This window comes from Dendrobates tinctorius, unplaced genomic scaffold, assembly GCF_039654945.1.
Source record: "Dendrobates tinctorius isolate UK_male_01 unplaced genomic scaffold, ASM3965494v1 ptg000133l, whole genome shotgun sequence".
Taxonomy (NCBI): domain Eukaryota; kingdom Metazoa; phylum Chordata; class Amphibia; order Anura; family Dendrobatidae; genus Dendrobates; species Dendrobates tinctorius.
This window is the reverse complement of record NW_027361801.1, coordinates 8,871,940-9,448,655: the sequence shown is the minus strand read 5'-3', so window position 1 is coordinate 9,448,655 and position 576,716 is coordinate 8,871,940. Positions and strand designations below refer to the sequence as shown.

General features: G+C 43.2%; 6 protein-coding genes, 1 long non-coding RNA gene and 1 pseudogene across 9 annotated transcripts in view; 4 read left to right on the top strand and 4 right to left on the bottom strand.

Moving 5' to 3' along the window:
* Positions 1–6,639: 6,639 nt before the first annotated feature.
* Positions 6,640–11,870, bottom strand: LOC141048207 (uncharacterized). The gene is made up of 3 exons (XR_012219982.1): positions 11,756–11,870; positions 6,919–7,040; positions 6,640–6,782 (listed from the first exon to the last, which is right to left on the bottom strand). It is a non-coding gene; the product is annotated as an uncharacterized lncRNA (long non-coding RNA).
* Positions 11,871–111,662: 99,792 nt separating this feature from the next.
* Positions 111,663–161,537, top strand: LOC141048088 (sodium- and chloride-dependent neutral and basic amino acid transporter B(0+)-like). Its single transcript, XM_073543470.1, has 14 exons — positions 111,663–111,855; positions 114,699–114,843; positions 118,096–118,227; positions 119,485–119,646; positions 126,638–126,773; positions 128,711–128,843; positions 140,597–140,737; positions 142,407–142,635; positions 143,174–143,299; positions 145,379–145,497; positions 149,841–149,940; positions 150,299–150,408; positions 150,521–150,688; positions 159,048–161,537. The coding sequence occupies exons 1-14, from the start codon at positions 111,796–111,798 to the stop codon at positions 159,216–159,218; spliced, it is 1,932 nt and encodes a 643-aa protein (XP_073399571.1). The 5' UTR covers positions 111,663–111,795; the 3' UTR covers positions 159,219–161,537.
* A 12,847-nt stretch (positions 161,538–174,384) lies between these two features.
* Positions 174,385–240,074, top strand: LOC141048087 (sodium- and chloride-dependent neutral and basic amino acid transporter B(0+)-like). The gene is made up of 14 exons (XM_073543469.1): positions 174,385–174,538; positions 179,413–179,557; positions 183,734–183,865; positions 188,353–188,514; positions 191,969–192,104; positions 195,256–195,388; positions 195,583–195,723; positions 203,447–203,675; positions 213,238–213,363; positions 214,863–214,981; positions 217,348–217,447; positions 223,143–223,252; positions 229,844–230,011; positions 237,930–240,074. Exons 1-14 carry the CDS (start codon positions 174,482–174,484, stop codon positions 238,080–238,082), a joined length of 1,911 nt encoding a protein of 636 aa, XP_073399570.1. The 5' UTR covers positions 174,385–174,481; the 3' UTR covers positions 238,083–240,074.
* Positions 240,075–252,461: 12,387 nt separating this feature from the next.
* Positions 252,462–310,115, top strand: LOC141048089 (sodium- and chloride-dependent neutral and basic amino acid transporter B(0+)-like). Its single transcript, XM_073543471.1, has 14 exons — positions 252,462–252,609; positions 256,182–256,332; positions 267,763–267,894; positions 268,085–268,246; positions 270,835–270,955; positions 272,798–272,930; positions 274,004–274,144; positions 274,602–274,830; positions 275,288–275,413; positions 275,880–275,998; positions 278,985–279,084; positions 303,713–303,822; positions 305,723–305,890; positions 306,389–310,115. Exons 1-14 carry the CDS (start codon positions 252,547–252,549, stop codon positions 306,554–306,556), a joined length of 1,923 nt encoding a protein of 640 aa, XP_073399572.1. The 5' UTR covers positions 252,462–252,546; the 3' UTR covers positions 306,557–310,115.
* An 8,635-nt stretch (positions 310,116–318,750) lies between these two features.
* On the top strand, positions 318,751–366,611 carry LOC141048085 (sodium- and chloride-dependent neutral and basic amino acid transporter B(0+)-like). Of its 2 annotated transcripts, none has more exons than XM_073543467.1 (14): positions 318,751–318,887; positions 319,121–319,268; positions 322,705–322,836; positions 326,435–326,596; positions 328,309–328,429; positions 332,691–332,823; positions 333,469–333,609; positions 335,438–335,666; positions 336,319–336,444; positions 337,521–337,639; positions 347,184–347,283; positions 347,904–348,013; positions 352,329–352,496; positions 366,327–366,611. In XM_073543467.1, exons 1-14 carry the CDS (start codon positions 318,825–318,827, stop codon positions 366,570–366,572), a joined length of 1,998 nt encoding a protein of 665 aa, XP_073399568.1. In that variant the 5' UTR covers positions 318,751–318,824; the 3' UTR covers positions 366,573–366,611. The 2 variants fall into 2 exon arrangements, with proteins under 2 accessions (XP_073399568.1, XP_073399569.1); XM_073543468.1 differs by lacking the exon at positions 366,327–366,611 and adding an exon at positions 355,974–356,261.
* Positions 366,612–379,110: 12,499 nt separating this feature from the next.
* On the bottom strand, positions 379,111–381,961 carry LOC141048183 (type-2 angiotensin II receptor-like). The gene is made up of 3 exons (XM_073543643.1): positions 380,909–381,961; positions 380,322–380,401; positions 379,111–379,254 (listed from the first exon to the last, which is right to left on the bottom strand). Exons 1-3 carry the CDS (start codon positions 381,942–381,944, stop codon positions 379,111–379,113), a joined length of 1,260 nt encoding a protein of 419 aa, XP_073399744.1. The 5' UTR covers positions 381,945–381,961.
* A 49,654-nt stretch (positions 381,962–431,615) lies between these two features.
* LOC141048182 (uncharacterized) lies at positions 431,616–459,908 on the bottom strand (annotated as a pseudogene).
* A 45,045-nt stretch (positions 459,909–504,953) lies between these two features.
* Positions 504,954–576,716, bottom strand: part of LOC141048083 (plastin-3-like) — a 320,243-nt gene continuing 248,480 nt past the window's right edge. For both annotated transcript variants that reach the window (XM_073543465.1, XM_073543464.1), the window contains exons 4-15: positions 557,999–558,131; positions 557,740–557,821; positions 556,367–556,532; positions 552,418–552,560; positions 529,130–529,225; positions 527,654–527,849; positions 526,730–526,808; positions 519,534–519,648; positions 519,318–519,451; positions 517,868–517,991; positions 517,118–517,242; positions 504,954–506,058 (exon numbers count right to left, since the gene is read on the bottom strand). In XM_073543465.1, coding sequence (XP_073399566.1) covers positions 505,926–506,058; positions 517,118–517,242; positions 517,868–517,991; positions 519,318–519,451; positions 519,534–519,648; positions 526,730–526,808; positions 527,654–527,849; positions 529,130–529,225; positions 552,418–552,560; positions 556,367–556,532; positions 557,740–557,821; positions 557,999–558,131 — 1,526 coding nt within the window. In that variant the 3' untranslated portion in view covers positions 504,954–505,925. The remainder of the gene's footprint in view (positions 506,059–517,117; positions 517,243–517,867; positions 517,992–519,317; positions 519,452–519,533; positions 519,649–526,729; positions 526,809–527,653; positions 527,850–529,129; positions 529,226–552,417; positions 552,561–556,366; positions 556,533–557,739; positions 557,822–557,998; positions 558,132–576,716) is intronic.

Sequence of the window (576,716 nt, the reverse complement as noted above, 5' to 3'; positions counted from 1 at the left end):
TATTATTTTTGGTCCGTCTGACCTGTGTCCAAAAAAAAAACCTTGTGCCCTTAATGCGCCAAAAACACGCAGTCGTGTGGATGGCCATGCGCACTACAGCTTTTTAAATAGCATGCATGTTATAGTTAACATGGCTATAGACTGGTATAAACGCATGCGTCTATAACCAAAAATCACAAAACGTATGAAGCATTATTGCATTTATTCTATTGCGCATGAACCCCAGCGCTACATGGCATTATTGTGAAACTAGCCTTAGGCATAGACATGTGTGGCGCCCCTGAGGCTCAGTCGCCACAGAGGTACTGCACCTTCTCCTAAGGTGTAGTGCCCCACCATCCAGGTAAGGTGGGAACTCCTTGACACACTCCAACACCTGCATCCCACACACAGGATAGTTCAGCAGGACCACATTGCAGCTTTAGGCTCAGGGTGTAGCAGAGCACCTTTCGTGGAACCCTGCTTCGTAACACGAGATGTGCAGGGAGGTGGGTGGAGTTAGTATGAAAGAAGGGGAAAGATAGGATCTAGAGTTCAGTCTGACAGGGGTCAGTCTGGGGTGAGTCCCAGAGGAGAGGAGAGAAAGAGATCACTCAGATAGGAGTGAGGATCCCTGGAAGAGGGGATGGAGAAATGAGTGCTGCGGCTGCCTCAGTGACCTGAGCCAGCTGGCACGGGAAAGGAAGGAGAAGGAAAGACATAGACCTGTAACCTGCATTTCCAATAGAGAGAGAAAGACAAGTACGGAACGAAGAGGAGAGAGAACAGAGAGGAGGAGTGGGTTGGATAGGAACCCTGCCTATAGGTTCTCAGCACAAGGCCGGGGCCCGGTCCCCGAGGTTGTATGGACACTTATGGTCCTGCAGCAGACACCAGTGGAGTAGTTGGCTGTAAATGCATTACTCCCATCCAAGACTTGGGACACAACAGCAAACTGATAGAGAGCCGGAATTCAGGAGAAGGGAGTCCCCGAAGCAGGCTACAGCTGTCTGTCATACAAGTGAGAGTTGTTAGGAACATCTGACAGGAGGAACTTCAGAGAACCACGGTACTGGAGCTCTTCACACTACAAGGCGCAATAGAGGAGTCATTCAGGAAGGTTCATGTTGGCGGGGTGCTGGCAGGGAGAGTCCTATCTCACCTGGAGGTTGGCTGGGCCTCTGCCCCGGAGGACACGGTACTGAGGCAGGCACCTGTGTGCACTACGAACTGTGTGTAAAGCTTTGAAACTGCAAGCTCTGGTGTCCTCCATTCATTCCCGCATCAGCACCGGTACATCTGGGTATCCGCATCTACACCATCCTGTGCCTCTCTTCATCCATTGCACCTGCACTGCCCTGGGACTACAGCTCCACCTGTGGGGAGCTACACCATCTTTGCTGCATCACACCATCAGTCCCAGCGGATCTGCAAGCAGCGTTGGCTTACCATCTTACTTGCCAACTATTATTACATTAAACCACAAAAACAACCACCATTGATATTGGGTGCCCAGGGCCACGGACCTGGTCTCCGCTGCTGTGACACATCATCCCCCTGACACCGGCCCGGTACCGAGTACCCCACAGCCCTGGGTGAAGCCCGGGACGGGGGCGACCCACATGTGCATAGGGTTATGTCTATTGATAGGGCTAGGGTTACGCCTATTATAATATTGATGGTTATGATTAGGACTAGGATTAGGTGTAGTGGGAAAGCGTTAGGCCAAGGTTTACCCTAGGCGTAGGTTTTGTTAGGCCAGGGGTCATGCAGAGGGTGTGGGGTTTGGCATTGGCTTAGGCCTATGGTCATTTGGAGGGTTAGGCTTTGGCCTTTTGGTTAGTTATCGTTTAAGACACAGGGTTAGGCCAAGGTTTACCCTTAGGCCTAGGGTTATGCTTGGGCCTACGGTTGGGTATAATGTGAGGAAAAGGGATAGGCCAAGGGTTATGCATCAGGTATAGTGACATCAGTGGCTATAAATATGAAACATGGTGCCTGATCTCAATCCCAGCTAATTTAGCATTCAAATAGTAACACGCTGTTCAAGTGCTGAGGGAGATTATGTTGAAAGAGCTGTGTAGGGTTGCTTTTGGTTTTTGAGGGAAGGTCTACCAGGATTCTAACATATCGACATTCGTTTGGTGGGTGTGTTTCAGTGAGGATATATATATATATACACACGTGTGGACAAAATTATAGAGACAAAACGGACTTTTTTTTTTTCAAATTAATTTTAACATGGATTATTCACTTTGTAGATAGAGAAACATCATGAAGTATGGGACCGCGCCAGCGAGGAATACAAGGGATCGTACAATAAAAGGGATGCGTGGCCAGCGATTGTGACCGAAATCTATCCGCAGTGGCATGACCTGCCAAAAGCGGGAAAAAAAAAAATTAGTAAGTTATTATTATGAGTAGTAATTTGAAAAGTTGGACTGTAATTTTTTAAAATACATGAATGTTGGTATTTGATTTCATTGCAGTGGATGATGTCAAAAAGCGATGGCGCTCCGTCACGGACAGGCTGGTCAAGTCACTGAAGCCCACAAGTGGTAGCTCACCTCCTAGAAATAAGGTTCCATATGCAGACCAGCTGCAGTTTATTTTAAGCAGCAGGAATTTGCGGAGGTAAACTGAGGTTTGATTAGTGCGGTGTGTCTGGCTAACGTCACGATATGGGATATTTGTGTTAGTGGTCTGGTGGCTCTAGCTGAAGACAGGATATTGTCTGATATTCGGTCTAGTATGTCGGTATGTTTGTCAGATGTGACGAGATTGAATAATTTTAGGGTTGTAGTAGGGTGGTGTGTCTCTTTGACGGGACAAAGGGGGAATATTTTATAGTGAGTGTGGGTATGCAGAAGTCGAGACTCAGCGTAATAGAAATAAATAGAATATTACACCTTTTGTAAAAAATATAAAAAAAATAAAATTAATATGCTCGAGCAGGGCAGGCATCATTATCCTTTATGAAATACCGTATATACTCGTATATACTCGTATATACTCGGCCCCCCCTAATTGTGCCCCAAAAAATTGGCAAAACTTTGTGACTCGCGTATTAGCCAAGGGTGGAAAATACAGCAGCTAATGGTTAATTTTGAAGATAAAAATTAAAAGTTAACCTAATTGAGAAAGCTGTTGGTGAACAATTTTTGAATATTAATATTGATTCAGTAGGCCCATATAATGCTCCATACAGGTCAAGATGTCACCATAACATGCTCCACTCCCAAAACAGCCCATATAATTCAGCACAAAGGTTAAAAATGGCCCCATAACATGGTAAAGATAATAATATGCCCCATATAATGATCCTTTTTATGGCTCCATAACATGCTCAATAGATTATTCCACAATATGCTTGTCCATAGAATATGTCCCTGTATGCTGCTCCCAAAATTAGATCACTTGTTTAGAAGCCGAGAAGGGGATTTTAAAGTCCCAAAAATGTCCCTAAAATCTCGAGTCATACCCGAGTATATACGGTATATCTATATATATTTTTATGTTTTGTTAGTTCTAAACTTTGTTCCTTTTTTTTTAAATTTTGTTGTTCTTCGGCTAGTTTCACACTAGCGTTTATTCCATGCAGTGCACGGCGCCGCTAAGCCCCGCCCACTGCAGGCTCCCTGCCCGCCCCATCCGGTCATCGCCGCCTACTATCGCACATGGACGCATGCGATCTGCGCACACTATCTTTAGCATAGGGTGCGCAGATCGTGCGCTGGCCTTGCGCTAGTAGGATTTTAGCGTGCGCTGCGCACTTTTGAAGGTGCGCCGAGCGTGCCAAAATGCAGCATGCTGCCCCCTGAGGTCCATGCCACGGGACCGTCGGAATCTAATAATGTCTGCAGTAAATGTAATTATAATGTCTGTTGACATCCCAGGCAATGTTCCACCGTCAAATGAAATAATCATGGGGATTCTGAACCTTTTTAATCCCCGCAGTGTGTCTCCACCACCACCAGCAGCAGCAGCTGCATCTCAGCATTTGGGCCAGGCGGCATCATTTCGTCATGACCATGCTGATGCATTTGTTTATGGCCGCCAAAATTCTTCCCAAAGTAGTGTTCAACATGGAAGCTCCCAAATGAGTCAGGTTTTGTCCCAAAACCTATATCCGTCGTATAACTATGATCCGGAGTACCATGAATTTTGAGGTTTTGGTCACCAACAACCAACTTGTCAGGTCAAAACCCCCCCAGTGGCCACCCCACACCTTGCCTGTCCTGTTGACAGGGTTCAATTTATTCCGACAATGTTTGTCGTTCCGTTTTTAGTATGTTTCATACTGTGGTTATATGTGGTTTTACAGTTCTTATACTGTTTATATAAAAAAGAATTGTTTCAAGACACAGTGTGTTTTTGTGAATATATTTTGGGTCCTAAGACTACCTCACTGGAATCAACAAAAAAACACTTGCATTGAAATCACCCCTCTCCTCTAGTAAACAGCACAACTTTACATACCTTGTATCTTCATTATCCCACAACCACAAACTGAGGTTCGATATTTTTTACTCCCTCATACACCCACCATGGACACTGCAAACATCCATAATCTCAGCTGTGGCCAGACTCTAAACTCTCTGCTATCCACAATCCAGGATCGTCTATCAGCCAAATCCTCGTTAGCCTCTCGCTTATTCAAACTGAATGTAGTCAGGTATGAACAACTTGTGTTGCCCCCATCTCACACATCTTCGTTACCTGACTTATGTAATTGTCGAAACTACGTTTTCCTTAGTACAAGGTATCCGCCGACTTGGAGTAACCCTTAAATCTGGCCTGTCTTTTGAAACGCACATGCAAGTTTTTGCCCCCTCCTGTCGCATACAGTATTGCAATTTTTGCAGAAACCGTAACTTCCTCAAACCTTGTTCTATAAAAAAGGCTTGTGAAAACCCTCTTCATCTCTTGCCTACACTATTTCAACAGATTTCCTTGTGGAATCACTGCTAACACACTTGCACCTCTCCACTACATAATTACTAACTGTGATGCCACAGTATTCATCTCTTTCTTCGATACTCATCCGCTTCTCCCCTCTGCAAATGTATTCCCTGGCATGCTAAAAATATGGTGAAAATTGAGTCTAGTGGGTAATGGTGGTATGGTAATAATCGATGTTCACACAATAATTGAGACCAGATTGTGTTGATCATCCCAAAATTTTATTAATTTTTTAACTTTCGTCAAAAAAGTTTTTATCCACACGGAAATTGGTTGCTTGGGATTACTCATCATTTCTTCTCTGCTGTCCAGGCTGCTCAATGCCGGCACAGGAGTATTGCCAGTGCATGGCATCTTCAGGACTCATGAAATAGTCAGTGAAGGTTTCTCTCACATGCACACCTGAGTTTGAAAGCCTTCCCTGACCCAATTTTTCAACTGCAACTAATTCTGACAGCTGTGACTCTGCATCTACCTCTGTGCTGTATTCTCTAATGTAGTTGCAGAGTACACAGCATGTCTTAATTACAGTGTCAACAGTGTCCGTCTCTAACTGGATGGCAGTGTGTAAGATCCTCCACTGACTACACAGGATCCCAAAGGTGCATTCCACATATCTTTGTGTACGGCTTAGCCGATAATTAAAAATCCTCCGCCGGTCATCCAGTACCCTTCGTGGGTATGGGCGCAGCAGGTTGGTCTTTAAGGGAAACGCCTCATCTGATACCATCACAAAGGACACTGGAAGTGTGGAACCCGGCAAAGGTCTTGGGGCTGAGAACATTCCGCCATGTCGAAGAATTTACAGTCCGATCTGAGATGATCGCAACACCCGAGAATCCCCAGAACTGCCATAAGCGCCAACGTCGATGGCAACAAATTTGTAATGTGCATCAGCCACGGCCATCAGGACCACCGAAAAATACTTCTTATAATTAAAGAAGCGGGATTCTGATCGTGGTGACTTCTGCACTCTCACATGTTTACCATCAACTGCACCTATGCAGTTTGGGAAATTGGCCACAGACTGAAAGCCTGCTGCGACCTGCAGCCAAGTCTCCTCGGTTGTCGATGGCATGATGATGGGCTGCAACTTCTGCCAGATGACGATACATGTACACCTCAAAATTTGAGAGATGGTGGGTTTACCAACCCTAAATTGGAGGTGCAGTGATGTGTAGCTCTCTCCTGTGGCCAAAAACCTGGAAAAAAAATAATGTAAGTAAAGCAAAATAATACAAAATAAATGAATAATATGCATGCAGGACGTTATTGGAATGGCATTTTCGCAATGTATCTCTTCTACGTGTCCTGTACCCGTCAAAGCGAGTTTAATCGAGTAAGCGAGAAACGGCCGTTGTCCCGCACCTCCCTCCCCTAGCATTCCTCTAACGTCCTGCATGTCTACATATGTATTGATGAAATTCATGTTAAATAAAGACACACAGTTTTTACCCTATAGTGTGTAGTGCTGCATCTTTTTCTTTTTTATTTGACATTGAAATATTCCTTGGTTTTTGTGCAAGCACCTCAATGTTTTTCCAGCAAAAGATACCGCAATATTTCTGATACATAGCCACGTCTCTTTAATGTTGTGGGGGTTTTTTGGGCCCTACTTTACCGTTCATCTGTCTTATGTTTGATGGGATCTTTAGAGGGGTTAAATGTGTAAACAAAAAAAAAATTAAACTTACCACAAGGTGATGAGCAGCCTTTCCTCAGCAGAGATGGGTCTTCGCATGACTGTGTGTTGATAATTTAAATCGGGTGAAAGAAGGTCGAATAGGCGATCAAATGCTGGTATTGTCAGCCAGCAGAATGGGACAAATTTCTCAAGATACCTGTAAACCAAGAAAAAAAAAGTTATTAACACACACATAAGTATTGCACATGATTACAACAAACAACAAAACAACTGAAAATACTTTTGGTGCTCACTGAGTCAAAAAAACACTAGTTTGCCCTACTATACCTTACTTCCTTAAATCCTGGTAAAGAAGATTGAAGTGGCCCTTTTCCATGCGCTCTTGAACAATTGGGTGGACCCACATTCTTTTTGCAGCTGTACTCCTCTTCCTCCTCCTCGTACAACATCGCTCCTATGGGAGAATGTAATATCAGTCCCAAACACATCAAAAGAATAAACCGATAACAAATATACGGACATTATGTTACGGTACTTTAACATTTGCATTTTTGGAAAGGCGCATCGTGTGCCAAAAAAACCCATGCCCCACAAAAAATGCGTTTTTGCATGCGCTTGCATTTTTTATGCCCCGTAGTAATCTATTGGTCAAATACAGTATCTACAAATCTTTACGCAAAACACGTATGCGCACTATAATGCAAACAAACGCATGTACATGCAAACGCTGCATTTCCCTAGACCATTGAGCTTTAATTTGTCACATTCCATAAAAAAGATTGCGCATTTTTTTAAAAAAGACTTTCGTCAGACAAAAATGAAACTTTGCGTATTGCAGGCCTAAGGCTAGGTGTGTTACAGCAAACATTTTGTATGCAGCAAAGCAGATGTCATTATTGACGTAGCGATAACGGTTTGTGTAAACAGATGGTAACGCCGAGATACCATGCGCTACCTAGCATTTGCACATACAGTTCTATGCACAGCAAACGGGTGCGTTCACTAACACACCCAAAAAAAAGCAAGCAGCGTTCTTCAAGGGTGCATCATTACTTAACGCCTACTTGATAACACATTGCAATTTGGACATGCATTATGATGCATTATTTTCATTGCGGGCAATGGCGGACTTAACGCATCCATTACATATTGCCACTATGTAACGTATCCGTCAGCAAATTGTCCCCTAACGCAATGTGAACCCTGTCAATGCACACGACTAAAATACGCCTGTGTGTAGGGAAGGTGACCTGACGGACGGACGGACTAGTCAGAGTGAAGAAAGATAGGTTTGCACAGTGTAGGTAGGAGACAGTGATTACAGTGGGGAAACAACTAGAAAAGTGTAGTGGACGTGCAGTACCTTGGGATGACCATTAGATGGCAGGGTGGAGTGTGAGTAAAGGACTTTACAGCAGCTTAGGGCTTTAGAAACCGTTGGTCATGGGGGGCGTGGTGACAGTTAGTGACAGTTTCAAGGAACCGGGGAAGTTATAAATTCTGAGGGAGGGTTCCAGAAGGTTCCAGTCCCCAGGGGGAGCTCAAGTGACAGGAGGACTACGACAGTCTGTGCACTCTGAGGAGAATCCAGACCAGGGGGACTGAGGAGAGAGAACGTCAGGGGGGTGGTCCTGACAGGAAAGGACCGCAGTTGAGACGAGGTACTGGGTGTAAGACACCGTATGTGACACGACGACTGAGCAGTAGAAGCGCTGTTGGTTAATGGGCCTAAGGCGGCCACAGTGACGGAACTGTCAGGAGCGTCGACAGTAAAGGAGGGGACGGTGTGTGCAGACACGTCTCCAGTGTACGGTGTGAGAAGCGGCTCTGGAAACGGAGGGCCGCGAGGTGTGCCGTCAGTCGGACGGCAAGTGAAGAAATAAACTTGGACCTGTTGCACCCAGAATCTGCCTCAATCGTGTCTCTGTTATCATCTCTGCGCGGTATAAAAGTAGGACCACCCCCCCCAGCTCGGCACCCCACCACCGACACTACATTTGGCGTAGTCGGCAGGATCGCCGCCGCTAATACGCTATCTTCAGCGGCAGGCCTGCAACTGAAGGACTGAGGAAAACTTGGACTGCTCTATTTCGGATTATAAATACCTGTGGACTACCAATTACTGACCTGTGGATTACAAATTGGGACGCTGTGTCGGATCTGTGTTGCTTGCAGAGGATCCAAGGCAGTAGCTGATTCTGCCCAAGATGGCGGTATTACTTCAGCGCAGAGGAGAGGTCCGGGTGTTTGCAGTTGTTCAGAATGGACTGGGACCCCCTCCAACGTACCCCAAAAGGAAGCAGTATATGCCCGGAGACCGACGTTTCCATATATTGGACCCTGGCAGATGGATGGAAAGGTCTGCCAACGCCCCACCCAGCAGGAGGAGTGGCACAGAAGAAAAACTTGGCTGCGGCTGTCTGACGCCATTCGAGTGCTGCCCAATGGACGGTATGAGATGCTGCGGGTGTCGGGGCATCGGCCGCCTAGAGTGGCAATGGCGGCGAGAGATGGAGCTGCACCAGAAGTCATCTTCAGATTTACGGGCAGGCAGCGGGATGCTGAGCCGGGGAGCGGAGCCTGAGGGGAGTCAGCGAGAACGGCTGTCACCAATACCAGCAGAGGACTTCTCAGCGGAGCCCCCGAGTCCGGAGGGAAGGCCCGCAGGACAGTGGAGCAAGGAACGGAGGCTGCGGGGGAAACTGCGTGATGATGGAACGGAGGCCGCAGCGCCAGGGAAGGTGAGAGTACCCCCGGCCCTACCAGTGCCTCCGCAAGCGGCCCCCACCATTCTGCTGCAGCACGCGGCCCCCTGCGCACCGGAAGGCCTAGTTACCACGGGCCCCGTGGTGTATGCAGAGCTGAGCGAGGTCCCCGCTCATGTCCCCGAACTACCCCGCCCGGAGTCACCAGTGCAGAGCTCACCCAAAGAAGATGCTGCTGCGCTTTCCCTGCTAATAGCAGCTGCATTGTTGAAATCGGCCGTTACTCCGACTCCGTTGGAAGTAGTGGATGCGGCCTGTCCTGAGGCCGCGGTTATGCCGCTGCTGGAGTCGGCTGCGACCGATTTAGCGGGCCCTGTGATTCCAGCCCCCGAGGACCCGGTTCTCCCCATTTGCCACCTGACCCCAGCGGCTGCTGGGCCGCAGAAATCTTCGGCCGTTTCTGTCTTGCGGTCTTTTTCAGCGGAGTCCCGCCCACCGGACTCCAGGGCCCGTGCTGTTCCCTCCGTGTGGGAAGCGGAGGTGATCAGGAAGAAAAAGGCCCGGGAGCAGGAAGTGTGGAACCTGCTCCACACTCAAGGAGAGGCCGTCATGGAAAAGAAGAGGACTTGAATGGACACCCTCAGTATCCCCGTGGAGCCCTCACCTCTGTCCATTGAGAGTGGTATAGACTGTCAGGAGTTCGATGCACCGTTGTGCAGATTATAAGGACAGTTGCATTTAGAAAAAAGTTTTGTTGTTGTTTAACTGATGCAACTATTTTCTCTCTCTTTCTTTCTTCTTTCTATGTTCTTTATATACGAAAATATGTTTACCTGACAGAACGGGGATACGGAAAAGTGGAGGAGTGTCCAGGTCCAAGGAAGGGGGGGAGGAAGAAAGAGGAAATGCAATGTTATGTTATATTTTGGTTTTAAAAGTAAGAGAAAATGGAAAAAAAAAAAATTATAAAAAAATGGGGTACTTGTGCTATTATAAAGTTGTTTATTGTATAATATGCCAAAGTAAAATGCAACAGGTCCGGGTAAGGGAAGGTCTGCGGGACCAAAGGAAAGTGTGAGATCCGGTAGGGATCTAAGAGTTGAGGTCTGGGAGACCGGGACGCCGACCATGACATGTAATTGAAAGAAGGAAAATGAGTGGGAAGACGTGAGAAAGACAGCCGTCCTAGGTCAGGTCCCCAACACCACGGACACCCCTGAAGAAGGAAAGGCGGGCGCCGGCAATGATCTGGTAGGTGAGTGGCCTCGATCATGGCGTACCGGATAGTGAAAGGTAACAGTAGGGGAGAGTAGGGGAAAGATACACGCCGTAGAGAGAATACGGGTGTACCTTGCCCAATTTGAAAGACGTTGTCATGTGGCGTGCGCGCTGGTGAGTAGAAGTAGGCTGCTCAGAGCATAGTGCTCCCAGTATGGTTCGGCCCCCGCAGATAGTGGGTTTGGCTCAACTTCTGGTCCGACAACAGAATGTAGGTGTAGATTCAGAACGACGAAGGCAGGGATGACGATTGTCGAGGACGACAATGGACAAAGGAAGGGGGAGTGTAGGGAAGGTGACCTGACGGACGGACGGACTAGTCAGAGTGAAGAAAGATAGGTTTGCACAGTGTAGGTAGGAGACAGTGATTACAGTGGGGAAACAACTAGAAAAGTGTAGTGGACGTGCAGTACCTTGGGATGACCATTAGATGGCAGGGTGGAGTGTGAGTAAAGGACTTTACAGCAGCTTAGGGCTTTAGAAACCGTTGGTCATGGGGGGCGTGGTGACAGTTAGTGACAGTTTCAAGGAACCGGGGAAGTTATAAATTCTGAGGGAGGGTTCCAGAAGGTTCCAGTCCCCAGGGGGAGCTCAAGTGACAGGAGGACTACGACAGTCTGTGCACTCTGAGGAGAATCCAGACCAGGGGGACTGAGGAGAGAGAACGTCAGGGGGGTGGTCCTGACAGGAAAGGACCGCAGTTGAGACGAGGTACTGGGTGTAAGACACCGTATGTGACACGACGACTGAGCAGTAGAAGCGCTGTTGGTTAATGGGCCTAAGGCGGCCACAGTGACGGAACTGTCAGGAGCGTCGACAGTAAAGGAGGGGACGGTGTGTGCAGACACGTCTCCAGTGTACGGTGTGAGAAGCGGCTCTGGAAACGGAGGGCCGCGAGGTGTGCCGTCAGTCGGACGGCAAGTGAAGAAATAAACTTGGACCTGTTGCACCCAGAATCTGCCTCAATCGTGTCTCTGTTATCATCTCTGCGCGGTATAAAAGTAGGACCACCCCCCCCAGCTCGGCACCCCACTACCGACCCTACATGTGCATCAATCCACATCTAAACACAGGAAAAGCCAAGACAATGTGCACGCCATGCATGCGCAGAAACGCGCACGATGCGATGCTACAAAAAACGATAGATGCGGTCTGTGAAAAAAAGCTACTGTGAATCCAGCCTTACCTGCTCATTAATGTGGTGGTGCAGCAAAATCAGTGTGGTAAGCTGCAAAATAAGCATCATTTCTGGGCTCAAACACAAGCTCTGCACAGGCGGCATCTTTCACTGTAGTGCAATTCCCAAAAATCATGGAGAATAGGGGTTGGAACAGGAAATGACCTCATAAATTTTTTTTTTTTTCATTCAACTTTATGTGATGTACAAAACGCTTACAAAATGCATAAAAAACCGCATATAAAAACCGCATGAAAAATGCATGAAAAACGGAAGAAAAACCACAAAAAAAATGCATGCAGATTCTGGGAGCAGGGGATGCAGATTTATATCAGGAAAAATCTGCTTGCAATCTGCAATGTGTGCACTTGGCCTTAGAGCGAACCTAAAGTTTTCCCTATATAAAGTAAGGCCACCACCTTTAAGGCCTCTTTTACAGCATACTATTATGTTCTAAAAAAAGTCAGCGATCCCTGCTGGAGATACCAAAAAAGACTTTCTATTATTCCCACATATGGTGCAATCCAGTTTGACAGGCTTCTCTGCTCTTGATCCAGTGTCTCCTCTATTCTTGCAATCGCCGATGACCTCCATCATTGGGCAAAACTGGTAGCTGGGGGCTTCAATCCTAAGCTGCCAGCGTCAGCAAGGCTGTTTATCAAGAATAGAGGTGTCCCACACTGTTTTTTTCAAGTTATAATAAATAAATAATTAGAAAAAACAGTGTGGGGTCCCCCCCCATTTTTGACAACCAGGCTTGTTAAAGCAGACAGCTGAAGGCTGGTATTTTCAGGCTGGTAAGGGGCTATGGATATTGACCCCACCCCCAGCCTAAAATTAGCAGCTTGCAGCCACCCAGAAAAGGCACATCTATTAGATGCACCAATTCTGGCGCTTTGCCCAGCTATTCCTATTCACCCTGTAGCGATGGTAAGTGGAGTTCATATTTGTGGGGTTTATGTCACCTTTGTATTGTCAGGTGACATCAAGCCCACAGCTTAGTAATGGAGAGGTGTCTTAAAGAGATACTGTGATGAGATCCTGAGGCACATTGTTGTGTCATTCATCCACATCCGTAACCTCATGTTGCACAATAATGCACAGCGCCATGTTGTAAGGATCTGTACACAATTCCTGGAAGCTGAGAACATCCCAGTTCTTACATGGCCTGAATTCTCACCAGACAGGTGTCACCTATTGAGCATGTTTGGGATGCTCTGGTTCATTCTATACGATGGCGTGTTCAAGTTCCTGCCAATATCCAGCAATTTCTCATAGCCATTTAAGGGAAGTGGACCAACATTCCACATGCCAAAATCAACAACCTGATAAACTATATGCGAAGGAGATGTGTTAAAGTGCATGAGGCTAATGGTGGTCACCCCAATACTGTAAAGTTGCACATTTCCAAGACATCATTCCTGACAGCACCACCAGGAGGTAGTCCTTCTTATCCTTGATAGGAACAGAAACACAGAAGAGGATAAATAGCTCCTCCCCATTACCACCCACCAGTGTTTTTCGTGTCCCTATCAAGGACAGACGAGGAAGAGGGACACTCAATAAGCCAAGATTACCTATGGAGTGCGCTGGAGGTTTGGGAGTTTCATGCCTTCCCTTCTCTAGTGGAGGAGCTAAGCTGACACCTGTGGAGAGATTTCTCAGCGCTCCAGTTGGAATGGGTGCTCCTCTCAGTGCTTCAGTTGAGCTGGCATCCATATCCCTCTCTAATGAGCTTTGGACTGCCAGCTGCCAGGTCTGGAAGCAAGCGCAGGCCGGGAACTGATGGAGAGACACGAGGCTGGTGTGTGTTCCATGATGACACATAGTTTTGACCAGGAAGTACTAGCACCCCAGCGTGCGTTCCAGCTTGAAATGTACATGGTGCAGGGGTATGACGTGTCATCAAAAGTGGCGAGTGTTCCAGTGTGGACCGCAGGATCCTATCGACTGACATGATTGGCAGCAGATGAGGCTCAGAAGGATCTGACAATTCAGAGGTTTAGAAGCCAGGTGAGAGAAACTATTTAAAGTGTCTAAAGAAATCAATTATTGCCAGCAGCCTATCTTACCATGGAGGGGCAAAGCACTAGCCATTCTGACATTCAGTCCATAGAGCCTTCCCTGGGTCACATGAGTAGGGTCTTAAAAAGAGTCACCCTACATTCCTTGGCCAAACCTATCTTATAAGTGGCATATTTTTTTCCCTAGGATAAGGAAGAACCTAAACGATCTATCTCAACTATTAACAAGAGGACTAATTGATGTGCCATCTGTAATATTAAGCTTTTGGGAAATTACAATAAAAAGTATGTTGCCTCAGTCTCCCTGGTCTAAATGACCTAGGTGGGATATGGACTCACGTTCAGAAGAAGGAGAGTTATCCTACTACTTTAACCTTGAGCTGGGTGAAAGTGAAAACACCACACCAATGTTGCCTGAGGAAAGGAAGAAATAGTTATTTTCCTCAGAGAATACAGATGCACTCTTACAGGCCGTCAAGGGCACCATGAAAATTGAGGGCCCCGGTGGACCATTGTCAATTGAATACCAATTGTTTGGAGGCCTAAGAGTCCATTATGATCCCGGAGGAATGGGATATTTTTCAAAAGACATTGAAAAACTGGAGCAAGTTAAGAGAAGAGCTACCAAGATGGTAAGCGGACTGCAAAGTATGTCCTACGAGAAACGGTTAAAGGATCTGGGAATGTTGCAAAAAAGAAGGCTTATGGGAGACTTAATAGCTGTCTACAAATATCTTATGGGGTGTCATAGTGTAGAGGCATCATCAATATTCTCATTTGCACTTGGAAACACAAAAAGCAATGGAATGAAACTGAAATATCACATGGTCATAAGTATTCAGACCCTTTGCTCAGACACTCATATTTAAGACACATGCTATCCATTTCCTTGTGAGCCTCCTTGAGATGCTTCTACTTGTTCATTGGAATCCAGCTGTGTGTCCAGCTCAGAAACAGAATTGTGGCAAGGCACACATCTGATCAAGGTTACAAAATAATTTCTGCAGTTCTCAAGGTTCCTATGAACACAGTGGCCTCCATAATCTTTAAATGGAAGAAGTTTGGGATCACCAGAAGTCTTGCTAGACCTGCCTGTCCATCCAAACTGAGCAATCGTGGGAGCAGAGCCTTTGTGAGAGAGGTAAAGAAGAAACCCAAGATCACTGTGGCTGAGCTCCACAGATGGAGTAGGGAGATGGGAGAAAGTTCCACAAAGTCATCTATCACTGGAGCCCTCCACCAGTCGGGCATTTATGGTAGAGTGGCCCGACGGAAGCCAGACATATGAAAGCCCACATAGAGTTTGCTAAAATCACAAGAAGGACTCCCAGACTAGGGATGATCTGCAAGGAAGAATGGCAGAGGATCCCCAAATCCAGATGTGAGAAACTTGTTGCATCATTCCCAAGAAGACTCATGGCTGTACTTGCTCAAAAGGGTGCTTCTATTCAATACGGAGCAAAGGTTCTGAATAGTTATGACCATGTGATATTTCAGTTTTTCTTTTTTAATAAATTTGCAAAAATTTCTACATTTCTGTTTTTTTTTTAGTCAAGATGAGGTGCATGAGTGTAAATGAACTTTTTTTAAAATTTACCAAATAGCTGCAATAAAACAAAGAGTGAAAAAATTAAAGGGGTCTGAATACTTTCTGTACCCACTGTACAGATTAGATATTAGAAAAAACTTTTTGACAGTAAGGGTGATCAATGAGTGGAACAGGCTGTCACTAGAGGTGATGTGTTCCCTGCCATCTCTAATATTCTATGATTCTATGTGGGAAGAAAGCTAGTCATCCCAAGGAATTTTAAAACTCATCTTCTGTCTGGGCTGATCCTAAATCTCCTCCCCTTGCCTCTGGCAGCTAAAAACTCCAAAGCCAAAGATGGGTCATAACTTCTTAATGATTTATCATAGGGACACAGTTTTTGCGCCATCAGATCCGTCCGGATGTTCTACTTACCTCCCCTCCCTGGGGTACTAGAGATGATCGATACCCTGGAAGGCATTCGTCCCACTTCTGAGATCTCAAAAATGTAACTGGTTGTTCTGTTACAGCTGCTCGAAGGAAGCAAGTTTTATAATCCCATGTCAAATAGGATACTGGGTCGCCCTCCCAGGGCTGTGGGGTACTCTGTACCAGGCCGGTGTCAGGGGGATGTGTCACAGCAGCGGTGACCCAGTCCGTGGCCCTGGGCGCCCAAGTCAATGGCGGATGATGTGTGTAATGTAGTTTATATGGATAGTTTGTGACGCCACCCGTGGTGTTTGGCAAATAAGATGTTAAGCCAACGCTGCTTGCAGATCCACTGGGACTGATGATGTGATGCAGCAAAGATGCAGGTGGAGCTGTAGTCCCAGAGCAGTGTGGGTGCAATGGCTGAGGAGAGGCACAGAATGGTGTGGATGCTGATACCCAGATGTAGCGGTGCTGATGCAAGAATGAATGGAGGACACCAAAGCTTGCAGTTTCAAAGCTTTACTCACAGTTCGTAGTGCACACAGGTGCCTACTTCAGTACCGTGTCCTCCGGGGCAGAGGCCCAGCCAACCTCCAGGCGAGATAGAACTCTCCCTGCCAACACTCCGCCAACATGTGCCTTTCTGAACGACTCCACCAATGCGCCTTTAATGGTGAAGCACTCCAATACTTAGTTACCCTGGAATACCTCCTGTCTAGATGTTCCTAGAACTCTCACTTGTATGACAGACAGCTGTAGCCTGATCAGGGACCTCCTGGATCCCGGCTCTCTATCCGTTTGCTGTTGTGTCCCAAGTCTTGGATGGGAGTAGTGCATTTACAGCCAACTACTCCACCGGTGTATGCTGCAGAACCATAAGTGTCCATACAACCTCGGGGACCGGGCCCCGGACTTGCGCTGAGAACCTATAGGCAGGGTTCCTATCCAACCCACTCCTCCTCTCTGTTCTCTCTCCTTCTTCGTTCTGTACTTGTCTTTCTCTCTCTTATGGAAATGCAGGTTACAGTTCTTCGTCTCTCTCCTTCTCCTTCCTTTCCCGTGACAGCTGGCTCAGATCACTGAGGTAGCTGCAGCACTCCTTCTTCTATTCCTTTCCTCGGGAGCTCTCCACTAAGACCAGTCCTCAGCCTCTCCTGACTGACTGTCTTTCCTCCGCCTGACCTCCCAGCAGGCTGACCTCCTGTCAGCCTGCTCTCTCCTCTCCAGTCATACTGACTGACTGAACTGACTGAACTCAACTCTAGATCCTATCTTTCCCCTTCTTTTATACTAACTCCACTCACCTCCCAGCACATCTCGTGTTACGAAGCAAGGATCCACGAAAGGTGCTCTGCTACCCACTAAGCATTAAGCTGCAATCTGGTCCTCTGCTGAACTATCTTGTGTGTGGGATGCAGGTGTTGGAGTGTGGCAAGGAGTTCCCACCTTACCTGGATGGTGGGGCACTACACCTTAGGAGAAGGTGCAGTACCTCTGTGGCGACCGAGCCTCAGGGGTGCCACATACCCCCGGTTAAACACAGCACGTCCGCAGGCTGCAAGATAACAAAGTAGACAGCAAAGAAACATACAACATTTTACAATGCATAATGAACTTTTCTTATGCTAATCTTCCTAGTATAGGAGGTACTCATCTTGAACGTTACAAACAATTCTATCTCAAATTTTTAATTCTAGTGCAATTCTCAATTCAAAGTGCTATTCTCTGTAACACATTTTCCTTAGTATCTTTCTGTCTTTTCATTCTCTTTCTATCTCTAGACGCAAGACACTGACCGCAAATACCTGGTCCGTCACCTGTCTACTTTCAATTCTTTATTCACATCCTAATTCTTTTATAAAAGCCATTTCTCAGTTACTAATAATCTTATAAAGCACATTATCAAGTACATTACAATACAACATTCCACAGTTATTCTTGTAAGTGCTGGACACCCCTCCCAGCCGGGATCTCTTGCAGTGTCCTTTGAGGTAGACATCATCTTCGAAAAGTGTCCATGCAAAAACATTATCTTTGCAAAGTGTCTCTTATGTAAAACCAAGAAAGGGCACCTAAAGAGGTGCAAACTATTTACAAGAAAGTTTTGGATCATTCAGCGTCCATGATCTCCTCAGTTCCAATGCAAAGGCTGCCAATCAAAAACTAGGCAACAGCTGGAAAAAAATGATGAACAAAAATAGAAAAAGGCACAACTGGTGCAAACAAACCCTCCTGGGTAAAAGAGATTTGAAAGTTTTCTAATTGTGGTCCCCTCCTGGGGTTCTGGAAACTGTTGAACCGCTACCAGGTGAAATATTTGCAGTGTCTTCATCCTGTGGGGATGGTATATCAGCTATGGTTGCAGGTACTTCTGCTGCCGCTGGGGACTCAGCTGGTGCTGTCCCTGGTTCCTCAGAATCTGACTCTTCAGTGTCCATCGGGACCTCAGCTAACGGCACTGCAATCGGGGGTCATCGGCGGAGGTCAATTGGGTCATTCCTATTTGTGGGTTCTGCTCCCAACGCTAGGGTCACCCCCGGCGCAGTAATCATACCTGGCGTTTCCAGCTGTGAGTCTGGCTCCGGTCCCTGGTGATAGATGGCGGCAGCCGCAACTCCCGGGGTGACTGATGGACTGGACTGCAATTGGATCCAAGCCGGGCCCAGGTCAGCCTTGGCCGGGGTCGTCGGTGGGGCCTGGTGCAACCACGCCCGGTCCAGGCGGGGACGCGGTCCAGGCCCTCCGTTCTGCTCCAGGGCCCGCATATATCTCCTCCAGACGGGGCTCACCCAATGGCAATATCGGCTGTGAGGCGGCGGCGGCCACTGCTGAGGATGGATCAGCCGTCCTAGCCTCAGCAGGGGTGGCCCGGGACGGAGCGACTTCTCCTCCCCCGTTCTTCTGACTTCTCTTCTCTTTCCATCATGGCGTTCTGGTGTTCTTCCTGCCTCGGCCCCTTTCCCACCACTGGCTTCTTCTGCCCCTCCTTCCGGGGGCGCCATCTTCTTCCAGCGCCTCCATACCAAGCCAGTATACGAACCCCTCGGGGGGGTGGGCCATGCAGCTGTCACATAGTAATTCAGGCAGGGGAGGCCCAAGACACTTTGTGGTCTTTTTCTAGGACCTCCCATCTCTTCACGCCCTTCTTCTCCGCGCCAGCGGCCATTTCTAATGTCCATTTTACAGTCTATCAAATCAGGTCTTCTGCACATTTTCAAAAGCATAAAGTCCAATTGATTAACATGAAATTATATCTCTAATATTCTTCACACCGTGTGATATATAGCCAGTGCATTGCATGTGTAGCTTTGTGTACTTGTATTTCTTGAATAAATAAATAATTTAAAAAATGACATGTTATCCCCCTTATTTTTACTATCCAGCTAAGAGAACGTGGACAGCTGGGGGCTGGAGTTATTATTCTGGGGAGGGGGCAAAAAAATGGAACTTCACAGTCTCTTAATATCAGCTCATTCATAGCTGTCTTCTTATTGGTTATTAAAATGGTGATCCCCAAAAAACAGCAATGGGTCCTCCCTTAATTCAAAAACCAGCAAAGGCTAAACAGACAGTTGTGGGCTTTTCCTACTTACCCTGGTGCATTGTCAAGTGAGGTAATAGTTTTGGGGTAGATGATAGCTGTTTTATTTCCACTGAAATCAAACCCAGGGGTTAGTAATGAAGAAGCGTCTATAAGACACTCCCATTTCTAACCGTGTAAGGTTAAGTAAAAAAACTCACATACTGAAAAGTCTTTTATTTGAACAAAACACTCCTTGACCCTCTCTTACCAATTTATTAATGTAAAAATAAATGTAAAAAAATCAAACTTATACTCACCTGTCCACTGATAATCCATAATGCTGCTGTCCCACGACGATCCCCAACTCTACTCTTGCTGAGCAGTGACAAATGTTACCGCTCAGCCCGGCAACCAGCTCACACTGAGCTGAGCGTGAGAATGTGGTGACATCATTAAGGTTACCGCCGGATACATGCAGCCGCGTTCTCACGGTAAGCTCACTGTGTCATGGATGCCGAGCTGAGCAATCGCATCATGCCACCACCCAGCAATGCATCCAGATGTAACATAGTTGGAGCTCATCATGGGACAAATTGATTATCGGCAGACAGGTAAGGAGTACTTTGATTTTTTATTTTTATTTTGAAGTTAATAAATGGGAATAAAAGGGCCATGGAGTGTTTTGTTCAATTAAAGGATTTTTTTTTCTGTGTCTTTATTAATTTTGACTACAGGATTAGTAATGGGGGTATCTGATAGATGTCTCTCCATTACTAACCCCTGAGCTTGATGTCAGCAGACTTGCCAATGCATTACTAGATCCACCATCAGTACATAAATACATCAACAGACCCACGAATAATACTTGACTACGTCACCAGATTTACCATCAGTAAAATAATACGTCACCAGAACATCCATTAGTACATAAATGTGTCACCAGGACCACCATAAGTACATAAATACATGACCAGAAGAGTACTTGAATACAAGAACCAAGATTTGTACAACAGTCAATTGTAATATCAATCAGTGACTGACATTGCTCACCACCACGACTGCTCCTCGGTAATCACTGTGCAGAATGTCTGTAGACGCAGGTTGATGTCGGGCAACCGCAGATATTCAGCAATTTTTTTTTCAAATTGCGCTCCTCTCAGGTAGTCAGGATATAGCACCCTGGGCAGGCACCTACCCTGTCTACCTCTTGTCTGGGCCCTGCTCTGGAGATCTGTTTGTTACCAGTTCCTGATCTTTTAGGACCTCTGCTCTGTGCCCGGTGGGTTTAAGATTGTCTCCTACCTACCTTTCATGGTATTTGGCCTTTCTTGTTACTCCAGAATTTAGTCTGATACCTGTCTGCATCTCCATGATGTCTCCTGTCTGCCTGGGGCTTCCAGTCCTTGAGTCTCCAGTCTGCCTGCATTCTTCAGTAACTATGTAATCTGACTGAAGTTTTCAGTAACATTTCAATCTGCCTGCGCTCTTCTGGATGTCTCCCCCTGCTTACCTGTGCTCTCCTGGATGTCTTCCGTCTGCCTGTGGTTTCCAGCATGCTGCTGGCTTGCCTGCAGGATGTTTCCTGCTTGCCTGCGGTTTCCAGCATGTCACCTGCTTTCCTGTGGTCTCTTGGATGTCTTATGCCTGCTATCATTTCCAGACATCCAGCCTGCTTTCCTGCGGACACCTGGATTTTCCTTGCTTTCCGGAGGTTTCCAGCATCCTGTCAGTTTTCCTTCAGTCTCCTAGACATTTCCCATCTGCCTGCTGTTTCCAACATCTGGCCTGCTTGTTGTGGTTGCCAGGACTTTATTAAACTTTTAGTTTGTCTCGTAAGTGTCTGCCTACTTGCCTTTGGTCTCCCGCTTGGCTACAGTTTCCATCATCCAGCATTCCACCTGTCTATCTGCGGATTCCAGCCCCTCAGCTTTCCATGTTCCATGTGCTCCATCTAGCTGCTGCCCACCTGGACCTTGGGCTTAGGAGATCCACGTCACCTAGTTAGTCGGCTTTATGTAACAGGTAGCAAAAACTTGGTGACAAATTCTCTTTAAGTTTATGAGTCTTGAGGAGATCATTTGCATATTCCCAGTGCCTTCTGGGATAAGTGAAGAGTCTCCGCGAGCTCAACGATCACTGGGTTTTGGCCGTTGCAGCTGAAAAGAGGAAATTGGAAAACCAGGGGAAGAATCTTGAGGAGATCATTTGCATATTCCCAGTGCCTTCTGGGATAAGTGAAGAGTCTCCGTGAGCTCAACGATCACTGGGTTTTGGCCGTTGCAGCTGAAAAGAGGAAATCGGAAAAATTTGGCTCATCTTTAATCGTTTTTAAGAAATCTCAAGATGGAAGAGGGCAGGAGCCATTTGGTGAGCTGCATTTCTTGCTACATGTTCACAGATTTACCAGTGGAAAAGCCAAACTTCACATGCCACAAATGCAAGCTTGTGTCCCTGTTGGAGGAAAAGTTGCAAAATCTCGAAGAGAGGTTAGCTACGTTGAAGATCATTAAGGAAGGTGAAGAGTTCTTGGACAGAGCAGAATAATCTCTTCATGTTACAGAAAGAGAAGAAATTCGAAGTGCACCTGAAGAAACACAGGAATGGAGACATGTGACCCAGAGAAGCAGGAGGATCAGGAGGCAGTCAGCACCCATACTGCTCAGAAACCAGTACCAGGCTCTCACGCAGGAAAACGATGAAGAAATACATCAGGATAAGACTTTGCCAACAAACAGCAACCTTGTACGCCCTCAGAGTCCTCCTGCATGGAGAAAGAAAAATGTTGTGAAGAAGAAACGGAGAGTGGTAGTCATGGGGGATTCCCTGCTGAGAGGAACAGAGGCCGTTATCTGCAGACCGGATATAACTTCAAGAGAAATGTGCTGTCTTCCAGGTGCAAAAATTAAAGATGTGTCTGACAGGATATCAGGACTCTTCAGACCTACAGATGACTACCCATTCCTGCTACTACATGTGGGGACAAATGACACCGCAAGAAACGACCTGGAAACCATCTGCAGAGACTTTGAAGACTTAGGCAAGAAAGTGAAAGAACTGGGAGCGCAGGTGGTCTTCTCTTCCATCCTCCCAGTGGATGGCCATGGAACAAGGAGGTGGAATAAGATTCTGCAGGTGAACAACTGGCTACGTCGATGGTGCCGTCAGCAACGATTTGGATTTCTGGATCACGGAGTGAACTACTTATACGATGGACTACTTGCTAGAGATGGGGTGCACCTTACGATGACTGGAAAGCATGTATTTGGAAGTCGCCTTGCTACACTTGTAAGGAGAGCTTTAAACTAGAACAACATGGGAAGGGAAGCAAAAGACCAGAAAAAGCCATACAAATGCTATTGAGAACTCTGCTATTAGAAGTGGAAAGGAAGAACAAAGACGAAAGAATCTAATTAATAAAAATATTGGAGAAAGAGAAACCAATCACAAACTAAAATGTTTCTATACTAATGCACAAAGCATGGGCAACAAACAAGGAGAATTGGAACTACTAACACAGGAAAAGAAATATGATGTCATTGGAATCACTGAAACTTGGTGGGACAATACACATGATTGGAATACAAGACTAGAAGGATACAACTTATTTGCAAGAAACAGACTTGATAAACGAGGAGGGGGTGTTGCATTGTATGTTCGAAACGTGTATATCTGCACAGAGATTGAAGCTTCAGAGACTGGGAGTTCTGTGGAAACTGTTTGGGTAAGAATACAAGGACAGAACAATGGAAAGGACACCATTGTAGGCATTTACTACAGGCCGCCTGTGCAAGCCGAAGATATGGATGAACTCTTTATGCATCAGTTGGCCAAGTTCTCCAAAAAATATGACATAGTTGTCATGGGAGATTTCAACTATCCAGACATTTGTTGGGAATCTCTCTCAGGCAAAACTAACAGGTCAATGAAATTCTTATCCTCTCTTGCTGACAACTTTATCTTCCATAAGGTAAGGGAGAAAACAAGGGGAACTGCTACCTTGGATCTAATCCTTATAAACAGGGAGGAAATGGTTGAGGAGGTAAAAGTGGCTGGGACCCTAGGAGGTAGCGACCATGCTATTTTAGAATTTTGGATAACTAGAGGCGGAAGACCTGTGAAGACTCAGACGTCAAGGTTAGATTTCAGAAAGGCAGATTTTAAGGGATTCACAAAGAGAATTGGAGGGATCCAATGGCTGGATATCCTTAAAGACAAAAATGTCCAGGAAGGATGGGAAATCTTGAAAAATGAAATTCTCAAAGCACAGTTGTTAACAATTCCGAAAAGAGGGAAGAATAGGAAGCATTTAAGGAAACCAGGATGGATGAACACAGAACTTAAGCACACATGCTAAAAAGGAAGAAAAAAATGTTTATAAAATGGAAAGAGGCAGGCATATCTAAAGAAGAATATAATGCTGTCTGCAGAACCTGCAGGGCACAAATCAGATTATCTAAAGCTGAAAATGAGCTGAGGCTTGCAAGAGATGTCAAAAGCAATAATAAAGGATTTTGGGGATATGTCAAAAGTAAAAGAAAAGTCAAAGATGCTATTGGATTTTTACAGGATGAAAATGATGAAATGGTAAGACAGGATGTTGAGAAGGCTGAACTTTTAAATTCCTATTTTGCATCTGTTTTCTCTCAGAAAGGAAATGCAACATCAACTGTTATTCACTGTCCTATTAAGGGAATAGAAGAATCCAGGATATCTATAAACAGAAAGATAGTGAGGAAACACTTAGCTAACCTAAATGAATTCAAGTCTCCAGGTCCAGATGAATTACACCCCAGAGTACTGAAGGAGATAGCAGAAGAAATTTTTGAACCCCTCTCCATAATCTTTGAAAATTCTTGGAGAACAGGAGAAGTGCCAGAAGACTGGAGAAGAGCAAATGTTGTTCCTATCTTCAAAAAGGGGAAGAAGGTGGACCCAGGAAACTATAGGCCAGTGAGTCTGACTTCTATACCAGGAAAGATCTTTGAACAAATTATTAAACAACATGTATGTCAATACCTGGATAAGAATGAAGTGATTAAACAGAGTCAGCATGGGTTTGTAACTAATAAGTCATGTCAGGCTAACTTAATTTCCTTCTATGACGGTATCACTGATTGGGTGGATCAAGGAAATGCTGTAGATATAGTATATCTTGACTTCAGCAAAGCATTTGACAAAGTCTCTCATACAATCCTTATTGAAAAAATGACTAAGTATGGAATGGACAAGGCAACTGTTAGGTGGATTCATAACTGGCTTAGTGATCGGACCCAAAGAGTGGTCGTAAATGGCTGCACATCCAGTTGGAAGAATGTCTCAAGTGGGGTACCACAGGGCTCTGTCCTGGGCCCTGTATTGTTCAACATCTTTATCAATGATTTAGATGAAGGAATTGAGGGTAAACTGATTAAATTTGCTGATGACAAAAGCTAGGAGGGATAGCTAATACTAGAGAAGAGAGAGGATTCAAAAAGATTTAAATAAACTGGAGAAGTGGGCAGCAACTAACAGAATGGTTTTTAACAGGGAGAAATGCAAAGTACTACATCTGGGCAATAAAAATGAAAAAAGCATATATAGAATGGGAGGAATAGGGCTAAGTGACAGCACATGTGAAAAAGACTTGGGTATACTAATAGATCACAGACTGAATATGAGTCAACAGTGTGATGCAGCAGCAAAAAAGGCAAATGCAATTCTAGGATGTATTAACAGAAGCATACAGTCTAGATCACGTGAAGTCATTATTTCCCTCTACTCCTCTTTGGTCAGACCTCATCTGGAATATTGTGTCCAGTTTTGGGCACCACATTTTAAAAAAGACATCAACAAACTGGAGCAAGTTCAGAAAAGAGCGACCAGAATGGTGACCGGTCTGCAAACCCTGTCTTATGAGGAAAGGTTGCAGGATTTGGGAATGTTTAGTTTGCAAAAGAGAAGACTGAGAGGAGACTTAATAGCTGTCTACAAATATCTAAAGGGCTGTCACATTGTAGAAGGATCAACTTTATTCTCATTTGCACAAGGAAAGACTAGAAGCAATGGGATGAAACTGAATGGGAGGAGACACAGATTAGATATTAGAAAAAACTTTTTGACAGTTAGAGTGATCAATGAGTGGAACAGGCTGCCACGAGAAGTGGTGAGTTCTCCTTCAATGGAAGTCTTCAAACAGAGGCTGGACAGACATCTGACTGGGATGATTTAGCGAATCCTGCTTTGAGCAGGGGGTTGGACCAGATGGCCCAGGAGGTCCCTTCCAACTCTACGATTCTATGATTCTATGATTCTAAACTATATTCTTCTTTGTTTTTCAAGCTATTGCATTTTAATTTTACAATGGATTATTTTCAAAAATTGGGGGGAGATACATTATAAATTATTCTTTTCAACATTATGCTCTTACTTTTTTGAGCAAATGTTAACTCTTTTATGTCATTGCCCTGGAAGTTTTGACCTAGTACAAAAAATAACTCTGATTTAACTCTATAAATAAACTAGAAAGAGGAGCAACCGCATAGTTTCCCCTAACAAATCTCAAAACAAAAATCAAACTAAACACCTTAAGAAATGAGGAATTGCTCCACCATATAATAAAAGTAAATGCTGACTCTGTGCATTTTTAACATTCCTTGATGAAGATCTTTTGTTTTTCAATGGATTTTTGTAGAAATGATTAATTGGTGAAGAAAACAAAACATCCAGTTTACTGGAATCTGAATTCTTTTGTTATCTGTGAAGACTCCTCATTCCTAAATATCAGAATGTTGAATTATTTGTCTGCATTATGAAGCAATGAAGATTTAAGAGCCAAGATGAATATAGTCTTCTTTCTATTTATTTCACCTTTACATTTAGTTTTTTATTTATCTTGTGCTAGAACAAATATAACATCCTTAATCTAAAGTGCCTGAGTAAGGAATAACCTGTTTCAATGTACTTACATGCAAAATAAGGAGAAGTGCCTAAATGTATTTAGGTTAGAAAAACAAACGTTTTTAATCGAGAACCCAAAGCTACAGGGATCAGTGATTTAATAGCAAAATTCTAAACTATTCAGAACAGATTCCATAAACTAGCCATAAGATTAGTTTTGAGATTTGATCTTGACTGAAAGTGTGAAAAAATTTTTTAAGAAAGGGTTAGATATTGCCTACCTTGTACTAATAAGGTGTAAGATAACTGAAACTGCTATGTGACTGCAGACTTGTGAATCCTCACATTGTGCACACTGCATCAATCATAGTTACACTCAGTGTGTCCAATGTGAGGATTCACAAGTCTGCAGTCACATACAGTAACTGCAGACTTGAGGCATAAGGTCCCATTTCACATAGTGATGCACCAGCGATCCCGACAACGATACGACTTGGTAAGGATCGCTGGTGCATCGCTACATGGTGGCTAGTAAGCTGCCAAACAGGCAGATCTATTCAACGATGCAGCAACGATACGGCGATCCGTATAACTACCTTGGCGGTCGTTTGTTCCTTGTCACACAGCAGCTTTTCTGATGACTCATGCCTGCGTCCCTGAGGTCGCTCGTCGGCGTCAAACACAGCGATGCATGCTGGCCAGCATGACGCCAATGATCAAAAAATGGCCCAGGACATTTGAGCACGATCAGCGATAGCCAGCGGGGGGGCGGTTAGCGCTATGTGTCACATGTAGCGAGATCGCTGGCGAGATCACTGTTGCGTCACAAAATCTGTGATGTTTCAGCGATCTAGCTAATGATCTCGTTTTGTGAGACGGGGCCTTAAGGCTGGACAACCCCTTTTATATCAATGGACTTTTCATATGAGGCAAAGGGACTTTTTAGGTCTCCAGGGGTCCGAATGTAATTGCAACCCATGTACCAATCATAGTTGCGCTGAGTTGAGCCCCTGTCACCCACAGCGAGATCGCTAGCGAGATCGCTGCTGAGTCACAAGTTTTATGACGCAACAGTGATCTCACCAGCGAGGTCGCTGTGTGTGACACTTACCAGCGACCGGCCCCCCCGCCGGGTATCGCTGATCATGCTCGAAAGCCCTGGACATTTTTTTGATCGTTGGTCTCCTGCTGGCCAGCACGCATCGCTGCGTGTGGCAGGCAGGAGACCAGCGATCAGTGAGCTGGAGCTGGTATCCAAGGTAAACCGCGGGTATCTAAGCACGTGCATCACTTAGTTACCTGCTGTGTACCTTAGATACCATGTATACAAAATAAAGGTAACCAGCTCACCTGCTTTCTTGGCTAGTAGTGGTGCATGGAAGCTCGGATATTTCGTGAAGCCACACGTGGAGTAAATCAAAAATGAAAAAGTTTCCAGCTTCCAAATATACAAAAATTTATTCAAGGCATCTGAACAAGGATAAACGGACATGCCCCATCATAGCGGAAAGACACAGCAACACGTATCGAACAATATGTTCTTTTTCAAGCTCAAAGCTTGAAGAAGAACATATTATTCGATGCACGTTGCTGTGTATTTCCGCTACGATGGGGCATGTCCGTTTATCCTTGTTCTTATGCCTTGAATAAATTTTTGTATATTTGGAAGCTGGAAACATTTTCATTATTACCTTAGATACCAGCGTGCTGGCGCTGGGAACTGGTATCCAAGGTAAACAGAAGGTTTCTAAGCGCCGCGTGGCGCTTAGAAACCCGCTGTTTACATTGGATACCAGCTCCCTGCACCAGCACGCTGGTATCTAAGGTACACTGCAGGTAACTAAGCAATGCGTGTGCTTGTTACCTGCGTCATCGCTGGTCCTGATCGCTGCTGAGATCTGCTTGTTTGGCAGCTCACCAGCGATCATGTAGCGACACACCAGCGATCCTGACAAGGTCACATCATTGTGCGTCGCTATGTGTGGCGGGGGCCTTATTCAGCCATCTTCTGCTTCTAATCTATGGAGCTGAGCTGCTAACTGGGGGGAGGACGTGCCATTCTATGCTCCCATTGGCTCCCTGTGACGAGATTGCAGAGTGTCGATGGGTTGAAATGACAGTAGGAGGTCTGCTAAACACCCTTGTGCGATGATGACAGTGCTTTTATCCAGTTTCTAGTGTTCATGTTTGACCAATATTTTTACTACATACTGCAGTAGCAGTATAAGTAATCAAATAATCGCAGATTCAAGTCCCCTAAGGGGACTACAAACTATGGTAAAAAGTAAAAAAAAGCATTTTTTTTTTAAATATAAAAGTTTCGATACCCCCCCTTTAAGGGTGGTTTCACATTAGCGCTTTTTAAGCGCACGCACGGCCGGGGGTAGCTCCGCCCCCGAGCCGGCTCTCTGCCCGGCATGCCCGCCCCTTGCTTGTAGCGCCGCCTCCTAGCGCACAGCGCCGCCTGCGATCGGTGCACCCTATCTTTAGCATAGGGTGCGCAGATCGTGCGCAGGCCGTGCGCTAGTTGCGCTTTGACCTGCGCTGCGCACTTTTGACGGTGCGCTGTGCGCGCCAAAATCAAACTTTTCGGATTTTGGCGCGCACGGCGCACCATCAAAAGTGCGCAGCGCAGGTCAAAGCGCAACTAGCGCACGGCCTGCGCACGATCTGCGCACCCTATGCTAAAGATAGGGTGCGCCGATCGCAGGCGCCGCTGTGCGCTAGGAGGCGGCGCTACAAGCAAGGGGCGGGCACGCCGGGCAGAGAGCCGGCTCGGGGGCGGAGCTACCCCCGGCCGTGCGTGCGCTTAAAAAGCGCTAATGTGAAACCACCCTTAAACTGTTAAAAATAAGTAAGTAAATTAAAAAGAATAAACATATGTGGTATTGCTGTATCCATAAAAGTCTGATCTATCAACATATAAAATTAACCTGACCAGTAAACAGTATGATGAGAAAAAGATCGAAACCCCAAAATTACAGTTTTCAGGTGTCACAACATGGCCACAAAATGCAAAAAGAAGTGCTAAAAATATCGTCTCTACCTCAAAATGGTATTGATAAAAGTGTCAGCTTCAGGTGCAATTTTTATTTTTATGAATGTCTGAATTAGGCAGTTCTTTGGATTTTTATTCTGTTTTCCAGTACATTGAATGGCAAAATGAATTGTGACTTTCAAAACTAAAACTTGTTCCGCAACAAAAAATAATCCTCTTACAGTATGTTTATGTCTTTAAAAAGAAAAAAAAACTGTCTCTTGGAAAAAGAGAAGGAAAATAAAAACAAAAATGGAAAACTTTCCCGTTGATAAAAAAAGGGTCAAGATGGGAAAACCTACTTTTTTAGAAAAGTCAGCAGAGTTTAAATAAGAGTCATAGTTTTTGAACAAAAGACACAAAAAAACATAGAATATTTTCTTTGTTTTCTCTCATCTGATATTTCCAATATGTTGCAATGTACTTTTGCAAAGGAAATAGAATAGTGAAGAGTCCTTAAGAAATACCCGACACCTACAAATTACATTGTCAACACCAAATCCAATTGTTGCCTTAAAGAGATGATCCATGCAGTAAAGTGAAATGTTTAGGGAATGAATGATCCTTTGTTAACATTTCCTGGTATAGAAAGAGAGACTAAGCTTAGATTGGGGTCAGCTCAGATTTCATCAGTTTAGTACTACTTATTGCCCACGGTAACATGGTTGCTTTGAGTCTTCCGGGGCATAAGTTGCTCCTTGCAAAGACTTCCTGTTGTTGCTCACTGAAGGTGGAGTAAAGCATAGGACCCCCCACAATTAACTTTCATATACTATAAGAAACTTTATAGAAATTGTACTGAAAAAGAGAATGGATCGCACCTCCAAAAATCATACATTGATCTTATCCTGCTAGGCAAAAATATATAACTGGACATAAGATCCTTAGTTTAACAATCTGATTAGACTGTATGAAGCACACTGACATGTCACGGCGAACCTCTTAGTGGGTCCTAACTTTGTCGCCTTACAGAACCAGCATCATGTGACAACCACGGTCACAGCAACAATGCAACAGCCACAATGGCCACCACACAGCACCAAAACAAAATGAAAGAGCATTGTAACTCACCTTCCTCAAGCTCTCAAAGGAGAGCAAAAATAATTTGCAGGGTCCAGCCTATTCTTGTTCGCATTTGAGAGCTTGAGGAAGGTGAGCTTCAAAGCTCTTTAAACTTGATGTTGGTGCTTTGTGGCTGCCATTGTTGCGGTGGTTTTGTGCTTGTGGGGCAGTGCGGTCTGGAGTCATGGGAACTCAGTATTGCAGCATGAGCGCTGTGAGGCACCCGGCCGCCTGCCCTGCCGGTGCATTGTCGCCGTAGCAGTGGTTAGCGCAAGACACTGCTCCTTTAAGGCAATAAATGTAAGGTTCACCATGACGTGGCAGTGGACTTCATAAAGTCTGATCAAACTAAGAACCTCATGTTCAGTTATATATATTTTTGCCTAGCGGCATTAGATCAATGTATGATTTTTTTTGGAGATGCGGTCCATTCACGTTTTTATTTTAGCTTATAGAAATTGTTTTCCCAGACGGTCAGCCCCTTTAAAATGATTTAAAGAAGCTACGTACCAACCATGCCATGTTTTACCAATAACACTGTTCAACGCAAGTTATATAATGGAGATATGATAGATAATCTTGCATAATTTTTGGATGTTGAACACGAAAAACACCATTGAAAAATGTGAGATTAGTTTTTGTTTGAATGTTACAAAGGGCAAAAAAAGAAAAAATGCTGAGTTTAATGAGACTTTATTATATTAAAAAGAAAATGCGCATACAAGGTTCAAATACATCTTTTTTTGCTCTTCTATCCCGTTTCTGGAGCATCTCTTCTGATCATTCAGCAGTAATGTGCGTACATTACAGGGCATTATTTACCTTTATAACACTTATTAGTAACTGCGATATTGTGATGGAAACGCTCCCCTTGGTCGTCACTGAGTGCTCCGCATTTAATGGAAAAGAGGATATGTAGCCTCAGGGACATTCTAAAGCCCATTTTCTCTCATATTGTTAGAAGTTCATTTACAAGGTAATGGAAATTTTCAGCTCTGACATTTCCTAACAAACTATTTGGTACAATTTTGAAAACCTTCCGTGCTTCTCTTCTGCTGTCCTTCAACCGACTCTCAAGTTCTTCATCCTCCTGAAGTTGTCTGGTCTGGGGTCCAATAAATATTTTCTTCTTGATTTTCTCTTCCTTTGAAATAGACAACACAAATAGATAAATGCTTGTTTTTTCACTTTGAGAAAAGCAGCGGTCCTGGCCCGAAACACATTTGATGAATAAAGAACATTTTGGAAGACAAAAGCCTTCTCACCACAGTGCTGCCCCTTCATCATGTTATTGTTCTCTTCTACTACTAATAGGTGAATGCATCAACATTCCTATGAAGAGCTTTTACAACCTGTTTTGTGAGTCCGAGTTTAATATGTTGGGATAGAAGGATGACTTTATCCAGAGTGACAAGTAGGTGTCAGAGTCCCGCTACACTTAGCGACGCACCAGCGATCCCGACAACGATACGACCTTGTAAGGATCGCTTGTGCGTCACTAAATGGTCGCTAGTGCGCTGTCAAACAGACAGATATACTCACCGATGCAGCAGTGATCCATACAACGACCTCGGCGGTCGTTGGTATCTTGTCACACAGCAACTATTCAGACGACTCCCGCCTGCGTCCATGTCTTCTGCGTCGCCAACAAGGTGGCTCGTTGGCGTCAAGCACTGCGATGCGTGCTGGCCAGCGGGACACCAACGATCAGAAAATGGCCCAGGCCATTCGAGCACGATCAGCGAGATCGCAGCGGGGGCCCGGTCGCCGCTGCGTGTCACATGTAGCGAGATCGATGTTGCGTCACATAATCGGTGACGCTTCAGTGATCTTGCTAGCAATCTCGCTATATGAGAAAGGGCCTATACACTACTTTCTTCTAGCCTGATGTAAATGATAATCAATGAAGCCAGACCTTCTTTTAAAGATTTTACCTGTTACAACTTTCCCATTCACAGATATAACTGAATTCTGTCTATCGCTGCTACATGTGACACGCAGCAGCGACCGGCCCCCCTGCTGGGTATCGCTGATTGTGCAGGAATGTCCTGGGCCATTTTTTTGTCGTCGGCGTCCTGCTGGCCAGCATGCATCTCTGTGTTTGATCGCTGGATCGTTGCTGCGTTGCTGAAGAGATCTGCCTGTTTGGCAGCTTACTAGCGATCATTTAGCAACGCACCAGCGATCCTTACCAGGTCGTATCGTTGTCGGGATCGCTGGTGCGTCACTAAGTGAAACGGGACCCTAAAAAGCTTTGGGACAAACTTATTACAATGTACAAATACATGAGGGGACAGTACAGAGATTTTTCTAATGATCTTTTTACTCCTAGGCCTGTGACGGGGACAGAAGGGTGTCTTCTATGTTTAGAGGAAAGAAGGTTTAACCCCATAAGGACCAGGAGTATTTCCGCTTTTGCGTTTCCATTTTTTGCTCCAATTCTTCCCACAGCCATAATTTTTTTATTTTTTGGTCAATATAGTCATGTGAGAGCTTGTTTTTTGCAGTACGAGTTGTACTTTTGAATGACACCATTGGTTCTAACATATCTTGTACTGGAAAACTGGAAAAAATTCCAAGTGCGGTGAAATTGCAAAAAAAAGTGCAATTCTACAATTGTTTTTTGGATTTTTTTTTTACTATATTCACTAACTGCTAAAACTGACCTGTCCTTATGATTTTCCAGGTAATTATGAGTTCATAGACACCAAACATATATAGATTCTTTTTTATTTAATTGGCGAAAAAAAAAACAAAGTTTGTAAAAAAAAAAAAGTCACCATTTTCCGAGACCGATAGTGTCGCCATTATTCGTGATCTCGGGTTAGGTGAGGGCTTTTTTTTTTGCGTGCTGAGCAGACATTTTTAATGATACCATTTTGGTGCATATACTTTCTTTTGATCACTTGCTATTGCCTGACATTTTGATTTTTTTTTCTCGCTATGCCGTTTATCGATCGAAATAATTCTTTTTATATATTGATAGATTGGGCAATTCTGAATGCAGCGATACTAAAATATGTGTATATTTGATTTTTTTATTATTGTTTTATTTTGAATGGGATGAAAGGGGGGTGATTTGAACTAACTTTTATATTTTAATTTAATATTTTTAAGAACTTTTTTTTTACTTTTTACTTGTTTCAATAGTCTCCATGGGAGATTAGAAGCTGCGATCATCTGATTACTTGTGCTACGTAGAGCAGGGCTGTAGCTCTGCTCTATGTATCAGAAATGCTCACTTGCTATCAGCGCTGACCGCTGGGCAGCGCTCATAGCTGTCCGGCTATGACATCCACAGGGGTCTCCTGCTGACACCTGGTTGTCATGTCAACCCATCAGTGACCCACAGTCATGTGACATAGGCGCCGCTGGGAAGAGGTAATGACATGTTTTCTGCACGTGCATGTTAAATGCCACTGTCAGAGCTTGACAGCAGTATTTAACATGTTAACAGCCGCAGGAGAATCGCTATGCCACCCGTGGCTGTTTGGGGCACATGTCAGCTGATCAGATAAGCTGCCATGTGTCAGAAAAGGTGTGGGCTCATCGCTGGAGCCCGCACCAAACAGGGGGAGGCATCTAATGTCAGATATATCAGTCATTGGATGTTAAGGGGTTAATCATAATCACAGATGCAAATTTTTTCTTTGCAGTGAGACTATGGAACCCTCAGCCACATGATGTTGTAATGGTTGGTTTATTACTAAAATTCAAGAAGGGTCTGAATGCTTTGTTAATAAATATAATATTACAGTCTATGGGTACTAGATTCTGTGATAGGCCGTTGATCCAGTGAACTAGTCTGATTGCCATACATAGAGACGGGAAGGATTTTTTCCCAATATGGAGCCATTAGTGTCTACTCCATGGGGTTTTTGCTTTCCTCAGGATGAAAATGTTAGACTATAGGTTGAACCCGATGGACTTAAGGCCATATTCACACAGTGCGGATTCTCCTGCGGATCTGCAAGTTATGTACAGTACAATGTTAGGCAATGGAAATTAAAAACTGCTGTGCACATGCTGCGGAAAAATCCGTGTGGATTAGCTGCGGGTTTATTTCCGCAGCATGTCAATTCTTTGGGCGGATCTGCAGCATTTCTGCACCCATTGACTTGCATTGATCTGCAGGAAAACTGCAGGTCTCAAAAAGATCTGCAGTTTTGCTGCGGATGAAACGCTGCAGATCAGGAGGGGCGAAGAGTGTGGGCGGAGTGTGGGCGGTGACTGTGTGCATGTCTGTGTGTGGTGAGTGACTGGGCGTGTATGTGTGTGCTGGCTATGTGTGTGTGGGGGGGTCTGCGGTGCTCATCGGGCTGGCGGGGGGTCTGTGTAGGGCACATCAGGGGGTCTGTGCGGGGCCTGTGCGATGGTTATTGGGCTGTCAGGGGGTCTGTGCAGGGCTCATTGGGTTGTCGGGGGGTCTGGAAGGGTCTTGCGGGGGGGCTGTGTCTCCGAGGGTCATTGGTGTGTCCGGCGGGTGTGCGGGGGGGGGTCTGCAGTGCTGTATGTATATGTGTGTGTGTGTGTATGCAGGCGTCTGTCTCCTCTGCATCCAGAGTGACGGGGCTGTGTGTACGGGTGGGGGAGGGGGTCTGTGTGCCGGGGGGGCTGTGTGTGTGCAGGCGGGGGATGGGGTCTGTGTGCCGGGGGGGGGGGGGCTGTGTGTGTGGAGGCAGGGCGGCTGTGTGTTTGCGGGCTGTTTGCTGGGGAGCTGTGCTGTCTGCGAGGGGGGGCTCTGCTGGCTGTGTGGGCTGTCTGCTGGTCTGTGCAGGGCTGTGTGTGTGTCTGTATGCAGGCATCGTAAGATGGGACTACAAGTCCCATCGGGCTATGCCTGCTACCCTGACAGTGAGTGACACATTAGCCAATGATGGGACAGTAGTAGTCCCATCATCCGGCTAATGTGTTGAATGAAAAAGAACATACAACACATAACATGCAGAACACATAACATGCAGAACATATAACATACAGAACATACAACATATAACATACAGACCATACATACAACATATAACATACAGAACATACATATAACATACAGAACATACAACATATAACATACAGAACTTGCATATAACATACAGAACATATAACATACATATAACATACAGAACATATAACATACAGAACATACATATAACATCCAGAAGATACAACATATAACATACAGAACATACAACATATAACATACAGAACATACATATAACATGCAACACATAACATAGAGTACGTACTCACCGCATACACCTAATTCCCCGAAGCCATCAATCACCTGTAATAAAAATAAAATAATAAATCAACATATATTTACCTTTCCACCGTAGTCCAATTAATAACGAGGGTCCCACGACGATCTCCCATGGAGAACAGCCGCATCAGCTGATGCGACTGCTCTACAGGGGTTCCAGCAATGAAATGACAGGCAGAGGTAATCCTCTGCTGTGTATCCTGTAACCCTAACCCTAGCTCAAGCCCTAACCCTAACCCTAATTCTCACGCAGCATTCCTGTAAAATGAGACTCTGAACTCAGGTAACCTCAGTGATGGACTGCAGGAGGCATTGTCTCCTGTCAGCTCATCACTGGGAGGCCCTATAGAGCGGTCACATCACCTGATGTCACTGTTCTATAGGGGAGATCGTCATGGGATCCTCGTTATTATTTGGACTGCATCGAACAGGGAGTATACGGTTGGTTTATTATTTTTCATTTTTTTCTAGGAGTCGAGGGCATCGCTTGGATCTGGGAGTTAAATAAATAGATGAAAACCATGTTGTGTTTTATTTCATTAAAAGACTTCTTATGTGTGTGTTTTTTTAACCCTTTCAAAAGATTAATAATGGATCGGTGTCTTATTGACGCCTCTCCATTATTAACCGGGCTTAATGTCAAATTCCAGTAGCAAGGTAACATTAACCCCTTATATTACCCCATATCCCACCGCTACACGGGAGTGGGAAGAGAGGGGCTAAGTGCCAGAATTGGCTTATCTTATAGATGCACCATTTCTGGGGTGGCTGCGGGCTGGTATTTGTAGCCAGGGGGGGCCAATATCCATGGCCGCTTCCTAGGCTATGAACATCAGCCTGCAGCTGTCTGTGTAGCCTTTCTGGCTATAAAATATAGGGGGACCCCATGTCATTTTGGGGGTCCCCCTATTTTAATAGCCAATAAAGGCTTTGCAGACAGCTGTGGGCTGATATTCATAGCCTGGGAAGGGGCCATGGGTATTACCCTCTTCCCAGGCTACAAATATTGGCCCCTGGTCATCGGCTTTCCCCCTCTGGCTCAGAAAATTGCGTGGGAGCCCACACCATTTTTTTTTCGTTTTTTTAATATATATGGCTATACAGTATATCTTTAGATATATCTATGTATATGTCTACAGATATATCTATGGAAATATCTACGGAAATATCTATAGATATATCTATAGAAATATCTATAGATATATCTATGGGAATATTTATAGATACATCTATGGAAATATCTATAGATATATCTATAGATATACCTATGGAAATATCTATAGATATATCTGGAAATATCTATAGATATATCTATGGGAATATTTATAGAAATATCTATGGAAATATCTATAGATATATCTATAGATATATCTATGGAAATATATATAGATTTATATATAGATATATCTATGGAAATATCTATATATGCTCGTGTATAAGCTGACCCGTGTATAAGCTGCCCCCCCCTAATTTTGCCACAAAAAACTGGAAAAACGTATTGACTCGCGTATAAGCCTAGGGTGGAAAATGCAGCAGCTACTGGTAAATTTTAAAAATAAAAATAGATACCAATAAAAGTAAAATTAATTAATCAGTAGGTTAAATGTTTTTGAATATCCATATTGAATCAGGAGCCCCATATAATGCTCCATACAGTTCATGATGGGCCCCATAAGATGCTACATACAAAATACACCCCATATAATGCTACACAAAGGTTAAAAATGCCCCCATAAGATGCTCCATAGAATAATCTGCCCCATATAATGCTCCATAAAGGTTATGGCCCCATAAGATGCTCCATAAATTATGCCCCAATAAGATGCTCCATAGATTATGCTCCCATAAGATGCTCTATAGATTATGCTCCATATGATGCTCCATAGATTATGCCCCCTTATGCTGCTCAATAGACTGCCCCATGTGCTGCCCCATAGAATATGCCCCCATATGCTGCCCCATTGACTATGCCCTATATGCTGCCCCATAGAATATGCCCCCATATGCTGCTCCATAGAATATGCCCCCATATGCTGCCCCATAGAATATGCCCCTATATGCTGCTCCATAGAATATGCCCCCATATGCTGCTCCATAGAATATGCCCCTATATGTTGCTCCATAGAATATGCCCCCATATGTTGCCCCATAGAATATGCCCCTATATGCTGCTGCATAGAATATGCCCCCATATGCTGCCCCATAGACTATGCCACCATATGCTACCCCATAGAATATGCCCCCATATGCTGCTCCATAGAATATGCCCCCATATGCTGCTCCATAGAATATGCCCCCATATGCTGCTCCATAGAATATGCCCCCATATGCTGCTCCATAGAATATGCCCCCATATACTGCTCCATAGAATATGCCCCCATATGCTGCTCCATAGAATATGCCCCCATATGTTGCCCCATAGAATATGCCCCCATATGCTGCTCCATAGAATATGCCCCCATATGCAGCCCCATAGAATATGCCCCCATATGCTGCTCCATAGAATATGCTCCCATATGCTGCTCCATAGAATATGCCCCCATATGCTGCCCCATAAGCGGCTCCTTATATTATTCCCCCATATGCTGCTACAAAAAAAAATGCCATACTCACCTCTCCTGCTCAAGACCCGGCACCTGAGATATTCACCTGTCCAGGGTCCATCGCTGCTCACCACTGTCTGACATTTTCTGTGTCAGTGACTGTTCAGCCAGCAGAGGGCTCAGCGCGCACTAACCACATCACCAAGCCCTCTGCTGCCTAAACATCACTTACACAGGACAGCAGTGAGCAGTGATGGACCCCAGACAGGTGAATATCGCTATACTTATCCCCTCCTGGCGCGGTCTCTGCAGCCCCGTTCCTCCACGGTCTCTCTTCTTGCCTTCAGCGGTAACGTGACACCGCTCAATACACTCATGAATATGCGCATATTCATGAGCGGTACCACGTGACCGCTGAAGGCAGGAAGGGAGACCGTGGAGAAGCAGGGGGGCTGCAAAGACCACACCAGGGTGGTAAGTATGATCTCTGACACCCCCACTCCCCCTCCCCCGTCGACCCCCAGGTATATGACTCATGTACAGGTACGGATGGGCTGAAATTCAGCCCTGGCATTTGAAAGCAAACAGGCCCATGCTGTCCTCGCCCCCCAGCACCAGATGGGGAAGTATTACTAATATTACCCTGAATGGAGGAAAGGAAGATTTTCTACAAGACCAATATTTCTAATGATACCCGTAGCCTGTAGGGGTAAGTGTCAGCGACTTTGTGCTCCATCAGAACTCTTAACAGTATGGGTGTCTTGAGAACACCGATTCAGTTAAAAATGTAGCAGACAAGGCGGCCCACGACCAGACAGGCCCTTCTGGCATTTGCCAGAATTGCCAGATGACCAGTCCGGCCCTGCTCGTGTATAAGCCGAGAGGGGGACTTTCAGCCCCAAAAATGGGCTGAAAATCTCAGCTTGTACACGAGTATATACGGTATATCTATGGAAATATCTATAGATATATCTATGGAAATATCTATAGACAGATATGGGATAGAGAGATATATTCATATATCTATCTATATCTAACTATCTATCCCATATTTATCTATCTATTATCTATCTATCCCATATTTATCTATCTATCTATCATCTATCTTTCTATCTGTGTGTGTAATGGAGTGTGGGTTGGACAAATATAAAGAGGAGGTTGGACAGAAATGACATCACAAATCTTTTTTTTTAAATAACAAATCTTTATTTACAGTAGCTTACAAAAATGCATACAAATCCACAGGCAAAACCGCACTGAAAAACCGCAGCAAATCCGCATCAAAAACGTACCTGCGTTTTCTGCCAAGAGCTGCGAGTTTTGTGCGGAAAAATCCGTGGGAGAATCCGCACTGTGTGCACATACCCTACATCTACCTTCAAGCTTAAGGCTATGTGCCCACGTTAGCGTTTTTAAACAATCAGGAAACGGGTCTCCTTCCCGTGCGTTTTTTGCGCAAAAACCGCGCATTTTTGATGCGTTTTTTTCCACGCGTCTTCTGGACTATAGGAAATAGCCAAAAACGCATACCTAAGTGGAAGTTTAATGAACATGCTGCGTTTTTTCCCGCTAAGCATTTCCTTAGCGGTAAAAAACGCATCCATTGGCACAAAAAGGCCAAAATGCATTAAAATGAATGGGATGCTTCTTTTAAGCGTTTTGTTGCGGTTTGACACCGAAAAATGCATCCAAAACGCTTAAAAAAAATGCAACGTGGGCACACAGCCTTAAGCTATGAAACTATGACTGTATAATTTTTTGGTTTGGGCTGTACATGCCAGTGGATCTGAAGCAGCATGTCGTCTTTGTGCAAAATCCATTGACTTCAAACTGATCTTTGAAGAAACTATGAACAATCCTCATTCAATGTAATTGTGTATGATGCTCGAAGATGCCATAACACCAATGCAATTGTTCAGAACAGAACTGCACAAAGCATTGTTATCGGCAGTGAAAGTAAGTGACATTCACATTCTTTGCAAGTACTGTAAATTCCATTGTTTCAACCTTCCAAAGCCCAAAGAGTCCATGAACTTTAGATTAGCAGCTGCCTCCACGTTCACCCAGTGATGTAGAATAGTCCGATAATAAAATGAAGGGATGAGGTTAAAGTTCAAGAATAAACACTTTATTTTATAAAACTCATCAAGAAAACATCAATGTCAATCATTCTGTCAGGCCATAATATAAGATGTCAGGGGATATATACAGCTGTAATAGTATATGCAGATATGATATCAAATATAAAAAAAATATAAAAACGGGGAGAGAAGTAATTTAATTCCCCAAAATACTGCATTTCAATAATTGTAACAAAATACGAAGAGTATAGTTTAACCCCTTTACTCCCAAGGGTGGTTTGCATGTTAATGCCCGGGGCCAATTTTTACAATTCTGACCACTGTCCCTTTATGAGCTAATAACTCTGAAACGCTTCCATGGATCCCGGTGATTCTGACACTGTTTTCTCGTGACATATTGTACTTCATGATAGTGGTAAAATTTAATTCATATAACTTGCGTTTATTTGTGAAATAAATGGAAATTTGGCAAAAATGTTGAAAATTTTGCAATTTTCCAACTTTGAATTTTTATGTCCTTAAATTACAGAGATATGGCACTCAAAAAAACTTAATAAGTAACATTTCAGACATGTTTACTTTACATCAGCACAATTTGGGAACCAAAATTTTTTTTTTCGTTAGGAAGTTATAAGGGCTAAAAGTTGACCAGTGATTTCTCATTTTTACACCACCATTTTATTTTTAGGGACCATATCACATTTGAAGTCACTTTGAGGGGTCTATATGATAGAAAATACCCAAAAGTGACACCATTCTAAAAACTGCACCCCTTAAGGTGCTCAAAACCACATTCAAGAAGTTTATTAACCCTTCAGGTGCTTCACAGGAATTTTTTGAATGTTTAAAAAAAAATGAACAATTCACTTTTTTTCACAAAAAAAATTACTTCAGGTTCAATTTTTTTATTTTACCAAGGGTAGCAGAAGAAATTAGACTGGAAAAGTTATTGTGCAATTTGTCCTGAGTACGCCGATACCTGTTATGTTGTGGTGGAACCACTGTTTAGGCGCATGGCAGAGCCCGGAAGGGAAGGAGCGTCGTTTGACTTTTTCACTACAAAATTGGCTGGAATTCAGATCGGATGCCATGTCAGGTTTGGAGAGCTCCTGATGTGCCAAAACAGTGGAAACCCCCACAAGTGACCCCATTTTGGAAACTAGACCCCCCCCAAGGAACTTATCTAGATATGTGGTGAGCACTTTTAACCCCCAAGGGCTTCACAGAAGTTTATAACGTACAGCCATACAATTAAAAAATCATATTTTTTCCACAAAAATGATCTGTTCACCCCCAATTTTTATTTTCCCAAGGGTAACAGGACCCCAAAAGTTATTGTGCAATTTGTCTTGCGTACGCTGATACCCCACATGTGGGGGTAAACCACTATTTGGGCACATGGCAGAGCTCGGAAGGGAAGCAGCGCCATTTGACTTTTTTGGCTGGAATTGAGATCGGACATCATGTTGCATTTGAAAAGCCCCTGATGTGCCAAAACAGTGGAAACCCCCCAATTCTAACTTCAACCCTAACCCCAACACACCTCTAAGCCTAATCTCAACCCTAACCCTAGCCCTAACCCTAGCCCTAACCCTAGCTCCAACCCTAACCCCCACACACCCCTAACCCTAATCCCAACCCTAACGCTAACCCTAATGGAAATAAATACATTTTTTAAAATTTTATTATTTTTCCCTAATTAAGGGGGTGATAAAGGGGGGTTTGATTTACTATTTATAGTTAGTTTTTATAGTGGGTTTTAATGTTTGGCTGCTGTCGCACGCTAAAAGACGCTTTTTATTGTAAAAATAGTTTTTGCATCACCACATTTTAAGAGCTATAATTTTTCCATATTTTGACCCACCGAGTCATGTGAGGTCTTATTTTTTGCGGGACGAGTTGACGTTTCTATTGGTACCATTTTCGGGCACATGACATTTTTTGACCGCTTTTTATTCTGATTTTTGGGACACAGAATGAACAAAAACCAGCATTTCATGAATTTCTTTTGGGGGGTGCGTTTACACCATTCCGCATGTGGTAAAATTGATAAAGCGGTTTTATTCTTCTGGTCAGTACAATTACAGCGATACCTCATTTATATCTTTTTTTTATGTTTTGGGGGTTTTATGCAATGAAAACAATTTTATATAAAAAATAATTATTTTTGCATTGCTTTATTCTGCATTTTTGCTGATGACGCTGTGTGGTGGCTCATTTTTTGCGGGACAAGATGTTTTCTGCGGTACCATGGTTATTTATATCTGTCTTTTTGATCGCGCTTTATTGCACTTTTTGTTCGGTGGTATGATGATAAAGCATTATTTTTTGCTTCGTTTTTTATCTTTATTTTTTAAGGGGTTCGCTAAAGGGGTTAACTAATGGGACAGTTTTATAGGGCGGGTTGTTACGGACGCAGTGATACCAAATATGTGTACTTTTATTGTTTTTTTTTATTTACAAAAAATGAATTTATTAGGGAATATTTTTTTTTTATTTATTTAGCAATTTTTTATAAATTATCTTTACACTTTTTTTTTTAACTTTATTACACTGTCCCAGGGGGGACATCACTGTCATGTGACAGATCGCTGATCTGACACATCACAGATCGCTGTGACAGATCGGCGATCTGACACAGGCGCTGAACAGGCTTCCTCATGCCTGCGCTCTGCAGGCAGTGAGGAAGCTGGCTCCCTGCAGGCCCCCGAAGGTACCCTCCGCCATATTGGATCCGGGGACCTGCAGGGAAGGAGGCCCCTGGAGCAACGCAGCACATCGCGCTGCTCCGGGGGTCTCAGGGAAGCACGGAGGGAGCCATGTTTGATCGCAGTGTGCCGGGGGTTAATGTGCTGGGGGCCCCTGACACACAGTGCCGGGTGTCAGCTGTGATAAGAAGCTAACTCTGGGCCACGATCAGCGGCGCTCCCCATGGGGGGCGCCGCTGATCGCTATGACGTACTATTCCGTCCTTGGGACTTAGGTCCCAGGTCACATGGACGGAATAGTACGTCTAATGTAGGGAAGGGGTTAAATCCCCAAAATACTACAATTTTCAGTTTTTTTCCAGCATCTTTTTTTACTTTTTCTTTCTGTAACTTCCAAACAAGAAACAATTTTTAATGTCATTTTCATATTCAGCACCACAAAATGAATAGAAAAGTATGTATTCATATCTCTCTTACAAAAAAAAATCCTTATTTTTGTAGTAGAGTGTGATATAACTGTTACACTGTCCCAAGTCTGGGCTTTGCTACTTTCAACTCTGTCCCCTGGCCTCTTTGGGTTTTGCAGGCTCCCCAGTGTGTGACATCATCTCCCTTAGGCCTTTTAAGGCCCATTGTGATGGACACCGAACCGGACTCGCCACCAGAGACTGTATGTGTCCAGGAGTTTGCTGGGGAACCCTGGGGGGTTCTATAGAGATGTGTGACTAAGGTAGGGAGTGTGCTGCAGGTGAACAGGACCTGCAGCACGTCATCACCGGGGGAGTGGCTGGAGACGGAGTGTCACGATCTGGTTCAGGTTGGAGCCAGTGTTATTGCAACCACTAGAGGGAGCAAGGCAGGAAGCGTATTCAGGTGAAGCCGAAAGTCAGTACACTGGATAAGCAATGTTTTAGCAATGGAGCAGGCAGATAACGAAGTCAGAGGAAAAGCCAGAAGTCGGTTCACGGGATCAGCGATACTTAGCAGATGGAGCAGGCGGATAACGAAGTCAGAGGAAAAGCCAGAAGTCGGTACACGGGATCAGCGATACTTAGCAGATGGAGCAGCTGCAGCAGCAGGAGAAGGAGCTTGACTACAGGCTGGAAGCACAATAATCACGCAATGAGGAAGAGTACTGGCTGAGGTTATATAGGGTGGGCAATTAGCAATCAATGGGCCAATTAGGAGAGCACAGGGTGGAGCTGATCAAGAACAAGAATCACTGGTATCTGGTTTCGCATGGGATCTTCCAAGCAGCTGCATAGCTCAGATGGCTGAGCTGCTGGCCAGCAGACAAGAGGTTCCAGGTTCGATTCCTGACAGTACTCCCCTCCTTCCAGGATGGCCTCTGGACATCTCAGGGGCTGGTTTATCTGGATATCTCTGATGGAAGATTCTTGTTAGCCTAGAAGCATGAACATTTTCCTCCGGTTCCCATAAGTTTTCTTCTGGTCCGTAACCCTTCCATTGCACAAGATACTGCAGGTTACCTCGGATTCTCCTAGAGTCCAGAATCTTCTCCACAATAAATTCTTCCTCGCCATGGACCCTTTCAGGTGGAGGAGGAGGCTGAGTTCTTCCTGGAAATGGATTTTCACAGAATGGTTTGAGCAGAGATACATGAAACACTGGGTGAATCTTAAGACTGCTGGGAAGTTCCAACCGGAAAGCAACTTTGTTAATTTGTGCAGCAATTTGGAAGGGTCCTATGAATTTTTGTCCCAATTTAGAAGATGGCACGTGTGTTTTTAGGTTTTTAGTGGACAACCAAACCTTGTCACCCACGTGCAGATTAGGAGGTTCTCTACGGTGTTTATTTGCTGCTTTTTTATAGTCTTCTTGGGCCTTTTGCAATATCTCAATTAATTTCTCCTGGGATTCCTTTAATCTGTTGAGTCGGTCAGCAACAGCAGGGGTAGAGGTTTCAAAAGGAAGATTAGGAATACATACTGGATGCAAGCCATAGTTAGCATAAAAAGGACTCTGGGCTGTAGAGCTGTGTTTAGCGTTGTTATAGGCAAATTCCGCTGTTGGTAAATAGTCCACCCAATCATCTTGAAGATATGAAATGAAGCAGCGGAGGTATTGCTCGAGAGTCTGGTTCGTCCTCTCCGTCTGGCCATTTGATTGCGGATGGAAAGACGTAGAAAGATTCACAGTGACTCCCCGGGCTGTACAGAAGCTTTTCCAGAATTTCTATGTGAACTGCACCCCTCTGTCGGAGACTACATTATCAGGAGTCCCATGCAGCTTAAAAACCTCTTTGATCATTAACTCAGCAGTTTGTTCCGCAGTAGGAATTCTTTTAGTTGGGATGAAATGGGCCATCTTTGTGAGTCGGTCTACCACAACGAGAATCACAGTCATCTTTTTAGATGGAGGTAGATCCACGATGAAATCCATTGAGATTGATCCCCAAGGTCTGGATGGAACTGGAAGAGGTTGTAGAAGTCCTAAAGGAGAGGAACGTGGTGTCTTGTTACGTGCACATGTTACACAGGAGGACACATATTTTTTCACATCCCTTCTACAATTAGGCCACCAAAAGGAACGAAGTAGTAGTTCTTGGGTTTTCATGACTCCGGGGTGTCCTGCAAGTTTAGAATCATGGACTAATTTGAGGACTTCGAGTCTCACCGATTTTGGGATATAAACCCTGTGGTTCAGCATCCAAAATCCCTTCTTGAAAAAAAGATTGACATCTTTAGGAGGATGGTTAAGAAAAGGGTCGTTGTGGTAGCCATTTTTAATCTGAGCAAAAAAAACTTTAGAGTCCAATATTCCCAAAAAATTTTTGGGGCCCAGAATAGTACTGTCAGTATTAGAACTCTCCTGAGGTTCAGAACAAATCCTGGACAGGGCGTCAGCTTTGCCATTTCTCGAACCAGGCCGATAGGAAATTACAAAATTAAATCTTGAGAAAAACCAGGCCCACCGTGCCTGTCTTGCAGACAGTCTTCTTGCTGTGCGTAAAAACTCTAGATTTTTGTGGTCATTGAGGATGGTCACCGGATGATTGGCACCTTCTAGGAGATGTCTCCACTCGGAGAAGGAGACTTTTATGGCTAAAAGTTCTTTATTCCCAATGTCGTAGTTCTTTTCCGCCGGTGACATGGTATGAGAAAGAAATGCGCATGGATGAAGCTGCATCTTATCTCCAACTCGCTGAGACAGAATGGCTCCCACTGCAGAATCCGAGGCATCCACTTCAACAACAAATGGCAGTTCCGGATTTGGATGGACTAGTAGTGGTGCGGAAGTAAAAAGATTTTTTAATTTGTCAAAAGCCTCCTGTGCCTCTGTAGACCAAAAAAAAACTTGGGTTTTCTTGGTTAGCAAGGTGATTGGCAGAATAATTTTTGAAAAGTTTTTAATGAATCTTCTGTAGAAGTTGGCGAAGCCAATGAAGCGCTGGACGTCTTTCAAATTCTTTGGGGGTGGCCAATCCACCACTGCATTGATCTTACCAGGATCCATGCTCAGACCTTCTGGGGAGATGACATATCCTAAAAATTGGATCGTGGGTTGTTCGAATTCACATTTCTCAAGTTTTATGTAGAGATGATTCTCCTGTAGACGTTCCAAGAATAACTGGACTTGCCTGCGATGCTCCTCCAAGGTATCTGAAAATATAAGAATGTCATCGAGACAAACAACAACAAATTGATCCAAAAAATCTCGAAACACATCATTAATGAAGTGCTGAAAGGTGGCTGGGGTGTTGCTAAGGCCAAAAGGCATCACTAGGTACTCAAAATGTCCATATCTTGTTCTGAAGGCGGTCTTCCACTCATCTCCAGGGCGAATCCGTATGAGGTTGTAGGCCCCTCTCAGGTCCAGTTTAGTAAAAATTTTAGCAGAGCGGAGTCTTTCTAATAACTCTGGAATTAACGGAAGTGGGTAGCGATTTTTTACGGTAATTTTATTAATTTCCCTGTAATCGATACATGGCCGCAGAGTTGAGTCTTTCTTTTCAACAAAGAATAAGGGTGCCCCAGCTGGAGATGTAGAAGGTCGGATGAAGCCTTTCTCTAAGTTTTCATCCAGATACTCTCTCAGTACCTTCAGTTCTGGTTCAGAGAGATTGTAAATTCGCCCGAATGGAATAGTTGTTCCAGGAAGCAGCTCGATGGGGCAGTCATACGGACGATGAGGAGGCAATTGATCAGCTTTTTTCTTGCTGCAGACATCAGAAAATTGTTGGTATTGTGGTGGTAGTTTATCTTCCTTCATATGAGAAATCTCAGATACTTGGATTTGTTTAGGAACAGGTGGATCACTATGGCAATTGTTCTTACAGTATTCTGAAGGGAAGGTAATGGTCCTTGAAGCCCAGTTGATAGAGGGGTTATGAGTTGAGAACCAGGGAACTCCTAGGATAACGGGAAATTTTGGAGAGGAAATCAGATGGAAACTGACAGTTTCGTGATGATCAGGTTCCATACAAATCTCAAGTTCAATCGTCTCATGAGTAACAGGTCCAGAAGATAAGGGTGATCCGTCCACCGTTTCCATTTCGATTGGTATGGATTTAGTTCTGCTTGAAATATTATTATCCAATGTGAATTTTAAGTCCATAAAATTCCCTCCTGCTCCAGAATCTAACAAGGCTGAACATCGTACTGTTTGGTTGCCCATTATGACCTGAATGGGAATGACAAAATGAGATGATGATGCACACATCTTGTTTTTCTCCTGCGTTACTGATGAAATCTTCCGCATACTAGGATATGGCTGTTGGGAGAGGTCTGTATCGCTTGCAGTCATGTCGCTTATGAAGGCTATAGTCCTTTTATTAGGACAATTGATGGCGAAATGACCTGAGCCCCCACAATAGAGACATAAATTTTCAGCCCGTCGCCTCTGCTTTTCTTGTGCTGAGAGCGGTTTTCGAATAACATCGATTTGCATCGGTTCAGACACACTTTGCATCTTTTGTTCATGGTTAGACGAAGAGAAAGAAAAGGCAGGGTTATTTTCCAGTACTCGAAGTCTCTCCTTTCTCCGCTCGGTGAGCCTCTGGTCTATTCGAACACATAGGTGAATAAAGTCTTCCAACTGATCAGGGGTTTCGCCCCTGGCAAGCTCATCCTTTACTGACTCTGATAATCCTCGTCGAATCTGGCTTCTCTGGGCCGCTGAGTTCCATGTGGTGTCGGCCACCCAGCGACGGAATTCTGATGTATATTCAGCGACCGAGCGTCGTCCTTGGCGTAAATTATGCAATTTGGTTTCTGCTGTGGCACAACGGTTTGGATCATCAAAAACTTGATTCATAGCTGTGATGAAGGAATCTAAGTTATTAAGGATGTCATAGTTCTTTTCCACATATGGTGAGGCCCATGCAAGAGCTTCATCAGTCAGGAGATTAATCAGAAAAAATACTTTCTTCCTATCGCTGGTAAATGGAGCAGGTTGCATTTGTAAGTATATCCGGCATTGGTTGAGGAATCCTCGGTACTGCTGACGATCCCCACTGAATTTTGCAGGCAGCGGCATTTGTGCGTTTGATTCTGGGCTTGATTTGCGCATGTCAAGAAGTTGCCTTTGTAGTTCAATTATTTCCTTTTGTTGGCCTGATACTACTGTTTGTAGTTTAGAATATTTTTCTTGGTAAGTGGTACAAAAACTTTGAAGTTCAGAAACTTGTTTTGTCAGGGTGGCTACAACGGACTCCATTTTGGTGCGTGATTATTCTGTCACGATCTGGTTCAGGTTGGAGCCAGTGTTATTGCAACCACTAGAGGGAGCAAGGCAGGAAGCGTAGTCAGGTGAAACCGAAAGTCAGTACACTGGATAAGCAATGTTTAGCAATGGAGCAGGCAGATAACGAAGTCAGAGGAAAAGCCAGAAGTCAGTACACGGGATCAGCGATACTTAGCAGATGGAGCAGGTGGATAACGAAGTCAGAGGAAAAGCCAGAAGTCGGTACACGGGATCAGCGATACTTAGCAGATGGAGCAGCTGCAGCTGCAGCAGCAGCAGCAGGAGGAGAAGGAGCTTGACTACAGGCTGGAAGCTCAATAATCATGCAATGAGGAAGAGTACTGGCTGAGGTTATATAGGGTGGGCAATTAGCAATCAATGGGCCAATTAGGAGAGCACAGGGTGGAGCTGATCAAGAACAAGAATCACTGGTATCTGGTTTCGCATGGGATCTTCCAAGCAGCCGCATAGCTCAGATGGCTGAGCTGCTGGCCAGCAGACAAGAGGTTCCAGGTTCGATTCCTGACACGGAGCAAGGCCCCTGTCAGTTGGGGACGATGGCGGGAGTGTCAAAACTAGCCAAGGTCAGAAGCCATAGAACAACACTGTAATCAAAGGGAAAGACAAGTAGAGTGGTCAGAGACAAGGCAGTGTCGGAATACAAAGGACGGAGCAGTACCAGAAGGACAAGAGTGTAGCAGACAGAACAGAGTCAACAGGCACATAGCAAATGAGGAACAGACCGGGTCATTCACAGGCAAACATACAATGACAGGCAATACGCACAGAAATACAGGGGTCAGCTGCCCAGCCGAGAACAGACGTATAACTGACTGATTTTTTTAAAAACTGAAATGCCGCTATCGCTGCGGCTGACCAATTCTTGATATCGGCCCCCTTTTGAGTCATATCTGTGAGAGGTTTAACTACCTGTGAGAACCCCCTTATAAACTTGCGATAATAATTAGAGAGTCCTAGGAAACGCTGCAGAACCTTCAAATCACAAGGTTAAACCCAATCAACAATGGCCTGCACCTTATTAGGATCCATGCGATACCCCTCGGCAGACACAATGAATCCCAGAAAAGACAGTCCCTGAACAAAAAATAAATATTTCTCTAGCTTAGCAAAGAGACAGTTCTCCCAGAGCCTTTGGAGAACTGCCCAAATATGACCAATGTAAGCCTGTTTACCAGGTGAGTAGATAAGTATGTCATCCAAATACACAACCATAAAACGTCCAATAAATTCAGAGAACACATGATTAATGAAATTTTGGAAGACTGCTGGCGCATTGGTCAGGGGGGGTGGTCGGAAGGGAGAAATCCCAAGCCTGGGGGGCTCCCCTTAACAGAGACATAATGACCCCCACTCTCTGACTTTCATCCCCAGAAGAGTGCGGTCTTAATGGGAAAAAAAGCTTACAGCCCTCCTTGAAAACTTTAAATTCCTTTTTATCTCCAAAAAAGGTATCCGGTAATTTAACCGGGGACTCAGGGGAAACTAATGTAACATCCTGAGCCCCTGATGATAAAACCCCCTGCACAGTGTCAGCGATCAGCTGCTGAGACTGAGCCAGGACTCGTTCCCAAATGAGCTTCTGAGACATCTGAGTCAGGTGCTTTACCTGCTCAGAAAGAGCATGCATAGGATCCATCACACACACAGGAGAAGGAAAAAAAAAGGTAACGGTCAGTTATAATGTCAGGATCCTGCCACCATCGGCAAACTGCCACGGCTGAGCAGGGTGACTTACCCACACTACGGGTGGGCCTGGGTCCGATACTACAGTGAAAGTTCAAGCAGACAGGACCTGCGACATTGAAAGTAGCAAGGAGTACAAGGACCTACGATCATGTGACTGCAAGGGGCGGGGCTTAGCATCCTACTGCTACAGATGATGTAATATACTAACTGCAGGGATACTGTAGTAGAGGAGAGGGAAACGCAGGTCAGACAAGCAGAGGTCATACACAGGGAGGGCGGTGCGGTACCAGAGGGACGAGCAGAGAATAGTCAAGTCACAGGCAGAGAGTCATACACAGAGAGGGTAGCGCAGTACAAGAGGTACAGGCAGAACTCGTAACTGGGACGGAACCGGATCAAAACCAAACAAGCAACAAGTTAACAGGCACAAGGCACACGTATGCAAGAGGTCAACTAACTCAGCCGAGGGCAGGAGTACAACTGACACTGGACCTAGGTCAAGTGGCCACTAAATAGCCGCCCTCTGCCAGAGAGAGGCAGAAACAATTAACCCCTGTCTGACCAGGACGGGCAAAAACCCCATCCTGGATCATGACACTGACAATCAGCACAGCATAGGAACGGGTGGATATAGCCCTCCCCAACCAAAGAAAGGCCACAAAGTATTAACCCTAGAAATACTCCCAAAGAACTGGGCAAACCATGACACCCATCAGGACACACACCTGTGTCTTCAGATTTTTATTCAAGACTCTAGTTTAGTATTCTCTAGCTCCTCTGCACACTGTTCTAACCTCCTTCTATTTCTACGGACCTTTCTTTGTTCTTCCTGTTGTTTTGGGGAGTTTGGTGTGTACCACATCCACACTGTCCACCTGCCATTGCAATCTGCACTGATGCCCGGGGTCCTAGTACCCACCCAGATCTGGGACTCTCTGGGTCCACATCACAAGGTGAGCCATACAATGACACCCTTGATTGCACTAATGCACAATATACTGGTACATATTACAGTATGAGCAATACTGCCAGGTACCTAAGAGTACCTGGCAGTGAAGAGTACCAGCCATACTGTCCTCATAATTTTACCAGGAGTCTTCTGGACTTTACAGGAAAGTAGGCATGAGATCTCCATTAATTTGTAACTTTGACGATCATTGAATACATTGCTGATTTGTTGAGGCTTCACAAGTTGCTCCGATATGAATTGTTATTCAACGATGAAAGTAATAACAGCATTGAAGATACAATGAAACCTCTTAGGAATCTGCTGTGATGTGTAACAGAATGGTCAGCCATAATATACTGAACAGCCATGTTGGCTCTAGCAGCCATCTTGTGCAAAGTTATAAACTAACTAATTCTGATTCTAAATAGCTAATAAGATGTACTTCTGAAAGTCATAAACAGACTGGAGACACAAGATGAGATCGTGGCCATTAGCAGGTATAGCTGGAATACACACAGGTTAAATGGATCAGCTGCAGGCCAATGAGAGAATAGAAAAAGGGTAACATATGGTAATAAATAAGTGTATTAATCATGATCAATGACAGTAGCTAAAAGGAACATGGAGATTTATGAGTTCTAATGGAGTTTAGCGTAAAGGGCCTCAAAGTCATTGCATTTAACCATTGTACGCCTTTGTCCTTTACTATATGTATTTCTCCACTGTATGATGTTATCATGTAGACGCCCTTTTTTCTGCAATGTACTTTCTTTGTCAAACCATGTATAAAAAGCCCCTGTTACTGTTGTTCGGTACCATATCATCGCCATTCTGCTACAAAGCCACCCCATGGCCAAACCATTGCCAGATGTCCCAGTGTCACTTTGTTTGTCTGGACTACAGTTCATGCCTGCATGCTTTGTCTCACTGACTTTTCCATGTGCTGTTCTGCTGCAAAATCTCCGAATAAACTTTAGTCTCAGTTTGATAAGAGGATTGTCTACATATTTTTTTCCTGGCTCTTCTAGCTCTCAGTAATCACTTTCTTACATGATGTAACTGGTTGTACCAGAACTTTCCAGGCGACTTTTCCTGTAGTAGGTAAATAGCCTTTAGCAGTGAAACTCCTCAGTTCTGATGGAGTAGTAACACAAATAATGATTGTCACTGTAAAACTTTTGGATCACTATAGACATTGTCTGTCTTACTCACAATCACAACCACGCTGGAACCATGCTGGGACCATGCTGCGCAGCCAGGGAGTGAGTATGCCAGCGTCCCTGCATGGAATGGGAAGGAGATTATGCAGGGTTGCTGACCATAGCTTTACAATAGATAGGTAGACAAAACGAGTTGGTTGTGGATAGTAGTGGTGTGCCTCTGTTAATTTAGAAAAGAACGTAGTGGCATGATGGGATTGTGGTTCCCCACTCAAGGATGGTGGAAGGATGCAGTCACACATTGTAATTTTAAGTGGCCAATACAAATGGGTAGATAATGGTGGGATGACATTTGCAATTCTGTAATGACTGTAGCAGTAGTCCATCTCTTCAGCAGCACCTCCTTACTCTGGTAGAGTCTCTGTGTTAATTAATCTCAATGCAGCAAAGCAAATACGCCCAGTGCTTCTCAAAGCCCCTGTCATAGACGATCTCTTGCTGTAGCCTGTCTGACACTTTATGCTCTCTTACAACTTTTTTTTTAACAATTACTACATCACAGTCCTGTAGGAGGAGAAACCTCCGCCGAGTACCCGGGCCGGAACCGAGGGGACCGTCTTCTAGGTTCCTAGGGTATCTATTTCCAGGGAGCAGAGCTAGGGGATGGACCGCTGAGACTGACAGGGCAGTTGGGGGAGGAGTCCAGAGAAGAGGGGCAGAGAGGGCCAGACTGGGTGAGTCAGCAGAACAAGAGGGAAGGAGGTGGAGACTTGGGGAGGGCCAGAGAACGAGAGCCACGAGCAGCTACAAGAGAGGAGGACTGCAACAGGAGGGAGACTCTTGGTGGAACGCAGGGACACGGCACCGAGCTTACCGACAAAAGGAGACTGCTGCCTCACTCCAGCTCTCAGCTGCAGCCTACTCACAGCCGTCCACGACTGACGCCGCCTCACTCCAGCTCGCGGCTGCGACCTCCTCACTGCTGCCGGCAGCCACCGTCGCTTCACTCCCGACCACGGCGGTGACTCCTCCTTTGGCGCCCGCAGCTGCCACCGCCCCTCTCCAGTCCGCGGTAGAGACTGGGCCTGTGCCCACTGCGGATTCTCCAGCGCGACTGCAGACTGCGCCTGTGGCCCATCAACCGCCACTTATCACCGCCACTGCCAGTCCCTGTCAGGGAGTTGCGACGTCCACTCTCCCATTCCCAGGCGGTATCCCCCTGCCTCTGCTGGGGGACATCCCGCCAAAGAACTCTCCGCGGGCCTGCTGTGCCCCTACTCCTCCTGGGCACGGAACGCCCGAAGACTACGCCATATCTTCAGTGGCTGGGCCCAGTGGCTGCGACGCAGACACACCGTGGAACAGAACGCCGAGGGACGTCAGGACAGATAAGTGATACATAGTGACTAAGGACCCGTAGTCGGCCATTCCATGGCCCTATAGTGACCGGTCTTTGCCGGATTAGTCGTGTTCTCCCAATCCTTGTTTATGTGTATTGGCTCTCTGCGAAGACAACTACTGTTATTCTGTTGGTTGCGTAACAATAGCCCTAACGGCATTTATCTATAAAAGTTAACGTTTAAAGTCATATCTGTCTCATGTCTCCTTACTGAATCCTGCGTACCTGCTATTACCACAGTCCCACACACATGCACAGGCATTAGTTTTCTAGCTATCTCTGGCATGTCAGTCCTCTCACACTCAGACTTCAACTTCCAGACCATTTCTACTCTAGCTAGTCCATGCCACTCTTGGAAGGCTCCTTTTCACCTATTCAGTAGAATTGAGAACATTTGTTTGGATTTGGTCCTGAATCTGAAATTGTCATTTTCGTGCTATATTGGTACCCTATTTGTGCCGAATGTACGTTTGATGATCGGTTCCGAACATATTTGGCAATTTCTACTCCCATTGACTCTAATGATGTTCGGCTGTGTTAAACGAATATTGCAAAACAATATTCGATTACGATCGTGTTCGGAATTGAATGTGAACAAATTCTCTAAACTCTACTATTCAGCATATTGACTCCTCACAGCCAGGTTAATCCTTTTCTGCAATCTTATGCTGAGGCACACCTTGCCATCTCCTAATGTTGATACACCCCCATGCAAGTGGGCTGCAGCTCAGGCTGTAGCTTTTTATATCCTCTTCTGTGGCCAAGATTATGTTCTGAGTGGTTTACCTTAATACTGAGTGCTACTCACCCCCACTTGCTAGGTAGCTGTGGTGCAGGCATTTTTCTCTGCCACACAGATTCTTTTCTCTACTTATCTACATGTGTCTAATCCTTGCTAGCCAGGCAGCATGGACTTGATTATGGCACTTACATCATGCTTGCCTCTGACCTACAGTTGTGGCCAAAAGTATTGACACCCCTGCAATTCTGTGAGATAATACTCAGTTTCTTCCTGAAAATGATTGCAAACACATATTCTTTGGTATTATTATCTTCATTAAATTTGTCTTAAATGAAAAAACACAAAAGAGAATGAAGCAAAAAGCAAAATATTGATCATTTCACACAAAACTCAAAAAATGGGCCAGACAAAAGTATTGGCATCCTCAGCCTAATACTCTGTTGCACAACCTTTAGTCAAAATAACTGCGACCAAATGCTTCCGGTAACCATCAATGAGTTTCTTACAATGCTCTGCTGGAATTTTAGACCATTCTTCTTTGGCAAACTGCTCCAGGTCCCTGATATTTGAAGGGTGCCTTCTCCAAACTGCCATTTTTAGATCTCTCCACAGGTGTTCTATGGGATTCAGGTCTGGACTCATTGCTGGCCACCTTAGAAGCCTCCAGTGCTTTCTCTCAAACCATTTTCTAGCGCTTTTTGAAGTGTGTTTTGGGTCATTGTCCTGCTGGAAGACCCATGACCTCTGAAGGAGACCCAGCTTTCTCACACTGGGCCCTACATTATGCTGCAAAATTTGTTGGTAGTCTTCAGACTTCATAATGCCATGCACACGGTCAAGCAGTCCAGTGTCAGAGGCAGCAAAGCAACCCCAAAACATCAGGGAACCTCCACCATGTTTGACTGTAGGGACCGTGTTCTTTTCTTTGAATGCCTCTTTTTTTCTCCTGTAAACTCTATGTTGATGCCTTTGCCCAAAAAGCTCTACTTTTGTCTCATCTGACCAGAGAACATTCTTCCAAAACGTTTTAGGCTTTTTCAGGTAAGTTTTGGCAAACTCCAGCCTGGCTTTTTTATGTTTCGGGGTAAGAAGTGGGGTCTTCCTGGGTCTCCTACCATACAGTCCCTTTTCATTCAGACGCCAACGGATAGTACGGGTTGACACTGTTGTACCCTCAGACTGCAGGGCAGCTTGAACTTGTTTGGATGTTAGTCGAGGTTCTTTATCCAACATCCACACAATCTTGCGTTGAAATCTCTTGTCAATTTTTCTTTTCCGTCCACATCTAGGGAGGTTAGCCACAGTGCTATGGGCTTTAAACTTCTTGATGACACTGCGCACAGTAGACACAGGAACATTCAGGTCTTTGGAGATGGACTTGTATCCTTGAGATTGCTCATGCTTCCTCACAATTTGGTTTCTCAAGTCCTCAGACAGTTCTTTGGTCTTCTTTCTTTTCTCCATGCTCAATGTGGTACACACAAGGACACAGGACAGAGGTTGAGTCAACTTTAATCCATGTCAACTGGCTGCAAGTGTGATTTAGTTATTGCCAACACCTGTTAGGTGCCACAGGTAAGTTACAGGTGCTGTTAATTACACAAATTAGAGAAGCATCACATGATTTTTCGAACAGTGCCAATACTTTTGTCCACCCTCTTTTTTATGTTTGGTGTGGAATTATACGCAATTTGGCTTTAGGACAATTCTTTTTGTGTTTTTTCATTTAAGACAAATTAAATGAAGATAATAATACCAAAGAATTTGTGTTTGCAATCATTTTCAGGAAGAAATTGAGTATTATCTGACAGAATTGCAGGGGTGTCAATACTTTTGGCCACAACTGTAGATAGTAACAACGCACATATATCAAAGAACACAATGCAAACTCCAACTCGTACCAGCAGTTCCTCTGATATGTACAATAGCTATGCATTAACACCCTGCATTAGACATTTCTGTACCCATGTGTATCTCCCATTTATATACTTGCTTTGGCATTACTACTCACTACCACCACTTTTTTACACTTTTCAAGGCTCTGTTGGTGTTCACACATATAATGAGATTGCATAGTAAACATTGCTATGGTTTTTGCTAACTTAATGTCATAATACTACTGATCAATAATATACTAATTACTCTATTTATTGCACATCTATCCAACAATGTTTAACTGATGGAGTTAAAGGGGTTGTCCGGTCCAAATCGATAAGTCTGCAGTTACTTGTGTGACTACAGACTTATGACCCCCCCCCCCCCCCCGGAGCATGCACTGTGCGCTGAAAGGAATCACTGGTTTCTGAGGCAGGACCAGTAAATATTTATGAATTATGCATACTCCCGGTCAGTGACCGCAGCTTTACTTTCTATACACTTGTATTGAGTAAGGCCACACCCCAACTAGTGACTCGCTCATCCAGTAGGTGTGACTGTCTAGAGGACGTGGCCTCGCTTCATGCAAGTGTATGGAGCAAGGCCATGCCCACTAAAAAAAGCTCTGGCCAGGAGTATGTATAACGCATGCATACTCTCCAGTCTCGGCTCAGAAACCGGCGAATTCCTACAGTACAAAGTACGTGCGCTGGGGGGATTCATGAATCTGCAGTCACACCGAGTGACTGCAGACTTATCAGTTTGGACAGGACAACCCCTTTAAGCAAACATTAAGGCGCACACCAGAGTTGTTTCTTCCCCTGACAAAACTTAATACACTTTACTTCAGCAACGAGGAAGTTTCATGTCGGCAGCAATCATGCCACTCCCAAAGGACTTTCCCAGATGACGTATACTGTAAATGGGCATGGTAAGTGCTAATGTGCATTATCTGAGCCATTGCACATCTGCCTGTCACTGAGGTTACTGTGCCAGTCATTTCTCACCAATACTTGGCACACTTGTCTGGTTCCCATTGTCTTCACTTTATTATCACATTGCAAAATCCTTTGCCAAACTGTTGTTGCACTGATCCTGCTCACAATATTCCGGGAACGCCCTTAGGAGAATCTACAGCAGGTGACGAAGGAGGATACTGAGGTTAAAGAACATTCGGTCTATGTATACTTGTTACATGTCAGCAAGTAAAATGGATGTGGAAATAAAGCAATAAAGGCTAGAACATATTTCGTCACATGTCTGTGCACAAATCATATTGACCAAAGCTTATTTTACAATTTATGCAGTTTCTATTTATTATCCTTTTGTGTATTGCTAACCTGTGTTGTCAGAGAGCTCACAGCAGCACAGAGTATGTCAAGAACGGATGATCTAATAATGAGTAACTTGTCTGATTGGCTACTTTACTTTCCCACTTGGTTTTTGGTTAAATTCACACATCTAGGGTCCATATTGAGCCGAACCTGAGCAGAGGAAACATTGCCCCAATGAGGGAAAAAAATGCCCCTTGTATTTTTTTTTATAGTAGTTGTGTCATTTAACTTTAAAGATCTGCCATCAGATTTAATAATATAAACTGCATATATTATGAAATAGACTCAGACCTGATGAGGCTGGTGGGTTTACTGTGAAATCCATGTGTGAATGGCTATGTAATCCTTAATTATCCCTTTCATAAGTGGGTCAGTTTTAAAGTTTGCGCTTTTGTTTTGTTTTTTCCTCCCTTTCTTTCAAGAGCCATGACTTGTTACTTTATCTGACAAGCATACAAGGGCTTGTAATTTTCAGATCAAGATGTGATTTTGAATGACATTTTTCTTTTTACCATATTATATACTGAACAATAAGAAATACAAGATTACATTAGGTAAAAATGGTGAAAAATTGCAACTTTTTGTGGGAGTTCTATTTTTTCAATGTTCTGCGAGTAGTTAAAATGACCTGGCAGCATGATTCTGCACAACACTAGTATTTGGGTAAGTTCACACTAGGCGCATGTTTTCCTTGGTTTTTTTTTATGTTTTTGATGTGTTTTTTTGTGTTGTATTTGCTGCAGTTTTGACATACCAGATTTGTCTCTTGTGCATGCTGATAACGGTTAGTGTTGTAAAAAAGTCCTATTCTATAAAATCAGGTTTTGGCACAAAATATGCAGCAAAACATGGTACCTGCGTTTTTGCTGTGTTTTTTCACCACCATTCAAGTCAATGGATGAAAAACGCTAAAAGAAGTGACAAGCTCTTTGTCCAAAAAAAATCCAAAGCACAAAATATTGATAAAAAAAAATGTGTATGCAATAGATTTCTGAAATCTCATAGGTTTTTCTGGTACTGTAAAATTCAGCTGACAATTGGCATAAAAAATCAATGAAAAAAACACAGCAAAAACGCCTACTGTGAACTTAGCCCTAAGGCGCTACCAAGCTTGAATCATATTTTTTATATTATAGTGATTGAAAAAATAATAGTACGCCAACGTTGGATGTGGGCTCCGGCGGTGAGCCCACATCGTTCCTGGCACATGTCAGCTGTTTTGAACAGCTGACATGTGCCCGCAATTAACCAGTTAAATTCCGTTGTCAATCTCTGACAGGCGGCATTTAACAAATGCTTCCGGCAATCGCGCTTGAAATACGCACACTGGTGACCCGCATCACATGATCACCAGTCACCGGTGTGTTTTCATGACAACCGGAGGTCTCCTGGAGACCTCTGTGGTTGTCAGTGCCGGCTTGCTGTGAGCACCACCCAGTGGTGGGTGCTCAAAGCAAGTGATTAAATCTGCTATATAGAGTCGATATGATCATCGCCTCTATGTAGCAGAGCCGATTGGGTAGTGGCAGCTTCTAGTCTCCCATGAAGACTATTGAAGCATGCCAATAGTAAAAAAAATGTGTTTAAAAATACAAAAAAATAAAAAAATATAAAAGTTCAAATCAACCCCCTTTTGCCCCATTCAAAATAAAACAGTAAAAATAAAATCAAACCTAGGGCAGTTTCACACGTCAGTGGCTCCAGTATGTGTAGTTACAGTTTTCTCATGTACCCGAGACACTGACACACGTAGACCCATTCTAATGAATGGGTCTTTGCACATATCAGCGTGTTTTCACGGACCGTGTGTCCGTGTGCAAAACACGGAGACATGTTCATTTTAAAACGGACACACAGCCCGCAACACTTGCTGCACACGTGCACACGGAGAACTGTTCACACAGTCCTCCATGCTCATGGACTGCTGCCGGGAAGAAGCGCCACTATAAGCGCTGTTCCCGGCGTCTGGTGCTGACCGCGGCTGTAATTCTGCTCTCCTGCTCTGCCGGCAGGAGAGCAGAATGAATGAAAACCCGACGTGGGTTTTCGCTCATTTTAATAACCAACCAGATGAAACTTACAGAAAAGGGCTGCGACCCTCAGCTGTCAGCTTCAGGTAGGTTGGTTGGGAAGAATAGAGGGGTCCCCACGCTGTTTTTTTAATTATTGAAATAAATAATTTAAAAAACCGGAGTGGAGTTCCCCCTATTTTTGACAACCAACCTGACTAAAGCCGACAGCTGAGGGCTGATATTCTCAGGCTGGTAAGGGGCCATTGATCTTGCCCCCCCAGCCTAAAAGCAGCAGCCCCCAGCTGCCCACAAAAGGCGCATCTATTAGACGCGCCTAATCTGGAGCCTAAAAGCAGCAGCCCCCAGCTGCCCACAAAAGGCGCATCTATTAGACGCGCCTAATCTGGAGCCTTGCCTGGTTCTTCCCACTTGCCCTGTAGTGGTGGCAAGTGGGGTAATAAGGGGTTAATGGCACCTTTCGATTATAAGGTGACATTAAGCCCGATTAGTAATGGAGAGGTGTCAATAAGACACCGATCCATTACTAATCCTACAGTAAATAAACACAATCACACAATAAGAATAAATTATTTTAATGAAAAAATACAACACACACATTTTTATTATCTTTATTATACTGGTAATTCCTTTGCGAAGCCCTTGTTCTTCTGAAAAAAAGTTGAACATAATAAAACAAATCTATACATTACCTGTCCGGTGCTCAGTCATGTCCCACGGTGTAAATCCATCTCGGGGGTTAATATATTTACAGTGGGAGCACTGTTAATACAGCCACTCCCGACTGTAACTGACTGGGGAATGAATGGAGCAGCCGGCGCATGCTCAGTAACTAGCGGTGACGTCACCGCTCATCACTGAGTGCGCTCTGCTCCATTCATTCCCCAGTCAGTTAACTTTTTGGACCTTGCTCTTGACAAAACAAGAATCTGGAGACCATAGGCCTTGAGGAACAGGCTAAGATTCCTCAGGAATGTTGCCAGAAGCTGGTTCTAGCTACTCATCATACTTGCAGCAGGTCAAAACAGCCAAAGGAGTTCTTTTGTCATAAGGGGGTGAATAATTCTAAGACTCCAGAAGTCAGTAAAAGTGGCATTTTGTGTTGAATTTGGAGAAACCACTTGTTTTATTAGTTTTGTTCAGCAATTTACATTGTTCTTGTTTCATTTATTGGAAACAGCAGAAAATTTGTAGATGTTGCTAATAATCAAAATTTACAATGAGGGTTGAACAGTTTTAATTGCAACTGTGCATCCCCCAAGACCTAAGAAAATTCACATTTAGCAAATGGTTTGTGACTGTACCAGTAACTCTGAACATTATCGGAGGACCCCCCCAAAAAAAGTTTCTACTTCAAAGAAACTTTGTGAAATATTTTATCCATTGTTACAGTTTCACTCATCCACTACTTTGCTAAGCATATTTTGGGTGGCCTCCTTATTGAAAAACATTTTTTTGATCGCTTACATAGCACCAATAATTTGCTCAATACTTTGCAGACATTATTATCACAATCACTATCCCCATTGTTGCTCACAATCTTCATTACCTATCAGTATCCATAAGAAGAAAAAGAGAGATAAAAAAGAACCTTTACTGTATTTCCTTTAAAAGCATGGGGACACCCATTTTGTGCCTCCTGCAGGACCGGTTGAAGCACAGGAGGCATGAAACGGCGGTCAATCCACTCTTTCACTTTTCTCCCCGTCTCCATGCTTTTAAAGGAAATGCAATAAAGTGTTTGTTTTTTTTTACTAGAACGGTGAGTGCCACCCTCTCTTTTTCTTCTTTTAGTCTTTGATGTTTTGCACCTTTTTTGGTGAGCACCCCATCCCTGTTGCTCTATGGTGCAGATCCATCGATTACACAGACATTAACAATAGCGATAGGTGATTTTGTTGCCAGTTCCTTCTTTCTCAGCTGTATTCCCTAACAGTATGGTCTTTGGAGTATGGGCGGAAACTGAAGAACCTAGAGGAAACCAATGCAAACATGAGGTTAAACTCCTTGTAGATGTTGTCCTTGATGGAATTTGAACCCAGGACTCCAGCGCTAATCTGGAACCCTAGTACTAACCACTTATAAACCATGCTGCCAAAGGACATGTACTTATGTCGGGTTCTAGGAACCCCATGGCTCCTGGAAAGGTTGTGTAACCTTTGGACATTATTTTAACCATATATTTTCAGCATAAGTTATGTATGATTAGTATATTGTTTTATTCTTAGGTCAATGAGTGCAGAGACAAGGTAACTAAGAACATCTAAAGAATCGTAAATTCAATCCGGTCCTTTAAATTGTTTCCTTATATATCCTATAATCATAACCTGCATAGATGTAATGATGATATAGCTAAAAGATAAAGTTTATGAACCTGTTTGTGCTGATGATTATTTAGAGTCTCATTGTAACCTTTTGATTAAATTGTGGCAATAATGACTGATAAGAAAAATGTTCTCCATTGCTTTATAGAACCATTATATGCAGGAACGATGTCATGAGGCATATAAGAGTACTATATACTGTATATCTCTGTATCTAGGAAATTACAACTAATAATACAGATACAGATATACACAGAGAGTTAAGTGTAAAAAAGCCCAAAACAATTTCAGGCTGCTGCAATACAATAAAAAAAATATATAAATTAATTGGAACAAGTGCATACAAATAAATAGATGGAGTTTATCTGTGACTGCCCGATAGATATTTGGTTTCCTGTCCTAATTTGATTCTATTGTATGAGGGTGTGAAATACTATTTATCAGACATTGGAAAGGTACATACAGTTGTGGCCAAAAGTATTGACACCCCTGCAATTCTGTCAGATAATACTTCGTCCTATGCAAATGATTGCAAACACAAATTCTTTGGTATTATTATCTTCATTTAATTTGTCTTAAATGAAAAAACACAAAAAGAATTGTCCTAAAGCCAAATTGGATATAATTCCACACCAAACATAAAAAAGAGGGTGGACAAAAGTATTGGCACTGTTAGAAAAATCATGTGATGCTTCTCTAATTTGTGTAATTAACAGCACCTGTAACTTACCTGTGGCACCTAGCAGGTGTTGGAAAATAACTAAATCACACTTGCAACAAGTTGACATGGATTAAAGTTGACTCAACCTCTGTCATGTGTCCTTGTGTGTACCACATTGAGCATGGAGAAAAGAAAGAAGACCAAAGAACTTTCTGAGGACTTGAGAAACCAAATTGTGAGGAAGCATGAGCAATCTCAAGGCTACAAGTCCATCTCCAAAGACCTGAATGCTCCTGTGTCTACCGTGCGCAGTGTCATCAAGAAGTTTAAAGCCCATGGCACTGTGGCTAACCTCCCTAGATGTGGAGGTTAGAGGTTAATACTAGAGAAGAGAGAGAGAGGATTCAAAAAGATTTAAATAAACTGGAGAAGTGGGCAGTAACTAACAGAATGGTTTTTAACAGGGAGAAATGCAAAGTACTACATCTGGGCAATAAAAATGAAAAAAGCATATATAGAATGGGAGGAATAGGGCTAAGTGACAGCACATGTGAAAAAGACTTGGGTATACTAATAGATCACAGACTGAATATGAGTCAACAGTGTGATGCAGCAGCAAAAAAGGCAAATGCAGTTCTAGGATGTATTAACAGAAGCATACAGTCTAGATCACGTGAAGTCATTATTTCCCTCTACTCCTCTTTGGTCAGACCTCATCTGGAATATTGTGTCCAGTTTTGGGCACCACATTTTAAAAAAGACATCAACAAACTGGAGCAAGTTCAGAAAAGAGCGACCAGAATGGTGACCGGTCTGCAAACCCTGTCTTATGAGGAAAGGTTGCAGGATTTGGGAATGTTTAGTTTGCAAAAGAGAAGACTGAGAGGAGACTTAATTGCTGTCTACAAATATCTAAAGGGCTGTCACATTGTAGAAGGATCAACTTTATTCTCATTTGCACAAGGAAAGACTAGAAGCAATGGGATGAAACTGAATGGGAGGAGACACAGATTAGATATTAGAAAAAACTTTTTGACAGTTAGAGTGATCAATGAGTGGAACAGGCTGCCACGAGAAGTGGTGAGTTCTCCTTCAATGGAAGTCTTCAAACAGAGGCTGGACAGACATCTGACTGGGATGATTTAGCGAATCCTGCTTTGAGCAGGGGGTTGGACCAGATGGCCCAGGAGGTCCCTTCCAACTCTACGATTCTATGATTCTATGATTCTATGATTCTATGATTCTGGACGGAAAAGAAAAATTGACAAGAGATTTCAACGCAAGATTGTGCGGATGTTGGATAAAGAACCTCGACTACCATCCAAACAAGTTCAAGCTGCCCTGCAGTCCAAGGGTACAACAGTGTCAACCCGTGCTATCCGTCGGCATCTGAATGAAAAGGGACTGTATGGTAGGAGACCCAGGAAGACCCCACTTCTTACCCCGAGACATAAAAAAGCCAGGCTGGAGTTTGCCAAAACTTACCTGAAAAAGCCTAAAACATTTTAGAAGAATGTTCTCTGGTCAGATGAGACAAAAGTAGAGCTTTTTGGGCAAAGGCATCAACATAGAGTTTACAGGAGAAAAAAAGAGGCATTCAAAGAAAAAAACACGGTCCCTACAGTCAAACATGGACGAGGTTCCCTTATGTTTTGGGGTTGCTTTGCGGCCTCTGGCACTGGACTGCTTGACCGTGTGCATGGCATTATGAAGTCTGAAGACTACCAACAAATTTTGCAGCATAATGTAGGGCCCAGTGTGAAAAAGCTGGGTCTCCCTCAGAGGTCATGGGTCTTCCAGCAGGACAATGACCCAAAACACACTTCAAAAAGCACTAGAAAATGGTTTGAGAGAAAGCACTGGAGACTTCTAAGGCGGCCAGCAATGAGTCCAGACCTGAATCCCATAGAACACCTGTGGAGAGATCTAAAAATAGCAGTTTGGAGAAGGCATCCTTCAAATATCAGGGACCTGGAGCAGTTTGCCAAAGAAAAATGGTCTAAAATTCCAGCAGAGCATTGTAAGAAACTCATTGATGGTTACCAGAAGCGGTTGGTCGCAGTTATTTTGGCTAAAGGTTGTGCAACCAAGTATTAGCCTGAGGGTGCCAATACTTTTGTCTTGCCCATTTTTGGAGTTTTGTGTGAAATGATCAATGTTTTGCTTTTTGCTTCATTCTCTTTTGTGTTTTTTCATTTAAGACAAATTAAATGAAGATAATAATGCCAAAGAATTTGTGTTTGCAATCATTTTCAGGAAGAAACTGAGTATTATCTGTCAGAATTGCAGGGGTGTCAATACTTTTGGCCACAACTGTAGGATTAACATGTACTCAGTACTCCATAATGAAGGGTTATTGCGTAACAAGGTAAACATTGTGAAAAAAAATGTCAGAAATGTGTAATAGGGGAAGGCACCTGGTTTTTGGGTTAGGCTAATTTCACACTAGCGCTTTTGAGCGCAGCGACGGCCTGCGCACGGCTGCCGCTAAGCTCCGCCCCCTGCCGCGCGTCCTGCGTCCCCTATCTTTATCACTGGGGGCGCAGGCCGTGCGCAGTATGCGTTTGGCGGTGCATGCGCCTTTTTGACGGTGCGCCGACCTGCGCCAAACGCAACCTGCTGCAGTTTGGTTGTGCTGGCGCACCGTCAAAAAGGCGCATGCGCCGCCAAACGCATACTGCGCACGGCCTGCGCCCCCAGTGATAAAGATAGGGGACGCAGGATGCATGCAGCGTCATGCGCCGGTAGGCGGAGCTACTGGCGGAGGCAGGGCTTAGCGGCGGCTGTGCGCAGGCCGTCGCTGCGCTCAAAAGTGCTAGTGTGAAACTAGCCTAAGCGAGTATCTTAAGTTAAGGCCCTGCTTGTCGCTCTATATATAGAGATATCTGACAACCCTGTATATTGTTATATAGGTTGAAAAAAGACTCAGGTCCATCAAGTTCAACCTTTCTCCACCAGTTATACATTCTCTTTTCTAGATTATTTATAGCTAAGAAAAGCATCCGGACATTTTTTTTTAAACGCTATTATAGCGTCTGCAATTGCTACATCTTGTGGTCGGACATTCCACATTCTGACTGCTCTAACTGTAAAGAACCCTTTCCTGTTTAGCTGCCAGAATCACCTTTTTTCCACCAGTTATGAGTGCCCCTTGGTCCTTAGTATGGTCCTTGGAAGGAATAAGCCATGATTCATTCCTTTGAACTGACCACACATACTGTATATTTAAACATGTAAATGAGATCTCCTCTGAGACGTTTTTTATCTAAGCTGTCTTATATGTGAATATATATATATTATATATATATATTTTAATATATGTCTTATATGTGAATATATATATATATTATATATATTATATAATATATATATGTGAATGGTTAAATCTTAGGTCAGTTTGATATAGTAACATACCGTATGCCCACTTGGCAACAATTCAATTGAAGGACCATATGGAGAATAAAGCATTATGCCAGGGGTGGTCTTCAAGTACAGTCTTGATTAGTGTTGAGCATTCTGATACTGCAATATCGGGTATCGGCCGATATTCGCGGTATCGGAATTCCGATACTGAGTTCCGATACTTTTAGTATATCGAATACCGGAATCAGAAGTTCCCATAATGCAATGAGCCAGTTTGATTTTATTCAGCCAGTGAGGATCCTAAGAAGTGTGGGCACATCCTGTTAGAGCCTGTTAGGCATGTAACTACTGGCATGGCTGTGATTGGCTGCTGAAATGATGTCATGATGCACTATAAAAGCCGCCGCCGCCATTTTGGGTTCACTCTGCTGTGAATTCAGATAGGACACTGCTGTTCTGAGGGACAGTGTGACCTAGCGATTTGATATACTGTATTGTGCTTTACCCAGGCTACTTTATCAACCGCTGTAGCTTTCTTTTGCCTTGCAGCGCTGTTCACGGCTGTCTGCGAGGTCTCTGTGTGTGAGTGCAGCTCACGCTGTAGTGTGTTCTGCAGCCACCTCTGGTTGTAGTCTGCTCAGCGTGCATCACTGCCTCATACATTGTCCTTTTTTGCATTAGTGCTGCTCATTTTTCCAGATTTCTCCTATTAGTGTGGTTCTATCCATATCCAGCTAGAATATTTGCAAACACTATATAGGAGTAGATAGAGGAGCCTTTTTGCTGGCTTGTGTCCTGCAGCCGCAGCCAGATTAGTATTAGTCTATTTTTTGGAGCCTCATCTATTGCATTGTAGACAACCTTCCTGCATTGTAACAGCTACAAAAAGTTTGTAATACTATCGGTTTTACATCTTTGGGCACATCCAGTGTCTTTTTGTGAAAAAATTTTTTTATTAAAGTTCACCAAACACTCCACTTTACAGTTGTGTAGGCCACATTAGCTGATATTAAAGTCTTGTCCACACTTTATAAAATTAGTGTCTCTTATACCTGTTAGCAGCTGTTCAGGAATAAGCACACCAGGCCCTTAGTACTTTTCTGCCTATCTTTATCAGTCTACCAAGATGAAGAAGGCAGGGAGTAAGGCACGTGGTCGTGGGCGTGGTGTTTCTGCAGGGAGAGGACATGGGGATTCTGTGCCTGCTGCGGGCACCAGTGACTCAGCATCCCCCAGTTTTCCCAGGGAACAGTCCTTTATGCGCAGCTTTGTAGGAGCTCACCGTACCCCACTGCTGCGGGACGAGCAAATTGAAGCCGCTGTCGGATGGATGGCAGCTAACGCATCGACTTCAATTAGTTCCAGATCCTCTCAGGTCAAGAGCACTGAAGAGCACCCATCTGTCTCTTCACCACCTGCCAAATTGCCCAGGCAGTCAGAGAGCCCTGGACAGGAGCCATCTCTACTTCTGTTCTCTGAATCTGTTGGCTTATAAAGAGGGGGCCAGCCAAGCAGCATTCGAGAATTTGAAGAAGAGGTAGTATGCAGTGATGCGCAACAGCTTTGTCTCTCTGAATCTGGAGAGGCAGGTGGGCCAGTGCCTATGGTCAGCACACCTCATTACACATCTGATGATGAGACTCAGGTGCCACTTTCTGGTGCGTACTGTTCTGTCGAGACTACCCAGGAGAAGCAGTCGTTTGAAGAGGGTAGTGTAGATGATGAGGTCCTTGACCCATCATGGCGTGAGGTACAGGAAGGTGGTGGGAGCAGCTCTGAGGAAGAGATTCCCCGAATGGCCAAAAAAGGAGGGAGAGGGAGGGGGCAGACTCGGTTGCCTGTAGCCTCCACTTCGGCACCCATTAGGAGCATGCCTCTTCCAAAACCCAAAACGGGCGCTCCCAAGACTTGCAGTGACTGGTCCTTTTTTGACACAGTTGCGGATGACATTTGCTTTGTCAAATGTAAGCTGTGTAATCAGAAAGTGAAAAGAGGGAAAAGTGTTAGCAACCTCAATACCACAAATATGTGAAAACATGTGCAGACCAAGCACATGGTGGAGTTACAAAGACATAATGAAGACATAGGCCAACCTACAGCGCCACCTACCACCTCTTCAGCTTGTGTTGTAGCCTCTTCCTCCAGCTCACACACAGCTGGTTTGGCTTCCTCACAGGATCGCCATGGAAGAACCTCTGGCACTGTTGTACAGAGACACAGTGTCATTCCACCCACAGCACCACGTTCCCTGTCATCCTCATACTCCCAGGCCAGTCTACAGGCATCGGAAGCACAGGCATGGGAGAAAAGGCACCCATATTCGGCAAACCACCCCCAAGCACAGGCTCTGAATGCTGGCATTGCAAAACTACTGTCCCTTGAAATGCTCTCATTCAGGCTGGTGGAGACTGACACCTTCCGTAACTTCATGGCATTGGCAGTCCCACAATACAACATACCCAGCCGCTTTTATTTCAGCAGGCAAGCTGTCCCTGCCCTGCAAAAGAATGTGGAGGGAAAAATTAGACATGCGCTACTAAACACCATCAGTAGCAAGGTCCACCTGACCACCGATGCGTGGACCAGTAATCATGGACAGGGATGATATCTTTCCCTCGCTGCCCATTGGGTAAATGTTGTGGAGCCGGGTACAGATCTTGAGAGGGGCGCTGTACGTGTTCTGCCAACTCCAAGGATTGCAGGAATCCAGTCTGTACACATTGACTCCTCCTCATACTCCAGTTCCTCTGAATCAGCGCTGCAGGAGCCGTCACAGTCTACCTCCACATGGACCCGTGAACGCTTACCTGTTACTACCGATATGAGCACAGCCGTGGCCAAACGTCAACAGGCCATATTGAAATGAATTTCTTTGGGGAATCGAAGCCACACAGCGCAGGAGCTCTGGAATGCCATCAAGCAGGAGAGCGATGTGTGGTTTGTGCCAGCGAATCTCCAGCCAGGCATGGTAGTGTGTGACAATGGCCGAAATCTGGTGGCAGCTCTAGGCCTAGGCAACCTCACTCACATCCCATGTCTGGCACATGTGCTCAACTTGGTCGTGCAGAGTTTTTTGAGGGACTATCCGGATCTTGATGCACTGCTGCACAAGGTCCGCATAGAGTGCGCTCACTTGCGGCGTTCCAGCATGGCAAGATTGCGTATTGCAGCTCTGCAGCGCCGATTCTGCCTTCCGGAACATCGCACCATATGTGACCTACCCACCAGGTGGAATTCAACGTTACATATGTTGGAGAGGTTGTGTGAGCAGCAGGCAGCAGTAATGGAGTGCCAGCTGCATCAGGCGCAAACAAGTCGCACTGCGCGCCATTCACACTTCACCACCACTGAGTGGGCCTCTATGAAGGACATCTGCCAAGTTTTGCGTGCCTTCGATGATTCCACGTGGATGGCGAGTGCAGATGATGCACTAGTCAGCATGACTATCCCCCTTATCTGCCTGCTTGAAAAAACACTGCAAGTACTAAGGGAGGAGGTTGTGGAAGAGGTGGAGGATGATGAGTCACAAATGCCATCTGCTTCTGGACAGTCTGCGCAACGTGGTTCCTCACAAAGGCCTAGGCAGGGGACACTTTGTGAGGAGGATGAGGAGGAGTCAATGGAGGAGGAAGACATCTGTCCAGAGGAGGGAGGTACACAATGCCTAATAGTAGTCAGTATGTAGAGCGAGGGTAGGGTGATGCAGAGCAGGCAGAGATGATGCCTCAAGCAGGGGACAGCATTTCTTGGCCAGTTGGTAGTCTGCAGCACATGGTTGATTTCATGCTGCGGTGCCTGAGAAACGACCGCCGCATCGCCCACATTCTCAACACGGCTTATTATTGTGTGTACACCCTCCTAGATCCTCGCTACCGGGACAACTTACAAAGCCTCATAACACCGTTGAACCGGGAGCGTAAAATGCGGGAGTACCAAGACACACTGGTGCATTCCATCATGCTCTCCATTCCACCCGAGAGCAGTGCTGCTAATGCTTTACAAAGCAGCTCAGTGCGTCAAGGCAGTGGAGGAAGCTCTGCACAAAGAGGGAGCAGAAGCAGCGCCTCAGCACAAGGCAAGACCAGTATGGCCCAAATGTGGCAAAGATTTGTGTGCCCACCACAAATGTCTACACCATCACAGACGGCTCCAGTCAGCAGGAGGCAACGTTTCCGTTAGATGGTGACAGACTACATGTCTTGCCCTCTCAGTGTTCTCCCACACGTCTCTTCCCCCTTCAAGTTTTGGGTCTCTAAGCTGGATACATGGCCAGAGCTTAGCCAGTATGCATTGGAGGTGCTGGCTTGCCCTGCTGCTAGTGTATTATCGGAACGCGTCTTTAGTGCCGCAAGTGGTGTACTAACAGACCGTCGCATGCGACTATCCTCCGATAACATTGACCGGCTTACTTTTCTGAAAATGAACAAGGCCTGGATCTCGCAGGAATTTGCCAGTCCTCTTCCAGATTAAATAATTGGTTGGCAACAGTATCCAGGTCTCCTGTTGTGTTCATGTTTCTACCACCTGAACTGCAATCCCTGGGCTCCAACACCGCCAGTTGCTGCTCATAAGTGCCGTCTGCACAGTCAACACATGCTCCAGTGTTATTGGGGTTCAGTAACGTCAGCTGATCCCCTGCTATGTGTCCGGCAATTTCTCCTGCTCTGTCCACATTCACACTACTACAGATATTAAACTTGCTCCAATTAGGGCCTCTGCCTCCACTCTGTTTCTACTGTAATCCCTGGGCTCTAACACCACCAGTTGCTGCTCAGAAGTGTCTTTGGCACGGGTACTCCCTCCTTTCCTCCTACCCAGCCTGGTTCCAGCACGCCAGCTGTTTCCGGGTAGTGTCAACGTCACTTTGCTTCCAATATGTTGTACTGTCGTGTTGCGGTCGGGTTAGCCGACTCTATGGTGCCTGCAGTTTAGGTGCTTCCTATGTGGGCTGCGGGATCTGGCAATGAAAGCTGGTTCCGTAGTGCTAATAGGACAAGCTCCCCCTGTAGGACTGTGGGTTTCGGTAACTCCGGCCGCCTCGCGGCCTTGCAGCTTTTTTTTCATGTGTACATTCTGCTGCCTATCTGAGTTCCAGTACCATTAGTTGGTTCTTTAATAGTCAATCTTGAATATGTCCCCCTGGGCTCCAGTTACGTCAGCTGGATCCAGGCAGAGCCTTTGGCTTAGGGCCTCCTTCTCAGTATCCGAGTTCTACCAACGTCTGCTGGTCCTTGGTAGTGCTTTCTGGCACAGGTACCTCCTGCTTAGTAACTGGGTTCCAGTACCATCAGCTGGTCCTCGGTATTTCCTTTGGCTCTTGTACCTTCGGCTACCCATCCAGGTTCCAGTACCGTCAGCTGGTGGCTCAGCAGTTCCTCAGCCTTCTTGTACCTTCTGGTACATTTCCAAGTTCAAGTTTTTTTAAATGGTTTTTGGTAATCACTCTGGATCTCCCTGACGACGTCCCTAAAGACGACGACCCTGAAGATCACCCCGAAGAAGACGACGACCCCGAAAACGACGACCCTGGAGACGACGACCCTGAAGACCACCCCGAAGAAGACGATGACCCCGAAAACGATGACCCTGGAGACGATGACCCTGAAGACCACCCCGAAGAAGACCAAGAAGATGACCCTGAAGAGGATGATGAAGGAGAAAGTGTGGGAGAAGTAAAAAAGGTGAAGAGCATGGAAGTAGTGAGCCATAAATATCAGCCAAAATATAAAATAGCTTAACATAGTCAATATCTTTGTAACTACAAACGTCTTAAAAAAAATTAATTCCTGCTAGTCCATTTGATTGGGCTAAACCTCTATGCCTTTAATGTCTCCTCTACCTCCCCCAATACATTCTACATTATTCTTAGTTGTTTTCCTTCATGTAGAATTAACCTACAAGGAAAGTAAGGGTTTATTTTCATTCCGATATTTGTGTCCCATTGACTTGCATTTTTTTCCGGTATCGGAATCGGCGATATCCGATATTTTTGGAGTATCGGTCCGATCCAATCCGATCCGATATTTCCCGATATCTGAAGGTATCGCTCAACACTAGTCTTGATGCAATTTATAAATGTTGCAATAAAGGGTTGTCCAAGAATTTTTTTTAAATCAGCCAGGTAGCAGTAGCTGTGATAAACTACATAACTTACATGTATTATGTAGTAAACTTTATGGTCACTCCATCGTTGACACTCTGGTATCACCATCATATATGTTACTGTCCTACAGTGACGACTGTCTGACCATCAGCACAAATTTACTGCAGCCATTCACTGTCCTTAGCGGTGTTGGGAGTGTGGTTGGCACCTGACCACTGAGGCCAGTGATTGGCTGCGGAGGTGTTGTGTGTGCAGTCAGACTTTTATCGCCATGCAGGATAGATAAAAAATTATTGAATCTATGGAGCACTGTTTCTGGAGGGTGAGTATGATTTTTTTTTTGTTATTTTATTTCTTCCCCTGTTTTTTATTTTTCAAAAGTCCCGGACTAGACCTTGAATGTCTGATGTCTCCTGATTACAGCACAATTATCCATAGATGCATATCTTCTTTATAGTCTGTGAGTTTCCTTATCTCCTTTTCAGTACCATGGATTATGAACACTCATGTGTGTCCACCTCTCAACCTCAAATGATGGTTGAGAGATCAAGTGTTATCACCAACCAAAGAGTTGGAAAAAAAAAGGTTGAAGTCAGCTCACCTTTCTGCTATGTGCAACTTGTCTCACCATCAGTCAATGCCCTGCACGGATCCAAGTGATCTTAAGGAAACACAGATCTTGATCTTGATAAAGACCTTACATCGAAACATGTAGATCTGTGTTTCCATGCAGTGTTGCCAGACATTATGTGCCTGAGAATATTTTAATGCTATTTTGACAATAAAAATTTGTTTTTAACCGTCACCCAACATCGCTGGATCCTTCCATTTTTTGTACCAAAGAGTTGGGTATGTACGTTGGAAGAGAAAGTTTGTGTATGAAAAAATAGGGAATACGGGCCACAGAACAGGTGTAAGGAGGTGACGGGGAACCTCATGTGCCTCCTCTCTCTTGGACACTGTTCGGACAATCACGTGCGGCACCCTGAAATTGTATTAGTGTTTTGTGTGTACTGCGATGTGTAATGTCTAACGTGTCATATGTAATATGTACATAATTAGTTCAGGGATAGAAAGAGTTAAACAGGGGGCCAGCCCAACAGGCTGACAGTGAAGGAATTTCCTGCTCCTGCAGCAGAGCCCAGGCAGGTTTGCCCGAGGCAGGACGCTCATCACAGCCCGAAACAGAAAGTACCCCAGTCTGGGGTATACAAGCTGCCAAGGACTGCCAGGCAGTGTGAACAGGTCCTAGTGTAATGGACCATACCCAGAATTTTGTGGCTCCCAAACCCAGATGGGAGCTGATGAGGTTGGACTGCCTCCTGGAGTTGCAGGGACAGAGCAGAAAGTATTGTATTGTTATAGTAAAGTTTTCATGTTGGAACAGAACTGTGGCCTATGGTGTTTTCCTGAGTGCTCATCCCCAGCAGCTGGAATAAGCGTGTGATGGAGGTAATTGTCTGTACCACAGGACTGGGACTTCACTTGTCTGTTTGTGTGCAAGGGGCCGGGGTGTCTACTGACTGTTGTGTGCTGGACTCAGCCATGACTACCACCCCGTGCCCCCTTGCTACACAGGCACCAGAAGTCTATGAAAGACTGGACAAGAACATATATTGGGAAAGAAAATGCTAATACTTCAACTTTCACGAAAGGACACTTCAATATCCAATATTAATGTTCAGTACTGTCCAATAGAAACAACAAATACTTTGGCCGTTGACAGCGGAAATGGACAAATATCCTATAACTTCCTGTCCTGCTATATCTGATGCCGAGTGAATCTTATGTAAAATGATTTTACGATTTTAGTAAATTTTGACATGTTTTTTTTTATTTTATATAAATCTTGTGCTCATCAACTTTCTGAATGTATTTAATGAGCAGATCCAGGGCTGTTCTGTCATTCTTGAATTTCAAGATATATAAAGGTGGATAATCAGGTTTTCTTAATAACCATCTTATTCGACTGAACTTGTGAAACTTTTCAGCCCACAAATATTTATAACCTAGATGATTCAGCAAGTACTAACAAGAAAAAGTAATATTTGTAAGCCCTAGGATGTAAAGGTGCCCATAAACCTTTACAAACTGCTGGACAAATGCTTTTCTGCCCAACAGTCATTCTTCCGACTCCCTACTTCCATGTGCATGCATGCTTGGTTTAGCTTAGAGTGTATGTGTTTTTAATGGTGGAGGGGTAAAATTAGGGACATACATAGAAGGCATGAGGCCCAATTGCAAAAATCCAATTTGCACTCCAAAAAAACAATTAGGGTAACTAAAATAATCAGAACTTAATGCACATATTTCAATGTGTATGTGCAAATAGCAGCAATATTGACTTTTAAGATTGTTACATCCAATAGGTGGCAGCAGAGATTAGAGTTGAGCGAATTTGTTCGGATTCGGTTCCAAATATGATTGGCAGCGAATATTGTTATTGCAATATTTGCCGAACGTTATTAGAGTCAATGGGAGTAGAAATTATCGAATATGTTCGGAACTGATAATCAAACATACATTCGGCATGAATAGGGTACCAATATGGCATGAATATGACAAATTCAGAATCGGTGACCGAACAAATTTGCTCAACTCTACCAGAGATACACTCCTCTTCCTTCAATGAGGCTATTTGTGCTAGGCATCAGGTTTCTGCGTCTGCTCTGCAGGAATCCAGAGCCTCACATTCCGCGGTCTCCTGCTGTCTATCTACTGCAGAGGAGAATACTTTGCAGCAGACCGCTCCAGAGACTAAGTTCCTCTGTGCTCCTACTGGGCATGCTCACGAGACGATCTCCCATTGGAGTTCGGGAGTCATGTGCCCAGGTCCTGCTCCAGATCTCATTGGTCCATCTTGGAAATCTGGAAGGTCCCGCACAGCTATAAAAAGCGCGCAGGACCGTTCGGCCATGCGCTAGTATAGACTATACTTGCTATGTGTGAATGGTGACGGATGTATGTTTCTGGTGACTGACTGATTATAAAACCCCTTCCCTCTGATATTACGCATGTGGATAGGGAATTAGTGCAGCAGTCAGCGCCAGTCAGTGGCAAACCTTAAGCCACTGTGCACACCGCACCATTGCAGCCCTTCTTGGAGCTCGCAGAAGCGACGCCGCACACACGGTAGGTCTAGAGGGACGCAGCTCCTCTGTCTTGGGTCCTGCTCCTGTGACCAGATACTGTGTGTGCATTTACCTGAGGCCTGTGTCACTAACAGATTCAGCATTTTGTATGTTTTTGTTGCGGCACCTCTGTGTGTGAACAGAGCCCGCTCTGCGCACTCCAGGTGAAGTTGAACCTGTGCGCATTTTACCGCCATATCGGCACTTCTGTGTGTGAACAGAGCCCGCTCTGCGCACTCTGGGTGAAGATGAACCCGTGCACATCATACCGCCATATTGCTCCTCTGTCATTACCTAACAGCGGTGTAACACCTACTGCTCCGTGGACCCCGAGCGGCGAACGCACTTTATTATTTATTTTTATTTAGTGCGTTCCACTGTTCCTAACATTTTGCATATTTAAATTCCCAGAGGAGCATTGCATGGCCTATGTTTCCTCATGCCAAGTTGGAAGTTTCCGCAAGGACAAACATCCCCATTTAAAATGTATGTGTATATGTAGGTATTTTATATATGGTTATGAACATGTGATTACAATGTACAGTGGGAAAAAAAATATTTGATACACTGCCAATTTTGCTAGTTTTTCCACCTACAAATAATGGAGAGGTCTGTAATTTTTGTACACTTCAACTATGAGAGCCAGAATTTAAAAATAAAAAAGCAGAAAATCACATTGTATGATTTTTACATAATTAAATTACATGAAATAAATATTTGATCGCCTACAAAACAACAAGAATTCTGGCTCTCACAGACCTGTTTAGTTTAAGAAGCCCTCCTACTCTGCACTCACACTACCTGTATAAAAGACACCTGTCCACACTCTAAATCAATCACACTCAAACCTTTCCAACATGGCCAAGACCAAAGAGCTGTCTAAGGACTCTGGCGACAAAACTGTAGACCTGCACATGGCTGGGATGGGCTACAGGACAATAGACCGGCAGCTTGGTGAGAAGACAACAACTGTTGGTGCAATTAATAGAAAATGGGAGAAACACAAGGTGACTGTCAATCTTCCTTTGTTTGTTGCTCCATGCAAGATCTCGCCACATGGGGTAAGGATGATTCTGAGAAAGGTCAGGAATCAGCCCAGAACTACATGGGAGGACCTGGTCAATGACCTGAATAGAGCTTGGACCACAGTCTCAAACATTACCTTTAGTAACACACTACGCCATCATGGTGTAAATTGTATATTCCTGCAAGGCATACAACATCCCACTGCTCATCCTAGCACATGCCCAGAAGTTCACCAATGACCATCTGGATGATCCCGACGAGGCATGGGAGAAGATCATGTGGTCAGATGAGACCAAAATAGAACTTTTTGGTATCAATTCTACTTGCTGTGTTTGGAGGAAAAAAATGATGAGTACAACCCTAATAATACTGTCCCAGCCATGAAGCATGGTGGGGAAACACACTTTGCGGGTGCTTTTCTTGGGGACAGGTCGACTGCACCATATTGAAGGGAGGATGGAAGGAGTCATGTATAGCAAGATTTTGGCCAACAATCTCCTTTTCTCAGGAAAAGCATAGAAGGACGGGCTGTGGCTGTGTCTTCCAGCATGACAATGACCCAATAAATAGAGTCAGGACATCTAAGGAGTGGCTCCATAAGGAGCATTTCAAGGTCCTGCAGTGGACTAGCCATTCTCCAGATCTGAACCCAGTAGAAAATCCTTGGAGGAGCTGAAGCGCAATGTTGCCCAGTAACAGCCCAAAACCTGAAAGATCAGGAAAAGATCTGTATGTAGGACTGGGCCAAAATCTTTGCTGCAGCGTGTGCAAACTTGGTCAAGAACTATAGGAAACATCTGACCTCTGTAATTTACAGCCCCCCGAGGAAGCCCATGTGAAACACACGTTGAGGCTGAAAGCATCTGGTACCAGGTGGATACAATGGGTAAGAGCAGAATTTAGCTTTACTTTTGCAGTGTTTTGTCTCCTTTAAAGAGGTATACACCTTATTCCTTTAGTTAGGAAATATATATGCATGCTATGCAAAAAGTCTATGGATAAATACCTTTTGTAACCTGGGAACAATTACTGTATGAGCACTAGCACTTTATAAATATTTGCTGCTATTTTTTTGCTATCCCCCTATCCATTACAAATTACTGGGGCCAATGTGCTTTACATCTGAGTAAATCATCTATTCACTTTGTCGCTTTATGTTAATTTTGTTATGAAATTTTCAATGTACTAGTTTCTTTGTAAATAAACTGTACATAATTTTTATGGGATATATTTTGCCCTTTTTTCTTTCGTTTTCATTAATAATAATAATAAATTTTATTTTTATAGCGCCGACATATTCCGCAGCACTTTACATTTCAGAGGGGATTTGTACAGACAATAGTCATTACAGCATAACAATAATCACATACAGTAGATTATAGCAAATACCAAGAGGAAAGAGGGCCCTGCTCGCAAGCTTACAGTCTATGAGGAAAGAGGTAGACACGAAAGGTGGGTGGTAACAGTTGCCCTGATTGTATGGACCAGCCATAATGTTAGGTGTGTGACAGTACGGACACAGAGGGCTAATGGATGCATAAAGCATGTGGGAGAATGATGCGGGGAACCTGGTTATGGTAAGACTTTTGGCTCTGCCACACAGGGATAGATTAGGTTAATGTGTTGAGGCGATAGGCCAGTCTGAATAAATGCGTTTTCAGGACACGCTTAAAATTGTGGGGATTGGGGACTAATCGTATTGACCTGGGAAGTGCATTCCAAAGAATTGGCGCGGCACGTGTAAAGTCTTGGAGACGGGAGTGGGAGGTTCTGACTATTGAGGATGCTAACCTCAGGTCATCAGCAGAACGGAGGGCGCGGGTAGGGTGGTATACTGAAACAAGGGAGGAGATGTAGGGTGGTGCTGAGCCATGGAGGGCTTTGTGAGTGAGGGTAATAAGTTTATACTGAATTCTGGAGTGGATGGGTAGCCAGTGTAATGACTGGCACAAGGTAGAGGCATCGGTGTAACGATTGGTGAGGAATATGATCCTGGCTGCAGCATTCAAGACAGATTGGAGAGGGGAGAGTTTGGTAAGAGGGAGACCGATTAGAAGAGAGTTACAATAGTCGAGACGAGAATGAATAAGAGAAACAGTAAGAGTTTTTGCAGAGTCAAAGGTAAGAAAAGGTCGAATTCTAGAAATGTTTTTGAGGTGCAGATGACAAGAGCGAGCCAGTGATCGAATGTGGGGGGCAAAGGAAAGCTCGGAATCAAGTATGACCCCAAGACAGCGGGCCTGTTGCTGGGGAGTAATAGTGGAACCACACACAGAAATGGCAATGTCGGGTATAGGTACATTAGTAGAGGGAGGAAACACCAGGAGTTCAGTCTTTGACAGGTTCAGTTTCAGATATAGTGAGGACATGATATTAGACACAGCGTTTAGACAATCGCCGGTGTTTTCTAGAAAGGCTGGCGTGATGTCAGGAGAAGAAGCGTATAATTGGGTGTCATCAGCATAGAGATGGTACTGGAAACCAAATCTACTGATTGTTTGACCAATAGGGGCAGTGTACAAGGAGAAGAGGAGGGGGCCTAGAACCGATCCTTGGGGGACCCCAACAGTAAGGGGAAGATGAGAGGAGGAGGAACTGGCAAAAGATACAGTAAAGGAGCGGTCGGAGAGATAGGAGGAGAACCAGGAGAGAACGGTATCCTTGAGGCCAATGGAACGGAGCATAGTGAGGAGGAGCTGATGATCCACAGTGTCGAATGCTGCAGAGAGATCCAAGAGAATTAGCATGGAGTAGTGACCATTTGATTTAGCTGTTAGCAGATCATTAGAGACTTTAGTGAGGGCAGTTTCAGTGGAGTGTAAAGAGCGGAAACCGGATTGGAGAGGGTCGAGAAGAGAGTTTTCTGAGAGATAGCGGATAAGACGGGAGTGGACCAGGCGTTCCAGGAGTTTAGAGATGAAGGGAAGATTAGAGACAGGTCTATAGTTAGCGGCACAGTTTTGGTCGAGGGATGGTTTTTTAAATAGTGGATGTATGATGGCATGCTTAAATGAGGAGGGAAAAATACCAGAAGAGAGAGAGAGGTTAAATATTTTAGTTAGGTGAGGGGTGACAGCAGGGGAAAGGGACTGGAGGAGCTGTGACGGAAATGGGTCACTGGTGCAAGTAGTTGGGCGAGAAGATGCAAGGAGCCTGCTTACTTCTTCTTCTGTGACTGGTTCAAAATCAGAGAGTGAGATAGATGCAGTGGGGGAGGGAGGACAGTGCATGGTATGAGGTGATTGGGAGATAATTTCCTGTCGGATCTGGTCAATTTTTTCTTTGAAGTAATTGGCCAGATCGTCAGCTCGGAGCTCCGTGGTTGGGGCCTGTACTCTTGGATTGAGTAGAGAATGAAAAGTGTCAAAGAGACGTTTCGGGTTATTGGACAGTGAGGTGATGAGGGTGTTGAAATAGGTTTGTTTTGAGAGGTGAAGGGCAGTGTTGTATGTTCTAAGCATAAACTTAAAATGGATGAAATCTTCGGGTAGATTGGATTTTCTCCACAGACGTTCGGCGCACCTGGAGCACCGCTGCAGGAAACGTGTTTGCACCGTGTGCCAGGGTTGTCGCCGTCTGCGTTGTGGTGTTCTATTTATAGGGGGTGCAAATTCATCCAGGGCAGTTTGAAGTGTTTCATTGTAATGCTTCAATGCAGAATCAGGACATGAGAGGGAGGAGATAGGGGCCAATGAAGACTGCAAGTTCTTCATAAGTTTCTGGGTGTTAATGGCCTGTATGTTTCTATAAGTCTGGACAGTGGGGGTGACCTGAGCAGCCTGGCAGTTCTTGATAGAGAATGAAAGAAGATTGTGGTCAGAGAGTGGGAGAGGGGAGTTTGCAAAATCATCCACTGCACAAAGCCGAGAGAAGACCAAGTCGAGGGAGTTTCCGTCTTCATGCGTTGGAGAATTAGTAAGCTGCGAAAGGCCAAACGAGGAGGTTAGAGATAAAAGGTGAGTAGCAGATGGTGAGAGGGGAAGAGCAATGGGGATGTTGAAATCTCCCATGATGAGGGTAGGGATGTCACAGGAGAGAAAATGTGGAAGCCAAGTGGCAAAATGATCCAGGAACTGATGGGAGGGGCCGGGAGAACGATACACCACCGCCACTCGCATGGAGAAGGGGGTGTAGAGTCTGACGGCATGGACCTCAAAAGAAGGGAAGACAAGTGAGGGTACTTGAGGGATAACCTGAAAGGTACATTTTGGTGATAGGAGCAGACCAACGCCTCCACCAGCTCTACTGTCTGATCTTGGGGTATGAGAGAAGTGAAGCCCCCCGTATGAAAGAGCAGCAGCAGCGGTAGTGTCTGACTGCTGGATCCAGGTTTCAGTAAGAGCCAGGAGGTTAAGAGAATTAGAAAGGAAAAAGTCATGAATAAAGGAGAGTTTGTTACACACTGAGCGAGAATTCCAAAGTGTACAATTAAGAGAGACAGATGGCATGCAGGGAATATTAATAAGATTAGAGGGGTTTCTAAGTGTAGCAGTCGGGGGGTTTGACTCTCTATAACATGGGGGACCAGGGTTGGGAGCAATGTCTCCTGCGACTAGGAGAAGGAGGATAGAAAGAGTGAGCAGATGGTTAAGTGATTTGTGAGAGCGTCTCTGATGTTGAATGGTGGGACTGACTGGATCTGTGCAATTTAACAACGTGAAAAGAGCATGAGTGCTATACATAGGAGAGGAAAGAAGCGAGGGGCCAATGTGGATGGAGTGTAGAGAGTTAATGCCAGGGCGGTGGATGTGTGTGAATGCAGCGGCCAGGATTAAAATTACACAAATGCATATGGTATATATTTGTTGTACTCCTAATGTACAGGGAGTAGATGTATTTAAATGTCTTACCTGTCTCCTGCCCTGTCTAACTGCCATGTTATAACTGCCAGTACTTTGATAAACTGTACTTGGATAAAGTGTGCATAAATGCCCCCTGCATAAATGCTATCCCCAAGCTATGTCTGAATATATAGGAGGATAAGACTTAGAACTTTTTTTTTTTTTTGGCCTCTCTCTCTTCTCGTTAATCAATCACACTAAATTGAGACACCAGGACCCAATAAAATGTTGTGGTCAAATAAACACATGTCCAGCACTACATGGATCATAAAGCACTTTGAAAAGTTTCTTGACCTCACAACATAAGGGGACAAGCAGAGAAAGTTGAAAAAAACTATATACCATATATAAGCTTGCAGAGTTGAAAACACAGAGATAGCATTCAGGATTAACTGCTTGCTGACATTGAATGGAGACACAGGAGTGGATTCAGAGCAGAGACTGGAAAAGCTGGTTACCATATATAAGCTTGCAGAGTTGAAAACACAGAGATAGCATTCAGGATTAACTGCTTGCTGACATTGAATGGAGACACAGGAGTGGATTCAGAGCAGAGACTGGAAAAGCTGGTTACCATATATAAGCTTGCAGAGTTGAAAACACAGAGATAGCATTCAGGATTAACTGCTTGCTGACATTGAATGGAGACACAGGAGTGGATTCAGAGCAGAGACTGGAAAAGCTGGTTACCATTAATTATGAGAGTATCCCGTGTTAAAATAGCCCCCGTTACAACTTGCTATAGGGTTTAATTTATGTTTAAACGTGTTCTGTTTCAAGGATTTTGATTATCTCTGTAACTGCAAACAAAGGTTTCTGTACCAAATATTAAGTTATGTTTTTCTATTGTATCAAATACTTATTTCATGCAATAAAATGCAAATGAATTATGTAAAAATCATACAATATGATTTTCTGGATTTTTTTAAAAATTCTGTCTCTCACAGTTGAAGTGTACTTATGATAAAAATTACTGTCCTTTCCATTCTTGAGGATACTTGCAAAATAATCAGTGTATCAAATACTTATTTTCCCCACTGTACATGCTTGTGCAGTGTTACTCTATCACTGTATATCTATCACTAAGACTTTTTGGAATGCGGTTCCCTTACGAGTTCCTTCCTGATGGGTCTAGGGGGCAAATGTGGGCCATTAGGTTCCTCTCCCTCCTGATCCCTGACTCTCCTCTCTTGAGTGAGGCTATTTTTCTCTGACGCTCGCTGTAGCCTTCTGGCTCGGAGGAATGGGGAATGGTTATTGGGGGCTTTTTTCTCCTGTTGGAGAGGTCTATGATTTGCTGCACTTTATTGCACTTTTTTGTGGCGCCATTAGTCTATTTTTTAGCGCACTCAATTGAAGAGTACAATCTTGGGCTTTCAAAAAAAAAATGTTTGCGCAGTGTTTAAGTACATGTGTAATGTATTAACAATTAACATGTGCATATTTTTTATAAGACGGGTGGGGACAGACACATGTCCTGTAAGGGGGGGCCGTCCCCTGTCTGTGTCCTACCTGGTAAAAGATTTTAAGCCACCAGAGGTTTGTGGCAGTTGTTTATTCCTCCACTTTTCCCATCAAGAATACAAGCCTGCTTGGCCAACCACAAAGGTGCATGTGTATGTTTGGGATCAATTGCTATCAATCAAATAGACGTTTAGCTAACCGCTATCTAAGGAGCATGGCCTCCTCCAGGTTACTATCAAATTAGGTCACTATAACAATAGCAAAAATAGAAATATTATCAAGATTGTGGGGATAGTTACTGTACTTTAGTGCCATGACCTTGTTTGTGGTTCAATTACTCGTAATTTAAGAAAGCAAAGAGTTGAAGAGCAATAAAACCACAGGACCTGTCCTGGATGTAAACATAGTTACCGAGACTTCTGTGTCATCCAGGATTATGAAATAATTGATCCCACAATCACTGCTGTATTTATTTATGTGTAATTTTTACGTGAACTCTTGGCACTGTAAACCAATCTGAAGCCTTTTAATTTTTAAACTTTTTTTTTTACAATAGACAGTTCTGTCTTAATACATAAGATATTGTTAAGCCATAATAAATCATGCAGTGCTATAAATGGTCAATGACAGACATTCCAGTTTGAGTCATCCTGGTACACGTGTACAGGGTGATAACTGCTTATTGTGGGCAATAAAATCTACATAAACTTTACAGCAAATACAGATGTTGTACAGATTAATCTGTCATTGAGCTGTTTCCTTTGTGCAATTTGATAAGTCAGTGGGTTCACCAACAAACTATAGATCACGTTGGGAGTTATGCTTAATAACAAAATCAGCTTTATATTGAAAGGGAATTTATAAAACAACTTTGTATTTATTTGTTACAGTAGTAGACTCAACCAGAAGAGGGCCCTTGTGCAAGATGTGGCCCTGTCACCTCTTTGGCCTCTGGTATGTCTGCCCTTGATATGTCATACATACATAGTTAGCAAAATTTTCATTACCTTAGCAGAAATGAGGGGACCCAAACTATAAAGATTGAAGTTCGTAAGTCCTTTTTATTGTTCGGAGTTCTGGGGAAGTTCGGGAGGAAAGAATTTTCCGGCTCTCAAGTCCCCATACATTTCATTGGAATTCGGGTTCATGTTTGAGTTTGTGAAAAGTTCTGGTACCCAAAACCAAGTATGGACATATAATTCGGTCAGGCACCAGAATCTGAACTTCCACGGGTCAACGCATCCCTGTTCCTTAGTTGTTTTTTAGCTCTGCTCTTCTTTGCAACATTTAGGACAAGGAACTCTGCATAGCTGCATTGTGAATTGAGAGTTTGGTTACGGCTTGACATATATATGTTGAAAGATCAAATCTTGTCTTGTTTAATCAAGAAAGACTTTCACTAAAAACTAATGATGAACAAATCTGTCGAAGTTCGAATTTGGCCATAAAATCTATTACCTTCTAAGTTAATTGATGCGAATCAAATGTTTCACCTTATGTTCTAGGGTCTCTGAAGATCTCAAAGCATAATAAACAAAGGGTGAAAAAAATAAGTCATCTCACCTTTCAGCTGTCGCACCACCTCAGCCCTCAATTTGATCCTCTATGAAGCCCTCCTCCAGCCATTATTTCCCTTCGGCGTTGAATGTCCTCTTTCGACTCTTCCACTCTGTTCTGTGCTTCCAGCATCAAGTAGACCATTCATGTCACAACATTATCCTGACATCAGAACATCATGACTTTCGCCACACAAATCTAGTTAGTGCCTCAGGTATTGCACACTTGACCTAAGGGCTGGCTCAATGCCAGACATTAGAGAAAGAAGACATTGTGAGGTGAAGGGAAGATCAGGCCAGACGAAGCTTTGTGGAGAAATGGACAAGAGGATGTAGAGCAGTTGGACATGTTGACAGTGAGGTAAATATTTGTTCATTTTTTGCAACTGTTTCATTGAACTTATGCAAAGCAAATCATAGCTTTTTTTTTTTGGAACCAATACTCCTATTATCCTACTGGCTTACTTTTTGGTTCCTGCCATTTAAAAAGTCAGAAAAGAGACCTTTATTATATACCATAAGTATATTTTATGCAATATTGTTTATGCACTTTTCTCAAATATATTCATTTTAAAAGAAGTAAAAAAAAATATTGGGCCATCCAAAAGTCATAGAAATGCAGATGATCAGTTCTTTAGATACTACTGACGTCAGTGAGACTTGAGACACTTTATGCAATTGATAAATTCATCTATGAATCAGCTGCCGTCAGACTCTTGCTATTTGTGGCTAATCTAAGGGATATTAATCATATTGAAAGTACTGCTAGCTTTTTTCAGATGATGACTCATATAGGGTGAGCAAAATAGTTGTTCCAGCAAAGTATTTCGCTAAAATCTTACTGCCGGCAACAAAGTATCTTCACCACTCTCTTAGTATAAGTTGGACACTAAGTAGTGAGATAGTGCTGTATTGAGGTCACTGAGCCTAGCACAAACATCCTCATTAACACAAATCAGTTTGGGCTACTCTTTCCATAGACCGTTTGTGAAAATCTATTTTAATGAAATGTTCAAAACACATCATTTTAGAGGAAAACTTGGACCCTGGTTAAGGGGGGAGTGCAATTTACAATGGAGATATGTTGAGGTATTAATATACTGTAAATGTACATAAAACAATTTTGTGTTGACTAGAAAAATTAGATTAGAAATCCATACTTCTTAGAAGAGTCCTCTGATAATAAACTCATAATAAAGTTTCCACTGGCTGGACTCCCAGTGATCAGCTGCAATTTGTGGGCAAGCTTACAACAACTTTTCAATTTACAGTAACTCCAGTGCCACCACATGGCACATTAAGCATTCACAACCCCTAGTCACATGTATTGTCTTTGTAATCCAGGACAGGACTGGTCCTATAGTGTTAAAATTCTTTGCAATAACTCTCCACCTTGGCCAAAAGATGAGAATTCTGAACATAGGATCTGTTACTTATTTGTCTTGCTTCCTTCCGCTATGACTGGCTCCCTCTGGGCTAGGTTACAGTGATCTATCCTTATGAGCACCATTTATATCCCAACCCAGGATCTTTCACCAAATTTTGAACTGGATATACAGTATAATGAAATATTGGATGCAGAGTGGAATAAAACCTTCTTTTTTTTAATTTCCCAACTCTGTTGTGGAGATCTTATTAATCTGTAACGTTGGCATTCCTGCATGATCTTTCGCCTTCTCACGCCAGGGATGCCAACAAACACACCTCTACAGCCGCTTTGTTGCTCCGGGACCCTGCACAGCTTCTTGTTCCAAGGGCCTGCGCTCTTCCCGCAGATCTCCTTGCAACGCGCTTATGGCACACATATGCGCTCCCAATTTCTTAAAGGGGCAGTACGCGCACTTTGGACATGTCTCCAGTCTCTAGCAGGGAGTCATCAGGTACTTAATGCACCCTCCCCTGTATGGAGGTGCCTGAGCAACTTTAGTTTCTAGTTGGTGTTTGTACCCAAAAGTCTGTTGTCAAGTCAATGTTCCTGAAACATACTTGTCTGAACCTCTTCCTGAGCCCGTCCTGTATGAGCCTGAACCTGTTTTTAAGCCCATCTTGTCTGAACCTAAATCCTGAACCTGTCCTGTCTGAACCTGCACCTGCATCCTGTGCCAGTGTTCAAGAACCTGTCTCGTTTAAACCCTGATTCCTTCCCATCTGATCATCCTGTTCTTTTCTGAACCAGCTCTGATATCCATTCTACCTGTCATTCTGAATCCTGTCCTACCAGTGACCTCACCCCTTCTGATTCCATGTCTGCGATCTTGACTCTGGGTCAACTGCTGCAGTATCGGGGACTGCTCTAGAGTGATACCTGGCTGCTACCTGCAGCTCAAGCCTATTTCCACCATCAGGTGGTCTACTGAAACCCAGGTAGCCGCTTAGCCACGCACCTTCAGAGTCAGCCTGGCCTGTGTCGCAGTGGGTCTGTAAGCAGGTTGGGGGATGCAGTGACAGACAGAAGGCAGAGCAAGGGCTAACCAAATGTTACAATTTAATAGAACAGGGTATTCACTCTCCGCAGGGAGGTTAATAGTTAAAGAATGGATAATAAGAATAATGGAAGTAGATCAATAGCAGTCAAGTTATGGAACTTATCGTGTCCTTTATGCTCCTCCTCAGCAGGTGATCCTCACAGGGGTTGTAGCACCGGCAGCATCCGGGGAGATGTCCTCAGATGGGGTCCTTTAAATGATGTCCATCTTCTGGCGGCAGCGGTTGGTCTCCAGTACTTTCTGCTGAGCCCCTAGTCCAAAAACATGTGCGGCCGAAGTAAACAAGACCACGGCACGCCCAGTGTCAAATGGGAACGGGAGCAGAGTCACTGGCAGGGAAGGTTGCAAGATTCTATCTGATACTCAGCCTTCTCTCCTCTGCTCATGCGCGCAGTCACTGAGCGCATGATACCTCTCTCCTCAGTGATCCCACTGAAGATCATATTCCTCACCAATCGTTACACCGATGCCTCTACCTTGTGCCACTCATTACACTGGCTACCCATCCACTCCAGAATTCAGTATAAACTTATTACCCTCACCCACAAAGCCCTCCATGGCTCAGCACCACCCTACATCTCCTCCCTTGTTTCAGTATACCACAATACCCGCGCCCTCCGTTCTGCTGATGACCTGAGGTTAGCATCCTCAATAGTCAGAACCTCCCACTCCCGTCTCCAAGACTTTACACATGCTGCGCCAATTCTTTGGAATGCACTTCCCAGGTCAATGCGATTAGTCCCCAATCCCCACAATTTTAAGCGTGCCCTGAGAACGCATTTATTCAGACTGGCCTATCGCCTCAACACATTAACCTAATCTATCCCTGTGTGGCACAGCCAAAAGTTTTACCATAACCAGATTCCCCGCATCATGTTCCCACATGCTTTATGCATCCATTAGCCTTCTGTGTTTGTACTGTTACACACATAATATTATAGCTGGTCCATACAATCAGGGCAACTGTTACCACCCACCTTTCGTGTCTACCTCTTTCCTCATAGACTGTAAGCTTGCGAGCAGGGCCCTCTTTCCTCTTGGTATTTGTTATAATCTATGTGATTATTGTTATGCTGTAATGTCTATTGTCTGTACAAATCCCCTCTGAAATGTAAAGTGCTGTGGAATATGTCGGCGCTATAGAAATAAAATTTATTATTATACAATTTATTATAAGACGGCAGGGACCAACCAATGCAGCCTGTCGCGGCGCCGGTACTCAAGGGATGAAGCACGCTGCTCACCCGACTGCTTGCTGCTGCTAGTATGCGCCAAACTGCCGGCTGCTGCGTGCGATTTTGTTTTTATCTTGTCCCTCCTACCCGGGTCATGAAGTTGGTCCGGCTCCTCATTCTTTCCCTCAGGCAACAAGGGGGATAGCCTCAACAGTTCTGAACCTGGCTCGGTACAGGTACCTGCAGCCTGGTCTTCCGTCTTACAATCCCCTTATCCATTAGCTTGCCATTACATGGGTGAGAGTTCTTGTAGCAGGCGCTGACACTCTTCCATCTCATAATGATTGGGAGGTATTCCAGCTGTCATTCATTCTGTGCGGCATAAGTCAGGTTGGGTGGTCGAATCAGGTTGGACAGATGAGGATGGGATGCGTCCAGGTTCAATAGAGCAGCCATATTGGGAGTTTCAGGTTCTTGCACTTCCCTTGAACCAGTGAGTAGCAGACCGTCCAGATCAGAGCGTGAGGCAGGTTCTTCTTCTTCTTCATCATCATCATCATCAAAGGTTGCTGGAGTGGACACTTCAGGAACACTTGGCGCTCTTCCTTCTGTTTCAGGATCTCATGATAGGCAAGGACATAGCATATTTCAGTGGACTACTCTTCCCCCTCAAGCTGGACTTCATAGTCTGGTCCATCAGTCTCAATTCGGCATTTCACCCGGTATGGAGTTTGTTCCCATTGATGCTCTAGATTGTCTCGAGGTCGCTTGTCACGGACCAATACTCAGTCCCCCATCTTGAGAGCTGTCCCACGTAGGGGTGTCATCTCATGGTGCTCAAGTTCCCGAAACTTAGTCTGTAGTAGTCGATGCAGAGTCTGCAAATGATGTTTATGGACCCAGGTGGACACCCCCATCCATTGATAGTCCATCTCTGGGTCCAACTCCAGTTCGGTTATCTCTCGTCCTTTTCGGCCAAACAGCAGGGTGTATGGCGTGTATCCAATTGTTCTGTGCACTCGGTTATTGTACACCCAGACTAACTCAGCTACATACTTGGGCCAACAGATTTTCCTGTCTTCCTCTAATGTTCTCAACATTTGAATCAGCGTTTGGTTGAAACGTTCGCAGGCTCTATTCCCCTGTGGATGGTAAAGTGTCATCCTGGACTTTTCAATCCGATACAGGTGGTGGAGTTCCTCCATCACTCGACCTTGAAAGCAGTCTCCTTGATAAGAATGGATACTTTTCGGGCATCCATGCACCCAGATGAATTCTTGACAGATGGCCTGTGCAGCTGACTCAGCCGTCTTATCCTGGGTTGGAGTCACCACAGCGAAGTTAGTGAAATAATCGATCATTACAAGGCAATGTTCATATCCGAGATGAGCAGGACCCACAGTCAAGTAGTCAATTATTAGCAGTTCCAAGGGAGAGGAGGTCATAATAGTCTGCGTAGGAGCTCTCTGTTCTGGAAGTTTAGCCAGTTCACAACTCCGACATTGCCGACAAGCCTCTTCCACTGCAGTCTTCAAACGGGGATGAAAGACCAACTTATGTAACCACTGAAATGTCTCCTCCAGACCAAAGTGAGCCCATTTTACATGAGCTTCCATGGCTACCTCACTGATCACCTTCTTGGGGAGTACTACTTGCCAGGTGACTCCCAATTCTCGTACCAACTGCACCTAATGATACAGCAAGCCGTCTTCCAGTTGAAGCCTCTCCTATTGTCGGAGAATCTGCAGCATTCCTGGGGACAAGGCATTTCGCTCACTGTGGCTAGGAAGTTGTTTTAGGGCCACCCATTGCCTCAACTGAGTGAGTTCTCTGTCTTCTTGTTGAAGTCGCATCCAGTAATTTCAAGTTCGCCCCTATAGGTGTTTTCCCGACGCCTCTTCAGCTAGTTCCTGCATCGTCGCCAATGTCCTGGCAAGTTTCTGGAACCCAGGGATCTCTTCTGCTTCCAACTCCTCATCTCTGTCACCGCCAGGTCGCTCGTGAGTCACTCTGGACAAGGCATCTGCATGTGTATTCTCAGCTCCTTTTCTGTAGGTGATCTTGTATCGATATTTTGCCATACGGGACACCCATCTTTGCTCCAAGCCCCTCAATTTTGCATTTTCTAAGTGGGCCATGGGATTGTTATCTGTGCACACCAGGACGTCGGATCCTGACAGGTACTCAGCAAACTTCTCAGTCATCGCCCACACTAATGCCAGGAACTCCAACTTGAAAGAACTGTAGATGTCGGAGTTTCGTTCTGAGTCATGGAGAGACCGACTCGCATAGGCAGTCACTCATTCCTTTCCGCCCTGTATCTGTGGCAATACAGCCCTTAATCCCTGGAGACGCCCATCGGTGTGGAGGATGAAAGGTTGAGAAAAGTCTACATAAGCCAGTATGGGCGCTTCAGTCAGGGCCATCTTCAGGGCTCGAAATGCTTCCTCCTGGCTTCTTCCCCACTGTATAGTCCAATTCTTCGCACCAGACAGCACTCCCCTCAACATTTCTAGCAGTGGATTGACAATTCAGGTGAAGCCTTTCACGAACTGTCGATAGCACCCCGTAGGCCGCAGAAAGGCCAGCACGTCCTTCACTGTCCTTGTAGTGGGCCATTCCTGTACTGCCGCTATCTTTTCACGTGCAGGTCGCACTCCGTCAGCGGATACATGTCCGAGGTATTCAATTTGCTGGTGAAAGATAACACTTCTGAGGTTTCACTTTCAGGCAGTGCTTCTGCAGCCGACTCAACACCTGTTCCAGCCATCGAAGATGTTCCTTGAAAGTAGCTGCATGGACATTGATGTTGTCCAGATAAATGAGGGTGGGTTCAAAGTTCATGTCTCCTAAGCACCACTCCATCAGTCGCTGTAAGGTACCAGGCGTGTTGGTTAGAATGAAGGGCATCCGGTTGAATTCCAACAACCCCATAGGCACTATGAACGCTGTCTTCGGCCAGTCTTGCTCAGCCATGGGCACTTGCCAATATCCACTGGCTATATCTAACAACGAGAAGTATTTGACTTTTCCCAGGGCAAACAACGACTCCTCAATTCTTGGTAGGGATAAGAATCCCGCACTGTACAGGCATTAAGTGGGTGTTAGTCAACACAAAAACACAGGGTTCCATCTTTTTTTCGAACTAAAATGATGGGAGCTGCCCACGGGCTATGGCTCTCCCGTATGACCCCACTCTGCAGCATATGTGTCAGCATTTCCTTCACTTCCTGGTACATTTGAGGCGGAATCTGTCAATAGCATTCCCGAATCGCTGCAGCACTTCTGGTGGGTATCTCGTGTGTTATGGCTGTGGTGCACTCCAAATCATCATCATGACGGGCGAAGACATCCTGATAATGCCCTAGCATATCTTCTACCTGCTGCACCTGTTGTGATGAGAGTCCCATCAGTTCAGCCCACATCTGTCCAAGGATCCGTCACCCTTCTTTCATGGTGTTAGACAAAGGTTTTGAGGGCACGTTCATGGCTACAGTCCAGTGATCGCCTTGTTTCATCGCCAACTGAATGGCCTCTAGTTGCATCAGTACTTCTAGCATACCCATTACTTGCACCACTTCACTCTTGGGCAGGAGCGTGAGATTGTCCTCCTCTAGGTTGACACACCACACCACTACTTTACCGTTGTGAACAGTGGCTAATGTCTGAGCAATGAGGAGTCCTGAAGGCAGTGGATCCATCAGAGCTGGCTCTATCTGGACATCCACTCCATCGAGGGGGGCACAGGCTTGTATGGGCAGCATGAGCACAGTCTGGCCAGGCGGTAAAACAAGTTTAGCAGAGGCCAACACGACCACCTTCCCCAGGAATTTTCCTTCTCTCAACATCTCTTGAAGATGGGCTACCCATATCTGCTGTTGGAACACCTTCCTTTGGAGGTGCGGGGGCTCCATCAACTAAGAAAAGCATTGGGTGACTCACTGACTAGGATGATCCCAAGTTCCTTTAGCATATTCATCAAACAGTTCGTGGCTCCTGCGCAGGAGCATTTTCTCTGCCCTGTTGAGGACAGAGTAAAGTACTGCAGTGCGCAGGCGCCGGACCTCTCTGACCTTTCCCGGTGCCTGCACACTGCAGTACTCTGCTCTGCCCTCAACAGGTCAGAGCAGTGCACCTGCACAGGAGCTGCGACAGGAAGCAAAGAAGAGGACGTCATCAATAGAAGATGGGAGGCACCGGACTGGACCGTGACACCCTCTGGACCTGAACCGGACCCGGACCACCCCTGGGTGAGTATAATATCATAGCTCCCAACCGTCCCGATTCTCACGGGACAGTCCCATTTTTGACCCCCGACACCCGAGCCATGCGCTCCCATGTACCGACCTCATCCTTGCCGTCCAAGAGACTCACCACAGCCTGCAATGACGTCCTAGGCTGTTCTGTGGCTGTGCGCACAGGACCTGTGATGAGGTCACAGGAGGGGAGGAGTCACATGATCAGGGGCCTCCGTGTCTGCACTCTGCAGGTCTCTGCTGTGCTGGTTGTCATGGTGCTGGATGAGGTGAAGTTTCTGTGTGGGGTCAGGAGGGGTTTACAGTGTGGATGTAGCAGAGCTGTGTGTGTACGAGGAATACGGAGCGGAGCCGCGTGTGTACGAGGTGTACAGAGCGGAGCCATGTGTGTACGAGGTGTACAGAACAGAGCCGTGTGTACGGGGTGTACGGAGCAGAGCCACGTGTGTAAGAGGTGTACAAGTAGTACGAAGCGGAGCCGTGTGTGTATGAGGTGTAGGAGTGGAGCCGTGTGTGTACGAGGTTTATGGAGCGAAGCCGCGTGTGTACGAGGTGTACGAAGTGGAGCCGCATGTACGAGGTGGTGTACGGAGTGGAGCCACGCGTACGAGGTGTGTGGAGCCACGTGTGTATGAGGTGTATGGAGCGGAGCCGTGTGTATGAGGTGTGCAGAGCGGAGTCATGTGTGTACTTGGTGTACGGAGCGGAGCCGCGTGTGTATGGGGTATGTGGAGCGGAGCCGTGTGTGTATGGGGTGTGTAGAGTGGAGCGTGTGTGTACGGAGTGAAGCCATGTGTGTACGGGATTTACAGAGCGGAGCCAAGTGTGTACAAAGCATATAAAGAGGGCTTTTCCTGCGGACACAGGAGTACATGGCGGAGCCCTGAGGAGCACTTTAAAACTCGCACATGACTGTCCACCGGAAGTGATGTGGTAGGAGCTGACTGGAAATGAGGTAATTTCATGAGGAGATTGTGACAGAACCATAGAGGCACTTCAGGGAATGCTTCAGATCCATCACCATGTCCTCCGATGACAGCGCAGACAGCAGGATAGCCCTAGAATCGGGGATGCCGGCCATGTGAGCGGATCATGATATGTCCTGCACCGGGAGGCTCCGGTGGGCATTACCATGGGAGCCGGGCTGCTATAGTATCTTTATAGAATCTTTCTTTCTTTCTCTCTCTGTTTCTTTCTCTGTTCTTTCCTTCTCTCCTTCTCTCTTTCTTTCTCTGTTCTTTCTTTCCCTCTCTTTTTCTTTCTCTCTCTGTTCTTTCTCTCTCTGTTCTTTCTTTCCCCTCTTTCTTTCTTTCTTTCTTTCATTCTTTCTTTCTCTCTGTTCTTTCTCTTTCTATCTTTCTTTCTTTCTTTACTTCTTTCTTTCTCTGTATCTTTCTGTTCTTTCTTTCCCTTCATTCTTTCTCTTTATCTCTCTGTTCTTTCTTTCTTTCTCCCTCTTTCTTTCTTTCTCTCTCTCTGTTCTTTCTTTCCCCCTTTCTATCTCTCTATCGCTCTGTTCTTTCTTTCTTTCCCCTCTTTCTTTCTTTCTCTCTCTGTTCTTTCTTTCTTTTTCTTTCTCTTTCTTTCTCTCTCTATTCTTTCTTTCTTTCCCCTTTCTTTCTCTTTCTGTTCTTTCCTTCCCCTCTTTCTTTCTTTCACTCTCCTTCTGTTCTTTTTTCTGTCCCCTCTTTCTTTTTCTCTCTGTTCTTTCTTTCCCCTCTTTCTTTCTCTCTTTCTCTGTTCTTTTTTTCTGTCCCCTCTTTCTTTCTCTCTTTCTCTGTTCTTTCTTTCTCTTTATTTCTTTTTCTCTGTTCTTTCCCCTCTTTCTTTCTCTCTGTTCTTTCTTTCCCTTTCTCTGTTCTTTCTTTCTCTTTCTTTATTTTTTCTCTGTTCTTTCTTTCTCTCTATTCTTTCTTTTTTATTATCTCTCTGTTCTTTCTTTCTCTCTCTGTTCTTTCTTCCTTTACTTCTTTCTTTCCCTCTCTCTCTTCTTTCTTTCTTTCCTATCTTTCTTTCTCTCTGTTCTTTCTTTCTTTCCCCTCTTTCTTTCTTTTGCTCTCCCTCTGTTCTTTTTCTCTGTCCCCTCTTTCTTTCTCTTTCTGTTCTTTCTTTCTCTCTCTGTTCTTTTTTTTCTTTCCCCTCTTTCTTTATTTCTTTGTTCGTTTTTTCCCCTTTCTTTCTCTCTCTGTTCTTTCTTTCTCTTCTCTCCCCTCTTTCTTTCTTTCTTTCTTTCTATTTCTTTTCCCTCTTTCTTTCCCTCTGTTCTTTCTCTTTCTATCTTTACTTCTTTCTCTCTCTCTCTCTCTTCTTTCTTTCTTTCCCCTCTTTCTTTCTTTCTTTCTCTATTCTTTTTTCTTTCCCCTCTTTCTTTCTTTTGCTCTCCCTCTGTTCTTTTTTTCTGTCCCCTCTTCCTTTCTCTCTCTGTTCTTTCTTTCTCTCTCTATTCTTTTTTTTTTCTTTTCCCTTTCTTTCTTTCTCTCTGTTGTTTCTTTTCCCTTTCTTTCTCTCTCTCTCTGTTTTCTTTCTTGCTTTCCCCTCTTTCTCTCTCTATCTGTTCTTCCTTTCTCTTTCTCTATCTCTGTTCTTTCTTGCTGTCTCTGTTCATTCTTTTTATCTATTCTCTCTCTGTTCTTTCTTTCCCCTCTTTCTTACTCTCTGTTCTTTCTTTCTCTTTCTCTGTTCTTTTTTTCTGTTCCCTCTTTCTTTTTCTCTGTGTTCTTTCTTTCTCTTACTTTCTTTTTCTCTGTTCTTTCTTTCTCTCCCATCTTTCTTTCTCTCTATTCTTTCTTTCTTTCCCCTTTCTTTCTCTGTTCTTTCCTTCTTTCCCCTCTTTCTTTCTCTCTCTGTTCTTTCTTCTTTCTCTCTCTGTCCTTTCTTCTCTCTCTGTTCTTCCTCACTCTGTTCTTTCTTTTTCTCTCTCTCCTTTCTTTCTCTCTCTCTGTCTGTTTTCTTTTTCCTATCTCTCTGTTTTCTTTATTTCTTTTCCTCAGTACCTGTCAGTGTGCCCACAGTACCAGCCACTGTGCCCATAATGCCAGCAACTATGCCCTCAGCACCAGTCAGTGTGATCATCAGTTCTAAATGGGTGCGGTTGGGTGTGGACATGGGTGTGACTAGTTGTGAAATAGGTGTGGTTGGGGAGTGGCCTAAAATTTGCCGTGGTGCGCTGGGCATGCCACAACCTTTGTCCCTCTTTCCCTTCTTCAAAACTTGGGAGGCATGTAATATAACTCGTTTTTCTTCTCTTTCAGGTTACATTGGGGGCCCATGATGGCGGTGGCTGCAGCTAATAGTTGAAAAAATAGGTGATAGATTCCCTTTAAAAAGTAGGCAAAAAAATAATATAGACATTTACGGTATCTCTGCATGTGTGTTTTTGTACACCTAGTTTACTACTCAAATTTAACACCTGTTAATCATCTCCAGTTTTGTACCATTGGACTTTCTTCCACAGCATAGAGTAAAACAAGTTAATCCAATGATACAAAACAGGATTTATTCATTGCTAATAAAAACACACAGATAAAAATGTTTTAGGTTTTCCCTTCTTCCGGATCCTGGTGTGTTTTACTCAATGCTTTGGAAAACTGTAGGATGAAAAGGTGAATTTGGAATAGTTTTGACAGAGGAATAGTTCCCCATTACCAAGTAAAAAGTTGTTGTCACCTTTTTACTGTGGTCCACAATCTATTTTCATTCTGAACATCTAGGAGCTGCAGGAAAAATCAAAGCAAAATAGGGTCTTATCTGTTTAATCTGTTGAAAGGGCATGTCATATAGAAAATCAGCTGCACCAGAACCACAGGTCAACAAGTGACCATAAGACATCAATGATAAGAGAGATTAGTGGACGGTTTCCACGCTTGCTGATCTTATTAAGGTAGTGGTTTATTCAACGTGTTTCATAGTACAAGATGACTTTTTTCTTCATGAAAGACTACAAATGTCACTTGTGGTCGTTCCTGAAGAAGACATCATCTTGTACTTCGAAAAGTGTTGAATCACTTGTGGTTAGTGTTGAGCATTCTGATACTGCAAATATCGGGTCTCGGCCAATATTCGCTGTATCGGAATTCCGATATCGAGTACCGATATTTTTTCAATATCGGATACCGGAATCGGAAGTCCCCATAATGCAATGAGCCACTGTTGTGGCTGTGATTGGCTGCTGAAATGATGTCATCATGATGCGCAGTCTGTGCGCATCATGATGCGCGGTCTGTGCCAACTGCGGTGGGTCTGTGCCGACTGTCAGGGGTCTGTACGGGCCTCTCGGGGGTCTGTACAGGCCTGTCAGGGGCCTGTGCCGGCTGCCAGTGGTCTGTACGGGCCTCTCGGGGGTCTGTACAGGTCTGTCGGGGGCCTGTGCTGGCTGCTGGTGGTCTGTACGGGCCTCTCGGGGGCCTGTACAGGCCTGTCGGTGGTCTGTGCCGGCTGCCGGGGGCCTGTGCCGGCTGCCGGTGGTCTGTACGGGCCTCTTAGGGGCCTGTGCCAGCTGCCGGTGGTCTGTGTGGGCCTCTCAGGGGCCTGTGCCGGCTGCCGGTGGTCTGTACGGGCCTCTCGGGGGCCTGTACAGGTCTGTCGGTGGTCTGTGCCGGCTGCCGGGGGCCTGTGTCGGCTGCCGGGGGTCTGTACGGGCCTCTCGGGGTCCTGTGCCAGCTGCCGGTGGTCTGTGCGGGCCTGCCGGGGGTCTTGTGTGTGTGCATGCATCATCCGATGGGACTACAAGTCCCATCGGGTGATGCCTGCTACGATGACAGTGATTGACACATTAGCCAATGATGGGACAGTAGTAGTCCCATCATCCGGATAATGTGTTGAATGTAAAAAAAACATACTACATACATACTACATATATACTACATTCATACAACATACATACATACTACATACATACTTCATATATATTACATTCATATAGCATACATATATACTACATACTACATACATGCTAAATAAATATACTACATACATACTACATACATGATACATATATACTACATTCATACAACATACATATATACTACATACTACATACATGCTACATACAGTATATACTATATTCATACAACATGCATGCATGTACAATGTAGCATGTATGTAGTATGCATGCATGTTGTATGAATATAGTATATATGTAGCATGTATGTAGTATGTAGTATAAATGTATGTTGTATGAATGTAGAATATATGTATCATGTATGTAGTATGTATGTATGTAGTATATATGTAGCATGTATGTAGTATGTAGTATATATGTATGTTATATGAATGTAATATATATGAAGTATGTATGTAGTATGTATGTATGTTGTATGAATGTAGTATATATGTAGCATTGCTACATATATACTACATTCATACAACATACATACATACTACATATATACTACATTCATACAACATACATACTACATACTTGCTACATTTATACTAAATTCATACAACATACATACATACTACATACTACATACATGCTACATATATACTACATTCATACAACATACATACATACTACATGCTACATACATGCTACATATATACTACATTCATACAACATACATACTGCATACTACATACATACTACATATATGCTACATTCAAACAACATACTACATACATACTACATATATACTACATTCATACAACATACATACATACTACATACATGCTACATATATACTACATTCATACAACATACATACATACTACATACTACATACATACTACATATATGCTACATTCATACAACATACATACATACTACATATATACTACATTCATACAGCATACATACATACTACATACATGCTACATATATACTACATTCATACAACATACATACATACTACATACCACATACATACTACGTATATGCTACATTCATACAACATACATACTACATACTACATATATACTACATTAATACAACATACATAAATACTACATACTACATACATACTACATGTATACTACATTCATACAACATACAAACATACTACATACATGCTAAATATATACTACATTCATACAACATACATACATACTACATACATACTACATGTATACTACATTCATACAACATACATACATACTACATACTACATACATGCTACATATATACTACATTCATACAACATACATGCATACTACATACATACAACATGCTACAGACATACAACAAACATACATGCATACTACATACTGCATACATACTACATACATACTGCATACAATACATTCATACAATACATACATAGACATACAGTACATATAACATAGAGAACATACTCACCATCACGTGTCACTTTGATCCCCGAAGCCAGTGTCATCTATGAAAAAATATGAAAATAACAAACAAGCCATATACTCCCTGATCCGCAGAAATCCACGAGGGTCCCACGCCGATCTCCCGTGGAGAACAGCAGCATCAGCTGATGCGACCGCTCTCTAGGGGCTTCAATAATCCAATGACGCGAGGTAGGTATCCTTCCGCACTGTATTCCTCCGCCACTGTAAAAAAATAGTCCCTAGTCTCACTTTTGGCATTGCTGTATGAGAAAGTTCCCACGCAGCTTTTGCCATAAAGTGAGATCAAGGACTATTTTTTTACAGTGGCGGAGGAATACAGTGCGGAAGGATACCTACCTCCCATCACTGGATTCCTGGAGCCCCGTAGAGAGCGGTCGCATCAGCTGATGCTGCTGTTCTCCATGGGAGATCGGCGTGGGACACGCGTGGATTTCTGCGGATCAGGGAGTATATTGTTTGTTATTTTCAGATTTTTCCACAGATGACACTGACTTCGGGGATCAAAGTGACAAGTGATGGTATGTACTCTATGTTATATGTACTGTATGTCTATATGTATGTATTGTATGCAGTATGTATGTAGTATGTATGCAGTATGTAGTATGTAGTATGTATGCATGTTGTATGAATGTAGTATATATGTAGCATGTATGTAGTATGTAGTATGTATGTATGTTGTATGAATGTAGTATATATGTAGCATGTATGTAGTATGTATGTTGTATGAATGTAGTATATATGTAGCATGTATGTAGTATGTATGTTGTATGAATGTAGTATATATGTAGCATGTATGTAGTATGTAGTATGTATGTTGTATGAATGTAGTATATATGTAGCATGTATGCAGTATGTATGTATGCTGTATGAATGTAGTATATATGTAGTATGTATGTAGTATGTATGTATGTTGTATGAATGTAGTATATATGTAGTATGTATGTTTTTTTTTTTTACATTCAACATATTAGTCGGATGATGGGACTACTACTGTCCCATCATTGGCTAATGTTTCAATCACTGTCATTGTAGCAGGCATCGCCCGATGGGACTTGTAGCCCCATCGGACGATGCCTGCACACACACGAGACCCCCGGCAGGCCCGCACAGACCACCGACAGCCGGCACAGGCCCCCGAGAGGCCCGTACAGACCCCAGGCAGCTGGCACAGGCCCCCGGCAGCCGACACAGACCACCGACAGCCGGCACAGGCCCCCGAGAGGCCCGTACAGACCACCAGCACAGGCCCCCAGCAGCCGGCACAGACCACGACAGCCGGCACAGGCCCCCGAGAGGCCCGGAAAGACCACCGACAACCGGCACAGGCCCCCGAGAGGCCCATACATACCACCAGCAGCCGGCACAGGCCCCCGACAGTTGGCACAGACCCCCGAGAGGCCCGTACAGACCACCGGCAGACGCACAGGCCCCCGACAGTCGGCACAGACCCCCAAGAGGCCCACACAGACCCCGCCTGCACACAGACACGCACAGTGTCCGCCCATGCACCGCCCACACTCTTCCCCCCTCCCAAACAGGATGTACAAGGCAAGAAAGGGTTTTTTTTTAATTCCGATATTTCTGTCCCATTGACTTGAATGGGACTTCCGGTATCGGAATCGGCAATACCCGATACTTTTTGTGTTTCTGGCCGATCCAATCCGATCCAATATTTCTGAATATCGGATGGTATCGCTCAACACTACTTGTGGTCTTTCCTGAAGAAGAAGTCATCTTGTACTTCAAAACGTGTTGAATCACTTGTGGTCTTTCCTGAAGAAGAAGTCATGTTGTACTTCAAAACACGTTGAACCACTTGTGGTTTTTCAAGAAGAAGTCATGCTGTACTTCAAAATGCGCTGAATAAACCACTAGCTTATATAACCTCACTGGTATATACTGTACGTCTCAATACTATCAGCAAGCGAGGAAACATATACTAATCTCTCATTATTGACGTCTGATCATCTGGAATTCTTTTTTATTTAATTTATCCTGTTGGTTTATACCAGACATGGAATCGAGAGTTTTTGGATGTCTGGCTTCTTTTGACCTTACATCTAGTGAGCAGCTCTTCTTCCTCAACTGTGTTCTGTCGACAGAACATCACTGCTCAAATCATGCTGATTGACACCTGGCTCTCACCAGAATTAGCCAGTGACGAGTTGACTGTCAAGACACATAAAGGCCCCGTCACACTAAGCGACTTACCAGCGATCCCGACACCGATACCAAGGTGTCAGGATCGCTAGTAAGTCGCTATGTGATCGCTGGTGAGCTGTCACACAGACAGCTTCACCAGCGATCAGCACAGCGATGCCGAGCGCCCGGCATCACTGGCCATCCCTGTAAAAAATAGAATCAAAATAAAAAATATAGTTATTCTCACCTTCCGACGTCCCGCGCAGCCATCCTGCCTCTCTCCACGCTCCGATCCTAGTGATCTTTTGCGAGAATGACCACGAGATGTCACGGTCTCGAGGGATAACAAAGTCTCGCGGTCATTCGTGCAAAGGATCACTGGGACCGGAGTGTGGAGAGAGGCAGGATGGCTGAACGCGACGTCGGAAGGTGAGAATAACTATATTTTTTATTTTTTTTATTATTTTTTACACCTGATCGCTGGTCTCCCGCCTGTCACACACAGCGATGCGTGCTGGCCAGCGGGAGACCAGCGACCAAAGAAATATCCAGAGGTTTCTTCCAGCGATCAGCGATACCAGCAGGGGGGCCGCTCGCTGATCGCTGTCACACACAGCGATCTCGCTGGTGAGATCGCTGTTACGTCACAAAAGTTGTGACTCAGCAGCGATCTCGCTACCGAGATCGCTTAGTGTGACGGGGCCTTAACACTGGCAGAAATTCCCCATGAGTGGAAGGAAAGGAATTGCCCTGTAGACGTGACATCACCAGAAGAAGTAGAATCAACGTCTGGAGCTGACCGTGACTGCTCTGAGGTTAGATAGATTGCTGCAGGTTACAATAGGCCGGTGATAAGCAACTACCTGCTTGTAAGTTCTTAGCCCAACAGGAAAAAGAAAACATAAGTCACAGATAGCTCCTTTAAGGCACTTGTGTTACAGCACCTAGCAAAGTATGGACAGATCTTGGCACAAGTGATAGATGGAATCCATGTTGTTGGCGAAACAGAATCTTCTTTACTAGAAAAGGCTCAATCAAGTGATAAACCTTTATCAAGTGGCAAAGGTATTTCTAGTGAAGAAGATTCTGTTTGACCAAAGCCATGGATTCCTTCCATCACTTGGGCCTACATCTTTACACAGTTTGCTGGGTGCTGCACCCCAAGTGCCTTGCTCTGTCTAATTTTTCCTGGCTTTGTTTTGGCATACTCAGCTGAGGGACAAGGACAACGGTTGCATTGTGAATTCATACCCACGCCTACAGTGTCCATCTCATCACAACCCCATCAAGTGAGCGCCTCCACTATACATGCTTGCTGTATATTCGACCTCTTGTTTGATTCTTTTTCTTCATACCTTCTCAATGTTGATCTCCCTATGTAAAAGTACTTTTAGTGGGTTCACTTGACAATAAAGGAAATGTCAAGTTAGGATCCCAAGAATAGAAAATAGTGATTAATAACCTGGCTAAATTATATTTATTTTCGCTATCAATGTTCCCTTTGACCAAATGTTTACAAAATTGCTAATGTTAGTAGTTAAAGCAAGATAAGTAATAATAAACCCATCATGGCAGAACAAACAGGCTGGTTTAACATATTTACAAGGTGGATAACAGGAGACAATGCTTCAAACTAGCTTATCATGTTGGATAATCTATGATTAAATGGCCCATCAAATCTGCCCAACTATGCTACGCGAAACCTATTTGTCTGCCACATATTGGTATTGGTTTCTTGTCTTTATTTTTCACACAAACTGCAATCAAATCCATTAACCTAAATGCAGTTTATAACATGGGCTAAGTTGTTTTTTTCCTTGTAGGTGTTACATCCTAAACTTGTAATTTTGCATAGAAAAGAATGACTTTCTCCATGACTGAGCTGTGAATATGATTAGCATTGATAGGACCTTCACAATACTCCCCAACCTGACAAAGGAACTCATGATGACCAGAAAGGCCAGTTTATAAAAGTCAATTTGTAGAGAAAACAGAAGTCTAAGTCCAATCTTATCACTCAAATATAGATTCAAGATAATTCTGTGTATTGAAGATTGACAAGAACCTCCACTCCTAGACTGTTATCTACGTGCAGTAAATCATTACCTGGAAAGTCATTAAACCATTAGAATATAAGTGTCACCAATTAGTTCTATATTACTAAAGTAATGGATGAAAAATGATGGGCAAAATGAGAAATTTCCTTGAGGTTAAAGGAATTCTAGATATAGAGATAGTTTGTCTGATACAACTAATAACGAGTGTCCATTAACATCCATTTGGTAAAAAAAAGAAAAGAAATAAAGCATGTAAAGATCCCACGCAAATGTTGCGCCAAACTACAATGAAAAACCATTCATATGATAAATATATGATCTGTTCATATTGGGCAAAGCAATGCAATATGGTTGAATTCTCCTAGGTATTATTTAAGTGTAAGTGAACCTAAGTATATGTTTCCAGATATTCCTCAATCCTTTTTAGGCTAAGGGAATTTTTAATTTTTGCGCTGTCATATTTTCCTCTCCTCTTTTCTAGAGCGACAACTTTTCGATTTTTCCATCAACACAAACTTAAGAGGGCTTGTTTTTTTGCTGTACGAGTTGTAATTCTAACCCCTTTCTAACATGGGGCATAATAGTACACCGATGGCGGAAACCCTCCGACGCTGAGCCCACATCTTTTCCCCACACGTCAGCTTTTTTGAACAGCTGACATGTGCCTCTAACAGCTGTAGGTGGAATCGCGATCCACATGCGGCTGTTAGTTAGTTAAATAACGCTGTCAAACTCTGACAGCGGCATTTAACACGCTCAGGGAAATCCCGGCCATCGGCATGACAACCAGGGGTCCCCAGCAGACCTCTATGGTTGTCACTGCCGGATTGCTATGGGCACTACCCAGTGGACGGCGCTCATAGCAAGTGAGCAATTCTGCTACATACAGGTGACTATTGAATTATGCCAAAAGTAAAAAAAAAAAAGTTTTTAAAATTATAAAAAAAATAAAAGTTCAAATCAAGTTTCCCCCATTTAAAATAAAACAATTAAAAAATTAAATATATACGTATTTGGACAATTCCATAGGAAAAAAGAAGACAGCACCGCTAGTAAGGCTGAATCAGTGTGCCACAGGTGTAATAAACGATTGCAGGCTATACCTTAGGATTCTGGGTGCTCCTCCAGAAAAAACATCATGCTGAATTCCATAGACGAAAGAAGAAGGATAGCACTCACCGATCCTTAAAAAGTTCAATACTTTATTCAAAAGCGATTAAAATGTCATGGCCGGGAGAGAGAGGACAGGAGTGTGCAGATGCAGGTGCTGACGATGGCCGTTTTGCGCTAAACAGCGCTTCTGCAACTCTTCCCACGGCAGTCTAGTGGTGGCATATGGGGTAATAAGGAGTTAATGTCACCTTTGTATTGTAAGGTGACATTAAGCCCGATTAATAATGGAGAGGCGTCAATAAGACCCCTATCCATTATTAATCTTACAGTATCAAAGGGTTAATAAAACACCCACACATAAGAATAAGGTATTTTAATGAAATAAAACACAACACGGTTTTCAATCTTTATTGCATGCCTAAAATCCATACAACGCCCTCGATCTCCTGCAAAGAATTTAAAATAATAAACTAATCATATACTCCCTGTTCTGACATAATCCAATTAATAACGAGTGTCCCACGACAATCTCCCCTATAATCTGCTCTATAGGGCCTCCCAGTGATGAACTAACAGGAGATAATCCTCCTGCAGTGCATCACTGAAGAGGTAATGTGAGTTCGTTCTCTCACTTTACGGCAATGCAGCGTGGGAATTTTCTTACCCAGCATTGCCGGTGAGAGAATAAACTGAAGTAACCTCTATCCCAGCAGCGGCGGAGGGATATACACCACGGAGGGTTACCTCTGCTGTCAGTGCATGCCGGAGGCCGTGTAGCGCACTCATACAGCCCCGCAGACCCCGCCCGCACACACAGACATGCACACAGTCACCGCCCACACACTTCCCTTCTCCCGGTCAACAGCGTTTCTCACACCCACATCCGCAGCAAAACCGCAGATCTTTTTAACATCTGCGGTTTTGCTGCGTAAGTGCTCAAATCAATTGTTTGAGCATGCTCAGTTTAAAAAAAATGGAATCTGTTGCCAGATTCCGTCATTTGTCGGATTACAATGGATCCATCGCCCATAGGCTTCCAATCTAGCAAACGACGGACGGCGACGGATCCGTTGCTGTCCGATTTTTCGACGTAGACAAAAAACATTGTTATGTCCATTGTCTCCGGCCGACGGACAAACAATTTTCGATGGATCCAGTGAACGACGGATGAAACATACGGCCATCCATCGCAATCCATCGCTAATACAAGTCAATAAGAGAAAAACAGATCCAGCGACTTCAGTCGCCGGATTCGTTTTTTTTTCAAAATTTGATGGCTTGCGACTGATAGCAAAATACTGATGTGTGAAAGGGGCCTTAGCTGGAGAGCTGGGCAGAACTGGTTAACCACACATCTCCCATCAAGGGGTGTGTCTCATGCGATATAATGCGACTGTGGTTTTAGTTACATGGTCTCTGTGTTGGAAGGTCCAGCAAGAGGACAGACTTCCTGAATAGCACATGATGATGCCATGTTCCTGCCGAGTCTGTGTCGGCTAACTGAATTGGGAAAGCTACCGTCCTTCTGAGGGTCTGGAACTGTGGGGTTTGACCTGTTGAGCAAGTCATCCGGGCAGTGATCCCAGTAAGGTAGCTTCCCTGGAAGACAGGACTGACAAGGAGTCAGCGTGTGGAGCAGTGCTCCTGGAAGGTAACCTCAGACAAGGGGGTTGCAAGAAGGCAGAGAGGTGTATTTGCTACATGAACAGACTGGTGTCTTATTATGTTTTTGTGGATGTAACAAAACGAACTGTACTCTATCCGGTTTATGCTGAGTTTAAATAAACCGGATGGTCTGTTTAAGTGAGAAACCATTCCTGTGTGCCTTAACCCCGTTGCCAAGCGAGTGTCTCCCAACAAATACAGTGAGCACTATTTTACCATAGTAAATGACAAATGGAGGCGTGGAGATCTCAGAGGAATCAGATTGATTTTTGGTCTAATTGTCTCATGGTCTAGTTTTCCCTTATTAAAGAGGTTGCTTGCAATCTTCAGGTAATTTCCATGCATCAGTTTGTATATCCTCATTACCTAACTCATTTCATTGTATTTTCACAAACTGATCTCTTTAATTGTCTATGACAATAATCCATAATTTCATAATTATTCTGAACTTGTACATTGAGCTCTGAGCCGAATGTCATATTGTACACACAAAATAGTAGAAGGGATGATTTTCTAGCATGGAGAGATACTGAACAATAGGCTAGGGTCACACAACTATTTTTCTCTCATCTGAGAAAATTGGTCGGGTCATGCTAATCACATTCTGATCAAAGTGTGATCACAGTGTGATATGAAACCGTGCGATATGATTTTCTTGGATGTGGAGAAAAAAAAGATTTCTCCATCTCCTACATGCAGTGTGTCCATGAAAATCGGACTGCACCCGGATGTCATCCGAGTGCAGTCTGATGGTTTCCGCAGACCCATAGACATAAATGGCAAAGTATAATCTGATGAAGGCAGATTGTGCATGCTGTGGAAAAAATCGAACATGTGCACAGCCCCATAGAATATCATGGTGACAAGTGCTGTCCATCTAAAGCACTCATCTGATTATTATGGTCATCTGCACAACCCCTTAGAGCAGTGGTGCAACATAAGGCTGAGGACTGGCTCAAAAACCACAATATGATGTTTGTAAGAGTCGCTTCCCCCTAGTTGCTATGCATCTAGATTCAAGAGCAAGCGCACTGCATTTGTACAAAATTTGCAAGTAACATAACCATAAACTATCCAGTATATCAGCCATTTACTCCTATATAATCCATGGGCCATGTAATAATAGCTATTGTACTCTTCACATTGCTTCCTACATAAGGTCATTATGATGAACTTTCTATGCTTGATTTATTTTACAAAGATTTGCACATCTCAGTTTACATTTCGCTAAGGTTCATGTGGTTCTTTCCTGCACGACTGCATTTTTCTCTATCTGGTGATTTTTAGGTTTTTTATATGTCTAGAGTTAGACAAAGTCTTTAAACTGATAAGTTTGTACCACACAGGCGTACTTAGGGGGGGCAGGTGGGTCATTTCCCTGGATGCAGCTGGCAAGGAGCGCCATCTGGTCGCCTGATGCGGTGATCTGAGGTGTCACCCCAGCGGCTTCATTCTGCCAACCCTCCTCTCCAGACTGGGAGTTGGCAGTTCTCTGAGCCAGTTGTCAAGCTGACAGCCAGCTCAGACAAGGTGCAGTGCGCCAGCTCCCGGTGATCAATTGTACTCGCATCTTTCAGACATGAGTACAATTGAAGCCCTGACCGACGGGTCATTTGATCATGTTTCTGATACTCACCGGCATGACAGAGCAGCAAACCACGTTGGTAGTAAGTGCTCCTGTGGAGCTATAGACATCAAAGATTTATTGTAATGGGGGTGGACAAGATTTGACGACACTGTTTGGGGAGCTAGGAAGACATGGGTACTGACACAATATGGGGAGCAGGAGAAATTTGAGGACATACAGTATGAGGAACATGTATGAGGAAGCATTATGGGTGGGATGGGTGCAGATAGATGATGAGGTGCGAGGGGGGAATGTATGAGGACACATAATTTTTAAGAATGGGTGCAGACCAGTATAGAGAATGAAGAGGGATGCATTCTGACACAGTATGGGGAGTGAGGAAGGGGATGGGTGCAGAAACAGCATGGTGACTGAGAGAGGGGATGGGTGCAGACACAGTATGGTAAGTGGGGGATGGGTGTGGACACAGTGTGAGGAGCAATGGGGGAATGTATGTGGACACAGTATGAGTAGCGAAGGGGGAATGCATGTGAACACAGTATGAGGAGTGAGGGGAATAATGCATGCTGACACAGTATAGGGAGTGAAGGTGATGGGATAGGTGAGGATACATTATGGTGAGTTAGGAAGATGTATGAGGAGGCAGTATAGAGAGCCATGGGATAAATATGTGAGGAGACAGGAGGAGGAGGGAGGGGGAAATGTGTGAGGAGACTATTGAGGGGAATAGTGTGAGGAGACAGTATATGGGGAGAAATGTGTGAGTGGGGAGAAAATAGAGACTGAGTAGTTTGGGGGAGGTAAAATTGGAGGACAATATAAGGGCACAGCTAGAAGAGGACAGCATGCCAAGGAGGAGGAGTATGATGAGATAGCACAGTATAGAGACTGGGGCCTATAGGAAGGACACAGTGTTAGTGGACATTGAGAAGAGGGGGCCCAGTAAGGAAAGGAGAGGGTAGTGTGGAGGGCATGTACTAAAAGAGGGACAGTGTGTGGGTTATATTTTGGGCATAGAATATAATGAGGGGTAATTATTTATTCAGGAGCTCAGCATAGGGCAGATATTTGTATTCAGGAGCATTAGCATGACAGTGCTATTTTTAAGGACATTGTGTTGGGATGTGCTGCAGAAGACTGAAGAAGAGGGACGCTTACGGGGACGAGCTGTGGGTGTGAAAAGTCATCATGTCATCTGACCAAGATGAACAAAAGAAAGAGACAACTCCAATCAGAGAAGAAATCACCTATAAGGTACCTGGATGTAAATGGAAGTAAAGCCTAGGTACCATGCTGATGCCAGGAGTTCCATCTATCAAACATTTAGACGAAGTAGAGCATTATTGATATGAAGTAATTGTATAAAGTAAGATCACAGCTTTAATGGTCCCAATAATGCCCCCCCCCAAAAAAAAAAAGTCTAATTATGAAAAATTAAACAAATAAAATAAATAATAGCCGCACAAAAAATGGGTTATAGTTCGATCATTATGATGCTGGGGTCTGATGATAATATGCATTTCTAGTATATAAAGTTTACATATAACATTGTATGTGTAAGGAGGAAGACCGGACTCGGGGTACCTGTACTGAGCCGAGTCCGGAACTGTCAAGGCTGCGTCCCATGTTGCTCCCGTTACCACTAGTGGGACAGTGAAAGAAAAGAGAGCCGTGCGCCCAGTGACTGTGAGTACCACGCACATGCAGAGAAGCAAGGGCCAGGTAAAGGACATTAGCTGGCGGCCTTCTCTGCTATCTGTTACAGACCACTCTTAACCCCGGGGTTGCTGCTTCTCTTTTTGCTTTAGCTGCACAGGCTCATGGACTGGAGGCTCAACGGGTAAAACCGGAAACCGCCCGTTGCCGCCAGAAGACGGATAATAGTTTGAGGGACCCATCTGTGGACATCTCCCTGACCCTTGCTGGTGCTACAACCCCCACATGATCATCTGAGGAACATAAAGGACACGATAAATTTAATAACTGGACTGTTATTATTCTGCTTTTCACCATTTAACCATCTATCTCCCTGCGAGGAGTTTATCTACCCTGTTGATTAAATTGTTAAATTTGTTAACCCTTACTCTGCCTCCTTTGCATCACTGCATCCCGCAACCTGCTTACATGTGAATACAGGATGGCGGAGCATTCAAAAGGGATGTTTAATAGTAAAGTGTACATAAATGGAAAAGTGGAGGCATGGAAGCACCCTGTGCCTGTAGTCTGCATATCTGACAGTCTAATGTGCCACGCCAGTCTGCCAGTTACTCAAAACTGGTCTAGTAATGTGAACCAATTGCGTCATAGGAAAGTCCATGGGTGAGTCAAAAGAAAGTCGCCCTCTGGATGTAAAATTTATATTAATTTATATTAATCAACTTTCAGAAAAGAAAAATACATCTTTTTTCAAGATGAGTTCCTTACTTTTTAATACACTTTGTCCTGTCAATAAGCTTTTATACTCACTTATTAACAATATTTTAGGCAGAGCTGCGGGCCACGCTTTATCAGACGTGAATCTTTGTCCTCTTATGGCTTCTACTAGATGGAGGCCTGATGCTATTGCATCGGGAGGGCGGTAATGTCACGATGGGGGCAGGCTTTGCAGCTTTGAGAATCTCTCCCCCCATGTGCTCACCCACCTATCCACTCTCTCTTTCCCCATGTGCTGACTTCTCCTGTCTGTGCTCTGTTCTTTGACCTGTCTACCCCATGTGCTATCCCCCTTGTCTGCTGTCTCTCTCTTTCCGTGCTGTGTTCTCCCCTCATGTGCTGTCCCGTTTGAGCTGTCTCCCCACTGTGCTCTGTCTCTCACCCCTGTGTCTGACCATGTACAGAACATACCACAGCTCCTGGGCAGGGGAGGAAGCAAAAGACAACACTGACATAACAGCAGGAGATTGCAGAGGATACATTTTGTGAGGTAAAATATTGATTAAAAACAGTCAGTGAAATATTTTAACTAACAAAATGAATCCTCTGTGATCCCCTGCTGTAATGTCAGTATTGTCTTTTGCTTCCTCCCCTGCCCAGGAGATGTGGTATGCTCCGAACACGGTCAGACAGACAATTTTTTAAATTAACTTAATTTAAATTAACTAAATTTAATTTGTATAGAGTGTGTGGTGCGACGGTGTTCCACTGGTGGTACCGTGCAATAGGTTGGTACCAGCAGCAGTTTCCGTATTGAGACACCCATCACTTGGGTGTCCCAATACGGCGGTTGGTGAACTTCCTCCACTTGGAATTCTGGGATATGGTGACGTCTTGACAGAACAGGAAATTAAAACATTACAAGGCAATTATATAAATAGATGAGGGCAACAGAGAGGTGATAGTCCAAATCGAGCACTAACTCCGCCCACAAAGCACATCTTGACTTTGGCATTGGTGTCAGGACGTAATCTTTCATTGTATGTAACTCAAAGTTCAGTAATGAATACTGTGTGCACATGCTCACACACCAAGAAGAAATTGGAAAGCCTTTGGCCATCAAAACACAGGTGCTGATCCAAACACTGCCCCGGGGGCTGGAAAAAAGGTTGGAGGTTCCCCACCCTTGCTTTAAAGCTTTTTCACTTTAAAATTAAGTTTTTGAAGTGTCGACAATATGGGCAAAGGTATGCAGATGTGCATTGTCACGCAGCAACATAACCACCTTGGATAATATTCCTCTGTACTTAGTCCAAATTTCACCATACTGTGTGCAACGTCAAGACACCTCCTCAGAAAGCAAAAAACAAATCATGGCACGCTGCTCCTCCTTTATACAAATCTCAAGTGGGGCTGCCATTGTTTCTCTCATGCCGGTCACAAACAACTAGGAGCAGACTTAGACAGAAGAGGGCCCCTGTGCAAGAACAGTATATGGTCCCATTGCAGTCCAATAGCTCATCACAATGCACAATTGTACCTGCTTTAGAATCATAGAATATTATAGTTGTAAGGGACCGCAAGGGTCATCGTGTCCAACCCCCTGATCAATGCAGGGTTCACTAAACCATCGCAGACAGAAATCTGTCCAGCCTCTGTCTGAAGACCTCCATTGAAGGAGAACTCGCCACCTCTCATGCTTCGGAGGTGGATGTAGCCCCATTATCTCTCAGGCCCTCTGTGTGGCTGCATAGGATGCATCAATGGTATGTCTGCCCCTGGAATTGACATAATATGTTGAAACCTGCACCACAGTGGCTGGGGAGACAGTGATCTCAGACAGAAAGCACTTATAAGACAAAGGTTTAACAATAATTGGAGTGCAGGACATTTTTGACTCATCTTCATGTGTTTATATGTATGTCAAAAATAAGAATATAAATACATTGTTAAGTGCCTAATTAAATACCTATTGCTTCAAAAAATATGAAATTGATTATGTGATGGATGGGAAAAGCATTTGTACAGGTGTTCTCTACATGGATTTGTACACTATACTCAACAGCAGGAGCGGCATGAAGCACCTGTGCTGCAACTGCATAAAAAAACTAACAGGTTGGCACATGTGTGTTTGACTTGGCAAGAAGATCAAATTTAAATGTTAAGCCTGAGTCAACTACTAGTGAAACTCCCAGCACCTCCATTATTTGCATGGGATATTGCAAAATAATCAGTACAGCCTATCTGGTAAAGCTCGTAATTAAAACAATTTGGGGAGGTGAGGTTTCGTCTTTAAATAGGAGCCCTCCAGTCTTCTCCCAGTTGCTGAGGAGGAGGAGGAGGTTGGGTCATTGGGTGCCTAAGCTACAAAGGACAGTCACATTACCTGAGAAGAAGAAGAAGGATATAATACATCCACTGTTAAGGGCTACGTACAAGTATGGGACTTTTACCTAATTTTCTCAAGTGCTGTAACAAGAAAGCCAGCAAGGACCTGGTGGTAAGTGACTTATATCGGAAACTAATGGGAATACCGAGTCAAGTGTCTGGGCACTCAGCCACGAAATGTTTTTTTTACTCGTCTTTAGTGAGTAGTTTTGCAACAAGTGAACCTTTTGTTGTGTCTTCCACATCTTTTCTATATCTTGCTAACGAATCTTTTATTTATTTTTTTTCTTAAAAAAGAGAAATTTTCATCAGATGTAGAAAAACTGAAGGTGCAATTATTTAAGTTCTTTCGGGGTGCTATTATTTGGGACATCGTCATAACTTTTTAATAGAATTAGGTCATGAGATGTGTTAAAATGAAAAACTCAACTCCGCTGCCTCTCTGAGTAATGTGATTAATGGCCAACTTTAGATGACCCCAATCAAAATGAAGAGTGGCGTTTTGACAGTTTGCAAAGGCAAAGTGCAAGGCATTTTACCCCCCTGTTTACTCGCTTTACTGTTTAATGATTAGTAAATGGGATTCTGCATTTTTTAGTAAAATTGTTTAAGGTGAGGTAGCCGTGCACAGTAGCCAGCCGGAGATTACAGCACTGAACTAATAAGTGACTTATCAACATCCTACCGTTCTACGGATCACACTTCACTGCTTTACAGATCTGTATAGCTTATCTAAAAAGTGAAAAATGTAAAAAATACTATTGGAATTCTACTTAGAGGGTAATTTTATTTTTTGGAGGGCAATCTGCTATCACAAAGATTTTTTTTTTATTTTTATTTTTTAGCTTTTTCACAGTTTTTTTTATGAGTGCAACTTTTTGAGTGGGAAAGAAAAAAAAAAATCAGCAAAAGCTGGTTTTCATCTTTAATGTAATTACATTTTCCATCTAGACTCTCCTGACTGTCTACTATTGACTTTTGATCCAGATGTGATAGACTTTGAAACAGACTTAGATTTTTTGCAACTTTATTTTTCCAATATAAAAAAATGACGCTGTGTATGGAAGGTCGCCCCTTTGTGCTAAATTACAAGGTGACAGTTAATGATGATCTAAAATGATCATTAATTATACACTGTAGCTTAACATAAAGGGGCGACGTTCCATACAAAGCGTCAATATAAAAAAAAAATTGGAAAAATAAAGTTCCAAATAATCGAAGTAGAAGGCAAAAACAAAATATCTCCCAATGATCCAAAAATGTTCTCCAGCACCAAAGGAAAGTAGCTAAAACTGAGCCATTAATCCTATAGGTTAGGGAAAAAAATGGCAGAATGTGCACATATTAAAAAAAAGCACATAATGCTTACGCGTTTCAGGTAGAAAAACTCATAATAATAGTGGAGTGGTGAGCTGAATTGGCACTTTTTCTATTTTTTGTAAAAACAAAATATATCTCGAAGATATTGTATTCTAGGTTACTATGGACATGGGGCAATATAGAAGAGTAGGCACATGCTGTGCCGCCATATGGTGCCTCTGCTTGTTATTGAGGTATCCTCCCTTAAATAGAATATTTCTAAAATACTGCATCAGATGAAACATGATGCTTTTTACTCTTGTCATATGTCTGCAAGAGAAAATAACTTTATTTGCTTTATTGAATGGAACAATAGACATACATGGTACAGTATAGACCCACAGACTTCTACAGTATAGACATCATATCCATAAATTGCCTATGCAATAATCCCTTTTTAAAAGAAAACTCTTTTTTTTTTTCCCCAAATAAAAGTGAAGGCCGTATTTAAACTTGACCCTACACTCGCATTTTATATAAATATGTAATATGTGCCATTGGGAAAACAAAGAAAAATTAAATATTTGTAAATAATATAAAAAAAATTCATAAAATAAAAATGATAGAATTCTACATATTTCTTTGCTGCTGTGTAAATGCCTGGCCCTAGGCAGGTGCCTGTTTGCCTTATTATAAGATAGGTAGGCTTTGCAGTGTATATTATAAGGTTGTAGTACTTTTGGTGCTCAACATTTATTAAAGGGAATCTGCTTTGAGTTTTTCGCCACTCTTTCTGACAGCAGCATGATGTAGGGGCAGAGACCCTGATTCCAGTGATGAATCACTTGCTGTCATTTTGATAAAATCACTATTTTAGATGATGCAGTTCTCTGAATGCTGAGTTCTGTATAACTCCACCCTCGCCACTGATTGGCTGGTTTTGGACCATTTATAGAGTTCACAGAAAGCTGCCAATCAGTGATGAGGGCGGAGTTATAAAGTATTCATGAATGTGGAGGACTACCTAACAGCAGGTTTACTAGTCCTCTACTGATAAAATTGCTGTTTTTTCAGCAGGAGATTATCAAAACTACAGCAAGCAGCCCAATAAGTGACACACCGCTGGAACCAGGGTCTCTGTATCTACATTATGCTGCTGTCAGATTAAGTGGCAAAAACCTGGTGACAGATTCTCTTTAATCCTGAGTCACCAAATTAAGACACTGGAGCCCACCTTGACCTAGATGTGTTGTGGGGTGAATTAACATCCATTATAAATCACATCAAATGTTATGTCACCTAAAGTGACGTTGAGTATTTCAATTGTCTGAGATTACAGTTTAAATATTAAGAGAGCAAACAATCAAAATAAAAAGATAAAAAGCCATGATAAAAACATTAATAAAGCTTTCGCCATGATAACAATGTAAATAAGGTGTCTGCCATGATGGGAAAATAAATAATGTGTCAGATCCATGAAAAAAAAATCTTATAATCTTGAAAAATGAATATTTACTGAAGGTCTAATGTGTCATTTATGAAAAAGTGAATAAAAATCCGATAAATGCCTAAAAAAGATGAAAAAACTTATAGGAGAGCCAAGGACCTTTTATGAGACGATCTTTTGCACAGACTGATGTGAATTCTTATAATTAGGATTCAGGAGTGGAAAATACAGATGAGAACACGGAACGTGGAAACTGGTCCAGTAAATCGGAGTACCTCCTGTCTATGGTGGGCTATGCCGTTGGCTTAGGAAATGTGTGGCGATTCCCTTATCTCACCTTTCAACATGGAGGAGGTAATTGACCAACATGCACTTGTTTATTTTAAGTGGGGGCATGACACTTCTTAAAATACATGTACAATGACTTTAAAGTAATTACGTACAGTGGGGAAAAAAAGTATTTAGTCAGTCAGCAATAGTGCAAGTTCCACCACTTAAAAAGATGAGAGGCGTCTGTAATTTACATCATAGGTAGACCTCAACTATGGGAGACAAACTGAGAAAAAAAAATCCAGAAAATCACATTGTCTGTTTTTTTTTCATTTTATTTGCATATTATGGTGGAAAATAAGTATTTGGTCAGAAACAAAATTTCATCTCAGTACTTTGTGATATATCCTTTGTTGGCAATGACAGAGGTCAAATGTTTTCTGTAAGTCTTCACAAGGTTGCCACACACTGTTGTTGGTATGTTGGCCCATTCCTCCATGCAGATCTCCTCTAGAGGAGTGATGTTTTTGGCTTTTTGCTTGGCAACACGGACTTTCAACTCCCTCCAAAGGTTTTCTATAGGGTTGAGATCTGGAGACTGGCTAGGCCACTCCAGGACCTTGAAATGCTTCTTACGAAGCCACTCCTTCGTTGCCCTGGCGGTGTGCTTTGGATCATTGTCATGTTGAAAGACCCAGCCACGTTTCATCTTCAATGCCCTTGCTGATGGAAGGAGGTTTGCACTCAAAATCTCACGATACATGGCCCCATTCATTCTTTCATGTACCCGGATCAGTCGTCCTGGCCCCTTTGCAGAGAAACAGCCCCAAAGCATGATGTTTCCACCACCATGCTTTACAGTAGGTATGGTGTTTGATGGATGCAACTCAGTATTCTTTTTCCTCCAAACACGACAAGTTGTGTTTCTACCAAACAGTTCCAGTTTGGTTTCATCAGACCATAGGACATTCTCCCAAAACTCCTCTGGATCATCCAAATGCTCTCTAGCAAACTTCAGACGGGCCCGGACATGTACAGGCTTAAGCAGTGGGACACGTCTGGCACTGCAGGATCTGAGTCCATGGTGGCGTAGTGTGTTACTTATGGTAGGCCTTGTTACATTGGTCCCAGCTCTCTGCAGTTCATTCACTAGGTCCCCCCGCGTGGTTCTGGGATTTTTGCTCACCGTTCTTGTGATCATTCTGACCCCACGGGGTGGGATTTTGTGTGGAGCACCAGATCGAGGGAGATTATCAGTGGTCTTGTATGTCTTCCATTTTCTAATTATTGCTCCCACAGTTGATTTCTTCACTCCAAGCTGGTTGGCTATTGCAGATTCAGTCTTCCCAGCCTGGTGCAGGGCTACAATTTTGTTTCTGGTGTCCTTTGACAGCTCTTTGGTCTTCACCATAGTGGAGTTTGGAGTCAGACTGTTTGAGGGTGTGCACAGGTGTCTTTTTATACTGATAACAAGTTTAAACAGGTGCCATTAATACAGGTAATGAGTGGAGGAAAGAGGAGACTCTTAAAGAAGAAGTTACAGGTCTGTGAGAGCCAGAAATCTTGATTGCTTGTTTCTGACCAAATACTTATTTTCCACCATAATATGCAAATAAAATGAAAAAAAAACAGACAATGTGATTTTCTGGATTTTTTTTTCTCAGTTTGTCTCCCATAGTTGAGGACTACCTATGATGTAAATTACAGACGCCTCTCATCTTTTTAAATGGTGGAACTTGCACTATTGCTGACTGACTAAATACTTTTTTTCCCCACTGTATGTATGGAAACTCAGAATCAATTTAAAGGAATTTTCCATTTTTTATTATCCAGTCTTGGGCCACGTTCACACGTTCGGTATTTGGTCGGTATTCTTCATCAGTATTTGTAAGCCAAGACCAGGAGTGGGTGATAAATCCAGAAGTGGTGACGTGTTTCAATTATACTTTTCCTCGGATTGTTCCAATCCTGGTTTTGGTTTACAAATACTGGGGTAAAATACTGAAAGTGTGAACATGGCCTTAGACTGGTTTAACCCTTGTTTGAACAATGCAGAAGGAGCATTCATTCCTAACTCAAAATCTATGGGGAATGGATCAGTGTAATAAGGTTTAGATCTTAAGACCGACCCCCGTACATTCGAGACATCAGTGAAGCATCTTCACTATCTAAAATCAGATCTGTGGAACCAGAGCAGCCACCGTGTCAGTCTAATTCCTATTTGATAGGGACATGTATGGATGTTTTTCTGGTGACTGATAATATTTTTATTTGTTTTATTCCTTTCTGAATATGTATATGATTCAGTGTACATGTATTACAGTACATATGTACCAATTACCATTTTCTGCACTTTTCAGTGCCGCTCCTTTCCTCTTTTGGTTTATGTCACCTCTCTTCATCTTTGCCAGCAGCTGTTTTCGCAGTGTTAGTCTATAAGCCTCAGAACGAGTCTCCATAGAATTAAAAGGAATCTTTCACTGAGTTATTGTAGGGGCAAAGACCCTGATTCCTATGATGTTCCTCTTACTGGGCTGCTTCCTGTACTTTTGATAAAGTCATTGTTTTATCTGCTGCAGATCTACCAGCTCTGTATAACCCCACTCATGCCCCTGATTGGCAGCTTTCTAAGTAAACTGTGCAGAGGCAGAAAGCTGCAAATCAGCAGTGGGGGGCGGCGTTATCCAATTCTCATAAATGTGGACAACTATATGACAGCTTGCTTACTAGTCCTCTAATGATAATCTCCTGCTGATAAAACAGTTATTTGACCAAGCAACCCAGTAAGTGACACATCGCTGGAATCAGGGTCTCTGTCTGTATATTATGTTTCTTTCAGATAAGGTGGCAAAAACCTGGTGATACTTTTCCAATAATTTATTAAAGTGACTTCCGATCCACATAAAACCCCTGTGTGATTCATTTAGTCTGATGAGCAGCGGAGCAGCTCTGGAAACAGGGAAGACTACGATGTTCCTATTACACTTACATTACAATACATATCGAGAAAGGACCAGAAGAATAAAGTTTGCCGGATATGCTTCTTTAAGTTACAGTATGTTAAGAAATGCTGAGACCTGATCCAATCATTGTTTTTTTTTGCCTGAGATTTCAGGCTTCTTGGAACAGTTTTGCATTCATATTCCATTTATGAAGTGTTATTTTAGTCCTAATACTAGGAAGAAACAATTTGCAGGAGTACAATGTGTTATCCCCATTTACACATCCAAAATCAATAAAGATATTTGCTTTCTCATAGTGGATTAATATGAAAGGAAATGAATACTATGACATAATCAATGAGTGCATCAGAACATTATCCCTATGTCTTTTTAGGTGCGTTTCTTATCCCATACGCCATCATGCTGGCTCTTGCTGGGTTACCCTTATTCTTTTTGGAATGTTCCCTCGGGCAGTTTTCCAGTTCGGGACCAGTGGCCATGTGGAAGGTGCTACCCATATTTGAAGGTTAGTAGATCGTCAATAGTCTAAATGTCCCTATGATTCACCAGTCTCTAATGTTCTGTTGTGGGATGAAATCTGTACACCCCAAAATCGGCCGTCCAAAAATGCATATTAGTTAAGCAGGTTCCTCGGGGGATGTTCAACTCAAAAAAGATAGTCACCTTGAATAGTAAATGGGGATCCCTGAAATTTCCAGTGGATAAGTGGTGGTCTTCTCAATGTGTTGGTCTTTTTGAAAGGTTTCACTTCCTTATGAGGGCAGTCGGGCTAATTGTCCTATTTGCTTGCTGTGGGTAAAAGCTTCCTGAAACCCCGACCTGCTCGCTACGAGAAATATTGTTTCCTAAGTATAGTACTTAAGTACTTGGCCTGCAAAGTCTTTTATACATATAAAATAACAAACACAGCAGGTACTTTCCCTCCCAAGGTTTAGTGCTGCGTCTCTGCCACTGCTGCGGTCATTGGGTGCTGGATACAATGGTAACATCACAACTACAGTGCACATCACCTCTGCAGCTAATCACTGAGCTCCGCAGCTTGTGCCATCTACATCAGCGGAGCTACTGAGCTCAGTGATTGGCTGCAGCAGTGATATGCGATGTAGTCATGTTATGACCGCTGCAGGCAGTACACCGTGACAGACGCAGTGGGGAACCAGTGCTAACTGCTGTGTAATCAGGCTTGGACTGTCCCACAGGAGAATCCTCCGGTGGGCCACTACCCTCTTATATGAGCAGTACGTTCACAATATACTTGAATCACTATGTATAAGCAAAGGCGACATCTTATTCATTTACCAATCTGCCCCGCTCATTGTTATATGAATTTGTGATTGAGGATGATGTCACATTTGCATGTAGCTGAAAAGTGGGACCCTGGAGTTGGTTACTGGTGGGCCCTTGGCACCCGTATCTGACATTTTCTGTGTTTGTTATCTTATATGTATAGAAGAATTTGGAACCAGGTTTGTTAAAATGGAAAGCCCCTTTAAGAGGTTCTTGTTCTATGGATACATTTACTGCTTGCTCCACTTTTGGAGGAGAGTCAAAAAGGGCTGAAGAGAACAGAGGAGGCACAGACTATACAGTTGTGGCATGGCTAATCGGTAGGGGTCTCAGCACCCAAAACATCATCAATCCAAATTTGTGATATTGTATTTTATTTATTCTTCGCTATTATTCTAGTATTAGGTCTCATTAATTGATTAAAATCATGGTTTCATGTCTTTACACATCTCTTATGTTTTTCTCTATTCCATAGGAGTGGGAATTACCATGGTCCTAATTTCAACATTGGTCACAATATACTATAATGTTATCATCGCATACAGTTTATATTATTTATTCGCTTCATTTACAAGTGTGTTACCATGGTCTGAATGCTTTGAATGGTCGGACAGCAGATGCAGCAAAATACCCAAAGGTAAAAATTATACCGTAATTATAACTTGTGTGGCTGCGCAGATCTCCCCATAATGCCCTGTAGCTATGACATCCAGCAGATTATCATACCTTGTACAGTGGTGGTCAGTACCTGGGACATCACAGATCAGAGATTCCCAGTGGAGTAAATGAATAAGTCTCTCTCTCTCCTGTAGAGTGTAAGCTCTTATCATCAGAAGGGTCCCCTTTCTCTCTCCTGTAGAGTGTAAACTTTTATGATAAGCAGGATTCTCTCTCTCCTGCAGAGTATAACCTCTTATGGTAAGCGGGGTCCTCTCTGTTAGGAATCTGAGTTCTGCCATACCTATGCAGAAACCCAGGTCCTCACATTTATCTCCAGAGGCTAAGTCCTTTGTGCCAGCGTCTAAGCATGCTCACAGGACGAGCTCCTATTGGAGTTCGGGAGTCAGGTGCTCAGGTCCTGGTCCTGCTCTGAATCCTATTGGCTCCTATTGGAGTTCTGGAGATTTCCGGCAGGTCCCGTACGCTATAAAAAGCGTGCATGGCTGTTCCGCCATGCGCTAGTATAGTCATACTTGCTGCTGTATGTTTGTTGATGGATGCATGGACTGGTGAATGACTCATTTGAAACCCCCATTCCTTGGTTATTACGAATGTGTGAGAGTTTGAGTCGGAGCCAGTACTAGCGCCAGTGCGCCATTGCTCCAGCGCTCAGCAGCTAGCGTCAGCTTGCACCTGCTTGACAGCAGCGTTTCTACAGCGGCTTAGTTAACGCCGCGCTGCAGTAGCAGCTCTAGGTGCGTTCACACTTGCAACGCCCTATTTCCCAGACGCACACGGTAGGTCTAGACGGAGTTGGTGCCGTCATCTAGGGCCGCTCCTGTGACCAGATACCGCGTCTGTGTCGCTGAGCTCCTGTGACATTCAAACAGACTCAGCATTGTTGCACATGTGTTTATGCTTGCAGCTCTGTGTGTGTAACAGAGCTTGTGTATGCTTGCAGCTCTGTGTGTGTAACAGAGCTTGTGTATGCTTGCAGCTCTGTGTGTGTAACAGAGCTTGTGTATACTTGCAGCTCTGTGTGTGTAACAGAGCTTGTGTATACTTGCAGCTCTGTGTGTGTAACAGAGCTTGTGAATGCTTGCAGCTCTGTGTGTGTAACAGAGCTTGTGAATGCTTGCAGCTCTGCGTGTGTAACAGGCTCTGTGTATGCTTGCAGCTCTGTGTGTGTAACAGAGCTTGCGTACGCTTGCAGCTCTGTGAGTGAAACAGAGCTCGCTGCAGCCTTATCTGTTCATGTGCTCTGTGAGTGCAACAGAGCTTGTCCAGTGCTCTCGGGTGAAGCCTTAACCCTGTGCACTCTACCGCCAGATACCTCTGCCACCACCTAGCAACGGTCTTACCATCTACCGCACGGTGGACCCCGAGTGGTGAACGCACTTTATTTATAATTTTATTTAGTGCGTTCCACCGCTCCTAACACTCTCTCTCTCTCCTGTATAATGTAATCTCTTATAGTCAGCGGTCTCCTTTCTCTCCTGTATAATGTAAGCGCTTATGGTCAACAGGGTCCTCTCTCTCCTGTAGAGTGTAAGCTCTTATGGTCAGCAGAGTCCTCTCTCTCCTGTAGAGTGTAAGCTCTTATGGTCAGCAGAGTCCTCTCTCTCCTGTAGAGTGTAAGCACTTATGATCAGCGGGGACCTCCCTCTCTCCTGTAGAGTATAAGCTCTTATGGGCAGCGGGGTCCTTTCTCACCTGTAGAGTGTAAGCACCTATGGTCAGCGGGGTCCTTTCTCACCTGTAGAGTGTAAGCACCTATGGTCAGCGGGGTCCTCTCTCTCCTGTAGAGTATAAGCTCCTATTATCAGCGGGGTCCTCTATGTCTTCTGTAGAGTGTAAGCTTTTATGATCAGTGGGGTCCTCTCTCTCCTGTAGAGTGTAAGCTTTTATGGTCAGCAGGGACCTCTCTCTCTCCTGTTGAGTATAAGCTCTTATGGTCAGCGGGGGTCCTCTCTCTCCTGTAGTGTGTAAGCCCTTATGGTCAGCAGAGTCCACTCGCACCTGTAGAGTACAATCTTTTATGGTCAGCAAGGTCCTCTCTCTCCTGCAGAGTGTAAGTTCTTATGGTCAGAGGGGAGCTCTCTCTCCTGTGGAGTGTAAGCTCTTATGGTCAGTGGAGTCCTTTCTAACACCTTTAGAATATAAGCTCTTATGGTCAGCAAGGTCCTATCTTCTCTCCTGTAGAATGTAAGCTCTTATGGTCAGCGGAGTCCTCTCTCTCTCTCCTGTAGAATGTAAGCTCTTATGGTCAGCAGGGTCCTCTCTCTCTCTCTCCTCTCTTCCACATGTGTTTTCTGAGAAATTGCAAGCTTTCAAGTGAGATTTCCGCAAATTTATTTGCTGCAAATCGAATTTTGTTGGAAAGTTTGCCAAAGTCGTCAAAATTCAAAAGAGCGCCTCATCTCTAATTGGTGCAAAGCAACCATATACTGCAGAATGCAATGATCCTAAACCGCACTGTAGTTAATGGGAACCTATCACCTACAAAGTTGCTATTTACCTAAGTTATATTTATAATCTGGAGGTAAATAACCTTTAAATCAAGTCTGGCAGAGTTCCTGGAAGTTCATTTACAGGGAGGAAATTACGGTAAGTTATATTCTCCCTGCAGACGCTTGTTTCCAGTCATTGGGCAGTAACAGACACACCTTGATAGACATATGCTGCAATGCAGGCTGTCAATCAAAGTGCCAGGGAGTGATTGTTGCCTCGGTCCTGGTGAATGAGTAATGGCTGTTACAGCAAAGTGACAGGAAATGAGCAGCTGCAGGTACAATATATCTTCATTTTCTCTCTGCAGCTGCTCTTCCAGTAAACCTGCCAGTCATGATTAAAACACTATTTACCTCCAGATTACCACTATATTTGCCAGTAAATAGCAATTTTTTTAGGTGACAAGTTTCTTTTAAGGCATCATGCACATGGGTATGTCACTCCATACCACCTTTCAGTGTTATGGAGATGTATTATGATGTATGCTCCTCCCTCAATCCCAAATCATTATACCCATGCCTGTATTTCTGTTTTTTACTCTGTACTTTGCATTTACTTGTGTTTTTAATCTGAGTAAATCAAATAGCACCCTTACAAAGACAAATCGTAATTAGGAAAAGAACAGAAAGAACCTAGAATGAGTTTGGTAATTATTGTCCTAAAACTCTGAGCCTAAATTACAATACATTACTTATAAAGTCATTTATAAGCCAGAATAACATTACAGAATGGTGAAATGCACCAATACATTATTCCAAAATACAAATCAGAAAAGTCCTAAAGACAGGGACATAAGCATGAGTAGTTGTACCCAAACCATGGAACCTAGAGGGGCGAAAAGTCCCTTTGGCTTATATGAGAAGACCAATACCAACTACTGTTGAATATTTTGCATTGATGCCCTCGGGCTTCAAGTTACATAATCGCCTAAAGAGTCGTATAAGATTCAAAATAGTGTTTTCTTCCTTCCTTCCTTCCTTCCTTCCTTCCCATCTTTCTTTCTTTCTTTTCTTTCTTTCTTTCTTTCTTTCTTTCCTTTCTTTCTTTCTTTCTTTCTTTATTCTTTCTTTCTTCCCTACCTTTCTTTCACTTTTTTGTTCTATCTTTCTTTCTTTCTTTCTTTCTTTCTTTCTTTCTTTCTTTCTTTCTTTCTTTCTTTCTTTCTTCCTTCCTGTCTTTCTTTTGTTCTTTCTTTCTTTCCTTCCTTTCTTTCATTCATTCTTTCTTTCTTCCCTTCTTTTCTTTCTTTCTATCTTTCTTTCTTTCTTTCATTTTTTTTCTTTCTTCCCTTTCTTTCTTTTCTCTTTTCTTTTTTTTCCTTCCTTCCTTCTTTCCTTCCTTCCTTTCATTTCCTTTCCTTCCTTTTCCTTTCCTTTCCTTTCTTTCTTCATCATTGCCTGTGCCTGAGTCCCATGCAGTAGGGGTCAGCCACGATACCAGATAGTACTTACTGAAAAGTTCCTGGACTAAAAAGCCGATCTGTTTTCTAATCTCATACAATCCCTTCATCTGTGCCGATTATTGTGTATATTTTGCATTGGGGCCCACGGTCTTTTTGTTACGTCATCACCTAAAGAGTTTTAAAAGATTCAAAGTAGTGTTTTCTTTCTTTCTTTCTTTCCTTCCCTTCCTCCCTTCCTTCCCTTCCTCCCTCCCTTCCTTCCCTTCCTCCCTTCCTTCCCTTCCTCCCTTCCTTCCTTTCCTTCCTTCCTTCCTTCCTTTCCTTCCTTTCCTTTCCTTCCTTCCTTCCTTCCTTCCTTCCTTTTCTTTCTTTCTTTCTTTCTTTCCCTTCTTTCTTTCTTCCTTCCTTCCTTCCCTTCCTTCCTTCCCTTCCTTCCTTCCCTTCCTTCCTTTCCTTTCCTTTGCTTTCCTTCCTTCCCTTCCTTCCCTTTCTTTCTTTCTTTCTTTCTTTCTTTCTTCCTTTCCCTTCTTTCTTTCTTCCTTCCCTTCCTTCCTTTCCTTCCTTCCTTCCTTCCTTCTTCCCTTTCTTTCTTTCTTTCTTTCTTTCTTCCCTTCCTTCCTTCCTTCCTTCCTTTCCTTTCCTTCCTTCCTTCCTTCCTTCCTTCCTTCCTTTCTTTCTTTCTTTCTTCTTTCCTTCCTTCCTTTTCTTTCTTTCTTTCTTTCTTTCTTTCTTTCTTTCTTTCCTTTCCTTTCCTTTCTTTCTTTCTTCCATCTTGATCATTGCCTGATCTTGCAACTAAGTCCCATGCAGTAAGGGTCAACCATGATACGAGATAGTATTTGCTGACAAGTTCCAGGACTAAAAAGTAGATCTGTTTTCTAATCTCATGCAAACCCTTCATCTGTGCAGATTATTGTGTATTCTTGTGTAATGCATGTAAATGGGTTGTGCCTGGTGCCATAAACTACATATATGACACGTTAATAATATATGATCCCTGGGGGTCCAGCTGCTGAGACGCCCATTGATCATAACAATGAGCGTCCCTAAAAACCCTGTATGAATGGAGCAGTAGTGAGCATGTGCGAGTGGTGCGATCACCACACCTATTGACAGTATGTGAAGCACGTGCTCACTACCACGCCATTCATACACGCGATTATGTCCCCTCTTCTCTGGATCAGTGGGGTCTCGGCAGCTGTATCTTCAGCGATCACACATTTATAATCTATCCTTTATGTTGTTTATGGAAAAAGCCCTTTTCCAAGTTTTATAGTTTACCTTGACCACAAAGTACCATATTTCATTTTTATTTGGGTTTATTCCAGATCTGGTGTCTAAGGGGTAAGAGGCAATTTGCATATTATTTTCCAGATCTGGTAAAATCAATGCAATTGTACTATGTATGATGCCATCAACTTAGATTGGAGATGTGGAAACGTCCAAGATAAAAGCCAGTGGGGTTTTGAACTGGTTTCTGCTGCAGGGATACTTTGGAGTCCAAACTCATTGGCCTCTACTGATGCTATCTTCCAATATAGCTCAATATCCTTTCACAAAGAGTCAAAACAGTGTCACATCTGACTATGGGTTGTATCTGACATTACCATATAGGAAAAAATCCGGCACTCCCAAATGCAAAAAATAGAAGTTCCTTTTTATTATTCACAGCTTAGTAATCCACATGATGTACATTCAATATACACTCACTGGCCACTTTATTAGGTACACCATGCTAGTAACGGGTTGGACCCCCTTTTGCCTTCAGAACTGCCTCAATTCTTCGTGGCAGAGATTCAACAAGGTGCTGGAAGCATTCCTCAGAGATTTTGGACCATATTGACATGATGGCATCACACAGTTGGCGCAGATTTGTCGGCTGCACATCCCTGATGCGAATCTCCCGTTCCACCACATCCCAAAGATGCTCTATTGGATTGAGATCTGGTGACTGAGGAGGCCATTTGAGTACAGTGAACTCATTGTCATGTTCAAGAAACCAATCTGAGATGATTCGAGCTTTATGACATGGCGCATTATCCTGCTGAAAGTAGCCATCAGATGCCTGTTCTTAGCTGAGAGGAGTGGTACCCAGTGTGGTCTTCTGCTGCTGTAGCCCATCTGCCTCAAAGTTCGACGCACTGTGCGTTCAGAGATGCTCTTCTGCCTACCTTGGTTGTAACGGGTGGCAATTTGAGTCACTGTTGCCTTTCTATCAGCTCGAACCAGTATGCCCATTCTCCTCTGACCTCTGGCATCAACAAGGCATTTCCGGCCACAGAACTGCCGCTCACTGGATTTTTTTTCTTTTTCGGACCATTCTCTGTAAACCCTAGAGATGGTTGTGCGTGAAAATCCCAGTAGATCAGCAGTTTCTGAAATTCTCAGACCAGCCCTTCTGGCACCAACAATCATGCCACGTTCAAAGGCACTCAAATCACCTTTCTTCCCCATACTGATGCTCGGTTTGAACTGCAGGAGATTGTCTTGACCATGTCTACATGCCTAAATGCACTGAGTTGCCGCCATGTGATTGGCTGATTAGAAATTAAGTCTTAACACACAGTTGGACAGGTGTACCTAATAAAGTGGCCAGTGAGTGTATACGTACGTAACGTTTCGGTCTCTATAATGGACCTTCTTCAGACATGTGGAGCTGTGAGGATCGCCGCGTGCAGGAAACAATGCGCTGTCAGATGTGTGCTGCCATGATAAGAAGTGCGCATGTGGATTACTAAGCTGTGAAAAATAATAAGGAACTTCTATTTTTTGCATTTGGGAGTGCCGGATTTTTTCCTATATGGTATATTGGGACTGGTATCCTGTTCTGAGCACCCCTCATCTATTTTTGGAGTGACATGTCTTTTTGTCATACCGTATCTGACATTACAGCTCAGTTATATTGACGTAAAGGGCCTGAGGTGCAATACCATACACAACCTGCAGACAAGTGTGGCAGTGTCTTTAGAAGAATATAACTGCATATTTGTAATCCCTATTATTATCTGATTAACCTTACTAATAATACTAATAATAACATGTTTTCTGTTCATAGGGTTTTGTAACGTAACGCTACAGCCAAATGTCTCCGAAACCATGAACCTTACGTGGGTGAAGGATAATAATTACACATGTTTGGAAAACTCCACTATGTATATGGACACCGAACTTCCCAGCAAACAGTATTGGGAGTAAGTATACATGGAGTTGTACTTCTTACTCATTTCAGTAAAGTAGAGTAATGAACAGATTGATCAGTTCGTCTGTCCACAAGATAACTGTAGAGGCCATATTTTACTGCATAATACTGTATATTATGACTTTAGAAAAGTGCATATTACCGTTGAGAAAAAAGATTCACAGAACCCTGGTTCAGCAGCCATATTGGGAATCCATGGACCAGAGCCCTGTGAACTGCCTCTTACCTGTCGCAATCCCTTACGCTTCTTTCGATTATTCCGTCATGTTCCATATGCATTTTTTAGTTCTGTACTATTAATATTATATGTATGCTTATAGGTAATGCCCACTACTGGACAACCCCCGCTTAATCAATTCAGGACCCCAATTAAAATAGAAACAATGGATACTAATCACCCGCAACAGCATTCCAGCAATGTTGTAACCAGTATTCGCAGCAGGTAACCGGTACCGTATATTGTTGTGTCATGTCCAAGTTTCAGCCTATTAGTGGCTGCTGTTTGGCTGCAACTCTTCAACATTCCATCAGGATGGTTGACTGCTCTGAGGAAATAGTAAAGGCTGCAGCCAAACAGCGACTGCAGCAAGCACTTGATACAACAACTCCCGATGGGAGTAGCGGCACCGACATTGCTGGAATGGTGCCTCTGTGGGAGATGAGTATCTATTGTTCTTAATGCCCAGCAGGTGACAACCACTTGAAGGGGTTAGATAAGAGTAGAAGAAAGGGATTTAAAAAAAAAAAAAAAATAAGTACACTATCGTGCAATGATTATACCAGATGACCTTTCACAATTTTTTACTTTATAAAACTGTACATTCCTGCATATAGTAGCAAGAATGTTGACGAAAATGTTTTTTCTCTTTTTTTCCCCTCCACTCCATTGTGGAGATACAGGGCACCAAAATAACAGGCATCCAATTTGTTAATTTTCTTATCATACAACTAGGCGTTTCATTTTGTTCAGCTCTGTGGGGGTGCATTTTCATCTGAATATGACACTGTCCAATCATAAAAAAGCAGTGACATAGAGAGGAAAAAGTAGACGCCCACAGTGCTGAGCTGACCAAAATATAATGCCCATAGAAAGGTCAGAACTATGCCAGTGTGATACTTACCCGTCATCGGTCCTCAGTTGATCCCACAATGCTCCTCACTCTTCCTGCTGCTCTGACACTCTGATGTCACTGTCCGCTTCCTTTCTTGGGGGGTTTACTTACAGGAAGTGCTGGGAAGGAGGCGTTGTCAGTGTGGTCATGTGCGAAGGAAAGTCTTGCTTGATCATGTTGGCACAGTTCTGGAAATATGGGGAGCAGCATCAAAGTGTCGAAGCAGAAGGAAGAGTAAGGAGCGTCAGGGGAGCAGCTGAAGTCTGAGGACAGGTAAGTATCACGCAGGAACAGTTCTGACTTCCTCTACGAGCGTTTTGTTTCAATCAGAACTGTGGGCGTCTGCTTTTTCGTCCCTATATCACTGCTTTTATGATTGGACACCGTCATTACGGGTTGAAGGTACACCTCCACGATGGAATGAAGACAAAAAAGAAGAAAGACATTTTTATCTACATTCCTACTACTATTTAGAGAAATTTACAGTTTACAAATTACAAAGTCAAAATATGTTAACTGTCCTCTTTAAAGCTCAACTCCTCTCAAGATCATCTAATTCTAATCTTTGACAACCCCTTTAAGGTAATATAATGTAGCCTAATAGCGCGCTCAATAGCTTTCCTGCTGAACATCATGCTCACCTAGCAATGGGGCTATCATCTCTTATTGACTAATTACAGCACATCAATATCACAGAAGGCTCTGGCCTGGTTCTTCACAACAGATTTCCTAAATCCCATGAAGTGAATGACTTATATCATTGTGTAATCAAAGATTTGCTGTGTTTGACTGATATTGTATCGTATAATCTTTACAGAAAAGTGGCGCTGCGTCAATCAACTGGGCTCGACGAAACAGGGAACGTTGTTTGGTACTTGGCTCTCTGCCTCCTCTTATCTTGGATAATCATTGGCGCGGCTTTGTTTAAAGGCATAAAGTCATCCGGAAAGGTAATTAACAATATAATATATTATTCAATATTTATAATGGAAACATGACAATGCATAAAATAATTGTCTACCCTCTACTAATATTAATATGGCCACACCTTGTCATGATAGTATTCTTCGCTCATACTGTAAAAGAAAGGATAAGCAAACAGCTGAATATGTGCATTATATCAATATCATGTCATTGGTCATCATTAATGGAGGTTTAAATTGTATCTACATGCTATCTTAAGGGGAATTCTATTTTATTTCTTAGTCCACATTCACACGTTCAGTATTTGGTCAGTATTTACCATCAGTATCTATAAGCCAAAACCAAGAGAGGAACAATCAGAGGGAAAGTATAATAGAAACACGTCACCACGTCTGTATTTTTCACCCACTCCAGAAATACAAATACTGATGTAAAAAACTGACCAAGTGTTGAACGTGTTAATGTGGCCTCAAGAGTCATACTTGCCCAACCATGAAAATGGATTGTGATGAGTATTGTAGGGAATTAACTTTTCTTAGCAAAGGCTTAGTTAATTAGATAAATAAAATCTCTTAAATCTGCCCATGTGCATAAAATAAAATTTTCTCGGAAATAGCTAGCAAAAATGTCCTCTGTCTGGTTGGACTTTTTCAGCCATGTCTGGAAATACAAGTGTATGGCATGGTCTGATAAGGCGATTTCTGTCAATCATTTGCCTCTTCGCTCCATTGGGTTTTTTATTTTCTTAAACTGTCTTCCAAAACTGTCAGTACATTGTGCCAAAGGCTCATTGCACGGATGATCAGACAGATGACTGATCAGCCATATTCTGGTTGACAATAGGCCTTGATTTTTCAAACAGTTTTTCCTAGAATTCAGGAATAAATCTGCTTGAAATGTCACAACTTTTTTGAACAATTCAAAGTTGCAGAAAAATGTTGTTACTTTTGGCATTTCTACGCGAGTCTCAGTCTCCTCTGACAACTTTTTCAAAATCTGGACCTGATTGGATTACATTTTGGAAGGTGGGCGCAGCAGTTGAAATTCACAAAGAGCTACTTGCCTTTTAATGAATATGGCACTTCTTATTTCTGTGCTCCCTTTATTAAGAGTGTTAAAAAAAACACCAGTCTTAATGAATCGGGGCTACAGTGTTTTGTGTATGACCACCTTCAAGTAGTTGACCACTACTTTTTATAGTTATTCCGACTCTTCCTGCTGGCTGTAAATCCCAAGCGTTCAAACTATCAGCTTCTTAGATAATTCTGTAACTTGTACTTACACCACCAGGCGTCCTCAGTAGTTTTAGCTCCACTGGAAATGCAACTGTAGAAAGACCAGGAGAAACTATGCTGTTTTCTTCCAAAATCTTGTATTAGTTTACAATGAACAGTAGGTAAAAAGGAGTAATCTTTACAGGGGAGTACACATGCTTCTTGAGTAATGGCTGCTGTAGGGTAAATGGAAGAAGGGAGGAGCAACCTAATACAGAGCTCAACTACAGGAGGGACATAGGGACAATTTTCTCACAGTCTAATTCTACCTAGCAACAACAGGGAATTTTGCTGTTTGGATGAAAAACTAAAACACAGAGAAATATACATTACAGGTTGTTCCCATTCGTGGGACACTACACTCCCCATCTGAAATCGTCAGATTTCATAAGTCCTTGTGCGAGATAAGGAGATAACTCTGTCCCTCGACGTCGTGAAACCTGCAATGAGAGAAGAAAAACAATGCAACATAATGCAGAAATCAAGAACATACTTAAAGTAAAACATAGTCGTTGAATAAAAAATGAAAAATGAGTCCAATAGAACACCCATCTTCAGATTGGGGAAGCTGCAATATGCCAACTCTTCCACCAACCCAATAGTAGAAGTTCCAGTCCACAATGGGAAGTTTAAAGATCAGTTGGACACTGATAGTCCTGTGTCCAAGCACAGCAGTAACATGCAAAGGTATGATCCCCGCCGTGGCAGAGTCCAGCAACAAGTTACGTTCATGTGACTCTTGTTCGAAGGAGCCAGCAAACTGAAGCAGTTGGAGAGGTTCCTGCAGCTGTAGTCTTCCTAGATGCATTGTAAGAAACGTAGACTTGTCTCTTGATGACGGTTGAAAGAATCTTTAAAGAACTACGATGCAGGACTTGGAGTTGCTGTAAGGCCTTTAGGGACTTCTTCCTTGTCTCCCACCTTTGCTGTCTCTGAAATGGTAACATAGTGTTCTTGTTGATGCCCTGAGTAGTGAGCTGTCTCAGTGATGCCCTGCCTTAAACTGCGATGGGTGTTTTGAACCCAAGAGGACCGTTGATGCTGTTTTGAACAGGCGAGGCTCCTCGTTCGGTAGGAAGTTCATCACTGGGTGATGCTTGGGAAGTGAACATGTCTTGTTCAACATTCAACAGTATGCTGAGGCTGCATTGCATGGGGCAAACGCTGGCACCATCTGTAAGAGGTAGGCTGTTGAGAGAGGGGCTCTCACTCTGAGCTCTGAAGTCTAGCATGGCTTTGGCTTGACCAGGCTTGTGATGGAGATAGGCGTCAAAGATTAGGAACTTAGCAGTTACTTGCTGCGGATCCCTTGGCAACTCGGTCTTTGCTGGAAAAGAAGGTGAGGGAGCAACCCAGCTATTATAGTTGTAGTCAGTGAGTTTGATGTTCATGATCCTGATGATCACCTTGTCTTCCTCTGTAGGTGGTGAGTTTTTGTCCTTTGTTGTAGGACCGAGTACTGTTCCCTTGAGGATAAAGCAGACTTGAATTGTCAGATGGTTGTTGTTGACATTTAAAGACGTTTGACTTCTTCATGCAGTAGTGACGTGGAACTGGCAGGAGGGAAAAGTCATGGTGATCTGATGTGATAAGGGTTTTGTAAGAGGAGATGTTGCTTGGATCCTGTGTCTGGTCACTACAGACATTATCAATGATAACCCAGCCTAGCTCAAGGACCTGGGCATACGGGTTTATTGAATAGTCCATGGATTTGTTGACGCATCTTGTGCAGTTTGATAATGTCTCTGCCGATGAGAATTAGGATGTCTGCCTTGTCATCCAGGGGTGGCATCTCTTTGGCTTTCATCCTGAGATGAGGATGCTGAAGACTGACTTCTGGCATTGGGATTTCTTCCCTGTTGAATGGAATTTGGTTACAGTCAACAAACGTGGGTAGTGGTATCTCTATGGTGTCCTTCTCAAGAGAAGTTATTATGAGGCCACCGGCCCTTCTTCCAGAGGTTTTTATAGCGCCGCTGCAGGTGCCCAAAGTGTAAAGATAGACGTCTCCTTTTAAGTCGAACAAGTCAGAGTTCTGACCTGGCCAGTGATTTGTTGCTCTGGTCATCAAGACTAACGTACACCTCGACTGCCTTCTCTGGATGACTCTTGGGATACACCCTTGCCAGGCAAATCTTTGTGCAGGACTTGTCTCGAAGACCTTCTCCGCAGACTTTGGTGCATGAGGAAGATATCGCAACTTGGCTTGTCGCTTGGTCTGAACTCTCCCTGCCATGGCTTGTGGTGGGAGAAGGTGTAGACGTAGAGTTATGCTGTGATGGATGGAGTGCTTGTACGTGGTCTTCGCTGTTGCACTCTAGACACTTGATGGCGATGACACAGTCCTTCGTAAGATGTTCGGTAGAGGCGCAGCACCAGAAGCATACTCCAAACTTCTTCAAGAGCTCCTTTCGTTCTTGAAGGGGTTTCTTCCTGAAGCTGATGCACTTCTTCAGGGGATGTGGCAATTTGTGAATTGGACACTGGTGGTTTGGATTTTCCACCTTCTCACCTTTGTCTGGCGCTGATGTTGGTGTAGGCAGAACTTCTGTCTTTTTTGCAGACACCGGACCACTGTGGTTACTGTTGTGAGAGCACGAACTCTTGTACTTAGGGTATGATGCAGACCTGCTGGGTTCCTCATAGCAGAAGCTGGGGTCGGTTTTGCACTCTGCAATCTCCTTGATGAAGTCACAGAAGAAGGAAAATGGAGGAAAAGAGGCTTGATTGGCTCTTTTGTATTTTGACCACCAGTGGTCCACTTCTCTTGTATATTGTATGGCAGCTTAGAAACTATTGGGTTAACTGCCTGAGTGGTATCCAGGTAGCTGAGACCAGGTAGGTGCGTGTCTGCCTTGGCTAACTGGAGCTCTAGGAGCAGGTCACTGAGCTCTAGGAATTTTGAAATGTCGTTACCGGATATTTTGAGGAAATCCTGTAGACGCTTAAACAGTGCATTCTCAATGGCTTCAGGACTGCCAAACCTACGTTCTAGTCTTTCCCATGCAGCCATGAGACCAACTGCTGGATTTCTGATGTGGATAGATCTGAGCCTCTTGACTCGCTCTGTGGATTGAGGTCTGAGTCACTTGATTAGCAGATCCAGCTCTTCAGCAGCAGTGATGCCAAGGTCACTAATTGCGGCTTTAAAGGAACGCTTCCAACCTCTGTAATTCTTAGGCTGGTCGTCGAACCTTGTGAGACCGGTGTTGGTGAGTTCACAGCGTATCATGTACCTCGCAAAAATAGACATATCTGTTCTTTCGGACTTTGGAGAAGCATTTGCTGGCTGAGTGAAGCTGTTAGCGTGGGTCGTAGCTTCTTGGTTCAAGAACATGGAAAGATACAGAGTGGCGTAGGCATTTAAACCAGCAACTGGTTTGTGGCATATGATCTCTGTTGTATGCAGGGCTGGAAAAACACAGTTGTAGGGAGCGTAGTGCCTTGTCGGCATGTTAAGTTGCATGTAGACGTTGGCATATGGCGTTTGCTGAGGTGTAGGGTCAGGCTGTGTATTGACGCATGAAGGATGTTCGGGTTTGAACATTTGTGGTACATTGGACTGACCTTGAAAGCTGGCAGCTGCAGGAGAATCAATGTCCTGATGCTCTAGCGAGAGATCGGTGCTGACGGGAATGTTGTTGGTGGTCAGGGGTTCGTTGGCTTGGCTCAGCATGTAATTTCTTGTGCACTTAAGTGGGTCTTCCATGTCGAGTTCGTATGAATTGAGGCTGCCTCCTTATCTCCCACCTAGAGCCTGCTCGAAGACCTTTAGCTTTGCCATGGCTGCTGCATGTTCGTATTCCTTTTGCAGGGCTTCCATTTCCACCTTCTCGCGTGCAGATTCAGCTTCCATCTCTGCTTTCTTGCGTGCAGATTCCATTTCCATCTCTGCTTTCGTGCGTGCAGATTTGGTTTCTATCTCTGCTTTCTTGCGTGCAGGTTCCATTTCAATCTCTGCTTTCTGTTGAGTGAAAATGGCTTGCCCTTTCGTAGATTCTGCTTCGGCACACGCTCTTATGAATTTCTCACTGAGGGTTGAGTACCTAGATGAGCATGACTTGACTGAGTGCTTTGAGCTCCTAGTGGACTTGGATCTGTGCGATGCAACTACTGACATCTGTGTGATTTTTACTTCTGTATTGTCCACAATGTCACGCACAGTGCAGTCTCGTTCGACATTGAGCTGTTGGAAGTCCTGGATTTCCTTTAGAGACTCTTGCGTATTTAATTTCAGCAGAGTAGACATGTATTTTTTCAATTGTCTTTATAAGACTGGTATGTAGAGTACAATTGTTCAAGGGCTCCCTCTGGTGGTAACTCATGAGAGCTGGGCACAGTCAAGACAGTAGCTTGGTCTAGTAGTCTTTTCCATAGGGAAGTTGTGTGATGTAGCAATTCACCTTTGGTGGATTCTAGGTTCTCTTTGACTTTCCATGTAGGATGGGTTGATCTGTTGGATATTTCACTGCGAACTGTGAGAAGTTCTGTTTCCATTTCTTGCTGCTGCAGGACTGGCAGTGAAAGGGTTCCTTTAGCATGGGACATAGTGGACGAAGTGCAATGGTGTGGGGGCTGTTCTGCTCCTGGTTGTTAAGGAGACCAATACAAAGTTGCAACAAGCTGAGCTGAGAGCAAGAAACAAGTCTATGTAATCTGCACCTTCTCAATAGCTTATAGATATATCCTTTCTCTGGATTACAGGCTGTGAACTGTTCTTAGTAACAGGTTAAATCTTTCACTGTGCAATTTTCTGAAGTGAAGAGCAGAGAGAATGTCTGCAGCCATATAAGCTGCTGTTGTTGTGGCTTTACATTAGCCTTACAAACAATCCTCTTCTTGGATTACAGCTGTATACTGTTCCTAGTAACAGCTACTCCTTTTTACTATTCTGAATCTTCCTGTTGGCTGTAAATCCCAAGTGTTCTAACTATCAGCTTCTTAGATAATTGTATAACTCGCACTCACACCACCAGGCATCCTCAGTAGTTTTAACTCCACTGGCAATGCAACTGTAGAAAGACCAGGAGAAACGATGCTGTTTTCTTCCAAAATCTTGTATTAGTTGACAATGAACAGTAAAGCCCCGTTACACACTGCGATATCGCTAGCAATATCGCTGTAAAGTCACCGGTTTTGTGACGTTGCAGCGATATTGCTAGCGATATCGCTGTGTCTGATACTTACCTCCGACCGGCTCCCCCGCTGCTCATCGCTGGTCACGCGAGAAGCTCCTGGACCATTCCTCGTTGGTCACTTCCTGCGGTGCTTCCTGCTGTGATGACGAGCGACGCGTGGAGCCGGGCGAGAGGACGCAGGATCGCCGCGTCTGACAGGTAAGTAGCGATCCCCGTCCCCAGCGATGTCACTGGTGAGATCTGCCTGTGTGGCAGCTCACTAGCGACCACCTAGCGATGCACCAGCAATCCTGACCGCGTCATATCGCTGTCGGGATCGCTGGTGCATCGCTAGGTGTAACGGTACCCTAAGTAAAAAGGAGTAATCTGTACAGGGGAGTACTCATGCGTCTTGATTAATGACTGCTGTAGGCTAAACTGAAGAAGAAGGGAGAAGCAACCTAATACAGAGCTCAACTACAGGAGGGACATAGGGACAATTTTCTCACAGTCTAATTCTACCTAGCAACAACAGGGAATTTTGCTGATTGGAGGAAAAACTAAACACAGAGAAATATGCATTACAGGTTGTTCCCATTCGTGGGACACAACAATAGTTTAAAAGTAAAAGTCTCTCATCTGGGGCTGTTGCTCAGGTCCATTTCCAATCTGATTGTATTTTGGCTTTGCATGGAATTGTGGGATCGGTGATTGACTATGGCCTGCAAGTCTCCACTCCCTACACCTCCATGTAATTGACTACATTATATCCTTGGATAATTCTGTTGGCATGTTTGCTCTAATCTAATTTATGTTAATTATGTCCATGATAAAGACCATTATTGGTCAAAATATTGGACCTTTTCTAAGTATAATATTTACTTATTGCATCAAAACCTTCGTTCTATATCAATAATTTGGCCCTGAGGTTTTTTGGCCTACAGATCCAAGCAATATTATGAGGCACGTTAGATAATTGCACAATCCCGTGTGTCTTGTGTTAACAAGCTGTGATATGTATAGGGAAAGTTTCTACAGTCATACTTTTCTTGTTTCACATTTTCATAGAGCAGTGTTCTCAACTCCAGTCCTCAACAGTCACCAACAGATCAGGTTTTCAGGGTGTCCTTAGTATTGCCCAGTTGATGGAATTATCACCTTGGAAATACTAAGGAAATCCAGAAAACATGTTGGTGACTCTTGAGGACTGGAGTTGGGGACACTATCCTAGAGCATGCCAGTCTGCAGATAGCAGTCATATGTTGCATATGTAAGCTTTCATCTTTCTGAGTCGTGTCTGGGCCAATAACCTGTTGCAGGTTCGAGCTTTCAGCAGATGACATTGTGGGTGAATGAACTTTTTTTACTGAGTACATACAGCAACCATTAGATTTTCTATCTCAGGATTAAGGGATAGAATTGAACCCAATGAACCAAAGAGATCATACAGCACAGCTTTAACAAACTCCCTCTGCTCAATGTTGTCCTACAACATAAGCCTGCAGCTGTTGTATACTCCAATGTAATTTAAATGGTGTCAAAAAAATCTACAAAGTACCTGAACCAACTTAAATATGAACAAGAAGACCTAACCCATTATAACTCAATTTTATAAATTACACTGGAATTTCCTTTACTTTGTAATGCTTTGAGTGGGGTAGCACTGTGCAGATCTGATATAGCAATGCATCCTTGTGGTAATAGAGCAGTTCCTTCCTTGTGTAGCCTACCTGCCATGTTGATGCACAGAAATTATACCAACTTCTTTTACTGGGCGGATAAGATGTGTGACATGGCCCCAAGGATATTTATTAACACAATGCACATGCAGCATTACCTAGATTGTAAAATGGTGCCTCACCCTGAATGTGTCATAGTATAAATGCTGTAGACATTGTTTTAATTGTCTACTTTTGTAGGCAAAACCTTCATTATGATGCATTCATGTATCCATAGACAATGACCTGTAATATTTGTGCAGTAGGGTGTCCATGAATATTTCTCCGAAGTTCATTGAGTCTTCCTCAGACAGTTCTCTCATAATCATGGATAGTCAACACATATCATAAAGAGGGGAATGTCATATAGGAGACCTCCCAGCAGATAGCCAGACATTTATGAGAACATGTCCTTCACACATTAATGAAAAAAAAATATTCAACAGAGAAAATGTCCAAGAATTAATCTCTGATAACATTTCTTGCTGGGAAAGACGGAGGAATAATTTACTAAAATGTTCTCATTGAATATATTGTAGTATAGATGATTATATACAGTCAAGATGTAATTGCCCAACCATCAGGTCAATAAATATCTGTAACTTAAAACTCCAATTGCACAACAGTAACCGCAAGAAAATACTGTTACAGATGTACCAGCCACTGACCCACCATAAGAAAAGGGATCAATGAGTGGAACAGGCTGCCACGAGAGGTAGTGAGTTCTCCTTCAATAGAAGTCTTCAAACAGAGGCCGGACAGACATCTGTCTGGGATGGTTTGGTGAATCCTGCTTTGAGCAGGGGGTTGGACCAGATGGCCCAGGAGGTCCCTTCCAACTCTAATATTGTAAGATTCTATGATTCTTTAATTTCCAGGATATAGGAGACTCATAAGCCACCCATGGCCATCTTGGCTAAATTCGTTTAGTTACATTTAAAGACTAACTAAAGTGTTTTATTCATTTATTTATTTATTTACATATCCTCCTGGCATTGTAAAGCTGTGAATGTTTGTAATATATTTCATTACCTTATTTTGCTTCCTTCTCTCCCATACACTATGTTTCAATGCTCAGTTTATGCTCCTTTAGAAGCTGCTTTTAACTGCTGCTCAACAAGAATCTGTACACTATATTTAAACAGTCTGTGCACAGTAATTCCCCAAAGCACAGGGATGGGAAGCTGAAGAGGCTCAGACAGGAAAAATCCAGTACACAGATTGATTGAATACAGTGTATGGATTTTGCTAAGAAGCGGTTGAAAGGAGCTTCTAAAGGTGAATAAACTGCAGCATGGAAACAATGCTTCTGCATAGTCTTTGGTGTTGTGAGTTCATTTTTCCCTTCACCATTGAGGTCTGATGAACTCCCTCCTCTGGTGAAGGAAGGTAGTGAGGCTGATTACCAAACACCTGGGCAGCTAGATGATGACTGGGTGGCTGGAATTGAGGACTGGATATAAGGCTGCCGACGCCCTTCTTCCTGGCTGGTAATTTTCCTGCTGGATTCTTGGAGACCAGTCTGATTCCTGCATCTCAAAGCTAAGTTTTTCTGCTCTGCTTTGTACTCTTCAGTTTTGTTTTGCCTTGTTTTTTGGGAGTTCTGCCATTCCCGGCCGGGGGTGAGCTGAATTCCATTTTTGTCTCTGATCTGTTGATCTTTTGCTCTGTCTTCAGAATATACCTGAGTGCTGATATAGTCTTTTGAAGCCTAGCGACTTCAGGGCCTGTTTTTCCTATCAGTTGGTTGGCTCATTTTGATAGGGTTTTTGCGGATGGCAGACAGCAGCTTTCCTATCTTGTCCTATGTAGTTAGCTTGGGCCCCATCATTTGCTCAACTTATCTTTCTATCTGTGTTAGTGTTTTCATCTTGCTTCACCGTCATTATATGTTGGGGGCTGCCTATTGCTTTGGGGTCTGCTCTGGGGCAGTTTGGTTTTTCCCCTTTCTGTCTTTGGGCTATGTATTTCTCCGGCTGTGATTGAGGGGTCTAGGGCACCGTAGGAACCCCCCACAGCTACTGCTAGTTGTTGTGGATGGGTCCAGGGGTCTGCAATCCGATAGCTGCCAACCTCTCTGGTTTTTCTGTACTTGGCTGGTATTTTGTTTTTTTCTCCTTCGGTGACTCATCATAACACTTTGGGATAGATGGAAGCAAAATAAGTTAATGAAGTATGTTACAAAAATTCATAACTTTGCAATAACTGAAGGCCGGGAATGTATGGGTGTTTAATTGTTGATAGTTGTTATAGTCAAAGTAGTTGGGACTATAGATGGGAGTGTCTGTGAAACTGAATAAGTCACGTCATGTCCCATGCCATCTTCCTTTTGCCGATCAGTTGAGGAAGTAATGGCATATCCTAACCATCTAACATCACAAAGATCTGAATCCCACTTTAGTATATGTATATAGCACCACAGACATTATCATCACTATCCCCATTGGGGCTCATAATCTATATTCCCTATCAGTATGTCTTTGGAGTGTGGGAGGAAACCCACGCAAACACAGGGGGATCATACAAACTCCTTGCTGATGTTGTTCTTGGCGGGATTCAAACACAGGGCCCCAGCGCTGAAAGGCTGCAGTGCTAACCATTGAGCCTCCGTTCCCCACAAAACTCTTAAATAACACAGTTTAGCAGTATATTACAATATTGCCAAGTAAGTGTCCTATACATGAGAGCTTTAAAGGAAATAAACTTTTATTATTATTATCTTTTTTCACTATTGAAAGTCATTCTGAACGTCAATTGACTCCGGCGCATAGTCAATTACACATAAGGTAAAACTATATTATACTCCATTATATTATATTGTATACCATTAACATACCAGATATGGAATCCACATCAAGTAGATCTCTAGGACAAATCCAAGATGAAGCTACAAGTTATAGGAGCCGCATGCACCGTCTGCAATGCCCATCCCACTGTAAACCAATAAAGTCATTGGTCTGTTAATGATACAGGCGGCCACAAATGCATTTCATGGTAAACCATTAAAATAAATGGCGTCATAAAGCACCGGGTCGTCTAGAGCACACAATTATATGACCTCATAAAGAAGCCATTTCTACTAAATATTAACAAGTCACAGTTATGGGGTCAATACTTTGCTCTGCAAAGTTACAGGCATTGCTTCAGGTTTTGATTGTGTTTACAGACGGTACAACTGTTTATTGCTTTTTTATATCATTTTTATAGGAGAATATCATTATATTCTGCATAACTGTAAAACGAAAAATAAAAGATTGCGAAAAAAATAATATTAAATAATATAAAAATAATATAAAAGTAACAGTAAATAATTTGTTTGCTACAGCAGGGAATTTCTCTGTATTATTTAGTGTGTTCTTCACAAAGTTAGATGATTTTTTTTATAGCTCTGCATGTAATGGAGGTCGCGGCACATTACTAAGTGGTTTTTAGCTCTTTAAAGTTATCAGTGGATTTTTGAGACTACAGACTAATTTCTTCTTCCGTGGATCCAGGATATACTACAACATCATCGTAATGGTATACTACAACATATTTGCAATATTTTATAGCTGAAATCTCCTTTTTGCAAATACTAGCAGAGGTTTTATTTTTACTATAGGTGTGAATGGAGGACAAGTTGAGCTTTCTGTCCCATTGTATCTTACCGTGTTTTTGCTTCATTTTACAGGTGGTGTACTTCACTGCTATATTTCCATACGTGGTCCTGCTGATTCTCTTGATAAGAGGAGCTACGCTGGATGGGGCCTATGAGGGGATTAGTTATTATATTGGAACACAGTCAGACATATCCAAACTTTCAAATGCAGAAGTGAGTTCTTTTGATGGTTCTTAGTCCTTTTTTTAGATGTACGCTAACAATTCAGGAGTAGTTTAGAATAATATATGTCTAACTAGTTTGATCCTTATCGCCTTAAAGGGAATCTGACAGCAGGTTTTTGCCACGTAATCTGAGAGCAGCATAATATAGGAACATGAACCCTGATTTCTTTGAAGTGTCACTCACTAGGCTGCTAGCTGCAGTTTGGATAAAATCATAGATTTATCATCAGTAGATTATCATTATTCATTCATATTCATGAATTCTGTGTAATCCCACCCCTACCACTGATTGGCAGCTTTCTGCCTATGCGCAGTGTACACATAATTACCAATCAGTGATGTGGGCAGGGTTATACAGGGCTCAGCATTCAGAGAGCAGCTAGATCTGCAGCAGATAAAGATTTTATCCAAAATACAAGCAGCCCAGCAAGAGACACAATGCTAGAATCAGGGTCTCTGCCCCAACATCATGCTGCTCTCAGATGGGGTTGCAAAAAATTGATTAAAAAGTCCCTTTAAAGCTGTTCGACCCATTAGACAATCTCTACTTGTTAAAAGAGTCACATGACAATAAGCAAATCACAAAGTGTTCTCCTGCTGCACCCTTTACTAACCAGTTGTAACTTATGGAGAAACCATACAATACGTGTTTAATTCCCTGCAGCAGGATCCTGGGAGAAAGAAAGCACAAAGCCCCTCCAAATTAATGAGTTGTCTGTGTAAGGTAGGATAGGACAGGTCCTCAAGAAACCATATTTTCTTCCATTGTCCACGAGATTTGGATACTAAATGAAAGACCCTCCTGTATTAAAGCGACCCCTCTCACTGGGACTCAAAAATCACAATATTTTTCTCATGTATAGTTAACCTGCCTGGTGCACCCGGTTGGCTTCCCACTACCTCCGCTGCTCATATTGATGTCCTCTTCCCAGCTTTTCATATCCCACAACACAGGAAAGACGGAAAAGGAGCATTGTAGACACCACTGCACTCCCCATGCCACTGTGGCAGTCATCTTGGAAGCAGGAGGAAAATAACGCTGATCTGAGCAAAGAAGGCAGCTGAAAGCAAACTGAGGACACCAGCCAGGATGATTATGCATGAATTATAGTCACTTTTCAGTCCCAGCGTGTGGGGTCGTTTTAACTCAGAATTCCCTAACAGGGTATTTGAAAATGGGTTTCTGTAACCGAACAACCCCATTGATGCCGATGAAAATTTCAATGTAACTAATTTTCTCAATATAAAGTAAATATAGGGAATTGACATATATGCAAATTATACCATAAACTCAAGTTTTACTGCAGATTGCCTTTGGTATCTGAATAGAAAAGAAGCTATCAGGTTTCGGAAAACACATTTTAGATAAAAATCACATTAATTTATTAAGATTTATTTAAGTAGAATTTCTTGGAATCTTTTTCAGTTACTTGCTAATTTAAAGAATAATGATGTTTTTTTTCTAGAGATATCAATAGGCAATTTGCAATGCCTCACGTCTCCTGCAGAGGCGCTGCAGAGGATTGAACACCCGTTGCCATTTCCTTCTGGATTACAACTGATCACTGGGGTCTATTATTTTCTGGGGACCCTTCTGGCAAAACAAAAATGCAAAAAGTGTAAATCTTCTGTTTCTCATTTTATTTTCTTCATTCTAGGTTTGGAAAGATGCTGCCACGCAGATTTTCTTCTCTCTGTCCACAGCATGGGGCGGGCTAGTAGCTTTGTCATCTTACAACAAGTTCCATAATAATTGCTTTGCCGATGCCATCATGGTGTGCGTTACCAACTGCCTCACCAGTGTGTTTGCCGGCTTTGCCATCTTCTCTATATTGGGGCACATGGCCTACAAAGCTCAGAAGGAAGTAAAGGATGTAGTAGACTCAGGTGAGCTGAAAATGAGTTGTAATGACAAATGAACCCATATATTTCATGTATTAAAGGAGTTGTCTCATTGCGACAACTCTTTTCCTTATATCCCTTAGGTCTGAATATAGCCACTGTTATGAGCCTCTCACGGGTGATACTACTTGTGTCCACAATTTACATAGATGGCTGTTAATTGGAATGGCAACGTGTAATGCTACATTTGACCTGTAGTGGCCGCTGCAGAACTAATGTAATGCGCTAACGGATCTGCGAGATCGGGGGGTGAAATATGTGAAGGTCTGAACTAACAGAAGTTGTCTGTAGTGAGGCAAAACCTTGAATAAAAAAAAAAGATTCTTCTTTTCTATCTAAAATAAGTTCCGCACTTTCCTAATATTCCAATTAATATCCAGGAATACATGTCTGGTTATTTGAGGAGGCATTTAATGATAGCCAGCTGATATTTTGTGTTTAGGCCTGTGACTTTCTGACATTGAATTGTGGATTATGACATTATTATTAAAATATTAACCTGCTTGTATTTCCCTTTTTCTAGGCTTTGCGCTTGCGTTTATTGCCTATCCAGAAGCTTTGTCTCAGTTACCTGTTGCTCCGCTCTGGTCCATTCTGTTCTTCTTCATGCTGCTAACCCTCGGTCTCGATTCGCAGTTTGCCTCCGTAGGTGAGGACAGTTGTAAATGTGTTTTATTGTCCACCTTTTATTGTCCACACTATATACATACAATACCATATACACATTTTATACTAGTAGATGTAATAACGGCTTATTCCCAACACTAAAACTTATCACCTCTTCACAACATAGGGGTTTATTTGTGGATCTTTATTTCGGGTATTAGAAATGCTCCCATTGGTCGGATCCAGCTAGGGACTGTGCTCAACTTTGTTACATTAGTCCCATAGAGAATGAATAAGTGGCCACCGATGGCGCATTCTCGTTTCCCATTATTTGGGTCCCGGACGATCCGCAAATAATTATTTAGCTGGTAACTTTTGTTGTTGGTAATAAGCCATTAATACTGTTTTTCTCTTGAGCTTTAGAGGAGAAAACGTATATAATATGACACCCAATTGAACATAAAAAATGGCTGTAAAAAAATAGTATGTAAAGCTATAGCATAAATCTCAAGGTGAAACTAAATCATCGGCGCCTGAATGAGAAATCTGAGACTGTACTTCACCCCCCCGGCCCACCATGCATAATTTGTAATCTTAATATCGTCTTCTGTGGTCGCGTAGTGTCTGGGTTGGACTGGTACCACTTCATCCCCGATAGCTATGCTCCTATGTGCATCCATAGATTTCTGTGGGTGACGTATTACGTGGTAGGGTAGTGTTTGGGTTGGACTGCTACCACTGCATCCCTGATAGCTGTGTGCCTATTTGCATCCATAGATTTCTTTGGGTGCTGTATTACAACATTGTACACATTGAAACTTGCAGCGCCTTTGGGTCATATGTTATACACACATTTTCATAAAGGTCTGAAATAATTTTTCACATAATTGCTTGCTGGCATATTTTGAGCTCAAAATGCACCCTCTGGTCTTCACGCGGATTTGTCACCAGGTATCACACGCCAAAGGAGGGTGTACTTTGAAAATTCATCAGAATGGCAGTTTAACCCTTTTAGAAACTTAAATTCAATCTCCATCTGATCGACAGCTCCTCAGTGTTCCTCGTCCCTGCTGCACCTGAGATCTCACACTGCTCAGTACAACCTGCAACCGTCAGGTTGAGTGGACAGAAATCTAACTCGTGAGCTCTCTCATAGGGCTCTTGCACACGATGGTAATAATTGGACAAATGCTATCCTTTGTTTTGACGGACAGCATTCATCCTCATGTTATTTAATGAGGCCATGCACACGTCCAATTTTTTTTCCTTGGCTAAGGAAAAAAACTGCATCATTTATAATCAGAATGCACTCAGCCATTCATCTCTATGAGTCCATGGAAACCTTCAGCCCACCCTCCGAGTATGGTCTGATTTTCACAGACACACTGCTTGTAGAAACTTTATTTTTTTTATTCTCCACCCCTGACAAAATCTTTTTGCCCCCTTATCACGCTGTGATCGGACTGGGATTAGCATAATTGGACTGATTTTCTAGGATGAGAAAAAAATGGTAGTTTGATCCTACTGTTAGATGGATTCATAAAATGCTAATTTTAGTGAAAGGGTAACAGGGCCATTCTAACATTCATTTTCAAAGCAAGTACACCAACCTCATTGGGTCTATGTTTTTTTTTTTTGCGAAATCTGGTGACAGATCTACTGTAAGAGTAATAGAAGAATGATGAGATGTATTTTATGTCCCTCTTTTGTGACTCAAATCCTAGTTTGTAATATATGGGAAACAGTACAGCGAGGATAATTAGGGACATGGCACAACATGTATGTTCTGTTATCGCTTGTGAATTATTGCCTTTAACAGGTTAAGCCACGCTGCCTCAAGTAATGTGTGCCAATGTAGCGTGTGAACGGGTGCGGCTACGATGAGAAAGTCAGGAACAATTGTCTCAGACAGTAGTTTTTGGGGAAGACAATATACAAAATAGAAAACGTAAAAATAAAAAGCAGTGCTAAAAAAAACATACAGATGTTGACTCATGGATTGAGCTGAATGTAGGAATATAGATCTCATTCAACTGGATTGTTTTCTTATCCAGGTGTAGGTGTAAAAATAAATAATCATAAATGAAGGTTGATTCAATTTATGATGCATTTCCATTGACAGAAACCATAACCACCACCATACATGATGCGTACCCCAAAGTGATGAAGAAAATGAGGGGTGTAATCACCGTTGGAGCCTGTATTATGTTTTTCCTGCTTGGAATTGTGTGTGTCACTGAGGTAAGGTTGTTTTTCCTACTTAAAGAAATTTTGTCCCTTGCATATACAACTCTGGCAAAAATTAAGAGACCATCACATCAAATCCCTGTCATGGGCAGCCCATTCTCCAGACCTGAACCCCATTTAAAACCTCTGGAATGTAATCAAGATGATGATGAATAGTCACAAGCCATCAAACAAAGAAGAGCTGCTTACATTTTTGAGCCATAAGCAGTGTGGAAAGCATGCAAAGACGCATGAAAGCTGTTTTTAAAAATCATGGTTATTCCACAAAATTTTTATTTCTGAACTCTTCCTGAGTTAAAACATTAGTATTGTTGTTTCTAAATGATTATGAACTTGTTTTCTTTGCATTATTTGAGGTCTGAAAGCACTGGGTTTTTTTTTATTTTGACCATTTCTCATTTTCAGAAAAAAAAAACAATCTATTGCTTGGAAATTCGGAGACATGTTGTCAGAAGCTTATAGACTAAAAGAACAATTTCCATTTTACTCAAAAATATACCTATAAAGAGAAAAATCAGATAAACTGAACATTTGAAAGTGGTCTCTTAATTTTTGCCAGAGCTGTACTTTTTTTTTCTCTGGTGTAAATGACGCTGTTCTCTTAAATCTGTTCTTTTTCTCTTGCTCCTGTTTATCTCCATTCCTCAGATGTGGCCGCCACATCAAACACCGATCAAAGCCAGTGTTCTCACGATGTCACACAGATGACAGCGTGGGAAAACATGATGTTCAGACCCCCCATTCATTTGAATGGGGTTCAGTTTCGTCCGTGAGTTTACCCATCTCTACGCAGCATGTCTCTCCATCACAGGGAAAACACTCATTCCAATGGCCATTGTGTTAAATCCTTATTTACACCCCTTGGTATTTTTCGTGTTTGCTACCTCACATCCTGGAATTTCACTTTTTTTTTTGAGGTTTTGCATCAGTACATATATATAAGATTGTAATAAAGATGTGGCAAAAATAAAGTCCTTTATTTGAAATAAAAATCCTCACTCTCTTTTACCCATTTATTACTGTAAAATAAAATAATAAATAAACCATATTCCTCACCTGTCCGACGAGAAGATACTCCATATCTGTCCCTTGATGATCCAGATGGTTTGGAGAGCGGTTACATCAGTGATGTGACCACTCTCCACACCAGCCAGAACACACTGAACAGGGCGTGAGAAGCACTGAATGCCTGTGCCCAGCGGTGACGTCATTGAGGTTACTGCCAGTCACAGGGAGAGCTTCTCACGCTCTGCTAAATGTGTTCTAGTTGGCGTGGAGAGCGGTCACATCACTAATGTAACCGTTCTCCAAACCATCTGGATTGTCATGGGACAGATATGGAGTATCTTCTCATCAGACAGGTGAGGAATATGGTGTTGAGTAGTTTTATTTCAAATAAAGGACTTCATTCTTGCTGTGTCTGTATTACAATCTTAGTTAATGGGGGTGTCTTATAGACATCTCTCCATTACTAACCTGTGGGCTTGATGTCAGATGACATTACAAAGCTGACATCAACCCCACAACTATTACTCTACTTGCCACCGTACCAGGGCAACTGGGAAGAGTGACAGAATTGGCACATCTTATAGATGCGCCATTTCTGGGGCGGCTGAGAGCTGATGTTTTTATGCTGTGGGGCAATATCCATGGCCCCTTACCAGTCTGAGAATACCAGTCCCAAACTGTCTGCTTTAGCTTGGATGATTGCAAAAATGGTGGGGGGGACCCTGGACCATTTTTTAAATGAGTTAGTTAAATAATTTTAAAAAATGGCGTGGTGAACCCTCAGGGACGGCAGCACTCTGACTAGTGGTAACAAACTTACCTCCCATCATAGCTGGTGTTTCTCGCACAGTTGCACAGTTGACACCTTAGGAAATACACAATGTTCAGGCCTCTCATTCATTTGAATGGGTTCTGGGTTTCGGTACTAGTTCAGGTACCGTTCTAGTACCCGAACCGAACTTTTGAAAAATGTTCGGCCGAAATCGTCGGTCCCGAGTTTCTGCAGGTTAGCCCATCTCTATCCAGCATGCTTCTGCATCGCAGGGAAAGCACACTAATTTCAATGGACATTGTATTAAAGCCTTATTTACCACCCTTGGCATTTATCGTGTTTGTGTTACCTCACATCCTGGAATTTCCCTGGTTTTTTTGAGGGTTTGCATCAGTTCATGTAAAGAACATGCCTACACCTGTGAACATTTGGTTTTCGTTTTATTGTGAAGCAAACAACAAATATGACAAAATAACTGAAAACTTCAGTATGGATAACTATTGACACCCCTAAAGTCAGTATTTTGTAGAGCCTCCTTTTGCAGCAATTACAGCTGCAAGTCGCTTTGGATAAGTCTCTATGAGCTTTCCACATCTGGAATGGGATTTTTTCCCATTCCTCAAGCAAAACTGCTTCTGCTTCTTCAAGTTAGATGGTTTCCTCTGGTGAACAGCAATCTTAAAGTCTGACTAGAGATTCTCAATTGGATTAAGGTCTGGGCTTTGACTAGGGCACTCCAAAACATTTACACGTATTCCCTTAAACCACTCGAGTGTTGCTTTAGCAGTGTGCTTTGGGTCATTATCTTGTTGGAAGGTAAACTTCCATCCCAGTCTCAAATCACTGACAGACTGAAAGAGGTTTTGCTCAAGAATACTCTTTTGAAGGGCTTGTGGTGCAACAAAACATATTGTAGAGCGCCACCTGGTGGTGACTTATTATATATGCATCAGTAAAATAAATTTCCAGATTTCAGAATTTATACAATAGTAAAAATAACCGCTTTTATGTGTAGGATCATAGCTATATATAATAAGAATCTTTTGATGAAATGACACTCGCCAACAGTGTTTTTAGCTGTAATACAAGAAATCACTTATGATGATAATACAGCCACAGTCTGGGCAGCGGATAGCAGACAGTTTGTCCAATGTGAAATAACGAACATGTGAAAAGTAGCAGAACCAAACTTCATCTTCTAATTTACAAGAATTAATGATTAGCAAGTAAAAAATGTATCAAAACTATTTAGTCAATGTAAGTCCTGACGTGTTTCAGCTTCCAGGGCTCGAGCCTTCATCAATCATTTTAGGCAGATGTGCAACAAATGCTACAAAGCAAGAATGCTTCATATAGATAGATAAATAGATAGATACTCTATATACAGTATATAATACATAGTAACTATAGATAGATAATAGATAGATAATAGTTTGATGTTAGAAAATATTAATTTCTCTTATAGCGAGCACAGTGACACCCGCAGCCGCCACCTTCCAGAGGACCTCCTACTCACCTTCCTGCGTTCCCTCGCTGCATCTCGTTGGTTCCGAGCGATCATGTGGCCCCGCTCATTAAGGTAGTGAATATGCACGCCTCTCTACTCCCATAGGTGTGGAGTGAATATTCATTACCTTAATGAGCGGGGCCACATGATCGCTCGGCACTGCTGGCGCTGGAACGAGGTGCATCGAGGGCGCGCATGCAATGTAAGTAGAATATTTGTTTTTTAAATAGGTAACATGCATACAAGGATAGGGGATAAGGAGTCACGCATACAAGGACAGGGATGGGGGAGCCATGCATATCAGGACAGGGACATGAAGCCATGCATACAAGGACAGGGATGGGGGAGTCATGAATACAAGGACAGCGGTGGGGTAGCCATGCATACAAGAATAGGGGATATGGAGCCACGCATACAAGGACAGGGATGAGGGAGCCATGCATACAAGGATAGGGGATAAGGAGCCACGCATACAAGGACAGGGATGAGGGAGCCATGCATACAAGAATAGGGGATAAGAAGCCACACATACAAGGACAGGGATGAGGGAGCCATGCATACAAGAATAGGGGATAAGAAGCCACACATACAAGGACAGGGATGAGGGAGCCATGCATACAAGAATAGGGGATAAGAAGCCACACATACAAGGACAGGGATGAGGGAGCCATGCATACAAGGATAGGGGATAGGGTGCTATGCATACAAGGACAGTGACGGAGGAGCTGTGCATACCAGGACAGGGATGAGGGGACAATGCATACCCAGCTTATACTCGAGTCAATAAGCTTAATCCGTTTTTTGTGGCAAAATTAGGTGCCTCAGCTTATACTTGAGTATATACACTAGATAGGTAGATAGATAGGTAATAGATAGATAAGTAGTAGATAGATAATAGATAGATAATAGATACTATAGATAGATAGATGTTAGAAGATAGGTAATAGGTGATAGATAGTAGATAGATAACAGATAGATAATAGATACTGTAGATAGATTTTCCATTATTTTTAGACTCCCTGTTATTTACAGCACTTTTTCTTTTTACAGGCAGGCATTTATTGGGTGGATCTGATCGATTATTTCTGTGCTGGCTGGGGAATACTTATTGCTGCCATTCTAGAACTGGTCGGGATCTGCTGGATTTATGGTAAAGGGAGAAAAAATTACAGAAATGATTATACATTCTCTAAACTTGAACAAGACTAAATGGGATTCAATGTTACAAGTGAATAAATAAATATTGACTTGGACACTTCATTATATGAAGAATTGTTTTATCTAGTCTGTGAATATCAGATATAGAGCAGTCTGTTGGCTAAGAGGTCAGCACAGAGTATTTCAGGAGTATTTGGACTCAGTGTAATGTGTATATATTCTATTAGGGAGTAACCAGAGACGGCCATATCTGTTCAGATAATACACTTATTATGATTGATGTAGTCTGTTATGAGGAGAATAGGATACATAATGATGGGAGCTTTTTATGTCTTTTTTCCTATGTATAGGTGGTAATCGTTTTATTGAAGATATTGAAATGATGATTGGAAAGAAAAGCTGGCCCTTCTGGCTCTGGTGGAGAATATGCTGGTTTTTTATCACTCCTCTTCTGTTAACTGTAAGCCCATATATTACAAAAACACATGTATAGACATAATTATAGATGATAGATAGACAGATAGATAGACATTAATATCTGTTCATTTAACTTCTTTCTATCATATTTACAGGCCATTCTGATTTGGTCCTTGGTCACATTCACTTCTCCAAAGCATGGTGACGTTGAATACCCAACCTGGGGAGTTGCCCTGGGGTGGTGTATGATCATTTTCTGCATTATTTGGATACCCATATTGGCTGTAATAAAATTATGCAAAGGTGAAGGAACACTATGGCAGGTAAGTTCTTACATAAACTGTTCTTTTTAATTAAGTGTATATTCAAAAGTATAATATATATACAGAAAGCCAATCTGAACAGCATGAATCAAAGTCTTGCTGGACGATTACAACCAAGTATGTTTTTCTCTGAAATGTTCTGGCATTTCAGAGAAGACATAGTTTAAAGCCAGGAAGGCGCATGCCGGTCAGAGCATTGCAGCGCAGCTATTCGGGTGACGGCGGCTGCTCAGAGAGATACGTGGAACCTTGCGGAGAGCTCGATCATATCGCTCCACAGTTACATAGACTAGGGGCTCAGTGGGTAAAACCGGAGACTGCTCGCTGCCGTCAGAAGCAGGACAGTGTGTTGGGCGGGGACACCTCAAGACGCTGCACCAACCGCATTTGGACCATATAAAAAAAAAGGTGATTACAAGGCCAAAAATATAGTAAAAAAATCACAATTTTATTGTCATAGAAAATACATAAAACCCAATTGACAGGATAATTAGGGGAAGGGAATAGAAAAAACACTCACTGGTTCGGTAGTACACAAGCACATACAAAAAGGGACGTACTCATCCAAATAAATATGTATACCAATAATACATCAGAACATACTGTAGTAGTTTAGTATAATGTGGATAAAATTCCACTATTAACACATATGGGCACCATTATATAATCATAAATATACAGACAGCTGGGATAATTACCACAATCCATCCTCACTGATATATACGCAATAATCCAGCCCCATTGACTGCTCACAGCCTCCCATATTCTCCACATATGCGGTAATCAAGACATTATCAGATAAGTCAGCAGATAATTACCATAAATGTAAGCAGCAGCAGGGGAGTGTGCCACACACCGGGATGAGCGCGTCCGCCCTGACGCGCGTTTTGGACCTTTCTTCTTCAAGGGGCCCACATTTATGGTAATTATCTGCTGACCTATTATATATAGATGGTAGATGTATTATACGATATACCATGTGTGTGTGTTTGACCTGTTGGTTCTGACCAACCGCATTTGGCATTCTACTACCCACGAGACCTTCCGAGAGTGATAGGCTGCGGAGCCACGATAAGGGAACTGCTATAAAAAGACTGTCTACTTTAGCAACCGTTATTCAGTTTAGTTTTTGTACTCCTTTTCCCCTGCTATCTCCCTGCGAGAGTTTGATGCTGTTGGATAATTAAGTATAGTTAATCCCTGCTCTGCAGCATTTGTGTTACTGCATCCCAGTACCTGCTTATTACATTTGACGTAGTCAGCAGGATACAGTAAGTGGACACAAATGCTGCAGACCAGTCCATTATGGGTACCCCCAGGTCCAGTTTGCCATTGGAGGCAATGCTTAGTAACATCCCAAAGTTCATGGGAGATAACATGATGTTGTGGGATTGGACTGAATGGGTCAAAAGCATGCTGCAATTTCACCTCATGGCCCCGGTGCTGCAGGCAGAGATAGCGATAATGGCACTAGACGGTGAGGCCCAGTGTTCCGTAATGTTCCGCCCTCCACAGGAGCGGAATATGTTGTAGAAGGTGGTACAGGTTTTGGAGAAGATGCGCGGGGACCCCACCAACGTTGGAGATTTGCGCATGCTTTTATTTGTTGCGTTCAGAAAGAAGAGGAGACGGTGATGCAATATATCAACGCGTTGCAGGAAGTGCATGCACACATTACTAAAAGGGGAGATGTGGGAACCATGGGAGTGGGGCCTCCTGATACTGTGGCGCCCCTGAGGGTCCAGTCGCCATAGAGGTACTGCACCTCACCCAGAGGTGTGGTATCCCACAACCAGGTAAGGTGAGTGTACCCGACCAGATTCCAACACCCACACCTCACACACATCAGTACTGTAGCAGAGCACCCTTTATGGCTCCGTGCTTGGAACACAAAGAGTGCTGGGAGGTGGGTGGAGCGTAACTTAGAGTGGGAGCAGGATAGAAAGTGAGATGAGATCCCTCTGAGGGAGGGAAGGAGAAGGATGGGTCTGCAGCAGCTCTACTGCTTAGAGGCTGCTGGACGGTTTGGAATACAAGGGAAGCTCCCTAGGAAAGAAGGTTCTTCTGGACACGGCTGGAGTGAACTCCCCGTGGGTCCCTTATCCACGCTGACTATAGGCCAGGTGGAGGGAGAAACTGGTCGCAAAGGGAAAGGCCCCTAGCCTAGATCGCATTCTTCAGGGTGCCACTAGCAAGCTGATAGCTTTGGTTACTTTATGGACCATTGCCCCTACCACGGTTAGTCCGACTGGAAAGGCAGCTATATAGAATCACAGAGACGGTGAGGCATTGTCTGAACAGGATTCACAGCTGCTGGCCCAGAAGATAACTGTGAAGTGCTGGAGTGGAAAGAAGGAGTTTAAGCAGCATATTGCTTGGAGACGGCCAGGAAAGGTACACACTGACAGTGAGAGCTGGAAAGGTGCATTTCATCTTATCTGGAAGTTGGCTGGACCCCTCACCTAGAGGACTCAGCACCGAAGCGGGCACCTGTACTGCAGACAGAACTGTGAGTAAAGCCCATTGAACTACGTGCAATTGTGTCCTCCACATTCTTTCTGCTCCTCTCGTCCAGCACTGCTACATCCTCCACGCCACACTACCTCACCAGCTACTAACTCACTTCATCTGCCCTGGGACCACAGCTCCACCTGTGGAGAGCTTCTACATCTCAGCTGCACCACCACATCTGTCCCAGAGAAGCAACACTGCAGCGCTTGTCAATCTGACCAGAAACCACAGATGGCGTCACAAATCACTTCATATACTTTATCCCTAATCAATTCTGCCCCTTTTACATGACTGCCTGAGGCCACGGACTGGGTCACTTCCACTGTGACATTTCCCGTTGAAGTAAACGGGCCCGGTGCCGAGTAACCCACGGCCTCTGGGGCGTGTCAATCTAATTTTGAGGGATCAATTTGTGTTGGGTCTTAGGGACTCACCCCTTAAACAGGCATTGCAAGAACGCTTGTGCGCTAGCCCACATATGACCTTTCTAGAGGTCGGGGCGGAGGTGCATGTAAGAGAGCAGAAGCAGGGGTGACGGCCCTAGCAGGGTTGGTCTGTAGCAATGAAATACCTACCCCGCCTGCAACAGAGCCGGAGTGGGCCCGAGCGATCCAAAAGAAGATACAAGAGATGCGGAGAGAATGGTCCAGTCTCCGGAGAGACCCTTTTCCATCTCAAGAGCCACTGAGAGAAGACTTCAATCAGAGACAGAAGTGATACCAGATCTCGCCTTTCTGCCAGACTCGATCAGAGAGTGAGACCACTTGGTGCAGAAGGAGGACTGATGTGTCTCAATTGTGGCAAAACAGGACATTCTGCTTGAGGCTGCGCGAGAAGGAGACAGCCCCCATCAAGGCAGCAGTTAAACTAGTGGGCTCTGCAGCTGAGAGAAGCAGCCCAGAGGCGGGAAGACAGCCAAGGGGGGAAGGAAGTCTGGAAAATATAGTTTCTGCGAGCCCTACAGTCTGGGCCTCGGTGAATGGGCGAGTGGTGCATTGCTTGATCGACACTGGGTCACAAATGACTACTTTGCCAGAAGCTATCTTCAGACAACACTTTCAAGAGTTCTCGCGGCCAGAGTGGGGACCAGTAATAAGATTAACAGTGGCCAATCAGTTGCCCATCCCTTTCGCAGGGATGGTCTGGATGGAGATTAAAGTGTGTGGGAACGATGTAGACCGCAAAGGGGTAGTGTTGATCACAGGAGATGCCGGTCATGGACCCGTAATGACTCTGGGAATGAATGTGCTGAAGGAGAAGGGGCAACTTTTAATTAATGAGCCGCAGGAACCTTTTGTTAACCAATGGAGCCCACAAACCCCTTAACGGAAGGTGTTCCAGATGTTAATCTGAACAGCTCCAGCACAGGAGACATCGGAAGAGGGAGAGGAATGCGCTGTCCACAGGTGCTCTGCAGATTCTGGGACAATGGGAAAGACTCTGCTTGAGAGACTGATTGTTGTATTTGAAAGTGCAGCTGTTGCGAGAAGTGGGAGTCACTTGGCAAGTAGTGCTCTTGGAGAAGTTGATCAATGTGGTGGCCACTGAGGCTCAAGACCAAGCGGTTCACTTCAATGCAGAGAAAACGTTCCAGTGGCTACAGAGATTGGTGTATCACCCACAACTGAGGCATGTGGTGGAAATTGCTTGCCAACAATGCAGAAGCTGTGAGCTGGCTAAGCCCCCAGAACAACGGGCCCCAACACAGACCATTGTTACCTCCACCCCTTTAGAAGTCTTGATGATCGACTACCTGACTGTAGGACCAGCGCATCTTGGCTGCAAACATTATCTGGTGATTGCTGACCATTTCACCAAGTTTGCTGTGGTAACTCCAACTAGAGATCAGACCACCGAATCAGCTGCACAGGCCATCTGTTGAGATTTCATCTGCGTGTACGGTTGGACACCAACTAACAAGTGTAATGTGAACAAGGGTTACCTATAACCGACTAACTGAAAAAACCCTATTAAAATATAACTTTTATTAAGTACAAAAATAACAATATAAAATTGCACAGATGTCCCCTATTATAAAGCCTAGTAAAAAACTTGCTATTGTATTGCTGGAAAGAGATAAGGTATAGCAGTCAAACCAAATCTAAGCAGCTGAATCTGCCAATCCAATCATGTGGTCAGAAAAACCTGAATCATAGCAGTTAAAAACTTCACAATACTATTGTTGCCAAAAACCTCAAAAAACGGAAAAAAAGGGGAAATGAACATAAAGAAGATGTATAAAAATTGATAATACGTGCTACCATCTGATAACAATTTCACTCAGCCGATGTGAAGAAAACAGTGACCTGGCCCTATACAAAATGACTATTTGAACACCTACCTAGGCGCGGAGGTTGGCACCCTAAGAAATACGAGAATGGCGCCCCTGCTCGTGCGATGGCTGTCCCTAATCTCCTATATCATCCTATAAGACGACAGATTAGAAACAGAGGGCCAGATGGCCTGTATCCATTTGCTTAGAATATCTTCATGAATGCAGTAAAGTAGATTTATACAATCATATATGCATGTGAGGAAAGGTAGAAAGTCCAGACAGTCTGAATAGATGCATAACACTAACACACAGTAGAACCAGTTACATATAAATTTGTAGCAAATTATGCCCTTTCCCAAAACTACTATGTTATGTATATGAAGTATATATAAAAATTGTCACATCAAGTACCCAGATAAAAACTGCCTATTAGACACAATGATGAATCAATGGTAGGTAAGCAGGAACAGCTTATCTGATAACAAATTGTCAGAAATCATGAAAGCAAACAAAGACACCACTGAATGTACCAGATTTTCAAATCTCAGTATAAATTAGTAGGGGTGCTACAGCCACTCCAGATATCAGATATATATCGTACCCCTAGTTTAAATCACCAGATACTGACAACAATAAACCCATTCGTGGGGAAAAAAACAGTACTTATTTGTGAATATATACTCCTTCATAATGATATCCATAAGGTCCATGATAACATCTTTCCTCAGATATAGTCCGCACACTCTCAACGCGTTTCCCCCTACTGCGGGTTCATCAGGAGAGATGCATATTGGTCAGAGCGGTCTGGCAGTGGAGACTAATCCAATTGATGAGGCGTTGTACGGTTGCCCAAAAAGGATTCATTCCGATCAAGGGTCCCATTTCCAAGGGCGAGTTATGGAAAAACTCCACCGTTTGTACCGTATTGGGAAGTCTAGAACAACTCCCTATCACACTCAAGGGAATGGGGCCTGTGAACTCTTCAATCGAACATTGACCCAGATGTTACACACTTTGAAAGAAGACCGGAAGATACGTTGGCCTGAGTTTGTGGCAGAACTGGTGTGGGTGTGCAATATCCTAGTGCACAGCATGACAGGGTTCACGCCATGCACCTTCTTGTTCAGGCGAAAAGGATGAGAGATTACAGAGCTGGAGGAGGACTACCCACAGACGGTGGTGTCCTCTTGGGTAAAGGATCACCGGTACCGTTTGCAGACACTCCGTCAACTGGTGCAGATGAAGTTTCAGGAACTTAAGTGCCATGAAGCGCCACCTATTTGCGGGACAGCTCTGATTCCCGGGGACCGAGTCTTGGTCCAGAATAAGCGGCCCCAAGGAAATTTTTAAAGCCGGTTGGAAAGGACACCACACTGAGTGACACGACGGGTTGGCTTTGATGGGCCGGTGTATGAAGTTCAGCCTGAACAGAAGGAGGGAGCACCCACTAGAGTTGTCCATTGCAGCATGTTGCAGCCCTGCTTGTTCAAAGAACCCAAAAGTGGAGAAGAGTTGTATTGTTAGCTCCATGCTCAAACCCCAATGATGTGCCACCTACCCCTCCTGAGGAGATAAACATTGAGTTACCAAAGCTTGAAATCGCTAAAGCAGCAGACTCACTGCACCACAGCATCCCTTTACCGCACATGAGTCAGCCCGAATTACGCCAGTCAGAGCGAACCACAGCTGGAGTGCCTCCTGCTCGCTACAAGCAAGATCAGTATATTTGGCAGAGAATTATCCAAGAAGTCAAGAATTGTGAATGAGTAGTGAAAGAGCTCTCACCCGTGGAATGGCGAGCTAAAGGAAGGCGGGGTATAGAAGGGAGGACCAGGCAGCCAGGGCTGCTGAAGTGCTGGGTCTGGAACTGCTGGGGCTGCACCTCCTGTTGCTGGAGGGAATGCGATTGCAACTGGAGCGAGCCGGTAGCCTGGGTGAAGGGGCATGGCCAAGGACAGTAAGCAAAAAGGGGCTGTGCTGGAACAGAGAGGGGCTTCCTGCCAGAACACTGAGCAGGTGCGGATCACAGCTGCAGTGAGGAGAGCGATAGGCCGCAGTGTGCAGAGACAGGATGGCAATGTGAGACACACACACCCATACTGATGGGTGCGTAGGGGAACGTGCGTCGGACAGAGCATCGCATTATGGATGTCCGGGTATCAGCTGACATCCAATGAGGAGCACGCCGGGCAGAGCCTTGCAGCGCAGCCATTCGGGTGAAGCAGCTGCTCAAAGACACGCACCACGTGGAACCTTGCGGAGAGCTTGATCATATCGCTCTGCAGTTACATGGACTAGGAGTTAAGCTGGTAAAACTGTAGGCCACATGCTGCCGCCAGAAGCAGGAACGTGTGTTGGGCAGGGATGCCTGAAGACGCTGCACCGACCGCCTTCGACATTCTACTTCCCACGGGACCTTCAGAGAGTGTCGGGCTGCAGAGCCACGATAAGTGAGCTGTTATCAAAAGACTGTCTAGTTTAACAACCATTATTCAGTTTAATTTTAGTACCCCTTTAGTACATCTTTTCCGCTATCTCTCTACGAGGAGTTTATTGCTGTTTGATAATTAAATATAGTTAATCCCTGCTCTGCAGCATTTGTGTTACTGCATTTGTGTTACTGCTTATTACATCTCCATGATTTTGTGAATTTCAACTCAAAGTCAATTTGCATCAGATCAATTTGATCATCTTTAATCTTAGACACGTAAAGAAAAATTCTGGGATGGGCAACTCATTGTAACAACTTGTGTACACAGCAAGCCCCTTTAGGTCACTTTCACTCTACATTCTTCACAGTGTTCATTGGCCCACCGAGGCTTATATCCAAACCCTAGCAAAATGCAACTCGGGTGTATGTGGCAAGCAACAGGATCATTGACTAAAATGGTGCAAACGAAGTCAACGTGTGCTCTGCTGTGCATTATTTTAGGGTGTAAACACCTACTTGAAGAAGATACCAAGGCTTGGTAGGAAAAATATAGTAGAAAGCCCATTGTGAAAGCACCCTTAGACTTTAAGACACATCTATTAGGAGTCATATCTACTCTGATGTATGCTGCCTGAACCATGGGCCGCATGAATCAGAGTCTGGCAATATAATTTGAAAAGCCATCTGTGGGGATTATCTATAGGGAAAGGCCTGACTAGTCCAGTGCAGTGCATGGTTGGCTTCTCCTTACCCCACTCCAGTTGACTGATATTAGGTACATAAATGGGAGAGATCTGACAATCAACTGAAGCAGGACAGGGAGAAGCCATCCCCATCAATTCAGGTCTGCTTTTCAAACTATGCACTGCATTGTTTTTTCAAAGCAAACTATACCTAGCTTCAGTCATGCAGCAAGGCTCTGATTCATGCTATAATCACTAAATTATGACTTGTTTTCCTGATTTGCAAATTATATAAATTTGAGAAATGCTTTATATTTTGATTTCCTTTTATTCCATAAAGATTTCAATGATACTCCTTTTTAGGATTGTTCTAGTATCTGGATAGCGCTATCAGCCTTTTGTTACAATATGTGTAAGTCATGTGCTGCATCATCAAGTATTGTCTTAATTTCTCAACAGCGTTTTCGAAGAATTTGCTCCCCAACTTCAGACTGGGGTCCTGCTTTGGAAAAGCATCGTTTTGGAAAATACAAAAATACCGGTGATGTCCCAACAAAAGTTTCCAATGGTCTAGAGATTCACACAATTGAAGGAAGCCTGGGAGGCTATGACAACAAAGCATTTTCTTAGAAAAAAAGGAACATTCCAAAACCAAAGTATTAAGTGCACAATGGACTAATGGACATCTAGAGTTTTTATATACATAAATAATGATCGTAATCATTTATAGACAGATACATGCAACACATTTCCATTGACATTTTCTACAATACACTACCCTACTTAGATTATACTTTGGTATCTTCACTATGTAAAATTTTCCAACAACAGCGATTCATAAACTTTTTCTGCTGCGACCTAACATTCCCAACACTCTCAAAATGATGTAATTTCCAGAAAGACATCCACAAGGAGAAGTATCTAAGATAACACATCTTCGGGGATAACAAGGAGGCAGCGGTGCATTTCTGACAACTTGTTACAGAACAGCAGATTAATTAGAAACTAAGTTATTGCTGATAAAGATCAAGACCAGAGGACATAGATGACATTTAAACCCCTGACTTCTCACCTGTAGGTCACTACCAAGTATTTATAAGGCTGTAAAAGTTTTTTGCATTTATGTTTAACATAAGCTACGATTCTTCTTTGTGGAAGAGAGCTAATTTGCATATTATTTTAGAGAAGTTCATGTCACACTTTTGCAGTCAGGTTTCTGATATTAATTTGTAGTCATACAGGTATTCCTAGCACTTAAGTGTAGTCAGAGATTGGTTTCTGGCATTCATTTGTAGCTATATAGGGGTTCCTGACACTCAAGTGTACTCAGAGAGTTTCTTTCCACTCGTGTTTAGTCAGAGAGAGGTTTCTGGCATTTATTTCTAGTCATATAGGAGTTCCTGGCACTCAAGTGAGGTTCCTGCAATTCATGTGTGGTCAGAGAGAGGTCCTGGCATTCATTTGTGGTCATAGAGTGGGTTTTGGTACTCATGTGTAGTCAGAGAGAGGTTCCTGCCTCTGAAGTATAGTCAGAGAGAGGTTTCTGGCATTCTTGCATTAATTTGCAGTCATAAGGGGGCTCTTGGATACTTGTGCAGTCAGAGAGAGGTTTATGGCACTAGTGTGTAGATAGAGAGAAGGTTCTAGCATCTCGGGCCTCGTGTAGACATTTCTGGCATCCTGTCGCTCACTGGCATTCAGATGTAGTCAGAAAAATGTTTCTTTCATTTGTTTATAGCCGTAGAGTAATTCCAGGCACTTGAGTTTAGTCAGAGAGAGGTTCCTGGCTCTAGTGCAGTAATAGAGAGGTTTTTGTCATCTTGGCATTCATTTACGGTCATAGAGTGGTCCTTGGTACCGATGTGGAGCCAGAGTTGGGTTCCTAGCATTCATGTGTAGTAATTGTGTTTCTCCTGGCTCATATTTGTAGGGATAGAGATGGTACTTGTATTCATATGTGGTCACAGAGAGGCTCCCCGCATCCATGTGCGGTCAAAGCGAGGCTCCTAGTTATCTGTAAAGTAAACCGCCATCTACATCTTAGAAAAATGGGACTGTTCCTCTATCTGGAGAAGAGAAGAGTTCTTTCCTTATTTACAACATTGTATAATCACTTTGGTGCTACCTATTAATCCCTAGTAAACCTATAGGAGTGTTTCATGTGAATATATGGATCACTGTGCAGTTACATTACACCAATTGAGTAACTCCACACCAATGATACAATAAAAAAATAGATTTTCTTTAAACTTCAATGGACACTGTTACAGCTAAAATAAATCTGATGGATAAACCCTTGTGTAGATCTCTATCACCCTTTGAGTTGGTAGCTAGAGCTCCATTACAGTCTTAGGATATGCCTATTTGATAAATTATTACCCAGAATTCCTCATACCGCAGCTTTAATGCCCTGAATCGGGCAACAATACCTTAGCATAGTATAATTCCACTATAGTTGACAAACTTGACTGACCTTAAGTCATGTTACATCTTTGACCTACCCAGTTCTACAAATTACTGCAGAATTTTTGATGTGTATCCATAATCTAAAAATTAGAATATGTTTCTGCAACAAATTGTAAAGTGTTTTATTTCCGGTTAGCTCATACATGAATCTATTCATGCCAGAACTACAGGGTTCATCAGTCTCAGCTGACCGATGGCTGTTGGGAGCTTTTGGCACTTGCAGTCTCAGGGACGCTGGAGACGCAGTGTTCAAAGAATATTGTACTGTAAGATAATATTTTGTATATAGCGTAGTCACAAATTATGTATCATATGTTTACATTTCTGTATTTTATATAAGTGACTTTATGAAGAGAATACCTCAGTCTTATTAGTTGAGTAATATTTGCCTCTTGCTGTATGGATTTTGTAATTTGGGCAATACAATTGAAATTATTTTAATTCTCAATAGTAGCAATTTATTAAAACCTGATGTCTGCTAAATTATGACTATGAATGAAAAGAAAAGGTGTAGAAACCCACAAAGCATCTTATGGGATGAGAACCCCACCAAGAACAGTGTTCCTTCAACTTTTAGCTTTCAAATCTTCCTTTTCTATGTGTCAACCCATGGAGCATTCTTGGATATTAGAAGATCTCTTACAATAAGTTGCAGCAATCAGCAAAGCATTTGAAAAAGGACTCCTAGACTCACTCTGAAATTTAGAGTTGGTCCAACCTCATGGTTACCTACTTATACTTTCTACCACATCAACACAATCTCCATCATTGTCTTGAAGATTGTGGGTTATAGATAATTTAGTGCTAAATATGTAGTAGCAAAGAAAGGTTTAACTTGATGGACCTAGGGCTTTTTTCAACCTATGTAGCTAAGATCTGTCAAGGATCCTTAATTCTGCTGTCTGAAATCACTTAGTATAAAGGGTAAAATAGCTAGATCCTTCTTGATAGCAGATCTTCATCCTTCCACCCTTGCTCTCTCTTATGTCCTCATACGCCTTAGATAGTTGTCAGCAAAATTATGTCAATTATTTTGCCGGCAACTATCCCTTCCAACTCGCCCATACACAGAAGCGCTCGCTTTAACGAGCACTATCCTATGTTCTCTATTAGACAGGCTACTAGGCTTCTTTAGATGTTTATCTCTTGGAGAAAAAAAGGATAACCTGGCCGACATTTGGCATTCCGGATCCTTATCTCCCTGTCAGGGGAGAGTTGGGGATAGATACACACTAGACTGTTGACCAAACCCGTCGATATCGTCCAATGTGCCCAATGGGGGGTGCTTTACCTGTGTGCCTTAAGTGATAACTAGAGATGAGCGACTTTGCCTTTTTTAGGGTCGAGTCGGGTTTCATGAAGCCCGACTTTCTCAAAAGTCGAGTCGAACGAAATCGGCCAACTATAGGGAAAAGTTGGGAAAAGTCGTGAAACACGAAACCCAATGCAAGTCAATGGGGAGAAAAGTCGGCAGTGAGTGGAGGACTGTAAACACACCTGGCATGAATTTTAACCCTTGAGGTGGCGAAATCTCTCTCTCTTCTCTCTTTTCCTCTCCCTCTCCCTCTCTCTCTCCCACTCCCACTCCAGCTACGCTCCCGCTACCCTACGCTCTGCTTCTCTCATTGGCTGAAAAAAGTCATGTGCAAGCATTCGGCGAAACCCGACTTTGGCGCTTGGGTCGCCAATCGCATGGCCGACTTCACACTGTGGTCGGGTTTTGTTTCATGAAACCCGACTTTGGCGAAAGTCGGTGACTTTTGAATCTGACCGACCTGTTTCGCTCAACTCTAGCGCCAAAGTCGGGTTTTGACGAATGCTTGCACGTGACTTTTTTCAGCCAATGAGTGAAGCGGAGCATAGCGTAGCTGGAGTGGGAGTCGGAGTGGCAGAGAGAGAGAGAAAGGGAGAGAAGAGAGAAAGAGAGATTTTGCCGCCTCTAGGGTTAAAATTCATGCCAGGTGTGTTTACAGTCCTCCACTCACTGCCGACTTTTCTTCTCATTGACTTGCTTTGGGTTTCGTGTTTCACGACTTTTCCCGACTTTTCCTTATAGTCGACCGATTTCGTTCGATTCGACTTTTGAGAAAGTCGGGTTTCATGAAACCCGACTCGACCCTAAAAAAGGCAAAGTCGCTCATCTCTATAAGTAACTTTATACCAACTGGACAGGTTGGTTACAAACTTAAACCACAGCTGAACAAACCAATGAAAACTTTTTTATTTTATCTAGAGTAGCAGGCAGTGGAGATGATGGACAACACCTTTCTCCAAGAAATTCATCGTTCTGTTAGTATCATGAACCTTTTTACCCTTTCCTCAGAGATATGCCACATATAATTTCAATTTCTTCAAAATTTTATGGTATGGCACTTCTAATGGGGTTGTCTAAATAAGGCAATCCTTAGCAGAATTCCAATGTAGGTTAAGAACTATGGTTGTTAATATCTAGCATGTGCTTTTGGACTATGATCACTGAAATAAACAAGAAAAAAGAAGCGCCAGCCGACAATTCATAAAGCATCGAAGGGGTGGCAAGTGGCCCCCAACCTCTGTATCCTGGTTCAAAAGTGCAAAGGGACCCGTCTCTCATCAATTACAAACATAGAATTGTACATGTTTTTAAGATTTAGGAAGGTGTTCCTACTGAGATGTGTGGCAATTGTTTCAATATTTTTGCTTTTTATGCTGATATTAGCTAACTTTTTTCGCCATACCTGATGACATCGTTGGAAGTGATCCATCATTACCCACAGCAATAGAACTTAACAGTATGCAGCTGTGTCCTGTGTCACAACTCCGTTGACCCAGCATTCTGACGGTAAATGCAGAGCTGCACACCACAACCAGTGGGGCGGCAGCAGTTTGAGCACCACAACTAAAGAGAAGACTGATGGGGTTAATATGCACCAGGATACAGGAGTGTGGGGCCATCTGGCTCTACCCCAGCCATGTGAGCTTCCTTATCTACACAATTACCTTCCACAACGAAACAGTAGTTTTCTCCCTCATATGGGGTATTGGTGTACTCAGGTGAAATTGCACTACAAATTGTATGGTGAAATTTCTCCTGTTAACCTTATGAAAATGTAAAATTTGTGGCTAAAATAAAATTTTTGTGGGGAAGATGTGATTTTATTATTTTCACAGCTCAACATAATAAACTTCTGTGAAGCATCTTGGGTTTCAATGTGCTCACCACATACCTAAATACATTCCTTAAGGGGTCTAGTTTCCAAAATGTTGTCACTTATTGGGGATTTTCACTGTTTAGGTACATCAGAGGCTCTCCAAACGTGACATGGCATCCTTCAATTTGCTATTTGACAGCAAATTTTGCAGTCAAATAGCGCTCCTTCCCTTCTGAGCTCTGCCATGTGCCCAAACAGAGGTTTTCTTCCTCATATGAGGTATCGGTATGCTCAGGAGAAATTACACAACAAATTTTGGGGTCAATTTTTTCCTGTTATCCTTATCAAAATAAAAAAATTTGGATCTGAATTAATTTTTTTATGAAAAACAGTTAAATGTTCATTCTTTTTCCACATTCTAAAAATGCCTGCAAATCACCTGATGGGTTAGTAAACTTCTTGAATGTTGTTTTGAGCACCATGAGTTTTTAGAATGGTGTCCCTTTTGAGCATTTTCAACCATATAGACCCCTCAAAGTGGCTTCAAATGTGATGTGGTCCCTAAAACAAATGGTTTTGTAAATTTTGTTGGAAAAATTAAAAATCGCTGGTCAACTTTTAACCCTTAACTTCCTAATAAAATAACATTTTGGTTCCAAAATTGCGCTGAAGTAGACAAACCCCATGTGACTAAACAAAGAAGTAAGAGGGGCAATTAACAGTAAAAAGAAAGCATTTAAACCACTAAAGCAGGATGGCACTGTTGAAGCCATAAAAAACTATAGGGAGAAAAATACTTTATACTAAAAAACTAATTAAAGCTGCCAAATAAAAGGAAAAAGAGAAGCACATTGCTAAGGAGAGTAAACCTAATCCCAAACTGTTCTTCAACTATATCAATAGTAAAAGATTCATAAGTGAAAAGTGTAGGCCCCTTAAAAAAATCGTGAGGAAAGAATGGTTGTAGATGACGAGGAAAAAGCTAATATATTAAACACCTTCTCCATTGTGGAAAATGAAATGCTAAGTGAAATGCCGAGAGACAAGAAAAACCCCTATATTAAGGGTCACCAATCTACCCCAAGAAGAGGTGCTAAGCCGGCTAAATAAGATTAAAATAGATAAATCTCTAGGTCTGTATGGCATACACCCATGAGTACTAAGAGAACTAATGTAATAGACAATCCATTATATCTTATATTTAGGGACTCTATAGAGATGGGGTCTGTTCCACAGGACTAGCGCATAGCAAATGTTGTACCAATTTTCAAAAAAGGCTCTAAAAGTGAACCTGGAATAGTCTAACCTCTATACAGTAGTTGGTAAAATATTTGAAGGGTTTCTGAGGGATTATCGCAATGAGAATACCTGTTTAACTCCGTATCAGCATGGGTTTATGAGGAATAGCTCTTGTCAAACCAATCTAATCAGTTTTTATGAAGAGGTAAGCTATAGGCTGGACCAAGGTGAGTCATTGGACGTAGTAGTAGAGTTTGATACCATGCCACACCAGAGGTTGGTACACAAAATTAGAATGCTTGGTCTGGGGGAAGATGTGTGTAAATGGGTAAGTTACAGGCTTAGTGATAGAAAGCAGAGGGTGGTTATAAATGGTATATTCTCAAACTGGGTCGTTGTGACCAGTGGGGTACAGCAGGGGTCGGTGTTGGGACCTATTCTCTTCAACATTTTTATTAACGATATGGTAGAAGGTTTACACAGTAAAATATCGATATTTGCAGATGATATAAAACTATCAAAAGCAGTCAATCCAAGAGAAGATAGTATTCTGCTACAGATGGATGTGGATATGTTGGAAACTTGGGCCGAAAGGTGGCAGATGCGGTTTTTGGGAATTTTTTCCTTATGTGCGCTGTTCAGATTTAGTGTTAGGGACTCACAAAATCTGGGGACCCTTGACGTTGGGTTGTGAGCTAATCTACTTTGGCCAAAATAGTAACTAAGACCCCATATCTTTTTATCTTTTTGCACTTTTTATCATTTTTGCAGGATGCAGCTAGACCGCTTCATGTTGGCTTGTTTTTTTCTGTGTGATGCATATATACAGTGCTGAGCAGCCCGCCTGCTAATACTATGGGCATCATTAATAGGCTGTTTGGACACTTTGCACTACACTTATCTGTGTGACTTATGTCCTATGCAAGCCCTATTTGTGTGCATTTTTTTCCCACTAGGCAGCCAGACCATATTGGGTTACTGGCTGTTCTCATCAGTGGTTTTGCACCGCTGCTGCCCCAGCCTTTATCAATGGAGTTCGGCTGCATCTTGCTAGTGCATTAGTCAGGGTTTTGGTGAGTTAACCTCTCAAATGTGTTTTTTTGAATTTTTGGCAGATGCGGTTTAGCAATGATAAATGTAAGGTTATACACATGGGAAGAAGGAATCAATATCACCATTACACACTGAACGGGAAACCACTGGGTAAATCTGACATGGAGAAGGACTTGGGGATCCTAGTTAATGATAAACTTACCTGGAGCAGCCAGTGCCAAGCAGTGACTGCCAAGGCAAACAGGATCATGGGTTGCATTAAAAGAGGTCTGGATACACATGATGAGAGCATTATACTGCCTCTGTACAAATCCCTGGTTAGACCACACATGGAGTACTGTGTACAGTTTTGGGCACCGGTGCTCAGGAAGGATATAATGGAAGTAGAGCGAGTACAAAGGAGGGCGACAAAATTAATAAAGGGGATAGGGGAACTACAATACCAAGAGATATTAGCAAAATTAGGATTATTACATCTAGAAAAAAGACGACTGAGGGGCGATCTAATAACCATGTATAAGTATATAAGGGGACAATACAAATAACTCTCAGAGGATCTGTTTTTACCAAGGAATGTGATTGTCACAAGGGGGCATTCTCTGTATCTGGAGGAAAGAAGGTTTTTCCACCAACATAGAACAGGATTCTGTACTGTTAGGGCAGTGAGGATTTGGAATTCCTTGCCTGAGGAGGTGGTGATGGCTAACTCAGTCGAGGGGTTCAATAGAGGCCTGGCTGTCTTCCTGGAGCATAACAATATTGTATTTTACAGTTATTAGGTTCTTTAGAAGGACGTACAGAGTGAGCCAGTTATATGGATACACCTAAATAAAATGGGAATGGTTGGGGACATCAACATCCTGTTTGTGGCACATTAGTATATGGGAGGGGGAAACTTTTCAAGATGGGTGGTGACCATGGTGGCCATTTTGAAGTTGGCCATTTTGGATCCAACTTTATTTTTTTCAGAGGGAAGAGGGTCATGTGACACATCAAACTTATTGAGAATTTTACAATAAAAACCATGGTGTGCTTGGTTTTAATGTAACTTTATTCTTTCATGAGTTATTTACAAGTTTATGCCCACTTATAAAATATGTTCAAAGTGCTGCCCATTGTGTTGGATTGTCAATGCAACCCTCTTCTAGATAGATGCTGTTTCATAAAGAGAAAAAAATTAATATTTTTTTTACTAAAAATGGAGAACCACTTCAAAACAAAAATTACACAACCTGGCACTTTACGATACTTCAATATCCTAATTGCACTATATCAATTTTCAGGGGAGGGCACAAACTAAAGAGGGCCCATGAGCAAGAAACATATATGGGCACCTTACAGTCCAACAGCTCATCATAATGCACAATTACATTTGCTTTGGAGGTGTAAATGGCCACTCTACCTCTTGGGCGCAGGCTGAGGATGTCTGCCTCGGCCTTTATTAGGCTCATGGATGCCAAGGAGACTGAAAGGCACCTAGCAGGCTCTTCACACTGATTTGGTGACAGAGGGACCTCTCTCCCTTGGTTTAACCACTTATTTGCTTCAGTCAGCATCTCAGAGACAGGGGTAAGTATCTCCAATACATTCAGAACTTGCAAGTGTTCTATTACTATATGAGTTTGCAGTAACTACATAATATAGGCAGGAAGGGGACAAAGGTTAACCAAGACCTTCTGTCCAAGGCAGGTTTGTTTTCTTTACATTAAAAGCCAAGTACCTAGCAGATTGTTTTGCTCAATCCTGAGCAGAATTCCCTGAAGCGCTGCCGGGAAATACATCTAAGAATTCTAAGATGTCTTCAAAGGTTAACGAGAATTCAAAATTTATATAAACTTTTTTATTTAAAAAAATACCCAGATTTTTTCTCCAACCATATTGTTCTTGTAATCTGTGGCTACACAAGCTCTCTAGCTTCTTATGCATCTTCATGGCAATGAGAACCAGAGAAGTAATACCAGACCACAGACTGGGGAAGAGCTTTTAACTAATGCAAAAACAACAATACAATAATTTTTCTTTAAAATCTTCACCAGATGCCACAAGTCTGGTTGCATTCTGTTTTCCCAAATCGGTCAATCTGATGTTGGATGGGCAATGACCCAATGGTGCATATATGGTGGGGATACCCTATGATCAAACCCCTTTGGGAAAATGTTGTAAAGTCATTACTGCCCTTACTATCAGTCATACCTCACCCCTTGCAAGTAGCAAAACATTCAATTTTTACGTCATTTCCTTTCTGCCTCCCTAATAACTGTACCGAGAGCCCATACTGTAAATTGGAACTTTCCCATTCAGAGCCCACAGGATAGCAGAAATTAACTCCATAATGAGAAGGGAAGACACAAAGAAGGCTAAAGGCCCAGTCACACATAGCGATTTCGCTAGCGAGATCGCTGCTGAGTCACAGTTTTGTGACACAACAGCGATCTCACCAGCGAGATCGCTGTGTGTGACAGCGATCAGCAACCAGCCCCCCTGCCGGTATCGCTGATCGCTGCAGGAAAGCCCAGGACATTTCTTTGGTCGCTGGGCTCCCGCTGGCCAGCACGCATCGCTGCATGTGACCGGCGGGAGCCCAGCGATCAGCTGGTAACTAATGTACACATCGGGTATCCAAGGGACGTGCATCCCTTGGATACCCGATGTGTACATTAGTTACCAAGCACGCTGATGCAGGCCTGGTGGGCAGGCTGTGACTTCTGCTCCCTCGGGTGTATAGCACCAGCCTGTGCTATACACCCCCACCCCCGGAAATGGACGCCTGCACGGGGCCACGTGGCTGGTCCCTGGGGGCCCCAGTTGTGCTGGTATTTGCCATGGTATCAGGCACAGCGGCGCAAACGGGCCTCTGAATTTCCCCGGGATCTTCTGGTTACGCCCTCTGCAGTGCGCGGAGGATTGTGGGAGGATCGTTCAGTTAGTTACCAAGCGCGCTGATGCAGGTACCTGGTAACTAACGTACACACCGGGTATCCAAGGGACGCACGTCCCTTGGATACCTGATGTGTACGTTAGTTACCAGCTCCCTGCATCAGCGCGCTGGTAACTAACAGAACAAAGCGATGCCGCGCGCTCGGCATCGCTGTGCTAATCGCTGGTGAAGATGTCTGTTTGACAGCTCACCAGCGATCACATAGCGACTTACCAGCGATCCTGACACGTTGATATCGTTGTCGGGATCGCTGGTAAATCGTCATGTGTGACGGCACCCCAAGGCAACTTTATTCTTTGACTTCATTTCATCATGATTTGCTCATGGTCTTGTTTTCAAGATTCTCTTTCCTGCCATATCTGATTGGACTCCAGTAATCTTCCCACTAGTGTTTTATAACTTACTTATCTGTGCTGCAAGTTTGTAAAATAATGTATATAAAATGCTTATCTATAATCTCCTCTTCTGTCTCCCCGGATGTGTCCTCATGTTTCTTTATCTTGCACCTTTTGACTTAGACCCGGTAAAGTTATGGTAAATTTATTTATTTGAGGATTTTTTTTTAGTGACAATATACATCAGAGATAACAAATTGTTAAGTGAGTTACTAAACTGCTTAAATGTAGCATTTCTCATGTGATTTGATATTTTTGGCTTTCAGAGCGGTATTTTTATTGCCAATAAAAGTTAATTTATTCTAAAAAAAAAAAAAGAATGATTAACACATTGGTATAGATTAAGTGGTTCCAGATTCCACAATTTGTTATATACTCTTAATATGATGGCACTATATAAGCATAATAATAATAATAATAATAATAATAATAATAATTAATAATAAATATAACAATAACAATTTAAAATTGTGTTGTAACAACATTTATCAGTATTAACTCACTCATTTAACAGGATTAATTAATAAAAAACAAGACTGGGAATCACCTTTTACACTTTTTATTTTTACATAAGATTATTTTTTTTGTCCTTATTGAAATCTACTAGTTGCCATGTAGGTAATGAGGCACAAAAATGATCATGGGCCAGATTGCATCAGATAGTCAAGTGATTTATCCAAGTATAGTATGCACATTTTTATGTACGACTGTGTTTTTTGGGAAAATTGCTTTTTCTTAAAGGGGAGTTTCCACCTAAAAATAATATATTATATTTCAAATGAATGGGGGAGTGTTGTAGTTTCCTTCACTGTGAAGGGAACATTTGCTGTAAAATCTGTAGGAATATCCATTTTTTCATACCCAAATACCATAAAGTTTACAATAACATATTCTTCCTCCAACCTTTATACATACAGTAGGTAAAATATTTTATCTTTAATTAAAAGTATTTTTTATCACCCTGCTCTGACACATGACTGGAGCAGTAAGTAAGTAAGGTGTGGGCCAAAACTAACACTAAATGGCTATCTATTTAAAGTAATAATCTAACTGCTTTTCTAATATACATTAATTAAGAATCCCCTACCATTCACTCACTATTCTATTTACCTGCTTTATTTTTTTTTAAAAACTACTTCCTCTTCAATGATGCTTTGTTTGAGAATCCCAGTGCATGAGATGTCATCAGGGGGCAGAAACTGCTGTCACTGTGGCCGCAGCTTTTGTCCCCAGCCTGAAACAAAGCATCATGAGAAACAAAGCCTCATTAGGGACTGGGCTGGTCGCTGCTGACCTGAGCATGCATCGGTTATCAATTCCGATATATACTCAGCAGAATCTTGTCACGGTGCGATATTCTTTTTAATGCACAGTGACAGTACGCTCCCTTGCCGGCTCTGATTGAGAAGTGATGACTTGGTAAGAGAGTGCACTGTCAGTGTGCATTGTAAGGCGATAATCCAGCAAGCAGGAGAAGCAGAGATCATCCCCGACCTCGAAACCGATATCACATTAGCTATATTTTTATTTGGATGAAAGACCCCTTTAAATTCAGTCTCTTAAAGTTACCCACCAAAATAGAAATGTGATAAAAACAATGGGCTAATAAAACAAATTGCAACATATTAACTCCATAAATTATTCTCTTTTTATGTACCTAAATGTATTTCAATAGATCAGATAAGGAGATGTTAATCTGATCTTTTATACTTCTCTTCCAGAGATATGAACCTTTTGATTTAGTGCTTATTTTTATGGTCTTTACGAAAAGGGCGTGGCTAACAGGATTCTCTGGGGCGTGTCTTTAGGCTGCTCTACATTATCATCCTGTGAGCCACGCCCCTTTGATAAAGACCATAATAAATACCACTGAATAAAAAGACTCATATCTCCGGAACCCTATGGTGGATTTAAAAACTGAATATTCAGTGGAGCAGCAGAAATAAGAAAAGAGCAAAAGACTGGACCCTTTTGACCAGGTCCTCTTTAAATTTGCTACACACCTTTTGGCCAATCACTCGGCTGTGACTCAACCCCTGCACACATAGGAGTTCTCAATGGAGAGAGGGGAGTAAGTGGCTGACAGACACCTCTGGGGGAAGCTTACTTCATGTGAGAGCAAAGGATTGATCCCATCCAGAGACCTCCATACATGTGTGATCGGTGCACTGGGAGAGAACCATCAAATGCAGACACTGTTGATTGAGTGTTCTCCTCTTTCCATTTGGAATATAGCTGCACTTTCAGGTAACTTTTCTGAAAATTGTCTTGTGTGTCGTGTACATGAGATATAATGCAAATTTTAGGGAATAGAAGCTGCAGCAGTTTCTAAATGGATAAAACATTGTGGGGTACTTTGGGGTCTTAATTAAACTCACAACTATTCTATAAAATAGATAAATAAATACATAAATAAATATAATGAGGAAAGAAAAGCTCACACTCTCTTTACTCCACAATCTCCAGCTCTGGGTATGTGCACACGTGTTTGGTGTTTGGTATTTGGTGCAGAAATTCCTGCATCTCTTGGCTGGAAATTTGCAGGTTTTTATGTGTGTGTTTTTTTTTTCATGCTATTTTGGTGCAGATTTTTCCCCACTTGTTAGTATGAGTGATATCTGCAGCAAAAATGCTGAAAGAATTGACATGCTGCAGATTGCTATCTGCAAGTCAAAAATAGGCAACATCAACGAAATGGGACAAATGGAAATCAATTCCTGTTACAGCTTAAACCAACGATATACTTTATTGTTCAAATAATAAACGACACCTGCGCTACGGTACGGCTGATGGAATGCTCCCACAGATCTGGTCAACACACAATCCTTTTTTATTTATTTATTTATTAACTATACTGGTCATTAAGCGCCTACAGTTTTTTTATTATATAAACTTAAGTTAGATACAGTTTATACAGTTTACATCTGCATTCATTTCATATGCAAAGCTATGGAAATGTATATTTGGAGTTTTCTAGTTTTTATTGTCACCCCATTTCCCTTCCCTTTCCTCCCCCTCTCCTAATTGTACCCCCCTCCCCCTTTTCCTAAAACCTTACATTTCCCTCCTCACTCCTCCCCTTAGTAAAACTTCAAAATAAATAAAAACAGTTAAATACAAAAATAGGCAACATGAGACTTCAGGAACATCATGCACTTTGCTGGCATCAGGAAACCCTTCAGATTTTGTTGTAAATCTGTGCAGAAAAAGCTGCAACACATTTGCATTGTGTGCACTGGCCCTAAGACCGCCAATCTGGAATTGCCCAATTTAGAGGATCAATAACCCATACTCAGCCTCTGCTCCACTACTGTCTCTTACCGCTTTTCTGCTCTTTCTCCTTCTCTTTGAGGTCCTCTTCCACGCTTTCCTGTTGTTCTCTCTGTCTCACAGCAGGCACAGCAGTTCTCCTTGAGCACCAAACATTTCCTTCTCTATGTAAAAATCTTTTCCTAGGAATTTGTATCTTCCCAGTACTGCCCCCTAGTGTAGACTACACACACAAGTCAGTCCGCCCTGCTAAAATCTACAGGTCCTGACAACTTTGCTTTCCTTCTCCAAATGAAAACATGATTGCAATCTCCCAGTGCCCCAGTGCCATACCTGTTCAAGGTGTGTGACAGGTACTGCAATTTACTTCCATTAAGCCATGTTCACACATTCAGTATTTGGTCAATATTTTATTTATAAGCCAAAACCAGGTGTGGAACAATCAGAGGAAAAGTATAATAGAAACACGTCACCACTTCTGGATTTTTCACCCAGTCCTGGATACTGATGGAAAATACTGACCAAATACTGAATGTGTGAACGAGTCTTTAAAGTCAGTAGGTTTGCAAAACCACATCAAATTTTGGATGACCCCTTTAAACCGGTCACATTGGATACTCTCCTAGTTTTTTCCCTTAGTTCAGAAATTGATGTATGTGGATAGCAGTTCCTTAATATTTCACAACCCCATTCATTACAATCTTGAAAAGTTTTTGTCCTCATTATCTTCTTCAGAAATTGTCAAAAACATCAATCAGGCACCCCTCCGATGAGCGTGTGTGTACAAGTACAAAAAAACTAATTTTCACTTAAAAGTAGAAGTTTAAAAATGTCTCACCTCACCTACATTATATAGACGGTCATCACTGGGTTCTCCTGAAAAAAAAGAAATAAACCATCAACATCAATTGTCTAAATGGATAAAGCACAGTGGGTTATTTTGGGGGGGGTCTTTATTTGAGCTCACATCTGTTCTTTAAAATAAATCTATAAATAAATGAATGAATAAAAATAATGAAAAAAAGAAGCTCAGACTCTTTACTTTCTGTTACACTATCAATAGGTAAGTTGTATCTTTTCAGATTGTGTTCTTAATAAACAAGTGAATGATATTGTATCTCCTTCGTTTTATCTACAGATTTATTCTCGGTTTATGCCGTCCTGCATCCGTTTAGCACTCGCTGTAAAAAGTGATAACCAGGGGAGGTGCCGGTTACCAGTCACACACCTTAGAGAAGAAAAAAAAAAACACTGGCAGCTATTTAAGACGTGAAAGCTTTCCATAGCTACACTTTGCACAGGTACAGCACACGTGTAGAAACAAAAGAAGCATCCGGAACCTCTACAGGTGTCCTCACGACTCCTTTGTGCCAGACAAGGAAGCCTTGAGTTTAGATCATCATGGGTATGAAAAAAGCTCTACAACAAATGAAAGGAAAATGCTGTAGTGAAAGTAAGGTGAGTGGTCACCAAACTACTTAAGCTCCTAAAGTGTTTGCAAATTGGATGAAATCAGTAAATGAATAACTCACAGAGAGGAATTCTACACTGGGTACATGATGGCCGTATAAAGGAAACATCTACCCTGTACTGTATATATGGCCGTTATTAGGATTCAATTGCATTTACATCGGGCAAGATACATTTTATGGCTGATATTGTGAGATTTGGCTTAAGTGAGGCTTGCCTTTCTTGATTACTATACATAGAGTGTTTTTCGATATTCAATATCTTTAAAAAGTTTAATCGTTTAAACTCAGTAAGAATACATTCTTACTTTTTACAATGCATATTACATGTCAAGTTAGCAAATTGGTTCTTGCATTCAAATATAGCCAAATTGCAACATAAAATGTGAACACAAACATAGGATTGCTCAATAGTTGGTATTAATATGGTCTTGGAGAATTGTAGAGATGTATATACTAACAGGATAAACTGACAAGCCTTGAAAAAAAAAATCATTTTGATTATTGCATATACAATCAAGCCGCTATTTTTTAGGAGGAACCTCTCAAAGGCATAATTATTTATACGTAAACTAGCAGTGACTCTGCTGAGTGTGCTGGGTGCTTGTCATTTGCATAGGTCCAGAAGAACACCTTTAGATTTTAGATCTGTACTAAGAAATTCTTAATATTCAGCTAAAATTAGACCACCATAAGCATACCTCCCAACTTTAAAAGACAGGAAAAAGTGACTCATACTACTTGGCACTCCATGACAATTTCTATTTTATTCTAAGCTACCGGTACTTCCCTTACCTTGGCCAGTCCATTATATGCATCACATAGAAGTATTTCTCCTATTAAATCCCATTAGTGTTCCCCCACAGTACAGTACCACTTTCATGATCTCCCTCAGTGCACAGTGTACCCAGCACATAGTATGTTGCCCCGACAATCCACACAGTATTATGCCCCCACAGTTCCCCTTACACACAGTATGATGTCCCTCACAGTTCCCCTACACAGTATGATACCCCCAGAGACCGTCCACATGCAGTATGATGTTCCTCACAGTATGATGCCCTCACAGTCCCCCTTACATACAGTATGATGCCTCTTACAGTTGCACCACACTGTATGATACCCCAAGAGTCCCTCCACACACAGCATGATGCCCCCACAGACCCCTTACACACAGTATGATGCCTCTTACAGTTGCACCACACTGTATGATGCCCTAAGAGTCCCTCCACACACAGTATGATGCCCCCTCAGCACAATATTATGCCCCCACAGTCCCCACATACAGTATGATGCTCCCACAGTCCTCCCTCACACACAGTATGATGTCCCTCACAGGTCACACACAGTATGATACCACCAGAGTCCCACCACGCACAATATTATGCCCCATCAGTACATTTCCTTACATAATATTATACCCCCACAGTCTCTGCACACAGTATGATGTTCCCATGGCCATCCATACAAAGCATGATGTGCCCAAATCTTGCCGACACATAGTATGATGACTCACAGCTCCCCCACACAGAATGATGCCTCTTAGTTCTCCCACACTGCATGATGTCCCACACAGTGCCACTGCTCAATGTATAATACCCCTAAAGCCCCCTCACACACAATTCATTGGGCCCACAGTCTCCACACACAGTATGATGCCCCACACACAGTATGATGCCCCCACAGTCTCCACACACATTATGATGCCATATCCTACATTCTCCCACATACAGCATGATGTCCTCACAGTACATTCCCCCACACTGTATGATATCTCCCAAAGTTCCACCACACTATTCAATGGTCCCTACAGTCCCTCTCACACAGTGTGATAGCATCACGCAAGCATCAAACTCGCCTGTCTAACCTAGTCTAAACTAACCTAATCTCTGCTGCTTGTCTAGGTAGTGCTTGAAAATCCACCTAGGCCTTCCAGTCATGTGTCATTTTGAGCTCATGTGATCGGATGGTCTTAGCAGGACCATCATACTCTACCTGGATAGATTGATGAAGCAAGACTCCTTGCTCCACCATTATGTTCACCTATATCAGTGCTCTGAGGACACTGATGCAGTTGAAGTCTGGACAAACCCCTGACCTCCTAGGATAGCGGAACAGCTCTCAAGCTAGGACTTTCCTGCCCGATTCAAGGCAGTTGTGTGGTATGGCATAAAGTTTGATGGTCATATAAGTACATTTTAAAGGGAACCTATCATGTCCAAAAATGCTAATCACCTGCAGATACAACAGTAATCTGCAGATATATAGTGCTTAAATCCAGTCTGCCAGGTTTACTGGAGTATATGAAGTTAGCTTCTTTTTGCAGCCAGTTTCTTCCAGTCAGTGGGGCAGTGAAGGTAGGGGTTACAGTCACCACTCGCTAAATGCTGAAATCATTCCCTGATACATCGCATGACATCCTGCTCTGATGTGTGTGCAGCGTGTGTAGAGCAAGCTGTCAGTCAATGTGCAGGGGCAAGATTATAGTGGTTAGTGAGTGGTGACTGCAGAGGGAATGTAACTTCATTCTTTACCTGTAGCTGCAGCTCCAGTAAAGAAGGCAAGCATGATGAAAAATGCTATTTATCTGCAGATTATCTTGATAGCATTTATGACATCCATTCTACATCCATAGACATTAAAGCAAATCTGTCACAAGGTTTTCCCAATATAAAGGCCACCACTTTTACCTCCATTTTTACAGCAGTATAACAATATACAGTATATATATATATATATATATATATATATGTGTGTGTCCAACCCCTATCTGCATATCCAAGCATACTTCACTCTGCGCTGCTGAATGCTGAGCAAAGACCTGTAATGGGCATGCGTCAAGAGAGAGAACAAAGAGCCTTGATTTCCCATAGGTAAAGCCGGCGCATGCACATTACAGTCATGACAGAGAAGTACGCCTGTGCAGAAGCAAGATTGAGGACGCTGAGTGGATGATGTAGGATGAGCCATCCACATCTAACAAAGCAGGAGGAAGGCAATTGCAGCGATACAGAAGGCAACAAGCAACACCAGTAATGCCCATCGGGCCGGACTGTACCTTGTGGGGAGATTATAAAAGGTATTTTTGGGGGTATGCAGAGGGCTGCTGGATGACCTATATTGAATGTGGTAGACTCATGTAAAAGAGGTGTATTTTCTATTAGGAAATCCGGGTGACAGGTTCCCTTTAATATTAATATGGAGTTCCCCATTTAATGTCACCACTTCCACTCTTCTGGAAGGCTTTCTACAAGACTTTGGAGAGAGTCTGAAAACACTTGCCCATTTATACAGATACAGAAGAGCATTTGTATGGCAAGACACTGATGCTGAAGAAAAGACTGGAATCATAATTTCCCTTCTAGTTTATCTTAAGTGTTTTGGATGAGGTGGAAGACAGGGCTCTGTGTGACCAGTAATGTAGTTCCACACCAAACTCCCCCAACAATGTCTTGATGGACCTTGCTTTGTGTAACGGGCATAGTCATGCTGCATGAAGCTCCCAGTGCACAGTTTTTGTGCTGATGTTAATGTCATAGAATAATAAGTTATGTATTTATGGGGTCAGGCATCGGTGACTTTTCCGCCCTCTGCTCCTCAGCACTTGGTGATCTCCTTTGTAGCTTTATGTGGTCTCCACTTCATGGCTGAGTTTCTGTGGTTTCGTCTACTTCTCAATAACATCACTCACAGGTGATGGGGGAATATTTAGGAGAAAAACATACCATGATTTAACTTGTTACGCTGATTATTGGACCACATGGGCATCAGTGAGCTATTTAGAACAACCCTTACTTTCACAAATATCAGTAACGTCGTTGGGAGCCATGAAATTGAATGAAAAGTTGAGTTTTGCCCCAATACTTATCTCCATATAGAGCATACATAATGTGGATATATTACCTACTAACAATTCAAATGACCTTAATGCCTTTCAAATTCCATGGTCCATTTACAAGGAATTTTTGTTTTCTGTTCTTTGTGTAAGATGCATGTTAATAGTTAACTTCTCGTATATTAAATGCTTTCATAAAAAAGGACCTGGAATACTAGCATTTCCCAAAAAATAACAACTTTAGAGCATATCTCCTCATACCTTTGTATCAGGCTTTTCCTCAGTTTTGATATTTATCATATTTTCCACTTTCTTCAAAAATGATGAATGCGGCAAACTGATCACAGCCCTAAGATCATATATCTTCATTAGCAAAGGGATTTTTTATTGCTATTTAAGAAGATAATGATGGCATTTTAATTACTTGTTTTAAGGAACATGCCCTATTAAAGGGAAACTGCCTTACTGTCCAAACCATAGGCAGCATGAATCCAAGCTTAATAATTGAAGCCAAGTATAATTATCTCTGAAACGCTCCGACGGTAGAGGATGAATACTTTGCAGTAAAAATTGCACAGAAATTCAGATGAGTACTAGAGCTAGGCTATGAATAGGTATGAGGTCAGCAAAAGGTCCCTGTAGCATCTCAGAAAGCATAAAATGATGGAATCTTTCCATCAGTAGGGGGTAGATTCACAGATGGTGTAGACATGCGTAAGAGTAGGTTCTAGTGTTCTAGTGAGAGAACACCATAGTTAACTAGCAGCTGTGTAGTAACTATTTGGTGCATGATCATAGTATTTAGAAAGGGCAACATAGAAGCCACGGAGCTCCATCTTGAGGTGCAGTTGTATGCAATTTATCCCAGGTGGAGGAGAGCAGCCGATCTGTTCTAGAAAATCAGCCATTAGATTCATGGAGGCAATGTCAATTATGGATAGGCTGATACCACTATCTACAGACATCATCTACAATTTATGAAAGAATAAGTTGTGTTCATGATACTCTCTATTACGTTAATTGCTCAGGACTCTCATGCGAACTCCCAAGATGAAAACCCAGAGCGTGGAAATTGGACCCGGAAATCAGACTACTTGCTGTCTATGATTGGCTATGCCGTAGGTTTGGGAAACGTCTGGAGATTTCCCTATCTTGCATACAAGAATGGAGGAGGTAAAGACAATGAACCAAACAATTGTTATAGAAAACTGAAGCTATATATTTAATTAAGGCAAAGGTGGAATATGTCATACACATTAGATGGCCGAATGAAGCTTTGGCCGATCGGTAGCCGACAGCCATCTTAGACAACTCTCCCAAAGCAATCACCTGGCTGAGCACTCCTGTGTTTTTTATGAGAAAGCCACCGACTGACATGTTGGATGGCGCCTTTAACCTGGAGAGCAATGCGATCAGTTGTCTGAAATCGGACATGCACAATTAACATCTCTTCTGGCCATCAGTCGGCCGGTGCCCCCATACACAATAGTCCATCAGCCGAACCCTTTGACTTAGTTGGATTCACCCGACATTAGTCTAATGTTCATGAGGGGCCTTAACTCCTAACATTTTTTGCCTTTAACAAAAGGGCAAAATGTTTGTACTAAGGGTGTCCACAACCTAGTCAATCCACAAGTCAATCCCAGATATGTCAAAGATAATTCAGTCACAGATATTTTAATATGTCAATCCTAAATGTCATCAAGTCCTAGTCGTAGTCAAGTCCATTCCCAGATATGTCCTAGATAAGTCAGTCCCAGAGATATGTCCTAGACAAGCAAATCCCAGATAAGTCATAGATCAGTTAATCCCAGATAGGTTCTAGATAAATCAATCCAATTTTTTCTCTTACTTTTTTCTTACACAAATCAGAAATACAGCACAGAATCAGTCTTATGTGTCATTTACAATTTTCCCACCATTTTGAGCACAAAGTAAATTAAATTGTTAAAGTGTAATTTGCAAAGAAAAACATACAACTACCCAGAACCTATAATGGTAAAGCCACCATTAGCTTAACCATTAGCATCTCACTTTTTCTTGATTTTTCAATATGTTCTAAATATGTAAGTGAATAATTGTTACTTGAGGAACCATTCCACTTAGGTCAGACTTGATTTAACCATTTAGGGAGCTGGTCTAATGTAGACATGATATCTATCTGCTCAGACAATATCTAACTGCTCAGACAACCCCTTCTTAAACCCTGTTTTCCCTTGTAAAATAATAATACTGTACTCCCGAGGATCGTGTTACATTGCTGGCATTGGCTCTCCCATGGATAGCATGACATAACAATGTCATGTGATCACCAGGAGAGCCATTGACAACAACGTTGGAATGGTTCTGGCACCGTTGATGAGTATAGGTATTGAGAAGGGGTTTTTCAAGTAGTGGATATACCCTTAAAGGTTTTCATACAAAGCTGATACACCCCCGACAGTGGATGTCAGGGAAGATAAGCATGCAGCATAGCCAATTTCAGACAACCAGTCCTTTTTGTTCTCCATGAGATAAGCCACTGGCAGCAGCTCTCTCATAGAGCGCACAGGGGCTATTGGTAGAGCGAGCACTCCTGAATATGGAGGAGCCAGGAGAGACAACTGCTGGCCGAACCATTGAATAGCCAACAGCTATGGTTTGTATATGAGGGCCTTAGGTAGGTGTACTCAATGTAGACTACCAGATTATCTATAGGGGTCATAATCGCATCCTTGATTGTAAATGGATGAAAACTGCACTGTCTTCACAAGGAATATGTCGATCTTTGGTAAGAATAGTATGGGATAAATGCTGAAGATCACGATGGTGGTCTTCTTGATAATGTCCCATCCCTGTATGTATACCAGAATATGTACAGAATAATCAATATTGAAAGAGGTAGTATGTGGCATATGTCTCATGTATTGATTGATGTATTTAATCCTGACAGATGTACTGAAGCAATGGTCGATAAGTGATGTCTTCTCTTGTTTGTTCAATGCCCGGTTAATAAATGACGTTCTTTACATGTTTACTTTAAACTTTCACAATAAGCATCGGATGGTAGATATACTGCAATGCACTGATAATAGGCAACTGGACAGGTAGCGTAGATTTATTAGTCTGGGAATAATTAGCGCAACAGTCCGTAAATATTCAATACGGCAATTAATCCACTTTTAATATCCTGCTCATGCCTCAAAGCCGACAACACGCTTACAGAGTTATACCATGCATTCTTATGGTGGACAAAAAGATTTCACCAATAGTTACAATGGTTGCCATCTCGGAAAATTTATAGCAAGCTCACATTGTGTGCATTGTGATAACATTATTGGCTTCTGTATTATATTTACTTACCAACCACTTTAAAGAAACTATAATATTATTTACACATAAAGTGGACACCCAATCCTATAAATGACTAGGGCATGTAATTTCATGATCAATGGGGGTCTGACCTTTGGAAGCTCCACCAGTCTTGTGAATGAAGGGGCTACAGTGCCCAGTCAGTGCTGCGCCTCCTCCCCAGGCTTTACCTGAGCAGCCTTATCCCAGCTACCCTCCGGGGAACAGAGCAGAATTGCAGATCCCTGCAGAGCCATGTGCTACCATTTTTTCAGAGACCTCTAACTTTTTTTTTCCATTCATGGAGCTGGGTGAGGGCTTCTTTTTTGTGCCTCAAACTGATATTTTAGTGAGACCATTTTGAGGATCATATAATACTTTTTTTGGGGGGAAGTGCGGCATAAAAAAATGGCAATTCTGGCATTTTGATTTCTTTATTTGCCATTTAACTTACAGTTTAGATAAATTTACATTTTTATAGATTTGAGCTTTTTGGACACAAAGATGCCAAATGTTTATTTATGAATAATTTGTTCATTTTTGAAAGGGGGGTAAGGGTGATTTAAACTTTATATATATTTAAATTTTTAAAACTTTTTTTTATTTTTCTAGCTGTTCTATAAGGCTTCAACATGCAGTAAAGTCCTTATTGCCCATACTAGAGTTGTGCTCAAAAGTTTAGATACCCTGGCAGAATTTTTGCTTTCTTGTCCTTTTTTCAGAAAATATGAAATTTTTTTTTTTTGTTTGAATTCACAATAAAAGGAATCTTTAAATTGTCTATTTTAGCCAGTGTTAAAGCAATTATTTTCTGAGTTCTACAGCAGAACAAAGAGAAGGCTCTGGAGTGACTATCTTAGTCTCCTGACCGCCTTATCATTGAGCCACTCTGGGGAGATGTCAAGCGCGCAGTTCATGCTAGACAGTTCAAGAATTTACAGGAACTGGAGGCTTTTTGCCAAGAAGAGTGGGCAGATTTACCATCTGAGAAAATAAAGAACCTCATCCACAACTTCCACAAAAGACTTCAAGCTGTCATTGATGTTAGAGGGGGCAATACACTGTATTAAGAAATGGGATATTTGAACTTTTGATCAGGGTCATTTGGATATTTTGGGTTGTCAATATGATTTAAAAAGAGAAAACACAGTAGTTTGACAATAAATGGCTTCACCCAACCACTAACCATGAGTGGAGAAAAAGTTTTGGTGTTATTATTCATATTCTCTGAAAAAAAGGCCAAGAAAGCAAAAATTCTGCCAGGGTATGAAAACTTTTGAGCACAACTGTATGTACTGTACTATCACATTGTTGCCATATAAAGTAAAATTGTAGTTCCTCTACATAAAGACTGAGATGGTAGTTACGGGTTTTTCAGCAGTTCCCCAGCTGCCATGGTAAATTAACCCATTGGCCTCTTACAATTGCATAGCAGGAAATCAATGGGAGCCTGTCCATCATTCACATGGTTGAACTGCAGAGAACGGAGCAAGATCCAGCTACTGCCGCTACAAACAGATGCCGGCTATGTAACACATCCAGGATCTGCATGGTATGACGCAGGCTCAGCTCCTGAGCCGGTTTCATACAACCTTAGTGATCTATAACTAACATGTAGGTCATACAGGTAATCATTTAAAAATCTTTTTTATTAGTTTAACATGACATAAACAATGTAAAAGTTTGATAATTCCTATTTTCCAATTTTTTTCACTTCTCTCTCCTCTTTCATGGGAAAGGCTTTGAATTGTTGGGTGGGGCATAAGGTTAAAATTATTGTTTTTATTAGGTAAAATTAAAAATATTTGCACATTTCTATGACAGCATAGGTAATATCACAGAACAAAACCATTAAAAACATTAGTCTGCTTCGTTGGAAGTAGGTTGGACATATGAAGACTTTATGGTCCTTTTAATAAGCCAACCATATAGAAACCCTAGCAATACAATACACCAATATATGTGTGTTTATTATTTTTATTGTAATACATTAATCTTAGAATATATGATATTCTACAGGAGCATTTCTCATACCCTACACAATCATGCTGGCATTCACTGGCCTCCCTCTCTTCTTCTTGGAATGCTCCTTGGGACAGTTTTCCAGCTTGGGTCCAGTCTCAGTTTGGCGAATTGTACCAATCTTCCAAGGTATGTAAATATTTGCAGTATTACAGAAAAATTGTGCCTGCTCTCTTTTTGAAGGTAGAACATGATTCATTGGCATGTGTAAAGAGCTGCAGTACCAGATATAGCCACTGCTAGATGTATAGCGCTATGCAAGAAAAAAATAAAAAAGAAAAAAATAGCATGTTATTGAAAATGCAAAAGGAAAACAATTGGTATGTCAATGAAAAACTAATAATACAAATACAATGAGTTTCCGATGTGGAAACACAAAAAATATTAGTTTTTCATAACATCTTTTAACGTAAAAAAAGACTACAAAAACATTGATTCTATTATATAAATCAATATTGTTGTAATCATAAAATCATAGAATCGTAGAGTTGGAAGGGACCTCCTGGGCCATCTAGTCCAACCCCCTGCTCAAAGCAGGATTCGCTAAATCATCCCAGACAGATGTCTCTCCAGCCTCTGTTTGAAGACTTCTATTGAAGGAGAACTCACCACCTCTTGTGGCAGCCTGTTCCACTCATTGATCACTCTAATTGTCAAAAAGTTTTTTCTAATATCTAATCTGTGTCTCCTCCCATTCAGTTTCATCCCATTGCTTCTAGTCTTTCCTTGTGCAAATGAGAATAAAGATGATCCTTCTACAATGTGACAGCCCTTGAGATATTGTAGACAGCTATTAAGTCTCCTCTCAGTCTTCTCTTTTGCAAGCTAAACATTCCCAAATACTGCAACCTTTCCTCATAAGACAGGGTTTGCAGACCGGTCACCATTCTGGTCGCTCTTTTCTAAACTTGCTCCAGTTTGTTGATGTCTTTTTTAAAATGTGGCGCCCAAAACTGGACACAGAATTCCAGATGAGGCCTGACCAAAGAGGAGTAGAGGGCAATAATGACTTCACGTGATCTAGACTGTATGCTTCTGTTAATACATCCTAGAATTGCATTTGCCTTATTTGCTGCTGTATCACACTGTTAACTCATATTTAGTCTGTGATCTATTAGTATGCCCAAGTCTTTTTCACATGTGCTGTTGCTTAGCCCTATTCCTCCCATTCTGTATATGCTTTTTTCATTTTTATTGCCCAGATGTAGTACTTTGCATTTTTCCCTGTTAAAAACCATTCTGATAGTTGCTGCCCACTGCTCCAATTTATTTATATCTTTTGAATCCTCTCTCTTCTCTAGTATTAGCTATCCCTCCTAGCTTTGTGTCATCAGCAAATTTAATCAGTTTACCCTCAATTCCTTCATCTAAATCGTTGATAAAGATGTTGAACAATACAGGGCCCAGGACAGAGCCCTGTGGTACCCCACTTGAGACATTCTTCCAACTGGATGTGTAGACATTTACGACCACTCTTTGGGTGCGATCACTAAGCCAGTTATGAATCCACCTAACAGTTGCCTTGTCCATTCCATACTTAGTCATTTTTTCAATAATGATAGTGTGAGATACTTTGTCAAATGCTTTGCTGAAGTCAAGATATACTATATCTACAGCATTTTCCTGATCCACCCAATCAGTGATTCTGTCATAGAAGGAAATTAAGTTAGTCTGACATGACTTATTAGTTACAAACCCATGCTGACTCTGCTTAATCACTTCATTCTTATCCAGGTACTGACATTCATGTTGTTTAATAATTTGTTCAAAGATCTTTCCTGGTATAGAAGTCAGACTCACTGGCCTATAGTTGCCTGGGTCCACCTTCTTCCCCTTTTTGAAGATAGGAACAACATTTGCTCTTCTCCAGTCTTATGGGACTTCTCCTGTTCTCCAAGAATTTTCAAAGATTATGGAGAGGGGTTCAAAAATTTCTTCTGCTATCTCCTTCAGTACTCTGGGGTGTAATTCATCTGGACCTGGAGACTTGAATTCATTTAGGTTAGCTAAGTGTTTCCTCACTATCTTTCTGTCTATTATAATTGCAATAAATCTTGTTTCAAATAAATTAAAAAGGAGTTTTCCACTATCAGGAAAGTAGACCCCAAAATAAAAAGCAGAGTGGGTACTTACCCTCTCCAGGTCCAGCACCGGCTACTGCGTCTGTTCGGTGTTTCAGCTCCAGTGGTAACGCCACATGCATCTCTGCTGTAGCCAATCACTGAGCTCAGCAGATCGGGAGCTAGCGCTGGATTGAGGGAAGGTGAGTACTTCTGAATCTCGAAAACCCCTTTAGTATATTGTTTATATAGTGGAATTACAGTTTTTACTTTCTTCAAATGCCCCCCCCCAAAAAAAAATTAAAAGACGCCAATGAAGAATAAATTTGCCCAGAAACAAAAAACATGCCATGACACAGCTTTGTTGAAAGTAAGATATAAAAAAAAAAATTATAAAAAATGTTATAGCTAGAAAGATCCGATTCCACTTTTGGGGTACCATCTGCAGCCACGCATTATATAGTTGTGCCACATTGGTAATCATTGCATTATATATAAAAGATCTTCTCTTTACTCCTCACCTAATATTCTCTGCACACGACAACTTCAGTCATTGTTATTACATCAATGGAATTTTTTATGAAAATTGTCGTATCGGTGTCTTGATGCGAACAATGGAAGATATTGACATTTCCCTTTATTTATTTGCTGTGTGAGTTATTTCTCGCTTCATTGGCTGTTATTTTGAGTAGAAGCATGAGGAAGTTGGCACAAACATGGTGGCACTGCCCATGGGCTTAATTTCTATAGTCACAATAATCCACACTGAGTGCACAAAGCCGTTTCACAACTTGAGAAATAGTCTACAGATTCACCTTGAGGTTTAGCATTATGTTGAATAATAAGGAAAGATTTTGTTCAATCATCGGGCTCCACTATCTACTGCAAGATCAGGCTGAGGGAAGCACCAAAAAAAAAGAATCTCAAGTGAGGCTTCACCTGTAGAGATCATTTCAGTTACTACTTATATTATTATTATTTATTATTATTTATTTATATAGCGCCATTAATTCCATGGTGCTGTACATGAGAAGGGGTTACATACAAAGTTATAGATATCGTTACCAGTAAACAAATTTACAATGACAGACTGGTACAGAGGGGAGGGGACCCTGTCCTTGCGGACTTACATTCTATGGGATAGTGGGGAAGAGACAGAAGGTGGGGGAGCAGCAGCTCTGGTGGCGATGAGGCGGCAGCTCAGGCGGTGGTGAGGCCTCAGAATGGTCATTGCAGGCTGTATACAAAGTTGGGTTGAAATAGCTTTTTTGTAATGAGGAATAATTATTTGGAGAATAAAAGAGTTAAAGGGTTATTTGCGACACTACAAGATATCACCTATTCAAAATTTATACCTTATTTAAAATGGTTGTCCACTACATTTTAAATTGATGGCCTATCCTAAGGATCGTCTTCCGTCATTTTCCGAGGCTTGTTACTCCAGATTCACCTCCTATTAAAATCAATAAGAGGCAGGTGTATATTATCCTGCCGTGGTCACTACCAGAAAACGGCCAGTGGACCAAGGGACTGTTGATCATGAGGGTGCCGGGTTTCGTACCCCAACTGATAAGACATTGATGACCTTTCCTAAGGATAGGTCAATAATGAAAAAGTAGTGGACAACCTCTTTAATGTTGACAACTTGCAGTAATAAATTGCGGATCGCTGAGAGGTTGCACTGCTGGAACGCCCACCAATAATAAGAATCAGGCTCTGAAATGGCCATGTCGGAATAAAGCTGGCTATTTCCAGATGAATAAAGATACACATCACATCCACAGCTCCATTCCAGAGAGGCATTTCAGAACTCCGTTCCCAGGGTCATTGGAGTTCTGTCCACTGGTACCCGCCATAGGTCTTAAGAGCAAGGCACTTAAGTTCTCTAAACAGCTACACTCATTCTGTAGGGGAGTTCTGGAAAAGAGGTGCCCGTGTGTTGCCAATGCTCTATTCTAAAGGGGCATTTCAGAGCTCGATTCTCAGGATCATTGGGAGTCTATCAACTAGTAGCACCAAGAGATGTGGAGAGCCAGGCTCTTAGGCTCTCTAAACAGCTGCACTCATTCTCTATGGTTCTACTGGAAAAGAGGTGGCCATGCACAGTCACTGCTCCATTCTAAATGGGCCTTTCAGAGCCCTGTTTCTAGATTCATTAGGGTCTGTCCATAGAGACTTAAGCTAATCCCGAGAGAAGGCTCTCAAGCTTTTTAAACAGCTATTTTCTTACTCTACGGGACTTCAAGAAAAGAGTTGCCCATGCACAGCTACCGCTCCATTCCATTAGGAGCCTTGTTCTCATGATCAGTGCTGGTCCCGGTGGCCAGACCCCACCGATCTGCAGGATATCCACTATTCTTTGAATAAATGTTACAATTTAAATTTGCGAACAGTTATTTAATTATATCAGAGTACTAGAGCAGTCACAAGTGTAAACATAGCAAAGTTTGGCAAAAAAAAGTGATCTTGTATTAGCATCAAAAAAATGACAACAATATAATTTGCTTGTGTATTAGATTAGACAAGGCCAAATTAATAATTTTATTTTTTTTCCAGGTGTCGGCATTATGATGGTGTGCATTACAACATTGGTATCGATATACTACAATGTGATCATTGCATACTCTTTGTATTACATGTTTGCTTCATTTCAAAGTGTTCTGCCCTGGTCAGATTGCTTCAGCTGGTCTGACGGTAACTGCAGTAAGACGATACGAGGTAAGAGGCTAAACTGCCAATACCGTTTTTTTGTAAGGATATTATGTATAATACATTGTTGCATAATAACATTTTTCAAACTAATTACTAATGACCTTGAAAGGCACATATTCGCCAATCTTTCCTTTTTTGTAATATGATAGCAAGCAATACTTAGAGCGTTATTCCCATCTTCATAAATGTTGGATAGTGTTTTTAGATACAAGCAATTTTTCAATTTACTGCTTACTAAAATTTTCTGCCTTTTTCTAGTTATTAACACTTTTCTTTTCAGCTTGTTGCCTTGTAGACCGGCCAACGCAGCTAAACAGCAGAACATGTGCAGAGATTACATGTTCTTTTCTATTACAAAAGGTTGTTCCTGTTTGGAACATTTTTGACCCCCAACTGTAGTTTATTGAAAAATAACAAACCAAGCTACACTCCCTTTTCCCAGGTCCACTGGTGAGTCTTTGTCACTGCTCCAGATGTCTGACATTGGCTGCTGTGCTGACATCATGTCAAAACATGACAGCCAATTAGTGAGTTTACATTGGCAGAGGCGCTGAGCTCACTGATTGACTGCGGCGTTGTCGACAAATCGTCAGCACCACAGCCAATGACCATAACAGCAGTGCCAAACATTAAATGAAAGCGATCCACCCCTTTAAGCTTGTAAGCACAGTTTTGAAGCTGGACAGGATCTCTGGAGCTCATTGTTATCTCCTAACCCTGGGCAGCTTCAGCGCCGTGCTTACAAGCTATAAAGCAGCAGTGGTCGGTCTCCTAGGCAACAAGCTGTAAACAAAACAAAAGTGTTAATATCTCAATAACAGCTGCAAATTGTAATAAGCAGTAAATTGCAAAAGCGTTTATTTTTACAAGTACTATCTGACAAAATCCACATATTGAGCCTTCGCGAGCAGGGTCCTCTCTCCTCCTGTACCGGTTTGTCACTTGAATTGTTTAAGATTACTGTACTCATTTTTATTATGTACACCCCTTTTCACATGACAAAACACAATAGCAAAGGTATATAAAAGCATCCTGTATATAATATTATGACACTACGATGCTCTTATTACTGGACAATCCAGGGTCAATCGCTACTTTATATAGAACGAGAATGTGGAAACCACAAAAGAACTTTGCGACCAAAGATCCCATATCATTTTGTATTAATGTATCATCTTTATTAGAAAAAGGACAGAATTGGACAAATGGGGAACATGTGCAAACAGCAAACAAAGTGCAGCAGTGCTAAACGCGCAGGACTAGCCACAGCCAGACAAAGGGCTATTATTGAGATATTCAAATCTAATTTTTAAGGAGGCATATAATGTGTTAAATGTGCTCACAAAGAAAAGTTGGCAATTGTGGAAGGTGACCAACAATGGAACAATAAAGCAGCTCACACGGCATACACAGTGATCATAACACTAAGTAGACATATGCCTATCAAGTATTATCCACATGTGCTCTATATATTATATTATTCGGCTTTAGTGCCAGTAACTGTTATGTGCTGCTACCACAAAGTCAAGAAATTGTACCAGTGAGCACACATTACAAGGGAGAGATTTTTATCCCTCCCATTGGGGAACCTATATACCGCCCACCCAAACGGGGTTAATACCCCAAAACAACATTACCTCCAATGAAGCCTTCAGAAGACCGGGCGGTCCACACGTTCTTTTGTGGTTTCCACATTCTCATTCTACCCCTTTTCACATGTAAAGCGCCATGGAATAAATGGCTCTATAATATTAGATAATAATAATATGAAGATGGGAATAACTCTTAGCAATAAAGTATAGATTTTTTATTGGACAACTTCTCATACCCTTCACTTAGCCTTGATAAAACAAAACCTTATACTCACCTGTGCAGGCCGGGGTGTAGGCACTCTCTCTCCCTGGGGATCTCATGTGGTGTTGTGACATGTGACCCTGGCTCCCAATCAGTGCTGGCGTCACTGTCCCCACCTGCAGACAAACTGAACAGAAAGAGGATGCCAGGATTCAGCTGCAACACCGCATGAGAGGCCCAGGGAAAGCGAGTGCTGACACCGCAAGAATGGTGCCAACATGAGAGGTGAGTATAAACTTTATTATTTTATAGGGGGCAAACATTTTGATCAAGAAGGGGTTGTCCAAGGAGTGGATGGACAAGCCTTTTAAATCTAAAAGTGGACCATAGTATCCTCAACTAGGTCCAGACTCTGATATAATAATTGGTACTAGAGGTCCAACAGAAAGGTCATATAATGGATTATCAATAAAACAGCTAAAATACATATAATGGGTAGGGGAAATATAAAGCACTATAGAAATGGATACAGAATTATCTTCAAATGTCCCCATGATATGCTGTATAAATCCAGACACAGGGATAAGGCAATCCCACTCCAGAACCTACAGTACTGGTCCCTAAGACAGTACACAGTGATTATGTGGAAGAAGGTGCTCTGGTCAAATGAAACCAAAATAGAACTTTTTGTGCTAAATGCAAAATGTTGTGTGTGACGGAAAACTAACACTGCACATCACCCTGAAAACACCATCCCCACAATAATCATGGTGGTGGTAGCATCATGTTGTGGGGAGGGTTTTCATCAGCAGGGACAGGGAAGCGTGTCAGTTGATGGGAAGAAGAATCGAGTTAAATACAGTGCAATCCGGGGGAAAACCTGTTAGAGGCTGCAAAAGACCTGAGACTGGGGTGTATGTTCACCTTCCAGCAAGACAACGACCCTAAACATACTGCCAGAGCTACAATGGAAGGGTTTAAATCAAAACAGATTAATGTGTGTGAACAGCCCAGTCACAATCCAGACCTATTCTCATTGAAAATCAAGACTTAAATATTGATGTTCACAAACGCCTCCATTCAATCTCACTGAGCTAAAGCTATTTTTGCAAAGAAAAATGGTGAAAAGTTTCAGCTTCTGGATGGGCAAAGTTGGTAGAGACATACCCCAAAAGACTTGTAGCAGTATTTTTAATTGAAAGGTGGTTCTACAAAGTATTGACTCAGGAGGATGAATACAAATGCACATCATAATTTTCAGATCTATAAATGTTTAACAAACCATGCAATAACACTTCACAAATACTGGCTACTTTCTGTTGGTATATCAAATATAATTCTTATGAAAAACATTTAAGTTTGTGGGTGTAAAATGAAAAAATGTGCAAAATTTCAAGGGCATGAATACTTTTTCAAGGCACTGTATGTTGTACTCTGTTTGCCTCAGTGATGTCAATGAGTCTGTAGGCGAAACATCTGATTACTGGATTTTGGGTATTCAGATGGAAACCCCAAATGGAGAGCTGAGCAGGAGCCCAGACTTAGTGTGAAGCAGCCACAGGAAAATTTCCCTGTAGGATGACCCTACGGTCATGCACATCTGACTAACATGCATATCTACAAATTATCACTGTCCAAAATGATTGAAGTGTTTGTCTCACTTTAGGGATCTGCAATGTGACCTCACCTACTAACCAGACATTGACAGTAAACCTGACTTATGCGAAAGATGAAAATTTACCTTGTCATGCAAACACCACTTTTCTGGATGACGTGGACCTGCCAAGCAAACAGTACTGGGAGTAAGTGAAACTTTTTTATGTTTGCTTATGGTCCATCATGATTATCTTACTATGTTACACTCATTTGTATTAGTTGTATGCCCCATAGTCATAGCTCTTTACATGAAATTTGGCCAATATAGCTAGTCAGTGGAGCTAAAATGGTGAGATTTATAGGCCCATGAAATGCTTTGATTTAGTACCACCAAAGTTTACATCTAACCATAGATCATTGTGGATTGGTCCTGATGAAGAGGTTTGAAAACCTTGAAACGCGTTGACAAAATAAACCGCATTCTTGTTTCACCTTTGTTGTATGATTGTATCTTGGGCAGCGCGGATTCTGAACCACCTTGTTCCTCATTTACTGCATTATATCTAACCATGGGCATAGACGAATCCAAGCAAACAAAATATTCTTGGGTCATATTGATTATATAAATAGCTGAATAGCACTTGTTTAAAGACCCTTTCACATGGGCTAGGAAATTATCCAAGTGACCCACCTCTCGTTGTGATTAGGCCTGAATTTCTGAGCAAGGGGCTACTGGCTTGTCTTGAGTCTTTCTAGAACAAGTTCATCCCACATACCTTCCCTCCTGAGAGATGAAGAGGGAGCATCATCTCATCAGATACTGATGCGTCTGTATTGCTTAGCAGGGAATCATCACATGGAGCCGCCCAATCAAAATAAAGAGAGTAGTTCCTCCAGCGATAAACAGGTAAGTAAATCTTCACATTTATTTAAGTTGGTTAAAGATTCAAGGTAGTAGATCCAGGAAATCCACAAAAAACCTAATTAACCTACATGTTACAGCATACTACCTTGATCATGGTATACCATGAACAAGGCAGTATGCCAAAACATAAAGGTCAATCAGGTTTTTTGTGGAATTGATGGATATACTACCTCAAATTTTTAACCAACTTAAATAAATGTGACTCACCGGTTAATCGCTGGAACAATGGCTCTCTTCATTTCCCCCCGGGACACCCATCAATTGGCAAAACCCATTACAGTACCTTCTAGAGTGGAGCAACTGTTCACATGCTCCATCACTGTTATAGTCATTCTTTATGGGGCTGCAGAACACATCCTTTTTTTGGAGGCCACATAGAAAAAGAATAGAGCGGTGATTGTACATCCTGTTGGGGATAAAAGTTCCCCAATCTGTTGATCTGTGTAGTTCCTAGCCGATGGACAACCACCAATCAGTAAGTTATCACCTTTCCAGTGCCTAAATGATAATGTGTTTTCTTTGGAGAACCCCCTTAACCCCTTAATGACCGGAGCGTTTTTCGATTTTTCGTATTCGTTTTTCGCTCCCCTTCTTTCCAGAGCCATAACTTTTTTATTTTTCCGTCTATATGGCCATTTGAGGGCTTATTTTTTGCGGGACGAGTTGTACTTTTAAATGACACCATTGGTTTTACCATGTCGTGTACTCGAAAACGGGGAAAAAATTCCAAGTGCGGCAAAATTGCAAAAAAAGTGCAATCCCACATTTGTTTTTTGTTTGGCTTTTTTGCTAGGTTCACTAGATGCTAAATCTGACCTGCCATTATGATTCTCCAGGTCATTACGAGTTCATAGACACCAAACATGTCTATGTCCTCTTTTATCTAAGTGGTGAAAAAAAATTCCAAAGTTTGCTAAAAAAAAAAAAAAAAAATTCCCAATTTTCTGAGACCCGTAGCGTCTCCATTATTCGTGATCTGGGGTCAGGTGAGGGCTTATTTTTTTCTGTGCCAGGCTGGCATTTTTAATGATACCACTTTTGTGCAGATACGTTCTTTTGATCGCCCGTTATTGCATTTTAATGCAATGTCTTGCCAATCAAAAAACCGTAATTCTGGTGTTTTGAATTTTTTTCTCTCTATGCCGTTTAGCGATCGGGTTAATGCTGTTTTTTTATTGATAGATCGGGCGATTCTGAACGCGGCGACACCTAATATGTGTATGTGGGATTTTTTTTTTACTGCTTTATTTTGATTGGGGCGAAAGGGGGGTGATTTGAACTTTTAGGTTTTTTTAATTTTTTTTATTTTTAAACATTTTTTTTAACTTTTGGCATGCGCAACCCGATCGGCTCTGCTACATATGGGCGATGAGCAGATCGCCCATATGTAGCAAATTTACTCCTGTGCTTTCAGCGCCGTCAACCGGGTGGCGCTGAAAGCCATATGCCTGGAACAACCATAGAGGTCTCATAGAGACCTCTGGTTGTCCAGGCAACATGACACCGACCCCCGATCACATGACGGGGGTCGGCGATGAGGTCATTCCCGGCCCGGCGGCCGGAAATGCTATTTAAATGCCCGCTGTCAGCTTTGACAGAGGGATTTAACTAGTTAATATACGCGGGCGGACGGCGATTCCGCTCGCGCCTATTGCGGGCACATGTCAGCTGTTCATAACAGCTGACATGTGCCGGCTTTGATGCGGGCTCAGCGCCGGAGCCCTCATCAAAGCAGGGGAGATGTCTGATGATGGACTGTGTCCGTCATTGGACATTAAGGGGTTAAATGTTCTAGAGAACTATCTTTTGGCTGAAAGATCCCATGGCTTTATACTTTGTGCAGTTAGAGGGGTTGTGGGATGATTGATGGCATGCATGGAGCTTCTTGAGCTCAAGTTGGGTCATTTCTATATCTTTGTCCCCTATATTTTTATAATATGTAAAAAGTTATTTCATATTCTGGGTTCTAAAAGTTTTTTCAAATAAAACATCGAAGGTGATCTGGCAAAATTCACCCTTCAACTTCAGGATAGAAATCGATTATCCTTAAGGCATCCAGGATTGCTAACCTGGTTATTTCTGATTTCTGGACAGCTTATGAAAATAAATTAAGAACATTTAATATTTTGCTTAAAAAAAAAGTAATAATAATCATCTTGCGATATACTGTATATTGATAGAGTAAAATGAACACATTAGCAGCAAATGCTGTGAACTGTAGAATTATAATAACCTGTACAAGGTCCCCAGGTTTAAAGAAAATGACAGATATATAATTTCCATCCACTGAAAGAGATTCTCTTCTTTTTAGAAGAAAAAATGCAAATCCACCGTACGCCTCTAGTGTCACATGTACCTAATGTACTAGAGACAGATATGGACTGGTGCGTTTGTTCAAAGCATATTTTCTGTTACGCTTTTTTTCTTTTTAGGAAAGTAACCCTCCGTCAGTCCAGTAGTATGGATGAAACCGGGGAAGTGGTTTGGTACTTGGCTCTGTGTCTGCTTTTAGCTTGGATAATTGTTGGAGCATCTTTATTTAAAGGAATCAAGTCATCAGGGAAGGTAACAACAGAAATTATACAGTGCCCCTTTTTTGGTTTATACTTTTCATACCAAATGTTGATGATCTTCTTCAGGATAAATCCACTTGATTGTCTTCTTCAGATAGAATCCATTTAATTTGTATTGTTTTCAGTATAAATAGTATGCCTGTGTTTCCATCATCTCTGATTGGATCTTATTGTATATAATTCCAGGTGGTGTACTTTACGGCAACTTTCCCTTATGTAGTCCTCATCATCTTGTTAGTTCGAGGAGCGACTCTAGAAGGAGCATTTAATGGAATTAATTATTACATTGGAACAGAGTCAAACATTACAAAGTTAATGGATGCGGAGGCAAGTGTAAAACTTAATTGTTTGATTCCTTCATTACCAACAAGCCAAAATTTACTCGTTATAGGATCCCTATAATTTTGTGTTACTGAGCCATAGCTAGTGATAGGCTTCTATGGATGCCTTATCCTAGCATTGTACATTTCAGATTACAAGAAAAAATGAATTAACACTAGTGTTGAGCATTCCGATACCGCAAGTATCGGCCGATACTTGCTGTATCGGAATTCCGATACCGACTTCCGATATTTTTTCAATATCGGAATTCGGCATCGGAATCGGAAGTTCAGTTGATTGACGGCCTGACGTCATCATGATGCGCGGTGTGTGCGCATCATGATGCGCCGTCATTTCGGGCCTTCCGGGGGTCTCTGCCGGCCTGCCGGGGGGCTGTGCCGGCCTGCCGGGGGGCTGTGTGGACTGCCCGGGGTCTGTACCGGCCTGCCGGGGGGCTGTGCCGGCCTGCCGGTGGTCTGTGCACCCTGTGGGGGTCTGTACCGGCCTGCCGGGGGGCTGTGCCGGCCTGCCGGGGGGCTGTGCTGATGTCCGGGGGTCTGTGCAAGCATCGTCCGATGGGACTACAAGTCCCATCGGGCGATGCCTGCTACCATGACAGTGATTGACACATTAGCCAATGATGGGACAGTAGTAGTCCCATCATCCGGCTAATGTGTTAAATGTTAAAAAAAAAAAAAAAAAAAAATACTACATACATACTACATGCATGCTACATACATACTACATGCTACATACATACTACATACATGCTACATACATACTACATACATGCTACATACATACTACATGCATGCTACATGCTACATACATACTACATACATACTACATACATACTACATGCATGCTACATACATACTACATACATACTACATACATACTACATGCATGCTACATACATACTACATACATACTTACATGCACTTAGTTGTACATATATTGCAGAGTACAAGTCTGCATAGACTTCAGTCTGCATTGTGATTGCTATAAGTGTGTGCTAGAAGTGTGAAGATTAATTTAAGAATTAAAACCAGAATTGAACCAGAAGGGAACTGAAGGTAACTGGACACAGTCACTGTAAACAATGTTTCTGTTTGTTTTCACTTTCACCCCAATAATCCTTCACTTTCTGCTAATTCCCCTAATCCCTACTCCTAGTAAGGAACTGTTCATCTCTTCTTCAATCCTCCCCATCCACCTCACCTCCGCCTCAAAACTGTTCCTTAACATACAATCCTCTGTCTCCAAACACAGACAGCCCCCTCATGCCCTCTCCTGCTCCCACCTGCTAACACTTTCTCTGCTCCTTCTCACTGCTGGTGATATCTCTCCAAATCCTGGTCCTCCTCACCACATTCCCACAGTCATTTCTACCTCCCATCCACGCTCTATCACAACCTTCCGTAACCTCTCCAACCTTATACCCATTCACCCAGCCCCCGCTTCCCCAGTCCCACTAACAGGAGCTCTGTGGAACGCTCGCTCTGTCTGCAACAAGCTTTCCTACATCCATGATCTTTTTGTTACTACCAAACTCTCCTTCCTCGCCATCACCGAAACCTGGCTCACCCCTTCTGACACAGCCTCTCCTGCTGCACTTTCGTATGGCGGCTTCCACCTTTCTCACACCCCCCGCCCCAGCAGCAAACATGGTGGAGGAGTTGGTTTTCTCCTGTCAGATACCTGCTCCTTCACCCCAATCCCACTGCCACCCTCTGTTACCCTCCCTTCCTTTGAGGTGCACTCTGTGCGCATCTACTCCCCCTCCAACCTCCAACTGGCTGTCATCTACCGCCCCCCAGGGCCAGCCACCACCTTCTTTGACCACTTCACCACCTGGTTACTTCATTTCCTTTCCGTGGACATCCCTACTATCATCATGGGCGACTTCAACATCCCCATTGACACTTCCCTCTCAGCTGCCACTAAACTTCTATCTCTCACTTCCTCCTTCGGCCTCACTCAATGGTCTTCTACAGCCACCCACAAAGATGGTCACACACTGGACCTCATCTTCACCCGCCTCTGCTCCCTATCTAACCTCTCTAACTCACCTCTTCCTCTCTCTGACCACAACCTGCTCACATTCTCTTCCCTCTTCACTCCATGTCTACAATCCCCACCCCACAAACTTTCCCACACAGCAATGGCATAAAGTGAGACTAGGGACTTTTTTTTTTTTTAAGTGGCGGAGGAATACAGTGCGGAAGGATACCTACCTTCCGTCATTGGATTCCTGCAGCCCGTAGAGAACGGCAGCAACAGCTGATGCTGCAGTTCTCTACCCAAGATCGTCGTGGGACACACTCGTGGACTGCTTCGGATCGTGGGTGAGTATTTTTGTGGTTTGTTATGTTAATATTTATTCCGGAAAAGACAATGGCTTCGGGGAACAATGTGACAAGTATTGGTAAGTATGTTACTCTATGTTATATGTACTGTATGTCTATGTATGTATTGTATGAATGTATTGTATGTATGTAGTATATATGTGGTATGTATGTAGCATGTAGTATGTATGTAGTATGTATGTAGCATGCATGTAGCATGCAGTATGTATGTAGCATGCATGTAGTATATATGTAGTATGTATGTGGTATGTATGTAGCATGTAGTATGTATGTAGCATGCATGTAGTATATATGTAGTATGTATGTAGCATGTAGTATGTAGCATGCATGTAGTATATATGTAGTATGTATGTGCATGTAGTATGTATGTAGCATGCATGTAGTATATATGTAGTATGTATGTAGCATGTAGTATGTATGTAGCATGCATGTAGTATGTATGTAGCATGCATGTAGTATGTATATGGTATGTATGTAGCATGTAGTATGTATGTAGCATGCATGTAGTATATATGTGTTATGTATGTGGTATGTATGTAGCATGCATGTAGCATGCATGTAGTATGTATGTAGTATGTATGTAGTATATATGTAGTATGTATGTAGCATGTAGTATGTATGTAGTATGTATGTAGCATGCATGTAGCATGCAGTATGTATGTAGCATGCATGTAGTATATATGTAGTATGTATGTAGCATGTAGTATGTAGCATGCATGTAGTATATATGTAGTATGTAGCATGTAGTATGTATGTAGCATGCATGTAGTATATATGTGTTATGTATGTAGCATGTAGCATGCATGTAGCATGCATGTAGTATGTATGTAGTATATATGTGGTATGTATGTAGCATGCAGTATGTATGTAGCATGCATGTAGTATATATGTAGTATGTATGTTGCATGTAGTATTTATGTAGTATGAATGTAGCATGTATGTAGTATGTAGTATGAATGTAGCATGTATGTAGTATGCATGTTGTATGTATGTAGCATGTAATTTTTTTTTTTTTTTTTTTACATTTAACACATTAGCCGGATGATGGGACTACTACTGTCCCATCATTGGCTAATGTGTCAATCACTGTCATGGTAGCAGGCATCGCCCGATGGGACTTGTAGTCCCATCGGACGATGCCTGCACAGACCCCCGGAGCCTGCACAGCCCCCCGGCAGGCCGGCACAGCCCCCCGGCAGGCCGGCACAGCCCCCCGGAGCCTGCACAGCCCCCCGGCAGGCCGGCACAGCCCCCCGGCAGGCCGGCACAGCCCCCCGGAGCCTGCACAGACCACCGGCAGGCCGGCACAGACCACCGGAGCCTGCACAGACCCCCTGGCAGGCCGGCACAGCCCCCCGAAAGGCCCGTACAGACCCCAGAGAGGCTGTACAAGGGCAGGAAAGGGTTTTTCTTATTCCGATACCGGAAGTCCCATAGACTTGAATGGGACTTCCGGTATCGGAATCGGCGATACCGATACTTTTTTTAAAGATCGGCCGATACCATCCGATACGATACTTTGAAGTATCGGACGGTATCGCTCAACTCTAATTAACACTCAATTATCATTTGCAAATTAAATGCTATTCTTACACATGTGACATTGGGGTCATCTCACACGACCTTCATCAAAAAACAGATTGCGGATGGATTGGTAGTTCATTGGTCATAACGCACGTGGGATGGCAGGTATACCCCTCAGGAGTAATGGTGCTGTATACCTGACATCCTATATATGCTAAAATCAATATACCACCAGTCCATCCAATATTTCATGAAGATTACATGGAATGTCCGAAATGTCACACATTAGATCCTCAGATCGTGTAACAATAAAATTATCTTATTCAAAAGTGATAACTGAGTGCCAAGTTCTTTGTATTATATTATAAGTGGTTCAGACCTTACTCGAGCACCAAAACCTTCTTTCTTGAATGCCGTGTTCTACCCTCTAATAGCTGTACATCTCACTTCATTCAGAAATGTTTTGTAACTGTGACTGAGACCGTATACCTATCCTGGCATTTTCTGCTTGAAGTGTAATGTAATAATATTTATCCAATTTTACTAATCCAGTCTAACAATTAATCTGGCCAAATTTAAGACACCATAGACATTTGACTAATGTCAGCCAAACCTGTCAATATAGACAGGTTCGACCGACGGTCTAATGTGCATGGGGGTGCCAATTGACTGATGTTTGACGGAGATGTCAATCACACATGTCCGATTTCGAACTGCCAAGCGCATTGTTCTACCAGAGACATGTCGACCGGCGGCATTCACAGAAAGAGCACATGAGCGCTTGGCCGCATGAGCACTCCTGTGTATGGGAGAGTCAGCGGAGGTGGCTTTCAGCTGAAAGATTGGCCAAAGCATCGTTTAGCCAAAAGCCATTTAATGGGTATGATCACCTATAGTCCAGATGTGCCACATTTATCACAGTGGGGCTCCATGTGTAATGCACTTAGGACAGGTTACTAGAAGTTAGACACTTTCTCTTACTTAGAGCTCATTTAGAAGTCCGATTTTTGCGTACGAGAGCTATTCGTGTTTTTCATAGATAGTCTGTGTGGCAATTGACATGTCTGATTTTTTTTTGATGGACCAAGTGGTTGGCAGAAAATATCGAAGACATGTCCAATTTTAATCCAAGGGTCAGATCAAAATCAGCAATGCAAGTCAATGGGATAACGTTCAAGCATTCAAGTGTGGTCTGATTTGCACAAACTGTCAGAATGAAGAAGGTGGATAATTTTTTTTTTTAATTTCTCCACGTGCGAGAAAATTGGATGACACTCATAGCATTTCTGATCAAACCCTGAGTGTGATCAGAATAATCATTTACAATTTTTTCGTGTGCAAAAAATTGAATGTCTGAATGAGCCCTTACTCTTAATTGACTAATTATAGATTATAAATTGGCACATGGTGCATGTAGTAATAAATCTGGTACAGTTTGGTTTCATCAAATCTACATCCTGTTTTTTGACACTTGAAAGCATTTAGTGAGGAGCACATCTCTTTTCTGTTTGTGAAAATTTGTCAAAGTTCTATGAGAAAAAGATGGTGCATGGTACAACCGACACCAATAGAAATGTATGGATAAAAATAGGCTGGGGAGACAATGAAGCTCAAATAAGGTCTTATCCGGTATAAAGGAGAGAAAACAGAAAAACAGCATATGCTCACCTTATGGGGTTGTGACTAGTGATGGGCGAGTAGCATCGTTGCTTGGGTCTCCCTGAGCATGCTCGGGTTGTCTCCGAGTATTTTGGCGTGCTCGGAGATTTAGATTTCGCCGTCTCATCTGCATGATTTGCGACTTGTAGACAGGCTGAATACATGTGGGAATTCCCTAACAAACAGGCATTCCACCACACATGTATTCAAGCTGTCTAGCAGTTGCAAATCATACAGCTGAGGTGACAAACTAAATCTCTGAGCACGCCAAAATACTCGGACACCATCCGAGCAACGAGTATACTCGCTCATCACTAGTTGTAACACTCACAAATCCTGTTTTAGCTTGTGAGAGGTAGATAAAATGTAGACAAATGGAAAGATGGATCTGAAATTGCACTTCCAATGTCCCACCTGAAAATGAAAGGAGAGTGAAGGGTAATTGGAAGCGGTTTTTATTTACCAACGCGTTTCGAACACTTCTTCATCAGGATAAACCATTATCTGCCAATCTCCGACTCATCATCTGTTGGGAGATTGGCAGCGCAATTTCAGATCCATCTTTCCATTTGTCTACAATTAAAAGTGCATGGTATTGTTCGATCCTCAATTGTATGTATTTTATGATCCTCAACTTTCCCAGTATTGCAAAGAACACTTTCCTGACAGTTTTTTAAACCAATGAAGTAATTTTAATGAAAGTTAAAACATCTTCAAGTACAGATAAGTCACCACTAGATAGAAATATAAATTGGCTGAAGAAAACTTTTACCGACCTGCAACATGTACCTATGTCGGACACATTTTTTTAATCAGCACCCCTGAATATTGAGGTCATACTAAGACCTGACACATGCTTTTGTCTCATAGTATGCAGATTGCACCAATTATTAATTTGGCAGCTATCCATGTAATATAAAAAATAGCCTGGGCGTGATAAAAATTCACTTGTATGACTCCAAATTCCTTCCTCTTGAATAATAATACAAAATAATTGCCAGCATTAATAATTACAGAATGAGAAGCTAATCCAATAAGTCTTTATATACTATTGAGGTCTAGTTTACGTCAAAATTATGCTAAGATCTGGCATATCCTGTCATGCAAAACCACACCTGAGAATGGACTGTGTTGCACAATGAATACCACAATATCTGAACATCCAACATCTTAAACCCCGGGTCTATTTTAAGAGAGAGTAGTTTATGTTACTGAAAAAACAGCAATGGTTTTGTAATATTACATCATCACATAATTAATACAGTTGAGAAAAGACAAATGTCTTTCAAGTTCTACTGAGGGATGGGAAAAGTCATAGGGAAGAGGCACATGCACAACCACAATCCATGATGTGGTCTGCCCCAAAAGAGCTAATCATTCCCTCCTGATCCCAATAGTTGATCCCATGGAAGAGACATTCAGAAAAGAACTTTACCCATGTTCATAAATATTTGTTATTTTCTTCTATAAAACCATCCAAGTACTTTTTGAAACCATCGATAGTTCCCTCTGTGACCAGCTCCCGAGATAGACCATTCCACAGATTAATAGTTCTAATGATAAAGAATTCTTGTCTCTTCTGGAGATTGAACCTATCTTTATTCAGATCCTCCCATTTTTGAGAGGGTTTTACATAAAACAGCTTCTGATCATACTTTTTGTACGGCCATTTATGTACTTGTTCGACTAAATCATGTCACCTCTCAGACATCTTTTCTCAAGACTAAATAAATTATTTTAATCTTTCCTGATAACCAAGATCCTTCATGGCGCTTATCCGTTTTGAGGTTTATTTGTACCCTTTCTAGCTGCAGTTGATGCCCAGAACTGATGAGGTCGCACTAACACTTTGTAATGGCGTTGTGGTCGCACATGCTCATTGCTACTTCAATTATACTGTGGACTTTGGGCCTACTATCTTGTGGATAGCTGTTAAATATCATGTTTGGGGAAATCCCTTTAAATTCTTTCGTAGTTGTTCTTAGGATGACTCATAGATGTTGATTAAACATTCTTAAACCAAGATATTGTGCTCTTTTATAAGTAATATATTTCTAGATCAATATGCTAGGCCATAGGTTGAACTTAAAGGGCTTTTGTCTTCTTTCATCCTTAAAACTATGAAATTTTATCTTATCATTGGTGTTTCTAACAGATAACTACTTTATCGATTTCAGGTTTGGAAAGACGCTGCTACCCAGATATTTTTTTCCCTTTCCACGGCCTGGGGTGGACTTATTGCTCTATCTTCCTACAACAAATTTAATAATAATTGTTACTCAGACGCAATCATAGTCTGTGTGACCAACTGTGCCACCAGTGTGTTTGCTGGGTTTGCCATATTTTCCATTTTGGGTCACATGGCACATGTGTCTGAGAAATCTGTCTCGGAAGTAGTAGATTCAGGTACGTGACATTTAGGACAAATACGTTTCCTTAATATTATACGGTAATTAAACACATTACGAGCTAAGTTCAGCTACGGTAACATTCTGTATATCCTATTGTTAGTGACTTATCTCTTCTCAAACCATAAATTCGTCAAAAAATGTGTCGAAAATGTTTTTATTTTACAAAATCTTTCAATCCATTACTACTTTTAGGCAGGGGTCACACTTGCGAGTGCAATGCGAGAAACTCTCATGCCTCAATAACTGGCACTGCCGCCAGCACCCGGGACTGGAGTGTGCGGCTGTATGTCTTTCTATGTAGCTGAGCGCTCCGGTCCGAACCGCTGGCGGCAGTGCCGGGTATTTAGGTGAGAGACTCGCAAGAGTTTCTTGCATTGCACTTACAAGTGTGACCCCGGCCTTAGGCTCAGTAACCTTTAGGTAATTGTAGTAATTGCTGTGATTTTCACTTTATAATTTTACCTTTTTATATACCGATGTGACCAAAAGTTTTAAGAATGACACAAATTTTGGTTTTCAGAATGGTTGTTTATTCATCCTTTTAGATATTTTAGTCAGACATTTCTAGGGTCACTTAAGTACAATTATAAGCATTTCATAATTTTTAAAACTTTTATTGAAAATTGCATAAAGCTTATGCATAGACTCTTTAGTGACCAGATTGACTCTTATTTTTCAAAAACAAGAACCTCTGCAATTTATATTTTATTAAAAATCACATTTGTTATCAAGAACAGAATATTTTTTTTAATTTTATAGTGTGCAGCTCATTGCATGGGTTACCAGGCTCCTAGTGGTTTCAGAGTGGCCAGTTACGTAGACAAGGAGCCTTCAGCGCTTGCAGGCTCTATATTTTTAAGCCATCTCACACCGCTCTTATCCAAGCTAGATTGCTGCATCTGGGATTCAGTGCCCTTGTGTTTCTTTCATGCTACAGAGGCAAAGCTGCCTCAGTGAGCTGCATGGTAGATTGCTCAAATCATTTGATGTAATATTCTGAAAATCAAGTAATCCATATAAATGTGTAAATAGCCTCTTTACAGAGGAATAAATCAAAGTCTCTATTGTCAAGTATTGGAAGTAGCAATCCTAAAAGTCAAAATTGACCTCCTTTGCTTCATGACCCAGGTTATACAGTCAAACAGAACCTCCATTTGCAGAAAGGCGTTTCGAGGTTTTTGCCCCTCATCAGTGCAAAGCTAGACCAGTAAATCTTCCTGTATCAACTTGGCGCTGACCACAGGGAGAAACTTAACCCATTATATTCCATCTAAATGGAGACTGAAAACAATTTTATTTTGCTCAAATTTTGCAATCGTTTAGATCCTCACTGTAGTAGACTTTTAACCCAATTATATCACTCCCTAGCTCTAAGGTCTCATTCAGATGTCCAATTTCTTCACATACGAGAAAGACTATGATCAGAGTTTAGTACAAGTGTCATCCGATTTTTTTTTTTTTTTTTTTTTAATTACTTCATCTTCACCTTTCTGACAGTCTGCACTTGGACGTCATCAGAAAGCTGTCTGATTTTTCCACAAACCCATTGACTTGTATTGCTGATTTTGATATGACCCTCAGATCAAAATTGGACATGTTTCCGATATTTTTCACAGTCTGAGGATAAATCTGGACATGTGAATAGCGCCATAGTCTATCACAGGTATAAGTGCTATCCATGAAAATCACGGCTAGCACTCGTGCGCAAACATTGGACTTCTGAATGAGAACTAATGCATCAATGTTTTTATACTTTGGTATTACATTATAAAATTATTTCCATTTGTCAATAGGTTGAGTTTATATTCTACAAATCTTTAAATCTCCATCCAAAAGTCACCGTCTGCTATTTTGAGACCAGTTATTACTATGGTATTGACTAAGAAATAATCACAACAGCGTTTGGGTAATAAGATACATTTTAGCTTTCAGATTAATTTAAAGGAGTATTCTCATCTCCAAGATTCTATCCATATATGTAGTAGGTGTAATAATAATATTAACAAATTACTCCAATCAGAAATGTAGCATAGGTTTCCTGATTTGCTATGTCTTTTTTATCTCATGTGCAGACATTGCAGGACCTTAGGTATCCATGATTACGACCACTGATATAGTGACAGTTAGGCAGCTAGTTGCTAATGGTCATAACCATGGATACATAAGGTCCTGCAATGCTTGAACATGAGGAAAAAAAAATAGCGAATCAGAAAAACTATATTACATTTCTAATTGGCAGCATTTGCTAATATTATTATTATTACATCTACTACATATTGGGATAGGATCCTGGAGATGGGAATACTCCTTTAATGTACTCAGGTAGCTTTTATGATCTATTGATTACAAATTGGTAGTTGGTTTTACATTCTTTTGGTCTATATCATGACAACATTAACAGAACCCATTCTTCTATTTATTTCTGTTTGAGTAACCATGGGGCACTGCGGTGATAAAAATCTGTCCATACATCTGCAGGATTTGGGCATCTTTGGAGCATTTTTTTACGTAATTGCATACATTTGGGGCTAAAATTAATTTTTGTAATCAGGTTTCATGAAAAATTTTGCAACATTTGAATTTTAAGTCTGATTCTTTTCCTGCACATTTTTGTCTGCAAGATGAGATGAATTAGGTAACGGTAAGACTAAGAGAGCTCTTTCTGGCTGGGAATTTGTGACTCTTTTGTCTGCCTTTTTCTAAGCTCCCCTTGGTTGCTTTATGAATACAGACCACATCAATGATGAGCTGAACATTCATGTGGTCATAAATCAGCACAGAAAAGTTCTGCAAAAGATGGATAAAAAAAGTTACAAACTGAATTGCTGATTCTTAGTAAAAGCACCACTTCAGCAATTTTTTTCATTTCACCCATGGAGTGGTGAAACTAATGTAAGGTCCCTGCCCTAGTCTTATACAGTCATATGTAAAAGTTTGGGCACCCCTATTAATGTTAACCTTTTTTCTTTATAACAATTTTGGTTTTTGCAACAGCTATTTCAGTTTCATATATCTAATAACTGATGGACTCAGTTATATTTCTGGATTCAAATGAGGTTTATTGTGCTAACAGAAAATATGCAATCTGCATTTAAACAAAATTTGACCGGTGCAAAAGTATGGGCACCCTTATCATTTTCTTGATTTGAACACTCCTAACTACTTTTTACTGACTTCCTGAAGCACTAAATTGGTTTTGTAACCTCATTGAGCTTTGAACTTCATAGCCAGGTGTATCAAATCATGAGAAAAGGTATTTAAGGTGGCCACTTGCAAGTAGTTCTCCTATTTGATTCTCCTATGAAGAGTGGCATCATGGGCTCCTCAAAACAACTCTCAAATGATCTGAAAACAAAGATTATTCAACATAGCTTTTCAGGGGAAGGATACAAAAAGTTGTCTCAGAGATTTAACCTGTCAGTTTCCACTGTGAGGAACATAGTAAGGAAATGGAAGAACACAGGTACAGTTCTTGTTAAGCCCAGAAGTGGCAGGCCAAGAAAAATATCAGAAAGGCAGAGAAGAAGAATGGTGAGAACAGTCAAGGACAATCCACAGACCACCTCCAAAGACCTGCAGCATCATCTTGCTGCAGATGGTGTCACTGTGCATCGGTCAACAATACAGCGCACTTTGCACAAGGAGAAGCTGTATGGGAGAGTGATGCGAAAGAAGCAGTTTCTGCAAGCACGCCACAAACAGAGTCGCCTGAGGTATGCAAAAGCACATTTGGACAAGCCAGTTACATTTTGGAAGAAGGTCCTGTGGACTGATGAAACAAAGATTGAGTTCTTTGGTAATACAAAAAGGCGTTATGCATGCGCAGTATTGTTGACCGATTCACAGTGACACCATCTGCAGCAAGATGATGCTGCAGGTCTTTGGAGGTGGTCTGTGGATTGTCCTTGACTGTTCTCACCATTCTTCTTCTCTGCCTTTCTGATATTTTTCTTGGCCTGCCACTTCTGGGCTTAACAAGAACTGTACCTGTGTTCTTCCATTTCCTTACTATGTTCCACACAGTGGAAACTGACAGGTTAAATCTCTGAGACAACTTTTTGTATCCTTCCCCTGAAAAGCTATGTTGAATAATCTTTGTTTTCAGATCATTTGAGAGTTGTTTTGAGGAGCCCATGATGCCACTCTTCATAGGAGAAACAAATAGGAGAACTACTTGCAAGTGGCCACTTTAAATACCTTTTCTCATGATTTGATACACCTGGCTATGAAGTTCAAAGCTCAATGAGGTTACAAAACCAATTTAGTGCTTCAGGAAGTCAGTAAAAAGTAGTTAGGAGTGTTCAAATCAAGAAAATGATAAGGGTGCCCATACTTTTGCACCGGTCAAATTTTGTTTAAATGCAGATTGCATATTTTCTGTTAGCACAATAAACCTCATTTGAATCCAGAAATATAACTGAGTCCATCAGTTATTAGATATATGAAACTGAAATAGCTGTTGCAAAAACCAAAATTGTTATAAAGAAAAAAGGTTAACATTAATAGGGGTGCCCAAACTTTTACATATGACTGTACTTACCAGCCATCGTCTTCAGCTGTTCCCAACGCCGCTCTAGTCCCAAGCCGCCATCTTGTGACCACCGCTTCTGACTGACCGCAAGTCAGGGGTAACTATCACAAGCTCTCAATGTAAGTCTTTGAGACCCTCATTCTGGTCTCGTTCTGGGTCTTATAGACGTACGTTGAGTAGTGACTTCCGGGTCGCCCAGCAAACACTGGAGCGATCCAGGAGGTCACAAATTGCGGGAGACCAACCAGAGCAGCGCCGAGGTCAGAAGAAGATTTAAGCATGATTCTAGGTGCAGGGAACTTAGATTAGTAGCACCACTACTATATCTCATACAATCCTTATTGAAAAAATGACTAAGTATGGAATGGACAAGGCAACTGTTAGGTGGATTCATAGCTGGCTTAGTGATCGGACCCAAAGAGTGGTCGTAAATGGCTGCACATCCAGTTGGAAGAATGTCTCAAGTGGGGTACCACAGGGCTCTGTCCTGGGCCCTGTATTGTTCAACATCTTTATCAACGATTTAGATGAAGGAATTGAGGGTAAACTGATTAAATTTGCTGATGACACAAAGCTAGGAGGGATAGCTAATACTAGAGAAGAGAGAGAGAGGATTCAAAAAGATTTAAATAAACTGGAGAAGTGGGCAGTAACTAACAGAATGGTTTTTAACAGGGAGAAATGCAAAGTACTACATCTGGGCAATAAAAATGAAAAAAGCATATATAGAATGGGAGGAATAGGGCTAAGTGACAGCACATGTGAAAAAGACTTGGGTATACTAATAGATCACAGACTGAATATGAGTCAACAGTGTGATGCAGCAGCAAAAAAGGCAAATGCAGTTCTAGGATGTATTAACAGAAGCATACAGTCTAGATTACGTGAAGTCATTATTTCCCTCTACTCCTCTTTGGTCAGACCTCATCTGGAATATTGTGTCCAGTTTTGGGCACCACATTTTAAAAAAGACATCAACAAACTGGAGCAAGTTCAGAAAAGAGCGACCAGAATGGTGACCGGTCTGCAAACCCTGTCTTATGAGGAAAGGTTGCAGGATTTGGGAATGTTTAGTTTGCAAAAGAGAAGACTGAGAGGAGACTTAATTGCAGTCTACAAATATCTAAAGGGCTGTCACATTGTAGAAGGATCAACTTTATTCTCATTTGCACAAGGAAAGACTAGAAGCAATGGGATGAAACTGAATGGGAGGAGACACAGATTAGATATTAGAAAAAACTTTTTGACAGTTAGAGTGATCAATGAGTGAAACAGGCTGCCACGAGAAGTGGTGAGTTCTCCTTCAATGGAAGTCTTCAAACAGAGGCTGGACAGACATCTGACTGGGATGATTTAGCGAATCCTGCTTTGATCAGAGGGTTGGACCAGATGGCCCAGGAGGTCCCTTCCAACTCTACGATTCTATGATTCTATGATTCTATGATTCTATGATTCACTCTAGCAGTAAAAAAAAAATCAACAGAGGGGGGCTTTCACTCTTACTGAAGACACCAATGTTACAACATTTTTAATGAAGCATAATTGCAAATAAGCATATAGTTTAGATCAAAATCCATGCCTTTAGGTAAAAAAAAAAAAGTCCCCTGAAGGTGACCATACCAATAAAGATTCCAAATGTCCAGAATTGCCCAATTTAGACCATTTTCTGCTAATTAACATAAAACGAGCAAGCTTTCCGGAGAATTAAACGTCTAGTGTAGCACGAAAACCAATTCCTGAAAAATAGACTTTATTTCCTGCATTTTTGTAAGAGAATTTTCCCCCGATTGAAATATCCTTGAACTTGTAAGTTATACAAGGTAAAGTTTAACAAATCAGTGAACAGATCAGATATGAGATGTGCCGAGAATTCCGCTGCATTAATGTCATTGTCCTGAGTGTAAGGGAATGTCAAAATGTGAGTGTAGGAAAGACTTCCAGCACGTTCTGTCTGTAATGTGACCGGATCCAACCCTGCTGCTGTTTACTGATCACAAGCGTGACCACAGCTCTCTCAATCAAGCATTGTATTTTTCACTTACAAAAAAAAAATGTTTAGCACATAAACACTTTCTGTTTGTTGTGCTAAATGTAACACAATAATTACAGATCCCACAGAGAAAGTCATAGAGCATTCTCAGAGCATATAATGCCGGATATCAAAAGTCATGCCATTGCGTGCACTATCAAGATTTTCCTTTACCATGAAACAGGTGGTGCATGACTACAAGTATGGGATTTAGATGCATGCGGTCACCTGTCGACTAGACGTTCATCACTTCTTAATTGTAGGATCTATGGGGTAAGACCATTTGGACCTCCACCAATCATAGAGACGAGGTTCCTATGTCACCTGTGTGAATGGAATAATAGAAAACATATGTAACCACATTGCCATTTCCTGTTTATAACAGTAGTGGTCACTCATGCACACAACCAATCCAATAGATCCATGACCAGTAAATGAAGTTGTGGTCTCCTATGTGCATTACGAGGCACAAAAACCTTGTTCTCACGGTTAGTGGTGATCCCAATGGTCGGATCTCCATCAGATATTTATTACCTGTCTTGGGAATGGGAGATAAATGCCATTGGTTGGACAACCCCTTTAATGAAGAAACATGTGAATTAAATTGGTAAAGTAAAAATGTATTGAAATTTATTTTCTTTATTTAAGCAAATGCCTTTTTAAAAGAGATGGTCCACAACTGGACAGAGCCCCATAGTAAATAAACAATGTATAGTCACCCCCTGCAGCGGCACCGTTCCACTGATGACGGCATGGCTATGTCTTGTGACTGCTGCAGCCTATCAGCAGATGCTGACTGCTGTGACAGAATACTGATGAGCAGCAGTCGATCAGCCAATGTCACGTCACCCACTGAGAACTGCAGCACTGACCTCCCTAAAACGGCACCGCTTTGGGAGGTATACATTGGTTTTACAGTCATATGTTAAAGTTTGGGCACCCCTATTAATGTTAACCTTTTTTCTTTATAACAATTTTGTTTTTTGCAACAGCTATTTCAGTTTCATATATCTAATAACTGATGGACTCAGTTATATTTCTGGATTCAAATGAGGTTTATTGTACTAACAGAAAATGTGCAATCTGCATTTAAACAAAATTTGACCGGTGCAAAAGTATAGCCACCTCAACATAAAAGTGACATTAATATTTCGTAGATCCTCTTTTTGCAAAAATAACAGCCTCTAGTCGCTTCCTGTAGCTATGAATGAGTTCCTGGATCCTGGATGAAGGTATTTGTGACCATTCCTGTTTACATAACAATTCCAGTTCAGTTAAGTTTGATGGTCGCCGAGCATGGACAGCCCGCTTCAAATCATCCCACAGATGTTCAATGATATTCAGGTCTGGGGACTGGGATGGCCATTCCAGAACATTGTAATTGTTCCTCTGCATGAATGCCTGAGTAGATTTGGAGCGGTGTTTTGGATCATTGTCTTGCTGAAATATCCATCCCCTGCGTAACTTCAACTTCGTCACTGATTCTTGCACATTATTGTCAAGAATCTGCTGATACTGAGTTGAATCCATGCGACCCTCAACTTTAAACAAGATTCCCGGTGCCGGCATTGGCCACACAGCCCCAAAGCATGATGGAACCTACACCAAATTTTACTGTGGGTAGCAAGTGTTTTTCTTGGAATGCTGTGTTTTTTAGCCTCCATTCATAACGCCTTTTTGTATGACCAAACAACTCAATCTTTGTTTCATCAGTCCACAGGACCTTCTTCCAAAATGTAATTGGCTTGTCCAAATGTGCTTTTGCATACCTCAGGCGACTCTGTTTGTGGCGTGCTTGTAGAAACGGCTTCTTTCGCATCACTCTCCCATACAGCTTCTCCTTGAGCAAAGTGCGCTGTATTGTTGACCGATGCACAGTGACACCATCTGCAGCAAGATGATGCTGCAGGTCTTTGGAGGCGGTCTGTGGATTGTCCTTGACTGTTCTCACCATTCTTCTTCTCTGCCTTTCTGATATTTTTCTTGGCCTGCCACTTCTGGACTTAACAAGAACTGTACCTGTGTAATTCCATTTCCTTACTATGTTCCTCACAGTGGAAACTGACAGGTTAAATCTCTGAGACAACTTTTTGTATCCTTCCCCTGAAAAGCTATGCTGAATAATCTTTGTTTTCAGATCATTTGAGAGTTGTTTTGAGGAGCCCATGATGCCACTCTTCATAGGAGAATCAAATAGGAGAACTACTTGCAAGTGGCCACCTTAAATACCTTTTCTCATGATTTGATACACCTGGCTATGAAGTTCAAAGCTCAATGAGGTTACAAAACCAATTTAGTGCTTCAGGAAGTCAGTAAAAAGTAGTTAGGAGTGTTCAAATCAAGAAAATGATAAGGGTGCCCATACTTTTGCACCGGTCAAATTTTGTTTAAATGCAGATTGCACATTTTCTGTTAGTACAATAAACCTCATTTGAATCCAGAAATATAGTCCATCAGTTATTAGATATATGAAACTGAGATAGCTGTTGCAAAAACCAAAATTGTTAGAAAGAAAAAAGGTTAACATTAATAGGGGTGCCCAAACTTTAACATATGACTGTATATTCTGTGGGGTACTGAATTGATAAGATGTTTTCCATGGTGGCAACCCCTCTAATGGACAACCCCTTTCTGCATGTCCTATGGTAGCATGTGATGTTAGCTGGGATGTACAAGGCAGATGTTCTGGTGGACTTAGCATGTCCAGTCTTTGCACATTTCCCACTATCTCATACAAACTTATTAATGGAGAAAACTAATAGTAAGTTTTCACAAATGTTTAAGATCAAAGCAGCAGGCTCTTAATCAATTCATTCCCGGGGATGAAAAAAAGTCTAGTCCGGTGGTCCATAAAATCATTCTACTTACAGGAAAAGACAACATTAATACCATCCTAATGATCTATTTTTTACGTTATTCTATTCTACATCAATTCCAAATTCTGTGTTTTTTACTAATATGCATTCACTTTATATATTTGTTTCTATTGTGATTTAGGTTTTGGTTTGGCATTTATTGCATATCCAGAAGCTTTAAGTCAACTTCCAGTTTCACCGCTTTGGTCATTCCTGTTCTTTGTCATGCTTCTTACTTTGGGCCTGGACTCTCAATTTGCAATGATAGGTGAGAACACTAAGCATTTTTACATGGTCAGAGTCAATGAGTTTGTTAAATACCCCTGAATTAAGATTATCAGGCAGATTGAGTTTCTGTATGTAACATTGGGTTAGTGCATGAAGACTTTGGGGAGCTACTGAAAATGTACTATACTTTTATAAAATGTAATGTATATTATTCTATTTTTGGCCTCAATTTCTGCTTTGCTTAAAGGGAGTTATCACACGAAGAACATTTGTCATCTATTTACTGGATAGGTGATAAATGGAGGTCGAGCTAATGAAAGCACTGGTTACTAGAACCAGAGCTGTGTCCATCATGTGATTGGATCAGTAGTGAAATGGTTGGCCACCATTGCATTCATTGTCTAAGGCAGTGGTCCCCAACCTTTCTGAACATGAGAGCCACATTCAGCTTAGAGAGAGGGACGCGAGCCACATCCAGCTCCCACCCCCTTCAAAGTAATGTCAACTAAAATCCCCATTACAGGTATAATCATAACCAATTCTTTTCCACATAAATAACTCCAAAGAAGTACACTGAGATCCAGGGGTTCCCACAATACCCCCATTCAGTATGCTCCCATCAAGGACTCCCAACACACTGTCACATCCAGCTTCAATAACCTCCTTTCACAAGTAGTACCATCCCCCAGCGTACCATACCTAAAACATCTCTAAACCCCTAAGACCAGTATATGTGCATCCAGATCTGCTCTTCTGTGCAGGCTACTCACAAAATTCACCATTTTGAGATGTACACTTCATACCGGTTTGCTAGACCTGGAGCTAATGCACCAAGCTGGCAGACAGTCACGAGCCACAATTCATGGGACCACGAGTCACATGTGGCTCCCGAGCTACAGGTTGGGGACCCCTGGTCTAAGGCCTCCTTCACACATCCTGGTGATTCCTGTACTGGAAGATCCAGTACTGGTGAGATGAGTGGTCCGTGTCCTTCTGCCATTTGTATATACAGTACTTATGGGACATCCATGTTTCCATTTTCTCTCTGTGTATCCATGTGTCACATCCATGTGGCATCCTTGTGCCATGCATATGGGTGTACGTGTGTCCATATTTGCAGTCCTTAAAAACAGACTGCATACAGACATAAAAAACGGACGTGTGAGGGTGGCCTAAGGTAGCGGCGATCAAACAAGAGCATAACTGCTCTTCTAGACCTATCCAAGACAAGCAAGCTTTACTACTGCTGCTCCATTCACACTGGGATATTGGACCCCCATTCTTATGTTTAATGGGAGGCCCAATATTCGTCCTTTTACTTTCCTGATATATCTGTTTATATCAAATAGTTTGTACAACTCATAGTTAACTCAGTAGGAGCCATGGGTGCTATATCAGCTTTATGTTCTGCCTGCAAATGTGATCTTCTATCTTCTTATTTGTGGACAATTTTTTTTCAATCTATTTATATTGCTTTTTCTTCGAAAAATTTTAAATTTATACTACCCTGACCGATATCATTAATACCTTCTCCTGTAGAAACTATCACAACGTCCATACAAGATGCGTTTCCCGACCTCATGAGGAAACGTCGGATCCCTGTGACCATTGCCTGTTGCTGTGTTCTGTTTCTCATAGGACTGGTCTGTGTTACACAGGTATTGTTTCATTTATCTGTTTTTGATTGTATATATACATTGAATATACTGTATATGTATATCAGATGCCTTAAATGCAGATTGAACAGATCCACTCTCTGGCCAGTCTGACAATTGGGTCAGAACGAACATTGCTTGGAAGAGAGATTGGGACATTTGTAAGTAGGACATTTCTTACAGGTGTTTAACACCACTTAAAGGGAATCTGTCACCAGTTTGTTTAACCCATCTGGGAACAGCATAATCTAGTGGCAGAGACCCAGATTCCAGCAATGTATCACTTACTGGGCTATTTGCTATAGTTTTGATAAAATCAAAGTTTGTTTCCGCTGCAGATTAACCAGTTCTCTGAATACTGAGTGCTAGTGGTAATCTCCTGCTGATAAAATAATGATTTCGCTGGAATCGTGGTTTCCCTCTGTGTCTACATTATGCTGCTCTCAGATTAGGTGACTAGTGACTGATTCCCTTTAAGGGATTGCCAAAAAACAAACAGATAAAAAGGGAGATTTTGGTATGATTTATGTTCATGAACAACGAATGATACATCGGAAAGGATTAGGAAGAGAGGACGTTTTCTTCTTTCTGGAGGCGAACGATTTTGGAAAAAAAGCTTACCTTCATTCTTTACACAACAAACCTGTCACTGAAAAAACACAAAAATGGAGCTTGGTTTGAGTTGGTATACATGCAGCACATAAAAGCATGTTCATATTGGCCATAAAGCATACAAAACCTACAAGAAGCAAAACGAACATAAACCTGTCACTGTAGCATATTGCAGACCATCAGAGTCACAGCTAGGCTTTTCACCCTCAAGGGTCAAATTCAGTTTGATGTTCCCCCGTCCCCATCTAAAACTTGCTTTCCCTGCCACCGGTTAATGTAATACAATTTCATGTTTACAGATGAACCTAAACTGTGCTATATACACCTGGGCAGAGTAAAATGTCTCATTAAAGGAAAGCTAAAGGGCAATTTGCCTGTACATGTACCAAGCTGGGAGATTGGAACATCTGCTGCTTTCTTAAATAACAGTAGCACATAATCCCTAAAATGTCCTCCCAAATTAAGCCATTCCCATCCCTACTGCTGCCCGGCCACATTCTGTCCGTAGTCCGTATCACTTTTCTGTGCCAGTATTTATAATTGCCCGATTCCATTCTACTTGTCAAAGGACTGTGTCCTGCATAGTGACACTGTCCGGTCACTGCAGTCAGTATTGGACGGTGTAGGGTCTCCCAGTCTTCTCTTAGTCCTGGCGTACACTAAGGCTTTTTGCATACTTTTTGCTAGAATAAAAATATTTAATAACCTGGTATGTCAGGAAAGTGGATTATTCCTCTATAAAGCTAGTAATGTACAGGTAACATCTTCACTGATTGTAGAAGTTTTCTTCCTTCTTCTCTATCGAGGCCATACCATCATGACAACTTCTCCTGACAACTGGATCAGTTTGCTGCTGAGACAGCTTTGATATTTCACTTCTATATCCATTCCTACAATAAGTCAGACCCCGACCAATCCACAGAATAAATACAGACCCATGAATAAATAACCCAGACTAAACCTGCTAGACAAATACAAAGCCCAGACCACCTAAACTGACACAATCCCCAGGTCAGATCCTCATAAACATATACTGACCCTTATGGAATTCCATACAGAACCCAAACTAGACCCTCTAAACTCCAGACACCTTAACTCTTACAGTGCAAAAATCTCCTTAACAAAAAGAGACCCCAGAATAAGACCCAACCACCTAAATAAACACAGACCTCAGACCAGGTTCCTAAATAAATTCGCCCTTAAAAAATACAGATACTAGGTCCATCAAGCTAATAAAAAACCAGAGACCAGACATCATAAATTTATAAAAACCTGAGACCAGACCCTCTAAATACAAACCCCCAATTCATTTACCTAGTAGAGAACCAATACCAAACCACCTAAACTAATGTAGAACCCATACCGGAACCCCTACATAAATACAGTCCTCAGACTACACTCTCTAAAATATTATGCCCTTAGTATCAGACTCCTAAACTAATACTGACCCCAGACTAGATGATAAATGATGGCTATTGGGAACATTTAGCATTTTGCTCCTCATGGATGAGTATCTTCTCTACTCTACATAGCATACCCCCTCTATAGCAGAAGCCACGTTAGGTGACAATATGACATGCAGCATAAGAACTTATGGTACATTGGACCTGTAGCATGTGGCACACCATTGACCATTGAGGTCCTTCACCGTTGCCCATAAAATCAGGCAGACTTTGTCCTGTAAATTACGTAATCACTATAAGGTGTATTCAAAGGTCTTGTACTAAATGGAATATATATTTTGCTGTTTCCCATAGGCTGGAATTTATTGGGTAAACCTGATCGATTATTTCTGTGGTGGGTGGGCCATCCTGTGTGCTGCGGTGCTTGAGTTAATTGCTGTATGTTGGATTTATGGTAAGTGTTTGGATTCTGCAATGTACGATATGATGTACCAGAGTAAAGTCCCTTGTAGCAGATCGGCAGATGCCAGTACTATAATTGACCCATCATAGGTGGTAGGGCATGTTACAGATTGCACATTGTGGTCCACAAGCTTGAAAGTCCACCTCTGAAGAAGACCTCATAGCAATCAGTTAGATTCTATCTTTCTTTGGAAAATCTGTGTAACAATGTTATCATTGCAGCTCTGTTCTTGCGGTGTCGGCACTCCCTCTGCCCCGGGGCCGTAATGAGGTGTTGTGACACATGACACCAGCGTCCAATCAGCGCTGGTGTCAGTGGCCCCGCCTTCAGGCAAACTGAACATCAAGAGGAATTCAGGGATCATGTGCAGCCCGGATTTCCTCTTCATGTTCGGTTTGTCTGAAGGCGGGGCCAGTGACTCCAGTGTCACAACACTGCATCATAGCCTCGTGACCGCGAGTGCCGACACCACTGGAAAGGAGCCGACACAAGAGATTATTATAGACTTTATTATTTTATTGGGTCCGAACATTTATTTTAAGAAGGGGTTATCCTAGTAGTGGACAACCCTTTTAATTAATCATTCCCTTGCATTTCCAGATTTTTGTTTATTTTTCTTAAAAAGCAATCGTGTCTGTCGACAGTGATTGGTCTGAGTACAACTGAGAATGACTACTCATATTGTCATTCAAACAATTCTTTCTATTTGATGCCCAAATAAACAGAACTTTGTGTTTCCCATTCTTGTAGAAAGTGAAAGTACGTAAAGTATTTTTTTTTTCAATCTTTGACATTGGTTGACATCATGGTCTTTAATATAATAAAAAGAAATGAAAAGAAGTCTGGTGCATTTTCTCATAGGTTTTAAAATAAAATAATCAATTAAAAATATTCATGAAAAGCTAGTTATACAAAGCAATATGTAAAATCAGGGAAAAGTAAAAAAAAAAAAAAAAAAAGTACAAGCTAAAAGTACTTTCTGTTTTGTTTTGTTTTTTGCACTACTAGATAAGAATGTATGTAGTAAAATACTTAATGGTGTCCATCCTCTTCTGTGTCCAGCGCCGCTCCAGTCCCTCTCTGACATTTTGTAGTCGCAGGTCTGGCAGGACAGAAGTCACTTCTAAGGCCGGAGTCACACTTGCAAGTGCAATGCAAGAAACTTTCGTGAGTCTCTCTCATCAATACCCGGCACTTGGGACCGGAGTGTGTGGCTGCCTGTATTTCTATTCAGCTGAACGCTCCGATCCGAGTGCCGGCGGCAGTGCCGGGCTTTGGTGCACGAGTTTCTCGCATTGTACTCGCAAGTGTGACCCCGGCCTTACAGTTACTCTCTTCATGAAAGTCTAGGAGAGCCTTGTTCTGAGTCTCATAGACTTACATTGAGAAGTGACTTCCGGTCCGCTCAGCAAACACTGCGGTGGTCCGGAAGGTCACAACTATGGTCAAGTGGTGCAGAAGAGGACTGGCGTTTCACTGGGAACAGCAGGATTGGCAACCACTAAGTATTTTACTACACACAGGGATCACAGGTGATGAAATAAAAAAAAAACACCCTGGAGTGATACTTTCACAAATTAGTAAGTGGTATAAAGGAATAATAGCTTTACAGAGGATCACACAGGGATCACAGGTGATGAAATAAAAAACACCGGTGATGAAATAAAAAAAAAAAACACCCTGGAGTGATACTTTCACAAATTTGTAAGTGGTATAAAGGAATACATCGCCACTTTCTGGTGGAACTGCTTACACCATAGATTTTGACTTTTATTAATATGCACAATATAATGAACAAAGAAATGTATGTAATCTATATATCTTTTTGTTTATCTACTAATTTGTCTGTCCATATCTATCCATCTAAATAATTGGGGGCAGCATTCAGGTGCAATGTTTCAGCTGTGTAAGCCTTTTTCTAGCATAGGCCTGTTTCACACTTTTTTCACACCATCAGTCAAAATCCGCCGTTTTGCAAAAAAATGGATCCGCCTTTTTTTGACGGATCCGTTTTTTTCCCCATTGATTTGCATTACCGGCGGATCTTGATGGATGGCCATCCGTTGGATCCATTTTTTTGCGGATCCGTCAGTTTTTTTGCGTCCTCCGAGATGCCTGGACGGACCATGTAACTTTTTTTTTACTGCAGGATCCGCATTTTTATACAGCACATGCCCGGAGGAATGAAGTCAGGAGGAAATTTAACCCTGAACTCATTTCTGGCGGACAGAAAAAATTCTCTCTCTCTCCCTCTCTCCCCGGGCAGCGGTTCCTTTAAAATTCTTCATTTGTCGGATCCGTAAAAAAAAACGGTCCGGTGGCATCCGTTCACTTCAGTTAGCAACGGATCCGCTTTCTGCCATTTAGGCGGATTTTAAATGACAAAAAACAACTGAAGTGTGAAACAGGCCATAGTCAACAGTGCATTTATAGAGTGAAAACACATTCACAACCAATAGTCTCATTAATCAATTACAGTGCAAAAAATTGCAAAATCTCTGTATATAAACACAATATATGACACGTGTGATCACTAAACTGTAGGACCGATTCATCAAAAAAACTGACGTAATACACTTTGAATAGGACCATAATTTTGCACTAAAAATCTTGTGACTTTTGATATTTTCACATCAGTTTCAAGAAGCTCCACCAAATAAGTGGAGCTGGGCAGGATGGAGTGTGGCAATGCCCGTCCATCATATTAATGGAAACAAGAAGTGTTTCTTATGCCAGAAATGTTACTCCAGCTCACGCCACTGATAATATGCACCGAATTTAGTAAGAGGCATACACCTCCTAATGAATTAGGGCATCTAACTCTGCATACACTTTATTAAGACTGTCTTAAAAGGAATATGTTATCAAGTTTTTTCCACATAACCTGTGAGTAGCATGATGTATTGGCAGAGACTCTGATTCCAGCGATGTGTCACCTACTAGTCAGCTTGCTGTAGTTTTGATAAAATCACTGTTTTATCAATGGGAGATTATCACTAGAGGACTAGTAATCCTGCTGCCAGGTAGTCCTCCATATTCATGAGCTCTTTATAACTCCGCCCCATCACTGATTGGCAGCTTTCTATGTACAGTCATGGCCAAAAGTTTTGAGAATGACACAAATATTAATTTTTACAAAGTCTACTGCTTCATTTTTTCTAATGGCAATTTGCATATACTCCAGAATGTTATAAAGAGTGATCAGCTTAACAGCAATTGCTTGCAAAGTCAATATTTGCCTAGAAAATGAACTTTATCCCCCAAAACACATTTCAACATCATTGCAGCCCTGCCTTAAAAGGACCAGCTAACATCGTTTCAGTGATTGCTCCATTAACACAGATGTGGGTGTTGATGAGGACAGGGCTGGAGATCAATCTGTCATGATTAAGTAAGAATGACACCACTGGACACTTTAAAAGGAGGCTGGTGCTTGGCATCATTGTTTCTCTTCTGTTAACCATGGTTAACTCTAAAGAAACACGTGCAGTCATCATTGCACTGCACAAAAATGGCCTAACAGGGAAGACTATTGCAGCTAGAAAGATTGCACCTCAGTCAACAATCTATCGCATCATCAAGAACTTCAAGGAGAGAGGTTCCCTTGTTGCCAAAAAGGCTCCAGGGCACCCAAGAAAGACCAGCAAGCGCCAGGACCGTCTCTTAAAAGTGTTTCAGCTGCGGATCGGGCTACCAGCAGTGCAGAGCTTGCTCAGGAATGGCAGCAGGCAGGTGTGAGTGCATCTGCACGCACTGTGAGGCGGGGACTCTTGGAGCAAGGCCTGGTCTCAAGGAGGGCAGCAAAGAAGCCACTTCTCTCCAGGAAAAACATCATGGACAGACTGATATTCTGCAAGAGGTACAGGGAGTGGACTGCTGAGGACTGGGGTAAAGTCATTTTCTCTGATGAATCCCCTTTTTGATTGTTTGGGACATCTGGAAAACGGCTTATTCGGAGAAGACCAGGTGAGCGCTACCACCAGTCTTGTCTCATGCCAACTGTCAAGCATCCTGAAACCATTCATGTGTGGGGTTGCTTCTCAGCCAAGGGAATGGGCGCTCTCTCAGTCTTGCCTAAAAACACAGCCATGAATAAAGAATGGTACCAGAATGTCCTCCAAGAGCAACTTCTCCCAACCGTCCAAGAGCAGTTTGGAGATTAACAATACCTTTTTCAACATGATGGAGCACCTTGCCATAAAGCAAAGGTGATAACTAAATGGCTCAGGGAACAAAACAGATTTTGGGACCTTGGCCTGGAAACTCCCCAGATCTTAATCCCATTGAGAACTTGTGGTCAATCATCAAGAGACGGGTGGACAAACAAAAACCTTCAAATTCAGACAAAATAAAAGCATTGATTTTGCAAGAATGGACTGCTATCAGTCAGGATTTGATCCAGAAGTTGATTGAGAGCATGCCAGGGAGAATTGCTGAGGTCCTGAAGAAGAAGGGTCAACACTGCAAATATTGACTTGCTGCATTAACTCATTCTAACTGTCAATATAACCTTTTGCTACTCATAATATGATTGCAATTATATTTCTGTATGTGATAAAAACATCTGACAAACACACATAAAAATCAGAGGCCAGCAGATCATGTGAAAATATAATATTTGTGTCATTCTCAAAACTTTTGGCCATGACTGTATACTGTGTATAGCCAGAAAGCTGCCAATCAGTTGTGTGGGCAGGGTTATGCAGAACTTAGTATCCATAGAACTGTTAATTCTTCCAAATAATCTCCCCAATTTTTCAGCTTGCTTGGAAAAATGTAGAAAGAACAGCCAGTTTCTATAAATATAAATATATATATATATATATATATATATATATATATACACACATATAGATTTTTTTTTTTTCCGGAGTTTTATCTGCCAACTTTCAATGTTTTGTTTTCAAAATAGCTCATGCAGATTCCTTCTCACTGAATGTTTTACCAATGTCATCCATCCAAGTCATGAAAATCTCAGGGTCTTGAACGATACGTTCCACCGGAACGCAAAAGTTTATTGAATGCAATTCTTTCCAATGAGTGTGTTGGAAATTATTTTGGCCAAAAAGTATTTTGCTTTTTTTGTTCAAACAAGACGGACCAACATGTCCTCTACAAATGCAAACCTCGTTATAATGGCCCTTGGGGAACATTGGGTCTATGTGTCACTCCACTTCCAGCATGTGGGGGAATGATGGCAAGTACAGACAATATTCTGTCTATTTGGCCAGGTAGACAGACACAATTGGATGAATTTTGCATTTTTGTTTATCAGGTTGCCGATGACATTACGTTTACAATAGTTACTTTGAAGAAATGTTACAATTTTTAGACTCCTAGGTATGTAAGGATTTGTGATGAAGTAATTGTCGACATTTATAGAAAACCAGGGGGTTGCCATAATCTTTTGTGTTTTGATAGTACCCACCCAGACCACATGATTGCACTGTAATTGATTAATGAGATTGGTATTTCAAACATGTTTTCACTATATATATGCCACGTGAATGCACAGAATTTTTTTTTTTAATGCTGCCTCCAATTCCTTTATTTCCATTTGATTGTGTCCTAGAGGCTGGCATTTACTGTACGTATCTATCTATCTATCTATCTATCTATCTATCTATCTATCTATCATCATATGTGTACCTATATACAGTTTATGTGACATGATCTCATTTTATAGGAGGTAATAGGTTCATTAAGGACATTGAAATGATGATCGGAAAAAAGCACTGGAGCTTCTGGTTGTGGTGGAGAGCTTGTTGGATGTTTATTTCCCCTGCTTTATTACTGGTAAGTATTATTCCTTCTGAAATGATTATATCTAGTGCTAGTGCTTTTGAGACTGTTATAGAATGCATTTGCTGCTGGGACTATGAAAATGCCTTTCAATATTCTGTACAATTTAGTATCATAGCAGTAATGGCACAGTAATATAAAATGTATCTTTCCTGCCTTCTTCCCAAGTTGATCTTTATCAGTGTTAAGTTATATGAGATATATCATTGGTCCATCTATGACCAAGTGGTTATATAATCAAATTTGAAAGCTTAAACTCAACCTTTACTCACCTAGCTCAATTTACATTTCCTCAGTGACCCTCCTCCCTGCTGCTGCTGAGATCTCATGATTAAAGAGTGTTTTATAGTGGATTTGAAGATACAAGACTAAATGGATTTGCACACAGCGGCTAAATGAAAGAATACAATTTACTGAAAAGATAAAAAAATGAAAGAAACTATATATATATAAAACAAATTTATACAACATAAGATGTACAATATAACAAAAGATATCATTAACATCTTTATACAATATAATAACCTTAAGGCTGTGTGCCCACGATGTGATTTTTAAGCGTTTTTGCCGCGATTCTCGGCGCGAAAACGTTTAAAAAGCTCATACAGAATGCACTCCATGCATTCCTATGGCATTCCGCACATGCTGTGCTAATGCTGCACTTTTTTCCGCGGCGGAATCGCATCGTGGAAAAAATGCAGCATGCTCATTCTTTTTGCGGAATCGCAAAGAATTGCCACGATTCCGCACCCGTAGGAATGCATGAGAATCGCTTACTTCCCGCATGTGGCTATGCCCACCATGCAGGAAGTTAAGCGTCTCATGTGCGGTTGGTACCCACGGTGTGGAGGAGAGGAGACTGTCCTCCAGGCCCTGGGTACCATACCCCTGTAAAAAAAAGAATAAAAAAAAAATAAATCGGGGTATATTTACCTTCTGGCATCACGCAGAGCCTTCCCGGGCCTCAGCGTTCCCAGTAATGCCTCGCGGCAAGGTCCTGTGATGACATAGTCTCACGTTACACCAGCAGTCTCGTGAGATCGCTATAGCAACGCGAGACCAACGTCATCACAGGTCTCGCAAGGCATCGCTTGGAACGGGAGCGTCGCTGAGGCTGCGCGGGACGTCGGAAGGTAAATATACCCCGATTTTTTATTTTTTTTATCATTTTTAACATTCTATCTTTTACTATTGATGCCGCATAGGCGGCCTGAATAGTAAAAAGCTGGTCACACTTGTCACACACTGTTTGACGAGTGTGACCAACCTGTCAATCACTTTCCAAGCGTTGCTTCAAATCGCTTGGAAAGTGCTTGAACTCCACACGCGAAAATCGAGGCAAAAACGCGAACAGAATCGCGGTAAAATCGCGTGGAAAAACGCGCGTTTTCTGGGAAGGAGTCCGGTTTTGAGTGTCCGGTTTAAAACGCTACGTGGGCACATAGCCAAAGTGTTTTTTACTCAGCCTCCATATCTGGAGGAGACTTCTGCTATGGTCATGATTGAATCTTTCTTCTGCATCATGCAGTGTCATTTGTACTCAACTGTTCTTTGACTATTCCTAATTTTTATTTCCCCCTCCTAGCCATGCTGATTTTTCTGGACAGAAAATGAAGATAGGCATAGGTCCTTCTAAAATAATAAAGAGTGTCTCTATAGTGTGCATGTCCTAAAGTAATTATTTAGGAATTTGGTTCTGTGTCCATCTGTGCAGGTTCCTCTGTGTAACGGCAAATTTAATGATCAGAACTAGGGATGTGCACGGTGATACTCTGATATCACTCGCGTATCTGGATGCTCGGCACTCAGCGAGTATTGGCTGGCGCTTGGATTTGAAACTCGAATCCCGGCCCTCCATGTTTGGCATCTGTTACACAACCAATGTGCATGCGGGGATTGCATGTGAGTCACTGTAATGCTGTAGCAATCTTGGTAGTGGTATTACTGTGATTGACTGGACGCATTACCTCATACGAGGTTGTAAAAGGATCTTCGCTACCACACTCAGCTCGCTGATGCCATTGCATATCTCAGGGACAGTTGTGATTGGAGGGAGAGAGCAGTTATCCAGGCCTGTGTGTGCACAGTTTAATAAATCAGTGTTCTCTAGTGTTGATGCTGGTGCTGATCCTGAATCATCATAGTAAAAGCCCTTCTAAGGGCTAATCTTTTGTTTTGCTGTTTGTATCAGATACATTCTGCATTTAGCTTAGGGACAGTTGCACTAGCAGGGAAAGTGGCAGAATCTCTGTTGCTAAATATATAGCAGCCCCACGTGACCACATTCTTTTTTTTTGCAGGGTGAAAATTTAACTATATTTTTGTCTATAGAGTATTAGGTGCTTTGTATTATATTTCGGTGGTATGTAACACTCCAAAAAAGCATTCAAAAATTTTTCTGGATTGAATTTGTCATCCATGGAGTATTATGTGTGTTGTGTTACATTTTGGTGGTATATAATAAGGATGAGCGGACGTGTTTGGTAATACACAGATATCACTTGAGTATCTGGGTGTTGGGATGTGCTGGGCACTCAGCGAGCATTAACTGGTACTTGAATTTGCAATTCAAATCCCCACCCTGCATGTTTGGTGTCTGTTACACAGTTAATAAGCATGCGGGGATTGCATTCGAGTCACTAAAATGCCTTAGCCATAACTGTGATTGGCTGGCCATATGACATCATAGGTTATAAAAGAAAAGGCGCCGCCACCGCGCTCGGCTCACCGATGCAATTGCACAGGTCAGGGACTGTTCTTATTGGAGGGAGTGATTGCTTGTGCAGGGCTGTGTGTGCTGTGGTGTAGTAACCACTGTGTCCACTAGGGGGTGCTGTGTGGATGTCCCAAAAGAGAGGATGAGTGGCAGAATACTGAATGACCATTATGTATCTCAAGGTGGGTGGCCTTGGGATGCAGGCTCGAGTATTGATCAGCAGAGGTACTGCTGACATTTCTTTTACAATGTGTCAGGGAAGCCCGTGTGTGGCCATGTGTAATAGGACCTTTAGTGAGGTCATAGCCATGTGATCACCTGTTGGTGTGGTTATGGACCATATAAGGTACCTGAGGTCTGGTCACATAGGTGAATGCAGGGACCTGGTTGGTCCAGAATGGAAGGTCCTGTGAGGAGAGTTGTCTCCTGGCTAACAGCCTGTGTGTGGCTGTGTGTAATGGCTGCCTGCGTCTGAGAGTCCCAGAGGAGAGAGTGGATGTCTGCAGCGTGGAGCAACAGCCATCAGGAAACCCTGACCTGGGTGAGATAATGATGAGGCTGAAGAGCCTGTGTATGCTGGACATTGCTAACAGAGGTAATCTCCGTATTGGACGCTATGCTGATTTTGCTGTTAAGTGAACTTTCTGTTGCTGTCACGGTTTATGCTGAATAATAAACCGCATGGACTGTTTTGGTTTTATGGAAAACCTGTGCCGGATGTGATATATTGGCTGCCAAGCGAGTATCCCCTACCCGAATGACAGCGCTACCTCACAGTGCCCAGATGAAGGAATCAGCGTTGATACTGGTTCCGATTCTGAACCATCATACTAACAGCCTTTGTTAAGAGCTAAATCTGTGCTTTGCTGTTTCTATCAGATACATTCTGCATTTAGCCTAGGGAAGGACAGTTGCAGGAGCAGGGAGAGTGGCAGAATACAGTCTAGGTAGGGCTTAGGATTTGCAGTCTGTTACTAAATATCTGCTGCAAGTGACCACATTTTTTTTTGGGGGGGGGTGAAAAAGTTGACTATATTTTCATCCATAGAGTATTTTGTGCTTTGTGGTACATTTCTGTGGTATGCAACACTTCAAAAAGCATTGAAAAATGTTTATTGATTCCATACTCATCCATACGGTAATTTGTGCTTTATTGTGCATTTCGGTTATATATAATACTATACAAAAGTGGTGTAAATTTTTTCTCAATTCAGTTACTCATCCATACATTATTATGTGCTTTGGGATACATTTTGGTGTCATATAACACTGCCAAACAGCATTGAAATTTTTTTCTAGTTTCAATTTTTATTGCACACCACAATTCTGTGGTTTATTGCACTTCAAAAAAAGCATTGAAAAATTCTTTTTGTTTCAGTTAGTCATCTATAGAGTGTTATGAGCTTTGTGTTACATTTTGGTGGTATATAACACTCCAAAAACGCATTCAAAAATGTTTCTGGATTCAATTAATTATCCATAGAGTATTATGTATTTTGTGCTACATTTCGTGGTATATAACACTCCAAAAAAGCGTTCAAAATTTTTTTTTTTTGTGGATTGAATTGGTAATCTATACAGTGTAAAGTGCTTACTGGGTGACAAGTTGACAAAAATAGCAGAATACCGCTAGACTCCTGAGATAGCGACTGGAGGAATATCAGAGCCACACCAAGCTGGCATGACAGTGGTCCTAAACCAGCAACTTTCCCAAAACCAGCAAGACCCAAACCCATGCACAGCCTTCACCACTGGGGTTCTTGTGGACTGTGGACGGGAGAGCCAGGATTCAGAAACTGATGAGCAGGCTGCATGGCCAAAGCTGGTCAGAAGAGAAAAGGAGGCAAGCCAGGACCAGTACTGGAGACATGCTAGCAGGCCCACTAGCCACAAGCTATCGAGAGTTGTCATCCGGGGGGAGGTCATTACATATGACCGGCAGCAGAGATGGGTGTCAATAAAAGAGTTTTGGACCCTCGATCACATCTTGTTCAACAGACGGAACATTTGCCTTGAAGGCTGTTGGAGCTGATGGCTGGAACCAAGGTCATGTTCCTCAAAATGTAGGGGTAACATTGCTGGTGTGATCCAAGAAGGAAGGGAGAATTAACCCTTCTTGCAAAATGAGCGGACCTGGGGCTTGAGATAGGACTACCACCTCTGAGAGAACATACTGTCCTTAGTGTTTCCCACATTCTTTGCAGTATCAGATGATGGTGCAGGTGACACAGGGGGCTGCAGCCCATTTCTACATGTCGGGGGCTCTGGCACTACTTGATATCGGGTCACTTACAGCCCCGACATCTGGGAATCGGGCTACAGAAAGCAGGTGGAGACAACTTCCTGAGGAAGGAAAAGAAGTGGACCTTGAAGAGGATTACTGTATTACCCTCCTTATCAGTTTGTCCTGGCTTTGCACTTTGTGCAAAGCCTTTTTGAGTGTAGGAGTACATCAACTATGATGAGTCCAGCAAGTTGTTGCCTTAAAGAGTCTGTGGATGACTGATGACCCTGTATCATTTTTTTCTAGTTTTACACTGTGTGCAAAGACTTGAGTCTTGAGTGTAGAGGTGCCACAACTATGCTTTCTTTACTTTTTATGAGGCACCCCATTTAGTGTTTTCAAGGGTGTATGCTTGTAATTTTTGACAGGCTTGGCACTATATGCAGAGCTTTTCTGAGTGCAGGTATACCACAACTTTACTTTGTTCACAATTTTTGAAGTACTCCAGTTGGTGCCTTCAAGAGTGTATGGATGACCCTGCTTGGATATAACCCTATTGAGCTGTCTTTTCCTTCTAGTTTTCTTCCTGCTTGCAATTTTTGTCCCTCTTTGCTCTTAGTGCATAGCATTTATGAGTCTAGGAGTACCTTATTTCATGATAATTTTAAATAGTGTGCATGAGACCCTCCTTTATGTCTAATACAGGTTGTATCTGAGACCCTCGTCCATCTCATTTTTGTCAGCTTTTGCTTCTTTCACAAATTTCACAGACATTTCCAATTTTTTAATAAAAAATAAATAAAGGTTAAAATTTTAGTTTACTAAAAATTTTTTTTTTTTTTTTGCCTTATATACAAGTCATTGTACAGGAAAGAATGTTCCTTAACTTTTTTGTTGCCTGTAAACTCCAATTTATCGTTGATTTTGTATGCAGCAGCAATCTTGGAGTCAGAGATGCTTCCATCCTTCTATCCATTTTAACATTTTCACTGTCCCCCAGACTCTCATTGCAGGGTTTTCCCATTGACAACCTTTCTAATAGTTACTCGAAATGAGAATTCGAGTATTAGGAATTGCTCAGTTCGAGTCACGAGAATTTGAGCAGTTTAGTGCTCACTCATCTCTAATTGGAACCATAACTCTAACAAATTAACCATTTCCAATGCAAATGGAAAGTGCATGATGCTGATAACATCGACAAATACCTGCCTAGAAAAAAGCATGATTAACAAGTCATGCACCTTTCCCACACAGCAACCTTTCTTTGATTTACTTATGGTTGATGCCTCAACTACCGTATTGTCAACAGCTATCATCACCATTTCATTCTGGATCAGCAGCGAAGGAGACACTGTTGGTATAAAGATTTACCTCTACTATGAGTTGGCACATCAAATAAATGCAAAGGACAAATTTAGCCAATTTACTAAAAAAGATATTTCAGACCGTACATCACCAGCAAAGAAAGCAATGACATCTTCGATCACTGATTTATGATGTACACAGGCCACATTGACCTTGAGACTTAGCACACTGGAATAAATTAACAAGATGTACAACATAATTACAAAAATGTGATTACGGTGTCATGCATAATATACACAGTACTTATGGATATTTACATATCTATGTTCTTAATTTGCAGGCTATCCTCCTATGGTCATTGATTACCTTTGAAGCGCCATCATATGGTAACATCAAGTATCCCACCTGGGGGACAGCTGTGGGCTGGTGTATGATCGTATTGTGCATGATGTGGATTCCAATTATAGCTGTTATAAAGATTTACCGCGCCAGAGGAAACTTTTTTGCGGTAAGTGAATCATGGGAATTAATCGTGTGTTAGAATTTTTGTCTGATAAAGCAAGGGATCTCATTATAGTTAATGGGGCTCCAGTGGTGTCCTTCATATGACAGACCTGACTCTATGACACGGCAAAAATAATAAAATGCTCTTTTCGTAAGGATGACATAGAAACTGAAATAGGCAAAAATTGTTCTATGCTGCGATAATTTTTCCCAGTAGTCATCTATTTATTACAGAAAACTTCTACAACTGAAGGTTAGAGATGAACGAACGTCCCAGAATTCATTTTGGGTAGATTTGCTTGATTTGGCCGACAGATTCTTCATTGAAAGTGCCCCAAATTTTGTTAAAAGACATTAATTATGCTCTGAGGTCTCTCCAGTCAACAACACATAATAAATGGAGAGTCACCTGTACCAGGTCCTCACCGGTCATTATGCTGCCGCAGTTCTCTGGTCTTCCACTCTAGTCTTTTGTTCTTCCAGGGATCCCTTTCCGCAGTAATGCCTGTGATTGACCTTATGTTATCTTGTTTGGGGTGAATGACATATCATAAATGTTAATGATATGCATCATCATCAAGTGTGACTGTGAGCAGTGAATGTAACTAGAGTCCAATGGGCCCCAGTGCAAAATGTGGACCCTTCGTCACTCCCCCCCCACATGTTGGTCAGATGCATGAGAAACCACAAAAAGAGGACTAAAAATCCTCCAAAAATTCAAGAATTAATACAGCAATAAAAGGATGCAGCAAACCCAAGTTGTAAAGATGGCAGCAACACAGGAGCAATATACTGATAAGACAACCACCAACAGCCTACCAATTCATGGAGGGTGTGATTGCTTATATTAGATTGCACATGTATGATTTATGAGTCTTTGTAGCATTCTAAATCCTAAAAGGACATACATGATGCCCCACTCCCCCATTATGTCGTAATGTCTCTCTTGCTGTACTAACGTACTACATACTGGGCCCCTTCCAAGTATATATGTCCCCGATCCTGGGCCCATCCAGGTATATATTTCCTCCCTCCTGAGCCCATCCTTATGTGTATATATTACCCATCCTGGAATGTCTCCCATCCTTGGTCAATCCTAGTATAATGTATGTCCCCATCCAGGGCAACTACCTAATATATATGTCCCCATCCTGGCATACATGTCCCCCATCCTGGTATATATGTTTCCCATCCTGGGTTCTTTCCGGGTATATAGGTCCCACGTTCTGGCACTTTTTTAATGCATAAAAAATAAACTATTTTATTCATCTCCTTCTGCTCCCTCGACATGGGACGTCCTCTTCTATAGCCGGTAGTTGACTTCAGCTTGCAAGCAATGGGCAGCGTATGACGTCACTGCCATGCACCCTCAGCTATGGTCATTCCGACATCAGCTGCCGGCCTCGGACTGGCCTGAGCATGTATTGTGGCGCAGGGACCACAGTGTCTCTGCATGGTAAAGGCAAGCCCGGACGCCTGCCCCAAAGGGGCTACAGGGAGGGCGCACATGACTAAGGAGGGCTGCTAGGCCTGAGGGTTAGTGAAAGGTAAGGTGTAGTGCTTTTGTGTTTGTGGGGAAGGTGTGGGTTGGAGCTATGGGGCTTATGGTGCAATGTGAGTTGGCAGGGAGTGGTCAGTAGTGCTTTGTGCTTGTGGGGAAGGTGTGGGTTGGAGCTATGGGGCTTATTGTGCAATGTGAGTTGGCAGGGAGTGGTCAGTAGTGGGATGGATATATAGGGCAGAACTGTGGGGGGATGGTCATTCCTTACCTTGCAGACGTCCGGAATCGTCAGCTCCTCACATCTGGGACTTCAGCTTGAATCTTTGGATCCAGAAGATGGAATACCTCGTGGCACAGATGAAGAGGATGATGGAGCAGCGCGGCCAGCAGTGGATGAAGGAACAGCTGCAGCGATGGTCTGGTGAGGGCGACAGCGGAGAAGATGGGACCCCTCTGCCTCCGAAGCGGCAGCGACGATCACGGCCTCCTGAGCACCTCAGCCCAGAGTTAAGTTTGCAGCGGAGGATGAGCCCCATTAGCAGACCTGTTGCAGAAGACATTGCGGGGCCGGAGCCAGAAGTCGAGAAGCAGGCAGCGAGGTAACGGGGCGGTGAGTGACGTGGCCGGCCTCCCCTCCATTTCGGATCACGTCACACAGTGGTGACGCGCACGTCGCGGCCACGTTACCCGGCGTGGTCACCTGACCCGGCGCGGTCATCGGCATCGGTGGACGGCGGTGGCGTAACGCGGCAAGGAGCCCGGTGGCGAGGTGGTGTGTGACTTCACCGGCCTCATTTCCTTTCTTGCGGCGCTGGGGGGAAGCGGGCGGTGGCTCGGTCATGTGGCCACCCTTCAGCTGCCAGGGGCCACAGGTCATGTGGTCCGGCGTCGCGTTCCCCCGGCGTTGGGTGCCAGATTCAGGAGGTGTTGCCTGCGGCTGGAGCGCCAACCTCCCCCCCCCCGTTTGAGGCTCCGAGCCAGTGACTTTTTGCCATGCGTTCCCGGACGGACAGTCGGTCTGGGCGCTGGCGCTGCGGCCCAGGAGGGCTGCAGTCGGCGTAGATCCATGGAGAAGATCGCAGTTGCGGTGCTCGACGCGGAGGACACGTGACGGCTGTTCCGTGGGGTTCCGCGGAGTCAGCCTAGTAAGTAAGGCTCATTTAAACCTTTATTAATGTCTAGATTATATTGGTTGGGAAGGGTGTTGCTACGTATGGTTTTGGGTGTTTGTCTGGGGGTTCGGAAAGATGCGCGGCTGGTCCATGTGGACAGCGTTCGAATCTGTGAGGGAATGGTTGCTTTGTGGTCCAGGAGGCTGTTTTGTGCACTTCATGAGTGTTGGGAGGTATTTTTTAATTTTATGCTAGTTTGCTTTTATGATAGTGGGTATATCTATAGGTGACGACATCATTTTATTTTGGTTAGTATAATTGTGCTTGCATTCTCTGGGTGTTTGTGTATGACTGGTCATGATTCCATGGCGGTTTGTAAGTAATTCAGGTGGTGATACGGATATTGGCAGAGCGGTGGTGGATAGCCATATAAATGCCAGTTTTATGGTTTATTGTTATAGGCATGGGGTCTTTGGGCTGGAGGATTATCGCCGCTCCAAGTATTCGATAAAGGTTTTGATGGTAGTTCACTGATGTGGTGAGCTGTTTTATCGCCGCGCCTAGTATTTGATAAGGGTTGATGTTAGTTCACTGATGTGGTGAGCAGTTTTATCGCCGCGCCTAGTATTTGATAAGGGTTGATGTTAGTTCATTGATGTGGTGAGCAGTTTTTATCGCCGCGCCTTGAATTTGATAAGGGTTTGATGGTAGTTCACTGATGTGGTGAGCAGTTTTATCGCCGCGCCTAGTATTTTATAAGGGCTTGATGGTAGTTCACTGATGTGGTGAGCAGTTTTATCGCCGCGCCTAGTATTTGATAAGGGTTGGATGGCAGTTCACTGACGTGGTGATCTGTTTGGGTAGTGCATCGGGCGGCTTAATCTTTCACGTTACAGTGGGGTGTGTTCTGTTTGGGTAGTGCATCGGGTGGCTTAATCTTTCACGTTACAGTGGGGTGTGTTCTTTTGCTGGTCAGAGGTGAGGGGGTAGGTGGTCGAGTTTTCAGTAGGGTGTGTTTTATTTATATGCCGGGTTCGGTTCTCCAATAGGGGCTTTGAGTGTACTAAGGGTTTTCATGTTCACTAGGGGCATTTTGGTTTGTTGCGGCAGACGTTCTGGTGAGGTCGAGATGCTTGGGACGGCAGATCTTTCGGGAACCTGCCTTTCTGGCAGCAATGGATGACATTTCCCCCGGGGGGCTTGGAGTTGACCTTTTACCGGATTTGTTTTCCTGGTTAATTTCTGGGGGTACGTAGATATGGCGTGGAGCTGGGGTTATGGTTGGTCAATGTCCGGTTGTTGAGGTCCGTGGTTTTGGTTTCTGTGTGGTAGTCGGGGATTATCTGGTATTAGGGATGGTGCAGTGCTTATTTTCTGTTCATGGTCCAACCTGGGACTACTATCTGGTATTAGGGAAGGTGGTGTGCTTATTTCTGTTCATGGTCCAACCCTTGACTACTTTGGTTTTTCTTCATGCTCAGGGCGTTGTTGCGGTTATCATGTGTTTGGATAAGTCAAAGTGTTTGATTCACCTGGGGCCCTATGTCTAAGTCAGGTTAGGTTAACGAGTACATCGTGTCAGGTCGGGGGTCGTTATTAGGTTCCCGTGTATATCGAGCTGCTGTTTTGGGGGGTTGATTTTGGTTATTGAATACGTGGGGCTACGATCCACTGGGGGTTTTTGCATGATCTGCAGTCATATGGCGTTCTTACGGTAATTTGCTGGTCGTGGCTGCCCTGGGGCAGTTTTAACAACTTTTGTACGTAAGGACTGGTGGGTTCTCACTGCGGTTCTTTAGGGTTGCCGATTGAGCTTTTGGCAGACTGTATCGGGTGGTATTTGTTACAGCCGTTGATTGTAGCTACGTAGGAGTTTATTATACAGAGTGGATAGTTTTTCGTTACAATGGGCTAGGAGGTTTATTGTGGGTGCAGCTGGTCCTGCTTTGCCTTCTGGGTATACAGCTCTCCTTAGAGTCTTTTCTTTTTGGGTGCCCCCGGACGGGGGGGCCAGGGTGAAGTGCTGCGCAAGGATGATGCAACATTTGAGTTGGGTAACCCAGCGTGTGCTTTACTGGTCTCGGGGGTCCTGGTTGGTGAACGGTTTGTTTATCCAGCGGGTGTTGTTCCATTTGTCAGGAATTCTGTATAGAGCATGAGGCAGGACATGTTGTTTCGATGGCCAAGTGAATGGTCTCCCGCGTGGGTGTAGCCCGTCCGGCAATACATGGCTATGTCATTTATTCCGTTATGCGCACTTGTCAGGACCGGCTGGTATTATGGGGACACGGTTGTGGTGCAGCGCTGCTGCAGGGGAGGTGTTCTTTAGGTAGTGGGTGAGCAGGTTGCAGCTATAACATTACTTTCATTTATGTCGGGCTGGTGGTACGCTGTGGCAGGGGAAGCTCGTGCGATGTGCATTGACTTTTAATGATTCTAAGGACCTGGTAATCGTCTGGGGCTGTGCTCCGTTTGGGGGTGCTTTTTGCGGTGCTTTAAGGCTGAGTGGCGGACAAGCATCGGGCACCGGTGAGTGCAATGTTTTGACGGATGGCCCGGGTTTATGGTGTCTGGGGTTTTCGGGAGACGTGATGTGTGTCTGACTTTTCCTGGACTTCAGGTGGTGTGGAGTCGCTTTTCTTTCTTTTGTGAGTAGTGTCGAATCCGCAGTTCAGCGGGGAATGGGTGCGGAGTACATCTCACTTTTGGTAAGAGGGTGGCAACAATAGTGTTGTGATTCTGGGTTCGAAGTGCACGGGTGATGCACACAATTAATTCGTTCCGGGTCGTGGTGATTACGGGGTGGATTGGTTTATGTTTTCTAGTTGGGTGGATATTTTAAGATAGATGCTATCACGCAGGGTTGACGGGACCAACAGCGTTTTGGTACTGCACGTGTGTGGTGGAGACTTGGTCGCTGGGGCGTCAAGGAGTTTGATCTGAGACATCGGGCCTGAATGCTCCTGCCTGGGAGCCATGCTCGTGTTGTTGTTCATGACTATATAGTGGGGCACGTTTTTCAAGAATCTGTCGGAGGTTGGGGAACCAGTGTAGGTTCTGTTGTTACGTCTATAATGGTTGGCTTTGATTATTATCAGGTGGAGTGCAATTTTCTGCCTGGGAGCCGTGCTCATGTTGGTGTCCATAGGGGCTCCTGTTTGGAATGACTACATAGTGGGTTTTACTGGGCACATTTTCAAGAATCTATCGGAGGTTTGGGGAACCAATGTAGGTTCTTTGTTCACGGCAATAATGGTTGGCTTGCAGGTCTTGGGTGTGGCTGACCTTGTTGTACTGGTATGTTGGTGTAGGTTGGCATTGTGAGGTCTAATGGGGATCAGTTTTGATCGATTGGTCTTGGTACAGAAACATTGGTTACTCGAGCCACAGAGTCGGCTCGGGTTGGGTTTTTGGTGGTGGTACTCGCACGTACAAGGTGTCATACGTGCTCACGGTGGCGGAAAGGAGGGGGGTATTTGAAGTCGGTGGATTGCACAAAGAGCGTGGGGGTGAACCCAGTGCAGGAGCGGGTTACCCCTGGTGGTGCAATGGTATACTTGGTTAAGGTGGGTCCCAGCTGTGCTGGGTCACAGCGGGACATGTTAACGTGGGACCCTGCTGTGCTCGGTCACAGCGGGGCATGTTAACGTGGGTCCCTGCTGGGCTGGGTCCCAGCAGGACATTGGTTGGGCAACACTCGGCTGGGTGTCCTCGAGCCGGTGTGGTGCGGCTGAGGGCACGTGGTGGAGCTGGTGTTGCAATCATGTACAATGGGTTTTGCAACACTCGGCTGGGTGTCCTCGAGCCGGTGTGGTGCGGCTGAGGGCACATGGTGGAGCTGGTGTTGCAATCATGTACAATGGACTCTTCATTTACCCCCCCTCCTTTTGCTGATGGTTATGTTTATGGAATATTTCTACGTTTATGGATAAAATGTTATTGCTTGTTTGGTGTTAATAAACGGGGCTGCTGTGGCCTTTTACATCCAATGTCACGCAGTCGTGTCTTATTTAAGTTAAGAAGGGGTAAGTGTGGGTTTTGGGAGGGGTCATTACAGTGAAGCCGTCAGTCAGACTTTCCTAAGTCATGCATTTCAGCTGAATGTGCCGAGGACACACATTCAGCTGAAATAAGCACTGGCATTGACAGACCCCCCTCCTGCACAAGCCCGGTCATTACGCCCTTGTAAGTCTATTAACTTACTTCAGCACCAGATGGGAGCACCAGAAGAACCAAAAGACTGGGGAGCTGCTGTGGCGGCAGCTCATTCACTCATCTGATAAGATTATTTTTTTTTCTACTTCATCCATGACCCACAGTCTGATTAGTTTCAGGATCTACAGTAAATTGGTTTAACACCAACCAAATATATTGGATTAAAGTCAACAATAAAGTCAATCTGTTATGCAAAATTTTGCCCTGTTTTTGGAAAGGGCAACCGGGTTCCAATTTTTATTTTTTTGCAAGGTTTTGTTTTCACCTGAAATAATTATTTATACAGTAATGTTAGTGGAGAGGGGCATCCTGAGTGTAACTAGAAGCTCATGGATCCAGTACAAAATCTCCAGCAGGGTCCCTTGCTGTCACGGTCTTTATTATTACATTTTTTCATTTGTGCCAAAGGGTCCTTTTGGGTCCCATAGGCTCCCGGGCCCCGGTGTGATTACAAAACCTACACCTATTATAGCTACTCCCCTGCCTGTTCTCCTTGAAATATCCATACAGGACTCGTATCTAAGGAAGAACGGCAGATTCACTTGTTATATTGGTGTTTTTCCACTGACAGATCATGTACCCATTATAGTCTATGAGCCTCTTCACATGTCCCATGTTTTTTTGATGACTAAGGGTACGATTCATCATTTGCTTTTTTTTTCCAGTCACTATTCTTACGTGGTTCATGAATTTTGCCCAAAAAAAGAAATATGTTGGAAAATTTGCACAACAATTCCATTTATTTCTAAAATTTATTTTAAAAGATGACTCGGGGAAAAACATCTGCAAACCCCAATCCCTGCTCACAATGGTTAACATAAAAAAAAATGGGTGAACACACTGAACATATAAAATAGACTTCAAAAAGGTGCAAATGGAAAAAAAAAAAGAATTTTACTCAAATCAAAAACAAGTGAAAAATTGCAAACTAGCCAAAAAAAGTACGAACGCAATCCAAGTCAGTCAAACCTTACTGTGCTGGGTGGGAAAACCCAGCACCATAACGGGCGTCCATTTTTTAGTCTTAGTTATAAGGGTTATATAATACTATGTAGACAACTGTCATATTAATGCAGAATATCATCCCTTTATAGACTTGCAGGGCGGCTGGAAACTGGGGTCCTGCACTGGCCAAGCATCGTGGAGAACGATACAGCCATATAGCTGACGACAAGGAAGATATGAAGGGAGCAGAAATTCCAACAGTGGCGTCCAACATAGTATTCGAGAATGCTACGGCTTTCTGATGTGACAGATGCCGAGTCTCGGAGGACACGTAAACTCTTATTTATATACAGCATTGTCTATATATTGGACACCTATATGTATGAAGAAAACTGCTCAAGATTAATCAACCTGACCACAGGAAAAAAAACTGAAGATTTGGTGAACGGGCCTTTATTTGACAAGAGCAGAAAAAAAATGAAAATTCTGTTTATTTGAAAGCTCTCGAAAGGGCAAGAAGCGGGATTCCATCTAAGAAGTGACACGAATGGAATGCAGTCTATCTACAAGGAAACTTGAAGTCTGTACTGATTGTCAGTAGGAAGATGCGTTATTTTGGCTGCGTTCACACATTGCGTCTAAGTTGCATTCTTTTTTGCCACAGGAGCATATTGATTTTCAAAAAAAATCTTGGCCAATATGTTGCGTTTCTATCGCAACTGCGGCCAAAAACGACATTGTGACCACAACATTTCCGTAATCTCAGCCTTAGGCTGGAGTCACACTAACCTGCGCAAAATACGGTCAGTATTTTACATGCATAATACGGATGACAGACCCCTAAACAGTGCTCCGTATGTCATCCGTAATCAAGGTGTGGTCGCGTATTTTGCGCATGTAAGCATCCGTATGTAATCCGTATGGCGAGATTTTCTCGCAGGCTTGCAAAATGGACATATAATGGAGCCCTATGACAGGGTTTCTAAAAGACACCGGGTGCGTATTTCTCGCAAGTCACACGTGTGGTCCGTGTGTAATCCGTATTTTTTGCGCACCCATAGACTTGCATTGGCGTATTACGGCCGTAGTACGCTGACAATCGCAGCATGCTGCGAGTGGCACGTACCGTAGAATACAGATGAGAAATATACGGCTGGTGCGAGTGACCCCATAGAGAATCATTGGTCCGTGTGTAATGCGTGCTTTTAGCGCCTCTCACTCTCCCGTATTCCTCGCCAGTGTGACTCCGGCCTTAAAATGAAGCCTGATGATCCGTTAGACTTAGGAAGGGCCAGATAACCAGTGGTCGGTACCAGCCAGAAATACCGTATATTTCCTCTGCTGTCATCTATTATTAATATGTGCAATTTTTAATGCAATGTTTTAATGGAGTTTTTTTTTTTCATTTACGTAGTTTTTGAAGCCAGTGTTAATGTTTTCACCCTTTATTTTTTGTAATCCTCTCCACTAAAACACCACATGTATAAATACCCCTAGAATTTCAAGGTCCGCATGCGTTGTTTTTACGGTGCGGCGACCTCCTCTGAACGCAACATGTTGCATTTTGGTGCGGTCGCCACACCATCAAAACGACGCATTCGGAGGCTTCCTCATACATCGGCACGGCCTGCGTACCGAATGCTAAAGATAGGGTATGCAGGCCGCATGCCGACAGAGGCGGAGCTGACCGGAGGAGGTGTGGCCATGGGCGGAGCTTCACGGAGGAAGTTCGCAGCTCTTTCATACGCTAGTGTGAAACTAGCCTACGACGTTGCATTTTTGACACAGTGAAAATATGTGAAAAATGCACCAAGAGCTCATTGTGGGCAGCTAACCTAAAAAAAATGATGATTTTTTTTTTCACATTATATTCTGATTTTTTTTTGTTTTTAATTACCAAACTACCCCCTTTAAAACAGCTGCCCAGTACTTTCTTTTTATGGAAGCCTTCCAGTGTTGGCGAAAAAAAAAGAAAAAAATATATATGTGCTCACCTGCTGATCCCAAACTACACCGCTGTATAAAAAAAAGTTTTTAATTTTAGCTGTTAAAAGTTTCTAAGGACTTGTGACCACTGCAGCCAATCCCTAGCCACAGTGGTATAACATTGTTCACCACTGTGGCCACTAATAGGCTGTAGCGGTCACATGATGTCCCCACCAGAAGAGAGGTTTTGGAGACTGGTTATTTTTGAGCCATGCTCAGGCGGTTTTTAATAAAACAGAGTGCTAGAAAACACCTGCAATTGTACTGTACAGATAGAACTAGCGAAAAATAAATTACTATATAGAATATGTTGTCTAATGAGCTTTGTCTTATTACACTTCTATACATGTTATATGCAATTCAAAGGCAAAAAAGTGAGATAATTGCACTTAATAGTTGCACGTAATAATTTTCACCACCAGGGGGAGCAATGTGCCGAGAAGAAGGAGTACAGTGTGTATTGTGCTTCGTAGAAGTGCTGACATGAAATTGTATTATTCATTATTGGGATACATTAATAACGAAAGCCTGAAACCTCCAATTTAAATTGTATGACCAGGACAGATGTCGCACTTTTCTAAATCCATGGTGCCTAGACCCAATACAGTGCTTAGTACCGGTCTGTACACCCCCAAGTTTCAGGACACAGACATGTTCCTCCATGTCCTGATGTTTCTAAAGGTCTCGGGCACAGTTCACAATGGTGGGATACACAGATAAAGTGGATCTGTCACTAGATCTTACATTACAAACTGCATACATTATTAAATTGATCTCTTTGACAGAATGTGGCTGGTGTACTTACTATGAAAAATCTTAACATTAAAATGAATATTTTGTCAATCCAGTTTAAAAGTGAAATAACTCACGAGTCCAAGTATATTCGGTATCTTCCTACCTAGCGTGACTAATAAATGCAGCTTGTACTGAGCGGCGTGAGATCTCCACAGCAGCAGTGCGTATGTGCCGGTTTTACCTACGGGTCAGAGGTGCACTTTGGCCTTTGCCGATGCATGTGCACTACAGTACACCTGTCCAGGATTGGGGAACACTGTCTGGATGATGTAGGATGTGTTATCTTCATGAAGTAAGGAAGAGAGGAGGCGCCAGATCGAGACCATAGATGCCCAACAAACCGGACTGCACCGTCTGTGAGTATAAGGCTGGTTTTACACTTGCCATGTTTTTGCGGGACGATTTTGCGTCCCCAATAAATTTCTATGGGGCCGGAAAATCGGCCCACAAAAGTTCCATAGTGCGCCATGTGCCATATGGCCGTGAAGGCCGTATTTGTGGCCGTGATAAAAGATCGAGCTTGCTCAATCTTTTTCACGACGTACGGACACGGCCCCCTTTGTAATTCAATGGGGCTGCAAAAGCAAACGGAAGTTTGTTTTCGTGGCGCACCGTGACTTCCGGTTTTGCGTAACGCCGATTTTTTTTTTTTTCCAATGCCATTTCAATAGTATTGGAAAAATAAAAAATGGCGTTCCGCAAGCCTATTTGCAGGCTGTTATTGCAGCGGACTGCAAAAAATGCGGCGATACGGCCCGCAAAAACAGCAGTAAGTGTAAAAGTAGCCTAATAAAAGCTTTTTTGTGCCTTGCATAGGGGGATTGGGGACATACAGCACCCTAGAATGCTGTAACTGAGGGCTGACAGGTGGTGGTGATACTTTCTACTGGGAAAATCTGGTATCAGGTTCCTGTTAAGTATTAAAGGAATTTCTAGTAGTTAGAGCATGGCAATCCCATCACGTATCGGATAACACAAAGATACAAGGAGTGAAACTTATTGTCCAGGCTTCAGGAGATGCAGAACAACTGAAGATAAAACCTTCCTGCACCATCATAAACACAATACAAAAGAAGAAACAAGCAGGAAACACAAAGCAACCAGAAACACAAACATGGCCCAGAACATGATTGCATAGAAGGGGGCATAACGGATCACTAAACAAGTCCTGAATCTCACACAATGACCCCATGGGGCGCAGGAAGCACAATGCCGAATTCTATGGAGATTGGGAAATCCATGTTCAATTCTTGGATTGTTTTTAAACTTCAAGCTAATGTTGAAGTCATCAGTGAGATTAATGGGGATTAAAACTGAAGACCTAAATCTGTCGCCTGCTTGGTCTGCATAACAGCTGAGGACATAGGGCTTTATTCATACAGTGCAGCCAAAAGCTGCACCTTGTGCACAAAAAGGTGATAAAGACTCTCAGCCGGAGCGGGAGGAAGATACTGAGAGGAACCAAGAGATGGTAGTGGTGCTGCAAAAAATGATGGTATGCCGAGGAGCAGGAACAAGGCAGCTCTGAGTTCCCAAGCCTCTGTGGACTACAGTTTCTGTTTATAGTGAATCTTGTCCCTCACACAGAGATCATATTCCATGGTAATCACCTGCCTGAAGCCAACCGACAATAAACTGAAATTTGGTAGGAAGACATCTTTCCATCTTATAAATCAGTGGCAGAAGTGACCAGTAGAGCATCTATCCATCTCCTGGTGATCCAAAGCTCCGAAACAAGTCCAGCAAAAGACAAGCCCATGGATCTGACTTTGGAGTAAATCACTTGCCGTTATGGGCTATTTTTCATGAGTTAATTCACAAATAATTATTAGACCTCACAGACGATATGGCCTGTGTGAGAAAATAGTTTCACATGTTATCAAAAACAATCTGTCACCAGGTTTTTGCCACCAAATCTGAGAGGGGAATAATGTAGAGATAGAGACCCTGATTCCAGTGATGTGTCACTTACTGGGCTGCTTGCTGTAGTTTTGATAAAATCGCTGATTATCACAAGAGAACTAGTAAGGCTGCTGCCATGTAGTCCTACATATTCATGCGCTCTAAAAAGCAGAAGAAAAACCAGTGCATAGACATCCAAGGTAGAAATAAACATCACAGATCTTTATTTAGACATACAGGTAAAATATGGCAAAGTGGCATAACAAGAGTGACATAAAATGAGCACCAAGGTGATCAGTATCCTCACATATGTGCAAATAGCACAAGGTAGAATAGGGTGCCGACCAGTCAATATATCATAAGGGGAAACACTCCCAAACGATCAGCTACCCAATGTATAGTTAAATACTCAAAATCCAAATATATTGCACATACCGTGACAGAGGACACCGGACACCAAATGCTGTAAAAACTCAACGTACGTTTCGGAAGCAAAAAAAAGGGGGCTTCCTTCCTCAGGGGGTGTGTCAGAATGGATGCCGGGTGTGCTTTAAGTAAAGGTCCAAATTGAAGTAAGCACCAATCAGGGGGGAAGCGCCCGACCCCCAACCTACAATCTCCCATCACTCCCGGGCTGGCGCCGACGATACACGGGGCCCCGTGATGTCAGACGCCAGACCACGGGTGGATGTGGGTGGAGCGAAGGGCGCGTCACCCGCGCATGCGCAGACGCGATCAGAACCGACCGCCGCCATCTTGGAAAGAGGCAACATCATGGGCAGACTATATTGATGAAGTAAGCAGTGAAAATAGACCAAAATGGAGCGAAACTGCTAACGAACATCCACAAATCAGTGAGAGCAATAAAGTAAAGAAATTATAACCAAAAAATGAAAAATTAAAAAAATTAAAAAAATACTGCACCCGCAAGGACGCAGATGTTAGTAATATAAGTTATATAGGCAGAACATGCTTACACACGGTAAATACATAGATACACTAGATGTATATATGGGAATGAAAAAGAATTACAATGTCTAAATATGCCATACCCACAATGTTAAAATATCACATAGCATAATAGCAATCATATATAGCATATAAGGCATTGATTCAAACGCAACATATAATGCAATATCACCCATAGATGTCTCACTATTAGTACATTATATAGATCCCCATGAGGACAAAAAGTCCCAAATTAGAAATGAACTACCCATATAAAGTCCAAAAAATGAAAAATGACAAATAAAAATGACGACGAAAAAGAGAAAACTCCATCTTCATCTATTGCACACGAAGATGTCATGTTCATCAGAAGAACTGTTCACCAGATGCACCAAAAGGATGGACCAAACACAACACGGTCATGGAAATGCCAGACATAGAACCTAAATTAAAAACAGAATTAAAACCAACGACACGATATATGTCACTACAAGAAACAAAGGGATATGCAATATTCATAAGAATGGGGCAAATGAAAGGCATTCATTGAGACCATTAGGGTGGATAGTATTTAATTTCCATATCCATTTGGCCTCTAATTGACTTAGTCTTTTCATATTCATGCGCTCTGTAGAGCCTCATTCCGACGTATGATTGGCAGCTCTCTGCCTATGCAGAGTGTGCATAGAAAGCTACTAATCAGTGGTGTAGGCAGGGTTATAGAGAGCACAGTATTCGGAGGACCGCTAAATCTGCAGCTGAAAAACACTTTGATTTTATAAAAACTGCAGCAAGTAGACCAGTAAGGGATACATAGCTGGAATCAGGGTCTCTGCCCCTATATCTTGCTGGTGAGGTGAGGTGACAGATCCCATTTAATAATGTTCTATATAGATGAAAAGTGGGGTTGCAGAAGCATAATCCTCATAAGGGACCAAGGAACCCTATTATAATGCTGAATGAGACCCATTTTAGGCATTCAGTGCCAGTGTAAGTTTTTCACCAATAATCGCTAAGTTACTTCTGTTTATTATCAGTGAGGTGTCAGGTTACACCTCATATTATTCTATATACCGCATATGTTTTAGACTGTGAGTCCTCACGAGCAGGGTTCTCTCTCCTCCTGCACCAGTTTGTGAATTGTATTGCTTAAGATGATTGTACTTGTTTTTTATTATGTACACCCCTTTTCGAATGTACGGTGCCATGGAATAAATGGCGCTATAATAATAAATAATAATATATGGAAGGGGGAGGAAGAGATGTGAGGGCCAGACTGGGAAAAAAGCAGAGACTTACAAAGGAAGATTGTGCTAATCTTTCTTACAAGTATTTTAACTCACCCAAGAGATAGATTCGCATCTACACCTCTCACCCAAGAGCTAGATTCACATCTACACTGCTCAAATTTGCTGTATAATATCTTCTATGCCTTACTTGCTTCTATCCACGTGTTAACTAAGGAATAAAGTGCAGGAATCAACCCCTGAGTGCTGGATAGTATATAGTAGACATCATTGCAACTGGTCTCCTCCCACCAGTTCACAGTTAACTGCAAGTTAGATTTAGATTCTTCAGAAGGAAAAGCTGGTGAAAATGAAGGATACAAGCAATACAATGGCCATAAATAGTGTTATTCCTCATGTACACACAGTGCAGCTTATTCTGAAAAGTTACCTGAATGTATAGTTAGTTACAATTTAAATGTCAGCTGACAAAGTTGAAGAACTTGTAAGACGACTTTAAGAAATTTAGGATTCAAGGAGGCTCTATGTATTAAATACATAATTGCTCCTTCAGCCAAAGGGAGTAACTCCTAATATGCTGGAACCTGAAAGAGCACCATACGGTATCAAGTAAGGAGATCCTATGCCACTTACTACCTGCAACATCTGCTGCGCTAGATCATCAAGAACATTACTAATTGGGGTATTCGGAGAGTTCATTAATGGTTAATTACAATAGAAAATTCTATTAAAATGATACACTGACCTAGTCTGCATAGAACACATGGAATGTTACACTTAGTTCTACCATGTTGGATCATTGCAGCTTTCCGCACAATGAGATTTTAATGACAGACTATTACCCTAAGCCCTAGTTCCTCACTATTAAATCCTAAATCCTTGTTTAACAATAAAAAGACTGAAAACCTTACAAAGAATAATAAGCAGCATGATTGCTCCTGATCCCCACGGTCACTTTGTTACATGATTTCATTGACTGTTGCCTGTCATATATAAACTCAATCCATTCATATACCTAAATCCCAACAGACACCTGTGTTTAGAAGAATGACTATCTTCTCAGGAAACTCCTCAGATTGTGCATGATGAATAACACTATGTATGACTTGTATCTGACATTTATGAGCAGTATTCCTCCCTTCAGGCTCCAGAACTGTCAGTTTTTCTCTAATGGAGAGAGGGAAAGACCAACTGCTATGATGTCTCCTATATATAGGACAAAGAGAAGAGGAGATCCTGCTCCCCTAACTCAACACATGCAGAGGCAGCAGCATGGAGGACATCATGCAGCAGAAATGAGCAGTGTAGATGTGAATCCAGCACTTGGGCGATTTCACAGAATACATTCTAAAAGCAGCAGCAACATGGAAGACAAAATACAGTAGCAGTGAGCAGTGCAACCAAAAGGCCAGCTACAGCTTACTGTACAGACAGGTGGCTCAGAGTACAGATGTGCACACAAAACTGTGTTGACCCCTTCATTCTCAAGATTGTTGGAGGTCACATAGGTCAAACCCCACAATTCAAAAATGATTGCATATCCTAGATATCTGTTATCACATTATATAATAGTAATACCTTTCTAAATAGTTTAACTTTTGTTTTTTTTCCTATGATGCTAAGAAGGGGTCACTCCTGCAAGCAATTCTCTTGCTTCCTGTGACATCACGTCGGCAGAGCAGATCCACAGTTCCTTCTCTTCTGCTCTGTCCACTGAGCGTCCCTGCCAATGTCAAGCTAATTCACAGCTGGATCCCCGATGCCAAACTGCCGGGAGCTGTCTGTCAATCAGTGTGATGGCGGCAATGGCGCCCCATCAACTATAGCAGAGCAGAAGAGAAAGAGTTGCTTTGTCAATGTGAGGTCAAAGGAAGCAGGAGAATCTCAACCGAGGCGGGAGGGACAGTCACAGAGGAGAACAGGTAGGTAGTTAAAAACTACCTGACAGTAAATTCTTAGCCCCATAAGAAAAAAGTTCCCGATCACCCCTTTAAATATGACTTCAAGGTTGTCTGATAAATCCATTGATGCTATCTAGATGTTGTACGATAGTGAGTCGCAATCTCAGGTAGTCACCATTTCAGTATGTGTGTAAATATAATAACTGTGATCTATTGCTGACACAGGGCGTTGTGCCATCCATATAAAACATCACATTCATTGCTTCACTGCTTACCAATTCAGAATGATTATCTAGATCGCCACGGTAATATAAACAATGAAGTTATTACATAAGGTCAGAATCAACTCGGTGACGCACCCTAATAGTGGATGTAGGAAAACCTCAGCAGATGACAGCGATGTTACTGAAAATTACCTCTATATAAAGACCAACATGGATATTACCGTTCTTATGGTCAGTGGTGGATACCAGTCCTACGGAACATATTAGAGATCACAGTACAGTTATGGTTGGTGACTTACCGCTGATGTTCCTTCTTGTGGAGTCGTTCACTTTCTCCGTCTTTTCCATCTGACCCAGACCAACATGATAACTTCTCCAGGCAGGACTCATCTGCAGAGATTACAAGAAAGACACATTTCATGTCTCATATTTCTATCATGGTCCCCATCTATTCCCAACCTGCTCAAACTCCTCATCCTGCTGATACCTCAATACTAAGCCGCTGCTGCCGTATGTGTCCCTATTACTGCACCTATTGTGTGGAACAGTGTGCTTCTAGATGGTAAAAAAATCCTCTAGAATTTAGTAACACCATGTACAAGAGCCTTCTCTAATGCCTTCTGTGTGCCCCTTTGACAGTCACGGTAACCTGAGTTCCCCATAACAATAAATGCCCACTTTACATTTAACCCCTTCACCCCCAAGGGTGGTTGGCACGTTCATGACCGGGCCAATTTTTACAATTCTGACCACTGTCCCTTTATGAGGTAATAACTCTGAAACGCTTCCATGGATCCCGGTGATTCTGACATTATTTTCTCGTGACATATTGTACTTCATGTTAGTGGTAAAATTTCATTCATATAACTTGCGTTTATTTGTGAAAAAAATGGAAATTTGGCGAAAATGTTGAAAATTTTGCAATTTTCCAACTTTGAATTTTTATGCCCTTAAATCACAGAGATACGGCACACAAAAAACCTAATAAATAACATTTCCCACATGTTTACTTTACATCAGCACAATTTTGGAACCAAAATTTTTTTTTGTTAGGAAGTTATAAGGGTTAAAAGTTGACCAGCGATTTCTCATTTTTACAACACCATTTTATTTTTATGGACCACATCACATTTGAAGCTACTTTGAGGGGTCTATATGATAGAAAATACCCAAAAGTGACACCACTCTAAAAACTGCACCCCTCAAGGTGCTCAAAACCACATTCAAAAAGTTTATTAACCCTTCAGGTGCTTCACAGGGATTTTTTGAATATTTAAAAAAAAAAAATGAACATTTAACTTTTTTTCACAAAAAAAAATAATTCAGGTTCAATTTTTTATATTTTACCAAGGGTAAAAGGAGAAATTGGACTGGAAAAGTTATTGCGCAATTTGTCCTGAGTACACTGATACCTGATATGTGGTGGTGAACCACTGTTTCGGCGCATGGCAGAGCTCAGAAGGGAAGGAGCGCCGTTTGACTTTTTCAATGCAAAATTGGCTGGAATTCTGATCGGATGCCATGTCACGTTTGGAGAGCCCAAGATGTACCTAAACAGTGGAAACCCCACACAAGTGACCCCATTTTGGAAACTAGACCCCCCAAGGAACTTATCTAGATATGTGGTGAGAACTTTGAACCCACAAGGGCTTCACAGAAGTTTATAATGTACAGCGCTACAATTAAAAAATCATATTTTTTCCACAAAAATGATCTTTTCACCCCCAATTTTTATTTTCCCAAGGGTAACAGGACCCTAAAAGTTATTGTGCAATTTGTCCTGAGTACACTGATACCCCACATGTGGGGATAAACCACTATTTGGGCGCATGGCAGAGCTTGGAAGGGAAGCAGCGCCATTTGACTTTTTTGGCTGGAATTGAGATTGGACACCATGTCGCATTTGGAAAGCCTCTGATGTGCCAAAACAGTGGAAACCCCCCACAAGTGACCCCATTTTGGAAACTAGACCCCCTAAGGAACTTATCTAGATGTGTGGTGAGCGCTTTGAACACCCAAGGGCTTCACAAAAGTTTATAAAACCCGGGCATGAAAATAAAAAAATCGTATTTTTTCCACAAACATGATCATTTAGTCCCCAATTTTTTTATTTTCTCAAGGGTAACAGGAGAAAATGGACCCCAAAAGTTGTTGTCCAATTTATCCTGAGTACACTGATACCCCATATGTGGGAGAAAACTACTGTATGGGCACACGTCGGGGCTCGGAAGTGAAGTACTGACGTTTTGGAATGCAGACTTTGATGGAATGGTCTGCGGGTGTCATGTTGCCTTTGGAGAGCCCCTAATGTACCTAAACAGTGGAAACCCCCCACAAATGACACCATTTTGGAAACTAGACCCCCTAAGGAACTTATCTAGATGTGTGCTGAGCACTTTGAACCCCCAAGGGCTTCACAGAAGTTTATAACGCCCGGGCGTGAAAATAAAAAAATCATATTTTTTCCCACAAAAATTATATTTTTGCCCCCAATTTTTTATTTTCCTAAGGGCAACAGGAGAAATAGGACCCCAAAAGTTGTTTTGCAATTTGTCCTGAGTAGGCTGATACCCCATATGTGGGGTTAAAATACTGTTTGGCCGCATGGCAGAGCTTGGAAGGGAAGGAGCACCATTTGACTTTTTCAATGCAGAATTAGCTGGAATTGAGATCAGACGCCATGTTGCATTTGGAGAGCACCTGATGTTCCCAAACAGTGGAAACCCCCGAATTCTAACTCCAACCCTAACCCCAACACACCCCTAACCCTAATCTCAGCCCTAACCCTAGCCCTAGCCCTAACCCTAGCCCTAACCCTAGCCCTAATGGGAAAATGGAAATAAATACATTTTTTTTAATTTTATTATTTTTCCCTAACTAAGGGGGTGATAACGGGGGGGTTTGATTTACTATTTATGGCGGTTTATATTTTTGGCAGCTGTCACACTCTAAAAGACGCTTTTTATTGTAAAAATAGTTTTTGCATCACCACATATTGAGAGCTATAATTTTTCCGTATTTTGACCCACTGAGTCATGTGAGATCTTATTTTTTGCGGGACGAGTTGACGTTTTTATTGGTATCATTTTCGGGCATGTGACATTTTTTGATCGCTTTTTATTCCAATTTTTGGGACGCAGAATGAACAAAAACCAGCGTTTCATGAATTTCTTTTGGGGGGTGCGTTTACACCATTCCGCGTGCGGTAAAATTGATAAAGCGATTTTATTCTTCGGGTCACTATGATTACAGCGATACCTCATTTATGTCATTTTTTTATGTTTTGGCACTTTTATGCAATAAAAACAATTTTATATAAAAAATAATTATTTTTGCATCGCTTTATTCTGCGAGCTATAACTTTATTTTTTCTGTGATGATGCTGTGTGGCAGCTCGTTTTTTGCGGGACAAGATGACGTTTTCAGCGGTACCATGCATAATAAATCATTATTTTTTGCTTGGTTTTTTATTTTTATTTTTTAAGGGGTTCGCTAAAGGGGTTAACTAATGGGACAGTTTTATAGGGCAGGTCGTTACGGACGCGGCGATACCAAATATGTGTACTTTTATTGTTTTTTTTTTTATTTCCAAAAAATGAATTTATTAGGGAATTTTTTTTTTTTTAAATTTATTTAGCGATTTTTTTTAAATTATTTTTACACTTTTTTTTTCTTTTTAACTTTATTAGGTTGTCCCAGGGGAGACATCACTGTCCTGTGACAGATCGCTGATCTGTCACATCGCAGATCACTGACAGATCATCGATCTGTCACAGGCACTGCAGAAGGCTTCCTCATGCCTGCGCTTTGCAGGCACTGAGGAAGCCAGCTCCCTGCAGGCCCCCGAAGTTCCCCGTCGCCATCTGGATCCGGGGACCTGCAGGGAAAGAGCCCCCCGCAGCAGCGCTGCACATTGCGCTGCTGTGGGGGGCTCAGGGAAGCACGGAGGGAGCCCCCTCCCCGCCGATGCTTCCCTTTAACCCCCGGTACACTGCGATCATGTTTGATCACGGTGTGCAAGGGGTTAACGTGTCGGGGGCGGTCCATGACCGCCCCTGACACATAGTGCCGGGTGTCAGCTGTGATAATCAGTTGACACCCGGCCACGATCAGCGGCGCTCACCACGTGGGCGCCGCTGATCGCGCTAGACGTACTATCCCATCCATGGGCATAGGGGCCTGGGTCCCAAGGATGGGATAGTATGTCTGATGTCAGAAAGGGGTTAATAATGTCTCGAGTCTCCCCCTATACAGCTCCCCTATACACAGTATGATGACCTCTTATACATAGTATAATGCTCCCTCACTGTATAGTACCACTCACACAGTTTACTGACCTCTTAGTATCCCCCAAACTATTTGATGGCTCCAACACTGTATGATGGCCCTGTCACTGTAATCTCCACACTGTATGATGGCCCCCAAGATAGCCTTCATATAGTATAATTCACCAGATAGTCCTCAATATAGTATAATGCACTCCCTATAGGCTTCCATATAGTATAATGCACCCCCATAGGTAGACTCTAATATAAAGCATCCACATAGGCAGTCTCTATAGCATAATGAACTCCCCATAGGCAGACTCTATACTGTATAATATAAAGCACCCCTCATTGGCAGACTCTACAGTATAATGCAGCTCCCCATAGGCAGACGCTATATAGTATAATGCACCCCCCATAGGCAGACTCTATATAATATAATGCACCCCCATGGGCGGGCTCTAATATAATGCACCCGCATAGGCAGACTCTATAGTATAAATCAGCCCCCCATAGGCAGACTATATAGTATAATGAAGCCCCCCATAAGCAGACTCTATAGTATAGAGTCTGCCTATGGGGGGCTGCATTATACTATATAGAGTCTGCCTATGGGCAGCTGCATTATACCATAGAGTCTGCCTATGGGGGGCTGCGTTATACTATAGAGTGTTGAAATAATACTATATTTTTACAGAATAAAAGCCATTCTGGTAAAGTAGATACTAGGGCCGGACATATCATTGGTGCAACCTATGCAGCTGCACAGGGACCCAAGAGGTATGGCAGACAATTTCCAGGTTTAATTATGCATTATGATGAGGTATAAGACTGAAAAGGGCCCCAATATTGTTCTTGAACAGGGGGTCTTTTCTGTTTGTGGTTGATACCGGTCCTACCCAGGTGCTGTGCACCCATCCAAGGTGATAGTACAAGGCAAATAAATAAAGAGCAGGATAAAACAAGGATTAGGATACTAAATCAATCCAAACAGTCATTTTTACATTGATGATTCTGGGTGTAAGCATGACGTTATCTAATTCATATTTGGTACATGTATGCTGCTCTGCCAACCAAAAAAGTGCCAGGGCGCGTACCTGGAGCAATGATTTCCCTGCTAAGTAGATTTATCTGTCCCAAAGAACTATAACACTGGCTTGGCTTGCATGGTGGTCAGGCTAAAAAGGATTTAATGAAGCTGGAGGGAATTTACAGACATCAGGAATGGATCCATTTGCAGCAGAATCTAGGTCTCTTTTTGCCTTTGCTGAAGTAGTTATCGCTCTGTTTTCATCCTGGTCTATATAAGAGTTAGCAAGAATTTGCATATTGAATTACAAATGATTGTGGGTTAGGCGTTTTACTGCAGCCTTTATTAGGCAATCACAGGGAGTCAGTAGTTGTCCTTTTTAATTAAAAAGTACCATGTCATCCGACATCCCTTCCATTCAATGACGATCCCGGCCAGAAGTTACAGATAGGTTCTGATAGAGAGGACATGGGAAATATATCCTTATCCAGATGTATCAAATGTGGTGGAAAGCAATCCACACAAACAAATGTAAGTTATGTTTTTATAATAGAGGCAATCATACCTTATATATCCTTCATATCTGACTGTGATACCTTAGGAGAAGTCCCTTATGGTTTCTAGACAATGATCGCTATGTTTTCAGGTAGTTTATTCTATAAATATGTGCTTTCTTTAACTTTTTTTTTTGCATATTTGGTATATTTTTTCCAAATATCTGATATGTTGTGTAATTACATTCTTTATTCTATTGAGAGATGATTTAGATTACGGTAGAAAAGATATCTAAAAGTTATAAAAAGTTGTAAAATGCAGTGCAATGAGTAGCTTTCCCTATATTCTACAGGCTGGCGGCTAATAAATTATTGACGTTATGACTTTTCTACATGTAAAATCAAAAACAAATTCATCAATTTGTATAGTTATGTTCACATGTACCTGCCACTATAACGAGTTGTCATTATCTATCCATACAAAAGCCTCCACCAGATATAGAACATATGATATCATATTTTATTAGAGATGTTTTCCCTTCTACAGTACATCCCATATTCTAGAACACATCTATCTTGGGAATGGGGGTCTCTTGACTTCCATTTGTTAATGAAAGTGGCTGTCTGCTGAAGTCTATAGGACGTAAAGGGAAAATAGAATCAGAAAATGACCTACAGTTTAAATCAGGTTTTGGGGTTAAAAGATTTTTTTACATTGTTTTTGATGATGTTTTGTTTATTTTTTTTAATCACAATCTTTGTTAAAGATAACAAATTGAAATCGTGCAGTTTTCACACTGACCACTAGGGCTTTTTTTTAGGCTCTAACTTCCTGTTGTTTCAGGAAACAACACATGTACAGTCATGGCCAAAAGTATTGACACCCCTGCAATTCTGTCAGATAATATTCAGTTTCTTCCTGAAAATGATTGCAAACACAAATTCTTTGGTATTATTATCTTCATTTAATTTGTCTTAAATGAAAAAACACAAAAGAGAATGAAGCAAATAAGCAAAACATTGATCATTTCACACAAAACTCCAAAAATGGGCCGGACAAAAGTATTGGCACCCTCAGCCTAATACTTGGTTGCACAACCTTTAGCCAAAATAACTGCGACCAACTGCTTCCGGTAACCATCAATGAGTTTCTTACAATGCTCTGCTGGAATTTTAGACCATTCTTCTTTTTGGCAAACTGCTCCAGGTCCCTGATATTTGAAGGGTGCCTTCTCCAAACTGCCATTTTTAGATCTCTCCACAGGTGTTCTATGGGATTCAGGTCTGGACTCATTGCTGGCCACCTTAGAAGTCTCCAGTGCTTTCTGTCAAACCATTTTCTAGTGCTTTTTGAAGTGTGTTTTGGGTTATTGTCCTGCTGGAAGACCCATGACCTCTGAGGGAGACCCAGCTTTCTCACACTGGGCTCTAAATTATGCTGCAAAATTTGTTGGTAGTCTTCTGACTTCATAATGCCATGCACACGGTCAAGCAGTCCAGTGCCAGAGGCAGCAAAGCAACCCCAAAACATCAGGGAACCTCCGCCATGTTTGACTGTAGGGACCGTGTACTTTTCTTTGAATGCCTCTTTTTTTCTCCTGTAAACTCTATGTTGATGCCTTTGCCCAGAAAGCTCGATTTTTGTCTCATCTGACCAGAGAACATTCTTCCAAAATGTTTTAGGCTTTTTCAGGTAAGTTTTGGCAAACTCCAGCCTGGCTTTTTTATGTCTCGGGGTAAGAAGTGGAGTCTTCCTGGGTCTCCTACCATACAGTCCCTTTTCATTCAGACGCCGACGGATAGTACGGGTTGACACCGTTGTACCCTCGGACTGCAGGGCAGCTTGAACTTGTTTGGATGTTAGTGAAGGTTCTTTATCCAACATCCGCACAATCTTGCATTGAAATCTCTTGTCAATTTTTCTTTTCCGTCCACATCTAGGGAGGTTAGCCACAGTGCTATGGGCTTTAAACTTCTTGATGACACTGCGCACGGTAGACACAGGAACATTCAGGTCTTTGGAGATGGACTTGTAGCCTTGAGATTGCTCATGCTTCCTCACAATTTGGTTTCTCAAGTCCTCAGACAGTTCTTTGGTCTTCTTTCTTTTCTCCATGATCAATGTGGTACACACAAGGACACAGGACAGAGGTTGAGTCAACTTTAATCCATGTCAACTGGCTGCAAGTGTGATTTAGTTATTGCCAACACCTGTTAGGTGCCACAGGTAAGTTACAGGTGCTGTTAATTACACAAATTAGAGAAGCATCACATGATTTTTCGAACAGTGCCAATACTTTTGTCCACCCTCTTTTTTATGTTTGGTGTGGAATTATATCCAATTTGGCTTTAGGACAATTCTTTTTGTGTTTTTTCATTTAAGACAAATTAAATGAAGATAATAATACCAAAGAATTTGTGTTTGCAATCATTTTCAGGAAGAAACTGAGTATTATCTGACAGAATTGCAGGGGTGTCAATACTTTTGGCCATGACTGTACATTAACAGTAAAGTACAGTCCCAGACCCTATTTTTTGTATAGAAATATTTAATGAGCATGTAGAAAGATCATTGTGAAGGGAAGAGGAGCAAGGTCCGCTGTGACATTACCTATTGTGATTGGTGGATGCTGTGTTATCAGCTGTGCATTGAGGTTTTACAGGTCATTGTAATCCAGCCTCTGATGATAAGGAGCCTGCTAAAAACTCTTCCTAAAAGTTTGGAAGTATGAATCTAAAAAATCCCTAGGGGTCAGAGCGAAAATTGCAGGATTATTAATATTATTTTTTAATAAACATTATAAAACAAAAATAATTTAGAAAAAAAATGACAAAACTTAAAAAATACATTTAAGAAACAAAAATTTGACTTAAACAAAAGGTTATTTTGTGATTATAGTCAACAGAAAAATGACAGCGGCGCTAGTATCAATTGGCTCTAATTAAAAGCAAAGGCAAAAAAAACACTATTTGTCTTATAAAGTGCATAAAAGTTACTATCAATTTGCACTTCACTAAAACTACATATATTTTAATAACATCCTGGTTAAATTGACCTGTAGTTTGCAATATATTAACACATTAGTTCATTCACACCATATAGGTCATGCTGAGTAAATTAAAATATACTATATATTAGTCAAAGAGCAGCAGTAAGTCTTTTACAATGCAGTCGGTAGAATACCTTGTGTTTTGAGTTCCATTCCAGCAGTTCAAAGAAAAGAGTGTTAGTTTGGTGATTATTCTAAAGCGGCGCCCCAGCCGATGGCATACGCCCAAAGGGATACTCCCAGAGAAGTTCAGATATTAGGAGTCCTTAGCAGGCAGAGAGGCCTTGTGACCGCACACTATCAGTACAGGTGTGTGTCTAGGTGGGCCTTATATAGACCTAGGTAGATGATTACATGAGAGCACTCCTGGCCACTTGCAAAGCCTGACGTTGAGCAAAACAGAGTTGAGCCTACCAGGGAGAGAGGAGCAGAGCCTTGACCTGGAACAGGTGTCTAACACATAAAGACTGTGATGATTGTGTCTTTATGCCTCATATCATGCCTTCACCTTTCAGTGTGTTCTCTGTGTTTTAGCAACCATGTCTCGTTGTATTTCCAGAATGATGCTGTCAGTGTGACAAACACTGAAGAAAACGTAGAACGTGAGTTCTGGTCCAGTAAAACAGACTATCTGCTCTCTTTGGTGGGATATGCAGTGGGACTTGGAAACGTCTGGAGATTTCCATACCTTGCTTTTAAGCATGGAGGAGGTAATGTGGAATAACATGTAAAAGTTATTTTACTGATACTAGTCTCAGTTTGGTTCATTCTGTTAATGTACTTTGAGAGAATGTGAGCAGGAATGGCTACAGGTGACCATACACCTTCAATTGAGGGGTGCCGTAAAATGGCAATAGCAGAAGAAATCCTACTGAAGGCCTTTGTCCCACCACCTCGGCACACCTATAAAACCTAGCCACATGCTGGTCTTCATAGGAGATTAATGTTAACTATTTTCTACCTTTTCTAATCTAAAAATTAAATACCTTATATACTAGAGTATAAGCCGATCCAAGTATAAGCCATGGCACCTAATTTTGCCATAAAAACTGGGTAAGCTTATTGACTTGAGTATAAGCCGGGTACACATTGTCCCCTCATCCCTATTCTGGTATGCATGGCTCCCCCAGTCCCTGTCCTGGTGTTATCAGGTTGCGGGATGCAGTGACAGATAGGAGGCAGAGCAAGAGTTAACAAGATGTAAGAATTTAATAGAACAAGGTATTCACTTCTTGCATGGAGGTTAATGGTTAAACAAAGGATAATAGGTATAACAAATGTAAAGCAATAGTAGTCCAATGAAGGAACTTATCATATCCTGTATGCTCCTCTGCAGCAGATGATCCCACAGGGGGGTTGTAGAACCAGCAGCGGACAGAGAGATGTTGTCAGATGGGGTCCTTTAAATGATGGTCCATCTTCGGTCGGTCTCCAGTACCTTCTGTTGAGCCCTAGTCCATAAGAACATGCGACTGAAGCAAACAAGGCAGCAGCACTCCCAGAGTCAAACGTAAACGGCCGGGAATCAAGTGTCAGGGAAGGCCGCAAGAGTCTGTCCGGTACTTGGCCTTCTCTATTGTGCACGTGCACTGTACTCACAGTCACTGAGTGCATGGCACCCCTGTCTCTGGCATCTACTGAGTGCACAGCACTTTTCCCCGCAGCGGTCCCACTGGAGGCTGCGGGTACCAACCAACGCAGCCTGTCGCGGTGACGGTACTCAGAGGACGGAGCACGCTGCCACCTGGCTGCATGCTGCTGCTGGTTCACGCCAAACTGCCTGCGGCTGCGCACGTTTTGCTTTTTAAGCTGCCCCTCCTACCTGGGTCATGAGGTTGGTGCGGCTCCTCATTCCTTCCCCAAGGCAACAAGGGAGACAGCCTTAACGATTCTGGACCCGGCTCGGTACAGGTACTCGCGGCCCGGTCTTCCTCCTTCCACTGGTATGCATGGGCTACCCCGTCCCTGTCATTGTCATTGTACAGTCATGGCCAAAAGTTTTGAGAATGACACAAATATTAATTTTTACAAAGTCTACTGCTTCATTTTTTCTAATGGCAATTTGCATATACTCCAGAATGAGAAACTGGGTCTGAGCAGAAAAAGTAAATTAATGTGCATGCAAAATGTAATTGCATATGAACACATGACCTTTACACAGAGAAAACCAAAAGCAAAACACAAAACAAATATCCTGGAATAAAAAAGTAAAAAAATATTGCAAAAATTGCATGAAGGTAGTAATAATAGTAATAATAAGGGTATTTAGTTAACATAATTTTGATCAAAATAATGTAGAAGCCATCCCGCCACGTCACGGCAACCCTTGTGGGACAGTCCTAACTCTTGTATTTAAAACCTTTCCACTTGTCAAGTGACGTAAATGTGAACAAGGACAGAGGGACTGAACCACCAGTAATAGTATAGGCCAGACAGGATGGATTTTCCAACTCAGAAACAGGGCGGTCACACCCTTATATGCACAGAATGCACAATGAAACAAATGAGAAACTGGGTCTGAGCAGAAAAAGTAAATTAATGTGCATGCAAAATGTAATTGCATATGAACACATGACCTTTACACAGAGAAAACCAAAAGCAAAACACAAAACAAATATCCTGGAATAAAAAAGTAAAAAAATATTGCAAAAATTGCATGAAGGTAGTAATAATAGTAATAATAAGGGTATTTAGTTAACATAATTTTGATCAAAATAATGTAGAAGCCATCCCGCCACGTCACGGCAACCCTTGTGGGACAGTCCTAACTCTTGTATTTAAAACCTTTCCACTTGTCAAGTGACGTAAATGTGAACAAGGACAGAGGGACTGAACCACCAGTAATAGTATAGGCCAGACAGGATGGATTTTCCAACTCAGAAACAGGGCGGTCACACCCTTATATGCACAGAATGCACAATGAAACACATGAGAAACTGGGTCTGAGCAGAAAAAGTAAATTAATGTGCATGCAAAATGTAATTGCATATGAACACATGACCTTTACACAGAGAAAACCAAAAGCAAAACACAAAACAAATATCCTGGAATAAAAAAGTAAAAAAATAACCGCCCTGTTTCTGAGTACTTTTTTATTCCAGGATATTTGTTTTGTGTTTTGCTTTTGATATACTCCAGAATGTTATAAAGAGTGATCAGCTTAACAGCAATTACTTGCAAAGTCAATATTTGCCTAGAAAATTAACTTTATCCCCCGAAACACATTTCTACATCATTGCAGCCCTGCCTTAAAAGGACCAGCTAACATCGTTTCAGTGATTGCTCCATTAACACAGGTGTGGGTGTTGATGAGGACAGGGCTGGAGATCAATCTGTCATGATTAAGTAAGAATGACACCACTGGACACTTTAAAAGGAGGCTGGTGCTTGGCATCATTGTTTCTCTTCTGTTAACCATGGTTATCTCTAAAGAAACACGTGCAGTCATCATTGCACTGCACAAAAATGGCCTAACAGGGAAGAGTATTGCACCTAGAAAGATTGCACCTCAGTCAACAATCTATCGCATCATCAAGAACTTCAAGGAGAGAGGTTCCCTTGTTGTCAAAAAGGCTCCAGGGCGCCCAAGAAAGACCAGCAAGTGCCAGGACCGTCTCTTAAAAGTGTTTCAGCTGCGGATCGGGCTACCAGCAGTGCAGAGCTTGCTCAGGAATGGCTGCAGGCAGGTGTGAGTGCATCTGCACGCACTGTGAGGCAGAGACTCTTGGAGCAAGGCCTGGTCTCAAGGAGGGCAGCAAAGAAGCCACTTCTCTCCAGAAAAAACATCATAGACAGACTGATATTCTGCAAGAGGTACAGGGAGTGGACTGCTGAGGACTGGGGTAAAGTCATTTTCTCTGATGAATCCCCTTTTCGATTGTTTGGGACATCTGGAAAATGGCTTATTCGGAGAAGACCAGGTGAGCGCTACCACCAGTCTTGTCTCATGCCAACTGTCAAGCATCCTGAAACCATTCATGTGTGGGGTTGCTTCTCAGCCAAGGGAATGGGCTCTCTCTCAGTCTTGCCTAAAAACACAGCCATGAATAAAGAATGGTACCAGAATGTTCTCCAAGAGCAACTTCTCCCAACCGTCCAAGAGCAGTTTGGCGGTCAACAATGCCTTTTTCAACATGATGGAGCACCTTGCCATAAAGCAAAGGTGATAACTAAATGGCTCAGGGAACAAAACATAGAGATTTTGGGACCATGGCCTGGAAACACCCCAGATCTTAATCCCATTGAGAACTTGTGGTCAATCATCAAGAGACGGGTGGACAAACAAAAACCTTCAAATTCAGACAAAATAAAAGCATTGATTTTGCAAGAATGGACTGCTAACAGTCAGGATTTGATCCAGAAGTTGATGGAGAGCATGCCAGGGAGAATTGCTGAGGTCCTGAAGAAGAAGGGTCAACACTGCAAATATTGACTTGCTGCATTAACTCATTCTAACTGTCAATATAACCTTTTGTTACTCATAATATGATTGCAATTATATTTCTGTATATGATAAAAACATCTGACAAACACACATAAAAACCAGAGGGCAGCAGATCATGAGAAAATATAATATTTGTGTCATTCTCAAAACTTTTGGCCATGACTGTATGCATGGCTCTCCCATCCCTGCCATAGTCATTGCATGCATGGCTCCATCGTCCCTGTCATTGTCATTGTATGCATGGCTCCCCCGTTCCTGTCATTGTATGTATGGCTCCCCCATCCCTGTCATTGTATGCATGGCTCCCCCGTCCCTGTCATTGTATATATGGCTTCCCTGTCCTTGTCATTGTCATTGTATACATGGCGCCCCTGTCCCTGTCATTGTATATATGGCTTCCCCATCATTGTCATTGTATGTATGGCTCCCCCATCCCTGTCATTGTATATATGGCTTCCCCAACATTGTCATTGTCATTGTATGCATGGCTCCCCCGTCCCTATCATTGTATGCATGGCTCCCCCGTCCCTGTCATTGTATGCATGGCTCCTTATCCCCTATCCTTGTATGCATCACACTTTATCCCCTATCCTTGTATGCATGATTCCTGTTTAAAAGAAAAAAGCATCCTATTTACCTGCCGGCGCGCCCTCGCTCTCACTGCATCTCGTTCCGGTGCCAACAGCTCTTCCAGCCGAGCGATCACGTGGCCCCGCTCATTAAGGTAATGAATATGCACTCCACGCCTATGGGAGTAGAGAGGCATGCATATTCATTACCTTAATGAGCAGGGCCACGTGATCACTCGGCTGGAAGAGCTGCTGGCGCAGGAAAGAACAAGATGCAGTGCAAGCGAGGGCGCGCAGGAAGGTGTATAGGATGTGTGCTGGAAGCCAGCAGCTGCGGCTGGCACTGTGCACTATTATAGCAGCGGCACAGGCTTTAGCCACAGCTGCTGGCTCCTGCCTTTGTGACCTGCTGCTCCGCTGCTCCCCTTCCAGTTTTCTGGGACAATGACTCATGTATAAACAGAGGGGGGTGTTTTCAGGACAAAAGAATGTGCTTAAAAACTCAGCTTATACAAGTACACGAGTATACACGGTAAGCATATTTGGTATTTCTGCATCCTTACAAGTCTGATCTTTCTAATTATTTAATTAAATGCCATAAAGAAACAAAAATTGAACTTCCGAAATGGCCATTTTTGGTTATTGTACCTCACCCCTAGAAATGCAATAAAAAGCAAGTGAACACCTTTTGTATCACAAAAAGCTGCCACTATTAACTACTGATGACCACGCAACAAAAATGCTGCTCCATCAAAGTGGAACTAAAAAGGCCATTCTTGCACCCCCCCACCTCATTAAAGGGAACCTGTCACCCCCCAGGGCGTTTTTAAGTAAAAGAGCCACCTTCAGCAGCACCAAGGCTGCACTCTGTGAAGGTGGCTCTTCCGTTTCTGACCCCTAGTAACGCTGAAATATCAACTTTTATAAATACAGTAGCTCCTCATACCTGTAATGTGTCCCATAGGTATGGTGTGTCCCCCTGTATCAGCCGCCTCCCATCCGTCCATCATGCCTGTGTCTTGTGCCTGGGCACTGCCTACCATCCGTACGTCATGCCACTTGTCTTGTGCCTGGGCGCCGCCCACCATGCCCCTGTGTGCCGCCACCTCCTACTGATTTGAATGCCGTCGCCTGCGCTGTGACAAGAGTTCTCGGGCATGCGCAGTGCGCGCTGCCCGAGAACCGACATCAGGCTATTGTGCCTGCATGTTGCTGATGCCCCAGATCCCGACCCGAAGGTTCAATAGCCTGATGTTGGCTCTTGTCACAGCGCAGGCGCCGGCATTCAAAACAGGAGGAGGTGGTGGCCCACAGGGGCATGGTGGGCGGTGCCCAGACACAAGACAAGTGGCATGATGGACAGATGGTAGGCAGTGCCCAGGCACAAGACACAGGCATGATGGACGGATGGGAGGCGAATGATACAGGGGGACACACCATACCTGTGGGACACATTACAGGTATGAGGAGCTATTTATAAAAGTCGATATTTCAGCATTACTAGGGGTCAGAAACGGAAGAGCCAAATTCACAGAGTGCAGCCTTGGTGATGCTGAAGGTGGCTCTTTTACTTAAAAACGCCCTGGGGGGTGACAGGTTCCCTTTAAGGAAAGAGCTTCAAAATCCCATTAGCAGCCCCAATCTCGGAATGCTGAGGGTTAGACTCCCCGTGATCAGCAAGTTATCCTCTGTGCCACAGATAAGTCATAACTTGTTTATTTTTGGGGAATATCTGTAGGGGGTATGGGCAGCACGGTGGCTCAGTGGTCCTAGTCCTGGGGTCCTGGGTTTGAATCCCACCATGGACAACATCTGCAAGGAGTTTGTATGTTCTCCCCGTGTTTGCGTGGGCTTCCTCCCACACTCCAAAGACATACTGATAGGGAATTTAGATTGTGAGCCCCATTGGGGACAGTGATGAAAATGTGTGCAAACTGTAAAGCGCTGCGTAATATGTTAGTGCTATATAAAAATAAAGATTATTATATATTACATTTGTTTTAAGCCTCTGCCTTTCTCTTTCGTCCTGGTGCCGTATCTTATTAGTGTATGTATATTTGTAATATATGATGGTTCTGATACACAATTTAGTGTATTACCACTCTTATACAATGGTACTGCTACACTGTTATGTGTATTACCGTGTCTTACTGAATGTATATATGTATAATGTTATACTGTTGTAATACTGCTATGTATAGAGTATAGGATAAGTGCAGTTATTGGATTGGCCACTAGATAGGGGCATGCTAGTGTACCGAGCTTTCAGCTAGTGTATAGTATATGAAAGAGTTAATTATATGAGTGGCTGTTGTGTGGTAAGCTAGGAATGTTCTCTTAGGGAGTCAGAAGGGTGAGGGCGCCCGAAGAGTCCACATGGGCTCTAGGCTCAGGACACCACGCAGTCACCTAACGTTAAAGAAGAGAAGGTTAGCCATTCGAAGTCTATAGGACAGAAATATGGTGTCAAGAAGCAGGATTGCAGCAGTTCATAGCTGGAGAAAGGAAGCGGTCCGGGAAAGTACAGGGCGCAGAATATTCAACATGTGGCAGATAGTTGCATGGGCTGATGCACTCAGGACCGGGGCGAAATGGGGCAGAGAATCCCCAAGCACAGGAAGTCTGAAGAGCGAGAATACTGCGGTACTGCCTAAGGTGCTATTACTCTGTAATGTACTGAAGGACATGGAACTGAGTACAGGGAAAGAACAGGATGAGAACTGCATGGAACTTGCTGTTGATGTATCTGACAACAATGTACTGCCAAGTTGTTCAAGTAAAGTTTCACTTGTTGCATTTCATAGAATCATAGAATGGTAGAGTTGGAAGGGACCTCCTGGGTCATCTGGAGAAACCCCCTGCTCAAAGCAGGATTCACTAAATCATCCCAGACAGATGTCTGTCCAGCCTCTGTTTGAAGACTTCCATTGAAGGAGACCTCACCACCTCTCGTGGCAGCCTGTTCCACTCATTGATCACCCTAACTGTCAAAAAGTTTTTCTAACATCTAATCTTTGTCTCCTTCCATTCCATTTCATCCCATTGCTTCTAGTCTTTCCTTGTGCAAATGAGAATAAAGATGATCCTTCTACAATGTGACAGCCCTTGATATATTTGTAGACAGCTATTAAGTCTACTCTCAGTCTTTTCTTTTGCAAGCTAAACATTGCCAAATCCTGCAACCGTTCCTCATAGGACATGGTTTGCAGACTGGTCACCATTTTGGTCGTTCTTCTCTGAACTTGCTCCAGTTTGTTGATGTCTTTTTTAAAATGTGGTGCCCAAAACTGGACACAGTATTCGAGATGAGCTGTGACCAAAGAGGAGTAGAGGGCAATAACGACTTCACGTGATCTAGACTGTATGCTTCTGTTAATACTTCCTAGAATTGTATTTGCCTTTTTTGCTGCTGCATCACACTGTTGACTCATGTTCAGTCTGTGATCTATTAGTATACCCAAATCTTTTTCACATGTGCTGTTGATTAGCCCTATTCCTCCCAAAAGAAAACGTCAACAGGACAAGGGATTCCCAGCCAGTCCCGCATGCTGGTACTTGCCCGGCCTCAAGCTGCTTAGTGGCTGCGACCTGACGAGGGCAGGCAAATTCAGCCTAGAATGGCCAGTGACTTTGAACCGTACTGTGTCTCAATTTTGCAAAACCAATTGTGGAAAGGCTTCAGCACTACAGTGGTATCCCTGATGTCGCAGTGAGAGAAGACACAGGTATGCTGGTGAGAGAATGCTGTTTTCATGTAAAAGGAGGCCACAGGGCTCCGATGTGCAAGATTGCTTGGCCATGACTATGGTCCTGGACCTCCCTTAGATATCCATTTAATGGTGTAAGAGAAGATGGAAAAGAAGGCCTTGAAAAAATCTGAACCTCAAAGCGAATCCATATAAGAGACCCCTAATATTAATTATTGAATATGAATGACCATAGTGGTGCTCCAGACTCGCCTCTTAACCCAGTTGCAGGTAATCTGACCAATCCACTTGTCGTTAAAATTGGAATAAAATATGAAATTTTGACCTACGCTTAGGAGGAGGTATTTGGTTAAAACTAAAAGAGAAAGAGCGCAATAGGGTCTTACCCAAGTATAAATAGATATAAATCAAGATGTTATACTCACCTTGTGTAGGAGAGTTTCAGACACAAAGGAACAAAGGTCAGCCTGCTGCACATCCAAATGGTCACTCCGTGACCATAAATCATCAGATTTAGGGAAAAGAATTTTTGGATTAAACGTGCGCTGCTAGACAAATGACTCCTTCCAGATTGCGTACTTTAAACTTTTAATTCCCAACGCGTTTCAAAGTTAACACTTCTTCCTCAGGGGATGTTATGTCATATCATCCCCTGAGGAAGAAGTGTTAACTTCGAAACGCGTTGGGAATTAAAAGTTTAAAGTACGCAATCTGGAAGGAGTCATTTGTCTAGCAGCGCACGTTTAATCCAAAAATTCTTTTCCCTAAATCCTAGGAGGAGGTATTGGGATTATCTAAGTGCTCCATCTGACATGGATTCTTGAGAAATATGTATAGAAACCACTCAACCTACAGTGATAGTGTGCACAGAAGAGGTTAGTAACCTTACAGTGTCTTCATACAAGAATAAAATTAGGCATGTATATTTACTGAAAATGTCAGCCTTTAGAGCACCCAAACAAAGCTAGAGATCCAATGCTGGTGGCTATATTTTCCTATATGTAAATTAATGTGATGCTCATTTGCCTATGATATGGCCTCAAAATCAGGCTTGAGGTTTAGTAGTATTCCCCACTAAAAACAATTAGTATCAGGTGATATACAGCCAGTCGGGGTATATTTGATCACAATACCTCTATGGAATACTGCATGCCTTAGATCAACATGTGGGAGGTGAATATTTCCTGTAGGATAGTGAAGTGACAGCAGGGGTATATTTGCTCAGCAGTGTCCTTTGAAGTGCTGTGTGCATGGAATCAACACCTACCTTTTCCTGTAATGAACACGTGTAACTAGCAGGATATCTAAGGCCGTCACAGTGCAATAGTTCATCGACACTATACATGTGAAATGCTATATATGTCCATTATATGGCTCTTGTCTATTCCAATTGACCACACTGCAGGTGATAGTGATTCATTGAAAGCAAAGGAGCTTAAACCCCAACCATAGGTGTGCGATGGAAGAACAGTGTCCTGATCCAACAGGTTTTAGCTTGTGGAGGCTAGCTGTTCTCTTTGGCATTACCTTCGACGTTTCACACATCAGAAGCACCCCCGGCTGGTGGCATGTGTATGAAGAGAGAGCCGTCTGGCAGAGAGAAGGTGAGCGTATACAGCCACCAGAGCTTGTTGACGTCACACTTTCTCTTTCTGAGTAATTATGAGGAAGAAAACTGATGTTTTCAAAAAGTGTTGTTGAAATGACTGAACTTATTGCTGAACTATGCTCACCAAACATTCGAAAGAGAATGTGTGACGTCACCAAACTCTGGCAGCTGCACATGCTGTACACACCCACCTTCTCTCTGCCAAATGGCCATAGGTTGGTGAGCGCCACACAGCTAGGGCAGGGATGGCACAAGGATACACCATGGCAAGAAAGCAGGCAGGCAAGACCACTGTGAATGGGGCAATGTTCAGAGGAGAATCCTTGAGGCTATGTGCCCACGTATGCAGAAAATTTCTACATGAAAACCGGACTCCTTCCCAGAAAAAGTGCGGTTTTTGCCGCTCGTTTTTCGCACGTTTTTGCGCAAAGAAACGCACGGTTTTGATGTTTTTTCCGCGCATCCCCAGACACATAGAAAATAGCTAAAAACGCTGACTTTTCCGCAAAATTAATGAGTACACTGCATTTTTTACCCCAAAGCGTTTTTTTAGCGGAAAAAAGCGCATCAATATTCACAAAAAGTGCAAAATGAATTAAAATGAATGGGGTGCTTCTTTTAAGCGATTTTTAAGTGTTTTTGCCAGTAAAAACGCTTAAAAAGCGCGAAAAGAATGCTTACGTGGGCACACATCCTGAATCTTGGCATTTATGTGGATATTATTGATATTATGTTCCTCCTACCTAAACATTGTACAAATGAAGTATCCCCCTTCCATAATGGCAGTGGCCTCATTCAGGAGAATAATGTGCTCTGTGCCACTACAAAAAAAGTTCAAGAATGATTTGAGGAACATAAATTCTGCAGATCTCATTCCCAGTAATCATCCATGGCATACACTGGAAAACCAAGTCTGATCTAACCTCACAAGTTGCAGGGGGTTTCCCAATTTCATAAGTGACTATTGTTGGATGATGCTTGAAAAACCAAACACTTTTGTGATTTACTGTTTACTACAATTGTCATTCATTTTTAAGATATTGACACTTTTCTTGTGTTCACAGCTCTTTGCATAGGAGACCGACCACCACTATTGTCTATTTCACTGGTGGACACAGACAGAAAAGGGTCCCTGTGCAAGAGCAATATATAGGCCCTTTGCAGCTCAAGAGCTCCTAAAAATGCAAAACTGGAGGTAGAAATGGGCCCCCCTTACCTCTTGGGCCCTTGTTCGGCCGCACAGGTTGTACCCAATACATGTTCGTCCCTGGTGTAGATGTAATTACTGCCCTGAAGCTGGCCGGTATTAGAAGTTAACAGTGCTCTCCAGTGACCTTGGACAGCTTCAGAACAGCACTTACAAACTCAATAGAGAACAGCTTGTAACCACTTGGCCATGTTCTACTAATAGCAGTATCGGTCTCAAAAAGCAAAGAGCTGTAAACAAAACAAAAGAAATGTTAATATTTCAAGAATGGCTGAAAATTTTAATAACCGGTAAATAGCAAAATTGCGTGTATTTGCTCTATCCAACAATGCAATTTGTGTGGGGCTGGGAATAACCATTTAAGGGATCCTTTTTAGCTGGGATGACTGTCACAATATTATCGTTTCATTGTTATGATTTATCGGTTTCTAATTTATTATCCAAGTTTAACGAGACAGTTCTAATCACTACTAAAGTTCACATTGTTCGGTAGCTCAAATGTTTTGTTCAAAATCCATTAGTCAATTCATAAAGAAACCAGACAGCCTTTGTTCTTACAGAATAATCTGCCTTCAAATAATTTCTATATAATTTTATTGTTTAGGAGCATTTCTTATCCCTTATATTATCATGCTGGCGCTGGCTGGTTTACCTTTGTTATTTCTTGAGTGTTCTCTTGGACAGTTTGCCAGTTTGGGCCCCATTGAAATATGGAGAATTGTGCCACTCTTCCAAGGTAAGGCTGAACTCAATTAAACTACAAGCTACTTAATGTATAATAGAAAAAAATACTTTTTAACCTAAGTTCTTCCCATCCCATAGAAATCCCTACCTACAAAAAAATTTGAATATTTCACTTTCTTTTTCTGTTTATAATTTTCTGATATTGGACAGCAAATAACAAGTTCTTTTTTCCTCATTTCTAGGTGTTGGTGTTACAATGGTGCTGATATCTACTTTAGTATCTATATATTACAATGTAATTATTGCCTACAGTCTCTTTTATTTATTTTCCTCATTCCGAAGTTATCTTCCTTGGTCTGACTGTTTTGAGTGGGCCGACAGTAATTGTCAAAGCAGTTTAAATGGTAAGAAAAACTTTTCACTCTCAGGTTAAGTTCCCACGATGGGTTTTTGGTGAGTTTTGGACATGCTACAGTTCCAGTTGGAATTTATAAAAATCTCATGCCTATTGTGCTTTATTTTTATGCTGCGAAAAGTGTCGTCCTGTCATGTGTGTTTGAGATGTGCAACAGATCAATTTTCAGGTAAACTGTGCAGATTTTTCCCATAGAACTGCATTAAATGCAGAAAATCTGCCCTTTACAAACTGCATGTGTGTTTTTAGTATGTGTCTGCTGTGGAAAAGCAGTAAAAATGCATGTAATGCTTTCAGCCGAGTGCTCCTGTGTTCTCTATGAAAGCCGCTGGACTACATGTTAGTCAAGTAGAACAAGAAGTTTAGCAGTACGAAATTGGACACGCCTGATCGATATCCCTCCCGATCATCAATTGATTGGTGCCCTCATACACGTTAGACTCTCGATATTGAAATGTTCGGCAGACATAAGTCTAATGTGTTTGGGAAGCTTTATACCCCATACCTTGATAACAATGATCATTATCAATCAAGGCCCAATACACACTAGACTAAAGTTGTCCAAACCCACTTATATTGGTGGGACCAGAAAACAGTTTAATGCCTATAGAGGCCTCCACCCAACATCAGCTGTTGGAAGGATACAGCCTGTAGGGTTTCCATCAGTCAACCCTTTGTTCTCCCTCAAACAAAATCGCTCCCCGATGAGTCAGGTAGTGACCATCTGAGAACACAGCACTTTTTGACCGAGGCTAATATTCCTGTGTATTGGAAAGTCAGGATAGATAGATGTCAGTCAAATAATCGCTTAAGGGGGCTCTTAAATGTTGGTGGGCATTGTTAATGGGAGAAAGTAGGTCTTTTGGAGAGGTTGGTGGATCTCATACTTGTACATTGCAGCTAAAACAAGCTGTTAAGGTTTTTTTTTAAGCTGTCTTGATGTTTACCATGGCATACAAGGATATAAACTTCTGCGACCATAGTTAGCTCCAATTGCAGCATCGTCTATCTGCTATGTAGAAATGGCTGGCACCTGCTGTTAAGCCACCCAATCTCCTTAGATAGCTCTTGGCTGAACAATGTTTTGGCCGATATTTCAGCTGCCATCTATGTCTCCCGTTTCTCCTATACGCAGAGCACTCACACTGTCAAGTGTTCCCGTGTTCTCTATGAGAGAACCGCTGACAGACATTTTTGGTGGTGGCTTATCTCTTAAAAAATAAAAGGATCGACAGTCCAAAATTGGACATGCCAGTTGTTCATTTCCCTCAATATCACCTTTTAGGGAAAAGACAGGAGCCCCCACCAAAATTAAACTGTTGACTTCAGCGGAATTGACCAGCATTAGTTTAATATGTAAGGGGGCACCAAGCTATCCAATTCCTCCTGACTAGAGTTGAGCGAAACAGGTCGGTCAGATTCAAAAGTCACCGACTTTCGCCAAAGTCGGGTTTCATGAAACGAAACCCGACCACAGTGTGAAGTCGGCCATGCGGTCGGCAACCCAAGCGCCAAAGACGGGTTTCGCCGAATGCTTGCACGTGACTTTTTTCAGCCAATGAGAGAAGCGGAGCGTAGCGGGAGCGTAGCTGGAGTAGGAGTAGGAGTGGGAGTTGGAGAGGGAGAGAGAGAGAGAGGGAGAGGGAGAGAGAAGAGAGAGAGAGGAGAGAGAGAGATTTTGCCACCTCTAGGGTTAAAATTCATGCCAGGTGTGTTTACAGTCCTCCACTCACTGCCAACTTTTCTCCCCATTGACTTGCATTGGGTTTCGTGTTTCAGTCAGCCTCCGACTTTTCCCTATAGTCGGCCAATTTCGTTCAACTCGACTTTTGAGAAAGTCGGGTTTCATGAAACCCGACTCGACCCTAAAAAAGGCAAAGTCGCTCATCTCTACTCCTGACTTGTGAAGTTCTTATGTGCAGATGTTACGAGAAGTGGTCAGATGTCCGTCAGGAGGCAACCCAAGCTCATGGGCCCCCATAGCAGTGGTGTGACCTGCCTCCATTACCGTTACTGTGTGCATAAATAATTGTGTGACCTACCAATAGTTTTATCTAACATGTGAAACAGTAATATTGTCCATGTGTAACACCTCACACGAGATGTAGAGTTACATTGTTTCATGTGGACTGTAATTCAGGTCTACAATGAACTTCTGTATATCTCATGATCCTCCTTTGTGCTCATGGAGTCATGGACAACATGATGGCTCAGTGGTCAGAACTGTTGCTTTGCAGCACTGAGGTCTTGGATTTATATTACACAAAGGACAACATCTGCAAGGAGTTTGTATGTTCTTGTGGGTTTGCTCCAGTTTCTTCCCACACTCCAAAGACATACTGAAAGGGATTTTAGATTGTGAGCCCCGACAGGGGCAGTGACGATGATGTCTGTAGCGCTGATAAATTAATGGTGAGTAAAATAAGTAATTTAATTGGATCTATAATACATCCTTATTGAATTACTGCATCATGCAGAATATATTAGTTGAGTCATAAAAAAGCAAACTGTGTGGTTTATGCCACTTCGTATGAATATGCTAAAGCAAATATGACCTCTGTTTTTCTGTTTTTCTAGGAATCTGTAATGCAACTTTAGAGAATGCTACAGTAACAATGAATAGTTCATGGGATAACGGAAACAACCTCACCTGCAATACTGAGAACAGAACAGAATTACCCAGCAAACAGTACTGGGAGTAAGTATTGTATTTTCATCCTGGAGTTTAATAGTTAAAATTACTGTATTCTGTCCACAAAGCTTTTGCTGAGTGGAAAACCCTCAGGCTATGTGCACACGTAAGAAGAATTTTCCTGAGCAACACCTGACTCCTTCCCAGGAAATCCGCATTTTTATTTTTCGCGTTTTTGGCGGTTTTTTTGCACGTTTTTTGCGCGGAGCATCAACCTTCTCATTGAAATGCGGATTTTTCCACAAAACTAATGAACATGCTGCGCTTTTTTCCGCCATTCGTTTTTTTTGTGGAAAAAACGCATCATGTGAACAAAAATTGTGGAATGCATTCTAAGAATGGAATGCTTAATGTATGCCATTTTTAAGCGTTTTTGCAGGGAAAAAGCGCGAAAAAAACGCTAACATGTGAACACAGCCTCAGTGTAGGACAGTTCAGCAGAATGCAAAGAAAATCTGCAGCGTAAATTGACCGGCACTGTGGAAGTAAAATCTGCAGCTTGTTAATTCATGTTCCCGATGTTCAGCACAAATTTTACCCATTGCAGTGCGAAATCCACAGCGAAATCCGCATTTGATATGGTTTTTGCTACTGTAAATTTTGCTACGGGATTTTGCAATGCAGAACTCTTCCTCAGATACACCCAATGTGAATGTTCCCTTAATACGGTAATCCAGCTTCTCATGCCTCCACATAGGGAAGTGATTGGGGCTGTGAAAGTCACATTGTAGGCAACGATATATAGATGTTACGTAAACGGTCCCAATCAGCTCCTGATGCAGAAGTGAATGAAGCTGGATTACCCATTCAGTGTTGATTGTTGACCTTATAATAGGTCCTCAATATTGGATTGTTGAGATCCAAACCGGTCACTCCATCCTTAAGATAGGTCATCAATAATGGATCTTTGGTCTTTGGGGTCCAAAACTGACACACCCCATCCTTAAGATAGGTCATCAATTTTGGATTGTTGGGATCCAAATCCGGTACACCATCCTTAAGATAGGTTATCAGTGTTGGTTCACTAGGGTACAAACCCGACACCCCATCCTTAAGATTGGCGATCAATGTTTGTTCGTTGGGGTCCAAACCCAGCACCCCATCCTATCAGCTGTTTTCCACATTGGGTTGATGTAAATATTGAATGGAGCCAGTACAGCAAAGCTATGTTTGCTACATTGAGGCCATTCTTGGATACTACAGCCCAGATGCTATTTATTTTGTAAGGAGCTGAGCAGCAGTTCACAGTGAATAAAATTACGGTGTTTCACTCTGAACACTGTTTTTGTTCGACCACTGCCAGAGTGAATACCAGCTGATCAGTGGCATTACCTTGTGTAGTCCTAGACACGATCTGAGAGTACTGTTCTGAACAGTGCCTTTAAAGTGGAGATTCACCATAAATATAAAACCATTAAAGTGCGCATGTGCCTTAGTGAATGTGTCCAATATGAGTGGTGGTGTGAGTTTCTAGCTATTGTATTTATATAATAAGTATATGGCATTTATCAGATGTTGTGATAAAAGTAGAGTTAAGTGAATAGATTCAGAAGAAACTGCCATTGTGGTGACATCAGTGGTCTGTGGCAGCCAGATAGGAGCCCTGTAATTCACCTACTATCTCTCGGACTCTCCAGAGCCTCTTCTGACTTATAGACCTTGAATGACGTCATCATTGCAGCAAAATGCGCTGATGATTTTGCACTGAACCTAGTAAATAGATGAGGCGCCCGAGGATTCCAGCAGGCAGGAGGAAGTTCCCAGGTTTCTTGACAGGAGACCATAATATGGCTGTTCTGAAAATCAATTCGTTCATCTCTACTTATAATAATATTTTCTTTATTACAGCAAAGTGGCTCTTAAGAGATCAAGTGGCATGGACGAGACAGGGCAGGTGGTTTGGCACCTAGCCCTCTGCCTTCTTCTGGCATGGATTATAACTGCTGCTGCTTTGGTGAAAGGAATCAAGTCTTCAGGAAAGGTAAATGTGTACCAATAAGTTATGCAGCTACTATGTGATGTAAACTGCCATCCAGCACAAAAATGGCTATATAGGGTTATTTGCAAACACAGAAAAATTTCCAATTTTTAATCTGCTTGATGATTCCTTTTCTATCTTTTTGTGTTCCATGATTCCATATTTACTATTCGTGTGTTCTCTGTTTTTCTCGAGGTGAAAAAATTAGATAACAACCAGACAGCCCTTGGATGTTGACTGTGTGCTGTCGTTTTTATTTTTCGCCCATTCAGCTCCTGCACTTGAATGTCTGCGCATTAAACAGTGATCTGACCAAGTGCAGCTATAGATTGCAGCAATCATCCAATAGTGATCTGGCCAAGTGCAGCCACAACTTGTAGCGATCATCAAACCATGGTCTGGCCAAGTGCAGCCATGGCTTGTAGCAATCATCAAACTGTGGTCTGGCTAAGTGCCACCGTAGCTTGTAGCGATCATCAACCCATGGTCTGGCCAAGTGCCGCTTTGGCTTGTAGCGATCATTGATCAAACTATGGTCTGGCCAAGTGCCGCTTTGGCTTGTAGCGATCATTGATCAAACTATGGTCTGGCCAAGTGCAGCCATGGCTTGTAGGGATAATCAAACAGTGATCTGGCCAAGTGCAGCCATGGCTTGTAGTGATGAAGATCAATGGGTTCATTTGTCCTATGAAAATGGAACAGAAACTTATATGATAATGTCTGCAAAGTGCTTTACAAATGAGTGGCACTATATGAGCGAGTAATATAAATAAATATAGAAATTGGTTGTGTAATTCTCATCTAAATATCTAAGTTATCGTTCACTGAAATGAAAGTGTCCTGGACCATTAAGCATTAGTGAGCGGCATTATAAATATGATTGGTCGGCAGAGGGTCACACACACCTCTGGGGCCCCTCACCTGTTGGGTGCACCGTTACCCAGAAAATCCATAAACAACTCTACAAATTGTACTGTGTATGAACAGATGCAATTTACATGGTATATATGTATATCAGGTTACCCAGGCACATTTTGATCTACTTGCTGCTCATTTGAAGTCTTTTTCTCAACTAGGTGGTGTATATCACTGCAGTATTCCCATACATTGTCCTCATTATCCTTCTTGTCCGAGGGGCAACGTTAGAGGGAGCAAAAGATGGCATCGAATATTATATTGGGCAGCAGTCCAACATTACAAAGCTTAGTAATGGTGAAGTGAGTATTGTCATGTCAATGTCATCGATACAGTCATTGCTGTCTGATGGTTGTATGTGGATACTGTATGTGTATGGGTACAGCATCTGTATGTGTATGGCATGTGAGTATGTAGGGCATGTGTCTGTGTATGCCATGTATGTGAGTGGAATGTGCTTGTGTCTGGCATGTGCATTTTTTTAATGGCATAAATACACCATGTGTATGGCATATGTATGTGTATATGTTCAGCATGTACATGTCAGCATACGTGCATGTGTTCGGTATGTGTTTGTGTGCAAATTGTGTATGTGTACGGCATTTGTATGCGTATGGCATGTGTAAGTGTAAATCATGTGTATGGTATGTGCAGCTGTACCGCATGTGTATCTGTATACATCCTTCTTGCTTTGCATAGAAAATGTTAATCCACGTTAGAAGACCGGCCAATGGATCCAAGGTTTTCTTCTCATTTTAGGTCTGGAGAGATGCTGCTACCCAAATATTTTATTCTCTGAACACCGCCTGGGGAGGTCTGATCGCTCTTTCATCTTATAATAAATTTCAGAACAATTGTTACTGGGATTCCATTGTGGTTTCCATAATAAACTGCTTGACCAGTATCCTTGCTGGATTCTCCATCTTCTCGATCCTTGGACACATGGCTTTGGTATCAGGGAAAAATGTTTCTGATGTTGTGGATGAAGGTAAAACTTTCCTAATGATATAATGCTTCCTCTGCCATTCATTAATCATTTTGCATGGGGCAGTTATTGTCGAGGATGTCTATGACCATTACGAACAATTACACATTACATGAACATTGGCCAAACTCATGCAATTTGGCATCTGCAGACCCTTGACAACTGATGTTGGGCAATGAACGATTAGCCAATTGGATTTCAACCTGCTGGTCCTTTGATTTAGCAAATTTTTCTTCTCCCCGTCCTTGAAGAACACATAAATGCCCTGTTGGAACAAACATACCATATGTGGGGAGAAAGGAAGACATTAGCAGATATTCCCTATTGAGTACTAAATGTTCATGGTTGGTATCACAGTGGTCCTGTAGATACTGATTGTAAAGAAAAATGCAGACTATTAGTAATGTTTGCTAATTTTATGACAGCAATATTATAATGAATTACGGTATGTTTCTTGTAGGATTTGGGTTGGCATTCATTGCTTACCCTGATGCTTTGGCGAAATTACCAGTTTCTCCTCTCTGGTCTATTCTTTTCTTTTGCATGTTGCTGGCTCTGGGACTAGACTCACAGTTTGCACTAATAGGTAAGTTGCACATAATTTATATTGTTAATTCAGTGCAAATTTTGGGAATGATCATGATAGTGTATGAAGAAGGGTGATAGGAGCTTGGTAAGAGGAAATGGAGGAGGTATTGAGGGTAGGTAAGATAGGGAGGTGCTGTCTAGAGGGTTGCCTAGTTTAACCGATGCACTGTTGAAGAGGTCCTAAAAATTCTTTTCAAGACCCCAGTGTGGCACTGACTCATAGTTGATGGCCCAGTTGTCAAAGGAAAGATGCTGATCTTGCATGCTCCAGTATTGACAAGTGGGAAAGCAATAAGCTGACCAATGGTTTTAGGTGCCATAGAGAGGACTGTATCTTCCAAAAATGTGTTGAACATGACCAAGGACTAACCTCCTGTGCTAGGTTATATGGAGGTATAAAGGGGTGATAATAAAATTCTTTTGACATTTTTTCAAGCTTTCAATTTTCTTTTTTGTCATTGCAGAAACACTTACTACTACAATACAAGATGTGTTTCCAAAATTAATGAAGAAAATGAGGATCCCCCTCACTGCAGCAATATGTGCTGTGTTATTTCTCCTTGGGCTTCCCTGTGTTTCTCAGGTAAGTAATGAAAATGTGGCACCCCTGAGGCTTCAGTCACCACAGAGGTACTGCACCTCCTCCTGAGGTGTGGTGCCCCACCATCCAGGTAGGGTGGGAACTCCTAACCATGCTCCAACACTCGCATCCCACACAACACAGTAGTTCAGCAAAGCCACATTGTGGCTCCTTGCTTAGAGAGTAGCAGAGCACCTTTGGTGGTTCCCTGCTTGGAACACGAAACGTGCTGGGAGGCGGGTGGAGTTTAGAATACATAAAGAGCGGGAAGAGTCAGTCAGTCAGTCAGTGAGTGGGAGAGAGAGAGTCACTTGGAGAGGAGTGAGGATCCCTGGAAGAGGGATGGAGGAAGGAGTGCTGCAGCTGCCTCAGTGATCTGAGCCAGCTGGCACAGAAAAGGAAAGAAGGAGAAAGACATTAGACTGAAACCTGACCTTCTATGAGAGAGAGGGATTAGTACGGAATGAAGGAGTAAAAGGGAACACAGAGGACGTGGGTTAAAGGAAGAACCCTGCCTAGAAGTTCTAAGCGCAAGGCCGGGGTACGGTCCCCGAGGTTGTATGGATACTGAAGGTCCTGCAGCAGACACCGGTGGAGTAGTGGGCTGTAAATGCACTACTCCCATCTAAGACTTGGGGGCACAACAGCAACTTGGATAGTGAGCCGGGACTCAGGAGTTAAGAGTCCCCGAAGCAGGCTACAGCTGTCTGCCATACAAGTAGAGTTCTTGGGAACATCTGTCAGGAGGCACTCCAGTGTAACTCAGTACTAGGAGTACTTCACTTAAAGGCGCTGTAGAGGAGACGTTCAGAAAGGTACATGTTGGTGGAGTTTTGGAAGGGAGCATCCTATCTTGCCTGGAGGGTGACTGAGCCCAGGACTCGGAGGACACAGCACGGAGGCAGGCATCTGTGTGAACTGCAGACTGTGAGTAAAGCTTTGGAACTACATGCCCTGGTGTCCTCCACTTATTCCTGCATCACTACACCCCGCACTACTACATCTGGGCACCGGCCTCTACACCGCCTGTGCCTCTCCTCCATTGCTACATCTACACTGCCCTGGGACTACAGCTCCACCTGTGGTGAGCTTCACCATCTTAGCTGCAACCCACCACCAGTCCCAGAGGATCTGCATGCAGCGTCGGCCTAACATCTCACTTGCCGAACACCACAGGTGGCGTCACGAACTATTCATAAACTTTATTTCATTGTTCATTCATCCCCTTTTTGCCATGGAGCCCCAGGGCCACGGACCGGGTCACAGCTTCTGTGACAACTCTCATTGAGATCAACGGGTCTGGTACCGAGTACCCCGCTAGTCCCTGGGTGGGGCGCTCCAAAAGTGCTATCAGATTTGATTCTATGGCCACATAGACATTTAGTTCTAATATACTAAAATTGTAAGTAAAGCTACTCCAAGAGTGGAGTGGTTGTTATACAGGAAGACTTGTGGATTGTAATCCGCGCTGCCAGCTAATTCAAAACCAGACGTAGTGAAGAAATGAAAAGTGGTTTATTCAACGCTTTTCAGAGTCCATATGACTCCTTCTGCAGGAAATACCACAATAGAACAAGTATAGACAGTACTGTTGCATTCTTTAAATAGGTTCAAATTTCAAATAAAAGCGCCAAGGAGCCACCTGACATATGACATCACAGGTGCTGATGTGTTAACACATGACTAATACACGATGAGAGTTAATGCATAAAAGGATCATTTACAAAATAATTCTACTCATTATGTATTGCATTCTTTTTCATTCTTATTTTGTCTATGTACTGTCTATACTTGTTCTATTATGGTATTTCCTGAAGAAGGAGTCATATGGACTCTGAAACGTGTTGAATAAACCACTTCATTTCTTCACTATGTCTGGTTTTGAATTAGCTGGCAGCGTGGATTACAATCCACAAATCTTCCTATATAACAATTCTGTTATGGTCGCATGCCGACCCGTGGATCTGCAGCAGCCGGCAGTATACTCTTGTAAATACACCGACATCAAGCGAGCATCTCTTTGTTGATACGTTTTTCTTTTAAATTGCGAGATAAGACACTATCTGCGCTTTTTTCCTATAAGTTATATTAAGAGCGGAGTGGTAGCTCAGATGACCAAGTGGGTTATATTTATCAGGAGTGTATATTACTCTATGACTCCAGGTGGCCATTTAGCACATCTTTAGATACTACACAATATGAGGTCTTGCATACAATGATGGTTGGGAAGAAGGTGTGCATAATTTGCCTGCAGTTTATGGTACTTCTTTGTCTGTGAAAGCTACTGATTGATTGCTCATTCTGGTGACAGCTATTCCTCTTGACCCCTTATACTGCATGCTTGTCTTGGCCAATTGAGCATGTGTTCTCTTTAGGAAGACTGGCTTATCTCTTGTAAGATCACAAAGATTGGGCATCTTTTAATCCAACATTCCAATTTTTTCCATCACACTGGGCATGATTTCCTTGTCATGAGGTATTTCCTCTGAAGTTGGATCAGCCTGTAATTTGATTATCCACTTTGATTTTGAGTATCTTTCCAAATCCAGACCTCCATGGGATATTAATTTTGATTTACAGTGATCATTTTTATGTTTTCTTGTTCTCAACGCATGCTACTATGTAATGAATAAAGATTTGCAGCTGTGATATTTCATTCAGCAATATCTACGATGTGGTATCCAAGTGTTTCCTTTATTTTTTTGAGCAGTATATATCTAGTCTTTTAGTCAAAGGAGCGTGATCTTTAACATTTATGGGAGTCTTGTTGAGTACCACTCCCAGTTGGCTATAAGACCAGATTTATATACATAGATGAAGAGGCCATATCTCAGGAACAAAAGAAAAACGCCAGATTTAGGAGAACTGCGATAATTATACCAGGTAAAAAAAATTAGATATTTATGGAAAGTGATAGCCCATTAGACCAGCCTAATGATGCACGTATACTGTGTAGCAGCTGCCATGTAATGTTCTTGTCCTTTTATAGTCAGGCATCTACTGGGTGAACCTCATTGACTCTTTCTGTGGTGGATGGGCTCTGCTGTTTGCTGCAGTTCTGGAATTAGTGGCAGTCATCTGGATATATGGTACATCTCTAATAATGTTTTGATATATAAATGTATATCTTGTATATAGAGAGAAACTAAAACTTTAATTTTAAAATGTAATAAATGACTAATTGTATAATTGCTCTCTGATTTTTTGCAGACATTCAATAGGGTCCTAGGGTACAAATAGAGAGGTAGTTAATGACATGACCCAGTTCATTGCAGAATAAGATCACGCTGAAAAATGCTACATTTAAAAAAGATAAAAGCAAACAAAAAATAAAAGAACACATCATTTCTGCCGTTCAGACCTACATCGATTGAAAGGAACCTGTCACAATAAATAACGCTGTTAACCGGAAAATATGGGGTTAATCTGTTGGTTAATAGCATAATGAAGGTGTCCAGGAGGTGTTGAAAGTGCAGCACCCTGGAGAAAAGGACTTTATCCCTCCCGGGAGTCACCTGCTTTCAGTCATAAGTTCATGCCATCGCAGCTACAGTCACCGCACACAGCAAAGTGAGGCCCCTAGCACTTTGACTGCAGACTTTGTAGTGATATAGTACCAGAAGGAATAAAGTTCATTTTTTCACTGTTGCCGAACTTTCAGTATGGTTGTCGGGCACTTTCCTATTAACTTGCAGATTTAAGGTTCATTTACACATATGTGCATGGACCGCTAATCAATGGACTGGCAGCGGCTTTCCCCATCTGAGCATGACAGCTTCATATATTTCTATATATGATTTTGACTTTTCATTGTATAGAGAAATCCTGAGATCTGGGACCAAAAGTGAGTCATATTTCATACATATCAGTTATACTAAGGGTTCATTCAGACATCCATGGAAATTGGTCCGATCTCCGATTGCAATACACGGACTGGCTGTGACTCTAATGACCTGAGTGAGACAGCTGCATAGAAATACATGAAGCTGTCATGCTCAAGTCATATGACCTGCCATCAGTCTGTACATGGTGTTTCGAGATTGAACCAATTTGCACGGATGTCCAAACTAGCTTGTTGCGTAAATTAGAGTTCACGATGTGGACAAAGTGTAGCCAAAATGTATTAAAAAAATGCGCTGACATGTACAGCTCTGGCAAAACCACTGGACAGTTTTATAAAAATCAGCTTCTAATGGCCATTCCAGTTGATTTCCAACCAGAGTACACCTCATTCTACTTAATGTGCTTTTGATTAGGTGATCACCTGAACCAAATCTTATTTAATGAAGGAAAGTATAAAAAAAACCCTGATGTGGTGTTCACAATCCTCTTTCAATAGGAAAAGCTGGATGGCAAAACAAGTGCTAGTAATATCTGTTGTGAGTTCATTTTCCCCTTCACCATTGAGGTCTGATGAACTCCCTCTTCTGGTGAAGGAAGGTAGTGAGGCTGATTACCAAGCACCTGAGCAGGATGATGATGACTGGGTGACTGGAATTGCTGACTGGATATAAGGCAGCCGACGCCCTTCTGCCTTGCTGGTGATTTCCCTGAGGGATTCTAGGAGACCAGTCTGATTCCTGCTCATCAAAAGCTAAGTTTTCTGCTCTGCTTTTTGCATTTGTGTTTTGGTTTTGTTTTGCCTTGTTTTTCTGGATTTCTGCCATTCCCTGCTGGGGTGAGCTGAATTCCTTTTTGCTCTGTCTTCAGAAAATACCTGAGTACTGATAAAGTCTTTTTGAAGCCTAGCGTCTTCAGGGCTTTTTTCCCTATCAGTCTGTTGGCTCTTGTTTTGATAGGGTTTTGGCGGATTGCAGACAGCAGCTTTTCTATCCTGTCCTATTTAGTTAGCTTGGGCCCCATCATTTGCTCAGCCTATCTTTCTATATGTGTGAGTGTTTTTTCTTCTTGCTTCACCGTCATTATATGTTGGGGGCTGCCTATTGCTTTGGGGTCTGCTCTGGGGCAGTTTAGATTTCCCTTTCTGTCTTTAGGCTATGCAGTTCTCCGGCTGTGATCGAGGGGTCTAGGGCACCGTAGGAACCCCCCACGGCTACTGCTAGTTGTTGTTGATAGGTTCAGGGGTCTGCAATCCGATAGCTGCCAACTTCTCAGGTTTTCTGGACTTAGCTAGTATTTCTGTTTTTGCCTCCTACGGTGACTCATTCATAACAGAATCACCAGCCATACCGCAGATCCTAGGGTACTCAATAGCAGGAAAGAATTGTAAAAAAAAAAAGAAAAAAAAAAAGGTGTGTATATTTTTTCCTCTATATCTCTGAGGCCGTAGGGGGAATTTTTTTTTTTCTCTCAATGGAGAAAAAGCAATTGTCTGATCGTGTGGAGCAGCCCGCTGTGGAAGTGCAGGGAATTTCCACCTACCTTGCTCATTCACATGCTGATGAACCAAAGATCCCTACTCCTGATGTGTTTTTTGGGGATCGGTCTAAATTTTTGAATTTCAAGAATAATTGTAAATTATTTTTTGCCTTGAAGCCTAACTCGTCAGGGAGCTCCGCGCAGCAGGTTAAAATTGTCATCTCTTTGCTGCGTGGCGATCCCCAGGATAGGGCGTTTTCTTTGAAACCAGATGATCCTATTCTGACTAATGTGAATGCATTTTTTCAAGCCTTGGGGTTGTTGTATGACAAACCTAATGCTATTGATCAGGCTGAAAAGACCCTGTTGGCATTGAGCCAGGGTCGAGATTCTGCAGAATTGTACTGTCAAAAATTCAGAAAGTGGGCGGTCCTTACTACCTGGAATGATAATGCCTTGGCAGCTCTCTTTCGGAAGGGTTTCTCAGAAGCCGTAAAAGATACTATGGTGGGATTTCCTGTTCCCTCTGGTCTTGACGATTCTATGTCATTAGCCATTCAGGTTGATCGGCGTTTACGTGAACGCAGGACTGCACGAGAGGTGTTGCCACCTGTTGAACAAGTGTCTGAACCTATGCAATGTGATAGAGATTTGTCCAGAGAGCAACGTCAGGAGTTCAGAAGGCGTAATAAGCTGTGTTTTTTTTGTGGAGATGCCTCGCATATTATTTCTGTCTGTCCTAAATGAGAGAAACGTTTTGCACACACGTTTTCTGTGGGTGGTGTTCAACCTAAGTTTCTTCTGGCAATTACTCTGATCTGCTCCCAGTCCACATTTTCCGCCAAGGCTTTTGTGGATTCGGGAGCAGCCCTGAACCTAATGGACTTGGATTTTGCTAAACGTTGTGGATTTCCGATGACATCCTCTGCGGATGGCTATCCCTTTGAGGGGGATTGATGCTACTCCTTTGGCGAAAAATAAAGCTCAGTTTTGGACCCAGGTGGTAATGCGGGTCGCCCCAGACCATCAAGAAAATTGCAGATTTTTGGTGTTGCATAATTTGCATGATACCATTGTTCTGGGGTTTCCCTGGTTGCAAATCCATAATCCAGTTTTGGATTGGAAATCTGTGTCTGTGGTGAGTTGGGGTTGTCGGTGTGCCCTTAGTGAGGCTCCGGTTTTTTCCACCTCTCCTCAGTCGCATGATGTTCCTGACTATTTGGCGGACTTTTATGATTTATTTAGTGAGAATGAGTCTGCGTCTTTGCCTCCTCATAGGAGTTATGACTGTGCAATTGAGTTGAGGCCTGGGTGTAAATTTCCCAAGGGTCGGCTCTTCAATTTATCGGTACCCGAGCACGAGGCTATGCGATCCTATATTAAGGAGGCGTTGGAGAAGGGTCATATTAGACCATCCTCTTCACCCTTAGGTGCCGGGTTTTTTTTCGTGGCCAAAAAGGATGGTTCATTAAGGCCTTGTATTGATTATCGTGCCCTCAACAAAATTACTATTAAATATCAGTATCCGTTACCCCTGATTTCGGATCTATTCTCCAGAGTTAAAGGTGCTTGCTGGTTTACCAAGCTTGACCTCAGGGGGGCGTATAATCTTATCCGCATTAAGCATGGGGATGAATGGAAGACGGCGTTTAATACTCCGGAGGGACATTTTGAGTACCTGGTGATGCCTTTTGGGCTCACTAATGCCCCTTCTGTCTTCCAGTGCTTCATGAACGACATTTTCTGAGACTTTGTGGATAAACTTTTGATTATCTATCTGGATGATATTTTGATCTTCGCCAAGGATTGGGATTCTCATGTGGAACATGTTTGGACTGTGTTCCGGATCTTGAGGGAGAATTCCCTGTATGTCAAGGGATCGAAATGCCTTTTTGGGGTACAGAGGATTTCATTTTTGGGATTTATTTTGTCTCCATCAACTATCGAAATGGACCCAGCCAAGGTACAGGCCATTTATGATTGGGTTCAGCCCACTTCTTTGAAGGCCCTCCAGAAGTTTTTGGGTTTTGCTAATTTTTATTGGAAATTTATAGCAAAATTTTCTAGTATTGCCAAGTCATTGACTGATCTGACTAAGAAGGGTGCTGATTAGAGTTGAGCGAAACGGGTCGAAAAAATTCAAAAGTCGCCGACTTTTGGCAAAGTCGGGTTTCATGAAACGAAACCCGACCCTAGGATGAGGTCGGCCACGAGGTCGGCGACTTACGCGCCAAAGTCGCGTTTCAAAAGTTTGTTTTGCGCTCTTTTTCAGCCAATCAGGATCCACGGACACTGTGGGCAACGTGATGACATAGGCACGGGTCACCACCATCTTTCAGAAGGGCATGCAAGTGATTGGCTTGCTTTGGTGGGCGTCACAGGGGGTATAAAAGGGCGTGCACGCCGACCGCCATCTTACTTCTGCCGATCTTAGTATAGGGAGAGGTTGCTGCTGATTCTGTAGGGAGAGCGTTAGGCAGGGAAGAAGACAAAAAAACTGCTTCTGCTGCTAGCGATTTGGCCTGCACAATACACCAGTCACTGTGTGTGCAGTGCAAGGGGAGGCTATATAGTGGTGTATCAGTGGTGTTGGTTGTTGGGCTGCCTTCTAAGGCTTCCTGACATTCCTGCATTGCTGTTTACCCACTGCTCCGCAAACTGCTTTTTTAAAAGCAATCCCAATTTTTTTTTTTTGTCCTGCTGAGAAGAAAAAAAAACTGCTTCTGCTGCTAGCAATTTGGCCTGCACAACACACCAGTCACTGTGTGTGCAGTGCAAGGGGAGGCTATATAGTGGTGTATCAGTGGTGTTGGTTGTTGGGCTGCCTTCTAAGGCTTCCTGACATTCCTGCATTGCTGTTTACCCACTGCTCCGCAAACTGCTTTTTTAAAAGCAATCCAATCTCCCTTATCCTCTAGTCACTTTTGTCACAGCTGTGCCATCGAGCCAGTCACATAGCGCTCAGATATTCATTGGGCCTCACACAATCGAAAATTGTCCAGTGTCCAAAAGTGTGTGCAGAGATTCAAAATCTCCCTTATCCTCTAGTCACTTTGGTCACAGCTGTGCCATCGAGCCTGTCACATAGCGCTCAGATATCAGTGGGCCTCACACAATCCAAAAGTGTCCAGTGTCCAAAAGTGTGTGCAGAGATTCAAAATCTCCCTTATCCTCTAGTCACTTTTGTCACAGCTGTGCCATCGAGCCTGTCACATAGCGCTCAGATATTCATTGGGCCTCACACAATCCAAAAGTGTCCAGTGTCCAAAAGTGTGTGCAGAGATTCAAAGTCTCCCTTATCCTCTAGTCACTTTTGTCACAGCTGTGCCATCGAGCCTGTCACATAGCGCTCAGATATCAGTGGGCCTCAAACAATCCAAAAGTGTCCAGTGTCCAAAAGTGTGTGCAGAGATTCAAAATCTCCCTTATCCTCTAGTCACTTTGGTCACAGCTGTGCCATCGAGCCTGTCACATAGCGCTCATATATCAGTGGGCCTCACACAATCCAAAAGTGTCCAGTGTCCAAAAGTGTGTGCAGAGATTCAAAATCTCCCTTATCCTCTAGTCACTTTGGTCACAGCTGTGCCATCGAGCCTGTCACATAGCGCTCAGATATCAGTGGGCCTCACACAATCCAAAAGTGTCCATCCAGTGTCCAAAAGTGTGTGCAGAGATTCAAAATCTCCCTTATCCTCTAGTCACTTTTGTCACAGCTGTGCCATCGAGCCTGTCACATAGCGCTCAGATATTCATTGGGCCTCACACAATCCAAAAGTGTCCAGTGTCCAAAAGTGTGTGCAGAGATTCAAAATCTCCCTTATCCTCTAGTCACTTTGGTCACAGCTGTGCCATCGAGCCTGTCACATAGCGCTCAGATATCAGTGGGCCTCACACAATCCAAAAGTGTCCAGTGTCCAAAAGTGTGTGCAGAGATTCAAAATCTCCCTTATCCTCTAGTCACTTTGGTCACAGCTGTGCCATCGAGCCTGTCACATAGCGCTCAGATATCAGTGGGCCTCACACAATCCAAAAGTGTCCAGTATCCAAAAGTGTGTGCAGAGATTCAAAATCTCCCTTATCCTCTAGTCACTTTGGTCACAGCTGTGCCATCGAGCCTGTCACATAGCGCTCAGATATCAGTGGGCCTCACACAATCCAAAAGTGTCCAGTGTCCAAAAGTGTGTGCAGAGATTCAAAATCTCCCTTATCCTCTAGTCACTTTTGTCACAGCTGTGCCATCGAGCCTGTCACATAGCGCTCAGATATTCATTAGGCCTCACACAATCCAAAAGTGTCCAGTGTCCAAAAGTGTGTGCAGAGATTCAAAATCTCCCTTATCCTCTAGTCACTTTGGTCACAGCTGTGCCATCGAGCCTGTCACATAGCGCTCAGATATCAGTGGGCCTCACACAATCCAAAAGTGTCCAGTGTCCAAAAGTGTGTGCAGAGATTCAAAATCTCCCTTATCCTCTAGTCACTTTGGTCACAGCTGTGCCATCGAGCCTGTCACATAGCGCTCAGATATCAGTGGGCCTCACACAATCCAAAAGTGTCCATCCAGTGTCCAAAAGTGTGTGCAGAGATTCAAAATCTCCCTTATCCTCTAGTCACTTTTGTCACAGCTGTGCCATCGAGCCTGTCACATAGCGCTCAGATATTCATTGGGCCTCACACAATCCAAAAGTGTCCAGTGTCCAAAAGTGTGTGCAGAGATTCAAAATCTCCCTTATCCTCTAGTCACTTTGGTCACAGCTGTGCCATCGAGCCTGTCACATAGCGCTCAGATATCAGTGGGCCTCACACAATCCAAAAGTGTCCAGTGTCCAAAAGTGTGTGCAGAGATTCAAAATCTCCCTTATCCTCTAGTCATTTTGGTCACAGCTGTGCCATAGAGCCTATCACATAGCGCTCAGATATCAGTGGGCCTCACACAATCCAAAAGTGTCCAGTGTCCAAAAGTGTGTGCAGAGATTCAAAATCTCCCTTATCCTCTAGTCACTTTGGTCACAGCTGTGCCATCGAGCCTGTCACATTGCGCTCAGATATCAGTGGGCCTCACACAATCCAAAAGTGTCCAGTATCCAAAAGTGTGTGCAGAGATTCAAAATCTCCCTTATCCTCTAGTCACTTTGGTCACAGCTGTGCCATCGAGCCTGTCACATAGCGCTCAGATATCAGTGGGCCTCACACAATCCAAAAGTGTCCAGTGTCCAAAAGTGTGTGCAGAGATTCAAAATCTCCCTTATCCTCTAGTCACTTTGGTCACAGCTGTGCCATCGAGCCTGTCACATAGCGCTCAGATATCAGTGGGCCTCACACAATCCAAAAGTGTCCAGTGTCCACAAGTGTCTGCAAAAATTCAAAATCTCCCCTGTCCTATAGACACCTTGTACCTTGTTTTACATTACTATATAGTTTGTTGGATTTTGTCTACATTTCTACCAAAAATGAGGAAGGCTGGTGGAAGAGGCCGTGGAATTGGGCGGGGGTTGGCAGCTGGTAATGATGGTGTTGGTGGTGGATCTGATGGTAGTGGCAAGAGCAAAATAGGACCGAATGCAGGAGGTGCTGACCCTGCGTCATCGTCTGGCTACATAAGGCCTCGAACGCTTAGTTTTCTAGGAGTTGGCAAACCGCTTTTAAAGCCAGAGCATCAGGAAAAAGTTTTGTCTTACATTGCTGACTCAGCCTCCAGCTCTATCGCCTCCTCTTCTGAAGTTGTAAAAAGTAAAAGCACTGAGTCGTCATTGGAGGCTCATGTTCATGAACCACACCTTTCCTTGTGTCCTTCACCCCAACCAAGATTGAAGATTGACGCAGGCCATACTACTGATTACTCCATGGAGCTGTTTTCACATACCATGCCTGGATTATCAAGTCAAATGGTGAATTACCCAGGCCAAGATGAATCTGACATGGAGTGCACTGATGCACAGCCGCTGATGCATGATTCTGCTGGTACATTCACTCAGAGCACTACATTGTCCTCGCAGTGTACAGAGCCAGATTCTGACCCTGATGAGACTCAGGTGCCCCTTCCCGCACACTATACCACCATACACGGTGACACAGAGGAAGGTGCACATGACATAGAAGAGGAGGTGATGGATGACCCAGTTGTTGACCCAGATTGGCATCCATTGGGGGAAGAGGGTGCTGCTTCCAATAGCTCAGATGAGGAGCATCCACAGCAGACATCGACATCGCAACAGCTGTTATCTGGCAGGCCCGGAGCACTCCAAAGACAGGTTCCAAACATCAAAAGAGTTGCTGGACAGCTTGTCCAGAGGGTCAAAAGATTACAGCGTGCTAGGCCGCAAAATGTCTGCCAAAGTAGGAAGAGTGCAGTGTGGCACTTTTTTGACCAAAATCCTCATGATCAGGCCAAGGTTATCTGTAAGAAGTGCGCAAAGACCTTTAGCCGAGGGAAAAATCTGAAAAATTTGAATACCAGTTGCATGCTTAGACATTTAACCAGCATGCACTTGCAAGCGTGGACACAACACCAAACCTCAAGTGCCACATGTGCAACTGATCACAACGAAGGTAGTCAGCAACGCTACATTGTTTCCCCCACTGTAAACCCACCGGTTAGCACAGCAGCAAATGTTGAGGTGTCGTTGCAAGACCACAGCAGTCAGGGAATCCCACTGTTATATCAACGAAAGACTGATTCTAGCCCATCAGAAAGAACACCAACTCCATCACCATCATCAACCCTCTCTCAGTCCGCCCTGTCCACCGCTACTTCCACCATATGCAGCTCTCAAGTCCAGCTCACCCTCCCAGACACTATGAGTAGGTCAAGAAAGTACTCAGTCTCTCATCCGCATACACTGGGTTTGAACGCCCACATTGCCAAACTAATCTCGTTTGAGATGATGCCCTTTCGGTTGGTGGAAAGCACAGCTTTCCGCGAACTCATGGCCTATGCAGTACCACGCTATGACCTACCCAGTCGCCACTTCTTCTCTCGCAAAGCCATCCCAGCCCTCCACCATCATGTGAAAGACCGCATTGTCCATGCACTCAAGCAGTCAGTGAGCGGAAAGGTGCACCTCACAACTGATGCATGGTCCAGTCGGCATGGCCAGGGCCGTTACGTGTCCATCACTGCGCACTGGGTTAATGTGGTGGATGCAGGGTCCACAGGGGACAGCGGTGGTGGGACAGTGCTGCCTAGCCCATGGTATAGGAAACAGTTGGCTGTAGGTGTTCGACCCTCCTCCTCCTCCTCCAGAAGCGAAAGCTCGTCCACAGAGCGCAGTCGTACGAGCACTCCATCTGCAGCTGCCACTGTTGCACACGATGTGTCCCCCTATCGAGCAGCTAGTGGAAAGCGTCAGCAGGCTGTGTTGCAGATGATGTGTTTGGGCGACAGACACACCGCCGAGGTGCTGGCCGAGTACTTTCAGCGACAAACTGAGTCATGGCTGGGCAGTGTACATCTTGAGGCAGGCAAGGTAGTTAGTGATAACGGCCGTAATTTTGTGGCAGCCATAGCCCTTTCAAAACTCAGCCACATACCTTGCTTGGCTCACACCTTGAACCTGGTGGTGCAGTGCTTCCTCAAAAATTATCCGGAGTTAACAGCCTTGCTCCAGAAGGTGCGAAGACTGTGCGCGCACATCCGCCGGTCGCCTGTACACTCCGTTCGTAAGCAAAAGCTGCAGCGATTGCTCCACCTTCCCAACCACCGCCTCATTATCGACATTGCAACAAGGTGGAACTCCACCCTGCACATGGTGGAGCGGCTGTGCGAGCAGAGGCAGGCCATATTGCATTTGTGGGAGGATACACAGCCAGGCACTTTGAGAGCAGACATGGAGTTGACAGGTGTGCAGTGGTCGAAGCTGAAAGACCTTTGTAAAGTCCTTCAGTGTTTTGAGGAATGCACACGGCTGGTAAGCGCAGACGACGCCATCCTAAGCATGAGCATCCCACTTATGCGTCTGCTCATGCAAACTTTGACGCACCTTAAGGAGCAGGCGTCTGCAGCCAATGTTGATGAGGAGGAAGAGGAGGAGGGAATCCTTGATGACATTCAGCCATTGTCTGCTCAGGGACCTCTCCTGGACGAGGTGGAGGAAGAAGAGGAGGAGGAGGATGATGATGGGGATGATTACTTAGGGGAGGAGGATGCATCTCATGGGGCAAGTGAAAATGTTGGCGTGGCAAGGTCTGGTACAGGGTTTGTGCGTGACTGGAGGGATGTGGATTTGCCAGAAAGTACTCCTCCACCCAGCACTCGCAGTGCATCATTGACACCGGGAACATTGGCCCACATGTCAGATTATGCCTTGCGGATCCTAAAAAGGGACCCCCGCATTGCCAAAATGATGAACGATGACGACTACTGGTTGGCCAGCATCCTGGATCCACGCTATAAAGGCAAATTACAAAACATCATGCCACAGGAGAACCTTGACCTAATATTGGCTAATAAACAAGCAACTCTGGTAAATCGGTTGCTTGAGGCATTCCCAGCACACAGCAGCGGTGATGGTTCTCACACGAGCCGTACGGGCCAGGGGCAGCTTGGCAGAGGTGTTCATGGTGCACACAGCAGAAGTGGCATTGGAGACAGGGGTTTCATGACAATGTTGTGGACTGATTTTTCAAATACCGCTCACACAACTGGTAATACTGCATCGATGGAAAGTGACAGGAGACAGCAGTTGTCAACTATGGTTACAAACTACTTTTCCTCCCATATCGATGTTCTCCCACACAGGTCATTCCCCTTTGACTATTGGGCCGCTAAACTGGACACCTGGCCTGAATTGGCCCAATATGCCTTACAGGAGCTCGCTTGCCCAGCTGCAAGTGTGCTATCGGAAAGAGTCTTCAGTGCAGCTGGATCAATCCTGACAGAAAAAAGGACCCGTCTGTCAACCCAAAATGTGGATGATCTAACCTTCATTAAAATGAACCACGCATGGGTTTCCAAGGATTTTGTCCCACCTTCCCCTGATGACACATAGGGTGACAGAAAAATGGCTTGCTTTGGTCCACCTCTTCCTGGTACTTCACCTATTTCGCCTTTTGCATCAGCTGAATGTCCAACATCAACATATGCCACTTTCTAAAACTCCCTAACTGTGCTGCCTTCCCCCCCCATGGCCGGGGTCACCACCTAGCGCACGACACCGTGCGAGTGCCGTTGCCCTGGACAGGTGGGTAGGCCGACTCTTGGGCGCGGGCACTGGCACAGGGTCCCTCATAGTGCAATCAAGTGTCTCTGACGGTGGTGGTGCACACCCGCCGTCAGACACACCGCTGTACTATGAGGGGCCCAGTGCCAGTACCGACGCCCACGAGTGGGCCCCCCTTGCTTGGGCAGGGCCCCAGCATTTGCAATCTTTACCTCTCCCTGCTCCTCCGCTGTGTAATCTGGGCCGTCAAATCCATACTGTGCCTGACACCGTCTGAGCCTGCCTCCTGATGTATAGACATATATTTTGAATGTGTACGCTATCCATACATGTTATCCGGGGAAACGGTACCCTTTCTAACCTTTGTGCAATCACGTGCAATCCATACTGGGCCTAACACCGTCTGAGCCTGCCTCCTGAGACATATATTTTGAATGTGTACGGTATCCATACATGTTATCCGGGGATACGGTACCCTTTCTAACCTTTGTGCAATCACGTGCAATCCATACTGGGCCTAACACCGTCTGAGCCTGCCTCCTGAGACATATATTTTGAATGTGTACGCTATCCATACATGTTATCCGGGGATACGGAACCCTTTCTAACCTTTGTGCAATCACGTGCAATCCATACTGGGCCTAACACCGTCTGAGCCTGCCTCCTGAGACATATATTTTGAATGTGTACGCTATCCATACATGTTATCTGGGGATACGGTACCCTTTCTAACCTTTGTGCAATCACGTGCAATCCATACTGGGCCTAACACCGTCTGAGCCTGCCTCCTGAGACATATATTTTGAATGTGTACGCTATCCATACATGTTATCTGGGGATACGGTACCCTTTCTAAGCTTTGTGCAATCACGTGCAATCCATACTGGGCCTGACACCGTCTGAGCCTGCCTCCTGAGACATATATTTTGAATGTGTACGCTATCCATACATGTTATCCGGGGATACGGTACCCTTTCTAACCTTTGTGCAATCACGTGCAATCCATACTGGGCTAAAACACCGTCTGAGCCTGCCTCCTGAGACATATATTTTGAATGTGTACGCTATCCATACATGTTATCTGGGGATACGGTACCCTTTCTAACCTTTGTGCAATCACGTGCAATCCATACTGGGCCTAACACCGTCTGAGCCTGCCTCCTGAGACATATATTTTGAATGTGTATGCTATCCATACATGTTATCTGGGGATACGGTACCCTTTCTAACCTTTGTGCAATCACGTGCAATCCATACTGGGCCTAACACCGTCTGAGCCTGCCTCCTGAGACATATATTTTGAATGTGTACGCTATCCATACATGTTATCTGGGGATACGGTACCCTTTCTAACCTTTGTGCAATCATGTGCAATCCATACTGGGCCTGACACCGTCTGAGCCTGCCTCCTGAGACATATATTTTGAATGTGTACGCTATCCATACATGTTATCCGGAGATACGGTACCCTTTCTAACCTTTGTGCAATCACGTGCAATCCATACTGGGCCTAACACCGTCTGAGCCTGCCTCCTGAGACATATATTTTGAATGTGTATGCTATCCATACATTTTATCTGGGGATACGGTACCCTTTCTAACCTTTGTGCAATCACGTGCAATCCATACTGGGCCTAACACCGTCTGAGCCTGCCTCCTGAGACATATATTTTGAATGTGTACGCTATCCATACATGTTATCCGGGGATACTGTACCCTTTCTAACCTTTGTGCAATCACGTGCAATCCATACTGGGCCTAACACCGTCTGAGCCTGCCTCCTGAGACATATATTTTGAATGTGTACGCTATCCATACATGTTATCTGGGGATACGGTACCCTTTCTAACCTTTGTGCAATCACGTGCAATCCATACTGGGCCTAACACCGTCTGAGCCTGCCTCCTGAGACATATATTTTGAATGTGTATGCTATCCATACATGTTATTCGGGGATACGGTACCCTTTCTAACCTTTTTGCAATCACGTGCAATCCATACTGGGCCTAACACCGTCTGAGCCTGCCTCCTGAGACATATATTTTGAATGTGTACGCTATCCATACATGTTATCCGGGGATACGGTACCCTTTCTAACCTTTGTGCAATCACGTGCAATCCATACTGGGCCTGACACCGTCTGAGCCTGCCTCCTGAGACATATATTTTGAATGTGTACGCTATCCATACATGTTATCTGGGGATACGGTACCCTTTCTAACCTTTGTGCAATCATGTGCAATCCATACTGGGCCTAACACCGTCTGAGCCTGCCTCCTGAGACATATATTTTGAATGTGTACGCTATCCATACATGTTATCTGGGGATACGGTACCCTTTCTAACCTTTGTGCAATCATGTGCAATCCATACTGGGCCTAACACCGTCTGAGCCTGCCTCCTGAGACATATATTTTGAATGTGTACGCTATCCATACATGTTATCTGGGGATACGGTACCCTTTCTAACCTTTGTGCAATCACGTGCAATCCATACTGGGCCTGACACCGTCTGAGCCTGCCTCCTGAGACATACAGTATATTTTGAATGTGTATGCTATCCATACATGTTATCCGGGGATACGGTACCCTTTCTAACCTTTGTGCAATCACGTGTAATCCATACTGGGCGTGAGAACGGCTGGCGAGCTGTTAAGCAAGCTACAGCACCTGTGGTTTGCACACGTAAGTTTTTCATTTTTTCAGGAATGACGGTTAGGCCTAATTCCGGAACTGCGGTTGACCTGCACTTACTGGGAAATCATTGTTCGCGGGTAATAATTGTAATCAGTGATCCCCATCACTAACGTTGTTCAGCGGGTTATCTGCACCTGTAAGCGACAAACGCTGGCCTTTTCAGTGTAGCGCACATGCAGCCATGGACATGTAAGGGCATGACACACTAGTTATTGGCCAATCTCATGTGCCAGAGCCTCACGTGTCCCTCTAGTAAGCCGGACTCGGACCGGGGGGCATGACAGAGTCTCGTTCGTTAACGGAATTAAGCTTGCAATGTGTGCATCTGTTCTGTAGCTGGCATGGTTGAGGTTTCCCAGGTGGAGTCGAATTTAACCGTAGGCTCCACTCCTGGTGGTGCCCTTCTGGACATTCCTTTAAGGTTCAGCTTTGCAACCATACTGCCCACGTAAAACAAACACTTTGCCTTCATGAACGCTGTTTGGAGGGTCATGACTCGTGGGAATAACGCCGCCCAATCAGTTAACCTGCTAGAGAGATCCTTCGTTGCTCCCAAGCATGACATCACACTCCCTAGGAAGAAGGTAATGCCACTGTGGCGACCGTACTCCTGGGGGCGACACAAGTGCACTGATGCCCAGCCACTGCTCGATGAATCTGCTGGTACATTGACCCAGACCACTACATTCCCCTCGCACGCTACACGACCTGAATCTGACCCTGATGAAACTCAGGTTACCCTTCCCATATACAGTTCCATCTTACACGGTGACAAAGAGGAAGCTGCAGGTGAAAGTGCAGGTTCGGCCCACCCGCCATCAGACACACCACCGTACTATCAGGGGTCCTGTGCCAGTGCCGTCGCCATCGAGTGGGCCCCCCCTGCTTGCCCAGGATCACAGCACTTGCAAAGTTGAAATACTGTGCAGTGAGATGGAAGATGGGGACGACGAGGAGTCCAGACAAGTACAGGGATTCCCTAGCGAGGAGACTTATTTGATTGTTTTCAATGTTGGGACAGCAATTTTTGGGGAGCACTATACTCTGGAGAATGATAGATGGGGCCCACCATACACTGGAACATTCCAAAGGTGGACATCAGACACTGGAGCAGCATTTACAGGGCCCATTATACACTAGAGCATTAGAAATGGGGCCCATTATGTTTGGAGCATTATTTGGGCCCATAAGACAGTGGAGCTTCATCCATGGGGACCAACATATACTGTAGCATTATGTGGAGCTCATCATATACTGTTTCAAACATTATATGGGACCAATGATTCTGTATGGAGAAATAGATGGGCCTCGTCATGAGATGTAAAAAGTGAGGTATTTTTCATTGTACTATACCGCTATTTCTCTGCCATATCGGAGCATGATGAGTTGTGGTATGTGTTAAAGGGGCGCTCTTTCGCCCAGGGCACATGAAAACCTGGAGCCAGCCCTCCCCCCCCACAGTCTGTAGCCAAATAACCCCCATTTTTCAGTGCATAACTTGTATTATGAAGTTAATTAAGGTTGACAAGCTTAAGTAAGAAGAATTGATGCTTTTGGCATTCAAATGGGCACTGTTGGTGTGTTTCCTGTCCTCCTCTCACTGCCGACTTTTATTCCCCATTGACTTACATTGGGTTTCGTGTTTCGGGACGACCCCGACTTTTCCCTATAATCGGACGATCTTGCTCGACCCGACTTTTGGAAAAGTCGGGTTTCACGAAACGAAACGCGACCCTAAAAAACCAAAAGTCGCTCAACTCTAGTGCTGATGTGTTGAATTGGTCTCCGGAGGCTGTTTCTTCCTTTCAGGAGCTGAAGCGAAGATTCACTTCTGCCCCGGATTTGCGGCAACCTGATGTCTCACTCCCGTTCCAGGTAGAGGTGGACGCTTCTGAGATTGGTGCAGGAGCTGTTTTGTCCCAAAAGGATCCTGTAACATCTAAAATGAATCCCTGTGCTTTCTTTTCCCGAAAGTTCTCTCCATCTGAACGTAACTATGATGTGGGGAATCGGGAACTGTTAGCCATGAAATGGGCATTTGAGGAGTGGAGACATTGGTTGGAGGGAGCTAAACATCAAGTCGTGGTCCTCACTGACCACAAGAATTAGATTTACCTGGAGTTGGCCAAACGCTTGAACCCCAGACAGGCTAAATGGACCTTGTTTTTTACACATTTTGATTTTGTGGTCTCTTTTCTTCCTGGCACTAAGAATGTCAAGGCTGACGCTCTCTCTAGGAGCTTCTTTGCTGATTCTCCGGTGGTGACCAAGCCTCCAACCATCTTAGGCGAAGGGGTAGTTCTTTCTGCCATCTCGCCCGATTTGAGACGTGCTCTGGAAGAGTTCCAGGAGGACAAACTTGAGCGTTGTCCCAGTGGAAAGTTGTATGTTCCTGACCAGTGGAAGAAGAGAGTGATGTCTGAAGTTCATTGCTCTGCATTGGCTGGTCATCCAGGTATTTTTGGTACTAGAGATCTGGTGAGTCGGTCTTTTTGGTGGCCCGCCTTGTCTCGTGATGTTAGGAATTTTGTGCAGTCCTGTGGGACTTGCTCCCTGTCTAAACCTTGTTCTCACTCTAGTGGGTTGTTAATGCCTTTGCCTGTCCCCAGGAGGCCATGGACCCATATTTCAATGGATTTCATCTCTGATATGCCTGTCTCTCAGAGAATGACTGTTATTTGGGTGATTTGTGATAGGTTCTCTAAGATGGTTCCTCTTGTACCACTCCCTAAGTTGCCATCTTCCTCTGAGTTGGTGCCCCTGTTTTTGCAACAGGTGGTTCTCTTGCACGGGATTCCTGAGAAATTGTATCTGACAGAGGAGTTCAGTTTGTGTCTAGATTTTGGAGGACTTTCTGTTCCAAGCTGGGAATTCAGTTGTCCTTCTCCTCTGCTTTTCACCCTCAGACCAATGGGCAGACGGAGAGAACAAACCAGACCTTGGAGTCGTATTTGAGATGTTTTATTTCCGCTGATCAGGATGATTGGGTTTCATTTTTGCCCTTGGCCGAATTTGCTTTAAATAATAGAGCTAGTTCTGCCACTTTGATGTCACCTTTTTTTTGTAACTTTGGGTTTCATCCTCGATTTTCTTCAGGGCTGGTGGAGCCTTCTGCCTGCCCAGGTGTTGACACTGTGGTGGAGAGAATGCACCAGATTTGGGACCAAGTGGTGGATAAGTTATCTCTCTCCCAGGAAAAGGCCCAGCGGTTTTCCAACCGACATAGGACCATTGGTCCCCAGTTTAAGGTTGGTGATCTGGTTTGGTTATCATCAAAAAATATCGCTATGAAGGTGGCTTCTCCTAGGTTTAAGCCTAGATTTATTGGACCTTACAAGATTTTGGAGATTATTAATCCGGTCTCTTTTCGTTTGGCTCTTCCTGTCACATTTAAAATCCATAATGTGTTTCAAAAGTCCTTGTTGAAGAGGTTTGTTGAACCAGTTGTTCCTGGGGTGGCACCTCCGGACCCTGTATTGGTTGAAGGTAACATGGAATATGAGGTAGAGAAGATACTGGATTCCCGTCTGGATAGACGGAGACTCCAGTATTTGGTTAAGTGGAAGGGTTATGGTCAGGAGGATAATTCCTGGGTCTCTGCCTCTGATATTCATGCCAAAAGATTGGTGCGTGCCTTTCATCGGGCTCACCCTGATCGCCCTGGTGGCGTGGATGAGGGTTCGGTGACCCCTCCTCAAGGGGGAGGTACTGTTGTGAGTTCATTTTCCCCTTCACCATTGAGGTCTGATGAACTCCCTCTTCTGGTGAAGGAAGGTAGTGAGGCTGATTACCAAGCACCTGAGCAGGATGATGATGACTGTGTGACTGGAATTGCTGACTGGATATAAGGCAGCCGACGCCCTTCTGCCTTGCTGGTGATTTCCCTGAGGGATTCTAGGAGACCAGTCTGATTCCTGCTCATCAAAAGCTAAGCTTTCTGCTCTGCTTTTTGCATTTGTGTTTTGGTTTTGTTTTGCCTTGTTTTTCTGGATTTCTGCCATTCCCTGCTGGGGTGAGCTGAATTCCTTTTTGCTCTGTCTTCAGAAAATACCTGAGTACTGATACAGTCTTTTTGAAGCCTAGCGTCTTCAGGGCTTTTTTCCCTATCAGTCTGTTGGCTCTTGTTTTGATAGGGTTTTGGCGGATTGCAGACAGCAGCTTTTCTATCCTGTCCTATTTAGTTAGCTTGGGCCCCATCATTTGCTCAGCCGATCTTTCTATCTGTGTGAGTGTTTTTTCATCTTGCTTCACCGTCATTATATGTTGGGGGCTTCCTATTGCTTTGGGGTCTGCTCTGGGGCAGTTTAGATTTCCCTTTCTGTCTTTAGGCTATTTAGTTCTCCGGCTGTGATTGAGGGGTCTAGGGCACCGTAGGAACCCCCCACGGCTACTGCTAGTTGTTGTTGATAGGTTCAGGGGTCTGCAATCCGATAGCTGCCAACTTCTCTGGTTTTCTGGACTTAGCTAGTATTTCTGTTTTTGCCTCCTACGGTGACTCATTCATAACAAATATCCCAAAAGTAATAGGAATGAAAAGAAAACTTTAACCATGCCAAAGGAGCTGAAAAGAAAAGTCTTGAGTGAGGAAAGCAAGGGCTCAATTCTGGCTTTACTAGCAGAGGGATACAGTGAGTGTCATGTTGCCTCCATCCTTAAAATTTCTAAGACGGCAATCCATTACAACAAGGTCAAGCAACACACATTGGTGACAACAAAGCTACAGACCTGCAGAGGGCGAAAACGACTATCCACTGACCGGGATGACTGTCATCTTATTCGAATGTCACTTAGCAACCGCAAGATGACATCAAGTGACCTACAAAAGGAATGGCAAATGGCAGCTGGGGTGAAGTGCTCAGCAAAAACAGTTCGTAACATGCTTCTAGAGGCAGGGCTCAAGTCATGTAAAGCTAGAAAAAAGCCTTTCATCAGTGAGAAGCAAAGGAGAGCCAGGCTGAAGTTTGCCAAAGACCATAAGGATTGGACCATAGAGGAGTGGAGTAAGGTAATTTTCTCTGATGAGTCTAATTTTCAGCTTTGCCCAACACCTGGTCGTCTAATAGTTAGATGGAGACCTGGAGAGGCGTTCAAGTCACAGTGTCTTGCACACACTGTGAAATTTAGTGGAGATCGGTGATGATCTGGGGATACATCAGCAAGGCTGGAATTGAGCAGGTTAATCTTTGCGAAGGACGTATGAATCAAGCCGCATACAAGGTTATCCTGGGAAAACAGTCGGTTCCTTTTGCTCAGGCAATGTTCCCCAACTCTGAGGACTGTTTTTTTCATCAGCACAATGCGCCATGCCACACAGCTAGGTCAATCAATGTGTGGATTAAGGACCACCACATCAAATCCCTGTCATGGCCAGCCCAATCTCCAGACCTGAACCCCATTGAAAACCTCTGGAATGTAATCAAGAGGAAGATGGATAGTCATAAGCCATCAAATCAGAACTGCTTAAATTTTTGTACCAGGAGTGGCAAAAGGTCACTGAAAAGCAGTGTGAAAGACTGGTGGAAAGCATGACAAGAGGCATGAAAGCTGATTAAAAATCATGGTTATTCCACAAAATATTGATTTCTGAACTCTTCCTGAGTTATAACATTAGTATTGTTATTTTTAAATGATTATGAACATTTTTTTTAGCATTATTTGAGCTCTGAAAGCACTGGTTCTTTTATTTAATTTTGACCATTTCTCATTTTCTGAAAATAAATACAAAATTTAGTGCTTGGAAATTCGGAGACATATTGTCAGTAGTTTATAGAATAAAAGAACAATTTACATTTTACGAAAAAATATACCTATAAAGAGAAAAAAGAGACAAACTGAAATTTTTGCAGTGGTCTCTTAATTTTTGCCAGAGCTGTATATCTATGTGTAAAAGTCACGTTAACAACACAGGTTTTGCCAGGGTTGCCACTAGGAATTATGGGGCCCCCTTGAGAGACCCACCACCCTTTCTTGGAAAAACTCCACTTCTCCACCACATCCTCACCAATCACACATTTACAGTTCCCATCACCACATACATAGTCAGCAGCTTTTGTTTTGACCAAAAGATTTTTTTAATCCGCCATCAAGACAAAGTAGACTCTTTTGGCCGGGCTCTAATCTACTGTAACTTACCAAAGATTTGCTAAAATATCCAATACAATTTCGGTATAAATATTTTTTTTCAATTTTTAAAATGACCAGTAATATCACAAACAAGGAGCAAATACCGCCACGCCACGACCAGATCACATATTACCACCCCAGTGACCAATAATACCACATTCAAGAACCAAATACCATAACACCATGGTCAGATTACATATTACCTCCACATAGCAACCAAATAATAGCACATACAAGGAACAAATACCCCCACACCATGACCAGATCACATATTACCACCACAGTGACCGAATAATAGCACATACAAGGAACAAATACCATCACACCATGACCAGACCACATATTATTACCATCACATAGTGACCGAATACTACATTACTGATCATTAATAAAAAAACACAATACTAAGATCACCATAAGTGACATTATACACAGGAGCTCTGTATAGAGCGTATAGTGTACAGGTAATATACAATGATCACCGGTGACATTATACAAAGGAGCTCTGTATGTAGTGTCAGCATACAGATAATACAGTGATCACTAGTGATATTATACACAGGAACTCTGTATATATTGTACACATATTACAGTGATCACCAGTGAAATTAATTATACACAGTAGCTCTGTATATACTGTACAGGTAATTCAGTGATCACCAGTGAAATTATACACAGGAGCTCTGTATATAATGTCAGTGTACAGGTAGTACAGTGATCCCCAGTGACATTATTCACAGGAGCTCTGTATATAGTGTATAGTGTACAGGTAATACAATGATCACCAGGGACATATGCAGGAACTCCGCATTTAGTGTACAGGTAATATAGAGATCACAAGTGACATTATACACAGGAGATCTGTATATAGTGTATACGTAATACAGGGATCACCAGTGACATTATAAATAGCTCTGTATATAGTATACAATGTATAGTGGCAGTGTACAGGTAACACACTGACTCACCGGTGATGTCTCTAGTTGAAGTCTTTCATCTTTGCTTTTCATCTTCATCCATAGCACACCGCCATCACTTCTTCCAGCTAGGACTTGTCTCTGCAGAAAATAACACGGTTATCTAGAGCACATTCCCCAAGTTTTCCCCAACCTCTATATTATGCCAGATGAAGAAAAAAGCGACCGTGTCACCCTGCACAGTTACAGAACTTCTCCTCCCCCACACTGAAAACAATATCTGAAAATAATATACTTTAATTAGGCCCTACAGTAATAATATCCCACATTCTGAACCCCACGTGTCCTCCCATTCTGGATCCCACATGTCCTCCCATTCTGCCTCATGTCTCTCCATACTGCCCCTATAGTCATCCATAATAGTATAATGGACCCTATAGTCATATATAGCAGTATAATGCAGCCCTATAGTAGTATAATGTACCCCATAGTCAAATATAGTATAATGCACCCACATAACAGTATAATGCACCCACATAGCGGTATAATGCACCCCATAGCGGTATAATGCACCCAGTAATATAATGAAGCCCCATAGCAGTATAGTGCACCCCCATAGCAGTATAATGCACCCCATAGTATAATGCACCCCATGGCAGTATGATGCACCCCATAGCAGTATAATGCACCTGCATAGTATAATGCAGCCCCATAGCCATGTAATGCACCCCCATAATATAATGCACTCCCATAGTACAGGGTGGGCTATTTATATGGATCCACATAAATAAAATGGGAATGGTTGGTGATATCAACTTCCTGTTTGTGGCACATTAGTATATGGGAGGGGAAAAACTTTTCAAGATGGGTGGTGACCATGGTGGCCATTTTGAAGTCAGCCATTTTGGATCCAACTTTATTTTTTCCAATGGGAAGAGGATCATGTGACATATCAAACTTATTGAGAATTTCACAAGAAAAACAACGGTGTGCTTGGTTTTAACATAACTTTATTCTTTCTTGAGTTATTTACAAGTTTATGACCACTTATAAAATGTGTTCAAAGTGCAGCCCATTGTGTTGGATTGTCAATGCAACCCTCTTCTCCCACTCTTGACACACTGATAGCAATACCACAGAATAAATGCTGGCACAGGCTTCCAGTATCTGTTGTTTCAGATGCTGCACATCTTGTATCTTCACAGCATAGACAATTGCCTTCAGATGACCCCAAAGATAAAAGTCTAAGGGGGTCAGATCGGGAGACCTTGGTGGCCATTCAACTGGCCCACGACAACTAATCCACTTTCCAGGAAACTGTTCATGTAGGAATGCTCGGACCTGACACCCATAATGTGGTGGTGCACTATCTTGCTGGAAAAACTCAGAGAATGTGCCATCTTCAATGCATAAAGAGGGCAAAACATCATCATGTAGCAATTTCAGATATCCAGTGGTATTGAGGTTTCCATTGATGAAGAATGTCCCCTCTATCTTTGAACCCCATATACCACACCATACCATCAATTTTTGTGTTCCAGCAGTCTTGGAGGGAGCTATCCACTGTGGGTTAATGTCAGACCAATAGCGGTGGTTTTGTTTGATAACTTCACCATTCACAAAAAATTTGCCTCATCACTAAATAAAATGTTCAATGTAAACTGAGGGTCCTGTTCCAGTTTTTGTTTTGCCTATTCTGCAAATTCAGTGCGCCGATCTGGGTCATCCTCGTCGAGATGCTGCAGCAGCTGGATTTTGTAAGGGTGCCATTTGTGAGTTGCTAATATCCGCCGAAGGGATGTTTGACTGATGCCACTCTCCAGTGACATGCGGAAGTGCTACGCTGTGGGCTCTTGCTGAATGAAGCAAGGACAGCCACTGATGTTTCTTCATTAGTGACAGTTTTCTTGCATCCACATTTTGGTAAATCCAACACTGAACCTGTTTCACAAAATTTGGCAAGCGATTTTGCTAACTGTAGCATGGGAGATGGGTGGTCTCGTAGGGTGTCTTGCATTGAAATCTGCTGCGATGACCCGGGTACTGCGTTCACCAGACATCAACACAATTTCTATCCACTCCTCATGTGTTAACCTCTGCGACATGTCAATGGCTGTAAACAAAGAGAAATTTGTAAATAACTCATGAAAGAATAAAGTTATGTTAAAACCAAAAGTATACCATTGTTTTTGTTGCGAAATTCTCAATAAGTTTGATGTGTCACATGACCCTCTTCCCATTGAAAAAAATAAAGTTGATCCAAAATGGCCGACTTCAAAATGGCCACCATGGTTACCACCCATCTTGAAAAGTTTTCCACTTCCCATATACTAATGTGCCACAAACAGGAAGTTGATATCACCAACCATTACCATTTTATTTAGGTGTATCCATTAAATGGCCCACCCTGTTTAATGCACCCCCATAGCAGTATAATGCACTCCATAGGAGTATATTGCACCCCCATAGGAGTATAATGCACCCCCATAGCAGAATAATGCACTCCTATAGTATAATGCACCACCATAGCAGTATAATGCACCCCCATAGTATAATGCACCCTCATAGTATAATGCACCATCATAGTATAATGCACCCATATAGTATAATGCAGCCCCATAGCAGTATAATGCACTCCCATAGCAGTATAATTTACTTCCATAGTATAATGCAGCCCTATAGCTGTATAATGCACCCCCATAGTATAATGCACCCCCCTAGCAATATAATGCAACCCCATAGGAGTATAATGCAGCCACATAGTAGTATAATGCATCCCCATAGGAGTATAATGCACGCCCATAGTATAATGCAGCCCCATAGCAGTATAATGCACCCCATAGTAGTATAATGCACCCCCATAGTATAATACAGCCTCATAGCAGCATAATGCACCCCCATAGCCCATAGTATAATGCAGCCCCATAGCTATATAATGCACCCCATAGTATAATGCACTCCCATAGTATAATGCACCCCCCTAGCAATATAATGCAACCCCATAGGAGTATAATGCACACCCATAGTATAATGCAGCCCCACAGTAGTATAATGCACCCTTCTAGAAGTATATTGCACCCCCATATCGGTATAATATGCCCCATACCATGGCTTTACAAAAAAGAAGTTTCTCATTGCATGGCCGAGCTCCAGCTGTGGCCTCCTCTCCAATTAAGATGAGGCACACAGCATAGTTCCAGCGTATGACAGTGATGTCACACTTTGGTGACGTGCGCGCTGACATCAGCAGCCAGCCCGTGATTGGAAGGCAGCTGTAACCGGTTGCCGTGCGGGAGGAATCTCCTGCATGGCAACAGATTTTAACTGATCATGCGCCGGAGGAAGCGTGTTCAGTTACTGAAGAGTCAGGATCCTGCTGCTGGGGCCCTCTACTCATCAGGCCCCATACGCCAGTAAAGGCAGTAATACCCTAATGGCGGCCCTGGGTTTTGCACTCTCTGTGCCTGAAAATTTAGCCATATGCAATTGCTGTTTAACTCCAACAGGTGGCAATAGAGTAATCCTGGATATAGAAATGATGATTGGAAAGAAGCACTGGATCTTCTGGCTGTGGTGGAGGATCTGCTGGTATTTTGTGTCTCCTGTATTGTTAGCTGTAAGTTTCACTAATTTCTAAATAGACAAGAAAATGCACTCAAATAATATCTATCTATGTACAGTATCAGTCTATCTATTATCTAACTACAGCATATATCTATCATCTATTTATCTATTATCTATTTATCTATCTATCATCTATCTACAGTATGTATCTATTATCTATCATCTATTTATCTATATATTATCTATCTAATGTCTATCTATCATCTATTTATTTATATCTAGCTATTGTCATGCTGCAGCTATGCAGGTAACTGCAAACTCCACTAGATAGCAATAGACTGGAAGGATGGTAACAAGTCAGCAAGAGCAGACCTGCAGTGCTGCACCGAAGCTACCACCAGGTAGCAGAAGAAGAGTAAAACAAGCCAAGTCAAAACCTAGACCGTCACACCGTACAAAGGGAAACACAAGCACAAAGTCAGTGGAGAGCCAAAGGGTCAATACCAGACAAAAGGCAGAAGTACCAGGGACCAGAGGCAACATCAAGTCAGAGTCAAATACTGGGAAATCCAAAAGCAAATCAGGAAACACCATGACGGGATGGGCAGAGAGGGAGGAACAGACACCGGCAAGGTCAGAAAGCGCAGCAGGACCAATCAGGGTACTACCAGAGTCAGGTACTCATGCCGTAGGCAGAAAATATAGCTGACATGGCCTGCAGGACACAGCAGGAAGAAATAGCAGACCTGAACCCAAAACGAGGCCAGGCAAAGTTAACCCTTGGCATGATAAGTCTGGGAAAGGGGCAGACAGGACTGGATCATGACATCTATTATCTATCTAGCTATCGATCATCTATCTATCTACAGTCATATGTTAAAGTTTGGGCACCCCTATTGATGTTAACCTTTTTTCTTTATAACAATTTTGTTTTTTGCAACAGCTATTTCAGTTTCATATATCTAATAACTGATGGACTCAGTTATATTTCTGGATTCAAATGAGGTTTATTGTACTAACAGAAAATGTGCAATCTGCATTTAAACAAAATTTGACCGGTGCAAAAGTATGGGCACCTCAACATAAAAGTGACATTAATATTTTGTAGATCCTCCTTTTGCAAAAATAACAGCCTCTAGTCGCTTCCTGTAGCTATTAATGAGTTCCTGGATCCTGGATGAAGGTATTTGTGACCATTCCTGTTTACATAACAATTCCAGTTCAGTTAAGTTTGATGGTCGCCGAGGGGTGCCCAAACTTTAACATATGACTGTATCTATCTATCTATCTATCCATCTATTATAAATCTATCTATCTATTATCTATCTATTTATCATTCTATCATCTTTTCAGCTGTCTATATCAATAGCCATTGCCCCCACCCTGGATGTGTCCCTATCAATTGTTTGTACAGTTCCCACCCATCTTCCCAACTGTCCCTTTCCCTATTCCTTGCTTTGGTAAATCTAATGTGTATTTGGACCTGCCAATAAAGCATCTTTGAGTTTGAATGTATATATTATCTATCTACAGTATCTATCTATCATCTATCTATTATCTATATATTATCTATCTATCTACAGAATCTATTATCTATCTACAGTATCTATCTATCTATTATCTAGCTATCTACAGTATCTATCAATCTATCTATTATCTATTTATCTATAATCTATTATTTATCTATAACCTATATATACTGTATATCTATTATCTAGCTATTATTTATCTATAATCTATATATCTATTATCTATCTATTATCCATCTATTATCTAACTTCAAACAATAGATGTATCTGTCTTAGACAAACATTGTATTACTTTAAAAAAATTAAAGCTGTTTTCCATCTTGGTGGATTTTCCATAAATGTTCATGATGGCAGTAGCCATTTAAATGTTTTAAATCACAGAAAATACATTACAATTATTTTATTTTTGCTCACATTTTACAGGTCATTTTGGTTTGGTCGTTGGTCACCTATGAGGCTGCAGCATATGGTGGTGTAAAATATCCCAAATGGGCGATTATACTTGGCTTCCTTATGGTTGTTTTTTGTCTAATATGGATTCCCATTATAGCTGTTGTGAAAGTCATACAAGCCCCTGGTAACATTTTTCGGGTCAGTGTCCCTAATTTGACAGATTTTATGACAGCGGACTGACTATTATTATACTATATTAATACTGTTGTATATAGTTTTATGATTACATTCCTTGAACACTCTGTTCACGTCACGATTACATGCTCCATACACCGGAGAAAGCTGTCAGTTATAGGTGAGAGAATCTGCCAAAATTTTAATTTGAATCTAATGTGAATCAGATGGGCATTCTTATGCTCAGAAGTCTCTCCAGACACTAGAACATATAAAGCATAGGTAAAAAAAAAAATACTCACTTGGCCCTCACATGTCCAGCCACGAACCCCTGTTCAATTCCGGTCAGGTACGGTGGTCCTGTCTTCAATGGTACCTTTAGCACCTCCGGCATTGTTGAGAAGGAAGGCCACAAGACAGATAAGATGCAACTGAAGGCTGATTAGGATTACCTGATATATATACACACAGTATATACACACATACACACAAATTCATCTCATTTATACTTTTCCTTCACAGCGCATTGCGAAGTGTTGTAGACCAACTGAGAACTGGGGCCCCCGTCTGCCAAGTAACCGTGGTGAGAGGTACCAGAATATGAAGGATGACACTGCTAATGAAGACAATAATGAGGTTGAGATACCAGATCTTAAAGGATTGGATAACTCCTCATTTCAGAAAGACTGAGTCGGATATATTTCATCTGTGCCCTCACAGTTATTTTTTGGACTCTCTACAGAAGACACTTTTTACTGCTCAGGTCAATTATACAGAATTTCCACCTTGATGTTAGAACCATGTAGTAATGCATAAGTCACTTTGTCTTGGTAAACTAGGCCTAAGACCCTCTGTACAGAGTATAGTAATAACTGCAAAAATAAAGGTTGCAAATATGTTAGAGGTTATGGAAAAAACGTATTTTGCCTCGAGGTGTTTAAGATGTAAGATACCATTGGAATGATGGATATGTAAGAGTGGTGGACAGTACTGTCATGTTCCTACCCCTGAAGTCAATCACGTTGTATTATAGTGTGAGCGATGTTATGTGTCTTTCATTTATAAATATATATACTAGCTGAAGAGCCCGGCGCTGCCCAGACATAGTAACTAACTGTGGTTAGTTATAGCAAATTATAATTATCCTCCATCCCATAGTCCCGTGCCCATATACCCATCATACATATCCACGATCCCATAGGCCCGTGCCCATATACCCATCATACATATCCTCCATCCCATAGTCGAGTGCCCATATACCCATCACACATCCTCCATTCCATAGTCCCATGCCCATATACCCATCACACATCCCATAGTCCCATGCCCATATACCAATCATACATATTCGCCATCCCATAGTCGAGTGCCCATATACCCATCACACATCCTCCATCCCATAGTCCAGTGCCCATATACCCATAACACATCCTCCATCCCATAGTCAACCATTATGACATCATAATGAGCGGCGGGGCTTGCAACCTATGATGACATCAGCGTCGCCATGGCAACCATTATGACATCATAATGAGGGGCGGGACTTGATACACACACACTTTTTCCCCATTATGTAGATAGGGGCAAAATTGTTTGGTGAATTGGAACGCGCGGGGTTAAAATTTCACCTCACAACATAGCCTAGGACGCTCTCGGCGTCCAGACGTGTGACTGTGCCAAATTTAGTGGCTGTAGCTGCGATGGTGCGGATGCCTATCCCGGACATACACACATACATACATACATACATACATACATACATTCACACACACACACACACTCTTGAGCTTTATATATTAGATATACAGTATATACAGTATATATATATAAATATACATGAAAGACACATAGCGATATATATATATTGATATGGCAATGTGTGATGTACTGAGTGTGACACCTGTTGCTGTCAGGCATTAGGTACAGTTTAAATGTAATATACTCAGTGCATAGTGTCATAGGATATATAGTGTATAAGTAATATGTGGTAATGCTTAATGTCTAATGATATAGGTTAGGATATAGGATAAGTTACAGTTAATGCTAGGGGACTAGCCCATAGTGGAAGAAGGCTAGTAAGGTTAGAAAAGGGACTGACTTCCTCATTATAGTCAGATAGTGAATTTTGTGATCCAAGGTCAAGCTCAGTGCTATGGGCAACAGCCAGAAGCTATAGTTCAGGGCAGTGGGAGGCCTTTATGGAATCCCTTGTGGATAGTCCTGAAGCATCCTTAGCTCAAGGCTGACATAGAGGCTAGGAAGAGCATCATGTCCTATGGCATACAGGGGAAGATGGAAAAGGGAAGGTAACAGTTCCTGGGTGTACTGGGAAACAGGACAGGAAATCCCTGTGGCTAGCAGAGCCAGTAAATGTAGGGAAAGTCCAGGAGGAATGGATAGTAATGCTGCAAATGTGTTATGTTGAAGAAACAAGGAATAAGAAATGTTTTGCCCACTACTGCTTGTAATCATCTGATGAATTTGAACTGTCCAGTAAACTGTTGTGTGTTGAATAGAACTGTGTGCCCCTTGAGTTATGTGTGGCGGCTCCTGAAGATGGAGACCCTGAGAAGACAGAGGTCTACGGCCTACAAGTGTCATCCGTCCCACATACATCTGCACATGGAGACCACAGCACAATTTTCCTGTAAAGTGTCAGGGCGCTATGGAGCAGTTACTCATTTATGGCTATCGCGCTCGGTCACATTACAGATATAAAATGCCAGGAACGGTGGAGTAACTTGAAACTTGTAGGTTTCCAAAATCTAGAACAAAGACCCCAACTATCACTCTTCATATTGTCCTATAGGCCAAAAGGATGTATTGGATCTCCATAGGCTGCAAGGCTCGGGTGTGACTGCAACTCATGCGTCCACTATAGATTTGGCTAGGAAACTGAGTAATGGTCACTTTTGCATCATAGTTATCACAGTGGGACATGTAGTAGGGCAAACGCAAAAGTAGACTTTCCTCTAAGGCTCAGTTTAATGCCCCAACCAAGGCAAGGCAAAGTAGTCTAGTTTTCCCCCTTAGAATAGACACTTGGCCTCCGCATGCCCCCTCTTATGATGCACCACTGTAACAGACAAAGGTGAAGAATAAGAATGAATGAAAAATGGAATGAACTTTTTTGATAGATGTTTCCAAAAACAGGGAGAATCTGAACTAATAAAGGCTTCTCATTCTGGTGTCCAATGTTTTTCTGAAAGCTGAGCAGCTGCTGTGACCTAGAGCAAAACTATGCTACATACCATCAAACCCGGCTCTTCAGCTAGTAAATTTATAAAGTTCGATCAGACTATTACAGATGTGGAGATACCAAATGTGTATAATTTTATATTTAACAGGAGTGATTCTAGTTTTTTTTCTTATTTTCTTAAAACTTTTCTTTTTTAATGTTCACTTTTTTTTCATGGCCACTGGAACCTGCCATCGTGTATTGCAGTGTATAGTCCTAATAACGATTTCCTATGAAGCCAAGTCATAGAAGCACCAACATGGCAGTGACATGGACCTTCAGCAGGTCCTCTACCTATCAGCACGCCACAATGAGGGGATGGTGGCAATGGACACCTGGAACCCACATAAGCAGGATCAAGGAGCTCAAATGCCAGTGTCATTGTCATTGAATGACAGCAGCTTTAAAAAAAAGTTAACAGCAGTGATCCGAGCTCAGCTCCAATCGCAGCTGTTACAGACAGAAGCTGGCTTCGTAATGCAGCCAGCACCTGCCTTGTATGGTGCAGGCTCAGCTCTTGAGCCCTCTCCATACGCCCTTACATCCTCAATGACGTAATGGTACATTTTGGAGCATCAATGGGTTAATGTGTTTTCTTATGCAGAAACTCTGAGATTAAGTGCTTGAAATGCAATTTCATTTTTTACATGCATTTTTTTCAGCCTTAGTACAACCTTCTACAGGGGGAAAAAGTGCCAACGTACATACACTTCATCAGCATCTTTAAGCATATGGGTTTTCATTAAATTACATCCACTTTGGAATGTAAAACAGAGCACATTTTCTGCACACAAGAAAAACATTGTGGGAAAAAGCAGCATTAATATGAAAACATGACCTAAAAGTTCTACAGTGGTTATATCTGGTTGGATTTACAAAGTAAAGGAATGTAGGAATTGAATTATATTGTTACTTGCTATTTTTCTTTTTTTTGTTTCTGAAGAAACTCTTCGAATGGGTTGTCCTATGAATATTACTCTGTTAAATAAAAATAAAGTAGCAATCTTTCTATTGGAGTCATTGTATTAAATAAATAAGCCTTGTCTAGATAATGCTGGGACATGTTATGGGTCATGTGAATAAAAATCCAAATTAGATATCACTGAACAATTGTGATCGTAAACGCCAGAATGGAGATAACTACATTTGTCTGGAGACTACAGTATAAAGAAAGACCAATTGTGCTCTGTGTGTGCTTCCTAGTGAACAAGAGGTGCTAATGAGAAAGTCAATTGCCCAATGTAGACTGTCGTCTCCGGCTCTCACCATGATTTTCAAGATAACACAGTGGAATTGTAATATTTCATTAATAATAATAATAATAATTTTTATTTATATAGCGCCAACATATTCCGCAGCACTTTACAATTAAGCGGGGACATGTACAGACAATAAATTCAATACAAGTTAAGACAATTCAAACAATGACATTAGGAGTGAGGTCCCTGCTCGCAAGCTTACAATCTACAAGGAAATGGGGGGACACAGTAGGTGAGAAATGCTTGTTAATTCAGGTCTGGCAATTATAATAGGGATTTTCATATAAAGCTGCATGATCCGGTCATCAGCCCGTGTGTTTAAGTGCAATAGACAAGTATCAAGTGCAGTTATGTGCATGAAGGGTGTGGAGACAGATGAATAGTAGGGTGCAGATTCAGAATAATATTTGGAAGGAGGGAACAGGGCAAAGTTAGCTTGCTGAGTAGTTGATGTGATAGGCTTCTTTGAAGAGATGGGTTTTCAAAGCGCGCTTGAATAGGTCAGGGCTAGGTATCAGTCTGATCGTCTGGGGAAGTGCATTCCAGAGAGCTGGAGCAGCACGAGAGAAGTCTTGGAGACGGAGGTGCGAGGTTCGGATTACGGGGGATGTTAGTCTTAGGTCATTTGTAGAACGGAGGGCACGTGTAGGGCGATAGACAGAGATGAGAGAGGAGATATAAGGCGGTGCAGAACAGTGGAGAGCTTTATGGGTGAGAGAGATGAGTTTATACTGGACCCTGTAGCGAATAGGTAGCCAGTGTAATGACTGGCATAAGATGGAGGCATCGGTGAAGCGGCTGGACAGAAATATGACCCTGGCTGCCGCATTCAAGATGGATTGGAGAGGAGAAAGTTTGGTAAGAGGGAGACCGATCAGAAGAGAGTTGCAGTAGTCCAGACGAGAATGAATAAGAGCGACAGTAAGAGTCTTAGCAGTTTCAAAGGTGAGAAAAGGTCGGATTCTGGAGATGTTTTTAAGATGCAGGTGACAAGAGCGACTGAGTGATCGGATGTACGGAGTAAAGGAAAGTTCAGTGTCGAATATGACCCCAAGACAGCGGGCATGCTGCTTGGGAGTTATGGTTGAACCCTCCAGGGTTATTTCGATGTTAGGTAGAGTGAGGTTAGTAGAGGGGAGAAACACAAGAAGTTCAGTTTTAGAGAGATTTAGTTTCAGATAGAGGGAGGACATGATGCTAGAGACAGCAGACAGACAATCCTTGGTATTTTGAATTAGGGTAGGGGTGATGTCAGGGGAAGAAGTGTATAATTGGGTGTCATCAGCATAGAGATGATACTGGAACCCAAATCTGCTGATTGTTTGTCCAATAGGGGCAGTGTATAAAGAGAAGAGGAGAGGGCCTAGGACTGAGCCCTGTGGGACCCCGATAGTAAGGGGGACGAGAAGAGGAAGAGGAGCCGGAAAAAGATACAGTGAAGGAGCGGTCAGAGAGGTAGGAGGAGAACCATGAGAGGGCTGTGTCCTTGAGGCCTATAGAGCGGAGCATAGTGAGGAGGAGCTGGTGATCCACAGTGTCAAATGCGGCAGAGAGATCCAGGAGAATCAGCAGGGAGCAATGACCTTTCGATTTAGCTGTTATTAAATCATTAGAGACTTTAGTGAGGGCAGTTTCAGTAGAGTGTAAAGAGCGGAAACCAGATTGTAAGGGGTCGAGAAGAGAGTTATCTGAGAGATAGCGGATTAGACGGGAGTGGACCAGGCGTTCCAGGAGTTTAGAGATGAAGGGAAGGTTAGAGACAGGTCTGTAGTTAGCAGTGCAGTTCTGGTCCAGGGATGGCTTTTTAAGTAAAGGGGTTATGATGGCATGTTTAAATGAGGAGGGAAATATACCTGAAGAAAGAGAGAGGTTAAATATTTTAGTCATTAATGTCATCACTGTAATAATTAATGTTCAAAACAATATATATATTTGTGATCAGGGAACCTGTCATTAGATTCATGCTGCCCAAATCACAGGAAGCATGAATGAGAGCCTGGCTGCCCGATTGCTGAAAATTATTTATTTATTTTACTTAGAGTGCCAACATGATTTAAGGCCCCGTCTCACATAGCGAGATCGCTGAAACGTCACAGATTTTGTGACGCAACAGGGACCTCTCCAGCGATCTCGCTACGTGTGACACATAGCGGCGAACGAGCCCCATGTCGCTGATCGTGCTCGAATGTCCTGGGCCATTTTTTGATTGCTGGTGTCCCACTGGCCAGCATGCATAGCTGTGTTTGATGCCAACGAGCGACCTCGTTGGCGACTCAGAACTCAGGGATGCAGGCGGGAGTCGTCAGACTAGCTGCTGTGTGACAAGGTCCCAACGACCGCCGAGGTCGTTATACGGATCGCTGGATCGTTGCTGTGTCGTTGAGTAGATCTGTCTGTTTGACAGATTACTAGCGACCATTTAGCGACATACCAGCGATCCTTACCAAGTCGTATCGTTGTCGGGATCACTGTTGCGTCGCTTAGTGTAACAGCAGCTTTACAGACATAATCACTGTCCCCATTGAACCTCAATCTAAATTCACTATTGGTAGGTCTTCGGAGTACTAGAGGAAACCCTCGAAAACATACAAACTACTTGCAGACGTTGTCCTTTGTGGGATTTAAACCCACGAGCCCAGTGCTATCCATTGAACCAATATGCTGACCAATTTTGATATATTCTAAAAAATTCCTGTGTTTTAGAGTAAACATACTTTGAAAAGCTAGTCAGGGACCATAAGGACTTACCAGATTAGTCCTCAGCTGACTCATCCCTGAACAGTTCAGTTGATTGACAGGTACCTCCCTAGGTTAGGATCAATCTGCGTTTCAGAGCATAACATACGGTAGCAATTGTGCAGAAAAGTTTTGGTTCGTTTTTGGATTGTAAGCTCCAGACCTTTGGAAATACCAAGAATGTAATATCAACCCAAACTATGAATTTGTCATAGTCATGTTTGGTGTGTCTAGGACGGTATAAATTTGCTTGAAAACTTGGCTTTAGTAAAATTCCACTAAAAGTCTCCTGTGAGAAATGTGTTATAAATTAGGGCTATGTCTTGCAATCTTCTCTTCTGTCCTTGCATATGATTAGCCGTCCTCCTCTCACCTGAGTAGGAGGAAGGTGGCTGTGAGTCTTTAAAATCTCTAGAAAGACACAGTGTCGGACCCAAGAGATGCAACCAAGATCATAGTTTTGTCCAACTGCCAGTGGATTTATTGACAATCTAATTGGTAAGAAGTCTCTTTATTTTATCTTTTATTTTTGTTTGTGTTTCACCTTTTCTATGTGTTCTTTTTATTATGTCCTTTTTGTAACCGTGTAAAGATTATACTTGTGTATGTTCAATGTTAGGCTATGTAATAATAATCTTTATTTTTTATATAGCGCTAACATATTCCGCAGCGCTTTACAATTTGTTCACATTATCATCACTGTCCCCAATGGGGCTCACAATGTAAATTCCCTATCAGTATGTCTTTGGAATGTGGGAGGAAACCGGAGTACCCGGAGGAAACCCACGCAAACACGGGGAGAACATACAAACTCCTTGTTCCCACGTGTGGAATTTCCGCGGCAATTACGCAACTCCCTGCCGCAGGAAATCCGCAAGAAATCCGCATGCGTAATTCCCGTGTATTTCCTGCGAAAAACTAGCGTTTTGCAAGCGTAATTAGCTTGCAGAATGCTAACGTTTTCCAAGCAATCTGCAGCATCGCTTGGAAAACTGATTGACAGGTTGGTCACACTCGTTAAACATAGTGTTTAACGAGTGTGACCAACTTTTTACTATTGAGGCTGCCTATGCAGCCTCAATAGTAAAAAGATACCAAGTTAATAATTTAAAAAAATAAAAAATCATGATATTCTCACCTTCCGGCGTCCCACGCAGCGTCCCCAGGCCTCAGCGATGCTCCTGGCGAGTCCCGTTCAGAGTGATGCCTTGCGACAATGACCCCAGATGATGTAGCATCTCGCAAGACCGCTACGTTATCACAGGTCATTTTTGCGAGGCATCACTGGGAGTGGGAGTTGGTGGGAGCATCGCTGAGGCCTGGGAGCACTGCGGGGGACGCCGGAAGTAGAAGATTATCAAAAAATTTTTATTTTAACTCTGTTTTTTACAGAGATATGGTACCCAGGGCGTGGAGGACAGTCTCCTCTCCTCCTGGGTACCATCCGCACAATTTCCGCTTACTTTACATTTTGTGGGCTTAGCCACATGCGAAAAGTAAGTGGAAAAATGCATTCCTATGTGTGCAGAATTCCCGCGATTCCGCAAAAATAATGAGCCTGCTGCATATTTTTCTGCGATGCGATTACGCCGCGGAAAAATCCGCAGCATTAGCATAGCATGTGCGGAATGCCATTGAACTCAATGGGTTGCTTATTTTATGCAGGTTCGCTGTGAAAAAAACACGGCAAAAACACATAAAATCCGTGGGAATTCCGGACATGTGCACATCGCCTTACAGTTGTATCCAAGTCATATGCAGTGAGATTCATTACAGTACATATTTGTTATGAAGTTCCCTGGCTTTCTTTTGATGCTTTCTCAGAATGTCCACCTAATGTGTCCGATGCTGGTGGTCACAAATACTCATCCCATTGCCTAGATTGGCTTTTTACAAAGGCAGTAAAGTAATTCCTTCTATTATATAGACCACCTAATAGACTAGATCACTAGAAGTTTCTTTTTATCATCTCCACTGTGAAAATTAAGGCTTCCATACACATTAGATACTGGTTGTCTGAGGATCTTTTGGCCGACGTATATCTCTCCGGTCTCCTCTGAACACTTCGGTGTTCTCTATAAAAAAGTCTTATTTCTAGGGAAAACAAAAAGATTAGCCATTAGAAATCCAATGTGCTGGATCCTTCTCTCCCCGACATCATCTGTTAGGAAACCCCCATACACATAAGACTGTCAGTCAATACGGCCAATATTAAAGAATTGGACTAACTTTAGACTATGGAGGCCATGATGATTGTCCTGAGAAATGGCAAAGAAGATATAATATCAAATAAATATCTGGACATAGGAGCATTTTTTAAATAAATCCAATTTTTCGAGTAACATAACAAACAATATTAAAGAAGCCCTCCTCCCAGCAAAATTATTATCCTCTTAATATATTGCAGTCATATTATATAACACTGTGTACTTACAATTGCTCATTTTGCCTTTCTACCCAGTTAATTTATCTCTTTTTTTCTACTTTATGTAGAAACAATTGCTCATTTTGCCTTTCAACCCAGTTAATTTCTCTTTTTTCCTACTTTATGTAGAAACAGAAAGTCTCTTTTCCTCTTCAACTCCTGACTCAGGTGCTCCCACCTCCTCCTGACAGGCACTCTTGCAGTGATTTATGACTCATGCAGGGAAAACAAAATTTTCTGTTTCTACATAGAGCTTAGAAGGATAGTCAGTTTTTAATCATTTGATGTCATAGACCTTATGGAAAGAGAAGGATTAATTAGGTAGAAAGGCAAAATGAGCAATTGTAAGTGCAGAGGGTAATATAAATGTGAAGACTGCAATATATTAAAAGGTTAATAACTTTGATGGGAGGATGAGGAAGGCACGTTAAGATATAATCCTGAGACAAACATTATTAAAGTTTGCTTTGGGAGGCAATTATAAAAGTAAATTATTAGGCAGTCCACCTTGTTATCTCAGTTGTCCTTGATGTTGTGATGTTACACAACATTAAAAAGGTTTTATGTCTTTTTATATGATTAGTCACATTCCCTAATAATGTCACCCCTGCTATGCTAATGGATACATAAATCATCTGCTTGTTCATAAAAGATATTGTCATCACTGTTCATTCCGCTCAGGGTGATAACGTTCTCATCTCAGTAAATTACAGTATTAGTGGAGATTGTGATCTATCACTAGCATAACCTCCAAAAATTAAATTAAATGTCTGTCAAATTTAATAGTAATTTTCATGTTTATATGATCCTGGGGAAACTCCAGTAAAAAAATGTCATCTGTGTTGGTATTATGCTCACCGTGCATAAGACTTGGTGTGAGGAGCATGGGTATAAATAGGCATACAGTCAATTTGAAGTATGATACATGGAATTAAAGTCAGGGGAAAAAACAGAGTGCAGACATACCAATTAAAAACAGAGGGTGGGGAATGCATGAGGGTTCAGGGGTTCAATGGGTATTCTGGATTAAGCAGGTTCAGCAGACAAACCTGTGGATGAAAGCAGATGGCTCAGGACATGGCAGCATGAAGGATAATATACCATGGTTTATCAATCTGGTATATTTCTCATGTATCACTTTAAAGATGTCACAGATGAATGGAATCAGCTTCAAATGGAAGCATAGGGTTCACATTAATTTATATGGGACCCGTCTGGTTTCGGTTTGTTTTGTATTTTAAGAACTTAAGAAAATTTCCTGCATGCAAGGTATGTGAACAAAGCCTTACCAAGTATTGTAACGGCTGGAAGGGTTCATCAGATGTAGCTCAGCTCCTATTGAAATAAATTGTAAAGTGGAATATTTTGGAAAAACTGATGTAAAATGCTGACCAAATACTTAGCGTGTGAACACGGCCTTAGAAGATTTCAGCTTGTTCTTCCATAGATTAAACTATAAACTGTATTTTCACTGAATTGATACATTCCTTCAGGAGCGGACAAAGACAGATGAGGTCCCTATGCAAAAACAATATATGGGCCCTTTGCAGTCCAGGAGCTCATCATAATGCCCAATTCCACCTGCTTTGAAGGTGTTAGTGGCCCCCTTAACTTTTGGGCCCCTGTGCATCTGCATACGTTGCACCAATGATATGTCCGCCCCTGCATTCCTTCCTCCATGTAATATTTATTGGATACAAGAACAAGTTTAAAATGATATCATTATGGGGCCTCCCTGACTGCGGAGCTTTTATTTCATTGTCCATTACTTCCCCTAAATCCTCCTGAGTCCTCCCTTGTTCCGCCCCCAGCTCCGCCCATTTGGCTGGAAGAAACTGCTGTGAAAATGCCAAAAGTCGCTAGGTTTTAGCACAACTCTGCATTGTGCAAAAACTATGTGACTTTTCAAAGTGACTCCCCTGACGAAGCTACTATATAGTAGCGATACGTGTAGGGATGGTCTCGGCGGCATTAGATTAAGCACCTGGTGAGTACCGTTCACTTTATCAACATCTATACCTCACTCACCATGTGGGTTGATATTGGGTGCATTTGTATGCCTCATGGGTAGGCAGGGATTCGTAGTCTGCATAGTGGACTAGGAATTTATTATAAGATCTTAACCGTGTTATATACAACTTATATTCATATTTGTTACGGCTGAGATTATATTTAATGGCAGATAATCTTTTGCACTGAGGACTATTATGTCATCTCTGTAAGTTAATCACTGTTATCCATTTGCTCTGGTTTTTTGGTGTTTTAAGTGTTTTTAAATTTGCATGTGCACTGACTTATCAATAAAGTCCTTTTTTCACATTGGCATAACCCAGACGAGTGCACCATGATTTGCGCCTTCTCTTTTCTTCTTTTCCTTACATGTTTCTATTATACTTTCCTCCGATTGTTCCACTCCTGATTTTGGCTTACAGATGTAAAATACTCAACCTGCATCATGGCCTAATACACATATCATCATATACACATATACTATGAGGGAGTCCATAAGTTTGGACCTCCATCATATATCCAGTGCAGAGAGTGATTATGAGGAGCGTGTCTTTCTCTGAGGGACCCAGTATATCTATGCATGACTCAAATCTACTGATTTTTTTGGACACTTTGTAATGCTTCTTTTTGCCTGTGGTGGTGCTGTAGGGGAATTATATACTTACTGTCTGATTCCTCTGTAGATTACAGCTGCCGAGCAATTGCTTGGACCCCATGGATCACCATTCTATGGCCGGGGTCACACATGCGAGTGCAATGCGAGAAACTCACGCGAGTCTCTCGTATCAATACCCGGCACTGCCACCGGCGGTTTGGACCGGAGAGTTCAGCTGCACAGAAATACATGCAGCCGCACACTCCTGAGTGCCGTCGGCAGTGCTGGTTATTGATGTGAGAGACTCCGGCCTATAGTGGGTATCCTGATCTCATGTGACTTCTTACAGAATTACAGTGACCTTAAATACCCAAAATATTACATATACCCTTACACCTAATAATACTCTTTATGTATGCCTGATGACACACAGACTCCTTTATGATATAGGGATCTCTCTAATTATATGTGTTTAATTGTCCATTATCGGCATCACTTCAATTTTGCATAATGATGATGTAGATGATACAGATTATCGAAGGGTTACACATAAAACCCTATTGAGAAACCATGGTGAGAAAATGACTCGCCTTCTTAATTACCATGTGCAGCTACTAACACCTCCCTTCTCTCAATGACAAAAGTTACAAGGTGCAGCCAAGTCACAACCCAAAGAACTAGATTGGAATAACATCATGGGAAATTTACCTTTACCAAGATTTATGAGATGTTCCAAGAAAAAATCTGTAGATATAACTGTAAGTAATTATCTTTCTATTCATTTCTTCATTTTTTTATTTTCTTTCATTTTTTAAAATAGCAAAAAAAATCAAAATGTGTTAACATCGATGATCGTTGTGTGAATTACATTCCACTCTATTTTCCCTTAATTTTCCGTAATATTTTTTGATCAACGTCAACCATATGACAAATATTCATTTACTGTAAGTTAATTAACCCCAAATCTATATAATTTCCATGTTCGATGAAGACCGAAGTCGATGAAACTGCCAATAATGGAGGACCAGAACGGGAGATGTGGGCCAATAAAGCCGACTATCTGCTGTCTATGGTGGGATATGGAGTGGGACTCGGCAATGTCTGGAGATTTCCATACCTTTGTTTTAAACATGGAGGAGGTAAATTAACATCTAAAAACATGTATCATGTCTTATAAAGCAAAAAAAAAAAATGCTGCAATTTTGCAACTTCTGCAAAAAAAAATCACAAAAACAAAACTAAAAAATCTCTTACCCTGCAGTCGTACAGTTTCTTGCAATTTTTCAAAAACTGCCCAACCTGTTGATGAAATGCCCTTGATTTTTCACATTTTATAGACAGAAATTGAAAACTTGCACACGTAGCACATTAGTGTAGATTTGTAGGCTGGTTCTGTAGCATAATATATGTGACCTCGGTTGTATGTGTACAGAATTAGTTTTGCGTATGACTAACTGTAAAATTACACGACTGTGCTTAATATGGCAGCATTCTTTACAGAGAGGTGATATAGGGACATTGTGTGTGCAGTGTATGGTAACATTATTTATGTGTACAGCATGTGGCACTATTATTTGTACTACATTTCAGTAATATTTGCATGCATGGCATATAGTGATGTATACGGTTAATGGCAACATTATTGGTGTAAAAAGTATATTACTTTTATGGGTATTATGTAAAGTGATGCAATACAGAATATATATATATTTATATATGTGAAAAAAGGGAAAAAGCAGCACAAAAAATGAACAGACTATATGGGTGCAAGTCTTCCAGGCATATACCAAACCTCAAAAATAGTCCTCAAGATGAAAGCAGCACAACAAAAGAGTTCCAGTCAAAGTGCTATTTAAAAGCCCATCTGATTAGTTGCCCATACAGCTTGAGAAAGGTCCACAATTCCCAGGACCGAAACGTCACTGTATGGGCAACTAGCCAGATGGGCTTTTAAATAGCACTTTGACTGGAACTCTTTTGTTGTGCTGCTTTCATCTTGAGTAATATATACATTATATATATATATATATATATATATATATATATATATATGTGTTAAGAAAGTGCATCAACTTTTTTTCCCCTTAATTTTGTGCGTTCCTCCTAAATAACACATTTATAGAGTGTCAATGAAGTGCCTTTAGATCAAATTATAACCAGACCAGAGACATATATTAATTATGTCACGACTCCCCCTGCCTAGCCTGAAGAAGAGACCCGAGTAGTCTGGAAAGCTTGCAATGTGTTACCATCTTTTCAGTTAGCCATTAAAAGGTATCAACCACTGAGGACTCTCAATTCTGAATATTCTTCTATCTACTGGCTAACACGGTACAAAGATATACATCTTTCCACTACTCCCCTTGCGCATTTAGCTGGAGTCGGCCATCTGTGTGGCCACCAATGACTAAACTAAACATGTGTCCAAAGCCTTCCACCATAAAAAATGAAAATCAAAAGAGGATTGATGCCGTACTGAATACAAGTAGGAGATGAAATCACAAGAGTGTTTTTACCTGGATGGATGTACGCAGTAAGAGCAAGATAGAGTCCAGTCCCTCTGCCTTGACGCGCATGTTTCGCCTAGCTTCTTTGGGGGGCAAAGTCTCAGCCCCTCACTTCTTATTCTGCAACTTTTTCTGACTTTTAATCTTGTTTTTACTGTTTTTGAAATCATTAAAAATTGAGTTTTATTATTATTACCAAAGGGTAATCTGGTACCTGGGTAATTGTGTCAACTATAGAGGAGGATCAGCCTGTGTATATATGTATACTGCCTTTGGCGGTAGTATAGAGAGGCGGGTCTACAGAGATAATTTTGTCAACCATATAGAGATAATGATATATATGGAGAGGTGGGCAGGCACCACATAATATTAAAGATAGTTGTTCATATAGCCGGGTGCAACCAATGCGCTAACAAGAATATGAACAAAAGCCAAGAAAAAAGAGCACAAAAATGGTGCACGCACAGCGTAAATCATGAGTAAAAAGGCTTTTTTTAGACAGAAATGCTAAACAGACAGTATCACAATTTATAATTAAAACCATAAATGAAACGACATGCAACGGAATGGTGAGCAGGCAAGTGAGAGAAAAATACTCCTCTTATGAAATATTCAGACAATGCCTACTTTCAGTAATTAACCACCCCAAAGAGTAAAGAGTGTGGATTATGCAATGGACCCATAGGAGGATTAGTGAGACAAATACCTAATATTAATGTAATATACTAGATTAGTGGCAAAGCCACACTAAAAATATCTACATAAATAATAAATCTCTAAATGGCACACAGAGATAAGGGGTTCCCTAAACAGTCATAATCCTCATAAAGGTCCTATCACCAATCAATAGTGCAAGCTATCTTAATTACCCAGTGGAGTGTTCACACAGCCCGCTCTGCCCAACGCATGTCGCTGCCTATAGGAGCTTCATCATGGGAAGTCGTCATAGGTAAAGACAGGACACTATAAATACCAGAGGGTAACCCACTAAGGTCTACACATTTTGAGAAGTTAGCATGCAGCAATAAGTTTATGCAAAGCAAACGATAATATGATTACACAAGGTAAATCTATCTTGTGACCCATTGCGTAAGTAATGGTGCATTTTGGGGTTCTTGTTGATAAAGGAAAGTTCTATGGGCATAAAAGGGTAGGAAATGCCTTTCCATTAATAAGGAAAGCTTCCAAAAAAATAAGCAAAATGGTGTGAAGTGCCTCGTAAGCCTAGCCTATGTTTAGGTGTACTGCAGAGCATTAAGGTACTGTCACACTAAGAGATATCGCTAGCAATATCGCTATAACTTGTGACGTTATAGCGATATTGCTAGCGATATCGCTGTGTGTGATACTTACCTACGACCCGCTCCCCCGCTGGTTATCGCTGATCGCGCGAGAACCTTCAGGACCGCTTCTCATCATCAGCTTCCTGCGGCGCTTCCTGTGGAGAGACGAGCGACGCGTGGAGCCGGGCGGGAGGACGCAGGATCGCCTGGTGTGACAGGTAAGTAGCGACCCCCGACCCCTGCGATGTCGCTGGTGAGATCTGCCTGTGTGGCAGCTCACTAGCGACCACTTAGCGATGTACCAGCGATCCTGACCGCGTCATATTGCTGGTCGGGATCGTTGGTACATCGCTAAGTGTGACAGTACCTTTAGGCACTCCGTATGATGCCACCATATAATGAAGATATTCAGCCCCCAGAATCTCTCCTCCATCAGAGACTCTGCACTATTCCGAGCCTATATAATACAGTCATACAGGCTTGGACTGGCCAACTGGAGAATGGGAGAATCCTCTGGTGAGCCGCTGTGTAAGGGTGGGCCACCACGCTCTTATATGAGCAGCACTTGGCACAAAATATTTGAATCACTATGTACAGATAAAAGCGACATCTTATTCATTTAGCAATCTGCCCCGTTCATTGTTATATAAATTTGTGATTGAGGATAATGTCACATTTGCATGTAGCTGAAAAGTGGGGCCCTGGAGTTTGTTAGTGGTGGGCCCTTAGCACCTCAGTCCAACCCTGCAGTCATGTGACAAGTAACCATGTCTTCTCTATTTCAGGCGCCTTCCTCATTCCATATGTAGTTATGCTGGCACTCGCAGGGTTACCCATGTTCTTTTTGGAATGTTCAATTGGACAGTTTGGCAGTCTGGGTCCTATTGCAATATGGAGGATGGTGCCACTATTTCAAGGTAAGAAGATTAGAGCATATTCTTATTGCCGGCTATAGAAAAAGTTTTGTAGATGACTGCAAATTATGAGTAAGGCGACAAATACAAAATGGATCTGCTCCCTTGGAGCAATGTATAGCAAAAAGTGTTGAGGTAAAGGATTAGGCAGAAAATCGATGTAATTTTAAATACTTTAAAAAAATTAAAAAAGTATTATTGGATATCTCCTCATGCTGGGCAAAGTAAAAAAAAAAAAAGAAAGTCAGCACTCCATAGACTTTAAGTGAAAAAATGTGGATTTTATTCAGACCCACATGGCATGGCCATGACGCTCACTGTATCCCTCTGCTAGTAAAGCCAGAATTGAGCCCTTGTTTTCCTCACTCAAGACTGTTCTTTTCAACTCCTTTGGAATGGTTAAAAGTTATTTTTTCATTCCTATTACTTTTGGGATATTACTAGCACTTGTTTTGCCATCCAGCTTGTCCTATTGCAAGAGGATTGTGAACACCACAGCAGGGTTTTTTATACTTTCCTTCGTTAAATAAGATTTGGTTCAGGTGATCACCTAATCAGAAGCACATTAAGTAGAATGAGGTGTACTCTGGTTGGAATTCAACTGACACTGGAATGGAATGGCCGTCAGACATGTAGAGAAGCTGATTTTTATAAAACTGTGCAGTGGTCTCTTAACTTTTGCCAGAGCTGTATATATATATATATATATAAAAAAAATTATAAATTCTTAGCCCAAACACTGAACTCACCTCTCTTACACCCAACCAGGTTAATGTCTGTTCCCTGCCCCTAGTAATATGCTAACTAGCCGCCATTTCCACTCCGGTCCCTCTCCACCTTCTTGTGACTGCAGTTCCTGATTGACTGGAAGTCAAAGGTAATGGTCACATGTTCTCAATTTCAGTCCATAACCTTGTTCTGGTTCTCTTTGACTAAGGGCAGATGCAGACGACGGTATTTTTGGTCCCAGTGCGCGATCCCACAAAACATCATATCGCACTCGGACGAATTCTATTCCAGGGGGCTGTGCATGTCATGATCCCGCTGATCACTGTGCCCTGGGCACGCAAAGAGTGATAGTTGTGATGCTAGTCACTACTCAATGTGACGCTAGTCACTACTCACAGACTTGCCGTGATGAAAGATGGTCAAGATATCTGGGGTCAGTACCAAGAGGGTTCATTATAGACAAAGGGAAATGATAAAAGCTTAGGTAACAGTCCAATGTCTGAATATCAGGAATGTAGCAGATTAAGATGAAGTGGTAAGTCAAAGGTAAATCCAAGATCAGCAATTGAAATTAGAATATAACTCAGAGTACAGAACAGACACACACACCACTTCAGCAAAGCTACGATTGGCAATGGTCTGACAATTGTGAGACTGTTTAATATTCCTGAAATCACCCCAAAGAGATGAAACCTGGAGGAATCCCACATACCCACCCCAACAGGATGACTGAGCTGTCATTCACTATACTCACACCTCTGCATCAGATTGGGTGATAGAGCTACAGTGTGTTGCGAAAGTATTCGGCCCCCTGGAACTTTTCAACCTTTTCCCACATATCATGCTTCAAACGTAAAGATACCAAATGTAAATTTTTGGTTAAGAATCAAAAACAAGTGGGACACAATTGGGAATATGAACGAAATTTATTGGTTATTTTACATTTTTGTGGAAAATCAAAAACTGAAAAGTGGGGCGTGCAATATTATTCGGCCCCTGTAACGTAATACTTAGTTGCACCACCTTTTGCTGCGATTACAGCTGCAAGTTGCTTGGGGTAATGTCTCTATCAGTTTTGTACATTGAGAGACTGAAATTCTTGCCCATTCTTCCTTGGCAAACAGCTCGTGCTCAGTGAGGTTTGATGGAGATCGTTTGTGAACAGCAGTTTTCAGCTCTTTCCACAGATTCTCGATTGGATTCAGGTCTGGACTTTGACTTGGCCATTCTAACACCTGGATACGTTTATTTGTGAACCATTCCATTGTAGATTTTGCTTTATGTTTGGAATCATTGTCTTGTTGGGAGACAAATCTCCTTCCCAGTCTCAGATCTTCTGCAGACTCCAACAGGTTTTCTTCAAGAATGGTCCTGTATTTGGCTCCATCCATCTTCCCATCAATTTTAACCATCTTACCTGTCCCTGCTGAAGAAAAGCAGGCCCAAACCATGCAGGCCTCTCCCTTTTGTTTATGATGTACCCTCCTGGATCTTTACCTCAGATTCCTTCCCTGACTCAAGACTTGTCCTTGAGAAGTGGCTAAACATCACAGTACACATCTGATTTTTTTTTCCTCAAACCAAGTCAGTCCGAGGAAACAATCGCTGCACACCCAAGTTTGATTCGATGTTCGGGCCGCAATTGCCCATGCAAGTCAATGAGTCCATGGAAACCATTTTACTGCAGTAGGGTGACATCTGACTGCAGTCTGATTTCCACGAACTGACAGGACAGAGAAGAACACATTTTTCTTTCTAGCTTCTCCTCTGCCAAGAAAATCAGTTCACACTATGCTGACACTCTGATCAAACTCTAATAAGAGTTTTCTTGGAGTGTGATATGTGTAATAGGCCCGATTCTCTCAGATGAGAGAAAATACACTCATCTGACCCTGCCCTTACATTAACAAGTGACCTCCGACTCGCCCAGCAAACATTAGAGCAGTCCAGCAAGTCACAACTAGCACAAGATAACCAGAGCTACACCAAGAACAAAAGAAGATGTCAGCTGGAAAGTGCATTAGTAATACTACTATAGGGGAATTTAAAAAAAAAAAACAACTTTAGAGTGGTGCTTTAACCTCATGTTATATAGATTTGTATCCATGATCCCCATTGGTGCATCGCCACACTCCTTTGTGGAGGAACATGTTCCATAGACTGGAAGTGAGTGGCTGCAGGTAGAATTTAACTTCATTTTCTCCCTTCAGCCGCTCTTCCATGAAGCCAGCCAGGCAGATTTAAACACCATTTCCCTTTAAATTATAATCATATCTGCAGGTAAAAAATGTTTCTGGAGGAAAGGAATATTTTATTAGAAAATGAAGCTTTGTTTCAATTAAGTTTTTATGTATTTTTTGGGTGATTTCTTTATAATACTCTATATTAGAATAGATATTAAAACTTAATGTCGATGTCTTGAAGTTTTCACTTTGGCCACTATATCTAAGAATAGACTGACTCTTCCTGTTCTATAAAGATATATTTAAGTGTTACCATCACAAACAGGATTAAAATGAAATGTAACGCCCTCACTATAAAACTAACACAGGTTCAGGATGGCTATATTTCATGGTGCTTATATGGATCTGAATGCACTGACTGATTGCGTTTTTACCAGACCTAAACTTACAGCCTCGTAATTTCGGGTTAGAAGATCCACAATTGGTTAGTGTATTGTGGACCGTGAAATATGGCCGTCTGAACCTTGCCTAATAGTTTTGAAGGTAGAAATTGGCACTGTAAAAAGTTGATTCTCCTACCGATTCCTTCAGAAACTTTTGAACCTACTTTTCCAACTATTGCATACAGATCTCTAGCTGTATTGTAGTTAATAGTCCATAACAGAAGCACCATTTTTTGTCCATTGCAGGTATTGGCGTAACAATGGTTCTCATATCAGGGCTGGTAACTATATACTACAATGTTATTGTGGCCTACAGTCTATATTATTTATTTGCCTCATTTAATAGTTACTTGCCATGGTCGCAGTGTTTCCACTGGGCAGACAGTAAATGTCGTGATGGTATATCAGGTCAGTATAATATTTTCATTTTATACTTTGACAGAAAAAGTTTTGAAGAGTAACTAGACTTTTATTTCTTTGTTTAATAATTTTGTCCAACATGGAAAGTTAGGAAATTTTGCAAATCACTTTATTAAGGGATTTGTCTTCAATGCTATAAAAAAAATGTATATAGGTGGCTTCCATAACCCGGCTTTTCCCCATTTTATATTCATGCTGTTAGTTGCAGTGATATCCAAACATACCGTACTCATTTTGGAGTACAGATGATGGCAGTGAAAAGGTCACCTCTGCACCTGTCTCACTAACTGTGGACAAGTTGCTGCAGGAGGAGGAGATACATGCTGACCGATCACTGCCAGCATCTGTACTCCAATTGAATATGTTCTGATATAAATGCAGCTGAAGACAGGAAAATAGACTGGAGAAAAGTGAGGTGTTGGAAGTCACTGACACACAATATTTTAGGTCTAGAAAATAAAGACAAATTCAGCAATAAAGTGACTTGCAAACTTTTGTAACTTAATAGACAAAATCATTTAAAAAATGAAGTTTAGTTACTCTTTGGGCATATTTTCTGTGGCCTTGCTATGGCATTGGAGGGGATTGTTGTGGGGAGTCAATATACAAATAACAAATACCTGACTGTAACTTCCAAACAGAAAAACTGGTGTGTAAAGGTGCAAACTAAGGCTACCCTTAGTTTGCACCAGTACACACCAGTTTTTCTGTTTGGAAGTGTCAGTCAATTTTTTGTTATTTGTATATTAGCATTCTGACTGAGCATTTCACCCATCAGCCTGGGGCGGTTTTAATTACATCAGGGACCTACCTACCCATAAATGCAGGCTTTAACCTAGGAGAGGAATCACATTAGATCGGTTCTCAGCAAACCGTAGATAGCCTTGTCATTGACTGCTGGGCATGCTTGAATTGGGCAAATCCTAAGTAACTTATTTTATTTTATTATTTAGAGCAGTAATTCTATTCATATTTGATATATTTCATATTTACATGCTATAGCACTTCAAAGTCCAACTTTGTTGTGGGGAGTCCCAAAATGGACGGGTTTTTTCGGAGAGTCCTTTGAGATGAACAGATGCATTGTACTAACAGAAAATGATTAGGAAATATATTATACATTAATACATCCAGACAGGACAAATCCAGCAGGAAATAGCTGCAAAAAAATCTGCTCTGAATCTAAAGCATTAAAATCTGCCACAAATTGTGCAGATTTTATTGGAAATTTTGTTGAGGAAATAAAGATTTGTCAGACGTTCCCCCTTTACAATGCATTGCAATTTATGATATCTCATCCATAATGCTGCTACTGTGATACAGTGGGGAAAAAGTATTTAGTCAGCCACCAATTGTGCAAGTTCTCCCACTTAAAATGATGAGAGAGGCCTGTAATTGACATCATAGGTAAACCACAACTATGAAAGTCAAAATGAGAAAACAAATCCAGAGAATCACCTTGTCTGATTTGGCAACATTTATTTTTCAAATTACGGTGGAAAATAAGTATTTAGTCATTAGCACAAGTTCCTCTCAATATTTTGTGATATATCCTTTGTTGGCAATGACAGAGGTCAAACGTTTTCTGTAAGTCTTCACAAGGTTGGTGGCTGACTAAAGACTTTTTCTCACTGTACACCTGAATACCCAGGTAATCCGCTCCCCAGTGGATCATTCCCTAATTTTCATTTTTGTTCTAGGTTTGTGCAATGTGACATTGGACAATGCTACAGTCACAGTGAATGTGACGTGGGTGAATGCCAATAACCTCAGCTGCATGGCTGACAATGATACTGAACTTCCAAGCAAACAATACTGGGAGTAAGTATGGGAGTAATAAATGTAATAAACTAGGAGGATGCATTCACATGGGGTGGTAATGGGGCATCAGAGAGTCATCAGGATACCAACCATTCCAAAATTCCGAAAACTTTACAACTGCAATAATGGTGCATATATTTACAGTATATGCTGCAGAAAAGCAAAAAGCACAAATACATGCTTTTGTCACAGTGTAATTGTATGGCACTCTACGGATTTACGTAAATCGGCAAGGGCTTATTTATCTGCTGTGCACATAAGCACCGATGACTTTGAAGTCAAATCAATTGCATTAAAAACAGCAAAAACATATTGAGGGTTTTTTTGGCTCTCCACTGCACCATTACTGGTCTGTGTAAATACACCTCCGTAATTCTCTTAGCAAAAGGTCCATTCAAGAGCTAGAACCAGAGGTATAAAGATCGTAGACAGAGTGCAATGTCAACCGGGAACGTGTGTGAAGTGCGCCGATGCCAGCAGTTATTTTTTAGCTAAATGTGCATCAGAAGAACCACATTCAGCTGATATGTATTGTGGCACAGAGACCCACTGGCTCCTTGCACTGCAATAAACGCTGCCAGTCAGAATCAGGAAGCTGATTGTTTGCAAGTCACTGACGAAGCATGGCAATGGCATCATGTGCTGTCCATCTCTTGCACTCTGAAGTCAACTGCCAGTTTCTGCGCCGAAGAAGAAGAAGAAGAAGAAGAAGATGGCGTTGCATGTCGTGGAAGTGGAGGAAAGTGAGGATTGATTTTTTTTGTTGAATAAGAGCTGCAGAACAGGGACATTATTACTGGAAAGGGCCTATTATACCAGGATTGGGGGGATATATATTGCTGTTAGAGGCCCAGAATGTAAAACATTATACTAGGATGGGGAACATATTACTAGATGGGGAATTGGGGAGCATATTACTAGAAGGAGCTCAAGATGGGGAACAACACACCAAGATGGGGGAAATATATTACTGGAAGGGGCTCATGATGGCTGACATTATACCAAGATGGGTAACATATATTATTAGAAGGGATCATGATGGGGTACATTATACCAGGATGGGGAAAAAATATTAATGGTAGGGGACATTATACTAGGAAGGGGTCAAGGATGGAGGATATTATACCTTGAAGGTGCCCAAGATGGGGGACTTTATTACAGTAAGGGGCTATGATGGGGGATTTTATTGCCGAAAGGGTGCTAGGGTCGGCAGAATGCACCAAATGTAAATTATAATAAAGTGCGTTCGCAACCCAGGGTCCACCGGGCGGTGATGGCGAAAGCGCAGCTAGAGGACAATGGCGGAACGTAGCCGCAAGTAACACCGTGAACACACCGAGTTAACCGTCACTCGGTGTGAACAGAGTGCAAAGTGCCTGACTCTGTTACTCCACAGAGCTGTGCAGAAACTGAGAGAACTCTAAGCTATGCCCTGTTAAACATCACAGAAGCATAGAGGGATTTACGCTAGTGGCATCCCTATAACTCACCCCCCACTATTAGCAGCACACAGGGTGGTAGCTGTCCCATCTACACACACACACAGCAAATAAGCATGATACTAGCACACCAGCATGCGCCTTTGAGAGCCTTTTATACCTTTAGCTCAAGTCCAGACAGACAGGACCTTGCCTGTGGACCAATCAGAAGCTGCCACCTCACCAGGGCAGCTGACATCCGAGCACCAATGAGAAGGCGCCACATCATGGACATGCTCAGTAGGGGGAAATCCAGACTTAGTCTCCAGAACACAATACTGTACCTGTATACCAGTAGTCACCATAGGCTTGGCTGGAGAGCCAGCAGCAACTACACGTGCAGCATGAGCTTGGGCAAGGCGCTGGGTCCGGCGTCTGTGCTGAGCAGTCATCCCAGCAGCCAAGCCTGAATGGGAGAACGCTGCACCAGACAAGGCCTAGGATCCATCCTGTGCAGAGGGAGAATCACAGCGCCTAACATCCCCCTCCCTGGCGACCTTTGTCATGCTTAGAAGCTGCCATACACTGGGAAGCATGGATGTGTTTTTGCTGGTCGACTAAAGCTCTAGATGGTACATAGAACTTGCCCGGAGATACATGGGCCTTCAGACACAGACTCTCACAAAAGCTACCCCATTTTAATATGCTCCCCATTGCCCAATCAATCTGGGGGGGAATGGAGATGGCAGCCACTGTATCCCCAATAGTACCTCATCCATACTCTCTAGAATAACTAGGAAAAAAGATTATCTCCTGATGGTTTGGAGACACAGTGAGGGAAAGGGGTACTGTCCGATGAGAAATTGGGGTTGGTAAAATGGACCCATTAGCTACCCATAAAAACATGGGCTTAGATAACATTACCAATGGGATAGTGTGCCATTGGATGAAGGTAGCGGGCATGAAATTGCCCTCAGCCCCGGAGTCCACGCAAGCCTGCACTGTGAGAGTAGCCGACCCAAACATCAGCGAAACCCCAAAAGCCAACTTGGGTGACACTTCAACAGGAACTAGTGAACCTCTCCCCATGGCCACTTGACGCTGTGACTCTTTCTGATATTTGGGACATTTATTGGCAAAGAGACCGACTTCCCACAGACAAAACAAGTTGGCTGCGGATGTACAGAGCGGGAGATTGGCTCTGCTCGAGAGACGTCCATGGGTTCTACAGGGTCGTTAACTTGAGTTGGGGGGCACATGGGATTGGTGAAATTCGGAGCCAACAGAACTCTAGATTTAGTATGAGCTCGCTCCAAATCACGCTCACCATGCCGCAGAGCTATGCGAGTGGCCGCTGATATTAACTTTTCCAGGGAAGTGGCCACTGATATTAACGCTTCCAGGGAAGTGGCCAAAGCATTCCTGACATAATCTGCTAAGTCCCTCCAAAAAATAGGGATCGGGACTTAATCTGGCCACTCCAACTCGGTAGCCAAAGTACAAAATTTGATAACAAACTGGATAACCATAGTCGAACCCTGAGTTAATGCCAGGAGTTGAAGTGCGGTATCATGGGTTTCTTGTGGCCCCAAAAAACCTCTTTCAGGGCCCCCAAAAAATGAGTGGCGCTAAGGATCAGATGATCATCTTGCTCTCACAATGGTGTAGCCCATTCCAACGCCCTGCCTGACAAAAGGGAAATTATAAATCCCACCTTGGTACGCTCTGTTGGGAATCGTGAAGCCAGTAACTCCAGGTGGATTCAGCACTGATTCACAAACCCTCTACAAGCCTTGCTGTCCCTGGAAAATTTTTAATGCAGCGAAAAACATGGCACAGAGGAAACAGGAGTAACCTTAGAAGTGGCTTCAGCGGCTGCTTTTGCTACCAAAGCGGCAAGATCTAAGTTGAAGTCGCCCGTTCTAAAGTGGTCAACCTGCTCTCAAGGTGCTGGACGTACCGCTGAAGACGCTGATCATCTGCCATTGCTAGCCAGACTCTGGTGCTAGTACACTGTTAGGGTTGGCGGAAAGCACCAAATGTAAATTATAATAAGGAGCGTTCGCAACCCGGGGGTCCACCGTGCGGTGATGGCGAAACCACAGCTAGAGGTAGCTGACACACACACCAAATCAGCATGATACTAGTGCACCGGCATGCCCCTTTGAGAGCCTTTTATACCTTTAGCTCAAGTCCAGGCAGACAGGACCTTGCCTGTGGACCAATCAGAAGCTGCCACCTCACTAGAGCAGCTGACGTCCGAGCATCAATGAGAAGGCGCCACATCACGGACATGCTCAGTAGGATGAAATCTGGACTTAGGCTCCAGAGTATAATGCTGCACGTGTATACTAGTAGTCACCATAGGCTTAGCTGGAGAGCCATCAGCAACTACACATGCAGCATGAGCTTGTGCAAGGCTCTGGGTCCAGAGTCTGTGCTGAGCAGTTATCTCAGTGGCTGAGCCTGAATTGGAGACCACTGCACCAGACAAGGCTTGAGATCCATCCCATGCAGCGGGAGAATCCTGACGGCTAACAAAGGGGCATAGGAAGGGGGACTTTTTTACAGGAAGAGGCCAGGATCAGGGACATTTTTACAAAATGGGGGACATTTCTACATGAGAGGACAAACACGTATGTCTTCACAGGATTTGGCTGGCTACAAGGGCCCATACGTATGGCCAACATGCAGGCGGTGGTCCACATCCAAATTTTGCACTGGGGCTCATCAGACTCTAATTAAGCCACTGGTCAGGAGGACTCTGCATAAACTCAAATAATTTTTGTGTCTTTGGCCAAATCTTTAATAAATTGATAATCTGAGGTTTGTTTTATTTTCAGAAAAGTGGCTCTGCAACAGTCTACTAGCCTTGATGAGACAGGGCATGTGGTTTGGTATCTAGCTCTTTGTCTGCTGTTGGCATGGATTATAACACTTGCATCGTTATCTAAAGGCATACAGTCTTCTGGAAAGGTGCACTTATCTTACTAATTCTTCATCATTGTATAACTTTGGAAAACTTTGGACATGACTTAGTGACATTTCAGAATTTTTTATTCGTTTGCACTTGGCATCCAACTACTGGGCAGGGTTGCCAACTTAACTTTTAATTTTTTTTCTGGATGGTTTACCAAACCACGGAGAGACAATATTTTTACAGATACATTGGAAAACCATAATAAATCATTATGCTTATAAGTCATCCATGTCTACAGCCCAAAATTCTGACATGAGACATCCCCTGCATTCATTGTAAGCTGAAAAATGATGATAATCACAGTCACAATAATCTTTATAAGTTTCGTCAACTTCAAAAAAATCATGGACAGCTTCACTTTTTTTTTTTACAAACAGAGCAAAAAAGTGATTTCTTTTTCAGACTGTCTTGGAACTTTTTGATGGATGGCAACCCTGTTGCTGGAACCTCCACCATTTACCATACTATACCATACCATAGTTCTCTCTTCTTGAACTGTAAATAAGTGGAGATTTTGACCTGCAGCCTTGACCCGCAGCTTTGAAAACCTGTCAAAAGTTTTCTGAAAGTCCAATTACGCTTAGTTCTGAAATTATTAAGGTAATCAGTAATTAATTGCTTCTTTACTCCAAAAAAATTAGGTGGTGTACTTCACAGCCCTGTTTCCCTATGTCGTCTTAATTATCCTCCTTATCAGAGGGGTTACACTGGAGGGGGCAAAGGACGGAATTGAATATTATATTGGACAAAAGTCAGACATCAGCAAGCTTAGTAGTGGTGAAGTAAGTATTTTACAGTTAACTTCGCATTTTGTTAATTTTTTTTCAATGTATTTTTTGCTAATATTAGGCTGGGTAAAATGTATTTTAAAGGAAGCCACTATGGAATTAGCTGATCACCAGTGGTCAATGAGTGAATTGCAATGGCTTTTTCTTATAGCGACACATATCAGCCTGGTATTTTATTCACTTCAGTAGGTTTACTATTAATTTATTTTATTTGTTCATATTACTTACTTATATAGCACTATTAACTGTCCCCATTGGGGCTCACATTCTATATTCTCTATCAGTATGTCTGGAGTTAGGGAGGAAACCCAGCAAACACGGGGAGAACATGCAAACTCCTTGCAGATGTTGTCCTTGGTAGGATTTTGAACACAGGACCGCAGCGCTGCAAAGCTGCATTGCTAACCACTGAGCCACCGTGTTGCCCATACTATAAACTCTGGTCAGTTTTACAGAGTCTTGCATTAGCCATTGCCAAAGCTGAAGGGACAAGTCCTTAGTATGATGCCAAATTTATTTAGCGTTAATACGGTGCTTGTTCAGGGCTAACACACCCTCTGGGTTCTTGAGGCAATACGCTTCCTCAGACTCGTCAGTTTCTGAGTTTTCTCTCTCACAAGTGACCCTTCAGAGGGCATCCAGATTTCATGACCCATCTCACTATTTATCACTATCCTACCCAGCCGTAGTAGCTTGGACTCCATTGACCATCCCCTGACTTTACCCATTGGCATGCTTCTGGAAAAGGCCTAGACATTCGCTGTCACTCACTGCAAGTCCATCTTCAATGATGGAGTCAAATCACATACTGTAAAAGACTCAACTTACTGCCACCTACAGACACCGAAGCAAGAGAATGCTATCATGTCATAGCTAGATCCACTAGATGAAGGCGCCATGAGATAAAGATAAGAGAACTCTACTCTGGATATCACATGGGATGTGGGGAGCAGCTGTATCAATTGTATTGGTGGCCCAACAATGCTGACATGAGCCAACACCTAGGCTGCTTTCTACAGACTCGTATCAATCACACTACCCATCCTGTATTCAACATTTTCCTTTGTAGACTCCGAGGATCTGAATTCATCATCCCATGTCCCTGCATCTGAATGTGATAAACTGCTCTTAAAGAATCAATATTCTTGTATCTGCTGTTAACAGGGATTCAGACTCTGTCATAAATTGGATGGTTCAAACTTTAGCAGTGAGCAACTGCAACAAGCTATACTTTTATGTGTAGGAGACGCTTCTCTGTCTAAAGATCTAAATAGTTTTCATCTTCTTTTCAGGCATAATGAACTGATACATAGAGATACATCTCTATAACATTTAATAATACATCTCTATGTATCTGCAAATTATGGGTAAAAAAAGCTGAAAAGTAAGAGTTAGAGATTTTGTTTTCTTCATAAAGTTAGTAAAATATATCAACACACACAGAAAAAAATATAATAATTATATTTTTTCATCCACTTTTTTAAAATAAACATCACAAACCAGGAAGAAACTTTTTTTTTTTACTTTAACTCATGATAACTTGTAATATTAACTCAACGCTTACATTTGTGTATGGCAAAGGTCATGCAAAAAAAACCCACAAAGCTCACATAAAACAACACCTCATAAGGCAAAGTTTATGTAAAAATTAAAAAAAAAGTTATGGCTGTGGATGTGGGATGGTGAAAGCAAAAATATTATTTTGCCTGTAGGCAATTGTCGAGCCATCACAAAATATCTTAATGTATTGCTGCATGATTGCACTGTACTGATGTTAGCATCCATGTCAGGTTTTACTAGTTATTATACTTTACTTTCCCAGGTCTGGAGTGATGCTGCCACTCAAATATTTTATTCCCTTTCAACGGCATGGGGAGGACTGATCGCTCTTTCTTCCTACAATAAATTCCGCAATAACAGCTACTGGGATTCCATATTTGTCTGTGTAGTGAACTGTCTGACCAGCATCCTTGCGGGGTTCTCTATCTTCTCCATCTTAGGACACATGGCTTTTAAGTCTGGGAAAAAAGTCTCAGAAGTGGTTGCAGAAGGTAACAAATGTTTAGGGATTGAAATGAGCACTGAACTTCGAGCACTAGATGTCTTCATCTAGCCATACACATAGATTAATTTCAGATGAACCCAATTGATGTGTATTGAGGTCTCCAGACTATCCCATGATGGGTGAGAGGTGTCTTGTAGTAGCTTATTACCCTCTCCCCATAGAGCAGACGTCTATAGGTTCGTATTACAGCTCCAAACAGCTTGGTGTAACGTTGGACAATCAGGTGACTTACAAAATTGGAGAAATTCTTGCATTCTTATGGCAAACCACGAATATGTGATAAGATGATGGGACAGACAAGGTTCAAGTTGGAATGTGAAAAAAATAGTCTTTGGGTTGTTAAAGTTTAGACAAACTCCAAAGTGCTTTGCTTACCCCTAGAAAAAGACTTCCTAGGTTTCACGATCAACAAAAACTTAGTAAGATCTGCATTCCATCATGAGTAATAAAAGGACTTACCAGTTTGTTATTGGACCAAACCCATACAATGGTAAATCAACCATAGCACCGGACAACTCTATAACAAGAAACATCAGTAAAAATCATTGGGTCCCGATACAAAATATTTCTACCTCTGTAAATGCTTTATATAATCAATGCAATTTTAATCCAACTAACCAGGGAAACTTTCCTTGTAGGATTCGGCTTGGCATTTATTGCCTATCCAGATGCACTGACAAAGTTACCAATATCTCCGCTATGGTCTATTTTGTTCTTCTGCATGCTCTTTACATTAGGACTTGACTCACAGTTTGCTACGATAGGTAAGCTGAACTGGACAACTAACTTTTGATAGTAAGGGTGTGGATGGCTTGGCCACAACGTTTGGTTATTTCACTCATGATGAAATAAGCTCTATGCTTCGCAATTTGTAACCATGGGACAGTCAATGTCTACAATCTGGCTTCATGTTATCATCAATGGGAATGTTCTTCGCAATCTGTAGTTGGTCAGAGATTTTGGCACCAGCCATTTGGCACATTGGTGTCAGGCTCCTATCTTAGATAAGGAATTGTGCTACTATGCCTAAAAAGTTGCAGAAAAAAACATAACAATCCAGAGCTGCAAGTAAAATTAAAGATTGGTAGCTTTATTGAGCCATTGTCATATGCCAACGTTTCAGTCCACATTGGACTTTCATCACAGCTAAAACCAACTTTTCAAAGTTTGGGTATGGATCATTAAAAAGTAAAATAAATAATCACTACTTATCATGCAAATCAGTCAAGACTACAGATGAGCAGATTGATTCTCATGATTCTGAACCAGAGTCCAGGTCACTGCTACCTGACAGCTAAAACTAAGTAAGTGTGTAACTTATGAATCCCAATGTGATCCCAAAGGAGAAGACAACTGTGGATTCTCTCATCCAAGAGAATCGGGATGATTATGCAAATCACACTCTGATCAAAGCCTGATCAAAGCGTGATCATAGTGTGATCCAATTCTCACAGATGAGGAAGAGATATATCAAAAAATGTCTCCATCTTCTCCATTCTGTCAGTGCGAGGAAATGGGACTGCACTCAGATGTCACCTGTTTTCCACAGAGTCATTGATTTGCGAATATCGGATAAAACTTGGGCATGCAGCAATTTTTTTCCTCTGATATCTGCTGTGCCCCAGTGATTAACATTAGTCTGAGTGCAATCCGATGCTTTCTCAGTTCACACTTGGACCAAAGATTTGCTTGTCTGAACCTGCCCATAAAGGGCATTGTGTGCCATGCTGCCTACATCACAGATATCAGAAGATTAAATGTTTGTAAAGCCTCTTGGGGATGGAAACTTTATATAATAAGCAGCAGTTTAATTTGTGTTTTTTCTATTCTATTTTCCAAGAAACTATTACGACAGCCATACAGGATGCATTCCCCAGAGCAATGAAGAAAATGCGGATTCCCCTCACAGCGGCACTCTGTGCATTTCTTTTTCTCCTTGGTATCCCTTGTGTCACTCAGGTACATTTAATGATTATAACTTTAAATTTACCTGTTATCATTGTTACACTGGGAATGCAGGGGGACCCGCCAGTACGCCAGGCATGGGTCGGATCCTTTCTTGTTGTCACATAGTTGGTGATGGCCGTACCCGGTGCCTGGCGCTCCAGAACACTGTAATAGGGCACACAGCTGTGGCTGTGCGGGGGTTAAACGCTAATTTTACTGTTCCCTCAGTAAGTGTTGGTGATGGTGGTGCACCCCGTGATGTAGGTGCGGAAGGAGCCAGGGAATTGCCTAAAAGAATTGCAGCCAGAGATGGTACAATAAAACATGTGCTATTGACCCAAGTTCAAAATGCACAGACAGTCAATGGTAGCAGATATTGAGAATTGGATGCATATGAGGAGCAAGCGCATAACAGCAAGTCTCTCCAGTGTCTAAGGCTGACATCCAATGCTGGTGTAAGCAGGTTGTGGGATGCAAATGACTAACAGAAGGCAGAGCAAGGGTTAACAAATTTAACAGTTTTAATTTAACAGGGGGTTAACTCCTCGCAGGGAGATAAATGAAGGTTAAACAGTTCAATGGCAAGCAATAGGCAAAGTTAATGAGCAATAAATAAGATAACAGCAGTTCTTTAAATCACTCATCACATCAGAGGCTTCCCAGTCCACAACTGAAGCTTTTAAGGCAGTGGCGCCAACAACGGCTGGCGCGGCCCTGTTCCAGTGGGGTCCTGCAAACAACGGTCCATCTTCTGGTGGCAGTGGTCGGTCTCTAGCACATTCCGCTGAGCTTCTAGTCCTTAAGATAGCAAACAGGGTCACAGCACTGACAGAGTCCAACGTGGCAAGTGTCAACTGGCAAGGTAGGCCGCAAATGTCTGTCCAGTACTCGGCTTTCTCTATGCACCACGTTCGCTGTACTCACAGTCACGGAGCACACGTGTCTCTTCTCTGAGCAGCTGCCGTCACCTGAATGGCTGCTCTGCACGGCTCTGCTCAGTTTGCGCTGCTCTGCGCGTCAACCGATACCAGTATATATCTCATGCAGTTAGTCTCTCACACAGCTGTCCCAGATCTGTTCTCTGCGGCCGGGCGCTTTTCCCAACCAACTCTCGCTCGGAGTACTCGCACGTCTGTCAGTCTTGGGGAACATACCTCAGGATCCTGCACCCGGCCCCCCGCTCCTCCATGCAAGTACTGCACTCTGCACAGTCGGGCACTTTACATAAATGACCTCTTCCAGGCTCTGGGGAGGACGCTGTGTTGTTGTCCCTTTTTCCATGCATTTTTGTCTTGGGAATAATGCAACATTTTACATAACAGCAAAGTGAATAAAATTTCTGAATTTCTGAAAACTGCTTATTGTTTCCTTGCAGATTTGACCAACTGAAACATTTTTCTTTTTTGACTTTTTTTCAAATTCGCAGCATGTGAATTCTTTAAGGCTGGGTTCACATTGCGTTGCGGGCAATGCGCTGATGGCATCCGTTACATAGCGGCACTAACGCTATTTAACAGAAGCGTTAACACGCCCATTGCCCACAATTATAGTAACACATCCTAACGCATACCAAAATCGGGATGCATTAGCGAAGATGCATTACTTCATGACGCACCCTCGAACACGATCTGCAGCGTCCGAGGGTGCGTCGAGTCTGCTACATAGAGACGATGAACAGATTGCCTCTATGTAGTAGAATTACTGACTTGCTATGAGCGATGACCACTGGGTGGCACTCATAGCAATTCGGCAATGACAACCATAGAGGTCTCAAGGAGACCTCGGGTTGTCATGCCGATGCACCAGTGACCCTCGATCATGTGACGCGGGTCACCGGTGAGCGCATTTCCGGCCCGATGTCAGCATTTGACAGTGGCATTTAACTAGTTAATAGCAACGGGTGGATTGTGATTCCACCTGCGACTATTGCATACATATGTCAGCTGTCCAAAACAGCTGACATGTCCCAGAAAAGATGTGGGCTTACCACCGGAGCCCACATCTAAGGGAGGGATACTGACATCGACGTACTATTACGCCCGATGTCGGTAAAGGGTTAAAGCATAACAAAGCTCCTGCATTCCTACTGTATGCTTTGCAAGCGATCAGCCTGCAAAAAGTAAAAGTCTCATAGAGACCAAGTAAATGGTTAAAAAAGTGACAAAAATTGGAAAAATATTAAAAATTCACAAAATAAAAACAAGACAAAACCAACACTTTATAATTATACTGCCAAATAAAAAGTGGAATAAAATGCAATCAAAAAGACAAATATAAATAAACATGCATCTTGTACTGCAAAAAACAAGATGCCGTATAGCTCCATTGGCAGGAAAAAAGGAAAAATAAAAAACATTTAGCTCTCAGAATAAAGTAATGCAAAAATAATTATTTTTCCTATAAAATAGTTTTTATTGTGTAAAAGTGACAAAACAAAAAAAACAGTATAAATGGGGAATCGCTGTAATTGTTCTGACCCAAAGAATAAAGCTGACTTATCAATTTTACCACACAATGAGCGACATAATAAAAAAAATCCTGAATTGATGTTTTTTGTTCATTCTGCCTATCAAAAACCGGAATAGAAAGCCATCAAAAAATATCATGTGCCCGAAAATGGTACCAATAAAAATGTCAACAAGCTGTCACGTAACTCTGTCATCTGAAATATAGAAAAATTATAGCTATCAAAATGTGGCAATGCGTTTTGCAATAAAAAGTGTTTTTTATTGTGTGACAGCACCCAAACATAAAATCCCGATAGCAATCAGATATCGCTGTAATAGCACCGACCCAATGAATAAAGTTGTCTAATAACTTATATCACATGAGGAACAACATAAAAATAAATAAAACCACTTTTTCACCTTCTGTTGATTTATTCACTCTGCCTCCCAAAGACCGTAGTAAGGCTCGACTATCCCGCGCTCTGCGCTAAGCGCTTGCACCAGGGTCTCCATGTAAATCTCTGAAATACATGATTCAGATGGAACCACCAATGGAAGGTTCCCTATAATGAGGCAGATGGAAGCACTGTGAACGCTGTCTTGCCTATGATCCAGCAGGACAGTCTATTTTGGTGTGCATAAAAACATGGTCTGCCACAGTTTTGTGCACTTCTGAAAAAACAACATCGCTGAACAGAGGCCAGACAGAGTCCAGAGTAACTCTGCTGCCTCATTATTGTGAATGAATCCTTTGTCGGTTTCATCTAAATAAAGTCTCTTGGAGATTTAGATGGAAATCCCAAAGTAAGTGCTCAGCGTAGAGCACAGGATAATACAGTGTTCTCAAAAAAAGCTTCTACTCAAGCCACAAAAAAGTCCCCACTCAGGTCCATCATATGTCAATGTAAATATAGGGGGCTTCCACATTACTGGTAGCACAAAGGTCCTGAAAAATAAAAATGGCTCCTGGCCCTCCCAAGAGAAACTCAGCAAATTCTGCACTCCCAAATCCAAATGTCCCCTTCCTTCTGAGTCCCACAGTGTGCCTAAACCACATTTTGCATCCACATCTTTGGCATCACTGTAGCGATGAGAGTCCATCTAATTTACAGGTACATGTGTCCAGAAGCATGAGCTAGGCGTAACGTAATGATCCCTACAACGTATTGGTCACTATAACGGCAGTTTGCAATTTTCTCTCAGCAACATCCACTGGAGTCAAAGTTGTCCGTAGACTTGTAAATAGATTTCCAAAGGGATATAATTTCCAAATGGGGTCAATTGAGGGAGATTCTACTGTTCTAGCACTTAGGGGCTCTGAATATAGAGTCCGCAAACTATTCACGGAGAATCTGGTCTCCAGAAGGCAAATAGCGCTCTGTCCCTCCAGTATCTTACCGTATGGCTAAGCATTACTGTACAACCATATATAGGGTATTTCTACATTTATAAGAAATTTTAGGACAAATTTTTGAGCCATTTTTACCCATTTCCCAGTGTGAAAATGTAATATCTGGGGATAAAACAACATTTTGCTGGTAAAAATTAAATTATTTTTTCCTCGCTGCCCAATGGTATAAAATTCTGTGATCTATAACTGCACCCCTAGGTGATTTCATTGAGAGGTGCAGTTTGTAAAATGGGGTCACTAATGGGGGGTTCTGCTGTTCTGGTACCTCAGGGGCTCTGCCAATGTGACGTGGCACCTCTAACCAGTCCAGCAAAATCTGAACTTCAGTATGGTGCTTCTTCCCTTCTAAGTTTTGCACTGTGCCTCAAAAGTAGTTTTTGACCACATATGAGGTAACAGTGTAACCAGGAGAAATTTCACAACAAGTTTTGGATTCCTTTTTCTCCTGTTACCCTTGTCAAAATAAAAAAAAAATTGAGGCTAAACTAATATTTTTGTGGGATTTTTTTTACAGCACCATAATAAAAACTTCTTTGAAGAACCTGGTGGTTCCAGATGCTCACCACACAAGTAGATAAGGTCCCTGAGTGGTGTAGTTTCATAAGTGGCGTCGCTTGTGGGGGTTTACACTGTTTAGGCACATCAGGAGTTCTCGAAATGCAACATGACATATGCAGACAATTCCATCAAAATCTGCACTCCAAAATGTCACTCCTTCCTTTTTGAGCCCTGCCATGTGCTGAAACGTTTGTTTTTGACCACATACAGGGTATCTGCGCACTCAGGAAAAATTGAACAACAAATTTTGTGGTCCATTTTTTTCTGCTTCATTATGAAAATAAAAAATTTTGGACTAAAAGAAATAGTTTGTGTGAAAAATTTTATTTTTTATATTTTCACTGCTCTAAGTTATAAACTTCTGTGAAGCACCTGTGGGTTGAAGGTGCTCACCATACATCAAGATAAGTTCCCTGGGGGGTCTAGTTTCCAAAATGATGTCCGTTTTGGGGGGTTTCCATTGTTTAGGCACCTCATGTGCTCTCCAAATGCAACATGGTACACACTAAAATTTTGCATTCAAAAAGTCAAATGGCGCTCCTTCTCTTCCGAGCCCTGCCGCACCCAAACAGTAGTTTTCCCCTAAAAATGGGGTATCTCTGCTCAGGAGAAATTGCAGAACAAACTTTTCAGTGCAATTTCTCCTGTTCTCATCTGAAAATAACAAATTGGTGGTTAAAAAACATATTTGTGCAAAAAATTAGATTTTTTATTTTCACAGCACAGTGTTATAAACTTTTGTGAAGGTGCTCACCATACATCTAGACACGTTCCCTGAGGGGTCTAGTTTCCAAAATGATATCAATTATTGTGTGTTTACATTGTTTAGGTACATAAGGGGCTCGCCAAACACTACAGCGCATCCGCTAATTACTACAGCAAATTTTACATTCATAAAGTCAAATGGCGCTCCTTCCCTTTCTGAGCCCTGCCATGCTCCCAGACTGTGGTTTTTCCCCATATATAGGGTATTGGTATGCTCAGGAGAAATTGCATAGCAAGTTTTGGAGTCCACTTTTTCCTTTTATCATTGTTAAAAAAAAATTGTGTCTAAAGTAAAGTTTTTGTTAAAAAAGTTAAATGTTCAATTTTGCTTCCACATTCTAAAAATGGTAAAGCACCTAACGGTTAATAAACTTCTTGAATGTGGTTTTGAGCACCTTGAAGGTGCAGTTTTTAGAATGGTGTCAATTTTGGGTATTTTCTGTCACATAGGCCCCTCAAAGTCTCTTCAAATGTGATGTGGTCCTTAAAAAAATGGTTTTGTAAATTTTGTTGAAAAAATGAGAAATCGCTGGTCAACCTTTAACCCTTATAACTTCCTAACAAAAAAAAATATACAGTCATATGTTAAAGTTTGGACACCCCTATTAATGTTAACCTTTTTTCTTTATAACAATTTTGGTTTTTGCAACAGCTATTTCAGTTTCATATATCTAATAACTGATGGATTCAGTTATATTTCTGGACTCAAATGAGGTTTATTGTACTAACAGAAAATGTGCAATCTGCATTTTAACAAAATTTGACCCGTGCAAAAGTATGGGCACCTCAGCATAAAAGTGACATTAATATTTCGTAGATCCTCCTTTTGCAAAAATAACAGCCTCTAGTCGCTTCCTGTAGCTATTAATGAGTTCCTGGATCCTGGATGAAGGTATTTGTATCAATTCCTGTTTACAAAACAATTCCAGTTCAGTTAAGTTTGATGGTCGCCGAGCATGGACAGCCCACTTCAAATCATCCCACAGATGTTCAATGATATTCAGGTCTGGGGACTGGGATGGCCATTCCAGAACATTGTAATTGTTCCTCTGCATGAATGCCTGAGTAGATTTGGAGCGGTGTTTTGGATCAATGTCTTGCTGAAATATCCATCCCCTGCGTAACTTCAACTTCGTCACTGATTCTTGCACATTATTGTCAAGAATCTGCTGATACTGAGTTGAATCCGTGCGACCCTCAACTTTAACAAGATTCCCGGTGCCGGCATTGGCCACACAGCCCCAAAGCATGATGGAACCTCCATCAAATTTTACTGTGGGTAGCAAGTGTTTTTCTTGGAATGCTGTGTTTTTTAGCCTCCATGCATAGCGCCTTTTTGTATGACCAAACAACTCAATCTTTGTTTCATCAGTCCACAGGACCTTCTTCCAAAATGTAACTGGCTTGTCCAAATGTGCTTTTGCATACCTCAGGCGACTCTGTTTGTGGCGTGCTTGCAGAAACGGCTTCTTTCGCATCATTCTCCCATACAGCTTCTCCTTGTGCAAAGTGCGCTGTATTGTTGACCGATGCACAGTGACACCATCTGCAGCAAGATGATGCTGCAGGTCTTTGGAGGTGGTCTGTGGATTGTCCTTGACTGTTCTCACCATTCTTCTTCTCTGCCTTTCTGATATTTTTCTTGGCCTGCCACTTCTAGGCTTAACAAGAACTGTACCTGTGTTCTTCCATTTCCTTACTATGCTCCTCACAGTGGAAACTGACAGGTTAAATCTCTGAGACAACTTTTTGTATCCTTCCCCTGAAAAGCTATGTTGAATAATCTTTGTTTTCAGATCATTTGAGAGTTGTTTTGAGGAGCCCATGATGCCACTCTTCATAGGAGAATCAAATAGGAGAACTACTTGCAAGTGGCCACCTTAAATACCTTTTCTCATGATTTGATACACCTGGCTATGAAGTTCAAAGCTCAATGAGGTTACAAAACCAATTTAGTGCTTCAGGAAGTCAGTAAAAAGTAGTTAGGAGTGTTCAAATCAAGAAAATGATAAGGGTGCCCATACTTTTGCACCGGTCAAATTTTGTTTAAATGCAGATTGCACATTTTCTGTTAGTACAATAAACCTCATTTGAATCCAGAAATATAACTGAGTCCATCAGTTATTAGATATATGAAACTGAAATAGCTGTTGCAAAAACCAAAATTGTTATAAAGAAAAAAGGTTAACATTAATAGGGGTGCCCAAACTTTAACATATGACTGTATGTTCATATGGTCATGAAGGTGAAAACAGGTTTATGCTCTAAAGGGGTTAACAGCCGGGTTTGGAGCAGCGCACCACCAGCGGTTGTTAACTAGTTTTTTCCCGCTCTCCAGCATCAGCAGTAAATGATTCATTCATCCCGCCAATTGGCGCCCCTGTCACGTCATCATGGGTTGTCATGACAGCTGGGGATCTGCTGATGAACCCCCCATTTCTGTCATTACAATCCTCCTGTCCATAGGTGATCTTTATTTATGTTATATAGCAGGCTGAAGCCCTGCTATGTGTTGCACAGGTGATCAGATGATCGCACCTTCTAGTGTCTGTTAGAACTTTTCCCATGGCGCTCACGCTAACGTAATTGAAGAGAAATTAGTTCATTGGCTCTGAACTCCAATGACCTTTCTAATGGCACCGTGAATGTGAGAACTTTCTCACGCTCATGGTGACGTCAATGACGTGAAAGGAGTTCACCACTAGGCGCTGAGCAAGCACATTTAGCTCAGTGTCTGGTGGATGGCAGGCTGTATAGTCGCATCATGCAACAATGCAGCCTGCCATCTAGATGTAGAAGGCTACACGCGTCATGGGACAATTGGATTATTATCTTCTTGGTGGACAGGTGAGGAATATGGTTGTTTATTATTTTCTTTTACAGGGGACATTGGCTTCAATGGATTAGGCATAAGGTAAATGTTTTTGGTTAATTAAGAGTCAATAAAAGAGTCTGTCTTTTGTCCAATTAAAGGACTTTATTTTGGGTGTTTTTTTCACAATTTGACTGTGGGGTTAGTATTGGGGGCATCTTATAGACGCCTATCCAATACTTATGCCTGACAATACAAAGGTGACATCAACCCCAATATTATCACCCCACTTGCCACCGCATCAGGGCAAGTGGGAAAATCGATGCTAAGTGCCAGAATTGGCATATCTTATGAAATGCGCCATTTCTGGGGCGGGTGACAGGTGATGTTTTTTAGTCTGGGAGGGGGTCAATATCTATGGCCCCTTCCTTAGCTATTAATATCAGCCAGCAGCTGTCTGTCTAGCCTTTGCTGGTTATTAATTATAGGGGATCCTACATCATTTTGGGGGGCATACCCCATTTTAATAACCAGTAAAAGATAAGTATACAGCTGTGAGCTGATATTAATAGCCTGGGAAGCTTCATGGTTATTACTCCCTTCCCAGGCTATAAACAGCTGCCCCCAGCTGTCCGCTTTCCCTCTGCTGATTAATAAATCCCAAGACATTTTTTCAGAGATTTATTAATTTATTAAATACATGTACAGTAACCTACACAAGCACTGTGCTAATTATATATATATGACATCTTTATATCTATCTATCCTATATGTTTATATCTATTCTATCTACCATATTCTATTTTGTTGGGTCACGCTGTGATTTTATTGCAGGGCTGCTGAAATGTGGGGTTGCCATGTACATGGGTGTGTAAAAATCAAACAGCACTCACATACAAATGCAGTACAATTTTTTTTCTCGCACCCATTGACTTGCATTGGCGAGTCTCATCCGAGATATGAGACAATCACAGCATGCTGCAATTTTTTTCTCAAGCTCTATTTCAGCTGAGAAAAAAATTGCAGATGAGCAGGGACTCAAAGATTATCATTGGTCAGAGTGCAATCTCATTTTTTACTGTATTTTCCTGGCAGATGAGTATGAGCCCTAAAGCCTCACGTTCGTTTTTGTCACTTATGAGAAAAATGGACTGATTTTGATTAAACTATTATCAGAGTTTGATCAGAGTGTGGTCCAAGGGTCATTCGTTTTTAACATACGTGGAGAAATAGAAAAAAAATATTTCTCCACATTTTCCTTTCTGACAGTCCCTGAAATTTGATTTTTTTTTCAAATTTTTTTCAAGGATCCAGTGACTTGCATTGCCGATTTTGATCCGACCCTGTTATCAAATATGGACATTTTCTGTGAACCTCTCAGTCAGTTAAAAATCATGGACAAGTCAATGATCCCATAGAATATCACAGATACATGTTTTAAGATGTTATCTGTTACTAAAAAGTTGCATTTTTTATTGCAGATATTGTATTTGTCTTTATTATCGCACATTTGTGCAGTTTGGGTAGTTTTTATTTTATTTATCGCTTCTCTTCCACTTTCAGGCTGGAATTTTCTGGGTTATTCTAATTGATTCCTTTTGTGGAGGATGGGCCATTTTATTTGTTGCAGTATTCGAATTGGTGGCGCTAATATGGATTTATGGTAAGTACAAATCAGTGTAGAGATTATTAACTTCATGGAGCTTAGGGGAAATGGACAATCCCTAGAACACAACTAGAGTGAGCGTAACGTTACTAGAAACGGTTGCTAACTATCTGCCTGTTCTACCTGGCATTGGTACAGAATGATCACTGACTGCTCCTGCAAGCAACTCAGCTACTCAACGTGAACAGAGCAGCTCTTCCTCTTCCTGGCTGCTCTGTCAATGGGTGTGACTTCCAACATCATGCTGCTTGACAGCCGACTCCCCTCAGTTAAGCAGTGGGGAGCCGGATGTCAATCAGCATGATGTCAGCAGTGACATCCTGTCAATAAAACAATGCAGAATAGAAGCTGCTACTCTGTCAATGTGACATCAGTGGAAGCCTCTGAATCCCTGGTAGGAGTGGTCTGTGACCACTCTGTGCTTGCAGAGATCAGCACAACCTGTCTGTTAGTTCTTAGGCCCATAGTAAAAAAAAAAAAAAGGATTGTCCTGGATAGCCCCTTTACAGTTTAAAAATGCATTGGCTGATCCTTATTTTATCCATTGTATGATGAGCCTCATCTTACCTTCTATTCCATTTGCATAATAAAGTCTAATTCATTTTTCTACTCAACAGGTGGCAATACAATTATTTTGGATACAGAGATGATGCTTGGAAAGAAGCATTGGATCTTCTGGCTGTGGTGGAGAATCTGTTGGTATTTTGTGTCACCTGTGCTCTTAGCAGTAAGTGTTAGGTCTTATTCAGATGTCAGTAGTTTTTCTCTTATCTAAAAATGGCCCGTTTTATCAGTGTTTGTGATCAAAATTTTATCAGAGTTTTTCAGTTGTTACCGTAAGAGTTTTATCAGTTTTTCTTGTCTCAAAAAATGGAGGTTTCTTAACCCCTTACCTACAATTGACGTAATATTCCGTCCATGTGACCATGGACCTAATTACCATGGACGGAATATTACGTCATCGTGATCAGCGGCGCCCACGTGGTGAGCGCCGCTGATCGCGGCCGAGTGTCAGCTAATTATCATAGCTGACACCCGGCACAATGTGTCAGGGGCGGTCACGGACCGCCCCCGACATGTTAACCCCTTGCACACCGTGATCAAACGCGATCGCGGTGTACCGGGGGTTAAAGGGAAGCATCGGCAGGGAGGGGGCTCCCTCCGTGCTTCCCTGAGCCCCCCACGGCAGCGCAATGTGCAGCGCTGCTGCGGGGGGCTCTTTCCCTACAGGCCCCCGGATCCAAGATGGCGACGGGGGCCTGCAGGGAGCTGACTTCCTCACTGCCTGCAAAGCGCAGGCATGAGGAAGTCTGCAGCAGTGCCTGTGACAGATCGCTGATCTGTCTCAGTGATCTGTGATGTGATGTGATGTATTGCTGTAACCGTACTGACCCGAAGAATAAAAACACGTTATCAATTTTACCGCGGAACGGTGTAAACGCACCCCCCAAAAGAAATTCATGAAAAGCTGGTTTTTGTTCATTCTGCGTCCCAAAAATCGGAATAAAAAGCGATCAAAAAATGTCATGTGCCCGAAAATGGTACCAATAAAAACGTCAACTCGTCCCGCAAAAAATAAGACCTCACATGACTCGGTGGGTCAAAATACGGAAAAATTATAGCTCTCAATATGTGGTGATGCAAAAACTATTTTTACAATAAAAAGCGTCTTTTAGCGTGCGACAGCTGCCAAACATAAAAACCGCCATAAATAGTAAATCAAACCCCCCGTTATCACCCCCTTAGTTAGGGAAAAATAATAAAACTAAAAGAAAATGTATTTATTTCCATTTTCCCGCTAGGGTTAGGGTTAGGGTAGGGCTAGGGTTAGGGATAGGGTTAGGGCTAGGGCTAGGGTTAGGGCTAGGGTTAGGGTTAGGGCTAGGGTTAGGGCTAGGGTTAGGGGTGTGTTGAGGTTAGGGTTGGAGTTATAATTGGGGGTTTCCACTGTTTGGGCACATCAGGTGCTCTCCAAAGGCAACATGGCGTCTGATCTCAATTCCAGCCAATTCTGCGTTGAAAAAGTCAAATGGTGCTCCTTCCCTTCCAAGCTCTGCCATGTGCCCAAACAGTGTTTTACCCCCACATGTAGGGTATCAGCCTACTCAGGACAAATTACAAAACAACTTTTGAGGTCCAATTTCTCCTGTTACCCTTAGGAAAATAAAAAATTGGGGGCAAAAATATAATTTTGCGGAAAAAAATGTTTTTTTTTATTTTCACGCCCAGGCGTTATAAACTTCTGTGAAGCACTTGGGGGTTCAAAGTGCTCTCCACACATCTAGATAAGCTCCGTGGGGGGTCTAGTTTCCAAAATGGGGTCACTTGTGGGGAGTTTCAATAGTTTAGGTACATCAGGGGCTCTCCAAACGCACATGACACCCGCAGACCAATCCATCAAAGTCTGCATTCCAAAACGTCACTACTTCCCTTCCGAGCCCCGACGTGTGCCCATACAGTAGTTTTCTCCCACATATGAGGTATCAGCGTACTCAGGACAAATTGGACAACAACTTTTGGGGTCCAATTTCTCCTGTTACCCTTGGGAAAATAAAAAAATGGGGACTAAAAGATCATGTTTGTGGAAAAAATACGATTTTTTTATTTTCACGCCCGGACGTTATAAACTTCAGTGAAGCACTGGGGGGTTCAAATTGCTCACCACACATCTAGATAAGTTTCTTGGGGGGTCTAGTTTCCAAAATGGTGTCATTTGTGGGGGGTTTCTACTGTTTTGGTACATCAGGGGCTTTCCTAACGCGACATGGTGTCCGATCTCAATTCCAGCCAAAAACGTCAAATGGCGCTGCTTCCCTTCCGAGCTCTGCCATATGCCCAAATAGTGGTTTACATCCACATGTGGGGTATCAGCGTACTCAGGATAAATTGCACAATATCTTTTAGGGTCCTGTTACTTTTGGAAAAATAAGAATTGAGGGTGAAAAGATCATTTTTGTGGAAAAAATATGATTTTTTAATTGTACCGCTGTACGTTATAAACTTCTGTGAAGCCCTTGTGGGTTCAAAGTTCTCACCACATATCTACATAAGTTCCTTGGGGGGTCTAGTTTCCAAAATGGGGTCACTTGGGGAGGTTTCCACTGTTTAGGTACATCAGGGGCTCGCCAAACGTGACATGGCGTCCGATCTGAATTCCAGCCAATTTTGCATTGAAAAAGTCAAACGGCGCTACTTCCATTCTGAGCTCTGCCATGCGCCGAAACAGTGGTTCCCCCCCACATATCAGGTATCAGCGTACTCAGGACAAATTGCACAATAACTTTTGCAGTCCAATTTCTCCTGTTACCCTTGGTAAAATAAAGAAAATTGAACCTGAAGTATTTTTTTTGTGAAAAAAAGTTAAATGTTCATTTTTTTTTTAATATTCAAAAAATTCCTGTGACGCACCTAAAGGGTTAATAAACTTCTTGAATGTGGTTTTAAGCACCTTAAGGGGTGCAGTTTTTAGAATGGTGTCACTTTTGGGTATTTTCTATCATATAGACCCCTCAAAGTGGCTTCAAATGTGAAGTGGTCCCTAAAAATAAAATGGTGTTGCAAAAATGAGAAATCACTGGTCAAATTTTAACCCTTATAACTTCCTAACAAAAAAAAATTTTGGTTCCAAAATTGTGCTGATGTAAAGTAAACATGTGGGAAATGTTATGTATTAAGTTTTTTGTGTGCCGTATCGCTGTGATTTAAGGGCATAAAAATTCAAAGTTGGAAAATTGCGAAATTTTCAAAATTTTTGCCAAATTTCCATTTTTTTCACAAATAAACGCAAGTTATTTGAATGCAATTTTACCACTAACATGAAGTACAATATGTCACGAGAAAACAATGTCAGAATCACCGGGATCCATGAAAGCGTTCCAGAGTTATGACCTCATAAAGGTACAGTGGTCAGAATTGTAAAAATTGGCCCGGTAGTTAACGTGCAAACCACCCTTGGTAGTGAAGGGGTTAATGGGAATCTGTCACCCATTTTTAGTGATATCATGTAAAGATATCACCCAATTGTGCGTCCCATAAGGATTCTATTAGGATTTTTTATTCCCCCTGACCCTGCACCTTTGAGGCATAAATACCTTTTTTATCTTGTTGGGGATGTATGCAAATCGCCGCGGTCCAGTCCGATGGGCGTGGCTTAGTCGCCTTCTTTCCCCTCCCTCTTCGGCTTGCTGCACGTAATCTTCACTGTGAATATCACAGATAACGTTGGTTTCTGCTCTTGCGCATTGTAAAGGCATCCGGCGCCTGCGCAGTATGCTTTGCACAACATGGGAGAAGCATATAATCGCTAGTGCGCATGCGCCGGTATTTTCCAGCGCGGTCTATGCCCCGGAAGTCTTCACTTGCAGGACACACTTCCTAATAGAATCCTTATGGGACACACAATTGGGTGATATCTTTACATGATATCACTAAATATGGGTGACAGATTCCCTCTTCTATCAATCAGTCTGTGAAAATAAGGCGTCCTAGAGCTGTCCAACTTTTTCACAGACCCATAGACTTGCACTGATGAATTTGCTTTGTGATCAATATCGGACTAGTCTCTGTGATTTTATGTGGACTGTACAAACACAAGGGCATATGAACAGCCCCATAAAATTACAAAAGGTGTGAATTCTATCCATGAAAAACACAGACAGAACTCGTATGTGAAAAACTGACATTTGAAAGAGCTTTTTGTGGCCTTTCACAAAGAGAGATTAACGCATAAAGAGCAAAAGTTCGAGCTAAGGTTTCCAACTATTGTCTAGAATGAAGGTTCCACCATCAGCTCTGTCATTAATTGAATCTTTTATGATGGCTTAAAAATTATCATCTTATATCCAAAAACTGACCGTTTTTCAGGAAAAACTTGTGTGAAACCTGCCATAACCAGACCGAAACCTTTCTGTTTTATTATGTAGTCTCAGTTAATGGTTTGCATTTTGAATTCAGATCTAAATGAGTGAGACTATTATGAAATGCTCATAGGCAGCTTATTTGCTACAGACGTTCCTTACAGATATATCTTCCTCCTTTTCTAGGCGATTTTGATTTGGTCATTGGTAACATTCCAGAACCCTGAATATAATGGTGTTGCTTATCCTAAATGGGGAGTAATCCTGGGATTCCTCATGGTGGTTTTCTGCCTTATATGGATTCCAATTGTAGCGTGTGCCAAGGTCATCCAAGCTGAAGGAAATCTTTTCCAGGTTAGTATATCGTAGAGGTGTTTAGGCAGATGTTGATTTTTGTTTTTGTTATGCATCAGCTATACAGGTGTTTTTTTTTTTAATTATTTTAGGTTATAATAACATCAAATTATTCAAGTAACTTCCTCTGAAGGCAACACCTCGGCTTTTATTCCATGACTTGATGTGTTCCTAGTTAGTATCCCCAATCTCCAGTATCCCCATTCCAAATTTCCTCAATATTTTATTTATTATTAACCCCTTCATTCCACAGCCCATTTTCATTTTTGCGTTTCTGTTTTTCGATCCCCTGCTTCCCAGAGCCATACCTTTTTTTATTTTTCCATCAATATGGCCATGTGATGGCTTGTTTTTTGCGGAACAAGTTGTACTTTTGATCAACACCATTGGTTTTACCATGTCGTGTACTCGAAAATGGGAAAAAAACTCCAAGTGCGTTGAAATTGCAAAAAAAAGTGAAATTCCATAGCTGTTTTGTAGAAAAGGATTTCCAGTTTGTCAAGGAGCGCTTCCGGCTGATTCATTAATTACTCTGAATATTTAAAGGAATAACCAGTTTATTATTAGACATAAAAACACAATGCGTTTCGGCTATACATAAAATTAGCCTTCATCAGGTAAAATCATATATATCTTTAAAAGACACATTTATATAGGGGAAAAAAAATAATCTAATAAAAAAAAAACATTTTCTATGTGGTTTTTTCTTTTTTTTTTTCCCTTTTTTCCCTTTTCCTCCCTCTTCCTTTCTTTTCCTTCTCCTTTTTCCGTTCTTTTCTCCCTTCTCTTCTCATTATACATATACTTCTTCCATGTTTAAAATTAATAAAATTATTAAGGTTATTTATCCATATTAAAGAATTTGTATATATCTCTGATGAGTCAAAACTATTTTTCCAACCCGTAGATAATTTCATTCTATTAGTTTCATCACTAGGGACCATCAGATTAACTAGTATCTGTCGGGACTAGAACACATGCATTCATATTCCCTGTATCTTTATCGCACTTACATATTTACTCTACAGAGCCACCCACATGTATGGTCTCTGGGTGCTTAAAATCAAAAAGATTCTTTGATATATTCACTACTGGTTTCTTGTTGGTTCACTTTGAATCCCCCTTAAGAATGTGATCATATGCCATTTCTGATGAGATGTTTCCTCTAGCATATAATAATGATTTGTGTGGAACACAAATATCCCCGGCTAGAAATCAATGGCTAAAAACCCTATTGAAAGAAACTAAGCACCCAGAGACCATACATGTGGGTGGCTCTGTAGAGTAACTATGTAAGGCCGGGGTCACACTAACTGACGCAAAATACGGTCCATAGTTTACAGGCGTAATACGGATGAATGACCCCTAAATAGTGCTCCGTAAGTCATCCGTAAGCAAGGTGTGGTCGCGTATTTTGCACATGTAAGCATCCGTATGTAATCCGTATGGCATCCGTATGGCGAGATTTTCTCGCCGCCTTGCAAAATGGACATATAATGGAGCTCTATGACAGGGTTTCTAACAGAAACGAAAAAATAGATATAGACACATAGAATGCATATATATACTGTATATATATATATATATATATATATATATATATATATATATATATATATATATATATATATATATACACACATACATGTCATTGTGACAAACATATATATATTTATATTTCACAGAGTTCTTCATAGCAGAATAGCCGCTAATTAAATTGCCGGCTTCTATCAAATCATTCCCCAACCCGACATGAAATGACACATGGTTTACATTCAGTAAAGCATTTCATTTCATGTTTTTTTATATATGTCCCTGACTAATAATTAGATGAGGGCTTGTGTGCAAAATTTGGGAGTTGTAGTTGTTATTTTAAGGGGTTAATTCGTTGTTAAAAAAAAGTGTGGGCTTCCCATTGCCCTGTAGCGGTGGCGAATGGGTTAATCTAAAAAAGGGTTAATGTCACCTTACAATCGAATGGTGACATTAACCCTTTGTTAGATTAACCCATTAGCCACCGCTACAGGGCAATGGGAAGCCCACACATTTTTTAACAACGAATTAACCCCTTAAAATAACAACGACAACTCCCAAATATTGCACACAAACCCTCATCTAATTATTAGTCAGGGACATATATAAAAAACATGAAATGAAATGCTTTACTCAATGTAAACCATGTGTCATTTCATGTCGGATTGGGGAATTATTTGATAGAAGCCGGCAATTTAACTAGCGGCTATTCTGCTATGAAGAACTCTGTGAAATATAAATATATATATATATATATATGTTTGTCACAATTACATGTATGTATATATATTGTAAGGATTCGGACTCGCTTAGGTGCGGCGGGAGTCAAACATGAGGCACGTTCCTTTAAAATTTCACATGGTTTATTACTCCATAAACCAGAGACAGCACATAAACAGTCCTTAGCTGGGCTGTGTTCCCTCAGGTCCTGTGCACACAGGTCAGGGCAATGTCCAGAGCAGCGCTCTATCTGCAGCCGCAGACACAGGAAGGCTTCTCCTTCCTTGGAACACAGACCACTCTCTGTAGTGTCGCACCTGGACACATGGAAGTCTGTCCACACTCTGCCAGACTTCCTCACAGTCTCTCTCACATGTGCCAAACACCTTAATTACATAGCCCTGTAACCACACCCATAGGTGAGGTATGGATCACATGAGCTGGTCACATGGTCAGGACTTCACCACATGTCCTGAACATACACATATCTTCAGGCAAAACGGAGTACATTCCGCACCCAGTGCACTAAATGACATCTTTAGTGCTCATGTACACTATAGGCAAAATACTCCGGGTTGCATCGCAGGGAGCATCCCTCCATGTGACATATCTCCCATTAACCACGCGATCACCTGTCACACCACATATCCCCCTCCTCTGCCTAAAGCCGTGGGGCTTGGCACTTTCTATTACTTGACCAGAGATCCTTCTCGGTCGTCTCTGCCAGTCAAATCGTCTATCAAAGTCAGGCCCTGCTAGTGAACTCTTCAGTAGGCGTCCCTTATCCGACTCTGTCTTGTTCTTTGATAAAGATGGGCCCACGTCAGACCACCCGCATCCCCGGCGGTCAGTATGGTGTTGCGACTCCCTTGCCCCCATACCTCTTGTCTGGACTGACTCTTTGTCACCACGTCTTCTACAGGGTCTCCTGCCTAGGTCACTCAGCTCTGAGCTAACTGAGGCATCACTACTTCCTCTTCCATCAGGCCACCTACTGTCCTCTCTCTGCTGGCCATTTCTCCTAAGGTCTATAAGGTCCCGAGAGCAGCCCTTCCATTTATCTCTATGTACTCTCTTATCTCCATCTTTAGGACTTCCAGTCTTAAGTGAACCTCTTTGCCTTTCTATACCGCGAGTTGAAGGAGGCGGCCATCTTCTTTCCATTTCCTCCAGCTCTCTACTGATCTGCTTCCTCTCAAGTCTTAGCTGCTCTACTTCTTTCAGGTATGACACGCGATACTCCAGGAGCATCCGGATATTCCCAAGGCTCTCCATGGACCCGACAACGAGGAATGGAACCATCCCATCTTCACCCTTGTCCTGGGTTTCGTCATTAGCCGGAATCCTCACTCTCATCACGCCAGACCTGTTCACCATGTCCTGCATCACTTTCCCAAACCTTCCGATGACTTTCCTCACCAGACCTCCGGGCACTTGAATGATGTCTTCTGCAATGCCCTGCTGACTTTGAACTTTCCTCGCACACTCTAGACATCGAGCGGCTTCTTTTTTTCCCAACAGTATCATCTGCCTTGTGCGGAGGCATTGTAGATGCATATCCCTCAGGATAGTAACCCGCTTCCTTGTGACTTCCTTAGATGACAGTATGACCAGCTGCTTCGTCTCTGGTGCCCAGATCACACTACATGCTTCTATAGCCTTCCTAAAGGCCTCATGCACACCTTCCTCAGCACAGGCTTCCTGCATGTCTTCTGGTACATCAATTACAACCTTGAAGGTCGTGGACTTGCTCTCACCCTGAACAGATGGCTCTGGGTTCCCTACGGACACTTCCCTCAAGATATCTGTCACGATTGGATGACTGTCTTGTGCAGCCCTTGGCTCACCATCTTCCTGAGATTTACAGTCTTCAGGACCCTTTTCCAAGATGGGCTTTGGCAGTTCTGCCTTGCTATCAGGCGGGCACGACTGCTGTACGTCTTCGCCCATCCACTTCTCCCGTAGACCTTTTCCTACTCCACTGAGTTCTTGCAGAACTTTATCTCGCTCCTCTGCCAGGTAGCGACGCTCATCCTCTCTCCTGAGAATCTCCTGTTGATACTTCTCTTGGGCCTCTCTGAGCACCTCCATATCTTCCAACAGGGTCTTGTTCATGGTTTTACACGCTGACAGGTGACCTCTGAGCTCAGAGACTTCCTTCTCCAGCTCATCCACTCTGTGCTCAGTCACTTGTCTCAGTGCTTTGCCTGCCAAGAGCTCGGACTCTAGGTGGTGCAACCGCTCCACCTGCGCGGAGTTGGCGACTTCCAGACTCGCCACCTTCAGACACTCCCTCGCCAGCTGCTGACACATCTCTTCGCGCCCTTGCTCCAAGTCTCGTAGGTGCGCTTCTACCTGGTGCAAACTGTCATTACACTGGATTCGTGCTACTGTCTGACAAACACTGTCTTCAGCCCTAGTGGTTGCTACTGGCAATAACATATTACAGTCACGCCTGGTACCTGTGTCACACCCCACCGCATGGGAAATGTTCATGTTGCTCTCTGTTCGGGTGTCAGGTCCACTCTTTTTAATTACCACACCACTATCAGTCTCTCTCTGGTACCCGTCAGGTGACATCATGTTCGTAAGTGGGGCCGACGCACTGTTCTCTCCGGTCATGTTTAACTTAGGCCTGTCAACTTTAGGAGGCGGACTTTTCACACCATTACCTCCCATACACATTATATCAACAGACACTTCTCCTTTTGTCCACCAGTCCCACAGGGCTTCTAAGTCCCGCCCTATTACCATAGTATACTGTAAGTCTGGGTCTACTGTCACTACATGGTACGTGGAACTCTCAGTCGTGTCAATGTAGAGGTATGCTGTCAAAAGTTCTTTATCGTCCCCACCAAAGCCATTCACTCTCGTCACCATCCCAGGCGACACAGAACGTCCAGGAGTGGTTTTTAGCACAGATACCGGACTCCCAGGGTCTAACAATCCCATCACCCGTTCTCCATCCAGCCAGAAGGGGCACTGTAGTGTTGGTTCACTGACCGAGCTACTCACAGTCGTCTCATCTCCCAGCCCACCATCCGTCATGTCACGAGACGTCAGGTCCGTAAGTTGGGCAGATGTCCTTCTCCTTCCGGTCAGTTCTACCTCTGACCTGTCTACGTCAGGAGCCGTCACTATCTTAGTGTCCGCTGGCCCCACAGTCGAAGCATCTCCATCGTCCGACCAAACGTCATCAAACAAAACAAAGTCCCGGCCCCTCTCCCAGGCATAGACTAAGTCCCGTGGTATCCCTCCCCCTTGGCACTCACCACCTTTGGTCCCCTCAAACACTACTCTGTCTACTGCATAGTTCACCGTGACCCCGTGTTTACAGCGAACCCTGACGTTTTTCTCGGACAGAGAGAAAGTGAGAGGAGTTCCTGTCAGAGTCACCTGATTCTCTGATTCCAGCCGACCAAAGGCTCCTTCCCGGTGCAGCATCACTGTACACATCTGTGGCCCGTCATTACTACCTGGAAAGGATATTCCACATTCTGGAAAAGACCTGCACATACACTGCGGTACTCCAGACGTACCTACTGAGTCACCCAGTGCTGTCACTTCTTCAAACTTGGCCCCTTTCTGGACCACCACCCCGCTTTGGGTTGCCGCCCCCTCCCGGGACTCCACCCCATTTTGGGTTACCACCCCAATTTGGGCCACCGCCCCCTTTGGGGACTCCACCCCTTTACGGGCTACCACCCCGATTTGGGCCACCGCCCCCTTTTGGGACTCCACCCCTTTACGGGCTACCTCCCCGATTTGGGCCAACGCCCCCTTTTGGGACTCCACCCCTTTACGGGATTTCCCCATGTCTGTCCTGCAGAACCTCTTAGGCCACAGTTCACACAGTACAGTTTATGCCTTTTTCTGGTACTGGCCCTTTAAGCACGACACCACACCAATTCCTTCTGGCACTGCCCCAGCTCCTGCCGTCGCTCACAAGCAGCTGCTGGTGTCTCTGCAGCTCCTGCTGCGTCGTCTTCGTGGACCCGCCGATCCACCGGAAGCCACTTGTCACCCTCAAAGATAAAAAAACCACAAAAGCGCGCCCATAGGGCCTTACCAGTGCAGGTATAATGGGTATAAGGACATAATACAGGGTACTCACCCTTAATAGTTGTGTAAAGCCACAACTACTGTATCCGCTTAGTCATATGCCATAAAGCTGCAGCAGGATGGTGTAGACAGACAGCGTCTGCTACCAATGCTCAAATAGGAGATCCCAAAAAGAAAAAACATCAGGTCCCCGCGCTGCGAGACCTTCGTGAGCGTACTGAGCCACAGCAAGCACTTTCAGGATTTTTTTTTTTTTGCAGAGAAGCGAGGAAAAGGGAAAAAAAAAACACAAGCACAGTCTCTCACTGACTCTGGTCGGTGCAACACGGATTCCTGTCCGTTACCTGCTGGTGTCAGCCACACAGGTTCTCGGGTACCTCTTCTCCTCATAGGCATCCCACAAATCTCCATACAGTCATTTCCTCTGACCTCGGTCAGTATTACTCACGATTTTCCATACCGTCTGTGCTCCTGGGAATCGCTGCCCGCAGTCTGTCACCAATTGTAAGGATTCGACTCGCTTAGGTGCGGCGGGAGTCAAACATGAGGCACGTTCCTTTAAAATTTCACAGGGTTTATTACTCCATAAACCAGAGACAGCACATAAACAGTCCTTAGCTGGGCTGTGTTCCCTCAGGTCCTGTGCACACAGGTCAGGGCAATGTCCAGAGCAGCGCTCTATCTGCAGCCGCAGACACAGGAAGGCTTCTCCTTCCTTGGAACACAGACCACTCTCTGTAGTGTCGCACCTGGACACAGGGAAGTCTGTCCACACTCTGCCAGACTTCCTCACAGTCTCTCTCACATGTGCCAAACACCTTAATTACATAGCCCTGTAACCACACCCATAGGTGAGGTATGGATCACATGAGCTGGTCACATGGTCAGGACTTCACCACATGTCCTGAACATACACATATCTTCAGGCAAAACGGAGTACATTCCGCACCCAGTGCACTAAATGACATCTTTAGTGCTCATGTACACTATAGGCAAAATACTCCGGGTTGCATCGCAGGGAGCATCCCTCCATGTGACATATCTCCCATTAACCACGCGATCACCTGTCACACCACAATATATATATGTATTCTATGTGTATATATCTATTCTTTCTTTCTTTATAAAACCTGTCAGTGTGAGTTTACTGTATCGCGCACTGAATTGCCGGCTTTTCTAAAAGACACCGGGTGCGTATTTCTCGCAAGTCACATGTGTGGTCCGTGTGTAATCCATATTTTTTGTGCACCCATAGACTTGCATTGGCGTATTACGGGCGTAGTACGCTGACAATCGCAGCATGCTGCGATTGGCACGGACCGTAGAATACGCCTGAGAAATATACGGCTGTTGGGAGCAAACCCATAGAGAATAATTTGTCCGTGTCTAATGCGTGCTTTTAACGCCTCTCACTCGTCCGTATTCCTCGCCAGTGTGACCCCGGCCTAAGTGCGATAAAGATATAGGGAATATGAATGCATGAGTTCTAGTGTTCTAGTCCCGACAGATAATAGTTAATCTGATGGTCCCTAGTGATGAAACTAATAAAATGAAATTATCTACGGGTTGGAAAATTAGTTTTGACTCATCAGAGATATATACAAATTCTTTAATATGGATGCTAAGCGATAAATAACCTTATTAATTTTATACATGGAAGAAGTATATGTATAATGAGAAGAGAAGGGAGAAAGATAGGAAAAAGGAGAAGGAAAGGGAAGGAAGAGGGAGGATGAGGGAGGAAAAGGGAAAAAAGGGAAAAAAGAAAAAGAAAAAACCACATTGAAAATGTTTTTTTTTTGTTAGATTCCAAGCAAAATAGATTCCACCTACAACTAGCCTCCCAACAATTTGGGGAGGTGTGCATGTGTTTTTAATCGATGATAATTGATTGAAGGTTGGAACCTTTTTTTTTTTCCCCGATATAAATGTGTCTTTTAAAGATATATATGATTTTACCTGATGAAGGCTAATTTTATGTATACCCGAAACGCGTTGTGTTTTTATGTCTAATAATAAACTGGATATTCCTTTAAATATTCGGAGTAATTAATGAATCAGCTGGAAGCGCTCCTTGACAAACTGGAAATCCTTTTCTGCATTCTCTGACGAATCTCCTACAAGGTAGTTCGTTCCACCTGTTTTGAGCTGCAGGCCAGCAGATCCACACGATTACTCCAGTACCCAAACACAAGATTATGCGCTGAGCAACAAGACACCAAAAAGGTGAGAAGAATTTTTTATTTCTATCTGACATAACTAAAACTCTGCACTTAGATCTGCACCCCTCTTCTTTTTCTGGATATTCCTTGAGATACTCAGAGTAATTAATGAATCAGCCGGAAGCGCTCCTTGACAAACTGGAAATCTTTCTCTGCACAACTGTTTTGTGGGGTTTTTTTACCATGTTCACCAAATTCAAAAACTGAACAGCCATTATGTTTCTCCAGGTCATTGCAAGTTTGTAGACACCAAACATATACAGTGGGGCAAAAAAGTATTTAGTCAGTCAGCAATAGTGCAAGTTCCACCACTTAAAAAGATGAGAGGCATCTGTAATTTACATCATAGGTAGACCTCAACTATGGGAGACAAACTGAGAAAAAAAAATCCAGAAAATCACATTGTCTGTTTTTTTTTCATTTTATTTGCATATTATGGTGGAAAATAAGTATTTGGTCAGAAACAAAATTTCATCTCAATACTTTGTGATATATCCTTTGTTGGCAATGACAGAGGTCAAACGTTTTCTGTAAGTCTTCACAAGGTTGCCACACACTGTTGTTGGTATGTTGGCCCATTCCTCCATGCAGATCTCCTCTAGAGCAGTGATGTTTTTGGCTTTTCGCTTGGCAACACGGACTTTCAACTCCCTCCAAAGGTTTTCTATAGGGTTGAGATCTGGAGACTGGCTAGGTCACTCCAGGACCTTGAAATGCTTCTTACGAAGCCACTCCTTCATTGCCCTGGCGGTGTGCTTTGGATCATTGTCATGTTGAAAGACCCAGCCACGTTTAATCATCAATGCCCTTGCTGATGGAAGGAGGTTTGCACTCAAAATCTCACGATACATGGCCCCATTCATTCTTTCATGTACCCGGATCAGTCATCCTGGCCCCTTTGCAGAGAAACAGCCCCAAAGCATGATGTTTCCACCACCATGCTTTACAGTAGGTATGGTGTTTGATGGATGCAACTCAGTATTCTTTTTCCTCCAAACACGACAAGTTGTGTTTCTACCAAACAGTTCCAGTTTGGTTTCATCAGACCATAGGACATTCTCCCAAAACTCCTCTGGATCATCCAAATGCTCTCTAGAAAACTTCAGATGGGCCCGGACATGTACAGACTTAAGCAGTGGGACACGTCTGGCACTGCAGGATCTGAGTCCATGGTGGCGTAGTGTGTTACTTATGGTAGGCCTTGTTACATTGGTCCCAGCTCTCTGTAGTTCATTCACTAGGTCCCCCCGCGTGGTTCTGGGATTTTTGCTCACCGTTCTTGTGATCATTCTGACCCCACGGGGTGGGATTTTGCGTGGAGCACCAGATCGAGGGAGATTATCAGTGGTCTTGTATGTCTTCCATTTTCTAATTATTGCTCCCACAGTTGATTTCTTCACTCCAAGCTGGTTGGCTATTGCAGATTCAGTCTTCCCAGCCTGGTGCAGGGCTACAATTTTGTTTCTGGTGTCCTTTGACAGCTCTTTGGTCTTCACCATAGTGGAGTTTGGAGTCAGACTGTTTGAGGGTGTGCACAGGTGTCTTTTTATACTGATAACAAGTTTAAACAGGTGCAATTACTACAGGTAATGAGTGGAGGAAAGAGGAGACTCTTAAAGAAGAAGTTACAGGTCTGTCAGAGCCAGAAATCTTGATTGCTTGTTTCTGACCAAATACTTATTTTCCACCATAATATGCAAATAAAATGAAAAAAAAACAGACAATGTGATTTTCTGGATTTTTTTTTCTCAGTTTGTCTCCCATAGTTGAGGTCTACCTATGATGTAAATTACAGAAGCCTCTCATCTTTTTAAGTGGTGGAACTTGCACTATTGCTGACTGACTAAATACTTTTTTGCCCCACTGTATAGGTTCTTGTTTAAGTGGTGAAAAAAAAAATCCAAAGTTTGTTAAAAATAAAAATTAGCGTAATTTTCCGATACCCGTAGCATCTTCATTTTTCGTAATTTGGGGCTGGGTGAGGGCTTATTTTTTGTGAACTGAGCTGGCATTTTATTGATACCATTTTGGTGTAGATACGATCCTTTTATCGCCTGTTATTGAATTTTAATGCAAAGTTGCGGTGACCAAAAAACATAATTGCGGCGTTTTTACTTTTTTTTCGCTATGCCGTTTACAGATCAGATTAATTCTTTTTATATCTTGATAGATCGGGCAATTCTGAAAGCAGTGATACTAAATATGTGTATTTTTTATTGTTTTATTTTGAATGGGGCAAAAGGGGGGGTGATTTGAACTTTTCTATTTTTTTGTAATATTTTTAAAAACATTTTTTTTTACTTTTCACTTGTTCCACTAGCCTTCATGGGAGACTAGAAGCTGGTGTCTTCTGATTGCCTCTGCTACACACAGGCGATGATCAGATGGCGACGCTCATAGCAATTCGACTATGACAACCACAGGGATCGTCTGCAGACCCCGCGTTGTCATGCCAAAAATTTGATGACCCGCGGTCATGTGACACAGGCGGGATCAGTGACGCACTTCTGGCGCAATCAAATTAAATGCCGCTGTCAGAGATTGACAGCGGCATTTAACAGGTTAAAAGCTGTGGATGGATCGTGAATCCACCTGCCGCTGTTAGGGGCACATTACAAGCTGTTCAAAACAGCTGACATGAGCCGAGAAAGATGTGGGCTCAGCGCCGGAGCCCACATCAAAGGGAATAACATGACATGCACCATGTACGAAGTGTGATAACATGCAAAGTGTGGGAGAGCAAATGCCCCATCGACTAGTCAAACGCCAAATTAGCATAAGAAAAATGGTACTTATACATTCTTTTTTCAACATGGATTTAAGTGACTAACATTATACAGGGCTGGTTTATCAGGCAATTTAGTGATACATATAAGAGGGGCTCAAGAGAGGCCTGGATGTCTTCCTGGAGCGTAACAATATTGTATATTACAGTTATTAGATTCTTTAGAAGGAAATAGATCTGGGGATTTATTCTGACAGAATATAGGCTGAACTGGATGGACAAAAGTATTTTTTCGGCCTTGCTAAATATGTTACTATGAAAGCTGCTTGATTGGAGGGCATGGGGGACCTGACAGGATCCCTTTAAAAAGGTACTTCCCAGGTCAAAAGTGCTCTTTTTCTGATATTTTATTTCTACTGCTCTCCAGAGTGTTCAATTTTTTTTAACCTGCCATACTGAACCAGAGATATTCAGTGCTAATTTTTACAGTCTTAAACAACAGAACATGGTTCTCGGCTAACAGGGTAAAAATGTAGATGTGCCTTTTTTTAAAACCATAAAAGACCATGAAAAGGCTCTGTAAAGACCATAAAAGACCATGGAATGTCTCTGGAAACAAATGTGGATCAAATACAAAATGGAATATTTTTGGGATCAGCGGGAATAAAATAAGAGCAAAAACTGGCCAATTTTTACCTGCTAGTATGTTTTATTTAAATGGTCCCTGTACTTCCAGAAAATGAATCTCATTTGATAGATAACGTGGTAAAGAGAAAACAGAAAATCACTATTTAAAAACTGTGTATCCTTACCCTCGAAAAAGCACTGCAAAGTGCTGGCCACTATGCGTCTCCCTTCTGTCTAACATGATGTCCACTGCCTGTTGTCAAGTGTAATCCACCTCTAAGAGCAGAGACACTGAGAAAGATTACAGGAAGTGGGAGCAAGTTGGTGTCTCTCTGATTCTGTCTATAGACAGGATGATGTGATAGGTGGGTTTTCAGTTCAGGACAGGTAAGCCATTGTACAATGGCAGGGGAAAAACATGCTGGTGAGGCAAAAAAATGTTCTAGCCCATAAATTACTGGCAAAATGCTAATGAAAAGGAGCCACCCACAGTAAAGTAATGGATGACAAATTACACAGCAAGAGAATAGTTTATGGACATATAAGATTCGCATAAGCAACAAAGACAGTTTTAACACCCTAAAAATGACTTGCAAGAGAAATAAAAGAGTAATTGGTAGCGATCAGAGGATCTCATGAGATTCAAATTCACCGAATTGCATAGATTTTACAGGGAAATTCGATTCATAGGGAATTTACTCTGTGTAAATTGAATGCCCCTTATTATACTCTTTGGTCTGGAGAATCCCCAGAACATAATAAAGTAAGATTTAGAAAAAGAAAATAAATAATTAATACTAACCCCCACGGCTCAGTGCTTACTCTACCCTATACAATCCTTACTCAACCCCGCTGCTCATTCTTTCCCATGCGGTTCTTGGCACCTCTGGCACAATGAAACCTAGTTGCACACTCTTAAGCTGGGACTTCTGGACCCAGTGATGACAGGAAGTCCAAGCTTAGTGTGAAGATGCAGTGCAGAGTAAGAAGAGGTACTGAGGACCATATGGGGGAGAATGAGCAGTGGACTTGACCAGAGAAGAGAGCGGTGAGGTGAATATTTTTTTTTTGCTATTGCTATTTTGCTGAATTCATGCAGCCTCAGATACAAAAAAAATATGCATTCTAAGACAATAAGGACTTTTGTAAAATTCAAGAAGACTATTTCAGATAACACTCCTTTGGGAAGTTTTTGAACTGGTTTTCCACTTCCTGGGGTGTTTTCTGGAGTCGTTTTGAAACCATTTTGAGGTGTTTTTGGAAGTGGTTTTTCCTGAAGCGTTTTTGTGCATCTTTTTTTCCATCAGATATTTTTCAAAACCTCTATAGGAAAAGCAAAAATCTACAAAAAATTCCAATTTTAACAGCAAAATGGATTTCCCATAAAAATGAAGAAAAAATTTTTATTTGGTTTTGAAGCTATTTTTGAGGAAGATTTTGTGCGCACACTTAGGGTATGTGCACTCAAGATCTTTTCCAGGCGGATTCTGCGAGTAACAAGTTCATTTTTCAGGCAGCTTTATTTAGAAGCTGTTGGCTCTACATATATTAAAAGTACAGAGAAGAGATGCCAGCAGCCGAGCCGCCGTAAATACCTACAAGGCAGTCGGCACTGATAGACATAGACAGATGAGGACCCCTATACAAAAACAGTATATGGGCCCTTTGTAGTCCAATTATTCATCATAGTGCACAAATCTAAATGTTTTGGAGGTCAAAATGGGCCCTCTTACCTCTTGAGCCCCTGTGCGACAGGACAGATTGCACCAATGTGGTTTTTCCACCCCTGGCCACCGGCAAACTTTAAACAACTTTGCCTAAATCTTGGTGGCCACCTGAAAAAAAAAGATCATGTGCACAAGCCTAAGAAGTGTAATGAGAAGATGTTTTAAACGAGATCTAGATAATAACCAAACACGTTTATTGTCTCTTTTCTTATAGCGGATTGCAAGTTGTTGTAGACCAACTGCAAACTGGGGTCCTGCATTACCAAAAAATCGTAATGAGAGGTACCAGCATATGAAGGATGAAAGGGTGCAAAATGAAGACAAGGAGATGGAAATTTCACACATACAAGTGACTGAGAGATATACCCCAAGAACAGATGAACCTGATAAGCCAGAAGACAAAGGCATGGAGATTCCAGACATTACAGCATTTGATAACCCATCATATCAGAGTGACTGACTTAATCTTTGTATCTGTAATAAATGTTTTTTTAAATAATTGGAATCGCCATTATTTCTAACAAGAAGCCAGGTGAACGCTCTTCACGATGACCACCATTAATCACGGTTTCTGTGCTGTTTTAACTCTTTTTCCATAGAATTTTCCTACTGATTTTAGAGGCTACAATAGGTCTGCCCATGGCCATGTGGGAGTAAAGTTGGCCCCTTTGGCTCCTGGGCCCAATAGCAACATTAATACCTGACACTATGCCAGTTATGCCATTGTTCTCAATGGATGTAAAAGTTTTCGTAAAAATGTTGAAGAACATTAGGACAAATTGAGGAAATTGGTAATAAAATACGAAGGTTTTTTGGGAGCTCAATATTGATGAGCTGTAAATCATGTACCGAGGGTGTTCAAGATGCAGCGGAGTCACAGACGAGAAAATAACTAATTTCCACACAGCCCACTGTCAGTAACTATTTTACTTGGAAACGAAGACAACACATTAAACAAATGTCCTGTCCTGGGCTCTGTCCTGGGCCCTGTATTGTTCAACATCTTTATCAACGATTTAGATGAAGGAATTGAGGGTAAACTGATTAAATTTGCTGATGACACAAAGCTAGGAGGGATAGCTAATACTAGAGAAGAGAGAGAGAGGATTCAAAAAGATTTAAATAAACTGGAGAAGTGGGCAGCAACTAACAGAATGGTTTTTAACAGGGAGAAATGCAAAGTACTACATCTGGGCAATAAAAATGGAAAAAGCATATATAGAATGGGAGGAATATGGCTAAGTGACAGCACATGTGAAAAAGACTTGGGTATACTAATAGATCACAGACTGAATATGAGTCAACAGTGTGATGCAGCAGCAAAAAAGGCAAATGCAATTCTAGGATGTATTAACAGAAGCATACAGTCTAGATCACGTGAAGTCATTATTTCCCTCTACTCCTCTTTGGTCAGACCTCATCTGGAATATTGTGTCCAGTTTTGGGCACCACATTTTAAAAAAGACATCAACAAACTGGAGCAAGTTCAGAAAAGAGCGACCAGAATGCTGACCGGTCTGCAAACCCTGTCTTATGAGGAAAGGTTGCAGGATTTGGGAATGTTTAGTTTGCAAAAGAGAAGACTGAGAGGAGACTTAATAGCTGTCTACAAATATCTAAAGGGCTGTCACATTGTAGAAGGATCAACTTTATTCTCATTTGCACAAGGAAAGACTAGAAGCAATGGGATGAAACTGAATGGGAGGAGACACAGATTAGATATTAGAAAAAACTTTTTGACAGTTAGAGTGATCAATGAGTGGAACAGGCTGCCACGAGAAGTGGTGAGTTCTCCTTCAATGGAAGTCTTCAAACAGAGGCTGGACAGACATCTGACTGGGATGATTTAGCGAATCCTGCTTTGAGCAGGGGGTTGGACCAGATGGCCCAGGAGGTCCCATCCAACTCTACGATTCTATGATTCTATGATTCTATGATTCTATGATTCTATGAAATATTTTGTAGAAGGCTATATCCACTGTACTGGACAGCTCGGCACCCAAGAGAACTGTTTCTGTTATGTACTCTATGGGAATTTACCTGTTGGTGTGCGCGTCTGAACCGGCCCCCATTACCTTATTACACTCTGAGAGCAAACTGGTTGAATTAAGTGAGTGTAAAGCATGGGCTTGCCTACGGTCTAGCCCAGTGGTTCATAATCTTAAGAATATATATTTCTATTCCTAAAATAGTAATTACACCGCGCTATACTGGGAAAGACAAGGGTCAATATTAGACTACTCTCTGGTTTTGTGCCATTAGCAAGCCACCGTCCTTTCCCAGTGTGACGTCACGCTACACCCTGCCCCCACCACACACCGACCTCCTCAGAGTCGCTCACGGCTGGAGCACGCGAGGTAGCGGCGATCCGCACTGCTTCACTGCCCAGCAGTAGTGGTCATCACCCACCCCATCTAGCACGCTTGACTGCACCACCGACCACCAGCTTCCAAATAAGTGCCACCCCTCCCTGCACTTTACCAGCGAGCACAAGCCTCCTCTAACCCTCATCTATGTCACAGGTCTGCCTCTGCATATAACAGTCTAGTACCAGGTGCTCTTGATTTATCTAAGGATATTCAGCCACTAGCATTCGGCAAGGGTAGCCTCAGCCTCCACCCGAACCATCTATCATTATTCCTTGGTACCTTTTGGCTTTTTTTCTGATATTCAAATCTTTTTATTAGTAATTATATTTAAACCAGGATTAGGGGACATGTGCCAGCCAATATCCCAGTAACAGTTCAAAGGTTAGATGCACTTATGGTCGGATTCATTAATAAGTAAGTCTAGCAGAATCTCTTTTAACCCTTAAGGGGTTGCCCCCCCCTTTGTGTAAGATAAGCGTACTCTACTTGTTTATTTATTCATTCACTTTATTGGCAGCTACTTACATTTTCAAGACAAAGCGATCAGCCTTAAGGACATTATGTTTTTTCTATACACTAACAAGTGAGTAGCTTATTTTCTAAAACAAAACAAATAGGCTTTATTTATTTATTTATTCATTCATTCATTTATTCATCCCACTTTTTGTGCCAGCTATCCATATTTCCAAGACCAGGCAACCAGCCTCCAGGACAACTTGTTTTTTCTATACATTATCAAGTGAGTAGTCTAATACTAACCCTTGTCTTTCCCAGTATAGCGCGGTGTAATTACTATTTTAAGCTTGTCTCTTTTTAGCAAGTATTAGCACAGAACCTGTCAATCACCAGCAGCATCTGGGAACACCCAATATTTTCTTCTGGGCCAAGTGGACTAGCGCCAGTGTGTCACTCTAATATTTCTATTCCTATTTCTCAACCAAACATTCCACTCCCATCCCCGTATAAACTCAAGACACTAAAGGAAAAGTCCATACTCAACTATATGTCAGCACCTATATGTAGGATAGAATCCTTAGTTACTGAACAGCATGAAAATATAGTGACAAATCTAGGGTTTCTGGCCGTTTATTCCAGTAGGAAAACGTGGTCCAGGGAGCCAATATAACTAAGGCCTCTTTCACACATCAGGTTTTCGCCGTCAGACGCGATCCGGCGCTTTTGACAAAAACCGGATCCGGCGAAATGCAATGCCGGATCCTGTTCCCCCCCCAATGACTTGCATTTGTGCCGGATCGCGCCGGATGGCCATGCGATTCATCCGGTTTTCGCCGGATCCGGCAATGTGTCGCGATCCGGCGTCTGGAAAAAACGGCTACTGTAACGTTTTTTGTCTCCGGCGAAAAAGCCGGACACGCCGGATCCGGCGCGTCCGGCTTTTTCACACAATGAAAGCCTATGAGCGCCGCAATGCGCCTGATCCGGCGAAAGCCGGATCCGGTGGCCGGATCCAGTTTGTTTGATCTGAGCATGCTCAGTAGCTCTGCCCACAAGACATATATAAAAGCAAGACAGTGGGACCCACAACCACACCCAACATGCCACCCAAGAAAGCAACCAAGCGCAGGAGAAGGCAGGAGACCACTGCAGCACCATCAGCACCACCACCACCCCAAATGGAGCAGCAAATGGAACATGTTGAGGAGGGGAGGCCAGCAGCAGATGAGAGACGGTAATTATCAAATCCCCCATTCCTCCAAACTAGGGCCATGGAATATCAAGATATTGATTGGCCCTTTGTTTCTCTTTATTCAACAGACGCCCAAGAGATGCAGCAGCAGCAGCAGAAATGGCAGCACTGGCAGCAGCAGCAACAGCAGCAGCAATACCCACAGCCATGGAGTCTGGCCATGAACAGGACAGCACATCTTCTTCTGGGAGCCCTCCCTCGCATCGTCAGCGTTTGACGGTAAGTCTTTATTTCCAAAATCCATCATCTCTGTAATATATGTCTATTCATTGCCTTTTATTTCAAAACAGGAATCACAAGATGAAGAGGAGCTCCCAGAAGAAGAAGGAAGGGGTGGACAGACACCTGGAGTGGGCCCACAATTGGTAAGTTTTTGGCATCAAACGCAGAAACACAACATCACACTACACACAACACATAGAAATCAATGTTCTGCAGACCACACACAGCAAACAAATGCCAACATCCAAAGACCTAACATTTTTTGTTTTCTTCTCTAGTCTTCCCAATCTGGTGCTCGGCCAAGAGGTCCTCGCAGTGCTTCCCAGGGTCTTCGGCTACAGCAACGCGGCGGTCACCAGCGTGTAAGTATAAATATTTTTGCTTTGTTTTTTTGGCTTTTTTATTTCATTTCTTTTGTGGAGGCTAAGGCTAGTTTCACATTAGCGTTTTTTTGCGCAGCGCATCGGGCGCATAAAAAACGCAAAGAAAAACGCAAAACAAACGCGCGTTTTTTTAACGTCATGCGCACGCTGATGTGTAAAAAAAACGCAGCGTTGTTTGCGTTTTACATGCGTTTTTTGCATGCGTTGGCGTTTTTTATGCGCATGCGTTTTTAAGTGTGACGTTTTTTCCATTGTCTAGAGAACATTCTAGACTTGTTTCACTCAAAAACGCATGCGTAAAAAAACGCAACCGTGCGCAAGACCATGCGCACGCATGCGTTACCATAGACTTCAATGTGTTGTTTTTGCGCATTCCGTGCGCAAGCGTGCGCATGCGTTTTTTTGCCGAGACAGGGCGCACCAAAAAATCCAACATGTTGCGTCTGGCGCACCTGGCGCAAAAGACAAAAAAACGCATGCGCATGAAAACGCAAGTGTGCGCAAAAACATGCGCACGTCATGTTAAACATAGGTGCGCAGTGCGCATGCGCACGGGTGCGCACGATGCGCTGCGCACAAAAGCGCAAATGTGAAACCAGCCTAATTATGTTATTTTTGTCTTTTTCTTTAACAGCCTTCACAGCGTGCGCCCGACTCTGACGGTGAGGATGGAGGACTCGATGTGGACCACCTCATAGATCTCGTCAGAGAAAGGGAGCCGCTCTGGAATATGGCTGACCGCCGCCACGCTGACCTGATCGTTACCCGACGACTCTGGGAGGAAATCTGTTCGCTCCTTGTGGACCGCTGGGAGGACCTCGATGCTCGGGCCCAGATTAAAGAGCGTAAGTATATACAGTACCGGTTGCTTGATGTAAACCAGTGTTTCCCGAACTCCAGTCCTCGTGGTCCCCACGGATCATGTGTTCAGGATTTCTATTTACTATGGAAATCCTGAAAACATGACCCCTGGGGACCATGAGGACTGGAGTTTGGGAAACACTGATGTTGTATACTAACCACTTTGTCCTTTCTCGTTTCAGGGAACAGAATTGTGAAGCGGTGGCGGTCTGTGAGGGATCGTTTCAAGAAGGAGTTCAATAAAGAGATGCGGGCCCCGAGTGGATCTGGAGGACGCAGGAGCAAGTACAAGTACGCCCAAGCCCTGTCGTTCCTCCGGGATACAATGGTCACCAGAAGGTAAATATTACTCACCACATGTGACAAAAAAATGTTTAGATGTAAATTTTTTTTTCAGCCAGGGCCATACCATGTCACTATTTTAATTGTTTTTTTTTCTCTTTATTCCACAGCACGGTGAGCAGCACTCAGGAGCCTGCACGATTGAACCCTTCTGAGGCAATCCCTGAGGAGACCTGCACCGAGGGACACTTCGACCGCCCCGGTACATCTGCACCTTCCCAGCCTTCCCACACATTCGACCCATCTGTCCCATCCACCAGCACAGGAGCATCGTGGCCGCCTACATTACATGAAGCTGCTGGTGAGGAGATCACTGTCCCTTTACCCCACCCTTCTGCCCCTGCCACCTCTAGTACACCTGCGGGTACTGGGCGGCAGCGGCAGAGGGGTCAGGAAAAGACTTATGCGCCAGAGTTCTTGCATCTGAATGCATCTTTCCAGAACTGTCTAAAAGTCTTGTCAGAGCAAATCTCCGCAGGCTATCAGCAGATCAACTCCAGCATTCTGGAGGTGAAGACACTTCTGCAAACCATGCATTCAGAAGCAAGATCTTCGCCAAACCACACCTTTTTCAGGTCTGTTGTGGAGCGCATGGAAACGCTCTCTCCTGCCCAGCAGATGCATGTAATGCATTCATGCCACGCTGCTCTCCAGCAAGTTACCTCCCAACCTCCTCCTCCCACCACATTAGTTCCTCCACCTGCACCCCCTTCAGCCACTTTCCATCCTCCCCCTCCTATTACATCTACACCCCCTCCAGCCACTTTCCATCCTCCCCCTCCTATTCCATCTACACCCCCTCCAGCCACTTTCCATCCTCCCCCTCCTATTACATACCATCCACCTCCCCAGCACCAGCAACCTCCCCAGCACCAGCAACCTCCCCAGTACCAGCAACCTCCCCAGCACCAGCAACCTCCCCAGCACCAGCAACCTCCCCAGCACCAGCAACCTCCCCAGTACCAGCAACCTCCCCAGTACCAGCAACCTCCCCAGCACCAGCAACCTCCCCAGCACCAGCAACCTCCCCAGTACCAGCAACCTCCCCAGTACCAGCAACCTCCCCAGTACCAGCAACCTCCCCAGTACCTGCAAACTCCCCAGTACCAGCAACCTCCCCAGTACCTGCAAACTCCCCAGTACCAGCAACCTCCCCAGTACCAGACATCTCCCCACTTCCAGCAACCTGCCCCGTACCAAACTCCTTCCCCATACAACTTGCCATCAACATCATCTGCTCCTACAGTCTCTGCCCAACCCTCCACTCCACCACCCACCACCTCTTCTGCCTCCCACATGTCCACCCATTCTGTAGTTTTTTCCACACCTTCACCTCTGTTCCTTCCCCACCACGATCCCAGTCCTCTCTCCACACTCCCAGTGTCGAAGTGTCCCGCAGCCCCTCCAGCAGTATTTCCACCCCACACTACACAGATTTATAATGTGTGTATTTAAATAAAAATGACCAGTTTTATGGTTTCAAAGCTTTATTAAAAAAGTTTATTAAAATTTAAAAAAAGTTTACTAGAAAAAACATTTTTCAATAAAAGTTAAATTATTTTACACTGGTTGTCTGTCATTTCTTTCTGCGGCGAAAAAGGTTAGATACAGGGTATTTAAAAGGTAAAATGGTATTCAAAACTAGGTATATAACTGTGTGTAAATTTTAGCTTTTTGCCACAGCTGTGTTCCTGGTTGTGTTTGAAGCAAAGTATTTCACCTAAAAAGTTGTGTTTATTGTTGGTGATTTCCTAACAATGTACACAACTTTTGTTAAAAGGTGAAATACTTTGCATAAAACACAACCAGGTACACACCTGTGGCCTAAAGCTAAAAATAGTAAGACCATGACAAGATAGCCAACTTTGGTTGGCAAAGGTATATACTGTTGGTACACAATTTTGGTTAAGGGCACAAATCTTTCACACTCTGTCATCCTGCCAGTGTACTCTGCCTTGAGGTGACATAAAGTATATTGCAAAATTGTCCCTCATTACTGAAACCGTCACAGAACTTCTAGTGGTAATGTCATGGTAATCTTGCAAGGTGGTTTCTTCAGAGGTGTCCTCAATGGAAATGGGTTCCTTGCAGATAACAAAATTGTGCAGGACCACGCAAGCTTTGATCACCTCGTCCACAGTTTCTGTCTTGAGGTTGATCGCAGTCAATAGGACCCGCCATTTGGCTGTCAGAATACCAAAGGTACATTCAACCATTCTTCTTGCTCTTGTGAGGCGGTAATTAAAAATGCGTTTTGTTCTTGACAATCCTCTGCTACCGTACGGTTTCAAAAGGTGTTCTGACAGCTGGAAGGCTCCATCCCCTACACAGACAAATGGCATAGGTGGACCAGATGTTTGCGGCAGCGGTCTAGGGGGTGGGAACTGGAAGGTGTTTCCATACAGTTTACGCCCCATGGCAGACAGTTTGAAAACTTGAGAGTCATTGGAGCGGCCATAGGCCCCAATATCCACAGCAATAAATTTGTATTCCGCGTCAGCGATGGCCATGAGGACAATTGAAAAATATTTCTTGTAATTGAAATATTCCGATCCCGATCCGGCTGGCTTTACAATGCGGATATGTTTCCCGTCCACAGCGCCCAAGCAGTTGGGAAACTGACATATTTGTTGAAACTTTTCAGAAATTTCAATCCACCTCTCTGTTGTGGGCTCTGGTAAAAACTCTTCAGCTAAGGAGTCCCACAGTGCACGGCATGTGTACTTCACTATTCCAGATATGGTGGAAATCCCGAGTCTGTACTGGAAATGCAGTGACGAAAGGGATTCTCCAGTTGCAAGAAATCTGTGGAGAATTAAAAAACAATCAATTAGTTTTAAATCACAGCATTACATACCAAAACTCAGCTATAACACTTGGAGATACAAACTACCACCAACAAGATTGCAGTGAAAGTGTGCTCTGATGCGATCATATCCAATAAATGTGGCTTACCTTAAAGTCACTATCAGACGCTCTGCGGGTGAAACAGAGAAGCGGCAATAGGTGTCCGCTTTTCTTATGAGGTGTGCAATGCGCTCCACCAAGTAATCAAATTTCTCCATTTTCATCCTAACATATCCAAAAAATTTATCCGGGTTTCGTCGAAGGTCCATGCAGAGTGTAGAATAGACCCCACGCGTCATTCTCTTGGCTGTGATGGGGTGGATCCACAAACGTCGTCTACGATGCCTGATGCGCTGCTGTCTCGCTCTCTCCTTCTCCAGAACAATCACCCTCAAACGATTCGCCTCCGCTGTAAAATCCAGCAAATTCTTCAAAATATTTCCAATGACAACATCCATCTTCGCCAGTAACTTGCTCTTCTCTCCAACCTGCACTTTCTCCTCTACAACCTGTCAAAGAAGGGCTGTAGGAACACGCTATATATAGTTTTCCAGTAGCCAATCCCGTTCGGAAGACCACAAGGGGTGTTTTTAAAAACCGGATCCGGCGTAATCCGTCGAAAAACTGATCGAAAAACGGATGAACCGGATGAGACGGATCCGGTTTTGTCTGTCAAGAACAAGACGGATCCGGCAGAAAAACGGATCCGTCACATCCGGTTTTATGAAATATTTGCCGGATCCGGCGCTCCGGCACGACGCCGGATCGCGCCTGACGCCGAAAACCTGATGTGTGAAAGTAGCCTAACTAAAGGCTTAGTTGCGGCCTTGTGTCTCTTGGCACCAAAATATATTGTGTTGTGTGCACATTTGCTTAGTGCGACGCAACAGTGGGTTTTTAGCATTTCTTATCGCCCGGTCTGCTCTGAACAACACAATCAGGACACACCGGCGAGCAATGCCGAGAAGGCTTGTGCTTGATGCAGCACCTTTCACTTCACAGGTCGAGGGTCCTTTCTGTTCTTTAACAGCTTTTGCAGCAGGAATTCCCTCGCATCCGGACAGGTTCAGATGCCGGTTCAGTTCAGCCTCAATCTGCCGCTGATCTTTACTCAGACCCGTGCTGTCAAGAGGGGATTTCACCTTATGCCTCTCCAGCACAACCTTATACACTCCTCATTCCTGCAGACCCTGCTCAAGATGGCCACCTGCAACTCTCAGTCACACTTCAGTTTTTATCCATGTGTGCCAACTGACATACAGGTGACAGTCGTATGAACCTGCAACCGCTGCCATCTAGTGGCTAAAATACCATTAATTATAAAGAAACAAATCTATTGACAACAAGTACACAGATTATTCAGGAGTGAGTATAATTACATTTCTCTTCAATTATACCGCCCAGGTGAGCTGACACACATCTCACAGGGCCATATCCACTAGGGAAGTGAAAAACATAGACAGGCATGGGAATGCTAATAAAAAAAAGTAACGGGAACTTGACATGTCTTCCGTGTCCAATAACCCACCAGCATTTATATATTTTTTGCTAAATTCCATGCCTAACCAGCCCTTTATTGTGTTTGACCCCTAAACATGTTTTAAAAAAAAGGTCTTTATACACTTTGTTTTTCATACGCAAATTAGGCCTTCAACTAGTCCATGAAGCACTTGTGTCCCCAAACTAGTGGTCCCTCTCTGCATGTTATCACCCATGATAACATGATTTGCAAGAGCTGTTGTCATTGCCAGAGCCCAGCTAATGCTAAATTCCTAAATAGTTTTTCTTTTAATATTTTGCAGGGTAACTTTAACAAAGTCATTCATTCATGTAATTTCACAGTAAGTACACCAGCCACATATGATCTGCAACCTATTTAATAAGGTATAAAGTATATATTGTGAAATCTAATGACAGATTTCGGAATGTCTAAAATAACCTTTATTTTAAAAGTCATTAACAGTCAGAAATTGAGACTGTGGGAAAAAAATAAAACAATGCAAATAATTGGAAGATTAGCCAAATATAAATATAAAACCGCCTGAGCCAGGATTAATTATAATTGTCCCTCTGTTTGTTTTGGTCTTCGTTCACTTTAACTTGTGCTACATGTTACATACAGTTGTGGCCAAAAGTATTGACACCCCTGCAATTCTGTCAGATAATACTCAGTTTCTTCCTGAAAATGATTGCAAACACAAATTCTTTGGTATTATCTTCATTTAATTTGTCTTAAATGAAAACACAAAAAGATTTGTCCTAAAGCCAAATTGGATATAATTCCACACCAAACATAAAAAAGAGGGTGGACAAAAGTATTGGCACTGTTTGAAAAATCATGTGATGCTTCTCTAATTTGTGTAATTAACAGCACCTGTAACTTACCTGTGGCACCTAACAGGTGTGGGCAATAACTAAATCACACTTGCAGCCAGTTGACATGGATTAAAGTTGACTCAACCTCTGTCCTGTGTCCTTGTGTGTACCACATTGAGCATGGAGAAAAGAAAGAAGACCAAAGAACTGTCTGAGGACTTGAGAAACGAAATTGTGAGGAAGCATGAGCAATCTCAAGGCTACAAGTCCATCTCCAAAGGCCTGAATGTTCCTGTGTCTACCGTGCGCAGTGTCATCAAGAAGTTTAAAGCCCATGGCACTGTGGCTAACCTCCCTAGATGTGGACGGAAAAGAAAAATTGACAAGAGATTTCAAGGCAAGATTGTGCGGATGTTGGATAAAGAACCTCGACTAACATCCAAACAAGTTCAATCTGCCCTGCAGTCCGAGGGTACAACAATGTCAACCCATACTATCCATCGGCGTCTGAATGAAAAGGGACTGTATTTTAGGAGACCCAGGAAGACCCCACTTCATACCCTGAGACATAAAAAAGCCAGGCTGGAGTTTGCCAAAACTTACCTGAAAAAGCCTAAAACGTTTTGGAAGAATGTTCTCTGGTCAGATGAGACAAAAGTAGAGCTTTTTGGGCAAAGGCATCAACATAGAGTTTACAGGAGAAAAAATAGGCATTCAAAGAAAAAAACACGGTCCCTACAGTCTAACATGGCGGAGGTTCCCTGATGTTTTGGGGTTGCTTTGCTGCCTCTGGCACTGGACTGTTTGACCGTGTGCATGGCATTATGAAGTCTGAAGACTACCAACAAATTTTGCAGCATAATATAGGGCCCAGTGTGAGAAACCTGAGTCTCCCTCAGAGGTCATGGGTCTTCCAGCAGGACAATGACCCAAAACACACTTCAAAAAGCACTAGAAAATGGTTTGAGAGAAAGCACTGGAGACTTCTAAGGTGGCCAGCAATGAATCCAGGCCTGAATCCCATAGAACACCTGTGGAGAGATCTAAAAATGGCAGTTGGAGAAGGCACCCTTCAAATATCAGGGACCTGGAGTATTTTGCCAAAGAAGAATTGTCTAAAATTCCTGCAGAGCATTGTAAGAAACTCATTGATGGTTACCGGAAGCAGTTGGTCGCAGTTATTTTGGCTAAAGGTTGTGCAACCAAGTATTAGGCTGAGGGTGCCAATACTTTTGTATGGCCCATTTTTGGAGTTTTGTATGAAATGATCAATGTTTTGCTTTTTGCTTCATTCTCTTTTATGTTTTTTCATTTAAGGCAAATTAAATGAAGATAATAATACCAAAAAATTTGTGTTTGCATTCATTTTCAGGAAGAAACTGAGTATTATCTGACAGAATTGCAGGGGTGTCAATACTTTTGGCCACAACTGTAAATAATACAGATAAAAAAAGACAAATGCCCATCAAATTAAAGAAAGATATGGAAAAGAACAAAAATAAAGAGTTAGGGCGCGATTAATTAAGACAGATGTAGTGCATCTGGTACCTAGAGTGTAGTGCTGCCAGAAAAGTGCGCCAGCTGGAGATGCACTAAATTTGCAGAGCGGATCAAAGGACTGGCCCATCCACATCCCACCCATGCTATGCCCATATTGGCGTAACTGGCTGAGATTGCCACATAAATGACGAATGTCATGATATTTTTGCGCAACTTCTGAGTTGTACAAAAATCTTGCAGTTTATTAAGGCATTTATATAAGATTTGTGGTGTAAACATCATTATGAATCATCCCCTTAGTCTTTCCTTTTGCTCACAATTGTCGATCCACTGGACCAAACATATAGAAAAGAACTTTACACAATTACATGCTACAATCACATTTTGTATGTTTATGTCATATAAAATGTCTTTTTAGAATTCAGTGTCTATTCCCCATGCATAACAATTCTAGATCATGTTTGTAGACCTCTGTAACAATTCTGGATCCTGTTTGTAGACCTCTAACAATTCTGGATCCTGTTTGTAGACCTCTAACAATTCTGGATCCTGTTTGTAGACCTCTGTAACATTCTGGGTGATATTTTTAGAACTCTGTATTGTGCAAGCCCTCTGTTATTCCTAGTTTATGTTGATTATTAAATTAAGAACCCGGTGTTAACTCTTGGGGGTGAGTCCCTGCCCAATCTAACACTATACAATCAGAAGTGAAGTTTTCAGTCCATGTAGGGGCACACCCCTTTGAGAACAGGCATGGTTTTATCCTTTTGTTAATTTATTCTCCATTTTCTAGGAGGAATATCAGAAAAATAGTTCAGAGTTGGTCAACACAACAATCCAAAAATTCGGTTGCAAATTGCTATCAAAATTATTCATCCCTCATCTAAAATTAGGTTTATTAGAAAAAAATGTAATTAATCAAATGCAAACAATTTACAGGGGTTATTCAGGATTTTTATTTTTCATTATGGGTCTAAGATCTAACAGGCAGGTAGTTGTGAGCTACCTGCCTGTTGTGCCCAGCGTCGATCTCTGCCGGCACCGAGTGGTCACAGTCTGCTCCTGACAGTGATTCAGCTGCTTCAGCTTCTCTTCCACTCTGTTCTGTTGCTGGACTGTGTCTGCCAATGTCATGCTGATTGACAACTAGCTCCTTTAGTAGCTAACTCTGGGAACCCAGTTGTCAATCGGAATAATGTCGGCAGTCACGCCCCATTGACAGATAAACCTTAAGAGCTGAGCTGCGTTGCTGACATTGAGCTGCTGAATTGCTTGCAGGAACAGGAGATTGGACATGATGACCCTGGAGGGCTCTTCCAACTCTAATATTCTATGAGTCTGTGATTCTATAAGTTTGAAGAACTTTTACAAAATTCCAATATTTTCTTTAGAGCAAAGTAAGATTCAAAAACTTTTTCAGTGTTTTAATCTTTCCTTTGCACCCAATCTTCCTAGCTGTAACTGTGTACACCATAGATTACTTTTAGTCATGTGGCATCTGAAGTCTTGAGTGATGCTCTGGCTGTCATATTCCATCACTCTTAGTATGCAGCCTCCCAGATTGGTATTGTTCTTCCCAGCTTTTTCTCTGGATGGCTTGCCCAAGCTTCTAACAGCACCTGTCAAAATAGAATGTGCAATGCGGTAAATAACCAGCTCACCTGTCTTGGCTGGTGGTGCATAGGAAGCACGGATACCGTGTAGTCCAACGTGAGAATATCAAAAATTGATAAAATTCCAGCTTCCAAATATGAACAAAATTTATTTAGGCATAAAATCAAGGTCGACAGACAGACCACATCAGTGCAGAATGGCAATAGCAGTAGCAACCCGTTTCGAACAATCCGCTGTTACTACTGCTATTGCCATTCTGCACTGATGTGGTCTGTCTGTCGACCTTGATTTTATGCCTAAATAAATTTTGTTCATATTTGGAAGCTGGAATTTTTTAAATTTTTGACCTGTCAAAATACCTTGGGAACTCCTTGCAAATTAATGGCAGGTGCAATAGATAACATTGTGCATGTTTTATTTCACAAACATGTGTCCACTCATGATGGTTTCTTGGCTACACATGCGCAATATGTCAGCGAGAGCATGTTCTGTAAGAAACAACAAAACACGATCATACCAGATGCAGCCTATAGATGTTATCAATCATTTTTTACAACTGGGTCTCATGTTGATTTCAAATATATTTGACCAAAAAAATATCAAAATGGCCACCCAGTATGTCCTCTAATGTTACAAAGCTCTGGCTCTTTAGAATCATTCCCCCTTTGGTGGCGTTCTGATGGTTGTTCGTGCTCTCTAACCATAAACACATGCCTGAAATTCTGTCTGAACTGATTCCCAACAAAGCAATACAATAAAGGGTTAATGCAACTATTAGAAAATCCCAGGCAAATGCTCAAAGGCATAGCAGCCTCGAGAAAGGTCTTAATTCTGCAGTCATTAATAATTTCCATTCTCGCTAGGACATCCAAAAACGTCAGTACATGGAACGGCATCCAACAAATTAGAAAGCATACAACGATGGCGGTGACAATTTTCAGCACACGATCTCTGGTCTTCTTGTTTAGTATGGTTCCATTCGTCTTTTTCAGATGTAATCCAATCATGATGTAACAGGTCAGAATAATGGTTATTGGAAAGCTGAAGCCAAGAATGGTCTTCAACAAAGCCATGGCCACACACCAGCTCGAATACTCTTCAGTGGGAAAGTCCATTATGCAGCCATGGACACCAAGGTTCTTGATGTAGTAAGTATTCCAGAAGTAGAATGTAGGAAGTGTTGACATGATAGCTAAAGCCCAAATGATAAAAGCCACAAAAATGGCTTGATTTAGTGTCCTCCTTTGTGACCGGAGAGGATAAACGATGGCCATATACCGATCAACACTCATACAACTAATGAAGAAGATACTGGCAAAAATATTTAGAGTTAAAAGAGAGCTTGATATTTTACACATTACCGCCCCAAACATCCAGTTTAAACCGCAGGCATAATATGTCGCCCAAAAAGGTAGCGTCATCAGGAATAGCAAGTCGGCTATAGCCAGGTTTAAGATGTAAATGCTTGCCGCAGTTTTTAAGTCTCCTTCTAGACAAAGGACCGAGATGACCAAACTGTTCCCAATGAAGCCGAAGATAAAAACGAAAGAGTAGAATGCAGGGAGCAGATCAAGCTGATAATCCAGAATAGTGTTATTAGGACAGGACGATGGCAGAGACTGGTTACTGGTTACATTTCTAGTCGTTTCCTGCAGTTCTTTGATCATCATGGAGGAGACTTCTAACGTTTCACCTTTAGCACCATGTAACAACCTGAGAAATATAACTATAGTGTATAAACATATATCATTTGGTGCCAAGAACTTCAATTAGTCATAGAAGAAGAGACAAGTAGCACACACCTTTTAACTTCTTTTATGGAATGGATGATTTCGTTGTTTGAAACTATTATTAAATGTGCACAAATAGCAGCAGCAATTGGATTTTTGGAGCAGCAACCTTTAGATGACTCTTATGTTCTATAAAAAAGCCACATACAAAGTATTGTAATTAGAGTTGAGCGAAACGGGTCGAAAAAATTGAAAAGTCGTCGACTTTCGCCAAAGTCGGGTTTCATGAAACGAAACCCGACCTTAGCGTGAGGTCGGCCACGAGGTCGGCGACTTTAGCGCCAAAGTCACATTTCAAAAGATGCTTCAGTGCCCTTTTTGCAGCCAATCAGGATGAACGGACACTGTGGGCAACGTGATGACATAGGCAGTGGTCACCACCATCTTGGAGAAGGGCATGCAAGTGATTGGCTTGCTTTGTGGGGCGTCACAGGGGGTATAAAAGGGCGGGGACGCCGACCGCCATGTTACTCATGCTGATCTCAGAATAGGGAGAGCTGCTGATGATTCTGTAGGGAGAGTGTTAGGCAGGGAAGAAGATACCAAAAACTGCTTCTGCTGCTAGCGATTTTGCCTGTACAACACACCAGTCACTGTGCAGTGCAAGGTGAGGCTATATTTTGGTGCATCAGCTCTGTTGGTTATTAGGCTGCCTTTTAAGGCTACCTGGTAGCTGCATTGCTGTGTGCCCACTGCTGAGCAAACTGCTTTTTTCAAAGCAATCCAGATTTTATTGTTTTGTCCTTGTGAGTTACTAAGCGTTCATTTTTCACACACCGTACAGCGGTGTACGCTCCTCTCTCAGTACCTTTTAACGGCTGTTATCACGGCCACAGTGAAGCTATCTGTGTGTGACTCTGTAAGGATAAGTCGAGGAGTTGTTCCGTTCTTACAGACCTCCACCTTATAGTTTTGTCTGGTTTTCTAACAGTTTAGTATATTTGCTGTTTGATTACATTCAAAACTATAGAGAGATAGCATGTGTCAGTCCGTATACTAAAACACGGAGCTTGACAATTGTACATACATTGGACAGCAGTGTATGTGCACGCTCCTCTCTCAGTACCGTGTAATGGCTGTTATCACGGCCACAGTGAAGCTATCTGTGTGACTCTGTAAGGAAAAGTTGAGGAGTTGTTCTGTTCTTACAGACCTCCACCTTATAGTTTTGTCTGGTTTTCAAACAGTTTAGTATATTTGCTGTTTGATTACATTCAAAACTATAGAGAGATAGCGTGTGTCAGTCCGTATACTAAAACACGGAGCTTGACAATTTTACATACATTGGACAGAGGTGTATGTGCACGCTCCTCTCTCAGTACCGTGTAATGGCTGTTATCACGGCCACAGTGAAGCTATCTGTGTGACTCTGTAAGGAAAAGTCGAGGAGTTGTTCTGTTCTTACAGACCTCCACCTTATAGTTTTGTCTGGTTTTCAAACAGTTTAGTATACTTGCTGTTTGATTACATTCAAAACTATAGAGAGACAGCGTGTGTCAGTCCGTATACTAAAACATGGAGCTTGACAATTTTACATACACTGGACAGCGGTGTACGTGCACGCTCCTCTCTCAGTACCGTGTAACGGCTGTTATCACGGCCACAGTGACGCTATCTGTGTGTGTGTAGTATGAATTATATAAAAGATGCCTATTTTTGAGTCCATATTGAAATTACTGTATATTGAAATATAGGAACCTGAAATATACAGACTGCATTTAGACCAGGACAGACAAGATAATGGTTACAGTGACAATCTTGAGAATATATGTTTGCTGTTTGTCATTGTAAAACATTAAGGTTTATTTGACCTCTGTCTGTGGTGAGTTTATCAGACCATTAGCTGCATTTCTGATGTGATGTTCCCACAGTGACACAATGTTGAGTATACTAAAAGACAATGCTTGTTGAAACAGTATGTTTAATCTGGATTACTGGAATGGATTAACCTTTGTGTATGCTGTTGACTTACTTGAATTTTAAGAGCAGTGAATGGTGCAAGTATATTGACAAGACGTCATCTGATATTTGTGTCATATGGGGGTTAAAAGTGGACTAGGCATATAGATAATTGCAGATTCTTTTACATAAAGCTATAGAAATATAGCTGGGTAAGCCTAATGTAAAGCCAGAAATATAGTTGGCGATCTGAAACCATTATAGTATATTCAATCTTAAAGATCTCTTTAACTGTAGTCTGAAATATATATATATTTTGTGCTAGGGTTCTAATCATAGCATGTTGTTGGAAACTTTGTTCTGGTGTATGATTTACTCTTATCATATGTAAATGTTAGGGCAAGAGTAAATAGTCCGAAGAGCCAAGTCTTGTTTGATGTTATTTATTCATGATAGCTGGCCACTGTCATGTGATTGGCACATCAGACAACTAACTTGTGTATTTTCATGTTTACACAATATTATACTGTGTAATCCTTTTGTTTAAAGCATATAAAAGCTGGTGAAGCAGTCACTGAAGGCAGGAGCTTTGTGGACCTGTGTAAGAGGACGCTCTTCACAGTGTGGGTCCTAGGGCGCATTCTGTCTTCGTTGACCGCTCTTCCAGCTGCAGTATTTCCGGACAGGTGTAAATGCCCCTAGTGAAGATTCTTTTCTCTTCTTTCTGATGTGAGTATATGTACCAAAACCTTTGTAGTTTGAATATATATGTATACGCAATATCATACTATTTTCTATTTCGATATCATTGTAATACATTCCATTGATTTGGTGTTTTTGTCACTTGGATTGATCAATGTATAATAAAATTGTGTTATATCCAAGTAGTAGCCTTCTTTAAAGCTGTATCCGAACCTTTATTGCTGAACAGTTGGCAATACAGTGTGACTCTGTAAGGATAAGTCGAGGAGTTGTTCCATTCTTACAGACCTACACTGTAGGGAGATTCCAGTTCTGCCCAATGTTATATACACCTTGTAGTTTGTCATACACTAGGCAATTTCTGCCGGTCACATTGCGATGTTAAATAACAGGGCCTGACTGAATCCCACAGTGTCCTGAAGTGTAGAGACATTCCAATTCTCCACAGTCCTCTATACACCTTTCTAACAGCATAGAGAATCTGCCTGTCATATTGCGGTGTTAAATAAACAGGGACTGACTGAATCCCACAGTGTCCTGAAGTGTAATTCCAATTCTCCCCAGTACTATATACACCTTGTACCTTGTTTTACAGTACCAGAGAGTTGGTGTAAATTTGGGTAAATTTTTCCAAAAAATGAGGAAGTGTGGTGGAAGAGTCCGTGGAAGTGGGCGGGGGTTGGCAGCTGGTAATGATGGTGTTGGTGTTGGTGGTGGATCTGCTGGTCGTGGCAAAAGCAAAATAGCACCTAATACTGGAGTTGTTGAGGCTGCGTCATCGTCTGGCTCCACAAGGCCTCGAAGGCTCCCTTTTCTGGGAGTAGGTAAACGGCTTCTAAAGTCAGAGCTTCAAGAACAAGTTTTGGCTTACATTGCTGACTCAGCCTCCAGCTCTATCGCCTCCTCTTCTGAAGTTTTAAAAAATAAAAGCACTGAGTCGTCAGTGGAGGCTCATGGTCATGAACCACACCTTTCCTTGTGTCCTTCACCCCTACCAAAATTGAAGGATGCGGTAGGCCACACTACAGATTACTCCATGGAGCTGTTTTCACATACCATGCCTGGGTTATCAAGTCAAATCGTGAATTACCCATGCCAAGATGAATCTGACAAGGAGTGCACTGATGCACAGCCACTGCTAGATTTATCTGCTGGTACATTCACTCAGAGCACTACATTGTCCTCGCAGTGTACTGAGCCAGAATCTGACCCTGATGAAACTCAGTTGCCCCCTCCCGCATACTATACCACCATACACGGTGACACAGAGGAAGGTGCACAGGAGGTGATGGATGACCCAGTTGTTGACCCAGATTGGCATCCATTGGGGGTAGAGTGTGCCGCTGCCAATAGCTCAGAAGAGGAGGAGGAGCATCCGCAGCGGGCATCGACATAGCAACAGTTGTTATCTGGCAGGCCCGGAGCAGTCCAAAAACGGGTTACAAAAACCCAAAAAATTGCAGGACAGCTTGGCCAGACGGTCAAAAAAGCACAGCGTGCAAGGCCTCAAATTGTCTTCCCTAGTAGGAAGAGTGCAGTGTGGCACTTTTTTGAACAAAATCCTAATGATCAGGCAAAGGTAATCTGTAAGAAGTGCGCAAAGACCTTTAGCCGAGGGAAAAATCTGAGAAATTTGAATGCCAGTTGCATGCTAAGACTTTTAACCACCATGCACTTGCAAGCGTGGATGAACTACCAAAACTCACGTACCACATGTGCTACTGCTCCCAAAGAAGGTAGTCAGCAATGCAACATTGTTTCCCCCACTGTAAAGCCACCAGTTAGCACTTCACCAGCAGCAAATGTTGAGTTGTCATTGCAAGGACAAATCATTCAGGGAATCACACTGTTAATGCAACAAAAGACTGAATCTAGGCCATCAGAAAGAACACCAACTCCATCACCATCATCAACCCTCTCTCAGTCCGCCATGTCCACCGCTACTTCTACCATATCCAGCTCTCAAGTCCAGCTCACCCTACCAGAGACTATGAGTAGGACAAAAAAGTACTCATCCTCTCATCCGCATACACTGGCTTTGAACACCCACATTGCCAAACTAATCTCGTTAGAGATGATGTCCTATCGGTTGGTTGAAAGCGCAGCTTTCCGCGAACTAATGGCCTAAGTAGTTCCATGCTATGAACTACCCAGTCGCCCCTTCTTTTCTCGCAAAGCCATCCCAGCCCTCCACCTTCATGTGAAAGACCGCATTGTCCATGCACTCAAGCTGTCAGTGAGTGGAAAGGTGCACCTCACAACTGATGCATGGTCCAGTAGGCATGGCCAGGGCCGTTACATGTCCATCACTGCGCACTGGGTTAAAGTGGTGGATGCAGGGTCCACAAGGGACAGCGGTGGTGGCACAGTGCTGCCTAGCCCACGGTATAGGAAACAGTTGGCTGTAGGCGTTCTACCCCCCTCCTCCTCCAGAAGCAAAAGCTGGTGTCAGAGACACCGCACTGCACTTGCTCATAGAGCCAGTGCGCGTTTCCCGAGTACAGAATCAGTGCTGAAAGTTACCTGTGGAGCAGGGCAGCAGAGGTGACCATGCGTGCTTCAGGCTAATAGTGTCAGGGTCCAGTCAGCGCTGGAAAGTAAAGAGGCACAGGACCTGCGGACACTGAAACTGAATAGTCTGCACGGGACCTATGGTCATGTGACTGCAAGGGGGCGGGGCTTAGTGTCCTGTATTCAGATAGGACAGGACACCATACAACAACTCAGAGTCAGGCAAAACAGAGGTCACAGCAGTACGGGCAAACGAGGTACAGGAGGGACAAACAGACGGGTAGTCAGACAAAGCCAAAGGTCATACACAAGAGGACGACGTGGTACCAAGGGGACGAGCAGAGAGAAATCGGGACACAAGCAGAGAGTCATACACGAGAGGTAGCGCAGTACAAGAGGGTCAGGCAGAACTCGTAACAGGGACAGAACCAGATCACAACCGAACAAGCAAGCAAGATATCAGGCACAAGGCACACGTATACAAGAGGTCACTTAACTCAGCCGAGGGCAGGAGTATAACTGACACCGGACCCAGGTCCAGTGAGCACCAAATAGCCTCCTACTGCCAGAGAGAGGCAGCACAATTAACCCATAGTCTAACCAGGACGGGTCAAAGTGAAATCCCGTCCTGGGTCACGACAGCTGGTCCACAGAGCGCAGTCGCACGAGCACTGCATCCGCAGTTGACAGTGTTGCAAATGAGGTGTCCCCCTATCGATCAGCTAGTGGAAAGTGTCAGCAGGCTGTGTTGCAGATGATGTGTTTGGGCGACAGATACACCGCAGAGGTACTGGCCGACTACTTTCAGCGACAAACTGAGTCATGGCTGGGCAGTCTACATCTTGAGGCAGGCAAGGTAGTTAGTGATAATGGCTGGAATTTTGTGGCAGCCATAGACCTTTCAAAACTCAGACACATACCTTGCTTGGCTCACACCTTGAACCTGGTGGTGCAGTGCTTCCTCACTAATTATCCGGATTTAACAGGCCTGCTCCTTAAGGTTCAAAGACTGTGCTCGCACATCCGCTGGTCACCGGTACACTCCAGTCGTATGCAGAAGCTGCAGCAATTGCTCCACCTTCCCAAGTACCGCCTAATTATCGACGTTGCAACAAGGTGGAACTCCACCCTGCACATGGTTGAGCGGCTGTGCGAACAAAGGCAGGCCGTAATGCATTTGTGGGAGGATACACGGGCAGGCACTTTGAGGGCAGACATGGAGTTGACAGGTGTGCAGTGGTCAAAGCTGAAAGACCTCTGTAAAGTCCTTCAGTGTTTTGAGGAATGCACACGGCTGGTAAGCGCAGACGACGCCATCATAAGCATGAGCATCCCACTTATGTGTCTGCTCATGCAAACTTTGACGCACATTAAGGAGCTGGCGTCTGCAGCCGAGGTTGATGAGGAGGAAGAGGAGGAGGGAAGCCTTTGATGACAGTCAGCCATTGTCTGGTCAGGGAACTGTCGTGGACGAGGTGGAGGAAGAGGAGGAGGATGATGATGGGGATGATTATTTAGGGGAGGAGGATGCTTCTCGTGGGGCAAGAGAAAATGTTGGCTTTGCAAGGTCTGGTACAGGGTTTGTGCGTGACTGGAGGGATGTGGATTTGCCAAAAAGTGCTCCTCCACCCAGCACTCGCAGTGCATCATTGACACCGGGAACATTGGCCCACATGTCAGATTATGCCTTGCAGATCCTAAAAAGGGACCCCCGCATTGCCAAAATGATGAACGGTGATGACTACTGGTTGGCCAGCATCCTGGATCCACGCTATAAAGGCAAATTCCAAAACATCATGCCACAGGAGAACCTTGACCTAATATTGTCTAGCAAACAAGCAACTCTGGTAAACTGTTTGTTTGAGGCATTCCCAGCACACAGCAGCGGTGATGGTTCTCACACGAGCCGTAGGGGCCAGGGGCAACTTGGAAGCGGTGTTGGTGGTAGACACATCAGAAGTGGCGTTGGAGACAGGGGTTCCATGACCATGTTGTGGACTGATTTTTCAAGTCCCGCTCACACGACTGGTAATACTGCATCGATTGAAACTGACAGGAGACAGCACTTGTCAAGTATGGTTACAAACTACTTTTCCTCCCATATGGATGTTCTCCCTCACAGGTCATTCCCATTTGACTATTGGGCAGCTAAACTGGACACCTGGCCTGAATTGGCACAATATGCCTTACAGGAGCTCGCATGCCCAGCTGCAAGTGTGCTATCGGAAAGAGTCTTCAGTGCTGCTGGATCAATACTGACAGAAAAAAGGACCCGTCTGTCGACCCAAAATGTGGATGATCTAACCTTCATTAAAATGAACCATGCATGGGTTTCCAAGGATTTTGTCCCACCTTACCCTGATGACACATAGGTTGCCAGAAAAATTGTTTTCTTTGGTCCGCCTGTTCCTGGGACTTGATCAATTTCGCCTTTAGCAGCAGGTGAATGTCCCACATCAACATATGCCATTTTGTAAACCTCCCTAACTGGGCAGCCTCCTCCCCCCAATGGCCGGGGTCACCACCGAGCGCACGCAACCGTGCAAGTGCCATTGCCCTGGACAGGTGGGGGGGCCGACTCGTGGGCGCGGGCACTGGCACAGGATCCCTCATAGTGCAATCAAGTGTCTCTGATGGTGGGGGTGCACATCCGCTGTCAGACACACCGCCGTACTATGAGGGGCCCAATGCCAGTGCCGACACCTACGAGTGGGCCCCCCTTGCTTGGGCAGGGCCCCAGCATTTGCAATGTTTACCTCTCCCTGCTCCTCCGCTGTGTAGTCTGGGCTGTCAAATCCATCACTGGGACTGGCACTTCAAATTTGGTGAACTGATAGAAGATGATGGTTAAGACGCAGCTATGCCCTGTCCCGCTGGCCGGGATCCAGCTTCAGATGATCAATGGCTTCCATTTCTTATGGACGTCGACTCACAATGAGATGCAGTGGTGGTTTCTCATCAGCTTTAACAGTTTTCCTACCCACAGACGTGTGACATTCCAGTGCACATTTTTAAATGTGCCCTCCCTCTCATGCCAATCCAATTGAATCGCCTACGGCCTGTGGCTTCTGTGTTTTGCACTCCAAAGTTACGTGACAGATCATGATAGGCAGTGAGCACTATGTTTACATGTCTCCCTGTGATCAAAATTGGATGGATATGTGTAATGGCAATGGGATCAACGGTACTGCGATACAGCAACACTTTTTTCACAAAGAAAGATTTTTGCTGTGTCCACACACTAATTAATTGAGGGTCAGCATTGCCTCTGAGTATTGTGACGGAAGTTGTTCCCGTGAATAGTAATTCGTAGATTTCTGCAATCACTAGACTTTAGGTAAATAATTGTATGCATCTAATTTCCTATTGCAGAGAGTCTGGGCTGTTTTACTGAGACAGAAATATAAATGAAGATTTAAAAATACCACCAAAAGTGTATCATGTTGTACGCTTGAAATACATTTCCTTTTGTCTAGTGTTTAGATTGTTGTGTAATCCATGCAGAGAATATGGAGATTTTAAATGTTTAAACTATGCTCTATATACCTGCTATCCAGTGATTATGTACCCTATCTCAACTTTGTACAATCTGGTCTAATCCATACTGGGCCTGAGACCGTCTGAGCCTGCCCCTCCTGATCGATACACATAGGCTTTTAATGTGTAAACTATGCAACATATATACACTCACTGGCCACTTTATTAGGTACACCTGTCCAACTGTGTGTTAAGACTTAATTTCTAATCAGCCAATCACATGGCGGCAACTCAGTGCATTTAGGCATGTAGACATGGTCAAGACAATCTCCTGCAGTTCAAACCGAGCATCAGTATGGGGAAGAAAGGTGATTTGAGTGCCTTTGAACGTGGCAAGATTGTTGGTGCCAGAAGGGCTGGTCTGAGTATTTCAGAAACTGCTGATCTACTGGGATTTTCACGCACAACCATCTCTAGGGTTTACAGAGAATGGTCCGAAAAAGAAAAAAAATCCAGTGAGCGGCAGTTCTGTGGCCGGAAATGCCTTGTTGATGCCAGAGGTCAGAGGAGAATGGGCAGACTGGTTCGAGCTGATAGAAAGGCAACAGTGACTCAAATTGCCACCCGTTACAACCAAGGTAGGCAGAAGAGCATCTCTGAACGCACAGTGCGTCGAACTTTGAGGCAGATGGGCTACAGCAGCAGAAGACCACACTGGGTACCACTCCTCTCAGCTAAGAACAGGAAACTGAGGCTACAATTTGCACAAGCTCATCGAAATTGGACAGTAGAAGATTGGAAAAACGTTGCCTGGTCTGATGAGTCTCGATTTCTGCTGCGACATTCGGATGGTAGGGTCAGAATTTGGCGTAAACAACATGAAAGCATGGATCCATCCTGCCTTGTATCAACGGTTCAGGCTGGTGGTGGTGGTGTCATGGTGTGGGGAATTTTTTCTTGGCACTCTTTGGGCCCCTTGGTACCAATTGAGCATCGTTGCAACGCCACAGCCTACCTGAGTATTGTTGCTGACCATGTCCATCCCTTTATGACCACAATGTACCCAACATCTGATGGCTACTTTCAGCAGGATAATGCGCCATGTCATAAAGCTCGAATCATCTCAGATTGGTTTCTTGAACATGACAATGAGTTCACTGTACTCAAATGGCCTCCTCAGTCACCAGATCTCAATCCAATAGAGCATCTTTGGGATGTGGTGGAACGGGAGATTCGCATCAGGCATGTGCAGCCGACAAATCTGCGCCAACTGTGTGATGCCATCATGTCAATATGGTCCAAAATCTCTGAGGAATGCTTCCAGCACCTTGTTGAATCTCTGCCACGAAGAATTGAGGCAGTTCTGAAGGAAAAAGGGGGTCCAACCCGTTACTAGCATGGTGTACCTAATAAAGTGGCCAGTGAGTGTACGTGTTATCCGGTGAAGCTGTACCCTTTATCAACTTTCTCGAATCTTGTAGAATTCATACTGGGCCTGAGAACGGCTGCAGAGCTGTTAAGCAAGCTACAGCACCTGTGGTTTGGACACGGAATGTTTTGCATTTTTTCTGGAATGGCGGTTAGGCCGAAATCAGGAATTGCTGTTGACCTGCACTTACTGGGAAATCATTGTTCACGGCGAATTATTGGAATCCCAGATCCCCATCACTAACGGTGTTCAGCGGGTTATCTGCACCTGTAATCGACAAAAGATGGTCCTTTCAGTGTAGCGCGCATGTAGCCCCGGACATGGAAGGCCATGATTGCCCTGTTATTGCTCGATCGCGCGTGCCAGAGCCTCGCATATCCCTCTAGTAAGCTTTACGCGTACCGCAGGGGCATGCCGGAGTCTCGTTAGTTAACGGAATAAAGCTGACAAATCGCTAGCACAATTACAAACCGACATACCAAACCACACACACACAATCGACAAAGCTTTCAATGTGTGCATCTTTTTTTGAGGTGGCATGGTTGTGGTTTCCCGGGTGGAGTCCAATTAAGCCGCAGGCTCCACTCCTGGTGGTGCCCTTTTGGACATTCCTTTAAGGTTCAGCTTTGCAATCATACTGCCCCTGGAAAGCAAACACTTTGGCTTCATGGACGCTGTTTGGAGGTTCATGGGAATAACGCCGCCCGATCGCCAGTTGCCATAATTTTTTGGTGGGAAGTACGACGGTATATGATCGTGTTCGTTTTCAGATTTTGTTTTTTTGGGTTTGGTTTTTACATTTTTAGTCCAGACTTTCTTGAGTTCATAAGGGCATGACAAGCCTAGATCTGTGTCTCCTCCACCTCCTCCTTTTACTCTTCCACCTCTTTTGTAAATGTAGTTGCCCTTTTCCATGTTATTTTTGGCTTCTGAGCATTTTGTCGGCTTTGTGACACCTTTTAAGGTGTTTTGTAATTGTTTTCTATGTGTTTGTATGTGTTTGTGTTTGCCTGCCATTGCTTTCAGTGTGGTTCGACGAACTTGCCTCCTGTGCGACGAACCAAAACACTAGCGGGGTGGCTCAACACTACTCATGATATATAGACATACATTGTTAATGTTTAAACTATGCTATATATACCTGCTATCTGATGATACTGTACACTTTGTCTACTTTTTATATTCTTGTCTAATCCATACTGAGCCTGGGAGTTTCTCTGTGTGACTGATGGAATATATATGGAAATTGACAATTATCCTTTGACTGAATAGAGCTGTACGCTTTGGATACAGTACCATATATGTGATGTTATTTTGTGCTAAATTTGGAAGTTTGGTGGAAGAGGCCGCGGACGTGGGCGTAGGGGGGCCAGCTGGTGCTGATGGTGGTGGTGCATCTGCTGGTAGTGGCAAAAGCACAATAGCAGCTAAGGCAGGAGGTGTTGAGCCTGCGTCATGGTCTGTCTATGGAATGCCTGGAAGGCTACCTTTTCTGGGAGTAGGTTAACCGTTTTTAAAGCCAGAGCATGAGGAACTGGCTTGGGCTTACATTGCCGAAACAGACTCCAACAAATATGCCCTCCTCTTCTGAAGTTTCAAAAAATGCAAGCACTGAGTCGTCAAGTGCTGGCTCCTGGTCAGGAAGAACCCCTTTCCTTGTGTCCTGTACCCCCACCCAAAGTGAATGATGCAGCAGGCCACACTGCACATTTGTCCATGTAGCTCTTTCTATCATACCATGCATGGGTTATCAAGTCAAATCGTGAATTCCCCAATCCAAGATGAATCTGACATGGAGTGTGGGTGGCCAGGTAGGGCAGTGGGGTTAATCGGTACCGGGACGGTGTCTCCCTGGGATGTGTCACAGTGGTGGTGACCCGTTCCGTGGCCCTGGGCGTCCATGCAAAGGGGTGAATTACGTTTATAGGTGAATGATACGTGACGCCACCTGTGGTTTCTGAGTAGATGGACCAGCGCTGCAGTGGCGCTTCTCTGGGACAGAAGTTGTGGTGCAGCTAAGATGTAGAAGCCCTGCACAGGTATGGCCATTGTCGCAGGGCACATGAAAGAGTTGGTAGATGGTGTGCAGTGCAGGATGTAGCAGAGCCGTGCACCAGGCGCAGGAGAAAGAGGACAGACACAGTCGTGCAGTTCCTTTACCTGTACTTGGTAAGTGCCGTCCAGGACCCAGAGTACAGATGGAGAAGGAGTTGGTCAGCCTGGAAGCCAATTTGGAATTCTCTCTCTGCAGATAGGTAGTGTGGCCTCCGTTCTAGCGCTTATCTGAGGTACTCGCAGTGCTGAGTTCAATGAAGTTCCCCCTGTTGACTCTCTCTTGGAACTTTCTCGTATGGCAGGCAGCCGTAGCCTTTTCCTTCTGGCTCCCACTCGTCGCTGCTGGGGCCTCCGAGCCTTACTTGGGTACAGAGCATTTACAGCTGCTAATTCCTCCGGTTTCTGCTGCAGGAACGTCAGTGTCCCTACAAACTCGGAGACCGGAATCCGGACCATGCGCTCCAGCTAGGAGTGAGCCTTAACTCTGCTCATCCTCCAGCTCCCCTTCTCACATCCACACACTTCCCCTTCCCTTCATAGACTGCCCTAACTTACCTCCTCCCGACCACAGACAGCAGCTCCTCAGCAGTCAGGTTCAGAGGTCTCCCTGCTGGCCTGGAGTGGGAAATGTGTTTTGTGTTGGTTTAACTGCTAGAGAGATCCTTCGTTGCTCCCAAGCATGACATCATACTCCCTAGGAGGAAGGTAATGCCACTGTGGCGACTGTACTCCTGGGGGCGCCACAAGTGCACTGAGGCCCAGCCACTGCTAGATGATTCTGCTGGTACATTGACCCAGACCACTACATTCTCCTCGCACTCTACACAGCCTGAATGTGACACAGATGAAACTCAGGTTACCCTTCAAATATACTGTACCACCTTACTGGGTGACAAAAAGGAAGGTGCAGTTGAAAGTGCAGGTTCGGCCCACCCGCCGTCAGACACACCGCCGTACTATGAGGGGCCCTGTGCCAGTGCCATCGCCAACGAGTGGGCCCCCCCTGCTTGCTCTGGATCACAGCACTTGCAAAGTTGAAATACTTTCCTCTCCCTGCTCCACCGCCATGATGTCTTCCGCGTTTCCTGACAGTGATATTCTGATCAGAGAGCGCAATGACATCACGTCTGTACGCCCAGACTAGTACAGGGATTCCCTAGCGAGGAGACTTATTTGAGGAGACTTATTTAATTGTTTTCAATGTTGGGACATCAATTTTGGGGGAGCACTATACTCTGGAGAATGATATATGGGGCCCACCATACACTGGAGCATTCCAAAGGTGGACATCAGACACTGGAGCAGCATTTACAGGGCCCATTATACACTAGAGCATTAGAAATGGGGCCCATTATATATAGAGCATTTATTTGGGCCCATAAGACAGTGCAGCTTCATCCATGGGGACCAACATATACTGTAGCATTATGTGGAGCTCATCATATACTGTTTCAAACATTATATGGGACCAATGATTCTGTATGGTGAATTATATGGGCCTCATTACTCTGTATAGTGCACTATGCGGTGGCCATAATACTGTATGGAGTAAGATACTGTCTGTTTTTGGAGCTATTGGAGAATTTAAAATGGATATCAGTCATGAGATGTAAAAAGTGAAGTATTTTTCATTGTACTATACCGCTATTTCTCTGCCGTATCGGAGCATCATGAGTTGTGGTATGTGTTAAAGGGGCGCTCTTTGGCCCAGGGCACATGAAAACCTGGAGCCAGCCCTACCCCCCCACAAATTTAGCCAAATAACCCCCATTTTTCAGTGCGTAACTAGTATTATGAAGTAAATTAAGGTTGAAAAGCTTCAGTAATAAGATTTGATGTTTTTGGCATTCAAGTGGGCACTGTAGGTGTGTTTACTGTCCTCCACTCCCTGCCGACTTTGCTTCCCCATTGACTTGCATTGGGTTTCGTGTTTCAGTCGGCCTTCGACTTTTCACAAAAATTGGCCGATTTCGTTCGACCCAACTTTTGCGAAAGTCGGGTTTCATGAAACCCGACTCGACCCAAAAAAAGGCAAAGTCGCTCACCTCTAATTGTAATATAATGAGCTGCACCAAATGACCAATCCTGTTCTGCTACATCTGTATAAATATCAATTAGTGGATTAATATGTTGCATATATGAATAGATTTTGTTTAAAAATGCATCTGCTGAAGCTCTTTTGTAAGCATTAAGTCAAATGAAAAAATATTGTAAAAATATTATGTTAATGAGAAACAAAAATCACAATAAGGGCTTCATTCAGATGCTGTTTGTTTTTGTTGCTTTTTTTGTTTTTTTCACATCAGAAAAGAACAACTTTTTTATCATTGTCCTGGATTTAATTTGCATCCTTTTTTTTTTAAATTGATTTAATTCATGTGTCCATTTTTCCCCTCAGTATGGAATTCATTTTCCTTCTATGCAAAAAAAATTCCCAGATTATCCTACACATTGAAAGTTAAAAATGGACTCCGCTCATGTGGCATCTGAGAATTATTCTTTTTTTTTCTCGAGCCCATGGGTTTAAATGGGTGAACTGGATTTGTGACTCACACATTACCCACAAAAGCAACTGGGGAATTTGAATAGCACCATAGATTACAATGGAGATGTGTTTCATATGTGAAAAGCAGATATAGCTGCTATTATTATTATTATTATTATTATTATTATTATTAATAATAATAATAATAATAATAATAATAATATGTAAAAATACAAAATTAAGGAAATTTAGTATTTTACTTAATTATAAGGTTTCCTTTCCTGAGAAATGTATCTGCTTTTGGCACCTAAAGTATTGACAAATTTATGCTCTACATAAGTGGTAGATTCTATAATTCCATACATCCACATAGCAGTCAATGTGAAAGCCAATAGTCCAGTCAAAATACGAAAAAAAAATCCTTTACCCTGAACAAATTCCAAGAAAGTGTTTTATTGTTTTTTTTGGTAGTATTACATGTAGGGAAAAACATAATGTTAGCGTGGGTGGTCTGGAGAAGGAACCTCCGGGAGTGGACCCTCTGGACCGTGGCACCGAGGGGCCCCAGGCAAGCTGCAAGATGGAACCGACCCCAATACAGGGACCGTTAGGAGCAGGCCCAGGGGTTCGAGTACCACGGTAGCCGGTACCGAGAGGGGCGGCTCAGGATGGACCGTAGTAAGACTGAGACTGGAGTAAAGAGTAACAGAACAAGACTGGAATCAGGAGGCTGGAATGAAGAGAGACAAAAGACTGGAACGAGAAGGAATGACAGGAGTAGGAACACTGGAGACTGGACTGGAGTAGGACGGCAAGGACACTGAAGACAGGACTGGAGTAGGACTGCAGGAACACTGGAAGCTGGACTGGAGCAGGACAGCAGGAACACTGGAGGCAGGACTGGAGTAGAACGACAGGAACACTGGAGACAGGACTGGAGTAGGACGGTAGGAACACTGGAGACAGGACTGGAGTAGGACGGCAGGAACACTGGAGACAGGACTGGAGTAGGACGGCAGGAACACTGGAGGCTGGACTGGAGCAGGACGACAGGAACACAGGAGACAGAACTGCGGACGAGAGCAAGGAACACAGGTAGCAGGACTGAGAGGCTGCTGCGGGGAGCAGCCGAGAATGGAACTGCAGGAGCAGAGAGCACACGATGAAGCGAGGCCAGAGTGCTAGGAAACACAACGATCAGGCGCCTCCCTCAGGGGGAAGCGGCCTGATATGGCCCCGTCTGGTCAGTCATTGGACCAAAGGTACTTCCGGGTCAGGGCACAGCCGGATCATAAGAAGCAGGAAGGAGGCGCGGCCGTGGCCTATCGCGAGCCCGTCTCAGGTGACCGCCGCGGCCGTCGGGTGAAGAGAGGCTGCGGTGTGGGAGCGGAGGCCGACTGCGGTGTGGGAGTGGAGGTCGGGTGAGTATGGCGGAGCGGTGTAACACATACCAAAAGTTTACCAAGATAGGGTTACCACAAAGGGTCCAAATGTGACGTCAAAGAATATGGCCGCCAAAGCTGTTAAATGCGACTCGCCTTTCAGTGTCTATCATATTTCTTTTAAAATTACTACTATTCTTATATTTATTATTTAACGATTTATTTATCTTCTTTTACAGAGCTGAGAATGATGGAAAGTCAAGAAACTTGCCCCTTATGCAGTCATGAAGTAGAAGATGACGGAGAAAGAGTGGTGATTGGTGCAAAAGGAGCTGAAGGGATCAATAAAGCCAGTATTGAGAGGGGCGTTACCACTGTGGTAGCTGCTGGAGCAGTGGTGCACAAGAGATGTCGTATGAACTACATAAACAAGAAGCAAATAGACTTGCATAATAAAGATACTTCCGTTCATCGTTCACCTGCCTGCTATATGATAGCATGACGCAGTGTTTGTTCTGTGGACATGAAGTGGTGAAGACAAGATCTAGTAGTGATTTTGATGACTATAGCTTTGTTAAAACGGATAGATTTGTAAGGTCCATCTTGTCACATTGCAAACAGCGTAATGATGACTGGGCAATCACCATTCAAGGGAGAATCGCGTACTTTGGGAAAGACTTACATGCTGCAGACTGTCTGTATCATCGTTCATGAGACATTAACTTTCGGACAAATTACGGAATTCGTATGCATCATGGTGGTGGATCTACTACAAAGAAACCGCGGAAGGTAGGGAGGCCGATGAACATGGACTAAGAGCAAGCGTTCTTGAGAATGTGTGCATTTCTCGAGGACAACAATGAAGAGCAACTGACTGTCACAGATCTTGCAAAGAAAATGACGGAGTATCTTGTAGAAGGAGACAGTGCTGCCTATAGTAATAAATGGCTGAGGTATAGGCTGGAGGAGAGGTATGGCGATTCGCTATTCATAGTAGAGTGTGAAGGGTTGCCTAACATTGTAACGTTCCGTGAAAAGACCAGAATAATCCTGAGGGACTATTTCCGTAGTCAGGAAACGGATGAAGAAGCCCAGAAGAGAGCCATCATAGAGACTGCGTCCAAACTAATCAAGAGCGATATCAAGTCTAAGATCCCATCTTCAACCGATGAATACCCGAAGACGACTTCGCTTGAATGTCAGTCTGCTTAGATTATCTCCCCCTGAGTTTGTTTTGCTTGCTTGAAACCCTCTTCATTGGAAAGGACATTCACAGGAAGGTCGCAAGCATTGGACAATCAGTTGTTCAGGCTGTACGTCCCAGGGCTGTAGTAGCTCCATTGCAGCTTGGGTTAGCAGTCCTGCTCCATCATCATTTCAGGTCTCGATTTCTTGTAGACAGTCTCTCAGCCATGGGATATTGTTCATCATATTTGGAAGTTCAGCGATTCGAGGAAAACGCTGCCGCTTCTGTTGGCCAGGATGTACTCGGTGGTACCATAGACAGACTGGATACGGCACTGCTGTTCGCTGCGGACAATGTCGATCATAATATCATCACGTTAGATGGGAAGGGGACTTTCTATGGCATGGGGATGGTAGCTACTGTGACTCCAGGAAGGAAGGTCAGTCGCACTGTTCTCAGACGGAAGACTGCGGACTTGGAGATAGTTGAACAAAGCAGAGTTGATGTAAGGGAATACCGTTTCGCAAAACACACTCGCCGAAACATAAAATTCAAGCCCTTGCCATTTCTCAACGCCATTGACCATCGTGTTGATGTATTGTGGGAGATGTCTTTACACTTCAAACAGCCTGCACCGAGCTGGAATGGAATGATGCACATGCTACATAAAGACTGTGATCATCCGGGGTCGTCTTCGGTAATCTTTCTGCCCATCATTGACATGTATTCCAGAGACAAGTCATGCATCTTCTCTACTCTTGAGTATCTGTGCAACCTTGCTGATAAACACCGATCCGCTGCAGTTGTTACATTCGATCAGCCACTCTACTGGAAAGCGTCAGAAATCAAACACGAGGTGCTTGAAGACAGCCCGGTTCGAGATGTTGTCCTGATGCTCGGGAGAATCCACACATTGATGAATCTTATGGGTGCTAAAGGAACGTTGATGGATGGGAGTGGAATCAAAGAGATCTTGGGAACAATTTACGGTGACAATGCTGTGCAACACATCATGACTGGAAAGGCAGTTCAGCATGCAGTTCGTGTCCATCTCCTCCTTGATCAGTGTCTTACTCAGCAAGTTGCAAAGTACTTTGCGACCATCCCGGTTTTGCAGACCTGTTGCAAGAACTTGAGCAGTTGTATGCTCGGACACTGACAGGGGAGAGTGACTTGAATTCGGACATCACTTCTACCTGCCTTAGTGAAATTGTTCACCTCTTGTCCACCAAAAGAAACGGACTATCCACTCACTCTCGCACCAGTAAACTATGGCTGAATTACCAACAGATAGTTGGAATTGCATGGGAGCTTATCGAGGCTGATTGTACAGGATCCTGGCTGATGCACCTTCATGCTGTAGCCGAATGTTTGCCCATTCTTGCAGCTGCTGGGCATGGGAACTATGTGTAGGCCGCCTACCTTTACCTCCCAGTCTATGACCACTCTGGAAGATGATATGCCATCAGTCTTCCATAGATTTATGAATGGCTTGCATGTTGTAAGGTGGACTGATCAGTACTGGGCAGGCCTGGGTTGCGACCTAGTCATCGAGCAAGCTCTGATGCGCTCCCTAAAAACTGCAGGAGAACTCACCAGAGGAAGTGGAATGTCTGAACATCAGAGGACCTTGTGGACTCTGTCTGTGCCAGTGTCCTCTTCCTACAGTGATGCAATGCAGGGTTTCACTCGCCAGAGATTTGTCACCAGTAGAGTTGAGCGATACCGTCCGATACTTCAAAATATCGGATCGGAATGGATCGGCCGATCTTTAAAAAAAGTATCGGTATCGCCGATGCCGATACCGAAAGTCCCATTCAAGTCTATGAGACTTCCGGTATCGGAATTGGAAAAACCCTTTCCTGCCCTTGTACAGCCTCTCGGGGGTCTGTACGGGCCTTCCGGGGATCTCTGCCGGCCTGCCGGGGGGCTGTGCCGGCCTGCCGGTGGGCCGTGCGGACTGCCCGGGGTCTGTACCTGCCTGCCGGGGGGCTGTGCCGGCCTGCCGGTGGTCTGTGCACCCTGTGGGGGTCTGTACCGGCCTGCCGGGGGGCTGTGCCGGCCTGCCGGGGGGCTGTGCACCCTGTGGGGGTCTGTACCTGCCTGCCGGGGGGCTGTGCCGGCCTGCCGGGGGGCTGTGCTGATGTCCGGGGGTCTGTGCAGGCATCGTCCGATGGGACTACAAGTCCCATCTGGCGATGCCTGCTACCATGACAGTGATTGACACATTAGCCAATGATGGGACAGTAGTAGTCCCATCATCCGGCTAATGTGTTAAATGTTAAAAAAAAAAAACTACATACATACTACATGCATGCTACATACATACCACATATATACTACATATATACTACATGCATGCTACATACATACTACATGCTACATACATACTACATACATACTACATGCTACATACATACTACATACATACTACATATATACTACATGCATGCTACATACATACTACATGCTACATACATACTACATACATACTACATGCTACATACATACTACATACATACTACATACATACTACATGCATGCTACATACATACTACATGCTACATACATACCACATATATACTACATGCATGCTATATGCTACATACATACCACATATATACTACATGCATGCTACATGCTACATACATACTACATATATACTACATGCATGCTACATGCTACATACATACCACATATATACTACATGCATGCTACATACATACTACATGCTACATACATACCACATATATACTACATGCATGCTACATATATACTACATGCTACATACATACCATATATATACTACATGCATGCTACATGCTACATACATACCACATATATACTACATGCATGCTACATACATCTAAAAAACATACTACATATATACTACATGCATGCTACATACATACTACATGCTACATGCATGCTACATACATACTACATGCTACATACATACTACATACATACTACATATATACTACATGCATGCTACATACATACTACATGCTACATACATACCATATATATACTACATGCATGCTACATGCTACATACATACCACATATATACTAGTAGTATGTATGTAGCATGCATGTAGTATATATGTAGTATGTATGTAGTATGTATGTAGCATGTAGTATGTATGTAGTATGTATGTAGCATGTAGTATGTATGTAGCATGCATGTAGTATATATGTAATATGTATGTAGTATGTATGTAGCATGCATGTAGTATATATGTGGTATGTATGTAGCATGTAGCATGCATGTAGTATATATATGGTATGTATGTAGCATGTAGTATGTATGTAGCATGCATGTAGTATATATGTAGTATGTATGTAGTATGTATGTAGCATGTAGTATGTATGTAGTATGTATGTAGCATGCATGTAGTATATATGTAGCATGTATGTAGTATGTATGTAGCATGTAGTATGTATGTAGCATGCATGTAGTATATATGTAGTATGTATGTAGCATGCATGTAGTATGTATGTAGTATGTATGCAGCATGTAGTATGTATGTAGCATGCATGTAGTATATATGTAGTATGTATGTAGCATGCATGTAGTATATATGTGGTATGTATGTAGCATGTAGTATGTATGTAGTATTTTTTTTTTTTTTTAACATTTAGCACATTAGCCGGATGATGGGACTACTACTGTCCCATCATTGGCTAATGTGTCAATCACTGTCATGGTAGCAGGCATCGCCCGATGGGACTTGTAGTCCCATTGGACGATGCCTGCACAGACCCCCGGACATCAGCACAGCCCCCCGGCAGGCCGGTACAGACCCCCACAGGGTGCACAGACCACCGGCAGGCCGGCACAGCCCCCCGGCAGGCCGGTACAGACCCCCGGCAGGCCGGCACAGCCCCCTGGCAGGCCGGCAGAGACCCCCGGAAGGCCCGAAATGACGGCGCATCATGATGCGCACACACCGCGCATCATGATGACGTCATTTCGGCTGTCAATCAACTTTGAACTTCCGATTCCGATGCCCGATATTGAAAAAATATCGGATGTCGGTATCGGAATTCCGATACAGCAAGTATCGTCCGATACCCGATACTTGCGGTATCGGAATACTCAACACTAGTCACCAGTGAACAACACAAGGAGGCAAGAACGTCAAGGACGAGAAGAGATCGTGAAGACCTGGAGAAAATTGCAGATAAACTCGAGACCTTTTCACCTTTCTCTGATTTAGTGTCTCTTCGCAACATTATCACCGGTGTCAATGCAAATAAGGATGTGAATGTCCATAACCTGTTCACCATTGGCAGAGAAATAGTGGCAACAATGGAGGGTCAATCACTGTTTTCAGTTAAGTACAAGCGGTCAATGAAAGCCAAGACCCTGGCATCCAGTGAGGCTATTGACATTGCTAAGTACAAAACAATAGACGCCGCTCTTTTGTTCCAAAGTTTTCTTGTGGTGTCTCAAACTGCTGATCTTTCCCTTGATGAGGTGATGGCCTATGAACTTTCACCATACCCACCATCCCTCTTTGAGGCAAAACATCTCTTACGCAAACCAAACAAAGCACAACTGATGGCTGCTATAAAAGAGCTGAGTTCAGATGACGCAGTACTCACGGATGTACCAGAAGTGGAACATTATGTTCTTGATGGAGGTTCTCTTCTCCATCGACTGAAGTGGTCAGAAGGAAAGACATATTGTTCAATCACTGAAGACTATGCATCTTTCACACTAAAGCACTATGGTAAGGCTACGGTAGTATTTGATGGTTACATTGGAGGACCAAACACTAAGGTCATTACCCATCAACGACGGCGCAAAAAATGAACAAGTAACAAAGTGAGCATTGCTGAAGGAACGAAATTTGTCGGGAAAAAGGAGGACTTACTTTCGAATGTGGAGAACAAACAGTCTCTTCTCAATCTCGTTTAACAGCGCATGAATGACAGAGGTTGCCACGTAATACAATCAGAGGGGGATGCAGATGTGGAGATTGTTAAGGCAGCAGTGTCAATGTCATCCAACAAAAGTACTAGTCTCATTGGCGAAGATACAGATCTTTTGGTGGTGTTACTTCATCACGCGTCAACCAGCGATGTCAACAAGCTTTATTTCTACTCAGATAAAGGGAGTCCTGCAACAGTATATGACATTAAGGTTATGAAGAAGTTCCTGGGAAACCATGTCTGCAGCAGTCTTCTGTTCCTTCATGCATTCACGGGTTGCGATACCACTTCCGCGGTTTTTGGAATCGGAAAAAAACTCGGTCTACACAAGGTTTTGAAGGGAGACTCGGTCTTAAATAGCTGTGCTAAAATCTTTTCCGCACCTAACAAAAACAGCTGAGATTGAAGACGCTGGGTGTAAAGCGATGGTGGCATTGTTGGGGTGCAAACCTGGAGACAATCTGTCTGCAATGAGGTATTCTACTCTCTGCAAAAAAGTTGGTTCAGCCAAAATCTTTGTTACACCTGAACAACTGCCACCGACCTCCTCTGCAACGAAGTATCATGCCCTTCGGAGTTACCTCCAAGTGATGCTTTGGATGGACAATGGTGAGGCCATGGACACTACTGAATGGGGATGGGAATTGCAGAACAACAGTCTAGTTCCAGTGATGATGGATACTTCACCCGTGCCAGAAATACTTCTGAAAATAATTCACTGCAATTGTTCTCGTGGTTGTAGTGCACTTGCAAAAGACACGGACTTACCTGTTCTCAAGAAGGGCATTGTGACAATATGAGTGAGGAAGCAGTGTCTGATGATGAAAATAGTGACTATTGACCTGACACACTTATTCAGTGATGAAGTAGGTCTTAAAATGCACTGTGTATTAATTCTATAATTTCTAGAAATGTACATATATGTCATGACGTCATTGATGACGTCATGACCTTGCCTGTGCATGTAGTTAGTATAAAACTTTGTATAAAAATTGTTATATGAAAATATATAGTATACAAAATGCAAACTCTTCTGTAACCTAAAGCTACAGCTTTGAAATAGGGAAATATTTGTTATTTTTAGTGCGATGACTGTCATCGTCTTATGACGTCATAGTTAGGACCTTTGTGGTGATCAATTTTTGGAAAACTTTTAATATGTTGTTCTCCACATATAATAGTAATAAAAAAATCATAAAACGCTTTCTTGGAATTTGTTCTGGGTCAAACCGTATTTTGACTGGACTACAAGCATTCAATGATTTCCATGAACCCACTTTTTAGAGCTGCACTTTCAGTAATTTATTAATTGGACAAATATAATAAAAGTACATCCACACATATATGAAGCAATGCTACGTTTGAGAGATGAAACAGATGAGTGTTTTTGCACAACTGTGATATATAGGACATTTACATAGAACTGCTAGTATACCTAACAAATTTCTTATCCGCTCCAAAAGCCTCCAATGATCGCCAATTAGTTAAAGAGAATGTTAACAGGATTTCACTCCCAAAATTATTTATATGCACATGTAGACCTGTCAAAGAGATGTCCAGCAATAGCTTTACATGGGCAGTTCATCCTTCCATTACTGAGAAATCAGAGTTTGAATGGATATGATATGAGGCTGAAGAACTATAGTAGATCTGAAGCCTCTGTCACTCCAGCTCTATTCCCCCGCCCAGCACCACCTCTTCAGCTTGACTGATACTTTCTATGCCATTTGACTTCAGGCAAAGGAACTGTCAGCAGGAGGAGGTAGCACAGAGCAGAAAATAGAGGTGGAGTGGCGGCAGAGGCTTCAGAACTACCATAGCTCTTCAATCTCATTTGCATATCAATGTAAATGCTGATTTCTCAGTAACAGAGGAATGGACTGGTCATGCAAAGGTGTTGCTGGACTCATCTTTGAAAAAGCTGCATGAATATTAATAGTTTGGAGGTGAAATCCTGCTGACAGATTCCCTTTAAATGATAAATTCAGCTCTGTTGCATCAGTAATACAAATGTTTTTCACTAAATTAGAATAGCATCAAAAAGTTCATTTATTTCAGTTTTTCAATACAAAAAGTGAAACTCATATTATCTATAGTCATTATGATTATGGCTTACAGCCATTGAAAACTCAAAAGTCATTATCTCTGTAAATTAGAATACTTTATAACACCAGTTTGAAAAATGATTTTAAAATCCAAAATGTTGGCCTACCGAAATGTATATTCAGCTTACCCTCCTTGTGGAATGTGTCAATGACTGTCTTCTGGACATCTGTCAAGTCAGCAGTCTTCCCCATGATTATGGAGCTACTGAAACAGACTAAGGGATCTTTATAAATGCTTAGGAAGCCTGTGCATGTGTTTTTTGTTAATTATTCTAATTTAGGCTAATTTCACACTTGCTTTTTTTGCAGCGCGTTTTTAGCGCCAAAAAACGCATAGAAAAAACGCATACAAATGCATACAAACGCTGCGTTTTTTTCAAGCATTTTTATGCTCATGCAGGAAAAAAACGCAGCGTTTTTATGCGTTTGTATGCGTTTTTAGTGCGTTTGCATTTTTTTAACATTTTTGGACAACACCCAAAAAAAAACAAAAAAAAACCATTCAACAACACACAAGACCAATGGGACGTCAATGTCGGTGTGGTATGTTAATATATAGACCCTGTCTACAGTATTCTTCAGATTTGCTTGATTCTTCTCGTGTCAACATGGATCTGCGCTGGAAGAGTTTTCACTTCAACTTGGATTTGGACATCGCGATGGCTCAGGCGTATGCAGTAGCTTGCCATGAACAAAGGAAGAGAGAGAGGCAGCGAAGACGGCAGCGGCGGCGTATGTGGATACATCCGATTGTTGAACTCCGGGAGAGCCGTGGGGCATACCACACCCTCTACAGTGAGCTACAGGCAAACCCGGAGAAATTTACAGATTATATCCTGATGTCCCAAGAAAGCTTCAGGGATTTGCTTGCTCATGTCCAACAACCCATCCGGAGACAGGACACACAGCTCCGTCGTGCGATTCCTCCTGAGGAACGGCTACTGGTGACATTACGGTATGTAATATTTAAAAACCAAGGGGTTGCGGTCTGATGTTTTTTTTAAATTTAGTATTCAAAACCTTGGGTAATTAGTTTTCGTGAATGCACTAATATTTTATTTTATAGTTTTACAAAATAATATACAGAAATATTAATTTTGCTTCTTTCTCTGTTCACAGATTCCTGGCGACTGGAGAAACCCTATCTTCACTACACTTCCAGTACCGTATTGGAATCTCTACCTTGTCTGGAATTGTTGCGGACACCTGCCGGACTCTCTGGAATGTTCTTTGTCCAGAATTTATGCCCCTGCCCACCGCTGAAAAGTGGATGGAAATTGCTGACAAATTCTGGACAGTATGCAATTTCCCCAACTGTTTGGGAGCTGTTGATGGTAAACACATACGGATCATCAAACCCAAAAGAACAGGATCTGAATACTATAATTACAAAAAGTACTTTTCAATAGTACTCATGGCCATTGCGGATGCCGGATGTATGTTTGTAGCAGTGGACATTGGAGCATTTGGCCGTGGTAATGACTCACAGGCTTTTAAAAACTCAGACATGGGCCGGAGGTTGTATGGCAACCAATTTAATTTCCCTATGCCACCGCCTCTTCCTCACACCGAAGCTCCGCCACTGCCCTTTGTAATGGTTGGGGATGAGGCTTTTCAAATGTGCGCAAACTTACTGAAACCCTACTCCAGCCGGGACTTGGACCACACCAAAAAAATATTTAATTACAGGCTGACCAGGGTCAGAAGAACTGTTGAGTTTGCTTTTGAGATTCTTGTCTCAAGATGGCGAATTCTCGGCACAGCCATAAATCTTAAACTTCAAACGGTCGATGAAGTGGTGAAGGCATGTGTGGTTCTACATAATTTTGTGATTGCTAAAGAGCACCCGACCTTTGAACTGGACGATGATGCTCCTAACCCATTGCCTGAATTCACTCAGCACCCTCTCAGGTCATCCGTTGAAGTTGGCCAAATGAGGGACCAATTTACGGCCTACTTTATTTCTGATGTAGGACGGGTGCCCTGGCAAGATGAAATGTTGTAAGAATGTTTTCGTTTGTTTATGGTAATAAAAAACCTTATTTGATACCATTACTGAGTGCACTATATTTTTTACACTCCAATTAAATAAAAAACTTCCCATGTATACCTGTGAATTTTTTGATGTTCTCACACCTGGGCAGGTACATACACATATGAGTTAAAATGCAGCATTGCTAGTCTGCGTGAAATATATTGGAACGTAAGCAAAGTTGCATGTTAAATCTGATGTATATTAACCAGGGCATGATTGATAACTATAACCAGGCCATGATTGATAAATAGTTATGATTATGACTTTTGAGCGACGTTGGTAGGATCGGGTTTCATGAAACAACATTTTTTATAAAGAAAATTGTACAACTAGTGTAAAACAAAGTATGAGATTCGTTCAAAACCCAACCCCAATGCAAGTCAATGGGGAATAAAAGTCAGCATTGAGTGGATGAATGTAATCAGCTCAATTCCAACTTTTATTTAACATTAACTAACATTGTGGTAGTGTTTAGAAAGAAACTTATTTTTTTTTTTTTTATACAAGTTTCACCAGTTTGTTTTTCAGGAAACCAGATCCTAGTCGGTAAAACTCGAGTTATTATACTAGGCCTTGGTATGACTATACTAGGCCTTGGTATTTATTATACTAGGCCTTGGTATTTCACATATGTGTGTACGGCGCAGTGTGTGTGAGCGGCGCCAAAAACATTAATCAAACTTTGTTATGGTGAACCACAAATGTAAATTTATTTTTAACCACAAAAATAAAAAAAAAACTTTATATTTTTCTGCGTTTGGGGGCAGATGGTTGCAATTTGGGGGTGTGCAGGGAAGATGCAACACTTGCAGTTGAAGGTGTTTGAGGGGAAGGGGCAACAAAACTTGTGGGGGAAGGTAGTCCAGTTAAAGGAATTACTAGGAACACTTGGAGGAAAGGAAATAGGTTCAGGTACATTTGTTCTAAGTGCATGTCGCCGTAAGCTTGTCTGCCTGGACCTACTTAGGCCCAATGCCCGCCTTGATTGATTTCGCCTTGAACTTGGGGCAAATATTGAGTGTAGGTCCCCCGTCTGCTGCTGTGGCTGCTGCTGCTGCTGTGGCTGCTGCTGCTGCTGTGTCTGCTGCTGCGGTGGCTGTTGCTGCTGTGGCTGCTGCTGCGGTGGCTGTTGCTGCTGTGGCTAATGCTCTGTGTTGGCAGTGCTCATCCTTGCAGGAGGACTGGTGGCGGCAGTGATGGTCCAGGTTTGCGGAGTGGTGGTGGCAGGGCTACTACATGTTGTTGTAGCGGCAGGGCTGTTCCACGTTTGCCTAGTGGTGGCTGTGCTCCACGCATGAATGGGGGTGGCGGTGGTGCTCCAGACAGGAGCAGCGCTTGCCATGGTGGTGTTGGTGAAGTGACCAGCTGCACTCTGACTTGTGGTGGTGTAACGATGGGTGTCCTGGCTTTGAATAGAGGTGTCCGTGCAGTGGTATGCATCACAAGTCGGTAGTGAGGTGAAGCGAGTCAATGGTGGCACAGGTGGAAATGACACCACTGACTGCTGCCCGTACCGATTATGCTGCATAGCCTGCAAGAAAGCATTGTTGCAGGCCTGCAGCACATTCAGCTGTTGCTCAGGACTAAGGTGTTCCGCCATGCCCTTTTCAATCTTACTAAAAAAATGGTGCGCTGGTCTGTTGAGGTCGGCCTCCAGACTGTCAAGGCGCTGTTCGACAGAATTGAAGCGGTGTTCAAAGTGGTTAAAACCACGTTCCATGAGTGCAAAACCGCTTTCAACTCTGTCGGACAGTGACTTGAGGCTGGCATTAAAGGCCTCGCTCAAGTGCATAAACTCGGGCAAGACATTCCTGTCCAAGGCCCTCTGCCGCTGGTCGGTAGTACCCGCATAACCAGTGGCAGAGACCTGGGACAGGGGAACACCTGATGGCCCAGCTTCCTGGTCACCAGCTGTCTGTGTGGCTGACCTGCAAGGTGCTTCCTGGCTGTCAGATGGCTGGGACGGGTCAGAGGACGTCCGAGGAATGACCGCTCCAGGGCCAGGTTGCAGGGTGCTGCTCCAGGTGCTGTGGAAGAAATGAAAATCATTACTACCATGCCTTTACAAGAAGCATCAGCTGTGGATTAGAAAAACACAGATTAATAAAAATAAAAACCCAAAATGTATAATACTTACGATCTGGTGGCAAGGACCGGTCTTAGGAACTGCAACGTGTGATAGTCACGGTATCTAGTTCTTGTCCTTGACGCAGATCCACTGCGAACCTGGCCCTCAGCACGAACATCACTGTTGAAGCGGTCCTTCATCGAGCGCCAACGTGTTCGGACTTTGTCCACTGTTGGAAAAAAACAACAACATGTCACTTGTGTTTTTGATGCATGACATATGCTATCACTAAACCCAACAGTGCCATCAAGGACAATAGTCACTGCGGCACAATACAGCAATACAATACTCAAAGCAGTCACTGTAGAGCCCGATGACACTGTTGGGTTTCCTGCTAGAATATATCTAGCAGGAAACCCAACAGTGACATCAAGGACAACAGTCACTGCGGCACAATGCAGCAATACAATACTCAAAGCAGTCACTGTAGAGCCCGATGACACTGCTGGGTTTCCTGCTAGAATATATCTAGCACGAAACCCAACAGTGACATCAAGGACAACAGTCACTGTGGCACAATACAGCAATACAATACTCAAAGCAGTCACTGTAGAGCCCGATGACACTGCTGGGTTTCCTGCTAGAATATATCTAGCATGAAACCCAACAGTGACATCAAGGACAACAGTCACTGCGGCACAATGCAGCAATACAATACTCAAAGCAGTCACTGTAGAGCCCGATGACACTGTTGGGTTTCCTGCTAGAATATATCTAGCATGAAACCCAACAGTGACATCAAGGACAACAGTCACTGCGGCACAATACAGCAATACAATACTCAAAGCAGTCACTGTAGAGCCCGATGACACTGTTGGGTTTCCTGCTAGAATATATCTAGCAGGAAACCCAACAGTGACATCAAGGACAACAGTCACTGCAGCACAATACAGAGCAGGGAAATACTTACTAAACGCCTTTTTGGAGGATGCAGTGGCGCTGTCCCAGCCATCCATCAACGCTGCGGCCACGTCATTCCATAGCCGCCGGGTCACCACATTGTCCTTGTACAACCGGTCACGGCTGTCCCACAATGGGGCACGCTCCTGGACCAGGCTGATGAGCTGCTCATTATCCAGGTAGACGTCTTCATCTCGTTGTGGAACCTAGACAAAACACATTCATTAGAATAATCAAATTTAAATTGAATAAAAAGTTACAAAAAAAAAATACAGAAAAGATGAAAAATAGAAGATAAAAAATAAAGAACATTACAAATCATTTGATACATACATTCCGTATCACCACCGGGACTTGGCTTCGCTGCTCCTGCTCTTCGCCCTCAGTAGTCCCGTCCGCAGAAGATGACGATGTCTTAAAAAAAAAAAAAAAACCGTAAGAGATTTGGAGTAGCAGCAGATATACTTACCAGATGCCCGAAAATAATCACCTCACGGTCTGCTTGCGCCAATTCCTGCCGCGATGGGGAATATTCTGATTCCGAAGACATACTGCATGTAAAAATAATAAAAATCATTAGTACATACACAATTTAAAAGGACAGGCATACGATGTAATAATACTCACATTCTTGACTCTGATAGAAGATGGGTTCGTTGGTGAATGTCTGCTCTCCAATCTGTCACTGTAGTTGTGGTACAGTGTTGGCAGACACCTCCTTCATATAGACTTTTTTTTTTTACTTTTGAATTTTATAACTTGTCTAAATAGTGGACACCAAAAAAAAACGCAGTGCTAAAAAAACGCATACATGCGCATGCCAGTGCGCACGTATGCACATCCATAGGCCATAATGGCCTTTTTTAGCGCAAAACGTGCGCATACGTGCGCATGCGCTTTTTTGAAGTGGTTGGGCGGACCAAAAAATGCAACATGTAGCATCTGGAAAATAAAATTGCACACCACAAAAAAACGCAGCGCACGAAAAATGCATACTTGCGCATGCCAATGCGCACATATGCGCGACCATGTTAAATATAGGGGAAAAAAGCGCATGCGCACGTATGCGTTTTTTTCCAGCGCAAAAAAACGCAAATGTGAAACCAGCCTTACTGTGATAATAACTTTTGGGTTGTCATTGACTGTAAGCTATAATCATCAACATTAACAGAAATAAACATGTGAAATAGATCACTCTGTTTGTAATGACTCTATATAATATATGAGTTTCACTTTTTGCATTGAAGAACTGAAATAAATTAACTTTCTGATGATATTCTAATTTAGTGAGATGCACCAGTATGTATGCTTTGTAAAACATCATATGCCCTCTCTCAAGTAGCTCCACTCAATTGTGTAAAGTAATAATTATTCACTTACGAATATGAAAGTATTGAATAAAAACTTACATAAAGCAAAACAAATCTAAACTAATGCATGTAATTGTACAGCACTATATTACAATGGATATGCTACAATTTCTAAAACAATTGAATTCCACTAGGAGATATAACAGGGGACACATGGGGCCCTCACATTGCCAATTTGCAATCACTGGCCTCACGTGTCCATGTGTTTAGAAAAGTTTTTTTTTTATTTTATATACATTTCTAAATATTATATATGTTTTGGTTTATTCAATACATTTTAATATAATAAATAATGATTATTTTACACAAACTTGTAGGATAACCCGAGAAACGGTGTGTGATGTTTTAATACTAATTGTGGTTTTCAACCATTCCCAATATTATTCTTATGAATATGTATGTAGCACTTTAAGCTCTAATTAACTGCAGTATTAATTCAATAGACACACAGTAAGAAATAATTGGTGTCCCAATGAGACTTATTACTCAGATTGTAACTTACCGTGGTATAAACCTCTGCTCTGTGCTTATCCTGGAGTAATTGCCTGAAAAGTCTGCTTTCTTTCTTATATCCTCTGTTTATCCCTCTGGGACATTTTAAGCCCCTGTTACACATAGCAATATCGCTAGCAATATCGCTGTAACGTCACCGATTTTGTGACGTAGCAGCGATATTGCTAGCGATATCGCTGCATGTGATACTTACCTCCGACCGACTCCCCCGCTGGTTATCGCTGATCGCGCGAGAACGTCCTGGACCATTTCTCGTCGGCCACTTCCTGCTGGGCTTCCTGTGGCGCCGACGAGCGACGCGTGGACGCGGGCGGGAGGACATCAGGATCACTGCGTCTGACAGGTAAGTAGTGACCCCCGACCACTGCTATGTCGCTGGTGAGATCTACCTGTGTGGCAGCTCACTAGCGACCATTTAGCGATGCACCAGCGATCCATATCGTTGTCGGGATCGCTGGTGCATCGCTAAGTGTAACGGTACTCTTAGTCTACAATACTGTGAGATCAGAATGGAAAATCTTGGCACAAATTTTTTTGGCAACTTTAGCTCATGTTCTCCCGTCGCTTCACATTATATATATAGAACTAATAGGAAACCATCAGGGAGCAGAGAGAAATTCACACTAGAGATTCCTCCAGGTCTTGATGTACATTTCCCTACAAATATGCCTCGGAAACGTCTAAATTTCATAAGAGTTACTCAAAGCTGTTCAATATGGTAACAGGAATTTTCTCGTAAAGGGTTACGCTTCAAATTAAGCCCCTTAAAACCTGAATTATTACAAAATGTCCTAAATATTTTGTACCTTCGTAACAATCCAGTGTTGCAACTATTTAATCTCCCCTTCCACCGAATTAGTAAAATGGCCAATTATATAATGCATTGATGGTCTTACAAAGCAATTTTGTTTTCTGGCTCGTAGAGGGAATTCTTAAACAGAAAGCTCTCTCTATGACTGTTTTATCTGGGTATGTGCATATGACGTCTTTTAGACACCAGCATATCTGCATCATTTCTGAAGCTGGATATGTTTCAGAAAAACATTGGCAAAAAATTAATGAATTATCTGGTAGTTTATTTTTCAAAAAGACCTGTGCATCCCCTTTGTCATCCGAGCCAAAATGAAAGCGCTGCCTCTTCTGATCCGATAGCTACCCTCTGGTACTATGCCTTTTCTTCAGAGATGTAGTAGTGCAGCGTTCAATGGGTTATCCAGGACATTTTTTATATTTTTTTAACAATGTGCCTGAGAACTAACTGGTAGGTAGTTGATACTTACCTACCTGTTGTGTTTGGTGCCAATCTCTGCCGGAACAGAGTGGTCACGTCGACAGAGCAATAGCTTCTCTTCTACTCTGTTGACAGTGCGTTACTGCCAAGGTCATGCTGATTGACAGCCGGCTCTCCACTGCCTAACTGTGGGGAGCCCGCTGTCAATCAGCATGACGTTGGAAGTTGCGCCCTGTCGACAGTGCAGCCCGAAAGAAGAAGAGCTGTTCTGTTGACATGGAGCAGCTGAATCACGAGCAGGAGCAGTAAGTGACCACTCTAAGCTGGCGCCAGATAGAACAGGCAAGTAATTGCCTCAGTTAATAATTACCTGCCTGTTTTGTTTTTTTTTTGTTTACTATGGACCTAAAAATTTAGAATTGGACAACCTTTTTAACAGTCACACCAATGATCGACAGGGGCCCAACGACCCCCTTAAACCTAACTAGTGTTATAGACAGCAATTGGAAGCCAAGGACAGACTTTACTCTGAGGTCTATGACCTTTGATTTTCACCTTTTCTCTTACATATAGCTCTGAACTGGGGAGTACCTGGGAAATAGTAAAGACTATGGGTGAATTTGACTGATTCTTGGCTAGTCTGGTTGTTGTTGGATGATATGATCACTATTTTGGAGCGCAAATGTCCACAGGGGGAATTTCTATTTTAGTGAGAGTTGCCAATTGGTCAATAAGGTAGAGCAAATCATGATTTTACAAGTTAGTTCCCAGACATCACCCTGTGATCTATAAACTAGGTTCATTTACCACTTGCCCCGTTGGGTCTCCCAGGTTTCTCCTGCATTATGGACACGATGTCCTGTTCTTACACCATATCCATGAGCCAATAAGCTAAACATAGGCTTCACATGTATGGCTGCAGAAATCCCAGCAAAATACACTTATAATGTCCACTTACCCCATGAGAGGTTAATATAATATTCCTATTATTTATATAACTCTTACTGCCAACAGCATGAGGGAACATTTTATTAGGGGAGAGAATTTGTCTCTCTTGCATACAACAATCTTTCCTCATACTCGTCATGTGGTTACTCAATAGTCAGGATGTCAAACTTGGGATAACAGAGCTGAAGACTAAAAATACATGTATGCTCTTGTAAGAAATTACACAATACTTACCGGACATTTGCCAGCGTTATAAAGAAACATGGGGACATGACTTTTACAATGGTTGTCCATTGGATAGCTAATATCTTACTGATCAGTTAGGGGTCTGACCACTGGGATCCAATTAGAAAAATAGGCAGTTTTTATTACCAGTGGAGAACTTTTATCCATGTTAAAAAATGGAGCCAACCACCATTCCAATTATTCTCTATGGGGCTGGTGGAAAAAGTTGAATGTAGCACTTAGCTCCCTATGGGGAAAAAATGTATTGATATTGAGCACTGCAGATCCATAGTAACAGGGATAATAGTGTCCTGTTCTGCCAATAAGGGGAGGTCTAAGTGATCGGTCGCCCGACGATCAACAGGTTGTCACCTATCCAATGGGGAAGTGGAAACTTGATTTTGCCTAAAAACTAAATCAAGAGCAAAAGGTTAGCAAAAATATCAATACTATGAAACAACTGGCATAGTGTCTTGTGGTGTAATAATTATTATCACAGTATTTCAGAATTCTATTCTAAAAGATGCAGACTACGTGTTTTGTTCAGCACCTAGGCTGTTATCTAGTGTAAGGATTGGTTGGCTCTTTTGTTTAATCTTGTTATATTGTTATATAATGATGTGTAATTATGAGCTATTTTATTTGCACTCATTGCTGGTCATGTATTTAACATACTTCTTTTTAGGTCTATTATCTAATACAAAAATTCCAGTTCAAGTTTTGCATTATTCGTTAAGAAATGGTTCAAACTATTCTCTGGAAGTTCCAAGTTCCATTGCTTTGTTTGTTTTACTTGTAATAGGTGATCAGAGATTTGCTTTTGGTGCTCATTTAAATAAGTTGTAAGTTCAAGTTTTAATAGAAGTTACAAAATCCATAAAGAATTGTAAAGGTTTGCATTCTAAAGGCTCATGCTACTGAGCAAGAAGCTGAGATATTTCGGAAACAGAGGAATTATTAAAACCAGCATACCTTCATTATTTATTGTCATTTTTCGCTGTCCTAAGTGAAACACTTGATCCCCGCTTTAAAAAAAAAAGCTGGATTGAGCTGTGATAAGAATAACACAACGATTTGAAAACAGTCTTTATATGAAAAGCATCACAGATGAGGCTGCCTACTATAAAATCGCCCAAATAATCAGCCTATTATGATTGTGTAACAACTCACACAGGAAAATAGGTAAAACACTAAAAAACTGCAACTCATCCACCTGGTTCCTGCACATGTAAGAGGGTGAACTGTGATTACACCAGGAGAGCACTAGGAGCCTTTGGTGTTTGCCTGCTGCAGCTAAGAGCAGATGATGTGAGTGCCCAGGAGTGTGTGCTGGGGGGATGGGGCCCAGTGTCGGCTGTCTAGAGCTGTAAGGGAAGCTTCCAGAAGTGAAGAGAGACTGCCCGGAGAGACACTGTGTGTGTGGAGCAGCTTGTGAGAAGCAAAGAGATTGAACGCTGTAAGAGACTGTGTACTGCAACAGTTCATCTTGGGAGCCTGAGACCTTGCTGTGGAACAAAGACTGAACGTTCCGGAGAGCTGTGTGACTGTGGAGCTCTGTGGAGTCCCTGTTGTGATGAGCTGAGAAGCAATATTGGACAGACATTTTATACAGAAACAGGTGTATTGCTTCTAGGAGAATTTGTGAGGACTACAGGAGGAGAGATGGCACCTTGAGGCTACAGAACTATAAGTCCCCGGCATTTGGGCTCGGCCCCGGCCGACAAGACGAGGAACCTTGTGTTGCTGCAACTGATTGGCGCTGAAGATTTGGGACTGGCTGCAGCGTATACAATCTATATGCCTGAAAGGAGACTCACCTCAGGTTAAAGGTGCCATAGTGATACCCGGATATCCCTAGTTGAAGTGCTTATGGACCTTTGTATTATATTTATATGTACTGTTATTGTAGGTTTGTATAGGTTATACTCAGTGTGCCATTCCAGGGGGTCCTGTTGTGAGTTCATTTTCTGGTTTACCAGTTGTGAGTTCTCCTTTCAGGCTCCCTCTGGTGGTAACAGGAGGTAGTGAGGCTGATTTAATCAGTAGAGATCTGCCACCTGATAATGAGGATGACGATTGGACCTCAGGATTTTCAAACTGGATTTAAGTCAGCCGACGCCCTATTCTGGTGCTGGTGATTCCTTCTGGCTTTTCAGCTTTTGGTGTTCAGCTCTGTTCCAGTCAGCTCAAGCTAAGTTTTTCTGCTAATATTCACACTTGATTTTGTTGGTCTATTCAGTTTTTTGTGTGGTCAGCCAGCCCCGGCTGGGGCTGTGCTGAATTTCCACTCTTATTTATCTGTATTTGCCAATTTGCTTTTTGTCCCCTATTAGATTGGCCTCTTTTTGCTCTGTCTGAGAATATTTCAGAGTGCTGATATAGTGGGAGAAGTCTAGTGACTTCAGGGTTAATTTTGTTATCAGAAGTGTTGGACATTATTTTAGTAGGGTTTTTGGCAGATTGCAGACAGTGTCTTTCCTTTCCTGTCCTTTCTAGTTAGTTTGGGCCCCATCATTTGCTCAGCCTATTTTCCTGCCTGTGTTTGTGTTTTCATCTTGTTTCACCGTCAATACATGTGTGGGGGCTGTCGTTCCTTTGGGGTCTGCTCTGGGGCAGTTAGCTTTCCCCTTTCTTGCTTTAGGCTTATTTAGTCCTCCGGCGGTAATGAGGCATCTAGGATCATCGTAGGAACGCTCCACAGCTGCTGCTAGTTGTGTGGTTAGGATCAGGGATCTGCAATCTGCATAGCTACCAACCTCTCTGGTTTTTCTGGGACTTAGCTTGTTTTGTTTTTTCCTCTTCGGTGACTCATTCATAACAGAATCACCAGCCATACCGCAGATTCTAGGATACTCGAAAGCAGGAAAAGGTTGTTAAAAAGAAGAAGAAAAAGTGTCAGAATTTTTTTTTAATGTATTTTTTCCTCTTATTCTCTGGGGCCGTAGGAGAATTTTTTTCTCCCTAATGGAGATTAAGCAATTGTCTGATCGTGTGGAGCAACTTGCTGCTGAAGTGCAGGGAATTTCCACCTACCTCATTCAGTCACAAGAACCTAAGATCCCTACTCCTGATGTGTTTTCTGGGGATCGGTCTAAATTTCTGAATTTTAAGAATAATTGTAAATTATTTCTTGCTTTGAAGCCTAACTCATCGGGGAGCTCTGTGCAGCAGGTTAAAATTGTCATTTCCTTGCTGCGTGGCGATCCCCAGGATTGGACTTTTCCTCTGACACCTGAAAATCCTATTCTGACTAATGAGGATGCATTTTTTTAAGCCTTGGGGTTGTTGTATGATGAACCTAATGCTGTTGATCAAGCTGAGAGAACACTGTTGGCTTTAAACCAGGGTCAGGATTCTGCAGAGTTATAGTGTCAAACATTCCAAAAGTGGGCGGTCCTTACTACATGGAATGATAGTGCATAGGCAGCTCTCTTTCGGAAGGGTTTATCAGAGACCATAAAAAATGTTATGGTGGGATTTCCTGTTCCCTCTGGTCTGGATGAGTCTATGTCATTAGCCATTCAAGTTGATCGGCGATTACGTGAACGTAAAACTACACGGGAGGCGCTGCCACCTTTTGAACAAACGTCTGAACCTATGCAATGTGATGGGTTTTTGTCTAGGGCGCAACGTCAGGAGTTTAGAAGGCGTAATAAGCTGTGTTTTTTCTGTGGAGACGCCTCTCATACTATTTCTGTCTGCCCTAAATGAGAGAAACATTTTGCACACACATTTGCTGTGGGCAGTGTACAACCTAAGTTCCTTTTGGCAATTACTCTGATCTGCTCCTTATCCACGTTTTCCACTAAGGCTTTTGTGGATTCTGGAGCAGCGTTGAATCTGATGGATTTGGACTTTGCTAAACGTTGTGGTTTTTCCTTGACGCCTCTGCGGACGCCTATTCCTTTGAGGGGTATTGATGCCACTCCTTTGGCGGAGAATAAACCCCAGTTTTGGACCCAGGTGATAATGCAAGTTACCCCAGACCACCAAGAAAATTGTAAATTTTTGGTGCTGCATAATTTGCATGATACTATTGTTCTGGGTTTTCCCTGGTTGCAAACTCATAATCCAGTTTTGAATTGGAAATCTGGGTCTGTGGTGAGTTGGGGTTGTCAGTGTGTTCTTAGGGACGCTCCTGTTTTCTCCACCTCTCCTCAGTCTCATGATATTCCTGATTATCTGGCCGATTTTTCTGATGTATTTAGTGAGAGTAAGTCTGCATCTTTGCCTCCTCATAGGAGTTATGACTGTGCAATTGAGTTGATGCCTGGGTGTAAATTTCCCAAGGGTCGGCTTTTCAACTTATCAGTACCCGAACATGATGCTATGCGATCCTATATTAAGGAGTCGTTGGAGAAGGGTCATATTAGACCATCCTCGTCACCTTTAGGTGCTGGGTTTTTTTTGTGGCCAAGAAAGTGATAAGTGAAGAGTCTCCGCGAGCTCAACGATCCACTGGGTTTTGGCCGTTGCAGCTGAAAAGAGGAAATCGGAAAACCAGGGCAAGAGTCTTGAGGAGATCATTTGCATATTCCCAGTGCCTTCTGGGATAAGTGAAGAGTCTCCGCGAGCTCAACGATCACTGGGTTTTGGTCGTTGCAGCTGAAAAGAGGAAATCGGAAAACCAGGGGAAGAGTCTTGAGGAGATCATTTGCATATTCCCAGTGCCTTCTGGGATAAGTGAATTTTAGCTCATCTTTCATTGTTTTTAAGAAATCTCAATATGGAAGAGGCCAGGAGCCATTTGGTGAGCTGCATTTCTTGCTACATGTTCACAGACTTACCAGTGGAAAAGCCAAACTTCACATTCCACAAATGCAAGCTTGTGTCCCTGTTGGAGGAAAAGTTGCAACATCTTGAAGAGAGGTTAGCTACGTTGAAGATCATTAAGGAAGGTGAAGAGTTCTTAGACAGAGCAGAATTATCTCTTCATGTTACAGAAAGAGAAGAAATTCGAAGTGCACCTGAAGAAACAGAGGAATGGAGACATGTGACCCAGAGAAGCAGGAGGATCGGGAGGCAGTCAGCACCCATACTGCTCAGGAACCAGTACCAGGCTCTCACGCAGGAGAATGATGAAGAAACGCATGAAGATAAGACTTTGCCAACAAACAACAACCTTGTACGCCTTCGGAGTCCTCCTGGATGGAGAAAGAAAAATGTTGTGAAGAAGAAACGGAGAGTGGTGGTCATGGGGGATTCCCTGTTGAGAGGAATAGAGGCCGCTATCTGCAGACCGGATATAACTTCAAGAGAAATGTGCTGTCTTCCAGGTGCAAAAATTAAAGATGTGTCTGACAGGATATCAGGACTCTTCAGACCTACAGATGACTACCCATTCCTGCTACTACATGTGGGGACAAATGACACCGCAAGAAATGACCTGGAAACCATGTGCAGAAACTTTGAAAACTTTGGCAAGAAAGTGAAAGAACTGGGAGCGCAGGTGGTCTTCTCTTCCATCCTCCCAGTGGATGGCCATGGAACAAGGAGGTGGAATAAGATTCTGCAGGTGAACAACTGGCTACGTCGATGGTGCCGTCAGCAACGATTTGGATTTATGGATCACGGAGTGAATTACCTTTACGATGGACTACTTGCTAGAGATGGGGTGCACCTTACAAAGACTGGAAAACATGTATTTGGAAGTCGCCTTGCTACACTTGTAAGGAGAGCTTTAAACTAGAACAACGTGGGAAGGGAAGCAAAACACCAGAAAAAGCCATACACCTGACAAATGCTATTGAGAACTCTGCTATTAGAAGTGGAAAGGAAGAACAAAGACAAAAGAAGCTAATTAATAAAAATATTGGAGAAAGAGAAACCAATCACAAACTAAAATGTTTCTATACTAATGCACAAAGCATGAGCAACAAACAAGGAGAATTGGAACTACTAACACAGGAAAAGAAATATGATGTCATTGGAATCACTGAAACTTGGTGGGTCAATACACATGAGTGGAATACAAGACTAGAAGGCTACAACTTATTTGCAAGAAACAGACTTGATAAACGAGGATGAGGTGTCGCATTGTATGTTAGAAACGCGTATATCTGCACAGAGATTGAAGCTTCAGAGACCGGGAGTTCTGTGGAAACTGTTTGGGTAAGAATACAAGGACAGAACAATGGAAAGGACACCATTTTAGGCATTTACTACAGGCCGCCTGTGCAAGCTGAAGATATGGATGAACTCTTTATGCATCAAATGGCCAAGTTCCCCAAAATATATGACATAGTTGTCATGGGAGATTTCAACTATCCAGACGTTTGTTGGGAATCTCTCTCAGGCAAAACTAAAAGGTCAAGGAAATTCTTATCCTCTCTTGCTGACAACTTTATCTTCCAAAAGGTAGGGGAGAAAACAAGGGGAACTGCTACCTTGGATCTAATCCTTATAAACAGGGAGGAAATGGTTGAGGAGGTAAAAGTGGCTGGGACCCTAGGAGGTAGCGACCATGCTATTTTAGAATTTTGGATAACTAGAGGAGGAAGACCTGTGAAGTCTCAGACGTCAAGGTTAGATTTCAGAAAGGCAGATTTTAAGGGATTCAGAAAGAGAATTGGAGGGATCCAATGGCTGGATATCCTTAAAGACAAAAATGTCCAGGAAGGAAGGGAAATCTTGAAAAATGAGAAATTCTCAAAGCACAAATGTTAACAATTCCGAAAAGAGGGAAGAATAGGAAGCATTTAAGGAAACCTGGATGGATGAACACAGAACTTAAGCACATGCTAAAAAGGAAGAAAAAAATGTTTATTAAATGGAAAGAGGGAGGCATATCTAAAGAAGAATATAATGCTGTCTGCAGAACCTGCAGGGCACAAATCAGTTTAGTAAAGCTGACAATGAATTGAGGCTTGCAAGAGATGTCAAAAGCAATAATAAAGGATTTTGGGGATATGTCAAATGTAAAAGAAAAGTCAAAGATGCTATAGGATTTTTACAGGATGAAAATGATAAAATGGTCAGACAGGATGTTGAGAAGGCCGAACTTTTAAATTCCTATTTTGCATCTGTTTTCTCTCAGAAAGGAAATGTAACATCAACTGTTCTTCACTGTCCTATTAAGGGAATAGAAGAATCCAGGATATTTATAAACAGAAAGATAGTGAGGAAACACTTAGCTAACCTAAATGAATTCAAGTCTCCAGGTCCAGATGAATTACACCCCAGAGTATTGAAGGAGATAGCAGAACAAATTTTTGAACCCCTCTCCATAATCTTTGAAAATTCTTGGAGAACAGGAGAAGTCCCAGAAGACTGGAGAAGAGCAAATGTTGTTCCTATCTTCAAAAAGTGGAAGAAGGTGGACCCAGGCAACTATCGGCCAGTGAGTCTGACTTCTATACCAGGAAAGATCTTTGAACAAATTATTAAACAACATGTATTTCAGTACCTGGATAAGAATGAAGTGATTAAACAGAGTCAGCATGGGTTTGTAACTAATAAGTCATGTCAGACTAACTTAATTTCCTTCTATGATGGAATCACTGATTGAGTGGATCAAGGAAATTCTGTAGATATAGTATATCTTGACTTCAGCAAAGCATTTGACAAAGTATCTCATACAATCCTTATTGAAAAAATGACTAAGTATGGAATGGACAAGGCAACTGTTAGGTGCATTCATAACTGGCTTAGTGATCGGACCCAAAGAGTGGTTGTAAATGGCTGCACATCCAGTTGGAAGAATGTCTAAAGTGGGGTACCACAGGGCTCTGTCCTGGGCCCTGTACTGTTCAACATCTTTATCAACGATATAGATGAAGGAATTGAGGGTAAACTGATCAAATTTGCTGATGACACAAAGCTAGGAGGGATAGCTAATACTAGAGAAGAGAGAGAGAGGATTCAAAAAGATATAAATAAACTGGAGAAGTGGGCAGCAACTAACAGAATGGTTTTTAACAGGGAAAAATGCAAAGTACTACATCTGGGCAATAAAAATGAAAAAAGCATATACAGAATGGGAGGAATAGGGCTAAGCAACAGCACATGTGAAAAAGACTTGGGTATACTAATAGATCACAGACTGAATATGAGTCAACAGTGTGATGCAGCAGCAAAAAAGGCAAATGCAATTCTAGGATGTATTAACAGAAGCATACAGTCTAGATCACGTGAAGTCATTGTTTCCCTCTACTCCTCTTTGGTCAGACCTCATCTGGAATATTGTGTCCAGTTTTGGGCACCACATTTTAAAAAAGACATCAACAAACTGGAGCAAGTTCAGAAAAGAGCGACCAGAATGCTGACCGGTCTGCAAACCCTGTCTTATGAGGAAAGGTTGCAGGATTTGGGAATGTTTAGTTTGCAAAAGAGAAGACTGAGAGGAGACTTAATAGCTGTCTACAAATATCTAAAGGGCTGTCACATTGTAGAAGGATCAACTTTATTCTCATTTGCACAAGGAAAGACTAGAATCAATGGGATGAAACTGAATGGGAGGAGACACAGATTAGATATTAGAAAAAACTTTTTGACAGTTAGAGTGATCAATGAGTGGAACAGGCTGCCACGAGAAGTGGTGAGTTCTCCTTCAATGGAAGTCTTCAAACAGAGGCTGGACAGACATCTGACTGGGATGATTTAGCGAATCCTGCTTTGAGCAGATGGTTGGACCAGATGGCCCAGGAGGTCCCTTCCAACTCTACGATTCTATGATTCTATGAAAGATGGTTCATTAAGACCATGTACTGATTATCGTTCCCTTAACAAGATGACGGTTAAATATCAGTACCCGTTACCTCTGATGTCTGATTTATTCTCCAGAGTTAAGAGAGCCTGCTGGTTTACTAAGCTTGACCTCAGGGGGGCGTATAATCTTATTCGCATCAAGCACGGGGATGAATGGAAGACGGCGTTTAATACTCCGGAGGGACATTTTGAGTACCTGGTGATGCCTTTTGGGCTCACTAATGCCCCTTCTGTCTTCCAGTCCTTTATGAATGATATTTTCCGTGATTTTGTGGATAAGTTTTTGATCATCTATCTGGATGATATTTTGATCTTTTCTAGTGATTGGGATTCTCATGTGGAACACGTCCAGACTGTGTTCCGGATTTTGAGGGAGAATTCCCTGTTTGTTAAGGGATCGAAATGCCTGTTTGGTGTACAGAGGATTTCATTTTTGGGATTTATCTTGTCTCTGTCGACTATTGAAATGGACCTGGCCAAGGTACAGGCCATCTGTGATTGGGTTCAGCCTACTTCTTTGAAGGCCCTCCAGAAGTTTTTGGGTTTTTCTCATTTCTATCATAAATTTATAGGTAATTTTTCTGGTATTGTCAAACCACTGACTGATCTGACCGAGAAGGGCGCTGATGTGCTGAATTGGTCTCCTGAGGCTGTCACAGCATTTCAGGAGCTTAAGCGGAGATTTACTTCAGCTCCAGTTTTACGGCAACCTGATGTCTCACTTCCATTTCAGGTGGATGTAGATGCTTCTGAGATTGGTGCAGGAGCTGTTTTGTCCCAAAAGGACCCTGTGACTTCTAAGATGAATCTCTGTGCCTTCTTTTCTCGAAAGTTTTCCCCATCGGAACACAACTATGTTGTGGGGAATCGGGAATTGTTGGCCATGAAATGGGCATTTGAGGAGTGGAGACATTGGTTGGAGGGAGCTAGACATCAAGTTGTGGTCCTCACCGATCACAAAAATTTGATTTATCTGGAGTCGGCCAAACGCTTGAATCCTAGACAGGCTAGATGGGCCTTGTTTTTAACGAATTTTAATTTTGTGGTCTCTTTTCTTTCGGGCACTAAGAATGTTAAGGCAGACGCCCTCTCTAGCAGTTTCTTTGCCGATTCTCTTAATGTGACCGAGCCTACTACCATCCTAGGTGAGGGGGTAGTTCTTTCTGCCATTTCGCCCGATTTGAGACGCGCCATGGAGGAATTTCAGGAGGATAAACCTGAGCATTGCCCTATGGGAAAATTGTATGTTCCTGACCAGTGGAGAAAGAGAGTGATTTCTGAAATTCATTGCTCCGCATTGGCTGGTCATCCGGGTATTTTTGGTACCAGAGATTTGGTGAGTCTGTCTTTTTGGTGGCCTGCCTTATCTCGTGATATCAGGAATTTTGTACAGTCCTGTGGGACTTGTTCTCGGTCTAAACCCTGTTCTCGTTCTAGTGGGTTGCTGATGCCCCTACCGGTGCCCAGGAGGCCATGGACCCATATCTCATTGGATTTTATTTCTGATCTTCCTGTCTCTGAGAGAATGACTGTTATCTGGGTGATTTGTGATAGATTTTCAAAGATGATCCATCTTGTACCACTCCCAAAGTTGCCATCTTCCGCTGAGTTGGTGCCCTTGTTTTTACAACAGGTGGTTCGGTTACATGGGATTCCTGAGAACATTGTGTCCGACAGAGGAGTCCAGTTTGTTTCCAGATTTTGGAAAGCCTTTTGTTCCAATCTGGGAATTCAGTTATCCTTCTCCTCCGCGTTTCATCCCCAGACCAATGGACAGACTGAGAGAACAAACCAGACCTTGGAGTCTTATTTAAGATGTTTTATATCTGCTGATCAGGATGATTGGGTCTCATTTTTGCCCTTGGCCGAATTCGCGTTGAACAATAGAGCTAGTTCTGCCACTTTGATGTCACCCTTTTTCTGTAATTTTGGGTTTCATCCTCGATTCTCTTCAGGGCAAGTGGAATCTTCGTCCTGCCCAGGTGTGGACACTGTGGTTGAGAGAATACAGCAGATATGGGACCAAGTGGTGGATAAGTTGTCACTCTCTCTGGAAAAGGCCCAGCGATTTTCCAACCGGCATAGGACCATTGGTCCCCGGTTTAAAGTGGGTGATATGGTTTGGTTGTCGTCTAAGAATATTCCTATGAAGGTTGCATCTCCAAAATTTAAGCCAAGATTTATTGGACCTTATAAGATTTTGGAGATTCTTAATCCTGTTTCTTTTCGATTGACTCTTCCAGTTACGTTCAAGATCCATAATGTATTTCACAAATCTCTGTTGAAGAGGTTTGTTGAGCCAGTAGTTCCTATGGCAGCACCTCCTGACCCTGTGTTGGTTGAAGGCAATGTGGAATATGAGTTAGAGAAAATATTGGATTCTCGCTTGGTTAGACGGAGACTCCAGTATTTGGTCAAATGGAAGGGTTATGGCCAGGAGGATAATTCTTGGGTCTCTGCCTCTGATATTCATGCCAATAGATTGGTTCGTGCTTTTCACCGGGCCCATCCTGATCGGCCTGGTGGCGTGGATGAGGGTTCGGTGACCCCTACTCAAGGGGGGGTACTGTTGTGAGTTCATTTTCTGGTCTACCAGTTGTGAGTTCTCCTTTCAGGCTCCCTCTGGTGGTAACAGGAGGTAGTGAGGCTGATTTAATCAGTAGAGATCTGCCACCTGATAATGAGGATGACGATTGGACCTCAGGAATTTCAGACTGGATTTAAGTCAGCCGACGCCCTATTCTGGTGCTGGTGATTCCTTCTGGCTTTTCAGCTCTTGGTGTTCAGCTCTGTTCCAGTCAGCTCAAGCTAAGTTTTTCTGCTAATGTTCACACTTGATTTTGTTGGTCTATTCAGTTTCTTGTGTGGTCAGCCAGCCCCGGCTGGGGCTGTGCTGAATTTCCACTCTTATTTATCTGTATTTGCCAATTTGCTTTTTCTCCCCTATTAGATTGGCCTCTTTTTGCTCTGTATGAGAATATTTCAGAGTGCTGATATAGTGGGAGAAGACTAGTGACTTCAGGGTTAATTTTGTTATCAGAAGTGTTGGACATTATTTTTGTAGGGTTTTTGGCAGATTGCAGACAGTGTCTTTCCTTTCCTGTCCTTTCTAGTTAGTTTGGGCCCCATCGTTTGCTCAGCCTATTTTCCTGCCTGTGTTTGTGTTTTCATCTTGTTTCACCGTCAATACATGTGTGGGGGCTGTCTTTCCTTTGGGGTCTGATCTGGGTCAGTTAGTTTTCCCCTTTCTTGCTTTAGGCTTATTTAGTCCAATGGCGGTGACGAGGCGTCTAGGATCATCGTAGGAACGCTCTACGGCTGCTGCTAGTTGTGTGGTTAGGATCAGGGATCTGCAATCTGCATAGCTACCAACCTCTCTGGTTTTTCTGGGACTTAGCTTGTTTTGTTTTTTCCTCCTCGGTGACCCATTCATAACAGGTTCCCTTGATATCACTACATTCGATTTACACCTTTTCTCTCAGTACCTGAATTGACCTTTCTGATAGGTAAATGTATTTCAAATCCCTGAGTAATACACTCTTCAGGGAACCTTGGATTGGCATAGTGATTTCAGCTCCGGCTGAATGAGTGTACTGTATAAGGTATTCAATTTGTTTCTTCCATATACTAAGCTCTACTTTAGCTGCTGTTTGAGTAAAGATCCTTTTGGGATTTCTGCCTCAGTCTCGGTTTGTGACCCACTGGATCTGATTCGGACCTCTGGTCATTACACACAGACTATAGATTCTGACCCCGCAGTCCCTAGTGGAACCTACGTGGGCTAAACAATGACGACTTGGACCTATGCTGCCTGAAAGGCCATCAAGTGTTTCATGTTCCTCCTAAGGAACTGGAGGGCAGAGCAGAGTGCTATTAACCTACAGAAGGGAAGGAGTGCTGAAAGAGATCCCAGTGTGAGTTAAAATAAACCATGAAGTGAAAATGAAGCGATAAGGTGCTAGAGAGTATGCACCTTCTTCCTAAACAAGAAACGGAAAGATAGGTGCAGGGTGAAAAGCATAATCCGCAGAGAGAAGCCCTAACCGGTCTTTTACTGACTGGCATAAACAACGGCAGTATGGCTGGACAACCAAATGAGACATTCACCAGCACGAAATGAAAGCAGGGGCAAAGTATATATAGCTGCACCAGAAAGGTGATTTGGCAGACAAATGAGTAAATGAAAACACCTGTTACCCTTAAAAGATTAAATCAAGGACAACAGACAAACACTGCTGTGGCTCAGCAGATAGAGAAGTCAACCACAAAACACAGACCCAAGGATTCAAACCAAGATGCATGACATAGCCTCAAACACATTTTACTCAAACCAAAAATGACAAAAAAGTGTTGCTCCAAAGTATTGAAGTTATTACTACTCCTTGTGCTGATTACGCACAATAGCAACCACAATCAGGTCAGTAGAGTGAAGGGTAAAAACAAAGAATCACTGTGTGCTGCTGGAAAAGATGCATTCATCAGTCCAAATGAATGTAGTTGTTCTGTGCTAAAATTTGTAGCTTGAATAAAGTGACCATGCTTCTACTTTTGAGCCATGATTGCTTTACAACAGCGCTCAGGGTTCATTGTTTTATCTTCACTACGGGTGCGTTGACTTATTGGAACAAGAAACTGTGACACAAAAAGGGTCAGCAAAACTGCTGTATAAGACAATGCCTGTACCTAAACCAAGACCGGCATGCAGGAAATGAATTATCCATGCACAAAATTAAAGCATATCTGTTCTTTCACGCAAAAAATATCATGCTGCCCTCATATCCACAAATAAAGCTACATTTGTTGCACATATCAGTGGAATATGTCCAAAAACTGTCCCAATTTCCCATGGTTGGTAAATTTATATAATTTTTGTGAGTGTGTAATTCCTCTTCATCAGCATTCTGCTAGTATTTCAGCTGCTGGACTACCTTTCTCCAATCCCCAGCATGCATTGCTCCAGCCATTACCCAATGGCTTGCATGCACTGAACTGAAAGTCTGTATCACGCAATGCTTTAGGACTGTGGGTGCCAGCAAGGTCCATAGAACTAGGGGAGCTTTTTCTATCTATGTCCCCCAGATTACTCCTGAAGTTGGAGACGCTGGATTTATGTGCCTTCCTATACTTCTACATCAACCTTAAATGGTCTCCTCCCCCACCCAGGGAGGTGGGAAGCTGAACTGTATAGGATGATGCTAACCAGACAAATAAGGGAAGACTGATAGGGATAAATGGCAATAACAATCATATAAAATATACTCACCTAACAACAGAGTAGAACACAGGGAAGTAAAAGGAAGGAGAAACCAAATAGAGGAGGATGAGGATATGTACATAAAACTCAAAGCAACATTCTCCTAACTAAATCTCCAAATGCCTAGTCAACCATGACTCCAACTCAAAACCAGGCAATAAGAATGAACACTGGCAATTCCTAAGTGCCAGAGGTGAGCATATATATACTGCTCAAAAAAATAAAGGGAACACTATTCCATTTGCAACAGTCTGTTTGTGTTCCCTTTATTTCTATGAGCAGTATAGCAAAGGGGAGTGGCCAACACTGAACACCTGAGACAATCCAGGTAGCAAGGCACCAGGAGCTTCAAATAAACAGATTAATCCTTGCACTGCCAGCAATGAAACAGCCAGTACTATTTAATAAGATGGTGAAGTACGTCTAACCAATTCAGGAGTTCATGAAACCATGACAACTCTCTATTATGTCTGTATTCACAATGACAGACAGGAGATCAGGAGCAGAGAGACTAAGCCCCTCCCCAGTTCTTATAATCCTTCTTGGCTTCTCTGCTACTAGAGACGGTTTACGCTTAACAACAGGGAGTGGACAGAAGGAGACACACAGTGGCACTTTGGAGTGATTTTTAGGTAGCAAAACAAATTTTCAATAAAGTTATTTGCAGATTTTCTCTTTTTTTCACAATATATCAAATTAGGTAAATATGTCTGAGGGTATAGGAATTATCTTTCTGTGACTGAAGTACCCAGATGCCACAACTAAATTGTGCAGGCACATTTTGAGACTGATGTGTGGACAAAATTTGATTGCTATTTTTTTTTAAGATTATTATATCAGTTGATCCATGTCTTAAGGGTCCCAATGCATAACTAATATTAACCTTTGATTATTCATAAGAATAATTAATCATTGGAGTCCCATGAAGTAAATTCTATGAATTATATACAGCTATTGGGAGATTATTGCTGTAGTTCTTTTTGTTCTGTAATTTGCTTTTATTTTCTGCTATTATATTATGTAATATTGGATAATAATTTATCATACCGATTATAAATTATTCATTTTATAAGTTGTCATAACAGTCAGCTATTCTTCATATCAAGGTATTTATAATTGAAATCAAATTTCAAAATGTTTCTAAAGTTAATTTTTTAATCTCTAATATCCATCAATAAGGGCTTATTCAGACATCGGTATTTTACATGAATGAGAAAAACAGACTTTGAGCAGAGTTTGAGCAGAGTGTAGTCTGAATTTTTCTCATGTGGAGAAAAAAATAAAGTTTCTCCACCTTCTCCATTCTCACAGTCGTTGAAAATCAGAAAACACTCTGAACTGTCTAATTTTTTCACGAACCCATAGACTTGCATTGACGATTCTAAATCAGACTGTCAGACCAAAATTGGACAGGTCTCTGATAGTTTCCGTGGACCACTCGGTCCGAGAAAAAAAATCGGACATGTGATCAGCCCATTGACTATCAAAGGAACGAGCGGTATCCGTGAGAGAAAAAATACAGATAGTACTCGTACAAGAAAAGTTGATGTGTGAACGAGCCCTTGGAGACAATAGTCACAAAATAGATTAAAAAAGTGCAGAAATAAAAAAAAGTGGTTCACCAGCCAAAGAACCTGAAGCAGTTGCATTACTGGCAATCGGCACAAACCTTGCATCTTTCTCTTGTCGCCATAATCACCATATCTACTTGTTTTTCACTTATGATGCACCCAATATTTTCCAGTACATCTGGATTTTTTATGTTCAAACAATTGCTTCTTTAGCAGTGCAACCTTCGGCCTGCCAGAATTTAGTGGATCACAATTTTGACTGATGAACCTAAAGAAGTTGTCCAGTTTTGTTTTGTTTCTAGTTTTTTTTTTGCAACCGTGCCCAATGTGATCTTAAAAAAAAAATTAAAAAAAGTTTTTTAGATGACATTGGGCCTGATTGTAAAAAAAAAAAAAAAAAAAATAAGTTACAACTAGCGGCTTAAATTACACCATCTGGTAATTGACAAGCTTTACTATTTGCTACAATTAGAGTGTATTGTGAGATATGGTGGTGAGGCTACAGGTGCTGTCCAGACTGCAGTTGTACCTGCGTCCTGGTGCCTAAGAAGTCCAAAGTGCCCATCTACCACATAAGAGGAAAAAGGAAATTATACATTATAGTAGCAAGCAAATTTTGCTTCAGCGCCCAGGAAATAGAAAAGTTTGTTTGTTGAAAGCAAGTTATCACCTACAACATGCTGATGAGTAGATGTCCGACCAGTGGGGTCACCACTGAGTGACAGATCTGGGAACTTTTATCCCCATTACAAAATGGCATGGTAGGTTGAACACCTGACCACAGCTCCATTATGATAATTCTCTAGGGGCAGTTAGGAAAAACCAAGTGCAGGTCTCGGCAGCCGGATCATTCTAGAGTTCCCTTTTCTTCTTTGTTGCGCAGGTTCCATCAGTTGGACCTCCACCAATCAACAAGTTTTCACATACAGTGGGGCAAAAAAGTATTTAGTCAGTCAGCAATAGTGCAAGTTCCACCACTTAAAAAGATGAGAGGCGTCTGTAATTTACATCATAGGTAGACCTCAACTATGGGAGACAAACTGAGAAAAAAAAATCCAGAAAATCACATTGTCTGTTTTTTTTTCATTTTATTTGCATATTATGATGGAAAATAAGTATTTGGTCAGAAACAAAATTTCATCTCAATACTTTGTGATATATCCTTTGTTGGCAATGACAGAGGTCAAACGTTTTCTGCAAGTCTTCACAAGGTTGCCACACACTGTTGTTGGTATGTTGGCCCATTCCTCCATGCAGATCTCCTCTAGAGCAGTGATGTTTTTGGCTTTTCGCTTGGCAACACGGACTTTCAACTCCCTCCAAAGGTTTTCTATAGGGTTGAGATCTGGAGACTGGCTAGGCCACTCCAGGACCTTGAAATGCTTCTTACGAAGCCACTCCTTCGTTGCCCTGGCGGTGTGCTTTGGATCATTGTCATGTTGAAAGACCCAGCCACGTTTCATCTTCAGTGCCCTTGCTGATGGAAGGAGGTTTGCACTCAAAATCTCACGATACATGGCCCCATTCATTCTTTCATGTACCCGGATCAGTCGTCCTGGCCCCTTTGCAGAGAAACAGCCCCAAAGCATGATGTTTCCACCACCATGCTTTACAGTAGGTATGGTGTTTGATGGATGCAACTCAGTATTCTTTTTCCTCCAAACACGACAAGTTGTGTTTCTACCAAACAGTTCCAGTTTGATTTCATCAGACCATAGGACATTCTCCCAAAACTCCTCTGGATCATCCAAATGCTCTCTAGCAAACTTCAGACGGGCCCGGACATGTACAGGCTTAAGCAGTGGGACACGTCTGGCACTGCAGGATCTGAGTCCATGGTGGCGTAGTGTGTTACTTATGGTAGGCCTTGTTACATTGGTCCCAGCTCTCTGCAGTTCATTCACTAGGTCCCCCCGTGTGGTTCTGGGATTTTTGCTCACCGTTCTTGTGATCATTCTGACCCCACGGGGTGGGATTTTGCGTGGAGCACCAGATCGAGGGAGATTATCAGTGGTCTTGTATGTCTTCCATTTTCTAATTATTGCTCCCACAGTTGATTTCTTCACTCCAAGCTGGTTGGCTATTGCAGATTCAGTCTTCCCAGCCTGGTGCAGGGCTACAATTTTGTTTCTGGTGTCCTTTGACAGCTCTTTGGTCTTCACCATAGTGGAGTTTGGAGTCAGACTGTTTGAGGGTGTGCACAGGTGTCTTTTTATACTGATAACAAGTTTAAACAGGTGCCATTACTACAGGTAATGAGTGGAGGAAAGAGGAGACTCTTAAAGAAGAAGTTACAGGTCTGTGAGAGCCAGAAATCTTGATTGCTTGTTTCTGACCAAATACTTATTTTCCACCATAATATGCAAATAAAATGAAAAAAAAACAGACAATGTGATTTTCTGGATTTTTTTTTCTCAGTTTGTCTCCCATAGTTGAGGTCTACCTATGATGTAAATTACAGACGCCTCTCATCTTTTTAAGTGGTAGAACTTGCACTATTGCTGACTGACTAAATACTTTTCTGCCCCACTGTATCCCAGACAACCACTTTGACTTTTCGTTCTAAAACCAGGGAATAGTTTCCTTTTAAGGTTCATTTTATACAAGTACTTATATAATCCAGTTAGGGCTCCAATACTTTCCTTTTTTCCATGGGAACAAGCATAAGCTAAAATTAGAATGACAGCAAAATAACATTTAATTAAAACCATTTTCAAGGCCATGACAAGATGTGCACACAGGACAGATTTGTTGTCTTTGGATTTGTACTAAATGTACATTACACAGCCGGACAGTTTTTCACATGAATATAATGAAACTTAAGCGATGGAAGCTTTCACAAAAACGTGACGGTTATGGCAGTGTTGTAATTCTCATTATAAAAGTCAACATACAAGTTTATAGGTGTTGTCAGATCTAGATAGAATTTTCAGTGGGAGCAAACAGGGTGACTTATCGTTGCAGCCAGTTTTTCAAGACTTGAATATACTCGCACTTCGTGGCTCAAACTGTCCATGTGTTCCTACTGAGCCTGGTGCAAAGATCAGACTACAGTGTTTTATCTAAAACTTGGTGATAACTGGTAGGGAAAGCAATAGTACAAAAAAAAACCTTGGGGCGCTCTTGTTTTTTATAATAGAAATTGGCACAGAAATTAGTTTTGTAGGGAAGAACAAGCACAAGACAGGAAAGGATGATAATCAGGCTTTTCAGTGGAAGATTGCTGCCTTATTTTAATCCATAATCCCAGTTGGCCATGAACCACCAGTCCATCAAAACCAACCACAATATGGACCAGATCTACAAAACAAATACGGTACCCTGACCATTCTCCTTCTGTTTCTTCCCAAAATAGTGAGTTTTGTTTTCGTAAAGTTTTCACTTTTTCGTCATGTGGCTAAGTTATTAATCTGTGGCTACCAGACGTGAGCCCAGCGAACCTCTTTCTACCCATGATCATCCGCGGCTCCTCATTTGTTTAGCCAGCTTAGTGTGATGTCATTGTTGCGGCACGATGCACATAGGACATAAGAAGAGCTGTAGATCCTGGAAGTTAGGGGGCATTTCGCTGGGCTCTGGTTTGTTAGCCTCAAATTACCAACGTGGTCACTGGAACAGGTTCTGCAAATCTATTTGCACCAACTCTACAACTCTGCCGTATGAGGGCTTGAATTTTTGCATGATGAGTTGCAGTGTTAAATCACGCCATTCACATTATCATTTAATGTACTGAGAAATGGGGAGAAAAAATCCTAATAGGGTGAAATGGTGATGAAAAAAACAATTCTACCATAGTTTTAGGGGTTTTGATTTTACTGTATTCATTGTGTCGAAAAAAAATACCTGATACTGATAACACTTTTCTCCAGGTCAGTACAATCAAGGGGATATGAAATTTGTATAGGTTTTATTATAGTTTACTACTTTAAAAAAAATGTACAGCTTAATAAAAAAGAACTGGATTTGTGTCGCTATTTTCTAAGACTCATAATTTTTGTATATTTCTATCGATGAAGTTTTAGTTTTTGGTGATGTCATTTTGGGGTACACAAGTTTTTGATAACTTTTTATTCTATTTTGTGATGGGCAGAGACGATTCAAATTATTGAAAGGAGAGAGAGAGACTTTTCCAGCAGTCTGGCCCTTAATTCGACCAATTTACAGCACCAAAGTTCGGGTCCCCATTCACTTCTATGGGGTCCTGGTTAAAGTTCAGGTAGAGTTGTGTTAATTGAACCGAACTTTGGACTAAAAGTTCATTTGAACCCGACGAACCCGAACATCCAGGGCCGGATTGGGACAAAAAAGCAGCCTTGCCACACAAACCCCACCAGCCCATAAACTATAACACTCCTCACCCCGATCAGTAAATTTTGCTTTACATTGTTGTGCCCCTCACACTCCTAAAAGGAGACATTTGAAGAGCCAAATGTGAATGGTGTCCCAGCAGTTCGATCTCCAGGAACTGGAAAGTTATCCCCTATCCAGAGGAGAGGGGATTACTTGGGATAATCCATTTAAACCGCTTTTCCAATATTTTATTTTTATTTGGCCATAGTAATATTGAAAATTCTAAACCAGTACTGATCCTTCCAAAGTCCAATGTCGCCTCTTCGACAACAGGACAGGAGAAGTGGTACTGTGTAAGTCATACAATGTCGGCTCCAGGTTTTTGTGGGCCTCGGGTGAAAGTCTTAGCGGCCCCTTTAACACGTGCCACAATTCATAATGCACAGATACAGCAGAGAGATATAGGTATAAAATGCCAAAGATTTCACTTCTTACATTACATGAGTGATAACTATTGTACATTCTACAAAAGGTCATAAAACAGTCAGTATAGTCCTCCATACAGTATTATGGGCACCACATAGGGCTTTATACAGAAATAACATGCCCCATATATTGCTCCATACAGTATAATGAGCCCCATATATTGCTCTATACAGAATAATGAGCCTCACATATTGCTCCATACAGAATGAGCCCCATATATTGCTCCATAGAGAATAATGAGCCCCATATATTGCTACGTACAGTATAATGAGCCCCATATATTGCTCCATACAGTATAATGAGGGCCATGTATTGACCATACAGAATAATGAGCCCCATAGATGGCTCCATACAGTATAATGAGGCCCATGTATTGCTCGGCACAGAATACCATGCCCCATATATTGCTCCATAGAGTATAATGAGCCCAGTTATGAAGGAGTCACCGGAGGAGGAACAAACAAAAATGCAAGCTAAGTCCAGAAAACCGGAGAGGTTGGTAGCTAGCGGATTGCAGACCCCGGATCCTATTCACAACAACTAACAGCAGCCGTGGAGCATTCCTACGGTGGTCCTAGATGCCTCATCACAGCCGGAGAGCTAAATAAGCCTAAAGAAAGAAAGGGGAAATCTAAACTGCCCTACAGCAGACCCCAAAGCAATAGACAGCCCCCAACATGTATTGATGGTGAAAACAGATGAAAACACAAACACAAACAGAAAGACAGGCAGAGCAAATGATGGGGACCAACTAACTAGATAGAAAAGGACAGAAAAGATGCTGGCTGCAATCCGCAAAAACCCTACCAAAAATGTCCCAACACGTCTGACAGGAAAAACGTCCCTGAAGTCACTAGACTTCAAAATCCCTATATTAGCACTCCGATATATTCTGAAGACAGAGCAAAAGAGAATTAACCGATCAGGGACAAAAAATGGAAATTCAGCAAAGCTCCAGCCGGGGCTGGCTGAACACAAAACTAAGCAAATCAGACAAAATCTCATGAAACAATAACAGAGCTAAAACTTAGCTTTAGAAGACAGGAACCGAACTGGAGGCCAGAGCTCAGAGCAGAGAAATCACCAGCAACCCTACAGGGCGTCGGCTGCCTTATATCCACTCAGAGATTCCAGATGTCCAATCGCAATCCACCTGTTCAGGTGACAGGTCTCTCCCATCCAAATCAGTTTCACCACCTCCTTTCACCAGCAGAGGCAGTTCATCGGTCATCAAAGGTGAACGAGAAAATGAGCTTACAACAGTACCTCCCCCTTGAGGAGGGGTCACCGAACCCTCATCCATGCCACCAGACCGATCAGGATGGGCCCAATGAAAGGCACGAACCAATCTTTCGGCATGAATATCGGATGCAGAGACCCAAGAATTATCCTCCTGGCCATAACCCTTCCACTTAACCAAATACTGGAGTCTCCGTCTAGCCAGACGAGAATCCAGTATCTTCTCAACCTCATATTCCACATTACCTTCAACCAATACAGGGTCAGGAAGTGCCACCACAGGAACTACTGGCTCAACAAACCTCTTCAACAGAGACTTATGAAACACGTTATTGATCTTAAATGTAACAGGAAGAGCCAATCGAAAAGAGACCGGATTAAGAGTCTCCAAAATCTTGTAAGGTCCAATAAATCTAGGTTTAAACTTTGGAGAAGCCACCTTCATAGAGATATTCTTTGATGACAACCAAACCATATCACCCACCTTAAACCAGGGGCCAATGGTCCTATGCCGGTTGGAAAACCGCTGGGCCTTTTCCTGGGAGAGAGACAACTTATCCACCACTTGGTCCCAAATCTGGTGCATTCGCTCCACCACAGTGTCAATACCTGGGCAGGCAGAAGACTCCACCTGCCCTGAAGAGAATCGAGGATGAAACCCAAAGTTACAAAAAAAAGGTGACATCAAAGTGGCAGAACTAGCTCTATTATTTAAAGCAAATTCGGCCAAGGGCAAAAATGAGACCAAATCATTTTGATCAGCAGAGATAAAGCATCTCAAATAAGACTCCAAAGTATGGTTTGTTCTCTCCGTCTGCCCATTGGTCTGAGGGTGAAACTCAGAAGAGAAGGACAACTGAATTCCCAGCTTGGAACAAAAAGTCCTCCAAAATCTAGAGACAAACTGAACTCCTCTGTCAGACACAATGTTCTCAGGAATCCCATGCAAGCGAACCACCTGTTGCAAAAACAAGGGCACCAACTCTGAGGAAGATGGCAACTTAGGGAATGGTACAAGATGGACCATCTTAGAGAATCTATCACAAATCACCCAGATAACAGTCATTCTCTGAGAGACAGGCATATCAGAAATAAAATCCATTGAAATATGGGTCCATGGCCTCCTGGGCACCAGCAAAGGCATCAATAACCCACTAGAGCGAGAACAAGGTTTAGACCGGGAGCAAGTCCCACAGGACTGCACAAAATTCCTGACATCACGAGATAAGGCGGGCCACCAAAAAGACCGACTCACCAAATCTCTAGTACCAAAAATACCTGGATGACCAGCCAATGCGGAGCAATGAACTTCAGACATTACTCTCTTCCTCCACTGGTCAGGAACATACAATTTTCCAATGGGACAACGCTCAGGTTTGTCCTCCTGAAACTCGTCCAGAGCACGTCTCAAATCAGGCGAAATGGCAGAAAGAACTACCCCCTCACCTAATATGGTAGCAGGCTTGGTCACAATAGGAGAATCAGCAAAGAAACTCCTTGAGAGGGCGTCTGCCTTGATATTCTTAGTACCCGGAAGAAAAGAGACCACAAAATCAAAACGTGTGGAAAAACAAGGCCCACCTAGCCTGTCTAGGATTCAAGCGTTTGGCCGACTCAAGGTAAATCAAATTCTTGTGGTCAGTGAGGACCACGACTTGATGTCTAGCTCCCTCCAACCGAGTCTCCACTCCTCAAATGCCCATTTCATGGCTAACAGTTCCCGATTCCCCTCATCATAGTTGCGTTCAGATGGGGAGAACTTTTGGGAAAAGAAAACACAGGGATTCATTTTAGATGTCACCGGATCTTTTTGGGACAAAAGAGCTCCTGCACCAATCTCAGAAGCGTCCACCTCTACCTGAAACGGGAGTGAGACATCAGGTTGCCGCAAAACCGGAACAGAAGTGAACCTCCGCTTCAGCTCCTGAAAGGAAGAAACAGTCTCTGGAGACAAATTCAGCACATCAGCACCCTTCTTAGCCAAATCAGTCAATGGTTTGGCAATACCAGAAAAATTAGCTATAAATTTACAATAAAAATTAGCAAAACCCAAAAACTTCTGGAGGGCCTTCAAAGAAGTGGGCTGAACCCAATCATAAATGGCCTGTACCTTGGCCGGGTCCATTTCAATAGTTGACGGAGACAAAATTAATCCCAAAAATGAAATCCTCTGTACACCAAAAAGGCATTTCGATCCCTTAACATACAGGGAATTCTCCCTCAAAATCCGGAACACAGTCCGAACATGTTCCACATGAGAGTCCCAATCCCTGGAAAAGATCAAAATATCATCCAGATAGATTATCAAAAATTTATCCACAAAGTCCTGGAAAATATCATTCATGAAGCACTGGAAGACAGAAGGGGCATTAGTGAGCCCAAAAGGCATCACCAGGTACTCAAAATGTCCCTCCGGAGTATTAAACGCTGTCTTCCATTCATCCCCATGCTTAATGCGAATAAGATTATACGCCCCCCTGAGGTCAAGCTTGGTAAACCAGCAAGCACCTTTAACTCTGGAGAATAGATCAGAAATCAGGGGTAACGGATACTGATATTTAACAGTAATTTTGTTGAGGGAATGATAGTCAATACAAGGCCTTAATGAACCATCTTTCTTGGCCACGAAAAAAAAACCAGCACCCAAGGGTGAAGAGGATGGTCTAATATGACCCTTCTCCAATGACTCCTTAATATAAGATCGCATAGCCTCGTGCTCGGGTACAGATAAATTGAAAAGTCGACCCTTGGGAAATTTACACCCAGGGCTCAGCTCAATTGCACAGTCATAACTCCTATGAGGAGGCAAAGACGCAGACTTATTCTCACTAAATACATCACAAAAATCAGCCAAATAGTCAGGAACATCATGCGACTGGGGAGAGGTGGAGAAAACAGGAGCGTCACTAAGAGCACACCGACAACCCCAACTCACCACAGACACAGATTTCCAATCCAAAACTGGATTATGGATTTGCAACCAGGGAAACCCCAGAACAATGGTATCATGCAAATTATGCAACACCAAAAATCTGCAATTTTCTTGATGGTCTGGGGTGATCCGCATTACCACCTGGGTCCAGAACTGAGGTTTATTCTTCGCCAAAGGAGTAACATCAAAACCCCTCAAAGGGATAGGCGTCCGCAGAGGTGTCATAGGAAACCCACAACGTTTAGCAAAATCCAAGTCCATCAGGTTCAGAGCCGCTCCTGAATCCACAAAAGCCTTAGCGGAAAATGTGGACAGGGAGCAGGTCATAGTAATTGCCAGAAGAAACTTAGGTTGTACACCACCCACAGCAAATGTGTGTGCAAAACGTTTCTCTTGTTTAGGGCAGACAGAAATAATATGAGAGGCATCTCCACAGAAAAATCACAGCTTATTACGCCTTCTGAACGCCTGACATTGCGCCCTAGACAAAACTCTATCACATTGCATAGGTTCAGACATTTGTTCAACAGGTGGCAAAATCTCTCGTGTAATTGTGCGTTCACGTAAACGCCGATCAACCTGAATGGCTAATGACATAGAATCGTCAAGACCAGAGGGAACAGGAAATCCCACCATAGTATCTTTTACGGTTTCTGACAAACCCTTCCGAAAGAGAGCTGCCAAAGCACCATCATTCCAGGTAGTAAGGACCGCCCACTTTTGGAATTTTTGACAGTACAACTGCAGAATCCTGACCCTGGCTCAATGCCAACAGGGCTTTCTCAGCTTGATCAATAGCATTAGGTTCATCATACAACAACCCCAAGGCTTGAAAAAATGCATCCACATTAGTTAGAATAGGATCATCAGGTGTCAAAGAAAACGCCAATCCTGGGAATCGCCACGCAGCAAAGAGATGACAAGTTTAACCTGCTGCGCAGAGCTCCCCGATGAGTTAGGCTTCAAGGCAAGAAATAATTTACAATTATTCTTAAAATTCAAAAATTTAGACCGATCCCCAAAAAACACATCAGGAGTAGGAATCTTTGCTTCAGCAGCATGTGAATGAGCAAGATAGGCAGAAATTCCCCGCACTTCAGCTGCCAGTTGCACCACGCGATCAAACAATTGCTTAATCTCCATTAAGAAAAAAATTCCTCCTACGGCCCCAGAGAAAAAGAGGAAAAAATATACATAAAAAAAAAAAATTCTGACACCTTTTTTTTTTTTTCTTTTTTTTTTACAATTCCTTCCTGCTATTGAGTACCCTAGAATCTGCAGTATGGCTGGTGATTCTGTTATGAATGAGTCACCGGAGGAGGAAAAAACAAAAATGCAAGCTAAGTCCAGAAAACCAGAGAGGTTGGTAGTTAGCGGATTGCAGACCCCTGATCCTATCCACAACAACTAACAGTAGCCGTGGAGCGTTCCTACGGTGGTCCTAGACGCCTCGTCACAGCCGGAGAGCTAAATAAGCCTAAAGAAAGAAAGGGGAAATCTAAACTGCCCCAGAGCAGACCCCAAAGCAATAGACAGCCCCCAACATGTATTGACGGTGAAAACAGATGAAAACACAAACACAGACAGAAAGACAGGCAAAAACCCTACCAAAAATGTCCCAACACGTCTGATAGGAAAAACGGCCCTGAAGTCACTAGACTTCAAAATCCCTATATTAGCACTCCAATATATTCTGAAGACAGAGCAGAAGAGAATTAACCGATCAGGGACAAAAAATGGAAATTCAGCAAAGCCCCAGCCGGGGCTGGCTGAACACAAAACTAAGCAAATCAGACAAAATCTCATGGAACAATAACAGAGCAAAACTTAGCTTTAGAAGACAGGAACTGAACTGGAGGCCAGAGCTCAGAGCAGAGAAATCACCAGCAACCCTACAGGGCGTCGGCTGCCTTATATCCACTCAGAGATTCCGGATGTCCAATCGCAATCCACCTGTTCAGGTGACAGGTCTCTCCCATCCAAATCAGTTTCACCACCTTCTTTCACCAGCAGAGGGAGTTCATCGGACATCAAATGTGAACGAGAAAATGAGCTCACAACAGAGCCCCATATATTGCTCCATACAGTATTATGGGTACCACATAGTGCTCCATACAGAATAATGAGCCCCATATATTGCTCCATACAGTTTAATGAGGCCCATATATTGCTCCATACAGAATAATGAGCCCCAAATATTGTTCTATAGAGTATAGTGAGCCCCATATATTGCTCCATACAGTAATATGGGTACCACATAGTGCTCCATACAGAATAATGAGCCCCATATATTGCTCCATACAGTTTAATGAGGCCAATATATTGCTCCATATAGAATAATGAGCCCCACATATTGCTCCATACAGTATAATGAGCCCCATATATTGCTCCATACAGAATAATGAGCCCCATATAATGCTCCACACAGTATTATGGGTACCACATAGTGCTCCATACAGTATAATGAGCCCCATGTATTGCTCCATACAGTATGAGCCCCATATATTACTCCATACAGTATAATGCTCCATACAGTATAATGAGCCCCATATAATGCTCCATACAGAACAATAAGCCCCATATAATGCTCCATAAAGTATAATGAGCCTCATATATTGCTCCATACAGTATTATGGGTATCATATAGTGCTCCATACAGTATAATGAGCCCCATATATTGCTCCTTACAGAATAATAAGCCCCATATAATGCGCCACACAGTATTATGGGTACCACATAGTGCTCCATACAGTATAATGAGCCCCATGTATTGCTCCATACAGTATGAGCCCCATATATTGCTCCATACAGTATAATGAGCCCCATATAATGCTCCATACAGAGCAATAAGCCCCATATAATGCTCCACACAGTATTATGGGTACCACATAGGGCTCCATACAGTATAATGAGCCCAATGTAGTGCTCCATACAGTATAATGAGCCCCATGTATTGCTCCATACAGTATAATGAGTCCCATATAATGCTCCATACAGAATAAGCCCTATATAATGTTCCACACAGTATTATGGGTGCCACATAGTGCTCCCCCTCTCCTTGCTGGCTGCTGCTCTTCTCCAGACTCCTGAACGTCGGTGTCTTCCTGCTCTCTGCACTGTGACTGTTTAGGCAGAGGGAGCACAGAAGTGACATCACTGCACCCGCTGACCTGAAACGTAACAGTCAGAAGACACCGCAGTGGAGGAACAGGAAGAGGTAAGTATCGCAAGTGCCAGAGCCCTGAGCAAGCGGGGATGGGTGGACTCTTTATTTGCCCATGTGGCAACATTTCAGTTCCACAGCACAGAAAGGTTATGTCATGGATGTGAAATGTTGCCACATGGGCTAATAAAGAGTCCGCCACACAGATTTAGCAGCCAGTATCACCTATATATTGTATACACAGCAGTCTATATACAGTATACAGGTGATAGTAATACACAAAGATTCCATATTGAGACTCACTCAAGTATAGAGATGGGGGGAGGATGAACAGCTGAGGTGTGTCCATCGTCGGGCGTGCAGAAGAGCGGGTCCCTGGCTCGGATGGTGAGTAGAGCAGAAAACAAAAAAAGGAGGATATACAGCACTGGGGGGACAGGCATAGCAGGGGAGGCACATAAATCATGGGGTGGGGGTCATAGATCACCAGAGGGACACAGAGATCACCGTGGGGTGGCACAACGATCACAGGGGGAGGTACAGAGATCACAGGGGGGCACATAGCTGTGGGCACAGAGATCACTGGGGGGTGGCATGAAGATCACAGGAGGGCACATAGCTGTAGGGCATAGATCACAGGGGGTACAGAGATCACACGGGAGCACAAATATCACAGGGGTGTACATAGCAGGGGGCACAGATCACAGGGGGCATATAGTTGGGGGCACAGATCACAGGGGTGCATATATATGGGGGGCACAGATCGCAGTAGGCATATAGCTGAGGGGCACAGATCACAGGGGTGCATATAGCTGGGGGCACAGATCACAGGGGTGCATATAGCTGGGGGCATAGATCACAGGGGGTATATAGCTGGGGGGCACATATCACAGGGGGCATATAGCTGAGAGGCACAGATCACAGGGGTGCATATAGCTGGGTCGCACAGATCACCAGAGGGCATATAGCTTGGGGGCACAGATCACAGGGGGCATATAGCTGGGGGGGCAAAGATCACAGGGGTGCATATATATGGGGGCACAGATCGCAGGAGGCATATAGCTGAGGGGCACAGATCACAGGGGTGCATATAGCTGGGGGCAAAGATCACAGGGGTGCATATAGCTGGGAGGCATAGATCACAGGGGGTATATAGCTGGGGGGCACATATCACAGGGGGTATATAGCTGAGAGGCACAGATCACAGGGGTGCATATAGCTGGAGGGCACAGATCACAGGGTGCATATAGCTGGGGGGCACAGATCACCAGAGGGCATATAGCTTGGGGGCACAGATCACAGGGGGCATATAGCTGGGGGGGCAAAGATCACAGGGGTGCATATAGCTAGGGGGTACAGATCACAGGGTTGCATACAGTTGGGGGACAGATCACAGGGGTGCATATAATTGGGGGGCATAGATCACGGGGGCATATAGCTGGGGGGGCACAGATCACAGGGGGCATATATTTGGGGGGCAAGGAGATTATATTGGGGCACATAGCTGGGGGCACAGAAATTAGCACTGAGCTCCTATTCCAGGCCAGGAGCCCGGGAGAGCATTGGGCGCTAACCTCACCCACCCCGGCGCTAACCTCGCCCACCCCAATGACATCATTCCTGTGCAGGCAGCGTTCTTTAATGAACGCTGCATGCACTTGGGGGTTAACCGGCTGGCAGGGCTACTGCCGGAGAATCGTGGACTGTGGGGACCTACCTGCGGGCCGCATGTGGCCCATGGCCGGAGTGCTATGAATGAGTCACCGGAGGAGGAAAAAACAAAAATACAAGCTAAGTCCATAAAACCAGAGAGGTTGGTAGCTAGCGGATTGCAGACCCCTGATCCTATTCACAACAACTAACAGTAGCCATGGAGCATTCCTACGGTGGTCCTAGACGCCTCGTCACAGCCGGAGAACTAAATAAACCTAAAGAAAGAAAGGGGAAATCTAAACTGCCCCAGAGCAGACCCCAAAGCTATAGCCAGCCCCCAACATGTATTGACGGTGAAAACAGATGAAAACACAAACACAGACAGAAAGACAGGCAGAGCAAACGATGGGGCCCCAACTAACTAGATAGGAAAGGACAGAAAAGATGCTGGCTGCAATCTGCAAAAACCCTACCAAAGATGTCCCAACACGTCTGATAGGAAAAACAGCCCTGAAGTCACTAGACTTCAGAATCCCTATATCAGCACTCCGATATATATTCTGAAGACAGAGCAAAAGAGAATTAACCGATCAAGGACAAAAGTGGAAATTCAGCAAAGCCCCAGTCGGGGCTGGCTGAACACAAAACTAAGCAAATCAGACAAAATCTCATGGAACAATAACAGAGCAAAAACTTAGCTTTAGAAGACAGGAACTGAACTGGAGGCCAGAACTCAGAGCAGAAAAATCACCAGCAACCCTACAGGGTGTCAGCTGCCTTATATCCACTCAGAGATTCCGGATGTCCAATCGCAATCCACCTGTTTAGGTGACAGGTCTCTCCCATCCAAATCAGTTTCACCACCTCCTTTCACCAGCAGAGGGAGTTCATCGGACATCAAATGTGAACGAGAAAATGAGCTCATAACACCGGAGGTTCCCCACCCGTTTCAAATGGCCGGCAGCGGCAGCCCACTTAGCTGCCATCCCACCGGGCATCTGCCCGGCTGGGCAGATTAGCAATCCAGGCCTGCGAACATCCATCCCTAGTGGTTATACCAAATGTGCATTTATTTCACTTTCAGATTTACAAAAGGTGTTTGCTTGGAATCTTTAATTTTTTCATATTTTTGAAAAATGTACTTTTTCCTTTTTTTTTAGTTCCCCTAAGGGACTTGAACCTTGATCAATTACTCAATTTACTGTAATACTTTAGTAGTTCTTAGAAGTGTTAATGATTGTGGCAACCTTCAGTAACCCATTGCCCCCCTGTATTTGCATTGCTCGGTGTGATGGAGGCCTCAACATCCCCTGACAGCATTAAACTAATTAATGATGCTGTTAAAGATTGGCTGCTTTTTCTAAACGGATCAACAGCAGGAAACAGAGCTAGATCCAATAGTTGCTGTTGAAGAGTGCAGATTTTATTATACAAGATCAGACATAATTTGTACATGTATGGTGGATTAAGGGAAAGGCTTAATAAAGGTGTTTAGTTGATTTTGAAATTTTATTTTTTTCTACATAGTTTTTGAAACTACATCACACCTACTACAAGTATTCTTTACACCACCTATGGGATGTGAACCTGTGACCATTTGCACAATATACTAGAATAATTTAGCATATGGTCAATTTGACAATAAACCAAATGAAAAAAAAATGCAGTGACAGATTGTCTAAGTCAAAAGAGCTTTTTTTTTAGTTCTTAAAGAGAATCTTGCAGCTCTCTTGACATGTTGGAATTGTAAATTTGAAAAGAAAATTCACAAAGGCAACACATACTGCTGTCACCAGGATTGAACACTGAAATGTAGCTTTTTTTCAAGATAATTCTGAGCTATAGGACCGCTTCATCATAAGGTTTACACCAGAAAATTAGTATGAAAATGCTGCAATTTTTTGTGCAACAAAATATTTGTGAAAAAATGTTGTGACTTTTGCCACTTATAAGCCAGTGGCAGCAACTTTTGAAAAGTGGATGGTGCTTATTGGGAGGGCATGGCCTAGCACAGCCCAACAAATTCACATCATTCCATGATCAGAGCACATTTCTGTCTCTGGCACTTTGCAGTTGAAAGATGCACCAAATTTCCCTCCCCTTCCACCTTTCCAATCCCCTCCACCCCCCGCCATGTCCCTGTTATAAATTTCAAATAATAAAAAATACTGGAAAAGAGAAATATGCACCAAATTCATTAAAAGGCACATGCCAAAGTGTTGTCCAGCTTTGGGGACATTTTATTTTCTTAAAAGCAGGTATTTATGGCTCAAAATAATTTTTACAATTGGGTTTCATTAATATTTTCCCCCGTTTCTCTTTTACAGGCTTTAATGTGGTCTGTGGTCATAAATCAGCTGAGCGGAGATCGGAAAAGACAAACAAGTGATGCACTTAAGCTGGGGTCACACGGGCTTATAAAACATAATTTCATCCAGAAAAGTGTGGGACCATTTTTTTCTCACTTGTCATCCGTGTTTCGGTAAAGATTGAATGCTAGAATGTGACTCCGTGTGGCATGCAATTTTTTTCTCACACCTCTCTGATTTCGGAGTTAAACTGCAGCATGCTGCAACTTTTTTCAGACAGATTCTGTCAGTGCAAAAAATCAGTCATCAGCATAACCCAATGTAATAACATTGGGCCTAGTGCTAGCCGATAAAAAAAATCGGATGGCACTCATCCAATTTATACCGTTGGTATGAGCGAGCCCTTATTGTCACACTGTTACAGCCGGCTGATGGTCGGATTCTCAGTTAAAAGGAATCTGTCACCCCATTTTCGACCTATAAGCTGTGGCCACCACCATCAGGGGCTTATCTGCAGCATTCTGTAATGCTGTAGATAAGCCCCCCGATGAAACCTGAAAGATAAGAAAAACACGTGCCAGTGCCATTTTGGCTCGGGAATGGGACATACAATATTGAATAGGGGCAATTAATTAACGATTTACTCGTACTTTTCCAGGTATGTTAATACAGGAACAGTACGAGACGCAACCCTAAGAAATATTCTTTGGTATTTGGAGAATATAACTACTTACCAAAAGAGATACAGTGGGGAAAAAAAGTATTTAGTCAGTCAGCAATAGTGCAAGTTCCACCACTTAAAAAGATGAGAGGCGTCTGTAATTTACATCATAGGTAGACCTCAACTATGCGAGACAGACTGAGAAAAAAAAATCCAGAAAATCACATTGTCTGGTTTTTTTTTCATTTTATTTGCATATTATGGTGGAAAATAAGTATTTGGTCAGAAACAAAATTTCAACTCAATACTTTGTGATATATCCTTTGTTGGCAATGACAGAGGTCAAACGTTTTCTGTAAGTCTTCACAAGGTTGCCACACACTGTTGTTGGTATGTTGGCCCATTCCTCCATGCAGATCTCCTCTAGAGCAGTGATGTTTTTGGCTTTTCGCTTGGCAACACGGACTTTCAACTCCCTCCAAAGGTTTTCTATAGGGTTGAGATCTGGAGACTGGCTAGGCCACTCCAGGACCTTGAAATGCTTCTTACGAAGCCACTCCTTCGTTGCCCTGGTGGTGTGCTTTGGATCATTGTCATGTTGAAAGACCCAGCCACGTTTCATCTTCAATGCCCTTGCTGATGGAAGGAGGTTTGCACTCAAAATCTCACGATACATGGCCCCATTCATTCTTTCATGTACCCGGATCAGTCGTCCTGGCCCCTTTGCAGAGAAACAGCCCCAAAGCATGATGTTTCCACCACCATGCTTTACAGTAGGTATGGTGTTTGATGGATGCAACTCAGTATTCTTTTTCCTCCAAACACGACAAGTTGTGTTTCTACCAAACAGTTCCAGTTTGGTTTCATCAGACCATAGGACATTCTCCCAAAACTCCTCTGGATCATCCAAATGCTCTCTAGCAAACTTCAGACGGGCCCGGACATGTACAGGCTTAAGCAGTGGGACACGTCTGGCACTGCAGGATCTGAGTCCATGGTGGCGTAGTGTGTTACTTATGGTAGGCCTTGTTACATTGGTCCCAGCTCTCTGCAGTTCATTCACTAGGTCCCCCCGCGTGGTTCTGGGATTTTTGCTCACAGTTCTTGTGATCATTCTGACCCCACGGGGTGGGATTTTGCGTGGAGCACCAGATCGAGGGAGATTATCAGTGGTCTTGTATGTCTTCCATTTTCTAATTATTGCTCCCACAGTTGATTTCTTCACTCCAAGCTGGTTGGCTATTGCAGATTCAGTCTTCCCAGCCTGGTGCAGGGCTACAATTTTGTTTCTGGTGTCCTTTGACAGCTCTTTGGTCTTCACCATAGTGGAGTTTGGAGTCAGACTGTTTGAGGGTGTGCACAGGTGTCTTTTTATACTGATAACAAGTTTAAACAGGTGCCATTACTACAGGTAATGAGCGGAGGAAAGAGGAGACTCTTAAAGAAGAAGTTACAGGTCTGTGAGAGCCAGAAATCTTGATTGCTTGTTTCTGACCAAATACTTATTTTCCACCATAATATGCAAATAAAATGAAAAAAAAACAGAATGTGATTTTCTGGATTTTTTTTTCTCAGTTTGTCTCCCATAGTTGAGGTCTACCTATGATGTAAATTACAGACGCCTCTCATCTTTTTAAGTGGTGGAACTTGCACTATTGCTGACTGACTAAATACTTTTTTTCCCCACTGTATGTAAGTAGAGCTGACTGCTCTTTGTTATGCTTAGCTCATACATGCCAAATAGCTCTGAGTTTTGTAGAACCCATAATTCACCATGATTTTCTTCTCTACATATATCAGCACATCATGTTGTATCAGCACATCATGTTGACTTGATTTTCTCTATACAGCAGCTTATACAGAGAAAGACAAAATACAAGTACACATAACCAGATAAAAACTGCTGCATTACTTTTAGATTCCTTGATATCGACTCAAGGAAAGTCAATCATTCTATACATATCAGGTCTAAACACAAATTCATAGTAGAATTACACAGAAGATTAAGTGGCTTAGACCTAGTAGAATAGTGGAAAAGTATAAATAGTTAATTCTGGGGCAGAATCTATCAAGCTTTCCAGACATATGTCTTCCTCAGCCATGTCATCTTGGATGCAAACCACTAGAGTTGAGCGACTTTTGGTTTTTTAGGGTAGAGTTTCGTTTCGTGAAACCCGACTTTTCCAAAAGTCGGGTCGAGCAAGATCGGCCGATTATAGGGAAAAGTCGGGGTCGTCCCGAAACACGAAACCCAATGTAAGTCAATGGGGAATAAAAGTCGGCAGTGAGAGGAGGACAGGAAACACACCTACAGTGCTCATTTGAATGCCAAAAGCATCAATTCTTCTTACTTAAGCTTGTCAACCTTAATTAACTTCATAATACAAGTTACGCACTGAAAAATGGGGGTTATTTGGCTAAAGTTGTGGGGGGGTAGGGCTGGCTCCAGGTTTTCATGTGCCCTGGGCGAAAGAGCGCCCCTTTAACACATACCACAACTCATCATGCTCCGATACGGCAGAGAAATAGCGGTATAGTACAATGAAAAATACTTCACTTTTTACATCTCATGACGAGGCCCATCTATTTCTCCATACAGAATCATTGGTCCCATATAATGTTTGAAACAGTATATAATGAGCTCCACATAATGCTACAGTATATGTTGGTCCCCATGGATGAAGCTCCACTGTCTTATGGGCCCAAATAATGCTCCAAACATAATGGGCCTCATTTCTAATGCTCTAGTGTATAATGGGCCCTGTAAATGCTGCTCCAGTGTCTGATGTCCACCTTTGGAATGTTCCAGTGTATGGTGGGCCCCATCTATCATTCTCCAGAGTATAGTGCTCCCCAAAAATTGCTGTCCCAACATTGAAAACAATCAAATAAGTCTCCTCGCTAGGGAATCCCTGTACTAGTCTGGACTCCTCGTCGTCCCCATCTTCCATCTCACTGCACAGTATTTCAACCTTGCAAGTGCTGTGATCCTGAGCAAGCAGGGGGGGCCCACTCGTTGGCAACGGCACTGGCACAGCGCCCCTGATAGTACGGTGGTGTGTCTGATGGCGGGTGGGCCGAACCTGCACTTTCATCTGCAGCTTCCTCTTTGTCACCGTGTAAGATGGAACTGTATATGGGAAGGGTAACCTGAGTTTCATCAGGGTCAGATTCAGGCCGTGTAGCGTGCGAGGGGAATGTAGTGGTCTGGGTCAATGTACCAGCAGATTCATCGAGCAGTGGCTGGGCATCAGTGCACTTGTGTCGCCCCCAGGAGTACGGTCGCCACAGTGGCATTACCTTCCTCCTAGGGAGTGTGATGTCATGCTTGGGAGCAACGAAGGATCTCTCTAGCAGGTTAACTGATTGGGCGGCGTTATTCCCACGAGTCATGACCCTCCAAACAGCGTTCATGAAGGCAAAGTGTTTGTTTTACGTGGGCAGTATGGTTGCAAAGCTGAACCTTAAAGGAATGTCCAGAAGGGCACCACCAGGAGTGGAGCCTACGGTTAAATTCGACTCCACCTGGGAAACCTCAACCATGCCAGCTACAGAACAGATGCACACATTGCAAGCTTAATTCCGTTAACGAACGAGACTCCGTCATGCCCCGAGTCCAGCTTACTAGAGGGACACGTGAGGCTCTGGCACATTACTGGTGTGTCATGCCCTTACATGTCCGTGGCTGCATGTGCGCTACACTGAAAAGGCCAGCGTTTGTCGCTTACAGGTGCAGATAACCCGCTGAACAACGTTAGTGATGGGGATCACTGATTACAATTATTACCCGCGAACGATGATTTCCCAGTAAGTGCAGGTCAACTGCAGTTCTGGAATTAGGCCTAACCGTCATTCCTGAAAAAATGAAAAACTTGCGTGTGCAAACCACAGGTGCTGTAGCTTGCTTAACAGCTCGCCAGCCGTTCTCACGCCCAGTATGGGTTACACGTGATTGCACAAAGGTGAGAAAGGGTACCGTATCCCCGGATAACATGTATGGATAGCGTACGCATTCAAAAGATATGTCTATACATCAGGAGGCAGGCTCAGACGGTGTCAGGCCCAGTATGGATTGCACGTGATTGCACAAAGGTGAGAAAGGGTACCGTATCCCCGGATAACATGTATGGATAGCGTACACATTCAAAAGATATGTCTATACATCAGGAGGCAGGCTCAGACGGTGTTAGGCCCAGTATGGCTTGCACGTGATTGCACAAAGGTGAGAAAGGGTACCGTATCCACGGATAACATGTATGGATAGCGTACACATTCAAAAGATATGTCTATACATCAGGAGGCAGGCTCAGACGGTGTTAGGCCCAGTATGGCTTGCACGTGATTGCACAAAGGTGAGAAAGGGTACCGTATCCCTGGATAACATGTATGGATAGCGTACACATTCAAAAGATATGTCTATACATCAGAAGGCAGGCTCAGACGGTGTTAGGCCCAGTATGGCTTGCACGTGATTGCACAAAGGTGAGAAAGGGTACCGTATCCACGGATAACATGTATGGATAGCGTACACATTCAAAAGATATGTCTATACATCAGGAGGCAGGCTCAGACGGTGTTAGGCCCAGTATGGCTTGCACGTGATTGCACAAAGGTGAGAAAGGGTACCGTATCCCCGGATAACATGTATGGATAGCGTACACATTCAAAAGATATGTCTATACATCAGGAGGCAGGCTCAGACGGTGTCAGGCACAGTATGGATTTGACGTCCCAGACTACACAGCGGAGGAGCAGGGAGAGGTAAAGATTGCAAATGCTGGGGCCCTGCCCAAGCAAGGGGGGCCCACTCATGGGCGTCGGTACTGGCACTGGGCCCCACATAGTACGGCGGTGTGTCTGACGGCGGGTGTGCACCACCACCGTCAGAGACACTTGATTGCACTATGAGGGACCCTGTGCCAGTGCCCGTGCCCAAGAGTCGGACTACCCACCTGTCCAGGGCAACGGCACTCGCACGGTGTCGTGCGCTAGGTGGTGACCCCGGCCATGGGGGGGAGGCAGCACAGTTAGGGAGTTTTAGAAAGTGGCATATGTTGATGTTGGACATTCAGCTTATGCAAAAGGCGAAATAGGTCAAGTCCCAGGAAGAGGTGGACCAAAGCAAGCCATTTTTCTGTCACCCTATGTGTCATCATGGGAAGGTGGGACAAAATCCTTGGAAACCCATGCATGGTTCATTTTAAAGAAGGTTAGATCATCCACATTTTGGGTTGACAGACGGGTCCTTTTTTCTGTCAGGATTGATCCAGCTGCACTGAAGACTCTTTCCGATAGCACACTTGCAGCTGGGCAAGCGAGCTCCTGTAAGGCATATTGTGCCAATTCAGGCCAGGTGTCCAGTTTAGCGGCCCAATAGTCAAAGGGGAATGACCTGTGTGGGAGAACATCGATATGGGAGGAAAAGAAGTTTGTAACCATAGTTGACAACTGCTGTCTCCTGTCACTTTCCATCGATGCTGTGTTACCAGTTGTGTGAGCGGTACTTGAAAAATCAGTCCACAACATTGTCATGAAACCCCTGTCTCCAACCCCACTTCTACTGTGTGCACCACGAACACCTCTGCCAAGCTGCCCCCGGCCCGTACGGCTCGTGTGAGAACCATCACCGCTGCTGTGTGCTGGGAATGCCTCAAGCAACCGATTTTCCAGAGTTGCTTGCTTATTAGCCAATATTAGGTCAAGGTTCTCCTGTGGCATGATGTTTTGTAATTTGCCTTTATAGCGTGGATCCAGGATGCTGGCCAACCAGTAGCCGTCATCGTTCATCATTTTGGCAATGCGGGGGTCCCTTTTTAGGATCCGCAAGGCATAATCTGACATGTGGGCCAATATTCCCGGTGTCAATGATGCACTGCGAGTGCTGGTTGGAGGAGCACTTTCTGGCAAATCCACATCCCTCCAGTCACGCACAAACCCTGTACCAGACCTTGCCACGCCAACATTTTCACTTGCCCCACGAGATGCATCCTCCTCCCCTAAGTAATCATCCCCATCATCATCCTCCTCCTCCTCTTCTTCCTCCAACTCGTCCAGGAGAGGTCCCTGAGCAGACAATGGCTGAATGTCATCAAGGATTCCCTCCACCTCTTCCTCCTCGTCAACATTGGCTGCAGACGCCTGCTCCTTAAGGTGCGTCAAAGTTTGCATGAGCAGACGCATAAGTGGGATGCTCATGCTTAGGATGGCGTCGTCTGCGCTTACCAGCCGTGTGCATTCATCAAAACACTGAAGGAATTTACAGAGGTCTTTCAGCTTCGACCACTGCACACCTGTCAACTCCATGTCTGCTCTCAAAGTGCCTGGCCGTGTATCCTCCCACAAATGCATTATGGCCTGCCTCTGCTCGCACAGCCGCTCCACCATGTGCAGGGTGGAGTTCCACCTTGTTGCAATGTCGATAATGAGGCGGTGGTTGGAAAGGTGGAGCAATCGCTGCAGCTTCTGTATACGAACGGAGTGTACAGGCGACCGGCGGATGTGCGCGCACAGTCTTCGCACCTTCTGGAGCAGGGCTGTTAACTCCGAATAATTTTTGAGGAAGCACTGCACCACCAGGTTCAAGCTGTGAGCCAAGCAAGGTATGTGGCTGAGTTTTGAAAGGGCTATGGCTGCCACAAAATTACGGCCGTTATCACTAACTACCTTGCCTGCCTCAAGATGTACACTGCCTAGCCATGACTCAGTTTGTCGCTTCAAGTACTCGGCCAGCACCTTGGCGGTGTGTCTGTCGCCCAAACACATCATCTGCAACACAGCCTGCTGACGCTTTCCACTAGCTGCTCGATAGGGGGACACCTCATGTGCAACAGTGGCAGCTGCAGATGGAGTGCTCGTACGACTGCGCTCTGTGGACGAGCTTTCGCTTCTGGAGGAGGAGGAGGGTCGAACGCCTACAGCCAACTGTTTCCTATACCGTGGGCTAGGCAGCACTGTCCCACCACCGCTGTCCCCTGTGGACCCTGGATCCACCACATTAACCCAGTGCGCAGTGATGGACACGTAACGGCCCTGGCCATGCCGACTGGACCATGCATCAGTTGTGAGGTGCACCTTTCCACTCACTGACTGCTTGAGTGCATGGACAATGCGGTCTTTTACATGATGGTGGAGGGCTGGGATGGCTTTGCGAGAGAAGAAGTGGCGACTGGGTAGGTCATAGCGTGGTACTGCATAGGCCATGAGTTCACGGAAAGCTGCGCTTTCCACCAACCGATAGGGCATCATCTCAAACGAGATTAGTTTGGCAATGTGGGCGTTCAAACCCAGTGTACGCGGATGAGAGACTGAGTACTTTCTTGACCTACTCATAGTGTCTGGGAGGATGAGCTGGACTTGAGAGCTGCATATGGTGGAAGTAGCGGTGGACAGGGCGGACTGAGAGAGGGTTGATGATGGTGATGGAGTTGGTGTTCTTTCTGATGGCCTAGATTCAGTATTTCGTTGATATAACAGTGGGATTCCCTGACTGCTGTGGCCTTGCAACGACACCTCAACATTTGCTGCTGTGCTAACCGGTGGGCTTACAGTGGGGGAAACAATGTAGCTTTGCTGACTACCTTCTTTGTGATCAGTTGCACATGTGGCACTTGAGGTTTGGTGTTGTGTCCACGCTTGCAAGTGCATACTGGTTAAATGTCTAAGCATGCAACTGGTATTCAAATTTTTCAGATTTTTCCCTCGGCTAAAGGTCTTTGCGCACTTCTTACAGATAACCTTGGCCTGATCATGAGGATTTTGTTCAAAAAAGTGCCACACTGCACTCTTCCTACTTTGGCAGACATTTTGCGGCCTAGCACGCTGTGATGTTTTGACCCTCTGGACAAGCTGTCCAGCAACTCTTTTGATTTTTGGAACCTGTCTTTGGAGTGCTCCGGGCCTGCCAGATAACAGCTGTTGCGATGTCGATGTCTGCTGTGGATGCTCCTCTTCTGAGCTATTGGAAGCAGCACCCTCTTCCCCCAATGGATCCCAATCTGGGTCAACAACTGGGTCATCCATCACCTCCTCTTCAATGTCATGTGCACCTTCCTCTGTGTCACCGTGTATGGTGGTATAGTGTGTGGGAAGGGGCACCTGAGTCTCATCAGGAACAATCTGGCTCTGTACACTGCGAGGACAATGTAGTGCTCTGAGTGAATGTACCAGCAGAATCATCTATCAGCGGCTGTGCATCAGTGCACTCCATGTCAGATTCATCTTGGCCTGGGTAATTCACCATTTCACTTGATAATCCAGGCATGGTATGTGAAAACAGCTCCATTGGGTAATCAGTAGTATGGCCTGCGTCATCCTTCAATCTTGGTTGGGGTGAAGGACACAAGGAAAGGAGTGGTTCATGAACATTAGCCTCCAATGACGACTCAGTGCTTTTACTTTTTACAACTTCAGAAGAGGAGGCGATAGAGCTGGAGGCTGAGTCAGCAATGTAAGACAAAACTTTTTCCTGATGCTCTGGCTTTAAAAGCGGTTTGCCAACTCCTAGAAAACTAAGCCTTCGAAGCCTTATGGAGCCAGACGATGACGCAGGCTCAACACTAAGGGAGATTTTGAATTTCTGCAGACACTTGTGGACACTGGACACTTGGATTGTGTGAGGCCCACTGAATATCAGAGCGCTATGTCACAGGCTCGATGGCACAGGTGCGAAAAAAGTGACTACAGGATAAGGGAGATTTTGAATTTCTGCAGACACTTGGGGACCCTGGACACTTGGATTGTGTGAGGCCCACTGAATATCAGAGCGCTATGTCACAGGCTCGATGCAACAGGTGTGAAAAAAGTTACTACAGGATAAGGGAGATTTTGAATTTCTGCAGACACTTGTGGACCCTGGACACTTGAATTGTGTGAGGCCCACTGAATATCAGAGCGCTATGTCACAGGCTCGATGCAACAGGTGTGAAAAAAGTTACTACAGGATAAGGGAGATTTTGAATTTCTGCAGACACTTGTGGACCCTGGACACTTGGATTGTGTGAGGCCCACTGAATATCAGAGCGCTATGTCACAGGCTCGATGCAACAGGTGTGAAAAAAGTTACTACAGGATAAGGGAGATTTTGAATTTCTGCAGACAATTGTGGACACTGGACCCTTGGATTGTGTGAGGCCCACTGAATATCAGAGCGCTATGTCACAGGCTCGATGGCACAGGTGTGAAAAAAGTGACTACAGGATAAGGGAGATTTTGATTTTCTGCAGACACTTGTGGACACTGGACACTTTTGGATTGTGTGAGGCCCACTGAATATCAGAGCGCTATGTCACAGGCTCGATGGCACAGGTGTGAAAAAAGTGACTACAGGATAAGGGAGATTTTGAATTTCTGCAGACACTTGTGGACACTGGACACTTGGATTGTGTGAGACCCACTGAATATCAGAGCGCTATGTCACAGGCTCGATGGCACAGGTGTGAAAAAAGTGACTACAGGATAAGGGAGATTTTGAATTTCTGCAGACACTTGTGGACCCTGGACACTTGGATTGTGTGAGGCCCACTGAATATCAGAGCGCTATGTCACAGTCTCGATGGCACAGGTGTAAAAAAAGTGACTACAGGATAAGGGAGATTTTGAATTTCTGCAGACACTTGTGGACACTGGACACTTTTGGATTGTGTGAGGCCCACTGAATATCAGAGCGCTATGTCACAGGCTCGATGGCACAGGTGTGAAAAAAGTGACTACAGGATAAGGGAGATTTTGAATTTCTGCAGACACTTGTGGACACTTTTGGATTGTGTGAGGCCCACTGAATATCAGAGCGCTATGTCACAGGCTCGATGGCACAGGTGTGAAAAAAGTGACTACAGGATAAGGGAGATTTTGAATTTCTGCAGACACTTGTGGACACTGGACACTTTTGGATTGTGTGAGGCCCACTGAATATCAGAGCGCTATGTCACAGGCTCGATAGCACAGGTGTGAAAAAAGTGACTACAGGATAAGGGAGATTTTGAATTTCTGCAGACACTTGTGGACACTGGACACTTTTGGATTGTGTGAGGCCCACTGAATATCAGAGCGCTATGTCACAGGCAGAAATTGGCTAGTGTATCACAAACTACAAGATGTATGTAGAATTGGGCAGAATAGGAATCTCCCTAGAGTGTAGGTCTGTAAGAACGGAACAAGTCCTCCACTTATCCTTCCACAGTGACACACAGATAGCTTCACTGTGGCTGTGATAACAGCCGTTACATGGTACTGTGTGAGGAGCGTACACCGCTGTATGGTGTGAAAAAATGCACGCTCAGTACCTCAGCAGGACAAAAAAAAAAATTGGGATTGCTTTTAAAAAAGCAGTTTGCAGAGCAGTGGGGAAACAGCAATGCAGCTGTCAGGAAGCCTTAGAAGGCAGCCTAACAACCAACACCGCTGATCCACCACAATATAGCCTCCCCTTGCACTGCACACACAGTGACTGGTGTGTTGTACAGGCAAAATTGCTAGCAGCAGAAGCAGGTTTTTTTTCTTCTTCCCTGCCTAACGCTCTCCCTACAGAATCAGCAACCTCTCCCTATGCTAAGATCGGCAGAAGTAAGATGGCGGTCGGCGTGCACGCCCTTTTATAACCCCTGTGACGCCCACCAAAGCAAGCCAATCACTTGCATGCCCTTCTGAAAGATGGTGGTGACCCCTGCCTATGTCATCACGTTGCCCACAGTGTCCGTGGATCCTGATTGGCTGAAAAAGAGCGCAAAACAAACTTTTGAAACGCGACTTTGGCGCGTAAGTCGCCGACCTCGTGGCCGACCTCATCCTAGGGTCGGGTTTCATTTCATGAAACCCGACTTTGCCAAAAGTCGGCGACTTTTGAAATTTTTCGACCCGTTTCGCTCAACTCTACAAACCACTACATTGTGAGTGAAGACCTCTGAAGTTGTCCTGTAGGACAATGCAAAGACACAGTTCAAACCTCGGATTGCTCCTTCGTAGTTTACCATGCAGTTGGCAATCCAAGCCAGGCTACAGTCACAGCTCCAGGGGTTATAAGAAAGAAAGACACCCTTCAGCTTGGGCATACGAGAAAACAGATAACTAGGGAGAGAGGTCAAGTTATTTTTGCTCAGCTGAAGGAACTGAAGTTGTTTCAGAGATGAGAAAGCGTTTTGCTCAATTTGTGTTATACGATTGTTATTAAGATGTAATTTTTTCAATTGGACGAGACTATTAAAGGAGCAGATGACTTGATCAATCTTGTTAGCTTGTAGGTACATAATCCTTAACTGGTTTAATCCACTAAAAAGCTGATTAGGCAAATGGGATATCAAGTTATGTCCTAAATTTAGCATGCTCAGTTTATTCAGTTAGCTGAAGGCTTCAACTTGAATGCCCCAAATCCGGTTTCTTCGTAGATTAAGATCTTCCAAGCCCAGTTGAAATTTGAAAGAATTTTTTCCTACTGCTTTTATGCAATTGTTTTCCAGAGATAACCTGGTCAAGTTGTGAAGTTTCCTCAATGCCTGTGGGATGTATTGCATCTTATTGGAGTCTAAATCAAGAAATTCCAAAGATGACACATGAGAGAACACAAGAGGGTGGATGTCAAAGATGTTACAATGAGACATATCCAAAGAGATGAGGCTAAAGAGGCCACGGAAGGTGTGATCATGGAGGTAGGTCAATCTTGGGTTCCAGCTAAGATTTAATTCTTTTAAGTTGCCAAGAGCAATAAAAGCACCAGGATACAGGAAAGTCAGATTGTTCTGATTGAGCCATAGGATTTGAAAAGCTGCTACATCACGAAAAGTGTTATAAGGAAGGATCCGAATGATGTTCCCTGCCAGGTTCAGCAGCATGGAGGAAGCTGGCAGATCTGAAGGTAAACTTCTAAGCCCAACTTTATAGCAAAATACCTAGTCATCATCAGAACACCGACAGGCAACTGAGCAGGTAGTGTTGCTTACATCGTTGCTTGCCTCAGCAAAATATCCACAGAGGATGACAGAAAAGATAGACATTCTAGAATAGATCATAGTAAAGATCCTTGAATCGTGGGCTGGCAGCATAGCTGGGATTTGAAATGCGATGGCCATCATTTAGATGAATGTGAATGGGCCAATGCAAAATCAGGCAGCCAATCAAGGGGATAAGGTCATTATAAGCTGATTACATGTCACAATGTATACACTTAATGCGTTGTTTCCCCGTAAAGTGCTGTGGTGACATGTTTCAGGATAATTAAGTGAATGCATAGTGACCTGGTCACAGGAGCATGACCCTGTGAGATACCAATTTTACCATAGTGTGTAGTGCAGTGGTCTGCAACCCGTGACTCTCCTGCAAACCCTGACAGCACATTTGCCTTACGTTATACAGTGCTGAAATCCACTATATAAAATTGTATACAGTATATATCGCAGAAGCAAACTATGCAGCTGGGGTTCTCGGAGATAATGGGCATAGCCCTTGCTGGTCTCATACCATTTGAAATGGCATTGCAAGAGTCTGTGCAAAACTCAACTCTGGGCAAAGTAGAGGTAAGGAAAGCCAGAATAGGTTTAGAATGCAAAATAAACATTTTATTCTTCCATACTGGATATCAAAACTGGGTAAAATGATGGGATCCACTCATCTATGCATGCCATTGTCAGCATAGGAAATATTTTGGACGTTAAAAAAATGCTTTAATTTTTTTTTAAACTAAAGCAAGCATAATAGTTAATAGAAAATATAAGTGTAGGAAGAATTACAAACTAAAGTGATAGGTGATAAATGATGGATCGAATATGAAATACTCGATTACTCCTTGTAGCTGTGTAGTAATCGGTGGGGGTCCTAACAGTCAGACACCAAGTGATCGAACATTTTTCAACTATTTAGTGAAATAACGCTTGTACCTCTAGACATTAAAGGGAACCTTTCACTTTGATGATGTAGTCCAGTCTAAGGACAGCAAGTTGTAGAGCAGGAAGAGATGAGTAGAGCAATTAATAGTTTTATGGAATAATATTCAGTTGGATTTAAATAATTGAAATCTTTTCTAATAAAGTGCATAGGAGTCCAGTGGGTGGTTCTACTTAGCAATTTAAAAGTTCAGTGGGTGGTCCTACTCAACAATTCTAGAGTACAGTAGGTGGTCCCACTTAGCAATTTTAGAGTCTAGGTGTTGGTCCTACTTCTCTATTTACTTTAAAGAGAACCTATCACCAAGTTTGGCCCATATGATGAGGTAAAGCCAGCACCTTTCAGGCCCGATATACAGCATTCTATAATGCTGTACATCATCCCTAACCCGACCTGGAAAAGAAGAAAAAGAGCCTTTCTTATACTGACTTGCGAGGCGGTCCAGATCAAGAGATGTTGCTGGTCTTGGTCCGATGCCTCCCATCTTCTTAGTTCGTGTGGATGACGCGTCCCTATGTTATCAACACGGTCTCACCGATATCGCCCTTCTGCGCAGGTGTATTTCTCTGCCCTGACTAAGGCAGACTAAAGCACTGCAGTGAGCATGCACCGGAGCTCTTTGACCTTTCTCAGCTCCTGCGCAATGCAGTACTTTACTCTGCCCTCAACAGGGACTAAGTGGATGACACAGGGAAGCTTCATCCACATGAAGCAAGAAAGAGGACAGCATCGAAAGAAGGGAGACACCGGACTAAGAAGATGGACACCCCTCGGACCAGACCAACCCGCAGGTGAGAATAATAAAGTCTTTTTCTTCTCTTTCACGTCAGGTTGAGGGCAGATATACAGCACTCTAAAGGTGGTGGCCTTACATCATATCAGCCAAATCTGGTGAAAGTTCGCTTTAAAAGTCCAGTGGGCAGTCCTACTTAGTAATTTAAGAGTCCAGTGGACAGTCCTATATAGTAACTGGCAGCTATCTCTGTAGCATTCTCCACTAGATGAATATAATGTTAAAACTATGGTTTAGATTGATACACAAGCAATGCAGAAGAGAAGGGTGGAAATGTAACGGCTTAAGAATACAGATTTATTACTGTGAAAAACTGGCTGAAATTTCCTCTGTAATATCAAGAAAATCGGACGACTTTTTTTTTCCAAATAAACAGTGAATTATGATTCTACAGGTACAGAGTACATAATAAAGTGTCACAGGCTTATAATAATGCTCCACAGTGGATGTAGATTAATGTTTAATGATCAAGTCTATTTATCCTCGTAAAACTGTAGTTGAAAATCGGACAAGTTGGAGCACATCTTTATCTAAAATGATTCATCATAATTCTGATACTAACGTTTGGGAGCAGTTTGGCTGCATTTTGCCCTCCTCCCTTTTATGATTGTGAAACAGGTTTGGCTCAACTCTCTGTGATGTTCTACGATCCACAGATAGCCTGGGGAGAGACCTCTGTAATCAAGGAGACTCGGCACTCGATGAAAGATGCATCGGCTGAAGGAGAGGAAGAAAACAACATCCAAAATCAAGCAGGACACCTCCTTATAATAAAACTAGGATGAAAAAAATAAGTCCTAGGTTGTAGTGAGCCATCAACTAAATGTTAGATGATGCACATGGTGTTAAAGAGGCCCTGTCACTTGCCATAGGATTTTTTATACTAGACTGGAATCCATAAAAATATAACGATGTTAAAAGAAGACCTGTTATCCGGTCAAAAGAGGCTAGTTTCAATCTTATTTTATTCCTGCCACTCCAGTGAGTAATAGTTTAAAAAAAAAATCCATTATATGGTTCCAGAGCTACAGGATTTTTTATTTAGTGCTACTTGTTATGATAATTATCAATAGGGCGTGGCTTACAGGATTCCCTGTGGGTGGGTCTTTAACTGTTCTGCGTTATTACTATGTAAAGTATGCCCTCTCAGTAAAGTCCATAAAATCAGCACTAAATGAAAAGCCCCACATATCTGGAACTGCACAGCCCATTTAGAAAAAAAAGCAAAACAAAAAGGTGATAATCATGGGAGCAGTGGTAATAGAAATTACAGTAAAAACTGGCCACTTTTAACATGGTAAGGCTGCTTTTACACTCACCGTATTTTTGCGGGCCAATTTTGCGGCCCCAATAGACTTCTATGGGGCCGTAAAATCGGCCCGCAAAAATTCCAAAGGTGCGCAGTGTGCCGTACGGCCGTATTTGCGGCCGTGATAAAAGATCCATCTTTTTCACGGCGTACGGACACGGCCCCCATTGAAAATCAATGGGGCCGCAGAAACAAACGGAAGTTTGTTTTTGCGGTGCACAGTGACTTTCGGTTTTGTGGAACGCAGTTTTTATTTTCCAATACAATTTCCATAGTATTGGAAAAATGAAAAACTGCGATCCGCAAGCTTTTTTGCGGTCCATTATTGTGGCAGACAGTAAAAATTGCGGCGATTCGGCCTGCAAAAACGGGCTGCAATAACGGGCTGCAAAAAAAGTGGTAAGTGTAAAAGTAGCCTAACAGGTCCTCTTTAATGACGAACCTTGGAAAATCCATTTTGAGTTACAGTTTACAATAAAGGGGAAGGATTGTGCACAATAACCTACTGATAGTGTCAGGTCAGCGCCGTAATACTGATTAAAACTATGCCTTGGTTGATGAAATCCGTCTTGTGGTTGTTTAATCTTTATTTATAGCTTTTAGTTAATGAGATTCTCATGCTTTGTGGCGGGATCTTCATGTGGTGCTCTACTTACATATTAATTGGTATGGCTTCTGACAGGTCACTGATCCCTCAGTGACCTGCCCCCTACTTTAAATAATAAATTGTATATATAATTAAAAAGAAAACAAAAATCCCCTTCTGCAGGCAGGCGCCATAATATGCACTGAATCATTCTTTTTGATGGTATCCATAAATTCATTAAAAAAAATCTGTTTGAAAATGGCACCGACGATCCGGTAGCTGCTACTGCTCAGGTGCCATCTTGCTAGAGGAAAAAAAAACATATAGTGAGCTAGAAGATATAAGATTTGGCGTTCTGTGCTGCTCCCATATAAAGAAATGGGCAAGCACTACAGTCTCTCAAAAAGGGAGTACCTTATTGATAGAATGTTGATATGTTTCTGGTTTGTACCTTTCCTTTAGAGAAGCTGCAGAAATTGTCCTTCTGTTTATACAGGATCAGAGCAGAGCCGTACATCGTACCCCACCTCCTCTATTTCAAGCACCCATTTACTATGTTTTTTCCCATAATACCGGTCTGCCCCTTGGTATAAAAGGGGAAAGGTTAAAAATAAACAATAACTTAAAAAAAACAAGTGTTTGCAATTGCATTGCATCACATATGACAGTACCAATGTTTTAGGAAAACAGTCCATGGAGTCTTTTAAGAAGCGTTACATTTATTCCTCTTCTCTTGCATCTTTGTGGTCTTGACAAGGGGCAGCTCGTATGAGGCCAGTTTGCTGTGTGCAAATATTTACAATAAAAAACAAAGTCTTGGTGAAATTATAGTTTTTTTCTGTCTCATTCAGAACGATTTTCAAAGTTCTCCATCAAAGGAGTCATGTTCGAAAAATCTCTAGAGGGCAAGACAATTGAAAGGGAACATTGTGTGCAGAAAACAATGCAAGGAGAGAATGCTAAACATAGAGCGGATTACGCTCAGAACATCCCCAGATGGTGCGAGGTCAGGAGACAACTCCATGAATCACAATACAAGTGGCTCACCCGGGGAGCCGTTCTTAAACTGCCAAGAAAAAAAAAATCATAGTAGGGATAGCATATAGTTTATGGATACCACTTTTTTGGCCCAAATAAATTTATATTCACACTTTTATTCCCAACCTTGCTAGAGCCATAACTTTATTTTTCCATCAACTTAGATGTGTTTCTACTTTTGTAGCTGCAGTTTGCTCATTTTTTTTTAATGGTACCATATTGTGGCACATATGTTTGGAAAAAACGAAGTTACTTACCGGTAACGGGATTTCTCAGAGCCCATGACAGCACCACGGAGAGAGGGGATCAGCACTTCAGGGACAGGGAACCTACAGATAAAAGGGCGGTACCTCTCCCTCGCATCAGATGGTTTACAGAGCATTGGAGGACCTCCAGGTTAATGACATCAAAGTGTATATACTTTATCATACCTCGTATCAGGAAAAAAAACCACCGTGCCTATATATAAAAACACTACAAACATTAGAAATGTACTCACCCACGCGTGATGGGAGGGAATGAACAGGTGCTGTCATGGGCTCTGAGAAATCCAGTTACCAGTCAGTAACTTCGTTTTCTCTATTCCCCATGAATCATCCAGCATCTTTGTGAAGGGAGGACTTGCTGATAAGGCCTGAATATCACTTAAGCCCTCGTCACACACAGCGATCTCGCTAGCGAGATCGCTGCTGAGTCACAAGTTTTGTGACGCTACAGTGATCTCACCAGCGAGATCGCTGTGTGTGACACTTATCAGCGACCGGCCCCCCCGCCAGGTATCGCTGATCGTGCTGGAATGGCCTAGACATTTTTTTGATTGTTGGTCTCCCGCTGGCCAGCACGCATCGCTGCGTGTAGCAGGTGGGAGACTAGCGAGCTGGAGCTGGTAACCAAGGTAAGCATCAGGTTTCTAAGCGCCGCGCGGCGCTTAGAAACCCGATGTGTACGTTAGATACCAGCGCGCTGGTGCAGGGAGCTGGTAACCAAGATAAACATCAGGTTTCTAAGCACCACGCGGTGCTTAGAAACCCGATGTTTACCTTGATTATCAGCTCCCTGCACCAGCACGCTGGTATCTTACGTACACTGCGGGTAACTAAGCGACTTGCGTCGCTTGTTACCCGCGTGTCGCTGTCCTGATCTCTGGTGAAAATGAGGATGAATGAACTCATGGAGATCAACATCCAACACTGCGGAGACACCATCACGTGTTTCTCAACGCAGTGATTCTAGAGCACTGCCCCCATCCCTTATGGGAAATATGCAAAACAGAAGCCGCGGAGACACCATCACGTGTTTCTCAACGCAAGCAATGACCAGCCAGGTCTTTCCCCGGGAAGGAATAACCACGGGAAGGGCAGTCTCCAATGAAGGAAACCACCTATGCCAAAACATGGTATCCATCCACAGACAGCTGTTTCGGGGTATTGCCCCTCATCAGTGTGGAGTAGGAAACTGGCTGGTAGGAGCAATGCCTAGTAAAAGACTGTGAAAATGAGGATGAATGAACTCATGGAGATCAACATCCAACACTGCGGAGACACCATCACGTGTTTCTCAACGCAGTGATTCTAGAGCACTGCCCCCATCCCTTATGGGAAATATGCAAAACATGCAAAACAGAAGCCGCGGAGACACCATCACGTGTTTCTCAACGCAAGCAATGACCAGCCAGGTCTTTCCCCGGGAAGGAATAACCACGGGAAGGGCAGTCTCCAATGAAGGATGGTCATTAGGGATGGGGGCAGTGCTCTAGAATCACTGCGTTGAGAAACACGTGATGGTGTCTCCGCAGTGTTGGATGTTGATCTCCATGAGTTCATTCATCCTCATTTTCAGTCTTTTACTAGGCATTGCTCCTACCAGCCAGTTTCCTACTCCACACTGATGAGGGGCAATACCCCGAAACAGCTGTCTGTGGATGGATACCATGTTTTGGCATAGGTGGTTTCCTTCATTGGAGACTGCCCTTCCCGAGGTTGTTCCTTCCCGGGGAAAGACCTGGCTGGTCATTGCTTGCGTTGAGAAACACGTGATGGTGTCTCCGCGGCTTCTGTTTTGCATATTTCCCATAAGGGATGGGGGCAGTGCTCTAGAATCACTGCGTTGAGAAACACGTGATGGTGTCTCCGCAGTGTTGGATGTTGATCTCCATGAGTTCATTCATCCTCATTTTCACAGTCTTTTACTAGGCATTGCTCCTACCAGCCAGTTTCCTACTCCACACTGATGAGGGGCAATACCCTGAAACAGCTGTCTGTGGATGGATACCATGTTTTGGCATAGGTGGTTTCCTTCATTGGAGACTGCCCTTCCCGTGGTTGTTCCTTCCCGGGGAAAGACCTGGCTGGTCATTGCTTGCGTTGAGAAACACGTGATGGTGTCTCTGCGGCTTCTGTTTTGCATATTTCCCATAAGGGATGGGGGCAGTGCTCTAGAATCACTGCGTTGAGAAACACGTGATGGTGTCTCCGCAGTGTTGGATGTTGATCTCCATGAGTTCATTCATCCTCATTTTCAGTCTTTTACTAGGCATTGCTCCTACCAGCCAGTTTCCTACTCCACACTGATGAGGGGCAATACCCCGAAACAGCTGTCTGTGGATGGATACCATGTTTTGGCATAGGTGGTTTCCTTCATTGGAGACTGCCCTTCCCGTGGTTGTTCCTTCCCGGGGAAAGACCTGGCTGGTCATTGCTTGCGTTGAGAAACACGTGATGGTGTCTCCGCGGCTTCTGTTTTGCATATTTCCCATAAGGGATGGGGGCAGTGCTCTAGAATCACTGCGTTGAGAAACACGTGATGGTGTCTCCGCAGTGTTGGATGTTGATCTCCATGAGTTCATTCATCCTCATTTTCACAGTCTTTTACTAGGCATTGCTCCTACCAGCCAGTTTCCTACTCCACACTGATGAGGGGCAATACCCTGAAACAGCTGTCTGTGGATGGATACCATGTTTTGGCATAGGTGGTTTCCTTCATTGGAGACTGTCCTTCCCGTGGTTGTTCCTTCCCGGGGAAAGACCTGGCTGGTCATTGCTTGCGTTGAGAAACACGTGATGGTGTCTCTGCGGCTTCTGTTTTGCATATTTCCCATAAGGGATGGGGGCAGTGCTCTAGAATCACTGCATTGAGAAACACGTGATGGTGTCTCCGCAGTGTTGGATGTTGATCTCCATGAGTTCATTCATCCTCATTTTCACAGTCTTTTACTAGGCATTGCTCCTACCAGCCAGTTTCCTACTCCACACTGATGAGGGGCAATACCCCGAAACAGCTGTCTGTGGATGGATACCATGTTTTGGCATAGGTGGTTTCCTTCATTGGAGACTGCCCTTCCCGTGGTTGTTCCTTCCCGGGGAAAGACCTGGCTGGTCATTGCTTGCGTTAAGAAACACGTGATGGTGTCTCCGTGGCTTCTGTTTTCCTTTTTTTGCATATTTCCCATAAGGGATGGGGGCAGTGCTCTAGAATCACTGCATTGAGAAACACGTGATGGTGTCTCCGCAGTGTTGGATGTTGATCTCCATGAGTTCATTCATCCTCATTTTCACAGTCTTTTACTAGGCATTGCTCCTACCAGCCAGTTTCCTACTCCACACTGATGAGGGGCAATACCCCGAAACAGCTGTCTGTGGATGGATACCATGTTTTGGCATAGGTGGTTTCCTTCATTGGAGACTGCCCTTCCCGTGGTTGTTCCTTCCCGGGGAAAGACCTGGCTGGTCATTGATTGCATTGAGAAACACGTGATGGTGTCTCCGCGGCTTCTGTTTTGCATGTTTTGCATATTTCCCATAAGGGATGGGGGCAGTGCTCTAGAATCACTGCGTTGAGAAACACGTGATGGTGTCTCCGCAGTGTTGGATGTTGATCTCCATGAGTTCATTCATCCTCATTTTCACAGTCTTTTACTAGGCATTGCTCCTACCAGCCAGTTTCCTACTCCACACTGATGAGGGGCAATACCCCGAAACAGCTGTCTGTGGATGGATACCATGTTTTGGCATAGGTGGTTTCCTTCATTGGAGACTGCCCTTCCCGTGGTTGTTCCTTCCCGGGGAAAGACCTGGCTGGTCATTGCTTGCGTTGAGAAACACGTGATGGTGTCTCCGCGGCTTCTGTTTTGCATGTTTTGCATATTTCCCATAAGGGATGGGGGCAGTGCTCTAGAATCACTGCATTGAGAAACACGTGATGGTGTCTCCGCAGTGTTGGATGTTGATCTCCATGAGTTCATTCATCCTCATTTTCACAGTCTTTTACTAGGCATTGCTCCTACCAGCCAGTTTCCTACTCCACACTGATGAGGGGCAATACCCCGAAACAGCTGTCTGTGGATGGATACCATGTTTTGGCATAGGTGGTTTCCTTCATTGGAGACTGCCCTTCCCGTGGTTGTTCCTTCCCGGGGAAAGACCTAGCTGGTCATTGCTTGCGTTGAGAAACACGTGATGGTGTCTCCGCGGCTTCTGTTTTGCATATTTCCCATAAGGGATGGGGGCAGTGCTCTAGAATCACTGCATTGAGAAACACGTGATGGTGTCTCCGCAGTGTTGGATGTTGATCTCCATGAGTTCATTCATCCTCATTTTCACAGTCTTTTACTAGGCATTGCTCCTACCAGCCAGTTTCCTACTCCACACTGATGAGGGGCAATACCCCGAAACAGCTGTCTGTGGATGGATACCATGTTTTGGCATAGGTGGTTTCCTTCATTGGAGACTGCCCTTCCCGTGGTTGTTCCTTCCCGGGGAAAGACCTGGCTGGTCATTGCTTGCGTTGAGAAACACGTGATGGTGTCTCCGCGGCTTCTGTTTTGCCTGATCTCTGGTGAGTCTGCCTGTTTGGCAGCTCACCAGCAATCATGTAGCGACACACCAACGATCCTGACAAGTTCATATCGTTGTCGGGATCGCTGGTGAGTCGCTATGTGTGACGGGGCCCCTACCCTCCGGGCTGATGTTAAAGCCACCAGGAGGTCAGTTTTGAAAGATAGGATTTTTAGATGAGCTGAATCTAGAGGCTCAAAGGGGAGCCCTGTTAGAGCTGATAGGACCAGATTTAAATCCCAAGATAGAAGCCTCTGACGGACTATCAGCCTAAATCTAGCGGCGGCTCTGATGACGTAGCAGGTGACCCATGTGTAGGTACCAGCAAGTTCTCAGGTTGCAGTGATGAGTGTAACAACCCTGCTGGCATCACTACATGGCCTCCCATCCCCCGCACACCAACTTACTTTCTGCTTCAAGCCATGCTGTGAATTCTGTCTGTTGCCAGCTCTGTGCCTCTGCTCTCAATGTTTCCAGACTGTGTGTATAGGGGGGCGGCGCCTGAACTCTCTGGTTCTTATGCAGTCAGGGTGCACCTGGGTAATCTGTCCCTGACCAATCACCTGGAGCCCTTGACTATTTAGTTTCACCACTCCCACTGAAACATTGCCTGTGCAAATGTCTATACTCAGTTAGTGTCTTGCAGCTGAGGAAGCCAGGTCCTGTTCTGTGTATCTCCTTCTCTGGAGGAATACTTCTTGTCTTGCCTTGTACCTTGTCTGCCTGCCAGGAGGCTGAATATCCTGGTCCTTTTGTCTTTGTCCCTGTCTCTCTGTCTGAACTCAGTCTTACCTTTGTCTATCAGTCTCCCTTTCTCCTTGTCCGTGGCTCCCTTCCTTGCTGTGTCTTTCCTTGTGTCCTCCCTGTCTGTGCATCTGCACTCTCACAGCTTTATCTGTGCATCTGCACTCTAGCCGCTCTGTCTGCACGGCTCCTGCTGCCGCTGCAGAACCTCTTGCTGCAGCTTCTCTCCACAGACCTTGTGGTTCAGCTTTGCTCCATTCTTGCTGCTGCAGAACCCCTTGCTGCAGCTTCTCTCCACAGACCTTGTGGTTCTGCTTTGCTCCAGTCCTGCTGCTGCTGCAGAACCTCTTGCTGCAGCTTTTCTCCACAGACCTTGTGGTTCAGCTTTGCTCCACTCCTGCTGCCGCTGCAGAACCTCTTTCTGCAGCTTCTCTCTCCACTCCTGCCTTCACCTGCACCTCCTGTGTTAACAGGTCCAAACCTGTTCCTTCATATTCCACTCTTGCCTGCCTGCATCCATACCTGCACCTCCTGTGTGAACAGGTCCAAACCTGTTCCTTAATATTCCACTCCTGCCTGCCTGCATCCATACCTGCACCTCCTGTGTGAACAGGTCCAGACCTGCTCCTTCATATTCCACGCCTGCCTGCATCCATACCTGCACCTCCTGTGTGAACAGGTCCAAACCCGTTCCTTCATATTCCACTCCTGCCTGCCTGCATCCATACCTGCACCTGCTGTGTGAACAGGTCCCTACCTGTCCTGTGTCTCAAGCCGTGCCCGCCTGTCCTGTGTCTCAAGCCGTGCCCGCCTGTCCAGTGTCTCAAGCCGTGCCCGCCTGTCCAGTGTCTCAAGCCGTGCCCGCCTGTCCAGTGTCTCAAGCCGTGCCCGCCTGTCCTGTGTCTCAAGCCGTGCCCGCCTGTCCTGTGTCTCAAGCCGTGCCCGTTTGCCCAGTTTCTCCAAGCCGTGCCTGCTTGCCCTGTATCTGTCGTACCTTCTTGCCCGGTGTCTCAGTCTGCCTGTCAGTCACATCTGTCCAAGTGACTTGTCTCCAAGTGGGATCAGCAGCCACAGCCAGACACCACCCTGGAGTGGCACCCGACAGCTATCTGCCGCACAAGCCTGACCTCACCATCAGAGGCTCCAGTGAAGACCAAGGTAGCTGTCGCAGTCATGCCCCTTCCAGGGTAGTCTGGTCTGTGGCACAGTGGGGCCACAACCCCCGGCTCGCGCCATTCAGCCAAGGCGCGAGCGTGACAACGAGACACGAGACTGGGTGTGGTTTTGAAAAGCAACTTTTATGAACTGCAACCAGTAGGGCTGTGCTAAGCAACCCAAAAAGGGATAACACCAATTGTCCACGCAGGGACTCAACAACAATAACAGTACTTTGCTTATCGAGAATGCGACTAACCCGGCAAAGCCGGCTATTATGGGCCTCGAAACGACCAACTATGGGTCCTTATCTCCTAAAGTCAACTTATTCTTCCAGACGTCCTTCGGCGTCACTGGTGTGTCTGCTTTGAAGACGCTGAGGTGCCTGTTTCGACTCCACGGGTGTGGCTGCTTTGACGTCGCTTTGAGTCCAGCTGCTGAAGAACGGCTGCGACTTCTGGGCGTTTCAACACCCAGGAGAAGTTGGGCACAATAGGCACTGAAGGATCTTGGCTGTTGGGGCACAACAGGCCCTAAAGGATCTTGGCTGTTGGGGCACAGCAGGCCCTAAAGGATCTTGGCTGCTGGGGTACAACAGGCCCTGAGGTAATCCTCTGGGAAATGAACCCCTGTAAACTCAGCGGGGACGGACTCTCAGAAAATCTCAACCGACTCCTGTCTCCAAAGCGGGAATGCGTCACAGTTGCAGAAGTGACGGTTGGCAGGCCTACACTCAGGGTCCCTCGGGAGGCGGGGAGTAGGCCTCGATTGATGACTGTGGCGAGATGACGTCCACTGTAGTCGGTGATGAAAAGGTCGCAGCCGCAGTCTGAGGCAGGGAGGCAGTGTACAGGACGCCGCCGAGGGCTGATGTATCGTCACAGCGGAGACTCGGGGTCGTGGGGCAGCCGCACCAGCGCGTGAAGCATTGGTAACAGCTGCGGCTGACCGCAGGTGGAGAGAGGCCCCGGATTGAGGTAAAGCGCGAGTCTTTTGCTGGTGTGTTCGTCGCTTACCCTCCACAGACCCCTGACGGTCTTCCCGCGGATCAACGTCTGTCAAACCAGCCCTCTCTACCTTCCACGGCTTCCTGTCTCCTGTCAGCCTTTCTGCCAACTGCCCTCTCAGCGCGCTCCCTCCTCCTTTTATCCTTGCCCCGCCCCCTGCTGCTCTGTCCCCTTCAGTCGCCCACTCTCCTTCATTGTCCCCCGGGTCCCGTTCCTTCCAGAACCCAGATGGTGTCCCCCTTGGTTCCGGCCCAGACACCTTACGGGAGTCCTCCTCCGTACACATGGGTAGCACGCTTCATGATTATATAATGCTCCTAGTGCTGCTACTTGTACTTTTAAAGGTACTGCCAGGCCCCTTTCTAGCCCTTTTTGTAGAAACGCGAGGATCGCAGTTGGAACCCCATCCTGAACCCTTTACCTGAGGTGGATAGGAACTTTCTCCAGGTCTTAACGTAAGCTCTCGTGATGACAGCTTTTGTACTGTTTAAAAGGGTAGAAACAACTAAGTTCTCTGAAAAGCTTTTATTTTAATAGCACTGTTAAATGAAGGTTCACTGAGCAAGGGTGGAACACCGACCCCCTGGAAAAGGAGGACTGGGAGTTCCGGCAGAAACCAGGGATCGGTGATCGATAACATCCTCAGTCAGGAGAACCAAGTTCTTTTTTGCCAGAAGGGGACTTATAAATATTAGTCTAGACCCCTCCTCCCTGACTTTCTGTAGGACCGCCGGGATGAGGAGGATAGTTGGGGAAAGGCGTATGCCAGACTGAGTCCAAGGAATCATGAAGGCATCCAGGGCTTGGGTATTCCCCCTGGGATCTAGGGAACAAAATGTTTCCACATTTTTGTTGAAGACATCAGCAAACAGGTCTATGACCAGGGGCCCCCCATATTCTCACAATCTGCTCGAACACGGATTGGTTTAGAACCCATTCGCCCTGTCTCAATTGATGGCAGTTAAGAAAATCTGCTTTCTGGTTATCTACGCCCTGAATGTGTAATGCGGAAAGGGACAGAAGATTGTTCTCTGCTAAACTGAAGATCTGGGAAGTGGAGTTCATAAGGACCCAGGACCTGGTCCCCTCTTGGTGGTTTAGATAGGCCACTACCACCTGACGGTCCGAGAACACCCAAACGTGATGACCCCGCAGAATGTGTAGGAAGCCTGCTGGTGCGTGACCTATTGCCTAAAGTTCATTGCACTGAACGAAGAAAGAGGCATGTACATATCAGGGATCACCCAAATATATACAATAGACCTTTATTAAAGCACCAAAAACACTGAATGCAAACATTAAAAACAATTAATACCGCAAAAATGCAACCATTTTAGAACCATAACCCATAAGGGTAAAGACTCCTGCACAGACCCCCACATAACATATGCGTTGTACAGATATGCAATAACCAAGATAAGAGAAATGCACAATAAACCGCTATCTAAGTGTACTTAGGTTGCATAGCCAAATCTTAAACCCAAAACTGCAGAGATTATAAAGAGGGTGGTGGCAAATAATTCTCTGTCGTTTGAATAGACAAAAATGTCATCCCAAAACGGGAAGTAGAGAGCTGCCACATACAACCTGCATCAGGGGGCAAATGCCAGCATAAATGAATATAGAACAAGACCGCTCATGCAGTGGGGATGAGAAGGCGTGGGGTGAGGCAGAGGCACAGAGGAGTCGCCCGACGTGTTGCGCCAGTAAAACTGGCTTCATCAGGAGCAGTGGACAAAGTGTGAATAGGTGCGGTATAAATACCTTATTCAAATGACAACAGAAAGGGGTCCGGTGGGAGCTAGAGGCGCATCAGGAAACCGGTGTCCACGTCGGTGCTCAGTCACAGGAAGTGAGGAAAAATGTTCTGCGCAGTCATAATGTGGCCGGGTGTAATAACCAGAGTGGTGTACCAAGATGGCTACCAAAATACCTAGGGCACATGCGCCGGTCAGCGCAGCTACACAGTCTATGTTGCTATGCTGAAAACCAGAAGCGCGAAGAGAAAACCGGCATCCATAGCGGTGCTCGAGCACCGGAAGTAGAGAGGGGTGTCTGCGCAGTTGCAGTGTGACTGGGTATAATGCCCAGGATGATGTACCAAGATGGCTGCCAAAATAGTTACAGCGCATGCGCCTGGTTAACGCTACAGCAGGGTCTGTGCTAATATGCTGAAAACAGATGAAACCCTGCGCATGCGTCCTTCAAAGTACACCCACCAACACGGTCATGTGCGCAAAACAATATTATAAGAGAGGCTGCTTAGATTATCCTAAACCGAGAGGCCCACCCTCTAGACAAAAAAGGGAAAATGTAGATAGAAAACCCACTTTTATGATGTAATTCAAAACCATGGTTTTTATACATAATGCAGATAGAACCAAGTTCATCTGCATAATTAAAGATGTAAATCTTTTTTGTCTTGGTTTTATATATATTTTTATATATAAGCCAGGTAAATTAATCACCTCTGGCCATGGAACATCTCACAGGCATCTTTGACTGGAAGACTGCTCTATTGAAACCACTCATTTGTTACTGGGTTTTGATGGACCTCTTTTTGGTTTATAATCACCTTGTGGCTGATTGCCATCTATTGGACAATATCTGCCCATGTCAAGAATGGAAGCTTTTATATCTGGCTAAATGTGCGGGGTCTCTTGGATTCCAGGCACTGAATTCTCCATAATTTTCTTTTCCCTTTTTTTGGAGGCTTTCTCTTAAGATTTGACTTGCTGCAAGTATTGTTATGGTTTGTCCATAACATTAAGACCACTTCTATGCTGGTCAACTGTTTACTCTACCTAGACTACCCATCCCTGATTGTATTATATACTTGTAATTTTCTATGTGCTACAAAACTAACCTCTTATTTCTTCTTATAGGTATTTAGAATAAACAATAATAATTCTCTCTCTATTCATTGCCCCTGCCTTTCAATCTTTACTTAGGGGTTTTAGTTAGATTCATTAGTGTCTTTTCCAGCTCCAGATATTTCTTTCATATTAAACAGCTGGTTTGGGTAAAACAATAATAAAATATATAAAAAACCAAGACAAAAAAGATTTACCTCTTTAATTATGCAGATGAACTTGGTTCTATCTATATTATATATAAAAACCATGTTTTTTAATTACATCATAAAAGTGGGTTTTCTATCTACATTTTCCCTTTTTTGTCTAGAGGGCGGGCCTCTCGGTTTAGGATAATCTAAGCAGCCTCTCTTTTAATATTGTTTTGCGCACATGACTGTATTGGTGGGTGTACTTTGAAGGATGCATGCGCAGGGTTTCATCTGTTTTCAGCATATTAGCACAGACCCTGCTGTAGCGTTAACCAGGCGCATGCGCTGTAACAATTTTGGCAGCCATCTTGGTACATCATCCTGGGCATTATACCCAGTCACAATGCAACTGCGCAGACACCCCTCTCTACTTCCGGTGCTTGAGCACCGCTATGGATGCCGATTTTCTCTTCGCGCTTCTGGTTTTCAGCATAGCAGCATAGACTGTGCTGCTGCGCCGACCGGCACATGCGCCCTAGGTATTTTGGTAGCCATCTTGGTACACCACTCTGGGTATTACACCCGGCCACATTACGACTGCGCAGAACATTTTTCCTCACTTCTGGTGCCTGAGCACCGACATGGACGCCGGTTTCCTGATGCGCCTCTGGCTCCCACCTGACCCCTTTCTGTTGTCATTTGAATAAGGTATTTATACCGCACCTATACACACTTTGTCCACTGCTTCTGATGAAGCCAGTTTTACTGGCGTAACGTGTCTGGCGACTCCTCTGTGCCTCTGCCTCACCCCACGCCTTCTCATCCCCACTGCATGAGCGGTCTTGTTCTATCTTCATTTATGCCGGCATTTGCCCCCTGATGCAGGTTGTATGTGGCAGCTCTCTACTTCCCATTTTGGGACGACTTTTTTGTCTATTCAAACAACAGAGAATTATTTGCCACCACCCTCTTTAAAATCTCTGCAGTTTTGGGTTTAAGATTTGGCTATGCAACCTAAGTACACTTAGAGGGCGGTTTATTGTGCATTTCTCTTATCCTGGTTATTGCATATCTGTACAACGCATATGTTATGTGGGGTCTGTGCAGGGGTCTTTACCCTTATGGGTTGTGGTTCTAAAATGGTCGCATTTTTGCGGTTTTAATTGTTTTTAATGTTTGCATTGTGTGTTTTTGGTGCTTTAATAAAGGTCTATTGTATATCTTTGGGAGATCCCTGATATGTACATGCCTCTTTCTTCATTCAGTGCAATAGTCTTTTAGCATGTTACAGATGATCCCATACTGTGGTGCCCTCTAACATTTTTTGTCTATCTATTGCCTAAAGTTCTTTCTGGTTCGAAGACGCCTCAAGCTCCCGACCTCTCCACCCTCCCTGAGTGACCCAGTCACTCAGATGAGCCCACCACCCCGTGGAGCTTGCATCGGTGGTGACTACCCAGGATGCTTCTGTTACCCATGGAATCCCTTTGGTCAGGTTGTCGGTGTCTTTCCACCAATCTAGGGAATGAATAGTGGGCTAGGGCTAGAATCATGTGGCCCTCTAAGTGACCCTTTAATGTGGTCTGGATCTTTAGGATGTCCCACTGTAGAACCCTGGTGTGTAATTGTGCCCACTGAACTGCTGGTAAACAGGCTGAAAGGGAACCTAGTAGTGACATGGCCTTCCTCAAGGTCATAGAGGGGTTCAGAGAGGCTCCTGACACTAGATCTATTATTTTCCCCTTTTTCTTCATTGGGAGACAGAATTCTTGCTTCTGGGAGTCCAACGTTTTCCACTAGGAATTCCTGTACCCTGTTTGGCTCTAGCCTTGATTTTTATATGTTTAGAAGCCAGCCCAGGTTTGTCAGGGTGCTGATTATTCTGTCCATCTGCTCTCTGCAGTGTTGAACTGAGTTGCTCGCTATGAAAAAATCATCCAGGTAGGGGACTATCAAAATGTCCTGTTCTCTTGAGGTGAGCCATCATTTCTGCCACTAACTTGGTAAATATCCGGGGGGGCTACTGATGAACTGAAAGGAAGGGCTCTGTATTGAAATTCCTTTCCCCCCCATGTGAACCGCTAACCTGAGGAATCTCTGGGATTCTTTGTGAATGGGGACATATTAGTAGGCATCGCTGAGATCCAGGACGGCCATAAAACAATTTGAAAACCGTACTTTGAAGGTCGATTTTATTGATTCCATTTTGAATTTCTGTGTTTTCACATATCATAAGTTGAGGATCCAAGAAAAGCACTTCTGAGCATCCGCGCTGCTTTAGTGATAAGCATTCTTCAGAAATCCATATAAATCTTTCAAGTTCTTTATTATATGTACTACAGAAACTACGCGTTTCGAGGTGACAAACCGCACCTCGTCTTCAGGTTGAAGTACAGAGTTCATCAAATCAGAAAACACACTATGATGGCCACAAAGTGAGCTCACATAAAGAAGCGAACCACAAAATAATATAAAAAATAATTTTATTAACAAAATCATGTACATTAAAAGGGCCACATACCCATATTTGAAAAAATAACCCAGAAAGGGGACTGCAGCATTATTTTACTGGTATAATACATAGGGTGCGGTCCATATCATTTCATCAAACATCAATATATAAATAAATCCACTAATACCAAAATTGGTTATGATTATGACCGATATTATCCTTATTACAACAGTGGACCACCCTCAGAAAGTCAACACACCTGTTTCCATATATAGACTCATATAACACATAACTAAATCCATGATGGCAGAAAAAGGCATAATTAATCAATGCTAGATAAATCCACAGCATTAACCCCCATACTCCGCTATATAATATATTAGTGGAGCAACAAACACATTAATGACAACCGCCAATTAGGAATTTTAAATAAATAGAGACATATGGATACCTATAATGTGCTAAGTATAATCCAGCCGCTGTCCCCTGCGCCCCGACGCGCGTTTCGCCCTACTGCTTCTTCCGGGGGCCCAATTTTGGTATTAGTGGATTTATTTATATAATGATGTTTGATGAAATGATATGGACCGCACCCTCACAGTGTCAATAGACTTTTTTACCTATGTATTATACCAGTAAAATAATGCTGCAGTCCCCTTTCTGGGTTATTTTTTCAAATATGGGTATGTGGCCCTTTTAATGTACATGATTTTGTTAATAAAATTATTTTTTATATTATTTTGTGGTTCGCTTCTTTATGGTGAGTTCACTTTGTGGCCCTCATAGTGTGTTTTCTGATTTGATGAAGTGCCATTATTTACAATTGGACATAGTGTTTAAATAAAGTACAGAGTTGTCAACTTATGATACCTAGTGGACGCTGTCCACCTGCACGAGCTCTGCAGCAGCTATATGACTGCAACAAACGTTGAGAGTGGTTGTGTCTGAACACAACCCATAACGGGTGAGTACTCCAGAGTACTTTTATATTTTAATTGATTTATACCAGGTGAAGCCCTATGTCTGCGCCCCCGCCCTTGTTTTCTCTTATGAGTTTTCACATAGCAAGTTTCCGCAAGTTTATAATTAATCTGGATAGGACCCATCTGGCTTGGTCACTAGGAACAACGTGGAGTAGAATCCCTTTCCTCTTTCCTGAGGTAGGACTTCTTGAAGGACAGATTTTCTCACGAGGTCCCTGATCTCACATTCCAAGGCCTCTTGTTCTTGTGGAAAGAATCTCAGGGGAGTTACCACAAATCTCTGTGGAGGGAGCAGAAGTCTTTTCGAAGACCCGCCCTGACCAGGTTCAGTATCCAGGAGCAGTTTGATATTTTTTTCCAGGCCGGAAGGAAATGGGATAATCTTCCCCCCACCCTGGGAAAACGGTCACTTTGAGGCCTTTTAATCTCAGGAAGAGTTTCCAAAGAGGAACCCCCTGTCCTTTTTCCCTTCTTCCCATATATTCTGCTCCCTCGCGGGCCTTCTGTGGAAAAACATTTTTGTATGCAAGGACCGTTTAAGCAACGGGACCCCCTGATTAGGGTAACCCTTCTTATTCCCTGCTTTCTGAAGGATATCGTCCAGTATTTCCCTGAACAAAAAATTGACCCTCACATGGGATTGAGCACAGCTTAAGTTTTGTCTGCAAGTCTCCTGGCCAGCACTTGAGCCATAGCACCCTACAGGCTGCGTTTGAGAGAGCTGCAGACTTAGATGTTAACCTGACAGAATCAGCTGATGGATCTTCCAGGAAAGCAGCTGCACCTCTTATCAAGTGAATAGACTCCAGTATTTTATTCCTGGTCACCCCATACCGTAGCTGCTTTTCCAACTGATCTACCCACACCATAAGGAACCTGGAGGCACATGTTGCTGCTATGATGGGCCTAAGGTTTCCCCCTGCTGATTCCCATGCCCCCTTGAGGATGGTGTCCGCTTTCTTGTCTAAGGGGTCTTTTAATGTCCCCATATCCTTGAAGGGGAGGGCAAATTTCTTAGAGGTTTTGGCTACTGCGACATCAAGCTTTTTTCCTGTCGGGTTTTTCCCACTATTTCTTAATTAAGCCCTGGATGTTTTCGTTCATGGGGAAAACTTTACATTTTTTTGGCCTAACCCCCCAAACATTATGTCCTGAATCGATCATCTTGTCAGGGCGAGGGTCTATTACTCCCATGGTTGATCTTACTGGTTTTACTAGGGTATCAAATTCATCTAGGGGAAAGCAGTGACGTCCCCCAGATTCATCGTTCGAGAATGAGGAGGGATCTGGTACATTTGAGGCGATTTCCCCGGAACTACAGCAGGGGAATCTGACTGGGAGTATACGGCAGCTTCCTTTCTTTGGACCTTATCGGCCTGTTTAAGGGACTTAAATGCACTTTCAACCTCTGATCTGATAGCTGATCTCAACTCGGAGGCGAAGTCTGGGGTTTCTTCATATATTACTTGTCCTATGCTAGAACTACTAAACTTCTTGTCCCAGGATACCGGCAATGCTCTGTTGCACATGGGGCAACACCTATGTTTCATTTTTCCCAGTCTCTTTTTTCCCTAAAAGGAAAGAAGGGGACCCCAATTACATAGTGAACTTTCACGAAGATCACTCACTCCTATGATGCAGCCACGTACTGGTTCAGGATGAGGGATAGGATCTGGAAAGTGCTCTTTCAAGGATGGTGATTTCTCCTTTGTGCCCCTGCTGCATTGTGTGGAGTGACTGCTGGATCTCCACTTGTCTGCAAAAGGATGTCTCTCCTGCGGCTCTGGTAGCAGCTGCTGGAGTTGCTGGTGCTGCTGATTACTGCCCTCCATGATTCTGCAGGACTGCATGCAGCAGGGAGCGTTTGAACACTCCAACTTTTGAATTTGCCACCCAGCTTCGTCACTTCCAGACTCCCTTCTGCGGCCACGTCACCAGGGAGCGCTCTCAATGCGCTTGCGCCGTCCCGGAAGCCCCGCTTTTACTTCTGGAGCAGTGGCCATCTTGCTTCTGCCTTCAGGACACATACTACCCCATGCGAGAACCCCCTGGAACCCAGCAGCCACTGCGTCCGCTCCTGAAGGCTGCGTATACTCCTGCAAGACCATTCTGTCCCAGCAGTGGCAACCTCTGGCATCACACCAGCCGTGACAGGGGCCTCCCCACTGCCGGAACTCGGACTCGCCGACCCTGGATCCGGAATCTTCAGCATCTTCCTGCAGGTACCGCACACTGAAGGTTCCCCTTCAGGGACAGGAAACCAACTGATGCGAGGGAGAGGTACCGCTCTTTTATCTGTAGGTTGCTTGTCCCTGAAGGGCGGATCCCCTATCTCTGTGGTGCTCTCATAGGGGATAGAGAAAATATGAATTAATTTGAGGGGTGATGGGTAAACCCCCCCCCCCCCAGAAATTTCACAGTTTTTGGGTATTGTTTTCACTGTTCATCAATTGGTATAAGTAAAGTATTAATTTTCTGTTGGGTCAGTGCAATTATGGAAAAATCATTTAGCTTATATGTTGTACTACTTTTCCACGATAAAAAAAAAGTAAAGAAAAAATTAAACATTTGTTTGTGCCAAAATCAGTTTTTTCCCCTTTGTGTTATCTGATCTGTGAGGACTTGTGTATTTTTTTTGTGGGCTAAATTAACATCCGCATTGCTATCATTTTGAGTACAAGCATCTTTTTCATTCCTTTTTATTTCATTTTTATTTAAGGCAGCAAAAACTAAAAAGAGCTTTTTTTTCTTTCCTTGGTTAAAAATTGTGCAAATAATTATAGAATTTCATATAACACATTTTTTGGCAATCACAGTCATTGCTCCATTAATAATCAACAATATGCTCCATTAACAATAACTGGACTTAATTGGCTACATAGCAGTTTGTACCCAATGAAGGCTGCCACCCCGATCGGAATCTCGTATGTTTTTGGGTAAATAAAAAAAAACTATTATACAGCAGATTAAGTCCAATTGTTTGAGATTTTCATCTCTTCACACATCATTAATCTGGAGCTTGGTCTATGACTGCCTAACATTTGTTACTGCACTTGGAGGTGTTGCTCGGTTTCTGTTGTCTGCAGGATCAGAGGGTGTAACCTAATGGGCCTAGTCCTTTATAGCAGCCCTCTCCCATTTTATTGTTATCACAATGATTAAGGCGGCACGACTGCTGAAACACGTATGATTTTAAATGCACTTTAAGCCTGTGACTGTCACTGATAGGAATTACCCATTTTTGTGTCTCTGGATATAAAGATGGATTTTGGACTTATGTGCTTTTTAATTAAAATGGAATAAAAGTATTTTTTTATGGATATCACCCTCTCTGGACTTCTGCTTCATCTTCATACTACTTGCAGCACTGCATGATCCGCACGGTGGGACTGGAGAGGAGGTGAGCTGATCTTTGTTGCTTCTTTTTTTTAACTAAAGAGTAGGCCCAGTGGCTGTTACTCTTCAGAGAGAAGGTAAAGAATAGTGAAGGTTCCATTTAAGTTTTTCCCTAGGTCCCATGTTATGCTTGGTACAAACTGTGTGCATTAACTCTGTACAGCAACACCACTTTTGCAATAATTCTATACTGTGACATCACTATAGGCCTCATCCTGTACTGTGACATCATTGAGCACAGTATCCCATTACCCTTAGGACATCAGTATTTTTTTTTTACATGTTGCAGCCCTTGAAAGGGGATCGGTCGTGTTGTGCGAGTCAGATCCATAGACAGATGAGCAGATCGATTCTTGGGACTCCTATCCAGACACCAGGTCCTAGCGGCAAGATGGGAGTCCCGTGAATCTCATACCTCCCAGCACGATGTCATCTATGCTTCACGTCGCACAGATGGCTTTGCACCAGCCCTAACAAAATGTCATGGGTGGAACACTGGGAGGTAAGAGACTCCCCTTTAGCCTCCAGGTTCCACTGACCAGGATGCTGGCACCACAGTCCCAAAAGTCAATCCGCTCCTCTCTAAAGGACAGCATGGTATAGGGAAGGAGAATCTGAGCAGAATGACATATACGGTAAGTTTGTTGGAAAAGATTCAGTAAAGCTTGAAATCCCTGGTGTTTGTATGCAGAAGAGTCCAGGTGGCAGTCCTAATAGTATTTGACAGCTCTCTGCATGTACAGTCATACAAAGAAGACTGTCAATCACTGATACGACCACCCAATTGACTCATACAAACACTAGTGATTTCAATTAATAAACTACAAGTTTTACTAAAACTTTTCCTACAAAAACGTAAATCAAGCTGCCTGCAGATCAAATACAATTTTCATTATGATAGAACACTCCAGTTCCTGAGATCTCCACCACTGTGCAAAAATCATAGTTACTTACCTTTAACGGTATTTCTCTGAGCCCATGACGGCACCACGGAGAGAGGGGATCCGCCCCATGGGGACAGGAAACCTACCGATAAAAAGGCGGTACCTCTCTCCCACATCAGTTGTTTTACAGAGCATTAACAGAACTTCAGCCTAATAAAGTACTAACACAACACTTTAAGAAAAGGAATTTCTATAATCAATAAACTGCGTAGAGGAGACACCACGTGACTTTTTGACTAAACTGTATTTATAATAAGTGTGCACCCCGCGCGTGTAGGGAGGGAATATACGGGTGCCGTCATGGGCTCAGAGAAATACCGTTAACGGTAAGTAACTACGATTTTCTCCTTCCCCCATGACGGCACCACGGAGAGAATTGCAGAGCCTATCTATTAGGAAGGGACCATTGCCTCCAGCACCCTTCTACCAAAGGTTAGATCTGAGGCGGTGGCTAGGTCCAGCCGATAGTGGTTGAAGAAAGTTGAAGGAGAGGACCAAGTAGCGGCTCTACATATCTGCTCAATGGAGACGCCTGCTCTCTCTGCCCAGGAAGTTGACACTGCTCTTGTGGAATGGGCCGTTATTCTGCCTGGGATGTCCGCGCCTTGTGACGAGTACGACAAGGTGATGGTGTCCCTTATCCACCTCGCCAGTGTGCTCCTTGATGCCTTTTGCCCTTTCTTTGGCCCCTGGAAGCAGACAAAAAGAGACCTATCCTTCCTACACTCCCTGGTGGCCACTAAGTATTCCATTAGGCATCTCCTGACATCTAATGTGTGCAAGGTCTCTTCTCCCTTGTTTTTGGTATTGGAGCAAAAGGAGGGGAGGGAGATTTCCTGAGTTCTGTGGAACCGGGAAGCTACCTTCGGCAGATAGGCTGGATCTGTCTTAAGTACCACCCTGTCATCCAGAATCTGTGTAAATGGAGGGAAGGCTGCCAGGGCCTGGATGTCGCTAATTCTACGGGCCCATGTGAGGGCTATCAAGAGGGAGGTCTTAAGAGATATTAATTTTAGTGGTGCTTCCTGCAAAGGCTCAAAGGGGACTTGGTCAGGGCTGAGAGTACCAAGTTTAGATCCCAGGGAGGGGTGTTTAGGGGAGACACGGGCCTGGATCTACTGACTGCTTTAATGAACCTGGACACTTAACGATTTCTTGCCAAGTCACAGTTGTATAGGGCCCCCAGGGCTGCCACTTGAACCTTTAATGTGCTGGTAGCTAGGCCTTGCTCTAAGCCCCTTTGCAGGAACTCTAAGATCTTTGATATGGGTACCTTCCCCTTTGGACTAGCCTTTGATACTGAAAGGAACTTCCTCCAGACCCTCCCGTACTGTTTAGTGGTTATCGGCTTCCTGCTTCGCAGTAGAGTGGATACTACATTTTGGGAGAAGCCTCTGTTGATTAATAGAGCCCTTTCAAATTCCAGGCCGTCATGTGTAGGTTCTCCGCCTGGGGGTGCAGTACTGGGCCCTGGGAGAGTAAGTTCGGGATATCCGGGAGGACCCAAGGATTGGAGACGAACATTCTCCTCAACCAAGAGAACCACGTCCTTCTCGGCCATAACGGGGCTATTAATATTACCCTTGCTTTGTCCTCCAGAATCTTCCTCAGAACTGATGGAATTAAGGCTATCAGTGGGAACGCATATGCAAGGGGAAAGTGCCAGGGGATCATGAGGGCGTCCAGGGCTATCGGGTTCCCGGATGGGTCAATGGAGCAGAATGTTTTCACCTTCCGATTCGTCTTGTTGGTGAATAGGTCTATGTTGGTTTTCCCCCATAGCTTTGTGATCTGATTGAAAACTCCAGGTTCAACTCCCACTCGCCCTGTCTCAGCTGTGTGCGACTTAGAAAGTCAGCCATCACAATGTCTGACCCTTTTATGTGTAATGCTGTCAGTGAGCCTAGGTTCCCCTCTGGAAAGTGGAAAATTGTAGAGTTGAGCGATACGGGTCAAAAAATTTCAAAAGTCGCCGACTTTTGGCAAAGTCGGGTTTCATGAAACGAAACCCGACCCTAGGATGAGGTCGGCCACGAGGTCGGCGACTTACGTGCCAAAGTCGCGTTTCAAAAGTTTGTTTTACGCTCTTTTTCAGCCAGTCAGGATCCACGGACACTGTGGGCAACGTGATGACATAGGCAGGGGTCACCACCATCTTTCAGAAGGGCATGCAAGTGATTGGCTTGCTTTGGGGGGCGTCACAGGGGGTATAAAAGGGCGTGCACGCCGACCGCCATGTTACTCATGCTTATCTCAGAATAGGGAGAGCTGCTGCTGCTGCTGATTTTGTAGGGAGAGCGTTAGGCAGGGAAGAAGACACCAAAAACTGCTTCTGCTGCTAGCGATTTTGCCTGTACAACACACCAGTCACTGTGTGTGCAGTGCAAGGGGAGGCTATATAGTGGTGTATCAGTGGTGTTGGTTGTTGGGCTGCCTTCTAAGGCTTCCTGACATTCCTGCATTGCTGTTTACCCACTGCTCCGCAAACTGCTTTTTTAAAAGCAATCCCAATTTTTTTTTTTGTCCTGCTGAAAAGAAAAAAAACCTGCTTCTGCTGCTAGCGATTTTGCCTGTACAACACATCAGTCACTGTGTGTGCAGTGCAAGGGGAGGCTATATAGTGGTGTATCAGTGGTGTTGGTTGTTGGGCTGCCTTCTAAGGCTTCCTAACATTCCTGCATTGCTGTTTACCCACTGCTCCGCAAACTGCTTTTTTAAAAGCAATCCCAATTTTTTTTTTTTGTCCTGCTGAGGTACTGAGCGTGCATTTTTTCACACCATACAGCGGTGTACGCTCCTCACACAGTACCGTGTAACGGCTGTTATCACAGCCACAGTGAAGCTATCAGTGTGTCACTCTGTGAGAATAAAACGAGGACATGTTCCGTTCTTACAGACCTGCACTCTAGGGAGATTCCTATTCTGCCCAATTCTACATACACCTTGTAGTTTGTGATACACTAGCCAATTTCTGCCTGTGACATAGCACTGTGATATTCAGTGGGCCTCACACAATCCATAAGTGTCCAGTGTCCACAAGTGTCTGCAGAAATTCAAAATCTCCCTTATCCTCTCGTCACTTTTGTCACAGCTGTGCCATCGAGCCTGTCACATAGCGCTCAGATATCAGTGGGCCTCACACAATCCAAAAGTGTCCATTGTCCACAAGTGTCTGCAGAAATTCAAAATCTCCCTTATCCTCTCGTCACTTTTGTCACAGCTGTGCCATCGAGCCTGTCACATAGCACTCAGATATTCATTGGGCCTCACACAATCCAAAAGTGTCCAGTGTCCACAAGTGTCTGCTGAAATTCAAAATCTCACTTATCCTCTAGTCACTTTGGTCACAGCTGTGCCATCGAGCCTGTCACATAGCGCTCAGATATTCATTGGGCCTCACACAATCCAAAAGTGTCCAGTGTCCACAAGTGTCTGCTGAAATTCAAAATCTCCCTTATCCTCTAGTCACTTTTGTCACAGCTGTGTCATCGAGCCTGTGACATAGCACTCAGATATCAGTGGGCCTCACACAATCCAAAAGTGTCCAGTGTCCACAAGTGTGTGCAGAAATTCAAAATCTCCCTTATCCTCTAGTCACTTTGGTCACAGCTGTGCCATCGAGCCTGTGACAGAGCGCTCAGATATTCAGTGGGCCTCACACAATCCAAAAGTGTCCAGTGTCCACAAGTGTGTGCAGAAATTCAAAATCTCCCTTATCCTCTAGTCACTTTGGTCACAGCTGTGCCATCGAGCCTGTGAAAGAGCGCTCAGATATTCAGTGGGCCTCACACAATCCAAAAGTGTCCAGTGTCCACAAGTGTGTGCAGAAATTCAAAATCTCCCTTATCCTCTAGTCACTTTGGTCACAGCTGTGCCATCGAGCCTGTGACAGAGCGCTCAGATATTCAGTGGGCCTCACACAATCCAAAAGTGTCCAGTGTCCACAAGTGTCTGCAGAAATTCAAAGTCTCCCCTGTCCTATAGACACCTTGTACCTTGTTTTACATTACTATATAGTTGGATTACTATATATGTTGGATTTTGTCTACATTTCTACCAAAAATGAGGAAGGCTGGTGGAAGAGAACGTGGAATTGGGCGGGGGTTGGCAGCTGGTAATGATGGTGTTGGTGGTGGATCTGATGGTAGTGGCAAGAGCAAAATAGGACCGAATGCAGGAGGTGTTGAGCCTGCGTCATCGTCTGGCTACATAAGGCCTCGAACGCTTAGTTTTCTAGGAGTTGGCAAACCGCTTTTAAAGCCAGAGCATCAGGAAAAAGTTTTGTCTTACATTGCTGACTCAGCCTCCAGCTCTATCACCTCCTCTTCTTCAGTTGTAAAAAGTAAAAGCACTGAGTCATCATTGGAGGCTCATGTTCATGAACCACACCTTTCCTTGTGTCCTTCACCCCAACCAAGATTGAAGGATGACGCAGGCCATACTACTGATTACTCCATGGAGCTGTTTTCACATACCATGCCTGGATTATCAAGTGAAATGGTGAATTACCCAGGCCAAGATGAATCTGACATGGAGTGCACTGATGCACAGCCGCTGATGGATGATTCTGCTGGTGCATTCACTCAGAGCACTACATTGTCCTCGCAGTGTACAGAGCCAGATTCTGACCCTGATGAGACTCAGGTGCCCCTTCCCGCACACTATACCACCATACACGGTGACACAGAGGAAGGTGCACATGACATAGAAGAGGAGGTGATGGATGACCCAGTTGTTGACCCAGATTGGCATCCATTGGGGGAAGAGGGTGCTGCTTCCAATAGCTCAGATGAGGAGCATCCACAGCAGACATCGACATCGCAACAGCTGTTATCTGGCAGGCCCGGAGCACTCCAAAGACAGGTTCCAAAAATCAAAAGATTTGCTGGACAGCTTGCCCAGAGGGTCAAAACATCACAGCGTGCTAGGCCGCAAAATGTCTGCCAAAGTAGGAAGAGTGCAGTGTGGCACTTTTTTGAACAAAATCCTCATGATCAGGCCAAGGTTATCTGTAAGAAGTGCGCAAAGACCTTTCGCCGAGGGAAAAATCTGAAAAATTTGAATACCAGTTGCATGCTTAGACATTTAACCAGCATGCACTTGCAAGCGTGGACACAACACCAAACCTCAAGTGCCACATGTGCAACTGATCACAACGAAGGTAGTCAGCAACGCTACATTGTTTCCCCCACTGTAAGCCCACCGGTTAGCACAGCAGCAAATGTTGAGGTGTCGTTGCAAGGCCACAGCAGTCAGAGAATCCCACTGTTATATCAACGAAAGACTGATTCTAGGCCATCAGAAAGAACACCAACTCCATCACCATCATCAACCCTCTCTCAGTCCGCCCTGTCCACCACTACTTCCACCATATGCAGCTCTCAAGTCCAGCTCACCCTCCCAGACACTATGAGTAGGTCAAGAAAGTACTCAGTCTCTCATCCGCGTACACTGGGTTTGAACGCCCACATTGCCAAACTAATCTCGTTTGAGATGATGCCCTTTCGGTTGGTGGAAAGCGCAGCTTTCCGCGAACTCATGGCCTATGCAGTACCACGCTATGACCTACCCAGTCGCCACTTCTTCTCTCGCAAAGCCATCCCAGCCCTCCACCATCATGTGAAAGACCGCATTGTCCATGCACTCAAGCAGTCAGTGAGCGGAAAGGTGCACCTCACAACTGATGCAAGGTCCAGTCGGCATGGCCAGGGCCGTTACGTGTCCATCACTGCGCACTGGGTTAATGTGGTGGATGCAGGGTCCACAGGGGACAGCGGTGGTGGGACAGTGCTGCCTAGCCCACGGTATAGGAAACAGTTGGCTGTAGGCGTTCGACCCTCCTCCTCCTCCAGAAGCGAAAGCTCGTCCACAGAGCGCAGTCGTACGAGCACTCCATCTGCAGCTGCCACTGTTGCACACGAGGTGTCCCCCTATCGAGCAGCTAGTGGAAAGCGTCAGCAGGCAGTGTTGCAGATGATGTGTTTGGGCGACAGACACACCGCCGAGGTGCTGGCCGAGTACTTTCAGCGACAAACTGAGTCATGGCTGGGCAGTGTACATCTTGAGGCAGGCAAGGTAGTTAGTGATAACGGCCGTAATTTTGTGGCAGCCATAGCCCTTTCAAAACTCAGCCACATACCATGCTTGGCTCACACCTTGAACCTGGTGGTGCAGTGCTTCCTCAAAAATTATCCGGAGTTAACAGCCCTGCTCCAGAAGGTGCGAAGACTGTGCGCGCACATCCGCCGGTCGCCTGTACACTCCGTTCGTATGCAGAAGCTGCAGCGATTGCTCCACCTTGCCAACCACCGCCTCATTATCGACATTGCAACAAGGTGGAACTCCACCCTGCACATGGTGGAGCGGCTGTGCGAGCAAAGGCAGGCCATAATGCATTTGTGGGAGGATACACGGCCAGGCACTTTGAGAGCAGACATGGAGTTGACCGGTGTGCAGTGGTCGAAGCTGAAAGACCTCTGTAAAGTCCTTCAGTGTTTTGAGGAATGCACACGGCTGGTAAGTGCAGACGACGCCATCCTAAGCATGAGCATCCCACTTATGCGTCTGCTCATGCAAACTTTGACGCACCTTAAGGAGCAGGCTTCTGCAGCCAATGTTGATGAGGAGGAAGAGGAGGAGGGAATCCTTGATGACATTCAGCCATTGTCTGCTCAGGGACCTCTCCTGGACGAGGTGGAGGAAGAAGAGGAGGAGGATGATGGGGATGATTACTTAGGGGAGGAGGATGCATCTCGTGGGGCAAGTGAAAATGTTGGCGTGGCAAGGTCTGGTACAGGGTTTGTGTGTGACTGGAGGGATGTGGATTCGCCAGAAAGTGCTCCTCCAACCAGCACTCGCAGTGCATCATTGACACCGGGAACATTGGCCCACATGTCAGATTATGCCTTGCAGATCCTAAAAAGGGACCCCCGCATTGCCAAAATGATGAACGATGACGACTACTGGTTGGCCAGCATCCTGGATCCACGCTATAAAGGCAAATTACAAAACATCATGCCACAGGAGAACCTTGACCTAATATTGGCTAATAAACAAGCAACTCTGGTAAATCGGTTGCTTGAGGCATTCCCAGCACACAGCAGCGGTGATGGTTCTCACACGAGCCGTACGGGCCGGGGGCAGCTTGGCAGAGGTGTTCGTGGTGCACACAGCAGAAGTGGCGTTGGAGACAGGGGTTTCATGACAATGTTGTGGACTGATTTTTCAAGTACCTCTCACACAACTGGTAATACTGCATCGATGGAAAGTGACAGGAGACAGCAGTTGTCAACTATGGTTACAAACTACTTTTCCTCCCATATCGATGTTCTCCCACACAGGTCATTCCCCTTTGACTATTGGGCCGCTAAACTGGACACCTGGCCTGAATTGGCACAATATGACTTACAGGAGCTCGCTTGCCCAGCTGCAAGTGTGCTATCGGAAAGAGTCTTCAGTGCAGCTGGATCAATCCTGACAGAAAAAAGGACCCGTCTGTCAACCCAAAATGTGGATGATCTAACCTTCATTAAAATGAACCACGCATGGGTTTCCAAGGATTTTGTCCCACCTTCCCCTGATGACACATAGGGTGACAGAAAAATGGCTTGCTTTGGTCCACCTCTTCCTGGGACTTGACCTATTTCACCTTTTGCATCAGCTGAATGTCCAACATCAACATATGCCACTTTCTAAAACTCCCTAACTGTGCTGCCTCCCCCCCCATGGCCGGAGTCACCACCTAGCGCACGACACCGTGCGAGTGCCGTTGCCCTGGACAGGTGGGTAGGCCGACTCTTGGGCGCGGGCACTGGCACAGTGTCCTTCACCGTCAGACACACCGCCGTACTATGAGGGGCCCAGTGCCAGTACCGACGCCCACGAGTGGGCCCCCTTGCTTGGGCAGGGCCCCAGCATTTGCAATCTTTACCTCTCCCTGCTCCTCCGCTGTGTAGTCTGGGCCGTCAAATCCATACTGTGCCTGACACCGTCTGAGCCTGCCTCCTGATGTATAGACATATATTTTGAATGTGTACGCTATCCATACATGTTATCCGGGGATACGGTACCCTTTCTAACCTTTGTGCAATCACGTGCAGTCCATACTGGGCCTAACACCGTCTGAGCCTGCCTCCTGATGTATAGACATATATTTTGAATGTGTACGCTATCCATACATGTTATCCGGGGATACGGTACCCTTTCTAACCTTTGTGCAATCACGTGCAATCCATACTGGGCCTAACACCGTCTGAGCCTGCCTCCTGATGTATAGACATATATTTTGAATGTGTACGCTATCCATACATGTTATCTGGGGATACGGTACCCTTTCTAACCTTTGTGCAATCACGTGCAATCCATACTGGGCCTAACACCGTCTGAGCCTGCCTCCTGATGTATAGACATATATTTTGAATGTGTACGCTATCCATACATGTTATCTGGGGAAACGGTACCCTTTCTAACCTTTGTGCAATCACGTGCAATCCATACTGGGCCTAACACCGTCTGAGCCTGCCTCCTGATGTATAGACATATATTTTGAATGTGTACGCTATCCATACATGTTATCTGGGGATACGGTACCCTTTCTAACCTTTGTGCAATCACGTGCAATCCATACTGGGCCTAACACCGTCTGAGCCTGCCTCCTGATGTATAGACATATATTTTGAATGTGTACGCTATCCATACATGTTATCTGGGGATACGGTACCCTTTCTAACCTTTGTGCAATCACGTGCAATCCATACTGGGCCTAACACCGTCTGAGCCTGCCTCCTGATGTATAGACATATATTTTGAATGTGTACGCTATCCATACATATTATCCGGGGAAACGGTACCCTTTCTAACCTTTGTGCAATCACGTGCAATCCATACTGGGCCTAACACCGTCTGAGCCTGCCTCCTGATGTATAGACATATATTTTGAATGTGTACGCTATCCATACATGTTATCCGGGGAAACGGTACCCTTTCTAACCTTTGTGCAATCACGTGCAATCCATACTGGGCCTAACACCGTCTGAGCCTGCCTCCTGATGTATAGACATATATTTTGAATGTGTACGCTATCCATACATGTTATCCGGGGAAACGGTACCCTTTCTAACCTTTGTGCAATCACGTGCAATCCATACTGGGCCTAACACCGTCTGAGCCTGCCTCCTGATGTATAGACATATATTTTGAATGTGTACGCTATCCATACATGTTATCCGGGGATGCGGTACCCTTTCTAACCTTTGTGCAATCACGTGCAATCCATACTGGGCCTAACACCATCTGAGCCTGCCTCCTGATGTATAGACATATATTTTGAATGTGTACGCTATCCATACATGTTATCTGGGGATACGGTACCCTTTCTCACCTTTGTGCAATCACGTGTAATCCATACTGGGCGTGAGAACGGCTGGCGAGCTGTTAAGCAAGCTACAGCACCTGTGGTTTGCACAAGTAAGTTTTTCATTTTTTCAGGAATGACGGTTAGGCCTAATTCCGGAACTGCGGTTGACCTGCACTTACTGGGAAATCATTGTTCGCGGGTAATAATTGTAATCAGTGATCCCCATCACTAACGTTGTTCAGCGGGTTATCTGCACCTGTAAGCGACAAACGCTGGCCTTTTCAGTGTAGCGCACATGCAGCCACGGACATGTAAGGGCATGACACACCAGTTATTGGCCAATCTCATGTGCCAGAGCATCACGTGTCCCTCTAGTAAGCCGGACTCGGACCGCGGGGCATGACGGAGTCTCGTTCGTTAACGGAATTAAGATTGCAATGTGTGCATCTGTTCTGTAGCTGGCATGGTTGAGGTTTCCCAGGTGGAGTCGAATTTAACCGTAGGCTCCACTCCTGGTGGTGCCCTTCTGGACATTCCTTTAAGGTTCAGCTTTGCAACCATACTGCCCACGTAAAACAAACACTTTGCCTTCATGAACGCTGTTTGGAGGGTCATGACTCGTGGGAATAACGCCGCCCAATCAGTTAACCTGCTAGAGAGATCGTTCGTTGCTCCCAAGCATGACATCACACTCCCTAGGAAGAAGGTAATGCCACTGTGGCGACCGTACTCCTGGGGGCGACACAAGTGCACTGATGCCCAGCCACTGCTCGATGAATCTGCTGGTACATTGACCCAGACCACTACATTCCCCTCGCACGCTACACGACCTGAATCTGACCCTGATGAAACTCAGGTTACCCTTCCCATATACAGTTCCATCTTACACGGTGACAAAGAGGAAGCTGCAGATGAAAGTGCAGGTTCGGCCCACCCGCCATCAGACACACCACCGTACTATCAGGGGCCCTGTGCCAGTGCCATCGCCAACGAGTGGGCCCCCCCTGCTTGCTCAGGATCACAGCACTTGCAAAGTTGAAATACTGTGCAGTGAGATGGAAGATGGGGACGACGAGGAGTCCAGACAAGTACAGGGATTCCCTAGCGAGGAGACTTATTTGATTGTTTTCAATGTTGGGACAGCAATTTTTGGGGAGCACTATACTCTGGAGAATGATAGATGGGGCCCACCATACACTGGAACATTCCAAAGGTGGACATCAGACACTGGAGCAGCATTTACAGGGCCCATTATACACTAGAGCATTAGAAATGGGGCCCATTATGTTTGGAGTATTATTTGGGCCCATAAGACAGTGGAGCTTCATCCATGGGGACCAACATATACTGTAGCATTATGTGGAGCTCATCATATACTGTTTCAAACATTATATGGGACCAATGATTCTGTATGGAGAAATAGATGGGCCTCGTCATGAGATGTAAAAAGTGAAGTATTTTTCATTGTACTATACCGCTATTTCTCTGCCGTATCGGAGCATGATGAGTTGTGGTATGTGTTAAAGGGGCGCTCTTTTGCCCAGGGCACATGAAAACCTGCAGCCAGCCCTCCCCCCCCACAACTTTAGCCAAATAACCCCCATTTTTCAGTGCGTAACTTGTATTATGAAGTTAATTAAGGTTGACAAGCTTAAGTAAGAAGAATTGATGCTTTTGGCATTCAAATGGGCACTGTAGGTGTGTTTCCTGTCCTCCTCTCACTGCCGACTTTTATTCCCCATTGACTTACACTGGTCGGCCCCGGCATCTGGTAAGTCTGTAGGTTCCCTATGGGGACAGGAAACCAACTGATGCAGGAGAGAGGTACCGCCTTTTTATCGGTAGGTTTCCTGTCCCCGTGGGGCGGATCCCCTCTCTCCGTGGTGCCGTCATGGGAGAAGGAGAAAATGAGGAATAATTAATAAATGTCCATGGAGCAGTGCTGTACGTTCACTCGCCCTACTAGCTTCCACCCAGTGGCTTGAGCGATCGGTGGCGATCTAAGGACTGGACCCTCAATGTACAGGGAGTGTTCGGGTCTCTAGCAGATCAAAAAAAGTTACAAAGTTATAGTTAGGGTATGTGCACTTGCTGCGGATTCTGCTGCTGATCTGCAGTGGATTTGGCCCTGCGGACCAGCAGCAGTTCTGCAGTGTACAGTACGATGTAAGTCTATGGGATTTACAATCCGCAGTGCACATGCTGCGGTTTTTCACTGCGGACTTCATGAAAGTTTTGGCTTCGGTGCGTTTCTATAAATGGAATAGATAGAGTATTGCTTTACTGCTGTTTTTAGGGTTATTTTTGGAGGGATTTTACATGATTTTAATTATGTTGTTTTTTATTTAGTTGGAATCTGTTCTGTACGAAATTAATTCTCAATATGAGATATCCGGGAAAAAAAAAAGATTTTTGCGGTTTCAACATATCGAGATGAATGCTTCCATCAACATTTAGGCATAATTATATAATTATTTGTTTCTGTGTAAATAAATGTAATATAATGTACTGTATGTTTTTATTTTCGTATTTGTGAATAATTTTGATAATGCACTTGCTTTGTATAAATTTGTTATACTGCACACGTATGTCATATTTGGCACTTTATATATATTATATAAATAACTGGTATGGTTATTTTTTGTAAAACTTTATATATTAGAAAGTTATGTATATATGTAATTTTTCTATTTTAGTATATTGGCACTTTACTTATAGTCTAAATAATCTGTATAATTAGTAATAGCAAGATTTTAAAATGTAAGTTGTTTTTGTATAAAAAATATTATTAAAATATTAGTTTATTTTGTGCAGTTTTAACACATAAATTTGCACTTGTTCACTGTTGGTATTTTGCTGCTACACAGAATTGGTTATATCATTACACTATGATCTCCAAGGAGCGCGCCCGTTCTTTTAGCTTGTTGCATCACTCTGATAATCTCCGGCGATATAGGGAATGGTAGACTAACACGTGATCATTGCTATGGTTACGATATGGCTTCCATTTCTCTGACCGGGGATGATGAGTAATTTGTAAAGGCAGCGGCTTTATGACGTGGTGCGCCGCTGAGTGGTTGATCATTTGTGACTGATTTCGGCTTTTCTAGCATATGATTTGATTGGTGTTTGATGGTTTAAAAGACCCGCTTTTTCCTGTTTGTGACACACGCCCCCTGAGGAAGAGGACGAAACGCGCGTCGGGGTATAGGACACGCGGCTTGTTCCAAATATGTAAGCTACTTTGTTAGATATATCAGTTCGCGTTGTATAAACAGTTTATGAAAATTCACACATGCTTTTTGAGCAGTGTTGATAGACTTCGCATACAGTCATGCCTGTTTCATAATGGAGCACTAATGAATAACCTGCGATCTGTATTTCTATGTAATAGAGAGTGAGCATATGGTAAATTTAGCTAATTGTCATGGGAGCTAATAGCTATTTTTCGCTATGATTAATTCAAGCTATATGGCTACAATATATTGTTAGGTGGTTTCCAATGGCACATTATTAATATGCATTTTTGTAAGGTACCATTTGTTCATTCTTATTTCATGTGATACATTTATATAAGCCGTGTTTGTGTCTTTTCACAGAGGATTTATCAGTTTTTTGTCTTAATATGTTTTCAATAAAAATATGTTTTATTATAAATGTGTATAGTGCTATTTCTGTTCCTGGATAATTCACACTATCAGTTGGACAGACGGGTTTGAATATTGGATATTTGGCACTTCTAAATCATTTGTTGGATCTTGGTTTCTGATTTAAAGCTTTAAATCCGCAGAAAGAATTGACATGTCAATTCTTTCTGCAGATTCCGCTGCGGTTTGACACCTATTCCTTTGTCCAGGTGTCAAACCGCAGGGGAAAACCGCTGGCCAATCCGCAGGAAAACCGGTTACTTTACCTGCGGTTTTACCTACAGATCCTTACGGAAAAATCAGCTGGTGAATCCGCAGCGTGTGCACATAGCCTTACACTTTAATCATTCCCTCCTATGACACCACCACCTATATCATGTATTCTGCATATTTTTCGTACCCCTTATAGAAAGGCAGAGTGGAGAACGGTTAGTGGAACCATAAGCTTTTTCTATGTTCTTGAATTCAGACCTGCAGTGGGGTCTCAGGAACTTTTGCAATAAGTTGATGCAAAGGGAGTGATATCTCAATGCTCTTAAAGATTGAAAAAAAATAAAAAATAATAGTGTTTTGGACTGGGAAGTGCTACGCTGTGGCTGTCAGGAGATAGACACCATCAGTATATGAGACGGTCAAATTTAGTATTTATTTTTTATAAACAGTTTATGAAAAAAAAAAATCACAGACCAACATTTTATGGACAGATTGGAAAATCAAAATAAATGATTAAAGATAAATAAGTAACTAGTCTACAGCCTATAATTCTGATATGAAGCCGTGAACAGTAAATTACTAACTACAGTCATAATAATCTGTGTAAGTGAATACTGCTTCAAGAAAATCCTGGACTTTTTTTTAATTATTCTGTCTGCAAAAAAAAATTCACTGACCTGGATGGTTGGCCACCGAGGTCAGAGGAGCAGATCATCCAGTGATTGGGACACAATTACAGGACTATATGATATAGTAGCTGTTGCCTTCTGCTGGTCAGAATGAAGTACACAGCCCAAAAACCAAGTGAGCAATTAATGCAGTAATGGTGCGGTGGTCACTGAGGTGACCAGAGCTGAATCTAAGGAACATTCCAGGCAAAGTTGTGTGTACTAGTACATGTCTCCAAGGTGGCATGACCACATAACCGAACTTAAAGTGACACTCCAGACCAAATAGAATACTTTCCTGTGCATTACATGTAAACATCACACTTTGCTTTATACTTTTGATCCACGCTTCGGCTATACATAGATATTGGGGCTGCTTTGAGTCCAGAATGACTGCTGCAGACAAACTGGAAAGTCTGAAGCAAGCACCTCCACTGGCAGAGGACGGAACAGCATTCATCCCTCCAACAGCAAGGTGTGCCCAACACCTACCATAACCCATGTTACGATGTTAATTCAGGTGTCCACCCTTTACCTTTTCAACTAAAGATTCCAATATCTCAAAAAACAAATTCAATATAATATTGCAGTATGGTAGAAAATCCCTGGACAGACCGCAAACCACATCACCGCCACTGGGTGGCCATATCTAAACCGCTCATGACAGTATCGTGAAATCATGTTTCTCCTCTTGGTAATCTTGCGCCATGCATCTCAGGATGTGTTTGAGCCTAGAGGGGGGAAAAAGGTAAGAAAAGACAGATCTGTACATGTACGCATTGGATAATGATAGCTAATTAATGGGGTGCCACCTTTTATAACATACTAATGGGGTAATAGGCCCCACAGACAGTAACTCATTGGAGTTTTCCACCAGAATTATGACCTATTAATGGGAACCTGTCACCGTGTCCCCCCCCCAACTATGGCCACCGTTTACAGCAGTCTAGGAAGCAGCATACAAGTCCTCAACCCCCTCTACAGATCCCAAATACCACCTTTTATAATATCTTCCCCCCGTCCCATACAGAGCGGGCCAGTCTGATGGGCATCGCTGCTCTTGTTTTGGTGCCTCCCTTATCCTTGAAATCGCCCTTCTCCTGCTTGCTTCATGTTGATTACATGTAATATGTCAGCCACAGTGTCACCAATGTCGCTCTTGCGTAGGCGTGCTGCTCTCTGCCCTGCTGAGCTTTGTTTCCAGTTCATCAGTGCTCTTTGACCTCTCCCAAGAGCATGCGCATTACAGTACATTGCTCTGCTCTCAGAAGGGCAGAGAGAAGTACGTCTGCTCAGGAGCAATATTGGGGGACACTGAGTGGATGATGTAGGACACGTTACCCACATGAAGCCATGCAGAAGGACATAGATTACAGGATATGGATCTAGAATGAAATTATATATACTAATTACCAGTCAAAACTTTGGACACATCTGTTCAAGCAATGGTTTTATTTCATGTTGGAATGTGCACTTTGTACACTGGGTGCAGAATTATTAGGCAAATGAATATTTTGATCACATCATCCTTTTTATACATGTCCTTCTCCAAGCTGTATAGGCTTGAAAGCCAACTGCCAATTATGTAAATCAGGTGATTTGCATCTCTGTAATGAGGAGGGGTGTGGTCTAATGACATCAACACCCTATATAAGGTGTGCTCATTAGGCAACTTCCTTTCCTTTGGCAAAATGGGTCCGAAGAAAGATTTGACGGACTCTGAAAAGTAAAAAATTGTGAGATGTCTTGCAGAGGGAAGCAGCAGTCTTGAAATTGCCAAACTTTTGAAGCATGATCACTAGTGTTGAGCATTCCGATACCGCAAGTATCGGGTATCGGCCGATACGTGCTGTATCGGAATTCCGATACCGACTTCCGATATTTTTTCAATATCGGAATTCGGCATCGGAATCGGAAGTTCAGTTGATTGACAGCCTGACATCATCATGATGCGCGGTGTGTGCGCATCATGATGCGCCGTCATTTCGGGCCTTCCGGGGGTCTCTGCCGGCCTGCCGGGGGGCTGTGCCGGCCTGCCGGGGGGCTGTGTGGACTGCCCGGGGTCTGTACCGGCCTGCCGGGGGGCTGTGCCGGCCTGCCGGTGGTCTGTGCACCCTGTGGGGGTCTGTACCGGCCTGCCGGGAGGCTGTGCCGGCCTGCCGGTGGTCTGTGCACCCTGTGGGGGTCTGTACCGGCCTGCCGGGGGGCTGTGCCGGCCTGCCGGTGGTCTGTGCACCCTGTGGGGGTCTGTACCGGCCTGCCGGGGGGCTGTGCCGGCCTGCCGGGGGGCTGTGCTGATGTCCGGGGGTCTGTGCAAGCATCGTCCGATGGGACTACAAGTCCCATCTGGCGATGCCTGCTACCATGACAGTGATTGACACATTAGCCAATGATGGGACAGTAGTAGTCCCATCATCCGGCTAATGTGTTAAATGTTAAAAAAAAAAAAATACTACATACATACTACATGCATGCTACATACATACATGCTACATACATACTACATATATACTACATACATACTACATACATGCTACATACATGCTGCATGCTACATACATACTACATACATACTACATGCATGCTACATGCATGCTACATGCATGCTACATACATACTACATGCATGCTACATACATACTACATACTACATATATACTACATGCATGCTACATACATACTACATGCTACATACATACCACATACATACTACATACATGCTACATGCTACATACATACTACATATATACTACATACATACTACATACATACTACATGCATGCTACATACATACTACATACATACTACATGCTACATACATACCACATACATACTACATACATACTACATGCTACATACATACTACATATATACTACATGCATGCTACATACATACTACATATATACTACATGCATGCTACATACATACTACATGCTACATACATACCACATACATACTACATACATGCTACATACATACTACATATATACTACATGCATGCTACATACATACTACATATATACTACATGCATGCTACATACATACTGCATGCTACATGCATGCTACATACATACTACATGCTACATACATACCACATATATACTACATACATACAATACATTCATACAATACATACATAGACATACAGTACATATAACATAGAGTAACATACTTACCAATACTTGTCACATTGTTCCCCGAAGCCATTGTCTTTTCTGGAATAAATATTAACATAACAAACCACAAATATACTCACCCACGATCCTAAGCAGTCCACGAGTGTGTCCCACGACGATCTTGGGTAGAGAACTGCAGCATCAGATGATGCTGCCGTTCTCTACGGGCTGCAGGAATCCAATGACGGAAGGTAGGTATCCTTCCGCACTGTATTCCTCCGCCACTTAAAAAAAAAAAAGTCCCTAGTCTCACTTTATGCCATTGCTGTGTGGCTTCGGGGAACAATGTGACAAGTATTGGTAAGTATGTTACTCTATGTTATATGTACTGTATGTCTATGTATGTATTGTATGAATGTATTGTATGTATGTAGTATATATGTGGTATGTATGTAGCATGTAGTATGTATGTAGTATGTATGTAGCATGCATGTAGCATGCAGTATGTATGTAGCATGCATGTAGTATATATGTAGTATGTATGTAGCATGCATGTAGTATATATGTATGAATGTATGTAGCATGTAGTATGTATGTAGTATGTATGTGGTATGTATGTAGTATGTATGTAGTATATATGTAGTATGTATGTAGCATGTAGTATGTATGTAGCATGCATGTAGTATATATGTAGTATATATGTAGCATGTAGCATGTATGTAGTATGTATGTGGTATGTATGTAGCATGTAGTATGTATGTAGCATGCATGTAGTATATATGTAGTATGTATGTAGTATGTATGTAGCATGCATGTAGTATATATGTAGTATGTATGTAGCATGTAGTATGTATGTAGCATGCATGTAGTATATATGTAGTATGTATGTAGCATGTAGTATGTATGTAGCATGCATGTAGTATATATGTAGTATGTAGCATGTAGTATGTATGTAGTATGTAGCATGTAGTATGTATGTAGCATGCATGTAGTATGTATGTGGTATGTATGTAGCATGTACTATGTATGTAGCATGCATGTAGTATGTATGTGGTATGTATGTAGCATGTACTATGTATGTAGCATGCATGTAGTATATATGTGTTATGTATGTAGCATGTAGCATGCATGTAGTATGTATGTAGTATGTATGTAGTATATATGTGGTATGTATGTAGCATGTAGTATGTATGTAGCATGCAGTATGTATGTAGCATGCATGTAGTATATATGTAGTATGTATGTAGTATATATGTAGTATGTATGTTGCATGTAGTATTTATGTAGTATGAATGTAGCATGTATGTAGTATGTAGTATGAATGTAGCATGTATGTAGTATGTAGTATGAATGTAGCATGTATGTAGTATGCATGTTGTATGTATGTAGCATGTAATTTTTTTTTTTTTTTTTTTTTTTTACATTCAACACATTAGCCGGATGATGGGACTACTACTGTCCCATCATTGGCTAATGTGTCAATCACTGTCATGGTAGCAGGCATCGCCCGATGGGACTTGTAGTCCCATCGGACGATGCCTGCACAGACCCCCGAAGCCTGCACAGCCCCCCAGCAGGCCGGCACAGCCCCCCGGCAGGCCGGCACAGCCCCCCGGAGCCTGCACAGCCCCCCGGCAGGCCGGCACAGCCCCCCGGCAGGCCGGCACAGCCCCCCGGAGCCTGCACAGCCCCCCGGCAGGCCGGCACAGCCCCCCGGCAGGCCGGCACAGACCACCGGAGCCTGCACAGACCCCCTGGCAGGCCGGCACAGCCCCCCGAAAGGCCCGTACAGACCCCAGAGAGGCTGTACAAGGGCAGGAAAGGGTTTTTCTTATTCCGATACCGGAAGTCCCATAGACTTGAATGGGACTTCCGGTATCGGAATCGGCGATACCGATACTTTTTTTAAAGATCGGCCGATACCATCCGATACGATACTTTGAAGTATCGGACGGTATCGCTCAACTCTAATGATCACCGAACAATCAAGCGTTTCATAGAAAATATCCAACAGGGTCGCAAGAAGCATGTTGATAAAAAAGGCGCAAAATAACTGCCCATGAATTGAGGAAAATCAAGCGTGAAGCTGCCAAGATGCCATTTTCCACCAGTTTTGTCATATTTCAGAACTGCAACGTTACTGGAGTATCAAAAAGCTCAAGGTGTGCCATACTCAGGGACATGGCCAAGCTAAGGAAGGCTGAAAAACGACCACCTTTCAACAAGAAACATAAGATAAAACGTCAAGACTGGGCAAAGAAATATCTTAAGACTGATTTTTCTAAGGTTTTATGGACTGATGAAATGAGAGCGACTCTTGATTGGCCAGATGGATGGGCCCAAGTCTGGATCAGTAAAGGGCAGAGAGCTCCACTCCGACTCAGACGCCAGCAAGGTGGAGGTGGGGTACTGGTATGGGCTGGTATCATCAAAGATGAACTTGTGGGACATTTTCGGGTTGAGGATGGAGTGAAGCTCAACTCCCAGACCTACTGCCAGTTTCTAGAAGACACCTTCTTCAAGCAGTGGTACAGGAAGAAGTCGGTATCGTTCAAGAAAAACATGATTTTCATGCAGGACAATGCTCCATCACATGCATCCAAATACTCCACAGTAAAGGTCTAAAAGAAGAAAAAATAATGACATGGCCCCCTTGTTCACCTGATCTGAACCCCAGAGAACCTGTGGTCCCTCATAAAATGTGAGATCTACAGGGAGTGAAAACAGTACACCTCTCCGAAGAGTGTCTGGGAGGCTGTGGTGGCTGCGGCACACAATGTTGATCATAAACAGATCAAGCAACTGACAGAATCTATGGATGGAAGGCTTTTGAGTGTCATCGTAAAGAAAGGTGGCTATATTGGTCATTGATTTTTTTTTTGTTTTGTTTTTGAATGTCAGAAATGTTTATTTCTAAATTTTGTGTTGCTCTATTGGTTTACCTGGTGAAAACAAACAAGTGAGATGGGTGTATATTTGTTTTTTATTAATAATTAATAATTCTGCACTGTAATAGTTACCTGCACAAACAGATATCCTCCTAAGACAGCCCAATCTAAAAAAAAAACCACTCCAACATCCAAAAATATTAAGTTTTGATATCTATGAGTCTTTTGGGTTGATTGAGAACATAGTTGTTATTCAATAATAAAAAGAACCCTCTCAAATACAACTTGCCTAATAACGGTGAAGATTCAGATTGAAAGCTGCAAATTCACAAAGAATGACATATGCAAACAAGTAGTAAAGAAACCAGTGTGAAACAAGCCAGAATATGAGTATTCCACTTTTACTCTGATTACCACTTTACACATTCTTTGCATTCTCAGTTTCATCAGACTCATCTGGAATGGCTTCCAATAGTCTTTAAGGAGTTCTCAGAAGTACTGAGCACTTGTTGCCTGCTTTGCCTTCACTCAGTGGTCCAACTCATCCCAAACTATCTGGATTGTGTTGAGGTCAGGTGATTTGAGGCAACATTTGAGGTAGACTCCATCTCTCTCCATGATATTGCCCTTATATAGCCTGGAGGTATTTTTGTGTTTTGGGACAACAATACTTATGGTCCCAAAATGTTCAAATGTGACGGGATGGCATGTTGTTGCAGAATGCTGTGGTAGCCATGCTGGGCAAGTGTGTCTTGAATTTGGAATAAATCACCAACATTGTAACCAGCTAAGCACCGCCTCAACACACACCTAACCTTCCACGCTTCATGGCAGGCACCAAATATGTAGAAGTCATCCACTTCCATTTTCTGCATCTCACACAGACATGGCAATTTGCATTAAAATTCATTAATTTTGACTCAGACAATAGTAGGGATTTCCACTCCTAATATCCAGTCCCTGTGTTTAGCGCAAAAGAAAGTCTATTCGTATTGTTTGCATTCCTCAGTTGCGGCTTCTTTGCGTGAAGGAGATCTTGATGGTCAAATTTCTGCAGTCTCCTCTGGACACGATGTTGAGATTAGAGATGAACGAGTATACTCGTTGCTCAGGTTTTCCCCCGAGCATGTTTGGGTGTCCTCCGAGTATCTTGGCGTGCCCGGAGATTTAGTTTGTATTGACGCAGGTGCAGGATTTGTGGCTGCTGGACAGACTAAATACATGTGAGGAATGCCTGTTTGTTAGGGAATCCTCACATGTATTCAGGCTGTCTATCAGTCGTAAATCATGCAGCTATTTCGACAAAAACTAAATCTCCGAGCATGCCAAAATACTGGGAGGTCACCTGAGCATGCTCGGGAAAACCCGAGCAACGAATATACTAGCTCATCACTAGATGAGATGTGTCTAAATGAGATCTTTGCATCATTCATGAGGTCTGTTAATTAAGGTGCTGCCAATTTTCAGTTTGAGGCTTTGATGAACTTATCCTCTGCAGCAGAGGTAATTCTTGGTCTTCCTTTTTTCAGGGTGGTCCTCATGAGAGCCAGTTTCATCACAGCCATTGATAGTTTTCATGGTTGTACTTAATCATATCTTCAAGTTTCTAAGCAATTGTCATGATTGAGTGCCCTCCCTCTTTACTTTGCTGAGTGGTTTGTGTAATATTCTAGCCTAGAACAGCTGTGGAATAAGTCTGTGCGCTATGGAACTGTGTACCAATACCGTGTCTGCAAGGCACATCTGCTGGTTGCAAAAACTTCTTGAAGGCAGGTGATTTCACAAATGAACTCTTAAGAGGGCACATCTGTTCATTGGAAGCCAATCCAGATGACTACTTGAGTGAATTCCGAGGGAGTGTAAAGGTTCTAAAGTAAAAGGGGGTACTTAGAGGAATCTAAACTTATTCTAGTTTGTTTCACATGTGTTCCTTTGCTACTTATTTCTATGTTTTTGCTGCCTTCAGTCTGAATCCAAAATGTGCACATTCCAGTAAGAACAAGGAATGAATTTTTTCCCTTTGCGTACATTCTTTTAGCCTATGTCAGGGCAGATACAAATAAATGTGTCTTGGCTGTTTATTAAAATAAAGAAACAAAACAGATGCTGAAACATTTTTTTATTTGTATTCCGCTGTACCTTGATATCATCAACAGCATAAAACAGCAGCATGATCTTAAAAATATAGCAACAGGTTGCCAAAGCGATATTGCAAAATTGTGTAATATAGATGTTAATTCTTTGGTCCTACATTGCACTTTCCTGGCTGCAAACATTGCAGACATACCACTCATGTGCAGTGTGCGGTCTCTAGCACAAATGAACCCAGCATTTCCAGATAAAAGTCAGTTTTATAGCAGATAGATTTTGAAATAAAAATTGTTACAAAAAATAAATGTTCATGCAGGCCTTATACAAAAAAAAGGGAAAAAAATATTCTTTATGGTAATGCTTGAAGTTTGAACCAAGATGCAGACAAAAATGCATTCAATATTAACTTGGAATGATAGAAGGAGATGGCGGCTGAGATGAAAATGAGAAACCCGTACAAAGGGAAGTTTCCACCACGTATGGATCGAATAGCAAATGGGGCAATCATTTCTTAGCAGGTTATCTGATGTATCAAGAATTACAGATGTAATTTGTGCAGTTTTGGTATGGAATGAAGTCATGCGCATTGGGCACAATATGGTCACCATAGTAGGCGATGGTTTTCTACCGACACACATTATATGTGATGTTCATTATTATTTAAGACCATCATATTATATCAAGACCAGAAAGTGAAGAAACCTTACTTGGAATGACTATGAAAAATGGTCAAAGAATAAAAAAAATCGTGTGTTCTAAGTATGAATGCATTTTGGTGTGATCTTGACAATTCAGCTTGGAAAGAGAGCACTTGAGGCGTACAGCTCTTCTTCCTGAGGATTGGGAGGTTTTTAATGTTGCAAAGCAAATCTTGCCACCATCAAAAAAGTTCTCAATGGCGAGAAAAGGCATAGAACCATCAGGATTTGTAAGCCGTATGCCCCACGGTGGGGGTCACACTCCTCCACTGATGGCAATGTGACATTTACACCCTCTTCATTCCTTGACCCATCAAACACGCAAAAATAGTCATAACCATTTTGGTCTTCCCTTGCACGAGGTCTTCTGGTAAGGCATATACTCTTGCACCAATTCGTCTGGCCATAGATACGGCGTATCTAGAGAAGAACCAAAAAAATGAATTAACGGATCTCAAGTTTGATTGGCTTCTTCAAACTGTGAAACTGCAGAGGTTTATACTTCTAGACAGTAATAATAAAGTAACTTGGCACTCAACTGAATGATCCTTTATAAATGTGATTTTTATTTATATGCAGTCCTAGAAGACGTTTCGGCCTACAATCGGCCTTCGTCAGTCTGCTATAACAGATGTGGAATAAATACAGAAACATGAAGTCATAAGAAGTCAAAATGCCAAACATATGTTATCCAGTCAATATCTGTCATATGATACAAGTTTCAGAAAAATACATTGGACAATTTCATAGAGAATATATTACAAAACATGCAATAACCATGTGTCAGGAAAACCAAGTGGAGGAGAAGAGGAGTTGAGTAATTGGTGAAAAAAGACTTACCCGACTGCTGTCACGGTACAATGACTAAACATAAGTCCACGAAAGAAGTTTTTATGTGGTTTCCTATAATGAGGTAAAAAAACCTCCGAAAAAATACACAAGCGGACCAAAAAGTTAGACTGAAAACCAAGAGAGCACACAATTGGTGAACCCCTAAAATATAACCTTTAATTCAATATTTTTAAAAAATGTTCTCAAAAAGACTGAGTGAGACCGAGTTTACAACAGTGCCAAAAAATTGACACACAAAAGAAAATAGTATCAAAAGGAAGGGAGGAACCTCACCCTAATAGACCCTAATATGTCCCTTCCTGGCCGCGGAGGTTGGCACCCTAATTGTTGACGATGTGGCGCCCCAGCTCAACATCGGTAGCCCTAGATACCCTTAATCACCCTAACAAAACAAAAAAGGGATACACAGAAAAACCACACACATACAAATACACCCGACAAAAAAACCCTAATGGATAGACATAAATATGTCTTCATAGGAGAAAAAGTGCTGGAGTGCTGTAAACTTATCTCGTAGTAAAAAAGACTCAAAAAATGAACAAAATGCAGCTCAAATCACTTCTCGTAGTAAACAATGCATATGCTGCAAAAAAATATAGTCCGTGCAGCTCATTAATCTTATCTCGTAATAAAAAAATACGTGCTGCAAAAAGACAGACCATATAACAATAGCAGTACCTAGAAAACGTCTACAATGTAATGCAAACCAGCCTAAACAGGCTGAATAAACCCCAGCATTAACAGCAACATTTCCTACAAATAATTGCAGACCAACAATGCAAAAAAATCAATCTGTATAAATAGGGCCAAATAGTCCATCAGAAATTCATTGCAATCAGCATAAATAGTATTCAATGGCAAAACAAACACTTCAAAAAACAGAGGCTATAGAAAACAATGTAAAGCTCATTTGCAATGCAAAGTTGGTCCGTCAATCAAAACATTACAAAAATGAATACTTATCAGCCATTGATGTGCCCAGAACGCCCGACGCGTTTCCCCCTCCTGGTCATTGAGGGTTCATCAGGGGCAGAGTCAGTGGCGTAGCGTGGGGGGGGGGCGGGGGGGGGGCGGTCCGCCCCAGGCGGCACGTGTGTGGGGGCGGCGCGGCAGCAGCAGCAATTCATCTCCTCTGTGGGAGAAGCGCGGAGGCACAGTGCAGCAGTATCGGGTCGGCCTGTGTGCGGGCACATGAGGCTGAGCAGAGCGGCCTGTTCGCCATCGATAGAAGGGGCAGGCTGTGACGTCGTTCAGCAGCGTCCCGCCCCCTCCAGCCTTTGCTCCTCGGTACTGAGGCGGCTTCGGCGCTGGGGGCTGTGGAGGAAGTGGGGACGCTAGCAGCCTTCCCGGGAGGATGGGCATGGCGGAGCCGCCGTCTGACAAGGTGAGAGGTCTCCGGTGGTGTGTGAGTGCCCGACACCAGCGCCATTCCTGTGCCCAGTACAGCAGGGCAGGTGGAGGTGGGCGCACACACTGGCAGCCCACAGTCCTCGTCTGGGACCCCACAAGGGCTCCTTGGGGTCTGTACTGTCACCAGTTCTCTGCCCCTCATTACTTGCGTCCTGGGGTGTGGGGCAGGCACATTACTGTGGGGGTGTCTGCTGGGGGTTGTAGTCCTGATGTGATATAAATGGGGCAATTCTCTGCGCCCCCTGATAGTGAGGCCGGTGCTGGGTGGTCTCCTCATCTCTACACCACAGTTTAAGGGGATTTCCATCACTTATTGTTGGGTCCAAGGTGGAATAATTAAGCCGAGACCCCCAAATCCTATTCTTGCCCCCTGGATCAGCGCCGCTCATCACGCTCACAGCAGAGTCTTGGGCAATCTATGGTCATCAATGTCTGGAAGGGGTGTCGCGTGACCGCTGCAGCCAGTCCAATGCCACTAATCATCTGCAGTGTTCTGTCCTGCGTCGTAGATGATGATGGTGGAGACCTCATCTAGCCGTCCTGTCTAATGGTCGTAGTGATGTGATGTCACACCGCCGCCATCGGTTGTCATACTGGGGATGCTCCTTAAGTACACAGCCGTACGGTGGCCCCCAGCCGAGTGCAGGGGCCGGGGTTCCTCTCTCATCATGTATGACCGCATACACAGGTCTGCTGGATTTCATACACATCCTATACCCGTGTATATATAGAGAACTGCAAGAAGATGAAAGTCTAGAAATTTAGAAATAATAACAGCAGAGTAAAGGTACTGTCACACTAAGTGATATCGCTAGCAATATCACTATAACTTGTGACGATATAGTGATATTGCTAGCGACATCGCTGTGTGTGATACTTACCTACGACCGGCTCCCCCGCTGATTATCGCTGATCGCGCGAGAACGTCCAGGACTGTTTCTTGTCGTCAGCTTCCTGCGGCGAGACGAGCGACGAGCATGGAGCCGGGCGGGAGGACGTAGGATCGCCACGTCTGACTGGTAAGTAGCGACCCCCGTCCCCAGCGATGTCGCTGGTGAGATCTGCCTGTGTGGCAGCTCACTAGCGACCACTTAGCGATGTACCAGCGATCCTGATCGCGTCATATCACTGGTAGATCGCTAAGTGTGACTGTACCTTTAGTAGCAGACTAAAAATTATATCTTTGAGTGTAGTGTGGGCTCTTCGGATGCTTCCGGAATCCGGATTATCATTGACCAAAGGGGCGGCAAATTTTTCGACCGCCCCGGGCGCCACAAACAGTTGCTACGCCACTGGGCAGAGTCATTGGGGTCTCATCCCCCACCGGCCGAAAGAACAATGCAGAGTGCGGCGTGTCCTGTACCTGAGACGCCGTCATTTGAAGACTCCCGCGGCCCGTGTACAACGTCATATCCGGTCACGTGATGCGAGATGAATGGAGCGCAAAATGTGCTCCACATGGCGGAAGTACGTCAAAAGAGTGGCAGGGACAGTTCCTGTGTGTTAGGAGGAACAGTTTTGAGTGGGGTGATTTTGTGGCACAATCAAGGGATTTGTGGGGTAGGTTTAGAAACAGGGGTTATCCTGTAAAAGTCCTTGAACCTGCCTACAATATGGCTAAACAAGCAAGGAGGTCATCTCTATTGGTTCCTAGAGAAAGGGAGAACCCCAACGACTTGACCAGACTTATTGGTACGTTTGATGATCAATCAGGGAAGGTTATGGAGATCCTTAAAAAATATTGGTCAATTTTAAGAACTGATCGGGATGTTTGTGATATGATTACCCCGAGACCCTCTGTTACCTACAGGAGGGGAGATCAATCAAGGATCAGTTGGTTAAAAGTTATCTCGACCCAGTAAAGAAGGAAGGGACTTGGTTGCAAAACAGGTCCGTTGGTACGTTTAGATATGGCCATTGCAGTTTTTGTAAATTTATATGCCCATCAAGAGTTTTCTCTAGTGCACATACAAAAAGAACATACAACATGAACTGCTTTGCAAATTGTAAGACCACAGGGGTTGTCTATTTGTGTACCTGTACCTGCCCTCTTGACTATGTAGGTAAAACCAACAGGGAACTACGTATTCGTATTGGTGAACACCTGGGGGACATCAGGCATAATAGAGATACTCCATTAGCCCATTTTGTTAAATTGATACATGGGGGGGATGAGACAAAAATTTCCTTTCGTGTTATTGAGAGAGTCCAACCCACAGTTAGACAGAGAGACTGGGACAGGAGGATTTTACAGCGTGAAACACGCTGGATCTTCTGGTTAGAATCACAGAGCCCTAGTGGCCTACATGAGCAATTGAATTTTGTGAGTTATCTTTAATTTGGGTTCCTGATATGCTCTAGTCTACTTTTATATATGTTATGTCTCTATTTTTTGAGTACTGGCAATTTTGCGAAACATTGGTATACATTATTTGTTAGGGTTTTGGGTACATAGCTGTGTTTTGTGGAGGGCGGGATGTATTTATTCGTATAAGAATCTGTCATTTTGCCCTGTGATGCAATGTTTTTGCTTTGGTCTTCATGTATCAATTATACTTCCAATTGGATTGACTATGTATTTTATTGTTCCACCTGGTATTTACTTTTTGGTTGGCTATGTATTTTTTATTTCATTGTTATCTTCACAGGACGTTTATATGTATGTCACTCTAGTCTGAGGCGCTTCCGCCCTGTGGAACGCATTTGCGCTCCACCTTGGGGCTGACATTTGACTGGGAGCAGTGTGATGTAGTAACCGCCTCTCTCTTGAGGTATTTCCACTGTGTGGAGCGCATTTTGCTCCAGGTTGAGGCGCTTCCGCTCTGTGGAGCGCATCTGTTTTCCACCTAAGGTCTGACAAGTGACTAGGAGCATTGTGGCGTAGGAACCGCCTCTCTTTTGACGTACTTCCGCCGTGTGGAGCGCATTTTGTGCTCCATTCATCTCGCATCACGTGACCGGATATGACGTTGTACACGGGCCGTGGGAGTTTTCAAATGACGGCGTCTCAGGTACAAGACACGCCACACTCTGTATTGTTCTTTTGGCCAGTGGGGGATGAGACCCCAATGACTGTGCCCCTGATGACCCCTCAATGACCAGGAGGGGGAAACGCGTCGGGCGTTCTGGGCACATGATTGGCTGATAAGTATTCATTTTTGTAATATTTTGATTGACGGACCAACTTTGCATTTGCAAATGAGCTTTACATTGTTTTCTATGGCCTCTGTTTTTTGAGGTGTTTGTTTTGCCATTGAATACTATTTATGCTGATTGCAATGAATTTCTGATGGACTATTAGGCCCTATTTATACAGATTGATTTTTTTTTGCATTGTTGGTCTGCAATTATTTGTAGGAAATGTTGCTGTTAATGCTGGGGTTTATTCAGCCTGTTTAGGCTGGTTTGCATTACATTGTAGACGTTTTCTAGGTACTGCTATTGTTATATGGTCTGTCTTTTTGCAGCACGTATTTTTTATTACGAGATAAGATTGATGAGCTGCACGGACTATATTTTTTTGCAGCATATGCATTGTTTACTACGAGATAAGTGATTTGAGCTGCATTTTGTTCATTTTTTGAGTCTTTTTTACTACGAGATAAGTTTACAGCACTCCAGCACTTTTTCTCCTATGAAGACATATTTATGTCTACCCATTAGGGGTTTTTTTGTCAGGTGTATTTGTATGTGTGAGGTTTTTCTGTGTATCTCTTTTTTTGTTTTGTTTGGGTGATTAAGGGTATCTAGGGCTACCAACATTGAGCGGGGGCGCCAAATCGTAACAATTAGGGTGCCAACCTGCCAGGAAGGGACATATTAGGGTGAAGTTCCCCCCTTCCTTAGATACCAATTTCTCTTGTGTGTCAATTTTTTGGCACTGTTGTAAACCCGGTCTCACCCAGTCTTTGAGAACATTTTTTAAAAATATTGAATTAAAGGTTATATTTTAGGGGTTCACCAATTGTGTGCTCTCTATAATGAGGTAAACCAAGTGGTTTCAGAATATTGTGTCATACAATGGTGATAATCCTATAGAAAAAGTGATACTATGATTGTACCTGCTTTAGGGTATAGTGCAGGTGTATGCTGTGCTTCCAGCTAACACTGAGGGCGTGCTGTGCTTTATTAAAAAAATACATGAAATAATGAGCTCTAATCTCTACACAAAAACCACGGACCGGAATAGCCTTCTTCATTATTCTAGCTTACATCCCCCCGCAGTAAAAAAAGGCAATTCCTAAATCTCAATTTAAGAGAGTGCAGAGGATAGTTTCGGATCCTGAGAAACGAGACACGCGATTACAACAAATGAACTCTAAATTTGTGGAACGTGGCTATCCTCAAAACATATTAACAGAAGCCCTAGATTCACACAGGACCACCTGCACAGAAGTAACCTCTCGGTTACCATTTGTTCACACCTATCATCCATATGTTAATATCCTACATAAAACCATAAGGAAACATTGGAGCCTCTTATCCACTGCTCACCCTGAGGTTCCAGAATTTCGCAACCCTTTTCTTCTGTGTTATAAGAGACCTAACATACGAGATTCACTTATTAGGGCAGACATTGGCCCCAGACAAAGTATCCACACAGAGGTTCATACAAAATCCTCGTACAGGCAAGTACCCTTGTTTACATTGTCATCAATGCAACAACGTGCAAAAAGGAGATGCAATTTTTCATCCACATTCGGGCAAAAAATATCCCATCAAGGATTTTTCCACCTGTGACACTAATTATGTAGTTTATCTTAAAAAATGCCCTTGTGGGCTCCTCTACGTAGGCGAGACAACTCAGGCCATAAGAGATAGGATTAGTAAGCACAAATCTACCATCAGATGTAAGAATTTACTTCTCCCTTTGCCCTACCATTTCCACACAAACGGACATAGTGTTACACAATTAAAATTCCAGGTCATCGAACATGTCCAATCCCTAGACATGGGGGTGACCGAATTAGGATATTAAAACGAAGGGAATCCTATTGGATTCATGAGTTACAAACATTGGCCCCCAACGGATTGAATAGGGATTATGATCTATTGTCTATTATGGGACACTATTATAAAATGGTAATTATTATGCCTATTTTGTAACACTGCTCTCTTTTTTTATAGAGGGCTATAAGGTGATGTATACCCAGATGTAGGAACAAAACATTTCCTATCATTGCATGGCTGATACTGTAAATATAAATATTAATACTGTTTCTCTATTTTAGAGTCGTCTCTACTGACTTCAAATTGGTTATCTCCACGTGTCATGTCCGTCTGGACCTCACTGTATCACTATCCTGACCCGACTGCAAATTTTAGTAGTGGTATTAGTATTTTGGTTCTCCTTTTATCACACCCGACTGTACAATGACTAGAGTGACAATGGTAGTTTATTTCCCTAAGGGATATATATATATATATTTATCCCTCATTCCACCGCTTGTAAGCTCTTTCCTCCCTAAATAGCCTGGTAAATCTGGTTTTTAACTAGGTGTATATATATCTAGTTTAATGGCTTATATGAGACACTTATGTGCATCACGGTTATCAGTCAGTTCCGTCATGGAGCTCATTAGCTCCTCCCAGCCTTCACACATGACATATGTTCATTCATCCTATTGGAGCACAATAGCTCCTATCTGCCTTTGTAGTTTAAGACGGCGCGCGAGTTGATTGACACATTTAGCCGAGCACTTCCGGTTTTCCAGTTCTGGTTAGCGCGGGCTTAGTCCCGCCTCCATGTCATTTATACCTGCCGGTTATGGCAAACGGGGCTATCGAACGAGCGGTGGACACCGCGTTTAGCCCAGCACACCCGATATCTAAATTTACATGGTAAGCGTTCCTTTAAGTAACCCGCCTTTAGCTACCGGGCACTGCTACCGTTATTTTACTATCTAATACGTTTCTTCTCATTTTCAGCCTCATATGGGCCTTTGACCACCGTGCTTCACACAGACAGCACCAACAGATAGATCTTCACACATAATTATATAGGTCTTATTTACAGCTATTTTCTGATCCTTGTGAATATTATTGTTTCAGGCAAACTGCTTCAACACTCCAAAGAAATGCATTTTTACTCAGTCTCATCAAGGGAACATACTTTCTATTAAGCGCATCCAATATTATTCCTAGTTGATTTACCAGATATATATTTATCCTCTGCCATCTACCATTTTTTCACCTTCTTTTACGCTCCACAGCTCATTATTTCATGTCTTTCTATAATATAGCACAGCACGCCTCAGTGTTAGCTGGAAGCACAGCATACACCTGCACTATACCCTAAAGCAGGTACAATCATAGTATCACTTTTTCTATAGGATTATCACCATTGTATAACAATATTCTGAAACCACTTGGTTTACCTCATTATAGGAAACCACATAAAAACTTCTTTCGTGGACTTATATTTAGTCATTGTACCGTGACAGCAGTCGGGTAGGTCTTTTTTCACCAATTACGCAACTCATCTTCTCCTCCACTTAGTTTTCCTGACACATGGTTATTATATGTTTTTTTAATATATTCACTATGAAATTGTTCAATGTATTTTTCTGAAATTTGTATCATATGACAGATATTGACTGGATAACATATGTTTGGCATTTTTGTATTTATCACGAGGATTTCTTATGACTTCACGTTTCTGTATTTATTCCACATCTGTTATAGCAGACTGACGAAGGCCGATTGTAGGCCGAAACGTCTTCTAGGACTGCATATAAATAAAAATCACATTTATAAAGGATCATTCAGTTGAGTGCCAAGTTACTTTATTATTCACTTGGGTCTGGGTAACCTACTTGTGCACCTTGTGGTAGTGCCACGCTATACTTGACACTATACTTCTAGACAGAACACACAGTTTTCGTCAAAATGTATTCCCATCTTACTAAGGGATGGCAAACCGTTTAGATATGCCATCACCAAATGATTGCCAGTAAACCTCCACCTGTCCAGGATCCCTTTCCATTTCCTCTGCACAGCAGCACTCCTGACTCAGTCATCTGAAAGGAGCCACCATGAATTTGGTGCCAGAAAAGCATCCATCTAAGCTGAAAAATTGAAGGGGAAAGAAAACCAAAGAACACCTGTGGCCTCTTCATTTGCAGAACCAGCTGGGTTCCCCTGGGTCGAATGATAAGTTATGGCATATCTTAATGGCCCAACTTTCTGAGGTGGGCTTACAACTTTAAGAAAGTTGTCTACTACCCGGACCATAAAGAAAAAAATCAAAATTCAAAGAGATTTTAATAAGAAGTAGGTGAGCATGCAAATCCCATTAAAAAATGCAATTCAATTCAATATTTTGTTAAAAAACACCTTCCCAGTGCAAAAAAGACCTAGCAAATGCCAAAAAATGGAAAAAAGACCTTGTCGAAAGTGCTGCACAGCCCTATATTAGGCCTCGCTGATACCTTCCTAGCCGTGGAGGTTGGCACCATAAACAGTACGATATTGGCGCCCCCACTCAACGAGGACTGACCCTCACTTCCCTAACAGTCCCTGATATCACAGGAAGGAAAACAATATATCAAATAGTGCAGAGATGAAGACAACAAAATGCCCTAGAGCTAATGCAGACAAAAATAATAGTAAAAATTCCATATCATGATACTAAATGACATAAATACCCTAACATGGCAAGGTACATTGTTCTTCCCACTAAAGGGGATACAGGCAGTAAATTACAAAGATTGGTCACTTCTCATGTCTGTAAAGACCCCTCATAATAAAGGTACATATATCAATGTGACACAAAACTCTTTACATGGTAAGGTACATAATGACCTCCACTCAGTGAGATATAAATAATCAGATACACTACAAAGACTGTTATCGTCCCTTCTTATGCCCATAAACAACCCTCACTCAGGGGGATATAAACAATCGGATACATTATAAAGATTGGTCACTTATCATGTCTATGGAGAACCCTCAACGCGTTTCCCCGCCGTGGCGGTTCATCAGGAGGTATAACCAATGCTTTCACCGATATTGTTGCTGCTCCATGCCTGATATCTTGATAATGGAAGATATCAGGCATGGAGCAGCAACAATATCGGTGAAAGCATTGGTTATACCTCCTGATGAACCGCCACGGCGGGGAAACACGTTGAGGGTTCTCCATAGACATGATAAGTGACCAATCTTTATAATGTATCTGATTGTTTATATCCCCCTGAGTGAGGGTTCTTTATGGGCATAAGAAGGGACGATAACAGTCTTTGTAGTGTATCTGATTATTTATATCTCACTGAGTGGAGGTCATTACGTACCTTACCATGTAAAGAGTTTTGTGTCACATTGATATGATATATGTACCTTTATTATGAGGGGTCTTTATAGACATGAGAAGTGACCAATCTTTGTAATTTACTGCCTGTATCCCCTTTAGTGGGAAGAACAATGTACCTTGCCATGTTAGGGTATTTATGTCATTCAGTATCATGATATGGAATTTTTACTATTATTTTTGTCTGCATTAGCTCTAGGGCATTTTGTTGTCTTCATCTCTGCACTATTTGATATATTGTTTTCCTTCCTGTGATATCAGGGACTGTTAGGGAAGTGAGGGACAGTCCTCGTTGAGTGGGGGCACCAATATCGTACTGTTTAGGGTGCCAACCTCCATTCCTGCCTTTTATTCCCCGCTAAACAATGCAATGTTTCTTTCTACTGCATCTGCCAACTGAAAAATCATAAGCGTTAAAGAGTTGTCTCAACTTATTGTCTTCAGCAGCGCAACACTCTCGGTCCCTGGCATCTTGCTTCGTAGGGGGCAATGTACTCCTGAAGACTGACTGTTCAGAGCAGTGGCACGTTTACCCCACTGGTCTGAACAGTGCTCGCTCACTGACTGCTAGTAGACACGCTTGGCTTCTGCAGCATGTGAGAAGCACAGGAGGACTGAGGCCAATTGGATTCAGTGATCCGGCCAGTTTCATGGAGCAGCATGAACAGGCTGTAAAAGAAATAGAGCCTTCTAGTGTTGCGTACTCTATGCAACTGGCTACTGAAACCAAAAAGTGGTTGGTTATCTAGGCAACCAAAATAAACTACAGAATTTAAAACCCCTCCATTTTTGAGAACAGAATTTTTTAAAAATTAGTAAATTGCCAATTTTACATAGAAGGACTTGAGACAACCCCTTTAAAAAAGGTAGGAAATAAACACTGCAGTTACATTAATAGCCAAAACTTACGTGGCATTCTTGTGTTTGTCATCATCAGAAAGTGTACCACTCTTCACCAAGTCATAGATAATACTGCCAGGTTTTATGGCATCGATCAGATCCACTACAGGAAGACTAGTGCTGATCGACTTGTCCTGAAGAAGGTAAATAGAGTACCGTAAATAGATGATCTACTAACAAAATGCAGACATCAAAGTGGGAGTTGTGTAAAAATAGCTTTTATCCTTTTAGTTAAGAGGATCAAAATGGGACAAAAGGTGGATTTTGATGAAGCGAGGCTGGAGAATCAGGGTCGTTTTGCTCCTGAATGGTTTAAAAATCACAGAAAAAAAGGCAGAAATGCTTACCTGCCCAAGCCTCCAAACAAATGCACTATCAGGATGCAGTGGACCCATTTAAAGATGGCGACAAAATAGGTGCAGCAATACCGATGAGACAATCACTCTCAACCTACTAGGTTGCCTTTTTCTGTGATTTTTAAAAATTTTGGGGGGACTTTTAAGTCCTCTTTTTGTGTCGGTGAGTTCCTCAAGGGTTTAATGTCCATTATTAAATTTATCAGAATCTCACAGAATATATACTCGCTAACAAGATATAATTTGAAATGTCTAGTGCCTAGCTTTATGCATCATAGGTGGGGCCAAACAGAGTAACCCTAATAAGCCGCCTATTAGTCAAATATACCATCAAGAGAGAAAGTGACTAGGGACGAACTAAAAGCACAATGAAAACCATAGAGCAAGGATACATGAACGTTACCTTAAAGTTCTGAATAGAGGAGCTCTTGCCAGCGTCTGCCAAAGATCTGTTCACCCAATTGACAATGATATCATCATTAACTTTCTGTCCATCTCCAAGGTCCTCCAGGACATTGAGCGTATACCTAGTGAAATATCGTGGAAAAGTTTGCTTAAAAAAAACACAGTGTATTTTATTTAAAAGTGACATTGAAATTGTAGTGGTAAGAAGAAATGAGATTGAAAACTCAAATTTTTTTTTTTTAGTTGGGCAATGCATAGATCAGGGTTATCAGATTTGATAATGATCACTGGATATTACACATCCAATTGGAAGAGTGCTTCAAGTGGGGTGCCACAAGGGTCTGTCAAGGCCCCAGCGTTAAACATTTTAATAAATGATCTAGATAAGAGAACTGAAGGTAAATTAATCAAATTTGCAGACGACGCAAAGCTAGGAGGGATAGCTAACACTAGAGAAGATGAGAAAGGAGTCAGAAGGATCTAGATAAGCTTGAACAATGGGCTGCTACTAATAGAATGGTAGTTAGAGAGAAATGCAAGATTCTACATCTAGGCCAAACAAAATTAAAATTACATCTACAGAAAGGAAGGAATAGAAATAAGCAACAACACGTGGAAAAAGAGTTGAGTATACTAATAGATCACAGACTGCAAGAGTCAGCAGTGTGATGAGGCAGCTAAAAAAGACAAACAGCTCTAGGATGTATTAAGAGAAGGATAGAGTCTAGATCTTGTGAAGTAATTACCCCTCCTTCCCACTCCTACTTGGTCAGGCCGCATCTGGAATACTGTGTCCAGTTCTGGGCACCATATTTTAAAAAAAGATCGAAAAACTGGAGCAAGTTCAGAGAAAAGGTAGCAGGATAGTGAGCAGACTGAAAACTATATACTACGAAGAATGGTGGAAGCACCTGGGAATGTTTATCTTGCCAAAAAGAAGTCTAAGAGGAGACTTAATAGTCTACAAATATCTGAAAAGATGTCGCAATGTAGAGGGATCAGCATTCTCATTTGCACATGGAAACATGAGAAGAAATGGAATAAAAATGAAAGGGGGAAGATACAGATTAGATATTAGAAAAACTTTTTGACAGTGATCGTGATCAATGAGTGGAATAGGCTGAAATGTGAGGTGGCGAGTTCTCCTTCAATGGAAGTCTTCAAACAGAGGCTGGACAGAAATCTGTCTGAGATGGTTTAGTGAATCCTGCATTGAGCAGGGGGGTTGAACATGATGACCCTGGAGGTCCCCTTCCAACTCTAACATTCTATGAATCTCGCATATAATCTGAAAGAAACAAGTGTACAATTTTCCACCAGTGCCACCAGAGTAACTAAACAGTACACTGAAATCTGTCGCTCACACTGGTGGATGTGACATGTCTATGCATTACACAGACACTGATTAAAAGATAGGTGTCCCAAACAAGGGAAAGGCTCGCGCTCACCTTCTCATCAACTGCCAAACTAAGGCAAGGGTCAGAGTTTCATTGCCATCATTCAGGTCCTGCCCACCAATGCCCACCAGGGAGAATTTGGCAGTATTTTTTCCCAGGTCCACTGCGTAATTAAAGTTCTCTAACTAGAAAAACAAAGGAAAACCGTTAAAATTAAATTGGTGGTGGACACCATCAAAATGAATGCTATACTTTGCTTATACTTACTTTTTTCATGTTTGCCTCAAGTTTGGGATATGGGGGTTTGTTTACTTTGCTCCAGTCTACTGGCACTTTAATCTTTTCATACAGCTGTAGAATTACTAGGGCATCTTGTAGGTCACTGCAAAAAAAAAAAAAGTGAAAAATTAGTTGCAGCATTGTGCCATTATTTTAGAATTTTTTTTGTTTCTTCCCAAGGAGTCGTATCCTTCTATTTAATTCGTTTATTTTTTTAATAAAAGATATAAAGGTTTTTTGCAGGATGAGGGTAGTATTCAATGTCGCCATTTTACCATATGTACTGAAAAATTGGGAAAATAAAAATTCTTCCATTGTTTTAGAGTTTTGCTTTTAGGATATTCATTGGGTAATAAAAAGGACTTGGCACTACAATTACCTATGTAAGTATGATTACAGCGAAACCAAACATGTTTTTTTCGTCCTCGAGAACTAGATAAGGATTTGTTTACTTGCTAAGCTGTACTTTTTATTGGTAACAATTTTGGATTTGTATGATCATGTAGTCTTTTTATTAAATTGCATTTTGTTGGAGGCGTGTCGACCAAAAAAAAAAAAAACAAATTGTATTTGTCAATTCAAATTTGCTTTTATTTTTAAGGGGTATGGAGGGTGTGTTTTTTTTTGGGGGGTTTTTTTAAAAGGAGTTTTAATTCTCCCTAGAACTTACGATTGGTTGATGACTCGTGCTACGGTAAATATTGCAAAAAAAATCAGTGTTTCTTCTGAATTCTAGCCTGTGGCCAAGCTTTACATAAAAGGTAACAAGATAATCATGACTGTGGTCTCCAACAAGACCCAAACTGCCATTACAACTTATTCACACCCCACGATAATGCTGCAAGTAGGTACCAAAACAGGCTCGCCATCAGGATTGCATCACTCAGTTTTTAGTCAGTAGCATTTACGTAACTAAATAGCAGCAATTAGAGCCAACGCTTAATGCTTTGGTTAGAAGCAGGTACCAGCTGTTTACCACGGCCGGCACCTGGTTAAGAGCAGGCTCAGTTCTCGAACCTGCTTCAGACATCCTCTCCAGATGGGATCGGGAATAGGGCACAGCTTCATGAAAGTCCCCCATGACAGCGATTGGTGGGGAGGTTATCAAACTTGTTATGATGCGGAGATCGTGACTAGTTATAGAAGGGGAGTGGGAGGAGTTTTGGGTGGTTGGCAGGGGTAGTGGGTGGGAAGTGCGGGAAAACCACCATTCCACTTTTGGTAACCAAGACGTCATCAACAGCATCTCTTATCTCATGGAGTCCATGGATGTGCTTATGGCCCAGCTCCAAGACGTCGCTCGTTCCAGGATGGGAGGATGTCTTGAAGCCAGCTGTCCTTCATCCTCAAGAGGGATCAGGAATGAGCCAGCGGGGCAGGTGGACCAGGCCCCCAGAACGGCTTTCCCCGGAGATGAGTGCGCAGCAAGTGCAGACTCTGGAGCTCCTCCAGGGACCCAGTGGATGGCAGGCACGGCGTTGTGACCTCCCCCCACAGCACCCACTCTGGCAGGAATCCACACAGCCGGCCTGTTGGCGCGGGACGGCGAGAGTCGAGTGCCACACCGGAAGTGCAGGCCATACATGATCGACCATCGACGGGGGACAAGTGAAGCAGCGGCAGAGGCGGTGATGAACCTGGAAGCGGCTGGCACGGCAGGTACTCCTGGTGAGGATCCTGCCAGGGTACCTGCCAGACAGAGCGCCAGACAGCGGTTTTCAGTGTGCAGGCAGGGGCAATGTGAAGACATGCTGCCTGGCCCAGTTAATCATCGGGGTGCAAGGGGATGGCGGGCAGCAATGAGGGGGCTGTCTGGAAGTCTGCAGGATGGGGATACGGGCCGGGCAAAGGGAAGGGAAAGGAGGTCGGTGGTGCAGCAGTCATCACGCGCTCAGGTCCCCCTGGTGACGAGGAGGCCAGGGGCGCGGGCCGGGAGGAGTGGAGCGAGGCAGAGGACTCAGTCTGGCAGCGAACAACATGGTGAAAGAGGACGGCAGTGATCCGGATGTCCAGCTGGCGGGGTCTCAGCAGCCGCGCAGCTACGCAAGTATGGCTCCATGTCTTGTTTGTCGCTCACAGGGGCTGTGTTGCTAGAAGCTGTGGGGAGACAGGCAGGTAGGATTGAGGAGAGGGGGTCAAAGGGGCCTAGCGGGGTGGAGGTGACAGGACTGCAGGATATTTTACACAGTATGTGGCAATTTTTGAAGCGGTTAGAGGGTGGAGCAACGAGCGGGGCTGGGTCATCACCATTGGGGGCATGGCTACCGGGGCAAGGATTTGGGTTTCAGTCGGGGAGCTAGGCGTTGAGACCCGTTGGGAATGTCTCACTTCATCAGGAAAGCGTGTGATGAAGTGAGTCATGAAACGTGCGTTGGAGAGGCTGGACATCCACTGGCTTCTTGTAAGATAACTCTGCAAAATTTGTTTCATACTGACATCTCTATTTCACATTTCATGAGTCCCTGGTTTACTCATTTTTGACCACTTGGTCTTTTTTTCATAACAAACCCATTTGCACTTTAGTCTGTAGACAACAAATGTAGCTCTATGTATAGTACAGACCAAAAGTTTGGACACACCTTCTCAGAGAGATTTCTTTATTTTCATGACTATGAAAATTGTAGATTCACTCTGAAGGCATCAAAACTATGATTTTACACATCTGGAATTATGTAATTAACAAAAAAGTGTGAAACTGAAAATATGTCTTATATTCTAGGTTCTTCAAAGTAGCCACCTTTTGCTTTGATTACTGCTTTGCACACTCTTGGCATTCTCTTGATGAGCTTCAAGAAGTAGTCACCGGAAATGGTTTTCACTTCATAAGTGTGCCCTGTCTGGTTTAATAAGTGGGATTTCTTGCCTTATAAATGGAGTTGGGACCATCAGTTGTGTGGTGCAGAAGTCTGGTGGATACAATAGACTGTTTTTTGTATTATGGCAAGAAAAAAGCAGCTAAGTAAAGAAAAACGAGTGGCCATCATTACTTTAAGAAATGAAGGTCAGTCAGTCAGAAAAATTGGGAAAACTTTTAAAGTGTCCCCAAGTGCAGTGGCAAAAACCATCAAGCGCTACAAAGAAACTGGCTCACATGAGGTCCGCCCCAGGAAAGGAAGACCAAGAGTCACCTCTGCTGCGGAGGATAAGTTCATCCGAGTCACCAGCCTCAGAAATCACAGGTTAACAGCAGCTCAGATTAGAGACCAGGTCAATGCCACACAGAGTTCTAGCAGCAGACTCATCTCTACAACAACTGTTAAGAGGAGACTTTGTGCAGCAGGCCTTCATGGTAAAATAGCTGCTAGGAAACCACTGCTAAGGAAAGGCAACAAGCTGAAGAGACTTGTTTGGGCTAAAGAACACAAGGAATGGACATTAGACCAGTGGAAATCTGTGCTTTGGTCTGATGAGTCCAAATTTGAGATCTTTGGTTCCAACCACCGTGTCTTTGTGCGACGCAGAAAAGGTGAACGGATGGACTCTACATTCCTGGTTCCCACCGTGAAGCATGGAGGAGGAGGTGTGATAGTGTGGGGGTGCTTTGCTAGTGACACTGCTGGAGATTTATTCAAAATTGAAGGCATACTGAACCAGCATGGCTACCACAGCATCTTGCAGCGGCACGCTATTCCATCCGGTTTGCATTTAGTTAGACCATCATTTATTTTTCAACAGGACAATGATCCCAAACACACCTCCAGGCTGTGTAATGGCTATTTTACCAAGGAGGAGAGTGATGGGATGCTATGCCAGATGACCTGGCCTCCACAGTCTCCAGACCTGAACCCAATCGAGATGGTTTGGGGTGAGGTGGACCGCAGAGTGAAGGCAACAAGTGCTAAGCATCTCTGGGGACTCCAAGACTGTTGGAAGACCATTTCTGGTGACTACCTCTTGAAGCTCATCAAGAGAATGCCAAGAGTGTGCAAAGCAGTAATCCAATCAAAAGGTGGCTACTTTGAAGAACCTAGAATATAAGACATTTTCAGTTGCTTCACACTTTGTTAATTACTGTATATAATTCCACATGTGTTAATTCATAGTTTTGATGCCTTCAGAGTGAATCTACAATTTTCAGTCATTAAAATATAGAAAACTCTTTGAATGAGAAGGTGTGTTCAAACTTTTGGTCTGTACTGTATACAAAGCTTTTTAGCACTTATGCTTCTTAATATTATGCTGTTTACACAGACAATTTTGTCACTTGGCACATTTGTTTATTTAGTCTTTTCAGTTTAATACATGGGTCCTTTTTGTACTCAGGCATGATTATTTAGTGATATTTTATTTTTTTGCACTTTAATAAGCATGCAAGCTATGACTTTATCCTAAATATTTGCAATAATGCCATTATGGAATTTCCCTATTTTTTACTCATTTATTTACACGGCTGAAATGGGTTGGTCAATTTTAAAAGTGAATAAATTTATTACCGGATTGGCATTTGGCTTTAAGTTGCAAGGATCGGTGGACATTACAGAAAGATTTTTGGTTAGACAGGCATTGAGGGGTTTTTGAAGAGGCAAGCAGAGTTTTGATAGGCGGAGACCAATCTCGTTCAGTGTGTTGGAAAGGTTGGGCCGAGTTTTGGAAGGTAGTTGTTGTTCCGATTTTGAGTAGGCATTATTTAGGTTAGCTTTTTCTTTAGACTTTTTCGGGGCAATGCAGATTGGCAACATTGTATCTAGAAGCAGTGACAGGCTTGGGGGTTTGTTGGCAGATGATATGGATTTTTGGGCAGGGGGCATCGTTTTTTGGATAAGGAGTTCAAAAACTGGTCTGTTGGGGAGAGGTAGACGGGTGGTTTTGTGGCAGGTTGAAGGGTCACTGATGTGCCCGCAGAAGTGTTTGGATTTGTATTGGCGTTTGTGGTCAGGGAGGGTGGGCCCATTGTTGTGTCACGCGGATGGGGCATTTTTGCCTCATTTCCAGTTTGTCGCAGTCTTGAAAAGGGGACTGCGGGAGTTTGGCCTTAACCTAGGGATGGTACGGGTCGCATTCTTTCAGGATCGAGGCATCTTCAGAGGCCGACAGTCTTGGTTTAGGTGCAGATACGATAAGGCGAATCGGCAGGTGGAGCTCGGACCGTTATTTACTGTATATGCGTCATTAATGACCTTGGTAGAATGTTGGATATTTCTTTGATATTGCTTGTTGTATGTATTTTTCAGGTGGTGATCCCTTACTAGCCTGGATCTTTGGACACTCCTTTGTGCATTGGGGGGTGCTGCGGGCCGACGTAAGGCCAGACGGTAGACAATTGGGTTTTAGGAGGGAGAAGGTGGGGATTCATTGGTTAGGATTTAGAGGGATGGTTTGAAATAGAGTCCTATCCGAGTTTTCCAGAGCCGCCCGGTTGGATAGATCACCTGACATCCTTGTTATGCATGTGGACGGTAACGATTTAGGGGTTAGGCCAGTTAGGGAATTAATCAGGGACATTTGCTTTGGTTTTCTGAGGTTGTGGAAGTCTTTTCCGGGTGTGTCGACAGTGTGGTTGGATATTGTCCCTAGACAAAAGTGGAGGTTGGCTAGATCGTTAATAGGGCTAGGGTGAAATTAAAGGGGTTGTCCACTACTTTAAATTAAGCCCCAATGTATATAACCTAATGAATTTTGTAAATACCTCATGTTGCCTATTCTGCCTGTGAGCGGTGCTATCGCTGGACGCTCACAGGCAGCCTGCAGCCGACTCTCGCTTCCGCTTACATCCCGTCAAGTGCCGGCAGCAGCCGAGGGTCCCTCTTCCTCCTTCCATGCTGGCTGCCAGGCTGTGGGTGAGGTTATCCCCCGTATCACACCCAGCATCCATGGCACCCATTCTTTGAGAAAGCGTGCGGAGGATGCTGTTTGTGATGTGGAGGGTAACCCCGCCCACAACCCAGCAGCCACCGCGGAGACCTAGCACTGAGTCACGCTTCACTTGGCATGACGTCAGTGCTGAGTCATGTGCTGCCTGTAAGCGGCCACGGATAGCGCCGCTCACAGGCAGTATAGGCAACATAAGGTATTTACAAAATTCATTAGGGGCCCTGGGGGGATACATTGGGCGGTTAATTTAAAGTAGTGGACAACCCCTTTAAATAGGGCAGTATCGGGTTTTGTATCCAGGAATGGGGGTTTCAGTGTTAGGCATTTTGAATTGGAATTGGGCATTGATAATTTTTGGTTGGAGGATGGGGTTCATTTAAATGCGATAGAAATTGATTTGTGAGCATTGGCGATACAGGAAGGGATTGAGAGGGCATTGGTGGCGTTGGGGCACTCACGAGCCTGAGGTGGTCGGGATCCTCGTGGTTGGCGGGGGGTGGGGTTATTGGAGTTGAAGCTGATTGGTCAGGGGAAGGAATTGTAAGTAAAATTCCAGGCAGTTAAAATAGTGTGGGGTTAATCGGCATTTGGTTATGGGCTCTGGACGAGGTTTTACCCCGGGAGTTTTGGTGGTTGGTCTTCCCGGAACGGGGTGTATGGTGCCCTCGAGCGGGTGATGGACGGCTGAGGGTAACATGGTGGTCGAGTTTTCATTTGTTTTGCCAGATTTGAAGCCAGATCTTTTAGCTCCAAGAACACTCCCCTCATATTTACTTTTGTATTATTACTTATTGTTACATGTTATTGTTTGTTAATAAAATTGTCCGCTGTTGCCAAAATTATCCAAAGAATTTAAGTTGCAGTGTTTTATTTAAAGGGTCACCCCTTTGGTACGGTTTGGTTGTTTCAGATTGGGATTGCAATAAGGGGAAGCTGGACTCGCCCTACGCGGTCATGACATGCAAATGACATGTCAAGAAGGGTTTAATATAGTAATCTGACCTATAAAAGGCTTCAAAATGTCCTAAGTGTTACGGTATGTTGCTTTAGCACAAAAAAAAAGGTAACTTCTTAAAATTTTGCGCCACTTTTGAGAAATATGGCGCAGATTAATTCCACCTAATGGAGCTTTGTCGAGCTGACGATTGCTGGTACATAAGATCATAGGCTGGAATGTAGGATGACAAACTGATGAGCGCACACATCTGTATACCATGCACGACATGGCCTGTATACCATGATCAACTCCTCAGTTTTCTTTACCAAGTTGGCTACTAACTTTTTGCTCCCAACTTTGTTAAACTGCTCAGAATAAAATAGAACAAAACTGTACTTGCAGCAGCTGAGCATTATAGCGGCCAGTAGACACGTACTTGTAGATATGATTAACATGGGGATTCACACCAAGGGAGTTCATCCAGTTACGGAAGGTCCTTTCCTCTCTAGTCTCCCCTGAAAAAAAATAAATAAGTAATTTCCCGTATCTGCTCCATTTAAACTATCACAGATCATATCACTTGACAATAAAACTAACAAAACTACAAAAGTTTCAAAGGAAACAAATTTGTTAAAAATCACCATGATGTACATTGGAAATAATTTCTACTGACTTATAAAGCACAAGTAAGGCCTCATTCACATGTACAAGAGAAAAAAAAAAAAAAAAAATACCGAACTCCGTTAGTTTTCCCAACTTTTAACAGTCCATGAAAATTGCAACGCACTTGAATGCCATGTCATCCGAATGCTGCCAAATTCTTCACGGACTCACGGCCTTGCGTTGCCAATTTCAAAATCGGACAAATCACCGCAATGTTGTGCAGAATATTCGGTCAGCAAAAAAAAACACACCAGACGTGACTGGCCTCAGACTATCAGATATGAGTGCCATCTGTGAAAATGAATCATAATACTTGTATGGTAACGAATGTGTGAACGAGGCCTTTAGCACACAGGTTTTTCGATTTGTTCATTGGATCAAAATGAGGAGTATGCAGTTCAAAGAACTTCCAATTGATGGCACAGAAAGGCAAGTTGGTAGAATCACGTTCATTTGCATTTTATTTTAAAGTCACTTTTCTTTTTTGTACTGTGAAATTTATGGGGGGGGGTTTAGCCAAATTATACCAAATGATGCATGCCGGTGGTTGAATTTTGCTCAAAATTAAAGAAGCTCTTATATAAGATCTTACTTTTTAACGCCTTTTTAGAGCAAGAAAGAAGCTGCAAATGTCCTATGTGCTCAAACCACTAAGAATTATCTAGTGCCTGTTATTAAGGATATGTTCCTTGCTCACCTTTGAGGAGAGACCAGTCGATGTCCTGGTTCTCAGGCTTAGTAAGTGCGGGGTATTTATTGAACAGGTTTGCCACAAAGGCCAAGTTTAATTTAGGATTTCCGCTGACCACATCAGCAGGAGTGATGAACTGCCTGCAGCCTAGTCTTTCAGCTTGCTGGAGCATGTACTCCGCCCTCTTGAGATCGTCCTTCTCCTGTTGGAACAAGAATGATGCAAACCTTGTAGTGTCCACAGAAAGGATATTTTCCCAAAACTTAAAATAATGATGTCTGCTCTGGTTCCACTTCTGCAAAGTTGGTAAAAGTTTCATGCAGCAGTTCAATTTGGGAGGAACGAACAAGAATTATCAGCTGGATGTGCAACTGAAGAGAATGGCACATCTACCCAACAAGAGTGATACAGTAACATTAAAAGCAATTACTCTAACTAGACTTCTAGGAAAGTTACTAGCCCCCATGGCAGCTATAAGAATATCTAAAGGAATGGTGTAAAGAGAAAATGCCCAAAAAAGGACAAATGGCATTAGTGAAAGTACTCTTGATCAGCACTATTCATAAAGGATGATCACCCCAAAAAAAGCTCAGCTCTGGCCACGGTGTGCTCAGTTCAGCCCATGTATTACATGATCACGCCCTCATAAATATGGGACCCATGCAATATTGCACTTGTGGCCAGCAACAATTATTAACAAGTGGTTTCAGAACATGGACCTGCAGAGATCAGGTCTGAAATCCTTGCAGAAAGGGCTGACTGGTTTAGACAACCCCTTATCAGAAAATGCTAATATTTTTTACCACTCTGACCCAAAGAGGATAAAAATATATTTAAAGGGTTAGACCAATCTTCATAAATTCATTATTAGATGGTGCTTGTAAAAACATGCACTATTGCAATTTACTGCTTATTAAAATTTGCAGCCGTTTGAGATATCAACACTTATTTACAGCTTGTTGCCTTGTAAACTGACCGCCGCTGTCTAGATTGTAACCACTGCACTTAAGCGAAAGGTGATTAAGTGGTGACAGTGTGCACTCCAGCAATCCTGGCAAGCTTCAAAACAGTGCTTACAAGCTCAACAGAGAAGAGTTTGTAAGCACTGCACATGTTCTGCTGTCTAGGAGTGGTCGGTCTACAAAACAATGAGCTGTAAACAAAAGAAGAGTGCTAATATCACAAGAATCTCCTTCCATGCTCGGACAGATAACTACCACTTTGTGACTCCTAGCCTACACTTTCGCCTACGATATGACTCACAGCTCCCATGGCCAGCTATGAGGCAGAAGATTACCTTGCACGAAGATTCTCCGAGAATGACAACATCAGATTTGGTTTTACGAAGGGGATTTCAGTGAGAAGAGATTAAAAATGCATGCAGGATGTTTAATGCTGACTGTAGATACAGAGGCCTGAGAATATTAATAAGGACACAACATCCCCTGACGTGTGCTGCATACACCGCAGGAGCAGACTTACACTGAATCCAGACATGTTGATATCTATTCTCTCTTCACCTTCCTTCTGCCCTTTAGGTGCAATCTGGTTGAGCAGATGGAAATAGGCTCTCGAGTCCTGCAATTAAAAAAAACTAATTAAATCCTTGTGACTTAAAAAAATCTGGTGTTTAAAATTGTCAAACAGAAAACACAAGAAAAACACATCAGGAATTAAAGATTCAGCCCTGATGAGCCTTCCTTTCTAAGATTAGGTAACTGAATCCATCAATTTCCAAATATTGGTTGAATTTACCTAAAAAGCGCTCCTATTAAGGTAAATGGACACAACGGAAATGTGGACTTGCACACTGAAAATCCACAGCGGATTACGGTACAATCCATGTGGATTAGATTTGACCAATCCTCATTGCAGAAAGGTGAAATCCACTATGAATTCCACCACAAATCTGAGTGTGTAGTGTGGATTTGGCTGCGGTAATTTACAAGCCTTATGAGTGGTGGTTAATTAGGTCAAAGGTACGGATAAGTGAATGTATTCAAAATTAAATTTGCCTTCAGTTTCCAAAAAAAAAATTTAGATTCAAGAAAATATGAAATTTTTGTGATTTGATTTGCACATATTTGGCAAAATAGTGTTCAACTTGAGGCCATTTTGCTAAATTCTTTTGGAGGCCCAGGAAGTTAAGAATGGAAAAAAACAAAAAAAAAAAAACACTTTCTTCTGAAGCCTCTGCCACTACTGTCCCGATTATCCGGTGGGTTTTTGAATCTTCCAGCACTGAAGCAGACATGCTTCTAGTGGGGCGATGTATGTGACCATGTGGGTCCCACATGGTCACATAAAAAAAATATATACAGTGGGGAAAAAAAGTATTTAGTCAGTCAGCAATAGTGCAAGTTCCACCACTTAAAAAGATGAGAGGCGTCTGTAATTTACATCATAGGTAGACCTCAACTATGGGAGACAAACTGAGAAAAAAAAATCCAGAAAATCACATTGTCTGCTTTTTTTTCATTTTATTTGCATATTATGGTGGAAAATAAGTATTTGGTCAGAAACAAGCAATCAAGATTTCTGGCTCTCACAGACCTGTAACTTCTTCTTTAAGAGTCTCCTCTTTCCTCCACTCATTACCTGTAGTAATGGCACCTGTTTAAACTTGTTATCAGTATAAAAAGACACCTGTGCACACCCTCAAACAGTCTGACTCCAAACTCCACTATAGTGAAGACCAAAGAGCTGTCAAAGGACACCAGAAACAAAATTGGAGCCCTGCACCAGGCTGGGAAGACTGAATCTACAATAGCCAACCAGCTTGGAGTGAAGAAATCAACTGTGGGAGCAATAATTAGAAAATGGAAGACATACAAGACCACTGATAATCTCCCTCGATCTGGTGCTCCACGCAAAATCCCACCCCGTGGGGTCAGAATGATCACAAGAACGGTGAGCAAAAATCCCAGAACCACGCGGGGGGGACCTAGTGAATGAACTGCAGAGAGCTGGGACCAATGTAACAAGGCCTACCATAAGTAACACACTACGCCACCATGGACTCAGATCCTGCAGTGCCAGACGTGTCCCACTGCTTAAGCCTGTACATGTCCAGGCCCGTCTGAAGTTTGCTAGAGAGCATTTGGATGATCCAGAGGAGTTTTGGGAGAATGTCCTATGGTCTGATGAAACCAAACTGGAACTGTTTGGTAGAAACACAACTTGTCGTGTTTGGAGGAAAAAGAATACTGAGTTGCATCCATCAAACACCATACCTACTGTAAAGCATGGTGGTGGAAACATCATGCTTTGGGGCTGTTTCTCTGCAAAGGGGCCAGGACGACTGATCCGGGTACATGAAAGAATGAATGGGGCCATGTATCGTGAGATTTTGAGTGCAAACCTCCTTCCATCAGCAAGGGCATTGAAGATGAAACGTGGCTGGGTCTTTCAACATGACAATGATCCAAAGCACACCGCCAGGGCAATGAAGGAGTGGCTTTGTAAGAAGCATTTCAGGGTCCTGGAGTGGCCTAGCCAGTCTCCAGATCTCAACCCTATAGAAAACCTTTGGAGGGAGTTGAAAGTCCGTGTTGCCAAGCGAAAAGCCAAAAACATCACTGCTCTAGAGGAGATCTGCATGGAGGAATGGGCCAACATACCAACAACAGTGTGTGGCAACCTTGTGAAGACTTACAGAAAACATTTGACCTCTGTCATTGCCAACAAAGGATATATCACAAAGTATTGAGATGAAATTTTGTTTCTGACCAAATACTTATTTTCCACCATAATATGCAAATAAAATGAAAAAAAAAACAGACAATGTGATTTTCTGGATTTTTTTTTCTCAGTTTGTCTCCCATAGTTGAGGTCTACCTATGATGTAAATTACAGATGCCTCTCATCTTTTTAAGTGGTGGAACTTGCACTATTGCTGACTGACTAAATACTTTTTTTCCCCACTGTATATATAAAAAAGCAGCAATTTATAATGCGCTTTCTGGAAGCCTCAGATCATAATAGGTGTCTTTTCACAGCAATTCGAATACTTTCGACTTGGACCAAATCAAATTTTGGGGAAATTTACTCATTTCACATGGAGTTACAGGACATTATGCCACTGCATATGGGGTTCTGGAAGAGTTACATGTACAGTGACATAAGGGTCTTTTATACTTTCAATAAGAGCAAAACATTTCGGCCATATACATGATGTAAACAATATACCTTCACAGAATTACCAAAGTCAGTGAGCTGAAGGTAGAGGAGCAGAAGAGACAGAAGCAAGAATCCATATGAAGCATTCAAGGGAAGACAGAAATAATTAGACAACTTCTACAACACTGTAATGGAGGAAATATTAGCTGATACTCAAGTCAATGTAGCAAACGTTTGCCTTAAAAAACAGTTATCCAAAATTAGTGACAATTTTTTTCCATAGATGGATGCATTTAGGGCAGAAAATTTTTTTTGCCATTTGGTTTCATTAGAAATGTTGCAGTTTTGCTTTACCTGACCCTCCGTTTCACTGCACAATAAACTTTGATGATGTCTATGGTCAAGTGTTCAGAAAAAAGAAAAAAAAAATTACAAATGCTCCCATCTTTTAAAAGGGGTATTTCCATCTTCAAGATTCTAACCCAATATGTAGAGGTTGTAATAATAGTAGCAAATACCTCTAATCAGAAATTAAGTATAGTTTTTCTGATTGGCTATGTCTCTTTCCTCATGAGCAGGCATTACAGAACCTTAGGTATCCATGGTTATGATCATTAGCATCCAGCGGTCACTATATCAGAGGTCGTAACCATGGATACCAAGGGTCCTGCAATGCCTGACCATGAGGAAAGAGAGACAGCCAACCAGAAAAACTATGCTACATTTCTAATTAAAAAGTTATTTATTATTATTACTACACCTACTACATTTTGGGAAAGGATCTTGGAGATGGGAATACCCCTTTAATGAGAATGAGCTCACACAGGTTTTCGGTCAACTCGTTCTACAGCCACGAATAGATGTGAAACCAATTGACCTGGTTAGCAATACCACAAAGAAACGCAGGAAATTAAAAAAGAAGAATTATATAGAGTTCCTAATATCAACATTTAAAAGTGGATGCTCATGGATGAATGGTAGACCATTCGAGGGAAACTGCATACCGAATCACAAGGAAAAACCCGAATTTAATGGTCAATAGTACAAATATAATAAAAAAATATATTTTTAAAAAATATAAGAAAATTAGAAACAATAGTAATGTTTAAAATACCTTTATTATATAATAGTGGTACATAAATATAAAAAAGCAATGTGTGCTCAAATCAATTAAAATATATACCAATATAGGTTTAATAAACATACACAGTGGTCCACATTATAAGATAATGTAATTTACACCTTTTGAAAATAATTGTCCAATAAAAAAGTGACCAAAAATATATCAAGCACCAAAACAATTATGTGGGCTTACACAAAGTGTCAATATATTCAATGAAAAACTGCAAAAGTGCAATATCAGCCATCTCATAGTGGAGTGTTCATCCAAATAAAACAAATTAAAGTGCCAAGTGCAAAAAAAGGGGGAACAAAAGTGCAAAAGGACAATTAAGGGTGTATACCTTTAAGGACCGCCGGTAAGCGAGCAACACAGCCCCGACACGCGTTTCGGAATGGGCGAAGGATTCATTCCGAAACGCGCGTCGGGGCTGTGTTGCTCGCTTACCGGCGGTCCTTAAAGGTATACACCCTTAATTGTCCTTTTGCACTTTTGTTCCCCCTTTTTTTGCACTTGGCACTTTAATTTGTTTTATTTGGATGAACACTCCACTATGAGATGGCTGATATTGCACTTTTGCAGTTTTTCATTGAATATATTGACACTTTGTGTAAGCCCACATAATTGTTTTGGTGCTTGATATATTTTTGGTCACTTTTTTATTGGACAATTATTTTGAAAAGGTGTAAATTACATTATCTTATAATGTGGACCGCTGTGTATGTTTATTAAACCTATATTGGTATATATTTTAATTGATTTGAGCGCACATTGCTTTTTTATATTTATGTACCACTATTATATAATAAAGGTATTTTAAACATTACTATTGTTTCTAATTTTCTTATATTTTTTAAAAATATATTTTTTTATTATATTTGTACTATTGACCATTAAATTCGGGTTTTTCCTTGTGATTCGGTATGCAGCCACGAATAGATGTGCAATGCAGAGGAAAAGATTTTAATGAACCCCATTGCAAAATTGATTTTTAGCTCAAAATGCATGCATTTAAATAACACAGGTCTGCAAAAAAAATTTTTTCAATAGCTGTTTTGGTTATTTCACGTAATCTTTATGTTTTTGAGTGTGCTGAATCTGAAAATGACCTCCGTTTTGTTATAGGACATCACGTTTTCTGACAATTTAAGTAACTATGTTAAATAAGACAATACCACAAAATAAATGAAAATAGATTCATAAAATTAATTTTTTATTACAAATGTTTCATGAAAATCATTTTTTTTTAACTGCAATGAGCTCACTAACACACACTAAAATCGATTCTTCTTCCCTGTGAGGCTTCCCTTGGTACATTTACACTTGTGAGTAGCATCTGTAATGTCTCTGAAGCGTCCAACAGTAGACTGCCATCATTGTAATGCTCCATCTTCCCTGGTATCTTCTTTCCATCTCTTTAATGTCCTGGTGGAATCGTTCACCTTGCTCTTCACTCACAGCTCCCGAATTTTCAGGAGAGTTGTCAAGGTGGGAATGGAGGAAATGCACTTTCAAACTCATCAGGCAACCTAAAGCTTGATATGCTTTCAGCATTCGTCCGACGATTTTTTTGTAGTCAGGGTCTTTGTTATTGCCTAAAAATTTCTCTACGACCTCTTTAAATGCAATCCACCCTTCTTTTTGAGGATGTGTCATGGTATTGATAAACTCTTGATCAGCTATAAGCCTTCTAATGTCTGGTCCGACGAACACACCTTCCTTCAATTTTGCCTCCGAGAGGCCTGGAAACTTGGTGACCAAGTATTTGAAGCATTCTCCATCTTTTGGAAGTGATTTTCCGAACTGCTTCATCAATCCCAATTTGATGTGGAGAGGTGGTAGAAGAACTTTATGGGGAGGAACCAAAGTATCTCGGAGGACATTTTTTTCAACAACTGTGAGCACCCTCGGCTGCCAATTCTTCTTGGTCCAGTGATTTTGTCGGTCTCGACTGTCCCATAGACACAGAAAACAAGGGTATTTGGTATACCCAGCTTGTTGCCCGAGCAGCATGCACATGACCTTCAAATCCCCGCACACTTGCCAACCGTGGTCTTCATATTTAAGTTTACGAAGAACCAATTCCAAGTTCTCGTAGGTTTCCTTGAGGTGTACGGAATGACCTACAGGGATGGAAGCATAAAAACCGCCGTTGTAGAGTAAAACTGCTTTGAGACTTCTTTTTGAAGAATCTATAAAAAGACGCCATTGCGCTGAATCATATTGGATTTTGAATTGACCCATCAAACCTTCGACATCGATGCAATAAACCAACTTATCTTCCTGGGCAAAGTAAGGAACGAACTCGTCTTCACGATGTCTGAACCATGAAAAAGACACTCCTGGCAAAAATAAATTCTTGCTTTTGAGCCTTGATCCGAGTAACTCAGCGGCATCTTTGGGAAGAGTCAAGTCTCTTACCAAATCATTCATCTCCTCCTGGGAAAACAATTTTGGTCTTGTATCATCTTCAGAGTCAGAACTTGATTCATCATCTCGTTCAGGTATGACTCCACCTTCATCGGAGCTAGTTATCTCTTCCAAGGTAGCAGGGGCCTTGGGTACTGGTATATCTGTGCCATGGGGGATGGGACGAATTGCTGAGTGAATATTGGGGTATAAAATGGAATGCTTCCATTTTGAATTATACCCTTTCACATCGCATGAACAAAAGTAACAATCGTCACTATGGTTCTTTTGATCTCGCCATACCATAGGAATCCCATAACGGAAAGCTTTTTTCTTACCCTTGAACCAATTTCGGAGGTCCTCAACACACCGTTTGCACACTTTATGAGGCGCCCAAGCTTTATCTTGATCTCCAAGCTTTTGTCCGAAATACGCAAAGTATACTTTTTTCACAAAGTCTGTAATATTCAGCTGTTGCTTCAACACTGTATATTCACCACAAATGTAACAGAAACTGTCAAGCGAATTAATACACTTCCGCTGAGGCATAATGCCAATTTTGGGAAACACGGTTGAATATGACGAGCTGTGTCAAGTATAGCGTGGCACTACCACAAGGTGCACAAGTAGGTTACCCAGACCCAAGTGAATAATAATAAAGTAACTTGGCACTCAACTGAATTGTCCTTTTTAAGTGAAGTTTTTATTTATGTGCAGTCCTACAAAAAGACGTTTCGGCCTACACTTGGCCTTCGTCAGTCCTACTGCTGTCTATATGCTGTCTAAATGCTATTGAGAACTCTGCTATTAGAAGTGGAAAGGAAGAACAAAGACAAAAGAATCTAATTAATAAAAATATTGGAGAAAGAGAAACCAATCACAAACTAAAATGTTTCTATACTAATGCACAAAGCATGGGCAACAAACAAGGAGAATTGGAACTACTAACACAGGAAAAGAAATATGATGTCATTGGAATCACTGAAACTTGGTGGGACAATACACATGATTGGAATACAAGACTAGAAGGATACAACTTATTTGCAAGAAACAGACTTGATAAACGAGGAGGAGGTGTCGCATTGTATGTTAGAAACGCGTATATCTGCACAGAGATTGAAGCTTCAGAGACTGGGAGTTCTGTGGAAACTGTTTGGGTAAGAATACAAGGACAGAACAATGGAAAGGACACCATTGTAGGCATTTACTACAGGCCGCCTGTGCAAGCTGAAGATATGGATGAACTCTTTATGCATCAAATGGCCAAGTTCTCCAAAAAATATGACATAGTTGTCATGGGAGATTTCAACTATCCAGACATTTGTTGGGAATCTCTCTCAGGCAAAACTAACAGGTCAAGGAAATTCTTATCCTCTCTTGCTGACAACTTTATCTTCCAAAAGGTAGGGGAGAAAACAAGGGGAACTGCTACCTTGGATCTAATCCTTATAAACAGGGAGGAAATGGTTGAGGAGGTAAAAGTGGCTGGAACCCTAGGAGGTAGCGACCATGCTATTTTAGAATTTTGGATAACTAGAGGCGGAAGACCTGTGAAGACTCAGACGTCAAGGTTAGATTTCAGAAAGGCAGATTTTAAGGGATTCAGAAAGATAATTGGAGGGATCCAATGGCTGGATATCCTTAAAGACAAAAATGTCCAGGAAGGATGGGAAATCTTGAAAAATGAAAATTCTCAAAGCACAGTTGTTAACAATTCCGAAAAGAGGTAAGAATAGGAAACATTTAAGGAAACCAGGATGGATGAACACAGAACTTAAGCACATGCTAAAAAGGAAGAAAAAAATGTTTATAAAATGGAAAGAGGGAGGCATATCTAAAGAAGAATATAATGCTGTCTGCAGAACCTGCAGGGCACAAATCAGATTATCTAAAGCTGAAAATGAATTGAGGCTTGCAAGAGATGTCAAAAGCAATAATAAAGGATTTTGGGGATATGTCAAAAGTAAAAGAAAAGTCAAAGATGCTATAGGATTTTTACAGGATCAAAATGATGAAATGGTAAGACAGGATGTTGAGAAGGCTGAACTTTTAAATTCCTATTTTGCATCTGTTTTCTCTCAGAAAGGAAATGTAACATCAACTGTTATTCACTGTCCTATTAAGGGAATAGAAGAATCCAGGATATCTATAAACAGAAAGATAGTGAGGAAACACTTAGCTAACCTAAATGAATTCAAGTCTCCAGGTCCAGATGAATTACACCCCAGAGTACTGAAGGAGATAGCAGAAGAAATTTTTGAACCCCTCTCCATAACCTTTGAAAATTCTTGGAGAACAGGAGAAGTGCCAGAAGACTGGAGAAGAGCAAATGTTGTTCCTATCTTCAAAAAGGGGAAGAAGGTGGACCCAGGCAACTATAGGCCGGTGAGTCTGACTTCTATACCAGGAAAGATCTTTGAACAAATTATTAAACAACATGTATGTCAATACCTGGATAAGAATGAAGTGATCAAACAGAGTCAGCATGGGTTTGTAACTAATAAGTCATGTCAGACTAACTTAATTTCCTTCTATGACAGTATCACTGATTGGGTGGATCAAGGAAATGCTGTAGATATAGTATATCTTGACTTCAGCAAAGCATTTGACAAAGTCTCTCATACAATCCTTATTGAAAAAATGACTAAGTATGGAATGGACAAGGCAACTGTTAGGTGGATTCATAACTGGCTTAGTGATCGCACCCAAAGAGTGGTCGTAAATGGCTGCACATCCAGTTGGAAAAATGTCTCAAGTGGGGTACCACAGGGCTCTGTCCTGGGCCCTGTATTGTTCAACATCTTTATCAATGATTTAGATGAAGGAATTGAGGGTAAACTGATTAAATTTGCTTATGACACAAAGCTAGGAGGGATAGCTAATACTAGAGAAGAGAGAGAGAGGATTCAAAAAGATTTAAATAAACTGGAGAAGTGGGCAGCAACTAACAGAATGGTTTTTAACAGGGAGAAATGCAAAGTACTACATCTGGGCAATAAAAATGAAAAAAGCATATATAGAATGGGAGGAATAGGGCTAAGTGACAGCACATGTGAAAAAGACTTGGGTATACTAATAGATCACAGACTGAATATGAGTCAACAGTGTGATGCAGCAGCAAAAAAGGCAAATGCAATTCTAGGATGTATTAACAGAAGCATACAGTCTAGATCACGTGAAGTCATTATTTCCCTCTACTCTTTGGTCAGACCTCATCTGGAATATTGTGTCCAGTTTTGGGCGCCACATTTTTAAAAAAGACATCAACAAACTGGAGCAAGTTCAGAAAAGAGCGACCAGAATGGTGACCGGTCTGCAAACCCTGTCTTATGAGGAAAGGTTGAAGGATTTGGGAATGTTTAGTTTGCAAAAGAGAAGACTGAGAGGAGACTTAATAGCTGTCTACAAATATCTAAAGGGCTGTCACATTGTAGAAGGATCAACTTTATTCTCATTTGCACAAGGAAAGACTAGAAGCAATGGGATGAAACTGAATGGGAGGAGACACAGATTAGATATTAGAAAAAACTTTTTGACAGTTAGAGTGATCAATGAGTGGAACAGGCTGCCACGAGAAGTGGTGAGTTCTCCTTCAATGGAAGTCTTCAAACAGAGGCTGGACAGACATCTGACTGGGATGATTTAGCGAATCCTGCTTTGAGCAGGGGGTTGGACCAGATGGCCCAGGAGGTCCCTTCCAACTCTACGATTCTAAGATATAGTATGAACAAATGTATGTCCACGAGCAAAATAATTTTTTTGTAAGTTCCTGCTTCCAAATATGGTGTAGGCATATAGCAGGCTTCCAGCTACCCTAAAGGTGTGCTGTGCTGGTAATTCAATTAGATGCAATATATTCCATAAGGAAATGAGGAGAGGTTCCCGCTGGATTGCTGAAGCAATTTGCCTGTGGGAGATGTCTATACTGAGACCAGTGTAAAAATATACCTGTAGAAAATGTCTGTACTGAGACCGGTAGCAAAAGGCCCGTATGGGGCATATAATAGTAGCTTGCAGGTGTGCAGGTGAGACCAGCAGCCTAAGGCTAATATGGGGCTTATAGAAGTAGGTTGCAAGTGTGCAGGGCTGAACGCGGTATCCACCGCCGTTAAAATTAGCGCCAGCTTTTAAATTAATTTAAACACATGTTCACACATTCAGGATACCAGCAGAATTTAGCAGCAGTTTCTGCTCATAAATCCTCATGAAATCAGTGACATCCTATGTAAGTGAATAAAGTTTGGGACCGCTTTGTAACCGATTATGCTGGGACCCTCGTCACTTCTCCCCGACTGGTAATCATCAATATCTACCAACTAGACTGGCTATTGTGTAACTTGTTCTTATTTGTATTTTAGGCCATAGTATGACTATGAAAAGGGGATGTCGAGGTAAAAAACCGTAATTAGACCTACCGGTAATTGTGTTTCCAGGAATCCATCCTGACAGCACACTGGAGGACATCCTTCTCATCCGTAGTGGGACAGGAAACCACGAGAGTTTAAAAGGATCCTCCCCTTGCCATCCCTCAGTGATTTCCCAAAGTAATACATCTGGATGGATGCAAACATAGACTTTACTTAAACCAACATTTTTCCTACACGTGTTACATCACAGTTGTATGGAAAGTGTCATAGGGAGGGATCTAACAGTGCTGTCAGGATGGATTCCTGGAAACACAATTACCGGTAGGTCTAATTACCGTTTTCCAGGTCACCACCTGACAGCACACTGGAGTAGTACCAAAATATATTGGTCCTAGGGCGGGACTACTGCATGGAGTATCTTTCTCCCAAATGCTAGCTGTGTGGATGCTACGTTTAGTTTATAGTGCTTGGAGAAAGTACTAAGACTTGCCCAAGACGCTGCTCTGCAGATCTGTTCTGCCGAGGCTCCCCTCTTATCTGCCCATGATGCGGCCATGGCCCTAGTTGAGTGGGCTCTCAGGCTCCCCGGGGGAATCTGACCCTGTGCTCTATAGGCCATGCTAATAGTGGATCTAATCCACCTTGCTATTGTTGATTTTGACGCCTTCTTCCCCTTATTAGGGCCTCTATATTGGACAAAGTTTGCTGTCCTGCCTCCAGGGTCTGGTTGCGTCCAGATACCCGAGTACAGTTTCCCTTACATCCAAGTTATGGTAGGCTTCTTCCCTGCTATTCTTGGGAGACTGGAAAAAAGAAGGGAGTACTGCTTCCTGATTCATGTTTGTGTTTGAGATAACTTTGGGTAGGAAGGCCAGGTCGAGTCTTAGGACTAAGCGGTAACTAAACACTTGTAAGTAGGGGTCTTGGGTCGATAAGGCCTGCAGTTCTCCTAACCTCTTGGCTGAGGTAACTGCCTCTAGAAAGGCTGTTTTGAGTGAGAGATTACCAATATTTATCTCTTCCCCTAGCTGTTATGGCTGTTTACATAGCGCATTGAGGACTAGGTTAAGGTCCCAGGGTGGGATGCTCTTCCTTATTAAGGGTTTTAGCCTTTGCACCGCTCTCGAGAACCGGGCTATCCATGGGTGTGATGATAGGGCTGTGTCATAGAACACGCTCAAGGCTGCGATCTGCACTCTCAGAGTGCTGGGTGTTATGAATGAGTCACCGGAGGAGGAAAAAACAAAAATGCAAGCTAAGTCCAGAAAACCAGAGAGGTTGGTAGCTAGCGGATTGCAGACCCCTGATCCTATTCACAACAACTAACAGTAGCCATGGAGCATCCCTACGGTGGTCCTAGATGCCTCGTCACAGCCGGAGAGCTAAATAAACCTAAAGAAAGAAAGGGGAAATCTAAACGGCCCCAGAGCAGACCCCAAGGCAATAGACAGTCCCCAACATGTATTGATGGTGAAAACAGATGAAAACACAAACACAGACAGAAAGATAGGCTGAGCAAACGATGGGGCCCAACTAACTAGATAGTAAAAGACAGAAAAGATGCTGGCTGCAATCCGCAAAAACCCTACTAAAAATGTCCCAACACGTCTGATAGGAAAAACGGCCCTGAAGTCACTAGACTTCAAAATCCCTATATCAGCACTCCGATATATTCTAAAGACAGAGCAAAAGAGAATTAACCGATCAGAGACAAAAATGGAAATTCAGCAAAGCCCCAGCCGGGGCTGGCTGAACACAAAACTAAGCAAATCAGACAAAATCTCATGGAACAATAACAGAGCAAAACTTAGCTTTAGAAGACAGGAACTGAACTGGAGGCCAGAGGTCAGAGCAGAGAAATCACCAGCAACCCTACAGGGCATCGGCTGCCTTATATCCACTCAGAGATTCCGGATGTCCAATCGCAATCCACCTGTTCAGGTGACAGGTCTCTCCCATCCAAATCAGTTTCACCACCTCCTTTCACCAGCAGAGGGAGTTCATCGGACATCAAAGGTGAACGAGAAAATGAGCTCACAACAGTACCTCCCCCTTGAGGAGGGGTCACCGAACCCTCATCCACGCCACCTGGCCGATCAGGATGAGCCCGATGAAAAGCATGAACCAATCTTTCGGCATGAATATCGGATGCAGAGACCCAAGAATTATCCTCCTGGCCATAACCCTTCCACTTAACCAAATACTGGAGTCTCCGTCTAGCCAGACGAGAATCAAGTATCTTCTCAACCTCATATTCCACATTACCTTCAACCAATACAGGGTCAGGAGGTGTCACCACAGGAACTACTGGCTCAACAAACCTCTTCAACAGAGACTTATGAAACACGTTATGGATCTTAAATGTAACAGGAAGAGCCAATCGAAAAGAGACCCGATTAAGAATCTCCAAAATCTTGTAAGGTCCAATAAATCTTGGTTTAAACTTTGGAGAAGCCACCTTCATAGAGATATTCTTTGATGACAACCAAACCATATCACCCACCTTAAACCGGGGACCAATGGTCCTATGCCGGTTGGAAAACCGATGGGCCTTTTCCTGGGAGAGAGACAACCTATCCACCACTTGGTCCCAAATCTGGTGCATTCTCTCCACCAGTGTCAACACCTGGGCAGGCAGAAGACTCCACCTGCTCTGAAGAGAATCGAGGATGAAACCCAAAATTACAAAAAAAGGTGACATCAAAGTGACAGAACTAGCTCTATTATTTAAAGCAAATTCGGCCAAGGGCAAAAATGAGACCCAATCATCCTGATCAGCAGAGATAAAACATCTCAAATAAGACTCCAAAGTCTGGTTTGTTCTCTCCGTCTGCCCATTGGTCTGAGGGAGAAACGCAGAGGAGAAGGACAACTGAATTCCCAGCTTGGAACAAAAAGTCCTCCAAAATCTAGAGACAAACTGAACTCCTCTGTCAGACACAATGTTCTAAGGAATCCCATGCAAGCGAACCACCTGTTGCAAAAACAAGGGCACCAACTCTGAGGAAGATGGCAACTTAGGGAGTGGTACAAGATGGACCATCTTAGAGAATCTATCACAAATCACCCAAATAACAGTCATTCTCTGAGAGACAGGCATATCAGAGATGAAATCCATTGAAATATGGGTCCATGGCCTCCTGGGCACCGGCAAAGGCATCAACAACCCACTAGAGCGAGAACAAGGTTTAGAATGGGAGCAAGTCCCACAGGACTGCACAAAATTCCTGACATCACGAGATAAGGCGGGCTACCAAAAAGACCGACTCACCAAATCTCTAGTACCAAAAATACCTGGATGACCAGCCAATGTGGAGCAATGAACTTCAGACATCACTCTCTTCCTCCATTGGTCAGGAACATACAATTTTCCAATGGGACAATGCTCAGGTTTGTCCTCCTGAAACTCTTCCAGAGTACGTCTTAAATCGGGCAAGATGGCAGAAAGAACTACTCCCTCACCTAAGATGGTAGCAGGCTTGGTCACAATAGGAGAATCAGCAAAGAAACTCCTAGAGAGGGCGTCTGCCTTGACAGTCTTAGTGCCCGGAAGAAAAGAGACCACAAAATCAAAACGTGTGAAAAACAAGGCCCACCTAGCCTGTCTAGGATTCAAGCATTTGGCCAACTCAAGGTAAATCAAATTCTTGTGGTCAGTGAGGACCACGACTTGATGTCTAGCTCCCTCCAACCAATGTCTCCACTCCTCAAATGCCCATTTCATGGCTAACAGTTCCCGATTCCCCACATCATAGTTGCGTTCGGATGGGGAGAACTTTCGGGAAGAGAAAGCACAGGGATTCATTTTAGATGTTACTGGATCTTTTTGGGACAAGACAGCTCCTGCACCAATCTCAGAAGCATCCACCTCTACCTGAAACGGGTAGACGCAAAACCGGAGCAGAAGTGAACCTCCGCTTCAGCTCCTGAAAGGAAGAAACAGCCTCTGGAGACCAATTCAGCACATCAGCACCCTTCTTAGTCAAATCGGTCAATGGTTTGGCAATACCAGAAAAATTAGCTATAAATTTACGATAAAAATTAGCAAAACCCAAAAACTTCTGGAGGGCCTTCAAAGAAGTGGGCTGAACCCAATCATAAATGGCCTGTACCTTGGCCGGGTCCATTTCAATAGTTGACGGAGACAAAATAAATCCCAAAAATGAAATCCTCTGTACACCAAAAAGGCATTTCGATCCCTTAACATACAGGGAATTCTCCCTCAAAATCCGGAACACAGTCCGAACATGTTCCACATGAGAGTCCCAATCCCTGGAAAAGATCAAAATATCATCCAGATAGATGATCAAAAATTTATCCACAAAGTCCCGGAAAACATCATTCATGAAGCACTGGAAGACAGAAGGGGCATTAGTGAGCCCAAAAGGCATCACCAGGTACTCAAAATGTCCCTCCGGAGTATTAAACGCTGTCTTCCATTCATCCCCATGTTTAATGCGAATAAGATTATACGCCCCCCTGAGGTCAAGCTTGGTAAACCAGCAAGCACCTTTAACTCTGGAGAATAGATCAGAAATCAGGGGTAACGGATACTGATATTTAACAGTAATTTTGTTGAGGGAACGATAGTCAATACAAGGCCTTAATGAACCATCTTTCTTGGCCACGAAAAAAAAACCAGCACCCAAGGGTGAAGAGGATGGTCTAATATGACCCTTCTCCAACGACTCCTTAATATAAGATCGCATAGCCTCCTGCTCGGTTACAGATAAATTGAAAAGTCGACCCTTGGGAAATTTACACCCAGGGCTCAGCTCAATTGCACAGTCGTAACTCCTATGAGGAGGCAAAGACTGGGGAGAGGTGGAAAAAACAGGAGCGTCACTAAGAGCACACTGACAACCCCAACTCACCACAGACACAGATTTCCAATCCAAAACTGGATTATGGATTTGCAACCAGGGAAACCCCAGAACAATGGTATCATGCAAATTATGCAACACCAAAAATCTGCAATTTTATTGATGGTCTGGGGCGACCCGCATTACCACCTGGGTCCAAAACTGAGGTTTATTCTTCGCCAAAGGAGTAGCATCAATACCCCTCAAAGGGATAGGCGTCCGCAGAGGTGTCATAGGAAACCAACACGTTTAGCAAAATTCAAGTCCATCAGGTTCAGAGCCGCTCCTGAATCCACAAAAGCCTTAACGGAAAATGTGGACAGGGAGCAGATCAGAGTAATTGCCAGAAAAAAACTTAGGTTGTACACCACCCACAGCAAATGTGTGTGCAAAATGTTTCTCTCATTTAGGGCAGACAGAAATAATATGAGAGGCATCTCCACAGAAAAAACACAGCTTATTACGCCTTCTGAATTCCTGACGTTGCGCCCTAGACAAAACTCTATCACATTGCATAGGTTCAGACATTTGTTCAACAGGTGGCAACATTTCTCGTGTAATTTTACGTTCACGTAAACGCCGATCAACCTGAATGGCTAATGACATAGAATCGTCAAGACCAGAGGGAACAGGAAATCCCACCATAGTATCTTTTACGGTTTCTGACAAACCCTTCCGAAAGAGAGCTGCCAAGGCACCATCATTCCAGGTAGTAAGGACCGACCACTTTCGGAATTTATGACAGTACAACTCTGCAGAATCCTGACCCTGGCTCAATGCCAACAGGGCTTTCTCAGCTTGATCAATAGCATTAGGTTCGTCATACAACAACCCCAAGGCTTGAAAAAATGCGTCCACATTAGTTAGAATAGGATCATCAGGTGTCAAAGAAAACGCCCAATCCTGGGAATCGCCGCGCAGCAAAGAGATGACAATTTTAACCTGCTGCGCAGAGCTCCCCGATGAATTAGGCTTCAAAGCAAGAAATAATTTACAATTTTTTTTAAAATTCAAAAATTTAGACCGATCCCCAAAAAAACACATCAGGAGTGGGGATTTTGGTTCAGCAGCATGTGAATGAGCAAGATAGGCGGAAATTCCCCGCACTTCAGCAGTGAGCTGCTCCACACGATCAGACAATTGCTTAATCTCCATTAAGAAAAAAAAAATTCCTCCTATGGCCCCAGAGAAAAAGAGGAAAAAATATACATAAAAAAAAAAAATTCTGACACTTTTTTTTTTTTTTTTTTACAATTGCTTCCTGCTATTGAGTACCCTAGAATCTGCGATATGGCTGGTGATTCTGTTATGAATGAGTCACCGGAGGAGGAAAAAACAAAAATGCAAGCTAAGTCCTGAAAACCAGAGAGGTTGGTAGCTAGCGGATTGCAGACCCTTGATCCTACTCACAACATCTAACAGTAGCCATGCAGAGTTCCTGCGGTGGTCCTCGATGCCTCGTCACAGCCGGAGAGCTAAATAAACATAAAGAAAGAAAGGGGAAATCTAAACTGCCCCAGAGGAGACCCCAAAGCAATAGACAGCCCCCAACATGTATTGACGGTGAAAACAGATGAAAACACAAGCACAGACAGAAAGACAGGCTGAGCAAACGATGGGGCCCAACTAACTAGATAGTAAAAGACAGAAAAGATGCTGGCTGCAATCCGCAAAAACCCTACTAAAAATGTCCCAACACGTCTGATAGGAAAAACAGCCCTGAAGTCACTAGACTTCAAAATCCCTATGTCAGCACTCTGATATATTCTGAAGACAGAGCAAAAGAGAATTAACCGATCAGGGACAAAAATCGAAATTCAGCAAAGCCCCAGCCGGGGCTGGCTGAACACAAAACTAAGCAAATCAGACAAAATCTCATGGAACAATAACAGAGCAAAACTTAGCTTTAGAAGACAGGAACTGAACTGGAGGCCAGAGGTCAGAGCAGAGAAATCACCAGCAACCCTACAGGGCGTCGGCTGCCTTATATCCACTCAGAGATTCCGGATGTCCAATCGCAATCCACCTGTTCAGGTGACAGGTCTCTCCCATCCAAATCAGTTTCACCACCTCCTTTCACCAGCAGAGGGAGTTCATCGGACATCAAAGGTGAACGAGAAAATGAGCTCACAACAGTTGGGTCTAAGGCCCTTTTTGAACCCTTCCTGCAAGAAGTCAAGTATCTTCGGGATGTTGGGTTGGTCATTTCTGACTGTCGCCTCTCCCCAAAAACTGCAGAAATTTTTCCAGATTTTATTATATATTGCTGCGGTCACGGGTTTCCTATTTCCTTGTAGGGTAGAAATGACTTCGTCTGATAGACCCCTTGCTCTTAGGACCTGCCGCTCAGGATCCAGGCTGATAACTGGAAAGCTTCAGGCCTTTGATGTAGGACCGGACCCTGATGGAGGAGGTCTTCTCTTCTTGGCATGAGAATGGGTTCCTCGCCTGCGGGTTTCCTGAGCAGGGGAAACCAACTTCTTCTTGGCCAATAGGGGACCACTAATATGACCCTGGCTTTGTCCTCGCAGATTTTTCTGAGGACCCGTTGAATGAGGGCTAGGGGCAGGGAAGGCATACAACAGTCCCCTGCTCCAGGACTGTGATAGAGCATCTATCCCTGTCAGATTTCCCAGGGGGTTCAGGGAGTAGAAGGCCCTGACTTTTGCGTTCCCTTTGTCTGCGAACAGGTCTATTCTTGGTTGTCCCCAACGGTCCCACAGCCTGCTGAACACTTCATCGTTGAGCTCCCAGTCTGTTGCGGTTATCCTTCTTCTGCTGAGGAAGTCCACGATCTGGTTCCTGAAGCACTCCAGATGCACGGCTGAGATTGAGAGGACCTCCTACTCTGCCCATCTGAAGATCTGATCTGCTAAGGCTTGAAGTGTCAGGTGTCTTGGTCTGCCCTGGTGGCGGAGAAAGGCTACTGTCGTGGTATTGTCTGACAGTATTTTGACATGTTTGTTCTTCACGTGAGACCCGGCGACGAGCAGTACTTTCCAGACCGCATGTAGTTCTCTGACGTTGGAGGACCTGTTGCTGTCCTCCGGACTCCATCGTCCCTGGTAGTACTTTCCTGCGACATGTCCGCTCCAGCTGAACAGACTCGTGTCCGTTGTCACTACAACTTCCGGGGACTGAACCCTTGAGACACCGGTTTTTAGGTTTCATGGAATAGTCCACCACTATAGCGATCTTCTGGCTCGTTGGGTTAACAGTATTTTCTTGCCCAGTGAGCTCTGCCTTCTGTCCCAGGATGCTAGGACTGTGCATTGTAGGTCACGGGAGTGGAACTGACTCCATCTGACACAGGAAATGCACGAAGTCTTAAGCCCCAGGATTCTCATTGCGTCCCTGATCGATACCCGGTTCTTTGAGAACTGACGAATCTTCTTCGGCCTAATTCCCTGCTTTTCGGCTGGTAGATAAGACATCCTTCTTTCCGAGTCTAACATGACCCCCAAGAATTTTATTCTGGGCTTGGGTATGAGATCTGACTTTGACCAATTTATGATCCATCCTAAACTCTGCAGCGTGGAGATTGAGGACTGACAGTCGACCCTGAGCTGGGTTGCTGAATCGGCTATAATTAAGAAGTCGTCTAGATACGGGACCATGTGATGTTTCGGGCTCTTAGGTAGGCCTCTACCTCTATCATTAATTTTGTGAAGATTCTTGGGTCTGATGCTAGGCCAAAGGGTAGGCAGTGAAACTGATAATGGTATATCCTGCCGTCCCTTTCGACCGTGAATCTGAGGTACTTTTGGTGATCTGGGTGGATAGGGACGTGGTAATACGCGTTTTTTAGATCTAGTGTGCACATTACCACCCCTTTCCCCAGGAGCAGAATCGTGCATCTTATCAATTCCATTTTGAAGCATCTGTATGTTACCCATTTGTTTAGGGGTTTGAGGTTTATTATGGTTCTGGTCTCCCACGAGGGTTTTTTTATTGCGAAGAGGCTCGAGTAGTGTCCTCTCCTTTCTTCCTGGGCGGGTACTGGTGTAACTGCTTCCATGTCTAGGAGATACTGAATGTCCAACCACATGGGGGAAGCTGAACTGAGTCGAGAACTGGTCACTAAGAATCTGTTCGGGGGCAGGGAGTTGAATTCTATCCTGTACCCCTGAGAAATGACCTGCAGTACCCAGGGGCTGAAGGTAACCTGCCATTTCCCCCTGAACTTGAGCAATCGCCCCCCTACACTGGTAGCGTCATTTTTTCCGGGAGCTGGACCCTGGACAGGAAAAGATGTCATCTCTGTTCCTATTTCTACCCTCGACTCCTTTGGGGTAGCTCCATCGACCCGACTTCCCTTTCCCTCTGTAGTCCGTTCTCTGGTTGTAACGGGGTATACAAAAGGGCTGGTATCTTTTACGCTTCTCTTTAGGGAACCCCTTTTTTTCATCTGATGCTTTCTCCAAGATATCATCGAGCACGGGCCCGAAGACCCTGCCCCCCCAGAAGGGAATTGAGCAGAGTTTATTTTTTGACTGCATGTCACCTGTCCAACTCTTAAGCCAGATAGCCCTTCTGGCTGTATTGGACAAGGACTGGCTTCTGGCCGTGAACCTAACCGACTCTGCCGAGGCGTCGGTCAAAAACCCAGTTGCTAACTTTAGTAAGGGGAGGGACTTCAGGATGGTTTCCCTCGGGGTTCTATCTGACAAATGCTCCTCCAAATCATCTATCCACAGATGCATGGAGCGTGCTACTGATGTCACAGCTATATTCGTTTTTATGACAGCTGCCGAACTTTCCCAAGCCCTTTTTAAGAGTCCGTCTGCTTTCCGATATAGGGGTTCCTTCAGGCTTGAGGAATCCACGAACGGAATTGCCGTCTTTTTTGATACCTTTGCCACTGGGATGTCTATCTTAGGGACCTCCTCCCAGACTTTGACCTCCTCAGAGTCAAACGGCAGGCAAAGCCTAAAGTCTCTGGGGATAGTTAATCTTTTCTCTGCCTCCTCCCATTCGTCCAGTATCATTGCCCGCATGTGGGTGTTTACTGGGAAGACCATCGAAGTCTGGGAGCGTAACCCTCCGAACATTTCGTTCTGTATTAAGAGAGTAGGAGGGGGTTCGGACAGGATGTCTTCAGAAGACGTGTCCGATCCCCTCTGCCTTTTCCTGGATAACTGAGGGTTCGCCTGCGGGGTTTGGGAAGTGGCTAGGCCGGATACCGAGGCCTGTACTTCTTCCCTAATTATCGCTCTCATGTTAGACATGAATGTAGCCTGTTCCTCCCCCACTATGCGCTTTGCACATGCGTCACAGAGGGTCTTTTGCTACGTGTCCTTTAGCTTCTTAGAGCAAACCGGACACTTCTTATCCTTCCACTTAGGCTCCTTTCTCTCAGAGGTGGAGGTTCCCCCCTAAAACATATAAAATACGGGTTCTGTGGGGTCTATCTTTTCGGGCTCTGCAGTGACCTCTCTTTTGAGGCTACGCACATGACCCTGGCTCTCTGCTCCCGTCTCCATCTTTGTCTGGTCCTCCTTGTTCCTGGTAGAGATGGATACCGCCGTCCTGCTGACCACTGTCGAGACACAGAGGCATGTAAGTGGTGACGGGCACCTCGTCCGGCCCCTCCGGAGCAGAGTCTGCGTACTGCTCCATTGTGCGCTGCTGATCCGCTCCTCTGGACGCCTGCCACCTCCATGGTGGGCCTATATCCGCTGCGGTTTGTGATGCCGGGCGGTCGCCGCCAGAAGTAGCTTAGTGGCAACGCGACCGGAAGTGACGCATCCCCGGTCTGTGACGCGCGCCCGGCTCTGATAGTGGCCGGAAGTGACACGCCTGCCGGTCTGTGACGCATCCCCGGCTCCGATGGGGCAGCCGGTAGTGAGACGCCACCGGTCTGTTACACGAGCCCAGTCTGTTGCGCGTCCATCGGCCGGAAGTGAGGCCCCCTGCCTCCGAGCACAGCAGCCCTGCTCTTGATGTGCCGCGTTCCCTGGGAAAAGGGGGGAAGCGCGGTGATCTGCTGCCAAGTGTCCGCTTATGGGCTCAGTGGACTCCCCAGAGGCGGTTTGGCGGTGGTGGCATCCAGGGTCGAGAGCCCCCCGTCAGGAGGAAGCGACCCGGTGTCCAGGAGTAGCGCTACACTGGATAAGCTGAGGGACCCTCTGTCGGGTGTCAGCTGCAGATTTCTCCAGGTAGGAAGGGAAAGGCTGGGCCCCCTGATGCTGACCATCTGCGTGGAACAGTCGGATATTCCTCTCGTTGTTCCTATCCACAGTGGGACAGGAAAATCACTGAGGGATGGCAAGGGGAGGATCCTTCTAAACTCTCGTGGTTTCCTGTCTCACTACAGATGAGAAGGACGTCCTCCAGTGTGCTGTCAGGTGGTGACCTGGAAAAAGCCGTTAAAATTACCTTGCATGGTCACTTTGGCTTTAACAAACGTTGCTAAAAATCAATAGTACATGCAATTCTAAGACACTGTGCAATGCACCTTAGAGAACTATGCTTATTTCTCCACTTATGAGACAGATCTCTCCCCCCACCTTCTATGTAGCACATATAGTGACAGGAGAGCTAGATTCTCTCACAGCAGGATGTACTATCTTTGAGAAACATAACAGCTGGTCTCCACGCAGTAGCTCAGAGACAACTGAACATTGAATATCAAGCCTGAAGAGTAAAAACGCAGGAAAAAGTCATACGATGGCCAAAACGGTTTAATGCCTCATGTACACATGGCAGATTATCCTAAATAGTCATCTTATAAATATCAGATTATGCAATTTACCAATATATGTCTAAATGATGCTTTAATCTTCAGCTGCAAGCCCTGTCCCCACCCTGAGGTCCAGACAGGCCCTATTTCGGTGTTTGTCTAAAACAAGACACTGTCAGCACATGACTTTAACAGGGTGTGAAAGGAATCCGCTAACTATTTCAAAAGTCACGCTGCCGCATTTCTATCACAGACTACGAAAAAGGGAAGAAATAGGGGTTGGCCTCACAGCGCCGTTTTCACACAACTCTGATCATGAATCAAAGCTGGAAGGGCTGTTTGTCTTCTACAAACTGGAAAAGGACCTTGTACCGAAGACCAGGGCACCTTTTAGAGGTGCATTACATAAACTACTAAGATAAGCATAAAGGGGTTGTCCAGCATTTGGGTACAAGTCTGCAGTCACTATGACTGCAAACTTGAGTCCTCACATCACGTGCACTGCATGCTGTAAGGATTCTCCGGTTTAGACTTGCAGACCACAAGTATATGATTTGCATACATGCTTGCTTAATGCAAGTGTATTGAGCAAGGTCGAACATGTCTAGTTGGAGTGTGGCCGAAAGTGTGCAAATCACATACTTGTGGTCACGAGTCCGTCTGCACCGGAGAATCCACACGCTCACCCAATCACAGCATTTAAGAATTCTCAAAGTGCACAGAATTGTACAGAGTGACTGCAGACTTATAACCTAAGGCTGGAAAACCCCTTTAAATACCATTTTTATTGCTTTTAACTGAACCCCTTTTATGAAGCATGCATTGATGCCATTAGGTCAGATAATTGCTATAAAGCTTATGCATCCTTTTAATTTGTCAAAAGTTGCTAATTTGCAACCCAAAAGTCAATCTACATTACTAGGCAAGTGTGAGACATACGGCAGACCCTAGAGAGAGTGAAACAATACCAATAATGGAAACCAGCTAAACATGGCTCAGACCATCCCCTTACATTTAGGCTTCTCATGTAGAGGACAATTGATTTTTGGCAACTAAACGATTAAGGAGACACTGAGGAGGAGTATAGATTTAGAGGCATGCAGTACAACACGAATGTAACGAGGAGTCATTAACAATCCTGTGTACGGATGAAAGGCAGACACACAATACATTATTCATGTATCATTTATCAATGTCCATGTTGGTCCTACCTTAATATCAGTGCTGAAGTTATTGATTTTCTGCCAGCCCGCGTTCTCCAGATGGAAGTTGGCCCATCTCAGGAGCAGTTCTTCTGGGGATAATTTCATCAGGTCTTCCAGCGTTTCTCCATCACGAAGTAACGCAGCCAAGGCTGGAACGGATCAGTGAAGGGTTGCAATGAAAGGAACCATAAAGATTAACTTAAGTTTTATATAGTGCTCCGACCACTTAAAGTCGCAAAAAACTATTTACTAAAGAATGCTCCAATACAGTAATATAAAATGTAACAGCAAAAAGAAGCCATGAGCTAATCTAAATCATGGACAAGATTACAGCTAAGGACTTGCTCACATTTTGGACTTTTTGCAGTACCTGTACAGTGAATGACATTTCACGCATATGCTGCTTATTTTTATCGTGCAGATTTGAACCAAAGTGTTTTTTAGGAAAGTATAAATGTACAAATATATAAACAAAAAATAAATTTAAGATATTTTATTCAGCGTTTTTTTTCCTGCTGACACTTTGGGTTTTTGCTGCAAACGCAAAACAGTCCAGAATCATTAAAAAAAAAAAAAAACCACAGGGCTTTACTGTGAATTGCTGCAGTTACAAGTTTTCAATAAGCTTCAGCAGTGCCCATCACAAAACCAGTTACTCGCAGTAAAACAGCAATATATTGCGTATACTATTGCTACAATGTTTTGGCTGGTATTAATTACCTCAATTCCTAGAGTGAAATTACTGAAATATTAATTACAGCTCAATTGGTAAAGGATTATTTCTATCTCTGCAAGTCATCACCTGTTCACAGGTAGGCGACAACTTGCTGATTGCTTGTGGTCTGACCAGTGGGACCCTCACAAATCCTGAAAGTGTGGCTTTAAAATGCCCCCTTAAATAGGGCGTTAGCTGTGCATACAGGTCAGTCCCACACAGATCAGTACGCTATCAACTATCTGGTGAAGTAATATATCACAAAGACTAATAAAGAATGAATACAGCAAAAAAGGGCAGCAGTATTTACCTGCCGAAATCTCAGAACTAATGCACAGGATGCAGCAAACCCAATGTAATAAAATGGCATCAACACAGGAGCAAAATACTGATGAGAACCACTCAACCTACCAATTCATGGAGGGGGCAATTGCTTATTAGATTGCACAAAAGTGGCTTGTGTAGGTTGCTGGTCACACACAGGTAATGCACAGTGTCCGGCTTATAGCCCATTAGTGATGCCATCTGTACTACATGGGTTTGCTCCATCCCGACAGTGCATTAGTTCTGAGACCTAGGCAAGTAAGCACTGCTGCCCCTTTTATTGCTATATTAATTCTTGAATTTTTGGAGGATTTTTATTCCTCTTTTAGTGGCTTTGCTTTTAAAGTTTAAAATAAAGGAATAAATTGCACTAAAAACACTTAGCCCCTATCTACATGGAAGTCTCCCTACTGAAATCCCAATTGGGGACCAGGATCACCTGTGTGATCATTCACGATCCACACTCATCAAGATCATTAGGGGTCTCAGCAGTCAGACTCCCACTGATTATAACTTTATCACCAAACCACAGGATAATTATTGGTTGGATATCCTGAAAATAGGCCATCAATATCAAAAATGGGTAGAGATGCGACACCTAGCACCAATCAGCTGTTCTCGGTACCTCTCAGATGTGCTTCATTGCAGAGCAGAAGAGCACAGCTCTGTGAACCGCCTAGTGGCTTCAGCGAGGTACTACAGATTCACTCTTAATCACTTGACTAGGGGCAGGTGTGTAGTACCCGGCCATAGCCACTATGCAGCTCAGGGAGATGTGCTCTTTCGCTGCGCTACTAAGCACAAAATCAGGATACAAATCCAGCTCACCAGACATAGCATTCCAACATCGGAGCACGAGACCGCTGTGTCAAAGCGCACAATCCAAGGCAATGAGAAAAAACTTTGTCCAGCTCCACGATGTAGTGAAAAATATTCTTTATTCACTCAGTAGAAATGAGGTTTAAAAGCCAGCATGAGTTACAAGGCATGCGATCGATCTACGCGTTTCGAGTGACTAGGCACTCTTAATCATGATACGCAACTTTGTCCATGGGTAGATCTTATATACTCTATCCGGTTTACACACCGGTTAAATAATTAATTAAAACAAATATAAAACAAGTAGAGAAAAAACTAACAATCACAATTAAATATAACAATTTGATTCATTAAGATACAATATTATTGCCTTCAGTAGTATTTTATCTTTTTTTTATTCCTTAATTTTTATTCATTATTCTCTTGTTATCATCCATGAAAAAATGAAGCAAAGTTCTGAAATAGAAGAAAAACATAACAGATCTCAATGTTGCAACCATTCACAACAGTAAAATTCACATAGATACAATTGCATGCGGTTTTCAATTACATGTCAAATTTTTATTTCTTTTTGTGCAATGTTAATTTTAGCACAACAAACCATTTTTTAGTATGCACATGTATACAAAGAAAAAAAAAAATTCAGGATTGGAAAGATTTTTTCAGGGACTATTTCAATTAGCGCACCAAATGTGCACATAGTCATAATATATTCATTTAAAGAGGAGATGGAAAATTCCAATTTGCACTGTTCTAAAGAATTTTTTTTCAGTTTATATGATTTTTTTTGTTTATACACACAGCCAAAAAAACATTTAATTCTTTTATTCCCCATCATACACTAATCATAAAAAATCCATTCTGATACATTTATTGGAAAGTCGTTATCACAAACTTTCTCAAGACAGAGAGATGGAAAACTTCAATTTGCACAAAAAAAAAAAAAAAATTAAAAAAAATTAAAAAAAAAAAAAAAATTCAGGATTGGAAAGATTTTTTCAGGGACTATTTCAATTAGCGCACCAAATGTGCACACAGCCACAGTACAGAAGTATGATGCGTATATCAATTGCAACTTTCTGAATCTAAGATTTCTAACACGACATGAAAAGACCACTATTGATTTTTTGGATTTAAATCTGACTGGCATACCTAATAAATCCGTCATTACTCGTACATATCGCAAGGAGACAGCTGGGAACACAATTCTCCATGCAAAAAGTCATCACCCCAAGCACACAATTAAGGGTATTCCTGTGTGTGAAATGACGCGTGCGAAGAGAAATTGTAGTTGTCCCTCTGATTATAAAAAAGAAGTTTCTGACATTAGACAATTTTTTTTTTTTTTTTTTTTCTTTGTATACATGTGTATACTAAACAATGGTTTGTTGTGCTAAAATTAACATTGCACAAAAAAGAAATAAAAATTTGACATGTAATTGAAAACCGCATGCATTTTGAAAAAATTGTATCTATGTGAATTTTACTGTTGTGAATGGTTGCAACATTGAGATCTGTTATGTCTTTCTTCTATTTCTGAAGTTTGCTTCATTTTTTCATGGATAATAACAAGAGAATAATGAATAAAAATTAAGGAATAAAAAAAAGATAAAATACTACTGAAGGCAATAATATTGTATCTTAATGAATCACATTGTTATATTTAATTGTGATTGTTAGTTTTTTCTCTACTTGTTTTATATTTGTTTTAATTAATTATTTAACCGGTGTGTAGACCGGATAGAGTATATAAGATCTACCCATGGACAAAGCTACGTATCATGATTAAGAGTGCCTAGTCACTCGAAACGCGTAGATCGATCGCATGCCTTGTAACTCATGCTGGCTTTTAAACCTCATTTCTACTGAGTGAATAAAGAATATTTTTCACTACATCGTGGAGCTGGACAAAGTTTTTTCTCATTGCTACTAAGCACAGCCAGATGGTGGCACTGAGAACAGCTGGTCAACTAGGCTGCTGGTTGTCCCACCCACACCGTCTGATATTGATTGACCTATCCTAGGGATAGGCCATCAGTATTAAAGTACTGGACAACCCATTTAAAACAAAACAAAGAAAAACACATTGTCTTTTACCTTCATTTCTACTGAGCTCAATGTCTGCAAACAATCCAATCTTTATAATCTGCCACAGAAGCCCCAACACTAGGTGAGGTTTTCCAGCCTTAAGATCTTCTGCGCCAATGTTGACCACAGGTAAGCCAATGGCAGAGGCAGAGTTTAATGCCAAATTCAGATTTTCCTATTAAACAGTAAAAGGATAAAGTGTGTATACAAGACTAATTACCAAAATTTAATTTCTCATCTTCTTGAACTTTGATTGGACAACGACAAGATTACCGTAAATTTAATTTACATGTAGGAAAATGTTTAGTCCTGCTATCTAAGGGGGTTTCCTCAACCACTGCCGCAAAAGAGCAGTACTTTGCTGCCTCGCGCTTCAATGACAGTTTTGTCGTCAGACCCCTGGCCCGAATTGTGCCCTGAACAACCCAGCGATCAGATGCAGCTTCACCTCTACAGCATCAAAAGAGCACTGGAAACATGGAACATGGCTGTATAACTAAATCCAGGCTCATTTTAGGGCAGCGCTTACATGCTCTATTGGAAAGAGCTTGTAAGATTGTAAGAACTGTACTCTGTGCCTAGGAAACTGTCCTCTGCTGATAAATTATCAGCTACCGCAGCAATCTAAGCAAGGGAAATCATAAATCCCTCCATTTTTGAAAACAGAATATTTATACCAACAAAAAAATTACAACTTGTTTGTTGATTTTTTTGACAAGTACTTTGCAATTTTAACCATTTCTGTTCATGAAAATAACCATTTAAAATTGTGCTACGCTATGCCGCTTCCTAGAGCCATCACTATGGGGAGATTACCGAATATATTGAACGCAAAAAAAAAAAAACACACGGGATGCCGTAAACTCCTAATCTCTCTTTATCAGAGGCTGCTGGATGGCAGTAGTTGATCATTTTACAGGATTTCTTAGTGTGGCTATATATGGCTGGCAGATGGCATCACTTTATGACCATTAGATTTGAACCTCCCACCCATCCTAAAGAATATAAGGCCGCAACACTGACTCCACACTGCTGCTCCAATTCTGGTGGATGGGGCCAGCTACAGGTCATCTTGGTGACTGGGAGCGCTGCTGTGCAGGTAATAGACAGGAAAAGGGTGCAGCACCAAATTCTCAATTTTGCTGACCAGTCCCTGACCACCAACGATCAAAAAAGAATGATCATATCCTAGACATATGCCATCACTTAACGAGACCGAAATAATTTCAATAATCACTATACTGAGAAGAAACATGGAAATCACAGCTTCAGATGTAGAATATAACCTAGTGCTCATGGATTTATGCGGCGGTGAGGACAGACATGAAAGCTTCTGACTCAGAAGGCCTGTGTGCACATATTAAATCCTCTTTGTGACTCACCTGAATAGTGAAGGGAGTCAGTTTCTTCTTGTTGATGGCCCTTTCATCAATAGTGTCCGGTACAGACAGGTTAATCATTTTACTGGAAAATAAAAAAGGTAATCATTTTATTATGAAGTCTTAAAACTATTCTGAGAAACCCCAAGGAGCAACTCGTTTTGGCCAAAGCCAATTTTGTATATGAAACCCAATACAGAGTGCAGATCCGCCAGAAAAAGTTCTTGGGTGTGTCAGTGGCCAGATCTTCAGCACCACTTACCACAGGACAATGCCATCTGCTAAAGCCCGGAATAAATCATTGGTGTTTGGATTCATGGGCAAAACATGCTTGCAGTCTGGATCATTCTCCAATGCCTTATTTATCCAGTTGACAAAGGCATACTTTTCCTCCTCTAAAACAAAACGATAAAATGCATTTCAAACAGGGACTTTAATATTGGTCATGAATGCTTAAGATGCCAAAAGGGAAAAAAAACAAGTTATTAGTCAACGAGGACAACCAGGCAATAACAGTCAGTCACCAAACTCAATCCGTCTGGTGGTTTCTTGGATCCATGACAGTCAATGAAAGAGGATGTGTGCGGCAACCACCATGTTGGCCACTAAATCTAACTGATAAAAACTGTCTTCAGGATCGGTAGTAGTTGGATGCTTGTTTCCGAATAATTCATGCATACACAGTGCTCTGGCCGGTTGCAACTCAGTCCACAAGAAATGCCATCATTCTTGTCACCTTAAGCTACTGTGGACCAGAGTGGACAAACTACCATGCGACGAATTTTGAAAAGTTGTGCTCCCCCCCCATCAGGTTGTGCAAATACACTTAATTTCTTAAATGGCCCCCCATCATGCCTGCTCCACTTCAGCATTTACACCATGAGTCTCATAATATGCAAAACAGACCAATCGCTTTGAACATTGTGCGATCTAAGGTAAATAAGGAAGTGTACCCACTCATCCCGGATTAAGAAAAGCAAAACTTTATTGAAAGTAGTGAGGAGCGAATGTGCTCGGATAAGGCGTTATCCGAGCACACTCAGGTTACTAGCACGGTCTTCGACATGCTCAAAAATACATGTTCAAGTCCCCACAGCTATTCGACAGTCACAAAACATGCAAGGATTGCCTGTTTATTAGGCATTCCATGCACGTGTTGCAGCTGTTTAACAGCTGAGGGAACTTGAACATATATTTTTTTGAGCAAACCGAAGACACTGTTAGCAACCGAAGATACTCCAAAAACACCTGATCCAAGCATGTTCGCTCATCACGAATTGAAAGATTATTTGTCCACACTGGACCTCTGTATCCTGTTAGGTCACTGCTTCTTGTGCACGTGTCGATTTTGGACAGGTGCAGGCGGCCGGAGCACATCAATAAGGATCGTTAGGAAACAAGAATACATTTCATCCAACTACTACTGATCAAGGAGACTAGTTCATGAATTGGATAATCAATGGGGTGGTCACCTCACTCATCCTCTTTTATTGACTATCATGTGCTAGAGAGGAACCATCGGCAGGCCAGAATTCATTGCCTGCACGCTTCCTCATGGACACATAAGTTAGTCGTTTTAATGTCTACAATTCATATAAATCCTACTGGTTTTATGCTGACGCATGAATTAAATGGGTTTATAGACATCGGAGCAGGAGGAAGATATTTATAGCCAACTTTTAGTATTATACTTAGGGGGTAACAGGCACACCTACCCTGCTGCAGTGTGTCATTAGTAGCCATAAAAACACATGAATTATCAGTTTAACTCTTAAGATGGTCAACTACTGGCAAAACCAAGGATCGTCTGAGGAAATTAGCACTAGAATTTGTACTGCTCTGTCCATTGAACTGTGACCCTAAATACTGCAACTTTCACTTAAATGGGAAAGAACTGCACTTTCATACATCCACAACACAATCTACAACCGGAACAAGCAAAACGTAGGAGAAAATTATGACATATAAAAGAAAAAAAACACTATGAATCAATCTTGCATTAAGGACATCGCCATCAGCCAGACCAGCTCATGAGTTTGGTGGCCTGATGCAATTTCTTCTTGATGTCATGATTTTTTTTTTATGTCCCCATAGACTTGCATTGCCAATTTTGATTCCATACTCACACAGGTCTCTGATAATCTTCCACAGATGTGTGCACTGCCCAATAAAATATCATAGGCACGAGTGTCATCCGTGAAAACCATGAATAGCACTCGTCCAAGAAAATTAGTCGTGTGCACTAGGGTGACCGCAAAAAATCGATGTCAGAATTTTGTCAGAGTTGGTGGGATTATCGTTTTTTGATCCCACCATTACAGACAATGAAAAGTTGTTAATGGCTAATAAATTGCTCAGTAGCACAGATGAACCATCAGAGCACGCTAGGGTTGTAAATCCAAAAGTTAGGAAAGAAAAATTAAAAGAGGTAGGAAGTAACCGACTTTAACGACCTTCTGACAAAAGATGAAGAACAAAAGCAATATGTCCTGCAAGTTGTAAGCAAATGCCGAGCATTATATTCTGACGTTTCAAAAACTACTTTAACAAAAGCTCTAGAATAGATTAGATAACTATGTAAAATTATCAACTCATGTAGGTTAGCGTGCTCTGATGGTTCATCTGTGCTACTGAGCAATTTATTAGCCATTAACAACTTTTCATTGTCTGTAATGGTGGGATCAAAAAACGATAATCCCACCAACTCTGCATTCAAATACCACAAATGGTTCGAAAATGTGGTCAGGGCTATTTCTGCAATGTTGTTGTCACATTCTTTATAGTCTAACAGACTATGCAAAATACCTAAATCTTAAAATACCTCAATTTGGATTTTTTCAAACTTTGAGCGACGAGCGGCACGGGTTATCGTCATTTGATCGAGCTCAAATTTTGGCTCTCTCAATATCTGGAAAGGGGAATCGTTTTGTGGGGTCCAGACGAACAAGATTCTGACATTTTTTCCCCCCATATGAGATCCGGTCACCCTAGTGTGCACAAACCCCAAGACAACGTTACACAAAGTAATAGACATTGTTACTAATGATGCGCCAACGTGCTTGGATAAGGTGTTATCGGAGAATGCGCGGGCGCTAACCGAGAAACTATCGTGTGCTCAAATATGTTTGAGTCCCCAAGGCTAAACGCACTCTGATCTAAGTGTGTTTCGCATAAGTGGGACCGAGTTTCTTGGATGGAGAGAAAATGGTGGTCTGCATCTGCCCTTAGACTGCAGAATGAGGTTACCTAGAAATCTGTTGCTGAGCCCCTCCTGGGATTTTAATTCTCATCACGAGCTGAACATTCATGTGATCATAAATCAGCTGAGACGCGCAGTAGAAGACACACGAACTGTCCGAATTACCTCACTGACAGATTCTTGGCCAACTCATTCTGCAGCCAGCAATAGAAAATGTAATAGAGGGTATAGAAAACAAACTAACATTTTTAATGAAACCCAATTGCAAAAAATTACTTTCAGAACTAAATTGACACATTTAAATAAAAATAACTTCCTCAAAAGTGTTCATATAAAGGAGGGCCTGCTGCTACTAAAAATTTCTAGGAGCCGAAACACAAGTACCGTAAATTGTTGAGCTGTCATTTATGATGGCTCTTCCTGTATAGAAGTGATTCATATTAAGTAGCAAATCCATAAAATGAAAAAACAAGTTTACAATAATAAAGAGTATTATGTATGTTACGTATCTACAATGATGTGCAATAAGAGCCTACTATGCCATCTGATATTTTTCCTGTACATGGATGCATGCCAGCAAGAGGACAAAATAACCTTTTTTCTCCATTGGGCTAATACAAATACATGGATAAGCTCGGGGTGAGAGACCTACATAGATGCTAGAAGTACCCTGCCAGTATCAGGTGAATAGACCTTTCCCTAATACACAAAAATCGCTCCCGAGTCCCGACTATTACATTTTTGGGTTGCGCTCAACAAAAGGTGCTAAAAACATCAAGTGTGCAATGTGAGGGGCCGTTTTGCTGGTAAAGTCTTCGATATTGTGCCCATTCCTGAATAATACACAGACAACTACGGTAATTATAGACTAGACTAAACTATCGGAAGCCTGGAAGAAAAGGCACCAAGAAAGCTTGTTTATACGAAACTCTCCAATATTCAGTAACTAAATACTGCCCGAGCCCTCGGAGGGTTTATGCTGGGTCACTCATGTACCTTCCTGAATGCAAACACATGTTCTTCGTCTGGAGAAATATTTTCCTTTTTCATTTCAGCAGGCAAAAAAAAGGGGGGAGCCCCGGGGTCATTCTCACAGTTTCCAAACACATGTCACTGCACTCCATGCCCATTTAGAACGGTGTTAAGTCAAACTGGGCAGAATGGCAGCTCACAGGTGACCGGAGGGAAAGACTACGCCATGACTTGGCTTCCTAAAAGTATGCACCTGAAATAGCCTGAAAACAGGATGTGAGGAAAAGTTCCAGAAAAAGATGCTCCTCCAGTGCCTGATTCGGCAATGTGCGGTGTTGTGAGTTCATTTTCCCCTTCACTACTTAGGCCCGAGGAACTCCCTCTTCTGGTAAAGAAAGGTAGTGAGCCTGATTATCAAACACCTGAGCCTGATGATGATGACTGGCTGAGTGGAGTTACTGACTGGATATAAGGCTGCCGACGCCCTTCTGCCCTGCGGGTGATTTCTCTGTGGGATCCTTGGAGACCAGTCTGAATTCCTGCTCTTCTAAAGCTAAGTTTTCTGCTCGGCTTTTTGCATTTGTGCTTTGACTTTGTTTTGCTTTGTTTTTCTGGATTTCTGCCATTCCCTGCTGGGGTGTGCTGAATTCCTTTAGCTCTGTCTAATGAAAATACCTGAGTGCTAATTTAGTTTTTGAAGCCTAGCTGCTTCAGGATCTTTTTCCATATCAGCTTGTTGGCTTATGTCTTTGATAGGGTTTTGGCAGATTGCAGACAGCAACCTTCCTTTCCTGTTCTGTTTAGTTAGCTTGGGCCCCATCGTTTGCTCAGCCTATCTTTCTATCTGTGTGAGTGTTTTTTCATCTTGCTTCACCGTCATTATATGTTGGGGGCTGCCTTTTACTTTGGGGTCTGCTCTGGGGCAGTTTAGATTTCCTTTTCTGTCTTTAGGCTATTTAGCTCTCCGGCTGTGATCGAGGGGTCTAGGGCATCGTAGGAACGGCTACTGCTAGTTGTGTTGATAGGTTCAGGGGTCTGCAATCTGATAGTTGCCAACTTCTCTGGTTTTCTGGACGTAGCTTCTATTTTTGTGTCTGCCTCCTACGGTGACTCAATCATAACAGTGCGGGATACATTATGCAAGGAAATATTAGCACCAAAGCCCGCTAATGGATTTTCCAGGGAAGGAGTCACCAGGCCTACGACGGTCTTCACTAAATTGTTATTTCACCATTTCGCATAGGTAATGTTCTCATTAAGGGTCTGGATGTTCATCCTGCCGTGAACACTTGACACATTAAACATTTACGGTCTCCCTGGTCTCAGACAGTGCTATTCTTGTGGCTGCAAATAAAACATACATAATGCAAGAGGAACCATTATAAAAGGCAATAATCCCCCATAGAACACGTCGTCTAGATTACAGAACTGGCAACGATCACCGTCCGTGAGCACGTGGTAAACAGGTTGTCCACACTATACAGGCCAACCCATTTTCATACACATAATTTGGGAATTCTTACTTAATAGCAAAGTTCCTGCATCCGGAATCCTAATTTTTGGGTGAAGGTGAGAAGAGGTTACACAGAGCGCCTCTTGATTTGGAGCACCACTCCAGATTTGAATCATTGACAATACATTGATGTAAAAGCCAACCGGTCACTTTGCCATAAATATGGAATATTTTTACTTTGTGTAAATTCTGCTGCTCTCCTGAAATCGGCATTGTAATCCGCTAAACAGCAAAAAATGTGTTGTAAAGTACAGAAACTAACTTTTTAAAAGGGAATGTGTTTCATGTATTAGAAAAAAAGTTTTTTTCAATATTACATTATTAAAAAAAATTTGTATTTTTGCAATTTACACACGTGTCACTGACGACATTTTGGACTATTAAGGCTTAAATCAAAGCTAACACCACAATTCTGGCATAAAAAAAAAAAATTGAAAAGTTTCAAATCTGTAGTACAACTCATCTGTGTTTAAAATTTGTGTGACTTTTGGCGCTCTCACGCCATTTTGTGTCCAGATCTAACAAAGTAGGTAAAGTTGGGGATAGGGGCTTGGCAACTCCAGCTCAGCAGCATTCAAGACTGGAGTAAGATTTGTGGTGAGGCACACACACACACCACTTATCAGATGCACCTCTTAATGAATCAGGAGCTTCTGACTCCAATACACCCACTAATCAAAAACGCTGGTCTTGATGAATCGGGGCCACACTATGTATATCCAAACATTTTTAGCAGGCTCCATGTCATGAAAGGCAGCACTTCTATGCACAGCTGAGAATACAGGATCCCCCTATCACAATAAGTGATGTCACAGCTGACCTCCTAACTTCATAATGAACGTTGCACATGCTCATTAGATGCTTCAATATAAAAATAAATTGTTGGGGGCTGTTTATTGCTGCTAATATCCACGTGGATTTCCTGAAACAGGAAGTTGGAGTTTAAAAAAGCTTCAGCGCAAAAGTTGCAAGATTTCTAATAAATGATTGTGATATGGCAGTGATGGGGGTGGCTGAATTAAATACATCATTTTGCGACGACACACTCTTTAAATCTAATAAACTCTAGAAGATGCCACATGGATCAGAAGTATTATTTCTGCAGCTGCATACTGCGAGTCGTTTCCTTCAGTCAGTCATTCTTGGAACACTCCCGTTTCACAAAGGCATTGTGCCATTTTGTGGATTGCTAACAGATCGTTGCTTTAGTGCGGCTCCAGATGGCAGGAACTGAACAGAAGCACTTGGACGATCACTGACAGGCTCCATCGTTCAGGTATCATTACAATATACTGTTATCCTGCGTGACCCCAGAAAAGTAGGAACCACGGACATGGCCGCACAAAACCCATTCACATCAAATAAATACTCCAGACAATAAGATTGGCAGAAAAGTGGCTGTGATGATTATTTTTGGGTTACACATTCTGTAATAAATACTCCATTCAATAAATAACATATCAAAACACCATATTTCCGATAACAAATCCAATCCACCCAATTAAGGGCGATTTCCCCACAAAAGGAACATCACGACAAGAAGAAACGGCTAACAAAAGGGGAGGGAGGGCGGGATCTTCTCTTCTTCCGTCAGCGACGTAATGCCACAGATAAGATAAACAGTTCTATATATAGTGTAGAAAAACAACCGCCAAAATCAACTGACCAATGACAGTTGCTTTAAAAAAGAGCGCCAAGAACCACATAAAACCAGTTCCAGCTTGACACAGGGCCTTGACAGAACATAAGACCAGATTGTTAACCCTATCGTGACCAAAACATCATGTAAAAACATAAGGGTTTATGCAGCCATGAGTCCCCCCCTTTATTGTTATGCTGGTTACGGGGGGGGGGGGGGGGGCTAACATTAGTCTGCCTGAGGGTAGATGTGGGAAGCAGACTGTTTCATACTTTATAGTTTCTTCAATTAGTACTGCCAAGAAAAGACAAAAAATGGCCTCACAATAAGCAAAGTTTACACCACTGTTTCCAGTATATGCTTTGTTTGCCTGGTTTAGAAGATCCCAGTTTATCCAGCAAGAGTGCTTCCTGATCTCAGATCTCTTGGTCTGGAGGACATGGCACATTGATAGACTATATGGAAAATTCATTAAATTTGATGAGAATTGTGTAATACTTTGTCCTGTAGTGGCGCTGCAGGAGAACCACAGGGTTACAATCATAAAATTACAGCTGTTGGGGTGATCAGCTATAGACCTGGGAGCAATCCATCAAAAAGAAAAAACTAGGTCCACCACAAAGGTGGTGGTGCTTAAAAAGGAGGTGGCCAAGAACCTTTGGAGCCCAGAAATTGAATTTTTTGTATTGATTTCAGACATAAATCGAAGTGTCATTTCTGTAAAAAGGAAAATTCTTTAAGGATCCCAGTGAACATGAGCCAGAGTTCAGAAAGAACTATTAAATTAGCCTTCTGCCAAGGCGAAACTCCAAGTGTGTTCTGGTGCCATGAAATGACTGATGCTCGCTGTTTCTCATTCCTTCCCCAGTCAGTTCCTGCTATGCCACAGACCATGAAAGGACTTGCATGTGTTTTCATTTATGTTGTATTCCTCTCACATTACACCCTTACTTTGTCTGAGGACAATAGAGGCAGCCTAAATAATGTTTGTGAAGCAAATGAATTTCTTAGGCCTCTTTCACACATCAGGTGCAATGCCGGATCCGGTTTCACCCCCATTGACTTGCATTTGCGCCGGATCGCGCCGGATGGCCATGCGTTTCATCCGGTTTTCGCCGGATCCGGCAATGTGTCGCAATGTGTCGCGATCCGGTGTCTGGAAAAAACGTCTACTGTAACGTTTTTTGTCTCCGGCGAAAAAGCCGGACACGCCGGATCCGGCGCGTCCGGCTTTTTCACACAATGAAAGCCTATGAGCGCCGCAATGCGCCGGATCCGGTTTTTTGGTCTGAGCATGCTCAGTAGCTCTGCCCACAAGACATATATAAAAGCAAGACAGTGGGACCCACAGCCACACCCAACATGCCACCCAAGAAAGCAACCAAGCGAAGCAGGAGAAGGCAGGAGACCACTGCAGCACCATCAGCACCACCACCACCCCAAATGGAGCAGCAAATAGAACATGCTGAGGAGGGGAGGCCAGCAGCAGATGAGAGACGGTAATTATCAAATCCCCCATTCCTCCAAACTAGGGCCATGGAATATCAAGATATTCATTGGCCCTTTGTTTCTCTTTATTCGACAGCCGCCAAAGAGATGCAGCAGCAGCACCATCAGCACCACCCCAAATGGAGCAGCATGCTGAACGGGAGGGGAGTCCAGAAGCAGATGAGAGACGGTAATTATCAAATCCCCCATTCCTCCAAACTAGGGCCATGGAATATCAAGATATTCATTGGCCCTTTGTTTCTCTTTATTCAACAGCCGCCAAAGAGATGCAGCAGCAGCAGCAGAAATGGCATCACTGGCAGCAGCAATACCCACAGCCATGGAGTCTGGCCATCAACAGGACAGCACATCTTCTTCTGGGAGCCCTCCCTCGCATCGTCAGCGTTTGACGGTAAGTTTTTATTTCCAAAATCCATCATCTCTGTAATATATGTCTATTCATTGCCTTTTATTTCAAAACAGGAATCACAAGATGAAGAGGAGCTCCCAGAAGAAGAAGGAAGGGGTGGACAGACGCTTGGAGTGGGCTCACAATTCGTAAGTTTTTTGCATCAAACGCAGAAACACAACATCACACTACACACAACACATAGAAAACAATGTTCTGCAGACCACACACAGCAAACAAATGCCTACATCCAAACTCATAACATTTTTTGTTTTCTTCTCTAGTCTTCCCAATCTGGTGCTCGGCCAAGAGGTCCTCGCAGTGCCTCCCAGGGTCGTCGGCGACAGCAACGCGGCGGTCACCAGCGTGTAAGTATAAATATTTTTGCTTTGTTTTTTTGCACTTTTTATTTCATTTCTTTTGTGGAGGCTAATTATGTTATTTTTGTCTTTTTCTTTAACAGCCTTCACAGCGTGCTCCCGACTCTGACGGTGAGGATGGAGGGATTGATGTGGACCGCCTCATCGATCTCGTCAGAGAAAGGGAGCAGCTCTGGAATATGGCTGACCGCCGCCACGCTGACCTGATCATTACCCGACGACTCTGGGAGGAAATCTGTTCTCTCCTTGTGGGCCGCTGGGAGGACCTCGAAGCTCGGGACCAGATTAAAGAGCGTAAGTATATACAGTAACGGTTGCTTGATGTAAACCAGTGTTTCCCGAACTCCAGTCCTCGTGGTCCCCACGGATCATGTGTTCAGGATTTCTATTTACTATTGAAATCCTGAAAACATGACCCCTGGGGACCATGAGGACTGGAGTTTGTGAAACACTGATGTTGTATACTAACCACTCCTTTCTCGTTTCAGGGAACAGAATTGTGAATCGGTGGCGGTCTGTGAGGGATCGTTTCAAGAAGGAGTTCAATAAAGAGATGCGGGCCCCGAGTGGATCTGGAGGACGCAGGAGCAAGTACAAGTACGCAGAAGCCCTGTCGTTCCTCCGGGAAACAATGCTCACCAGAAGGTAAATATTACACACCACATGTGAAAAAAATGTTAGATGTAACTTTTTTTTTTCAGCCAGGGCCATACCATGTCAGTATTTTAATTGTTTTTTTTCTCTTTATTCCACAGCACGGTGAGCAGCACTCGGGAGCCTGCACGATTGGACCCTTCTGAGGCGATCCCTGAGGAGACCGGCACCGAGGGACACTTCGACCGCCCCGGTACATCTGCACCTTCCCTGCCTTCCCACACATTCGACCCATCTGTCCCATCCACCAGCACAGGAGCATCGTGGCCGCCTACATTACATGAAGCTGCTGGTGAGGAGATCGCTTTCCCTTTACCCCACCCTTCTGCCCCTGCCGCCTCTAGTACACCTGCGGGTACTGGCGACAGCGGCAGAGGGGTCAGGAAAAGAGTTATGCGCAAGAGTTATTGCATCTGAATGCATCTTTCCAGAACTGTCTCAAAGTCTTGTCAGAGCAAATCTCCGCAGGCTTTCAGCAGATCAACTCCAGCATTCTGGAGGTGAAGACACTTCTGCAAACCATGCATTCAGAAGCAAGATCTTCGCCAAACCACACCTTTTTCAGGTCTGTTGTGGAGCGCATGGAAACGCTCTCTCCTGCCCAGCAGATGCATGTAATGCATTCGTGCCACGGTGCTCTACAGCAGGTTACCTCCCAACCTCCACCTCCCACCACTGTAGTTCCTCCACCTGCACCCCCTCCAGCCACTTTCCATCCTCCCCCTCCTATTACATCTGCACCCCCTCCAGCCACTTTTCATCCTCCCCCTCCTACTACATACCAGCAACCTGCCCAGTACCAGCAACCTCCCCAGTACCAGCAACCTCCCCAGTACCAGTCATCTCCCCACTTCCAGCAACCTGCCCCGTACCAAACTCCTTCCCCATACCAAACTCCTTCCCCGTACCAAACTCCTTCCCCATACAACTTTCCATCAACATCATCTGCTCCTACAGTCCCTGCCCAACCCTCCACTCCACCACCCACCACCTCTTCTGCTTCCCACATGTCCACCCATTCTGTAGTTTTTTCCACACCTTCACCTCTAACTGTTCCTTCCCCACCAAGATCCCAGTCCTCTCTCCACACACCCAGTGTCGAAGTGTCCCGCAGCCCCTCCAGCAGTATTTCCACCCCACAGTCCACAGAATTGTAATGTGTGTTTTTTGTAATAAAAATGCCCATTGGGTTTAAAACCTTTCTAAAAAAGTTTTTTTGCACTTTAAAAACATTCTACAAAAAAAAAAAATTTAAATAAAAGTTAAATTATCGTTTCACAATGGTTGTCTGTCATTTCTTTCTGCGGCGAACTATGTTTTAAAAAAAGGTTAAATACAGGGTATTTCAAAGGTAAAAAGGTATTCAAAACCAGGTATAACTGTGGGTAAATTTTAGCTTTTTGCCACAGTTGTGTTCCTGGTTGTGTTTGAAGCAAAGTATTTCACTTAAAAAGTTGTGTTTATTGTTGGTGATTTCCTACCAATGTACACAACTTTTGTTAAAAGGTGAAATACTTTGCATAAAACACAACCAGGTACACACCTGTGGCCTAAAGGTAAAAATAGTAAGACCATGACAAGATAGCCAACTTTGGTTGGCAAAGGTATATACTGTTGGTCCAGAAGGTACACAAGTTTAGGGCAAAAATCTCTCACACTCTGTCATCCCAGTGTACTCTGCCTTGAGGTGACATAAAGTATAGTGGAAAATTGTCCCTGAAACCGTCACAGAACTTCTAGTGGTAATATTTCCAATGACAACATCCATCTTCGCCAGTAACTTGCTCTTCTCTCCAACCTGCACTTTCTTCTCTACAACCTGTCAAAGAAGGGCTGTAGGAACATGCTATATCTAGTTTTCCAGTAGCCAATCCCGTTCGGAAGGCCACAAGGGTCAATTTTAAAAACCGGATCCGGCGTAATCCGTCGAAAAACGGATAGAAAAACGGATGAACCGGATGAGACGGATCCGGTTTTGTCTGTCAAGAAAAAGACGGATCCGGCAGAAAACCGGATCCGTCACATCCGGTTTTACTAAACATTTGCCGGATCCGGCGTTCCGGCACGACGCCGGATCGCGCCTGACGCCGAAAACCTGATGTGTGAAAGTAGCCTTATGCACAAGCAACACTATGATCGTTCATTGACTTTATACAGAGGAAATGACAGAATTGTTACCGAGTGACTCACCCGGAAAGGACAGAGCTGTAGAAACTTGCTCAAAATAGAAAGTCGTAGTTACTCACCGGTTAACGGTATTTTTCGGAGTCCATGACAGCACCACCTGAGAGAGGGGATCCGCCCTCCGGGAACAGGAAATCCTACAGATACATAAGGGCGGCACCTCTCCCACGCATCAGTTGGTTTACAGAGCACAAGAGGACCGCAATGGTTAATAGCATAATTTATATACAATACTCTAAACGACTATCAATTACCCGTGTACATATAAGAGGAATAAGTGCACACCCAATTTAAACTAAAGGGAGGGAATGTACGGGGGCTGTCATGGACTCCGAAAAATACCGTTAACTACGACTTTATTCGGTCGTCCATGACAGCACCACCTGAGAGAATTACAGAGAGTAATAATTACTTTAGGGAGGGACTACAGCCTGCAGAACCCTGACACCAAAGGAGAGGTCTGAGGAAGCACCCAGGTCTAGTCTATAATGGTTATAAAAGGTGCTCGGAGAGGACCAAGTAGCTGCCTTACATATTTGGTCTATTGAGACCTCCGATCTTTCGGCCCACAAGGTTGCCATGGCCCTGGTGGAATGCGCCCTCAGCTTGCCAGGGGCCGGTTTGCCTTTTGAGGTGTATGTTAAAGAAATGGCCTCCCTAATCCACCTTGCTAGCAAACTTTTTGAAGCCCTAAGGCCCTTCCTAGTGCCCTGATAGGAAATAAATAAGGCATTATCTTTTTTCCAGGGGTCGGTAACTGTCAGGTACTCTAGGAGACATCTCCTAACGTCTAGCGTGTGTAATTTCCTTTCTTTATCGTTCGTGGGATTAGGGAGGAAGGATGGAAGAACGATCTCCTGAGATCTATGGAAACTGGGGGCTACTTTAGGCAGGTATGCCGGATCGGGTGTGAGAATTACCCTATCATCCCTGAATTGTATGTAAGGAGGCAGTCTAGATAGTGCCTGGATGTCACTCACTCTACGGGCTGATGTTAACGTTACCAGGAGAGCCACTTTAAGGGACAGGTTTTTCGTGGAAGCTGATGAGATAGGTTCAAACGGGGCCTCTGTCATGGCCGTAAGAACTAGGTTTAGATCCCATGGCATGAATTTATTCCTCACTATAGGTCTGGACCTGCCTGTTGCTTTAATGAACCTATTGATCCAATGGTTATTGGCGATGTTGCAGTTGAATAGTGCCCCTAGAGCCGACACCTGTACCTTAAGGGTGCTGGTGGAGAGTCCCATATCAAGACCTTTTTGCAAGAACTCTAAGATCTGTACTATGGGAGTGGACTGTCCAGCTACTACCCCTGAACTCTGAAGGAATTTCTTCCAGATCCTGATGTAGATTTTTGTTATAACCGGCTTTCTGCTTTTAAGCAGGGTGTTAATTAGGGCCGGGGAAAAACCTTTCTCTCTTAGCAGTGCCCGTTCAAAATCCACGCCGTCAGATCTAGGCCAGCTACCTGAGGATGGTAAACTGGGCCCTGGGACAGGAGGTCTGGGATGTTTGGTAGGACCCAAGGGTCGGATACCGACATGGTCCTTAGGCATGAGAACCATGCCCTCCTGGGCCGAAATGGGGTGATCACTATGACCCTCGTTTTGTCCTTCCTGACTTTCCTCATCACCAGGGGTAGTAGAGTCAGGGGAGGAAAGGCGTATGCTAGCCTGAAGTCCCATTTGATTAACAGAGCATCTACTGCCAGAGGGTTCTCCCTGGGATTCAGGGAGCAGAACTGATGCACCTTCCTGTTTTCTCTGGTGGCGAAGAGGTCCACTTCTGGCTGTCCCCACTTTTGTACTATCTGGTTGAAGATGGCCCCTTTTAAGGACCATTCTTCCTGCTTTAGGGGGTTGCGGCTGAGGAAGTCTGCCGTGGTGTTTTCTTTTCCTTTTATGTGCAGCTGTTAAAGACAGGAGATGTTGCTCTGCCCACTGGAACAGCCGTTCTGCTACCTCCATCAGGGGCTTGGACCGAGTGCCGCCTTGGTGGTTGATGTAAGCCACGGTGACCTGATTGTCGGAGAATATACGAACATGGTGCCCCTGTAGATACACAAGAAGGTTTTTAACTGCCTGCTCTATGGCTGTTAGCTCTTTCAGGTTGGAGGACATTTCCAACTGGTGACTATCCCACAGGTCTTGAATTAAGGTTTCCCCATGTGGGCCCCCCAACCCGTAGGGCTTGCGTCCGTGGTGACTACCCGGGTTATGTTATATTCCCAGGGTGCTCCCCTGGCTAGATTGTTCTCGTCTAGCCACCACTCAAGTGATCTCAAAGTGTGTTGGGAGAGAGTCAACCGACCTTCTAGATACCCGCCCAGGATTTTTTGGTGGCGTAAAACCTCGCCCTGTAGCACCCTTGTGTGGAACTGGGCCCACCGGACCGCGGGTAAGCAGGATGAGAGAAAACCCAGGAGGGACATTGCCTTCCTGAGAGACATGGAAGGGCTATTAGAGGCGTTCAAGACCTGTTGGCGTAGGCGGACCAATTTATTGGGAGGAAGACGACATTCCTGATTTTGTGAATCAAGGGTTAAGCCCAAGAACTGCTGGACCTTCATGGGCTGTAGACGGGACTTCTTGATATTTAATAGCCACCCTAACTTTCTAAAGCCAATTTTGCTTTCTGCAATTGATCCAGACAGTGGGCTGCTGTTTTTCCTACAATTAGGAAGTCATCCAGGTAGGGGATTACTAGGATGTCTGCCTCCCGTAGATGGGCCATAACTTCCGCTATAACTTTAGTGAACACCCGGGGGGCAACTGCTATACCAAAGGGAAGGGCAACATACTGCAAATGCTGTAACAACCCCTCCAAATGAACAGCCACTCTAAGGAATCACTGATGAGACGCATAGATGGGTATATGGTAATAAGCGTCCTTTAAATCCAACACCACCATAAAACAATTTTCAAACAGCAACTTTATTGTGGAGCTGATCGTTTCCATTTTGAAAAGTCGAATGACTAGGTATCTGTTAAGCGCCCTCAGATTAATTATGGTCCTGTAGGAATTATCTGGTTTACGGACCAAAAATAGGGGGGAGTAGAAGCCTTCACCCTTCTCTGCCTCTGGTAGTTTTGTCAGTATGCCCTTCTGGCATAGATCAGTAACCTCAGATTCTAGGGCAGTTTGTTCCGCCAAGGAAGATCTAAGCGGAGTGGCTCTAAAGCTGTTCTGGGGGACACAGGCAAATTCAAGCTTTAGGCCTGCGGCCACCAACCCCAGGATCCAGTTACTGTTCGAGATCCGTGACCAGGCTGGGTAGAAGGCCGATAGTCTACCTCCCACTGGGGCCTCTAGTCATTGGGGAGGTTTCTTGGACTCGCGGGGTGCTTCTTGGTGTCCCCCTCCAAACATAAAACCGGTACCTTTTCTTTTCTTATCTTCCCATCTGCCCCGGTCCCTGGATGACCTCCTCCGAAAAAATCTCTTCCTAGCAAAGGGACGCCTATAGGAAGTGGTGGGTAGGGAAGGAAATTTCTTTTTATCAACGCCCGCCTTCTCTAGGAGTTCATCTAGGACGGGTCCAAATAAATATTCTCCCTCACATGAGATGGAGCAAAGCCAGGATCTGGCCTGGATATCCCCGGGCCAGCATTTCAGCCATATAGCCCGTCAGGCTGCATCCAAAAGCCCTGCGGCCTTAGCCGCCATTCTCGCAGAGTCTGCTGAAGCGTCGGCTAAAAAGGCTGCCGCCTCCTGGATGGTAGGTAGGGTTTTTAAGATAGACTCCCTCGAGGCTCTGTCCACTAGCTGTGTCTCTAATTGGTCCAACCAGACCATCATAGATCTGGCCGTGCAGGTAGCTGCGACCGCCGGTCTCAGGGCGCCAGCTGACATTTCCCATGTGCCTTTCAAGTAGGAGTCCACCTTTTTATCAAGCGAATCCTTCAAAGAGACCATGTCCTCAAAGGGAATAGTGGAATTTTTGGACGCTTTAGCCACTGCTGCATCCAATTTCAGGGCTTTGTCCCATTTATTCACCATAGGGTCCTCAATGGGATATCGCCGTTTAAAGGCTGGTGGTAGGAAGCCTTTCCTTTCCGGTTTCCTCCATTCTTTATTAATCAAATTTTGGACCTTGTCGTTTAACGGGAACGACTTACGTTTCCTGAGGTCTAAACCGCCGACCATTAGGTCCTGTGCTGACCGTTCAGGTCTGGCGTCTGTTACCCCCATGGTAGCCCTAACTGCCTTGACCAGCTTGTCCACTTGGTCAAGACCTAGGCAGAAACGGCTGGCGTCTTCCTCTGAAGAGGATGCGGACGCGGAGGTGGAGGGTTCTGAGGAGTCTTCGTTCCCTCTAGGGCCTACTGAAGAGCCTGACTCTGAGAAGCTCGCCCTCTTTCTTCCCCTAGACGACTCCCCCTGGGGTACGGATTTTAGGGCTTTAACCTCCGCTCTGATTATCTCCCTTAGACTTGTAGCGAAGTCAGGGGTCTCTTCTGCCACCTACAGGAAGGGGGACAGAGCAAGGAAGTATGCCTGTAACTCTCTGGGACTACGCCCCCCTTTTTCTCTCTTTTTTTTTTACCGTCTGCCGTATGCATGACTGGCACAGCCTCTTAGGGTAGGCATCCGACAAGGGACATTTACAAAGGGCGCATTCCCTGTTTTTTGCCTTGTCGGTACATTTCTTCCCCTATAGGAGGAAAAACATAAAGGGGAACACTGCATCAGGGCACATTCAGGAAGATCTCTTACCCTGAGCAGAAGGCGTAGGAACCGGATCACGGGGGGGCGAGCTGGATCCTTCGGCCTGGAGGAACTTCTATGGCCGGATTGTCCAGTTCGTTTCTTCTTTTGCTGGGAGCTGGTTTGGGACCTCTCTGAGGTACGTTCCTGCTCTTTGTCCAGCTGTGGCACTGGAGCTTCCGGCTCGTCCATCCTGCCTCTGAGCTTGAAGCCGCTCGGCAGTGCATCTGTGCCCTTTTTCTCCCCCCGGAAATCCGGGTCCGCAGATGATGTGACCAGGGGCTGATTTTCGTCCCCCCCATTTTCCCTGACGTCCACGCCCTCACATGCCGCGCCCCACCCCCACCGCCAACGCACAGGGAGAGAGAAAAGCCGGCCGGCACCTGACTTCCGGTCCGGCGCCACCAGCCCCGCCCCCCGCCGCGCCACTTCCGGTCCGGGCGCACATGGCGACGTGCAGGCCATCGACGTCACCGGCCCCGCCCCACGCATCGCCACTTCCGGTCCGGGCACGCGAGGACGCGCAGGCCACCGGCCCCGCCCTCGTCGCGTCACATCCGACCCGGGCGTGCGCGAGGACGCGCCGACCACCGGCGCCAACGGTCCCACCTTTCACCCGCACCACCCCCGACCCGGCACGCGCGAGGATGCGCAGGTCACCGGCGCCACCGACACCCAGCGTTCCCCGAGCGCCATCGAAGCGCAACCGCACGGCCCCGACCGCGATCCAGGCGAGGGGGGAGCCGCACCAGCCAGGACAAAGACCGGAATCGTGGGGAGGGAAGCCTACTTACCTGCCAGCGCCGGCCCAGGAGACGGGTATCCTCCGGACCCCGCTCCCACCTGCCCCGCACACTGCCGTGAAACCCTGTGCGGGTCACCGTGGCGCTTCCAGGGGACTCCGCACTGCCCGAGGTAGGAGACCCCCCGCTACCTGAGTTGGACAGCCGGCCTGGAGATTCCGTCGTCCATGATGGCATGATCTGTAGGGAATCCTGTCCTCCAGGAACAGGAAACCAACTGATGCGTGGGAGAGGTGCCGCCCTAATGTATCTGTAGGATTTCCTGTTCCCGGAGGGCGGATCCCCTCTCTCAGGTGGTGCTGTCATGGACGACCGAATAAATTCTGGTCATATAAAAAAGTATAAAAGGCAATAAAGCTACCAACATCTCAGAAAAGGAAATTAAAAAGGGAGATTTTCCATATAAAGGTAAAAAGGTAAGGGTAGCGTGATGGGGAAAAAGGCCACCTTACCATTACATCAGTACAAAATACTGCAAAACCAGTATGGACTTTAGATCCTGGTCCCAAACAATTAGAACATTTTTCTTAAACTCCCTACACACAAATCCGGCGTTTCGTTGTTGTTCCCATTTGAAATTTGTGCTCAAACCCCAGAAGAAGCCTGAATGAGGAACTCATTTTATGGTTTACGAAGGAATCACTCCCTCCTGTCCAGCGCATCCATTTGTTGCGCCAGACAGCATTTGGCACCAGCCCAGTAGGCTGATCACCATGTTCCATGTAATATTGCGATATGCACCCAAAACACTACCTGGGAGTAAGATGGTAAAAAAGACTAATTGCAATTAACGCATTTTTTTAATCAGTTTTAATCCGGTTGAGTTGCATCAGTCTAAAAAAATACTTTAAAAAATGATTCAACGATAAAAGGATATCCAAGCTGTTCTTTTTAAATACTTAATTGAAAGACAAAAATTACAATCATGGTACATCCAAGCAATATGCCATGTTTCCTATGCGTTTCAGACTAAACTAAATTCTAAATTATGAATATCCTTTATCGTTGATTACTCTTGGGCCATATCGG

Coding starts and splice junctions, on each gene's coding strand:
- LOC141048089 (XM_073543471.1), top strand. CDS start 252,547: ATGGGAAATATATCCTTATCCAGATGTATCAAATGTGGTGGAAAGCAA. Junction 274,145..274,601: donor CAAAGCTTAGTAATGGTGAA/GTGAGTATTGTC, acceptor TTCTCATTTTAG/GTCTGGAGAGATGCTGCTAC. Junction 275,999..278,984: donor GGCTTCCCTGTGTTTCTCAG/GTAAGTAATGAA, acceptor GTCCTTTTATAG/TCAGGCATCTACTGGGTGAA.
- LOC141048085 (XM_073543467.1), top strand. CDS start 318,825: ATGGGAAATTTACCTTTACCAAGATTTATGAGATGTTCCAAGAAAAAA. Junction 318,888..319,120: donor AAAAATCTGTAGATATAACT/GTAAGTAATTAT, acceptor TGTTCGATGAAG/ACCGAAGTCGATGAAACTGC. Junction 322,837..326,434: donor GATGGTGCCACTATTTCAAG/GTAAGAAGATTA, acceptor TGTCCATTGCAG/GTATTGGCGTAACAATGGTT.
- LOC141048183 (XM_073543643.1), bottom strand. CDS start 381,944: ATGATGATCAAAGAACTGCAGGAAACGACTAGAAATGTAACCAGTAAC. Junction 380,402..380,908: donor TTCTAAAGAGCCAGAGCTTT/GTAACATTAGAG, acceptor CATATTTGGAAG/CTGGAATTTTATCAATTTTT. Junction 379,255..380,321: donor TGCACCACCAGCCAAGACAG/GTGAGCTGGTTA, acceptor TGCACAATACAG/AGTTCTAAAAATATCACCCA.
- LOC141048087 (XM_073543469.1), top strand. CDS start 174,482: ATGGGTATGAAAAAAGCTCTACAACAAATGAAAGGAAAATGCTGTAGT. Junction 192,105..195,255: donor CCAAGCAAACAGTACTGGGA/GTAAGTGAAACT, acceptor TTTTCTTTTTAG/GAAAGTAACCCTCCGTCAGT. Junction 195,724..203,446: donor CAAAGTTAATGGATGCGGAG/GCAAGTGTAAAA, acceptor TATCGATTTCAG/GTTTGGAAAGACGCTGCTAC.
- LOC141048088 (XM_073543470.1), top strand. CDS start 111,796: ATGGGACTTTTACCTAATTTTCTCAAGTGCTGTAACAAGAAAGCCAGC. Junction 143,300..145,378: donor TTCGCAGTTTGCCTCCGTAG/GTGAGGACAGTT, acceptor TTCCATTGACAG/AAACCATAACCACCACCATA. Junction 145,498..149,840: donor GAATTGTGTGTGTCACTGAG/GTAAGGTTGTTT, acceptor TTCTTTTTACAG/GCAGGCATTTATTGGGTGGA.